The sequence below is a fragment of the Hippocampus guttulatus genome, chromosome 8 (assembly GCF_054856545.1).
Source record: "Hippocampus guttulatus isolate MCC_2025c chromosome 8, RoL_Hgut_1.0, whole genome shotgun sequence".
Taxonomy (NCBI): Eukaryota; Metazoa; Chordata; class Actinopteri; order Syngnathiformes; family Syngnathidae; genus Hippocampus; species Hippocampus guttulatus.
The window spans coordinates 15,874,732-16,407,534 of NC_141268.1; the positions used below are offsets into that span (position 1 = coordinate 15,874,732).

General features: G+C 42.6%; 38 protein-coding genes, 4 long non-coding RNA genes and 1 other non-coding gene across 114 annotated transcripts; 23 read left to right on the plus strand and 20 right to left on the minus strand.

Moving 5' to 3' along the window:
* Positions 1 to 2,533: 2,533 nt before the first annotated feature.
* On the plus strand, positions 2,534 to 6,669 carry tmem43 (transmembrane protein 43). The gene is made up of 12 exons (XM_086116888.1): positions 2,534 to 2,667; positions 3,263 to 3,403; positions 3,622 to 3,756; positions 4,058 to 4,152; positions 4,258 to 4,307; positions 4,614 to 4,683; positions 4,752 to 4,822; positions 4,931 to 5,058; positions 5,151 to 5,201; positions 5,351 to 5,452; positions 5,519 to 5,636; positions 6,080 to 6,669. Exons 1-12 carry the CDS (start codon positions 2,650 to 2,652, stop codon positions 6,280 to 6,282), a joined length of 1,182 nt encoding a protein of 393 aa, XP_085973014.1. The 5' UTR covers positions 2,534 to 2,649; the 3' UTR covers positions 6,283 to 6,669.
* Positions 6,670 to 6,774: 105 nt separating this feature from the next.
* LOC147201446 (rho-related GTP-binding protein RhoA-B) lies at positions 6,775 to 10,741 on the minus strand. The gene is made up of 5 exons (XM_086116890.1): positions 10,579 to 10,741; positions 9,380 to 9,537; positions 8,042 to 8,162; positions 7,830 to 7,960; positions 6,775 to 7,487 (listed from the first exon to the last, which is right to left on the minus strand). Exons 2-5 carry the CDS (start codon positions 9,533 to 9,535, stop codon positions 7,314 to 7,316), a joined length of 582 nt encoding a protein of 193 aa, XP_085973016.1. The 5' UTR covers positions 9,536 to 9,537; positions 10,579 to 10,741; the 3' UTR covers positions 6,775 to 7,313.
* An 8,495-nt stretch (positions 10,742 to 19,236) lies between these two features.
* On the minus strand, positions 19,237 to 22,522 carry cishb (cytokine inducible SH2-containing protein b). Its single transcript, XM_086118822.1, has 3 exons — positions 22,369 to 22,522; positions 21,758 to 21,907; positions 19,237 to 20,187 (listed from the first exon to the last, which is right to left on the minus strand). Exons 2-3 carry the CDS (start codon positions 21,891 to 21,893, stop codon positions 19,667 to 19,669), a joined length of 657 nt encoding a protein of 218 aa, XP_085974948.1. The 5' UTR covers positions 21,894 to 21,907; positions 22,369 to 22,522; the 3' UTR covers positions 19,237 to 19,666.
* Positions 22,523 to 23,473: 951 nt separating this feature from the next.
* On the minus strand, positions 23,474 to 28,471 carry twf2b (twinfilin actin-binding protein 2b). Its single transcript, XM_086117209.1, has 10 exons — positions 28,181 to 28,471; positions 27,719 to 27,897; positions 27,036 to 27,131; positions 26,846 to 26,950; positions 26,748 to 26,762; positions 26,539 to 26,574; positions 25,831 to 25,950; positions 25,565 to 25,715; positions 25,028 to 25,149; positions 23,474 to 24,853 (listed from the first exon to the last, which is right to left on the minus strand). The coding sequence occupies exons 1-10, from the start codon at positions 28,251 to 28,253 to the stop codon at positions 24,686 to 24,688; spliced, it is 1,065 nt and encodes a 354-aa protein (XP_085973335.1). The 5' UTR covers positions 28,254 to 28,471; the 3' UTR covers positions 23,474 to 24,685.
* LOC147201449 (uncharacterized) lies at positions 27,801 to 32,228 on the plus strand. Its single transcript, XR_015101564.1, has 3 exons — positions 27,801 to 27,903; positions 29,807 to 30,117; positions 32,100 to 32,228. It is a non-coding gene; the product is annotated as an uncharacterized LOC147201449 (long non-coding RNA).
* LOC147201450 (WD repeat-containing protein 82-like) lies at positions 31,057 to 34,666 on the minus strand. Its single transcript, XM_086117208.1, has 9 exons — positions 34,506 to 34,666; positions 34,133 to 34,233; positions 33,861 to 33,927; positions 33,622 to 33,721; positions 33,084 to 33,200; positions 32,117 to 32,272; positions 31,957 to 32,026; positions 31,715 to 31,857; positions 31,057 to 31,405 (listed from the first exon to the last, which is right to left on the minus strand). The coding sequence occupies exons 1-9, from the start codon at positions 34,664 to 34,666 to the stop codon at positions 31,373 to 31,375; spliced, it is 948 nt and encodes a 315-aa protein (XP_085973334.1). The 3' UTR covers positions 31,057 to 31,372.
* A 594-nt stretch (positions 34,667 to 35,260) lies between these two features.
* Positions 35,261 to 37,108, plus strand: rpusd4 (RNA pseudouridine synthase D4). The gene is made up of 6 exons (XM_086117206.1): positions 35,261 to 35,666; positions 35,832 to 36,039; positions 36,202 to 36,295; positions 36,363 to 36,513; positions 36,579 to 36,676; positions 36,826 to 37,108. The coding sequence occupies exons 1-6, from the start codon at positions 35,261 to 35,263 to the stop codon at positions 37,036 to 37,038; spliced, it is 1,170 nt and encodes a 389-aa protein (XP_085973332.1). The 3' UTR covers positions 37,039 to 37,108.
* A 62-nt stretch (positions 37,109 to 37,170) lies between these two features.
* LOC147201452 (transcriptional regulator QRICH1-like) lies at positions 37,171 to 44,637 on the minus strand. Of its 4 annotated transcripts, none has more exons than XM_086117204.1 (12): positions 44,491 to 44,637; positions 42,998 to 43,257; positions 42,836 to 42,919; positions 42,330 to 42,449; positions 40,839 to 41,918; positions 39,663 to 39,822; positions 39,418 to 39,572; positions 39,210 to 39,324; positions 39,002 to 39,110; positions 38,185 to 38,324; positions 38,004 to 38,094; positions 37,171 to 37,921 (listed from the first exon to the last, which is right to left on the minus strand). In XM_086117204.1, exons 2-12 carry the CDS (start codon positions 43,244 to 43,246, stop codon positions 37,738 to 37,740), a joined length of 2,487 nt encoding a protein of 828 aa, XP_085973330.1. In that variant the 5' UTR covers positions 43,247 to 43,257; positions 44,491 to 44,637; the 3' UTR covers positions 37,171 to 37,737. The 4 variants fall into 4 exon arrangements, with proteins under 4 accessions (XP_085973330.1, XP_085973329.1, XP_085973328.1 ...); XM_086117203.1 differs by lacking the exon at positions 44,491 to 44,637 and adding an exon at positions 44,268 to 44,471; XM_086117202.1 differs by lacking the exon at positions 44,491 to 44,637 and adding an exon at positions 44,185 to 44,470.
* Positions 44,638 to 47,146: 2,509 nt separating this feature from the next.
* Positions 47,147 to 51,072, plus strand: LOC147201453 (uncharacterized). Its single transcript, XM_086117442.1, has 2 exons — positions 47,147 to 47,528; positions 48,065 to 51,072. Exons 1-2 carry the CDS (start codon positions 47,147 to 47,149, stop codon positions 49,672 to 49,674), a joined length of 1,992 nt encoding a protein of 663 aa, XP_085973568.1. The 3' UTR covers positions 49,675 to 51,072.
* LOC147201454 (uncharacterized) lies at positions 48,885 to 55,786 on the minus strand. Its single transcript, XR_015101584.1, has 3 exons — positions 55,478 to 55,786; positions 52,977 to 53,020; positions 48,885 to 49,006 (listed from the first exon to the last, which is right to left on the minus strand). It is a non-coding gene; the product is annotated as an uncharacterized LOC147201454 (long non-coding RNA).
* Positions 51,383 to 61,135, plus strand: tmcc1b (transmembrane and coiled-coil domain family 1b). Of its 4 annotated transcripts, none has more exons than XM_086117443.1 (8): positions 51,383 to 51,500; positions 53,242 to 53,420; positions 55,531 to 55,574; positions 56,225 to 56,995; positions 58,147 to 58,566; positions 58,710 to 59,194; positions 59,668 to 59,803; positions 60,215 to 61,135. In XM_086117443.1, the coding sequence occupies exons 4-8, from the start codon at positions 56,393 to 56,395 to the stop codon at positions 60,533 to 60,535; spliced, it is 1,965 nt and encodes a 654-aa protein (XP_085973569.1). In that variant the 5' UTR covers positions 51,383 to 51,500; positions 53,242 to 53,420; positions 55,531 to 55,574; positions 56,225 to 56,392; the 3' UTR covers positions 60,536 to 61,135. The 4 variants fall into 4 exon arrangements, with proteins under 4 accessions (XP_085973569.1, XP_085973573.1, XP_085973572.1 ...); XM_086117446.1 differs by lacking the exon at positions 51,383 to 51,500 and adding an exon at positions 51,624 to 51,931; XM_086117444.1 differs by lacking the exon at positions 51,383 to 51,500 and adding an exon at positions 52,030 to 52,412.
* A 1,013-nt stretch (positions 61,136 to 62,148) lies between these two features.
* Positions 62,149 to 64,237, minus strand: h1m (linker histone H1M). Its single transcript, XM_086117448.1, has 5 exons — positions 64,080 to 64,237; positions 63,748 to 64,004; positions 63,169 to 63,361; positions 63,046 to 63,098; positions 62,149 to 62,526 (listed from the first exon to the last, which is right to left on the minus strand). Exons 1-5 carry the CDS (start codon positions 64,165 to 64,167, stop codon positions 62,269 to 62,271), a joined length of 849 nt encoding a protein of 282 aa, XP_085973574.1. The 5' UTR covers positions 64,168 to 64,237; the 3' UTR covers positions 62,149 to 62,268.
* A 319-nt stretch (positions 64,238 to 64,556) lies between these two features.
* Positions 64,557 to 90,235, minus strand: cacna2d3 (calcium channel, voltage dependent, alpha2/delta subunit 3). Of its 2 annotated transcripts, XM_086118097.1 has the most exons (40): positions 90,006 to 90,235; positions 88,708 to 88,789; positions 86,646 to 86,876; positions 85,307 to 85,423; positions 83,635 to 83,694; positions 80,240 to 80,402; positions 79,670 to 79,801; positions 79,151 to 79,211; positions 78,886 to 79,036; positions 78,746 to 78,820; positions 78,579 to 78,668; positions 76,704 to 76,817; positions 75,565 to 75,643; positions 74,899 to 75,032; positions 74,146 to 74,163; positions 72,867 to 72,938; positions 72,715 to 72,795; positions 72,556 to 72,630; positions 71,645 to 71,728; positions 71,475 to 71,546; positions 71,318 to 71,379; positions 71,148 to 71,215; positions 70,847 to 70,892; positions 70,633 to 70,730; positions 70,444 to 70,537; positions 69,701 to 69,796; positions 69,455 to 69,576; positions 68,545 to 68,622; positions 68,379 to 68,440; positions 67,893 to 67,937; positions 67,759 to 67,821; positions 67,445 to 67,515; positions 67,265 to 67,340; positions 67,135 to 67,175; positions 66,587 to 66,642; positions 66,073 to 66,190; positions 65,841 to 65,956; positions 65,348 to 65,427; positions 65,134 to 65,241; positions 64,557 to 65,032 (listed from the first exon to the last, which is right to left on the minus strand). In XM_086118097.1, exons 1-39 carry the CDS (start codon positions 90,119 to 90,121, stop codon positions 65,149 to 65,151), a joined length of 3,492 nt encoding a protein of 1,163 aa, XP_085974223.1. In that variant the 5' UTR covers positions 90,122 to 90,235; the 3' UTR covers positions 64,557 to 65,032; positions 65,134 to 65,148. The 2 variants fall into 2 exon arrangements, with proteins under 2 accessions (XP_085974223.1, XP_085974222.1); XM_086118096.1 differs by having other exon boundaries at positions 64,557 to 65,241.
* On the plus strand, positions 88,652 to 95,583 carry LOC147201458 (parapinopsin-like). Its single transcript, XM_086118098.1, has 6 exons — positions 88,652 to 88,810; positions 90,014 to 90,175; positions 93,332 to 93,719; positions 93,786 to 94,114; positions 94,788 to 95,030; positions 95,431 to 95,583. Exons 3-6 carry the CDS (start codon positions 93,389 to 93,391, stop codon positions 95,542 to 95,544), a joined length of 1,017 nt encoding a protein of 338 aa, XP_085974224.1. The 5' UTR covers positions 88,652 to 88,810; positions 90,014 to 90,175; positions 93,332 to 93,388; the 3' UTR covers positions 95,545 to 95,583.
* A 140-nt stretch (positions 95,584 to 95,723) lies between these two features.
* On the minus strand, positions 95,724 to 156,136 carry cacna1da (calcium channel, voltage-dependent, L type, alpha 1D subunit, a). Of its 16 annotated transcripts, XM_086118093.1 has the most exons (49): positions 153,711 to 156,136; positions 151,479 to 151,926; positions 151,125 to 151,230; positions 140,345 to 140,484; positions 138,236 to 138,408; positions 137,470 to 137,622; positions 136,851 to 137,047; positions 136,436 to 136,539; positions 134,485 to 134,654; positions 132,963 to 133,037; positions 130,911 to 130,998; positions 130,643 to 130,669; positions 129,903 to 130,063; positions 129,597 to 129,822; positions 128,957 to 129,164; positions 128,706 to 128,826; positions 128,524 to 128,611; positions 127,720 to 127,747; positions 127,483 to 127,637; positions 127,267 to 127,396; positions 124,627 to 124,686; positions 124,489 to 124,548; positions 121,071 to 121,177; positions 119,978 to 120,065; positions 119,780 to 119,887; positions 119,648 to 119,700; positions 119,432 to 119,578; positions 118,486 to 118,687; positions 118,239 to 118,397; positions 117,634 to 117,744; positions 116,200 to 116,283; positions 111,690 to 111,722; positions 109,794 to 109,922; positions 109,636 to 109,701; positions 109,474 to 109,565; positions 109,238 to 109,397; positions 108,699 to 108,826; positions 108,509 to 108,605; positions 107,889 to 107,991; positions 107,697 to 107,798; positions 105,330 to 105,463; positions 104,077 to 104,193; positions 102,614 to 103,011; positions 100,962 to 100,988; positions 100,623 to 100,751; positions 100,114 to 100,262; positions 99,558 to 99,664; positions 98,841 to 99,158; positions 95,724 to 98,660 (listed from the first exon to the last, which is right to left on the minus strand). In XM_086118093.1, exons 2-49 carry the CDS (start codon positions 151,793 to 151,795, stop codon positions 98,355 to 98,357), a joined length of 6,441 nt encoding a protein of 2,146 aa, XP_085974219.1. In that variant the 5' UTR covers positions 151,796 to 151,926; positions 153,711 to 156,136; the 3' UTR covers positions 95,724 to 98,354. The 16 variants fall into 16 exon arrangements, with proteins under 16 accessions (XP_085974219.1, XP_085974212.1, XP_085974215.1 ...); XM_086118086.1 differs by lacking the exon at positions 111,690 to 111,722; XM_086118089.1 differs by lacking the exon at positions 111,690 to 111,722 and having other exon boundaries at positions 100,962 to 100,985; positions 102,614 to 102,668; positions 102,780 to 103,011; positions 107,697 to 107,991.
* Positions 156,137 to 156,284: 148 nt separating this feature from the next.
* On the minus strand, positions 156,285 to 160,434 carry LOC147201460 (uncharacterized). The gene is made up of 2 exons (XR_015101658.1): positions 160,181 to 160,434; positions 156,285 to 157,513 (listed from the first exon to the last, which is right to left on the minus strand). It is a non-coding gene; the product is annotated as an uncharacterized LOC147201460 (long non-coding RNA).
* A 2,660-nt stretch (positions 160,435 to 163,094) lies between these two features.
* On the plus strand, positions 163,095 to 172,738 carry LOC147201461 (transketolase-like). Its single transcript, XM_086118343.1, has 14 exons — positions 163,095 to 163,438; positions 164,653 to 164,770; positions 164,929 to 165,042; positions 166,049 to 166,146; positions 166,755 to 166,946; positions 167,665 to 167,783; positions 167,867 to 168,063; positions 168,162 to 168,326; positions 169,436 to 169,592; positions 169,959 to 170,089; positions 170,184 to 170,267; positions 170,350 to 170,443; positions 170,612 to 170,734; positions 171,705 to 172,738. The coding sequence occupies exons 1-14, from the start codon at positions 163,332 to 163,334 to the stop codon at positions 171,890 to 171,892; spliced, it is 1,887 nt and encodes a 628-aa protein (XP_085974469.1). The 5' UTR covers positions 163,095 to 163,331; the 3' UTR covers positions 171,893 to 172,738.
* A 1,081-nt stretch (positions 172,739 to 173,819) lies between these two features.
* On the plus strand, positions 173,820 to 181,669 carry bicd2b (BICD cargo adaptor 2b). Of its 2 annotated transcripts, XM_086118462.1 has the most exons (9): positions 173,820 to 173,945; positions 174,029 to 174,309; positions 175,942 to 176,154; positions 176,666 to 176,818; positions 176,942 to 177,406; positions 177,525 to 178,523; positions 178,949 to 179,100; positions 179,413 to 179,644; positions 180,579 to 181,669. In XM_086118462.1, the coding sequence occupies exons 2-9, from the start codon at positions 174,076 to 174,078 to the stop codon at positions 180,579 to 180,581; spliced, it is 2,451 nt and encodes an 816-aa protein (XP_085974588.1). In that variant the 5' UTR covers positions 173,820 to 173,945; positions 174,029 to 174,075; the 3' UTR covers positions 180,582 to 181,669. The 2 variants fall into 2 exon arrangements, with proteins under 2 accessions (XP_085974588.1, XP_085974587.1); XM_086118461.1 differs by having other exon boundaries at positions 173,820 to 174,309.
* Positions 181,670 to 182,663: 994 nt separating this feature from the next.
* Positions 182,664 to 186,048, plus strand: card19 (caspase recruitment domain family, member 19). The gene is made up of 6 exons (XM_086117077.1): positions 182,664 to 182,735; positions 183,080 to 183,219; positions 183,534 to 183,690; positions 183,968 to 184,030; positions 184,171 to 184,236; positions 184,359 to 186,048. Exons 1-6 carry the CDS (start codon positions 182,729 to 182,731, stop codon positions 184,466 to 184,468), a joined length of 543 nt encoding a protein of 180 aa, XP_085973203.1. The 5' UTR covers positions 182,664 to 182,728; the 3' UTR covers positions 184,469 to 186,048.
* On the plus strand, positions 185,283 to 185,410 carry LOC147201464 (U6atac minor spliceosomal RNA). The gene has a single exon (XR_015101714.1). It is a non-coding gene; the product is annotated as a U6atac minor spliceosomal RNA (small nuclear RNA).
* A 6-nt stretch (positions 186,049 to 186,054) lies between the features above and the next one.
* ninj1 (ninjurin 1) lies at positions 186,055 to 192,347 on the minus strand. The gene is made up of 3 exons (XM_086117078.1): positions 191,948 to 192,347; positions 187,671 to 187,908; positions 186,055 to 186,988 (listed from the first exon to the last, which is right to left on the minus strand). The coding sequence occupies exons 1-3, from the start codon at positions 192,002 to 192,004 to the stop codon at positions 186,840 to 186,842; spliced, it is 444 nt and encodes a 147-aa protein (XP_085973204.1). The 5' UTR covers positions 192,005 to 192,347; the 3' UTR covers positions 186,055 to 186,839.
* Positions 192,348 to 193,595: 1,248 nt separating this feature from the next.
* Positions 193,596 to 216,564, plus strand: wnk2 (WNK lysine deficient protein kinase 2). 6 transcript variants are annotated; one of them, XM_086117061.1, is made up of 28 exons: positions 193,596 to 195,029; positions 199,818 to 199,990; positions 200,069 to 200,289; positions 201,078 to 201,235; positions 201,854 to 201,942; positions 202,126 to 202,345; positions 202,794 to 203,052; positions 203,197 to 203,504; positions 204,800 to 204,922; positions 205,476 to 205,592; positions 205,737 to 206,087; positions 206,263 to 206,862; positions 207,042 to 207,091; positions 207,204 to 207,366; positions 207,454 to 207,570; positions 207,659 to 207,829; positions 208,252 to 208,294; positions 208,373 to 208,522; positions 208,665 to 209,527; positions 209,734 to 209,791; positions 209,923 to 209,987; positions 210,060 to 210,640; positions 210,892 to 211,124; positions 211,378 to 211,599; positions 211,727 to 211,825; positions 212,803 to 212,847; positions 213,712 to 214,013; positions 214,671 to 216,564. In XM_086117061.1, exons 1-28 carry the CDS (start codon positions 194,358 to 194,360, stop codon positions 214,965 to 214,967), a joined length of 6,750 nt encoding a protein of 2,249 aa, XP_085973187.1. In that variant the 5' UTR covers positions 193,596 to 194,357; the 3' UTR covers positions 214,968 to 216,564. The 6 variants fall into 6 exon arrangements, with proteins under 6 accessions (XP_085973187.1, XP_085973184.1, XP_085973186.1 ...); XM_086117058.1 differs by having other exon boundaries at positions 205,476 to 206,087; XM_086117060.1 differs by having other exon boundaries at positions 205,476 to 206,087; positions 211,727 to 211,801.
* Positions 196,975 to 218,007, minus strand: LOC147201467 (uncharacterized). 2 transcript variants are annotated; one of them, XR_015101557.1, is made up of 5 exons: positions 217,849 to 218,007; positions 206,654 to 206,743; positions 200,027 to 206,560; positions 199,784 to 199,915; positions 196,975 to 199,167 (listed from the first exon to the last, which is right to left on the minus strand). It is a non-coding gene; the product is annotated as an uncharacterized LOC147201467 (long non-coding RNA). The 2 variants fall into 2 exon arrangements; XR_015101556.1 differs by having other exon boundaries at positions 196,975 to 199,915.
* On the plus strand, positions 217,181 to 227,555 carry itih3b.2 (inter-alpha-trypsin inhibitor heavy chain 3b, tandem duplicate 2). 6 transcript variants are annotated; one of them, XM_086117065.1, is made up of 24 exons: positions 217,181 to 217,348; positions 218,106 to 218,266; positions 218,725 to 218,829; positions 219,009 to 219,171; positions 219,254 to 219,364; positions 220,175 to 220,303; positions 220,463 to 220,579; positions 220,684 to 220,852; positions 220,945 to 221,055; positions 221,579 to 221,760; positions 222,182 to 222,361; positions 222,441 to 222,550; positions 222,660 to 222,922; positions 222,998 to 223,018; positions 224,074 to 224,097; positions 224,325 to 224,342; positions 224,569 to 224,586; positions 225,401 to 225,442; positions 225,595 to 225,711; positions 225,797 to 225,904; positions 226,333 to 226,504; positions 226,638 to 226,786; positions 227,177 to 227,258; positions 227,355 to 227,555. In XM_086117065.1, exons 1-24 carry the CDS (start codon positions 217,280 to 217,282, stop codon positions 227,467 to 227,469), a joined length of 2,736 nt encoding a protein of 911 aa, XP_085973191.1. In that variant the 5' UTR covers positions 217,181 to 217,279; the 3' UTR covers positions 227,470 to 227,555. The 6 variants fall into 6 exon arrangements, with proteins under 6 accessions (XP_085973191.1, XP_085973194.1, XP_085973192.1 ...); XM_086117068.1 differs by having other exon boundaries at positions 225,646 to 225,711; XM_086117066.1 differs by lacking the exon at positions 224,325 to 224,342.
* A 158-nt stretch (positions 227,556 to 227,713) lies between these two features.
* il17rc (interleukin 17 receptor C) lies at positions 227,714 to 235,282 on the plus strand. Of its 6 annotated transcripts, none has more exons than XM_086117075.1 (15): positions 227,714 to 227,995; positions 228,888 to 228,949; positions 229,735 to 229,972; positions 230,690 to 230,793; positions 230,904 to 231,018; positions 231,100 to 231,141; positions 231,223 to 231,329; positions 231,440 to 231,496; positions 231,588 to 231,636; positions 231,845 to 232,068; positions 232,386 to 232,439; positions 233,443 to 233,494; positions 233,592 to 233,687; positions 234,088 to 234,126; positions 234,215 to 235,282. In XM_086117075.1, exons 3-15 carry the CDS (start codon positions 229,765 to 229,767, stop codon positions 234,865 to 234,867), a joined length of 1,800 nt encoding a protein of 599 aa, XP_085973201.1. In that variant the 5' UTR covers positions 227,714 to 227,995; positions 228,888 to 228,949; positions 229,735 to 229,764; the 3' UTR covers positions 234,868 to 235,282. The 6 variants fall into 6 exon arrangements, 5 of the variants coding, with proteins under 5 accessions (XP_085973201.1, XP_085973202.1, XP_085973198.1 ...); XR_015101555.1 differs by lacking the exon at positions 227,714 to 227,995 and adding an exon at positions 228,007 to 228,426 and having other exon boundaries at positions 228,690 to 228,949; positions 232,386 to 232,467; positions 234,215 to 234,324; XM_086117072.1 differs by lacking the exon at positions 227,714 to 227,995 and adding an exon at positions 228,011 to 228,426 and having other exon boundaries at positions 228,690 to 228,949; positions 230,693 to 230,793.
* Positions 235,283 to 238,997: 3,715 nt separating this feature from the next.
* On the minus strand, positions 238,998 to 273,536 carry erc2 (ELKS/RAB6-interacting/CAST family member 2). 9 transcript variants are annotated; one of them, XM_086117697.1, is made up of 21 exons: positions 273,436 to 273,536; positions 269,831 to 269,900; positions 269,064 to 269,385; positions 261,519 to 261,542; positions 259,602 to 260,036; positions 259,443 to 259,517; positions 256,734 to 256,889; positions 255,998 to 256,165; positions 254,677 to 254,844; positions 253,950 to 254,087; positions 252,944 to 253,084; positions 252,722 to 252,862; positions 251,631 to 251,666; positions 249,741 to 249,943; positions 248,729 to 248,851; positions 246,715 to 246,835; positions 246,189 to 246,349; positions 245,074 to 245,221; positions 244,349 to 244,978; positions 243,374 to 243,747; positions 238,998 to 242,401 (listed from the first exon to the last, which is right to left on the minus strand). In XM_086117697.1, exons 3-20 carry the CDS (start codon positions 269,364 to 269,366, stop codon positions 243,721 to 243,723), a joined length of 3,198 nt encoding a protein of 1,065 aa, XP_085973823.1. In that variant the 5' UTR covers positions 269,367 to 269,385; positions 269,831 to 269,900; positions 273,436 to 273,536; the 3' UTR covers positions 238,998 to 242,401; positions 243,374 to 243,720. The 9 variants fall into 9 exon arrangements, with proteins under 9 accessions (XP_085973823.1, XP_085973816.1, XP_085973815.1 ...); XM_086117690.1 differs by having other exon boundaries at positions 243,374 to 243,442; positions 243,682 to 243,747; positions 269,064 to 269,900; XM_086117689.1 differs by having other exon boundaries at positions 243,374 to 243,584; positions 243,682 to 243,747; positions 269,064 to 269,900.
* Positions 273,537 to 277,931: 4,395 nt separating this feature from the next.
* Positions 277,932 to 331,928, minus strand: bsnb (bassoon (presynaptic cytomatrix protein) b). Its single transcript, XM_086117408.1, has 12 exons — positions 331,656 to 331,928; positions 325,779 to 326,169; positions 311,353 to 312,132; positions 296,062 to 296,856; positions 288,778 to 294,942; positions 285,203 to 287,297; positions 284,044 to 284,849; positions 283,531 to 283,642; positions 283,289 to 283,435; positions 283,107 to 283,162; positions 282,777 to 282,901; positions 277,932 to 280,665 (listed from the first exon to the last, which is right to left on the minus strand). Exons 1-10 carry the CDS (start codon positions 331,835 to 331,837, stop codon positions 283,122 to 283,124), a joined length of 11,514 nt encoding a protein of 3,837 aa, XP_085973534.1. The 5' UTR covers positions 331,838 to 331,928; the 3' UTR covers positions 277,932 to 280,665; positions 282,777 to 282,901; positions 283,107 to 283,121.
* Positions 331,929 to 333,069: 1,141 nt separating this feature from the next.
* Positions 333,070 to 340,571, minus strand: bap1 (BRCA1 associated deubiquitinase 1). Its single transcript, XM_086118563.1, has 17 exons — positions 340,355 to 340,571; positions 340,039 to 340,068; positions 339,872 to 339,926; positions 339,102 to 339,234; positions 338,891 to 339,010; positions 338,169 to 338,230; positions 337,933 to 338,075; positions 337,749 to 337,827; positions 337,549 to 337,672; positions 336,596 to 336,737; positions 336,353 to 336,513; positions 335,728 to 335,858; positions 335,161 to 335,624; positions 334,620 to 334,858; positions 334,451 to 334,543; positions 334,286 to 334,358; positions 333,070 to 333,963 (listed from the first exon to the last, which is right to left on the minus strand). The coding sequence occupies exons 1-17, from the start codon at positions 340,389 to 340,391 to the stop codon at positions 333,830 to 333,832; spliced, it is 2,220 nt and encodes a 739-aa protein (XP_085974689.1). The 5' UTR covers positions 340,392 to 340,571; the 3' UTR covers positions 333,070 to 333,829.
* Positions 340,572 to 340,783: 212 nt separating this feature from the next.
* Positions 340,784 to 352,448, plus strand: rad54l2 (RAD54 like 2). 2 transcript variants are annotated; one of them, XM_086117900.1, is made up of 22 exons: positions 340,784 to 340,923; positions 341,681 to 341,917; positions 342,067 to 342,361; positions 342,836 to 342,972; positions 343,074 to 343,214; positions 343,455 to 343,690; positions 343,790 to 343,972; positions 344,338 to 344,471; positions 344,554 to 344,750; positions 344,865 to 345,207; positions 345,299 to 345,476; positions 345,575 to 345,772; positions 345,883 to 346,001; positions 346,213 to 346,328; positions 346,908 to 347,007; positions 347,117 to 347,322; positions 347,396 to 347,568; positions 347,662 to 347,858; positions 347,996 to 348,180; positions 348,714 to 348,803; positions 348,874 to 348,966; positions 349,773 to 352,448. In XM_086117900.1, the coding sequence occupies exons 2-22, from the start codon at positions 341,731 to 341,733 to the stop codon at positions 350,750 to 350,752; spliced, it is 4,488 nt and encodes a 1,495-aa protein (XP_085974026.1). In that variant the 5' UTR covers positions 340,784 to 340,923; positions 341,681 to 341,730; the 3' UTR covers positions 350,753 to 352,448. The 2 variants fall into 2 exon arrangements, with proteins under 2 accessions (XP_085974026.1, XP_085974027.1); XM_086117901.1 differs by lacking the exon at positions 340,784 to 340,923 and adding an exon at positions 340,952 to 341,109.
* Positions 352,449 to 352,454: 6 nt separating this feature from the next.
* Positions 352,455 to 355,574, minus strand: cyb561d2 (cytochrome b561 family, member D2). Its single transcript, XM_086117902.1, has 3 exons — positions 355,154 to 355,574; positions 355,027 to 355,064; positions 352,455 to 353,850 (listed from the first exon to the last, which is right to left on the minus strand). Exons 1-3 carry the CDS (start codon positions 355,284 to 355,286, stop codon positions 353,347 to 353,349), a joined length of 675 nt encoding a protein of 224 aa, XP_085974028.1. The 5' UTR covers positions 355,287 to 355,574; the 3' UTR covers positions 352,455 to 353,346.
* A 1,818-nt stretch (positions 355,575 to 357,392) lies between these two features.
* rassf1 (Ras association domain family member 1) lies at positions 357,393 to 364,762 on the plus strand. 3 transcript variants are annotated; one of them, XM_086118883.1, is made up of 7 exons: positions 357,393 to 357,634; positions 359,317 to 359,781; positions 360,822 to 360,946; positions 362,044 to 362,148; positions 363,187 to 363,469; positions 363,547 to 363,662; positions 364,264 to 364,762. In XM_086118883.1, exons 2-7 carry the CDS (start codon positions 359,514 to 359,516, stop codon positions 364,411 to 364,413), a joined length of 1,047 nt encoding a protein of 348 aa, XP_085975009.1. In that variant the 5' UTR covers positions 357,393 to 357,634; positions 359,317 to 359,513; the 3' UTR covers positions 364,414 to 364,762. The 3 variants fall into 3 exon arrangements, with proteins under 3 accessions (XP_085975009.1, XP_085975011.1, XP_085975010.1); XM_086118885.1 differs by having other exon boundaries at positions 363,604 to 363,662; XM_086118884.1 differs by having other exon boundaries at positions 359,317 to 359,751.
* A 251-nt stretch (positions 364,763 to 365,013) lies between these two features.
* On the plus strand, positions 365,014 to 368,375 carry tusc2b (tumor suppressor 2, mitochondrial calcium regulator b). The gene is made up of 4 exons (XM_086118791.1): positions 365,014 to 365,143; positions 365,632 to 365,860; positions 366,657 to 366,777; positions 367,610 to 368,375. The coding sequence occupies exons 2-4, from the start codon at positions 365,712 to 365,714 to the stop codon at positions 367,673 to 367,675; spliced, it is 336 nt and encodes a 111-aa protein (XP_085974917.1). The 5' UTR covers positions 365,014 to 365,143; positions 365,632 to 365,711; the 3' UTR covers positions 367,676 to 368,375.
* A 1,566-nt stretch (positions 368,376 to 369,941) lies between these two features.
* hyal2b (hyaluronidase 2b) lies at positions 369,942 to 375,147 on the plus strand. Of its 2 annotated transcripts, XM_086118675.1 has the most exons (4): positions 369,942 to 370,286; positions 371,076 to 371,091; positions 371,207 to 372,025; positions 372,981 to 375,147. In XM_086118675.1, exons 1-4 carry the CDS (start codon positions 370,006 to 370,008, stop codon positions 373,455 to 373,457), a joined length of 1,593 nt encoding a protein of 530 aa, XP_085974801.1. In that variant the 5' UTR covers positions 369,942 to 370,005; the 3' UTR covers positions 373,458 to 375,147. The 2 variants fall into 2 exon arrangements, with proteins under 2 accessions (XP_085974801.1, XP_085974802.1); XM_086118676.1 differs by having other exon boundaries at positions 370,154 to 370,286; positions 371,076 to 372,025.
* Positions 375,148 to 375,345: 198 nt separating this feature from the next.
* Positions 375,346 to 378,120, plus strand: abhd14a (abhydrolase domain containing 14A). The gene is made up of 5 exons (XM_086116963.1): positions 375,346 to 375,683; positions 376,165 to 376,445; positions 376,563 to 376,678; positions 376,984 to 377,219; positions 377,395 to 378,120. Exons 2-5 carry the CDS (start codon positions 376,183 to 376,185, stop codon positions 377,575 to 377,577), a joined length of 798 nt encoding a protein of 265 aa, XP_085973089.1. The 5' UTR covers positions 375,346 to 375,683; positions 376,165 to 376,182; the 3' UTR covers positions 377,578 to 378,120.
* An 875-nt stretch (positions 378,121 to 378,995) lies between these two features.
* LOC147201479 (aminoacylase-1A-like) lies at positions 378,996 to 389,291 on the plus strand. Its single transcript, XM_086116962.1, has 16 exons — positions 378,996 to 379,112; positions 379,281 to 379,430; positions 380,355 to 380,419; positions 381,151 to 381,255; positions 381,627 to 381,721; positions 381,854 to 381,930; positions 382,664 to 382,753; positions 383,908 to 383,964; positions 384,060 to 384,133; positions 384,206 to 384,255; positions 384,527 to 384,671; positions 384,754 to 384,822; positions 384,898 to 384,977; positions 385,721 to 385,781; positions 385,879 to 386,457; positions 388,096 to 389,291. Exons 2-15 carry the CDS (start codon positions 379,292 to 379,294, stop codon positions 386,041 to 386,043), a joined length of 1,272 nt encoding a protein of 423 aa, XP_085973088.1. The 5' UTR covers positions 378,996 to 379,112; positions 379,281 to 379,291; the 3' UTR covers positions 386,044 to 386,457; positions 388,096 to 389,291.
* On the plus strand, positions 386,313 to 415,317 carry LOC147201480 (voltage-dependent calcium channel subunit alpha-2/delta-2-like). Of its 8 annotated transcripts, none has more exons than XM_086116954.1 (41): positions 386,313 to 386,457; positions 388,096 to 388,135; positions 391,051 to 391,118; positions 396,325 to 396,406; positions 399,501 to 399,617; positions 399,831 to 399,890; positions 401,278 to 401,322; positions 401,724 to 401,859; positions 401,935 to 402,066; positions 402,171 to 402,228; positions 402,300 to 402,350; positions 403,014 to 403,113; positions 403,198 to 403,359; positions 403,543 to 403,653; positions 403,744 to 403,822; positions 403,911 to 403,960; positions 404,079 to 404,168; positions 404,905 to 404,970; positions 405,297 to 405,371; positions 405,458 to 405,532; positions 405,795 to 405,866; positions 406,073 to 406,144; positions 407,675 to 407,736; positions 407,829 to 407,905; positions 407,982 to 408,042; positions 408,116 to 408,213; positions 408,297 to 408,387; positions 408,455 to 408,517; positions 408,607 to 408,710; positions 408,988 to 409,086; positions 409,182 to 409,273; positions 409,345 to 409,392; positions 409,486 to 409,557; positions 410,014 to 410,166; positions 410,461 to 410,513; positions 411,007 to 411,062; positions 411,565 to 411,688; positions 411,828 to 411,937; positions 412,024 to 412,106; positions 412,511 to 412,640; positions 414,243 to 415,317. In XM_086116954.1, the coding sequence occupies exons 1-40, from the start codon at positions 386,420 to 386,422 to the stop codon at positions 412,604 to 412,606; spliced, it is 3,321 nt and encodes a 1,106-aa protein (XP_085973080.1). In that variant the 5' UTR covers positions 386,313 to 386,419; the 3' UTR covers positions 412,607 to 412,640; positions 414,243 to 415,317. The 8 variants fall into 8 exon arrangements, with proteins under 8 accessions (XP_085973080.1, XP_085973084.1, XP_085973079.1 ...); XM_086116958.1 differs by having other exon boundaries at positions 401,724 to 401,747; positions 401,835 to 401,859; positions 412,511 to 415,317; XM_086116953.1 differs by having other exon boundaries at positions 412,511 to 415,317.
* A 1,173-nt stretch (positions 415,318 to 416,490) lies between these two features.
* Positions 416,491 to 432,373, plus strand: LOC147201481 (voltage-dependent calcium channel subunit alpha-2/delta-2-like). 3 transcript variants are annotated; one of them, XM_086117009.1, is made up of 37 exons: positions 416,491 to 416,654; positions 416,868 to 416,927; positions 418,315 to 418,359; positions 418,761 to 418,896; positions 418,972 to 419,103; positions 419,208 to 419,265; positions 419,337 to 419,387; positions 420,051 to 420,150; positions 420,235 to 420,396; positions 420,580 to 420,690; positions 420,781 to 420,859; positions 420,948 to 420,997; positions 421,116 to 421,205; positions 421,942 to 422,007; positions 422,334 to 422,408; positions 422,495 to 422,569; positions 422,852 to 422,923; positions 423,130 to 423,201; positions 424,732 to 424,793; positions 424,886 to 424,962; positions 425,039 to 425,099; positions 425,173 to 425,270; positions 425,354 to 425,444; positions 425,512 to 425,574; positions 425,664 to 425,767; positions 426,045 to 426,143; positions 426,239 to 426,330; positions 426,402 to 426,449; positions 426,543 to 426,614; positions 427,071 to 427,223; positions 427,518 to 427,570; positions 428,064 to 428,119; positions 428,622 to 428,745; positions 428,884 to 428,993; positions 429,080 to 429,162; positions 429,567 to 429,696; positions 431,299 to 432,373. In XM_086117009.1, the coding sequence occupies exons 3-36, from the start codon at positions 418,324 to 418,326 to the stop codon at positions 429,660 to 429,662; spliced, it is 2,907 nt and encodes a 968-aa protein (XP_085973135.1). In that variant the 5' UTR covers positions 416,491 to 416,654; positions 416,868 to 416,927; positions 418,315 to 418,323; the 3' UTR covers positions 429,663 to 429,696; positions 431,299 to 432,373. The 3 variants fall into 3 exon arrangements, with proteins under 3 accessions (XP_085973135.1, XP_085973136.1, XP_085973133.1); XM_086117010.1 differs by having other exon boundaries at positions 418,761 to 418,784; positions 418,872 to 418,896; positions 429,567 to 432,373; XM_086117007.1 differs by having other exon boundaries at positions 429,567 to 432,373.
* A 2,016-nt stretch (positions 432,374 to 434,389) lies between these two features.
* On the minus strand, positions 434,390 to 444,209 carry LOC147201482 (myosin heavy chain, fast skeletal muscle-like). The gene is made up of 39 exons (XM_086117011.1): positions 444,003 to 444,209; positions 443,565 to 443,708; positions 443,319 to 443,475; positions 443,183 to 443,210; positions 442,976 to 443,087; positions 442,758 to 442,850; positions 442,617 to 442,680; positions 442,451 to 442,549; positions 442,268 to 442,371; positions 442,039 to 442,177; positions 441,814 to 441,932; positions 441,588 to 441,737; positions 441,292 to 441,462; positions 440,912 to 441,218; positions 440,767 to 440,840; positions 440,584 to 440,671; positions 440,223 to 440,340; positions 440,020 to 440,143; positions 439,827 to 439,963; positions 439,485 to 439,740; positions 439,154 to 439,396; positions 438,900 to 439,076; positions 438,681 to 438,826; positions 438,494 to 438,584; positions 438,028 to 438,417; positions 437,833 to 437,959; positions 437,558 to 437,676; positions 437,270 to 437,466; positions 437,022 to 437,205; positions 436,789 to 436,954; positions 436,576 to 436,700; positions 436,184 to 436,492; positions 435,901 to 436,104; positions 435,686 to 435,811; positions 435,448 to 435,618; positions 435,261 to 435,365; positions 435,084 to 435,179; positions 434,620 to 434,751; positions 434,390 to 434,520 (listed from the first exon to the last, which is right to left on the minus strand). Exons 1-39 carry the CDS (start codon positions 444,204 to 444,206, stop codon positions 434,500 to 434,502), a joined length of 5,817 nt encoding a protein of 1,938 aa, XP_085973137.1. The 5' UTR covers positions 444,207 to 444,209; the 3' UTR covers positions 434,390 to 434,499.
* Positions 444,210 to 450,076: 5,867 nt separating this feature from the next.
* LOC147201483 (myosin heavy chain, fast skeletal muscle-like) lies at positions 450,077 to 463,518 on the minus strand. The gene is made up of 41 exons (XM_086117006.1): positions 463,466 to 463,518; positions 463,302 to 463,350; positions 462,999 to 463,212; positions 462,754 to 462,897; positions 462,524 to 462,680; positions 462,245 to 462,272; positions 461,663 to 461,774; positions 461,435 to 461,527; positions 461,271 to 461,334; positions 461,084 to 461,182; positions 460,892 to 460,995; positions 460,617 to 460,755; positions 460,153 to 460,271; positions 459,926 to 460,075; positions 459,655 to 459,825; positions 459,276 to 459,582; positions 459,042 to 459,112; positions 458,854 to 458,941; positions 458,645 to 458,762; positions 458,252 to 458,375; positions 458,037 to 458,173; positions 457,683 to 457,938; positions 457,362 to 457,604; positions 457,109 to 457,285; positions 456,858 to 457,003; positions 456,691 to 456,781; positions 456,198 to 456,587; positions 455,960 to 456,086; positions 455,647 to 455,765; positions 455,375 to 455,571; positions 455,109 to 455,292; positions 454,864 to 455,029; positions 454,610 to 454,734; positions 454,225 to 454,533; positions 453,147 to 453,350; positions 452,933 to 453,058; positions 452,141 to 452,311; positions 451,190 to 451,294; positions 450,720 to 450,815; positions 450,316 to 450,447; positions 450,077 to 450,197 (listed from the first exon to the last, which is right to left on the minus strand). Exons 3-41 carry the CDS (start codon positions 463,203 to 463,205, stop codon positions 450,177 to 450,179), a joined length of 5,817 nt encoding a protein of 1,938 aa, XP_085973132.1. The 5' UTR covers positions 463,206 to 463,212; positions 463,302 to 463,350; positions 463,466 to 463,518; the 3' UTR covers positions 450,077 to 450,176.
* Positions 463,519 to 468,831: 5,313 nt separating this feature from the next.
* LOC147201484 (myosin heavy chain, fast skeletal muscle-like) lies at positions 468,832 to 479,275 on the plus strand. The gene is made up of 40 exons (XM_086116790.1): positions 468,832 to 468,888; positions 469,123 to 469,335; positions 469,434 to 469,577; positions 469,660 to 469,816; positions 470,092 to 470,119; positions 470,204 to 470,315; positions 470,411 to 470,503; positions 470,623 to 470,686; positions 470,775 to 470,873; positions 470,954 to 471,057; positions 471,294 to 471,432; positions 471,530 to 471,648; positions 471,733 to 471,882; positions 471,983 to 472,153; positions 472,226 to 472,532; positions 472,668 to 472,732; positions 472,859 to 472,946; positions 473,030 to 473,147; positions 473,224 to 473,347; positions 473,431 to 473,567; positions 473,655 to 473,910; positions 473,988 to 474,230; positions 474,307 to 474,483; positions 474,565 to 474,710; positions 474,889 to 474,979; positions 475,073 to 475,462; positions 475,580 to 475,706; positions 475,793 to 475,911; positions 476,015 to 476,211; positions 476,285 to 476,468; positions 476,539 to 476,704; positions 477,090 to 477,214; positions 477,325 to 477,633; positions 477,741 to 477,944; positions 478,042 to 478,167; positions 478,242 to 478,412; positions 478,495 to 478,599; positions 478,707 to 478,802; positions 478,887 to 479,018; positions 479,131 to 479,275. Exons 2-40 carry the CDS (start codon positions 469,135 to 469,137, stop codon positions 479,149 to 479,151), a joined length of 5,805 nt encoding a protein of 1,934 aa, XP_085972916.1. The 5' UTR covers positions 468,832 to 468,888; positions 469,123 to 469,134; the 3' UTR covers positions 479,152 to 479,275.
* A 1,580-nt stretch (positions 479,276 to 480,855) lies between these two features.
* LOC147201485 (engulfment and cell motility protein 2) lies at positions 480,856 to 513,530 on the plus strand. Of its 12 annotated transcripts, none has more exons than XR_015101685.1 (26): positions 480,856 to 480,907; positions 483,259 to 483,328; positions 483,472 to 483,562; positions 484,333 to 484,373; positions 486,035 to 486,107; positions 486,211 to 486,261; positions 488,063 to 488,232; positions 488,411 to 488,510; positions 488,901 to 489,052; positions 489,778 to 489,856; positions 490,395 to 490,430; positions 490,738 to 490,788; positions 491,334 to 491,456; positions 491,636 to 491,755; positions 491,844 to 491,948; positions 492,032 to 492,140; positions 492,243 to 492,379; positions 493,298 to 493,461; positions 493,591 to 493,703; positions 493,804 to 493,911; positions 494,439 to 494,521; positions 494,750 to 494,827; positions 503,933 to 503,981; positions 511,791 to 512,373; positions 512,927 to 513,006; positions 513,082 to 513,530. XR_015101685.1 is itself a non-coding variant. In XM_086118657.1 (25 exons), exons 3-24 carry the CDS (start codon positions 483,485 to 483,487, stop codon positions 512,363 to 512,365), a joined length of 2,070 nt encoding a protein of 689 aa, XP_085974783.1. In that variant the 5' UTR covers positions 480,856 to 480,907; positions 483,259 to 483,328; positions 483,472 to 483,484; the 3' UTR covers positions 512,366 to 512,373; positions 512,927 to 513,530. The 12 variants fall into 12 exon arrangements, 9 of the variants coding, with proteins under 9 accessions (XP_085974783.1, XP_085974780.1, XP_085974775.1 ...); XR_015101686.1 differs by having other exon boundaries at positions 512,316 to 512,373; XR_015101684.1 differs by having other exon boundaries at positions 512,927 to 513,530.
* On the minus strand, positions 499,572 to 507,298 carry LOC147201486 (leucine-rich repeat neuronal protein 2-like). Its single transcript, XM_086118648.1, has 2 exons — positions 506,976 to 507,298; positions 499,572 to 503,399 (listed from the first exon to the last, which is right to left on the minus strand). Exon 2 carries the CDS (start codon positions 503,048 to 503,050, stop codon positions 500,714 to 500,716), a length of 2,337 nt encoding a protein of 778 aa, XP_085974774.1. The 5' UTR covers positions 503,051 to 503,399; positions 506,976 to 507,298; the 3' UTR covers positions 499,572 to 500,713.
* On the minus strand, positions 512,777 to 522,073 carry slc6a14 (solute carrier family 6 member 14). The gene is made up of 15 exons (XM_086118659.1): positions 521,904 to 522,073; positions 520,468 to 520,615; positions 520,235 to 520,366; positions 519,879 to 520,040; positions 518,192 to 518,306; positions 517,966 to 518,098; positions 517,234 to 517,374; positions 516,407 to 516,542; positions 516,241 to 516,333; positions 516,031 to 516,156; positions 515,816 to 515,925; positions 515,641 to 515,740; positions 514,961 to 515,070; positions 513,073 to 513,240; positions 512,777 to 512,994 (listed from the first exon to the last, which is right to left on the minus strand). The coding sequence occupies exons 1-15, from the start codon at positions 521,955 to 521,957 to the stop codon at positions 512,851 to 512,853; spliced, it is 1,872 nt and encodes a 623-aa protein (XP_085974785.1). The 5' UTR covers positions 521,958 to 522,073; the 3' UTR covers positions 512,777 to 512,850.
* Positions 522,074 to 532,803: the final 10,730 nt, after the last annotated feature.

Here is a 532,803-nt window from a genome sequence, read left to right on the forward strand (position 1 = left end):
GGGATCCCGAGACGTTCCCAGGCCAGCTGGGTGACATAGTCTCTCCAGCGTGTCCTGGGTCTTCCTCGGGGTCTCCTCCCGGTGGGACATGCCCGGAACACCTCACCAGGGAGGCGCTCAGGGGGCAACCGAATCAGATGCCCAAGCCACCTCATCTGGCTCCTCTCGATGTGGAGGAGAAGCGGCTCGACTCTGAGCCCCTCCCGGATGACCGAGCTTCTCACCTTATCTCTAAGGGAGAGCCCGGACACCCTGCGGAGAAAACTCATTTCGGCCGCTTGTAACCGGGATCTCGTTCTTTCGGTCACGACCCATAGCTCGTGACCATAGATGAGGGTTGGAACGTAGATCGACCGGTAAATTGAGAGCTTCGCCCTTTGGCTCAGCTCCTTCTTCACCACGACAGACCGATACAACGTCCGCATCACAGCAGACGCTGCACCGATCCGCCTGTCGATCTCCCGCTCCCTCCTGCCCCCACTCGTGAACAAGACCCCAAGATACTTGAACTCCTCCACTTGGGGCAAGATCTCCTCCCCGACCCGGAGGGGACACTCCACCCTTTTCCGACTGAGGACCATGGTTTCAGATTTGGAGGTGCTGATCTTCATCCCAACCGCTTCACACTCGGCTGCGAAACGCTCCAGTGAGAGTTGGAGAGCCCTGTTTGAAGGAGCCAACAGCACCACATCATCTGCAAAAAGCAGGGATGCAATACTGAGGCCCCCAAAACGGATCCCCTCAACGCTTCGGCTGCGCCTAGAAATTCTGTCCATAAAGGTTATGAACAGAATCGGCGACAAAGGGCAGCCTTGGCGGAGTCCTACCCCCACTGGAAACAATTCCGACTTACTGCCGGCAATGCGAACCAAACTCTGACATCGGTGGTATAGTGACCGAACAGCCCGTATCAGGGGGTTCGGTACCCCATACCCACGAAGCACCCCCCACAGAACTCCCCGAGGGACACGGTCAAACGCCTTCTCCAAGTCCACAAAACACATGTAGACTGGTTGGGCGAATTCCCACATACCCTCGAGGACCCTGCTAAGGGTGTAGAGCTGGTCCACTGTTCCACGGCCGGGACGAAAACCACACTGCTCCTCCTCAATCTGAGGCTCGACTTCCTGACGGACCCTCCTCTCCAGCACCCCTGAATAGACCTTACCAGGGAGGCTGAGGAGTGTGATCCCTCTGTAGTTGGAACACACCCTCCGGTCCCCCTTTTTAAAAAGAGGGACTACCACCCCGGTCTGCCAATCCAGAGGCACTCTCCCTGCCACGCGATGTTGCAGAGGCGTGTCAACCAGGACAGCCCCACAACATCCAGAGCCTTGAGGAACTCCGGGCGGATCTCCTTGCCACCGAGGAGCTTTTTAACCACATCGGTGACTTCAACCACAGAGATAGGAGAGCCCACCTCAGAGTCCCCAGGCTCTGCTTCCTCCAAGGAAGGCGTGTTGGTGGAGTTGAGGAGGTCTTCGAAGTACTCTGCCCACCGATTCACAACGTCCCGAGTCGAAGTCAGCAGCGCCCCATCCCCACTGTACACAGTGTTAGTGGTGCACTGCTTCCCCCTCCTGAGACGTCGGATGGTGGACCAGAATTTCCTCGAAGCCGTCCGGAAGTCGGCTTCCATGGCCTCACCGAACTCTTCCCACGCTCGGGTTTTTGCCTCGGCGACCACCGAAGCTGCCTTCCGCTTGGCCAGTCGATACCCGTCAGCTGCCTCTGGGGTCCCACAGGCCATAAAGGCTCGATAGGACTCCTTCTTCAGCTTGACGGCATCCCTTACTGCTGGTGTCCACCAGCGAGTACGGGGGTTGCCGCCACGACAGGCACCAACCACCTTACGGCCACAACTCAGATTGGCCGCCTCAACAATAGAGGCACGGAACATGGTCCACTCGGGCTCAATGTCCCCCGTCTTTTGTTTGTGCATATGCACCAAACAGCAGCTCAGCATACCCACCCTTTTTGGAGTCCTTGGAGGGTGTGCTGGAGAGTACTCCTGCTGGGGACTCCCTTGTTCTGCTGGGGGACTTCAATGCTCACGTGGGCAATGACAGTGAGACCTGGAGGGGCGTGATTGGGAGGAACGGCCCCCCCGATCAGAACTCGAGTGGTGTTTTGTTATTGGATTATTATCAACCGTTTTCTAAATTTAATTTAACTCTTTGATAAATTAAAATCAAGTTTCTGACCTCATCACAGTGCAGAAACAGCTCTGATTAAAATGAGAAATGATTGAACGATGCAAGGAAGGTGCTGTCGGTGCTAGTCTTATCAGATCTCAGTGCAGCTTTTGATCCAATTCATCATGAGATCTGCTGCACAGACCAGAAACTTAAATTGAACAGTCTAAAATAGTGCGGGTCCTACTTGGAGGAAGGAGTTGTTTTGTGACGATTGGAAGTTTCAAAGCTGATCGAATGGCCATGACTTGCACTGCAGAACATCACCGACTTGGGGTCTTGTTGAAGCGTTCTACTGACCCCGTCCGCCAGGTGGCGCTAATCCGTTTGCTAGTTTCCAAACGTGCTTAAAATAAAGCAAGAAGAAGCAGCAGTGAAATGATGTCATTGATAGTTGAAGTTTGTCTCCTCTGGTTGTTTCGTGATCTATCTTTTTTTCTAGACTGTTACTAAAATGTCTTCGGCGACGACAGTAAGTTGTTCAAATACAAACTGTGATTCACTTTATTTATCCAAAACGGCAGTTTACCATGTTGTATTTGCTTATTGTCAACATACGATCGAGTTTGCTGCTTTTGCGTGTCTATGAGAAGACGTATCAAATAAATGACGCGGGCAAGTGGAATTAAGAAACTATACATTGCCGTAAATATGCCCTCGATAGACACACATTTTGTTTTGTGTCACTTGCAAGGGAACCTAAGGGTCAATATTTTAGCTGTACATATTTGTACTTCTTTCTGGCGCTTTGTGATTTAGTTTGTCTCGAGAGTCAGGATTTTTCTCCGTACGTAATAGTTATGTAGCCGATACACTTGCCCTGACAAAAATCGAGAGAAATTGTTTTTTGTTGTTGTTGTTGTTGTTGTTTTTTTGCATGAAAAACATAACGGAGCAAAAATAGTTTTGGCAAAGGTTCACAAAAAATCCAAGCTGTCTTCTTTTTCAATGCATAAATGCAATGCAAACTGTCGTTAATCTACAATTTTAGTCCGTTTAATCTGGAGTCATCATTTTGACTCATCGTAGTTCTTCATTTAGAGTGGCGTTGACATAGTGTGTTTCAGTTTTCAGGTCAAGACTCACACAAGCATGTAAGGACTAAGACCAACCCAGGATTCTTGCAACGATTAAGTGACACGGCAGGAGGAACGTTTGTTGGCGTTGGACTGTTTTTCCTTTCCATATATATTCTCTTAACCAATGAGGTGAGAATCACACATGGTTGAGAATACCAGATTTGCTTTGGGTGTATCTCATTGTGTTCGTGGTTTGTACATTTACCGAACAGCCTGGATTTGAATGATCAGTCTCCCGATGTACCCCACCTCTTGCCTAACCTGCTCTCCTAAGGAGTACAAGCTCGAGGAAATGGATAGATGTGCTTTGCATTATTGTGGTAAACACTGTTTGTTCCTCCTTTCAGGGACGGGCTGTGCAGACTGCATCCTCCCTGAATGAAGGACTTGCTCAAGTCGTGTCGCTGGACACTTTTGCCAGCCTCGACCCGCAGAATGACAACAGCTTGGTTCATTTGTCTGCACCTTTGCGTCCCTCAAAGGTAGACCTGGCTTCATCACTCTTCATTGTTATTACTATTAATACTCCAACACCAGTTAGGCCAGTCATTCTCACAATGAGGTACAAGTCGAGTATATTAAATACACTCTAAAATGAATACCTCTCGATCACTTAAAAAAACAACATTATTTCCTTTTGTAAACGGCAAATCCATCAATGGTGTTGCCATTAGCTTGGGTAGTAGTAAAGCGACCATAATGCGTGTGTTTTTGTTATGTAATTATTGTGTGTGTGTGTGTGTGTGTGTGTGTGTGTGTGTGTGTGTGTGTTTTCATGCGCAGCCTTTACATGACCCCAACTACAGAGTAGCTGTGAAGGCTGTCAAGTTAAAGAGGCAGGTGGAGATGTATCAGTGGGTGGAGTACCAGGAGAGCAAGTGAGTGTTGTCAACACGTTTGGCAGGGTGAGGCCTCAACATTTTTTTTTAAAATCTTCAATCTAGATGAGTAATCCAAGTTCTTCCTTGTATGACTCATTTCAGAGACCACGAAGAGAATGGCAGTACCAAAACCGAGACCACCTACACCTACAGTAAGTAGTTGGAAATACAGTTATGTGCAGAAATATTTGGATAATAACAATGCGTTTTTACGATGTGGCTTTTATACACCACCACAATGGAGTTGATGCAATAAAAATTAGAATATGATTTTAAGTGTAATATTTCACAAAAAATCATGAGCAGCTGCCATATTTTTGTGAAAGATCTTAAATTAAAGATGAAAATTGAATCACCGTATTTTTTTAAATTATTTTTTTACTTGAAACCCACTGCGTTGCTGCATGAAGGAAACATTGTCCATATACTTTTGGACCTAACCCATTTCCTTTCCGTAGACACGGAGTGGAAACCAGAGCTGATCAACAGTCGCAATTTTGATCGAGAAATTGGTCACCAGAACCCGAGGTGCTTCAGTCTTACATCGCAAATATTTCGTAACACAAGAGAAATGTAACCAAATATTTTCTTTTCAGTGCCATGGCGGTGGAGAGTGTGACAGTTGTGGCTCCTCAAGTGCAAGTGGGACCTTTCACTCTGTCGAATGGTAATCCGTAAGGACCAGGTGGCATCAACACAGCGCTGAAATACAACTAGGAATATTGAACCACATGTGTCACATGATGATGACTCATAGACGTTTGCTCCTCCCCAGGACTGGTGGAACAGATTAATAACTTCCGAACATTGAGCCTGAAGGATTTGACGGCCTCCGACTCGGACCCTTTCCTTACCATCCGTGACGATTATTTCTATCATACTCAGCAGCCACAGAGGCCAGAGGTGAGCGAGTGCCTTGATGACAACATCTGGCAAATTCTGTTTGCAGACTATTTCCTTTATGTCTATTTTTTTTTTTTTGTACACTTCGGAAGGTCGGAGATGTGCGCGTGAGATTTTCCTTCGCGGGGCTCAGTGGTGAAACTGTGAGTTCTGAACATGTGAACTCGTCAAAATGAAAAGTAGATTTTATTTGAGTTCCTATTTTTTATTGTTTTGAATGAGAAGGATATTTTTATCTGGCCGAACTCAATAAATTGGCCTTGGCATCATTAAAAAACTTTTTTTCCTTCAGGTTAGCATTGTTGCCAAGCAGAGTGGAGAGCAGCTTTTACCCTTCAAAACCAAGTCAGGAGACGTTCTTGAGATCTTGTATCTGGAGCAGCTCTCAGCAGAGGTTTGGCGGACATTTTATTTTTTTGCATGTCAAAATAACTTGACATGTTGTGCTTGTGACGTGCAGGAAATGTTTGCGAGAGAGCAGCAGCATAACAGCATGAAGACGTGGGGACTCCGAGCTGCGGGATGGGCCCTCATGTTTCTCGCCATTCAGCTGACCATGCGCATCATCTACACACTGGGTAAACACCCGCTCATACAATATTCTTGGGCTGGCAATCCTCTATAAATTTAATCATGGTTTAGATTTTTATTTTTTAAATCATGGTCATAAAAACATTCTGGTGGCCTGGTCGTCCAATGCGTCGACCTCATAGTACCGAGGTTCTGGGTTCAATTCCAGCTCCGGCCTCCCTGTGTGGAGTTTGCATGTTCTCCCTGGGCCTGCGTGGGTTTTCTCCGGGTAGTTTGGGTTCCTCCCACATTAAAACATGCATGGCAGGCTGATTAAACACTCTAAATTGTCCCTAGGTGTGAGTGTGAGCGTGGACCTTTCTCATCAAACTCCACAATTGAACCCTGCACCGTAACGTTTTTAAAAAATGTATTGTCTGGTTCTTTTTTTTTTTTCCAAGTTGGATTTAAAATATAGCACTGATGTATTTCTCTACTTGTGTGCCCACAGTGGACTGGGTTCCTCTCTTGAGAGACCTCGTTTCTGTGGGGCTGAAGATCTTCGCCTTGTGCGTGTCCGCCTCACTCTCTCTCCTCACCATCGCAGCGGGGTGGTTCTTTAATCGACCCCTGATGGCGATTGCTTTGGGGGCTTTAGCTCTTCTTCCCGTGCTTCTTGCACGCACGCGGCTCCCAGCCAAAAAGCATCTGTGACTTAAGAAACTGGATGTGAAGCTCATCGGAGCAGCGAGGCAGTTCGAGGTGCCTCAGAATGACTCTCCACAGCAGGATAAAATCTGCAATTTAGACAAACATCCTCATTTGCAGTATTTTAAGACAAGTAAAATTGATGTATTGCACTGACTTGTTGCTAATGTAGTCCTGCAGTCAGACATCAGCTGTTGTAGAGGCACGTTTTATTTTTCATGCATTGTTTTGTCCTTTGTATTTTTTCATACGCCACTTATGCATAATCTATGAAACTGTTGAGTTTCCAATGCCCCCGCCCCCAAACAAAATACCCAGACCGTACGTATAAGAGATCTGTTGTGTGTTGGGTTCTACCGGTACTTGAAGATTAAAAAACATCATCAAGCCTCACAGCAGAATATCTCTTGTGCAACAAAGTGTATGCTTATCTTTCAAAAATCCGAATCAATTTTTTTGTATCAAAGCAGCACATGACATCAGTGGCTAGAAGCAAGATTCTTACAAAGTAATTTATTACACAAAACACTAAGTTTCCATTTTGCGTGTTAACAAAAATTGAGATTCCAGTCTCATATCGTGCACGTTGTCACGATGCACACGAGGATTCGTCAATGGAGCACACCAAAACAAACGTTGACTAGGCGTGTGCGTTAGTTTGTCGAAGAAGTCACAGTGATCAGGTACTTTTACCCTAGTTGACTGTGGAAACATTCGTCGGGTCAGCAGGCAGGGCATCGGCACTGGACTGTAGTTGGCAGGTTTGCTGACTTCTCATTACACTACATGCTGATAGAGGAGGATTTATTATGGCTGATTGACTGATGCTTTAGTAGAAAAAAAAAGGACTTTGAATACTGACAGAACCTATTTCAGCTTAATACATAAAACAAGTAAAAGCGTTGCACCTTTTGTAAAAACTGGTGAGAACAGTCTTTTGCGTGGGTGTATTTTTTGGGTGGAAAGGGGGGGGGGGGGTTTGACCCTCTGCTTCTTTTTTTTTCCCCAAACAGGAAGCAGTCCCATGCCACCCGTTTTCACAGGACGGTGCATTTATTGCTCTTCTTTCCCCGCCGGGCCTGTAATGCCGCCCTGGTGGCCATTTCAAATACTTCCCTCACGCCATCCTTTGTTTTGGCTGAGCACTCCATGTATCCAAAGGCACAGATCCTGTTGGCCATGTCCCGTGCATCCTCCTGCTTCACGGGTTCCTTGGAGGGGGGAAAAAAAAAAGTTGCATGGGTTATGAAACATCTACACAGTTTCAAGAATAAAGCTGGTAATAAATCTTATTTTTTTTCCACGAGCTCTGTCAGAACATCGTTGCCAAGGAGAAAGGAATCTTCCACTACGTGGCATAATGGTAAGAATCAGAATCACCTTTATTGTCATTGTATAGAATACAACGAAATTTGGGTGCCACTTCTTAGTGCATTTCGTAAAAAAATAAAATAGAAATATGTAATTGTAAATGTAATAAAATAGTAAAATGGTTTGACCTTGGTGGAAATCTGCACTCTACATCGTTGCCGCTCCACTTTCACAAGTTTTACCTGCTTCATTTTGGCAAGCTCCCTGCGGGTGTGCTCATCGTTGCGCAGGTCCTTTTTGTTTCCCACCAGGATAATGGGGACGTTGGGGCAAAAGTGTTTCACCTCTGGAGTCCACTTCTCCGGGATGTTCTCTGAAAACGACACAACACGTGATCCAGTATATGACTGTGTGAACTAAAAAACCTGAGGCGTTTGCACCGTGAGCAGCTCACCGAGACTGTCAGGACTGTCGATGGAGAAGCACATAAGAATGACATCGGTGTCTGGATATGAGAGTGGGCGCAGGCGGTCGTAGTCTTCTTGACCTGCTGTGTCCCACAGCGCTAACTCCACCTGTCAACGCAATCCCAAATTATCGACGTGGGAACTTTTGACAAAAATCACTTTTGATGTTTTAGTACGAAAACTGTGTACAAGGCATAGGCATTGAAAAAAAAAGACCATTCGTAAATCTGTGTGTTATTGGTTGTTGATTAATCGTGTCTTGAAAAAAAATAATGTCCACAATTTAGTGGTCTCAAAGAGAATATGACATCAACTATGTTAAATTAAGATTTATCCTCACTATGGGCCAAGGCCTCCGGGCAGCATTATTCTTACTCAATTTTACACCGGCATCCAAACGGGAGTTAAAAACAATCAGAGGGAGTCCCCCATTCACCCCCCTCCCCCATTGTCAACCAAGGAAATGTAGTCAAATTCTCTGGATTACACAGAATGTTCTTAAGCAACTTCCATGAAACTATGTAAACATTTCCTCTCTTGATTATACATTTTCCTTGATGAAGACCAGACTTGGAGAATGTCTGCCCTCTAATGGGTGCCATTGTAGTTAATGTTGGGGTACTGAACAATAGGTAGGTTTTTTTTGTTTTTGTTTTTTTAAATCAGAAAAATAAAGGTCTTAAACTGTTTCCTTGCTGGTGTAAAAAAAGTCAGTCACTGCATATAAAGAAGCCAAATTTAAGTTGTTTTTTTTTACTTTAAAAGCCACTTCAAATTTATGATGTATAACATCACCTTTATTATTGGGAAATATGGACCCATTTTAATCACAGCATGAATTTTTATTACATCATTTGACATTTGAATATCGGAGTACCTATCTGCCCTAATAAAAAAGTATATTTTTAATCAAAATTCCAACAAAATATTTTAACGGATAGATTTTATGCCTCATTTCACAAAGCTTCACAAATGTTCAACATGCAAACATAAGTCACCAAGACGCAATGTAAGCATGTCACAAGCATGCAACTGAGACTGATGTGTCTCCTAACGTCTCCTTTACACTTGTTTCTATACAGCCTGTTAAATGTTTCGATCTCCTGAGCAAGAAGTGGCTGTTATTTAACTATAGAAGGACATTATGTGAATTTTAAATGGAACCCACCTTGTGTAGTGCATTTGTTTTGAAGACAACATACTGGAAAAAATACTGTATTTGTGTATGCAGTCTAATTCATCAAATTTCTTGTTTGTTGTGTCTGTGGCATTTTTAAATGCCTCAACAAAGGATCTCAAGAAGAGAAGAGTGAAAGGCTCCATGCCTGTTTGCTGTCCACTTCGATGTCCGCCACATAGTTCTCAAACACGGTGGGCACGTAGACCTCGGGAAACTGGTCCTTGCTGAACACAATCAGCAGGCATGTCTTGCCGCACGCGCCATCTCCCACTATGACCAGCTTTTTTCTGATTGCCGCCATAGCTGCAGATGAGAGGTAGGGGAACAGGTTGTGTTAAGTCAGGCTGTCTGCCTGCTGTTCGAGGTGTCACGAAAACAAAAGCATTAGCATCCAAGTCTCTGTTTTGCTTGATATTTTTGTTGACACAAAAAGCTATTTTTCTCCAGGTTTTCGGCAAAGTGGCTGCATTTCTTAAAACTTACCAATGTTCTACTGCTGATTACTAGAGAATGAAAATTTGTCATATCAAACCTTTTTTTTTTGTTCAAGTGAAAGATGTTTTTTTTTTTAATTTGGTAGATTTGTAAATATGAATATAGAGTAGAATTTTCTGTAGGTCTTGTGGGGGGGATCACTGCAAACGGCTGGCTTTGAATGAGAATATTAGCTTTCTTTTGGTAAACATCAACACCGCAAGTGTTCACAACATGGTAGCAAAACGTTTTAAAGTCGTAGGGTTGTTAACAGTCACGCTCTTGTTGGCTTTAGATGTAATTCAAGCCATCTTCCATCATCATTTCCTCTTATTCACCTAGCCGACAGCTATCTTAGGACACTTCATTAGACGTTCATTAGACCCCAAATCACATTTAAAAGCATTACTGGTGTAAGGTAAAGGTATGAGTAAAAGAATATCGTTGGCGTTGAACTGTCTTTTGGGATGACGGTGGGCCCTATTTGACCAAAGGAGGAAGTTGTTGTTATGTTTACTAAAGGATCGACGCCAGCGCCATCAGAGTTAGCCGGATAGAAGACAAACAAGCTTACATTTCTTCTTTAATCTGTGTAATGAAAGGAACAACATCCTTGAAATAATATTCCCGCAAAAAAAACAAAAACAAATTAAAAAACCACATTTCTCAGTGCAAGAGCAGTTAGCTGGTCTTAGCTTATCATAACGGAAGTCAATACAAGTTAACGGGTCCGTTAGCTTTTCAGCTAACATTAGCCGAGTAACGGGCAGAAAATGCAACTTGACGCAACATCGGCGAAGCGGATCCGTAACATGACATCAATCTGAAAAAAAACAAGCAGCGATTGATTTCGAGTTGGAACGTGCTTACCCAGTGATTGTTTGCCAATATTTCCAAAAGATTTTCAAGTTGTGCTTTGTTGGCCTCTGTCGCTGAGTGCGCCGCTGGAGGATGAAGGGAAGGGAAGTGCAGTGAGGCGGTGGGGAGGGGAAAGCACACCACACGATGGTCGGCCCACATAAATCGCTTCGGGTTTACAGAATATTTCACTTGCTGTCGCAATATCAGTTCAAAACGGTTTTCCTTTATAACTTTGTAGATTCGCAATCATCCGGCTCGTGATAATCTGCAAAGGATGTCGAATCAGTCAACTGGGCTTTTCCCGTTCGCTGAATTTGTTGTGTTTTCTTAAAACGTTTAAAAAATGATTTGACACTATTTTTTATCAGTGCTATTGGGGGCCAGGCACTTCCTAACCAGATGTACGACAAACATGCTTTTTTAAAATATGATCAAAACGTGTGCATCCAGACAAAATATATGCTCTTACGATAGTTCATTTTTGAGATTTTTTTTTTTACATCCCAGTAAGCAAAATTGGTCTGGCCCAGCTCTGGGCAGACACGGCACGTACACTCGGCCCACATACCTCAATGAATGACGGTCCTAAAGTGGTCCACGTCTGGCATCCATGATGTGGGCCGCATTCGGCCCAGATCTGAGCCGCATTGTAAAACCATATCTGGCCCTACTCCGGCCCGACGCTGGGCCAGAACCGGTTTCTGGTATCAGCCTGAATTCAACCTCAAGTAAGCCACATCTTTCATGAGCCATATTTGACCCACATTGAAAAAAAAAGTCTCAAAAACGACTGTTATAAAAATATGTTTATTGTCATAATTTATGAACCTCACATATAACTCCACACACAGGAAAAATGCACTTTTCTTTATTTAACAGTGAACACAAAGTCCAAATTGGGATGCAGCTTATTCTTGAACGGTATTTTTCTGTCCATCAAATTGTTGCGCTCTCCATGTCCTCTTGTCTTCTCATGCTCTCCTTCCTGTCAGCATGGCATCTTTGAGGTGAACGATGAGCCGTTTTTAGCGGAAAAAAACGACCATGTACAGGTATAGTAAGGCATTTTTTGGCCAAAAAAAACGACCATGTATAGGAAGGCGTTTTTAGACGAAAAAAACGACTATGAATAGTAAGGCGTTTTAACCAAAAAAAAACGACCATAAGTAAGGTGTTTTTAGCCGAAAAAAAAGGACCATGTATAGTAAGGCGTTTTTAGCCCAAAAAACTACCATGTATAGGAAGGCGTTTTTAGACGAAAAAAACTACTATGTGAAGTAAGGCGTTTTTAGCCGAAAAAAAGGACCATGTATAGTAAGGCGTTTTTAGCCGAAAAAAACCCGACCATGTATAGTAAGGTGTTTTTAGCCGAAAAAAACAACCATGAATAGTAAGGCGTTTTTAGCCGAAAAAAAGGACCATGTATAGTAAGCTGTTTTTAGCCGAAAAAAACGACCATGTATAAGTAAGGCGTTTTTAGACGAAAAAAATAGACCATGTGTAGTAAGGCGTTTTTAGCTGAAAAATAGCGACCATGTATCGTAAGGCGTTTTAACCCGAAAAAAAAACGACCATGTATAGTAAGGCGTTTTTAGCCGAAAAAAAGGACCATGTATCGTAGGCCGTTTTTAGCCGAAAAAAACGACCATGTATAAGTAAGGCGTTTTTAGACGAAAAAAAAAGACCATGTGTAGTAAGGCGTTTTTAGCTGAAAAATAGCGACCATGTATCGTAAGGCGTTTTAACCCGAAACTACTATACTATGTCGTTTTTTTCGGGCTAAAAATGCCTTACTCTACTATGTTTTTTTTCGGCTAAAAACGCCTTACTTTACATGGTCGTTTTTTTCGTGCTAAAAACGCCTTACTATGTTGTTTTTTTCGGGCGAAAAACGCCTTACTATACATAGTCGTTTTTTTCAGGCGAAAAACGCCTTACTATACATGGACGTTTTTTTCGGGCTAAAAACGCCTTACTATACTATGTCGTTTTTTTCGGGCTAAAAAGGCCTTACTCTACTATGTTTTTTTTTCGGCTAAAAACGCCTTACTTTACATGGTCGTTTTTTTCGTGCTAAAAACGCCTTACTATGTTGTTTTTTCGGGCTAAAAACGCCTTACTATACTATGTCGTTTTTTCGGGCTAAAAACACCTTACTATACATGGTCGTTTTTTTTCGGGCTAAAAACGCCTTACTATACTATGTCGTTTTTTCGGGCTAAAAACACCTTACTATACATGGTCGTTTTTTTTCGGGCTAAAAACGCCTTACTATACATGGTCGTTTTTTCAGGCCAAAAACGCCTTACAAAACATGGTCGTTTTTTTTTCAGCTAAAAACGTCTTACTATATACATTGGCGTTTTTTTCGGCTAAAAACACCTTACTATACATGGACGTTTTTTTTTTCCACTAAAAACGGCTTAATATACATGGTTGTTTTTTTTCCGGCAAAAAATGGCTTACTATACATGGTCGTTTTTTTCTGCAAAAAAACGCCTTTCTATACATTGTCTTTTTTTCGGCTAAAAATGCCTTACCATATACATGGCCGTTTTTTTTCGGCTAAAAATGCCTTACCATACGTGGTCCTTTATTTCAGCTAAAAACGCCTTACTGAACATGGTCGTTTTTTTCGGCTAAAAACGCCTTACTATACATGGTCGGGGGTTTTTTTTGTCAAAAACGCCTTACTATACATGGTCGTTTTTTTTCGGCAAAAAATGCCTTACCATACGTGATCATTTATTTCAGCTAAAAACGCCTAACTATACATGGTCATTTTTTATTGGGCTAAAAACGCCTTTCCATACGTGGTTGTTTTTTACAGCAAAAAACGCCTTTGTATACATTGTTGGGTTTTTTTCGGCTAAAAACGACTTACTATACATCGTCGTTTTTTTGGGCTAAAAACGCCTTACTATACTATGTCGTTTTTTTCGGGCTAAAAACGCCTTACTATACATGGTCGTTTTTTTCGGGCTAAAAACGCCTTACTATACTATGTCGGGGTTTTTTGGGCGAAAAACGCCTTACTATACTATGTCGGGTTTTTTTGGGCGAAAAACGCCTTACTAAACTATGTCGTTTTTTTCGGGCTAAAAACGCCTTACTATACATGGTCGTTTTTTTCGGGCTAAAAACGCCTTACTATACTATGTCGTTTTTTACAGCAAAAAACGCCTTTGTATACATTGTTGGTTTTTTTTCGGCTAAAAACGACTTACTATACATCGTCGTTTTTTTGGGCTAAAAACGCCTTACTATACTATGTCGTTTTTTTCGGGCTAAAAACGCCTTACTATACATGGTCGTTTTTTTCGGGCTAAAAACGCCTTACTATACTATGTCGGGGTTTTTTGGGCGAAAAACGCCTTACTATACTATGTCGGGTTTTTTTGGGCGAAAAACGCCTTACTATACTATGTCGTTTTTTTCGGGCTAAAAACGCCTTACTATACATGGTCGTTTTTTTCGGGCTAAAAACGCCTTACTATACTATGTCGTTTTTTCGGGCTAAAAACGCCTTACTATACATAGTCATTTTTTTCGGGTTAAAAACGCCTTACTATACTATGTCGTTTTTTTCGGGCTAAAAACGCCTTACTATACTATGTCGTTTTTTCGGGCTAAAAACGCCTTACTATACATAGTCATTTTTTTCGGGTTAAAAACGCCTTACTATATTATGTCGTTTTTTTCGGGCGAAAAAACGCCTTACTATATACTATGTCGTTTTTTTCGGGCGAAAAACGCCTTACTATACATGGTCGTTTTTTTCGGGCTAAAACACCTTACTATACATGGTCGTTTTTGTCGGGCTAAAAACGCCTTACTATTCTATGTCGGGGGTTTTTCGGGCTAAAAACGCCTTACTATACTATGTCGTTTTTTTCGGGCTAAAAACACCTTACTATACATGGTCGTTTTTTTCGGGCTAAAAACGCCTTACTATACTATGTCGTTTTTTTCGGGCTAAAAACGCCTTACTATACATGGTGGGGGTTTTTTCGGGCTAAAAACGGCTTACTATACTGTGTCGTTTTTTTCGGGCCAAAAACGCCTTACTATACATGGTCGTTTTTTTCGGGCTGAAAACACCTTACTATACATGGTCGTTTTTTCAGGCCAAAAACGCCTTACAAAACATGGTCGTTTTTTTTTTTCAGCTAAAAACGTCTTACTATATACATTGGCGTTTTTTTCGGCTAAAAACGCCTTACTATACATGGACGGGTTTTTTTTTCCACTAGAAACGGCTTAATATACATGGTCGTTTTTTTCAGCAAAAAACGCCTTTCTATACATTGTCTTTTTTTTTCGGCTAAAAATGCCTTACCATATACATGGCCGTTTTTTTTCGGCTAAAAATGCCTTACCATACGTGGTCCTTTATTTCAGCTAAAAACGCCTAACTATACATGGTCATTTTTTATTGGGCTAAAAACGCCTTTCCATACGTGGTTGTTTTTTACAGCAAAAAATGCCTTTGTATACATTGTTGGGTTTTTTTCGGCTAAAAACGACTTACTATACATTGTTGGTTTTTTTCGGCTAAAAACGACTTACTATACATGATCGTTTTTTTTGGCTCAAAACGGCTTACTATACATGGTCGTTTTTTTCCCCGCTAAAAACGGCTTACTATACATGGTCGTTTATTTTCGGCAAAAACCCCTTACTATACATGGTCGAAAAACGCCCTACTGTACATTGTCGTTTTTTTCGTCTAAAAACGCCTTACTATACATGGACCGGGTTTTTTTCGGCTAAAAACACCTTACTACACATGCTCGGTTTTTTGGGCTAAAAACGCTTTACTATACATGGTCTTTTTTTGTTTGTTTTTTTACTAAAACGGCTTAATATACTGTACATGGTTGGGTTTTTTTGGCAAAAAAACCCTTACTATACATTGTCGGTTTTTTCGGCTAAAACGCCTTACTTTCCATGCATGTTTTTTTCAGCTAAAAATGCCTTACTATATACATGGTCGTTTTTTTCCGGCTAAAAACGCCTTACTATATATATATGGTCGGGGGTTTTTCGGCTAAAAACACCTTACTACACATGGTTGTTTTCTTTTTTTTGGGCTAAAAACGCTTTACTATACATGGTCTTTTTTTTTTTTTTTTTACTAAAACGGCTTAATATACTGTACATGGTTGGGGTTTTTTGGCAAAAAATAGCTTACTATACATTGTCTTTTTTTTTTGTTTGTTTTTTTTTTTTTTTTACTAAAATGGCTTAATATACTGTACATGGTTGTTTTTTTTCGGCAAAAAAACGCTTACTATACATTGTCGTTTTTTTCGGCTAAAACGCCTTACTTTCCATACAGTTTTTTTTTCGGCTAAAAACGCCTAAATATACATGGTCATTTTTTTCGGCTAAAAACGCCTTACTATACATGGCCTTCTTTTTTTTTTTGGTCAGAAACGCCTTACTATACATGGTCGTTTTCTTCGGCTAAAAACGACTTACTATACATGTTTTGTTTTTTTGTTTTTTTTACTAAAAACGACTTATGGTTGTTGTTTTTTTCGGCAAAAAAACGCTCACTATACATGGTTGTTTTTTTTGGCTAAAAACGCCTTACTATACATGGTCTTTTTTTTTTAAACTAAAAACGGCTTACTATACATGGTTGGGGTTTTTTCGGCAAAAAACGGCTTACTATACATGGACGTTTTTTTTTTTCCACTAAAAACGGCTTACTATACATTGTCGTTTTTTTCGGCTAAAAAATCTAACTATACATGGTCGTTTTTTTCGGCTAAAAACGCCTTACTATACATGGTCGTTTTTTCAGCAAAAAACGCCTTTCTTATACATTGTCTTTTTTTTCGGCTAAAAATGCCTTACCATATACATGCCCATTTTTTTCGGCAAAAAATGCCTTACCATACGTGGTAATTTATTTCAGCTAAAAACGCCTAACTATACATGGTCTTTTTTTTGGGCTAAAAACGCCTTACCATACGTGGTTGTTTTTTACAGCAAAAAACATCTTTGTATACATCGTTGGGTTTTTTTCAGCTAAAAACGACTTACTATAACATGGTCGGTTTTTTCGGCTAAAAACGCCTTACTTATACATGGTCTTTTTTCGGTCGAAAATTGCCCTACTGTACATTGTCGTTTTTTTCGTCTAAAAACGCCTTACTATATATACATCGACCAGGTTTTTTTCGACTAAAAACACCTTACTACACATGCTCGGTTTTTTTTTCGTCTAAAAACGTATTACTACACATGGTCGTTTTTTTCGGCTAAAAATGCCTTTCTATACATGGTCGTTTTTTTCGTCGAAAAACGCCTTACTACACATTGTCTGGGTTTTTTCGGCTAAAAACGCCTTACTATATACTGTATATGGTCGGGGGGTTTTCGGCTAAAAACACCTTACTACACATGGTCGTTTTTTTTCAGCTAAAAACGCCTTTCAATACATGGTCGTTTTTTTCGGCTTAAAACGCCTTACTATACATCACTGGTGTCAAACTCATTTCACATGGTGGGCCACATACGGCCTCGGTGGGTGTCAAGTGGGCCGGACCATTAAAATGATATCATACTTTGCTATCAACAACCAAAGCAATGTCTTTCCTTTGTTTTGGTATGAAGAAGCACAAGAACATTTGGAAAATGTTGAAATTGAATGAACGTATCTTTTACAACACATTTCATGAAGCACCTTACATTTCCTTCAACAAATATGCAATTTACTTTTATCATTCACATATATGCATTGCAACTGATCCCATTGATTGTACAAACTTTAACAAGTAATTGGTATTGAAAAATATAGTAATGCACTTTATGATTAAACAAGATTTATAAAGAAAGGAAGTTTTAAACCATTTACACGTGCATATAAAATCTAAATGTAATCCCTGCCTACACCTTACAAACTAAGGAGAGTGCTATTAAATGTGTAAATGTGAGAGTGCTATTGAAAGGGTCTGCTGTCATGGGTCTGTCTCAGTGACGGACTGTGGCTGCTGTTGTCTTCTTCTCTGGTCAAAACAGTGTCCTCTAGCGGATACTAAATGAATTGCACCTTATTAAAAATATTAATTCTGTGTCTTTTATGCATTTCTTTCATTTTTAAATTATCCTGCGGGCCTGATTGAACCTCGCGCGCGCGCGCGCGTGTGTGTGTGTGTGTGTGTGTGTGCGTGTGTGCGTGTGTGCGAGTGTGTGTGTGTGTGTGTGTGTGTGTGTGATGAATGGAATTCCGCATCGGTGTGCAATTGTAAAACAAGGCTGTGTGTTGAAAAAATAAATCTGAAACTGCATTTTAGGGTGGCTCAATACTGGCTGGCCATGTACGAGCCGGAGTTGTAAATTGATTTCTGGCCCAAATACTTCACTCCACAACTGGCCCTCATCTGGTTTGCCAGAGTCAAGCCAGTGCCTCCTTTGCCACTCCTGGGCCGTGTTCGGCCCACATGCATTATGCCAGTGCTGACTCAAGGCCAGCTGTGCCAGCTTCATGCCGAATCCGGGCCAGATGCCTCTGCTGACTGGGATCCATCTCTGATCCTAACCCAACTACAGTACAAAGGTTTTGAAGCAAACGACAAAATACGTCTTTATTTCTATAGTGCTTTCACAACCGCTGCAGCCTAACAAAGCGCTTTCCCGAACATTTAACATCAAATAACAATAACACAACAGGACACATAATAGAATAACAACAGCCTGTCATTTTTTTTTAGAGCAATGGGGTCTCGCATTAAAATTACCACTCAAGGACGGCACAAAACTGCAGAACAAGAAGCCAAAATTAAAATTAAAGAGCTCATTTTGTACATTTTTGTTCACAAAAAAATCATTTCACGCAAATTTGTAATATTACTGAGGTATTATGTTGGTCCTGTATATCATTCAAAATCCGGCAAAAAATAAAAAATAAATTAAGCCTACTTACATTGGTATAGATGTATATGGTATAAAGACAAAATAAGACCCAGTGTAAATCCAACTAAAATATGTCCGTCATCTAGTGGTGTTTGGTGACATTCAAATATATTTGCAGATCTTTTTTGTGTTCCGAGAATAGCTTCAGGTCTGTCCTGGCCAATTTGCTCCTGGCACATAAATTATTTTGTTGTGCTATGGCAGACTGACCACAAAACAGATTTTCTCGTCTTCAGAAGTTGACTACTGTGAAATGTGTTCCCTCTAAAAAAACGATTCAATATTATATATATTTTTTTCAACCTATGGGAATTGCTTGCAAACCTGGCCTCAAAAGGAAAAACCTAAATTTAGTTTCGGCGCTTGTTTTTTGTTTGGGCTGACTCAGGTCATGGCTTGTTCACAGCTGGTGAAGCAATTTGCTTATAACTACCGCTCACTAATCCCGATAAGAGGCTTTCTCAGAACTGCTCGGTTTTGCACTCGGAAAGCTAACACAAATACATCAGTAGTTTCCTCACACTTAGCTGCAGTTCAACAGCAGGCGTGAAAAAGAAAAAACGCGTGTCACGGATCCCTACTACTAGGAAATCACAGTGGTGTCCACATGATGACTTGGGGTTTGTGTCTGTTTCATGTCCGCTGCTAGTTTCAGGTATTAAACTCTTAGTTATGATTAAGGACTGAATTCTGACTCATTTTTAAAATGTAAAAAAAAAGAAAAAAAAGAGTGAGGTAATCTTTCTTTGTCAGCGGTCTTTTATTTTCTTCAGAAAAGGTAAAATGTCCATTTTCCTCACGAAATCGCTTAGATGTATGAATACAACATCTCCTTCATTTCAGTACTGTACAGTATGTTGTTGTATCACTTTAGACTTTTCCCAGTCCCCAAAACAGAATTCCGCATGTTAACAGATCAAAGTGTTTTACCGTGTTTCAAGTCGCGTAATCTTTAGGCCATTGATAGTCTGATTTTTTTTTTTTTTTTTTTTACAAACCTAAGCCTGGCAATGATGAAAATAGAAGTCTTGTGTTTCATAATGAAAGAAGACTATTGTGGAGGACAACAGTCGTCAGACACACTTTTTCATGAGCACATTATTACAATGATCTCTCAACACCTAAGAGTTTTTGACCCCGCCCATATCCCAATTGCAGCCTCCTGCGACCCTCATATGTGAAAAGGGTAATCGTGCAAGTAGCCCAAGAGAGGCTTTGGGAGGGGCAGTTGGTCAAGGAAGTTTGCATTTCTGTTGATGGTAAGGCGTGCCAGGTGCTGTAAGCGAGGGAAGGTCTCTGGCCTGTGAAGGGGACGTAACAGCTTCAGAATCACGCCGCTGTCCTTGGTGAGGGAGGGGGAGTGGACACGATTGGGTTTTATTTTGGAGAGTCGACCGTCCTCGGTCGACGTCGCCGGGGCGTGTGGCGTGTGTGCCGAGCCAATGTAGCGCTGGATGAGACTGATGACGTCAGGGAAGGACTGCAGGTGAGGCAGTTCAGGACTGAGGGAGTCCAGCCAGAAAGAACCCCTCTTGTACTGTATTCGGACGCTGGTCGGTCCGCAGTGGGTCATCACCGACAGCGCCACCATGTACTGAGGGTGACTGCTGTCCCGCACCAGGAACGTGCCTTCAGACTTTGCCAGGAGTTTGTCCCGAGCCTGACTTGCCGAGATGGAACCCCAGTACCAGCCTGCAATGAATGACAAGGTTGCATTTAAAAGCAGACCTTTAATCACCAGCCGGATTTGTAATCGTAATGCCATGCTTTCTGGTCTCGCCAAAATCTGACAAAGATCAGAATGTGGCTGCCCCAGTAAATCAGGATCACTCTTAAAGACCCTATAAAGTGACTTCAGAGATTTCAAGATAACTGCTGAAAGCATGTGCAAGTTGTATGCATGAGTTTGATTTATTCTGTGATCATGCAGGTAAAGGAAAATCCTCATATTTCAATTTATCTTTCTCCATTGGATGGACTGAAAATGTCATTCATCTGTTTCAGCCTCCCGCAAAAATTAAGCAAAAAGTCATGGTTTTCTGTCTGAAAAAAATAACACTCTTTAATATTAATTACCGTACACTTACATATGGAGAAGTGACACATTTTAAAAGAATCAAATAAAGCAGTCAGGGATGCACCGGCCATCTGTCATGCAAGGCAGATGGCCGGTTAGCAAGTGTTTTTTTTTTTCCTCCTCCATTTTACCTCAAGAGACCATCCCACAATTACACCATTTACAATAAAGACAGCAAAGCGAACCAATCAATATTGGTGGCAGAGCTACATGGTAGCCAGCAGTAGTCTGGAGTCATGTCTGAATATGCATTTTTATAGGAATGTGTCTTTAGAATAGAATATTTGATACTTGTAGCAAATTATATATTGATTTCACACCACATGAGGCAAACAACATGGCTGAGAAGTCGCCATAGTCACAGTCGAGGTTTCATGAAATACAATACACACGTTCATAGCCTCGCTCAACACATTCGTAATACAAGGTTGAACAAACCTAAGTATAAGGTTGCGAGGGTTCGAACATTTGTTGGCGCAGGTGCACACCTACACGAGGCACATACACGTGCACGCATGCTCTTTCTTTTAATTCATTCAAATTTAGCAGGCTTGTGTAAAACACCGTTTTTGACGTATCTGTGATGCGTCAAATTTACAAGACATTTTGATTCTCACTATGAGGCTCTTGAACTGTTTTTTAAGTGTCTTGATGGTCTGGGGGTGGGACCTTCTTCTCTTTCAGGGCTGCTTTGAAACTATGAACCCTCATTGGCCATGCAGTCCTCCAGCTCTAAAGTCAAGACGCACATTCATCATCATAATTTTATGGCCCCAGTCTGTGAGAAAGGTCTACTGAAGCACCTCAGGGCTTTAATTTATTATTCTTATTTTTTGAGCAGCTAAAACACACCTTCTAAAACTAATATTGAATTATTTTATTTGATTACTTTGACTGGACTGAACGATATGTTAACAAAATGGGTAGGATGGTAAAATAGTGGTTAGCTCGTCTTCCTAACAGTCGAGAAGTCTAAAGTTTAAATCTCTGTGTGAAGTTTGTATGTACTCCAGGTGCTCTACTTGCATGTAGGTTCATAGAGGATTTAATTGTACATGTATACGTTTACTATTAACAGTACTCCTTTTAGTGTTCCAACTGCAGGCTATATTAGTGAAAATGCTGCTTGTACTCTAAATTAGTAATTTATGATACAAATAGAGCTACAGCTAATGCTAGAAGTACCTGAGGTTTGTAAATACTGGAAGGTGGTGGCGATGCAGGACAGATCCTCATCTCTATCGGAGGGGGTCTGGGGTGGATGTGGGCAGATTGGATCCGGGTCCACATGATGGCTCGTGGTCACAGCCGGGGCAACCATGTCTGACAGGACACCTGTATATGTTATCAGACATTATTTGGTTTGCTGGAGGGAAATTATTCAATTTAAATTTACTGCAAGTTATGTATATTTGTTCATCTATGCCAGCGACGTATAGTGACAGGCAGAGCAATTAAATGCTCTTCTGCTATCCTACAATTCACACGTGCATCCACTTTTTGTAACAATTTTGTTTAACGGTGTGCCGTGAGGTTTTTAAATCACGTAAAATATGTGCCTTGGTTCAATAAAAGTTCGCAAACTGTGACACCAACCTCACGTGAGTCGTGAAAGTGTTCAATGATTTAAAGGACCCGCGTTAGCACCACAAACGCAATCAAGAACAGAAACTACACAGATAAACAGGAAAACCACCACAGAATATAATAACGAAGATCCACGTCTCACAATCCCGTCAATAAAACACGATTGTATAGTTGAATAACGTATAAGAAACATTTGTTCAAAGTCTCACCTTTCACCACGATTAATCATAAAGTTTGAAGAGACAATCCCGAGAAACGGCTCCTCTGGATCCAAATGCACTCAAGGTCGGACCCAGAAAGCAAGTGTGTTCGCGTCAAGCTGGCAGAGGTTCTAGGAATTCTGTTTGCCAGAAAAGGTTTGTGTTTCAGTGCGTTTACAATCGATTCCATGCAACGCTGCTCTACCTACACTTCCAGCGCACTTCAAAATAAAACAGATACCGTGTTTTGTTTTGTTTTTTCCCCAATAAATGGGACGGACCTTTTAGAGTTTTATTCTGCGTGACAAATTTAAAAATGAAAGCAGTCTGGTCCAGGAAAATATCTTCCATGCCGAGATCTGAAAAACCGTAAGCATGCTTTAAAATTCAGTTCCAAATATTTTGTCTGACTGTCAACATACAGTATTTCAACGTCATCTTTTCCTCATTGGGGTCACAGGAGCGCGACACAAAACCTTTGACACCCACTTTATGTACAATTTTGCAAGAGCGCAAGACATTTATTTACACGATTTAAGGACTTGCTTCAAACGCAACATCTTGAGGATCTTCAATGGAAAACCTCAACTGTTTTCCTGTCAGGCCACAGCTTTATTTTGAAAGGATGACATAATAGTACCGATATTTGTGAGTTTTAACTTGATAATATTGTATACACACAGGTAATGCACTTTTTAATATTAATTGTTGGGATTTCATTCACATATCAAGTATGATCCACAACAATAATGTTACATGAGCCAGAACCTATTTTTGAAAAATTATAAGCATATTGTAAATCAAAATATTTTCTTAATGTGATGAAATGGTTCAATATTCCCAGAAAAATCCGTGTTTATGTTTTCTGCGTATTATCTTGAGCAGGTCAGAAATTGGTTTGTTGTCATATGATCCAGTGAATGGGTCAGGCAGTTTCCAACTGTGGTGCCATTACAGTTTCTGGGTAGAGAGCCTTCTTAGAATATACTGTACACGCATGCACACGATTGCGCGGACACTCACACAAAGAGCGAGACAGAACAACTTTGAAGTAATATATTCAGAGACTCGAAATAATGGAGATTTTTATCCCCAGAAATACACCGATGCGCAGTAGGATAACAAACATTTTATTGTAATGAGCATCCTCGCGAAACTGCAGTGTGACCGAAACAAGAACGTACACTAGTTGTGTTCAGTCATGGAGACTTGACTACAAGTTCAAACAGGACAACCATTAGTCATACAACACTTCAAAGCCATTCCTGCCGTCGCCCAAAACGAGTTAATATGAATCACTGATGAAGAAAACAAAGCAATGTATTCAACCCTTCAAAGCGAAGGGGACATATTATGGAAAATGTCCTTTGTAATTGTATACGAACAGTTGGGTTTCTGTGTAATTACAGTATAGCGGAACCAATAATCCGTTTCAGCCATCCCTCCAAAAATAAAAATAAAAAACAATAAAAAAAAAGTGCTACTCGATAAAATAGCACTCCATAATATTTTAGTTTAGGAAAACTAAACTGACTTTATTTTCTGCTTTTTGACAGTTAGCTTCAACTGGGAGTAGCAATAAACAGCTTAAAGCCTCATTTTTGAATAACCGTTCATTATTTGCCAAAGTGATTATTTTGTTGATGTGAGTTGAGTTCACTGTGACCATGCAGGACTTGCATCTCAAGTCTGCGCTTGCAAGCAAAAAAATAAATAAAAATAAAAAATAAATCGGCTGAACAAAGGCTTGGATCTCGACAAACTTGCATGTCAAGTCATTCTCATTTCAAGGCAGCACTCTTTTATTTGCCTGTTTCTAAGAATGTGTCTGTGAGTCAGCCGTTCTGCACTTCCGCCACATTGTTACATAACGTTGCTCCACATGTAGTCTGACTCAACAGTAAATGGGGCGGGATATACAATGACTCCCTTGCACGAGATAAGCAATTACCTGAATCGCTCATTTCAGCGAGACATGAAATAAGGTTACAATAATTGTTGACCTTTGGAGTATTTTGACCCGAACATGTTACCGAGACACCTTTTTTATAAAGTCTAATTCATAATACATCTACTTTAAAATCCAGTCCAGTCCTGTCTTATAAGATGTTAACATTAAAACTCCCTTAGACTCATCATTTCCCTGCACAAGTGAATTAGATGGTTCAGTACCTTCTGATGCTTTGCTCTGGCTTTGTATCTTTGGGGTCAAAAATTAAATAAGTACAATCGAAATAGTGTAACTCAAGTGATATGTATATCACGTTCGTGCGGTAGTGTAGTGTGTGCGTGCGTGTGTGTGTGTGTGCGCGCATGTGCATCTTTTTTAAATTTCTTCGCCGTTCTCTCCTGTGCCCTTGATAAGGCGTTTGTTGCCCCTCTTACCGCCAGGTCCACGGGGCTTTGCGAACGCTTGCTTTAAGGTGTGCTCCATCGGGTGCACCTCCTCGTACAGGAAGTCTTCAGTCAGGCCATCGCCACTATCTATCTCCATCTGTACACACACATTAGGACGCTGGCAATTTCAGATGGGCATCATCGATTCATTTTGATGAAGTCAATTGGAACTTCGACAGTCAAATACCCCCCCTCAGGTGTTGAGATCTAGAATTTGACACAAAAGTATGTATGGTGTGACAAGTGAGAATGTTAAAAAAAAAAAAAGTACCTTTTTGGTCACTTCCAACTGATAATCTTTCTCCACCTCCTCCAGAAGCCTGTTCTTGCAACTGGAGTACAACATCCGCTCCTTTATGCTGCAGGTGTACCCAGGCATGGAATATATGAACACTGGAAGCGACATCAATTCACAGCATGTATAATATGTTGATAACAATCTTTCTTTGCAGTCATCCTCTCTTGCTACTTTTTCTATTTTTTTTCCCCCTTTGTGCTATGAAGTGTGTGAAATGCTATCACGATGACTTTCATTTCTTCATCTGAGACAACTGTGAAAATTGTTAGGTGTAAGCCCAGCACACAAAGAATGAGGCTTTTTGACCCAGACATCCAAAAACCAAGATGGCTGCCATAAACAACACTCTGCAACCAAAGTACAATCTACTCAACTCTGCTCCATATGGATTCTTATTACACTTCAAAGTAATAATTGTGACCTTTTTTTCTTATTTCTTGTGTTTAAAAAACAACAACAACAACAACCAACAAAAAACAGTCAAGTGCCCAGTGAGGGCTGCGCACTGACCCAGTGCCTCCTGAGAGCGGCCCTGGTGGGAATGTTTGAAAATGAAGAAGTGATATCTGGGGGAATCCGTGGGGATCCTGTACGGGAGCTCCCGGGTTTCTGTTGGTTTGGTGTGAACCAGCTCGATGGTCTCTTTCTCCACATCCAACCTCTGCAACAGGACACAAAGCGGACTTTGCTCAGCGGGCCAAAGCTGCGCAACCCCCCCCCCCCCCCCCCCCAGGTTTTTCTCTGTATTTTGGATGAGCGGTTGCATCAAATCTGACCAGCTGGATGTAGTTGATACGTTTCTGCTTCAGCTGCTGCAGAGCTCGCTTAGCCTCTTCTTGTAAAGGGAACGCGAGACCCTGAGAGACTCTTTTGTCTATCCCGAACTCCACTGGAACCTAACCCACAAGCCACCACACAACCGCTCATGTCAGACTGTAGATAGACGGTGTACAGGCAGCAAAAATAAAGAAATAATGACATCAAACTGAGATCGAGAGGCAGTATTAGAGAATCAAAAGTCATCATTTGCATACTACACACCAACGCTAGATGCATTTTTACTTGCATTACTCAAATTGTTCTTCAGTGGTGGGATACGACTAGTCTTAGGAATTTTTCAAGGTACTTGTATATATATAGACAGTATATATATATACACACACACACACATATATATATAAAATATCACAACTTTGCTTTAGGATTCGCCACTAGCTTAATGCTAACACATTGCTATACGCCATAGCCAGGCTAATGAATACAATTAATAGTCGCAGTGTTATAAACGTTTAAGCAAGAGATATTTGAATATTTGAACTGTAAAACTACCTTTGATTCAAATTATTATTTAATCATTTTATGTATGTGTTTTTTATTCTCATATATTTTTTAAATTCATTTTGTCAAACTGCTGAGGTTTATTTTTGTTTAAAGAAATATAACATATGCTCTGCATAAAATTATTTGTATATATTGTTACATACTTTTGCACGAGGAATCCCAATTCGTCTACGCTCGTCCTGTGGACAAAAATAAAGGTTGCATAGCTCAAAAATTTATAACACACACACACACACACACACACACACGCACCCACATAGGACACACAAACAAATTCACACGCACATTCACTCACACCCAGACACACAAACTCGCACACAAGCAGACACACAAACAGAAAATGTGAGCTTACCAATACAACTTTATCCTGTGAAGAAAAGATAAACACTCAGTTGTTTTCGCATTCCCACTTGAAATTCCAAGTCACTCTCTTCCCCTTTCCAATTTCACCTCTGTGACTCGAATTTGTTGTAGTTCCTGTTCGGCTGATGTGAGAGGCGCCGGAGAACAGCAGGAGGTCATGTGACGTAAGTACCCCTGGAAGCACACATCATCCTGCCAAGACAAACAATAGAAGAAGAAACGTACCTCCAGGGGTCCACCGGCTATCTTTTATTATTATTATTATTTTTTAACTAACCTCAACTGTGCCAAACAGCTCGTCTTTGATGTGACCGCCTCCAAATTCTTTCTTCAATGTGGCACGAGTGGCAGCGTACACCATCTTCTGTCTGACCTGCTCGACACATACAGTATTAAATTCACCGTTGTCATTTTATACTGTACACTGGACACTTTTAAAAATTGGCGGTGGGCATTGTGGCAGCGGTTCTTCCAATTCTTTTTAACCTCACAAAATGATCTTCCTTCTCTATAGAAATCAGCCTTTTTTCCTTCCTTGTAGGTAGAGATGCCCTAATCCCTTCCAAGCTCCCCCAAAATTCAGACATAAATGTTTTCTAAAGCATAAACATGCATCAAAATATGTAATAAATACATGTTACAATGAGATTATTGCACAATAAATGAGAGTTGTGCATCATGTAAAAAAACAAAGACTCAAGAATAAAAATGATGGTCATTTAACTTTTAATTGAATCCTCATCGTTTTTGTCTTCTTTAGTACATGTTCTCTCCCAGAAGTGGTTTTTGCCTGGCTTTTTGTTGAGAACTGATCCAAGGACGTTTGCTTTTGTCGGTTTTTAACAATCCTTCGAAAATGTCCAAGGCAAACATCATCATAGTGAGCGATTGCCCGACTGGTGAACACCTTTTCTGGTTGATTCACATTTACGTTGTTCACAATGCATTTTCGGGACGTACTGGTGACTGATCGGGCGACCAGGCGATGAAGATCCACTCGTATCCCAGTGCATTCTGGGAATCAAGCCGGTAGAGGATGTAACACGGCTGCTGTGGCATGAGCAGAGGTAACAGGAAGTGGTCGTAGTCCTTGTCCCAGCCTTGTGCGGGCTGTCCGCACGACTCGAGCACCAACTTCTCTGCAGGTAAAAATCAAATGTTGGGCCCTATTTTGGTTGACAGACGCTCAGCATAAAAACGGGCGGAACTTCATTTTTGCGTGGTTTCATCCCACATCGGCGCGCAAATTTGCAAACGCCCCGTTACGCCTAATTCTACCGGTGCAAAGTTTAGCAAAATAGCAAAAGAAAGAAAACTCCAACCATGCACACAATTAAACTGCGCTTTGCGTTACACTTACGCCGGGAACGAAAATATGTCTCCGAATGCCATAGACGTAACCTCTAAACATGGTGTTCTTACCATTTTGGATGACAATCTTCATTATCCTGATGGCACCTCCCCTTGCTTGGGCCAAGAAGTCTTTAAGCTCCATTGATGCTGAAATGATAAAAAGCGTAGCAAACAAAATGGAAAAGATGATGCTCTATTTAATGGTACGCCGAAGTACGGATGTTTTGTTTTCTTGCTTTGACTCCAGTGAAGTTGAAAAAAAATAAAAATTGGATCGCTTAGAGCACAGGTGTCAAAGTCAAGGCCCGGGGGCCAGATCCGGCCCATCACATCATTTTATGTGGCCTGCGGGAGCAAACCATGTGTGTCAACCTTCATGATCCTTGCTGAAATCTGTCTCGAAATGTCAATTTGTCATGGGTAATAAATAACGTTGCGATTTTACATCGGCCCTCCAAGGAAAGCCATAACTCCGAAGTGGCCCTCGACAAAAAATGAATTTGACACGCCTGTCTTAGAGGAACTGCAATGTAGAAACCGACTTCCTGACTTCAGCATGGAACACACTTGTGCTTCCTTTCACACAGAATAAACACCCAGAGAGACAGAGGGAGAGAGGCACATGGCAGACAGTCAGAGACAGATGGGCAAACAGACCAAGACAGAGAGATAGACAGAGCTAGAGAGAGGCAGAGAAAGAAACGGAAAGAGAGAGTGAAAGAATTAGAGGGAGAGAGAAAGAGAGAGAGCGAGCGAGCTACAAGGCACTCGAGTTCACACTATGTAAAGGCACAGCACAACATTGTAGCACAGTGTGTGTGTGCGTGCACATCAGACTTTTATGTCACATTTTTACTTTTTCTTCAGTTTTTTTTTTGTGTTGCGTTCAAGCTGATTTAGAATACGAGTGATTTGCGTTGGAACCAATTGAACGTGTAAGTCAAGGAAACAACTAAATCTAAGTCGCCTATATGTTTTATACTTAATTCAGAGAAGTGAAGCAGTTGCAAATTTGATTTGTACAAACAAAAATAAACTTTTTATCTTGTAATGATGAGAAACCGAGGGATGTAATTTTTTTGGTCACATCAAACCCCAACTTTGTCATTCAAAAGGCTTAGTGGCGGTGCCTGGCATGTGATATTCTTCATAGTCATACAGTATGTCAAAATAATAATTACAAAAAAAACCTCCTCTTCAATCCCTAAATTCCAAACCCCTAATTTTGGTGCTGAAAACTAGATCTGGTGATGTGTTTTGTGTCACCATGGTTACCAAACACAGCACTCTCATGATTAATGCACGATCAGGTGAGAGAGGTGTACCTCAGGTCAACCATCCTCTCTATGCTCCTGTTACCAAATCCCATGCATAGCATTTATTCTGTATCTATGCAAAAATACTTAAAATGAGGAATATAAATAAATATTGTGACATTTAAATTGCTCTCGTCCGCACTGGCATTAAGCTATTCTAATCCCAACAGTTAGAAAAGTCATACTTCTAGGTGAGTTTAACAATTCTACTAAATTATTTTTAAATATAAGAAAGGCCTGTAGATGTCAAGTTTCATTCCTTGCAATGATAGATCTCAAATAGCAGAGTATACAATAAGGAACTAAACCGGAAACAAATGTGGGGGAAAAAAAAGCACGCATACCATTGATCCCAGTTTGGTGTGACATATTTTGGCAGTCAGCAGTCAGTTTCATGGAAGGAGCAGCTCCACCTCTCCGTCTCTGTCCTCGCTCGTCTGGCTCTGAAGGAAGCCGCTGATGGCACACAGACGGACCCACGCACACCGAGTGACACCGACTCTCGAGGGGGACGCTGGAGATTCTTCACACCTGAAATGCAATCTGCGGAACTGGGCGGCGGATGAGTAAGATTGCGCCTGTCAGTGGATATGGAAGCCTGACTACTGATCTAAACCCCTTCACACCCACCCTGCGTGGATCACTGAACACAGCTCCAAGAGTCTGCCGACCAGGCTTGGAGAGCCACAGGTGTGCCCAGGTGTTGTTCTTGTTTAGCTGATCTTTGGGGATATTTTATTGCTCGTTCATGAGCTCCCATCAGCTGTATCATCTCAAATTGCAGCTCACAGAAATGTGACACCCGGCGAGAATCTGACCAATTCAACATTGTTCCCTGGACCAAGGACAGTGTGTGTATGTTGCCATCTCTGTGATTTCAAAGACACCCTCCCCCCACTCCACCCCAAAAAAGGTTGATGTTCAAATTCTACAAGAAATAGGTTGTTAAATTTTTTTTTTTTAAAAAGTACATTGCAGAATCAACGTATACAAACACATGTACGGTACATCATTCCGACTGATATGCACACGCCAAGCAAGGGTTGGAATTAAACGCCTTGCAAAGTAGCATCTCTATCCAAGAAAAAGAAATGATGAACACAATGTGGTCATTCACATTCAAGGGCAGATACACAAGCGCGTCGTCGTGGGGTTACCTGTGACAGGATCGTGTATTATTCATTCAGGGGTGAGTACATAACCCAAGCATTCATACATTTTTTATATATACAGCCTCCCATCCCTACTCATACACACACACGCACAACACTTACATTAAAAAGATTAGAGCTCATTAGATATGCATAATAATTCAGTGGCGACTCCTGCACTAAAACAGTCATTTAAATTTAAAAAAAAGATTGTTTCAGCGTTTTACCAGACTTCATAAAATGTGGCCCATGTGTTGGTGGACAAGTAGAAATAATTAAGATTTTTTTTGTCCAAACTGCTAGAACCAACAGATTACTTTTTTTCCCTTTTACATGACGTATTGTCTATTTTATCAGCATTTTTTTAACCTATTTGAATTGAACAAAAAAGTTTCTCTAAAGTCTGGGGGGAAATTAGTCACAATAATATGTATGATTTGCAGTTTTCCAATAACAATAGAGCAGGATTACAACAAAGTAAAAAAGAAAACATTTATTTTTTCGACAATAAAAATGTTAACATTTAAATGCAGAAACACTGGTCAAAGTGAAATCACAAACTCTGTTGAGAATTTTAAAAAAACAGGTGCTGACATTTACATTAAAAAATATATACTTTTTGCATGAAACAGAAATACAGTATCCACAAATGTAGCCAACATGAGTCTGAGGAGCTTAAAAACGTTTCAAAAGAAGCATTAAAGTGTCTGATGTTGGCACACTCCACACACGCATGACAAAGTAAAAAGGTTACAAATCACATAATTACAATAATTGATATCAAATTCTAATCTTTACACGTCATCAAAACCTGGGAGCCAAAATGTCTGCAGAGAGGGCAAGAAAAAAAAAAGGGACAGTGTTAGAGCGCTTTCGAATCAACTCAACTTTATTTACTGTATAGCGCGCTTTCACAAATCTGCAGCTAGAACAAAAATGGAACATTACTACGGATACTAGAGGTTGAACAAACTAGTCGACGCATCGGCTTTACCACCGCGCAGGACGGTGAATTGCCAATCACGTATTATGGCATCAACAACATGGACCCCCCCACTGACGGCAAAAGGTGACGACAAATTAGCATGCGTGCGCGAGGTCAAATAATGTGCTGTGCGTTTTGTGCATTATCTCACCATGTTAGTGCAGGCAGTGGCAAAAGTCATGTATCTGGGGTTAAACTGCACAGCGCTGATGGGTCCCGGATGCTTCCCATCCAGCACAGCGACTTTCATCGCATTCTCTGTGCTCCAAACATGGACTCTCCCATCCTCTGAGCCTATCATGCGGAGGAGACAGAGAGTTCTGTTAAAGTCTCGGGTGGATGGATGCACAGATGGATGGATGGTCGGAACACTAAAGCAAAAAAAAGGTTTACCGATCATGACAAACTGGGAGTCGGGGGTGAAACATGCCTCCAGGTTTAAGCCTCTGCTGTTGTTGTAGCCCTTGCAATGAGCAACGATACACATGTTCAAATAGAATGCAATGATTCACAGTGATTGCATGTTTTCGTTGCAGGAGTGAAAGGTTCTTACAGTAAACTTGTGCATCACGTCTCCAGTGAAGGCGTTGAGGATGCAGATCATCCCCCCGTTGGTTGAGATGAGAATCTGTTTGCCGTCATTGCTGAACTTCAGGCCAGTCCAGTCACAGGTGCGATTCAGCTTCATTTCAAATGAATTAAAAGGGCCCTTTTCCAAAAAGTAAAAATCACACAACTGTATATTTTTGACGTTCACATCATGAACTACCGTATGTAGTAAATCCACACTCATTCAATGAAGCGTCAAATTCCTTCCCATTCATTTTTATGCTGGCATTTGCATCTGATGGCTAGCAGGAGTTTGTTTGTGTCACACTGGAACGACAGTCACTTCCTGTTTCCAATCCAAAGAATCATGGGAAATGTAGTCACATTACTGTAAACATCTGCCACCTACCCTGTAACATTTACATTGTCTACAAACGACTGCGTATAGGCATGGGCCGATTACCCGTTTGATGCTTTATGAGCCGCTTCTTTAAAGTTATTGGTGCCAGCAGGTACTAGTTAGCCCCAAGGACAACATGAGCTCATGAATATGTTCTAAAAATAGTTCACCAACAACGGGACACTGTGACTTACTAATTTAAACAGAAGAAGAATGTTATCATTTATTTATTGTTAAGATGTTACACGTTTCTTAATGCATCAAATACTCTAGATTTTGTCTGCAACTAAAACAGATTATGTTCAATGGAAGAAAATTATGTTTTTATGCACACGAATTTCCAAAAATCTTAGAGCTCTAATTTTAATACTGGGATATTTTTGCTCACATTTATCATATGGTCAGAATCTAATGTCAGCCCATGCATACTACATATGAGCCAAAATACAATCTTAGCCATGCTAAATCAATCAAATAAGCATATAATTAAAAATAACAATTTAACAGAGAACGATTCACAACATAAGTTACAACAAGCTAACACACTGAACTGATGTCTAATGTACTGTACCTTGGCAAAAGCGCGGACATCGTACAGTTTAATGGACTGCGAATCCACCCCGACAGCAAAAATGAGCCCTTCTGGGTCATAAGAACAAATGGGTCTGTCAAGGGGCTCGGTTAGACCCTGGAACACACACACACACACACAAAGTGTCAACACAAGTTTCGAAAGTTGACACCATTGTTCAGCCTCCTTGATGATGCCTTATAATAAGAACCCATTCCATTTTCTGTCGCATTTGTCCTCATTTGGGTCACATGTGACCTGCAGCCCATTCCAGCCGACTTTGGGTGAGAGGCAGGGTACACCCTGGACTGGTCGCCAGCCAATCACAATGCACAAACAGACAAAAAATCATTCACAATCACATTTACACCTCTGGGCTATTTGCTTTCCTACCTACTTAGATCCAGGCGGGTCATCAAGTAAGCTTGGAGGCAGACAGTGGTAACTATCACTTTACAACAGTTCCACATTCTCTTTAAATTTTGTCCATCCTGGTTCAGGCCTATCTTAAATTTGAGTCTGCTTTCATGTGACTCACCTGAACGTTTTCAGTGCGTAGATCCCAAATCCGGATCGTCTTATCAAGTGAACCAGAGATGAATGTGTTCGCTACAGGTGACATGGAGAGAGCCGTAACTCTGTAAAGCAATTATGGAATGTGAAAGCAAGGCAGGGACCAAACAAAGGTACATAGTGGAATTAAAACGCTTGGGACGGATGCGTTCTTAATCCAGTGTAATGCTTCTATTATAATAAATATGTGGTGCCTTTACAAACCTTGCAGTGTGACCGGAGAAGTATCTGATGTACTTGCGGTCAGTTAGTGACAGATACCGTATTGTATCTAAAAATCAAAAGAACAATATACGTCCGTGTTTGGAGTGCAATGGAATGGAAAATTTGGCTTTTCTATTCATTTCAGTGGAGATAGTTGATTTCAAAACATGAGTGATTTAAGTCACAAAATGAGTGCGGTTGAATTCGTAAATCAAGAAACCGGTGTTTTGGGTTCAACGGGGTTTTTTCTTTCGCAGTGTTGATTTATTTACCATCCATCTTATTGGAACTGTAGATGACTTTTTGGGAATCCCCATTCGTGTAACAGATCAAGTCTGCTCCATACTTCTTGCTGTACACCGTCTGAGCGGGCCTGAGGGGAGATCATAGCAAATTTAAACACGACCAAAATGCAAATGTGCAATTCCTGATAGTTTGCGCGTCTACCTGCACAATCTAATGCGTAATAAAATGTTTTACTTGTTGTAGTGCATGCTAAGAGGTCTCTATTTAACAATGATTGTTTCTTTTATTTTGCATCGCAACCATAACAAGTAACACTCAAGTACTATTTGACTTAACATTTATAACACACCCAAGACTCAAATTACATATAAATTGACACAAAATTTATTGCATACTTACGTTCCTTCCGTGATATCATATAAAACAATGCTGTCGTCGTTGCTGCTTGAAATTGCGCTCTCACCATTGGGACTGTAGACTACACAATTGATTTTATCTGAATTTTCTTTATATTTTCTCGCAACCCTGAAACTCCTCAACACGCTGTCCGTGATTTTCATCTTTGCACCCTTGCTGCACGAACCTAACTATAAAATGTATATCGAAACTAAATTCCATGCATGTAATTCGATCAATTTCATTGCATCCGGTCAATGCGCATTGCAAATTATGCTGCAGTTGAAAATAACTTATTTTAAAACGGCAACGATAGACTAGCGCTAAAATGTTCAGGCAATGGTAAGTTCATTTTTGTAAAACGACTTCGGAGAAAGGCAATGCCCTTCGGTAACACCAGGATTTCAATGACCGCAAAAAAGCCGGCTACTCAAACGTCCTAAAACAAACGCACCAACATTGACGGAAATTACATCCCAAACCCGGATGTTATACGCTTTTGCAGTATTTAGGTCAGAAATTCTATCTTTCTTGAAATTATTTTATTCAAATGCTACAATCGTGTTAGGATAAACTACTTCTGTGCGTTTAACACCACACACCAATTTATTTTAACGAGAGATTTGAGATGTTTTTTTCTTTCTGGAAAGACTAGGCGGAAACAACCATACCCGGAAGTATTTAGATGCGACACTCTTATGTGCGCCATGTTTTGTTGACTACACTTAGGATTTATCTTTTTAAGTCCCAGTGCCGCTATGAACCACTGTACAAGAAATGTATTCACTGGTGACTGGAACTTCCTTCTCCGGTTTCAAAGAAAAACACAGACAAAGTGCCACCAGTCTTCGGGAACGGCTCTTATTTACCATACCCGCGGTCAGACTACGGCTGCAAGGCAAGCTCCAGATGATGGGAAAGGAGAGAAACATCCACTTCGAGCCATTGATTTGGCTCGCAAGCTCCGGCAGGAGAGGGCCAATACTCGGACAGCGGAGCCCAATGTTTCACCCCAACAGAAGAGGGTGATAGACTTAAAACGGTTCAGTCTTCAGCTTCAAAATATTCATCCCAACGTGCTGGCCAAGCACCTGAAGCGAGGCGTGCTGTACCAGGATCAGCATGTTGTCGTTGTCAATAAACCGTATGGTGTTCCTGTCAGAGGTAAAACAAATTTAACGAATGCTTGTAGATACTAGCCGATTTTTTTTTTTTGCCTTGACTTACGAATGATCTCTCCAACAGTTGCAGTAAAGTGAAAACGTAGATTCACAAACAACGGGAGGAATTATGCTTGGACGTTTAAAAATGTGCCTATTGTCTTGTCAGATTCCTCTGGGGAGACAACCATCTCCTCCGTGCTTCCTGTCCTTTCCAAAATGATGGATGGTATGAGGGTCAAGTCCAAGTCTCAGCTGCTGCCCTGTCTGGGCCTGGAGAAGGAGATTACAGGTGCTCTCCTGTTGGCCAGGAGTGAAGAAGCGGCCGAGCACGTACTGGAACTCAACAGAAGTAATAAAGTACAAAGAAAGTACTGGTAAGTTGTCCTCCATAAGCATGCTTTGACACGAGTACCTCAATTAATTGAACTCTGATTTGTTCCATTTAGTTGCTCTCTGACTGGTCACTAGAATGTAAACAGGAAGAAGTTTTACTCTATACAATAGTTAAAGAAACGGCACAAAAATTGTGTCCTTAGGCTTATCACAGTGGGCGTGCCGGTGCCATCTGAAGGCCTGATTGACATTCCAATCATCGAGAGAGAAATCACCGGTTCTCAGCCTCACTACAAGGTAAACTTCTTGGCTTCCTATTCTGTTATTCACCGTAGCTCCTCCTTACATCCATTTGAAATTGCAGATGGCCTTAAGCCCCGTTTACAGAATGAACGACACCGGCAGCGGACTAACTAAAGTTCGAGCCAATCGCCAATCCCTTCCTGCCGTCACAAAGTACAAAGTCCTGGACAGTCATGCCGGATGTAGCCTTGTGGAACTGCAACCTCTAACTGGTGAGGATTGGATTGAATTAAGCGTCCAGGGGGATAAACTTTGAGTTGGTGTCTTGTATCCACAGGAGTGAAGCACCAGATGAGGGTCCACATGGCATTTGCATTGACCTGCGTCATTTTGGGCGACCACAAATATTCACACTGGAGCAAACTGGCACCACAGGTAGTGTGCTTTAAATGTGGACTTGATAAAACATTTTTTGATTTTTGAGTCCTCAACAAAATATGCCAGATAGCTTTTCAAGCTCATAAATGCAACACACATCCCGAATTGCGCACTGACTTGTAAACTGCTGACATTTTGACCTGCAGAAATTACCAGAGGGCGTGCTGAAAAAGCTTGGCCTTGAACAAAGCAAGAGCCGACATCTTCCGCTTCACTTGCACGCTCGTCAACTGACACTCCCCAAAGACGGCGATGGCATCATCAGCGTGGTCTGCCCAATGCCGAAGTTCTTCACGCAAACACTTAGTAGGCTGAATTTAACTTTCCCTAAGGAAAAAGATGAAACGGCTACTTTGTGACTTTGAGCGCGACCGTTCAAATTACATACTGTACAGTGTATTGTAATTTTAATAAATGTATGTAAACATGTGTGAGGCATCCAAATATGAATGACATACTGAAACCACAAATAGAAGAGTGATCAACATGACTTCCGATGCAAGGACTTGTCCTCTTGTATTTAATCATCGGTACACAATGATGTTGAAAATGTCTTTATGAATCTCTCAATCAATGACAATCTTTGACCTGAGAAAGTTTCTAGTCTCCCGAAATACTACAATGTAGCACTTTACCTTGAGACAACTTAGATCACACTTTGAAAACAGGCACGGGGTCATCTTTGTACATATGAACACAATACCAAAAAAAGAAAAAGAAAAGAAATGCGCGCAGTGGTCCCTGCAAGGAGATTGGCGTGGTAACAAAAAGGATGAGGTTAAAGAAGAGTAAACGGTTAAATACCCTCATCTTGAAAATACTTGAAACTGGAACAGTTTCCGTTTCCCTTCCAGTCCAGTTTTACATTCCTGAAATCGACCATGGATTCATCTGAAAACATTAAAGGACAAATTCTCTCATAGCGAGCTTCAACAACTCTTTCATTGGGTTCTCCATGTGATTGCTGAGTTTTATTGAGCCAAGTGGTGGGGAGCAGAGTCAACAACCAGTGACGGAATTGTACAATCTTCCTCTGGCTCTATATCACTCGCCTCCTTTTAACTCTCGGAAGCGGCGCCAATGATCTCCTGGATCTCTCGGACCACCAGGATGCGCGCCAGCGTTTGCTCCACCTGCTTACTCGTGAGGGGCTGGGACGAGTACCACATGGGACTGTTCGGCGCCACGACGTGCTCCGGGGTCATGTAGTAGGCGTCGTTACGACCTTTGACACTTTGGGGGCTGGAACGGGATTGGGAGAGAAGGCAGAAACCGTAAAAGGAGAAATATTCTCTGCAGAATATTTGTTTTGAGTGCAACTCACCATTTAAAGAGATAAAAGTCGTAAAGTTTGATGGGGCAACGAAGTGGATTCTCTGGATCCTCGATCTGTTCGTCATATAAGTCATCCGGTCCTGTAAATGAAGTCACACAAACGGGTAAAAACACAAATTTCAATTATTGCTTTTTTTGTTTGTTTTTCCATCAAGTGGCAAACAAGGTACCTTTATGTGAACTTTGCCCTTTCAGAAGGCGGATAGTAGTTGCTTTGTCCTTCGTATTGGTAGGGTTCTTCCTGGTGTGTCTTAAGACCTTAGAGAAGGCCACCTTCAGGTGCTGCTCAAGTGTCAGCAGACGAAAACATCTGGGGCAAAAGCATGTGAAACCGTTACGAGTCAACGCCCGTCAGACCTGAGCCCTGCCGCGAATAGCAACCACCTGCGAATAATTGATCCCTCTATAGTGATGCCACAAGATGGCAGCTAAGTGGTGCTTTCTTATTAGACAGGTCAATGGACTGACTAAATAAACCTCCTCCCCTCATGTCAACATAGTTCCTTGGCACCAAAGCAAGACATATACTGTATATTATACAGGGGGCTTTGTCTGGCAAATTTGTCTTTTTTTTTTCCAGAGAATAACAAGTGGATAGGTCTGCCCCATTCACCCCCCCCAAAAAATAAAAATAAAAAGCCTGTAATGCATTGGAACAACTGCATTTGCAGAGTAAATGCCATCTATTAGGGTTAAGGCAAATGTCAATTATATTAAGAGGCTAAAAAAGAAGGTATTTTCATTACTTATTTTTCAAATGAATCGGTTCTCAGAATTTTCCATTGCAGAATATCAATCGGCCTCAAAATAACCCGTATCAGTCTGCTCCCAGTCATGTTGGGAAAAGACATAATATAGGTCGTGAAATCCATAGTGCTACTACACACACACAAAAAAGCAGGTGTAGATGATACACATGCAGTGTCGTAGAGCGGACGGCCACTGTATGAGAAAATATGGTGGTGTGTGTGTGGGGGGGTGACTCACTTTGTGTTAAAGTACATCAGAGTTGTTAACAAAGTCCAAGGTGAATGTGCACCAAGCTGTTTACATTCCCATAGCATCTCCTCTGTCACATGACTCGGAATGATGTAACCTTGCAAGAAGACAGACAAAAAAAAAAAAATGAATTCCTCAAGTCCTAAATATACAAATAATGACAATGGTGAGTAAGGGGGAGGGTTTTTTTTTTTACCTAAAGGATGAACACTGGGCTTCCAACCAGTGAGGGTTTTATGTAAACTCTCACAGAATCGAATGTAGTATGGATCAGAGAAAATATCATCCACACGTCCATTTTCAAAGAGATACTATATTAAAAAAACCCCCACAACAGATAAAGAGTGATTCAGACAACTTCATCGAGCATTCAGTTACCAGGTTGAAGCAAAAGAATTACGAACCTTTTGTATACATAAGAAGACATAATACAGAACATCTGGAGCGAATTCTTCCTCCTCTGATCCTCGGGCCTCCTGCGTCATGAGGGCAAGACCAAGATTGAGCTCGGCTACCGCGCTGGAGATCAAGTCCTCTTGAAAACGTAGCGGTTGGCGACCTGCACACAAAAGACATCGGCTTTTGTCGTTGCAGGATTTATTTTCAAGGTCCACCGAATCACTTGCTGGGAGTCTCTTAGATGACTTACGTCCAATGGGTGCGAGCTTTATCTGGTCCTGCTTGCTTAGCTCGGCATTTTTCCTCTTGACCCAAAGGCGCCACACCTCCAGGCCCTCATCTGGCTTCAGAGAGACAGGAACTAAAATTTCTGCTGATGGTTCGGCATTGGCATCGTTTTCTCCTTGATCCTGTACAAGACAAACACCGTGAATGTTTTGGGGTTTTTTTTTCTTTCCTCCAAACAATGACTGAGGTTCAATGTAAACGTTAACTTTCATTCACTTGCCTGATCATCCCACTAATTATTGAACTAGATACCATAATTATAATTGACTCGGGTTAATCAATATTTTTATTTTTTTTGTTGTCAACTACAGTCCCCTCCAAAAGGTTTAGAATAGCGCTCACAATCTTTCTGTCATCAACTGTTCTCGATGTCTGTTGCTCAATACACCAGTAGTTTGTTTTGTTTTGTTTTTTTTCCCCAGGACGTTCCAAGTGGTTTTATTGGCTATGCCCAATGTTTGTGTTATGGCTCTGATCGATTGTCCCTCTTTTCTCAGCTTCCAAATGGTTTGCTTTTTTCCCCAACAGACAGCTCTCTGCTCTTCATGTTTGCTGAACAGAAAATGCAGTTTCATATACTGTAACCCAGAACCAAAAACAAGCGCTAACGTTGAAGCAATCAATCTAAAAGGCGAGACCTGAGCAACTACAGGGGGGGGATCGATCAGGCACATGTTCCAGAACTTTTTTCACTTGAAAACCGGAAGGGTTTGAAAAAAAGCTGCGCCGTCCTGAGTTGTTTATCACTCCATTCATTTTCTATACGGCTTATCTATCTTGATCGGGGTTCTTCTGTTCTAGGGGCTACCCTACCTGACTTCGGGAGAAAGGCGGACTACACCCTGGAATGGTCGCTAGAGACAGACAACAACTTCCACTGACATTCACGCCGTCACAGAGTAGGAACTGGCCCCACAATTCCACAGAAGAAACATATTGCTAAAAAAAAAATAACTACCCGACAGCGTCAATCAGAACCGATCATGATTACCTTTGTAAAAGTACGTTTTTTAAATTTGCTCTTGCATTGGAACTCAACAGATTGTGCAGGTGTATGTCATCAATGAACGGTGCACGCTTGTTGGGGGAATAAATAAATAAATAAATAGATGAAAATGGACAAAAATACCAAACTGACCTGAAGTTGAATTTGTTGTTCATTTCCGTCCTCGTGGCTCTGTTGCTGACTGGGGTCCCATATGTGCACGGACTGCGTTGTATTGTAAGTCCCTCCTACTGTCTGGACAGCTACCGGGATGTGAATGTTCCCATTCATGAACTGGGCGGGAAACAGCGTCTGTACGATTTCTTCCTGCGTCCCGCTCGACACAGACTGCGCATCTGCGGACCTCACCGATGAACCGGTCTTGCCGTTGGCAGCGGCGAGTTGCACCGTGTTGTATGTCTCCTGCGGTATAGTGATGTGAGTCACGCCCTGCTGCTGGGCGGTCGAGTAGACGGGGATGGTCCACGTCTCCCCCGTGGGGCCGGTGATCGTCCCTGTGGCGCTGTACAACTGCGTGCTGTCGACTGTGAGCAAATCGGGCCTCAGGGACACGTAATTTTGTTGCTGCCCTTGAGGGATGGCGATGACTGTGGCCACTTGCTGCCCCTGCGGAACGGCGTAGGACACCGTCAGGGGAGCGTCAACCTTGCGCTTCTTGACGGGTGGAAGAACAGATGAGGCGGAACCGGGCCGCCTCTCGGTCTCCCGGGGAGAGTTCTGCTGCTGCGCAGGCGATATGGCCTCGATGGTTTGGATGTGAATCTGTTGTCCGTCAGGTAATTGTATCTGTTGTCCATCTTGTAGCTGGATGTGCTGCCCTCCCATGAGTTGAATCTGCCGTCCATCTTGGAGTTGAATCTGTTGTCCACCCTGGAGCTGGATGTGTTGGCCACCCGGGAGCTGAATTTGCTGCCCGTCTTGCAGCTGGATCTGCTGTCCATCTTGAAGTTGGATCTGCTGTCCGCCCTGCAGTTGGATCTGTTGTCCATCTTGTAGCTGAATCTGTTGCCCGCCTTGCAGCTGAATGTGCTGACCACCCGGCAGCTGAATTTGCTGTCCGCCTTGGAGCTGAATCTGTTGGCCGGCCTCCAGCTGAATATGTTGGCCGTCCGCCAGTTGTATCTGCTGCGTACCTTGCAGCTGGATTTGGTGACCACTTGCCAACTGAATCTGTTGCTCCCCGCCGACAGCCGCAACCAGCTGTGCCTGAATCTGTTGACGTAGAAAAACGTTTTGTGACAACCAATCAGAATGACATCATGTATGATGCGCATGAAGGTGGACAGTGGAACTTGGAAATTTGCATCCTTCTCACAAGGCTTCCAATCAACAAGCAACTAAGGCTAAACGCTACCAGCGTTTTGAAAGGAAAGCGGAATATCGTCTTTGTTGTGGCCGGACTATCAATGATACGAGAAGAACCAAATTGACAGTACAAAGTCAGCTATATTTAATATTCATTTGAAAAATGATCAAATATGGATTTGAATTTTGGCTGTACCAGGAACAGAGGTTTTATAATTGGGATTTATATAATGATTGATGGGATTTCTTTTTCAAACCTGAAACCAATTACTCGTTTAATCTCTTAAGATTCCACCGCATTTTCTTTTGATATGGTACCTGCTGCTGCTGCTCCTCTGTGAGTTCTTCCTGTGGCACGAGTTGAGAAGTCGACATTCCTTGTATGTCTTGTTGAGCGGACGTGGCCATCTGCAGAACTGGCTGCTCCTGGATCTGGACCTGGCACAGTGGAAGAAAATAAAACATCAAAAAGCCAGACTATCACAAATGACGCTGCTAGGAATGAAGAAAAATAATGGAACACAAAACACCTAAATAACTTGTTTGGGAAAAAAATTATCAGATTGGTCACATTATTAAAGAGAAGGCTATTTTTTAATTAGCTCAAAGAAATACAAACAAAGCAAATTTCTGGAAAAAGATGTCTACGTTGTGTTTAGGGATCATTTATGTTCATTTTTACTTTGGAAAAGACAGGGCTTCTATTATTGTAAGCAGCTATGCACTTTTCAAACCGATTTCAGCGTGACAAATACTTTGACCTGGTAAACTCACTCTTTTGGTAATGGACGATAAATAATAACGAAACAAGTGTACAAACAAACCTGCACTTGAAGCTGCTGCTGCTGCTGCTCCGGTTCTGAATGCATGGAAAGCTGGGGTGAAATCTCCGCTGAAGTAAGCTGTACCTGTCATGAGCAGCGGAAGAAGGGGTTAGGACGCATCGGACTCAATTTAACGAACGATAAGTCAATAAAGGACATTACCGGACAGGCCAGTTCCAACAGAGAGCCGGCCACCTCTGTGCTATCAGTGTAGACGCAGTTGTTGGTCTGTGCCTGGTAAACCATGGCTGCTGTGGTGGTGGTCGTGGTGGTGGTCGCCCCTCCCTGCTGACTGAACTCCCCCTTGGAGAGGGACTCCAGGAACTCCTTCATCCTGTGCTGGGGTACAGTTCGGGCCTTCTGGCGCACGTATTCATCAAACGAGACCACACCAGCCTCCTGTTCGTTCATTGTCACTGGACCTGGAAAACAATCAAGAGGGGATCTTCTTAGCTTCATACTGTTCATTCTTGACTCGTTTTTCTTATGCATGTTTTAGAGTTCAAAATTAAACCACACATCACTTGACTGTCATCTACATCACTGTTTTGATCTTGACTATTTTGTCTATTTTAAGCAAACCTGGACCCCTGGCTTTCTATAACTTTAATTCATTATTTGTCCATTTCTCTATTTAGCAAGCTTTTCAATGAGACCGGCCTTTCCAAAATGGGCAATGATTTATGAAACCCATTCAAGTTTGAAACTCGGCTTCAAAAGTAGGTCACACCGAAAATCTCGACGACGATTGTCTTTGTATTAAGACGTTTGCCAAATATTGGTGCGCTTTTAAAAAGGTCAAAACTTTATTTGTCACAGAAAGATGTTACTTATATCGCTGGAATCGTTTTCAATTGATCTATCTGATCATACTGCATTATGTAAATCATTAATCACTGACATTAATTTTACGCACATACTGAAACAAACTGCAAGATAATTCGATATTCGAATGGCAACATACATGATGAACAGGCGCCGTCGTTGTCGTCTTTCAATAATTGCTATAATTCGCCATTTTTTAACAAAAGAGTTCTCGGGTATCTTTTTTTAAAAACATTGACTATTAAGTGTAGAAATAATACCCAGGCTTGAGCTCATGTACATATGCTAAGCTAACTGTTAGCAAGCTAGCATAGCACAGTACAGCTAGCCGAACTAAATATCATTGGCCCATATGGTCACATCGGAAGATAATTATGTTTAATATCACTTAACGTGGTCACATTGACGCAGAAATGTATAGCCTAAAGTACACAGTTCGTCAATCTGGAACGCAACGAGTCACCAATTTTACATCAGACAACATGACGCTAGCTACAGCTAACGTTCGGATCCTGTCATGCTACCTTAAATAAAACGAAATCGTCTCCTTTCCGCCAAGGCACGGTGTTTAAAAAAACTAAAAATCCGATAATCGTCTAGCAGCTACCATCAGCATGCCGGTCGGACAGTCCATGCAGCGGCAGACGGCGCAATTCCGCCAACAATTCTACAATTAGTTTGCAACAACAATTTCACGGCGGCGGTGGTGAGCAGGCAAGCACGGAGGCGAGGTCTGACGTCTGCGTCTTCTTTTTTGCACGCAGAAATCCAGGCGGCTTTCGATACTGTATCGACAAACGAGGAAACCGGGCACCAGCAAAGAAGCGAACCTTAGTCATCCACATGCATGAGGATTGTGAAAAACACGAAAACTGCGTTCTTTGTTGTTTGTCCAGTGTGATTTTAAAATGACGGAAGAATAGGCCCTGATGTGAAAAACAGGCGATTCTGTTCCAACTGTGCTAGGCAACGAACTGCAGAACCCTTATAACTAAATCACACATTTCACTAATAAAGCATTTCTGATTTCAGTATATCGACTTTTATATGCTAAGTTTCTCATTGGGTGATGTACATTTTTGTCATTTATTTATATACTGTATATATTTTATATATTTATTTAAGCAGCACGATACATTAATTGTGTAAGCTTATGTTAAATTAACCCCTCAACTTACTATTGTAATGCAGCACTTGGAAAACTGCACAGCATCATACAGACAACTACAGTATTTGGAAATATTTATGTTAGAAGACCTTTTTTTGAAACAGCTATCAGTACCTGATAACTTGGCAATATTTTGTTTGTTAGGGCTGAATTATTCCAACATCTCTTATATTGGATCTGCTTAAATTGTGAGTGTCCAAATAAATCAAGGCTATCAAGAACAATAAACCTCACTCTTTACGTTACAACCAGTGTTTTTGGAAATATTGGATTGTAAAATATGATGTATCATAAATATATGATCTACTTTTTTAAAGTAACTACTTTTTTTTCTACTTTTTTAAAATAAAATAACGTCAAAAACTGCAAAAACGTTCAAGTGCATCATTTGTTGAATGATGCTGTACACAAAGGCGGCCGGTAATCCAGTGGGTAGCGTGTCGACCTCACAGTGCAGAGGTACCGGGTTCAATTCCAGCTCCGGCCTCCCTGTGTGGAGTTTGCAGGTTCTCCCCTGGCCTGCGTGGGTTTTCTCTAGGTACTCCGGTTTCCTCCCACATTCCAAAAACATGCAGGCTGATTGAACACTCTAAATTGTCTCGAGGTGTGAGTGTGAGCGTGGATGGTTGTTCGTCTCTGTGCGTTCTGCCATTTGCTGGCAACCGGTTCAGGGTGTCCCCCGCCGACTGCCCGAAGACGGCTAGGATAGTAGGCTCCAGCACACCCCGTGACCCTTGTGAGGATAAGCGAATCGGAAAATGATGGATGGATGGCTGGATGCTGTATACTAAACTTTATTCATGGCAGTTTAGCGATGCCGGACGAACTGGAAGGCATGTCCCTTTAACAGCATCTAACTTAGCCAGTCCCCCTTAAAGAGCCCGGCGTGCGCGGTGGAGGGCGTCCCCTTGCTCGCTCCTCTTCATGCGGCCTCTCCGGTCCTCTTAAGGTGGACCCGTTTAGATGTGCCCTAAGAATAGACCCTGTGCGTTGAGCCTGGGCAGCAAATAGTTAATTCTCATCCTAGTGCTTTTCTGACAGCTTTTCTGCAAGTGTTTACGATGCTGTGACTCTGGGTCTCCACGGACGATGCGTATGATTATCTGTTAATAAGAGGCGTATTATATTTTTCTGTCAAACAATTATCCATCAATCGTTTTATGCATTGTTGTTCCATAGTTCTACTCTAGTGTCCTATTGTGTGTACAACCTAACATTATAACAACGCTAAAGTAAAGTAAAGTGCCATTTTAGGGTTAATGCATTTCTCCCGGTGTGTTTGTGTGTAGTTTAGCTGTGCACTTTACTTCATGTGACTCTGTGCTTCCGTAAGAATCTTAATCTAATCCATTTGGGAAGGATTTACCTGACCATAACCGTTGTAGACAGTGGCAGGTGGGGCCAGGAGACTATACTTTCAATATTTGATTATCTTCTAAACTTGTATTTTATTTATTGTTATTATTTGATCTACATCTGAATATATGGCGCTTTGAGAATGCATCTATGCATTGACGCCACGTCAGTTTTGTGCTTGTTGTTGGGTTTTCTTTGCAACTGACCCATTATGGGACACCGCCAAGTAAGCAGCCGGTGCAGTAATAAGAATAGGACGCCAGCTTGAAGGCATGATGTGATGATGGTCCACAGTGTTGCAAGCTCACTGTGATGAACTTTATCAGGCACCACTGGACCAGCTATACTTGATGCATTAAAAGAAGACACCAAGATTCACAGGTATCCTGATTATAATTGAAAACTGTCAGTAGATGTTTGTAGTCGTGTGTGTCAGGTAGATTCAGACATTTTAGTCTCCTCACGCTTGCAAGTACAACGTTAATGTTATTTTAGCTGCTTGAGATAGTGAACTTTGATTTTAAAAGAGGATCTGGTACATCCGATACAGTGTTAATTGGTTTGATATCCATTGACATCGAATATCTGCATCTTCAAAACAAAATAATAACAAATTGCGTCGCAATAACTAAAGCAACTGTTGTACAGTAGCAGGCCACAAACAAATGTTATGATTTGAATGTGCGGTGTTGAATTTCTGCACAAATATAGACAGATGTTCTGGAGCGTTTAAAGCAAGTGGATTAGCGAATGGGTCTTGTGCACTGAACAGTACTGAATCTGGTTTGTGGATATTTCTTATTTGTCCGCTTAACCACCTGTTGATGTTGGTTTCAAATGTCAGAATAATGCACCTTCATAACAGACGTATTCGATAACAGCACTGTTCAATGAATATGCGTTACTCAAAACGTTTTTTCATCCCGCTTTATTGGACAGGTTTGGGATTCAACTGGGAAAGAATGGAGTGTTCCTCTCTGCTCGTCATTACTCTGGCATTGTGTCACCCTTCATTTGGAAGCTTTTCAGATTCACACGGCGATTCACTTGGAAGGACTCAAAGCACAGAGGCCATCATCCATCCTGTGAGTGAAGTCAGAGGGAACAGCAGCGTGCTGGGCAGTGGAAATAGAGTGGATAGCGCAATCCTTCCTCTTACTGAGGAAACAAGAAAGCAAAATGAGTCGGCATCAACCAGTGCCTCAACCGTAACGCTTCCTCTCTCACTGACTGGAGTAGCCAATACGAATTATTCGGTGACAATGCTCAATCAGTCGAGTGTAAAATCGCCGGAGACTCTTTTGGAAGGCAGACGCGCAAGAGTTGATCATCGTCCTCAAACAGGTAAGTGATAATTGAGTCAATATCTCCGCATGGTGTCTTTGAGAACTCAATATTTCTGCTACAAAAGGTTAAGATTTTCCATTGAATTTCATATTCATTGTTTCAATGCAGGAAGAAATATTCGTTGGTCAAGCTCACACCTTTCGAATAGATAAACTATCTGCAATGTTTACGCAAAGAAATATGTGCGCTTGTTGCCAGGGTGAACAATGACAGGGTGGACATTTTTGGGCTAATGTTTGCACTGAAAGGACCTTCACTCGATAACGTGATTCAGGTAGCCAGCTGCGGTGTGTACTGTTTAACAAATACATTTCACATTTATGAAAGGCTTAGAAAACAACTGAAAGGTTTAGAAATCAATCATAATTTTTGATATTTCACTCGGTCAGAGTGGACATGTTAATCTTGACAACGTCCGACTACTTTTGCTTCAATTGCTTCAAAACGTGATTCATCTGCAATTAGTTCAATAGTATTGACAATAAAAATAAAAGATGAAGAAAAAAATAAGACTTATCCTCCCCCTGCTGCAGGTGCAGACCACTCTGTCGAAACCCGTGGGTTTTCCTCGGTGACCAATTTGTCAGGACCTGGACGACCCTGCATTCCAAGTCCTTGTGTCGTTCTCGCCAATTACAACGGCACCAACCTGCTGTGGGACGACATGAGGCGCACGCTGGCGTTCGCCTGGGAAATCCACGTCTTCGGCTCGGCCGGCCTCTTCATTCTGATGGCGTCCGTGGCCGTTTTAGGAATGGCCGGCGCCTCCACTCTCCCTTACCCCCACTGTGTTTCGCTAATGCTGGCTAACAGCGCCCTGATCGTGAGTGGCGCTCTGCGGGCCGTTCACCTGCTGCTGGATCCTTATGGTACTCGTCAGATCGTGTCTCACACTACGCTGGCAGCGCTGCAGAACATTCCCATGCAGCTGTTGCTGTGGGCTCAGGTCACCCTCACACTTATCACGCCCAGGAGGTTCAAATTGTTGCTTTTCCCAGTCATGTTACAGCAGCCTCAAGTTGTTGTGGGACTGCTTGTGTCACACTGCACAGTTTTGTTGGGCGCAGACTTATATTTCACCGCTTTCTTTCCACTCTTCCCTCTTTTGCTGCAGACTCTGTCGCTCTGTTGGGGTCTTCCGTTTTGCCTAGAAATACTCATGAAGTCCCTGTGCCATTCAATTACGTTCCTCAGGTCATCGCTTCCTCTTGGGGTTCCTTTACAAAGGATCGAGAGGTGTGCCAAGCGAGTAATGGCCGTGTGTGCCTGCCTTGGCATTATGTGCTGCAACCTTCAGATTTGTAGTCTTCTCTGGCTCTACGGCCTGATGGGCAACTGGAGGCGTTTCGGTTGGTGCTGGTGGCTGAGCCAGTTTTGGGCCAGGATCCTGGAGTTAGCCTGGGGTTCCTCGTTGCTCGTCTTGGGATCCTGGATCTTCTGGATGCCCACCAGGAGGTGCAGTAGGCACGAAGTGTCTAAAAGAGGGAGCAAGACGACGAGCTTGTGGGACAAGGTTTTGGCCAGTTTCCGAAAAAGGCAACTCAAAAGCACTGAGAAGAAATGGAGAAGGCTGCTGCCAAACAACCTGGCAAAGCGGAACTTCTCGCCGGCAAATTTCAGCAATAGCATGATGTGTCCATATGATGATCAACCATCTGTCATCGTATCAGAATACAAGCGGGAACCTTCTGGCAATAACAACTATGACTCGCAGGCTACACTCATGTGGCAAAGAGTTGGCGAGCGAGAATGTATTCTCTCGCTGATAGAATTTGACACGAGGTCCCCATCTCCCATTACCCTGAGATGCGGTGCCGACAGCGCTCTTCATCACGGACAGCTTTTGGCCGGAAGCCTGTTCACACCTCCTCCTCCCTCTTGGACACATTCTGATGGAGAGAATGGCATGGCGACATTCCCCCCAGCTTATGTTGACTACGGCTGGATGATGGATACAGAGTCCATCCCTGCATCTCTGGACCACTTCCAAGCCACAGAGCCAACAAAGTCAAACAGTGCAGCCACCGGTCACTGTTATAATGGGGAGTCACCAAAAGGACATCAGGAAGAAGAACTTCGATCAAAGTTCTCATCACCCTCGTATCAGAATGATTGGTCTGATGAAGATGTCACAGACCTTTAACACGTTTGTAAATGATCCATTTTCTGGTACATTTTCCACACTCGGAGGATTTCCCTTGTAATCTGAATGTTATGGATTTGTATTCCTTTGGATTTATTGTCCATTCCTAGTTTTGCTGATCTGAACAATGTGATAATTGTGTTCACTTCTCCTATTGTGCTGGAAAATAAATGACACAAGTGAATTATATGAAGTAGGGGTCAAGTACAGAGCCACTAGAGTCAGATATCCATCCATCCATTTTCCGAACCGCTTGATCCTCACTAGGGTCGCGGGGGGTGCTGGAGCCTATCCCAGCCGTCTTCGGGCAGTAGGCGGGGACACCCTGAATCAGTTGCCAGCCAATCGCAGGGCACACAGAGACGAACAACCATTCACGCCCACACTCACACCTAGGGACAATTTAGAGCGTCCAATCAGCCTGCCATGCATGTTTTTTGGAATGTGGGAGGAAACCGGAGCACCCGGAGAAAACCCACGCAGGCCCGGGGAGAACATGCAAACTCCACACAGGGAGGCCGGAGCTGGAATTGAACCCGGTACCTCTGCACTGTGAAGCCGACGTGCTAACCACTGGACTACCGGGCCGCCCTAGAGTCAGATATTTTTTTGAAATTTCACAAACACGTCAGCCTGTATTGGTGTTAGAAAATCTACGAAAGAAACACAACAGCCCCCCCCCCCCCCCCCCCATACACTGAAAAGACAATTCAAAAGTTGCAAATGATTACAATTTGTTTTTCAATTATTTCTATTTGTATACAGAAGATAGTCCTGTCAATATATCATGACAGACATTTGAGTTTGCAGTATTTGTAGTTACCGTAATACTTCAAATTAATAGTAAATGTATTATTGAATGTGATGCTCTGAATAAAATGTTTTGTATAAATCGTCATAATATGATTTCACACACTGACACGTTGAAGGAAAGATGACTGACAACTTCTGAGACGTCTGAGTCTTTATATTTAATGTATTTAATTATTTCATGTAAATGGCTGCGTGTGCGTGTGTATGCGCGTTTTTTTTTTTACTGAATTTGAAAGCTTTCAAGAAAATGCACCATAAGAACTATCCTTTTTCTTTGACAACCATGCTAAATTAACTGTACGATATTAAAAAGAAGTGTGTGAATCTTTCCATTTTCTTGAGCGCCTTTGTCCATTCGAGTGTCACATGACTGCTGGAGTCATCTCAGCTGACTTTGGGCGAGAGGCGGGGCTGAACGTACACGCGCCTGGTCAGCTCCCACTCGCAGGGGAGATAAATTGTGCAATTTGCATGGTTGCGATGAAGCTGTTTGTCTTAACTTTATATACTTTTGTCTTTACTGCCATATAAGAAGTGTGTTTCAGTGGGTCACAACCAATTTATGTTGTACTGAATAAAGTTGTTCAAAAATAAGTTAAGATTTTGTTATGTTATTTGTAATGGACTGTCATGGCATGAGTGTATTTGTCTCTTTGTCCTTACGATTACAGCCTAGACTTTTAAATCAGTACAGTAACTTCTTGAGTATAGGAATTAAAGCATGGCTGGGGGAGACATTTACCTAGATAAAACCAAGGCGCCATGAAAACAAATACAAATATCGATTTTTTTCCGCAAGTGTCTTTCGCGGAAGTTATTTTCAGTTAATTATTTAAACCAAAGTACTGTATCGCATTCACGTGATGTACTTAATACAAGACTGACTGGCTGACTCGCGTGGTTCAAGCCTTGTTGTGTGTGTTGACGCCGAGCACGCTATATGACGTCACCGTGGGAGTGTTCCTCCATCGGGAGAGATGAACGGTCATCAACACAATCCTCTAAGCGCCCATGTAAGTTGACGCTGTCAAAACCGCCGACTTTGTGAATTATTGTCTGTGTGAAATCCTCTGCCGCGTCCTGGCGTCCGTTCTGTGCGATCGTCGAAGCCGCTTGGGCTTGTTTGGGTGGTTGTCGACGCGTCTGTTCCCCCGGAGCTAGTTAGCCGCTGAGCTAACCAGCATGCTAAGTGACAGGCTGATTGGCCAGCCAGCCAAGAGCTCAGTGAGCGCCTGTTTTATCGGCCCGGCTAGTCGGGGTGGGGCGAGGTTTGTTGAGTTTTGGGTCCTAATGGGTCCGAATTGTCTTTCAAATGTACGTAACTAGTGAACGTCGTGCGTAAATTGACAGTAGTCAGTGTCCGGGGTTCTTGACTTTCAAGGCCAATGTCTGCTGCATATCCGAAATACGGTTGAGCTCACATTGAAACAAATGTAACACGCCGGTAAGTTTGGCATTTAAATACTTTAACTAGTCGTTCGCCACTCACTCTGCGGAACATGCGCGGACTACAAAAACTCCTCCATATATAGTTACAGATATACAGATTTGAAAACTCATTTCTTGTAAAAGTACCGGAGTTAAATGTCTTTACTGACATGATGTCACAACAGCAATTACTACCTCGTATGAATTTTCTCCAGGTGATGATTTAACGAGAAAAATGCAAGGTTTGGTGACACCAAATTATGTTGAAAGCCGCTCTCATGATAGTAGTACACGACGAATGACCCCAATGTGTCTTCACGTAAAGTAATGGAACACTCCAACCTCGTCCCTCGCGTTTATGCCCTGGTGTGCGCCGTGCTGTAAAATCAACGCCCTCCGGCGCAGCAAGTTAGCTTGTCCTGCTAAAGTGTCTAAAGACAAGACGAACCCACCAAAGACAGGCAGGGCAATGTACGCAACGTTCAACTACCACAACGGTTAGCTACAAAGTCACTTGCGTTGACTAACTCGTCGGTGTTTTGGATGAAATAGCTTGTGTTTCTTTCATATACCGGGAAGGCCTACGAGCTTTAGCTAGCAAGCTGCTTGTTTCATCCTCTTCTTAACTCTAAACCGTTGAGCTCAGGCTATTTGTAGTCAAACAGTCAGTTTGTTTGTATTCGACATGTTTGCAGCAAGGCAGCATATGTGCTTCTCTTTACATTATCTGCCCATTTTCGACACTGGATGCACCTGTAACTTATTAATAAGCTCGTATTTACCACCCCGTATCTTCATATAAAAATAAATTTACAAAAAAAACAAACTAATTACATTAGTCATTGAGCTGTATTAACATCTTCTCCTTTGGATTGCTGTAATTTAATATTAGGCAAGCCTGCAATGCTCCCAAAAGGGGTCACCCTTCCTTTCATTAATTAACATGTGTGTAATTACTAGTGAAGGGCTTTGGGTGTCAGTGCGCTTAGATTAAACCATTCTTCTATCTTGTCAAAACAGAGCGGGTCAGCCACAGTGCATTTTTTTGTATGCTTGCTTACGTGTAATGGACTGTTGTCCTTTGTGTGTCCTTGTCATCATCCACCTGCCGAGTACACATCAAACGTTTGCTTTACCTTTCTGCTGGTTTAAATAAACAACCTTTGTACAAAAGTTTAACTTTGACAAGAGCCTTCCTGTTTTACATTATCTTACTACAGTTCGTGGAAATGACTGAGCACAAAAGGCACTGTTATTCACAAATGTTAATGAATATTTTTTGACATGAGAGAATAATTTGCCTCTTGTCTTTTGAAAATCTTGCAGCATGTGATTTTTCTAAACGCTAATGAAGACAGCTGACTAAAAACCAAGAGCCACCGTGTCAGATTTTCGTTTTGGAGGACTTTACACAGCGGAGGTGGTGCTGGACTTTTGCTTGGGATTTTAATCCTTGGAGCCTCTCTGTTGGTGCACACATTATTTGCTGATGACATCATCTGAAGGTATGTTAATGCTTCAGACTACTTAAATACTAATTGCTGCGGGACTCTTTTTTTTTTTTTTTTAATTCCTTTTTGTACTTTTAAAAGGTGCATAATTCATCCAAACACATTTTTTCACCAGCGCAAAACACATGTGACTATTTCAGGCTGAAGAATGCGGTGCAAATTTCTGTCACAAATATGCAAGAATACAAATTGCTTCCCGCCTGCTTAATGGGTCTGCCTCATAAGTAAAAGCTTAAATGCTCCACAACACGCAAGACACTCAGATGGTGTGACCTTGGACTGCTGCAATGTGCAAAGAGAGATAGGCGGGTGTTGGCTGACCCATTTCAACAAGATCACTTTGCCCCGAGCTTAGAGATGAACGGTGCTGTAATTTCGTTTGCCCTTGGAGGATATTTGCTCCCCAGCGTCTGAGGAATGTTTGCTTCCAGTGTAACATTTTAAGTGTGCACAAACATATGATATAACAGGCACAGTGATAGGATGACTGCTACGATTTAAGTCAGTCGAAATATTGATCTTCTTGGATTCGTTTAAGACTCTAAACTGTCTGGAAGTGTGAATTGTTGTTGTTGTGTGTCCTCCGATGGGGCCGGTGACCAGTTTGGGGTCGATTGAAGCCAAGGTTGAAGTTTTCTGCCACAATTTCAAAACATGTTTGATGCAAACGCAACACTGCTGATCACCAACCAAAAGAACGTCAAACTTACAGTGAAGTGTGGTGGTCGTGGAATTAGGATTTGGGGCTGTTTTTGTTTGGGAATTATCAAAAGTTCCAAATATCGCAGTAAGTGTGAGTATAAAACCTTCGGGCTTTGGCTAGAAAATAAAATCCTACTAGAACATCTGAAATGGATTTGGGTTAATCAGAGGCACTGTAAGTGGTAGTGGGTTCATTCAACCCGAGTTTGAATGCGATTGGTTATTTTGGAACACAACCACATCCCGGTTATGTGTCCCAAGTGTGGAACGGAGCAGATGAAAAAGCAAAATGCGGCGAGTTAATCCTTTGATGCCCACTGAACCGAGCTCTTGTGATGTGCGCCGGTCACGTCAAGTCATCCATGATGTTCAATCTATCTTTTTGAAACGGTTGTTTCAAAGAGCCACAAAACACCATCAGAATTAATGGAATTGTTTTGTTTTTTCCGCACTCGCTCATGCTACTGACCCATGGAATCGTTTTTTTTTTTTTTTTTTGCCTGAAAGGTGGCAGCTCGTACATGTGCTGCACCGACGGGGCCGCGCATGCGGGTGGAAGATTCACGCACTAAAATAGCGAGATTTTCGAAACGCCGCTCCAAATGGCAACATATAAACGTGAACACCTGCTGTTTTAATCTTTCCCAAGTGAATGTTCCTCTGCTGGATGCGGAGCGAAAAGAGGGTCAAATCCGACATTTGCCCACATGAGCAGACACGCTGCGCACGAGCTACGCGTGTTTATTATTGCATCAAAAAAAAAGAAGCTCAAGCAAGATGAGTAGTCGTGCGGTGAACATCAAAAAAGGACGTTGACATGTTGCATATGAAGGCTTGTGTGTACATTTCCCGTTTTTTTTTTTTGCCTTACAGCAGTGCTATTTGACAGGCGAGCGCCCCCCGTTCATTAGGATGTCACTAGTTGCACACTGACACTTCCTTAGAGCGTTTTTTTTTCTTTTCTTCTGCTCGCCTTCCTGCCCTTATTTGTTGTCCTGGCATATGAGAGGTCCGACTGGTACGGCAAGCTAAATAAATGCCGTGAATCAGTTTCATTTAGTCACCAATGCTTTTCGTAGGCAGCTATCCTGAACAATGTGAGGATCATACTCCACTTCCTCCAAGAATGCCCTCCGCTCGAAGAGACACCGATTCCGCGCTTAATTGAGGGGTGTGTTTTCCACACCTTAAATAGACGCTTCCTTTTCAGTGACAGACGCCACCGTGTGTCTGGCAGACTTCTCCACTACAACGCACACGGAATGTGTCACGACATGGCGTTTGTAAAATGACACGGTCGCACACTCATGTATGCGTCTCGCTTAGCTTATTAGATGATCTCGACTTACGTTGCGGCAGGTGAGGGCGTGCGTTGATTTTTATTTCCCTGTTCTTTCTTCAGCCAGTCCTGCTGTGTGAGTCCGAAGAGGAGAGGTTGGGCCGATGGTAAGCGATCACAGTGTCCTTATCGTTTGTACTCTTTCCATTGCGGGAATCTCAAACATTCCGTTTGTTGTCAACCGTTAGTGAAAAAAGTTGAATTGGTTGTTTTACTGCAATTCACAAGCAGCTTCTGACCTAGAAAAGAAAAGAAAATGTGGTTAAAGGGGGAAGAGGCAGGAATACCCAATCAGCTCATCACTTTTGATTTGTATCGTCGCGCCACTTGTATCTTCTGTTTGTTCCATCCACACGGAGCCATTTGAATATTTTCTGAAATGCAACCTTTCCTTGATGGCAGAAATGTAGACTGAAAATTGTCATCAGCTGACAAACTTCAACATTTCAGAAACTGTTCTCATATATGCACACACATATGTATGTTTTGTTTTGTGTACACTTTTTTTGGGGGGGTTGGTTTCAGCACGTTGGTGCTGCCAGTCAATCCGCGTATATTTTATGACTCATGTAATTGTCAAAACAAAAGTCATGCACGCTGCCTTGCATTGCAATCATTCGATTTTTCACGGGGTGAAAAAAAAAAGGATGCCTCTGCCCCAACGTAGTTTATTTTGCTCACTTTGTATTTGTTCTGTTAATCACTCACGTTCTGATTGATTTTCTTCTATTATTTTTGTTTTTTTTGTTTATGGTAGACGAGCATTACATTGAGCCAAGCCACAGATGCATGCCTACTCAGAAAGTTCAACTGAGTGCCGTCCAACCAGCCTCACGCAGGGGAGGGGTGGGGGGTTTCCACCCCCCGTGTAGCTCGTCCCGTGCGGCCCCCCCACCCCGTCCCCGAGTAGAACTGGAGGCCTCTGATGGATCAGGGTTGTAGTGAGCAGTGTCCAGAGGAAGCGGACTCGGGAGGCCGGACGGAGCTGGAGGGCGGTCGCAGGGCGTCAGAGTCCGAACATGGTCTGTCCAAAATCACCCATAACGCCCTGGAGAACATGGGAGCGTTGGGTCACGGCCTGAAGCAGCTCTTCCAGCCGCAGCGCAGACGCTCCTCCGTGTCCCCACATGACACCGCCGCTTCCTGCGCCGGCGCCAGCGTTCCCGAGCCCGCCGACGTCGTCTCGGAAGGCGGCGACGCTCGAGCCCCCTCGGCTCTCTCCTTGGATTCTGACGGACCTGCCGCTTCCGCCCCTCCCGCAGCTCTGAGCCGCGTGCTGCAGCAGATCCGCGGTGCTCCGCCAATGATGAAGCGAGGCACCAGCCTGCAGAGCCGCCGCAGCAAGGCGGGGGTCACCGGGGACGGCCCCCAGAAAGGGAGCCCCCAGATTCACCGGCGCAGCACCCACGAGGCCCTGCTGCAGGCTGGGCGCCCTCGCTCCTCCTCCACCACGGACACGCCCAGCAGCCCCGCCCTGGCGGACGTGCTTCTCACGTCCGGCTACCATTCGACTGAAGAACCCGACAAGGTCAGTGGCCAGAATAGCTCTGAACGCAAGAAGCGGTGGATGTTTGTTCGGTTTCGTATGGCACGGCATCACATTTCGGACCAAAAAAAAAAGTCATTGAAGAATTTGAGTTACAAAAACAAGAGGAAGGCAAATCTGTGCTACATAGGCCATCTCATTTGTACATGGTCTGTGTGAGCTAGTTTAATACTGCTGACCGCCGCTAGTTAAATCCTATTGTACTACTTTCCACAAGTAGTTCAGGATAAACGCAACCATCAAAAGAAGCGCGTATTCAGCCCACTCACACACAAGTGACCCCCCAGGCATTTAACAGCCAACTCTACAATTTAATTTGCTGACTCCCACGTCACTCACCGGGACAGGCCCCATCTGATAAAGCCTCACACATTCCAGGTCACGTATTATTGTCTTCAACATATATTTTTTTTATCCGATTAATAATCGATGGGCTGATGGATAGACTATTTGTAAAATCTTTGATAGCTGCAGCCCCAAAATGCAATGTATTTATTTATTTTCATTTTAAGTTTCAATTACAGCATACCAAGGGAGCAGTCTACTGCACAGGTGTGAAAGTCCAGGTTAGAGTCTCATTTTATGTGGCCCGGTTTGCGGAAGCAAATGGTGTGCATCTGCTTGATGTTGTTGGTTTTTTTTGGGGGGGGGGGGGCTGTAACTGCAGTGTGGCCCAGTTTACACTCATGATCTCTTGGTTCCATGCACAATGGCCACATTTCTGTCCCTTTGCAGTCATATGAATGGAATAGTCGAAACACAAAAAGCCCCCTTTTGATAAATGCCAGTGGCGAGCCTCTCGGTATATGATCACGTTCCTCTGCTTTGTTGTTTTATTCAGTGGGGTATTTATACTGTGTCATACTATTTACATAGCTGGCAGAGCTATCGCTATCGTGCTTGCGCACCCGTGCTCCAAACAAAAAGCCAGATCAGGCTCACTGTTCCAAATCACAATATGTATTGTTGTCCAGGCTTCCCGTACCTTCTCCGTCTCTGTCAATAAAAAGCGGTTGAGCATGGGACTTAGTATGTTTTCCTGAGCGCTCCAAAAACATCCGCCATCGGTTCATCGGAGACTCTAAACAGTGCAAAGTTGTGAACGATTGTCTGTTTGCGCTCTCTCGCTACAGCCGGACCGCTACGACGGATCGGCTCCTGCCGCGTCGCCCAACGCCGTCTCCTGCGGCGCCGACGGGTACGACGCGGTCGACAGCACGCCGGACCCTCAGCGCACGAAGCAGGCCATCGCTCAACTGCAGCAGAAGATCCTCAAACTCACCGAACAAATCAAAATCGAACAGACGGCGCGAGACGACAACGTGGCCGAGTACCTGAAACTGGCCAACAATGCGGACAAGCTGCAGAGCGTGCGGATCAAGCAGGTGTTTGAGAAGAAGAACCAGAAGTCCTCTCAGACCATCCAACACCTGCAGAAGAAGCTGGAGAACTACCACCGCAAGCTTCGCGAGGTGGAGCACAACGGCATCCCGCGTCAGCCCAAAGACGTCTTGCGAGACATGCACCAGGGCCTGAAAGATGTCGGCGCCAAGGTGCGTGCGCGCGCGCGCGCTTCACTGTCCCTGATGTCATTTACGGTTTCCATGCTTCCTCTTGAGCTCAGCCCGTTTGAGCTTTGTGGCTAACCCCCCTCCCCCGTAAATTGAGTGACATGACAAACTGTGACCCACCACAGGTGACGGGCGGCCTCTCCAGCATTTCACAAGCCACTCACTCGGCAGCCGGAGCTGTCGTGTCCAAGCCAAGAGAATTTGCTTTCCTCATCCGCAACAAGTTCGGGAGCGCCGACAACATCGCCGCCCTCAAAGATTCTCTGGACGAGACGCCGGGCGAGGAGGGAGTGGGCCCCGGGGGCATGAGGACCCTCGCCGCGGGGCACCCGCAGTCCAGTCCTAAGTTCGGCAGCGAGGACGACTGTTCCAGTGCCACGTCGGGCTCCGCGGGGGCCAACAGCACTACCGGAGGCCCCGGGGGGCCCCCCAGCTCCAGGGGGAACACGCTCGACCCTTCTCAGGCATCGGGGTTCGACGCTATGCTCCACGAGATCCAAGAGCTGCGGGACAACCAAGGTCGACTCGAAGAGTCCTTTGACAATTTAAAGTCGCACTATCAACGCGACTACACGATGGTCATGGAGGCCCTACAAGAGGAGCGATTCAGGTAAGGACGAGGATGCGGTTTTCAAAATTGGCATATTTGCGAGGAAAAAAGAATGTACTACTATATTGACCATAGGTCCAGAAATGCACAAACCGTTTTCAATAAAGCAGTTTGAGCATTTGTTGGCTATTCTTGGTATCCAGGTATGGTGGGACTAGGAGGCCAAAAGTTAGTTTTGCCTCACGAGTAACATGTAGTTGTACTACTAGTGTGCAAAAAGGTCATACAACCATGGGAAATACATTACTAAGATTCGGTCGGTCTACTGGTGTGCTGAAAAGTCTTTTAACTCATTCAGTACCAGCCAAATCTAGACCAAGTCTGAAAAGACGTTTAAAAACGTCTTTGGGAGTGAATGAGTTAATGGGGGACCAAGAGCATACGCGCACGGAACGGATTTCCATCACAGCGTGCTTATAAACTACACATCGCGTCTACGTTTGGGACTCACTGGTGTCCGCCCTGCCGCGCAGGTGCGAGCGCTTGGAGGAGCAGCTCAACGATCTCACCGAGCTGCACCAGAATGAAATTCTCAACTTGAAACAGGAGCTGGCCAGCATGGAGGAGAAGATTGCCTACCAGTCAAACGAACGAGCCAGAGACATCCAGGTAAGCGATACTGGCCCCACCCTTGTTAAACGCGCACACACGGTGCGTCACCCGGTGTGTGCGTAGTACTCTTTCTTGTGTCAGCCAACTAAACACAAAAGAGGGAGCGGTGACGCCCAGACTCAGAGCTCATCGACCGGAAAAGCGTGATGCATCAATGAAGTCACACTAACCAGAAAATCACACCACTTCTTGATCTGCGGTATCAAGTGTTTCCCAACCTCTTGAGCACATATTTAGCATCAGAAACCCCCTCAAAAAACAATCATACGGTCCACCATGAAAATAATAACGATACTAACAGACGCAAACTAAAATAATCTGTCTAGCGCCCATAAACCAAGTGTTGGGGGGGTGCCGCACTCGAGGCCCGTTGACCCTTTCGTCCGTCCGTGTCTGTGTGCCCCGCAGGAGGCGCTGGAGGCCTGCCAGACGCGCATCTCCAAGATGGAGCTGCAGCTGCAGCAGCAGCAGCAGCAGGTGGTTCAGCTGGAGGGTCTGGAGAACGCCACGGCGCGGACGCTCCTGGGCAAGCTCATCAACGTGCTGCTGGCCGTCATGGCCGTGCTACTGGTATTCGTGTCCACGGTGGCCAACTGCGTGGTGCCGCTGATGAAGACGCGCAGCCGCACGCTCTCCACGCTGCTGCTCCTCGTCCTGGTGGCCTTCCTCTGGAGGCACTGGCACGCTTTCTCAGAGTATCTGCATCGCTTCCTGCTGCACCCCAGATGACGCGACGGCGCACGGGGAGGCGGAGCTTTTCGAACCGCAGGCGCGACTTGACGCTCGTCGTTTCCTCACCCGAGACGGACGCTCGGCTCGCAGTCTTTGGTGCAATTGTGGATTTGAGAGAACCGCACACTTTTCTCTCTCCCGAGTCACTTTGTTTACATGTGGACCACTTTACATCGTCATCCCACACAAGACCTTTGACCTTTTTATTGCTTTTAACATGACTCCTTGATGTCATTGAAGGTATATTTTTTAACTCATCTGTGGATGCCACATTTTAAATTTGTAACCCCCGCCCCCCCTCCAAGCACCTGCTGTTTCCTTTTGACTTGGTTCAAATGAGCTTTTACGACCAACTCCCCACTAAAGAACCGAGCGTTTGCACAGCAGCACCATACACTAGCTCAAAATAACCGTGGCTTCGTATGACGTGTGCAAGTGGACGTTTAACTGCTGAAGATGATTTATGAACTCAACATACTTGAAGAGCACTCGAAATGCTCAAAAGAGTGCTTCCGTACTGTTTCCATTAGTGACAATGAAATAGTCCAGACTTTTTTTTTTTTTTTAAAGACCAATAAAGTCCCTCTTTTAAAAGGTGTAATTGAAGTCTCTTTTCACAGTGGACTGGATGTGCAACACAACCCCAAGTAGTGAAAACAAGTTTTTCCTGCTTGAATTGTAGACTTAAGCAACCCAACACAAGTCCAAATTCATAACCTGCCTGAAGTCAAATTCACAGTGGGTCACTAGTCACACTCAAGAATGGGGCAAAGAAGTTATTCCTGGAAAATGTAAATCCTTTTTAATCACTTATTTTTACTGGAGACTATAGAGCACGGGTGTCAAACATTTTTGTCATGTGTCACATTGTAGTAAGGTTCCCTTGGAGGGCTGTTGACTGATTTTTTGGGAACCATATAAATTTGACCACCACCACATATTACCAGGGATGGTAATTTTCTGCGGATACGTGGAAATCCGCCATTTTATTTCTTAAATTGATATTTTTTGTGAATCGTCTAAATCCGTTGAGAAAATTTTAGAGGGGTTCAGGTACCTTGTCGAGTTTTCACGAGCTCTCCCGATCAGTCTTTCCATCTTCCGATTGTAAACAGCCCTGCGATTGGACGTGTATGATGTCTTGTGATTGGTCGCCCGCCCAGGCCACGCCCCTTTCCGCTTTTTTTCCCATCACTAGCCATTGCCATCCCTGTATTACACAGCAAGCAACAAATAGATGGACCAGTTTTGACATACAGAATGGATTGTTTAAACATTCTAATTACATTGTATATGAAAATTTGGTTCAGACTTTAGCAAGCATTATGGAAGTTAACATGCTTGAATTGCTTAGCGGGCCACAAAATGTGGTGGGCCAGATCTGGCCCCCGGACCTCGACACCTGTGCTATAGAGCATCCTTATAAATCGACTCCGAGATACCAAAACCAAAGCTCAAGGAGGTCTCCAGGATTTTAGAATTATTTTTTTCCCTCCCCCAAGAGGTGACCGTAGCAGACTTTCCCTTCCAAAAGGGTGTACTAGCCCATCCAATCCAATACAATTAAAATGAAGACATTTGACCCAGGCCCAAAATTAATAGTCAGGAGCTACAAAAGTTAAGATTTTATTGACAAATTAAATAACATTTTGCATTCGCAGCATAGTTGAGTGTTACAAAAGTTAAGATGGTTTTTCCATTGACAAATAAAATTTCGCAGTAGACAACATTCACTTTGCATTCTTCTTCCTTCCTTTTTTAGGAGCACTTTTTGGTGCAGCTTCGTCAGCTTTACCCTTTGGCTCCTTGGGTTTTGCTTTCGTCTTTCCATCAGCCACAGCTTCCTTGGGCTTCGTTTTGGTCCCAACAGTTCCTTTAGATTCAACATTCTCAATTGCAGCTTTTTTACCTTTGGACTTCTTTGCTGGTGGCACCTTGGAGGGGGGAGCCTCTTCATCTTCCTTGGACTTGTCAGAACCCTTTGTAGCCTTAAAAATGAGCAGAAACAAACTGCATCAAGACCTATTTTCCAGAAAATACTGTAACTCTTGCTTGATTTTTTTTCTAGTGGCATGTAGCCAAAATGGTGTCAAGTGACTAGCATGGAAGCATGCCAACATGGCATTTTTTTGTCCTCGTCTCCATAAGTAGGCAATGGAAAGGTTATTTAAGCATGTAGTGCAGAATGATACATTGAGTAATTTCAGTCTTTATTTGCAGTTTCCAAAGTTACATTTTTAATGTTAAAAATTTTAGGAATCGTTTTTGACCATGCCCCCACTTAAATTAAGATTGATATCTTAAATCCCACCTTCTGTCCCAAAATGTTTTTCCTCGAGCTTAGTTTTTTGTACATCAACTGTAAAGCGCCTTGTTACAGCTACAGCGAAAACAAAGCTTAGGCCTTATAAAGCTTATAAATTAGATACAAAAGCTGGGTCCAGAGACATTTATCAGATGACAAACTCGCGTTGCAATGATTGTAGCCCTTCATTTACTTTTCTCACCTTTTTCTTTGGTGGTTTTACTTTATCATCTGCAGCAGCTTTCTTTGTGCGACCTTGGGGGGGGGGGGGAGAAGTTATTTCTACATTGTAACAATTTCAATAGATCCAATTAATTTGACTTACCATCTTTTGTCTTTGGATCTTCCTTTGCAACTTTTGAAGATTTTTGCACATTCGGCTCCACGTTCTCCACTTTGGCAGCTTTTTGCACACGCGGCTCCACTTCGGCAGCTTTTTGCACACGCGGCTCCACTTCGGCAGCTTTTTGCACACGCGGCTCCACTTTTGCTTTGGACTCTTTACGCTTCGGTGCAAGCTTCACAAATTTTTTGGGGGGAGGGGGAGGAGTCATTGTTCATCAAAGGTGACGTGTTGTGACACCCTTCTCATCCCATTGAAAAACGTCTTGCTACACACCTCTGTGTGTCCAAAATTATTCATTAAATTTCTTCGTTGATTCATTTATGTCAGCAACATATTGCCAACCAAAAGAAATTCCATGGTTCACCACTAGATGGCAAAAGTTAAACTTCCATCTTGTGTCATTTATTCAAAAGAATAAGCTTCGAGCTCGATGACGCAAGTCCCAGTTATTTCGACATTTATAATTGTATTGTACATTTGTTAGGCGGTGTGAAGTCAAGATTTTTAGATCACAAAATTTCAACCTTGGCTCAAGAAAAACAGCGTTCCTGACTTTACCCGAAATTTGTCAACGACGCCTGTGGTGACGGTAGAGTTGGGAAGCCGAACCAAGGTGCCGTCCTCCAGGCCTTTCCCGAGGGCTCTGCGGACGTAGTACTTGAGGCGGATTTTGTCCACGGAAGGATACTTGCGCTTGATGAAGTTCTGGATGGCCTGTTTGGAGACCCCCTTTCTGGAGTCCAGGTCTTTGAGCGCCTCTACCACCATGACGCTCGTGCCCGGATGCATGGCTATTTTGCGCAGAGTCACCACACCTAAAAAATCAAGAAAATGTTAAATCAGCATCAACACCCCCCACTGACGAAGAGCATCCATTTTGTTGCTCTTACCGGACTTTCTCGCCAATTTTGAGGGGACTGGCGAGTTTCTGGCGGCCGTCACTTCATTGAGTACAAACGTTCGCCTTTTAGGAGGCATACTTCCTTTTTTCCAAGTAAACGTCAAATCCAACAAGACACACACACAAAAATGTAGACTTATAAAGACAGCCCTTGGTGCAAATGGTGAGCAGCTCTGTCTTTTTTAGCGAAGAGTCAGCAGGTGAGCGTCATCAAGCACCAGCTGCAAACAATTAACAATGAGGATGTTTCGGTACCACGTGACCCCAATACTCGAACACCTTATAATATTAGCAAAATGATACAAATAAAACAAAGGAATATTTATCTGTTATCCAATCAAGATTTGACAAGTTTCCTCTTTTTTATTTGCTGCGGTATCAACTGGTGTCATTTATGTGTTTCATTGTGTTGCTTATCGACCACTCACTAGAAACTCAAACACACTCACAAAAACATGCACATGTGTATTGTCAAGAAAAAAATGTCTTTATTCATGATCGTTTTAATCAGACTTCGGATATTCATTTAACATTCTTTGAGCACACTGTTAAAACGTGCATCTACAGTGTGTCTGACTATGACAAAATGGCAGAATAAAGCAAGTTAAAGTGCTCTTATTTCTTGTTAATATTTTTACATGTTCCACATGGATAAAAGTAAAATATATCGTATGAGGAAAAATAGATATGATAAGAGTGTTTCAGCAACCTGTTGCCCAAACTACTTTCTGATATGTTCTGCATTCTTTAATACATACAGCAAAAGTTGTCACAGCAAAGACAAATTTGTCCATTGCACAAATAACTTGTATCACCATAGTGAACTCTTAGTGGCATAATCTAGAAATACTGTACTTGCCAAATACCGCCTACAAGTTTCTTGCATGAATGGACGTGTCTCAGTGTGAGTTAGTTACAATGTTGTTCTCACGAAAGCGCTTCCTGCAGAAATGCAAAGAAATTATTTGTGATTGGCCTTGTTTCCTACGTGTTTTTATTTTTAAGGTCTTTTGTTGTTAAATCCTTTTGGGGTTGCTGCAAACCTCTGCTGCTGATGGTCACCTGCCGACACTCGCTGCTATGAAGAGGAGCAAAGCTGCCGAGAGAGGACTGCAGAGACGTGAAGCCGAACCGCACTCCATGGCATTTTCCTGAGTGAAACATATGACATTGTATGAGGTACGCCTTTGCAGTTGTCTTAAGACCCAATACGAGAGCTGTATGATCTATTTTGCCTTTCATTTGGCATAAAAATACCTCAGGATGGAAAGGATGACATGATTCCGGCTTCTTTCTGTCTTTCTGAAACTTCAGTCTGTCACACTTCAGCGATTCGTTATGTTCAAAGTAGTCAAGGTTACAATGTACAGCATTGGAAGTTGAAAAATGAATCAAATTGAAATCGACGTCACAATGTGGTAAAATGCAATTTTGAAACTGCAGTCGCTGCAGTATGGGGAACAAAAAACCCTGCATTTCAGTTGGTCAGTAATTTTTGTTTTTAATTATTATCTGTTGTCTTCATAAGTTAGTTGCCAAGTCTAATTGAAGTAGATAAATGACAAAAAAATATATATATTTTTTGCTTATGTTGGGGAGAAAAATGTACGTGAAGAGGAAAAATAATCGCGATCGCGATATTGGCCATAAAAAGAGAAAAATGGCAATTAGATGACCATTCAGCCCTACAACGTGCTGTGTGCGTTCATGCTCACAAGCTAAATTCTCCACATGTGTGGGGTTGGAAAGATATACATGATCTCAACGGGATCCATCGTCACTGGTGGAGTTTTGCTGCAGTCGCATGTGTTGTCCACGACAACCATGAAGAGATTGCTGCTGGGGATCTGCTGTATGACAAAGGATCTGCAGCCCAGAGACATCATATCATACACAGCATATTGTACCCGTGCCAAGAACAGCGGCATAGCGGTGGATCATTTGAGTCATGATGATTACGATCAAGAAATGAGTGGTGGTACCTGACGCAGCCATCACATTCTATGTTTCCGGTGGTCTCTTTAATGGTGCGTTCTGAGACAAAGGCGGGGTATTCTGTGTCGCATGGCACCATCGTGGCCTTACCCCGAGATCTCTGAGCTGTCACAGAGCACAAAGAACTGAACATCAGAGATATGCACACAATCACTCGCAATATTGTATCTGTCCATCCATAATCTGAATCACTTACATCTATTTTCATTAACGTACAATAATATATAAAAATGCAATGGTGGTTTGGAGTTAAGCTGGAGTTCAATACTGTGTTCACACTGCAACAGGTTTTTATATGAAGCGATGGGCATTGAAATACACTGGGTGGAGCAACACAGAAAAACAGACAATAAAGCAATATGAACTGGCATATATTCTTTATCCTCTCAAAAAGGTTCTTGTTCTGATATGCTGCCCCTCTTCCCAGCAGCGGATTAAAGGAATCAAAGTCGGGGTACCAAATTGTAGCCAAGATTTAGACAATCAATTAGCTATTGGTACCTTTGACTGAAAGATCAACATTCCACCAGCTGTACAGGTTGAATTCCAGCAGAAAACTGAAAAGAAAAACACAAGCGTACCTTGAGCATTTCATATGTTGAGCATACGTTATATTTTATATTTTGTTCTGAACACATGTGTTGGGTTATGACTGATGCAGATGATTAGCGGCCACAGCTTTTACACCTGCACATTTGCATGAAATGTACTTCATGGGCTACAGTCCATCAAATATTCAGCTTTTACAAATAGAATTTTTTTTTAAATATTTTTTTTACCCTTTTCAACTTCTGTACGTACATTTGAGGGACAACATATGTGAACATTCAAATAAGTCTTAAAATGATTTGTTTCTATCTTGAAATGATCTCTTTTGATTGTGCAGGTGTACCTAATGTTGTGGCCACTGAGCGTATTGCACCATCTCTTCATTTAAAGGCAACCCCAGGTCCATCTTACAACTTGATATCGTGCTTGTGCTCAGCGTTCTCGCTGTGAATTCTTAACTAAAGGAGCTTTTGAGGACACATTCTATATTTAATCCTTACATGACAAGTTCGGTCAGGAGCCACTTGACAACACTGAATGGCTGCAAGAGAGAAACATCATGATCAAGTCCTCGCAGTGAATACGTAACGTCTTTATAAGGACTTGTTTCATTTTCCATATCGCACTTACATCTGACAAAGTGCGGGCACTGTCGCTGCTCCCGGCGTACTCTCTGCAGAGGGCCTGGTAGTCATAGAGGGTGATCCTGCAGCCATAAAAGTGAAGAAGTTGCGGTGGAACCGCGGCATGCATTTTACGTCACAGCATCAAACGTACGCCATGCGATTCATGCTAGTTTAGGCGTGAGACCTTTTGAACGAGCCCATTTGGAGTAGTTTGTTCATGACGGCACCTTCCACCTCGCCAAAGAACAGCCCTGTCTGGGAGACGGGTTTCACAGTTCGCAAATAAGGAATTGCACAAGTACAGCTGAACCGAGTTGAGTATAAGCAGAAGTAACAAGATCTGGAGATCGCAGTTATGTCGAAGTTCACCGCGATATACCGCGAGCGTTTTCTTATATTTTTTTGGTTCAGCACTTGTGGATGTCATCGGTTTTGTGTTTGACTGCTGAGTTGCGCTCACACCATGTGATGACCAATGAGCGACTTTACAAACGATACCTGAGATTGCTCCTCCGTGACGAGAATGAAGCCATTGTTGTCAATGAGGTAGCAGTTGATGTCCTGTCAAAAGAGACTCTTTCAGCAAATCGATCAAGGCTTTGTCTATATCAGATTGGGGTGATTCTTCTCACCTCGCTTTCGCAGCTAATGCTGCATTTTCCATCCAGAGCTGTACACTGAGCACACAACAGAGATTCACAGGGCACATATAATGAATGTAGCGATTCTCAAACACTTGCCACAGCACACGATCATCGGGTGGAAATGATTTGTTATTTTACAACACATAATGAATCTTTGTTCATCTATCTGCAACGTGACAGGGCCAAAAAATGAAATCTTCTTCCACTGGATGGCAGAAGAAACGTTTGATTGGGCCGTGTATCTACCTTATGCCATTCATACAACAGATTAAGTCATGGCCCCCTTCAAATGTTTAGCACTAAGTCAACCCATGAGGAATATATATTTTAATTTATATATATATCTTTTTGTCAGATTTTTGTTTTGGTGGTGCATCATGAGATATTTCAAATGTAACATACATGCCTTGGCTCAATAAAGGTTTGGGGGAACCAAATGAGTACATTAACAGAGACTGTAGTTTGTTCAAGTACCTGTCTACAGGCGGTCCAAAACTTCCTTTGAAAGAACTCGAGCTTCATCTGAAGCCCCACAGCTGAATGCAAAAAATAGCAAAAAATTAACCTGTGCCACACTCATCCAAAAAAAAAAAAAGATAGCTCACATGATGTCAGTGATGACATGGGAGATGATCATTACCTGCGACGATTGGTGATTTTCTGTCGTCAAGGAGCTGAATTGCTGTGCTTGCCAAAACAACACTTTTATTCTCCAAAGCTGGGAAGGAGGTGAAGGACAATAAATACATATTACAGTACTGTAACGATCGCACAGCTTAACAGAACAGTTTTATTTTCTCCACTAGATGGCGCCATTTCCCCAGCTGCATTACACATTTTGACGGCACAAGTATTGAATGAGATCATTGCCAGCCAGGCGAGCTTGGCCATTCTGAAACAACAATGTGACTGAACAAACAGGTTGTAGGTAAAAAATAAATAAATCGAGGTATAAATGTATGCACAAATGCGTATCGGTGATAAATGTGTATATTTAACTTTGGGCCTGTACCTGTATATGTGTATGCATTTTAGACTGTAATAATTTATCATAGGTAATTGTGAAGAGATAGGAAGGTGGTTTTTTTTGCTTTTGTACTGGACGTTCAAAATGAATTTCAATAAAGATGGAGGGCAACATTGTGGAACAAGTGGTTGGCACTTCCGCCTAATGGTTCTGGAGTTCTTGGTTTGAATCCCTGGGTCTTTTCCACCCGCATTATAAAAACAAGCATTTTACATGAATTGAATGATCCAAAATGCTGATAAGTTTGAAGTCTGAGTGTCAATTTAGAACGGCCTCATTTCACCTGTGACTGTGATGGGGACAGATGTAGAAAGTGGACAGATATGCACTGATCAAGTAACAACTTATAAAGATGTTTTTTTTTTTTTTTTGGGTCAAGGATGGGAATGTCTGATCTGTTCTTAATTCCTGCACAATGACACCCACATATTGTCGGAAAATGGTACGTAGAACAAAATGCAGGAGCGTGAGGAAGAACACAGTTTGACACAATGGAGCTTCTTTCTGTTTGAGTGGAGCCTACCTGTGCTGAAGGGGATGGAATAAACAAATGTGCCTGGGACCTGCTCCGCCGCTCGCTTGTACCACAGAGGAAAGTGATCTGCGTTAAACACGCCCTCCTTGTCCTCCGCTGTCAGGAAGTCTCTGAGGATGCAAACACAACTGAATGAGACGACGATGAGCAGAGGATGACATTGATCAAAATCCGTCAGCGCCTTGCCTCATGCTGCAAACAGCGACGAGTATCATACCGAGCGGTGACACTCACCGATTGGAGAGCTGATCTGCAGCCACAAACAGGTTAGTTCTTGACAGGCCAGTGCGCGTGCCCAGGAAGGCGATCTCGACTCCTTTGTCCGAGTTCCTGGTTGTGTTTTATTTTTTCAGAGGAGAGGCACAGCGTCACGTACTCGCATTATTAGCTGCTGATTAGACACAAATTACAGAATGTGCAGGGCATTAAATACAACCACACCAACGAATGAGATCCAATTAAAGAGATACTGTATATTTTATCATGTATCATTGTTGGAGACATGTCCATTTAAGCATATGCTGGGTTAGGAAAAAAAGGCATTATCATTGAAAAGGCCAAATAATTGACAGTTGATGTCATTAAATTCTCCAGGCCTACCATGACTCTATCAATGTTTTTTTTAATGCTATTTTGCTGTCAATTGCCCATGCGCGCAGCTTAGCGGGAACACTGCAGTACACAGGTCATAAAAAGAGCAGCACGTGTATGATGCAGCTTCGCATCATCTGGCTGTAAAAAGTTAAAAGCTGTCTGTCATCCGTATGGCAACTTATGTTGCGCTCCAACCTGTATGTACCATACAGCCCTCATGGTGCCGTCACAGATGTACAAGTTCACTTGACCGCAATGCCTCAGGCAAGATATCCCCTTCCATATGAGCACAGATGCAGAAACCTGGTCACAATCTGGATGTTTTTTTTTTTCCTCCGTTCCAGCATGTCTGCATATTCCTGACTAGACAAAAGAATTCTTACTCTGATTTGTTGAGAGCCAGTCCAGTCCAGTAGGCCTCGAGCGGAGCAGTGACAACAGCATCAAATAACACTTCCTTGATCAGCTCTCTGTCACCTGCAAAAGCAGTTTGGTATAAATGTACAGACAGTTACCTTGTTCACCTCCTAACCTATGAACGGTTTATAACTATGATGAAGTCTATTTCTTACACTTGAGGTTTGGCCTGCGACCCGTCATGAAGAGCTTGATAGCTTGAATCTGAGTCAGATGACGGTGCTCGTGCTGTTCCTCGGTGTTGCAGTACGTCCTTCAGTCCGAAACGGAGACATGTTACATCACGGCCTTCGACATACCTCGTGAACAAAGAGGCATAACCTACATAACGCATGGATGCCCACTTCCCCAAACCATGCATTACATTACCATTCATCTGCCAGGGCGACATCTGGCTGTTCCAGATCACGGAGCCCTGAAAAACAAAAGTCAGTCACGCTTCAGCTGCGTTAGCACTGCTTAACTTAAACAATAAAAATTAAATGCGTCATTATGGGGAGTTTGCGCGAATAGTTTTCGCTCTTCTCCTGTAGCCAAGAAAGCAACCGCAACATGACATCAACCTCCCTATAATGCAGTACAGTTTTTCTCTAACACGACAAAACTGGAACCAAAATAGTAAACTGAGCGTTATGAATTTGTCACGTAAGAAATTTCTAATCTTTTTTACCTTTTTCAACTGATACGTTTCCTCTGAAGAAAAACTTGCCGTGGCCTCTCGAGAGGGCTACTCCAACACTGCCGGCAACACACACACGTAAATTGATCTCAGTCTGTTAACGGTTTGAGACTAGAGCTGAAATGAAGTCACCGGAGAGGAAAATGAAACCCCCGCCCCACCTGAATGGAGTCCCTTTGATATCGGTGTAGTAATAGTCATTGTGCATCTTCAATACACGCCGCTGGAACAACAGATACAGGTTGAGATTCATTAAAGAAGAGCTTTGATCTGATATGGGGAGGAGGGGGGGGACTCATAATTCATCCGCTGGCTCACCCCTCTATCAACCGTCTTCTTCACTTCCATGGAGAAGGTCCCCGTCCTCCTGTTCACCATGGCGTTGCGTAGCTTGAAGATAAAGCACACAACGCGGCAGACTGAGAAACCTTTCAGATATAATCACCGAGAGCATTGCTTCCCCGCCCATAAATCAAAAGCTGTCGTACAATGTCGTCTTTGTCCTCCCACTCCACCTCAGAGAGATCCACGCTGCTGTAGTTGGGCTTTCTCCTCTTCTGACCCTCCTGATACTGCGCAGAGGAACACGATGAACACAATTCAGGATCCGTTTCTTTTGCAGTGAGGAACAAATGTGATCACACGGATGGAGCAGCAGCCTTGTTGTCAAAAGATGAACTGATAATACACATGATCAAATGCCATTTGTGATTCACTGGTGAATTGAATACGGATTGCTAAGTATGAAACCCCGACACAGCCCTTGAGGTGGTTAATTATTGAACACGTCATCTGTGAAATTAACACTGTCAGGTAAATGAAAAAGAATTAATATGACGGATAGGGAATTCACGGCGAAATAACGCGACATGAATGCATTAAATGGTGCGTGTCAAATCCTGTGACTGAACATCATCAGTCAGTACACAAGAAACAAACAGTCAATGACAACGATCACGGCACAGTTTGGAGCCACAGAGAGACACCAAGAAAGAGCGGAGACAAACACACGGACACAAACACCAAGTTGCACAGCGAGGAATAGCACTAACACTGGCACACACAGATCCACTAGCAAAGCCAGAGCTCCGGAGGGCCCGTCGGTCCACCCCCCCGGGCGAGCGGCTGTGGTCTCTGCCAGTGAGTGTTAAGTTACCTCTGGAAACCTCAGGCCAGCCAGCCCTATGAGTGGCCTTTATCCCTGCATGCATACACCAAAGGAAAAGGTGGGGATTACAGATCATACATGCTCATTCAGCCTCCCGCCGACCACATTAGACATTTGTCTCGGTGTGCCCTCGCCAATGGAGGCTACGTATAAAAACAAACAAACAAACAAAAAAAAACAAGGAGGGTCACGTCAGGCAAATTTGTGACATGGTTTTGCGAACGCCCTTACCAAAGGCCTCAGGTCCGGATGCGTCAGGATGTAGCCATTGTTTGTGATGGCAAACGCATACCCGTGGATCCCTAACTAGAAACGAGATGACATATGTGATTAATCGTCGGCTTTTGACGAGCATTGGAATCCATTTTGTTTGACTGTAGATGCTTGTACCATATGTTTGGGAATGAGCTTCATCAGCTCCTGCAGAGGGATGTCTGTTCCGACGACCCCCAACAGAATACCCTGATTCTTCTGCATGAGGGCATCCGACACACGTGTTGAGACAGCGGCGAGTAGAGACAGATGCACAAACACTCACTCACCGTCTCATTCTTAGTACTGAAGACAGGCATGGCGACTGTTGTCATCAGACTTGGGCCCGCTTTGTCATTTAACTAGAAAAAAAAAAGAACAAAAGTAACTTCTGATGAATGATTGGGAAGATTTGGTGTGAGACATTTGCACTTTCTTTGCCAATCACAGCATTTGCGCTTCACTTCTCTGTCAAACAAAATTATCAAGAAATTAAAATGACACTTTGGCATATGCAGAAGGAGGTTCATATCTATGAAGGTGAGTTAAAAGTTTAGACTTTGGTACAGGGCTGTACTGAGTGACATTCTAGTTGTGTTTTTTTTCACCCTGTAAAGTACACGACTCAAAACTTCAGAGAGGTTCCCCAGAGTGCCGTAGTCGCCGCAGAGCTCGCAAATAAGCAGGCAATACTGGCTATGAGGCGAACAAATAAAATCTCACTGCACCGAGGCAAAGGAAATAGATTTCACTTGATTCCCGGCGCAAGCTGTTTAATTGCGGACTTCAAAAGATGTTAAGAGACGAATCGCCACGCGCCTGTTTTCAGACAAGAGGAGCAGTATACCAGCGACTGCAAGATGAAGACTGAACCCCCCCAAAAAAGTCAGTCTAATTCTTGAGCTGCGAGCATGTGTGTGGTTTGTGCTTATTTGTGCATGCGCATTGGCATGAAGCAAACGAGCTGTAACGTGCGACACGTACCAGCTCATGTGACAAAATGAAGAATGGTGGCACTGAAGATTCATCACTACACTCACTGGAAGTGGAAACTAGGATGCTTTGGGCAACACACACACGCACGCACGCACGCACGCACACACACACACACACACGGACACACACACACTCACAGGCGACTCTCCTCCAATATCATTTTTATTATGCGCTTTCGCAGATAAAATGCAACGGTCCACACAATGATGAATGGTCTGTCCCAGCCAGTGAAAAAGGAGCATACGCATCCCGCTTTCCCCAACACCTACCTGTCTGTTTGTGCGTATGGTCCCCATGCTCAAATACAGGTGTGAGTACAGTAAACACTTCTCTTGTGCTCTGAATGCTGATGGCAAACTTTCCATGAAATAGCAAAGAGTGAATGCGTAAAAAGTCTCAAAAAACGGCATTTTGTACAATTTCTCTTGCTCATGGGTTTTTCGGGTTTAATCCTACATCCTTTTCTTTACACTTCCAGACATGTGTAGAAGTAAATTGTTAAATAAATGATGCATGAACACTTCATTTGGCTCTACCTGATGATAAGGGAGAACTGTATACCGTTATATTTACCTTGTGTGCCTGGGAAAGCTGTTGAGAGGGAAAAGACACGGACAAAGTGTTACATGAAATGATGTTTGCACGTTTTACACTGACTGTGAACGCAGCTGTGCATTGGGAGGGAAATCCGCACAACTTAATGAAGCTCATAATGAGGAATCACTCCAGCGACATAACATGTAACAAATGACAAACACATGCGCAATTACAGTTCCTGAACGGTATCTAATCTAAAGTATAAAATGAGTTTAATATTTCAGTAGGACAAGGTACTTTTACACCGCTGTAAACATCTATAAAAAAATGAAAAGTCAATCGTTTTGACCACGTCAAATCCAAACTTAGATTTATTATCTAAATGGTAGAATTAAGTGTCAGTTGTACTCGTAGTATCTATTTTATATCTGTCAAAAGTGTCACCCACAATAATGGAGTAAACTAGACTGACGCTAAAAGAAAAACCTATTGAAACTACGTTTTAACTGCAACCACTTGAATTTGGCTACATTTAAAATCATAGACTGAGCAAAGTTTACCTCCAATTTCTAGTTTATTTCACATAAATGCCGTACCGTACTATGCACGTGATTTTAACTTAATTTTAATGAAAAACAACAACAACAACAACAAAAAACACAGTGCAAGGGAAAGCTAATTTAATCGAATTGAATACACTATTTGTTTGTACTGTCTTTATTTTTTTTCTAATGTGAACATTTACTGCACACTAAGGCAAACAAACAATAATTTAAGAGGTGTACTTACTGCACTGTCCACGTAAGCCTCGGTCCACACGGTGTCATGTTCATGGTCGATAACCTTGGGGCGACTCATGACATGCAGATACCTCATCACGTTCTCTTGAACATCTGCTAACGTGGAAATCTGACTGAAATATCCTGGAATAAAAACACACCAAAAAATGTCACAATAGAAGTAAATATGAAGGAAGAAAAGACAAATTGGTTCATAATATGCCTGGATTAACCGACTCAACACAAGTGGCATTTAATTTAGTGCGTTGCTTACACTTGAGAAGTTGGGTCATTGCAAAGTGGGAAGGGAGCTCAGACTTTTGTTCCCCCCCCCCACCACTCCCTTTTGGAATCATGAAAATTTATTTATTTATTTATTTGACAATGACTTTGGTGACCAGAGGGTGTCGACACGTGGGAACCATCAGCGGTGAGCAGTGAGGAGGGAGACGCTCTGACAGGAAGAGGGATTAGAGCAGATTGACCTCTGACCCCCCCAAGTGCCACTTCATTGCCTCTTGGCAGAAAGAGTCGGTGCGTGCACACACACACACACGCACCCACACACACTCACACACACACACGGATCCACATATTCTATGTTGAATTAATCCTTCCATAAAAACTGCAGAATTGCCTCCTCCAATTTTTGTTGGTTAGTGTCAAGAAGTCAAACCTTTGTTGGCGCACGCCATCCATTTCAGGTTATCGGCAAAGGCAGACTCCCGTCCAATCAGGTAGGGGAATATACGTACCTGGGCACAGGAAACAGTTATAAAGTTGATTAAGAAGAAGTGATGCAAATTGTGTAATTTTATTTTAAACCATAAAATGAAAAAATTTAAGGCATCTTATTCTCTTTATTTCTGTGTAACTCATGATTTTTACCTGGCCAAATTCATCCTTGTTGTTTTTTTTAAACAAATTTTTAATTGCTTTCATTTCGCCCATCATGCATTTCAAACCCTTTTTTTTGTTCTGAGGTACTGAGCATGAGCGCACGTTCCACTGTCCTTTTAAAGCACACTGTGACATTGACATTGCCGATGCCTGCGCGGCTCATTGGTCCCAGATGCTTTGCTAAGCATAAAGCTTATAGAAAACCGAATGGTCGCCGAATAAAAGTCCCGAGGGTGTGTGAAGGGGGGTGTGGGATACCCTGCCTCACACTACCACGCATGCTGCCAAACACTGCCAATACACATATGCTTGACAGGAGTGAAGAAAAGCCCCCAAGCTGCTGTTTTTATTGCTCTGTGAATCGCATAGCAAACAATTTCATTTCATTAAACCCAATGTGGAATCTGGGTAGAAATGTTATTGGGGGGCGGCGACCAGAGCCTTGGAAAATGAGCCGCACTGCCCTTGAAAGCAGTTAATTTCACATATTTTATTCCTCAAGGGAAAAACACTGCTCTCTAATGCACCGCCGGGTTGAAAAACATCATATTGATTTGTATTTCACTTGAGAGCTATGTATGAAATTGATGTAAAAACCAATTCCGTAGATGTCAAAAGTTGAGCTCCACTTGGCGTGTTGTATTAAAAACGAAACTCATCTTTGTTGGAAGAAATGTGCTGAGCATTGGTGTGTGTCGCCCATTTTCAGAAGTATTCTCAAAATGTATATGATATATTTATATGTTACAATTACAATCTCTTTCTCCTCATCATTTAAACCCCACCCTGCCCTTTGTAGCACCCCTTAGCCTCTGATCCGAGAATCGCCTCGTGTTCTGAGCAAAAATAAATGTCGGAAAAAATATGATGCTCCAAATCAGATTCCATGTGGAGCAGATGTGCGACGGGTTTCACCTTTCTTTCTGGCCAGTTGTACTTCTCAAAAACATCATCATACATTTCAGTTGCCCCGTCCGTCACAAGCATTATGGCCTGGTTGCACACACTTCCATGGCCAGTCTGATTGAACTGCAGTAAAAACAGAAACAAATCTTATCAGTGTTGTTCGTTACACATTAAAAAAAAACAGAAGCTGCAAACACCACACTGTAAATGTAGCGATGCCGGCTGTGGAGCCATCAGTCAATAAAATACAGTTAACGTGCTAGTTAACACACCGAAGGAGAGCGCTGCTCTTAATTATGAATTCTGTGAAAGATGCACTGCCGTAATTAAGTAGCTTATTGACCTGTAACTGCGGAACGGCCACACAAGCTGAGGGCCCCAGAAATTACACTGCTACACATTCATACGTTATTCCAAATGCAATCATTGCATTGTACTAGAACAATAAAAAAACAAAAAAAAAACCAATGTCCTTCTTGTTAGGAAATCAAGTCTGACAAGACTGCGGAAACAATTTCTGCAATAGATGCATGACTTGAAGTAGGCCCTGCAGCAGCAGATACATTATTTGCCATTCAAACCTGAATACAACCACGCACACATACACGCGCACGCACACACAGCTGTTTTTTTTTGTTTTTTTGTATGAAGCAACCCTGTAAAAGCTGATTTCGCTTTTTTTCTTTAAAAAAAAAAGTACATTTCGTACAATGTTCTGTATTGTTACAAATGTATATGGGCGGTAAGCGAATGTGTATCTAAACATGCTCCTAACAACGTTATCAGTTATTGATGCAATCAATATCATGACAGTTACGGAATAGCTGTTCATCACTCCTGAAATCGACTCGCTCGAGATCAATTTGTTCACTCCGCCAACAGCAGTACAATGGTCCATAATTTAACATCTCTCCGTATGTTGCAGTGCAGAGTTACACCAGTGCCAACTACTATCATAAGACATTTTTTAAACACCTATTTCCCTGACAGAGCAGATCAAAATTAGCATGAATTTATTTGTGTATTTTTTCCCTCCTGTTTACCAAACACACATTTCCATAGTTTTTGTGCTATGTTGACTACGAACTCTCCCTCAACTTGAGTCTGATGTCTCTACTGGAGTGTCGACAGTGAGCAGCGCAGCAGTTGTGCGCTGCCCACCTGATTATGATATTCATTGCACAACTCTAATTAATCAGACAATCGGCGGCGGTAAAGACTTCGGTGCCTCAGCCACACTGGTAGTTGCCTGAAAGCGGCAAGATAAAAAGCATGTGGCGTGGCTCCTGCCCTTATCCGCTTTTTTCTTCCAATCAGGCGCGATATGAATCATTGCCATTAATTAGAGCCATTAATCACATTTCACATTGGATGGGATAGCACTGGCGTATTTTCACAAACCATGTCCAAAGCAATCCTACAGTAATGTGCAATAACACTGATTATTTTTTTATCATCCGACAGTATGGTATGATATTTTTTACAAGCAATTTAGGATTGCTTTCAAGTTAATCTCTGACACAAAACTAAAAAAAAAAAGAAAATAAAAATTGGGGCATGGCAGATAAACTGTACTCTGCACAGCAGGGGTGAGAACCCCCCCATCAGACGATTTTGTTTTGATATGGTAGCAGACAAAATGAAAAATGATCCCAATATAAAGTCCTCTAATACAAAATGTAAAAATTTGAGTTTTATTTGTTTTTACATTGCATGGCAGGCCAGATCTCAAAGCTTTCACAGCCTGTATATGGCTATAAGTTTTCAAGTAAAACAACAAAATATGTTTTGTATGTTATTTAATGGTAAGTGTATTAACCGAATCTTAATGAAAGTGACATTAGTAGTAGGTTGATGTAAAGAGGGTCACTACATAAAACTCACATCACTCAGGATTGTGAACGCTTCAGTCAATGCCTGCCCCAGGAGTCCAATCCCTTTGGCAAACAGCTTGTCCAGATGCTCACGAAAATGCTGGCAGAAGACAATAAGGAAAACACTTGAAAACATCTCTCAACTATTATATAATCATGACCTTGGCCGGAACTCACATCTTTATTGGTTCTGTCTGCCCGCACCAGCGTGCTATTCAAACAAGGCTCCACGTAATGAATGTTCTGATTATACTGCAAACACAATCCTGAGTCACACAAACACGCGCAAAAAACGTATTGTATGTGGCGTCACTTACAGCAATAATGTTAAAAAAGTCATCATCTCCCAGTGTGTCTAAAATTGAGGAGACCGTTTGTCTGGCGATGGTCAGTCGCAATCCTTTCATGCTTCCACTGACATCTACTAAGATGACAACATCTTTGGGTGAAGTTGCAGCCTGGATGTACCTGTCATAGGTGGCGAATGCACTCGTGATTCAAAACCCAACAACAACAAAAAACAACTGACATTTATAAATTGAACACGGTTGGGGTTGATGGTCAAACAATGTGAAAACGTACCACTTACGGTTCCGGCAGTCAAAGCCTATAACCCCGTTTTCATCTGGATGCCACTTCACCCCTACAGAAAAAAAGATCAATCATTTTCATTATAAAATTGTGAACTAAAAAATACTGATACATGCCCGTAACCTAGCATGATCATGATTGAAATACAAATATGTTCTTCTATGAAACATACAGAGACATTGTCTGTAATACTTTGTCGGTATTGTTCTGATCCAACACTGCTGTGAACCAACTACACGTTACACATCAGTGAGGTCTGATCACTTTGGATCTTGGCAGCCCACCGCTTCTGGGTGTGCCTGCAGACCTTGAATGGCAAATGATAATTAATTACACTCAGTATGCGCGCACCCTCTCTGATGGTCTGTAAAATTACAACATTAGCCAAATAACCCTTTTAGCCATTTGATGTCATTTATTCTGATGCTTCTCTTGCAGTGAAGCCTGATGGCTCCCTCGAGACCCTCCCACACACAAACACACACACACACACACACACACACCACTCACCAGGGTACTGCCTGAAGAAACCCTTTGCGCTACCAAAGTACTGCCAGATGAGAGTGGGATCTCTTTCAAAATTGTCCACAAACACTTTGTTCAGGGCTTCGGACCAGTAGACGCCGTTCACTATGTCCGGATCTGACGAGATCAAGGAAAAGACCGGGGGGACACAAAGAAGGAAGAAGGGAGTAAAAGAGTCATGTAAATGACATGGTAATGAAACTAATCATCCTGCTCACAGAACCAAGTGTGCGCTTGACCTTTGTAACTATTGACCCCCTCCCCCAGCGGAGGACACACAATGCCTCGGACTAAATCATGGCTTCCCCACCTCCTGTGGACAAGCTGGCGGCAGCCTCCTTTTGTGCAGTGAGCACAAGACTAATGAGGAGTCCATTACAATCAAACGCAAGCAGCTCAGGAGTTAACGTATCTCTTTATGCCCCCGACTTGGTATCGATCCCCCACCCGCCGTCAGTTTGAGATCGCCTCTGGCATTTTTCACATGAAGCGCTCATTTGCACCTCTTATTTCATCAGTTCAAGGTAAAACACCTGGCGCTTCCTTTTGGCTCACCTTTGTTATACATGTTGGTGGGCACCTGCACGACGCTGAGACTGAGGTTGACTGACAGATTGTTGAAGTGGTCATTTGGCTCGAGGAGGAACTCTGCGCCCAGCTCCACGTTGTTGCCCTCGCCGTCCACTTCGTTGATCAACACGGCATTGAAGTACTCGTACTGAGGACGAGTTTGGAAACAGAAGGAACGTTACACGCACTTTGGTTGCGACCAACTTTCACTCAAAATGATGGCAGCAAGCCATGTACATGACACTTCATCACATCTTGCGCCACCGTGACGATTTCATCGGATGTATTCAGACGGGTCACATTTCAAGGTTTCACAGAACTGACATAAAGTGCTTTGGTGTTAGATGTTGAAATAAAACAGAAGGCCTCAATGAAAGGTTAAAATCTGTAGGCTTCCTCAAATTATGACAGCCTAATCAATTTGGACACACCTGTACGCATGTATCAATATGCATGTGGAAGAAACGGAATTCCTTTTGTCATGGCTAAGAAATCTAATTCTAGTCCTAACATGGTGTTGTCATCGAAATATGACAACCGGGAAAGGTCTTGCTTCCCTAAAGGGAAACATTTAGTCAGTCCTGTCTTTCAGTGGCTGCAATTTCAGAAGAAAGACTACCTCTTCCTGCCTGAGTGGCCTTATTGTGGCCTCCTGCGCTGATTGTGGATGGAGGGAAGGGAGAAAAAGATGGGCGATGGAGTCTAAGGCTTCACACATAGGAGGGGTTTTGGGGGGGGGGGTTCTATGTGGGCATCACCATCAAGCAGCTCGTGACAGCTCATACCACGCCTGAGCGACTCTCTGACGAGCTGCGGTGGGGAGGGAGGGAGCTTTCCGCAGAGGAATAGTGCATCCTCAGCAGAGCTGCTGTATAGAGGCCCGTTAAGCGTGAGGGTTATTACTGTATAGCAGGCCATGGGACACTGCCGCTATGCTACGCTGACTTTTACACCACTGCAGTCAGCTGCAGGCCTCACTGCAGAGAGAGCTGCTCTCCAGCGCAGCGTGTTAGGCCTTGCTGCATCGTCTGCTTACATCACGAGGCGTTAAGTCTTCTCTCACGAGAGACATTCACCTTTGATTCTCGTCATTCAAATACATGTACGGTGTAGTAATTCCCCATAATATTTGAGAGTGTTATTGCATGATAAATGAGTCGGATTTCCATACCACAAATGGAGGCTCGCATCTCATTGATTCAAATCCGGATTTTAAAACGTGAAACATTCATTTAAAACATCCATCCATCCATTATCTGGAGCGCTTTATCCTCACGAGGGTCGCGGGTGTGCTGGACCTTATCCCTGCTGACTTTGGGCAGTAGGCGGGGTCAAACATGTCCTGGTTGCAAGCCAATCGCAGAGAGATAAATCATAAATCAATTAAAGCAACGTAGCCATTTTTACTGAAACTTACTGTCACAATATCAATAAATAATACAGATGTGCTTGCTAAAAATAGTCTTTTAAAATATATATTTATGCATATATTCTCAGTCATCCGGGTAATCTGCAAAGGTCGAATGGAGGCAACAGAACTTTTCTCACTGAGGACTTTTCTCAGTTGAAGAATTTTAATGTGTATTTTCTGAAAACATTTAAAATATGGGAATCATGTTATTAAGCTTACAACTATGCAACAATGTATTTCTAAAAATGCCTGCAAGAGTTCCCATTTTCAATTGATCACTTCTACGACATTCATAGAAATTCCAAATGTACCCATCACTGGTGAGCTATTTTTGAGGGTTGTCATGGTTGCCGCGGGAACCATATTGGTGGCCCATGTTCTTACATGTATTGTTATGTATCGTCATGTGAGCCTGTTGAAATCCCAAGGGTTTTTTTTTCTTTTAATGAAGTAGAAGGCAAGAATTATGTGAATACATCTGCTGATGCAGCACCGAAAACAAATGATAAGAGACATCAGCCCTGACGTGTGCTCCCTTGTACTGGTGAACCCTCTCGGGGGCAATGCAAAAGCCTCAAGCGTCCTGACTTGCCACAGCTGAGATAGGAAGGCCGCCTTATCGCATCGCGGTCAGTGAAATGGGCTGTGAAAAATGTGCAGTGTCAGCGAAGGCGAGGGTGTCGAAATAATGCCACAAGGAGCAATGTCATGACATCACATCATTTGCACCTTTATAAGTTATGTCTCTTACAGTATTTTCAATTCCCACAGCTACTAAAAAGAAACACCAACTATTTGAAAAATGCACTGAGAATGTACCCGTGATCAGAAAACAGTGTACAGTAATCCCCCGCCATTTTGGGCTTCATGATTTGCGTCTTTGGTTCTTCGTGGGTTTTTCCAAAATACTGTGTTCATGAAAGAAAAAATAAAATACAGAAATCACTTGTTCTTTTCGTTCAGATAAACCGCAGCACTGTAAACCACATTTCATAAAATAGTGTGAATTGATCAATCAATACTTGATTGCAGTGGCAACTAATGTTGAGCATCATCACCTTTACCAAGGCATGGGTCTCATTTTGATTGTGTCGTGTCCCAAATGTTGTAACATGTGAGTTTAATATGGTTAGGTGGATAATTTATTGTCAATTGAAAAATGTTCCCGACAATTCCGGCCATATAAAAAGCACTTACAACCGTAGCGATATTTAATTCAACGAGGGAGGTGTGAATGTGAGAGCTGCTTGTCTTGTTCCGGCTGTGAGAAAAGCACAGAGGCAGGAAGGAACAAGGCAACTGAAACGTATTCAAATGTTGTAAACGGTTCTATTAACTTTAAAGTACTGCGGTTATTTCAGTGTATTGTTGCTCGAGTGGGTTTCCAATCTGGAGGCATGTATGTGAAACAATGCTCTCGGAGAAAGAGTTCCATTTATCTTTGTCCTTTGGACAGAGAGAAAGAGATGGGGAGGGGGCGAGAGAAAGAGAGGCAGGGGGTCTAATGAACGACAAAAATACTGCATTCCCTCTGCAGAGAGTAAGGAAGCTCAATGCAGCTTGAAATCCGGCAATGGGCGCCACTATAATGTCCCAGGCACAATCAGCTGGATATATTCTATGGCCTAAAATAAAGGAAAATTGAAAAGTGTCTGATTCTACACACTAACTGGTCTGAATCCCCGTCAGCTTTACATCTTCTATAGGCATGAAACTTTTGCTTCCTTGAATCCTTAATTGATGAGTTGTGACATCATGGAGCCGCAGCCTTCAACGATCATGCATGATGTATCAAAGCTGACATCCAAGGACAGCGCCAACTCAATTAACGATTTATGGTGTCTATTACCTTGTCACCTCACCTTCTCTAATCCACTTCACGGCCTCATGATTATTCTCAGTCACTCAATGCGAATGATTCCGTCTCTTTTGTTTTATTGGTTTCCATTTTGTGTGGAAAAAGCCTCACCTGCAGATCTGGATTATCTTTATGTTGATGATGTGCCTCTTCTGCAGCCTCCACCAGCCTCTGCATAGAAACGTACAACTTGGATAATGATTCGTTATTAAAATAGTCCAGAAAGCGTGCTTATGATTTTTTGAGTGTTTAGCCGTTTGGATTGAAACACTCCTCCATCTGGGAAAAGATGATATACCGATGATGTAACATTCTATAATTTGTGTGGAATTTGATGTTGATTATTGTTGTTTGGAAGCGACTGAGGTGAAATGACGTGCTGGTAATATATGGGTACCAGTTTCCCAAACAGTTTTTCCCTTAGTGCAAAAAGTGGCCCAGAGCAGAGGAGAAGCTCTGTGCGGTGATTGATGGGGAAAGGGGGGGGGGTTGGGTGCAGGATTTCACGCGGCACACCGAGCATCAGACACCTTTATAATAAACCCCCATCGACAAATGTGCTTGGCTTTGTGTTTTCAGAAAAATGCAGTGAGCAGGTAATTAACATCCATCACATGTGTCAAAATAACTGCTACATTAACACAATCGAGGCTTGCTGTACGCATTCAATTGAACTCAATGGGAAATTCCACATCAGCGGTCGGTGTCAAGGCAACAAAATTATAAACAATCCATTAAACAGAACTTCAACTACTCTCATTACCCCCTCTGTAGTTTATAAGATCCAGTATCCATTTTTTGATAATTACCAAAATGTTTCTTGAATTTCTTTCAGTTTTCAGAAATAGCTCCCATATGTTGAAACATCCCAGGCACTCATGTTCACAAAATTAAGCCGCCTGCTCCGGGTGTAATTTACAGGACGAATTGCGGCACGGGGAGCCCGAGATAAACGTTATCATGTCCCGGCAGCCTCTTCGGAAGCGTCTGTCCAGAGTTCGTGGACAGGCTGCTGCAGCTCAGTCCTCTGATAACGTGAACACAGAACCTCAATCTACTTTTTCAATTTTGAAACCAGTGGTCATGTTGTGGAATGAGCGATAGCACCGCATTTCCTCAAACAACGTCCAGAGAAGTTTATTTACACAACTGTAGACATGGCCAGGCGTTTGTGGAAGGGTGGAGCGAGACACGCCGAGAGCTGTTATTTCTGTGCTACAATAGGGAAGATTTACCCCTCCATTGCGGTCATTAATTTTCTAAAGTGCAAGCGTGACACTGATTTGGTCTGTTTAGGTTTGCACTTGCTGGTTGGCTATAAGACCTTGCTGATCAGTTGTATGAATGGCAACAGGTGGATACACAGGTGTACTGTAACTTCTGCCGACTAACAGAACAGCATTTCATTGTACTGCCCGTCACTATAAATTCTTGGCATAGATAAATGAATAGAGAGAAAATGTAAAATGATTCAATAATTATTTTCATACAAACGAAATGATATTGGATAATTTCCTGAGACTCCCCTGGGAATTATTGGGAAGGAAATAAAAGCGAAGTGAGTGCTGTTTTAGAATTATTGAGGGCTACGACAGAGAGAGCATAAAGATGCTCCCCTTGTGACACCACCTGTTATTTCATTCCTTAGGGAGAAGAGGGGTGGCCTATTTGCAGAGAGGCGTTTAGCTGTTCAAGTGTTTGACGCATGTCGCAACACAGTGAGGCACGGCTTTTCCATTTAAAGAAACAAAGTTTAGTGTTTTCCGGGAATAACTCCACTTACCCTGGTGGCTTCTGCCTTTTTGCGGAACATTTCCTCCATTTTCACCGCTAGGTTTTTCACCAACTTCACACCATCGATTTCTTCCACTCTGACTGATTTTTCTGGTGGTTTGTACTTCTGAAAATAAACAAGGGGCAACAGAAGCAATTGTTAAAGCTCTCTTTTGGGCCACCAAGACCCACATGTTTTAACTTTTTAAATAGACGACCATTTAGGCCAAACAAGAAAAAAACCCACAATAGGAATAATATTTATATATCCACAGCATGTCATTGTTTTTTTGTGTCATAACTGCATCCGGGGAATTTCTTAAATAAGGGTTAAAGCCCTCCGCATGATGCAGGAAGCCAGTTTCGGATGAACGGCTGATAAGATCCACAGTGTGACACAAGACGATTTATCATCTTTATCTGTTTGTAGTCACAGGCTTCACACGCTGCTTCCTTCTGTCTGATTGGATGGAGATGGCCAAGTTGGGTGTCCGGGGCTGCGTCCAAAAAGCTACGCATCGCATCGTAAGAGTGTAATTGAAATGAGTCAGGGCAGAGGAGAAAGATAATAATGTGTCAAGCCTGGCCGATTCTGGGAAATTAACTACAGCCCAAATAATGCCGATTTCACCAGATCCACTGGACCTCCCTTCATACAGAACACCCTCCAAAGCTTAGAGGAATATAACATGACATAATCCCTCACTTGACAGACACATACGCACACCAAACACACACCTCCAATAATGCTATCAAAAGATAAACACAGTCGCAGCTGGTTGTAGCTCATTCAAACACACTGCGGATTACGCCCACACAAAAACACACACACTAGTACATGAGGCGACAAATTACCTACTGAAAGGAGGAGTGCAGGCTCGCAGCGGAGCAGAACAGTTCATTTCACGCTTGTCCTCCTCGCCTCAGCACCCATCTACCCCCCACCCCTCGCCTCCTCCGGCACAAGGCAGGTTATGCCTCCTCCCATCATCAACATGAGATTAAGCGCCATCCATCAACAACGAGCAGTGATCATGATTATTGATCAAAACAATGGCAAGTTCAGAGGTGAGCCCTGGCGGCACTGTGTTTCCCCTGTTTCTTAGTGAAAACGCGCACTTCACCATAGCAGCATCTAATAATCAGTACCTAACGACCCTTTTACTTTCGTCACAGCTTGCTGCTTTGTGCTGACTGGCTCCAGACACACTTCCATGAGCAGGAGCGCAGGCAAAGTGCTGACATCACCACAAGAGAAGGGAAAAAATATGTAGGGCATAACACTATATGATCATATATATATATATATTTTTTTTAATGAACATTTGCTTACTTAAACATCTCCTCACCTCAGGACAAGGTGGTCCCTGGTTTTGTGCTTGGAGTCGTTTTCGAAATGCCGTTTGTATGCTTTCACCATATCTCCGTGGATTCACTCTGCTTGTTCCGCCTTCCTCCCACACTCCGGGACATGCAGCTGAGATTCGAGAATTAATCCTGCCACTGCCTTTTGCCGAGGAAGACGTGGCCTCTGAACTGGAATTGCTCCCGGGACGTGGCACTGTGATTGCCCACAATTCCTAAAAGAATGAGGTAGAAAGCCAGAGTGAGGATGTAAGGATGTCTGGAGCGACCAAAAGCTGAAAAACAAAGAAAAAAAAACAACGAAAACAGGACAACATGGTACAAAGGAACCCAGAGTTAACATTGATCCCTCCTTGGATATTTTGTTCCTCTCATATGAAAGCTGAATAAAACATCAGATACATTTCAACATTGTGTAGTTGAATGAAATACAGTCGGCCACTATGGCAATTACATTGTAATATTTCTTATCTTTTGGAAAATTTGTTTTCAAGGTCTTCAACTAATTTAATTAAGACCACTAACGGCTGGACAGTGTAGCAGGGATAACTAAAGAAAAGTTGACATAAAGGTGTTTGGAACAGGAGTTTTAAAGCAGAACATTGTGGATTATATCCTTTTAGCCTGCACAAACGTCAATTCGATGAATGACTATTGTACACAAATGGTCTTGAGGTTACAGTGGCACAAAATAATTTTCAATTTCCATAAACCTGTTGTAACCACTAGTTAAACTACTGCACAAAACTTGACAACAAAGGCCCAGGTGGAGGATTTTCTTTCACAGTGAACCTCTTCACTTTATATGTTTAAAAACCAACTTTACTAAATTAGCTCCATTGGCTAGCGACTACAGTATTAAAAGCGATTTGCTAGCTCAAAAAACTGGCATTGCCTAAACAAGAATACGCGACAAAAGCATTTGTGACGAACAATTATACACAGTGTGTTTTAAACCAACATTTAGTGCAACATTTTATGCCATTAATAAATTACCTCTTAGTCAGGACTCAAACCAACACGTCACCGTAAAGAGCGCTCTGAAAAGGGGCGGTGAAAAACAAATGTACGGTGCATTGTGGGATTTGTAGTATCAATGCATGTTTCTTCTCCAGCCAGACAGTTCTGGTAAAAATTCTTTTAAACCCGTTATTATTGGATTTCAAAAAGAATCGTTTGCTGCTGAGTTTTGAAATTCGGTTACAGATGATAAAAATGTGATAAATTAACATTCTAATATGTTGGAGGAGAAGAAAAGAAAATTAGTTCAGATAACACATTTTAGGTACGACATATATTGGTACTTTTTCAGTGCATGGTTAAAATACTGTGTCACAAATACAGCGAAAATAATCAACTCAATCAAGACTCACAAGAGTCTTAACGATTTTTTTTTCAGGGTGGACAGATGAAATGTCATTCAGTTTTTTTCTACATATAATACAGTACTCTCAGAATCCCCGCTCGCCTTTTCAACGTCTTCCACCTCACACTGTCAGAGTTGTCGGGCTCAGATATATAGACTGACATTCATCACAAGTTACCTAGTGCTCACAAGTGGTCAAAAGTCTTTATTACCGGTACATCAACCGCATGGGTGGGCCTTTTTGAATAGCTGCTCAATTCCTCTTATCAACCCTCCACCTTCGACATGATCAGCCTCAACCCCACACTTGTTCAGTCTGCTTCTCTGTCAACATCCATATCCAAGAGGTTGAGGCTCTTGACTCCAGGGAGTTCATGGGAGGGATGAGGACAGGAGAGATGTGGAATCAGGGCCGTGGTTAATGGGCCGTATCAAGACCACGGAACGCACGCACACGTGCGCGCGACCCCCCCCCCCCCCTCCCCACTCACTCGCGAGCGCGCGCACGTACACGCACACACACACACACACAAATGCATACACACTTTCACACACTCACGCACATTCACAAAGCATATAAGGAAGCATCAGGGATGGAAATCAGCATGAAAGTGTTCAACTGTGCCTCAGCATGATCAACAGACAAAGGAGAGAAGTCTATTGAAAATTTGTTTAAGTACCTTTTGCAGCAGCTGGGATCCAGAATATTTGGCAGAAATGGATTTAATCTCTCCACCAAAAGCTGATGCCCACAGTTTTACGCTGACAGAAAGAAGACAACACGTAAGCAAAATAGGAAACAAAAGAATCTGGCAAACAGAACAGAAAATTTAATTTGTAGTTGACATTTTTTGCATGTCTCCCCCCCCCCCACCCTCTCCGCCACCACCACAAAAACCCCCCAAAAAACACCACCCACTCGCACCACCAACCCTTGCACGAAAATAATCAGGTGATGGCACATGCCCCAACCTTCAACTTGCTTAACACACACACTCCACAAGTAATGATGATGCTAAATATATCTGCACATAATTGGGAACACGACTTCGTGTGCTGCAGTGCGAACTTTCACTTTTGATAAATTGCTGACAGTTAGAGAAAAAACATCTGTCAAGATTTCAGTCAATGCATTCGCGAATGTTAATCAGAAATAAGATTAAATATATAACAATTACTTATAACACATATTATGTTTATTGGCTATATTTTCACAACCACCCTTACACAAAAAAATCATTTAACTTCACATATACTTTTTATTTTTATTATTATTGGTATTATCAAACTATTATATTTGTTATATTTTTACTTTTGTACGCCATTCTCAAAGGAGGAAAACTGAAGTTTATTTTTTTAACTCACGCCATAAAATTTTTACTATGACACGAGTGATTTCAAATAATTAAGATCCTCATCCGACATTATTTTCTTATAAATAAATAAAATAAATTGACTTAAAAAATAAATAAAATAACCTCCTTGATTGAGAAATAATCGTCAAAACGAAATTCTTAAATGTTTCAACAATTGCTTTTCGTTTTAACGGGAAAAACTGCATTCATCTTCATGTTCTATTTGTCCGTGTACAATTTAAATGACCAGCGAAGAAAGTAAACAATAACAATTCTAAATTTTAATACTATTTATAAGTGAGGAAAATGAACGTAAACAAAAGCAAACATTTTCCCATCATGCGATCCTTGTATTTCATGCGTGCGTTCTTTAATTTTTCGAAGTACTTCAAAATTCTTCGACATTCAGAGAAAATGTTTATTAAACAATTTCCTCAACATCTCTGTTTCACTATTTAATCGAACAACAAATTCGGCCTGGCCGCGCTGTTAAAAATACTATTCAACATCACGTGACCAGTTGCATGCTCGGAAAATCCCTCCACAGTATGTACAGTATACAGTATATTGTGATTTTTTTTTTCTGACGTACACCTCTCCCGCCAAAATCGCTTGTCACTCACACTGACAGAGGGATCCCCTGCTGGGACGCCGCCACCTCCAGTAGTAGCACGCTGAAGCCCGCCAGCATGCACAGCGGCAGGCTGACGATGCTGTATGTGGGCTGAAGAAGCATCATGTTCGGCCACACAAGTGATCCCGGAACGGTGGCGGGGTCTGGACCTGCACCCCGGTGAGCCGTTGTCTTCTTCTTCCTGGGCTGCCGTTATCCTTCTGTGACAGCAGACCTCCTCCTCTTCGCCATTCCCTATCATGGAGGAGGGTGAAGGGGGGGGGGGGCGAGAGAGAGAGAGAGAGAGGTGTATTTTTACACGAAAAGACTTCCTGCTAACTAGTGTTTTGTATATTTTATTTTGCATTTTAAAGATAATTATTGTACGTATTATTAGGGCAGTACTTTAGCACACCCGCCAGGCAGTTCTGAACTTCGTGGTTTGAATCTTGGATTGGGTTTTGTGTGTACAGTACTGTAGTCAGGATGTTCTTCTGGTGCTTTCATATTTTTGGGCGAGGGGGGGGGGGGACCCGCCGGCATATTCACACATGCCAAATACACGCATGTTAGGTTCATTGAAGACTCTCAATTGATGGTTCTCAAACCTTTTTTTTTCTAAGCTCTCCACCTGCCACCATAATTACCAACGTTAAAATAACTCAATAGGTGTGAGTGTTTATCAAAAAGATGGAGGTTTTGCTCCTAAAAATATATTAAATGGGAAATTGCATGCCAATATGGAGCCTCATATACTGTGCAAGCACTGGTACGATAGGGAAAGCGCCTTAACCTGAAGCAGAGGCTTAAGATTTGTTTGAATGAGAGTGCTATTTAACATAGAGGGTCTAAGAGCATTAGTATGCACAATGTCATGCAAGACAAAAAAACCTGCGTGCAAAATCATTTCAGCATCATGCAGTTCAAGCCAGGGGGCCAGATGATTTTTATGCAGCAGGCGTGGAATTGATTCCTCCTCATTGGCCCATTCACAATCACTCAATAGTCTAGTTTGCTCATGGGATGTATTTGAAAGTTCATGCTGGCAGGTTCTTTGAAAAGGGGGGGAAAAAAACGAAGGTATTTGCTTGGTATTTTTTAAAGTTATTAATGCGAACTAGAAAATACCAGAAAAAACATTTTGTGGTATTATTATTATTATATTAATATTAATAGAATTATTATTATGGGTGTAGGAATTAGCACCAGACGTGACCCTGAATAGAAATAGAGAAGATGGAACGGATGGAAACATGGAAACTTAAAGCTGTTCTTGTTGACTGGTTTCTCTTGCTTTGAAAATCAGTGATAAAAAAAGAGTGTCCTATTATCGATGGGAGAATTGGAAGAACTGGATCGCACAAACTGAAGTGCACCGTCATGAAAGTTTCTCAGAGAAGATTCATAGTACAGTATAACATGATGACAATGAGTTTGCAGATTGTTAAGTGTCTCTGTAGACCAACCCCACCCCCACGCCAAAAATAAAAGAATCCACTAATGTCCGTTATGCATATCTTCGCTCACTCGAAGAATGAGCTACGTTCATGTAAACTTGCGCATATTCCCGATCATGAATAATGCCCAATTTTTGGACACCTGACCAGTGACCCCAAGCATCAGCGGTACCACCATCACAAGCAGCCGTGTTTCAACCTGAAGCTTTTATTAGTTGGGTAATTGCGTCGTACATCAAAGTTGTGAGGAGCCCCGAACTGTCTGGAATGTGGCGATAAGGCGCTTAGATCGTTGTGACCTCACAATGCTGACTGCTCGGATGCTTTAATTAAGTGTCCAATAAAGCAGTTCTGTGCCATGAAAGTGAGGGGAGTCCTTAACTCAGACCTGCCCAAGTGTCCTTGAGCAAGTCCTTTTTCAGTCTTACAATCCATTGTAGCAGCTCATAGAAAAAGTGAAACAACAGGGCAATTTGTTAGAACAGTGCGCCAAATGAAACAGAAGTATTATAATGGTTGAATTAAATTGCTTTGGGTGCTACATCTCATTAAGTCCTGAGTAAAGTGCTCCCCCGGATGATTTATACGTGTAAACACGACAGTGAATGTTATATGGTCAATGAGAATCAAAGGTGTCGTCATGATTTAACAGTGCGCATCACCGGGACATGAACTCTCAACCCAAACAGTTGTAATCTCCGTCTTAACTTGATTGGACCTAAACCTCTTAGAAGGTTAAACTTGGGCCACCTCTGGTCGTGTTAAATCCTGAGGGCTTAACATCACCCTTTCACAATGGAGACGAGGCGAGGGTGGCGGGTTCATACACAGTAGACCCCCGCCAGAATAGAATAGAAATACTTGGTATCGTCATCCAAAAAATAGGGATGCAGTTTGTGGTTAGAAAACAAAACACTAATCATGATATAAACATTTTGCTCACACATGCAAAAATGCAGTGACCAAATTACAGTGAGTGAAGAAATGTGAACAAGCAGCAGAGGATTCAGGGTATTAAAAAGGAAAAAAAAACGTAAGCACAGCAGATGCTGTCAAAGACATGTAACTACGAAAGTTAGTATGTCATAGTGTGGGCTCAGTTCATATAACGCATCATGTGTATAAAAAAATATATTAATCAACTCCTCAGTGTTTGTGTCAAAAAGGAGAGTCTGGATATCAAACAAAAGGGTTCTAAGAGTGATCCCTGTGGAGTTTTATACATTGTGATCCCTATCTCTTATAATTACTGATAAAATTAGTTCATACAGTGGTGCTTTGAGAGACGAGTGACCGAACTTCAAGAGTCAAACTGTTGTTTGACTGATTTTGTTGGGTTTTTTTGCTTTGTCACTATCCATTTTTATGTGTTTTCAAAATTTATATTCCTTGGCTACTAACACAGCTTGAGACTTTTTGAGCTGACTAAGGTCAAACCTCTCCTTTATCAACTGCACTTAGAAACAGTAATCCATGTCTTTGTTACATGTCCAATGGATTACTGTCACACAGTGTATTTTGGAGTAAGCCAGTCCTCCCACAAGCGTATCCAGTTGGTCCAAAATGCTGCGGCTTGCCTCCTAACTAGTGCTCAATTTATATTTATGTACAGCAATTTGTTACAGCTGTACAGGTAGTTGTTCTTCAAGTGCTTTGTACTGTATTTACAATGGAGTTGAGTTGAGTTAACCCGTTGCATTTGAAGTGCTGTGGCCTTTTCACACCTGCTTAGTGTGACTTCTATTCTTTGTGAGTACAAATCAAGCAAAAGGTGAGGGTTCACGGATGATCATTTGGGGGGAATTAATCCTTTGTTAAATCCAGTTCCTGAGGATTTACTCTGACTCAAGGCATGTAATCTTGACACTCTCTCACTTAGGCTCAGGTATTGAACATCAAGCGGCGAGAGGACCTCGCCGTTGAAAGCTCTGCATCCATGCACCACTCGTTTACTCCCAATTCCTCCCTCTACATGGGCCCGCCGCACGGGGAGCCTCCGCTGTCACGCACGGGCTTCATCGCGCTCTCTGTGGTGATGGCCCTTTTCACCGGGCCGGCCATCGTTCTCAACGCTACAGTGATCATTGTGTCCCTCATGCACAAGCAGCTGAGGCAACCGCTCAACTACGCTCTGGTGAACATGGCTGCGGCAGACCTGGGCACAGCCATGACCGGGGGGGTTCTGTCTGTCGTCAACAACGCCCAGGGGTACTTCTCCCTGGGAAGAACAGGCTGCGTGATGGAGGGCTTTGCAGTGTCCTTGTTTGGTGAGTGAACACAGTAACATGAGCGGCTTTTAAAACACTGCAAGTTATCACATCTTACTTTTCCAGGCATCACATCATTGTGTACAGTCGCCTTGATCGCTGTGGAGAGGATGTTTGTCATATGTAAACCTTTGGGGTACATGACCTTCCAAAAGAAGCATGCATGTGGGGGCATCGCCTTGTCCTGGTTGTGGTCCCTAACGTGGAATATACCCCCGCTTTTGGGCTGGGGCAGGTACGAGCTGGAAGGCGTCGGGACGTCCTGCGCGCCGGACTGGCACAGTCGAGAACCTCGCCATGTGTCCTACATCCTGGTTTATTTCGCCGTGTGCTTTGCGCTTCCTTTCGCCATCATCCTGATATCCTACACTAAATTAATGTGGACGTTGCATCAGGTGGGCTTTTACACAACTGGGGGTGGTAATGCCAAAAAAATGAAAGGACATATAGTCTCTTACACTGACCACAAAGTGTGGGGAATTTCCATCTCTTGATAGGCACCATTAAACGTAACCGTTTTGTACATTTTATCGCAAATTTTATTCCTGTGTTTATGAAAGAGAAGCAAAACACTATCTGGTCATGGGCATTCAATCAGTTAGTTTGTCAGTAGGACCTTCGCTTTAATATTAACAAACGTCAGAGGACATAACAGCTAGTTTGTCCCATTCCAATTCCAATAGAGATAAGAGGTGCCACCTCTGAAATGTTTCCTAGTTAGATTAAAAAAAAAACGTCAGCTAACTCCTAGCTAACAACATAATTAGCGATCTGAAATTATATTCAGCAACAATGAGAACTGGTGGTGATGATAGTGTTTGTAAAGCACTATGTGGCAGAAGGTAAATTCCACACATGTAAACCGCAGGTACCCACAGATACCTAACATTGTTACTAAAATTTTCAGTGTTACTATTACGCCTACTAAAGAGCGATTTTTTTAACTTGGTAGTTTCAAACACAATGCAATTATATATTTCGTCTTAAGTAACAAACACTACGAAGCGCAAACCAAAACCTTACATGACTTTTCTCGATACTCCTTTTTCCCCACCTTACCTACGTCAGGTATCAAAGTTGACCTGCGCGGAAGACGGTGCAGTGGCTAAAGCGGAGCTGAGAGTGGCGTCCATGGTCATCATCATGGTCCTGACCTTCTTGATAAGTTGGATGCCTTATGCTGGCCTGTCCATGCTGGTGGTGTACAACCCGCATGTGGTGATTAACCCACTGGTAGCAACGGTCCCCGTTTACTTGGCCAAGAGCAGCACAGTATACAATCCCATCATCTACATTTACTGCAACAAACAGGTGATGAAAAACAGACACTCTACCAATTGATTCACAGTTCGGTTTGTACTCGGAACCGAGAGGGAAAAGGAAAATCCATTAACTACTCGATGCTGCCATCTAGTGGTCAATAAGTGACAAGCGCAAAACCTTGTGTGATACAGTATTGCAAAAATAAATGTACTGTACTTCATTGGATATTAACACACAGTAAAAACTACGCAACAAACAATTTGCTTACTTTGTTGTGCTAACATCGTTGCCATAAATGTGAATAATTCATATTCTTAAGTTGTTCTAACTCCAATTACTGTTTTAGCCCCCGCCCCAAAAGAAAATATACGTTGTGTTTTTACAGTGTGCAAACATCCAACTCATTACCATAAACATAAATCTTATGACACCTTCTTGTTGATTTTAGTTCCGTAGGTATGCAGTGCCTTTCCTGCTGTGTGGTAAGGAGCCGTGGCTGGCTGAAGAGGCGTCGGAGGCGGCCACCATGGTGATGACAACCAACAAAGTGTCTCCAGCCTGAAAGCTCCAAAGGGCCTACAATAATCATTCAACAAGCGCTTGCCTGACACCAATACCTCTATAATTCTCTCGAACATGTGAAGCATGGATAAAAAGATTTCCACAATTGTGTGCATTGTTTAAATGACAGTACTGATGGTGGAGTCAAGCATTTCTTGAAAACCAGGGGGGAAAAAGAACCATAATTCAGCATAAGTTTATTCAATGATGCTCAATAGAAAATAAATAACTTAATTGATTTCAATAAAGACAAGGCCCAACTCAAATGAAAAATGCATTGTTATGAAACCCAATGTGATATATTAAAGCATTTGCTACTAAGAGATTGATGCCAACCAAAAAGAAACATTTAAGAGCAAATATCAAGACTTTCAAGTCGAGAACATTATCATGGGTCTTTCCAATAATTTGTACATATTTTACACCTTCTATTTCAATACAGATTTAAGAACGTTAATAAAAGTAATTCTATATATAACCATGTGAAGAAAAGTGATAGAAACAGTGCGTTTCTCTGTAAACTGGTAATTTAATCCATTTTTTTGTTCTCCCAGCAGAGCAACGACGCACCTTAAAAATATTCTTTTGACTCTCTTTCATTCCCAGCATTGTAAGATGAGGTGTGAATGACAAATATAGATTCCACTAAACCATACACACAGTCACCAAAAAGTACAAAATTGTCTCACCTTAATACACAAATCAGTTTTAGAAAAAGGAGAAACAGAAGCACAATACACTTACGTGTGTAGAGACAAACAGCTATGTGCTAATACTTAAGACTCAACCAAGTTACTATTTACTCTTTTTTTTCAGGAATCCCTGACTTGAGGTAAAAGTAAGTTCTTTTCATCTTTAGATTAACTCAATGCTTAAAAGTGTTTACAAAATAATGCATATTTTCAGTTCATCAATTGCTACGAATAGGACAATGTGCCAGTTATGTGCATTCCTTTTGTCAGCTGCAAAAGGACGAGAACACATTTATCGTTGTTGTTGTTTTTTGTTTTTTTTAAAACGCACAAACATTTCAAAGAGCCCTTTCAATGTGCACACATCATGGAAAATCTACATTGTCATGACGGTTAAAGTAGCAGACAGAGCACGCACACGCCGACGGAAGCAAACACCTACAACAGATCACATGAACCTTAAATGTTCTTGACGCTTAGTTAAACTCGTCATGGCAAAGCCTACTTTAGTTAGCACTGCATCCTGTAATGAAAGTTCACTTGTGTTCATTGTCCATCCAGTTTCGGCCTCTTGCCACGTTGCACGCACATCCACCGTTAACCCTGTTTTAAGACTCCCCAGTAGGACACATTGATACATTGAGACAATGATATGTTGTCACCTTTGCCAAACGAGGTATACTCGACGCCAGGTAGGCAGGGGGGGGGGGGGTGTGAGGAAGGGGTGGGGGTCTCTTTTAGTATTGCTTCGCCTCTCAACAGATCACCTCGCATCCGCTTCACCGACTCCTGCCACCAAAGTGGACGCAGCCCTCACACACTCAAGATGAAATTTCACAGAAAGTCTTAAAAGGACCCATCAGTCATTCACAAAAACCCCAGCACCAGCTTTGATGGAAAATCATTTAGACCTCCATTATTTTAGCTCTACCATCCATCTTTTTGTCTTCTTTCAGCAGCAAAAAAGGCATTTTAATTGGGAGCAACCCTACTAAGGTTTTGAAGAACAAAGAATAAAGCAGCATCAATTTCATTAAAAATAAAGACGCATACAAATGCACTGGCTGCATCTGTTAAGCATGCCAGCACGAGGGGATCACGGGGCTCGCCATTTAAAAAAGGCTTTTCACTTTAAACCATACAATGACGACCTCTCTTGTGCTAAGTCAAACCTGCTTGACTTGTGCAGTTAATGTTGCTCACAAAAGCAGAACCTCTTAAAACCGCGACCGCAGGGAAAATAAATAAATAAATAAATAAATATATTTTTTTAAAACTGCGAAAATAAATGCTGTGTATTAACACAGAACATAAAAGACAAATCAAATGCAGCAAATGGTACATAATCAATGGTGGTCTGATTTTATCGCACATCAGAATGGTCCATATTGCTGATCATTGAAATCATACCTAATTACAAAATATAGAATATCTCTTTACAAAGTGTCACGTATTTTATAATACAATTTACAGCACCTCAGCTAGGAAATATTAACCAGGCTATTCTACAATTTCAAACAACCTGCCTACTAGTGCATTTCTCGCAAATGCTTTTTAGCCGCTTCAAAAAGGTTAACACGTTAGTTCCTGCATAATTCCGTTTGTCGCAGCTCTGCTGTGTGACTCGGCTGCAGCACGACTACTGTTAGCATCACGGGACAAAGGGATCAAATCAGACTCAAAGGGGGCGGGGGGGCTGGGGGAGGAGATATGCCTTTCTATGCTTGCATTGAAAACTTGCATGATATGCCAAACCTTTAATAAAGTGACTGAGGTAATGACATCGTACATCTGATTGTCATCACCCGAACACACCAGCCCGAAAGAGCATGGCACGTCCGCGCCACTTATCCTGGATGGTCTCTGCCTGGACCCCCAGCTCAAGCCCTTTGACAGGAAGGAAGGTCAAGATGGCCCCTCGGTGCTCCGCAGGGCTCTATACTGTGACGTTCTTTGCTGGCAGGGAGAGAAGTTTCCTTTCAAAAAGCTCGAGACTCGTGTGTGTCTCTCTTCTCTATGCCTTTCTCTTCAGACTGAAGGCACTTCTTTTGGTCAGAGCCTATGAATACAATTAGTCTTGTATTTTCACTGATCGTAGTCTGCCAAGGGTCCTTTTCTGCTATAAAGTTGTGATGCAAATCATCTCGTCGGCCAGGTCCTCTTCGTAGGGAGCCCTGGGTTCCGTCTCTGGTTCGTCGTCGCTGTAGCTGGCAACCGGGTCCTGCAGTTCGAAGCCCCCCGCGGTCAGAAGAGGGAACACGTTGACCCCGTTGATAACGGGCGCCATGCCGCCATTCAGCAAGTGACTGGCCGCGCTCTCCATCTCATCGATCGTCATCTCGCAGGCGTCCGCGATCTCGTGCTTGGTGGCGGCAACAAACTTGGGATCCTTGGCGTACCTCCCGAGGCCCTCTGATATTAAAACCTGCACGAAAAACAAAGTCAGGAAAAGAAAAGTTCTTTTGCAAATTGTTACATACAAAGTGTATACTGTGTGTCGTTTAAGCTCCTCCCACGTGACCCAGTTCGGCTATCTAAGTAGTGTTGGGTGATATTATTTGAATTGAAATGAACTAAAGGAAGATGTAATTTGACAAAAACTTGCCGCTTCAACGAGGCTGGTGGCGCTTCCTCGCTTCTGTTGGTACTGGCTGTGGTACTCGGGCGGCACCTGCAGGTGGATGGGCGAGTATGTCCTCTGCGTGAACTCGGGGTCGTCAGAGTACCAGGAGCTCTTGCGCACCGATACGTGGCTGCTGGCGGTGCTATCCCTGTGTGGGTGGTCTACACGGATGAGGGGGGTGTAGTACGGTGAATGGTCTTTACTGGCTGGGGTGGCAGGGGGCGTGGCCCAGGAGCGGGTGGAGCGCGTTGGGGAGAGGCGGTGGGCTCTGCTGGAGTCCAGGCCTGCTACGGCCATGACCTGCAGGCGAGGAGATTGCCGGTCAATTGGTAAAGCTCCGCCGGCCACAGAAGACACTCGCATACTGTATGTTCGGCAGACACACATACCGAATGAAAAATCATTTATGCAATAATCTATGATTCTCAGTCTTAGAACATTACCTCCAGCTATTGGTTGATAGACTAAACTATTCTTTTTCTAAAACGCCGGAAGATACCACAGGTCTCTTCTTCCTGTACGCATAAATTTTCCAGCGTCATGACTACTCTGTATTAAATATAAAGTGCAAAATGCATGTTAGAAAGAAGGATAAACTGCAGTGACTGCTGAGTCAGATTTCACACAGGTGTAGCCCTCACTTGACTGTAAATGCGAGTTTGCACTGGAAGGTGACTTTTTTTTTTTCCTTCTCGTTACCTGGTGCTGCATAAGGTGCAGTGGTAGGGCAGTACGTTGATGTGGAAGCTCATCCTGGCTACCCTGCCTGCGCAGACACTCAAAGTTGAAAGAGGGCCTCCTGTGACCTGTGCAACACCCATGGACCAGTAAGTGAGTGCATGTAAGTGGTTTAAAAATTGCACATACTCAGTTAGAAACTAGGGCTTGTGAAATATTTTTAAGTAGAATGAAATAGGTAGCAAATATTACATCATTTACATGTTAGGATGGTTTAGCGACATTCAAGGCAAGAGGCATAATTATTACCGGACATGATGCTCCTTCACAATCAAACGGGTGTTCACAATGTAAGTTTGCTAACATTTAGCAATATGTATTGGATTTGTAATTTTGTAGAATGCAGTGGGGCCTTGAAACACAAGTTGAATTGGTTCATTAAAAAAAATAGAAATGCCATTAATCCGTTTCAGCGACCCCCTAAAAAAGGAACCAGTGAATTATAAAAAGGTCTTAATGAGACTTTTCCAGCATCATTATAAAGTATATGAAGACAACTTATGAAGCAGGTCAGTACCATTCAAGCCTTCAGGCGTGGCAGGGAGCAAACGTCTTTTTGGGGACCTCCTTGAGTCACAGTAGAGGGGCTGTTCGTCATCGTCATAGTAACTGTCAGGATGATGGTACCCTTTGGGAGTCTCATACTCTGTATCACTGTTCTGGTACCTTGCAACAAATCATATGTCCAAAAAATATCATGTTTGATACATTTTTACAAAAGGGGCAGAACATGAAATGCAACGGAGCTAAGGAGCACAAATATCATGAATGTGCTGTAAGACATTAGAATGTACTCAATAAACCCTGAGATTCAGAAACTGCTCTTGGAGTAGCACAATTCGACACAAGTTGCACCAAAAAAAAAAAAAAAAAAATTCTAACACACATGTTGTTTAATTAACACAGCCATGTTACTGAGCAGCATTTTCTTTGTAAATGAAGAATGTTGTGAGATAGCTCTTGTACAAGGTCTCATTCGACTGCATGGATCCAATGTTTAGACCAGTGAACATGTTGTTGGCCTACCTGTCCCCTGAGAGCATGCTGTCATCTTCATAAAACTCCTCTCCACTGAAATACTCGCCAGACAAATGATCTTCATCCAGCTCCTCCTCTCTGCGGATGGTAGGATGCCGTCTATCCCCACCGTGGGACCTGACGGGAATTCCGGGTGCATGGCTTAGAGTCGGCAAGTGTACTAGACTTGTGTCATGCACCGCCATGCAGATGCAAGCCTACAGGTGGTCGCAATGTTTGTAAAACATCATTTAAGCGTGAAAGTGAGCCAGCCATAAGCCAATCCGTAAGACAAAAAGCAGCCATTTGCTTGTTACTGCTTGTGCCAAACCTGGAAAAACAACATACCTAACATAGGTCTCATAGTAGCGCCTTCTGTCCAAGACGGCAGAGGGGTGGTCGAGAGAAAGCATTCGAGTTAGGGAGGAAAAAGGGAGAGAACACAGAGAGAAAAAGCAGGAGAAGAGTGATATATACTGTATATCATACAGCTCTTTACTGTATATCATACAGTATACGGAACATATACAGCACTAATACATATGTATGAGGAAGAAAGAGCATGGTGGTGGACATGTACTCCAGTGTGTTTGACAATCCCATTTTTTTATTCCCAAAATGAGAAAGTGTTTTGGGGAAAAAAAATGGAAATGAAATTGTCCCACACACTTCATGGGTGCCACGGGGGGGGAAAGGGGCCCATCTTGGTGCCGCACTGGTGGTAATGTGAAATGACGTGTCAGTGCCACAGCGTGTTTGTGATCAACTGGGGAATGAATAAAGATTTGTGAAAAAGGGGGAAGGCTTGATAAGAAGCTGGATTCTGCCCGGATGCCTGAAGACAAATACAGTCATCCGGCTTTTTTTTTTTTTTTTTGCAGCAGCAGCAGAATTCACTTCCTCTCGGTTGGAGCTGAATGAAGGTAAGCTTTTTCTTTACTTTAATAACCATACATTTTCAGTGACATAAACAAAACCGATAAATAACCGAATCAATGCCTGTTATTAAAAAGAACTGCAATGCAACTCTCAACTGAAGCTATGACAGTTCATTCCTGTTCATCCTCAGTTAGCGATTTCCGCTTTAAGAGATGTGGTGCCTGAACTGGTCGTTAGAATGAATGAACACCTCTCAGAGAAATAAAATGGAGGTGCCCTCGGCACTTTTTTCTTTTAGATGGTACTGTTTGTTCTCTCCCACTCTTGAGTACCCAAGCAGCACACAGTAATGGAGGTTTTGGTTCTTTCTTTAAACAAAGCGCAGTTTGAGCAATATTAATGAGAATTAGGGGAAGAATGATTTTGAAACAGAATCTCTTTTCGATTTTTTTTCCCTTTAACATTGCGATTTAAGATTCAATTATTTTTTTCAAGGTCCCCTTCACATGCAGTTTTATTATTAATATTTTTTTTGGTCTTTGAGGTTATACTTAATAAAGGCAAACGAACCATGAATTAACATGAAAGAGTTTATTTATCTAACCGAGTCAAGTATTAATCTGGCTCTTGCCAAGTTAAATAACAGCACACATGCTAGTGCGACAGTTGCATGTTCCAGTCCCATTACAACACTGAATCAACAATTCTCCGTAGGCACAATGAGCATGTCTAGCTCCATCCTTTTCTACAAATAAATAATACAAATAAACGCCTGCTCTTCCGTTCAGTTGAATATATAAATTGAGGCTTCCAGCCATTATTTGATGAACTATTGGACAACTATTAAATTACCAGTAAGTCTGTGAGGACATTATTCACATTGTTTTGGCAGGATACATCTACTCAAATTAAGACTACGGCATGCAAATGAACTGATTAACGAGTAATAGCCCCATAATTTCCTACAATATGTTTAAAAGAATGGATCAGTGCCTCTAATAGCTGGCATTTAAAAAAAAAAAAAAGGGGGGGGGGGAGTGATGCACATATTCAATAACCATCCATGACAGACAACACAAGTGCGCAAATGGCTGCTGCAGAAAGGATGCGTGAGTGGGTACCTTTGAGCTTGTGGGGTCCGGGCCTTTTCATAGTCATAGTAGGAGCCGCGATGACCTGGGTAGCCATTGGGAGGGGCGTGTTCATAGTAGCGATGGTGGCCCCCATTGGGTAAACTGGACTTGTTGGCATTGTTGAGGTTGATGTTGGTGGATTTCGGTGACTTGCCGTAGGAGTTGTTGTGGTGGCGGTGGTGGTGATGGTGGTGGTGGTGATGGTGACGGTGGTTGGCGTGGGACATGGCGTTGGCTCGAGAAAGCCGGCCCACCGGTTGTTCCATGTGAGCGTAGTGCGGGGGCGGCTGCACCTGCAGAGGCCGCTGCGTCGCGTTGGTCTGGTGGCCATTGGATCGCCGATGACCTCCGTTCATCAGGTGGTTGCCAAACAGCCCGCCATTACGCTGCCAACGGATACGTACGGTGACGCCTCCGACACTTTCATTACTTCGAATGCAGGTAAGTTAAGTGTTTGATGTTAAGTCTGATTTCATAATTGATATGAGCAAAATAGGAAGCTGACTTATGGGTGTATGGCTTGTGTGGAGAAAATGAAGACATTTTGTCTTGAATTCGAAATGATGAAAAGAAAAACTCAAAAGAGAACAAAACAATAAATGGATGGGTGTTTTTTTTTCTTTGCAGATAGGCTTCACTATATATTCCCATATAAAAGTATCATTGGCCTATTACATATTATACATGTGCACTATATGGACAAACATGTGGGAACACTTGGCAATTACACTGTAAAGAAGTATGAATGTTTTTTTGTTTTTTTTTTGCAGCTAGAACAGCTTCAAGCAACCATTTTCAGAGAATTTTTGTACTGTATGCTCATCCAAAAGAACATTTGCGAGGACACTGAGTTGAACCTGAGAGAAGGCCATTGGCACCATCGTTCTAGTTTATTCCAAAGGTGTTTTATAGATCAGGCCTCTCATGTGCACGGGGGCACAACCATGCCGGAACAGAAAACTTAACACTGAGCTGTTTTGTAAATGGTGGCTTCTAAGGAATACACATTTTCAGGGTGTAGGGATAGCTAGCTAGCTAACGCCGTAGATGAAGAGGCCTAAAAATAGTAATAGGAAGTAACTCGCAATTGCGCCGGATAACTAATGATGCAAACAATGGCACTTAAGTTCTTATTTAGTGGGAAAGGAGGGACTCATGGCTACATGCTACACTGGTGTTAGCCGAGCCCCCTCCAAAAATCAGGAAAACTGAAATAGCGGAAAACATTTAAACCCTACACCACCATAATTCAGTACTAACAACTGCATTTTTAGCAAACAGTTTCAAACATACAGTATATAATATATTTCGAAACAAATTTCATTTTGCAGGGCTTTAAATGCACTCATTAATTGATTGAACTGTGTGTCTCACATTTTACGTCCATATAGTGAAAAGTGGCATGTCATGTCACAAACATCATCCCTGTCAGGTAAAATCAAATCAATTACCCTATATATTTCCTCGTCTTCCTCTGGTATAAAGTCTACTAGTTCATCATCTTGCAGGTCACATGATATCGCTCGGCGAATTTCGGGGCCAATATCATGGAGAGTGCGGAGCCCAGCCTGTAACCATGACAATAAAAGGGCTAAGCACTGCTGCGGACGACTTTGAGAAAGGAAAATGGGACGTCTTACAGCCACAACCGCACACACACACGCCTGCTTGAGTTTGTGACACTTGACATTGACGGCGCAGACGGACATGCACAGACAGACAGATGTGCGCAGCTGAATGTCACCTGCTCTCGATGTGTCGCTAAAGAATTCGGGCTGTATTCTGTACATGAACACAGCACTTACATGTCAGAAAAAACCTAAACAAAACTATAACTGTCCTGATTCGATCACAATGTGTTTTTCTTCTTCTTCTTTTTTTTTAACAATTTCTTCATTATTTACGGTCATAAAGCTGCAAAATAATACTGTGGCACAAAGTGGAACAGTCGCTGAATTTTCTATTACCGGTACATGATATTTTGTTTGCCATTTGTGTGGTGAAGCGAAAGCGAAATATCAAAAAGATTTCTCTTATTTCAGACAGGATACTTACATGTAATTTGTTTGCATCATTATTTTGTGATTCACCCCCGATGTGCTATAAAAAGATTTGTTTACTTGGTTTGACCCACTGCTGCATGAGACTTATCGCCATGTAAAAAGTTATATCATCTTGGGAGACTTTGATTCAAATTAATCAATTCTGGAATGATTTCTTTTTCTGATGCAGTGCCATGTTATCAGATTGGGATTTGACATTGGCAGATCATTTAAAACTACAAAAATGTGATTATTAATGCGGTTGCTTGTGTAAAATCTCACCAGATTGTGCAGGTGTAAAATTGTGACCAGAAAACAAGCTGTGGAGGTGAATTTCATGAACGGTGCTGCACAGATATCACGTGAGACGATGGAACACGCTTAACATCAACATGTGTGACATTGGAAAAAAATAAAATAAAAAATAAAATAAAAAAGGGACAAAAATTCGAGCTCCACGCCACATAAGTAACATATCCATACTGTACAGAGATGAACGTCCTGCTGGATCACAAACCATAACATTAGCACACTTGATGAAATTTGAATGAAATGCACACAAACACGTTCTACACGCAACATTCGAGTGCTTTTAAAATGCGTTGACAGGTGTCTGGCTTCGCTCACACACCGAGTCCCAACTGGACCTGGCAGAGACTCACCTGCAGTGCAATGGCTGTGCTGTTCTGGGAGGGGTGTGCACCCACCAGGCCTTCCTCTTTACGTTTCTTGAATTTCCTAAAGTAGTCCTGTATCAGGAAGGTGGCATAGAACTTCCCCACGGTTACCTCATCATCTGAGTGAACAGACCACACAAATGCTTCCTGGGTCAGCTGGTCGGCACATACAAAACCACATGTGGAGGGAGGGGGGGGGGGGGGAGTGAGCGAGAGAGAGAGAGAGAGAGAGAGCGCCTTCTCCACTCGTTATTTTTGCTTCAGCACCACAGGCCTGCAGAGAAGCGCTTTAGGACCAATTGATAGGCCTCTATTTTGACGGGCTAGATGCATCTTCATCAATCGAAATTCATAATGAAAAAAAGAAGAAAAAAATGGATGATTTAGTAGATGGTTGAGATTAGATTAGTGGATTTGTGCACTCAAGAGCTGTTAATGTTCCAAGTGTTCTCCCCTATGACTCAAAATTCACTCCAAATTTTATGGTTAAAATTTAGAGAAAAGAAGAAAACTAGTATGTACTCTGTCTTAATTCGGAAAATGAATAAATTGACTCTTTAGGAGAGATTATATGGCAATTATTAAAGCGGTCATGATATAATACTGATATAGTGTTTCTCTTGGCTGCACAACTTCAATTTGGACATTTAATTAGATTTCTGAATGACAATTTGTCCAGAATCAATAGTGCTGGCCAATATAACTAAACTGTATTAGGAATATAATTATTATTTTTTAAACCAATCAGATTTCAAATTCGTCCTCGCAGTCAGAGCAAGCCAAATGGGACGAGCAAAACATGACTGTAGGGATCCATCCATCCATTTTCCGAACCGCTTGATCCTCACTAGGGTCGCGGGGGGTGCTGGAGCCTATCCCAGCCGTCTTCGGGCAGTGGGCGGGGGACACCCTGAATCAGTTGCCAGCCAATCGCAGGGCACACAGAGACGAACAACCATACACGCCCACACTCACACCTAGGGACAATGTAGAGCGTCCAATCAGCCTGCCGTGCATGTTTTTGGAATGAGGGAGGAAACCGGAGCACCCGGAGAAAACCCACGCAGGGGAGAACATGCAAACTCCACACAGGGAGGCCGGAGCTGGAATCGAACCCGGTACCTCTGCACTGTGAAGCCGACGTGCTAACCACTGGACTACCGGGACGCCCGACTGTAGGGATCACACATGAAAACATTTTAGCACTCAGCATCTCTGGTGAGTATGATGTCTTTTATTGAATTGTTTTCAATCGGTTATTTAAAACTTGATTGATAAGTGCACCAAATAACGTACATGGCACAGTTGCAAGCTGTTATTTTGTGTTTTTGTGTGGTATTGATGGTTTCTATGATCAAATGGCAGTTCGACATCACTGGAACAAACTACAACTTATGAACTTGATGATTCATTGAATGCTCGAAAGTTATAGTCAAAACTCAGCATTTGGAGGCAGTGGAGGTCGAAATTATGGGACTATTTATTACATTTCATTTGTTAGTGAAAATGTAATTAAATTTGGATATTTAGACTTGGATTATGTTTGATTTGATGACTAATGCTCAAGACAATGTATGCACACATGAAAAAGAGGTTCCTATGTCTTTTAGTGGGCAAGAATGCGGGAGAATCATTGTGAAGCAGGGGTCTGGATCACTTTAAGCAAGCGTGCTGGGGACAGAGTTCAGAGAGAGAGAGAAAGAGAGGCAACTCTAGTTCCATGCCACCACCCTAAAACAGAACTGCTTCAGAATATTCTGAAGTGCTTCAGAGATTTGGACACAAACAGAGATATAAGTGAGTGAAGAGAAACAGAGGGAGACACAGAAAAATCAGGAGTGCCTGAAAGCCCGACATCAGTAGCCTCCGTCAGGATCTGAGACAGGAAAAGAGTGAGTTGAAAACACACGGACAGCAAACCAGGAGAAGATGGGCAGCGACGCCGCGATACGTGAAAGACCCTTTGAGAGAGAGTCTGCGTGTTCGGGCACGTGCACACATGAGGTGGTGCTCAAGCATCTAACAATTAACTAATAATGGGAGGGAAACGTTTTCAATGGTTTCCCATGAAAACCTGCAGTTTTGAACAGAGGTGGGTCGGCTTTTTAGATGTACTCTAGCTTCCCTTCACCTCCTTTGGTAATAGTTGTATTGCTGACTGCGTTGACTGTGTTCACAGAAATAAATACACCAGTAGCACTCATACAACTGTTTAATGTTCATTGCATGAATCATCTGGGCAGCGGGTGCTTGAGCACCTTCCCTCAAAAAATGCGGGTGTACGTGCCTGCGCATGTGTGAGTCGTAAGGAGAGTTTTCCTGCCAGAAGGAAGTAAGGTGAGTGTGACTGACCACCAGCAGGCGGCACCACTTGATCCAGTAGCTTCATGCTGGTTCTCTTCCAGATTTTTTTGATGACAGCTCGAAGCTCCTCGTTGGCCTGCTCCAGATTACCTGCACCGAGACGACCCATTTTTTGAGACATATGATCACGAGTTGCAATAATAACAATTGGCCATTCGTCCACGAAGCGTTGATTTTCACCTTCAGTTTTGATCTTGAGGGCTGTTCGCACCAGTGCAAAAAGAGTCGCATTAAACATCACCGTGCCATCGCTGTTGAGAGGCATATTCATGGCCACCAGTCTCTGAAAGGGGAGAGAAGGCAAGAGATTGAACATCAAGGTTGTATATGTCAGCGCTTCATAATCAAACGGTCACCACATTCGGTACATCTGCTTAAGTCAAAAGTGAACAGACAAAACGTGATCCAAAAATTCTGTTTTCAAAGTTAATGACGCTCAGTTTTCAGTGACAGCACAAAATGGATGAATGTCTCGCAGTTCTGAGACTCTGCATTCATGGTCGCTGTGCTTACGTGTGTTTGTCTGAGTACCCCCCCCCCCCCCCCCCCCCCCATTTCATAAACATGCATGTTAGGTTAATTGGAGACTCTCAATTGTCCATAGGTGTGAAAATGTGTAATTTTGTTTTCCGGTATACAGTCATATCATTGCAACCGGTCCAAGGCGTAACGCTGACCCAAAGTCACTCGTAACACTGATTAGCATAGAAAATGGATGGCTGGAGTTGCGTTAGGTGCAGCTGTACCTAATGTTGTGGCCTCTTTAAAGCGCGACAATAAAAAGAGAAGTAAAAGGAGACCTTGCAAGCCACTCGATGAGGACACAGTTTACCAAATCCCAGAGGAGGCTGGATTCGTCGAAGAAGTGTTACCACGTCCAGATGTTTAATTCGTCCCCTGGATGCACAGAAAATGCGATTTAAATCATGGAGGAAAAAATAAATTAGCCGCAAACAGAAATGGATGTCGTATTATTAACCAAAATCATACTTGGCCTCCGGGTCATACTCCGACCAAATTCTCTTGAATTCATCCAAGTGGTGTGGACCAAGAATGGACCAATCCCGTGTTAAATAGTCAAAGTTGTCCATGATGACGGCCACAAACAAATTAATAATCTGAAGAATAAAAAAATAAAATAAAGATGTGCAGTCAGAAATATAGAGAAGACATTCAGTCATTTGAATATAGAAATAGAATAGCTCGTTTCACTCAAAACCAGAATCTACAAGTGTAGATAAGGGCATCTAAAACTTGTCATACAATAAAGGGGAAGCGATAGAAAATTAAGTGAAGAGACTGCTGGGAATAAGAAAAAATAATAATAAGAAGAATACAGAGGCCAGTACTTCAGTAGGTCAGAAACCTGTACGGCAACCACTGGAAGTGCCTTTTTGTTCTCATGGAAACTATCAATAGTGAGTTCAGTCAAGCAGAAGAGTCCAATGGAAAAGAGGCCAAAGGATACTAAAATGAATCAATGAAATAACAGTTTCATATGCAGTTCAACTGATGTCAGGTCTCGATACCAAAAACGCGCAGAGCATGTAGAAGGTGATGAAGTAAATGATTGCAAATCCACTGCCACATGTCATCTCCTCCCCGGGGTTGTAGTCCGACTCGGGGTCACACAACTTTCCCGGCATGCAGGCCAACATGATCTCTTGCCACGCCTCTCCAGTGGCACATCTGGCCAAACAATATCAATGACATTGCAATCAATATTTGATTTTTTTTGTCAGAATGTTGATAAAATCTTACACACCTGAAGAGGAGGAGCACGGCCTGAGGGAAGGTCTGGAAGTTATTGTTTCTGTTGATGTGCGTGCCATCCACCATTGCAATTTTCCCAAAGACCTAATTTAGAGGGTCCATTAGTGTGAGAAGGAAAAAAAAAATGGCCGTGGTATTATGTTTTGGTACCAACCTGCATTCCAATGACAGCATAGATGAAGAAAAGCATCGCTATCAGAAGAGCGACGTATGGCAGAGCCTAGAAGAAATAATAAGAGAGTAAAAACATTAGGATAACACTTGAACAAAATAATTGTTTTCACTTTTTTGGTTGCTTATCCAAGAACTCACCTGGAAGGATTTGATGAAGGTCCAAAGAAGAGTGCGGATGCCCTCCCCTCTGCTGAGCAGCTTGACGAGCCGCATGACTCGAAAGAGACGGAAGAAGGTGATGGAGATGCGGGCGCTGTCCTCCGTGTTCTGGGGGGGAAAAAAAGGGTTCCAAAAGTCAGAGGCAGGCATGGCCGCAGCACAGGACGCAGGAAACCTGGGCGAGATGAGAAGTTGTGAACTCTGGTCCAGAAACATCTGGGCTGGAAGAGCAGCACTGCATGTCGAAATGGCAATTTGAAAGAGATCTTGATATGGCCACATTTCCACCAAATGGTACAGCTCTGTTAAACATTAGTTTGGCTTTATTTCTTCATTCAGTTTGGGGGAGGGGCTATGGTTAAAGGTACCAATGTAATGAACTGGTAGCGTAAGATTTTGTGATAGCAACAGTTGGGTGGTACAGTATTGTAGTTGGAGGGTGGAGCTACAATCTCAACTGACTCTTGGTCAACAGCGGGCTAACAGCATCGAAGCATACGAATGTCTCTTACTACCTGATGCTAACGTAGTAGCAAAATCCTAATTCCGTTCAATATTTGTATCATAAACACTTCGAGGCTACGAATATGAAACCATCAAATGAATACGTTTAGTACGTTGGTAAGTTAGCCTGACTTTTTGTGATGTGTAATGATGGATTCAGTGCACGCATTTGTCAACTCAAATTGTGGTTACAATAAATAAATACTCTTTTTTACTACATGCAGCAAGTTTTGTTGAGAAGATGAAATTAATTTGTGTTACTTTTTTAGCACACTGACACTGACGCCGTTTAGTACAATTTTCTCTTGTTTGTTAAATTGATTGCAATGCTTAGCTACCATGTCATGCTATATATCAGTGTATTATATCAGTGTATTGGAACATTTATGAAAGCTAAGGCACACATTTTATATTTGAAAAACCTAACAGCACACAAGCCCGCAAAAAAAAAAAAATCCACCAAAAGTATTTACTGTATTATGAAATAATTATTATCTCGTATCAATTGATTCACAAATGTACTTACATGGCATGAAATCTCGGACGGTTTAGTTGAAAGCAAAATTCAGTTATGGTATGACGTGTGAATGTTGACAAATGTAAGATCATTTAATTGGTCACTATACAGCTGATGCAGCTACATTCAAACGCAAGACAGATCCGATTTCACGGAAAACTGAACTGTACCGCTTCATGAAAATGTGGCCAAATTTCGGATTTGGAGGAAAAAACGCAGAACTGCGCCTCATATGTTTCTGTCGACCCAAGTCCAAAGCACTGTCGGCAGTGGTGTCACTGCAGTGACCTACAAGGAGAAGAAGCAAGGAGGCAGGCATGCTGGAGAAAACCTTGCCATACTTGACAGGACAATTCTGCACAAGCATGGCACCCTCACTCCAGAGTCACTGCATGCAGAGTCACAGTGGGACCAACCCGAAAACGGGTCGGCCAGGAGGTTGCTAGGTCAGGACTGGGTGACCTTATCCCAGGAATGGGGGAGGGGGGGGGGGGTCATCCATGAGTAACTACCCCACATTGGTGCGGGCAGAAACCATGTAAGAAGTGTCAACACTACAAACGTGAGAAGCTGGTACATGAAACCAGCTGTCACCTCAAAAAAAAAAAATGGGGGCGGGGGCGCACGTGGCGCCACGTTTGAGTGACACACGCTCCTTGTAGAAATAACTATTTCCAAAACAACTACTTTAAAGGATACATGAGCAAAACAAACAAGAGGAGAGGAAATCAAAATACAGGAAAGGAAAACCTTCGTATGAAAAGAGAAAACTGAATTCAGATAAGAACTGAAACGTAAGAAACAAATGTATGCAAAGGCCCTAAGGAGAAGGGGCTGGAGATGTCGCATCTTACCCCCAGTTCATCCACCTGAGGAGTCTCTGTTGGCTTTAAAATCAAAGACCTGTATTAATGACTTCATCAAAACTTTAAGGTCCCTGACACATTGACCTAGTAAACACTGACCACATGTACACAATGATTGAATACTTTTATGTTTTACGTGACAGAGACAGAACAGAGTCACCACTGGCTTTGCACACGGCGTGTTGACTGACAGGACTAAGAGGAGAGGGCGGACAACATTGCGGATGCACAATGTAAGACTGGCACACCACAGGTTAATATTCTATGGGGGGCGGGGTCTGAGTCGGAAGCAGGTCACAAAAACACACACAAAATGGCAACCACTTAAACCTGTGAGCCTGGCACACAACTTTATCACCCCGCTGGAAGGACCTTGAACTACAGTGACGTGAGCTGAGATGCGACGTGTTCATGTCAAGATCCAGTGCGATTATTAACTAAGCGGTGATCGCTGCGGCAATAATTTTGCCTATACAAAGATGGCAATGCTCAGTATCGACACTGTCTGAGAGGTAGTCGCGATTTGCCGATTCACCTATCCTGCACTGCAACTAAGTGAAGTGAGCTGAGCAGCTTCATTTAGAAAAATGTAGTGCTTTGGGCTCATCTTGTGGCATCCTGATGCCAAGGAGCTTTGTCAAAGTCAGTTGAGCCACTTCATTTAGACAAAAGTAGTGCTTAGGGACCATTTTAGACATGAACGGCGACGCACAAAACGGATGATATTCCTACCTATACTGATCTTATGGCCAGCAGACGCCACTGAGTGGTTAGAATACTTTAACTTCCGATACCTAAGTACATTTAATATCAGCAAATGACTTTTCATACTTGATACTAGTGTCAGATCTTCAATTTTTCTACAAGATGACAATATCATTTTTTAAAAAGGCAAATACAGTATGCCCCCCTTATTATTATTTTGCAGGTGTACCTAATATTTTGTCCAATGACTGCATTGTAGAACAATACTATATACAAATGATCTCTACGCATCTTAATTAGATGGAATTTGCTGATGTGCTGAAAATGATATTTTTCAGAGTCCAAGAAAGTATCACTGTAATTACAAAATTACTACATAAGGCAACACTCCCACAGGACCCACACTCATACGCAGTCAATCTATGCAATTTGCAATTCATGCCGTTAAAAGGACGTATTTGGCGAGCACTTGTTCACACAGTCTGGGTGCAAAATAAGAACATCAACAACTGAGGTGAGGTTGAACCTGACGTAAGCCTCGAATCAAACAAGGCAAATAAATCAATAAATGAACAGCAAAAAAACACCCTCCAGACAGACGTGGCTTCATTCAAATTCTTCAGCACTATGACTCAAATCTGTCTGTGTGGGGAGCAGACCATTTGAGGAGTTTAGCTTGAGGAGGTTCTTTAAGGTAATCCTGGCGCATGGCGCATGCATTCAGCATTGCCGCCTTGCTAGGAAGAAGCACTGCATGCAAACAAGGGCTGAACAATTCAGAAGATTTTTCAAATTGCAACCCCCCCCCCAATTGACTACAATTTAATATGTATTTTTTTTCCTTTTTCAAGATCCTTTTTCCTTATATATTTTTTTAACAAACACAAGCAACAAATCCATATTAAAAATAACCTGCATTACAATTGACATCATCATATTTATTAAAACGAAATCTTTGGTCTTATGGGTTTGGCTTACGCCAAAAGGGAATCAAATTAACAATGATTAATATGAAAGACAGTTGAACTTCTTCAACGTGTTGACTTGCAGTCTTTTAAGCGTTCACGACGGCAGCTTCACAATATTCTACCAGATAAGTGTGGCATAAACACGTTAAAAAAAGCTCTCTCTCTAAAAAAATTATATATACTGTATACTGTATATATATATTTACTGTATATAAAAATCTAGAAAGCCTACCAACTGAACAAAATGAAGAAGCCCCCCCCCCAAAAAAAATTACAGCCTTCTACTCCATTGCGATTTCAATTTAAATTTGAATAACTGTTCAGCCCTAAAGCACACGCATTAAAGGAGCAACTGGTCAAGTCAAAGCAATGCAACAAAGTCATGCATCTGCCCTGCAGCATGTCTGCCATTGAGCGGGGCGTCGTCACACGGCAGGTGGATGGAGACGGGAGAAGGACGGGAAGAGATCTTGGAGCAGAGAGGAGACACTGGGCAGAAAGGAGGGGGAAGGGGGAGGTCAGAAGGATGTGGGCGAGTGAGGAGCCACTGAGGTTTTCGTGCACCTGACTGGGGTTTACACACCTGCGCTACACATGAGCTCCGTTGTGAGCTTTAAGAGCTCACTACAGGAAGACAGAACAAAACACAGACAATCACTCACAGAGACACAAGATGAGCAAAGAACCTCAAACTCAGCTTTTTTTACTCTCAAAGGACACAAGTCGCCTCACTCTTACCTGTGAAGAAACACTCAAGGCGGTTTTTGGTGCATTCGGCTGTAGCTTGATTCACGATTTCATGTTATTTATTATACCACCCCAAAAATGACCTGACTAACCACTACATTAGGCACACCTGCACAATCTAAAGAGATCCAAGACCATGTCAAAAATCAGACTTTCGACAAAAAAAAATCCATGCAGATGTTTTGATAGCGCGTTTGTGTTGGATCCCATTACAGAGAGCAGTTGCACATAATCTGTGCCGTTGTATAAAATTTTTATGATTCACACACAGATTCATTCATCACAGATCTTCCCGTAGGATAAACATTCTGCTCGCATTTTGAGCTCAGGGCCATTCTGTCTGGAGGTCACATTTGAATGATGTGGCGAGGAGAGGGAAGGAAGGAGAAAGGAAGGACAAACGGCACAAAAACTGACCGGAGGGGAATGGAGCGGGTGGCCAAGGGCCATCTGGGAGAGGCGGGAACATACAAAGGATGTCAGCTAATGATGTTAGCTAACGCTTCCCAGCATGCGTTTGGAGAGGTCACAAACATCAAGTCATGACCAGAATGCATTGCGACAAGCAACTTGAATAAATACAGCGGACACAGGGAAGACATTTGAACGTTTTTTTTTTTTTTTTTTTTTTTAAATATGTCAATACTGTATAACTGAAACTACAACCGAAAACGAAAGCACTGCCGTCACAAGTGAAGAACCAGTGATCGCTTTCAAGAAGTATGTTCAACCGCCGAGGGTCCACTGTATACGTTTCTAAACCTCATTACCTTTGAAATCAGCCAATGACACATGACGACACGATGCAGTATAATCCGGCCACACACACACACACACACAACAATAACCGCGTGCAATGCGAGCCACAGGAAACAATATCGATGGAAAATTGCCCTGACAGGTACCATTACAAAAGCCTTTGCGAAATTAACATGCATGTTCCAGCACTCGAGAAACACGACACACTCCGCACATTGAAGTACAAACGGCACACATTAAACTCACAACCTATACATGCATAACAATAAGTCACCAAAACATGAGCAAATCTTCTGTACACTTGTGCAGACACACAATATGACACAAAACATGTCTCCCCAAAAAATAAATAAATACATTAAAAAAAAACACACAGCACTGCAGCTCAGACAAGTGCACTCAGAAAGGGGAGGGGTTGGTGGGTGGGGGCTGGGGTTCACCTTCCACACCTAAATTGACTATTGGCGTTTATAAATTGGAACCTCTCCTGCTATTTTTATTCAATATAAAATACATTAAGGAATATTCGGGCCACATGCGGGGAAAACAAGCGTGACCTTAATACTCAGTTTATTTTCGGGGGATTCTCTATCAAGCAAAGTTGACAAATAGCTGAGAACTATTTAACTTTTAAATTAAAAAAAGAAAAAAAAAAGAAAAACCTCACTGACTTCAACGAACCAATCCCTGATCTAAAATCTTGCTTTTGAATATATCCGCCATGTGAGGGGGGTCCTGACGATAAAGTTGTCCTTAACAAAAGGGTACACACAAATAATAACGTCTTTCATTGTCATACTTGCCTCTACAAGTTTCTATGGAAACAAAACGAAGAAGAGTAAGAATTAGACAAGTGCACTAAAGAAAACATGAACAAAAAAAAAAGGCCCTCAGTTCAAAGAAAAAGAAGTCATCACATAATTTAAGACGACACATTTGGAGAGTCAGGAGTAAGGCAATCAAAAAGCAAATATGGAGTAACTTTCGTAAAAGGAAAAAGTCAAACTGAAGCTTTACATAAAACGCCTGTTTGAAATTTATTTAAGGCCTAAATTCAAGTGGACATCGAGGGATTTGCATGCTGGGACTTGGTGCAGCAACCCCGTCAAAGCAAAAATATTCTTGATTTGTGTGGATATTTTTGGATATTTTGTCAATGTCATGATTTTGAGGTTTTACTTGAGTGCTTAAACTACTAAAATGCCTCAGAAAAATCACTGGGCCTCAAAAGTAGATGTTTGTTTAAAGGGCAAGCTATAGCAAAGGCTCTTTGTAAAGCTTCCGTTCGACATGAGAGTGAAGAGTCAAGTCGTACTTACGTTGACTTCAGTGATAGCAATATCGACGACGCTACCGACGACGATTAAGGCATCAAATGTGTTCCAAGCATCGGCGAAATAGTGCTGCGGTCAAGGCGCGAAGATGAAGATGGCAGGGAGGGAGAAATGAATGGCGGCGGGGAACAAGTGAAATGATCGGAGGATGTGAGAGGGATGAGTTGAAGAGAAAATAAAGACAGAAAAAGGCGAAGCATTAGGCAGAATCCGAAACAAGGCAAAGGCGGGAATCCTAATGAAGATTGCCGTACTGGCACGAAACAAGAAGACACCAGAGGATTCGGAGTCAGGGCAAATCTTGGACTATACTTACGTCAATCTCACTGAGAACAATGTCTACTATGCTGCCAATCACAACCAGGGCGTCGAATACATTCCAGGGGTCTCCAAAATAGCCCTGAGTCAGGTTGAGCGAGTGTTCGCCGAGTTTGGTGTCAGGCCAAAAAAAAATAAAATAAAAATAGGGATTCGTTCCCCATCACAGTCACGCATCTAAAACATTTTTTTTTCATCCCATATTTTTAAATATTGACTCTCAATGTACACATATTGGACTGTTCACAAGCTGTAAAAGTTTTTAGCACCCCAGTCCCAAACATTTGTCTCCCTAAATGGACAATTGCACAACATGCACTCCTGACGTCTGAGTTGAACCGAACTACTCATGACAGCACCTCATGTAAACAGTAGGGGTTGAAGTGACTATAGTTGACTCGTCAACTTTACTACTTCGTATTGAGGCTTATAAAGCTTAAAGTCAACTTAGCCGCTTATCGCATTTTTGGCATCTCATCCTCCAATTGGTCAATTTATAGAACTCTTACTACTTGCCCATACGCTACCACGGCTGAACTGTAATTCTCTGGAGCAGCGAAATGTCCGGCCAACAAGATGACACAGTCAAATAATGCAAAATATCATCATAAAATAACATGGTTGTGGATGAAAATTACACTTCGCCTGACTAGTTTCAGCTGTTCTTGTCCATCTGAATATGAATTTATGTGAAAGCGGTGCGTGGTATTGTGCTGAAAAAATATCAGTGGCGTCATCGATGAATTCATGTTGACTCAACTTTCAATACCATTACATTGTAGTTGACTACAAAAAAAAATCTGAAGTCATTCAACCCCTAGTATACTAGTAATTAGTATTGCATGCAAGCAAACACTAACACTGCACCTCACACACTCTCTTACAAGCATCCTGTCCTTCTTGGCAACAAAGAGCTGATGACCGGGTAGTCAAGGGCAATGTAAAATAAAAATACACAGACTCATTATAGGAAAAAAAAACCCCAGCAACATAAATTATTAAATATATACTGTATATTTTTTGTCCTTTGATTGTTTAAATGAGTAAATATGTGATGTGGATAGAGTGGAGTGGAGGAAAGTCATTTATGGGCCGACTCACCCTGGGTTTAAAAGCAATAAGCTTGAGAACCATTTCCACAGTGAAAACAGCAGTGAAGACCATGTTGAGGATGTCCATGACATAGTTAAACAGCGCCGACTGGCCGTAGTGCTGCAGGAGGTACAGGGAAGACATTTTAGTGGAAGGCCCGAAACTTTTGATTCAGTGCACAAGCTCTTTTAGTTGTTCATTTTGTGTGAGCAGGAAGGCAAATAAAGTGTGTCCAAAAAAAAAAAAACATTGAAAAAAAATCGCTCACTCTTGGGCTGACCATTATTCTTATATGTAGTTGAATTAAAGAAAAGAAAACCAACATTTTTAAGATTATTGTATGGCATAAAATAAATCATTGGTCTTGTGTTTATCCTCATTAGGGTCACTGGTTTCAGAAGCTGAGGCTCATCCACCTAACGTGGAGGCAGTGAACAGCTGAAGTCAAGTTAAATAAAGACAATTGAAGACTTGCCACTTAAAATGACATTTAAGACCAACTTCCCAATGTTCAATGTTGTCCAAAATTCTTACACTCGTGATTGTTACCATGAGAGTCATTCAAGAAATTCTAAGTGGTATTCATGTACAGTATGATATTTTGACTCGCCTACCTGTACAGCCAAGCAGAGCGTGTTGAGCATGATGAGCACAAACATGATGTACTCAAAGCCCGTAGAGTTGACCACATACCAGAACTTGTACTGGTATGGGTTCTTGGGGATGTACCTCCTCAGAGGACGGGCTTTCAGGGCGTACTCCACACACTGACGCTGCACAGAAACGCAACACCGACAACTTGGAGTTTCGTTCATTCCCTCTCAACACTTGATTGTAATGCTGGAGCATGAACGACCTGACCTGGTTCTTGTCTAGTTCACAGTTTTTATACTCCTTCTCTCCTTGCTCTTGAAACGTGACGATCACAAAACCTACAAAGATGTTCATCATGAAGAAGGCGATAATGATGATGTAGATGATGAAGAAGATGGAAATCTCCACGCGGTAGTTGTAAATGGGCCCGAGGTTCTCCCTGTTGGAGTCAATTGCCTTGTATAGTAACCTGAAAGCAAAAAGACGGGAAAAAGTTTCATCTGTACTTTTATTATCGTAATCATCATAAATATTAGCAGTTAACAGTTCCATTTATCGTATAATTCATTGCTGAGAGACACTGTATACATTCGCGCTGATGCCACTACACTGCAGTGTTCACCACATATGAGAGGTTCACTCATCGCGGATTGACTTAGTCATAGCTATTTTTTTTAACCCTTTCCTTACTTTTTTTTCCAGAGACACTCCACTATTTGCAATGTTTGTGGTCAGGCAAAAGCCCTGCCTCATCTAAAATTACTGCTTTGGTACCATGTTGCTACCAACTATGTTGACATGACAGGAAGCGCTTCATTCAGACAGGCCGTTGTCCTGTCTGATAGAAAAGCAGCATATTGTGGCATCGAGAGGCAGTTATAGACTACGCGTTCCCTCCAAATAGTGGTGGAACACGTGACATCAAAACATATATGACTGTATATACAACACGGTATACCTAAAATTATTGCTCATATGTATTTTTTCCAAGAAGTATTATTCTATTCTACCGTGACATGCGTTTCTGAAGTTCCAGCTCTTTGTCCTGTCTGGCTGTACCTTTCAGAATTTTCAAACACTGTTCATGTGGTGATTGCGGCATGTCAATCAGCATCCACAACAAGACAGATTGATTGTCAAGTTACTCAGTGTGTTTACATGTCACTCAGGCGGCACTAAGGTGGTCGTGGAGTCGGTGGGAAAAGAGTCTTACGCTGGCCAGCCTTCAAAGGTAGACACGGTGAATAGAGCCATCATGGCCATCAGCACATTGTCAAAGTTGAAGTCGCTGTTGTGCCACACTCGTTTGTGGATGGTGGGCTGGTTCACATCGCCGTCCTTATACAGGATGTACGTGCCTCTGAAAATGCAAACAAGTCACTGGGCTGAAGTTGTGAATTAGGATGGCGACATAATGACGAAAACCAACTTGCACTCCTCTGGGCTCGACTTGGCTTCATCTGTGCAGCGATAGAACTTTCCCTATCGAGGACAAAAACATATTTGCACCGTTAAATCTCTGCCAGTTGCTCTAATTTCCTTTTGCAAACCCTGCGCTGACCTTGAAGAGCTGCACCCCAATGCAGGCGAACATGAACTGGAGAAGAGTGGTGACAATCATGATGTTGCCGATGGTCCTGATGGCCACAAACACACACTGCACCACGTGCTGTTGGAAAAAGAGATGCAGATATTTAGACACACATGACTGCATCCAGAGTGATGACATGGCAGACAAGCACTAGTATCCATTTCGTACTTTCAGGCCTTTGGCTCGATTGATGGCTCTCAAGGGTCTCAGGACACGAAGGACCCTGAGAATCTTCACCACTGATATGGCAGACGACCTGTATGATGAAAACACACGTCGTGGATTTTTCAAAAATATTGCATTCTTCGTTCATCTATCTACAGGCAGAACAATTAAATGTTCTTTCATTAGATGGCAGAAGGAAGGCTTAACCCGTGCATCCGCCCGTTGCTATTCATCCATCCATCCATTTTCGACACCGCTTATCCTGAACAGGGTCACGGTGGGTGCAGGAGCCTATGCCAGCTTACTTTGGCTGGAAGGCAGACTACACCCTGAACTGGTTGCCAGTCAGTCGCAGGGCACATATAGAGACGAACAACCCATATCCACACCGTTACTTAGTTGGAACCGATCCCACGCTGCCCACTCACAAATCAGGCGAGTGTACCACTACACCATCAGTGACTGTTGCGATTCATATCACAGAATACTAGCTAAACATGACCAGATTTCATACTGAGTAAGTAAATGTTTCCGTAAATTCAGATGGGTTCATCATTATTTCTGTATATATACTGTGTGACATCTTTCCCACGTCACATGCGGGGCCGACTACATTATCCACAAGGGGAGATCTTGCAGTTTACCTGCCAATGTCATGCATGGACCACAGGTCTATTTCTGTTTCCACAACATCAAGCACGGACTGCGCTCCAGCCTGCCTGAATTTAATGCAAGTGAGGAATGCTGCCACGATTGGCTAGGAAAAGACTGTTTCATCCCACAGTGGTGCACAAGGGCATTAAGTTTAAAATTCAAAGACAGAGAGAGAGAGAGAGACAGAGAGAGAGACTTCAGAAAGTACCAGGTACTAATGAGACGTGAGGGATTTATTAAGGGAGGTCTTTAGTTGTATATATGCAGATTTATGTATTTTCAAAATCTAATATTCGATTGAAAAAAAAAAGAGAAGGCATCTCTTTGAGGTGTGCGGCTTATTTTTTTCAGAGATTAATAGATTGGAATGAAAGATTGGAATGAGAAGAAAGTAGGTGAGCAAACTGATCGATAACAAGTTCATTAATTCATTCATACTCACTGTATGCCAAAGGAGACTAAAGACACTCCCACAACTAACAGGTCGAGAAGGTTGAAGTAGTTCCGACAGAAAGCTCCTTTATGGAGAAAAGCTCCGTATGTCGTCATCTGAGGAGAAGGCACATGATATTAGGGGAGCAAGTGACAGGGAATAAAACAACACAAACACAATCAGAATTTAACATTCACACCTTATAAACACACTCCCCCTTTCAAACACTTCCACACAAAGTATCTCTCACCCAGACATATAATACAGTAATCCCTCGCGATACCAAGGTTCATCTTTCACAACTTTGCTGTGTCACAGATTTTTTTCATGCTTTTTTTCCCTTTTAAATTTTTTTATTTTATTTACAGTGCATTGTGTTCTGCATCCTTTTTGACTAAGGGACTGTAGACTAATGTCAACAGCCTCTGCATGTCATTGCTATACAGCTTGCCAAATTTTCTCCATTTCCTCCATCTGTACAGCACTTCTAACAACTGTCAGTTGTTTCTAAGAAAATGTTTATATATATATATATACTGTATATATATATATATATATATATATATATATTTTTATTTTTTTAAGTGTGGGACTGAATAAAGCTTAAATCTTTGGTTTCATACAATACAGTATTGTGCTGTATACATAATAAAGATGACTACTTCACGGGTTTCCCTTATCACGGGTACTTTTTGGAACGTAACCCCCGCGATAAACAAGGGATTACTGTACACATAATGCAAACATGTTAAACAGTAAGAAGATACTAATGTACAGCCCATTATGCCCATTCATATTACCATAATTATCATGTTATACTTTGTATTATTATTTTGCAACACACACACACACACACACGCACACACATTTCCACACTCTTGTAGTTCACGCTGATTGAGGGTGGCGAGCTGAGAGCGGTGAAAAAAAGGGGGCTAAAATCTACCGTCGCCACCCCCACGGCCCTTAATGACATGAATGTAGTAGTAAGTCGTTCATTTCTCAATCTGCAATGGCAAGAAAACATGCATTTTGTTGCCATGGCGTCAGCAATATAGTTACTCCCTGCAAGAGCTCCAGTCGTAGAGATTGGAAAGTGAACATGAACTTACTGTCACATTCATGCGGACCGTCCTCTTAAAGCCCATTCTATCATGTTCTTTAATAGCGCCCAATGCAAGGTAGGCGGCTCCCAATTAGAAAACACGCAGAGAAGAAAAACCAGCCAAAAATGACTCGATCTTCAAATCATAAAAGTGAAGGATTAATTCTCAGAGTGCATGTAAACAGTGGAGTCCAAACGCAGTGAGACACCGAGCGCTAACTGTGAGCGTAGGGGAATTTGAGGGTCAAATCGCAGTGGCCTGGTTTGTGTCCAAAGCACTGCAATGTCGAGTCCACCTTTCAATGCGCTCATTCTGGGTAAGCGGACTGAACCATGCTGGACCATGGCTGATTTTGCCCCCTCTTTTATGCATCTGAAAAGCAATCTACGGTATACTAGGGGTTGAACAACTTCAGATTCCTCGCAGTCGACCCTAAAGTGATCATCGACACATTTTTCAGTCAAACCGCTGCGTGTGCTTTCTCTTTCCTCGCCTTCCTCGGTTACTCTGGCCCCACCCCCAATTTATATTCATCCAATCCCATTTTGACAGCAGCTCATCCAATTAAGTTCAGATGCCTTCATAGCCTCGCAGAGCGTCAGTATCTAACTAAACCTATAACGACAGTTCACAAACACATCTGCAGGGTCGCTACTCGCTACAGTACCGTATTTTCCGCACTAAAAGGCGCACCTAAAAGCCTTCAATTTTCTTAAAAGCTCACAGCGCGCCTTAAAATCCGATGCGCCTTGTGTATGGTCATTATGATAATATTTCGATCCCAAAATGGCTCGAGACATGCTGACAACGCAGAGTTCAAACTTAAGGTAATAGGTTATGTAGTTGAACACGGAAATACAGCAGCGGCATAACTTGCTGTTGCTTAAGTGAACTGCGTCGCTGCTTTATTAAATAAGTTTTACTGACATCTGATCGTTCTGTTGGTGTTTCCTTGAGCGTAGCGCCATCTAGTGGAGGCATTGTAGATTGCACCTTATACTGCGGTGCGTCCAATGTATGAACAAAATTACAAAATGGGCCATTCATTGAAGGTGCGCCTCATAATCCAGTGCACCTTTTAGTGCGGAAAATACAGTCAATAATACTGACACTGGAAAATAAAATTAAATTGGAGGAGTGACTGTCTTGCAATAATGTATTGTAGCAAACCTGCAGTTGTTCTACACGGATTGTCGAAAGAGCCGACTGTCTGTGAGACCATAAAGGTATCTGAGTGTCATTTGTGAGTAGATGGCTAGTGGAGTGAATGGAAGGAGGAGGAAGAGGTGAGATGAAGGTTTAAGCAAAACACCCATTGTTGACCACAAGCAGTTTTCCTATTAAGGTCGCCCACCTCTGGACGCGGCCGTCATGCGCGAGGCTGACGCATTGTTTTTTTTTTTTTTCCTGTGCTTTTTGAATGATATACTGTAACTTTGACAGCCAATGTCAAAAAAATTGTGAATTACTATGCGGCGTTTGGCTGCAACATAGAGGTGAGATGGATGATGACTCCTTTCAATGTTCGTCAATTTGTAATCAGCACAGGCAGACGGAACACGTTTCAAGGGGACCTCCAATGTTGCAGACATACACTTACAAATAACGTGCCCAAAAACTATCTATAACCATTTGTTTTTAAAATAAAGAGGTTATTGATCTTTCACGACTTGTCTTCGTTTTGTCAAGTGACCGTGCTGGTTTAAAAAAAAAAATTATTTGGTGAAATATTTCAGTTTGAAGTTAGTTTTTCCCGGGGGTGACCAAACACCTATTGCAGCGAGAATTCCGTGTTCGTGCCAAAACACATGATTGCCAATGAAACGACTTCAAGTTATAATTGTGCAGCGGTTCAACCCCTAGTCTATACAGGAGGCATGGAGTTAGCTTTGACTGGAGTTGACTTTGGCTTTGAGCCCCCCCCCCAAATAAAAAAATCACCCCTACCTCAACTTCAGCCAATGCTTCAAAAATATCTGAGCAGCCCTTTAAGATTGGTTGCATTTCACAAAAATTTGACATCATCAGCATCCTTTTTACCCCTCTTTTTTTTTCCAGCCATGATGTGACACCCATGATAGTAGAATGTAATGTTTGATGTTATGTTTCCTTCCCCCCAAGTTCTCTCTTGCATTTGTGTTCCTGATGTGCCAGGAATCAGTCCAATAAAGATCTCTGCAATGTTGTTTTATCTTGAAAAGAGGTGCCATGAAGCGAAAAATTAAATAAGAGAAAGGAAACAAACAAGCCAGGTTGTACTGAGTGGCGGGTGACACACAAGGAGAGAATGCAGCAAGGCTCTCGTTGTCACTTTAAGGGGTTACCTTCAATATGATCTCAAATGTAAACATACTAGTGAAGACATAATCTGCATAGCCTAGGACCTGGAAGGCAACCACATGTGTGCAGGGTTATTGGGTGGGTGGTTAGTACAGCACGGACAGGGGACACAGGACATTTACCTTCAAAACGATCTCAACAGTAAAGATAGCCGTGAAAGCATAGTCAAAGTAACCAAGTATCTGCAAAAAGCAACGTAGATGTTTAACAGAGACAGTTCATTGTGCAGCTTTATACATCATTAGAAAACAAGATCCATTATTTTATTTATTTTTTTAAACTTGGAAATTTGGAAGATTTTTTTGTTTTTTTTGTTAAAGGCCTGATGATACTGGACGGCTTCTTGTACGCAGAGTCGTAACAGAGCATAATCGCGGTATTTTTAATGATGACAGTGAAACCTCCAAAGTAGAAAAAAATGTGACTGACGGTGGCACAAAACTGTGGAATCAAAACTTCTATCTTTCATGTTTAACGAGCATCAACGGAATAAATCTGCAAATGTTTGCCTTTTGGGGGGCTTTTGGCAACACTTGCCATATTTTTCAGTCGCAGTTTTGGGGAAATTTGCGGCATCCAAAAGTTCAGCATCCGCACACTAACTAAAGAAGGTGGCGGTAATGCACCAAAAGTATTTGCCAATCACCAAAAGAAAGTAGAAGAAGAAATGGAAACAGAAGAAGTAGTCATCATAACTCATGACAATGTGTGACATCTTCCTTACTTCCTTACTTAAAAAAAGATTTACAGCACCTAAAGGCGCAATAACCAATCAGGACTTTAGCTACAATGCGATGTGGGATTCAAGTTCGGGTAAGACATTTTCAACTAAAAAGAAAAACTTGTTTGTAGTTACAAGCGAACGTTTGGAATACAACCGGAAGTGGGTTGAAGTGGTTAGGTTAACCTTACAAGTCCCCAATTTGTCTAGCTAGAAAATTACTTGCATTCGTGAACATATCAGATATGAACTTAAGAGGTTCCACTGTGGATGTAATGATTTCTGCAGAGCAAACATACACTGTATGGACAAAAATATTGAGACGGACCTCTGAATTCACTTGAAACATCTTTATAGACAACCACAGTGTCCTCGCCAGACACCTTTTTGTCATACATTCTAACAAACTTTGAAATTAGTCAATGATTAATGCTTCAACGATTGACAAAAAAAACCTATAATTTGTTAAAAATCCGACAAAGGAAGGACTCGTACTGTGAGCTTGTGTTCTTCCGTACACAAAAATCAGATGTATCATGTTGGGATACAATGAATAAAATAGCGGCAAAAGCCCTTCAGGTCCATGAAGGCACGTTTGATGTGGAAAATCTTGACCTTCACTTCCAACTGAGGGCCCCAATACTTTTGTCCGTACAGCGTCGTCAACCTTGTACAGTACTTTGAATAGAACACAAAAGACGTACCAGTGAATTTGCCATTTTACCTGGAAAAATAACCTTACCTTTTGAAACAGGATATTCACGTGAGAGTATCAAAATTATTGTCCCAAAAATTAAACAGAGAGCTACAGTAAGTATTTCTAAATAATTGAATTACACATTGTAGTTACAACATTTAACATTGATGATTATTGTTTTCAGATGTATTTATAACGCGCAGAAATCAGAGTATTTCGTGTTCTACACCTGAATCAGGTTTAGGACACAGCACCTTAAGAGGCTACACAAATTAATTTATTTGAATTGATTTTCTGTTCTCAATTCAGGGGCGTTGCTAATTTGTGTGACGCATATTACATGTAGTTAATCAAAATATTTTCCCACAACGATTAGCTCAAAGGTATGCATTATGTATAAATGGATGTTTTTTTACAGCTTTTTTTAATCATCAGATACATTAAACCATGAAGAACCAGTTGCTTTTGAGAGTGGTGTCACTTCTCCTCGCTTATGTGTTAGTAGGGCTGGGCAATTAGTCAAGTTTAATCATGATTTCGATTTGGGCTTATAATCATAAAAATATGTTCCAAATCGTAGAAAAACAATTCTTGCCAAACGTTTGATGTATGCAAGTTCCCATGCTGTGAATGCATCCTGAATACACCACATTGCTTGCAGCAAAGCGTGTGACGTCTGCTCTTCTTCTTTTCCTGTCCTTGCTTGAAGATATTTGCGAGCACCCCAGTTCGAGTTTACCGTTATATTAAACACACAACTAAAATAATTACATACATTGTATATTTAAATACAACATGTACTTTGTTTTGGAAACACTGCCAACTTATTGGTAGCAGTAAATTGAGAAACCCCACTGACGAGCTAGCAAAAATTAGCATTAGGCATCACAGGAGGGATTTACGGTCAAAAAAGGGATATTTACACACAAATGCTATCATAACATTCACAAACAAGTAAATCCACAGGTGTACGTATGAATGTGTATATATGTACTGTATATATATGTATACAATATTTTTTGTAACACCTGAAAATTCGATATTAATAAAGTTCATCACTTTCTTCTATTCTTTTTATTGTGTTGTATGTATTGTTTTCAATTGTATTATTTTAATACATTATTATTAATATTATTATTATTGTTGCTACCAATTCATTTTTTGATAATTCTTTGAAGTTGTATTTAAAGTACAGTTTGGATACTTGTATAAATGCCAAATTTTGAAATCAATGACTCGTGATTTCAATATCGGTCAAATTAATTGCACTCATGAATTTTTCCAAAATCGCCCAGCCCTATGGGTGATTGAATGATTTTATGTGGCGGGAGTAGGCAGACTTACAATATTGCGGGCGGAGAAATTTCGGATGGGATCCTCTGCGGCGAGTGAGACGGAGCTGAGCATGATGAACACCAGGATGAGGTTAGTGAAGATGTGGTGATTGATGAGCTTGTGGCAAAACACACGAACTCTGCAACACACGGCCAACGCATCAATGCGTGTATGCAGTCGTCATAACGAAAGCTGTGTGTGCGCATGTGTGTGCGTGTCTCTTACGGGTTAGTGTTGCTGAAGATAAAAAAGGCACTTCCCTCTGGAATGGGAGTAATCTTCTCCTTCTTGACCAAATCGGAGATGGCTGGCCGAGGTCCTGCTGGGACTTCCGGGTCTTCCTCCTCTGCTGCGGTGTCGTCATTGTCTTCTTGTTCATCCTAAATGTACATATGTTTAAAATGCTTCAGATGTAACTTGTACGTTACCATTTTAAAGCTATATTGTTTCGATGTCACATACCTTTTCATCTTTCTCATCCTTTTTGTCCCTGGAATAGATGGAAATTACATTAATTTATTGCTGTATGGTGGTGCCTTGAGATAGGAGCTTAATTCGTTCCATGATCTTGCTTGATACTCAAAAAACTCAAATCTTCTTTTGCCGTGAAAATGAATGGAAATGTCATGAATTATTTATTTATTATTTAGCTATTAATACTAAGAAAAATTACACTCGTAAAAACATACAGTAATGATAAATAATTCAAACGTAAAGAATGAATTAGATTTTACCACATTTTTTTACTTCAAGTCAACGAACACTGCACTGCTACTTCTTTTTATCGGTGCAGTACAATACAGATATATGGATACAAATGGAGCTGGTCAAAATTTCCCTGTAAGCCATGAGCTGCCTGTTATATTATCTGTCTACATGTGCTGCTTCAACGTTTGTGCCCATCTGTGGCAAGCTACATGTACTAGCGATTGTGTAGTTAAACTTTGCGGGCGTTTTAAATACACATGCAATTTACTTCGTTTACTTTTGACGTAAATTTCAAGTGGTAGTGTCAAAGATCAGCTTGAAGCCTCGTCATCGAAGTATTGTTCTCTCTTTGCCAAACTGCCGCTTGTTGTAAAGTGCATTGAGTAGAGTTCACTGCCACCATACACTTTTCGTATATTAAATGAAATTTTCACTTATAAATCAAAGCAAAAAAATAAAATAAATCTCAAGAATGCACTGTATACGTAAAGATACCTAAAGTTCCTTTTTTTCCTCTTCCCCTTACTCATCTCAAAATGCAAACAGTCCAGCTTTTACCCTTTCTTATCTCCTTCATCTGTGTTGAGAGACTCCGCATCTGCCAAGTTGTCCACAGCGATGGCCAAGAAGACATTCAGGAGGATGTCTGAGAAAGTCTTCAGTCAAGGAAACTTAAGACTCCAGTGCTCTCATCAGGTTCAGTAGCTGAATGTGACTGAATTGAACATGAACGAGGATACAGTTTCCACAAATGAAGAGGATGATGAAATAAAAGCATAAAATCATGCCAGAAGAGGAAGGGCCTCCGTACGCCATGATGCCATCATACATGACTGCGTTCCAGTCTTCTCCGGTCAAGATCTGAGGGAGAAAAGCGTATTCATTCAGGAGTAGTCATGTCCACAGTGATGATTCCATTTCCATCATTTCTAAAAGAAAAAATCTTTTTCAAATCCAAACACGGGCATGTCTACGTCAGGTCTCTAAATACCTGAAAGACGGTGAGTAGCGCTTGTGGAAAGTTGTCAAAGGTGCTTCTCTTGGTTTGGGTCTCATCAAAGTTGAACTTTCCTCCGAACACCTGCATGCCCAGCAGCGAGAAGATGATAATAAAGAGGAAGAGCAGCAGCAGCAGGGAAGCAATGGACTTCATGGAGTTGAGGAGAGAAGCCACCAGGTTGCTGAGTGACTGCCAGTGGCTGGGGGGGGGGCAAAGAGAAAAAAAGAGATGAAGTGAAACGTGAACAAAAGATGAAGTGAAAACCAAAGCAAAGTGCATGTTTGTGGTCAAGGAAGCCCTGTGGTGAATGCAGTGATTCCCAACCACTCTGCTGTGGCATATTATGAGAGATCATCAGGTGTGCCGCGAGAATAATCCATTTGCACTCATTTGGTTGAAAAATTACTATTTGTTTACCCCCCCCCCCCCCAAAAAAGAAAAGAAAAAAAAGAATGCATCTTTCTGTCTCTATCTATCCTAGCGATGTATAGTGACAGGCAGATCAATACAAAACTCTTCCACTAGATGGCAGCAGCTATGACTAAACTCTTTCTCCGCCTGTTGCCATTCATACAACACACCCCGAACATAATCAGAATAGCAAACGCATGTACGGATGCTGTGGTCTTACCGTGTGACCTTGAAAATCCTCAGCAAGCGCACGCAGCGGAACACGGAGATCCCGAGGGGCGACATGATCTCCAGCTCCACCAGGATGGTCTCGGTGATCCCTCCACACACCACAAAGCAGTCAAAGCGGTTGAATAGTGAAACAAAATAGGCCTGCAGGCCAAGACTGTACATCTTCACCAACATCTCGCAAGTGAACAGGGCTAGCAGGACTTTATTGGCCACATCTGGAAGCCACAAAAAACAAAACAAACACAAATTAGTGGTTAAATCCTGCTGAAAGATTGCCATGATATGTCGTGCGTACCTTGCACTTGTGTCAGCCACAAAGGCTGGTTGTAGTGCTCCGACGATATGGTGAGGGTGTTGAGGAAAACCAGGATGATGACCAGCCAATAGAAAGGCACCGATTTGACGGCCAACCGGCACTTTCTGCGGCAGAACCTGTTCCAGCGGCGCCAGCGCCGACTGCAGGGTGGTAGGGCGGTCAATGTTAATTGGGTGTTTTTCTCTGTGACAAAATGTTGTATAATACCAAGGGTGTTTTATTTATGTTGAAATGTGATATGGCACGGGTGAAAGAAGAACTCAATACTCATGCTATCACATAAATGGGTGGAACCATTGTCACTCTCCCCCTCCCTCCACTCCACCCCCACCACTCCTACAGGGAAATTGAAACAGTTTACATCTTCCCTAATGTCTTGATAAATAATATTTGGACTTTAATGGCAAAAATCTGGCATCTGTATTAGAGCAAATGATTTATGTATTCTGGCGTATGGTGATAGATAAACACTATATGTATTGAGCCAGTCTTGGATTGGTTGGCCTAGGCGGTCTATTTATGTAAATGCATTTGCATGAATTCACCATGGCAAATTGAACTGTTAAGTACATGAATTTAACTGTCTAAATTGTCTCGAGAATGCAATACTTTCTGGTACATGCTGCCTAGGTCATGTTATTCAAATAAAACATATAAATGACAGTCATAATAGTGAAACTGAGACATTTGTAATTGAGCATGCAAAGAAAGATACTGACCTGAACTTTGACTTTGAAATTTTTTGACTGAAAGAAAGAAGATGAAAGGTGTGACAGATGTGAAATATGATTATAAGTCTGTAGAAAAACATCAAAACAAGTATACGGTAGCAATAAGAAGTAATATCGAATGGCGGAAAGGAGTTGATTTTAATCAGGCGGTTTTCATGAAACCGAAATAATATCTGCTCCACCGAAGGGAGACCGGCAACCCGTGCGAAATTAATCTTTCGGAAATGAGTGCCTGAAGAATTCTGCACACGCTCACCACAGAGGTCCGCAGCATGGCGTCTTCTCATCCTCCCCATTTTGATTCTCTGTGTTCACAGATTCTGTTTCGCTGGCCGGAACACTTGCTGCAGACCCAAAGTAAGGAGACCGTATAATGGAGGGGAAAGGGAGGAGGGGGGTGGGGGGGGGGGGGGAGATGCCACATCAACAATTTCAACACAAATACACTCAGATTAATAAATATACATATTTCAAGAAACAAAGAAGAACGACAACAAGAAAAAGCAGCAATGAGGCAGATTTAACTTCTAAACACTTCACAACATCTAAAAAAACAAATCCAAGCGAATGAAGATGTTTTCTGTTACTTGTACATGTGCTATGAATATAGTCAAGTACACAGCAGGCGCAATGAGGGCAAATTTGAAGGATTTAATGTTGATTAAAAATTTTTAAAAAGCCAAGGTAACGAGGGAACATTTTAAATGAGGGATGATTATTTATGTGGGGCACTATATACACTTGTGGGTAGATCTAACTGTCCATGAAGAAGAAGAGGAGGACAGAGCTAAAACTCTTAAATGCTCCACTCGCAGACTGGCATGCAGTGTTGATTAGGTGTGTGAGCTGTCTTACAAAGCATTGAGGTGTGTGTTTGTCTGTGTGTGTGTCTACGTTCGTACGTGATGCCGCTCAGTTGATGCGGACGTGTTGCCTTTGATTCCTGAGTGGTCGCAAAGCTCTCGGCTCTGGAAATAGTGCTGATTGCTGGAGCAGTGATCTGGGTTTAGCCTTGTTTCCTACATTGACACTGAGAGCCTCGAGGGGGAAACGGATCGTGTCGCTATCCAGTCAGGTTTTTTTTTTTTTTAAACTCAGTATTAAGAACCCTTTCGTATGAAAATGATCACTCTTCCATTTAGAGGGTAAGCAAAAACTGTGTCGCAATGCTCACACACAAGGGGTTTAACACATTAACAAAACATAAAGCAGTGAGGAGGCATTACATTAGGCCACACACGCACACTCAGTTGTGGTTTAGCATGCTCAAGTAGGAAAGCATGCATTTATTAAACAACATTAAATAATGAATTTTCGAAAGATTGACTGCATCCAATCCCTTTCGCCATTAAAACGGTAATTCGCCAACGTTCTCGATATAGAGCAGCTAATTGTGTTTTTGTATGCTTGCCTCATAGAGCCAAAAACAAAAGCAATGACATTTTTAGTGTCGGTTGCAGCATAATTCTTCAGCCTGATCAATTTGGTCCGTTGCTAAAAAGAAGGCCAACTGTAGTTGTTAAACTATTCCTAAAGGGAAAAGATCAGTTGGGATTGATTGGGTTGAGGAATGTTGATTTCTAATTTCACTTTATTTTTATACATGCAATCATCGCGTTTGCTCAGATTCTAAATTGGCCCTTTGGACACGCAGGCAAGTTGTAGTTCTGTTGAAAAATATACTGCACATGGTTTTGAAACAGTATATTTCGTTTATTGTTCTTAACTTCTATCTGAGTGGCTTGTGAAGGGAGAATATGCACTTTAAAAAAAAAGAAGTTGAGTGAACTCCAAATTTCAAGGCAACAAACTTCAAAGACAATGTAAGTTGTGAAAATGAGCTTTTCCACAATTTCGTCAAAGAAACGAGTTTACACGACTCATTTCCCTATGTGAGTAAAAACAAGTCAGCAATTTGTTTTGGAACATCTTGTGTGCCTTGTTGTACGATTGTTAAAGATAAAGTATAATTTACTGTCTAATTACTGCTTAAGCCCCCAAAAACTACAACTTGTGTTTTATTTATTTATTTATCTATTTATTTATTTATTTTTAAAAGTGATGGGTCCGACAGTCACAACAGTTGAGAACCATTGGCGTATAGATATTCTATTTGTTTTGCCACTTGTCAGGCAGAGTTCATAGGGCTTCAGCCACAAGTGCCTCATTGGCCCCCAAAAAATAGACACGCTGTATGCCAGTAAGGCCATTGTCTTCGATTCTGCAGTTCCAGTCTGACTAACAAATACACGCACACAGACACACGGTCAAGCATTAGCACAAAAAGGTTGGGGAGCGCAGGATTTACCATGAGTGTCGGACGACTGGCTGAACCACCCAAACCTTCCTTTCTTCTTCTCAGTAAGGTCAGCCAGAGTCACCCCTTCATGTGCAATGCATGCAAGGCCATGCATCCAGACACAATGGCACAGCAGAGGGTCAAGGAGGGGGAGAGGTCGGGGAGGAGAATGCGCTGCTATCAAAACGGGGTCAGAGCAGACAAGCAACAACGGGCAACGACCGTATTCCAAAAAGTAATAATCTAACAGTGACAAAGAGCAGCAGGATCCACAAGGGGGTGCTGAGGAGAGCAGAACATGGTGGTGATGGTGGTAGAGGTAATGGTAGGTGGTCAGTGTTGCTCACAAGAAGCGCCTGCAGGAGAAGAGACCCTGCACTAACATGCTACACCGCAAATGAATGCCTTTGACAACATGTCTGTTGGGTGGGGGGCATGTTTGGTTAACCCTGGAAGCCAAAATGAGCACTACAGAGAGCCAAATTGAGCAGGTTTGTCAGAATTGAGCATTTCGCTAACAAGAGGTGAAAAATATAAAATAAAAAAATAGAAATATTGTGACACTGGCCCATCAGATGTAAAGGGAGGGAGAGTTGGTCACCTTTTAAAAATATTGGGACAACGGGCCATTGCATTTGCTCATATTTTCAATTGAGTTTAGTTTTATTTTATTTTAGCAAGTTATGTTATTGCACCTTTCTTCGTATTGTACTCATTTATTTCCGTCCATGTTTGAAATAAATTTAATTAAAACAGAAGTATATAAAATGAGGCTTCAAAATCGTGAAAAATCAAGCCATTCCCTCAGATGCGCTGAAAGGCCCTGCTCAACTATCAACTGTCAATCAAATACTGAACCGCAATTACCAGCTGAAAAGTAGATGCTACTTTAACTTATGTCTTTCTTAACATCTACGCATAACTACACGTTTGAGCCGTGGAAATACAATATATCTGCCTAAAGTCTCCGCCGGTTGGAATAACCTGTCAGGTTGTAACGGGGCCTTTCCACGCCACAATGATGAGGCGCTCTAAAGTGGCTATGCCAGCATGAACCCGACCGCCCCCCATCCCCCCTGTCCACACGGTGGCTCTAAAGCTGGAGTAAAAAAAAAAAAAAAACCACACACACAGAAAAAAATCTTCTGTCTTTCTCTGCGTGATGTGCGCACACCCATGGGAAACAATGAGGCGCTCTAAAGCAGTCACGCCAGCAAAGGTGTATGAGGGCTAAGGGTGTTTAACAACGTCAGGAAGGGTAGTTTATAATTTGAGGGAGAATGAGCACAAATTTCAAGTACAAGGTGAATCCATGTGTGCTGCTTACATAAAGAGGATTTGGATTAAGAGTTTCGGAAACTGCTCAAGTAAAAATGCTTTTTCTCTTCTCTTTCTCAGATGAACTCCAGCGGTAGTCGCAATGCGTTCCAGTTTGAATGCGTTGACAGAGAAGATCAAAAAATACTTTTTGAAGGGTTTTCTTCTTTGGAAGGTGCGACCTGAATAGGGTTGATTCATAGAATGTGCTTACGGTTGCGTTTACACTCCTCATCCGCCTCATCCTCATTGTCAGGGTCGATATCTTCAGCCTGAGTGATCCAGTCCAGGTAACCCTTCAGGTCCTCCTCCAGCTGCTGTTTTTCACGCAGCTTCTGGAAGTCTCCGCGAGCTTTGGCCTTTTCCCTCTCTTTGGAGAACTCTCTGCGTTAGGCAGAACCAGGAGATCAACCAAGCACAAAAATGAGTAAAATTTCAATGCAAAGTCTACATTGAACACAATTTTTCACACTACAGTACCACAATAGAAATAAATGAGTCAACCCTTCTACAGTGACTCATCACCAATAAGAGGATTTATTAGTCTAACAGCTAAGCATTTTTTCCCCCATATCTATCTTGCAAACCCGACCTGTCTAGGATTTATGTGTTTTCTCATCCAAAGCCACTGGAGGGTGATGCATACCTTGTAAAGAGCGCTGCACTATATTTAGATCCTTTATTGGTGTAGCGCATCCTGCATGCCAACATCCTCATCATGAAGAGTCGGAAATTTAGACAGACAGATGGTTTCCAGAGTCATGCGACAATGGTGTGGAATCTCAATTTATAGATGCAAGAAAACTGCTGCTTCATCTCAAAGTGCACGAGCTGCTACTGAGATGGAGGCAAAATGTGTCATCCAACGCTAGTTTGCAAGAATCTTTCTCAAAAGAGACTTGTAAGACGGCAGCAGTAGTGTCAAAGGTTTGGATTATGTTAACTTGGTTTTGCTGGCTGGTCAACATCCCTGCTGCATTAATTCTGCTGTAATAACACATCATCCCCATTCGACGCTGCCGGGAAAGCAAACAGGGGTTTGAGCGAGCTTAGAAGCACAGAGAGTGCTGAAAGGCAAGGAATACGATTAATTTTGCTCTCTCGAGGGTTGGGCGCTTTGACTGGAGTGGGAGGGGAAGGAAATGCTCACTTTGCAGCTGCCAAAAAAAAGGACCCAAGTGTGCGACACCAACAAGGCTTGGAATACTGTACACTACATGGACAAAAGGACACGCACAGTAATAAGTTATGATACAAAAACTATTTAATTCTTTAGATTCTATTTAATTAGGTTATCACATTGTGTTTTTATGAAGTACAATAGTATAGAGTGTTATTTTCCTAAAAGAAAACTAAATGAATTAATAATAAGAAGAATAAGATTACAATTTTTCATTTGGTAGATAGAGGCCCGAACGAATGAATGGCATTTCAATGTATTTCAAAGGGGAAAGATAATTTGAGATACAATTATTTTGAGTAAGTTACAAGGTCATGAAACAAATTCAACTCGCATCTCAAGACACCACTGAATTAATAATACTTCACACAATAAATACACCACAAATCATGATCTTAAAAAATTCTTCTGCTAACAACCCAGGCTAAAGATCTTGAACAGTTGGCATGCATCACTGTGGCATACTGTACTTCCTTGACACCAAATCCCACTTTCCTCTGAGCCAGGGTTTTTTTCCGCCACCCTGGGGCAATTTAAGGCATTTCACAGCTGAGGATAAATTCCGCAGGGGAACCCCCCCCCCCCCCGGCCCCCCACAAATGGGTGAATTTGCATATAGCAAACTGTAATATGTGCCAATAATTTTGTCCATGTAGTTAATCTTAAGATTTTAGCAAAGAACCACACCTAGTAACAATACCATTGCGAACTATTGATTATAAATGATTATCTAGAAGATGATTAGTGTTTTTGTCTGCACACATCAAGCAAACAAGAGTTGCACACTGCAAAGCAAATGCCACAGCACATCTTTGCCTCTTACCCACTAAGCACACCCAACACGAGGTTGAGCACAAAAAAGGAGCCGAGTATGATCAGGCTAACGAAGTAAATCCATGGTGTTTCCCATCCTATGGCGTCGTTAACCTGAAGGATCCAGAAGCCAATAAACAGACACAAACACAGAATGGGGGAAGGTGCTTACCCGCTCAACACACCCAAAACCAGGTTAAGAACGAAAAAGGAGCCGAAGATCACGAGGCTGACAAAGTACACCCATGGAAGCTCAAAGCCCATAGCATCGTTCATCTGGAGGAGCGTACGTTGTCGCAGAGGAAGGAGAGGAGGTGTGAGAAGAAAGCAGTGAAAAGAGAGGGAATCAGGAAACAAGACACTTTCAAAAGAGGCCTGGCACAAGTTAGAAGTATTCTTTTCACAGATATTGCGTTGCATTCTAAGACAAGTTGTCAAGTATTCTCAAGCATGCATCGTCAATCATATGAGTTGCCTCTGGAAATTATCAGCCGCCCCGTCATCAGCATGTCACACGTGTGATCCGAGCCGACATTCGGGGTGAAGCCGCGTGACAGTCAACACGGCAGGTTAGCCGAGGCACTCACCCAGTAGAGCACGTCCGTCCAGCCCTCCATGGTGATGCACTGAAATACTGTCAGCATGGCAAACAAGAAGTTGTCAAAGTTGGTGATGCCGCCGTTGGGGCCTTGCCAGCCTTCTCTGCATTCGGTGCCATTAATGGGGCATTGCCGCCCGTGCCCTGAGATCGCACATGGAGCAGCATCCTCCTCTGCTATGATGTCTACCCAAAAAAGAGGTCAGATGAACCGGAAATCCAGACCAAACGCACGCTTTCATGTTTATATTCATCGACTACATATCCGCTGCATTGAGTTCTGAATCGGCCATACTGGATGTGGCAAAGCGGAGCAATTGGTGAAGATGCCTTACTAATGGGCAACTGGTACCAGCCGTTTTACAGTCAAAATCAGATCTCGGGATTCAAACGGCACTTTATAAAGTTAAGTCCATTTACTTGCTGTAGTTTACAGGGCAGATCCGCCACATCCTATATGGCAGACCTAGTAATGTATTGCAGCAGCTTGCCAACATACTAAATGAGGTGTTTATGTTTTGCATGCATATGGTTAAATAGGCATGAAATCAGTTATTAGATAATGAAGTCAGATAAAAACAAACAAAAAAACCCGACTTGTTACATACCTGAGCCAGGAAGGTAGCAGGTTGCGTGCATTTTACCAATGAAAAGCTCCAGGCCAATAATAGCATAGATTATGATGACAAACAAGACCAGGAGGGCAATATGAAGGAGAGGGACCATGGCTTTAATGATGGAGTTCAACACCACTTGTAAACCTAGCAAGAAGGAACAAATCACATATAAAGGACTCAAACATGGACTTTAAGTGCACTTATTGAGGGCCAGTTGCATAAGTATCGGGAATCAGAACGGTTACCGATGCATCTCCTATACTTTACCCATCCACAGTTAACTTTGCAATACAGAAACAATTTAAAGCAATTGCCAATTTTGCCTTCTTCTAGCTGAATACTAACTCACAATGCAAATCACCATAGACAAGCAAACAAATACCACTGATGGACGTGATGTTATTAGCAACCGACATTTGAACAGAAGTGGTGCATCAACACATTCAGACAGACAATATAACAAATACCCGCAGGCATGTATTCTTTATCCTCTGCAAAAAAGACTAATGTTATTGTAGTTTACTGATTTACTTCTTCGCTTGTGTCTTAGTGACTGTATTATACTACCCCCTGGCGGGCAAGCTGTCAAACTGGTGTTTGGAGTGATTACACCAACAGCTTTCTCTTCTTAGCACCCTAATGATGTGTTAAAAAAAAAAAAGCATATTGGCACCATCTGGACCCATCTCACTAGTTATTTTGTAGTTTAACGGCGAAGAGCTGTAACCGTGCTGCTAAAGGATGAAAAAAATCATACTGGGTACTCCTGAGACCAGCCGCAGGGGACGCAGCACACGAAAGGCTCGAAGGGCTTTCACGTCAAATCCACCGGGTTTACCGCCGTGCCCGTGCATGGACGGGTGGTGTTCCTCTCCCTCAGTGTCTGCCTTCTCATCTTTGGTCAGAATCTCCAAGACAACACTGAAGAGGCTGCCAGCAAGAACACACATGCAATCTCACAGGACAGTACTGAAAATTTAGTATATGAGAAGATTTTTTTTTATTTTTAATCTAAGAAATATTTAGACAGCTTGTGTAGCGTCCTGTTTCGAGTGAATGAAATAAGCTGCTTACAGAATGAGTCTTTTTGTGGTTGTTTTCCTTTTGCACATGTGCAGTAGCTTGCAAATTCCGAAGTATTTCTTTTACTATTGTTAACGGCACTCACTGAGTACAGTCGAAAGTGTAAACACTTTTTTTTCCCCCTCCAACAACCACCCACAAACCATACTGACATCATCAGGACACAGTTGCACTATCACTTACCAGCACAATTTCCCTTATGGTGATTATTTCCTGTTAAATGTTTAATTGCACTCTGAGACAAAATAGTACATCCTTTCAGGTTTTCAAGAAAAAAAAAGTTCTTTTATGGACAGGTACAAAGAAAAAGACTGACTTGTCATGGAACTCAGAGTTTGCGTCGATCTCCATGGAACCCGAAGCAAAATTACATTTTTACCAATAATAATGTTGATTCATCATTCATACCTCTATAAATTAATCCCGGCCTAATACACTGCTGACATGTGTGGTTTGTTATCTAACAAAAGAAGCAAAACATGACATTACGCATTTAGTGCCAAGGTGCCATATGGCTTATCATTTGTGATTTTATTAACCCAAAAAAAAAAAAAAAACGGCAACAAAAATATGCTAAATTCAGTTCTACTTTGGTTTGGTTACTCTGTTCTTGCTCAATACCCGTCTTGGAACTTTTGTGCCAGCTTTCCACGGCACTGTATATACTCAAGTTAGTCTCGCTATTTACATTGCTTTGTGGGAAACCAACTCACGATAACCCACACTTTGCACAGTAGTTTTGCAAATCCACCCGCTTTCTGTTGAGAATTTCCACTGTGACACACAAATCAGTGGATCTGCACTTATTTAAACAGCATCGAAAACCAAATGACATTTGAAGACTTGAACTTGTTTGATTAGAGGAATCCATCTCAGTCCAAATCAGCCCTCATGAAGGAGATAAGTGATTTTCATCCCGACAACTGCAGAAGAAGCCTGCTAAGCCTGGCTCGAGAGCAACGCTGCAACACGAGCAGTCGGACTCAAAACCGACTGCTTTATTTTTGAACCCAACTCTCTGCAGTTTGGGGCGAAAGACACTGATCTTTTGAAATGTTGACATCCAACGCAGGCCGCCTTATTTATCTGTGTGTCACTGCATGGAATGAGTGGCAACGCTTGGCGGCAGAGCGCCCGTCTTCGCTTGTGACTGCACGCCAGATCAGCCTTGCGTGGCTCGAACAGACTGAAATGTGACCCAGCTACCCAGTGGACTGTGCATATTAGAGGAGAGGTTGTCACAAGACGAGAGAGGGGAAGGAAGATGGAGGGCACAGAAGATTGCAAGATGAAGATAACAAAGTGCAAAAGAGGTTGGCAAAAAGGACGCGCTGAGCTGGGGTGGGAGGGGGGGAATACATTTGAGCGGAAAATGGAAGTGGCCGTTGATAAAGACAAAGAAGTGCATGATGGGAAATTGCGAGTGAAAGACAGGAAGTGAGAAGAGAGAAAGTGAAGATGGGAGGGAACGTCGGAGGAGAGATGGCGTATGGAGGGATGGTGACTCATTCCAGTGGTGGTAAAGCCGTGATTTATTCTCTCTGTCTTTTCTGGGTCATATAGTGTGGGCGTATGAGGGTCTCTATTAGCACTGGGCCACTCGGAGCAGAGGCTTAAGTATCTTTTAAGTTTAGCAAAGCCGGCCGCATCTCCCACTGTCAAACTACCACTGTCAAAGTGCAAATCCGAACACCAAACTCGGGAGGCATTGTTGAAGCAACAAACGTCATTCTCGGTTTTTTTTTCAGAAGAAAGATGCATGTCAATAAAGTTGGGGACTCACCCAATGACGACAATGACGAAATCCAGCATGTTCCAACCGTTTCTCACGTAGGCATTTTGATGCATCACCAAACCATAAGCGATAATCTTCAGAAACGTCTCAATTGTGAAAATGATGAGGAAGGCATACTCGACTGTCTCCTGCACGCGCACACACACACACACGCACACACACGAAAAACAGAAAAACACGTCAACCATAGTGGGGTTCTAATCGTTTAAATGGGCCCAATGCCTGAAAATTTACAGTATAAGGGGTCCTCAGTTTTCGACGGAGTTTTATTCCAACGGGGCCAACGTGACCCGAATTTTTGGTTCGGAGGACAATGTCATCTATGACTAACCAATGATAATGCAGATTTAAAGTCAGAATTATCGGAAATATCTGTATGAAAAATACTGAGGCCATAAATATAAACATGGAAAAAAGGTAAATACAATAGTAACCGAACAGGTTTTCTTGTGTTTGTGTGAGTGTGTACAGCTTAAAAAGGCGGGGCCAGGCGTGGTGAGTGATGTGGGCGTCAGCGAAAGAAAACCCGCAGTCGGCTTGCTGTGAACTGACAATGGACGTGTAGAGTGACTCGGCAAGAGTCGTGACCGTCGGCAGCTCATGTATGAATACGCTCTTTTGTTTTGTTGTACTTTTTTGTCATGAAGTAAATTACTGTTTTTGAGTATATCCATTACTCATTGCAGCTCTACATTAAAGCATTTCATCTACAGCATATTGCAGTGCATCTAAAGAGCTCTACAGGAGACAGCAAAAATATATATTATATAGTGTGATTAAATACTGCACATACAGTACCTCTCCATTAGAGTATGTCACTCATTAGCTTGTCCAGGCATATCTAATGAAGTGACCCATGGGCTTCGAAATGTATGTTAATGACACGTAACAGAGCAGCAAACAACACTGTACAACCCCCCACCGCACCTCCTCATCGTCCCATTTGCTCGTCTCCATCTCCATCTCGGATGACCATACGATGAAGATTACTAGTGCACGCATTGCTACACATGACTTGCTATACGACTGACCACATTAATTATGTGAATGATGTGACGTGTTTTATACCAAGGGTTTGCAAAGTGCTCTGGCTTGGCAAAAGACAGAATTACAAAGAAGAGAATCACACGTTTCATATTGAAGCACACGAATAGATTTATCTTGCGCAAGCGTAGGCTAATAAATAGCATCAATGTAAGCCTTGAATACAAACATTTCAACACAAACAGCGCGACATGTACAGAAAGACTATTGCGTGTGTGGCAGAAGTGTTATGTTTGAGTGCAGTATCGATGAGTATGTAAGTATGCACTCGTGCTCAGTCTTAAAAAACATAAATAAATAAAGTGGTGTTTGTGCATCGCCAAGCAATTGATGTGGATACGCCACAGGTGACTCAGCTGTTTGACATTGTCGGCACCTTCCCAGCTACCATGAAACTCGAGAAAGGCTACCTTTATACTTTATGCATGACACTGCACACCGGCTGGTATTATTAATATATGTCACACATTACACTTGATCACTATTCTTCTGCTAAGCGACTGGAAATGTCCCTTTTCAGGGCCACACGCAGTTTGAATGCTGTGGCAGCAAAACATATTAAGTCTTTAATATCTCACCCGGGGAAGCCAATACAAAATGCAAACAAACCACACACACACACACAAAACATATACAGAAGACATTTTCCGCCTGAGGGACTCTTGAAACTGCTATTGTGTGTTCTCAGTGGACACCACAAAATGCGAGAGCGACGAGTGCTGCGGGGCTCGTTTTCCCAACAGTTTACTGTAGATTAGAAGGAGCACTTAGGCCAGAATAAGAGACACGGGCCTCTTTGTTGCTGAAGTAAAAGGTTGAGAAAAGCTTGAGGCTTTGTGTGTCCATGACAGAGCTGCGTCGAAGCCTCAAATCCAGCAGTGACGATGCAGCAGTTCTTATTGTGAGATTTTTTTGAAATTTAGAGCAGGGATGTTGAAATGTTTTTCTGCGTACAGCTAAATCCCAAATTATCTAAAGCAATTATTTATTATTCTTATATCCTGCATATTATGTTTATTTTGAGAAAGCAGCTACAGCCCAGCATTCTGCTAAAGGTGTTGAGATAAATGGCGAAGGAATTTTCAGGATATCGCTAGAGGTTCAATAATTAATTGATAATTAACAACTCATCAATAATCAAATTATATCAATAATTATTTTGATAATTGTTTAATCGTTAAGACCTTGTTTAATTTAACATTGTCCAGTCGGGATTCACACTTTTTTTTTTCTTGAATGGAATTACTATTATTCATTTTGGCATTGTAAATAGAAATGTTGTTACGACATTAGTTGAAAATAGTTTTTCCGTGTCTTTGCATATTGATAAACACTGTACATAAAAACAATTTATGCCAGTAGTTGTAGCTTGTTATGGGCATCGCACTTGTGGCGGACACGGGTGATGCAACCCTCACACATACAGTATTTGAAAATAAATAGGCCCCAAAAGCCCCTATGAACTCATGAGGAAAAATTGTGTTTTTGTGGAATGTGTAAATGATGAGAATGACACTGGTGTTGCTATTCCTTGTGTTTCCCTAAAACAAAATGTCTTTCGACAGTTTTTAACTCCATCGTCATTGTATTTGACGGTGAATATGAATTAAATCCATATTTGTGATTTGAAAGAAGCCAGTGTTTCTTTGTCTCTCAAATTCTCCACTTCTGCTAACGGTTTTATCATGTCGGCCAGCCGCACTTTGGAAGTGGACACCGTTACGAGTGTGAGTGGCTGAACACCCAACAGGCACAAACAACTCAGTTGTGACAAAGATAGCATTCAGTTTTAATTGACACAGTGGAGGCCATTGTAAATCTTCATCATAATTCAGCAGGAAGGGTATGCAAATAGAAATGCGTAAAATATAATAGCATGCGATAGCCATCCCCTTCTCGGTTGATGACCAGTAAATTTGTTCATCAGCACAGTGAGCTGCAAACAGGAAGCGGTGGAGAGACAGCAGGGCAAAAACAGGGAAAGGGAGAGAAAGGAACGAGCCCTTTGAGGATGAACATAAATATCTCTGAGTCATCTTAGTTTATTTGCGCTCGAGAACGACGTACTCTGATATGAAGGGATTTGTGAACATGATCAGGTATTTTTGTGGTTCACCTTATTTGCTTTCAGAAAAATACCATCAAGTGACTATCCTGTTTTGACACGTACGTTTACGTCCTAGGGTATGCCGCTCCACGTACATTCCTACTCGAGTGCCGCTGAAAAGGCACGGTGGGCCGCCGTGCCTACAGGCACAACTCACACACTTTACGCAGCGCAGCTGACCATATGACAACAGATGCTCATTGGCTGAACTATGCATTGTGCTACATAACTAACGACACATGCGACTGAGCCAGGCGGACAGCGCTAATGCAAAGCTTTTAACCGCGCAGACGGTCCTGTCCGCGGGGCCCGTGAGACACTGTGGAGGTGCTGGCAGACTACGTAGATAAAACGGTGATGGCCACTTTGGGGACACTAACACTGCATGACAATTCAGACAAAAGCGTGTGCGCGTGTGTTCCTGTGACCCAGCATCAGGGTACCTGTGATGTCAAACACCATGAGACTGGGAATGGACACAGGGTGGGTAGGCAGTGGAATCTGCATATTTACATTTTTTTTTTTGGGGTCATGGTTCTGTTTCGTTTGTGACCAACATTGGAGGGCTTCTCCTCCAGCGTTGCAACTGTTGGTCATCATGCCATTAGCTCTTTTCAGTAAAAACCGACACACCGACCACTCAGCGTCAGATCGCTGTGCTGCTCTCATGGGTTTTTGCTTGTTTGTTACTTTGAGTTTTTTTCAGGAGATTGTTTCGGTTATTGATTTATCCAGTGTCCCCCAGTGAGTGTTTTTTTATTTTACTGTTTCGAAAGTACATGCCAAGTGTAAACTTAAAGGCTTTCTCAACTGGAAGTATTGTAGTTTTACACTATAAATTTTGCAACTCTACTGTACTGTAGGCCCGGTGGTTGAGTGGTTAGTGCGTCAACCTCACAGTGCAGAGGACGTACGTGGGTTCGATCCCGGCTCCGGCCTTCCTGTGTGGAGTTTGCACGTTCTCCCCGTGCCTGCGTGGGTTTTCTCCGGGTACTCAGGTTTCCTCCCACATTCCAAAAACATGCATGGCAGGCTGATTGAACACTTTAAATTGTCGCTAGGTGTGAATGTGAGTGCGGACGGTTGTTCGTCTCTGTGTGTCCTGCCATTTGCTGGCAACCGGTTCAGGGTATGCCCCGCCTACTTCCCTCAGACAGCTGGGTTGGGTCGAGTCACTTGTATGTTGCGGCGCCATTGTAATCAAAATGAGTCACAAAAATGACAGTTCCCCTGAAAAATAAATAAAAGAAATCACCAAGTGTAAGAAAAATATACGGTTGCCAGAGAGGCCAAAGATGTTTACATTTTCACATATGTTCAGTATAGTGGGACCAATATGCTTGTGAAGTATGCAGCATATATGGGTCCTCGTGTAAGGGGTATAAGAGCATTTGCTACATTTGTGTGTGTGTGTGTGTGTGTGCTGAAGTGAGAGCTGTGGGGGTGGGCAAAAGTCTGCCAAAGATGGTTTCAAGAGCAGGTCAACTCCAGTAGAATACCCACAGTATCAAGTGAACCTTGAAAAGGAAACAAAACGTGAATTTATTTGAATATACTTGAGTGACATGTTATAACCTTAGCAACATTCTCATCGCAAAGGCTGCCAAAGGCACCAAAATAGCCAGCGAGTGCACTCACTCACCGATACTCCCAAGGATGTGTGTGTCTCGCTCTCATGTTTTGTTATTTTCAGTGGGTGACGATGCCCACACTGGTGAGAAGATATTTCTCACTGGAAGGGTGTACACTGCAAAACCAAACACTGGTTTGCATTTGTTGAGTTTTAACTGACTAGTGAGTCAACACAACAACATTCAGTATTTAGACATGTGCCTGAGATCCAATACAATATTATTTTTATCAGTGATAATGTTTTTACCGTGACCATTTTTTTGTCAATCTGGGGGATTGACTACATCCTCACTCAAATTGAAAAATGACCAAAAATAAAACAGGAAAAGTCTTCACTGTGTTTTAAACTGTGTTAACGCCGAGCGTCGCCGAGTGTCGACCGTGCGGACGCTAGAGAGTTCAGTGTAGGTTGTCCCAATGCATTGAAACGAGACGAGTCATTGGATAAATGCTGGCTGTGTCCCGCCCATCGGAGAGTAGAATTCACGTATAAATAAATGGACACATTTTATGATGTAGGCCCAAATTGAGCTTCCCCTCCTTGACAGACCAGCATCCGCCACTGCTAAAATGTCAGATTACAGTTATGAATGCCACCAAAGCACTGCTGTACAGTTAATAAACATTTTATGATAACAACCCAGGAATAGATGTTTTCTATTTCAAATCCTTCCTTTGCTCTTTGAAAAATATTACAGAGGTTACCAGGAGTTGATCCTTAAATATTCCAATTGCAAGACAGCCGCTCGACTTCACAACCAAGGATATGTATTAAATAATTAAACACGCTGATATATTCTTTTTGCTGTGTCGGCTCAACTAAAGTGAGAGAATTCTTTAAAAAGTCTGCCTTTCCCTTTTAAGAAGGCCTGTTTGACGTAGTCTCAGCGCATATGAACATGGCTGCACTGACGTTGAGCATCCTCACAAAAGCTGTGCGGCTTCAACTCTCTCTGCACTCGCTCTTGCTTTTCCTCTTTTGCTTCTCCCCATGCAGACACACGCACGCACGCACGCACACACGCACGCATGCGCACACACAAAGAGAGAAGCGCACACATTCATGATAACTAGCGGGGACAGTGCTAGTGTGAGCCACAAATGAGCAGCTACGTTAAGTGACTAAACACAGAGTTGAAGCATCATCTCGATGGGAGTCTGGAGACGTCGCGCCAACCATTAGCCATTAGACAACCCCTACATTCACCAGCACACAGACCCACACACACAGACACAGACACACATTTGTGTAACATGACACCCCGCCGACACAACACCTCTCATGTGGAGACACATGTCATCGGCTGCTCCAACAAGAGACCCATAGTACGTGGAATGTTTTGAAGATTACAAAAAAAAACAACCAGAAAAAAACCTGACAATTAAAGGCTACCACAAACACATAGGTTCATTTTGTCTCAAAATTATATATGACAAAATATATAGGTAAAGCTTTGGGCAACCGTGACTGAATAAATCCACTGTATTGATTAACTGCATTTTGAAACAACGCAGATTTAGAAAAATGGAGTGTAGTACATTAGACTCACTTCACTATTGCATTTGTCGATTCCAAAATGTAATTTACATTGTCAAGTATGGTATTAAAAAAACCCCAACAACAACAAAAAAACCCGAACATTTTTATTTCCAAAGTAGATCCTCTAAACCAATTTGTTACTCCCCATCTTGAAGGCTGAACCATTCAATTGAACAAACGGCATCAAAAAGGCATTCACAAACCTTTACCAAAATGGAAACAACTGAGAGTGCTGTAGTGGAGTCATAAACTGTATGCTGGCTCGGATGAGGACATCTCCGTCTCGCTATGCTTTTGTCCTTTTTGTCCCCGGTAAAATAAATAGCTCTGCGGCTCCCCAGTTATGCAATAACAGTGATACTGGTAAAGATTACATGAAACCACGATGCGATGAGCTGGCCGCATGCCGCTGCCTTACAATGGGTGAGACGCATGAATCACATTCGGCATGAAAAGGGCATTGTTTGGCTCAGCTACCTTCGTCAGGGACTGCCCGCGGTGTTGAGTTGCAGATAGATAAGCCAGATATGACCTTAAAAGGTGGGAGGCTTGAAGACTATTTCGCTGCCCCCTTGAGAAGGGAAGTATGAAGAGGACAGAGTCACGTGAAAGATGGCTTGGGTGTACCTTCTTCTTACTATATAGGGGCTAAATTGACTGAACAAAGGAATGAAGAAGGTTGTCATCTTCATCCATGTGCATTTGTCTGTCACTCCTTTAGTCCGTCGGCACACGTGTGCCTACTGGTGGTCGCGGGACCTCCATCCTTTGCCTTGTGTTCTGCCAGAGGAGGAAGCTGCTGTCTATTTATAACGAGCTGCTACATTTAACCAGGTCGTGCTAGCGAGACTGACAGACTTTGCGATGATCCTTAGCAGCAGCTCTGCAGTAGCTTCAGATCGCTGCCTAGTGCACGAACACACACATGAAACAATCCCGAGATAATTATAATGCTCTGATGGAAAACGGATACAACTATAGATTCATTTCTGTACATTCTTATATCATTGGGAGAATCTCTAACTGTTCTGAACTCCAGTTTTCACGCCACAGGTAAAGCCCAACAGGCTTCCTTGTGTTCGACATAAGATTTCTAATTATAACTGACACGTCCACAAGTCGATAGTAATGAAAAGTTACAGCACATCACATTTTGTCTCAGCGTGCCATGCAATGTGATCCTTGCTTTGCTCATCAGGCCTCCCACCTGCTCCCTCCAGGTGTCATAGCACGCCCCGGTCCACCTGCGAGGCTGCGGAGCAGAACATCTAACCAAGCCGCCGCCGCACCTGCTCTCACTGTTCAGCCTCTGCTGCATTATCCCTCGTTTATTATGCGCGTCAGTGTTGACACAGCAGAATTAAAATAAAGTCCTGCGCAAGCACTGAAATGCTGCTGAAATGGGCAAGTCGCTACTTGCAGCGTGTTTAAAAAAGACGCAATCGAACGACAATAACAACAGAGGCCGAGCGAAATTGCAAGTGGCGCGGATTTGCAAAGGAAAGCAGAACTTACATAAACGCGGTCTCCACTGGTGCAGAGGAAACAATGAAATAATTATCACTGTCAAACCATCCATCACCTAATACTATTTCAATTACGTGCCATACTTGATTACGTACCAGCATTGCCACTCAGTTTGATGCCGCACAAAATATCCATCCATCCAATTTCTAATCCGCTTATCCTCACGAGGGTCGTAGGCGTGCTGGAGCCTATCCCAGCCGTCTTCGGGCAGGAGGTGGGGGACACCCTGAACTGGTTGCCAGCCAATTGCAGGGCACACATAAATGAACAGCCATCCACGCTCACAATCACACCGAGGGACAATTTAGTATGTTCCATTAACCTGCCATGCATGTTTTTGGAATGTGGGAGGAAACTGGAGCACCCGAAGAAAACCCACCAAGGCAAGGGAGAAGAAGCAAACTCCACACAGGAAGGCTGGAGCCGGAATCGAACCGTGCAACGCTGCACGTTCACACAAAATATTCAACATTAGAAATGCTGGCAGACTGCCAAAAATCACAACACATGAGAATCAATACATGCACACAAACACATATCAGGGCAATGCTCGGAGTGTGATGTGGTAAATATGAGTCAAAATCAAAGGGTTTTATATGGTTGCATGTTTTCACATCGCATCTGTCACGAAAGGCAAAGATGGCGTTTGCTCAAAGTATTTTATCTCATTCTCACACATGGTGCTCTTGACTTGGGGTGCATGTTTATCAGTATGACATTGGTGTCAGATGACATTCAGGCCTATAAGCTAACAAGATGTTCACAAGATGGGGTATAGTCACATGCGCAACATGGAAAACTGACAAGCGCCCAAACCGTTCATTCATTTCAATCACTGTCGTGTGGTGGTCAGTAATATTGGTTGGTGCAATGGAATGGAGTCGTGGGATGCATTGAAACCGTGTTACCCCTGCAACTTTTACTTGTGTTTTTCCGATCGAAATGTGAAGAGGAAAGATTCGGTGCATTGCGTGACGTCTGTTACGTGAGATGAGACATCACCAGGAGTGCCATGATAAATTATTCAACTTCACCTCATTTGTCTGAAAAGTGTTTCTCAATTACAAATACATCTTTGTTTACCTATCCACGGTATGCCAGTGATGTATGGTGAACAATTAAATGTGCTTCCAAGAGAGGCTAAATCTTAGCCTCTTTTGGAAGCACTTTTAGCCGCTAAAAGGTACAATAAACCTGCTTATCCACCTGTCGCCATTAATACAACAGAAGAAGTCATGGCTTACTTTGCGTACACATCAACTTTGTGTTTAAATTATACAGCCGCAGATTTCATACGGAGTAAGTCCATTTGAGAGTCAATTCAATATATTTTTGTTTGGTGGTGTTCTGCGAACTTTTCCTCATGTTAAATGGGGGGACCTTGGCTCAACAAAGGCTGGGAAAAAAAAACCTGATCTCGTAATCACGTCTTGAAGCGACTGAAGCAATATGGAGTGCACTACTTGACGGCAAGCGGCAGTTGATTCGGTTTCAGCCAATTTGCCGTCTAAAGAAGCGCAACGTGGCATCAGCAAGGGCAAGTTGAACGATATCAACGCAGATCCTTTTATACGGAAAGTATTCGTGTCAGTATTAATCTGCTCAACTGGCACGGAACCAGGAGTTCAGAACAATCAGAATCTCTCCTCATACTAAATAATTCTTTAATATGAAACAATGAATCGGCTGAAGTGAATTTTCCCACAGTCAATTAAGGAAATATTGTCAATCGATCAATAAAATATAAATATATATATACAGTATATAGAAATTGTGCGATCAGGCTAGTGCATCAGTGCTTTTCCTTTTTTAATTTCAAAAGATGTGTCTATCCATGTAGTGTGTCAGAAATTTCTGTTCTACATTTTTCAAGGAAAAAGTCAACGCATCCATCACATCTGAGATTACTCCGCTGTCATGTACAATGAGGCTCGCGGCACCATCCATTCCCTGCAGAGGTACAAGCTGACAAGATACTGTACCTCACACTGTATACATTAGGTAATGTCCTTGATGGCACACATTCCCCTGATGCAACACCACTGGGTAAACAAACAGCCCGAGGTCAACCAGTGGGAGGTGAAAATTGAAGGAAACAACACACCTCGCTTCTCTTCAGTACACCAAAGCATTAGTCGATCTTTTCACAGCGGGTTCGGCTACGTAACAGACACAGGAACCCTCCCTCTGGTTTTAACAGCTGGCAGGTAGCCTTCATCTCAGACTCTCCTGCTCTCATTTCAACCTTTCAAGAACATTCCAAATGTCTGCAGACAGACCGTATAAGCTTCTTACACATCACTGAGCACGACAACTAAATTGGTGGTGTAAGGAGCACGTTTTGAGCTCTCAGTCTGCATTTTGGAGGGCGCACTAGGTCGTTCAGCTGAGCACGCTACCACCCTGACTTGGCGCGACAAGAAAAGGCTGAAATTGCAATATGATGAAAAATCGAGCAAAAGTATGAAATATGCTTTGTAGTTGTCCTCCATTCTGCATATGCTGTTTCAAGGCTGTAAAACTATGAGAAGCGGCACCGTCATGCTGCCAAAGTGTGAGTCACACGGCAGGTAGGTTGACCACCCCGCGTGAGACAAACACTTGTGCTCGTGGGTTCGTGTGTGTGTGTGTGAAGAGCCTTCCCGCACTTCTCCAAAGGTGAGCGTAGTGTGACAAAGTGCCATCAGTGAAGCTGAGTAAGCCGCTGCAAGCTAAACCAGCCTGGGTGACTGTTCTCTTTCTCACGCTTCAGCTCTCGAAACTCCCGCATCACAAAGTATGCAATAACACCGAAACTGACAACACGAATTAGATGAGAAACACTCAACGAAGAATTCCGTACAACATCCGTAGTCCTTTTTCTGAGCGCATATACAGGGAACAGCGTTACTGAAATATAACTGATACAGGCTACTCACCAGGTCGTGGTTTGTGGAGTTGGAATCGTCTTCGGGAAAAGGGACATAGACAGCTAAGGCCATACAGTTGGCAAATATAGCAATTAGTATAAAGATATCAAATGGCCTGGAAAAGGGATGTTAAGGAAACAAACAAAGCCAAATACATCTCAATAGCCAAATAGCATAACTGCCAAAGTTAGTTTTAACTCACTGTAGAAGAATGGATTTGCAGTGTCAATCAAAGCTGAGCAATGTGAAAAGGCAGCCCTGATGAAAACTGTGAAGTTATACCCAATATTTTTGTCTGGTGAATGTACATTTTAAATTTCAAACATACAAAAATTGCAAAAGTAGGCAGACAGTAAAGGATACTTCCACTCCACCAGGCTGATGCAGGCCCTGCGTATGGGATTGTTGAGGTTGAGGCAGAAGAGAGCCCGTGGCGGCCTGCTGTTGGCATTACTGCCCTGTTTCTTGCTTTTGGCATATTGCTGCCGCTTCTTCTGTGCCAACGCACCTACTGGGATGGTTGAGGATGATGGGGCAGGTGGGGCAGGCGGGGCCGGCGGAGCAGCCGGCGCCGCGGGTGCGGGAACTGGAGTAGGAGCAGGGGCCGGGGCCGGTGTCGAGGTTGGAGGGGCTTCTGGGGCTGTTGGGGCTGGGTCTGGGGTAGGCCCGCTGGTGCTCATGGTGTGGGTGCGGCTCCGTGAGGGGCATCCAGTGGCATGGACCTGCCAATATGGACAGGGACGCGAGTCTGACCAATGAGCTGGCAAGTCACCAGGGGGATCGACTCTGGTGCTGCTGGCATAGTTTGCCTCTGTAACAAAAAGGGAATGAATTGGCATCGATGATTGTAACAATGATAAAGATGATAATGCGTTCAATGAAGCGATTTCTGTAACAATTCTGAGACTTAGATGTACACTGTTATCATATTTATGAATGAAATACGATGACATCCACTGCACATGGAGTTGAATCAGTCTTTCTGCACCCCGATCAAATTCACCAAAATCACATTACATTACCTGCGGTAAAAAAATGTTTCAAAAAAAGTGGTACCAGTAAACAAGTGGCGACCACGTCTGCCTCACAGTTGAGGCGATCTGGGTTTTAGTCTGAGCTCAGGTCCTCCTTTGTTGCATGTCTAAATGCGTTTTGTTTTCCTTCCACATCCCCAAAACATGCACGTTAAGTGTACGGAAGGCACAATATTGTCTTTAGGTGTGAATGAGAGAGTGAATGATTGTTTGTTTATACAGTACAGTGTGTCCTTGGACCATCAGCAAGGAACCATCATAATCCTAACGGCAATGAAATATGAGTAACGTGCGCACCACAAAATGCCTGGGGAAGGAAATTCAATTAATTAAGCTCATTATTTATCTATCGGCACTAGCTGATCTGCACTGCTTCTACCAACAACACTGGTGCAAACAGAGAAGAGCTATTTTACAAAAGCAAGCAGAGAGTTCAATTGCTACAAAAGAATTAAAAAAAAAACATAAGCAGAAGAATTTTCACAGTTTTCCGTATGACAGGAGAGGAGTCCGGTGCAGAGTCATTTAATCGTAATGTTGCCAAAACATGTTGCCCATTTAAATGTTGCAATAGCAGCAATGATGGAACCGTTCTACCTGAGGTATGTACTTCCCAGCCAGAAATATTTCCAGAGGTTGCGACTTGTGAAACTCTACATAAGAAAAAAGCTACAAGAGAGAGCTACAAATGCTATTTCAAATCAAGAAATGAATTGTAGAAAGACGCAGAAAATATCTTTAAACGGAAGCAAATGACATTACGGCTTAATCCAAACAGGGAAATAAACCGGTTTAAGCATCTCTTTGGTCGCCTCGTTTGTGTTACCAAGTCCTTCAACTCTAAACAGGCCCCAGAGCGGAGCAAGGAAAAGAAAAAGGTCACATTGCCGGAATGCTTTCCTTCCTCAATCTACATTAAACCAGTGGAGCACTCACATGTGATCCATATTGTCATGTCAAATTACACAACTCACAATGAGCATCAAATCATCACAATTTGTGCTGCATGTTGCGTTCATGGAACAAACATACAAAAGGAGGCACGCACGCACATAAAACATTAGTGTATATTACACCGCATCGCAACAGCGTCGGTTGTGCACGTTCACATTCATTGTTAGAAAAAGCACAGCGTCTCGTATATCCTTGGAGCGTGACAAGGTAGGACAAATCTTGCAAAAATAAAAATAAAAAGCAACACACGAGAGTAATTAATATGTCTCGCATAAACACAAGCGATGATAACGTGGACTCCACATGACAACAGACAACCTGAGCGTGTGTTTGTGCGTGTAGATAATGACCAAAGGTATCGCGCCTGGCCACTAAAATAGGTGTAACGCTGATGACATGATGGTGAAGCTCATCCACGTCCACACACACTCGTCGAGAGGAAATTGGCCATCAATAAGAGCTGTCCTCTTGGCCGTGGTTTAAAAAAAAGACACTAGTGCGCGCACACATCAATACAATTCCAACCATCCACCTCATGCATATGAAAGCAGAAAAGCGATGCTATGCTAAAGAAGCTACATTGTGACGAGAAGAGAGCTCACCGGACCTTTTTTTTTTCTTTTCTTTTCTTTTTTTGGGGGCTAGGGGGGTTTAAACAGCAGTCTTTAGCCGCTCGGTATCGCTGCTCCAACGCTTGGGAGGGCTGGCTGTGTCCTCTCAAACGACGCTTTGAAATTCATCGGCTCCAGTGGTAAGAAGCAGCACACAGGAGAGATACGTAGAGGCTGAGCACTAATGAAGCTCTGCCATGGTGCCAGCGGAGAGATGCGGCCAACCAAACAGAGCATCCACGTCCACTGGCTGCGTGTGCCCGTCACAGCCGCTCGGTGCAATCACCTCCTCCTCCCCCCTTCATCCCACAGCAGCTAAAACAGCCAGAAAACCTGACACTGACCCAATACGTAAATCGCTAAATACATGCAGTCTCTGCATGCCAGGAAAACTGCAGGACAATAAACCCTGAAGGTTTGCGGGTTATAGACGTGCAGATTTTAAATAAAAAAAAGCTAATAACAATGATTATACAGGTAAGTGTGGTACTATGAGATCGGAATGACCACCAGGGGGCGTTGCTCGAAAAGCACGTAATAATCCTTTCGCGCAGGCGCAGGTCGAGAATGCCTACCAACGTACATTAGAGACCCTAGGGTCACCCCGAGCGTGTATAAAAGCCCGTGACACCTGGAAGACAGCCCCTCAGAACCTACTCGTGCGAACACAAGGATTGCCAGTGATGTGACAATCTGGCGGTCATTCGGGACTCATAGAACCGTAGTTATTTACATCACCCGCGTTCTATAAACGTGTCTTCTGACCGCCAGGGGCGATGCTTGGAAAGCATGGAATGACTCATACCAGCGAAGACACAAGGAAACCACACAAACCTCACTGAGTAGCCTCCGGAGAGCCAAGACCAGGCCCTCAGGATGGAGAGTGCTAACTGGACAAAGTGCCAGGTGACCAACAGAAGGCAGCAACACAAATGTCCACGAAGGGCACACTCTCCAGAGCAACCCAAGACGTGGCAACATTCAGTTCCATGCTTTTCAAACACCGCCAGTGGCTGTCAAAAGAAGCGCCACCATTTCATTATCTCGTGTATAATGGGTGTAATTCCACTGTCGACCACTAGATGGTGGCACACATATTTAGCCAAATACGATCTTCCTGAGAATGTATGTGAGAAAGTTCTTCCAAACAACAAAAGTCTTTGTAAATTGGAATGCGACTGATATATTGACATGATAGCTGGCTGCACGAAATGCATCCTGTGATATGTTTAGAGTCAAACCTTCACAAGCATCTAACTAAATCTGACACATTAAAACAAACTGGATGCAAAGTGCGCACAGTTACATTACAAGATGATCCTACCTGGCGAAGTGAAGCAGCTGAGGACAGTTCAACTGTTTGTCCTAGTTGACAACACGGAGCACAAAACACACATCCTCTTCCTTCCGGGGCTGGTGAGGGACTCTGAGAAAGTTGAGGAAAACAACCCCTCGACAGTTGCGATGCAGAGGTATCAACTAACCTGTCTGCTCAGGGTAACGGTCTCTTCTTCTTGAATCTTCTTGAATTATTTATCTGTGTGTGCAGTGTTTTTTTTGTGTGTGTGTGAAGAATACAATGTGGTTGTTTGTGCTCTTTTTGAAACAAGCTAATTCATGAACTATGATTAATCTACATTGGGTTATTTTCATCGAACAGATTACTGTAAATGACTGGCTATGAAGAAGGTACAAAGCAAAACATTCCTTTAAAAAGAGTGACAGTGTGATTTATACAGGTTGACATGAGAGACAACATAGCAACAAGGTCCTAAAATGGTGTAGAGACTAAAAAAATAACATTTGGCAGCTTTCTCCCTGCGAGCAGCTAATGTAACACTGTATGTAACAAACAAAATAGATGTTGTCAATGGTAACAGAATCAAATAGTGGTGTGGAATTCTCCTTTCTGGTCATGTAGGTGGTATTGTGTAGTATAATATGGTAGTGGTTTGCCAAAGAAGCTCAAGAAAAGAAGACACTTTTTTTCCCCCATGGATCTTGGCATTCAGGATAATAAATTGAGAGGTGCATTTTAGGTCAAACACAATCTGTGCCAGGACAATCTTTTCCGTTGCAAATAATACAAATAGGAACAATCCGTTCTAGGGTTAACTGCCATCACTAAAAGATCTCCATGAACTTTCTAGGCAATGTTTTAAGTGAGTGGTCCGCAACCGGTTTGACGAAATGACGTCTTTTGACTGACCGGTATTAAGCCGTAAAAACAAGCATTTGTTGTAATAATAAATAAACATTCCCGTCACTCCCCCTCCCCCTCCACCACGGACATGTTCACCACTATAAAACAAGCACACACAAAAACCATCATCGTTCTTGCTTGCAGCCCTGTTTCCTCTTTGCTGATTAAGTTGACACTAGTAAGAATGATGAAAATTGACCAAAATCTTAAAACAAAAAAACGGCGTTCATCCCTTCCCCTGCAGACGCTCTCAAAGTCCATCTGTAATCCAGAGTATTACAGCGCAATGCAGTTATTTTCACTTAAAAGGCAGAAAAAAGACAGACAGAGGGCGCAGTGGCCCCCGGGACTGAGGATGCCATTCGGCTCAGTGCAGCGGTGGTGCCCTGTACACCTCATTTAATCTGTGTCTCGAACAAAATATGTTAACACACAGGATATGCAATGACTGTGTAAGTGTGACATATTAAGATACAGTGAACCAGTGTTTCCCAACCTTCATTGCACCAAGGCACCTATATGTATGTATGTATTTTTTTATGATGATAAAAATCTCACAGCACACCATCAAGTAAAAATGTCTACAGTAACATACTGTATGTATACTAAAATGAAGATGATCAATTTGCATGCAAATTGACTTCTTCAATGTGACTTTTGGACCAGTTCAGTTAAACTAATAATTGATATACTGGTCATGAATTATTCTGTTGTGACTAGCAACAGGTGGCTATGAGTTTAATGTACCTTCTGTTGTCGAATTACAAAAATAAATAAATAGATAAACCAAAAATGTTTTTTTTTAATCGTTCTCCTTGTCCCTAAACATTGCTGGCATAGATAGATGAAGAAAGATATATTATTTGCTTAAATAAGTGAAGCTGATCATCAAAAACTGTACTCTAATGTGTCATAGCACAGTGTTTGGCAGTCACTGCATGAGACTATTCCTTGGTTGTGTTTGGTGAGCATATAAAAATAATTACAGTGTGTTGGCTCAATAAGAATGTACAATAAATTGAGTTTACAGAGGCATTTCTCAGTGAACAGTTGCTCTCTATGGTTTTCTGTTGCTCTGTGAAAAGCATTTATGCCTCACTCTTTGACCTTTTCGCAACAACAAATCCATACGAGGTTCCACACGTGACCCATTTTGTAGGTATTATTCCCTTTTAATCTCATGCAAAATTTCTCGAAACACTCGCACACTACACTCCAAATACAACTTGCTTGAAAAATCCCCAAACTCGCTGTGACTGCCGTGTATATAAAACCTGGCTACATTGCAGCACATTCCTGCGCACTGAAGCGACAATCAGTTGTCGTGCACGTGTGTGTGTGTGTGTGCATATGTGTGTGTTGGCGGAGCAGCTTGAAGGAAAGCAGTAGTGATGGAGCCCGAAAGCCCTGCAGCGCAGCTGTTCTCCCAGTGCATCGTCAACTTTGCTGCTGAGCTCAGAGCACACTCTCGGCCGTCATCGGTGTGCGCAATCTCTTCTCTCCTCTGCCTCAGTCTTCCTCTACATTTGTCGCCACCCCCTTTTGTTCCAAAGGAATCCAAATCGGTGTAACAGTGAACCATCGCGAGGGATAGGCCTATATACCAGACACCCAGGCAAGAGGGGGAAATCGGGGATTTAGAAAGAGACAATATATTTTTAAGTCAAGTATCAAGTATTAACCCCCCCAAACGGAGTTAGTTTTTATTTCACTGGAGTTTTTAAATTTTTATTTTGTTAGCTTTAAATCGTTTTTTTGAGTAGGTTTGTTGTTGTTTTTTCAAAAATGCATCATTTTTGTTGATTTTTTCATTCATTTAAACATATGGAGCGCGTGTCGAGTGCCGTAATAATAAACCTTTAAACAACTTAGCTATTAACACAAGCTGTAGCAACACAGGGCGGCCCGGTAGTCCAGTGGTTAGCACGTCGACTTCACAGTGCAGAGGTACCGGGTTCGATTCCAGCTCCGGCCTCCCTGTGTGGAGTTTGCATGTTCTCCCCGGGCCTGCGTGGGTTTTCTCCGGGTACTCCGGTTTCCTCCCACATTCCAAAAACATGCGTGGCAGGCTGATTGAACGCTCTAAATTGTCCCTAGGTGTGAATGTGAGCGTGGATGGTTGTTCGTCTCTGTGTGCCCTGCGATTGGCTGGCAACCGATTCAGGGTGTCCCCCCCCTACTGCCCGAAGACAGCTGGGATAGGCTCCAGCACCCCCCGCGACCCTAGTGAGGATCAAGCGGTTCGGAAAATGGATGGATGGATGTAGCAACACATACAGACAGAGCAAGCAGGAATACATTCTTTATCCTGTGTGAAAAATAAATAATATTATTGCAGCTTGGTTGGGAGGGTGTTTCATCATCAAATCTATGTGCATTTTCTGTATTATATTGCTGCAGAATGTCCACTGAACTGGATAATGATGCACAAACTATTTAAATCTTTGCATTCTATTAAATAGAAAATAGAAAAGAATGCAGAGGTTGTGAGTTCGATTATATGTCTCTGTGTGCCCTGCGATGGCTTGTGAAGTGTGCTGGAGCCTATCCCAGCTGTCTTCGGGCAGTAGGCGGGGACACCCTGAACCGGTTACCAGCCAATCACAGAGCACACACAGACGAACAACCATCCGCGCTCACACTCACATACCTGTCAACTTTTCGGAGCGCCAACCTGTATAAACTACCAAAAAAATCCTTATAAAGAGCAAAACATCCTTATAACATCCCAAAGCATTTTATATGTCAAAATAACGGCAGAAAAAAACCCACGAAATGTTCAATGATATTTATTGTAGATCTCCATAATACAATGTCCGGTAACTTTCCAGTAAATCAGATTTACTGGAAAGTTACCGGAAAAGAAAGCATTCGAGTAGAATAGCACCATTCTGGGCAAAAGCAAACGGAACTACCTGTTAGGGGGGGGAAAAATGTAAATTTTCAGAATCCGTATGATTTGTGCGATACGGACATATACGTAAGATTCACCAGAAAATCCGTATGAACTATGACTAAACCGTATGAGTTGACAGGTATGCACTCATACCTAGGGACAATATAGAGTGTCTGATCAGCCTGACATGCATGTTTTTGGAATGTGGGAGGAAACCTGAGTACCCCAAGACAACCCACGCAGGCACGGGGAGAACATGCAAACTCCACACAGGAAGTCTGGAGCTGGAATTGAACCCGGTACCTCTGCACTGTGAGGTCGACGCGCTAACCACTCAATCACCGTGCCACCGTCTTGAAAACATTTTCACTTTAAATTATATCTCCATATTTCTCTTCACGCCTCCCATCTCACGTGTGCCCTCAACCTAACGAAGACCCCAATCATCCAATCCATCAGTGAATGGTCAAGTGCTAGCGAGCTCTGATGATTATTTCGTCCTAAGTCCCCTATGCACTATCAATCTGGTCGGCCCTCTGAGTGACAGATAGCTCTCCGATTGAAGGGCAAGTGGTATGTCATCATGGGGACTACAGAGCGATTGAAGGGAAATGGAGTGATAAGAGCACGTGTAGTTGGCTGAGGCCTGAAGGACCAACTGGCATTCAAGAAACACATGCATTTGTGTGGGGGATTTTATCAGTCAGGGATGGCAAGGCCTTCTCTGAGGCCTAAACACAGTTAGAAGGACTGACCTACATTCACAATCTGAATTCTAATATTGGTTTCATAAAATTGTAATAATTTATTCCCAGTAGTCTATTCTCTTCATTTCCTAGTGTTTCTCTTAGCTACACTGCTTTTAGTTTATGTATGTGGATGTTACATGATTTGTTGTTTTTCAAATTTCAGCCCCTGCTGCCATGTCAATCAAATCTGTCCGTGGCCTTAAGAATTAATTGAGCTATCTGATGAAACTTAAACTGTATGAGCAATGGGACCATTTCTTGAAGCAAATAGATGTCAAATGTGCCTCAGTCAAATGAAAAGCCTTTGACTTGGCGAGTGTGTGAATCTCGGGCTTTAATAGCCTCAAATTAGCATTTTGTGCACACGTTACCGTTATAATGTTTCCACACACACAAAAAATAAATCCTATTTTCAATTGTGTGCACCTCCAAAGGTTTTTTCACACCCCTCCATCCGAAGCATTTGTATGTGGCCACAATCAGCTGTCAGAGTTTCTTTTTAATCTTAGTATTTTATCAGAGATATATTAAGACATTGTATCAAAAGTGGCTGCTCCGCTCTTCTTTTTCTGCCAGAGATTAAAAATAGAAACGCTCATGCTCTTTGGATGTACTTACCCTCCAGGAAGTGTGCGGCTAAGGCTCCACGATTCGCTACAAATGGCCACGTGGCGTCACCTCCGGTGGCTTCTATTGGCTGGCACCTGTGGGCCACTGTGAGGCAAAGCTTTCATGACAGCAGCAAGGACCCCAGAGGAGTTGCAGGAAACTGGGAGAAGGACACTGTCGTTGGGAGCGCCCGAGCAGTGGGCGGCCGGGTTGAAGAGATGGCATGGCCCCGGCGTCGAGCTCGCAGGTGGCTGCTTCGCGATGCGACCTCAGCAAACCGGAACAATGATAACATGGACGGAAAGAGGAGAGGAAAATGAGCCAAGGCCAGGAGAGGGTTGGATAGAAAACACGTCACACATACTTTCAAATAACTCCGAAATCACGCTATTAATACAATCAAACTGATATTCAGTAAATCCACCGTTCGCTTAGCATCAATCTAATTTATGCAATTTTTATATAATTGATAAATAGTATTCGAGATCATACATACATGTCCAAAAATTTAAATACAAAAGTATCTACTGCCGAAAACATTCGACATTTTATATATATATATATATATATATATATATATATATATATATATATATATAATATATATATAATATATTTATTTATATATATAGATATTTTTTATTTGTGTATATATATATATATATATATATATATATATATATATATATATACACACGTGTGTGAGTGTGTGTGTGTGTGTGAGTGAGTGGGTGTGTATACAACTACGACAGTGTGCGATGAAATCGTTTTTTGAGTGGGGTATTAATTAGGAAACAGTGCCACTTGGTGTTGAAAGCATGCATACATTTTACAATGACTGCGGAAGTTCATTAGCCATATAACTGAAATGAAAATGCAATTAACAGGATATGGAATGGTATTCGTCATAATATCCAATCCATATTCAATCCACATCAATTCCATAATAGTGCAAGGGGTGTGTTAGAAATCCCAAATCCCCAAGGTCTCACTCAATCAGTTAATTAAGATCGCCATCGTTTTTTGTTTTTTTTGGGGGGGTGGGGGTTAAATCGTGTTGTCATTTTCAGAGGTTAAAATTAGTAAAGGGCTTATTTTGGCAAAACTATGTTTAAAACGTACAGATACCCGTTTTCAAATGTCAAGGGGAAAAGTTATGTTTTTAGAAAATGAATACTCTGGTTATGTGCAGATCAACTTAAGTACAGTAAAAAAGTATTTTTACTTATTTAGTTACCACCAGGGCGGCCCGGTAGTCCAGTGGTTAGCACGTCGGCTTCACAGTGCAGAGGTACCGGGTTCGATTCCAGCTCCGGCCTCCCTGTGTGGAGTTTGCATGTTCTCCCCGGGCCTGCGTGGGTTTTCTCCGGGTACTCCGGTTTCCTCCCACATTCCAAAAACATGCGTGGCAGGCTGATTGAACGCTCTAAATTGTCCCTAGGTGTGAATGTGAGCGTGGATGGTTGTTCGTCTCTGTGTGCCCTGCGATTGGCTGGCGACCGATTCAGGGTGTCCCCCGCCTACTGCCCGAAGACAGCTGGGATAGGCTCCAGCACCCCCCGCGACCCTAGTGAGGATCAAGCGGTTCGGAAAATGGATGGATGGATGGATTTAGTTACCACCACTGTCAATCAGCACCAATTAGCTCCTCCTGTAATGGCCGCAATTCCTTTTAACCTCTGAAAATCTCTCTAAAAAAAAAAAAATTCAAAAGTTGAATATGATAGTCTTCAATTATGTTCCGTTTATTGCTCTATTATTAGGGGTGGGACGATTCATTTACTTTTATACTTGTGCGTGTAACGATGAGATTTAAATCACGGGTACACTGTATTCTCTACGCTGTCATCTGCTGGAACAAAGTGGTAGCTTCACTTTTGCTTTTTGAAAATCATGAAAATCGATTCTGAACTTTGACATCAATTTATTGAATCCTGGCAGATAAAATCCCGATAGTTGAGTGAATCGAGTTTTTTTTTGCACACCTCTATCTATTATGTTGTATAAAACCATAGTCATAACAGCATTTCTAAATACTTATCTGTAATTATTTAATCCATATTTCTTCTTGCCTGTATAGCAGATACAAAAGCTGAGGTCGTGTGCACGATCAAGGTTTATCCTCTTGATGGCAGGCCAGCACAGTTAATCTAGTGCAGATGCACGTTACACGCAAAGATTGCATGACAACCATGCATCAGTGCTCATGCACTCATGCCTAGGGATTAGTATTTGGCTTAGGCATTTGTATTCAGCTCTCACGCGACAAAAGACAAAGCTGTTGTAGCTATTGCAAATTATGTTGGCGTGGTTTTTACACTTTCTTGGCTGTGTTTTGCTCAATCAGAAACACATATGTTTCATAATTACTTTTAATAGGTGTCTTCTGATGGTCCTTAAAATGTGTCTCCAAGAAACATCTGAGAAAAGAACACCGTGTTGTCATCACTGCAGCGTGTCGTCAGCATCTATGAGCATCATGATGTTGGGCGGAGGAGAATATAAGGGTGAGAAAGAGATTGGAAATGAGTGATAATGTTCTTCTGAATTTTAAGGCAGTAAGCTTTCCCATTTGAGGAGATAACTTCCTCCTCTCTTGTCAACCGAGTTCACATTTTTGTTGAATGAAATTATTTAAAAATATGTACAGATGAGTATACCGTACAGTAAAATAAAAGCAGCATTTCAATGGGATTAAATAACAAAAGACGATAAGACACCACATTTGAGTTATCCGTTTTGACAGAAACGCCAAAGTGAATTAGGATCGCAATGTTCAGCCCCTCCTCCTCCCCACTTATATGCACATACACACGCACTTGCTGTGACACACCTCTGTCACCCTTTTCCTCCCTACCCAATGAAATTAGTGCAATGCAATTTTAGCAGCGTACGTCACTCCATTGCTCCTCCTCTGCGCCTAATGATGCGTGCGTGTTCGTGTGTGTGATTTTCTTTTTGCTAGTGTGTGTGTGTGTGTGTAGTGTGTTCTTGCACATCTATGCATCTGCATACCTGATAGGATCAATCCAGACTCTACTTCATTGTCTTTCTGTCAATCCCTAACGCCATCTCTTGCACTACTTTTAGGTTCGGTCACCCGCGCCCGCCCTCACACTTTTACGAACGAAGGACTGTTGGAGCTCGACATTTTGCCTTCATGGAGGATTACCACAAACCTGACCAACAGACAGTGCAGGCGTTGAGGAACATCGCCAATCGCCTCAGGATCAACTCCATCAAGGCGACGACCACAGCAGGCACCGGGTGAGTGGACTTGCTGTGCTTCTACACTGTACTAGCACAATTTTTGCAAACTTGTTAGTTCTGCACAGGCAGCTGTCATTCTCATGCACCTGTCTGTACAGCATATGAACGCTGTGCATGCCAAGGCATACTTGAAGTGAAGGGCCTGAAAAAGATCATGTCCTGCCTTTGTTCTGCTCGTCCGACATTTTCCCATCCCAAAGTGTTGTCTTATACTCTAAGATCAGTAAAAACATATATATTGAGAAAAAAAATACACAGCATAGCATTTGCAACAGTCTAATCCTGCTTTCTTGCATCCTTTACACCTTCTTTTGTAGCTTTGCACATGCATGAATACAAAGCATTGCTGCCAAAATGCATTGACAGAATGGTTAGCAGTAAACACGCATAATATTTATTGTATTCTATTTTATGTGTTAGACCTCACTTGTGGGTTTTTTTTTGAAATAGTAATTTTAAATGATGCTCGAAACTATGAAAATACCATATTTCATTTAATGATACACGCCACAAAATGTTTTACATAGCATGAATGAAATTCTCGGGGGGGGGGGAAATGACAACTCCTGACTTTTTATTGCAAAGAATGAAGGGTAATGCCTAACAAAGAAAAGCAACTGAACAAAGCTGCTTTACTTGACCATAAATACCCGCTATCTACAGTTTAGGCCCGTCTTCTATCAAGTTGATATACTAGCAACAGAACACTCAAAAGCAGATTTTTAAAATTATTTTTACTATGAATAGACATATATTATGCATGTCAATAGTATGGCAGACATACGGTGAAGTACACGCCTTAAGACACCATAAGGCTTGACGGTGTTCTTTGTGTTCATGCAGCTGTTGGTCTGTTTAGTGTCTACTCCATAATAGTCTTTGAATTCTAGTTTTATGTGTATTTTTTTCCTTACTCTGCAAATGAGATCACCGAATGAATAATTAATAATGGGTTTTACTGTAAAAATCAAAATTTTGCTTTTTTTAAAAAATCATTCATATTAAATAAATATGAACATACCCTCTTGTTACAGCCCTTACCCGATTGATATGCCGGTTACTGTATAGTACCACTTTTTCCTTGTTTTCATGTGGACCTGATGAATTTCTTGTGTGTGAGCATCGTGGTATGATTTGTGACAAGTCCATCGCGTGCTGCTGCACTCGTGACATCTGGATAAAAGCACTCTCTCCCTTCCTTTCTTCCCCAGACACCCTACATCATGCTGCAGCGTGGCAGAAATCATGTCTGTGCTTTTCTTCCATACCATGAAGCACCGCCCTGAGGATCCACGGAACTTCCACAGCGATCGCTTCCTTATGTCCAAGGTGTGAGCCTTTCTGTCCTACGGAAGAAATGTGTATTTCCAATTAAAATTAAACTCATTCAGTACCAGCCAATTCTAGACCAAGTCTGAAAAGACGTTTATAAACGTCTTTGGGAGTGAATGAGTTAAATACGGATTTCCTAATTTTCTCTATGCTAGGCTCAATCTGCACCAGCCTTGTACTCCATGTGGGTTGAGACAGGCTTCCTGAAGGAGAGTGAGTTGCTCAACATGTGCCAGGTTGACTCTTCACTGGAGGGCCACCTCATCCCTGTAAGGAGACATCAGATGCTGTGGAAATCAGCCAACCAGCTGATTATATAGTTGACATACAGTCTGATATAGAAATTGCATTTTTTTGTGATATAAAAAAAATGTGACCAAGAAAAATATTTAAAACAAAATTTTCCTAATGTGAATGCTACTAGAACTTGTACAACTCAATTGAATTACAAAAAAAAAAGAAAAAAAATTACAACGGGAAGTTAAAATAAACTTCAAATAAACTCAATGTGGGCGGCCCGGTAGTCCAGTGGTTTGCACGTCGGCTTCACAGTGCAGAGGTACCGGGTTCAATTCCAGCTCCGGCCTCCCTGTGTGGAGTTTGCATGTTCTCCCCGGGCCTGCGTGGGTTTTCTCCGGGTGTTCCGGTTTCCTCCCACATTCCAAAAACATGCATGGCAGGCTGATTGGACGCTCTAAATTGTCCCAAGGTGTGAGTGTGGGCGTGAATGGTTGTTCGTCTCTGTGTGCCCTGCGATTGGCTGGCAACTGATTCAGGGTGTCCCCGCCTACTGCCCGAAGACGGCTGGGATAGGCTCCAGCACCCCCCGCGACCCTAGTGAGGATCAAGCGGTTCGGAAAATGGATGGATGGATGAACTCAATGTGGTTGCACAAGCGTGCACACTATCTCATAACTGGCATCTGGCTGTGTTCAGAATTGACTAATCACATTCAAATTTATGTTAAATTAGAGTCAGCAAACACCTACGACCATTAAAGTGCCTCTGACTAAACCCAAATAATGTTCAGATGTTCCAGTTGGCTTTTCCTGACATTTAGTTTGCTTTCCAGCAGAATTCTGTAGGAAATTTTACATATATACAACCACATTATTTCAGTTTAGTTTTAAATCTTTGAAAAGATGACCAAAAATCTTTTAAATGAATTGAGTTTTTATTTTGATCAAATTTTTTTTCGATCACAAAAACTTGGCATTTGAGCATGCGTGTGTAGACTTTTTATATCCACCATATCTATGTGATGTTGCATTTCAGAGACAGCAATTTGTGGACGTAACCACTGGCTATTTGGGACAGGGGCTCGGGGTGGCCTGTGGAATAGCGTACACCGGGAAATACTTTGACAAAGCCAGGTAATCCCTCACAAGCATGAACTAATATTTTCACAAATGGTCCAAATCTACAGATTTTTATACATATCGTAGTTGTAGATAGCTAAATGCTTTCACGAGGTTTATTTCATAGCTTCATAGGAGAAATTTTAGGATTGTCCACAAAGTGGATGTGCGCTGCGGCTCCATGCTCTGCTCTCCTGATTTTTCTGCTCTAATAATCACAGGCCCAGCAGTCGTATCTCTCGTTTTTCCCGAGCAGATTTCCTCTTTGAAAAAAATCCAGAACTTGTGCTTTCAACCGTGGATTTATACCGAGTTGATTATTGTAATTTCTTGTTGCAAACCAAAGTCATTACTCGTTTTTCTTTTGTAGCTGCATGCAACTATAGCTGTCCAAATTATGTAGCCGTTAATATTTGAGAAAAACAGAAGGCAAGTTGGAGGTACAGGTGTGAAATTCAACAGCCACACCTTCAGAAGCCCCGGGAAACTTCTTTCATGCCATGCTTAGCAAGTGAGCTGTCAAACCAGGAATCAATCTAACCGGAGAAGTGTCAGATAGCATTTTCATGCTGTGTGCACTCAAGCGCAGGCGCACTAATGGCATAACCCTTCTCCACTTGCAGCTACCGTGTTTACTGCTTGTTGGGGGATGGTGAAATGTCAGAGGGCTCCGTATGGGAAGCCATGTCGTTTGCTTCTTACTACCAGCTTGACAACCTGGTGGCGATCATGGACATCAATCGCCTGAGCCAAAGTGACTCTGCGCCTCTGCAGCATCATGCAGAGAAATACCAGAGACGCTGCGAAGCTTTCGGGTAATACAGTACGGGCCTGACCAACTTTGCGTGCGATGAACTGTCAAGTATATGTAAATGTCGTTTGAGTGTCAATAGATGCCAGTAGGGATTAAAAAAAGGCTACTCTATCGAATGTATGCAAAATGCTAATTTTATTAGCATAAACCAGTTTTACATGAGGAACCGTCATCGATCAATCAAGTCTCACACCTCATTATATGGCAGTTAAGCTGCACTGTGTGGTTACCCCAAGACAATAATCTTTGACAAAACAAAGTATACTATACTGGAAAATCATTATTTTAATTCAATATAAAGAACCTATTTGAAACCTGCTCATATGAGAGGCAAAACATCTTCAGAACAGAACAGTCCATTTGCGATCCATTTTTGCTTATTAGTTAGCAGCATTATGCAAAAAACGATGGAACCATTGTACAGAAATGATTGTTATGGGATGATGCGTGATCCAGGGATGACCTCTTTATATTTCGGTTAAATGTAAAGCTATGCAAAAAAAATGTTTTGTTAACATTGTATGATACAGCATTTTCCTTCGGTTTTCAGAAAAGTTTTTTTGCGGCAGATCAAAATGATGATTATTTGGCTTTGACGAACGTTTGTGTTATACCAAGTCACTGTCTGTAGTTTTTGCATACATACGTGTGTGCCTTGGTGTTTTGGATACCCACGTTCTTTTTTTGAAGTGTTGTTTGTGTGTGCAACGTGTATGCAGCTGGCATGCCATCATTGTGGATGGACACAGTGTGGAAGAGCTGTGCAAGGCTCTGAGCCAGCCACGCCATCAACCCACCGCTATCCTTGCCAAAACCGTCAAGGGCAAAGGCATTCCAGGTAATTACCTGTCACGGAAAATATAAAATAATCCTTCGTCTGGAACGTCAAATGCAGTTATGTGTGTTTGGTTGTGTTTTAAGCTGCAGAGGATAAGATGGGCTGGCACTCCAAAAGCCTTTCTAAAGACATGGCCGAGATGGTCATGAAGGATCTCCAGAGTCGGATTATGAGCACCAGCAAGCACCTGTACCCCCCCAGTCCCGTCGAAGACGCTCCTCCGGTGAGCCTGAGGAACATCCGTATGGCCAGCGCACCCGCTTACAAGCCTGGAGAAAAGGTTGTGCGCCCGTGCACAGCATTTCACACAATCTTCGGTGACCTCAGAGGCAATGGCAGATACCTGTAATACCGGCATGTACTGAATTTTTGTCACAGATTTCCACACGTAAGGCCTATGGGATGGCGATTACCAAGTTAGGCCGCTACAACGAGCGTGTCGTGGCTCTCGATGGAGACACAAACAACCTCACCTACTCAGAGATCTTCAAGAATGAGCATCCCAATCGCTTTGTGGAGTGCTATGTTGCCCAGCAGAATATGGTAGGATGTCGCAGGAACCTCCGGTGTTAAGATTGATTCGGTCCGCAGAAAACAGTGTATGTTAAGACACAGATTCTTGTTTTTAATTAATTTTAGTTGTCACTGAAATATTTGGACCCACTCATTGTATTTTGTTGTGCATATTTCATTTTTGGTATTTATTGTGTACTGTGGAGTGACTTGGAGAAAGCGTGCTGTTCTACTACAACGTGCTGTTCTGTTTTTTATTCCTCTTTTGTGAATGACTGGCATTGTGTGAATAATCTCTGATTACATATTTGACAGCTGGTCATATGTGGTCATAAATTATATATGAGTTGCCAGCCTATTTTGTAAGGATGGGTAAAGACATGACCCATTTGCTTTATTATGGTCACTGTTTGTAACACCGGTGATCATATTCTTCCTCAGCATGTGTCATTATGAGCTTATTAATATTACTGTGCGATTGATCACATGAGAGGAACAGCTCTTTAAATGGCGGTGCTGTGGTATCTCCGACTGCAGACGACTCCAATCTAGGTCAGGCATTTTGTGATGACTGTAAGCAGTCACGGCAAGTGAAATATTAATTAGTGAAGAGGGTGGAGCCTTATGCCCGATGGAAAGTCGAGGGGCAGATCCAATAAGACAGTTGTAAAGAGTGGTACTAAGCATTAAATTGTCACCAATAAAAATTGTATCTGATTAATTCTGTCGGTAAAAACTCACAATTACATCAGCTGATAGTATTGTATAATTGTGTAACGTAAGTATATATTTTTAACACTTGTCCCCAAATGTATACGTTAATACATATTAGACACTGCCTGGGTAGCTTAAAAGCTAATCAAATGATATATTTTAAATATTAATATGTAAAAGCTCCTCATAACGGGTTGACTAATACACATTTTTATAGATTTGCCATAACATTTGTACACTTGGAAATATAATGAATAGTTATATGTTAAGTGTAAATGTTTCGATTGAAACGAAATATTGAGTGAATACAGTATGTCAATTCAAAGAACTGATCACCAAGTGTAACCATATGACAAATATCATTCCATATCCATATCACTATCAATTGTTGGTATGGTGCTAAGAAACGTCATTTCCTTTTCCAGGTCAGTGTTGCTATGGGATGTGCCGCCCGTGAGAGAAACGTAGTGTTTGCCAGCACCCTGGCGTCCTTTTTCACACGTGCCTACGACCAGCTCCGCATGGCAGCCGTATTAGATAGCAGCATCAATCTTTGTGGCTCCCACTGCGGCCTGTCCACCGGTTAGTAAGAACTACCATCCTCCCAAAGAAATTAAACCTCATGAGCCTTTATTTCCCTCACATTGGGCACCCGACCCCTGTTGTTGATTTTTTTTTTTTGCGTGTGTGAGTACAGTTCTTGTACTTTTCTCCTTTGTCCTCTAATCTTTTCCTCACCAACACTCCACTAGTCCTCACTCCTCCCCTCTTCCTTCCGTCCTGTCTGCCCTGGAAGCCGTCTGTGAGGAACCATGTGTTCCTCTCTTTGCGCAGGTACATTTCATGCATGTCCCCTGCATGCATCTTCTCACCTGCCCAGATTATGGCTCGTGAACATCGCCTGCCAAATTTAAACAATTACCGTAGAGTTAAATGTATATATTCCAGGAGAGGAGGGGCCCTCCTTGATGGGATTGGAGGACATGGCCATGTTCAGGTCACTTCCTAGGACAACCATCTTTTATCCGAGTGATGGAGTGTCAACAGAGAAGGCTGTGGAACTGGCTGCATCCACAAGGGTAAAATGAGTGTGCTCCATATGAAAATTGGCTGGGTCTTTTTCAAGGGGAAACATACATTTATTGGGCTGTCCTGCTGTGTTGCTTCCTGCAGGGTGTTTGCTATATTCGAACCAGCCGCCAGGACAGTGCCGTCATCTACAACAGCAATGAAGATTTCCATGTTGGACAGGCTAAGGTAGGAATTTCTCTACTGACACTGATGTGCTTGCTTTGTGGGTTTACTGCAAAATCATTCGTGCACGCTCCCTTTTTGCCAGGTGGTGTACCAGAACAAAGAGGATCAGGTGACTGTGGTGGCTGCTGGAGTGACTCTGCATGAGGCTTTAGCAGCAGCTGAACACCTAAAGAAAGGTACTTCTGACGTACTCAAGCAGAACTGAGCATTACTATTCAGATATTTGTTCCTATTCAAATGTAACTAACATTGTGTGGGCTAGATTTACATCTGACATCTGTGAGTCTAAAAACCGGCAACATAACACCCCAAAAAATCTTTCATCTCCATCCTTGATGTTGCAGAGAGGATACATGTGCGGGTTATTGACCCGTTCACAATCAAACCTCTTGACGTCAAGACCATCATGGACCACACGCGTGCCACCAGGGGACGAATCCTTACCGTGGAGGACCATTACTATGAAGGTAGGTAATGTTTCTTAGCTTCTGCATATTGCATGACAGCGACTAGGCTTTCAGCAAAAAGCATGGCGGCCGAGTTGCATCTGTGCAGCTGGGGCGCCTTCGCGTTGCACCGCATCGTGTGTGTTGCGGTGGCACGTTTCCATTGGCTTGGAGGAAAAAGGACACAGTGCGGTGGAATTTGCTTATTGGCTGGCACGCCCTCATTGCAGATAAGGTATAATGGAGCGTTTGCAAAATGTGGAAGTCAACGAGGCAGTGCGCTGTCACATTGCCTTAGCTGAGCATGTGCCCGTGGGGTACTTTGTGACCTAGATAACACAGGCAGCCATGCCCTCTGTCCGCCAAGGCAGCGGGGATGGGTGATGGTGCACACTTGACTGGACAATACATACCAGCTCTTCTTTTCATTTCCCATGCAAGCCAACTCGACCACACTTACATTTTGGAAGTATTGTTGGTCGATGGCCAATGAAAAGCATACATTCTAAATGTTTTTGCCATGTATTTATAAAAAAATAGGTTATTTATTATTTTTTAAATGTTGTATTTATAATAAATAAGTACATTATTGAATGACAGGGAAAAAAAGATAAAAATGTATTTAACAAAAGGTAAATTAACCAGTGTTGGGGAAGAAAATCCCAAATTACCGCAACAAAATATTTAATTAATAATAAAATAAATCTGTCAATTTTATGACTAATAAACCAAATGTTTTGTGAAATAAAATAACTATTATATCAATATGTAAATGTATTTTTTACAGTAACACAATTAGCCATTTTTTAATTGGATGCATCCATGTAAAATTAATTTAAATGAATACATTCATCAAACAGCAAAATGAATGACATCTTTTTTAACAGGACTCTTAATAACACGAATGTTCCCTGTTGGCTATACTTTGACAACATTACCCAACCTTACATTTCTTTTTTTTTCTTTTAAATGATATCTTTTTGTCTCACAGGTGGCCTGGGCGAAGCCGTGTGCTCGGCAGTTGTAAACGAGACTGGCTTCAATCTGCATCGTCTGGCCGTGTCCCACGTACCTCATAGCGGCAAACCGCAAGAGCTCCTGAAGATCTACGGCATCGACCGTGACGCCATTGCCCAAGCTGTACGCAAAATGCTCAGCACCTCCACCAATGCCAAGTAAATCTACACCCCTGCCCAACCTTTTTTCTCACCCAATTTATCAACAGTCGAGTGAGTCACATGACACCCAGCTCTCTCCTTTTATTCACTGTGAATCCCCGTAAGTGTTTAAATAATTGTGATTTTGTGATTTTTCAAGGTAGAATTACACTTTTGCTCATCTTTAATGCACCCATCAAGCCACATACACGCACACACACACACACGAACCCGCACACAAACACTACATATCCCATCTTTTCCAATTGTGGCCATCAACATCACACACTTTTTACATGTTCAACGAGAGTACGTTGTGATGGTCCCGTGTGTTTTTGCAATACTTTTTCGGTCACGTCATTAAGGTGGCAGTGTTTTTATATACCGGTACTTTGTATTATTCCAAATGTAGCTCTTTGAAATCGGGTGGGTGGTTAGTATCGAAGTAGATGTCATGATGATGGTGTCAGAAAGAAACCAGGTGAGTTGTTGTGTGTAGAATTTAGTGGAAAACAAAACAAAAAACAAATGTAGATTGGTTAAAAGTTTCACTAAAAACACAGGTCACATCCTTAGACGATTCAAATGTTCAATTGCGTCTCCTCAGCATTGTTGTTGTTGTCACTTAGCATTCACACGACACATCAGCCATATACACTTGGAGCACACCGCCACACCAGCAGTATACATCAAGACGTGGCCATTGACATGTTTTTTATTAGGTGGGGGGAAGGGCGCCTCTCGTGCTGATGCGGAAGTTTGATTGTGACCGTGTAGTTAGAATTAAGTCTGACTTGTGAACCTAAGAACTGTTACTTGAAGTTTTGTACGTACCATTCTTTCATGTAATAAAGCCCTCTACATTTGAGTCCTGCAGTTTGTATGTGTTTGATTTACTTTTTGTTTTGTCTGCCAAGGAGGCTATGGATTTTACAGGCATTTCCTGGTATGTGAACAGTAAACATCAGAACGGATGGAATGGATTGTCAAGTACATGGAAGTGAACTGAATTATTTTAATAAAACTGCAGATTACAATAAGAAAGTGAAACAGACTTAGGTTACGAGAATTTAAAATAAACAATTTTATTCTAAAGTAAAACCCGCAAAAGTTTAATTGACACAAATTGACTTTTTTTTTGGTTGTTTCACCTTTGATCCAAAGGCTTCTCTAACTGAAAATTTTAGGTGTGTAGTTCTCCTATCTATGCCTCTTCTGTGAACATTTGTGGCTAACCATGATCTAGGTGATGGAGAACCTACACAGACTTACAGAATCAAGTCAAACAAATGTTTACCTTATTAAGGAAGAACTTGGGTGATAGTTTCAGTCCATAAAGAGTGAGGCTACAATTTGGATTGCTTGACAATTAAAAGATTTCTCCTAAAATATTTATCATATAGACAAATATTTTTTTGTCATTTTTAACTTTCTTTTGATGGCGGCGCGGACACTTGCAGCGGCTCCTCTTGTTTTATGTTGTCTTGAGAGGGAAGAAAATTCATCTGTGCTGTATGTGTAACATACAGCACATTTGACAATAAAGTTGTATCCAATCCAATATCACAGATTTCATAGAGTCTATTACAATTCTTATTAATGGAATGGAACACATCTAAATATCTGAGAGGGTCAATAAAACCATCTTTTGTGAAAGAGTGCGACAATGACATCCTGAAATTTGATTGTATTCGGTATGAGTTATTTCAAGACGGTTTTAAATGCAAAATGCAGTTGTAGTTTATGTTTTGAGCCCGTAGATGGCAGTGCCGGATTTAATTCAACGCATGAGTCGGTTTGTATTCGTCAAAGCCGCGCAATGCATTTCGGTACTTGAAGTTAATTTGCACATTGAAGCGTACAAACGAATGAGAAACAAACTACATTTCCCTCTCCCCTAAATTGAATGTCGCGCAGGGGCATTTTTTCCTCCACTCGATTATCTTCAATTTAAGTTTCGTCTGTCAGCTGCAAGAATAGAGCCACCCAAAAAAAGTCACCGAGAATGGAGCTAGTGTCGAGTCGCTTGAGCCTTCGGCATATGTAACGAGACGAATAAAAAACACGCAAGCTATGTGAGTTCCAACAATGCGATTTGAGGGGAAAGGGCAGTGATTTGAAGTCCTGCTCGCTTTTCTTCACTGCTCCGGCTAACCAGGGCTGGGTCCCGTTCCATTTGGGAGGTTGCGGTTCGCCAACATTTCCATGGCCGACCAAGAATATCCCGAAGCGGTACTGGTGACCGAGGCCGGGTCGCAGTGGCTCCGAGTTGAGGTGGAACGACTCTCCCGGGAGCTGCGAGAAACAACGCAGGAAAAGATCCAGGCAGCGGAATACGGACTGGCGGTCCTGGAGGAGAAACAACAGCTCAAGCAGCGATTTGATGAGTTGGACACCGAATATGAGGCGGTCCGACTCGAGCTGGATCAGCTCAGAGAGGTAGTATACGGTCACCCATTAAACATTTTAGAATGACACTTGAAACATTTTTTTGGTCAGTCAGAATGATACGTCAAAGCGAGCTATGAAAAGCCAGGCTTTGACTTGAATTATTGAGGTTTTACCTCTATTATTAAATTCACACATGGCTACACCAGCACAGGCTCATGAGATGAAATTACAAGTGCTCGGCTATATAAAAACCACTCATGAAAATGCATGCAATTCGTTTATGACACAAAATTGAACAATGTTTATGATTGTGGTCGTGTATGTTTAAAATACAGTGGTGCAACAACAGTGCATCCCACTGATGAAAATGCATACAATTCGTTTATGACACAAAATTGAACAATGTTTATGATCGTGGTCGTGTATGTTTAAAATACAGTGGTGCAACAACAGTGCATCCCACTGAGAGCTGTTAGGAATATTTTGCCAGTAATGGAATTGAGAAGCAGCTAAACAACAGGAAATATCTACACACAGGTCTAGATGCCATCTACGGATGCACTGATACCACTATTTTCAATACTAGTGTGTGTACAAGTATTTATATTTGAGTCCTCGCCAATGCCAATTAAAGTGCGTGTATTGACAATGTAATTACGTCCTGCAATTGTTATGAATAAAACTCTACACAGATAGTCCAGAGCTTATATTCAAACTCCAAACCTCAGAATTGTCAAGCAAACATCCTAACCACGAACCACCATGCTGCCCATTTCATTTCATTGATCATTATTTTTAACGTCAGTACATAGCTCATATTGAATCTCATTAGAATGTGCGGGTGTATAAAATATCCAGTGATTTGGAAATGGTTTTGATAAATAATCCTATCTGAAAGCAGCATGTTGACGTGTGATGGAATAATTTCTTCACGCTAAAATAGAAACACGTGTCTTGTCACGTCTGGACTTGTGCTTCTCGGTATGCAATGCTGTGTTCTATTCACAACTGCCTATGTGGCAAACTTGAAATACAGAGAATATCACACCAAGATGAAAGACAGCAGTCCAAATTGAATACCGACCCTGCGAAAATTCCTCCAATGCATTTGTGTAACTCCCACATCCTGCATAAGCACAGATACGTCCCCACGCCCAGCCACTTCCCTTTGCAGGGGATGTAGTAGTTTCTGTTTTGTATTGTCGCCCAGTGTTTTGATCAACCACAAAAAAATACATATATTGAATGTGAGACACAAAGGATGACCTATTCTCAATAATACGTCAATGGTAGGTAACGGTCATCATCTGTAGGATATCGTTTTGTGGCGTAAATCACAGTCACTTGACTCAGCCTGAGCTCATTCTTGAGAAGGTCTCATGATGATGACCCACTTCCTTTTTGAGTGATAATGCCGTCAGAGCTGGAGCCATGACTGACCACAGCCTGTTGCACAAATGAGTGGTTCGATTTTGATCTTTGAGAAAAAAAAGAGCAGTTTCATTGTGTTGTCTTAATAGTAGGCCATTCATATTAAGCCTCAGTGTATTTGCAGTTCTGGTGTGTTGCACTTTAACGGCTAATTCTGCTTCGTGAGCATGAGTGACTAAAAATACTGTCTGCTTGTATGTTATTCTGTCCGCGTTTGTCGCTATGCTTATCTGTCCTTTCTGTTTTCAGGCCTTCGGGCAAGTGCACTCAGCCCACAGGAAGGTGGCAGCAGACGGAGAGAGCAGGGAGGAATCGTTGATCTTGGAGTCGGCCAGTAAGGAGGCACAGTACCAGCAGAAAGTCCTGGAGCTGCAGAATGACCTTCGTCAGGCCAAAGCGTCGATTGCAAGTGTGCAAGCTGAAAATGAACGCCTGTCACACATCACTTTGGAAATGAGAGAGGTGAATGAGATGAAAGTGATTTGAATTTAGTGGGAAAATAAAATCTCCTAAGACTGAAATCAATTTGTCCTAGGGTCAAACTGTCATTTGAACTATACAGGCAATATTTTAAGATGCGTTTAAGGCTAAAGAAAGAGTCTGTGAAAGACAGAATATTTGAAGCTTGGGATCATTTCAAATTTAACATTGAAGATAAAGTGCAATTATGTGTACACTCATTCGCTGACACCCATGTCACTCATGGAGGCCAAGGCCCCACTTTGAAAGTCTTACACACAATGGCACCGATGCTACAGAAGAATGTGAGGATGGCAACCTCGATGTTTTGAAGGAATCATCGGTAGAGTGCTGAATTTAAAAAATATTAAAAGGCCAACATTCCAAAGTGTGTTTTGTGTGAGACACATTTTTTAAACGGGAATTTTAGCCACATGACTGTTTGTTTGTTTGAAACTGCAATTTAAAAAAAACAAACATCCCTACTTATTCTTACGCTTTTCCTATCGAGTAGACTTCTGACCAGGTGGAGTTGCAGCGCAGTCAGCTGCGGGATGACATTCGAGAGTATAAGGTGCGGGAGGCCCGCCTACTGCAGGACTACAGTGAACTGGAAGAGGAGAACATCTCCCTGCAGAAACAAGTGTCTGGGCTGAGACAGAACCAGGTGCGTCAGAGTGGTTGCGAATGCGGTGAAAAAAAAAAAACACACACACACACACACTAATGCTTAATTCGCTGGCCACCCAATACTTTACAGCGTTATGTGCACGTCTTAATCACCATTTAGGTGGAATTTGAAGGCCTCAAGTATGAGATCCGCCGTCTGGAAGAGGACTCCCAGTGCCTAAACGGCCAGCTGGAGGATGCCATGCGGCTGAGGGAGATTGCAGAGCGCCAGCTAACCGAGGCCTTAGAGACGATTAAAACTGAACGTGAGCAGAAGGCCACCTTACGCAAGGAGCTCTCGCACTACGTGACCATTGGCGGCTCCGTGTACAACGGCTCGTTCAATATCTCCTTCGACAACCTTAAACTCCACGACGAACCCTCCGCCATCTCTGATCTGGACAACGACGACTTAATCCGAGGCTTTGAGAATGGCTTGATTAAGGCAGGCGAAGGTGACAAAAATAACGAGACTGCGGCAGGCCACAGAGGAGACTCCTTCAAGCCTGCGCCGAGCCTGGTGGACGACCTACTGAGCGAGCTCAACATTTCTGAGATTCAGAAACTGAAGCAACAGCTTGGACAGGTAAGAGATCCATAAACTACCGTGCTTTAACAAAGGTCGAGTTAGGGGTTGCCCGATTCTAACTTTATTTCCTAGGAAATATGTTACACTGCTGAAACAGCACTTTTTTGTGTCTCAGGTGGAGAGGGAGAAAATGGCCCTCATCAACACGCTGCAGGAGAACCAGAAGCAGCTTGAACAGGCCTACGGGACCGTGTCCGAGCAAAAAGAAACCGTCAACAGGCTCACTGAGAACCTGAGCGCCATGAGGAAGCTTCAGGCCAGCAAGGAGCGTCAGTCGGCCCTTGACGGTGAAAAAGATCGTGACAGCCACGAAGACGGAGACTACTATGAGCTGGACATCAACGGGCCGGAGATCCTGAAGTGTAAATACACGGTGGCTGTTTCTGAAGCGGGCGAGTTGAGGCAGGAACTAAAGACGCTCAGGGCACAGTATGAGAATTGTCGAACCCAGTACCAAGATGAACGAGCACGGCTGGAGAGTGACCTCCATGAGCTCAGATCAAGGTTGGCTTCCCTGGAGAAGATTAGCCAAACAGATAAAACGGAGATGGCTCGTCTGGAGAAAGAGCTCCGTCTGGTTAGCGAGACTGCCGGAGAATCACTCGGCAGCCTCAACGTGGCCCAAGATGAGCTCATAGCATTCAGCGAGGAGCTGGCTAATCTCTACCATCACGTCTGCATGTGCAATAATGAGACCCCCAACCGTGTCATGTTGGACTACTACAAGGAGGGCAAAGCATTGGTGAGGCGAGGACAAGAAGCGAAGGCACGCCCCTCTTCTGTACTTCTCACCAACGGAGTGGTTCCTGAGGGTGACCCTCAAAAAGCGGACTCCGTCGACATCGCCGTCGTCTCAGGCCCGGAGCCCCGCCCGGAGCCCATGAACGTCTACAACCTGGTCGCCATCATCAGAGACCAGATCCGCCACCTGCAGCAAGCGGTGGACCGCACCACTGAGCTCTCCCGCCAGAGGCTGGCCAACCTGGAACTGAGCACCGTGGCCGATAAGGACAAAGAAGCTTGCATGGAGGAGATCCTCAAATTGAAGTCTCTGCTCAGCACCAAGAGAGAACAGATCGCCACGCTCAGAGCGGTGCTCAAAGCCAACAAACAGGTCAGAGGACCACACGGACTCTCTTTTAGATGCATTATTTGGTACACTGTTTCATGACGTCCACTGTCAGAGAAGCCTAAGTTTCATATTATTTAGTATTGTGGTTGTAATTTGCAGTTATAAAGTACTGCACTATACACTGTAAAATTTCAAGAATAATACTAATTTTTTTTTTGCACAAAAAAAAATCATGATATCTTACACAATTTAAACATGAACACCAATGTAGGAAAACATCCATCCATCCATCCATCCATTTTCCGAACCGCTTGATCCTCACCAGGGTTTCTTTTTTGTTCTTTGCTAGCGGAGGGTGCCTGTACCACACTTTGAGGATTGCTCTATTGGATTGTTAGATTGTGGCTGGCTGTACACCATTCTGACTTGATTAATAGTGATCCGTATGAAACACATTTATTCCTCAGACAGCGGAGGTCGCACTGGCCAACCTGAAGAGCAAATACGACAGTGAGAAGGCCATGGTGACCGAAACCATGATGAAGCTTCGCAATGAACTCAAGACTTTAAAAGAAGATGCAGCCACATTCTCCTCTCTCAGAGCAATGTTTGCTTCAAGGTACAATGACTTTGTTTTTTAAAATTTTTATTGATATATTCGTTCTTGGGAATATAATTGCACCTATGGCATACATTTTTAGCAACACAAGAGTCTATTTTTGCATGATGGTGGATGTGGCACCAAGCACTTTGGGAACTGTCTGATGTAATAGTTCCATCTGGAAAGACATTTATTTGGTTTATCGCGAGAGCATGTGGGAGTGCTGCAAATGAGTAAAACGGGCAAATTGCACCCCCTTCTGTCGACGGGATTTATTTGTTCATTTCTTGCTTGGACTCATTTTTTGTTCTCCACGCTTGGTCCTGTCAGGTGCGACGAGTACGTGACCCAGCTAGACGACATGCAGAGGCAACTGGCGGCGGCCGAGGATGAAAAGAAGACGTTGAACTCTCTGTTGCGAATGGCCATCCAGCAGAAACTGGCCCTCACCCAGCGTCTGGAGGACCTGGAGTTTGACCACGAGCAGGCGCGCCGCAACACTGCTACTTCGGTGGCGGGAAAGGGCAAGGCTAAGGGCAAGGGAGCCCCGTCCAGTCATCATGTAAGTCTTGGTAACACCACAGGGCTGCCGCTCAGGCTGGCCCCTAACAAACCTTTTTTGTACGCTTAGCTTTATTTAAAGAACAACGGTTCTTATACTAGATGTAGTTTCCACAGTTCTTAACAGACTGAATCTATTTTGCTGGTGTGTTTCATTTTTTATTTTATAAGAAATAGACCATGAACGCAGGCACTCATGTTAGTGTTTGCTGGTTATTACGATACTCGTAGTACTTTCTTTTTAGTAAAATTTGACATTTTTTTGTATTTGATCTTTTTTAACAGTTAAAATTGATTTATATATTTTTTATTAATATTTATGGAGATGATGCAGAACTGATTGTAATGATTTTATTTTTGAACTACAATATTTAAAAATATCAAAAGGCTGGAAGCATTGACACTCATTTAATTCCACACCAAAGTCGTCGTCTTCTTCTTCTTCTTATTATTATTGTGCCTTTTTTTTAAAGCTGTCCAACTCCTCACAGACTTTTCCATTGATCTTTCCAACTTCAACATATTCACAAAATTCAGGACATTACACGTCGCAGTTTTCCAAATTCCTAAAACTCCCAATTTCTCACAGGATTCCTCTCCCCAAAATAAATGCACACATACCTACATACATGCGTGCATACAAATTGGAGTGATTATAGACGTTCAACAAAACACTGATTCAAACCACTCCAACTTTACAATATTTAAATTACATTTTTCCTTTTTCTCTCCTACCTCTTGGTGACATTTTTTATTAAATTGTGAACATTTGGGGGTCCTCTGCTTGCACTGAATTGTCATCAAATCTTATCAAAGCCTGCATGAAAACCTCATTGCACGCTAACTTTTCCTACTGCCAATTTTGTGTCACTAACTACCAATCAGCAATTAATTTAATATATTTATTTCTCTTTTTCTTATCTTTTCCTCCACAGTAAACCTCTCATAACAAGTGTCCTTGAGGAGTCTGATCAGTGTGCAGTTTCCAGACACCCGTGCTCCTGGTGTCTTCACTCGAATTGCGTTCCGAGTCGCGCATACACCAGATCATACACAACAATGGCCTTGTTTTGAAGTGCCAAAACTGTTTTGTAAACTGTTCCACGTCACATCAGCAGTCTCTGTAATCCTTCAGTTTTCCAAGAATGCACGACACCTTGATAAATCAATGGATGAGCGCCATTATTAATTATCAAATTATTTGCTGCCTGCGTGTGCGTGTGTGTGTAACGTGTTTCCCCGACTGAGCACTTTGAATTTTGTATGTTGCCGCTCCCTTTTCCCCACTTTTCTAATATTATGAAATATTTTTACAGAAAATGCATTTTTATCTGCCAGGCTAGTCATTCTATGCTACTCACTGGCTTTTGTTGTTTATTTGTATTTATTTTATAACAAGAAGTCACCTCATGGAACACCTACGTTTTCAACCCATTGCTTGAAATAGTGAAACAAGAAACAAATGACAAATTTCTGTTGGATACAAAAATAATATTTTCTAGTGTAATAATGACCTGCATAATGTTCTCTGCAACTACGGCACAGCAAATTATGCTCATCATCAGTAAGGAAGAGTATTAAATGCAAACTTTTATTTCAAGCTGTCTTAAGTTATGGTCAGATGTGAATACTGTAGTCCATATCCATGAATTATTCACAAAAGAGAGTATGTCATGCATTTGTGTTGTACTGTATAGGACTTTAAAAAAGCTTTTTAAAAAACAAACAAACAAACAAAAAAGACGTTTGCCTCGAGTGCCATTTTTTGTGAGTGTAAGTGCAATTTCTAAGATTGGATAACTCCTAACCCTTGGTCATACCAGGTGAAAATGTTACATTGTGTTTGTCACTTTTTCCTACTTAGGTCACATTTCATTCTAACTACAATTACTGTTCAGTTGTGTTGAACAGAAGGTCAAACCAATTTCAGAAAGACTTGGGGTAAAACACTAGCAAAAATCATCATGACTGCAGAACCGTTAGTCCTAACGGTTTTTTGACTGATAAATAAAATGATCTAACTCCCGCGGTTCTGAAGAGTCATCTTTTTATATCTATCTCTGTTTCTATCTATCTATATCTGTTAGATTATGTTCACTCATGTCTGTATAATACACACACACACACGTTGTTACAGTATTAAGTTTATGACTGTCTCTCGAAGCTGAGCATGATTGTTTTAGGAAATATCGGATTTTTTACTCTGCGCTATTCAAATGGATCGTAGGGGCCTAATGGCGTACGTAGAGTGCATTTAACTTGCATCATACTTCGGCGGGTCTTGCAGGTCCTCGATTTACGACGACACTTTACGAGGTTAGGGTAAGAATATGTCGTTCAATCGGAGAACTGACACCCTCTTACTGGCTGTTTTCCATATTGTGTTTTTCAAACAAATATCTATTTCAATGATCATGACGGCGGCCCGGTCGTCCAGTGGTTAGCACGTCGGCTTCACAGTGCAGAGGTACCGGGTTCAATTCCAGCTGCGGCCTCCCTGTGTGGAGTTTGCATGTTCTCCCCGGGCCTGCGTGGGTTTTCTCCGGGTGCTCCGGTTTCCTCCCACATTCCAAAAACATGCATGGCAGGCTGATTGAACTCTCTAAAATTGTCCCTAGGTGTGAATGTGAGCGTGGATGGTTGTTTGTCTCTGTGTGCCCTGCGATTGGCTGGCAACCGATTCAGGGTGTCCCCCGCCTACTGCCCGAAGACAGCTGGGATAGGCTCCAGCACCCCCCGCGACCCTAGTGAGGTTTAAGCGGTTCGGAAAATGGATGGATGGATGATCATGACTACTTCTGAATTTGCCTGTCTTGGGTCAGTGATACGCTTCGGCGCCCGTATGCTCGTGCTCTGTATAGCTTGTTCAAGTGTAAAGAAGTGAAAAATAAATACTTCATGTCTATGTCTATTTTTGATTATATTATACTTAAATTTCGTTCGCTGTATAATTTAAACGTTTCCGTTTTGCTTAGATTTTATTCTATTCACAAAATAACGGCTACATTGATTTCCGTTTCCGGTGGCGGGGCGGAAGTTATGACGTTAAGAGGCGTGTCTTGAGAAAGGACAGAGGGACTCCACTATGGGAGGTTTGTTTCTTTCGTTGTCTGGAAAAATGCTAATTTATCCTCCCACGTTGCATCTTCTGATTTAATAGCTGAAGTTTTAATTAATTTGCACACTTTACTTGGGAATGACAATTGTTCCGATATAAATGCTGTTTTAGTTTAGACTTTCAAAAAGTTTGTTTTTCTGAGAGATGTTGTAGTTGCTGCGGACAGTGGCCAACTCATGTGGACATGTATTGTGTTTCTCTTTGTTCGAGTAGATTAAAACGATGGTTCATATAACAGAAACCGTGTTTAGCAACATCTATTTTTGCCAATGACTCGGCTTTGCCTTTTATTTGAATGAGACTCCTATGTGTGGACAGACAGTTTCCATGACCAGCTGTCAGAGGATGGGGCCTTCCTCAGAGCAGAGAGGAGATTGGACACAGAACTGGTGGACAAAATCATCCTGCAGCTCAACAGAATCTACCCGCAAATACTCACCGACAAGGAGGCCACCAAGGCTAGTGACACGTGCACACATTTCACATCAAGTGCTCAGCAATATTTGTTGTCAAAACACAAGGAAACATTCAAATACAGTACTTGCCACTGTTGGGTGGGTTATTTTTAGAGTCAAATGTGGTGTTTGTCCACTTCAACAAGTATAACGGATTATTCTGTCATGCACCGCTTGACGGAGCCCACATACCACATCGTGGCACTCACACTGTACTCCCTACTTTCAAAGATGATCATTTTTTATTATGGATGACTAGTTTAAAAGTGAAGAAAAAAATTGTAGCAAGGTTATATCGCATTTGTGGTCCATTGCAGTTCCGCAACTTGGATGTGCCCACATGCGTCCGACGAGGAGAGCTCCTGACACACCTGCAGGCAAAAGGAGAGGAAGCATGTAGGGAATTTTACAGGGCTCTTCACCTGCATGTAGAGGATGTCTATTACAGTTTGCCAACACGGCTCCGCCTCCGAGGTTAGCGCCTGACATTTCTCCTACGATGTATGATGAAAAACTCATGGATAACTAAATAACAACATGCATTCAGTTGAACCATCATAAAAATCAAACACAATCTCTTCGCTGGTGCTAACATTCATATCGGTCTAGTTTGATAACAGTCTGTCACTGTCATAAAGCGGTTATCATTTACAAGCATATTTTAAGTCACATTTTAACATTACAATGCCAACGTTCCACTGTATTCTAACAGTTTACACCCCCAAAATCAAAATCATCACTTTGTCTCCAGATTCTGTTGATCCTCTCACACTTCCAAGTGCCTACAAAGAGCGACACGTCATGAACGACAACGGTAAGAGAAATATGTACAATGTACTGAATAAACATTTGTCATGTCAGTGAAGGATCCCACTATTTGCTGGCTGCAGTTTTGCATGCCATCATCAATGAAGTCATTAGGTCCGTTCAGCAATTGAAATTCCCTCTTTCTAGGTCCCCTCTTCTTTATAGGCTGCTTCAGTGTTGCAGTTGGAATGGCATTGGTCTATTACTTTGGTGGTAAGGAGCTATCTTCTATATGGCATACATATAATCCCAGGGGGATTTATTCGGTTTAAAAGCGACGTCCAAGTTATTGTGTGGGGTCAAGTGTCACTGTAGAGGGTGTCCTTCTTCTGTAGAAGCCAAACTGACTGGAGGAAGCGGGGCTCTTGGGATGGCGGCATTAGGTTTGAAAAGAAAAGCCCGCGAGGTCCTTGTGTGGTACACCGAAGAAAGCTTCATGAAGTAAGGATCGACTGACCATCAGTGTCCAAGGGCTTCAGCAAATCTTTATTTGTACCAAAGCACAGCACCATACATTGCCTTTCAAGTGGTTGATAAGATTTTTTTGGGGGATATATTTGTATTTATTACTTCGGAGGGGTCCAAAATATGAATGATGAGGAACAATTGGGTCTACAACAATATGCTTATACTTGGTTGATCACTCTTTAGTTTGAGGGAAATAAATCATTAAAATGAAGAGTGAAGAGTTCAATACTATTGAGCATCTTTTTACTTTCTATAACTTTTACATTTTCAAAGATTATAAATGCAGTATCCATTGTTAATGGCCGGAGCTGATACACTTCGTTGGTAGTTTGTCGCCCTCGTGCGGTGCAATGATAACGACAACAAGAACAAAGTGAATTTATTCAGCGAGGTAAAACGCAATTTGCTGAGATAAATATGCCCATTTTCAGTGCCTGGTCGTGTAATCAGATGAAACAAAGTCATGTCGATTGGTTTCGTTCTGTCTGGAAAGAAGCAACGTTATACTGTTAGCCAATGCGCATGAAGTCACATGACTGCCCTAGCCAATCCCGTCCATGTTTTGTGCGCAGTGCATTATGGGTTTCATATATTTAAAAAAAAAAACAAACAAAACGAAGCAATGCCAAAATAAATTTTAAATGGAAACACACTAACCTTGTAGAAAATAACGAACTAAAAGCTAAAATACTTATTTTGTAGTAACATTCTATAAGGATTGTTGGCACCTTAAGTGAAGTAGGACTGTTGCGTTATCACTATAAGACGCCATTCTGTTGACGTATTCTGTTGTGTTGTATGAAAGGAGAGAAGGTTAGCACTCCCCTTGACAAGGATGGAAATGGCCCCTGTGGCCTGCAACACATATACGGTTAAGGCATTGCCACCTACTTCGTGGCATCTCTAACCAAGTTTTTTTTCCCTCGTTTAACTTTTAATCGTTTATTTTAGCACGTAATCAAAATTCAGGGACAATTGTAAGTTTTTATATTTTCACTCACGCAGTATAAGCACTCTATTGCAATGAACAATGAACTTTCAAACTTGAATGTGTTGAAAGTTTCTGTGAATATTGCTCGACTTTATTTACCACATTCATTAGACATTTCTATACTTGAGTGCCTTCTGCCAATTATAAAATTTCTCAAAAAATACTACCAGTTAATGACCAGATTTACCCTCCCAGTAAAATATAATATGAAAATATTGATGTGTGAAGTGTGTCTTGGGCTCCTGTCAACAATTGAATCAAAAAGTAAAACAAAAGGAGGACTCATGTACCTAACCATCGCTACAGTATAGAAATGGTGCTTTGTGAAAATATACAGAAGCAATTCTACTATACGCATGGTTTGGTGTTTGCGTTTCTTATTTTCTTATATCATTGTGCAGTTGGGTGTCCATATTTTCATTCTGATTGATGTTAGCTGATATTCCAGGTTTCCTGTGCCTGCTTCCATTTTTGGTTTCTTCGTCATGTTAAGATGCCTTAACCATAGAAGTGCCACTTAGGTCCTCAGAACTATGTATATTCTGACAATAAACAAAATGACAACATTTGTTTGTTTTGATCATAACTTTAATTTAAAATAGTGCTCACAGTGTTTGTTACACCATACTTTAAAATCCAAAAGAGATTTTAGTCCTTAGAAAATTCTATAAAAACACATCATCGAACACAAATAATGGAACAGACACTGTAAGGCTTTAACTAAAATATGCGCATTGTCTTATCTTATTTTAAATACACAGTAGTGGTTGCATAGCGCATGAAGCAAGTATACAATGAAATTAGTAGCTCCATCTCTTGGTTCATGCCTAAAAGACTCAATTGAATATTTCTTTTGAGGCATTTCAAGGGTCAAGTGTAACATTTGTTCTGTTCTATAGTTGAGTCATGCACGAAGGCAAAACCTGTTTGAAGGAAGTATGGGATGTACATTATGATGACATCATTCACTAAATTAAAACATAAAAACATCCAGTGACAAACAGGATTCCAAAAAAATGTGTTTGTATGATAAGGCAGTTGTTTTAGTCACAGCAACCTGAGCATGATATTAAAATAAGCATACATTTATGTAACAATGAAAAGACAACAACAACAACAAAACCCAATACTGACCACAGTTAGAAAAGTAACACAGTCATCGTAAAGTGGATTAAGTTCATCTGACCGAGCCATTTGATCCTAGGCGTACATTTGCTCTCCTCGAGCCCGCGAGGTCAAATTCCAGGACAAACGCTGTGTGTGCATTTGCCAGACACTTTGTAGGCAGAGTAAATACGTTCTCTGTGAGTTCAAATGCGTTTCGAATAAATCCACGGGGGCAGACAGGTGACGGTGGTCACTGTTTGAGGTCATTGTTGGGCCGTTGGACACCGAAGGCAGTGATGAAAACGTTGACCACGACGATGACAAACACAAAGGCTGTGGTCAGGTTCTCCAAGATGTTCAACCTGTAGTGCATGCGTTCGTCATTCAGGTTCCACTTCACTGCAAGAGATGAATTGCAGCATTATCATCAGCGTGACTCTCTTTGTCCGCTAAGGGGCAGTAGAGAGCTGCCTACCAGATCAGCAGTCGTAATTATTGATCCACTGATTAACTCGGTGTTTCCCCTATGATTCATGATTAGCTTGTCGTTCTTTTTTCTAATTTTCTTAATAGGACCACACTGGTTCCACTTTTAAGCTTTCCTTTTTATTTTAAATATAGTCATGAGCCGGCCTCATGCATGACTAGTTTCAGATAGTTGACACAGGCAGTTCTTTCTGTTATGACACTCTAAATTTAGCCACTTTCCACAATAATAGCATACATGTGCTGTGAGGATAAGATAAGGACAACATTTCACATGCTTAGAGGAAACTGCAACTCTCAAATACTACACTGAAGGACCCAAATGCCACCTATTAAAGTGGGGCCTACAAGTAGAAGAAATAATGCATGTCCGTTTCTCTTGTATAGCGTTTATACAATCACCTGTTTTTTTTTGTTTTTTTTTCAGATTCTTTCAATCAGCTCCGTATCAGATGGCTTTAAAAGAGGCCCTATGTGAAACCAACCTAGTTGCGTGTCAGGTTACCTTGGTGAAAACAAAGGAGGTTCTTGAATCGGATCCGCTGTAGTGAAAGCAACAGACAAAACGTTTCGGACAAAACGACCACAAACTTACCGATGAAAATGAGCATAATCCCGACTAAGATTTGCAGGGTGAGAGAGATGCTGATGAGAATGATGAGTGGCGTGTAAAAGGAGAAGACTGGGCCTTGCTCCAGCACGGCCTTCAGCTGCGAGGCATTGGCCATCAGCAGAGCCACATCCAACATGCTCTGCGCCACACTCTTCTTGTTGGCGTAATGGTTCATGTTCAAGGGTCTCCTTGGCCTCATCGGGAAGTCCTGAAGCGGAACCTGCAACACAAAGACCATATGCATGAGGACCGTTCAGTGGAAGTCTTGAATTAGAAGTTTGGCTCTACGGACAGCAGTCAGTGTGCCTTGTGTTATTCTTTTAAAACATCACTGAATGAACCGTGATAAGAAAAAAACACACACTAGAAATCGAACTTGCCATAGAAAAGTGGCACACACAGCTCTGTCCAGGCTGTTCAGTAGAAGATGACAATGAGAGACAACAAATAAAAGTCCAGCGGAGTGGACTCGGGGTTGAAGGAAAATCGATTTGAATCAGAAAATCAGTTCTCATTGAACCGAACCAAATCGAGCCGTTACACTTTAAAATTTACCGTCCTTATATTGTATATGTATATCTTTACAGTAGGCTGTATGATGTATAGTGTATGTGTAGAATTTATATAGGTACTCAAATGCCGTCTCAATGTAGTTTAAAGTTCTTTCTCTTCATTTCATGAACTTGAATACTGGTAGTTTGGCCTTTGGAGACTGCTCGATTTCCAACTGAATAATCAGCTTTCGATGGTGCAGTGTTTCAAAATCCCAAGTAGGAAATATTGTATGCTTTCGTTTCCTTTTGGGGGAATTTGGGCCTCCTTTTTTTTTTTTTACAAGATGGAATTTCCAACAAGCCATCAAGATGTGTTTCCTGGCACAAATCGTGAGTTTTAGTATGAGAAACCAGTGCACTTCTACGCTGCCCTTCATGTGCGAATGGGGTCTTGGTGAGGGCATTGCACAACCGCGTTCATCCCACTGTGCTGTTTATTTTCTTGGTGGGGAAACCCTGATGGAAGTCAAAATGCTGAGGAGCTGAAACCAAAACTTGGAACACTGTCATGACCCACAGGATAACAGTTCTGCTTTCATTATAAAGGTCAAATCATGTTGTAAACGCCACATCCTTTTTTTAGACTTTAGTGGGTTCATTTAATACTCGGGGGCCTCCACCCAGAGACATTGGGAATAAGCCAACCACGTGAATCACGCACAACGCTGAACAAACTCACATGTTCAGCATCTTTGATCAATAACAGCAAATGCAAATTGAATGTGGCGTCAGGCCCATTTTGACAAGTTGCGTTGTTGGAATGGGGCTGGTCATTCCAGCCAGGAAGAAGCCATGCGCAGACTTCCTTGTTTTGTATGCCCATAACCTTACATAAGAGGAAGCCCTGATCACTGGCAACAGGACAAGTTCTGCATAGATAAGTTGTCAAGGTTTCATCTGCGCCGAGCACACAGCAGCAGTTTCAACAAGCGCCTGCCTTGTGCTACGGCTGACAATGCTAAGTTGTGGACCAGAATGCCACAATCGGGACACTATTTCCGTTTCACTTTCTCCTCTCTTCAAAACGTCTTTGCTCCCCCCCCCCCCCTCAGTTTAGTGTTGTTCGAGAGAGGCTTTCTCAAGAACTTGGACTGGGTTCTTCCTGTGGGTCTGTAAAACCTCTGGGATATTGTGAGGGATTTCAGCCCCCATAAAAGTCAATTAAAGATTCCGTGCCTTCATTCTTCTTTGGAGATATATCAGAACAGAGATTACATATTTGATGAATTAATTGATGGTTGCATAGCTGTCATAGTTACTTTATGTATTCTTCAACAATTGGATGCTAATTCTGCCTGCAGTAGCATAGCTTTTAAATTGTGTAAAGAACATAAAAACATGCTAGGTGTGATAAAAATCATAGTAGTTGTTTTTTTTAAATCATGATTATCATTGTTTTGAATTCATCAATTTCTTTTAAAAACTAGAATTCCCATACAGCCACACTGTATTCAAATGGTGACAAGTGCAATATCGTAGCAACACCCAAATAGGGAGGAACCTCTGCAGTCTACCTCGTTCTAGATTTTCAGGAGAATTCCGTCCTAAATTTACACTCGCATGACATCATGCAATACTAAATTCAGGAATTCACGGGAAATTACTAAGCATCTGAAGACGAAATGTGCTTATGACAGAAAGATAAATGAAATTTGCCTGCCAAAGACAATACGACTACTGGCTATAAGTGGAAATCAGTAATAAAAAAAAATGAATGTACACAGCAGTGTATGTGAAAAGACTCACATCAAAGGAATCAATTTTTCTCTAAACGCACATCGTCACAATTAATGGTAAATACTGTACAGTATTTGGTTTTCAATAACTTTCAAAAACTGATTGATATAAAAATGATTTATTAGATATAAACACATAATGGGGTAGGACTAGATACGTTTTTTACTTCTTCCTACTCCCTTGAACATAATAACTGTGTTGAATGAAGACTGATTTCTTTCTTTTTACTATTTTATTTACCTTATTTTCTGTCAAATTATTCCTGTATATGTTTTATGTTAAATAAACAAACCAAATAGAGTAAATAGAATACACCAGTTAACTTCTTTTTACACTTGTATAGCTGCTAAGGATGTAGCAGTGAACTCAACTCACTTCACACCAAGTTTGGCAAAGTGAACAAATGTTAAAACAAACAAGCTTCGAGCGGTTTACTTTAGTGCCACTCCCAGTTGAAGTTTGCTGTCAAACTAAACATTCAAAAACATGATTCTTTTAAACAACCCCATAACGTGGCTTTAACGTCTGCTCTCTTAATTAATGCTAACACATATTCAGAAACGCCATAGACAGGATGTAGATAGATAGAATGCCATCCAGTGGCCAATTCGCACACCCCAGAATAGAATAAGCCAAAATTAATCAAAGCCCAGACAATTTCGTTCTTTACATTGTATTTAATTGGGGGTGGGATGTACCATGCAAACGTACACTACATGAAGAGGGTCTCAAATTTACAGCGAATAACTTTTTACCAAGGAACACACACACACACACACACACACACACACACACACACACACACACACACACTTACACTCCCCTACAATTATAACAAATTCATATTTTTTTAGACAGAAAAGTGGTAACGTAAAAATAATAGTTGCATTTTTTAAAGTTGTAACAATATACTGTTGAAGTAAAAGTTTAATAAATAAAGAACGTTACAGTTTCACAATGACAGTTAATTCAGTAATACTGTATTCTTAAAATCTTTATTCTCAAAAACACAGAACTAGAAAGCCTTTTTTGTTGCTCTCAGAAAAATAGGGCTGTGTCCCTGTAAATAAGACACTTTTATTCTTTAAACAAGAATGAAAACAAATTGTGACTTTTTCATGTTGCAGGGATGTCAGATTTATGTTATATGTCACAACCATATCAGAGCTTTTAATTGGCCCAAAGCTAAGGGAGGGAAAGTACTTTTATTGTTTTATTGTCACGTTGGTCTCTAGGAATGCACATAACACAAAAAAAAGTCACCACTTTTTTCTTTCTTTTACAAATTCTTCACGGACCCCACTTGGCTATCCGCTGAGTTATATAGTGACTGTAAGATCATCATATGGGTGAGATCAGAGCAATCTGACAGGATGCTTCATTTTCCAGTCACTATTGATGACATCATTGTTACGTCCCTTTTGCCCATGACCCCACCAATATGTTAGCGTTGGTCAGCTTTCACAGATTGACTCAACTAATGTATTAGGCCCGTTTAAACACGCGTATACGCCACCGGACCTATTGCATTCCATTGTAAAGGAGAATTGGTTTTATTAAGTCATATCTAATGTGCATACAGTATACAGTAAATACAGTCCCTACCTTTTAATAAAAACCACGGTCCTTCACATTGTTGAAAATATTTATAGATATGTATATGTTTTTTTTCATCATTCGAATGCTGTCTCCAGCTCAACGGAACTCCCCTGCTAACTTGATGCTTGTCGTAAAACTGAAACTACTCGGAACCGGGTCTTTTCCTCGGGCCAAATGTAAACGCTTGTGTCGGCTTCATTTAATAGTGAATGGTGGTGGGAAATCTGGTTAGATCCAAACCGGTGAGCGTTTATTATTTCTTTCCAGTTTCCAGCCTCTGCGGAGCCCCACCGGTTTATCGCTACTGCGGCTTAGCCCATCACAAGTAGAGTAAGCGGGGTTCGGTCCAGTCTAACGGTACCGCCTTACCTCCGCGTCGCCGTTCCGGTCTGCATCGCCGTTCATCTCCAAGTCTCCTGTTGCCATCTCCGATAAACGATCTGTCTTCCAGCACCGAGAGGACGTGGATTAATCCGGGAATGTTGGAACAGCCGCGGTGGTCGAGCGTGTGTGTATGTGCGTGTGTGTCGGGGGCCACGGTCAGTGGAATTACAACCCTGTGGTGACGACAGAAGGGGGGAAGTAAAGGCAACACTCCCTCCCGCCCCTTCACCGACACGAGGGCAGGCAGATTCGCGCTAACGACGACTACACTCACTAGTTTAGTTGTCGCGCTTGGGGTTTCCCTCCTCCTTTTCCTCACAACCCTCGGAAAAAGTGATGAAAATATAAGATGAGTAATGTTCCCGTTGAGGAAAGTGAGCAGCATAAGAACTTGACGTTTCCTGTATTCGGCGCTTTTCTGCCATCTGGTGTATATAAAGCGGTATTGCAGTCTAGTCGTCACAATTTCATATGCTGCAACATGTTTTGTCACTAGTTTGAGGAGAAAAGTAACATGCTCATCCATCCATTCATTTTCTGTACAATTTGTGCTGTAACGGATGATCTTGACCTTATCCTGGCTGGGCGAAAGACGAAAAACCAATTTACACTCAGATTCATACCAAAAGACAATTTTGAGTCATCAAGTAACCTGGCATCCATGTTTTGGGAATATGGGAGGAAGTTGGAAAACTCACGCTATCAAAGGGAGAACGTGTAAATATCACACAGGGAGGTCGGATTCAAGATTCGAACGCCGAACAGCAGAATGGATGAGGAAACTGGTGTCAAATTCAAGACTCGGGGGGGCAAGATGCGACCCACGACATCATTTTATGTGGCCCACAAAGACAAATTGTGTGTCAACTTCATGTTTGTCGCAAATTGTCTTCACTTATAACAACAGCGAGCTTTGAGATCTTGCAATAGTTTTTGTGAATGTTCCTCACTTTAAACCATAACAAGGATATGGCCTGCAACAAAAATGAATTTGACATCCCTGATTTAGCTGATGTGCTAACCACTGTGCTGTCAGGTAAAACAAGAGCATGCAATAGACTACTGTGGACATTCAGAGAATATATTCTTCAAATGTGCTGAGAAAAAGTTTTAATCACTATGTCTCTTCGCTTCATAACAAATCTTCAGATATCAACAGAATTTTTTATTCACCCCTACCCTTTCCTTATAACTTACGTAATCACTGTGCCAAGACAATAGTGTGGGTTGGTCGGCCTGAGGGTCTGTTCTAAAATGAAGTCACAGTGATGGGATATTGTGATTTCTAAGCAGTTACCAAAGTGATCATGTGAAAACATTTGCAGAGCAGATGGAAATGATGTGGTGTGTATGTCATTTCCTATACTTTGTTAAACAATTTTGGTAATTATTGTGAGAAATGGTGAATGTGTTTACAAGATGCAACTTTGTGCATTCAGCAGTGTGTATCAAACTGCAAACTGACGTCACTTTCTGTGTGCGTAGGACAGATGCTAAGTGTACTTCTTTCAAAGAAAAATAAATAAATACCGGTACATTCACTCTTGACACGTTTTCCACGTGGGTGCTGCCATTGATTGGTACGAAAACCGAGAGAGAGAGAGAGAGAGGCAGAGAGAGAGAGAGAGAGAGGAGGGTTGCCTTGTTTCCCCAAACATGATTCCAGCACCACTACGGCACTACAGCGGTAGTCTAGTTTAGATGGAGGGAGTCGCCTAAAACCTGGATTGGACTCGCTGCAGTTGGGCGTGGGCTTTGGTGCCGTCAAATTGTCCCGCTTTCATCGATGAGAAATGGAACCCTGGGCTGTGTCGTGCGGTGAGGTGGAAGTGTTCCGCAGTGAGCATTATCTGATAAACGCTCCTGTTCTATCCTAGCTCCTGCACTGCGCTCCAATATGTCACTCTTGGGAGAAAAGTGCGTGTGGTCGGAGGAGGGAATACTGAGCTGGCGCTATTTCCACCCGGATGCCGGCTATTTATTTGCGGGCGTGTCGCTGAGTGAGCATGGCATCTGCGCACTTCGCTTGTCCCGTGATAAACGCAGGGATTAGTGCGCACATACCAGCAGGTCGTTTTCCCGTGAGTCCATTTTTTTTCTTTTTCCAATTTTGTCGTTGTTGGTGCAATGGCATCAAGTGGATTTGTGCGTGCTATGCTGTCGCAACAAGGTGCACGCTGAGGTAAACTTGCACGGAGTAGAGCGCGCACGATCCCGGTGGGGTGGGTAGGGGGTGCTCTGGATCTTAAACAATCCCGAGGCCGTACATTGGGAGCTTCCGAACTGCGTCACTGCATGCGAGCGCAGCTGCAGGTAGGCGAGACAGCAACGGAGAGGACCGCTCCTCATCCGCATCCTCCGCACACAATGCCGAGGGACTAACACATTAGCAGGGATGCATGCAGCGGAGGATTCGAGCAAAGATCTTCCACTTGGATCAACGTTTTCCTCGGCGCCCGATTTGGACTCTGACATTAACGCCAATGCATTAAGGCTCATTTATGAAAACGGCGCGGATGACAATGTCAACGTCCCGAACACAGCACTGCGAGGAGCCAGCGACCCCAGCGCCTATCCCTCCTCGGACTACCACGGACTGGTCCGCCAGAGGTTCATTCGGCGGAGTTTGTGGGTGTCGGGCTCCGAGGAGCAGACGCCGGACACGGCGGAGTGTGCCAACAGCACGCCGGTGCTTAACATCGACCTGCGCTCCATCGTTGGTCGGACTCGGAACCGGACTTTACACGCCACACGTGTGGGCCAGCAGGAGAAGTCGAGGCCGGAGGGTCAGGTGGACGTGAAGGACGACACCGGGAGCGCGGGGGGCTGCGAGGAGAAACGTGACGCGTGCCAGAGCGAGGTCAAGGAAGAGGGCGTGTCACATGACGTCACAGGCAAAGCAGGAAGTGATGAGAACGAAGAGGAACCGGGAATGAAGGCTGTGTCCACCTCACCAGGGGGCCGCTTTCTCAAGTTCGACATTGAGTTGGGCAGGGGCTCCTTCAAGACGGTCTACAAGGGGCTTGACACGGAGACTTGGGTCGAAGTAGCATGGTGCGAACTCCAGGTAGGTTTCATGAAACTAGTGACGTCGTAACTTCCATCATTTGTCATGAGATCCATCAAGAGGTTCAAAATGCTGTTTCCAAAAGTAGACGTCTTTATAAAGATGCAAGAAAGTAATTACCTGTACTGATTTTTACAGATCAGGATTTTGGAGCCGAACACCGTTCAGCGAATCTGAAAACAACGATAACCGATCACTGAATCGATCACAAGAAAGAGCATTATTAAACGTCTTGTATATTTATCCTACTAGCCCATGCCATGAATAGCAAAAATCCACGTATAATTTACGCTCATTGAAATTCAATGGAAAATAAATATCCCCACCCCCTGCTAATTCTTCAAAAAATGCTGATAAACATTAAATAAAACATCTGTGGTGTTCATGCTTACGACATAAAAAAACAAAATAAAACATGAAGATCGCCACTCAATCAGGTGGATGGGGGTTTTGCTAAAATGTTGGCTCGTGCTAACTTGGCTCGTGCACTTACCAGCTAGGTTAATTTCTTCTCTTCACATCCTGCTCGTGCAGAAGTTGGTTGTGCTGTACAAGTCCCGGTGCCCGCAGACCTTTCAAATTTAGGAAAAGACAGCATGGTTCATAATGAGTTGGACTCCACTTTTTCTAACTGACGTCATCTCACAGCGGAAGTGTGAAACACTTGAACTTCTTCACGCAGTCTTGGTAAACTTCGTTGGTGGCCTGTTGCTTTAAATATTGCCGCCTTAAAGGATTACGGGTAACAAATATCTGTTATTTTCTCAAAGTCGGTCAAGTGAAACCTCTGCAAAAGGTGGGGTAATGGTTGTATGGATACACCTTTTCTAAGCATTTTTCGAATTCAAACAACCCATCCTGGACTGGTTGGCACTTAGTCGCAGGACACATACAGATAGACAAACAACTGAGTGGGAACTGAACCTTACGCTGCCCGCACCAAAGTCAGGCAAATGTACAATTACACCACCCGTGATCCAATCATATATCTCATTGTTGAGTTAATATAACTTAAAGAGTGTCAGATAAAATTGTCTATGTGAACGTCAGCGTGTTTGTCTGGATGTACACTGTGATTGGCTGAAAGGGTGCAGTCTGCCTTTCGCCTGAATCAGCTGTGTTAGCATCCAGTTGCCCTTGACCTTAGTGAAAAACAAAGAACCACTCTAAAGAGATGGATGCACCTACGAATTAATTAATTAAATGTATTTGTGTTGTCGCAATTCCAGCACCATGAACATGACACACGCATTTATGACCGGTATACAGTATTTTGGCCAAAGGTACACTTGCTGCTTGATAACTGCAAGTGTAATTTGACACATCACTAATCTGCATACTGTATGATATAATCTAATGATCAGTTTAAATGCCATCCATGCGGTGAGCAGATTAGCCTAGATCTCAGATGCCCTTTCAGAACTTTTAATATTCTCTCTGTATGTATTTTAACTTAAAAATGACTATCTGACTGCGATTGGCTGGCAACCGGTTCAGGGTGGCCCCGAGCCTACTGCCCGAAGACAGCTGGGATAGGCTCCAGCACCCCCGCAACCCTTTTGAGGATGAAGCGGATCGGAAAATGGATGGATGGATGACTATCTGACTCAAGATGTACTTTGATTAGGTTAAATCGGTGAACTGTTTAGATGGAACAATCTGTGGTACAGGTGCAGCGGGCCATGAAGCCAAGACTGAGTCAGCAATTTAGCTCAATTTTATGAGCTTGTAATTTACAATGAATTCCCTTCTTAATGGTTATAACATCGTGACTGAAGCTCACACGACCGTCAATGTCAATTTATTGATTCACTGCAGTTCTTGAAGGAAATGATCTTCTCTTGGGGAGGAATCACGTGTGCTGACCCTGATTTAATTTTAACATGAATTTTATTGTGAGTGGTTCATTCTCAACACAAACAAATCCCGGTTACAAGAGGGTGTGAACACTATTGAAAAGGTTTTTATTATTTTTAATTATTGAGTTGTACATTTCATAGGTCACATCTATGCCGAAAAAATGTTTTGAAATTGTCTTGTTTCCTTTTTTTTTTCCACAAAAACAAACAGTTGAAAAGGGGTGTGTCAACTTTTGAATCCTATCTATTTTGACTCAATACATTTTTGATGAGGGATTTCATTCAATGTACAATGACTTGAATAATTATTATGATGATTATTATTCCAATCATGGTACATACTCTGACAAACTGTTCAATAGTGTAACACCACGGGTTATTCAAGAGTGTCATAAAAATATATATTTTTCAAAAAATCCCAAAAATGTTAACCATTCACTTTTTTTTTTTTGCAATCATATGAAATATGCTGTCTTTAATATTGAAGTAATCCATTCAAATCAGTTTTTTTTAAATTGAAGGGATGAAAGCATCTCCCGAAGAATGCTTCAATCTTAAGTATTTTCCGCCATCTGTCAAAAGAAAAAAAAAGAACCGCACGACAATGGAGGGCCACGGGGGTTAAATGTGTGCAATGTGTGACAGGGAAGACACGCTCTTCTGCATCAAGTATGGCCGTGCGTGCGTGGCTGTATTTATGTTGTCTGAGCAGCGTCTTAGGGGAGCTCTAGTGATGATTCAACCCTTCTGTGCCCAGAGACCAGGTCTTGCCCTTTAGAGCTTCCTTGCCTACGCACCTCTCTTAGAGCAAGGCACGCTTGCGTAGCTCTTGTATAAGTCACAGCATGAGATGGCAGAAAATAGGCGGCTCACATGAATCCGGACTTTTAAGGGGCGTGCTGCTGAATGCCGCTTAAACAAAACACATGCTGAGGGAGTTGAATCAAACGAATTAGGCTACGATTTTGTGAAATACAATAGACCCTTTTCGAGCGCTCTGCCTCACCGCTCGGCATTTGATTGATCAGGTTGCGCTGAATTCTGAACATCAGTTCACATACCTCCCCAAGTGGTGCAACACAGTTGCGCCTGGGGAGCAAATCCTGCTGATGCAGCCCTCTGCATCAAGAGAGGTGTGGAGGGAAGGGCATCTTCAGGAGATTCAGTGTTGCTTTTTTTTTTTTTTTAAACACAACTCAGGAATATATTAACAAGCTTGAGAGTTCAGTCGGCAAAAGTCTTATTTTAACCACGGTTTAATGATCATTGGCAACACGGCGACCTTGAGATTTAGTCAATTTGCCTCACAGTTCTGAGGTTCATATGAAAAAGATAAAAGGCTGAAATGCCAAGTACTACGTCAATTTTCTATTTCGTTTCAGCTGTCATTTAGATAAAGCATTTGAAATTGATTTGCAATTTTACAAAGCATAACGTTCCTTTGCCAATGGCTTGCTAGTTGACATTCGTGCAGCGCTGCAAAGGTTTTCTGTCCCCGCTGCAGCTCAGTGTCCAGTTTCAAAAATGTTGTCAAAAGATTCGGAGATCGTGTTCCTGGATGTATTGCAGAGACAAGTGGTTCAATCAGTCCAGTGCTAGACATCCATAAATCCATTTTCCGATCCGCTTCATCAGATTTGTTGTTGAACCACAAGTCTTCTGAGAGCTAACGATTGTTTTGGTCAGTTTGGCAAAGGAGTGATTCACACATTTCCACACGAACATCAAAAACTTTCACTCTTCTGAAGCCTTTGAATAACCTGAAGTTGGTACTGGTCAAGTTTTATTACTCTCGGAAGCATCTGGCGAGCTTTTGTTGAGTTTCCAGTGCGAGCCATAAGTAAGACGGTGATATGCTGACAAGCAAAATACAAAGCCGAAGTTGTCAAATACTGATGATTTTACATCTGTCTGAATGACACCCAAAACAAAACAGAATAATGGAAGTGTTACTAATCAAGACAGTCCCCAGTGGCCTTTACGCAGTATTGCATATTTCATTCAAATGTGATCTTTTCCAGCAATAGGAGCATTCTATGCACGATGGGAATGTTTTGAGATATATATTTGAATAATTAAAATAATTTTGCCCAGTTGAGATTGTCGAGTGTCCCACAATTTGAATAAAATTCTGTTCAATTCTCCTGAAAAGAGGCTCATTCGGAACAGTCTTTAAATTGTGCCAAGAGCGGTGCAGGGCAGACGTAATCCGAGATGCATGAGGTTGCACACTGCTCAGGTCACAATGGCCTCCTGAAATCCGACTCCTCGGCATTGGTCTATAATCGATGCACACAATAGTACAGCGTAACAATGTGAGTGTTACAAAGCAGTGTCATCATTTCGTTCAACGGTGCATGTTTGCGATGTGCTAACTCAAGCAGCAACAAAATTCATGTTCAGCTTGTTTACTATTTAGACAAGAATTCAAGGAAAGGCAGGGCCCGGCATACACGATGTACTTTAATCCCCTTTGTTGTTTGATTTCAGATCCACTCGATTGCAAGCCAGCGTGTGCATAAAAAGGAAACAAAATCACGCAGATTTGCATCTTTCCTTTATTTGCATACGTGGATTGACCTCAAGACCCAACATGTAATGTCATGTCATACGTGTCCGGAAATATGGGTCTGATGTGTCCACTGTTGTATTTGTTCAACACACGAAAAGAAATGGGCTGAAAAGAGCCCCCATGTTTTCCTTTACGCCACAGTCGTGCCCACTCTCAACATGAGTCGCAGGCTTTTCACAGTCGCCTCCTGAAGTTACTCAAGCAGGTTGTAAGAGCAGATTGAAAGGTGATTTTATCTCCTGTGTGTTTAGTTTTAAGTTAAGGACCTCCTCCGATACCACACCACGGATACTGATAGTAAAAATGGGTGAATGTCAACGTACCTGAAAAGTAATTGTCTTCATGAACCTTCTAAAGGAGCGGAAACTGTCCAAGGTGGAGAGGCAGAGGTTCAAGGAGGAGGCTGAGATGTTGAAGGCTCTTCAGCACCCCAACATTGTGAGATTTTATGACTTCTGGGAGTCGCCATTGAAAGGAAAGAAATGCATAGTTCTGGTGACGGAGCTCATGACCTCAGGGACACTGAAAACGTGAGTGAAAAGGGTTCACGGTGTAAGTTAGCTCACCTCCCGCCATTTCCCACGGTTGTATTCAATTTCCCCTTCAAGGTATTTGAAGCGCTTCAAGGTGATGAAGCCCAAAGTTCTTCGGAGCTGGTGCAGACAGATCCTGAAGGGCCTCCATTTCCTCCATACCAGGACGCCCCCAATCATCCACAGGGACCTCAAGTGTGACAACATCTTCATCACGGGCCCCACGGGCTCGGTCAAGATCGGCGATCTGGGCTTGGCAACTCTGAAGAGGGCTTCCTTCGCTAAAAGTGTTATTGGTTAGCTATTAATTTGACCCCATAGTAAATTTTATTGAGTTTTTTTTCTCTGCCAATTCTGATGTTTGGAAGAAGAAAAAAAATCAAATAACCAGTAACTGATGGATTATTTGAAAAATATATAATGACTAAAATATTTTAAATACTCTGTTCTTTAGTATTTTGTTAACTTTATAACAGATAGGAATTTTCAAGAACCAAAACAAAGTCCAAAAATACTCTGAACTGATGAACTTAGCTTGATATTTAGGCCACAAATATATGCAGTACATCCAGTAAGGAACATAATAAGTCAAGTTACTGCATCATGTCATTCAACGTCGGATCACATTTCTTCTACTCCATTTTTCTCTTCTACTCATGAAGTGATGCCTTAAAAAAAAAAACAGCGATGACTTTCTCACATGTGAAAACGTCACCTTAGGCAGAGTTGCGTCTGAAATATGCACATCAGGCATGACTACAAACCTCTTCAAAATATATATTTTCTTAAGTAGATTGTGTGGGTAACATACTGTCAGTCATGTTGGTCTTTTACTTTCTGCCCATATCTACTGAAGAGGAATTTGCACTTTCATGAGAAATTAAGATTATATTCGCTTTTAATTGGCAAAACTCAGCTTGATTCTTATTCTTAATTTCCAAAAAGGCCTGCCGCTATAATTGGCCGTCCGATTAATTGGTCGAGCCCTAGCGATTAGTTTCTTTCAGCTCTAAATTTAATTATTAGCGGTACTCTTGCTCCACCCGAGGCTCCATTCATAAATCACTTTGTGTCAATGGTCTAGGCACACCAGAGTTCATGGCCCCCGAGATGTACGAGGAGCACTACGATGAGGCTGTGGATGTCTACGCCTTCGGCATGTGCATGCTGGAGATGGCCACATCAGAATACCCGTACTCTGAATGTCAAAACGCAGCACAAATCTACCGCAAAGTCACCAGCGTGAGTCTCCATTCAGCTTTCTTAAATTACAAATGGTTATGATTTCTTTTAAAATCAAGGTAAAGTGAAATTAAATACGTTCCCTGAATGTGACTCACTACAGAGTGCCCTCGTCACCTCATTATTGACTGAATTGTTGCACATATTTTGTTAAGTTTCATTTTTTTGGAAATTCACATTGCTATTCTAGTTATTTTAAACAATTGACATGCGACTGCTACTTTAGTACAAACGTGTCAGTAACACAACATATGAGACATACAAACATACTGTGTGGTCTTTAGAAACAATTACTGTAGATCTACTGAAGTTTCGCATAAGATTTATTTTAATTTGCTCACCGTCTACTTCTTCTCGACATCATCAATCAACTAGCTGTCACACTACTGCCACCTTCAGGTTATGATGTGCGCAACAGTGGACAGTCCGGTAGCTTTAAAACGTCTTATTAACCAACGCAAGATTATTCAAGTTCAAAAATGGAAGTCCCACAAAGGACGATTAAAAACAGTTGAAGTGCATTTTTAGAGTGTTTTCACTGTGTTTTTGCTCATGCTACTGCAGTGTAATTCGTGTCATCCTATTGCTACCTTCACTTAAGTTTTTCTCTCCCCCCAGGGGGTAAAACCTGCCAGCTACAGCAAAGTAAGCGACCCAGAAATTAAGGAGATAATTGGGGAGTGCATCTGTCACAGATGGGAGGAAAGGTCAGCGTGTGACAAAACTCATGCATGCATGTCGAGGCTGACCTACAGCCTTAACTCTGTTGTTGTGCTGCCGCTCCTGTGTTATGACGTCAACACCAGTATTTGGCTGTGACACAGTTCATGTTTGTGTGCTGTGCGTCATTCAGTGACCTAAGTAGCTGTTGTTTTGCTCCTTTCCCGCAGGTACTCCATCAAGGACCTTTTGAACCACGCCTTCTTTGCAGAAGATACAGGCGTTAGAGTGGAGCTCAATGAAGAGGATGACGGGAAAAAATCGTCCATCGCATTGAAGCTGTGGGTTGAGGATCCAAAGAAGCTGAAGGGGAAGTACAAGGATACTGGTGCAATTGAATTCACTTTTAACTTGGCGAACGAGGACCCGGAAGTTGTTGCGCAAGAAATGGTAAACTCTATACTGTACGACAAAAGCACAACAACAAACATAATATATTTCATGAATAGTTCTCAGGAAAATGCGACCGTTATTATCTTTTTTTTTTTTTAGACAGATTTTTCCATTACAGCATGTGCGGTCATTAGATTGTGCACTTGAGTCCTAAATAACTGGTTGGTGAGTGCACAATACACAGTATGTGTTTGAATGATGAACCTTATTAAATTAAGAAATTTAATCCCAGTCGCTTAATCAAATACAATGTGTCAGAGAACTTGTCATGTCTGTGATCTATATCTGTCGTTGTCTTGTCAAACTGGTTGAGAATGAATCAACAGCGCCTCCGCTGGTTACAGCCAAGTAGAACACTCCATTGTACTTCCAATGAAAAGACTTATCCATGTGTTTATACAATATGTGCTGTATTTACTTAGAGCATCTCTGGTGTGTCTCATAGGTGGAGTCAGGCTTTTTCTTGGACTGCGATGTGAAGGTTGTTGGGAAGTCAATCCGGGACCGTGTGGCCCTGATCAAATGGAGAAGGGAGCGCACTGTCTCACCGGGAAACGGCGAGGGATCTGTGAAGAAGATACAGCAGAACCTCCTGCAGGTGCCCGGACAACAGGGGACCATGTTGGCTGCAACTGAGTATGACTACCAAGAGGTGGAGCAGCAGACCTTGATTTGTACAGTCCCCATCACCACAGCGACTACATGTGAGAATGTGTAAATGAAATTAACCTGAATGCTACGTCATGATTCACTGAGGCTGTAGCAGTATCTTTAAAAAAAACAAAAAAACAATGTCCTTGTTCCCTCTTTGTCCTTCCTGCGATTAATTACAAAGTTCTCTCTTACAGCCGACATTGGCGTGAGCTCCACCATGCAATTGGAGGATCTCAGCAAACATCAAAATGGCTCCTACCAGTCGCCGCCTGAGACCATCTGCGCGGTTCAGTCAGTCTACGGCCCTCCTGCGCAGCTGGAGTCGTCAGTGCAGCAGGCCCCCTACCAACAAACCATAGCACAGGCTTCGCAGGACCAGTTCATACAAGAATCCAACCAGTTGCTTCAGGGAGCCTACCAGCAAACCACAGGTCAGCTGCATGCTGCGACCTACCAACAACCTGCTGCACAATTGCACCTGGGGCCAGATAATGCTCAAACAGTAAGGATATTGAATATCTCCTCCCTTTTCTTTCCTTCTTACAGTCAACTGTCTTTGCATGTTGTGATAACATATTTTTATGTCCTTTCTTGGAATGATATCTGATCAGAATCACCACAGTGATCCCTATGTAAGCCAGGGCATCACCACTAGGGGCGCTGTGTGCCCCAGATATGGAGGTGACTCCCAGATTGAGAGGTTCCAATGTAGGACTCACTCAAGAGTGTGTTTGTCCTGCTCGTCTGCCAGAGACAGCTTATTTTCTAACTGTTCCCAAAGCCCGTCTTTCAGATCTGCCCACCTATCCCCCCATCACCTTTGTCATCATGACTCAGCGAATTACTCCACTTCACCTCTCCATCCCCCGAAGCCGCCCCGCCCCTCAGAGCAACGACTCAGCATCCCATGCAGGCCGCAGCCTGACCGCCACTGTGGGAATTGCTTGACTCTCCACCGGTGGGACAGGACCAGGAGAAAGGGTTCTTCGGGACACGCCCATGTTCACTCTTTGCTCACATCTGCCCAGATGACTTCAATCTCGAAACCGGCCTCATCCACATCCTGTCCCCTCAGTCTACATTCTGTTTTGACCTCATCGAAACGTCGCTCCCCACCGATGATTTTGCCTGACCCAACTTCAAATGTTGACCTGTGCAGGAATCTATTTGAGGCCGGAGATCTCATTCATCTTAACCGCTGTCTCCATCACATCGTCGGCCGCAGAACAAGTTCACCTACACTTTCAGAGAGTGGTGCTAACCGTCATGCGTCCTCTTTGTTTGAGCACGTAGACAAGAGTCAGAGTCTAAAAGTCCCAATGTTCTCTACTTACCCCGATCCGGACAAACGCCTCCTCTTCCCAAGATGTCAGAAAAAAGGCAGAGCAGATACACTGGTAGGTTAGAGAAGGAAGGTGTTGGGCAAACACTGCTCCTGTGGCAGCCTGCTGCATTTTTTATGATCCCGCAAGCTGCTTCTTTCTGTAAGCCTCTCAATAGAAATGTACAACAAGCAATCTTTGCTCCTGCTTATCCAAAATGATGCCTTCATTTTCGATAGGCTGTGCAACGGTTCACAAAATAATACGCAGGCCCAGTGAGTCATGCCACTGCAATTCCCCCCATTCTATCCAGCTCTCCTCTTGGATTGCTGCCCAACAAGATATGCTACCTTTTGCCTGCTTCAGCACTCAGAGCATTTTGACCTTGAGCTTGAGTTAGCGCTCACTATACAAACACTTTTGCGTGATGAGTCATTGTGTAGTCAACGTGGGCTGTCATATTTGTTTCTGATAGACAGTTTCTGCTCCATCGACGCCAGCCCCGCCTACGCACCCCAGTGGACAGACAGCACAGAGCTTCCCAGCTGCGACGCCCATCGTACAGACGCAGCTTACCGCTCAACTCGGCCAGGACGAGGTACTTCACTGAAGCGGTTTACATTTGTGATACCAACACAACAGAAAGCATAACAAGAGGTTCTGCGTTTTGTTTAGTTGACATCAAGACAACTGCATAGATGTGGGTATGGTTTTTGGTTTTACCAACTAACATAGGCCCAAGTAGCTATCCTCCTTTTCGAGTCGAAAAAAAGGTGTCAGAAGTCTTCACTTTATTGTGGCAGATATTCTTTAATTGCACAAACTTTAAATGCATCTTTCTTTCCAAAGCCAAACTCACCCTGAACCCTTTTTTTGGTATGTGACTTGGGAACTTTTGTGCCACGATGGTGGGTCAGAAAAAATAAGATGATGCCATCCAGTCCTTTGTACTGGTTGGGGCCAGGATTGGTGCTTACGGCCATAACCGTTCTATGTATGGATCTGAGGACTCCTGGGTTTGTGGGTAGTCGCAGATGCATGTACATATACTGTACATACAAAAAATTAAATACTGAGTATCATGACGCCAGTTGAATTGTGGTATTCATTTATATTCTTACATAAACACAGTATTTGATTGTCTTTCTTAGCAATTATCCGCTGACCAGACTGCAGCTCACCTGAGTCCTCCTGACTTAGCGACCGGTTTTCCACAGTCCGCCACCAGTGCGCCCCCTCCTCTACTACCCCTGCACATCAGCACACAGGTGTGTCATAAGAAGTTGCCGTCAACGGTCGCGCAAGGTTGTTTCAGGAAAATATGCGTGGGACATGACACCTGTGCAAACCTTGTTTGTATTGAATGGGTGACTTTTTTCATTGTGTATCATTTTCCCTTTTTTCTTTCCCAGTTTCCCTCACCATATTGTGTTCAAGCAGGGGGCCTCAAGCCTCCACCTATCTCCCGCGCTCCTTTAGCTAGCCCTTATTACTCACCTTCACCCCACCCCACCATCATTCCCCTGAATCCTCCTTCTGCTTTTAGCATCCTCCAGTCCACACCTCAGCAGGTGTCCAGTGTAGCACTCCCTGGCACATTCCCTGCTCTGACCATGTCCTTTGCAGTGCCGCAGCAGCAGAGCGGCCCAACCGCATCCTATCCAAACATTAGTAGCTTCCATTACACCCCTTCCTTACCTCTCTCCCAGGCACAACCTACCCCATACCCCGTTTCCTACCCTGAGCAAGAAGTGGCTGAACAGGTGAATATTTGACATGTAGTTCTAAACTGTGATGGTTGGGTGATTGGAAATGAGGTGGACAAATGGTGCTTAGCCCTTGGTGCAATGCATGCCCAGGTCATGCATTTGGGCATTTAGAAGCCATTTTCTTTATCTACTAATCTATCCCCCAAATATGCTTCTTTTTTTGTCCTAGGTGCAGACAAACACTCCACAGACAAATTTAGAAGGTGTTCAACTTTTAGCCCCAGTTGAACCTGTTCTACCTACTACTCAGATTCCTGTCTGGGGAAGTGGAACAGATATAGAAACTGCTGCAGCTGGCACGGATTTAAACGTAACCTCTACCTTTCACACCTCAGCATCACTCTCAGCTGCAGCGGATCTCGAAACCCAAACCCCAGCACAAACTGCAGCTTTGATCCAGGCAAAAATCCAAGCAGCAGGCCAAATGCCGGCTCAGTCTGCTGCTTCCGTGTCATTTCAAGCCGCAGCTGAAACCACAATTTCAATATCAGGTTCACCAAAAGTCTCATCTACAACCCTAGATGATTCCTCGGCATCGGGACAAACCCAGATCTCTGTACCTGTGTTGGTCTCAGTACCAAACTCCGTCCCGCCACCAGCTGCGCCTGCTACTCCTGCTCCCACTTCCGTCCCAGCTTCAGTTCTGCAGTCTGCTGGAATCCAGACAGCAGTCTCAATGACATCCAAATGTATAAGCCAGCCAAAAGCTGGTCCGAAAAAAGAAACACCATCTACTTCTTCCACCTTGCAGCAAGATACCTGCACCGAGGTATGGCGGAAAATAGACTGCCTATCATTTAGTGTGAAGTGTGCAAAATATTACATTTTGAGTTCTACATGCCTTATTAATAACGCCTGCAAATCAACAAAGAATAATACAAATATGCTAACTTTTTTTTTTTTAATTCAACCAGCTTAGTGAAATTTCCCTGCGTTTTCTCTCTTCAGGATGTGTTTCACGAGAAAACAGTCTCATTGCCCAACTATGCCTATGACAGGTATGTGTGCATTTTTCAAGCAATTCTTTGATTCTGTTCTTTAACTAAAAATGGTCATTACTGTATTCACGTGCCTCAACAACAGTGTTTTGTTTTTCGTTTTTTCTCCCAGTCCCTTCTCTGATGTTGCATCAAGTAAAGAAGCAAGTGATGGCTATGACAGCTTGGCCAGCGGAGGAAAGGGGGAAGGAAAACACAGAAAACATCATCGCAAGTCAACTCGGACGCGCTCTCGGCAAGAAAAGATGAGCAAACCCAAACTGAGCATGCTCAATGTGAGAAACGACATTCATCTGTTTTCCAAGGTTACCCTTTCCTCAAACCAGATTCTCATTTGCGAAACGTGACCTCTGCACCTATAGGTTTGCAACACGGGTGACAAGATGGTTGAATGTCAGCTGGAGACTCACAATCACAAAATGGTGACGTTTAAATTTGATCTGGATGGTGATGCTCCAGAGGAAATTGCCACGTACATGGTTTGTCCAACATTTGAACGTGATCTTCATGTTCTCACTCATCTAGTGCCGTGCTTGTGCTTGAACCTGTGGCATTGTTTGACTTTAGGTGGAGAATGGATTTATTCTTCCTTTAGAAAAAGAGATCTTCATCGACCAGTTAAAGGACATTGTGGATAAAGCCGAAGACATGTTGAACGACGACACGGCGGGGGAGAGGGTATCTAATTTGAGTTCCAGTCCGTTACAAGGCCAGACCTCTGACGGACAAGTAGGAGAGGTAATGGAAGTGTAGCAACATTTCTCCCAAAATAAATGATTAATAGAGTGAATAGAATACATTGTACGGACACAAGTATGAGATTTTCCCCAAATTTGTCAATGCTTTTCCGATTACGTTCTTCCAACTGTTCCAGCAAGACTGTGTACACAAAAAAAAAATCAAGGTGCATAAATGTATGGTTGGATGCATGTGCCCCTTTCTCGGGTACAGTGCCAGTCACCTGTGACCTCACACATTTTAAAATGAGCTAAAAATACACTCCAACAGCTCATATCGAGTCTTGTTGTGGAAGCTGTTGAAGCTCCAAAATGGGGATCAGTCCATATTTTCCTCCATGAGTTCTTCGTAAAATACTTTTGGCCATATTGTGATTCAAGATTGAACAAAGGGAAATTTGCAAGTGTCTTTTCTTACTACAGAGTCAACAATCTGGAGCATCCCAGCCGGTCTACCAGCAGAATGGTAAAGCACTTTAATCCTTCACAGTCAAAGACTTTTCATCATTCTCTTGTTAATTCTCCAAGCGCGTGGGTTTTGCAGTTCTTCACACAGGAAAGCGATGGTTCATAATCTGTCCTGTGGAGGAGACCCCCTTTTCCAGCCAGGAGCCCACATCTGAGGGTACAACTTCGCAGTCTCCCAGCAGTTCAGCCAACACGCATCTGCCAGGCAGGCCTTCCACATCCCGGGGTGACTACTTTTTCATCTGCTGTGAAAAATTTGGATTACATTTGAGGCAGCTGGATGAAAATGCATCATAAATCTTTTCGTGGAGTATGTTGAAAAGAAATGTGAATTTGTTATGATCCCTGGGTGTGTTTTTTTTCTGTAGCTGAGGAGGGCTCATCCTCTACGATGTCTGGTGGCAGTGGAGGCTTCATCCATGACGTGTATGGCTTCTGTAGTCCCCCGGTTATGTCCAACACAGACCCTCTCCTCTTGGCCAGCCTGTCTCCTCCGGTGTCTGCCCCCCCGGCTCTTCAGTCGGTACCGTCTTTGGAGCCAATCAGCAGTGTGCATCAAGCCCAACCGGCCAGAGCTCAAACTTTGCCACCTTCATCTCCACAACCCTCTTTTCAAATGGACGAACCACAAGGATCCCCCGTGGCCGCCACCTCCCCTATTCACTCCACTTCACATATGGTGGACCTCACCTGTCCTGTTTCTGTGGCGGAGGAGATACCCTGCTGTCCTCTGGTCATGCCCCTGTCTCTGGATGTAAGCAGCTCGCCGGGCGGGTCCCCGCTCACTCCTCTTCCACCCCAGGAGCCCGGTTCAGCCAAAGAGTCACTGTCTCTCTCATACGCCACCGCCGCCGCGCGCAATGAGCGCTCGCAGCAGCCCGTGGTGCTTCACCAGCCTTTCTCCAGTGTGGGAGGGGCCAAAGTGTCATCACTGCCCCAGAGCCCGGGGCCATCGCAGCACGGCGGAGGACCGGGCGAGTCAGACGGGGAAGGGCGACTGGGTCGCGGAGGCTTTGTGGACAGCACCATCAAAACACTAGATGAGAAACTTCGGAACTTGCTCTACCAGGAATACGCTCCCATGTATCCATCGGGAAGCACAGCGGATACACCAGGTTCTGGTACAGAGTACATCCAATCTCCTCCTGGTCCAGACAGTGCCACGGGCGGGTCAGGAAACAGTACACCAGGTCCAATGGAGGAGAGTCGCTACAGAGCGGGAGAACAACTGGTAGGTTCGGTAATCAATACTAATCCTGTCTCCATAGACAGCATTTAGGTTATATTCATGTTTGTTTGACAAAATTCGTGATGGGGCACCAAACTGGTCTGATGCTTTAGCTACAGTGCATTTTTATCACTCAAGATTTTCCTGTGATAGCCACAAGTCAACAAACACTCATGACTGTTACCCGTTTTGTCCATCGTCTCCTTTAGCCTCAAATTCCTGAGAGAATGGATAGTTTGAGCACTCTGAGTGACTCGGCTGTGTGTGGTATGTACTGTGCTGTCTTAAATCAGGACATTTTCAAACATTGTGCTTCACTGTTCATGCGTTCCTCAATGTTTCTTGTTTTTATTGTTTTTTTTGTGTGTGTGTGTGCGTTAACTTGAAATTATCTGCAGCATCCCATTCCAAAAGGCATGTTTCTCACTCTGTCTCCTGCTCTGGGACAAGAGGCCGGTTTAAGGTGTGTTTAGATGGAAAAGAAACCCCTCAATTGAGTGCAGCAGGGTACACTCATCTCTCTCTTTTTTGTCAGATAATCTCAGTTCCTCCTGAAGTGGCCAACAAGCGTGATGTGAAGCAGAGGAGCTGGAGCAGCGTGGCCTCGCCAGCACATCCTGCCGGTTACAATGTTCCCACTGAGGGATTGACTCCCTCCACCACCATCGGTCGCTTCTCCGTGGTCAGCACCGAGGATGACATCACGCAGAGGACACGTTGCAGTCGCTACTCTGCACCTCCTGACTTCTATCTGGACACGCCTTCCTCCATGGCTACCCAGGGCTCCTTGCCTCATACCATCACCTCAGCCTCCGTACCCGTTGACATCACAGTCCACGCTCGCATCCTCTCGTCAGACTCTGGGGCCGAGAGCAGCCCTGCCAAACTGGCCCCTGTTACCCCGAGTCAACACACTCGCTCTGAGCGCAGAGGAAGTGACCTGATGAAGAGGGCAGTGGCCTTCCTCAGACGTTCAGGGCGCAGCAGCAGCGTGCAGAGCTCGGATTCTCCGAGCAGGCATGGAGGCGTGCACGGATCGGCCTACGCCAGCAGCGATAATGACTCCGAGATGGAGGACTCTGACATGAAGAGAGAACTACAGACGCTCCGGGAGAAGTGAGCAATACTGTACACGTTTTTTCAGCGTGAATGATAACAATCAGACATTCAGGATTAGGTCGGATTAGGGTAGATGATGGTTTCTGGTAGGACAATATGGTGTGCTAGTGGCTAACACGTTTGAATCACAGACTCAGTTCTGGGTTTGATTCTTGAACTATAAAAAAAAAAAAAAGCACGATTAAAAAAATACGATAAAATGTATTATTGAAGAAATAAGCTTTACTTTCTTGCTCTGATTCCTTCAGACATTTGAGGGAGATCTCTGAGCTGCAGGCCCATCAGAGAGGAGAAGTGGAGCTGCTCTATCTCAGACTGGGCAAAGTCCCTCCCTTCGGCCTGACGTACTCGCACGTTGCACCCCCTTCAGGTCGCAGAAAAAGGTCCGGCAAGCACAGGCTAAAACCCGGCAAGCTCCTCAGCCCTCTGGTTCAACAATTTCGACATGTCACAAATAAATCTGGTGATTCCAGCAGACCCAGTGAGTATCATAATGTACTCTATCATTTCTACATCGTTCCGATAACTCTCTCTTTCATAGAATCGATTCCCACAACCACTTCGATACCACTTCTCGCCACAATTTTCAGTCCCATCTAAATACTCATCCGTTTTGTTCCTAATCATTGTTATTTTTTATGAGTGCTGTATACCCAATATAAATACAGAAGAAAATAATAGTCCTAAATGTTGTGTAGGATAGGTACCACCCTGACGTATGTGTTTATCCTTAGCTGTCCAAGGAACAGGTGAGGCAACTGTGAGTTTAAACGGCTCTCCGGCCAAGGCATCCGTCGCCAGGGAGCCATCCTGTCCCAGTCAAATTCCCAACTCCATCTCGGAACCCGTGCAGACTCAGCAGCCCTGCTCCCTCAAGGGCTCCTTGTCTTCCGATAACATTTATGCTACACTATATGCTGGGGATGGCACGAGCACACAAGCTCCACCAGGACTAGGTGAGAGCTAACAAAGCAACACATTACTGACATTGGACCAACATATGAAATGGTTCCTGTGGCATTTATTTGAATGTGTGTTCTTCTTACTCTGGTGTCTTCTCTCCTTTTTGATTATACTATCCAGGCTGGGCTCATTACCCTCAACCAAGCGAGAGAGTGGCTTATAAATCCAGTAGCAAGCCCAGAGCTAGATTTCTCAGTGGGCCTGTGCCTTTATCTATCTGTTTGTATCTCTTCTCTTGCTGCTTTGCTGCCGTTATTTTGCGTCTCTGTCTTTCCTGTTACACACGTCATGGTCTTTACATTTTGTTCAGCTTGTTTCCTTTTTTTTTTCCACTTGTTTTTTTCCGACATTTTACCGTGGTTTCAGCATTATGTCCGGTTTATTCAAATAGCTGCAGAGTTGACAAAATGGTAATTTGACATGAAGGTGTAAAGGTATGATTACAATTTGGCGAGTTGCTTATGGGAAAAAAAAAGTATTTTACATGTGAACTAAAATAAACTGAAAAGAAAAAGGACAACTTTGACGTATGGTATGGCATAGGTTTGGATAAACACAATATTTGCTCGCATGAACTGTCAGTGCACCTTCCCAGATCCAAACTGGTTGAAGCACTCACTGGCCACCACGTTGACACGGTACACGTGCTGGTCGAATAATGTCCGCTACATGAACCGTATCAAAAGTTCCACTGCTGCTTCTAATGCTTCGGTTGCTTCATGACAAAACAGCTCCCAGTATGAGGCAAGGCAGTTCTACATCCGCGTAAACGACAATGTTATTGTTCAATAATGAACGACAAGACATTGCCTGTGAATGCTTAATGCTCCTCATAACTCATCATTATTCATTACCTTATGTATAGAATATTGATGAGGCCTTGTATTGTTTCTCATGTGATGTGTAGGTGGTCAGTGAGTGTGTGAGCAGCTGAGTCAGTCACATTATATTTACAGTCTGCAATATCAAGCATGTATCTTCATAACTCTGTCTGTCTTTATCTCTGCTCCTCATGCTGCACTTTGTTACGTTTATTTCACGAGGCTGACCATTTTGCTTCTAATTCAAGTTTAGCGTCTTTTTTTCTTTTGCTTTGTTTTTCAGCATCTTTGTTAATGCATCTTGTGGTCACGTACGCTATTCTTGTCAAAAACGAGTCTGAGACAAGTTTTATAAACTCTTGTTTTGTCTCGTAGGGTCAACACTGAAGCGATTGTGTCTTGGCAAAGAGCAAGGCAACAGTATGTAGTTCATTTATATATGTAAATGACTTTGCAATCATGTTGCTTACATCAGTGTTTCCCAACCTTTATTGAGCCATGGCCTCCATTTTACATCAGACCAGAAAAACTCATAGCTCGCTATAAAAAAAAACAAAAAAACCTTAATAGTACCAACCATTTAATTGTTCTGTCTGTCAAGATTCCTGAGGCGCAGAGATACAGTAGATTAAGAAAGTTAATAAAAGGAAAATCATCGAGAGAGAGAGAGAGTATAAATAAACTAAACACTAAACATCTTGATGAATTAATTTCAGTTCCTTCTGGTATGCGCAACTTGGCCACCGGGGGCAGTATAATGCAATAATGCAGACAAACAAAAAGGAGTTTCACAACTGCTCTATGTGACTCAGAATCCTGTAGTAATTACAGTATTTTTGACAGAGGATGAAGAATACAGGCCTGTGAGTATTATTATATTGATTGTCTTCCTATGTTGCCGCACTGTGTTCAACCATCTGTTGCTTCAATTGTCCATTTACGGCGAGTTCCATTATACATACAGTTGAATCCCGCCTACTCGCTGTTCGGCACTCACAGATTATGCTATTTTTTCCACCAAAATGTTGAAATATTTTTCAGATTTTAGAATTTTTCTTCCCCACATTTTACCCATTTTCCAACCGAATACTTTTCGTTCGCAAGTCAGAGCGAAATATTAGCAACTTGTGTCTTGGAGAACTTGTAAGTCCGGTCAGTCATTTCTCAAGGTTCCACTGTAATAATTTCCGAACTTTCCCTGGTTGGGAATCACTGGCGTACATCACTGTAGTCCTCATCGTCAGCGAATGTTGCCATGTGTGCTGTGTTTTTGTCTCATGCCAGGGCCCAGTACTGGGCTAGGAGCTGTTAATCTATCACAGCAGCCACTCACCGTTGCCACGCCTCCTCCTCATCAGCCAGTGTTGGGATTGGCACAAGCGCAAACCAATAATAGCAACAACAAGACGGCAACCTACACCGGTTCATCCATCAACTTGCCTGAAGATCTGCAAAGACTGATGGATGACTGGAAGCAGGAGGTTCTTATTGTCACTCACAGGCCCCGCACGAACTCCTTGCGCATTGGGGGGCCGCAACTTTTGGATCAGATGGTTGCCCCAAGTCAGGTGCCAAGTACATCAGAGGTGAGTTTGTAGTGTATCACACATTATTACAAACGGCGTAAGAAAAAAAATTGCAATTGCTCATTTTATGGATTTTTTTCCCCCACAAAAATCAACATGTTTATAATGACACTCTTTCTATTTGAAAATAAATGGATAATACCTTAAACTACCACACGAGTAGGCCTAAAAATGTATTTTTGCGGCTTTGGAATGCCATGCTGGACAAACACAGAATGTCAATACTATTCAGATTTTGAATGAGTTGATTTTTGTGGTAAAATGCACAAAATGAGTTCTTGCAGTGAATGTTGGCTGACTGTTCAACGGTTCTGTGCCGCCCTTGAAAAGCGATTTTTATGCAAGAGAGCCCTTGGCACTAGAAACAAAAATAAATCACAGTATGTGGTTAGCTTGTTGTTTGCTTCAAACCCTTTAGTTGTTGAATAGTGGATGTTTTACACTTGCATTGAGAAAAGTATTATCAAAAATGAAATCCATTGTAGAGTAAAAGCACTTATTTGGCACGTATTTCGTCCATAGTTTAAATTTTTGTCATCCATCTGGTTAGGAAGCGCGTGGTCTTATGTGGCCCCCCGAGTAGCACTGATTAGAACTCATGGGCCCTTCCATCTTTTAAATTGCCAATCTCTGTTCTAATCCATTATCCAAATCAAGGTGTCATCATGGATGACGCCGGGTGTGGAAAGCGGCCACCTTCCCCCATCATGGCCTGACAGCGCCGGCATGGCGATGACCAACGTGCCCTCCACAAGGCCCGGCACCGTTTGTCAGCTACTCTCGCCCGTCCCATGCCGGGTCTCTTCCTCTCCTCTCGCTCTTAGCCAATCACCTGGGGTGGCCCTCGCCCTTCCTTCCGGAATCTTTGCCTTTCCCGGCACTCCCGCAAGCCAGGATGATTCCATCCAAAGTGCAACATATCAGCTGCCGGACCCCAAGGCAAAAACTCTTTAATCTGAGTAGCAATGTGTCTTCCAAGTCTTGTACCAAAAAGCAATGTCACAGTAGTTCTAGTCCATGACGTGCATATAGTGTATATAATGTATTTAAGCAGCGCCTATGTTACCATTGGCGCATCCTCTGGCCTCTCATTTGCATACCTCATGTTCATATCATGCCATATTCTCATTGACTGCAGAGCAGTGGTAGATTGGAAGTTGGTTTCTAACTGCTGATTCACATTATTGCTTGTATATAAATTGTAATGTATTAAGAATTGTTACATCCATTGGTGAGATTTACAGAGTTGTGTTGCTCGTCACCCGACGAGCAAGCTCCCGTGCGTAATATAGGAGCTCCTTTTAGTTTGTACGCCTCACAGCGGACGATGCTGAGCTTGTTGCTGCAGCTACTCTGTGTGTGTGTGTGTGTGTATGTGTGTGTGTGTGCACCAGTGCAATTTTTCAGCAGTGAGCATCATCGGCTGCCACTGTGAAAACTCTGGACCAGACGAGCCGACTTGCTTACTCAGCCCAAGGTTGTGTGTTCCCAATTCTTTTTTTTTTTTTTTTTTTTGTCCTCATTAATGAAACCTTTCCACCACAAGCAATTGGACTATTACCGAGAGATTGGAAGGAACTATATCTTCTGGTGAAAACCAGTTGTGAGTGTGCCTTGTATGGTAATTTCTGAAGATGAGCATTTAGGTCCAAAGCAGCCATGAGTTATTCTCAATGTATCCTTAAAGTATGTGATAAGAATCATCAAAATGGGCAGAAAAAAAACAATTTCACTCAAATGCTATAATGTCATCACATTGCTGTTCATAAAATATTACAGGTTGTTAAAAAAAATATATCACCTGTACAATGTGCTTAAATCAATCCAAATCAACCCCCCACCACTCCCCTTCCCCCACACACACACTTGTTGCAAAATTTCAGGAAGAACTTCCACAATGACATGGGGAGCTCAAAACATTAGCAGTGCCCGAAATGTCCACTTCTAACCTGCAGCGGTATGTATTGCTACCTTTCGGGTTTTCTTTTGTTTTTTTTGAAGAGTTCCTGTGAGGTTGGCGGTGATGCTATAAAGTACACCAAGAATGTGATTCACACAAAAAAAAAAGCCTGTCTTATATCTCATTTGTACAATGCATTCTTGTTTTTTTATAGGTTGTGTGACTTCAATCTAAACCCTCTCATAAATGTTGTGCCATCCCTTTGAAATTTTTTCACCTTCGAACACAACTTCCATTTCAACTTTGCTTCATCTGGCCTGACATGCAGACAGCAAATTTTTTGAAAGCTCTTTGCAGACTCTGAGCACATGGCACATGCTTTGCGGAAAGCCTTTTAAGAGTCTTCACAATCAGCATGTCAAACTGCTTTCAATTTCAAAGCGTATATTTTTTGAAGGCAGATTTGATTTGATCATAATCTGAGTCGAATTTCTCTTTCCCTGTAAAACATTTTGTGCATCGTTGAGGAGGTTACTCCCAACCCTTGTCATTCTTCCTGCTTGCAATGTATGAATGCTTTGGGCTGCTGAGTCCATACCGGTGACAAACGCACTGAACGCAAGGAGATGAAATTAAAAAAATGGTACAGAACAGTGGTTATCAAATTGATTAGACCATTGGAACTACAGAATTGTTGATCTTGCAAGACAAATTTCAAGCCTCTGGATAATAAAGTAATTAACTGAGTCATAACAAAATCTATAGCAAATGCTACATGGATTAAGAATTGACTTTCTTTGTATGTATAGCGGCCGCACGCACTTTAGGTAGGCTGTCGTGTTAACACAGTTCCATTTCTGGTCAACTGTTTATCTGTCATGCCTCTCCGGGCATTGCACGATAGGTCAATAATCCAGTCCAGGAACTGCATAACTACGTCTGCTTTTACAAAGATAATATTGTTCACCCTTCTCTAAAGTATATTAATTTAAGATTATTATTATTTTTTGTCTTCTGAATGGTTTAAACCTCGGTTTTCCTATCATGTTTAATTCCTCTATTTAGAAAAGTTATTGGACGCAAATTTCGTTTTGGATCAAAATTGTGCTTCAATGTTTTTTTTTTGTATACTGTAAAGACTCCTCTTTTGCATGTCATTCAATATTGCCGTTGGATATATTGTATTTATGTATGTGTTATTGGAGTGTATGTGGGGGTGAGAGAGAGTTATTTATACTGGACCAGGGAGAAAGAGGAGTTTGCCCTTTAGCTTGACGTTACGAACACATTCATGCTGCCCCGTGGCTCTTTTTGGGTATAAAAGGCAGCATTTGGATTTCGTGGCTTCACTCTCATTGGCGCCACCATGGAGAGAACTGTGCTGCAAATCAGCATCTTCGGGCTACTTTTGGCTTTTGGCACCACGCAACCTAAGGTAGGATGATTGATGACACAGACAATGCAAGTACACACACTGTAAAAAAAATAATAAAAAATCGATTTAAGGGAAAAATCTAGCATTTGGAATTACTCTGGAAAGGTTTTCGTTGATATATTAAAGATCCCCCGTCTGCTGAATTAACATGAACATACAGCTAATGAAATATTTCGGTAAGATTTACATGTAGTTGTTGCTTCACAAGTGGCACCGGATCAAAAGATCGCCCACCCTTATGTTACACGGTGGCACTGCTAAATCTCTCATTGCAATGGAGACTTAAACTGTTTGCATGCTTCAATTACCATGCCTGCAGTTTTTTTTTTTACCCATTCAAGCAGTTGTCGGGTCAACCTAGCAAATAATGGCGAAAATGTCATTACCATCCACAGACAGTGTGCCCCCCCCCCCACCCCCCCAGTTGTTATTTTACAATGTTTTGTTTTGAATTTTTCACAGTTGCAGTTTGATGCTGTGTACGCAGTATAACGGTTTACCTTTCGTGTGTCTCAGACGCCGCAGACAGGAATCCGCAACATATCCAACATTCTTTAGTGTCTCAAGTATGGACATGAAGTCATTGCTTCAGCCTACACTAAGTGAAAAGTGAAGGAAATTAGGGTGTTTTCTCTTAGACCAATGACATTTCATGTCCACCAAGCTTGTTTTTCCACAATGATTTGATCTTTGCTCAGATGACTGGCAGACCAATGACTCCACCACCCTCCCACCCCTTCCCCAACTGTTTGCTCAGGATGACTGGGAGATCTACAGCTTTCACATCAACTCCACGGTGACCAGTCGTTACGCTACCACCATCATCACCAGCCGTGTGGCCAACCGTAAAGACGAGTCCCAAGAAATCGAGTTCCACGTCCGGATTCCCAAGAATGCCTTCATCAGCAAATTCAGAATGTTAGTGCAGTGAAGATCTCTTACATCTCAACTCATCACGTTACTTATATCATAGAGCACTTTGAAGACAACATTTGCTGCATATAAAAAAATATTTTTGCAGCTCATTTGCTGTTGGGAGTTGTATTAGAAGTAGAAAGAGAACACAATACACATTGTTAAATGAAAGTGAGTTTTTCAAACTTTATGAAGGCAAGGCACATTTCACTTCAGAAAACTTTCACTGGACGCCACCAAACAAAAATGTCACCAAAAGACAACTTCCCAAACGCAGTGTCTAACCTGGCCCTGTTTCAAAACACACCAATCTTAAATAAATTCTGGTTTCAGATCTTTCTTGTATATAGAAACTCCAAAATATGCATGCATCAAAAAGAACAGCAAAGACAAAATGGGAAAAAACTAAGCACTATAATGATCAGGGAATGACCTTGACCTTTTCTTAACTTTCCCCGCAGGTTTATGGACGGCCAGGTGTATGATGGGGTCGTGAAGGCTAAAGAAGCGGCTGAGCAGCAGTACACTGATGCTGTGTCTCGCGGTGAAAGCGCTGGCATCGTCAGGTATGATACAGGATTATTATAAACGAAAAGGAATGTTGCAGCTCCGAAATAAAGAGAGCTGCCGTGTTGGTTCTTTAAAACATACCCAGCATTTTTTGTTGTTGTTGTTATTTTCTCAACATAACAGAAAATAAATGAAAGGCTGCTACAGTGTTTGTTTGTTTGTTTAAATTTCACAGCTCAGTTGGGAGGACCCTTGAAGAGTTTAAGACCTCGGTGACAGTGGCCGCTCACAAAAAGGTGACCTTTGAACTCACCTACGAGGAACTACTCAAACGCACGCTGGGCAAGTACGAGCTGCAGATCCACGCACGCCCCATGCAGCCCGTCAAAGACTTCAAGGTGTGTGTCTCCCCCGTTGGCGCCGTCCGCTCAATAATCTGCAATCACTGCGTTGGTCTAACTTCTTTATCCCAAATTTCAGGTGGATGTGTACATACAAGAAAATGCAGGAATCAGTTTCATCTCCGTTAAAGGTGGACTTAGAACCGGCGAGCTGGGTAACGCTATCACCAAAACGCATGCAGACACAGAGGTAAGACATGAGGCAAAGAAATACAGCAATTAAGGAAATCTCCTTCTTATTCTTCTCATCTTAAGCCACATATGAATGCTTTGAATGTGTCAGCCTTTTGGGTAACAAGCCTTTGCTTGGTAGAATTTTTTTGCTTTGTTTTGCAAGCCTAAATTTGAGATATGTGTACGCTTCAGTAACATGCTGGCAATTTGAGCCACAGTGGTGATTTGCACCTTTTATCTGTTTATCGCCCGGTGAGAGACACAAACAGAAATTGAGAAGCTGCTGTTGGCCACAACTCACGCTCAGGCGCTCACGCGCAGACTAAAACATCATTTTATAGTAATTCATAAATTGATTCGAAGTTTAAAAAAAGATATATGTAGTTAAAAGGAGTGTAAAAAATTGAGACGTTGATTTGTATTGAGCCACATTTATTCTGCTGCTAGATGGCTTTCGTGTTTCATGTTTACCGCTGATGAAGCAGATGGAGGTCAAAGGTGGAGATCCTTGTTTTCCTTCACTCGTTTGTTTGCTCTGACTGATTCGTTCAATGTGGTCTTTTTTTTTTTTTTTTTTTAAATTGTGCTCAATTACTGAACCGGTGTTGGTACAGTTGTGGGAAAGACATGTTGGAATATGTCTTATTTTTATCGTCCTCTAGTCAATGTGCAGTTATTCATCCCAGCAAGGGAAGACAAATACAAAGACAAAATAACTGGTGTCGATTATATAAGAATAATACAGTGTTTTTTTTTAAGTCACACTTTACCTATTCCTCTAAACTCACAGTTCCACTTTATTGATTTTGATATTGAACTTTTGCAGGCCTGGGTTCACTTCTACCCGACAGTGGATCAACAAAAAACATGTGACAGCTGTGGAGACAAGGGTATGAATGGAGATCTGGTTATAGTTTATGACGTCAACAGAGACAGGTCACTGGGGGACATCAAGGTAATGTCCTGTATTTTGATGTCTTTTGTGGTTGCAGTTTTGTTTCTATTCGACTTTTCTATTGGATCTATTTGGGAAATAAAGGTGTATCTGCCTGCAATGTTATTTTCCTTGCAGTATGACTGTATTAGGTGTCACAAGAGATTTTTTTTTTGTCAGACATCAAGTGGATATTTCGTCCATCACTTTGCTCCATCGCAACTTGCCCGCATTCCAAAGAATGTTGTCTTTGTCATTGATAAAAGTGGTTCCATGCGTGGCAAGAAAATGGAACAGGTACGGGGGATTGGAGTTTTTTAAAATGTTTTATTTTGGATTGAAACTATTTCAGCAAAAGTTCTTATTTCATTTATGGATAAATTAAAAATGGTTGTTCTCAGACCCGCACGGCATTAATCCATATCCTGAATGACCTGGCAGAGGATGACTTCTTTGGTCTCATCACTTTTGATAGCTCCGTGTATTACTGGAAGCAAGAACTTGTTCAGGCCAACTCACAAAATGTGAAAAGCGCCAAAGAATTTGCAGGGAACATTCGAGAGCATGGAGGTAATTTCAACATGTCTTGTTCAAATAAGTTTTATTTGGACTAATGTAACCATTTGGCCTCCAAAGTGATGTTGTTGTTTTACATGCTTTAGGCACAAATATTAATGAAGCATTGCTGGATGGATCACGTATGCTGAATGAGAACCCGAGGAAAGGTTCGGCTTCTATCCTCATACTCCTCACGGATGGAGACCCAACCTCAGGTTAGCACACACACACACATGCACACACACATATATATTGTTTAATAGCATCTTTGGGGCAGTTTTAGAACGCTTTAAATAGCTGGTATTTAAACACAAATGGTGATGCACCACATGTAGACCGACACTATAACAATATAGGAGACCCCAGCTTTTGACAGGGGATAAGGACCAGGCCTGCCTATAAATAGCAAAATTCTGATGACTGTATTATACTGCCCCCCAGTGCCCAAGTAGCACCAAGAAGAGGGAGCTGCAATGAATTACTCACGATGAGCAAACTGTTCGTTTCTTTGTTTTCAATTGAATTATGATGTTGCTCAATGTTTTGACGAAGTGCAACATTATACAGTGCTATTTTTCTGCCTGAAAAGCATAAAAAAATTTGGTTGTATGTTTTTTTTAAAAATTGATTTGAAAGGAGAACAATTTGAATGTGAGTAGAATGGAATAGCTTCAGCGCCATTGTCTAATTTTATTTATTTATTTTCAAGTTTTTTTCCTTTGTCTGCCCTTATTGCAGGTGTGACCAATCTCGAAGAAATATACTCAAACGTGATGGAGGCCATTCAAGACAAATTCCCACTCTACTGTCTCGGTTTCGGTTTTGACGTCAACTTCAATTTTCTTGAGAAGCTGTCCTTGTTGAACAATGGTGTTGCGCGGCGTATTTATGCTGACGCTGATGCCGATTTGCAGCTCAAGGTAAATTTGGGAAAGATCATCCCTCATAATAATTTTTCTTATCTTGCCAAAACACGAATTCTTCCGGGGTGTTTTTGTTGTGGTTGAGAGTTACTAGGGTGAGAGTTATTTTTGATGACCGACATGTTTTTGCATTTTTCTTGCAAAGAGAAGTTTAGTGAGCGTCAGAGGTGATTTTGGGCGATGTGTGTAGTTTTCACGCTGACCTTTTGGGTGAGGCTGAGAGCTTTTTTTGGAGTGTGTGAAAGTTTTTTTGTTTGTTTGTTTGTTTGTTTTGGGTGGGGTTGAAAGTTTGGCAAATAATATTTTGGGCCAATGCGGCACCTCATACTGTAAGTGACATTGCTACGGAAAGGTACTCTTTGGTTTGATTGATCGCATGATGATGATGGTGATTGTAAGAGAGTGTCTTTTCCAACAGGGCTTCTATGATGAGGTGGCCAATCCTCTTTTGACAGATGTGGTGATGATCTATAACGGTGGCACCAATCTGACCCGGACCAACTTCAGTCAGTATTACAACGGTTCAGAGATTGTGGTCGCCGGTCAGATCACCGACAATAACATTGACACCTTCGTCCCAAGTGTTGTGGCCATTTCGGTGAGCGTCCTTCTTCATTGCACAACAGCCGTGGTTTCGCGCAAGCCACTGGCCCCCTGAATTTATTTTCACTCTGCAGAGGAACACCAGTATCAGTTTCTCGGAGAAAAATAGCACGACAAAGTCTACGGACAGCAACATTCAGAGGGTTTGGGCCTACCTGACTGTCAAACAACTCCTGGAGAAAGAGTTAGTACTTTTTAATTGGAGTGGAATGAGAACAAAAAAATTGGAATCGGAAAATTGGTTTTGTTTTAAAAAGATGCGTCGGCATCTAAAATCACAATTTGCTTCACAGATTACAGTATTCGGGAGATGAGAAGGCGAAAATGAAGAACGAAATCTTGAGGCTATCACTGAAGTACAACTTTGTGACCCCGCTTACATCCATGGTGGTCACCAAGCCAACGAAGGACAAGACGGAGGTGCTTCACAAACCCAGCGAGAGCGCTCCACCTCCTGACCACCGCCCCTCTTTTGGAATGAGCGCGGCCGGGTCTTTACCACGGGGCACAATCATCAGAAGCCATTCACGTGTCGGAAGTGCTGGCGTTGCTTACAGTGAGTAGCATTCATGTGAGTTAAACGGCAACATACAATGCAACACATTCTAGAAACTGTCTTCTCTCTTTGCAGGGCAACATCGGCCCGTTTCAGGTAAATGACTCAGTATGCTCTTAGTGTTCAAAGTCAAGGCACAGTGGATGCCTGGAACGAGCTCATGAGTAAGATGCCCGCACCCCCAAAAATGTAGGGGTGAGGTGGGGTGTGCGACCGGTTGATTTTGAAACTTACTGCCGACATAAAAACCGCCTGCTCTAATGCAGATGCCACTCCTCTGGGGCCCCTGCGCCTCTTGGCCCCTGCTTTGCACACCACTGGAGGGCCATTATCGGTCCACTGGCTATTTATTATTGGCATACCGCATATTCCGGTGAAGCCAAGCCATGAGATTCAAGCGACTCGACTCACAAGTTTTTTTCAAGATCGGCGTCATCATGCAACACAGTTTTTGCCTTGACTCGTGAGCAAAAATGTATAAACGTGTCAAGTGGTTAAGAAAGGTTTCAGAGATTTCAAAATAAAATCCCAGAGTCAAGATTTTGTTGCAACCTCTAATTAACATAATTTCTTGACTGATTGCGATCTGTTGAGCTTTTCCCAATTTTAAAATACTGAAGAAAATTTACAAATAAAAGGCTATTATTTTTTTCCCTCCCCCCCTCATAATGATCACGTTTCTTGAATGATTCCAATTATTCCAACTTGAACGTGTTCAACTCATTCCCATTCGAGCAAAATCCTGAGATACAAGCACTGTATTGTAGCAGTGACTTAACTGCCTTCACAAAAAGCACAAACTTGGCAGTTAATAGGAACTGAATTGAAAAAAATAGGCTTCACAATGTTTATTGCCACTCCCAGTTGAAGTTTACGGTCAAACTAACGTAAAACTAAGAGGAATACATGTTGTGTATTGGATTTTATGTACGACATAGCCGACGCTAGCTTATTGCTAACACAGTAACGTCCTTTTGGTGGCGTTATGGCCCTTTCAGAAAGGGATATTTGTAGTCAAAACGGTGAAGCAACACACATTGACTGATAATATAAAAGAACTTGTATATGTTTTGTGCTCTGCAAAGAACATGTAATAGTAGTATAATTAATAAATTTTTTGTTTGTTGTTGGGTTTGTTTGTTTTTTGCCAGGGACACGGTTGTCAACACAGGCAGGTGAGTACGGTAGATAAGAAACCTACAAGTAAATGCATGTTGAATTAGTGCTTTTATTCACAAGTTCTTGTTTTAACACTCTCAATGAAAGCATGAGTTGAACTGCAGTTTTTACAGTTTTTGTGATTTCAAATTACTCATTTAAAAATAAGCACACCAAATGTTTTTTTTTCACAAACTGTCATTGAAGGGATGAATAAATTTGTGTTTGTTTCTTTTTGTGGCAGGACGTTACCGTATCCCTGGTATGACATGAACAGAGATGACCGAACAAATATTTTGTGACTTGTTCAACATTTTCTGTAAAGGCATCACTACGCTAAGATGGGCCTCAACCTAATCTTCATGCTTTTCCTAATTTAAAAAAAGAAAAGAAAAACTTGGCAATAGTTACATTCACGCACCACATATTACATTTGGTTTCCCTTAAAGCATGAATTAATTGCTTTTTTGGTTTTGTTTTTCTGACAGGTTTTCCCGGCTTTCATGGTAAGGTGTCACAACAAATGATTGCAAAAGTACATTACAAGACTTACAGGCAAGACTCGAGTCAATCGTCTGCCGTTACAATCCTTGGAAGATAAAACACTGGACAGTTGTACATTCTTTGAATAATAACTTTAATAAGGCTATATTTGACATAGTAACACGCTAAATTACTCGTTTACTCAAAATAACATTTGTTAATGACTACTGGCATCACTGGAAGGGAGCATGAATTGGCCTTTCTACTGCCCCCTAGCGGCCAAGGCAAGCACACACCCAGTACATTGAGCAGCACAATGCGCCTTGAATTACAATACAATACAATACATGCTGATTTATATAGCGCTTTCACAACAGCGGCAGCTGTAACAAAGCGCTTCACAAAACAGTTAACATAAAGTAAAATAATAAACACAACACATAACATAAAACATGGACAGTCGTGCAGTCCTAACCACTTTTCCGTCGCACGAAGCAGTTGAATGAGAAAGTGTGACAAACACTTTTCAATGATTTGATGCCATTCTATTTTCAAGGTGCCGCTGTATGTGTATCGTTAGGGCTTGCAGTGGTTTACAACTTCACTGCATCTTACTGACTGACGCGTTCCAAATATTTTGGCTACCATCCTGACATGTGACGGACATGTCAGCATGTGTATGTCATGATGCGTTGCGGTGTAATGTGAGCTCGAGAGTGGTGTGCATCCTACTCCTCGACGTGAGAAGGGGGTTCAATTATTCACGTGTGGAGGTGGACCCAATTTTATGTTTGCTTGTCGTTGGCGTTGGTTCCAAGTTTGATTGTTGACTTCCAGGTGTCCTAGGGAAACATCCAGACATGGCGTACGACATCGCAGGTGAGTTTAAGCCAGGCGAGCGGCATGAGGTCACCTAGTTGAATGATCCGCGATGTGATCAAATGACATTAGAAGATTGTGTTTTATAGTTAATGCTACTTCCAGAATAGAGATTATTAAACATACATGATTGTATTTTGACATAAAATTAGATGATGAGTTCAAGTGTGGAATAAAAGATCTGGATCTGGATGCTTTTGCAGTTGATATGCCCAAGCTTCAGCTCCCAATGCCAATGTTACCTATCATTCCGGGACCCTCAAAACCTGGTAAGAGTATTCACTGATTGATCCAAGTGAGTCATTTCATGTTATGTTTGCACATCTCATTGTGTCTCTTCGTCTGCCATTACAGTTGAACCGAACATCCGTTTTTTGCTCCCAGCTGAGAATCAGTCTCTTCCACTTTGTTTTGATATCCCTGCAAGTACTCTACTTCGACTCCTTCACCTCCCCAGTGCCGGTCAGCCCAACACGTGCTCTTCCATTGATTTATATGGCTCCTTCCATGTAGAAGTAAAATAAACCCAGAATTTTCCCTTTCTTCAAATTTAGAGATGCGATCGGGAAAGCATCTCGGAGACCGCATTGCTTAAAATAAGCTGATTTTGGTGTTATTTTCAAGCTCTCACATCGTTGGACAAAATTGTTCCAAATGCTCTTTTCAGGCAGTCGTGATTGAACATTTTCTAGAAACTTCGAAAGGTGTATTTTTATGAAGTAATGATGTCCATTTGTAAGTCAGCAAACCAAAAAAATTGAGGGGTAAAGGGGAGAATTCCAGGCTGTTCCTTGAAATGTCCCATTTCTTTAATATTAGCGTAGTATGCGTTTCATCACTATTATGATTGTTGCTTTGTGTTAAGTTGTTGGGCATGTCTTTTGCAATAGGACTCACTGTGAATGGTGCACTGGATGGAAGAAGAGGCTTCAACAAGATAGTTGTCCACCTCAAACCGAACGTCAATGTTACCGTGAGCGTGAGTGGTGTCTCCACTTATGATGGGCGAGATGGACATTTGTCATCGTGGAAGATGGGAGAGGAAACCATCACCGTTGGAAGGTGATTTGTGCCTTGGATGCTTTTAGGTCACTTAAAAGTGCCGACGTTATTAATATTATTTCTTGTCCAAGTTGTATTTGCATCTGATGTTTGACATTCGTTACTGACTGCAAAGTAAAATGCTTTTCTACAGTGTGACAGTGATCAAGCGGGATATGGAAGTTGACATCACAGTTGGAGATTTACGCCTGATCATCTTGCTTCATGAGAACTCAGGAGAAAATTTCCTCTGGCCGGTGTTAAGACAGAGGTCTTCAGACGTTGACGCTGAAGGAATTTTAGGTGAGCTCTTTATTTGTATCTGCATATATACTGTGGATACAGTATAACAAGTTTACGCATCCACTGTTCAAATGCCAGGTTTTGCAATATTAAAAAAAAAAAAACAGGATAAAAAAAATGGAAAAACATTTTCCACCACAAGGTGATCTATAAAAATCTTCAAGCTTCTGATAGAAAGAGAAAAAGAAGTCAGGAAAGCCTTCTTGAACAACTGAAATTAATTTGGGGGGTAATCAGAGGGATATAAAATTATGGATGAGAGTGCTCACATGTGAAACTACATTTTTACAGTTGATTACTTTAACTTCCACTCAAGTGAAAAAACCCCAAAAATGTTGGAATGTGTTTGATGCACAAGTTGTCTTTTACTATCCCGTCACTTGTTTTCAGCGCAAAAAGCAGCCGTTTATGAAGAAGTGCACCAACATATTACAAAACTTAAAATCAAAGACCAGGAAATCATTGTTTCCAGGTACTCTATTCCTACACACGATCGTTTTTGTTTTTTTGTTTTGTTTCACTCCTACAGTCAGTGTGCGAGTTAACAATGTTTTCTTTCCGATTGCAGATCCTTGGCTGTTGACTACAGTTTTTCCCCATCTGTGATTATGTCCTGCTGGCTCGTGCCTGCAGAGTCAGCGCTACAATCACAACTCAGTGATTTCACTCTCTTGGTTATTTAATGACAAGGCGGGCTTTTAGAGACATTTCACCGAGTGCGAAACATGCACATTCATCGTGCCTCGATAATAAACGCTTGCCAAACTGATGTCTGTATATCTTACAGTTTTTGAAAAAAGTGAAATCATTATTTACTGATGAGCTTTTGTCACCGATGGTTTGTGAATGAGGGGTTCATGTTCATTCATTTGATTAACATAAGTGACAAAAATGATGATCATAACAATAAAAAAACAACAGCCCATTAGTCAGGTCAAATATTGTCGCTCACCTTCAATTAGAGTGAGACGAACAATGGCATGCAAGAAAGTGACTTTGGTGTCACACTGGGTGGAGCCTTTGTGTAATTCAGACTACAAATGATATGCAGTGCAGAAAGGCGACCAACCGATGCTTATGGAATGCGGGTGGAAACACGACTCGCCCAAACGGAAACGACACAAGAATGAGAAGAAGACTGGGGAAACTCGAGCCTCGACCTGCTGGTTCCATGAAGCTGGCATCCTTGGCAGGAATACAGCCGCCCATGTGAGTTCAAGATGATGTGCTCCAACCGCGGCTAATGAGTTAAAAAAAAAAAAGGCTCAAAGTTGCTGAGCTGGTTTGTCAGCTACTTTTCAAACTGACTTGCCATTGTGTAATCAAGATTAACTTGTTGCCAAGGTGTGAAGGAGCTGCTGTATGACTCTTGGAGGTGGAGTTGTGTTGCGCTTTATAAATTGGACTTTGAACCAGCTCATGTTATTTTAACTCATTCACTCCCAAAGACGTTTTAAAACGTCTTTTCAGACTTGGTCCAGAATTGGCTGGTACTGAATGAGTTAAAAAAAAAAGCAAGCGGGTGTGATTTCTTTTGTGTTACAGTTTCTTTTTTTTCCCCGACGACTAATCCGTATTTGTCTGGTGTGGTAGCTGAATCCCCTCCTGGGACTGAATGGATTGACGTGGATTATAAGAGGGTAAATCACCTTTGTAAATTGTCTACATATTTTCAAATGTTGGGTTAGTACCATATCCACAATTCTAATCTGCGGTGTGCTCATCTGTTTTTAATGTTTCAATGAATATTTCAGTGTTTTGTAAACTGCTGGAGCTTCAACATCTTGTTTTGGTTTCATTTGGCTTTTCTGGTTTTGTTTTTTTGTTTTCTTAACTGGAGTGCAAAATAGACACCAAATTCCTTAACCTGCCTTTTGTGTGTGTGTGTGACCCTTTTCCCCAGATTGAAGTGAAACCAAGCTGATCGAGATTGTTCTAACTCCGCGCCAGCTCGCTGTTAATCTCTAACCTCAGATCACGCAGTGGAAAACAATCGCTGACACTCCCAGCGCAATCGCGTGTGAAGAAAAATGCTTGACACTCTTCATGCTCTGTGGCAAAATGTTTCTTCTTTGTTGGCCTGTTTGTTGTTTTTTACTAGCTTTTCATAAACCGGCCTGCTGTTGGGTGGGACATGATGTCTCGGAAGTCACATGTTCGCAGGTAAGGCACCTCCAAAGAGCATTTTGATTGCCTGTCACTCATCAGGGTTGTTCAAGTCCTCACGGTGTGCCTTTTATTGATCCATGGCAGTATTTTAATACGAGAAAACTCACAGAACACCACAAAACACAAATCATTTGCAGGTTTCCCCCGTTCTATTATGGTTCACCTATCAATGTCCTTATATTGATTCAACTTTATTTCAATACATATACAGTACAATGTTTTTAAAAAGTGTTTATAAATAAGTTTGGGCACGGGTGCAGGGTGAGGGTATTTTAACGCTTCAACAATAATAAACAAATATTTTTATTGCATTTGTATTAATGGTAGTATGGGGGAAAAAAATGAAGCTCCCGAAACAATCGCCATGAGGGTGACACAATAAGTGACAAAAAGACACAATAATGTATTACGAATATACATAGTAAATGACACATATATTTCAGGTTTTAATGCAATTTGAATATCTGGTCTAATAGCCATGATGTCTTGTTTGACTTCATTTTCCAAAAATGCAAATGAGTGATTTATTTTATTTTATTAATCAGTACATGCCTGCAGGCTGCCAGTTGCCCACTTCAGGTCTATAACACATCTCTTGCAGTGACCACCGCATTACTGCATACCGAAACAATGATCTTGTCTCTATTTACTCACAAATCGATTTACTAAGTGTGAAATCTGGTTGTATCTACTTAAACACAAAGTCATTTCGGTGTTGGAATGACAAGAGATGGAGACACGCGTTCCAATTAATATTCTTGGCCAATGTATCCATTTAGGGTCTCTCCGAGTGCACGGTGGTTGCTGTGATGCCGTTCGCCATCCTGGAGAGTGATGCCGTGGACGTCCAAACGGTAATGGCTAAAGTGGAGCTCTGCTGCAAAGAAAACACATCGTGCACGTTGTGTCTGGTCATGGAAGCTGAAATCGCCATGGATGTGGATGAAGACATGGCCAAAAGGCTCCAGTCAAGGCAGGACACTGAAGAGGACACCGAAGCGACAACAATTTCAGCAGGTGGGACTCAACATCTTCCCCTACGACGACAGCATCTATTATATTTTTATACACAGTGGTGCTATGGTGGTATGCTGGCAGTAAAATGACATGATATTTGAACAAAAACAGTAGAGCAACGTGTGGATGGACACTATGACAATACCCATAGGCATATATTCTTTATCCTCTGCGAAGGAAGACGAATATTACTGCAGGTTACAAGGGAGCTGTGACTGTGTCATGTGTACCCATATATCATTATTGCACTGCCCCAAAGTGGGCAAAGCGCACGCTCCAGAAGGAGCAGCCTCATGTTCGTTGAATTGAAGCAAAAAAAAAAAAAAAAAACTTGAATCCTTTTGGTTTTATTTAATTATGTAATTGCCGTATGTTTTATGGTGTACAATACTAGAGAGTGCTAGTTTTCTTTTTTAAAATCTCATTTAAAACGTTTTTTTTTGTGGAGGAGGTTTGAAATGGATTAATGGTATTTCGATTCTAAAGGGGTTATATTATAAATCAAATTTTATTTTTACCTCTCTCTTTAAAATTTGAGTTCACTTGAGCCCAAATTGACTCTCTTTAGATTCCAAACCTGCATCAATTTTTTTAAGCGCCTGCACTGTTCCCTTTCTCACACATTCATCACATGATACATTTTATTGTTATTTCGTAGATTGTATGATTTATTTTTGAAGTGATTGCATTCCTCTTGTTGTTCTCCTAACCGTGCAGCAGCATTTGTGACATTATGTTACAAAACGCCACCGACTTTTCCAGCATGCAAGAGAGTGGACTTCACCGTCACTCCTACAGGACTTGAGCAGAAAGTTGCAAAGGTAAATATGACGACTGGACCTTTTTTTTTTTTTTTTGGATAATAATATGTCCAATAAGTGCCTATTTGTTGTCATATAATTTGCCTATTTGGTTATTTATAATTGTGCAGATATCCTTGCTGATTACCAATCCAGCTGCGGTTTCCTTCAGCAGTATTGTGTACGTGTATCCTTCAAAAGCAATGCATCTCCGTAAGGAAGTCGTGTCTCCTTCTCTCAACGAAGGTATGACTTTGAACTCCACGTTGAACTTGCAGTAATGCCCGTGGCAGGTTCCGAACAATAACTCTTCTTGCCTGTCTGCAGTGTGCTCCCAAAACCGGCGCAAACCCATCAAAGAGTGTCACGGTGAGTGAGTGAACACTTGACGTGCCGCTTGACATTGTTTGAATCAAAAAGGAAATAAAAACAATGAGTTCCTCTTTCCAGTGCCAACAATCAGCAGTGTAATTAACCAAAAAATGAATCAAGTGGAGCTGAAGTTTGCTGGAGAGAGCAACGTGTGCATCCAGTATGAAGCAGATGGAAGATGCCAGGTCTGTGTTGCATAACACAACGGGTGTTAAACTTATTGTTTTATTCACGGATGGATGGATAATGGCGCACAAATAAAATGCCTGATTTCTGATGTTATGTGCCTCTTTAGAGTTGGGAGAGGAAAACAATCCCACTGCACTCTGTGACACCTTGCTTGTGTCTCCAGGTACTTTCATTTAAAAAATATCCATCAAGCACATCCATGGTAAAATATTCCATGGCTACAAAGTAGTTTTGAGTATTGGATTTGATGGCAGGTTTGGGATGATGACAGACGTTCTCAGAGCTGCCCCTTCAAAAACATGGGTAAGTTCAAATCCTTTAGGGCTCCTTCAATGTCCGCTCAAACTCGAATAATTTGACAATGCTGCCGGGCCTTCGATCTGATTGCATTTTCAAAAACAATTTTCACGAAGAAAATAATGGAAATGCAATAAATATCACCCTTTTTCAATGTCATATAAGTGTAAAAAGAAGTAAACTTCCATGGAGTAATTTTGGACATCCCCATCAGGGTTCCTTCAGGAGAACGTATGGCGGAACCTGACTGCTTCTGTGGATCGCGGTCGAATGAACGATAAGGGCCAAATGCTGCTGTGGAACCTGACTGTCCCCTGTAGGCTGGAGGGGGAGGTCTGGCCCTGTCGGTGGACTTCGCCGTACATTTGCACTGAGATCGAGGGCTTTCGCCAACAGCTGGTGAATTCAACATGGAACCAAAACAGGAATATGCTATGGGTAAGCAAAAAATAATGCAATAACATCTTCCATTGTTTTAAATTATTTTTCTTTTCTATCTATCTATTTAGATGGAGAGAGAGAGAGAGAGAGAGAGAGAGAGAGAGAGAGAGAGAGAGAGAGAGAGAGAGGGGGGGGGGGGGAGGGAGAGAGAGGGGCTGATGTCAACTGGTTAGCACGTCGGCCTCACAGTGCAGAGGTGCAGGGTTCGATTCCGGCATAAACATTAAAAACAAGGAAAAACAGCAGGTACGGGGGTAACTGTGTTGTGTGCTGTACTTAAATAAACTAACATTTGTCTAATTGTGTCCTGGCAGGTGAAAAAAGGTGTCTTTGAGGACATTAACCTGCAGCTGTCAACATGTGTTATGGTAAACCGCATTCTCAAGCATTCCCAAGGTTTTTTATTTTTCTTCACGTTTATAGTGATGATATTAGTTTTGAGGGTTTATATAAATTTTTTTATTTCATTTTAACTTTTTATTAATCATGTAGTGATAATTAAATTTAACAGTGGGGTCGAAAATGCTTTTATTTAGTTTAGTTTGCATGAGTTTACATTAGTTAACCCCTAACCCTAAACCCCATACTAACCCTAACCCCTAAACCCTAACTGTGCCATAAACCCTAACCCCAACTTCAACCTGTAAACCTAACCCCGAAACCCTAACCTTGAACCCGAACCATCACCCCCTGACCTGAACCACTAACCCTAAATCTAATCCCTAACCCTACCCGAACCCTAACCCTAATTCTAAACCCTAACCCCAAAACTGTACCCCAACCCTAACCCCTAACTCTAATCCCTAACCCTACCCTAACCCAACCCTAACCCCAACTCTAACTCCTAACCCTAACCCTAACACTAACCCTAGCTCTAACCCCCAACCATGAATCACTAACCCCTAACCCCAACCCAAACCCTAACCCAACCCCTAATCCCAACCCCAAACCCAAACCCTAACCCAACCCCTAATCCCAACCCCAAACCCAACACCTAACCCAACTTTAACCCTAACCCCGAACCCTAACCTAACCCAACCCTAACCCCTAACTCTAATCCCTAACCCTACCCTAACCGCTACCCTAACGCCTAACCCCTACCCGAACCCTTAACCCTAACTCATAACCCTATCCCCTAGCCCTAACCCCTAAACCTTAATACTTACCCTAACCTCTAACCCTTTCCCCTAACTCTAAATCTAATCCCTAGCCCTAACCCGAAGGTAAATTGTAGTGTCAGTTATTGTTTTTTGGACGGCACTCTCATTTTCATTTTCTTTTGTTAATGAAAATTTAACTCGTTTTTTTTCGGTTTTTTTTAGTTATTCATTAGTTTTAATTAACTATTATAACCTTGATGTTGAAACACAGGTGCGTTTAAGGAATGGTGGCCTTCATCTGGGACCTTTTTGCTCTCATCAGAGTAAGTTTGCAAGAAGTGATGGCAGGAGTGTGAAATATGCAGCTTTCCCTTTTAAGAGAGTGATGTTTCTCATTTCGTTTGCTTGTTGACATTGCAGCAGCAAGGTGGCGCTGGAATCTGTTGGCTGTGGCAGTTTTGCTGGTGATCATCTTGACAGCACTGATATTATGGCTTCTGCATGACTTTATCAAAAGTAAGTTCAAGCGATACAAGACTTTTGGCCGGCACCGTAGCTCCTCTATCTCATAGTTCTGAGGTACCGGGTTCCAGTTTCGGCTCAGGCATTCCTGTGTGGAGTTTGCTTGTTCCGAAAAAAAAATAAAAATAAATAAGCATGCTAGGCTAATTGAAGACTGTCACTTGCTTACTTGTTTTTAGGTGAATAGATGTTTGTGTATACTCTATGTGCACTTTGATTGGCTTGCGAGACTCCCACGTATCTGCGGCCCAAATGAGAACAAGCACTATGGATAGACGTGTGTCGATCAGTTTTTTAAAATTTTCTTATTTATTTTTATTTTTTGCAAGGACATGAGCGTATTTTCCTGCAAATCTTGCCCCCTTGCCTGATTATTGTCCATCTTATGTCATAGAATGGGCAAGCCGATCTTTTCGTGAAGGATGTACAAAGAGTAAGCTTACATATTTTCTTTTATATTTCAAAAAGAGAAAATTATCCCTGATGACATTCAGCTATTATTATTATTATTATTTTTTAAGTTGGCAGCAAAGGTCATGTCGTCCTTTTGAGTCCGCCAGATGTTCACAACGACATTTCCGAGGTTTGTGGCCTGGGTTCCCTGCTCAGGAGTCAGGGCTTCAGTGTGTCTGTGGACCAATGGAGCAGGATCGAGCAGTGCAATCTGGGCCCCCTGCCATGGCTCCACTCCCAGCTGCTGCACGTAAAGAATCTGGGCGGACGCGCGGTGCTCATCCTGACTCACAAAGCTATGGGGCTGGTGCAGGAGTGGAGCCAGCAGCATCGAGAGGCACTCCGGGCAGTGAGTGGGGATGGAAACCTGCCTCAGTCTCCATACTCGGATGTATTCATGGCCTCGCTGTCCCTCATCCTCGGGGACAAGCAGCAAGGCAGAACTGGAGAACGTTTCCTCCTGGTGACATTCGAACAGGACGTGGCGCGGTCTGCTGGCAGCTTGCCAGAGCCTTTTCAGGGACTTCATTTGTTCCAGCTTCCGTCCCAGATGAAAACTCTCTTGTGTGAGCTCACTGGGGGAGCAAAGGGGAAGGCAGAAGGCGGAAGGATAAAGGCCAGCTGCAAATGGGCAACCTTGGGCGGATGGAAATCGAAGACTAAAAATGCCACATGCAGCCAAGGAACAATACACGTGCAGTGTAAATATTCTGGAATTTAAAGACATTGCGTGACATTTGTTGCACTGTTGCTTTGAAGAGACAATGAAATATATCCTCGCTGTCCTGTGAAAAACATGTTCTGTTCATTTTGACATTTAAAGGTGTCCGTGTGTTGTAAAAAGTTAAAAATGGACAAAAAGTGACATACTTGTTTTTCACAGGAAAGCAATGATTTGCAATGTACAAAGTCATTAGAATATAATTGAATTTTTCTTTTTTTAATTTTAACAGTATTGCTAGCACTCATTGTTTACTTATTATCATAGATGAATGCTAAAAGACTTGGTACAAAAAACAGCAGTTACCATAACAACAGTAGTGGACAGTGCATTTTGTTAGCCTAATAGCATAGCTGGACAAATGATATAAAGCTTTCTGTCAAAATGTCAATAAAAAACAACGGGTATGCTAAAATGTGTGTGTTTTGTTCTTTTCGTTTGTGTTGATTCTTCGTCACCCAGGTTATGATGAATACCCACACAAAGATTGAACTATTTTGAACCAATCGTGAAAAAGAGTGTACATTTGACCAAGGACATTAAATTGAATTCATCATTTTTAATTTACTGCTACTGAAAGAATAAAACATCCCACTATATTCGCAACCCCCCCCCCCCCACCCCCCCAAAAAAAACTTTCTTTTGGTATTCCTGAAAACCTGCAAGCGTAACTAATTTGTATGCTATTAAGCCAGTGATGTGTTCCTCGAGCCGGTCCTTGGCCTCGAGGACCGGCTCGAGGACCGAAGGGTGGTCCTTGGTCCTCGGCCTTGGCCTCGGAGTCAAGTCCTTGGTCCTTGGCCTTGGCCTCGGAGTCAAGTCCTTGGCCTTGGCCTTGGCCTCGGGTTGCCGGTCCTCGGACACAACGAGGCCAAGGTATAAAGTGGGCCAGAGGACCGCAAAAATCATAAAGAAATCAAACAAAATCCATCGAGGGAAACCCACGTTGATGACTTTATCTGGCGCTTTAAAAGGGGCGGGGCTGTCACTGACAGTCAGTACAACGTGTAAAGAGCGGCATCACAGTTAGTTTCAATCACAGTTCGTTCCGTTCGCGATCGGCAGTTTAAATAGCGTGTAAAGTCTTTCTGTAACAGCGGTGTCTTTTATTTAGTTATTTTTGCGCAGTTGTCACGTTTGTGCGGTCGTACTAGAATGTTTGTTTGAACCAAGTAATTTGCGTTACAGCTGGAGTCAATAATGTCAGCACTTCACTTCTGGGTTTGGCCGTTGGGATTTGGAGTCCTTTTGCTCGATTCCAGTTATGTTTGCTGAATGCTTTCTCATGTTTGGAATAATGAATATTGATAATACATAGTTTAAAAACATGGTTGATTTAATTATTTATTATTATTGTGAAGTTGAAGGTATTAATTAATGTAGCATTAGTGATAGTGGTAATAATAGTAGTACTCAGAGAATGTTTAGAGATTCAGCCATCTCGTTACCTCTGCGTCCCGCGTCCTAGACGTATAATTTTCCCACGGGACGCACAGTTCCAAATAATGTGCGTTTTTGGGACGCCCGGAAATTTCTCAGTCAAAACAAATAAACAAACAACAAAAAAAAGCCGTTTTTTCGGCTAAAAACACCTTACTATACGTGGTCCCTTTTTCTCGGCTCAAAACGCCTTTATACATGGTCGTTTTTTTTCAGCTAAAAACGCCTTACTACATGGTCGTTTGTGTTTTTGTTAAAACGCCTTACTATTCATGGTCGTTTTATTCGGCTCAAAACACCTCACTATTCATGGTCGTTTTTTTCGTCCAAAAACGCCTTACTACACAGGGTCATGATTTTTGACTAAAAACGGCTGACTATATACATGTTTTTTTTTCGGCCAAAAACGTCTTACTATATACCAGTGGTCCTCAACTACAAATGCTGTAGGTCCACTTTTTTTTTTAAATAAGACCAAGGTCCGGTCCCATGCACGGCGGTCATGGAGAGCAGGGCTATATGCCCATTTGGTATGGTCAAGCCAAGCTTATACAAATCAACACTCCTCACAACCAACCAATAATGGGGTGCATTAAAATAACAATTATTCACTTTTCCAGTACACAGCAAATAATGAGAGGTACTGTATTGTGTTGAGGCACAGGAACTATTTTGTTTTGTTAAGTTGTGCCTGCTTAATGATAGAAATAGCCCTTTTAGGGAAACGAGACATTTTTACTTTAACTTTGTTAAACAGTAGTTGTCTTTTTTTCCCTTTATTTAACAAAACCAAAACAAAATACTCATTTTAATATTTTGACTCTTCACCAGAGCTACCGTCTTTAGGCATATTAGACACATTGGCTTGGTGCTCGACAGAGGTAGAATGAAAGCTTACTTGTCAGTCCATTCTTCACTGAAACGCCGATTTTCACTGTCCACCTTTCTCTTTGGACTAAATTTAGAGGGCGCCATCGTGATGTTCATTTACCATGTTGCGGTGTTCTGCTGTTAAACAGCTGCAAAGATCCCAGGGTAGACGGGAGCAAAACTGCACACAATCGAAACCTCCCGCGATTCGTCTTGTCTAATTGTCTGTGTGCGGCTCTCCTGGGCTGAAGCTGTGAGCACACTGTGGCGTCGCGCATGCGTCTGTTTCTTGACACAATCATCCATTTTGAATGCGTGTGTATTGGGATAGACGCGTGCTGACGCTTATGTGTGGGCACACCTTAAGTACAGAGGAGCCAATCAGTGCATCGTTATCGCAGACATGCCCTGCTCAGCCAGGGTCTCCAGTTAGTCAAACATGAAACAACACACAGTCGCGCTGCTGCGGTCCTCTGCAATACATCTGTTAGTGCACGCAAAGAATACAACGGATAATTTTAACAAGCGATCGCGGTAATGCGCAGATTATAGTCCACAAATATAAAATGTATAACGTAAAAATCACTTTATAAATTATTATTTTATACAATTTGCCAAGGGTCCGGACAGAGGAGGTCGGCGGTCCGGTAGTGGATCGCGGGCCGCCAGTTGAGACAGGTGGCTATATACTTTACATGGTCATCTTTTTCGGCTAAAAACGCCTTACTGTACATGGTCGTTTTTTTCGGGTTAAAACGCCTTATTATACATGGTGATTTTTTTCGGCTAAAAACGCCTTACTATACATGGTCGTTTTTTTTTTTTTTTTGTTAAAACGCCTTTCTATTCATGGTCATTTTTTTTCGGCTAAAAACACCTTACTATTCATGGTCGTTTTTTTCGTCGAAAAACGCCTTACTACACGTGGTCGTTTTTTTGGGTTAAAACGCCTTACTATACATGGTCGTTTTTTTTCCGGCTAAAAACTGTTCATCGTTCACTTCAAAGAGCCGGTTCTTTGTATCGGCTCGTTCGCGACCGACACATCACTTGTGAAAATGTAGGTGATTGAACAGTCAGAGGTGCTGCCAAAAAGAACACTTTCTGCTCTGAAATGCAATGAAATTAATTTTGATTCCGTTTGCTGCAATACAAACCGGATACTTCATACTTGACCATAAAGTTAATTTAAAACTTAGTACCTCAATTCAAAAACAAAATCTGACGTTGAAAAAAATGTCGTTTTGTATTTGTAAGACTGAATATGAAAATAAACAGAATTTATTTTTTTCAGAGTTTTGTTTTTCTCAGTATAAATAACACGTACCCCTACTGTTCTACTCTTTGAATAAAAACACTTAATTCAAGCGTTAGGGAGTGCAAGGAGTTATGATGGAGGGGTGTTGCAAATCATGAAGACCTGCCAAGTGGTATGATAGCATTGTCCTCATGTCCTCAGCTAGGCCTCAGCTTCAAAATCAGTCCTTGGTCCTTGGCCTTGGCCTCGGAAAATTTATCAAGTCCTTGGCCTTGGCCTTACCTCGGAAAATTTTCCAAGTCCTTGGCCTTGGCCTCGGGTTGCCGGTCCTTGGACACAACACTGTATTAAGCTAACGACACGCTAAATTTGTACTCTGCCACACATCAGGTTTACAAACAATGAACAGTACGAAACAATGATCATTTGTTTTATTAATATTGCGTGCTCGGTATGAGGAATTTAAATGAGATGACATTAATTCACACGTCACGGTATAAAAATAATGATTCCGTAAAGACATTGAAGGACGTTACACGTTGAATGAGGAAAGCCGAGTGTGTTGACAGAAAGAAAGTCACTTTTATTTGATGGATATAAACAAGCTGGCCAACACTCAATAGTAATATTCGGTTACAGCACATACAATAGCAAACACAGAGGAGAGCCTCCAGGCTTGAAAAAACAGGAAACATCACAGAGGATCCATGCTTCTGGCAACACTTTCTCCCTAGTTTTTCATTTCTTCTTTTTTTTTTTATAGGTTCTTCCTTTGATACATTGATTTACATCACTTTTACTCTCATGTATTTTAACACACACACACACACATACGCACAGATGCGCGCATACACACACACACAGACGCACATTGCCATAAAAAAATAATAAATGTCCACACACCCATCCGCAAGCACTTTTCTCAGAAACATTTACACCAGCAACATGCTGCTCTCTCACGACACAGGCTGTCTACTAAGGGGGGGGGGGGGGGGGGGGAACACAATGAAACGCACGTTACTCCCAAACACCGACATCACACTGCCACGATGCAAGAGTGAGGAATGATGCTCCACGTTCACACAAGGAATCATTCGGCATGCTGGACGCTCACATTGAACTTGCTCCTATAGCTCAGCACTGTACAGCTCAGAACATTGACGTTTACAAAGAGTACAGCCTCCGATCTGGCATCTGCGACAAACAAAAACCATAGTAAAAAAAATAAAAATAGAGCTAACTTAATGCAAAAAATAAATAAAATAGAAAAACAATCGAATGTTTCTGGCATTGTTCACAGTGAATTGTTCATAATAAGGTTTTTGTACAGTTAAAAAAAAAAAAAAAGTAAAAATGTGCTCTGTATTTTTGCCCAGCATTTGTCAATGATTGACCTTGCTGCGGAGGAATCCGGCTGCATACAGAACAGCACAACATCCTTTCTTCCAGCAACACTCCCATTGGCACGTAATGTAAAAAATAAATAAACAGATAAATAAATAATCATAAAATAATTACATCTGCACAAATGGACACCTTTGAAATGCAAATAATATATTTCATGGTAGGAGAACCCCCTACTTCAAGTATTCAGTGGATAAAGGACCTGAAAAGGGAGGCTTTGTCCTCAGCCCTCCTGATGGTAAAGTGAGAGGATTTCATTTCTTGATTTTTCTTTCAATTTTTTCCTTTTTTTTTCCCTCCTCTGTTTGCATTGTCTTCCCCTATAAAACACAACCTTATCGTGATTAATTTTGCCTTATAATTGTAAACACAAACACAATCTGAAGACTCTCGGTCAGTGACAGGCGACGGAAGCTTCACGTAGGAAGCAGATGATGACTTCATTGTGGAAGATTGGAAAAATACATTTCGATTTATATACACACACCCGCCAATGCTTGGTCCAATACCGAAGAGACAACCGTGTAAAGAGGGGCAGAAAAGAGAAATGGGGGGGAGTTTAGTAACAGTCTAATTCAGTTGCCACTAAACTGTTAACGTGTCATATGTCACCACTTGCGTTGACGAGACGACAAGTAAAAAAATATAAATAAATTTGAAAAAAAGCAGATCCTGACTGAATCATTCCACACCCGTGTTCATCGCGATCTCCTCACCCGCAAATGAAATTCCGAACGGGCAGAACACATCGGTGCGTTGATGGAAGTTGTTGAAGTTCTGCTATGTTTTCTTGATCTGATTTGTCGCCACAAGCCAATTTAGTGTGAGCGCGTGGGCCAGGACAGAGGTTTTCAAAGTGTGGAACAGTGAGCCTCTCGCAAGAAAACACACAGTTGCGATCGACAGTAAAGCCCAAAACGTATTCTGAGCTTTTTTTTTTTCTTACTGTATCTTCCAGCTCGAACTGACACAAGGATGTGACACAAAACTGTAAGATGGAAAGTATTGTTTTTTTTTCCCCTCAAGCTGTTGTGCCTCCCCTGAAGTCACCTGGCTCACGCTTTGAAATCTCTGGACTAAGACGGTCAAAGGAATGTAAAATAGGTAAAAGGAATGTAAAATGAGTTTCTAGAAAGATTTAGATCAGTATTTCTGCTCTTTTTTTTTTTTTGCACGGTGTCTGTATTTTCAGACAGGGAATGTTCATCTCCACTCAGGAGTTTTCTCCAGATGTACAAAAAGCATTTAACACACCTCACACCCCCGCACCCCCTATCCATTTAGAAAAAAATAACCATAAAGAAAAAAACATTTTTTGTTTTTAAATCCTGTCAGTTGAAACCATTTTCTGACCACACATAGACACACTCTATAGATTCTCTCTATGAATAATATATGCATATCTATCATATATGTGTACTTTTTTTTTTTTTAAGGAGGCCACCTTAATGAGAGGGACTGAAACAGGTCACTACGTTCGGGGATGTGACGAAGACTAGTTGTGGAAGAGACGGGTTAAGGAGGACTGGTGGTGGGCTACAGGACAACTCTTCCTAGTTGTTGTATTTCGAGGATTCTCGAGTCTCTTTGGGGTTCTTCAATTGATCACAAAGTGCCCCTCCTGACATATGTACAAAGTTGTCTACTGCTAATTGTTCATGTGGTGACTCCCTTGAACCACTGACACAATTTCTATTGAGCACCTGCAGCTGGAGCACCATGAGTTAAAAAAAAAAAAAAAAAAAAAAAAAAAAAAACACATCCCGGAACAAGAGAAGGTGCGTAGGTGCATAGTCTCTTGATATAATCTATCAGATTCTACTCGCTTTTTTGGCCACTCTGATTGGTGGGTAATTACACTTTGAAAACAGACAGTGAGTTACACAAATTCATGCAACACTGACATCTGCATAGATTGTTTTTTTTTTTTTTAGTTTTCACTTTGTTGGATTGAAACGAGGTAATATGAAGATGACGGCAAACTCAAGCGAAAACAAGCTGGAGGGCCCTCGTGTCCATTTCAAGGCACCTCTTTGAAAAATGACCACCGAAGTCTCCATGTGTGGCACACATTATTCTTACATTTGGGACACGTTGAACATCAGTTCCTCAAAAAAAAAAAAAAAAAGGCGACACCAGTAAAAAGTTACAAACGAGGTCCGTTTGTGGGTGTTATCGCAGATATTTAGGATTCACAGTCGTTATGACGTGGATTCGGTTGTCAACTTGGGAGAGGGCAGTGGAGATGAAGACATGGTGGAAGCAGCCAGATCCGAAGGAGTTAGTCAGGCTTGGGGGACAGTCGACAGCTGAGGCGGCCGTGACCTTGAAGCAATCACGAGAAGGAAGCCAGGATGGAAGAATACGGGGCCATGACCGGATGGAGAATAGTCTTGTGACCTCCTGAGGAGGCCTCGTGTTCAGCAGGGGGGCAAGTGTGGTAAGATAGCTATGAGGAAAAGGAGGAGGGAGGAGCGGGGTCTTTCCTTAGCCACTTCATGTCCGCCGTACCATACAGTATTTCTGTACTGGGAAAGCTGAGAAGGTCTGCTCCAAGGTCACCTAGAGCCACAATTGGCATAAGAGTACAGTACGTAATGCGCTCCAATTCAAGAGCTTTACAAAGACAGGAAGGTTTAGTTTGGAGTGACGCTGTCAGAGAGAGTGTTCCAACCTGAATAGCAATAGGAAGTTTGCTTTAATAGACTAATTTGGGGATGAGTGTCTGTTACAAGTATTTTGTTTGTGGCCTAAAATGCCCAGTACATTACCAAATGATTGTAAATAAATATTTTAAAAAAGTTTGAAACTGTCTGAAATTTTTTGAAGTTCATTCCGATTCATTGATGCTTGGTGGGAGGTTAATGGCGTGCAAAGTGCAGTTTTTAGCGTGTCCTGTTTTCACCTCCATCATGATAGGGGTGCTAAGTTAATGTCCATGTTTTTTACCTGCCTTCACCTTTGCAAAAGTGACATTCGCCCCTGCCGGCATGGCCAGCACGTTGGCACGCTTTTCAGCCTGCTCTAGTCTACTTTTCGTTTTCTAAGTCAAGAGGGCGGCGTAATTTAAAAGCATGTGACCAGTTTCTATCTTGTGATGATGCCACAGAAACAGCACCATTTGCTGGCGCTGTGGCAAATTGCGGCCAAAAGGCTAAAAAGAAGACTTAAAACAGCCCCCTTTTTTTTTTTTGTCCGGGGTCGGTTGGTTAGGGCTCGAGTTGTCAGGTTAATTGTACCTTCCACCGTCTGGTGGAAGACTAATTTTTCTTCCTGTCACTACGCACTGCCGGTCTACATTCGAAAGATGAACATGGCTTTGTGGTAAATAAATCCTTTGCGAACTTGGATATTTTTCCCACAGCACACCTGATGATCTCTCATGCTGTGGCACAGTGGTTGGGAACCATACAGAAGAATTCAGCTTTTGTATTTGGACTCAATGCATTAAACAAATGGAGCAGCATAACCAGAAAAAAAATATATATATTTTTTAAAATTCAGTGAACAGCCTTATTTATGGTTTGAACTTACCCACTTAGCTGTCAGCCTCCCAGCGCCTGACTTGCACACAGCAGGGGTACCCTCGTTCCACCCAAATAACTAACAAAAAAAAAAAGAAGAAACTAACACAAAACAAATGTCTCCCATCCAAAGGTCTCCTTGCTGAGTAAGGTAACAAATGTTTCATCAGTGTCCTGGAAATTCAACATTGGCTTCTGGCTGCTTTCCCCCCAGCAGTCATCTGAACAACAAGTCATTTACTTGTCAACCATGCAACAGCTGGAAACAGTGGAACAAAAAAATAAAATAAAATAAAAATAATTAAAATAAGATCTCACCCCTCAAAATAATTTGAACTTTGGTTGTCATAGCAATGATTATGCCCATATTCCTTCCTCGTCATCCTGTTGCAGTCATAGGTGGTATGTATTTGGGAGGGGGGAAAAAAGAAGAAATATTATTATAACTCTGGATCTGCATGCCCACACACACACACACACACAAACACACGCGCGCGCACACACACACACACACACACACACACACACACACACACACAAACATAATATTGTAATGATTTTGAGCAAACAAGATATGTACAAACTATTTTGTCCTGATAGTGGCAACTTATTAGTGCAGTGCGCCTGCTTAAGGTCTGTTTAACGGAGAAGATTGTTGCTAACCCAGGCCAAGTGTGACTGTTTTTTTTTTCCTCACTCACCCACATTTTCTATGCGAGGTGTGCGCACTCACTGCATACAACGAGGTGCTCTAAAGCGGCCATAGGAACGGTTTATCAGAAGGGAAGATCTATTTTGGGCAAAGCTAGCAATCCACCTGCATGCTGCAATTGCCTTGATCTGTTGTATGTCGAGGAGGAGCCAAGTTTAGCCTGGGTTGTTAGTGGAAGTTATGCCGTGTTTGCGTGTGTACATGCATCTCATCAAGGAAGTGAGTATATCAACATAGTCAGACAAGCACCTGATAACGTGAGAGACTTCTAACCTGGTCCGGGGAAGGGCGGTGTCCAGCATGTGGGGGTCCTCGACCCGGACCGCCACGATGATGAGGCGACGGGTGGCGTGGATGCTGCCCGTGCTGTTGGGGCTGAGGATGCTGAGGGTGTTGAGGATGCTGAGGGTGTTGAGGGTGTTGAGGATGCTGAGGGTGCTGAGGATGCGGGTGTTGTGGGTGAGGCCCCGGTTGGAGAGGGGCATGTGGGTGTTGGGGATGCGGGTGATTCGGTGGAAGATGTCCGTGCGGATGCTGTGGGGGATGCTGGAGGTGCTGTTGGTGCGGGTGCTGGGGCTGCGGGGGGCGCGGGTGCTGTGAGTGCTGGGGCACCGGTTGAGGGTGTTGCGGGTGCTGCTGCGGATGTTGCGGATGTTGAGCGTGAGGATACTGGAGCTGCGGCTGCTGGGGGTGAGGGTGCTGCGGGGCGGCCTGGGGGTGCTGCGGGTGCTGCATGTGAGGGGCGTGCGCATACGGGACCTGCTGGGCGTGCTGAGGGTGGGCGTACTGGGTCTGAGGTTGTGTCTGAGGGTGCGGGGCCTGGGGCTGCGGGTGGTGTGGGCCGTGCGGATGATATTGTTCGTCTTCGTAGTTGTCAGCAATCAGCTTCATTCTGCTTTGAGTCTGCAGGATGAGAAAATGAGCCGCAAGAGTCTGTCGGGGGTTATTCAAAATGATTTCTCGGTTCAATCATTCAAATGGTGTGTTGAAGTACGAACGTGCTGTTTAAGTTGATGCATCAGTTTGTCGCGCTCCCGCTTCAGGGACATCACCTCCTCTTGGGTTTTCTTTTTATTGGAGGCAGACAATTCCAGCAGTGCAATATTAGCGTCTTTCTCACTAATCGCGGCCAGCAGAGCTTGTTGTCTGGAAAAAGTTCATACAACATGATCGGGTCAAATGGGGAAGTGCCCAACCAGATCTGACAGACGGCACGGCTATAAATAATCTATGTTCTGGATTACTTGTCCCAATTAGGGTCATGGGAGAGCCAATCCCATCTGCCAATCACAGGGCCCATATCGAGGAACAATTATTCATATTTACACCTATGGACAATTCTTCAATGATCTTACAAACAAATGAAAACAGTCACCCACTGTGTGGGATTCCGCAACTAGTTTTGCTGTAAATGAAAATTTACTGCAGTACTTAACAATATGGATGATTTCATATGTTCTGGTAGTAAAGCAACGCGTGGAGAGTCTCTGTCACTGGAATGCATCTAAAATATCCACCTGCTTTCTTGAGCCCATTTCTTTTTTGTATTATGAGAACATAGCTACATTGGCCAGCGCAATTAGCTTCTTGCTGGACAATAGTGACATGTTGTTTGTTTGTCGTTTCGTAAAAAGAATTTATTCTGCCTGAAAATGTTGTTTCCCCAATAGGAACACCAGGGGTCGCGGTTCTTCCTTTGAGTTGTTTGTTGTTAAATGAGGAACATGCAAATGCCTCACAAACAACCTTGCCATGCCAGGAAGGATGCTATCCACGAGTACATTGTACTGTCGGATTTCAAATGAATTGTCCTTATAATGAATAATGGAATTCAAATTCATCTGCGCCTATGCAGTGACTTTCCGGTGCCTCTGCTGGTTGCCTGGCAACTAAGTATGTACTCTGGAAATGTTTCTGCCGGTGAACTGATATAAGCGAAATGTGGCACAGCAGTTCTTCTCTATAGCGTCACTGTTTTCCTGTCAAACCCGAGCTGCATCCAGGGAACGCATTCGGTTGTTCCGAGCAGTGACATGAGCGGAGTTCATTTGAGTTCAAACTCACAGATCAAATCCCTTCCCCAACAGACATAACAAAAGGCGAAGATGCTCACTTCATCTCTAGAATCTCCTCCAGCTGTTTCCTGCGCTCTTGCCTCATGTTGGTGAGGTGGCTGTCCCGCTCCTGCAGCGACTGCTGCGTGGACGAGAGCCGCTGCTTGGTGGAATCCAGTTCTTGCCTCGTCCTCTCGAGTGTGTTCATCAGGTCCTCCAGCTAATTGATAGAAAGCATGAGTTCAGATTGAGATTATTTAGTACACATGAAATAGCTTTCAGTTTTGAAATAAATAGCATCAAGTGTCTTGCGTCGTCTTGTGTGACACGCATGCATGTATCTTTAAGAGGCGTGGCCTGACGCCATTGCTTGTGAGATCGGCGACTGTGTGTGTATGTGAATGTGTCTGCGTGAAAGCCGTGGCTAATAGCAGCTTCCGCCAGATTGCAACTTTTGTGTCTTATTGTCAATAAACGTCTAAGAAGTGCTTCAGCGACTGTTCTTCTCCTTTCCCATATTTGAGGGCGTAACCGTCAGGAAGTGTATTCCGCGATATAGCGACGTAACGCAAGGAAGAAACTCACTTTGGAGTGGTGGCCGCCCTCTAAGGAGCCGTCCTTACGGAGATCCTGTCCTAAACCTTTCTTGTCCCCTTGGGGTCCCAGTTTGATGTTTGTACCTTTCTTGGTTTCTTTGCCTCCTTGTCTGTAAAAGCACTCATGATTAAGAGCAGCGCTGACAATTACCTGTACTCCATCCATCCATCCATCCATCCATCCATTTAAATAACAGTTTATCTGCCATGAGAAGTATTCTTGAGCAGTTGGATAAAAAGTAAGTCAATGTGGGAGGAGTGCTTGATGTAGTCACTCAACAGGACAAAACCATAAAACACATCCAAGCAGTGAGGGATTAGTTACTTTTGGAACCAAATTTGTTTCTGAACGGTGCCGGTCATGAAAGCACACATCACACATGGCTTGATGGCTTCATGTGAGCAAGGGGAAGAGACTTACAAGTTGGAACGCGTTAGGTAGAAGTTGGGGGGGGGGGGGGGGGGTAAGAACGTGACTTACCTGGGAGCTAAACTGCAGACGGGGGAGGGAATGGTAGAAGAAAAAGGACGACAGGACAAGTGGAAAACACATAGGAAGCAGTGAAGGAAAGTAAAAACAAAATGAAGGACAAGACATTAGACCAAGACCAGTCATGAACACACTCAAGTCATGTTTCCACCCAGCAGTAACAATCCTCAATTTGACATTGCAACTGGCACTTTTGATGACATCTGTGAGAGCATCGTATTCGCGAATACGGGCGCGGCCTTTGCATGATGCGCTTTCACTCGGGAACTCTGAACCGTGTGCATCCGCTGCCAAGGGAAGCAGACATGCGATCAGACAGCAAGGGTCAGCCCGGTAACACAAGAGGGACAAAAGTGTTCGGGTGTAGAGGAACGGAACTCAACAAGACACTGGAGAGAGTTGGCGAGCGAATCAGTTTGGGATGCAGGGGTGGTCGGACCTGACGTTTGAGGGAGCAGGACTTGAATCTGGACTGGACCTACAAATCCCCCCACCCCCCTCACTCATCATGAGCAGGTAGAGGTGGTGCACAGCAGCCCTTTGCATGCAGGTTATTGAGCCGAGCTTTTCCCTCAGTATCTGCTAAGGCAAGTTCGGCAGGGTGGGATGCTGCATGATTGAGGCGAACACAAAGGTGGTCGGAAATTAAAAGGAGCGTGACAGACGCACAACACGTGCATGCGTGTGTGCTTGCATGTAAAACATATGAACACAAAAAAAAAAAGATTAGAACACCTGGCTATTACACCTGAAGTGGGGTTTCTACCCCTTTTATAGTCTTCATTTGTGTAATACTGATGTTGGCCTGTACCTAATTCTCTAATTTTGTTCATCCCAGAGCTGTTGGATGGGGTTAAAGGTCAAGCTCTTTCATGTTTTCCAAAATCTTAGTCTTGCACCATTCGTGCGTTCTTTTAGTAATTTTACTAAGCTACTTTTTTATTTATTTACTTTGCTTTTAAACGTCTTTAAACGTTTTGTTTGTGAATGTTTTTAAATGTTGTACTTTTAATTTTGTGAAGCACATTGAATTATCTTGTGCATGAAATGCACTTTATAAACAAAAGTTGCCTTGCTGTTTCACACCAATCTCATCCAGTTGCGCCTCTAAATGGCTCGGTTGAATGAATTCAAGACATGTCTCAAGGCATTTGCACATACAGTACATATAAAAGGTATCAACATGTTCATAAAATGATTAAATGGTCACAGTGGACCAACATTTCTTGCTGATGTTCAGATGCCACATGCTAAAAAAAAAAAAAAAAAAAAAAGCACTTTAACACACAGTACACATTCACGGGCCAATTCATGGTATGGAAGCAAATAAATTTGCCTGTCTCAAGCAATCAAAACTCAATACAAGGCAGCACGTTGTCGAAAAGAATTCAAAGCAAACAATAACGCAGCGATGTTTGCGTCATGAGACCGCCAGTGTCAGCCTGACGCAAGCATTCGTCATTCATTCCACAGACCGCACCGCCGGGCTCGAGTGCCAGGACGGAGCACTCACTTTCCCAGGAAGTCCCACACCATGCCCCCTATCTGCTGGGGGGCAGCGGACATCGGGGGGAGCGGGTCAGGGGGGGCTCTGCCACCAGTACGAGGAGAGGGGCGAGGGGCAGAGTGAGGGGGGCTGTGTTTGGAAGGGGTGGGGGGGGCGGCGTTATTTGTGGCAACGCGACACAGTGTTGTAAGGAAGATGGAATTAAAGAAGGCAATTATTGGATTGTGGGGAAGGATAGAAAAGATGGAGGTGATCAATAGTGGAAGGGTAGTCAAGAAAGGGAGATAGAAAAGGGAGCAGGATGGAAAAGTGGGTAAAGGTGGCAAAAGAAGAAGACTCAATTAATCAAATGCCTCGGATAAAATAATGTGACAATTGCAACAACAGGTTATTATTGATTATTATTGATTATTCTCTTGCTGTCCAATTAATCAATCTGGTGTAGAGATCGAATATTTTGCTGCTTCTCATTATGATGGACCCCCCAATCATGTGTATGACTCAACAGTACAGTGTATAAAACAACGGTTGGAGTCACTGTGAAAAATGCATCCATGTGACATATATTTCAGTCTGGAAGGCAAATGGGTGCATTTTTTTTTAACAATCAGGCAGTGGCTGGAAGTGCAACTGATGTAAAAAGCTATAACAAGCACACTGTTTTATGTAAATGACTTGTGGTGAGACCTGACTGGTGCTTCCATCTATCCATTTTCCGAACTGCTTTATGCTCACAAGGTCCACAGGTGTGCTGGAGCCTATCCCAGCTGTCTTTGGACAGTAGGCGGGGGACAACCTGAACCCGTTGCCAGCCAATCGCAAGACACACAGAGATGGACAACCATCTGCGCTCACACTCACACCTAGGGACAATTTAGTGTTCAATCAGCCTACCATGCATGTTTTTGGAATATGGGAGGAAACCGGAGTACCCGCAGAAAACCCACGCAGGCACGGGGAGAACATGCAAACAGGACCAATACAGGAGGCCAGTGTGACTATACGTCTTGTCTGTTACCTTTCCAACTCTGCGATCTTCTTGTCTTTGTCATTCTTCTCGGTCTCCACCTCGCGCAGGATGTCCAGGAGCCTTTCCACCTCCGTCTGAGCCTTGCTGGCCTCGTCCTTGTAGTAGCTCACCTCCTTCTCCAGCAGCTTCACTCGGTCCACGTATTCCGGGTTCCCTCTCGAGCCTGACTGATGCTCTACTTCGTGGGCCTTCTGAATTGAAAACCACAGATACAAAAATGGACTCAGTTAACTGAGTGACGTTGACAGAAACTCCCAAACTTTGTTGATATTATCTACACTGCTTTCTTCCTCCCTTCTATCTGTGTGCCTAAAAGCAAATCGCCAAGTAAATAACACGAGGGTGTCATTAGTGATGCTAGCTCGTTAACTTGAACGGAGCAATAAATTCGGGTGATTTAACATCCATAAGAGACTCCCAGTCACTTTGCTCACACACATCCAATAAACACTAGAGTAGGTTTGTGTATTAACAAGCACACAAATACGAACAAAGCCGCAGGACTCCTGACAGTACACGGAACGGGAACAGCCACATGTCAACACAGGTGACGCACGACAGCAGCCTCCACCAAAACCACAGCGGTGAATGCCGACCACGCTTGAGGCCTCAGCTAACCACACTGACACAGTCGAGAAGCTTGGCAACACTCAGTGACAACATGCAACAAAGTCGACCATGTCATGCAAACCCAAGAAAGCTCCGCAATCTTTGCGGCGGCCGCATGAAAACAACACACTCCATATTTTTGTTCAGCATGAAGAAAACCGCGAGATTTTACAGTAAAACTGAGAGAAGTTGAAAAAAAAATATAGACTGAAAAACTCTCAAAAAGAACTCTTCAGAAACCAAACGGCACTATTTGATGTTGGCTTTTCTATTCTTTTGTTGACCTGCCTCCTTTTTGTTTCACTTTGAATGCGTCCTATCGTGTTTGCCACCCTTATGCTAAACACATTTACACAGTGGATCTAAAAAGTCTACACACCCCTGTTCAAGGTCTGGGTTTTGGTGAAAACTTGACCAATAATAAGTATTTTCAAAACTTTTTCCACCATTAACTTGACCTATAACCTTGAAGGCTTTGTGCTAATAGCTACTTTAAACTTTTCAGAACTGCATCCATCTAAAGTCTCAGTTCCACCTTAAGAAAAAACAACCCCAAAGCATGATGCTGCCATGACCTTCCCTCACGATGGTCTTCTTTTGGTGAGAAGCAATGTTGTGTTTTTGCCAAACAACAACCTTGATTTCATCGGGTCATCACAAAAAAGCCTAAACACATGGGAACACGTGTTACGGGTTGAGCTACACCCTGGTCAGCAGCCAATTGCATCGGCACACGTTGATAAACGACAATTCACACTCACTTTCGCAACAAAAGGACAATTTAGAATTCCCAATGAAACAAAACAACATATTTTTGGAATGTGGGAGGAAGCCGGCGCACCCGCAGAAAAGCCACGCAAGCACAGTGAGAAAATGCAACCTCCACACAGGATTGACAGAGCCCTGTTGCGAAACCACAGCCTCAGAACTGTGAGGCGGATGTGTTAACAAGTCCTCCGCTGTGCTGGAAACACCGCGATGCTCATCTCAAATCAAAAACAACACACAAAAAATAGCCGGTAGACTAAATTCAATAGATTCAGCACGGATGTGACAAGCACAAACACTTGCAGAAGGCCGCCCGATGTGAAGCTCCTTGGGTGCAATGATCGACATGCATCTGCTGGGTGAAGGGGGGAGAAAAGGCGGAGGGGGTTGAAGCAGAGCCACGATTGCTGAGAGGGCCAACATGAGCACCATGTGTCATATCCCAAAGTACTTCAGTGTCCTCATGCGTTCCGTGTTCGTGGCTCAGCGAGAGGAACTTACAGGATTGTTCACGTGACTGAAAAGATGCTCAGCTTGCTACGTTGGAGGGAGAGGGAAGGGGAGGAGGGGCAGTCAGGGATGGGAGAGTACGTGTTAGGAGTCTGTGTGAGGCAAGAGACAAGGGGCAGCACTTTGTTACATCTGAACACAGCGTAGACAAATGTAGAGGACCACACGAGGGGGACAGTGGCAAGAGACGGACGCATGTAGCGAGGCTGGCATTTACGGGAGCATCGTGGTCGCACTGACGTTTGTTGTTTCGTTTGAAAGTCTGGTAGGTGCACATTACGTTTGTCAAACGTTGGTGGCGCAATGGGTGCAATTTCTTGTCTCGAGTGTATACCTGCGAAGCCAAGGCTTGCATCGATGGGAAATGTTCTTACAGTATTTGTATTATCATAACGGTGTTCGAGTTTTGTTTTGTTTCGTTTTTGTTCATCATTCAAAATTGGCAGGGTTGTTCACAACGCTCTTCTCTACGGTGTGTCAAATTTACTTCTATTTTCACTTTATGGGGACTTTAATGTTAACGTCAGGATGCACAAAATACTTTGAACTTGCTTCCTTTGAATAATATATACATATATAAATAAAAACAAACAAAAAAAAAAATATATATATATATAATTGAATTATATATAAATGCATCTCAATGCATTAGAATATTGTTGGAAAACTGGTATTATTATTCTGGCAGTCTGAAAAAAAATCTAGATTTTAGATTACTGAGAAAATGAGTAAAATATTTCATGGTTTCATTTATTACAATGTTGATGCCTATTGATTATATTATTATAATCCCTCAATTCACCATCTCTAAAATATTACATAAGAAACATTCAAAACGATTTGTAACATAGAAATTAGGGAGAATTGGCTTTCAGAAAATGTTTTACCTATGCATCGAATTGTTCGATCGTGAGGTTCACTTTTTGCTGAATAAACATACTTTTCTGTGATATTTACATTCATGGAGATGTACCTGTATATCTGAAACTGCCACAGGTGCAGCTCAGGCTATACAACAGCTGAGACTTTTCAGCCAAAAGTGTATGAAGGGAATATTATCCTGCCCGGAGATGCACACCCACCTTCTGTAACTGCGTCTCCAACTTACTGCATTCCTCCTTTTTCTGTTCGATGGCGATCTCCAGGGACTTGAGCTTCGAGTCCTTTTTGAGGCCAGAAGACGCCAGAGAAGATGCGTGCTCCTTAAGATCGATGAGGCTGGACTAAATGTGCACACACAGGACAAGGCAGTGTGTTCAGAAATAAAGGCGCGATAGAAAATGCAAGCCATGTGGTCCGCCAACCTCCTTTTCGGTTAATTCTATCTGCAGGCTGTTGACTTTCTCCTTGAGGTCCTTGTTCTCCTTCTTGTAGGCGTCGACTTCCTCCAGACGTTCTCGGTCTTCCCGTTCCCGTTGGTCCTTTAAACGCTCGATGATTCTCTCCTAATAACACAAAAAAAAATTAAATTAAATTGAATGAATTTCATCATCACAGGCACTCGTCAGGAAAGAGATTCATCTACACAGTGAAACTCCTCTCCAACGAAACCTACATGGGCGAAAATACCCCCAAGTGTGGAAAAAATGTTCATGCATGAAAGCCATTCTCACTTTTCTGCTCCCCCTACAACAAAAAGTCCCCCTGTTCCGTGATACGAAATCTTTTTCTCTGCTCTTGCCTCGCAACGAGATTCACTACAACGAAAACAAGCCTTCCGCAAAAGTCTAATCCAACCTCAGCATGCTGCAGCGACCTCTGCTGCTTCGTTCGGAAATGGCAACAGAAACCACCACACTGGTCTACACATGCGCAATAGTACAGGAAGTATTTGTTTTAGATGCAGCACGAACGTTACATTGCTAAAATGGCGACAAAACGGACCTTTGCATGCCAAGGAGGAGAAAAGAAAAGCTTTAACGCTTGAAGACAGGATAAAGGTCATACAAATGAAAGACGGAGGAAGCAAAATCAAAGACATTATGCAAGAAATTGATGTATGTGAAAGTAAATGCTGATCGGAAATTTCGCAATTTCTTCCCCTTTTTTTCTTTCTACGCTGGCTATATGAAGTGTCAAATAAGTGTATGCTCATACTTTTGCACTATTGGAATAAAAATAAAAAGTACACATACTGTATATGTTTCTTGTGTGTGTTCGTGTTTACGTCTGAGATAAAATTTGCTACAGTGAAAAGTCCCCTGTTGTGAAAAATTTCTTGCTGCAAACATGATTTCGTTGTAGAGGAGTTTCACTGTATAGTTGCTCACCCGAGAGCAGGTTTCAACATTTGTAGTCGTTTAGCTTTACCTTCTCTGACAGCGCCTCCTCCAGGGTGGCCAGGGCAGTGTCGGTGTTGGTGGAGTCGGTCTGCAGAGACTTGACCCGGTCCTTCAGGTTGCTGAGCTGCTTGTCTTTATCCCGCAGTTGCTCCTGCAGGTTCTCAATCTGGAGGAGGAAGAGGAGGAGGAGGAGGAGGAGGAGAAACACAAATCAAGGCACTAATTATAGCGATATTAACACCAAATAATTTCAGTGGGAGGTGTTACCTTTTTAAAAAGTCAACACAGACCGAGAAAACAAACAACAGATGAGGATGAGGGTGAGCACAAGAGAAGGAAACAATGGAGGGCGCACGAGCGGGTCAGGTTGAGGGAAAGTGTATCACTGGGAGTATTTATAGCACACACGTACATACAAACACACACTTGAGGCAGTGAGGTAGAAAGATCTCAGATGCTTTTCTTTCCGTGCGCATTCCTCCATGCTCAACGATCACTTTGATTTTCAGATCGCGAGGCTTCTAGTCGATGATACATAAAACGGCATTGAGAATCAATCCATTTGGTGTTAGGGTGAATTCAAACTACGATGTGGACCTACGCAGAGGCATCCACATCAGTGAGCAATACAGTTTACTGTGTGCGGCTGTATTTGCTAGTGGAGTACTACAAGCGACTTGTGTTATTTGTATGTAGGTGTGAGCAATATGACGTAAATGGAGCAGAACCTGTCAGGGGAATCAAAATATAAATACCTTCTTCTGCAGGACGTTGATTTTTCTCTCTTTGACCTCTAGCATGTCCTTCATGTCCCTGATCTCTCCAGCAAGAGTGCCTTTCTCTTCGGTCAGGTCCTGCAGCTGCTTGGTTTTCTTGTTGAGGAAGGACTCTTTCTCCTCCAAACGCAGACGCAGAGCATCTACCTGGAGCATTACATGCCCCCCCCCCCGAAAAAAAAAACATGTCAGATGACTTGAAACAATGCGCGATGAGAACACCGACAGAAAAGTGTCACATTCGCTTTCAAAAGAGGCTTGGTTGACTTCAATGACTTCTTTCCGATGACACCCCCAAGACACAAGAATAAGGCACACCTGTGCAATCCAATGACATCCACCCCAGAACTAGCCGAGTCACATAGACTCTATGTGACTCTATGTTGCTCTATGTCATAGAGCAACATATACAGTACATGTGGGGTGGGGGGGGGGGCTGAGAAGATGTAAAGTCATGTTGATTGGCTGTGCTTCTTCTTTCTGTCTTATCACGTGGGTTACACTTTGATCTTTAATCAGTGTATAAGTGTCGTTTACGATGCTGGGAGTGTGTGCGTGTGTGTGTGTGTGTGCATGCGCGTGTGTGTGTGTGTGTGTGTGTGGCAGAGAGAGAGAGAGAGAGAGAGAGAGCGAGAGAGAGAGGAGACTTATAAGAACAAAAGCAGGTCTCTTCCATCCTTAATTGTCGAACCATTCTTAATTGACTTAATCATAAACACTGCTACAGTCGAGGGATGCTGGCCAGTGTGTGTGTGTGTGTGTGTGTGTGTTAGTGCGCTCTGCTCAAGGCGCAAAGTTAATTGGTCGCTAATTCACGGATTTCCGTTTATCGCGGGTGGTTTTGGTCCCCATTAACCACGATAAACGAGGGATTACTGTATGTACAATTCAATTAAATGAAAAAAAAATATTACAGGTTATGAAATAATGTGGCTGGACAAGTGTGCACACCCTCTTCTCCTTTCTAGTAGAAGCCTGACATTTATGTGCTAGCAATGACCTTGGAGCTGTTCATAATCTCTTCCATCTTGTCTAAGGCCAAAAGTGAAGAAAAACATCGCCAAAGCATGTTGCTGCCACCACGACGCTTCAGTGTAGCCACCTTGTTCTTTTGCTAAGCCACTTTTGCTAACGAACAGTATCATGTTTGTACCAAACGTACCTTCATGGCCTTAAAATCCAACCGTGGTTTCATCGAAATCACAAAATATTTTGGGGAACTTTTGCAACAGTTGCTGGCCGTTCATTTTGCTCCTTGTGAAGGTTAGAAATGATCTTCCACGACAGGTTTTCACGTTACCTCCGTTTGCAGGATGGCCGCCCGTTGCTCTTTGGCAGTGAGAGACTCTTTGAGCACTTCAATGTGCTGTTTGCAGTCCGAGTTCTGGTTGTTGAGGGTCTCCAACTTCGTCTGCAGAGCCAGCAGCTCGGACTCCTTCTTTGACAACTCCTGCTTGAGTTGGTCAATCTGTACAAACACACCCGCGCGCGCACGCACAGAATCCATCTTTGGCGCTATTTTCATCAACACAAGTTGCTAGCATTAAAAATGCATTTGGGACTGAATCCCCCCCCCCCCCCCCGCATTCATCATGTATTATACATCATTCCTATTCATGATGGATGAAAAAAGGTCTAAAAATAGCACAACAAAACTGTGGACTGGTCTGCGCCTGGTCCACTAACAGAAGAATCAATGAGTAAACACAAAGTCAATGCTACAGGGAGACAGATGAGTCCCTGTAGAGAGAGACATGCAGGAGTTGGCGTGATGAAGTGCAGACGTTGAATTCAGGGAACACATTTAAGTTCTTTTTTTTTATTTTTATTGCCGGGTTTGTATTCTTATCTCCTTGAAAAAACAAAACAAAACATGCACAAGCACTTCTAAGATGACTTCCAACGAGACAGTTTGCTGATGGTGCTAAACGCTAAACACGGCAGCCTTATTCGGTCTTCACCGCTCTGCGCGGCTCAATCGTGACCCGCTTTGGGGAGAATGTCGAACTTTGACAGGACGCAAGGGCGCCGCCTACCTTGGTCTTCATAAACTTGGAGTGGTTCTTGTAGACCTCCATCTGCTTGATCTCCTCCTCGCGGTCCTCAGTGTTCAGCAAGCCGTTTGCCTTCAACATTTGGATCTCATCCTCCAGGTCGCGAATGTTGCGCTCCAGGGAGGCAATTTTGGTGTCCTGCACGCAAACATGCAGATGAGACATATGTCAGAATCCATACTGACATGCTCATAAATTGATTCAGTTCAAACAAATTTGAACTGAAGTCTATTATATAGTCCGCAAAGGCAGACTGAAGGAGGATTTAGAGTGAGGACGACAGAAAAAGAGAGATAGGTCGCGCAGAATGAGAGGAAGTTCTCTGGATTGCGTCCGAGTGACTGCAGCTGACAGAGATCTGAGAAGCTTGCTAGGCTGCAGAGGACTAATCACCATTGGGAAATGTTGCACAAACATTCAGCAGTGGCAGAGTAGAGAGAAACATGTGGTGGGAAAAAAAAGGAGGAAAAGTAACACGCTGCAGATTTTGCTGCTTGCGGATTCCGCAAGGCTGTGACTGTGAGTGCACCTCAGCTTTTTCTTTCTTTCTTATTTTTTTTTAATAAATCATACAACATCTTCAACATGGTCCGTGACCCCTCTCACGCAAGCTTCTTTTCCTTTTGCCCAAGTGACTCCGAACTTATGAACTTGTTCAAGGGCTCACCCCTAAACCACCGAAGAGGAACAGTGACAGTGAATCCTCTCGTGAGCGTCGTTACATGCACGTAACAGCTCACCTCGCATCGACGTCCATCAACTAAAATCGCCGCAAAAGACGCAAATCGTCGTACCTTCAACAGCGATAGATTTTATTCCCTCCACACGTCATCACCGGTTGCATCCATTTGCTCACGAAATGTTTTCCCGGACTCCCTTTGGCTCTGTCTGCTTGCATGCTGGCTTCTGACTGTCATAAACAACCACACCTGTTTCCATGGCAGCGTCGAGCAGGCTGTACGCCGCGCACGCTCTCGGCTCGGCGAGGAGGAGAGGGCGTAAGGGAGAAAGGGAGGGAGGATTATTGGCGCTTCCATCAGCATCACAGCACCGGAGAGGAAGCGGGAGCGGTAAAGAGGAGGGGAGCGGCGCGGGGTCTTCCTGCGCACAGCGAGAGGAGGCAGGTCTTCCCCCTTCGCTTCATCGACAAGGATGGCACAATTTGCATATCACGTGACGGCCGCGCCATCCGAAGCGAAGGGGCGGGGCGGGGGGTTCGGCCCTGTCTGCTCGGCGATGATGTCATGATTTATTTTGAGGAAGTGATGTCAGGCCTCTGCAGTGAGGCTGCTGGAGTCTACGGAGATTCGCTCGCTGCATGGCCTGAATTTCTCGGCTTGTCAGATGTGGTCCTCGGATCGGAGCAGATCCGATTGCTTTCAGACAAGTGTGGAGCACATCTCGCGTGTGTCAATGATGCAGCTGGAGTGGACTGCAATGATAGATCTACCTTTGAGGATCATAAAATTTGCGGGTGTGGTCTCCGAGGATGCCTCATGAAAGTATTAAGCCTGATTGTCTATCCCCTTAAATTAGAGGTGGCCAACGTGAATGCTGGAGGGGCCACCATTTTTCATCAGTGCTACAGGGGGCACACCCAGAATGTGGTCGTGGGCTGCCAGTTGCCCATCCCTGCCTTAAATGCTGCACTGGCATGTTTTAGCCTGTAGCAGTTATACCGGGAATTACGCATTTACTAGTTTAATGCAGGCAGAACAATTAAATGCTCTTTCACTCGATGACAATTAACTGGTGTATCCACTTTTTATAACATTTTGGTGCTGCACTGATTAATTGGCTCAATAAAGATTGGGAAAAACTGTTCCAGAGCGCTTTTCCTGTTCCTGTGTCTTGGAGCCAATACCAGCTTTTGCTACCTTCTGGTAAGAAAAGTGGGGTACACCCATGACTGGACGCCAGCCAGTAATATGGGCACAGATAGACAAACAACCATTGACAGTCACATTCAAACCTCTCAACAATTTAGAGTCTTTGATGTACCTGACCTAAAATGTACATTTTGGGAATGTGTGGGGTGACCAGGACACCCAAAGAAACTCCACAAGCATGGTGAAAACATGCACACTTCACATTCAGTTGCTTTATTTTAATCTGAATTGCGTCAATCCAAAATTCCACAATGACCTCTAAATCAAATCAAATAGGCCAATCGTAATCTTTGCAACTTGGCAGATTGCGTGACTTTGTGACCAAAACAAATCTGACTTGTTTTACGAGTTACTAGTCCGGACCAGTGACATCGCTTTCCTTTTCTTTTCTTTTCTTTTTTTTTGTGTGTGTATGATTGCACAATTCTGCAAGCATGAAATTTGAAAGGTGTTATTAAATTAAATGTTGAGGTTGACACAGGCTCCAGCTGCTTTGGAGCAGCCACACACTGGGGCACATATAAACACGCACGCTTGTTTAACACACATCTGCCAGTGTGTTGACTCAGCAGAGTATCGCAATAACAAGAGTAGGTTTCCAGTGTTTGAACAGTAACCGATACACCTGATACAAAATGTCCATAAATTAAATTTAATGCGCGCGTGTGTGTGTGTGTTTGTTTGTGTGTGCGTAATGCTTAGATTTGAGTTTCTGTACGCAAGTTGTGTTCCTTCCTTTCTTGATTGGTTGTTTTTTACTTGCTCTGTTTGCTTGTGTGGCGCATGTTTAAATTGTACTTACTTTCATCTCGATGATGGTTTGCAGGGCCTTTGTTTTGCTTGGATCCTGGTGCAGCTGATTTCTGCGGTGCAATTCCTTGGAGAACCAAACACACAACACGCTGTGAAAGTGTATATTGCAAAAAACATAAAGACGACAATATATGATGTGATAGCATACCTCCCTAAGATGGATGTTTTCCTTCTCCTTCTGGTCTAGAATGACCTCCAAGTGTCCCAGCTGGGCTTCCGCCTCAGCAATGCGCCTGTTCCTCTCCTGCTCCTCCTCCTCAGAAACTCTGCTGGGCCCCGAGGGCAGCCCTTTACTCTGCAGCATCTCCAGCAGCTTCTTAATGGACTCGTCTCTGGCTCCCAGCGTCTGCTTCTGCGTCTCAATCCTCAGCTCCATCTCTTCCAGGGTTTTCCTCAGCAGGAAGAGCTCCTTGGCCTGCCGGTCGTGCTCGGCCTGCAGCCGGCGGAAGTTTTCCTCGGTCAGCTCGATGGTGGTGAAATGCTCAGCGCCGGAGCGGTTGCCGCTCTCTTGCTGCAGCAAGTGGTTGAGGTCGCGTTGCGTGCGCAGCTCGTCCTGGAGAGCCTGGATGGTCATCTGGAGATGCTGATGAGGTTCAGACAAAACACACATAGGCTCATGTGTTGGAAAAAGTACAAATATTTGAAGTAGTGGAACAGACAGGAGGGTAGCACATACTTCTGAAATGTTGGGAAGAATGTATTTAAAGCGGCGCAAACGTGGGTGGACAAACAGGAGGAGGAGGTCTTACCTTCTTTACCAGCTAATACCGTCATCAAAGATGTCAACATAGAAAGATGCCTTACTTTGGAAAACGTGTGACAGAGGATAAATCAGCATAAGAGACCTGATGGAGTCCCAAAAGAATATGCGGGGCATCTATAGAATACCATCAAACCAATATTCGTGTGCTGAGGTTCCTCTGTTTTATCGACCTGAATGCAATTAATTAAATGAATCTGTAAATTCAAAAGGCTGCTTCATAATGATGCCTGGCAACAGAATATGACATAAAAATACTGCATCGTCCTTCAGAGGAAAATATTGTATCTACACCAGGCACAACATTAGGTACACTTGCACAAAATCATTGCATGCAGTACAAAATCGGAATCAGAAATTATACCATTAAGAAGTTTACACTGATATTGATTTTGATTGACACTGTTAGGTAGTGATTCAACAATATGATTGTGGTGTCCTGCTCCATATTTAGTCAGTTGTAAAGAGCATGATCTGCATGCCCAAAAATATGCCATCAATTCGAATTACTAACTCTAAAATTATTCTTCGACGAAAGTTCAGTGTAGAATATTGTTTTTAAAAAAAAATCACAAATTCAGCTTGCCGTGTTATAGCCTGTTAGCCTCCTCTAGCGGTTGAAGGTTCGTACAGCAGCTAAATAGGCGGTTAGGTTTTTAACTTCAAAGATCAATATTTTTCCTATTTAAGTAGGCATGTATCGACGCGCTCTGATAATTTGGTCACAGAAAAGTAAACTGCGTTCCATGCGCGCGGTTAGTCTGCACTTTGAGCTAGACTTACGCGGATATGCACTCCTCACATTCAAAGTGACCCAAATTGGAAGCGAACACTGGAACCAACTGCTCCTGATTTTAAGTGAAAAAAGGTTAACAACTGCTTAACTTCTGTGTGAGCACGTAGAATGTGCTAACAGACCTTTCTTAGCTGGAATTTGGATGACTGCTTTCTTCGTTAGCTTTGTCCTGGCTTCCGAATTCGTAAAAAAACGAATAATTCAAACTGATATCACAGATGTACCTCTTCAGTAATCAGGGGTTGTGAGTTGTGGTTTTTGCACGAAGAAGACACATTTAGGGTGAAAGGATTAACAACAATACGTGTAATTTACCTATAGTAACATATTTTGGGGCAGCATGAGTCAAATGGTATTGGTGGCCATTCATGGGAATCTTTTGAATTTCTACTTGGTGTCACATAAGGAGAAGAGGTGTAAAGGGATTGCCAGGTTTCTGCAAGTACACATCACACTGAAGGTGACTCTATGTTGTGCACGCCACATTTGGTGCAAACATAGGGACAAACCTTTGTTCTCCTGGCATCCAGCAGCTGCACAGCATGGGCAGAATGAACAGAAAAAAATAAAAATAAAACACAAATGTATGGTAAAACAGTCAGTGTCAGATTATGACGTCACAGAGACGAATGGGCAACATGAACCTGACCAATTTTGGAAAAAGAAGCCTCTTGACTGTCCAGGTGTTTATGTTACTCACATTTCGATCACAAGATTCCTTCAGAAAACAAAAACAAAAAAAATATTGACCTTTCTGGAAAGAGATGACTGGAAAGTCACAAACAAATTCACCGTTTACCTTTCCTATGAATGACTTGACGTGTTTTGACCTCACTAAAAAAAGTCATCGAAAATCCAACATTTTAAAATGAAAAATGATTAGCCCATTGAAAAAAAAGTTGTGATCTTATAAATACATTTTACGTAGTTTACAGCAGATGGTCGACGTAACGTTTTTTTCTACTGTGAAAGCTCACGTGATTCAACACGACATTTTTAATTGGCTGTTGCTTCTGCAACGTTTGGGAGCATTCACCTGCCATTCAAATTCCAAATCGCAGCATTTCAAAGGCTGAAATAAAGGCTGAAATATTAATACGTGTGTAAGTTGAGGGGTTCGTTGTTTTTCAGTGGATGGCTCTTCTTTACGAATGGCAGATGGAGAGATGGAATCCTTTAATGCAGTTTATTAAAAAGGAGAAAGAAAAAAAAGTCTGCATCTCCGAACGGACGAACGAGAACGTCTCCTTCCCGGAAACACAAAACACTTCCTGGTTTCCTTAACCAATCAGATAATATCAACATAAACTTGTTTAAGCAATTATTCAACGGAATATAACCTAGGTAACTGTAACACAAAAGAATATAATGCTCAAATATAAAATGAAAATAATTAATAATTCAACATAAGCTTACAGGTGAGTAAGTAAAGATCCTACTAAATGATGAGATGAGGCGTCACTGTCACCGACTGGAGTTTGGAATGGCGCTTTGGACAGAAATGTATTTCATCGTGTGTGCGTGTCATCTTCCTGTCATTTCTGTCCTCGTCAGCTCAGTCCAAGTTAACGTTGCTGTAAAGTCAAATGCTCATCTTCAGTATTTGCCCTCATCAGCTCTTCTATTTAGATACGCAAGCCTTATCGTTTCCGTGGAGTCTGTCAGGTGTATTTAGCAGTTCCCAATCTCCCGTTTGACAGCTCACGGCAGGTTATGATTTGTAGTTGTGGCTTTAATTTTCAACATTTCACAAAATACACTCGATAATAATTATGGAGAACATAACCGTCTAAGGCAGGATCTGTTCAAGGGCGGCCCTTTGGCAAAGATAGCAAAAAACACCTTTGCTTCCGGAATCACTGTTGTGTTATATAATTGAACTGGATGATACGGAGGGGTTTTCCTGATATTTAGTCAGCATTTTCAGCTACCTGGCCGGATCAAAACATTAGAAATCAGTATGATGCAGAACAGTTTTACACAAATTTTGTATTGTATTCGCACCAACACAACACCGGTATAATCATAAGAATTATCCCACGATCTCTGTCAGCAAGCAGTGTATTTAATGTTCTTGCTGTGTGTATTTCCGACCACTAGACGGCAGCGTTTTTCTTCTGGCATCATCTGTAAAAGTTCCCGCTGAGAGGCTGCTGCCATGTACCGCGATGTTAGTCACACTCCAAGTGTGAGTCATTACTAGAATCCATCCACCGCTCATAGCCACCATTTCGTGCCATTTTGCATTCAAGTCTTTTGTCACAGACATCGTAGCCATTTCAGCAAGTTAAAATGGAGAATAACAGTTCACGTCCCACCATGATAATGACACAATGCAATGACTCACAATAAAAATATAGATTTCTATTTTGATTGGTCAATCAATAACGTCAAAAGAGTGGTGCATCTCCTCTCAGCGTGTCCGTCTAGTATCACAGCTTCCTCTTTCTCTCATGTTCTGCCCTGATCAATAGCCTTCCGTCTTGGAGCTAAAGTGCTTAGTGCAGTCAATGAGTGCATTTGCATAATTGCACGAAGACTGAAAAAGACTGTGACTCAACCATCAATAGCAGGAGCGTACCACTTCCTGTGAGTCAGTCAAATCTCATCTGTTATTGTCGTGGTCACCGTGCCCACGAGAAAAACACTTATCCTTTGCTATGCCCGTGCGTTAGATCGGAAAAGTGAGATGCCCCCCATTTTTTAATGCCACCGCATTCACTAATGCCCTTCTGATCGCGTTCATTCCACCTACACACCGCATTGGGTCTCCTTTAGATAGCATTTACATTTCTATACACAAATAAAGACAAATTTTGCATGAGGACCTGACAAAGCGACCGGATTATATTAGAGACCACATAAAATGAATTTTGAGATTTGTGTTTTTCTACGTTATACATGTATCAAGATAATTGCTGCAAAAACATGACGTGACTGCCAGTGTGTAGACTGGGGCTTCGAGCTGTTTTGACCGCTTTAGAGTGCCTCGTTGTTAAAACGTGGAAAAGCCCCACGATGACCCAGTGTTATTCCAGCCAGCAGAGACGTTAAGCAGATCTACTGTGTAATTTTCACAGCTCAAACATGTACAGTAGCTGAGTGTAAGCACAAGAAAGCTGCTGCATGACGTAGCATCCATCTTTCCACAGCATTGAAGTCGGATTTCATTGACAGTAGAAGCCTGCTTTTATACGCTTGGTGTGAAAGTTGGTGTGCCAAATTCAGAAGACATTTATTTTCATGGAAAGAGAGGACGTTGAAAAGAGAATGACATTTTAAATCACAATCGCAACGTTGAGAGAAAAACAAATCGCAATTTAATTATTCTTCCACCCTACGTACTGGTACTACCCAATTTGTTATTATCCATCAATTTTTCAACACACATATCCTGATCAGGGTCCCAGGGAGCCGGCGCCTATTCCTGCTGATGAACCAATGGCTGACTACACCCAGGGCTGGTCGCCGTCAGCCTCAGGGCACAATAGAGACAGCTAATCTGTTTCTACCAAAATCAGACGATTTTACCACGACACCATCAGTGACTCAAGCAAATGATTAATTTTTCAGTCATTCATTCATTTTCCAATCCGCTTTGTCTTCATAAGGGTCGCGGCGTTGCTGGAGCCTATCCCAGCTGTCTTCGGGCCGTAGGCGGGGGACACCCTGAACCGGTTGCCAACCAATCGTAGGGCACACAGAGACGAACAACCATCCGCGCTCACACTCACACCGAGGGACAATTTAGAGTGTTCAATCAGCCTGGCATGCAAGTTTTTGGAATGTGGGAGGAAACCGGAATACCCGGAGAAAACCCACGCAGGCCCGGGGAGAACATGCAAACTCCACACAGAGAGGCCAGAGCTGGAATTGAACCCAGAACCTCTGCATTGTGAGGTCGCTGCGCTAACCACTGGATCACTGGGCTGCCGTTTATTGTTCATTATTTGTTTTTTTAAAGGCAGTAAGAGAATCTCTGTCTAAATGTTCTGAACACCCGTTTTAAAACCAGTGCTGCATTGAGCACAATTATGATTCCTTCTTCCCTGTACTTATGGACGAAGCAAATTCTGATTAAAATAATATGAGTTAGGGTGAGCTTGTTCCTCATATACTGTACATCGTCTGTTAATTATTCAGCCAAAAGAAGACGTGTGCAAGCATAAGACACACACGCTTACGAAGATGCGTTGTGTTGTGTTGTGATGTATGTAGCTCAGCCTCCATTTTGGGGCTTGTGCTGAAAAGGGCCCGGGCGTGTTGAGCGTCACTGCCGGTCGTGACTCAGTCAGACGTAACTGGCTCCAGCTCGTATCTTTGCCACCAGCAGGTTCTGACCAGCTTCGACAGCTCTGGAAATTGTGCTGAAGTCAAACAGTCGTATGTTGTTGGAACCGCCTCGACGACTCTCACACAATAGCGCTGTTTGGACGTGGTAAACACAGGCCCTTATTCCCTCACCTTATTAAGCAGATGAATGATGCGCATTATTTGCTAAAGCTTACAGAGCCCTCGAGGCACCTGCTCTGAGAGTTGCTATAATGCAAACTATACTGAGAGATATCAAGCGCCGCTTGCTTTCTTGACTTCATCACCTTCTCCGGAGGAATCATTTTGACATAGCAAATCAGCAAACTGGAATGTGTTAGTCACTAAATTAATTAGGGTTCCATTTTATTAAATTGCGCCTTGACATACCGGTAGTTTTTCCACCGCATTCTATTCTCTAATTCTGTATTATTTAAAACTGCATTTATGGGAGCAATAAAAGCATGGGGGATGTCGACAATTTCTGTAATTTTGTGAGTTTTCTTATAGAGGAGAAGATGTGAAATTCACTCACGTGAAAGAAAAAACGAAAATCGTTCACTCATGTTCTAACTGGCAGTTAGCGAGAACTGAACTCAAGCTACTTGCGCGGAAGTCAAGCGAATGAGCCACGACACCAGGGATGGACAACTGGCTTCTTTTTTTTCTTTTGAAAAACGCAGATCAACATTCAATCTGTTTTCCATGAAAAACAGATTCCGTGGCAAATGGTAAAATACCAAATATGAAAAAATATTGAAAGAAAAAGGAAAAAAAAATCGGAATATCCAAAGGAGCCAAACTCCCAAGGCTCAACTGTAGTTTTAAGTTGTAATATCACCATTCACCACTAGATGGCAGACATGACTTGGATGTGCTTACACTGGGTCTTAAACTGCAAGTAGGCCGAACATTTTTTGCAGATTTGAAATGACATTCGGGACAAACATAGTTCCTCAATAATATTCAAATTTGGAGTGAGTTGTGCAAATTGATTTCTGAAAATTTAATGTGGATGACTTCAAAGCCTATGTTGTTGGGTTAGGAGAGTCGATCTTTTATACATGCATTGAGAAACGTATCATCAAAAATCAGCTATATTAAACGCCTGCATTTTGCACATATGCATGTATTTTGTTCGTATTTAAAATTGCATTTTTGTCATGCATCAGGTTAGGAAGTGCATGGTCCAATGTGGCCCCCCCAGTCACACTGATAATCAATTTGGGCACCCTCCAGCATTTAAGTTGCCCATGCCTGCACCACACCATAGGTGAACATAAAACATACACAATTCTTAATGATTGTATAATCCTACAGTATATGGGCATTAAGGCATGAGCAAAACATTGAATTCAAGGGTGGCTCAAGACTCTTCCACAATAGTCTTGGCCATTTAACTACACAATCACTCTTCAGACAATGTCTGGCCCAGCGTGCGCATTTTAGGAACCCAGAAATCAAGATAGAAAAGAGCAATTATGGCACTCCGCCACATCTGCCTGTGAACATAATTGAGTGCAGCGTTCGAGATAACCAAGGTGCAACCATCAAAGTGTGAGCGAGAACGAAAGCTCCACACTAACGCGCCGTCTCTTTAAACTCCAGGGAAGCCACAGATGCAGAAGCAACAGACGTTTCGGTTTGAAATCGAATGTGAGGTCCACGTAATCGGGCTTTAACACTAAAAGAAAGAGTGGTGCTGCTTTGGCTGATCGTAACATGGATGAGAACAATAAAGATAACACCTTTTACTAGGCTTGAAAATGGAGCTGCATCGTGCCAGAGTCTGGATACACTCGAGTATCCCAACAAGCAAAACGCCAAGCGAGCGCATATGCCACTCCACTTCTTCTGGCTAAGTTTTTTTTTTTATTAGCAATTTGCATAATGAGATGAAGATGACAAGCTACGAAATGAGCATGACTCAAGGCGGAGTGGAAATTGGACCCTAGATTATGTTCAGTCTGGAATGACTTTACTTATTTTAGAAACGAGTATACGAGGCTATCACCAAATAAAAGACATCTGCGCTTTTGGGGATTTGATGCATTTAGTAAAAGATCAACTTTTTGCAACGGAGGCGGACAGATGATCAGAGGAATTAAAAGGCGGGAAGCTCTTTTTTCTGTCGTCTGTCTCTGAGCGAGGTGCCCACTCTTGTCACAAGTTGATTTAACTGGGCCATGTCGACACCCCCGCACTCAGGATAGCCAACGAAGGACCCTACGCGGACTTTGATGAATATTCTCGTGGTGAATGCTATTCAGTAAACACCTGTCCGACTTTAGAGTTGTCCTACATTGTGCAGCAACATGAAGGGCAGCACTAAAGTCTGCTGGAAGAGATGCAGCGTAATTAACAGAAAGCAGATGACGCCCCGTCGTTGTAACACAGTAGGCCACCATATTTGGCTGTTTAATATTTGTTGTTCCTCCAGAGCAGAGAGACCACGTTTGTGAAGATTGATGGATGCTGTTTGTGTCGAAGGAGTTGCTGGAAGGCTTGTGATTACTGCTGCTGACTTTCATTAGATGCAATTATGTGTAAGTTATATTGAATAATTCTCTTTTATTTTATGAGTCACTGAACCCCAACTGCAGAGACAAACAAGCAAGCACTCCCCACCTCTTATTTTGGGCAAATTTAAGTGGGAGAGTGAGAACAGGCACGGGGGGAATGTTGTGGTGCCTTCAGTTATGAGCGACCAGATTTAGTAACTTTTTTTCTTTTTTTTTTTTAGATACAGGCCAACATTTTACAGGCTTTTTGGGGTTTTTTTGCTTTTACTTGTGAGTAAAAATTGGAGATAAGAGTGCTTCAAAAAAAGGCATCAAAATGTTTAATTAATACCCCTCCCAGTTGAACTTTGCTGACATAAAACCAAGAAAATCACATATCGTGTATTTAAAACAACAACATAACTTTGCCTTAAACACACTCCGGTAGTTTAATGCTCACACAATGCCATACACGGGTTTTAACGAAGAGCATCAGTCTGGCTTTATTATAAAAAGTGATGTCTGAACACGACTGGCGCAGCAACACATGTAGAGAGAAAACATAACAATACTCACTGCCACAAGCATATATACTTTATCGTCTGTGAAAAACGCTTAATATTACAGCAGCGTACTGAGTCAATAAAAGTAGTTGTGGAACTGTTATCTATTTGTGTCTGGATGATTGCGCCGTGTTGGCCGAGTCGCATGCACCAGAAGGAGCTACAATGAATTAATCTTTAATCATGCATAAACTATTTTGTTATGCTTTTATAAAGTACACTATGAAAGAGTGTTATTTCCCTTATTATGAAAAAAAGAAAAAAAAAGAAAAAACCTAACTGACTTTTGGGGGATGGAAACTGAAAATAATATACGAAACTTTATACTCTCGATTTTGACCTATTGTGGACGGGTCTCGAATGTTCCCTTGCGATAAGGGCCAATGTACTACAAAGAGACATTTCTTGTATTGAGGTTTGATTTTTGTTTTGTTTTTTTAAATCATAAAATACCACAAATATGGGCGGTGCATACCGTGCAGCTCTGTTCAAGTGAGAGTGTCAAATTTTCACACATTGAAGTGCAGTAACTCTTTCCAGAAAGGTCTCCGAAACATAAAAGTGGTCTACCACGTAAAAGAGTGGGAGAAAAATACCGCACTGCAAAAGTTGATGGACAAGAGACCATCACAGAGTTCTCCCTGTAGGAAATGACAGAAGGCGGAAGGACGGGTCTCACCTGGTTCTCCTCATGAGTGACTCTCATCTGCTCCTTCAGGATAGACGTGCGCGCCGCCTCCTCCTTCCTCATGATGCGCTCCTTCTTCAGCTCCGGGCTCCAGAAGCTCTTGATGCTGTTCGTGGACGAGCCCAGCTTGCTGTCCTTCAGGTCCAGCTCCCTGCGCAGCATCTCGTTTTCCCTCTGCATATCTCTGAACTGGGCCTGCATCTCCAGCAGTTCCCCCCCACTGCTCCGCACCGCCTGCCTGAGCAGGGCGGAGGGCACCCCCTGATGGTGGTGGTGGTGGTGGGCGTGCAGCATGGAGATGGAGCCCAGGTCACTGTAAGACAGAAGGTCAGCATGGGGCAGTCCCACCGAAGCGATGTTGGGACTACTGCCCATGGCTGTGACGCGGCCCCCGTACATGGCCCGGTTGGTGGCCCGACCCAGAGTGGTGGTGCCTTTGGGGTACGTGGCCGTGGAGCCCACGCCCTCGTGGTCGCTCAGGTACATGGGGCCTGAAGTGGCGTAGGCAGCGTTGAGAGACTGGATGTTCTCCATGGAGAGCGTCTTGCCCCCCGCGCCGCTCCCGCCCCCGCTGTTGGCCCTCCGATGGCCCAATCTGGGGGACCGAGGCAGGCGCGGGGAGCGTGCGGGGCTGCTCTCTAAGTGACCTACAGCTCTGGCACTGCCGTACATGTCCCGTGAGTCGGCCGCACGGCCACCAGGGGGGTCCTTAACGGGGGCGCGCTGCGATGATACTGCACAGGTGCGCTGAACCGCACATGGGTGACTTGATTTACGGCCTTGGGGAGGTGGAGCTGGTCAAAGTCGGAAGGAGCAACGGGGAGGCGCCTGGAGGAGGACAAACACTTTGGATTTGTCAGGTGAATGACACACAAATTTAAAATGACAACCTCAAAGAAAAACGAAATGTTCTTTCCGAGGTTTGCCTGTGTTAAATCCCTTCAGGCCACCCTGCCAGCACTGGGCTGGTCCTTCAGCCAGAGACTGATACACCCGCGCTGCAAGAAGGAGAGGTACCGCCGCTCGTTCCTGCCGACTGCTGTCAGGCTATTGAATAGACACACCTGAAAACCTGGACCTGGAGCTATTTATTTGTTGACGTTTTAATTTGACTTAACTCATTCACTCCCAAAGACGTTTTTAAACGTCTTTTCAGACTTGGTCCAGAATTGGCTGGTACTGAATGAGTTAATAAGGAATGCTGCTTAGCCAGCGAGCTCTCTGGACTTTTTGTTAGCATTTTGAAACATGGATGTCGATTTTTATGTGAAAAAACATAAACATGTCGCAAAGCTGAAAATCTGGTTAATAAACATGTGCTTAAAGGCATTTGAACAAATGTTGGGAGTTTGCATACGTCAAACTTTTGATGATTTCACGTAAGCAATTAATGGAATCCTTGACTATTAATAATCGGCATTGGTCCTTGGAAAAAAAAATATATACATATCTATCACTAAAGCTTCACCTTGTGGTGATCAATACTGGACTATTTGTGAGAAACTCGAGCATCCAACAGAGCTACGGTACTTTCTCTCCGGCGGCACTTGCTATTCCGACCAGTTGCCATGGTGATGACGTCTGGGCTACCAGAGATTAAGCACCTCAGTCGCTGGCCGTCGTTTACCAAAGGTGACAGAGAGGAAAAGGCGTGTCATTGAAAGAGTATTAATTTGACATTTTCCATGCGTTGTTGTTGGATTTTTGGTGGATTGATCAGATAGCATCAGGTCTCCATTGTTGAAGACATTCGCAAGGTCATTTCTGAGAAGAAAAGGTCAGAGAGGACACTACTCTTCTCTCCAAAAGTGAGTTAGCACATTGAAGTTGAAAAGTCCAAAAATCATCTGTCAAAAAAATAAACAAAACATTTTTCTGTGCATTCGCCGGAGTCCCACTGAGACGCCACGGTAAATTAAATTCCAATTTAACACAGTGGAGCCTGTACAACAAGCTGCTCTTATCTTCACTGGTCAGCTTTCAACAGCTCGAGACAAATTGGCAGTGCGGGCAAAACCGTCCCCACCTTGAATGAACTACAAATGCTTTGCCAGAAAAAAGTGAGGCTCATAATGTGCGTCGTCTTTAAGTGTCATTGAAATAAATTGTTTAACAGGCCAATGAATGTCACTTCATTGTCTGCTCCCTAAATGCCTTCGCTCGACTGTGGGGAAAATGAAATTTTATCAATGAAATGGTATTGTTGCATCATTCTATGCGAGTGTTTCTTTCTGAATGTTCCGAACTCCAATTTCAGTGTTGGCCAGAGATGCCATGCAAATTTCCACAGGTGATGTGTTCATCTTCAGATCATTAAATGGCTGAAAATCAAAAGAAATTTAGCAATGCACTCCAGTATGCCCCAATCACTTCAAGACACAAATAATTGGTCACCGAATTCTAGAAGAATCAGTCATTTATTTTGGCCAACGCATCAAGAAAACGTACATTATATTGCTTGAAAGGAAATGTGCACGATCCTCACTCTTCTCATTTCCACAGACCATCAGTCTTGCAACCAAGTGTGTCCGTATCATGCACTTTATATTTACAATGAAAGTTTTCATAAATCTAATGCTCTGTTTTTTGGTTCAATAAGAACCCCCCTTTTTTTTTTTAAACTATCGCGTCCATTGCGCTTGAAAGTGAGCTTAAACTGATAGTCGCGTCAAACCGTTCGAGGGATGATGAGAATTTTGGACTTGTTTGTTTAGTTTTTTTAACTAAATTATTTTTGTGGAGTTGCCTGGCTTTGCAATTAAATGATGCCACGTCCCCTCAAATACAAAAAAAAACAAAAAAAAATTCTAATTTGCTTCTTAATTATATACTAACCTAAAATACGCAAAAGAAAAGAAATGCTTCGACCTGATACTAGAAATTTAAAAAATAATTTACTAAATTCACAAAAAAAATTACATTTTTGCTTTTCCTTTGGAATTATCTAAACACACCATGAAGGCCCTGTATCCCAAAAAACAACAACAAGAAAAACGCCTTTATGGAAAAAATATATAAAGTATTGATTTGTACTGTGTGAATAATTTTTTTGGCTCCTCGTGTCATTCAATTATATATATATATATAATAATAATAATAATAATAATAATACATTTTATTTATAAGCGCCTTTCAAGACACCCAAGGACACTTTACAATAACAAAAAACACAAAACAATATATATATAAAGTATATATATAGAGTAAAGTCAGTTTTTGATATATACAGCTCTAACATTTTATTGTGTAGGATGGCTTCATGAAGTGTCTTGGCAGGTGCATACAGGCTTTTTCCAATGTGGATTTGAGTGTTTGGACTTTTTGCTTCTATTTTGAGCTACACTCCAACATTATACAGTACATACCAGCATTGCACAGGCATAACGAACATCATATGATTCAAGTTTCTCTTGAAAAGGAGATTTTTCATCTCAGTGGCATCATCCTCGTGGTTGAATAACGATTCAGTGATAGATCAGAACACCTCTCGAAGAGTCAAGTGTGGGCCACAGGAGGAATCATCACTGGCAATTTATTGAGCATTGGAGTGGAGAGGACACAGATGACATGCCACAAAGATTTCGCCGCTGAATGTCTGGGACTTTTTGGGGAAAGGTGGGCCCCATCCATTGTGTTCGGATGAAACAGGGAGGAGGGAGGGGAGACAAGTGGTCGAAAGGAGACGATGGCGCTCTCCTTTTGAGGTCAGAGCTTCAGAGTCTCAGGCAGACAAAGAAGGACATTTTTCTAAAAATAGCCCTCAATATGGGTTGATAAGAGTCATTTCACCCGAGAAGCAGCACCAATCCCTTGGAGTGTGCCGCAACATGCAGCCTCCTCATCATGTATTCTACTACTGAGCCTCAACGCCCCAAATGTATCCCATTCAGAGAGGATGATTGTCATTCTTTCAATACCGGGGTCAAAAGGACTGAATTGAACAGTTACAAATGTCTTCATGTTAAAAATCCCGCACTGAAGCGTTGACTCGTGACACACTGGTTCAAATATTTGAATTAGATGTGATACTGCATAAGGAGCACAGACCTACTGACAGCTCATTGGGCCTCCATGTTTGATGGCCCCGGCGTGGTGCGCCTCGAGCCCCTGAACGCACCACTGTGACACCAGAGAGGCGCCAAATAAAAGCCTTATTTTATTCGCTGACTGCGTTGTTTGCAGACGGCGGTAGGACGCAAATCGTCCCCTGTCTAGTGATCAATGACCGGCCGGGAACGAGTAAGGGTCCCTTTAAGCGGCTCGCAAACGCAATCGAGGGGATGGAAAAAAGAGAACACTTGACGGACCGTGCGAGCGATTTCGAGATAAACGGCTTGCGATTAACGTGCAGAAAGACACTCACCTCCCTCGATGTCAATTCCTCTCTTGTGCTGCTATACGAACGGCATCACGTCGCCTCCATTCAGCCGAGCAGCCTCCCTCAGCATCCTGCGCTGTCATTGGTTCTCCTCTGCACGCCAGCATCATCATCGTCACTACCGCAAGTGGCAGCTGCAAGCGCGAGGAGGGAGGTGTGTGAGAGTGTGTATGTGTGTGCTTACGTACTCCGACATCTTTGGGGTTTGATTCAACAAGATCACTTTAGTATTATGGTACGGCACCAATTCGCGAAAAGCGAAAGAAAATAAGAATTTAATCATTCGCCCTGAATTTGGTCTCACAGGCAGCACTTGTTCTCATGATGTGCAGTCTACTATGCGCCGCCCACAAATGCCGTTTAAATTAAAGATGGCTCATGTCATACTACTAAAGCATGGAGGCTGCTAATCCCATTGAAGGAGGAGGGATTTTCAAGGATACTCCGCTTGAAAGACTAAACTAAATGTAATGGAGTACTCTACACCGGTCACTCATTTTTTGCTCCACTGCCGTCCAACCATGCATGGTCCTCAAACATCTGTTCCACTTTATATGCCTCATGGCTTAAGTACAAAAAGAATATTGAATGTCATAGGGGATTAAAACTGTGTCCACACAATAATTGATTGTTGTCATGCAATGCACACAAAGCACAAATTAATAACATTATCAATATCAGTTCCGGACATATGAGTTAGGAAATGGAGTGCATTGTCTCTTCATGGCCATACACAATTTTTCATTTTTCATATGCACATACCTGTATATCTGCATATGCTTCCATAAAGATGTATTATCCTTTGTTACCTCCACTGGGCACTCAACACTTTTCTTCCTTTATTTCTGGTGAGGCATTTGTTGATTCTCTTGGACACACCTGGCAAAACAGTACACTGGAAAACCGCATTAACAGGATTAGAAGCCACAATTGCACAAATTACAAATATAAATTTGAGCATGTCCTTCACAAGTGTTAACTAAATGGTCCCCGTAGCTCCCTGCTTCTTCCTTCCAAATTACACAGACTTTGTCCCACGTTGCATCCTAAACGCTGATGCTAAGTGTGCTTGACAGGGCCCAAAGGAGAAGCATCAGCAATTCTGAGTCGTGAGCTGCAAACACACGTATGCGCACGCACACAGGCAGTGCCTCTCGTGAACACTTTGTGTTATACTTGGTTAAATTCATGCTCAATGTAAGGTTGCGCACTCATCTTATCACTACGCAGGACATCAGGGGGCAAAGGTCACACAGAATTACAGTATTAGCCTCTTTACCTTCTCACCGTGTGTTTCTGTGAAAGCTATAAAGCCTCCTGGTTACTGAAAGGTGCCTGGAATGGAAAACTCGACGGTTCTTCGGATGTTCACAAATGGACGGGTGCGACACGATACAAAAGTTGTTGATCAAATGTTTTATTGAAGGAAAAGGTAGAAATTTACAACCTTGCCTCACCGGGATTAGCGCCAGTGACTGAAGAGCATATTCGCAGTACAGAAAATAAATAGATGGAAGTACATTTTTGCCTTATTACCGATCCCTGTTGATGTTACCACTTAATCATTCAAGGAGACATTCTAAAAAAATTTTTAAAAACTGTGATTAATATATGTCATAGGTGTCAAACTCAGGTCCCGGAGGGCCGCTGTCCTGCATGTTTTCCAAGTCTCCCTGCTGCAACACACCTGATTCAAATGAACAGGTTCAATATCAGGCTTCCGCAGAGCTTGCTGATGATCTGATCATTTGAATCAGGTGTGTTGCAACAGGGAGACTTGGAAAACATGCAGGACAGCGGCCCTCCGGGACCTGAGTTTGACACCTATGATATACTGTATGTGATTGGTTAAAACGTCGAAATGACTCACGACAACAGCCAGTCGATCTTTTGCCCAGCAGTCTGATGGTTCTGGGAAATGACGTGTGCTGTGATCACTGATGCTCTCTGCTGGCCTCCAATGGTGATATGACTCGACATTCAATTCATTGAAATGGCTCCCGATTAAACTGAAATATTCCGGGAGGTATTTCAACGAGATCCCAATAAAGGCTTAATTTAAAAAAAAAAAAAAACGTTACCATAATCAGGTTCTAAATTGTCAGGTTCAAAATGAGTTATTGCACAGTCGGCCGTACATTTAAAGGACTTATCGAAACCGAGTAACAAAAAAAGACGAGGAGCCGCTTCTCTCTTATAATTGATGTCACACTTCCCATCACTTGTGGATGAGTCACACTGCCTGTGAGGTCATGGCTGGTGGAAATGATGGCTTAATAATGTGGGGCGGGGGTGCATTCACACCGTGGTTTTCGGGAAACGAATGACTGCAGATTGATGCTGGTTACAGTTTATGAGTTGACAGTTTGTCCTTAGAAGGACGTTCAGGTCAAGTGAGAGGGGCCCTTCAGACAAGCACCCAGAAGACAAGAGAGAGCTGACGGGCAAAAGGCGACGTGGACAGTCATTAGCCATTTTAAATGGGGTTTTTTGAAGTCCGCCGCTGCACCCGTAAATCCATCTCTGATGGCTCGTATCAATTAATAGGAACATTATAGAGGTGTTTTGAACTGTGCAATCCTAAACCATCTTTATTCCATTCCAACGTTTATATTAATGGTAAATCATGCCTCCTTTGAAGACACTTTTACACACGAGATATCAGTGGTCAACACAAAGAGGTTTCAAGCTTTTCAAGCTATACCAGGCGACCCGTTAAATCTCAGTGGCCTTCTATTAGCAGCAGACTACAGTGGGGCCATTGGAGAAAAATGACTCAACATCAGTCGATTTTTCTTTACCATTAAACTTAAGGTCAAGACACTTTTACCTTTGTGGACTTTCCACTCTATTGACTGCATACAAATTTATATAACTGCCTCTGTGTGTTCCACTAAGTACCCGTAGAAATCTAATTTTAAGTGATTAACCGTTTCATGCACCCTATAACCTGATAACATGGTAAGATGTCCACTATATTGACCGTTGTTCCTTCAAGGGTTAATAATGATGTACTGTACATTGTCCTTCATCAGACACGGGACCACCCGTATTCAAGACTTCACAGCCTCTTCCACGTTCTTCTTTCTTTTGCTGCATAATGCACATGCACTCACAGACGACAATGAGGCGCTCGAGAGCAGCCGCACCAGTGGACCATCCTAGGGCAAGATGCATTTTCAGAGCGTAGGCGTAGCGAGTGAGCTAACTGCATGTTAGCTCACGCCTGAGCTGAAGTGTGCCACTTGGCACAGATTTAGCAACAACCCCCCGCAAAAATTGCAGGGAAATTGAAATGGTGACACACAGATTAACATTGCACTGTATCCCCACAATTCAGTACTGCATAGTTCTCAGTCTTGACACATTTTCAGCAATCACCTTAAACCGTGTATGATGGGTTTTTCGAAACAAATCTCTGAATTCAATTTATAGGGTCTTTCAGCAGGTGTTCAAAATGAAAATGCCTCATTTGGTACATCGAGGGCTACAGTTTGACTCTGCAACAGATTGTTTCCGCTTCGTGTTTCATGTGGAATATTTCCTTGAACGACAAACAAAAGTGACGGTCGATTAGCATTCTGGTGGTTGGGTCTGATGGACCACAGTAAATACGATAATAATGACATGGTAAAAATCACAATGTCGATCATTGTCAGTGGTTCAGACGCTGAATTTCAAGTAAGGGGAAAGGAAATATGATGGTGATGTGAGCCTTAAATGGAAGCGACTGCTCGTTGGTGAGGAGCAGGTGCGGACCACAGAGGTGCATTGATATTTAAAGGGCAGCGAGGAGACAGACTTAGTGGCTCTCAGCACGCTGGCAGATAGATGATCGGACCAACAGAGGTGACATCAGAATTATTAATCCTTCTTTTTTTTTTTTTTGCAGTAGCAGCAGGCATAAATTCCTTCTAGGTACGACCTCCACCACTTAAAAACAACAACAACAAAAAAAAAACTTGAGCCAAAGTGTTAGTGACATTTTCCATCCTGAGGCCCATTTGTTCCCCTGAGACACCTTTGGACTGCAAAATGTCAGCTTGAGCCTGAGGCACAACAGGACCGACTCGGTGATAAGCGGGAGTGAAACCAGATGAGGGCAGCCTACATCTGCAGACTCTTTAAACGGAGCAGAAAAGAGGTGCACGGTGGTTTGTGTTCTCATGGGAACCAGAAAGGAAATTTTACTTCGACAGGAGCACCCGTTCACTTTTTTTGGGGAAGAATCTCACAGCGGCACTTGTGAACAATAGCAGGAGAACGCGATTGTCCTACATGATCCAATTTTATAATAATAATAATAATAATAGATTTTACTTGAGTAAGCATGTACAACTTACTATTGTGTTTTAAAATGAAACTAATACGATGACAATGTGACTGGTTAAAAAATATAGAAATATCATACTGTCTCGGACAAAGTTTTCCGAACACCTGGAAACCTTTGCTAAGGGAATAAGATGACACGGAGACTAATGTACAAGACAACATGACATCTCTTTAATTTGTATTCTTTTTCTCTGTTTGGAAATTGCAGGGTCAATATTTTCATTGAGTCACATTACTGGACATGATGCACCAAAATGTACTTATCAATTTTATCAGTTTACAGGAATACACTGAATAGATCACAAGGTTTCACAATGGATACACGACTGACGTTTTCCCCATTGTACTTACAACAGTGAATGACATTTTCCAGATGTTTTCTTTTCTTTTTTTTTTAAAATTCCCAGCTTCTTCCACCAAAAATATGATCACATTCTAGATCATAACCACTGAAACCTCCTAACTGTGGGACACTGAAGGCAACTTGTTGCCATGGAGGTTCTAAAATACACTAAGGATAGAATCTCGACATAGACGGTATTGTTCCATTTTTGTTCCACTGTTGTAAACAGTCAGTACAAGTTAGCCACATAGACTATGCATAAGCAATTATCATAATCATCTTCCTTGTTACTTTTCATAAATGTTATTATTATTTTTTTTTTATACACAAAAGTTGGCAGCAAATACGGCATGGGGATGCACATGACAGCCGTACTCGGAACAAAAGCTGTACAGTCCCATTGAATGTGTATTTACAGTTAGAAATGAGGATGGCTGCGCTAAAAGCTGTTGAGTCGTACGTGCCTCACATCGAGCAGATCTCGGAGGCACTGTGACATAACTTCCACGTGTCCGCTAGCCTTCGAGCAGCGACCGCTACCAGCCAGGCTTGTGCTTTCAACATAAAAAAAGACACGCCCTGATTTGTGAGTGACTGGCTGAACTTTTTCCTCATCATCTGCTCATTGGCCTGTTCGGTGAAATCATGCCGGGTTGTAGTCATTCGGGAATAACCAAGCATTTAAGCGTATAAGATCTAATCATGCACCGTTGCCATTATGAAGGCTTGGCTGCTGAGTGATTTTTAATCAGAGGTGAACTCTTATCGAAAAGAAGCATTCCATTCAACCCCCCGTAGGGTTACAGTAACACCCAAATATGTACACAATGATATTGACACAAATGAAGTGCTGACCATGTGTTGTGTTGGAGGTTCACAGCAGCACAAACGGTCACCGCAAGCCCGGGGTTCAGGCAAAACGCTCGAGGAACTAACAAACAGCCAAGGAAGCAGCCAAGCAAACCCATGCTACAAAGCGACATGATGGCGGACATTCAAAAACAGACGGCAGACAGTTTTACCCTTTGGCAACAAGTCCCCGTGGAGGGCGGTGATAGCTTAAGAAACATGCGACGGACAAATCAAAACAACTCTAGTTCAATCGTCAGATTGATTAAACAGTAAAAACATAACGGAGATCTTCAACCGCTTTAACTCGGTAATCGTGGTGTCGTTTTGCTGCGATGAACGTCACTACCGGGTTCAAAATGAGTCTTTGCATAGAACATTTGAATTGCTCATCTACACTTCGTGTGTGCGCGGGCGGGTAGTAAAAGGCAGTGGGCCCAGCTTGTTCGAGAGGTCGTCGATGACTTTGATAACAATAGAGCGGAAAGGAACTCTGGGATGGCAAATCTGTGCGTCTGTATGTGTTCCTACCACTCTGCATGCGCTTATGCATCTGCACCTAATACGCATGCACATCTGGACATCGGGTACGATGGTTGTAAACCGTTCGACAAACTATACAAAACAAGGAGCGTTGGATAATTCCCCATCGCTAACGTACACAACATTGATACCATTGTGCTATATACCGTAATCTGCATGCTATTGCTTCTTTTTTTTTCTTTCTTTTTTTTAAGTCACCGAGCGAATTATTGGCTGCGAGAAAACACACAGTTGACAAAATAAAACGCTTCAAATATAAAGTTGTACCAAATAAAATAAGGTAAAAATGTTGTTCCATAAATACACAAATGATAGATTTACATCATGACATCTTGAAAGATTATATACATACAGTAGTATACAGCTGCGTAAAAAGAAATGTGTCGTGATGTGGACATTTGGAAAAACAAAAAAGAGGTATACAAGTTAAAAAAAAAAAGTTAAGAATAAGGCCCGTCCAAATCAGTGAATATGAGGCAAATCGAAAAGGAACTAAACGATGAGACATGAACGCTCCACGCAGACAATAACAATGGCTTTGTGATGGCAAGATATAGAGCCACTGCCACACTTTCATTTGGTCCTCTCGTCTGTGTGATTCTCACACTTATGGGCACACTGGCAGTAATTTCTTTCCCTAATAAAACAAACAGGAAAATTTACATCTCATGACTAGCGGCTGATGGAAAACTACAGATGTTGTTTTTTTTCTTCTTTTTTTTCATATATTTGTGCGTGCATGTACACATTTACGCAATGCATTCTGTATAGAGACACTGAAAAAAAAAATCAGGAGAAGTAAGAACACATTCAAAGACCGGGTTACGTTCCCATACTGGAATGTAGAGATCGGATAAACCGAGCACTCGGGTTTGTTAGTGGAGTCGTCTGTGAGTGATATGATTCTTTGGTACCAGAAAAACCTATGATGTGCTTGAAGAATCAGCATCGATGTGGAATCAAATATCCTTGCTGGACGTGTAATCCTCAGACATGAAGAGTATCCAGTAGAGGGCGCACTGAGGCTTTTCTCCATCAGTGGGCCTTGAACTTTTTTTTTCTATCCACCAAGGCTTTCTATCGAGAAGAAGCAGAATACGAGTCCTCCTTTCCGATCTCTCCTCTGCCTCATGCTCATTACTGTCCTCCTGGAATGAAGACAGATATATGGTGAAGATGAGTATGTCCACACTGGATCAAATTGACCACACGAAGATGACAAACCAAAGGAGGGGCTTATGTAAAGGCTACCCTCAGGGGGCCGGTGCTTTTAGATCACCTGACATGGACCGAATCAATGCGAATGAAACCAATCAATGAGTTTAAATCGCATCTCAATCGTCGGCCTGATGGTGTCAGAGGTAATCCACTGGGACGAAGAGCTGCTTGGCCTCAAAGAGCCACCGAGTCGGAATTTATCATCACATTCTCCTGATGAATCCACAGACTGGCCACGGACTCAAATTGACGGACTAGTCAGCGCAGTGTTTGTGGCAGCTGAATGAAGGGACCTATCAACTGCACCCCGTGAGAGTCCCAGCAGGTGCTTGGACAGAGGCTGAAATCAAATGAATTCTAATTCACTTTATTCCCTCCTCTGTGACTTTGCGCCATTGAGCAGAATTAGTCCATTAGTTAATTGCAGCATGTAATGAGGACTGCTAATCGTGAGTCATGAATCTGTGAGCCCGCATGTGCTCTTGTTCCAGCGCACCTTTGTGTGCGTGTGACATTAAATCCAAGCCACAATTAGCTTTCTCGGGCTAATTTTAACCCTGTTTGCCTGGCCCAGATTATTGGAAGTGTGTGGAGTCTTAGCACTCAGCCCCCGACCTCTTGGTTTTGCATTAGAAAGTTGAAGACCGCAATGAACTGAAAATACTCATCAAACCGTGAAGCAACAAAACAACAAAAATCAATAAAAATATTTCATAGTGTTTGCAAACAATAGGCAGCGGGATACTTCCGGGTGGCAGAATGATGACAAAAATGTACTGTTTGGGGGCTGCGCCAGTACCACACAGGGTTTAATTGTTTTTTAATTTCATTACCAAAAAAAAAAAAAAAAAAATCAAGTGGTTGAGGAGGATAAAGCGTGTCAATGTATTAACATAGTTCTAGAGAAAATATTTTTTGAGTCATTTAACAAAACACTATAGCTAGCCTGCTAGCTAAAATCAGCTTTCACCGTTAAAGAGAACCTGTGCTATTAATACGAGCAAAACAAAAAGTCAACTAATTAGCCAGTCCTTTAATGATCACGTGTCACTCTTTCTGAATTTCCACAATATATATTTTTACATCAAAGTAACCTTTTTCGGATTCTTGAAAAGTACAACATAACACAATGGATAATTAAATAAAAATCTCTTTATTTTGTTTTCTAAATTTGAATTTCTGAATTGTTATTCAAATAAAACATACCGGTAAACATATATATGTTGCCTTTCAAATAAATACGTCTATGAATCAAAATAAAGAATAAACCTCCCTTTGCGGGTACGCAGGGTCCACTGTCCTACATAGTTTTCAGTCTTTTGATGTTTTCAGCAATTACTTTCCAACATGTATAATCTCTGAATTGCTTTACAGGGTCTATAATAATAATATAGATATATATATATATTTTTTTGCATAATCCTACAAACACAGGAACACTCAAAACTGAAAATGACCTCCTTGGCAGAGGCCTGGCTATGAGCCACTTTACTTTTCATGGCTTTAACTTACCTTCCTTTTAAGGCATCCACTTGATTTTCAGGTCCCCCCTCCCCACTCGGCAGCACTTCAATCACTTGCATGTCTGGGGAATTCAGTGCTTACAAAGGTCTCCTTTGATTCTAACTGTTTGGTAATTTGAGGTAAAGTAAAGGCACCCTATATCAGTTCCAATGTACAAAGTATTTTGTGAGTCATCACTTATAGCTTGAGTCGTCTGCTTGTTGCAGACTATGCTGAACTCCACTCACCAGCCACAACATTAGGTACACCTGTCCAAACGATGAGATTTCAAGCAAGAACTGTATCAAAATAATGCTCAGTTTTGATATGAATTTGGCTCTTGCAAGTTTCCACAACTTCTTTGCAGTCATCAAAGAACCCAAGTGCTCAATAATGTACTTCGCGGTCGCATTTGTTTTTGTGATGCAAGTGTTACCCAAAGCGGATCATAGTTCTTGACAATGACTCAATGCTTGATCGAGCAGGTGACAACGTATTCATCTCCAGAGACAAAGAAGAGCAAAAACAAGACACTTACAGATGATTGTAGCATCCCATTCTCTCGCTCAATGTCCTCCGTGATGGTAAAATGTAATAAATGTTGTTTCATAAGTTTTTCTGGTACAAAGCCTCTCATTTTGTATTGTTGTGACTATGCAGACCCTAAGGAGAAATACATATTTTATTTAACGAGAATTGAATAACGACAGAGTTTAGTGCATTTGCTACACATGACATTAAAATGATAAAACATGTAAATCACAATTATTAATGACGTTTAGTTAACAAGTGGGTTGCCATCTGCTGACTCACATCCTAAAATAAATCCATATGTCGCGTTTTATGGAAGAAGTGGATTTTCACTCACCCTCGCCTCATCAATTCAAAAGAATGAAGTGAATTTCTTCCCAAGGCCAGACAAAGCTGTGAAAATCAGTAAGACAACATTAAAAAAAAAATCAACACATCACTGCATCACTGTTGTGCAATCACACATCACACGTAGAGAAAAACTAAAAAGCATCATAATATATTCATCAGCGGCTGTACCGTCTCCCAGTTTTCCCGCCTGCTCCGCTGCACCTCCTTGCAGAATTTTGGTCAGAACGTTTTCGCCCTCAGCAGGTGCCTGTCCAGCTGCAGTACTACCAATACCACCAGCTTTACTGCCGATCCCAACAGGGGCAGCTTTCGAGCCTGCAGACAGAAAAAAAAAGAAATACAAATAGGACCACCATATATTATGTGTTTAAGCTTGTTGATATTGTATTGTTTAAAGTTCTGCGACTTACCAATGCCTGTTAGAGGGGGTGGTGTTGTTTTGGTTGTCTGAGGAATGGTTGGGACCGCCATCGTAGACTTCATTCCTATGGAAGTTGCTGACGGTGTGGCATCCATTTTTCCCTGGAAAAAGCATGGCAATAACATACTTTTTTGACTCAACTTACATCATCGACACAGACAAAGTGGTTTAAACTAAATTTTGGAGTCTAAGAAATGATGGATGTCTTTATCCTCAGATTTTATCTTCCTTGTTGTTTGAGAGTAGGACAATACTGGTTCAGGAATTTGTGTCTTGTTTTTGAATAAGTATTCCAGTTGTTCAATTTTTTTTTCAAACTAACTCGAGTGACAACATATCAAAAGCTTGCTCGTACCACAGATTTTGTCTCCCTCGTAAATTGGGTGAGCACTCACAAGTCAAGCTACCACTAACAGTATTTAAATTATGGTGCAGAGAATTGGAGCACATTGTTTTTCAACTAGAAGCATAGTGCTATTGACGCATTTGTCTGTTGACTAACCGATGTAGTTGGTGGCTGCCCTGCTGCAGAGCCTCCTCCTGATGGGCGTCCCTGTGTCTGGCTTGGTTTGGGCGGCTGCTGCTGCGGTGGTCCAGTTGCTGCACTAGTTGTTGGCTGGCTGCTCGGAGGGGGTTGACTGTGCTGCTGCGGCTGCTGCTGCTGTTGTTGTTGTTGTTGTTGTGCACTTAGCTGCTGCTGCTGAGTACTATCAAGAGCTTCTGAGCCTGCATGTCTCCCCGACTGGCTTTGACCACTTGAACGCTGTTGCCCAGCATGGCCTTGCTGCTGCATTTTAGAGCCTGCAGCAGAAGGATCTTGCCTTCTAGCGCGCTCTCCTGGTTGTCTCTGGCTCCGTCCCCCAGTGCCGTGGTGATAACCGGCAGCCGAGTCACGGGAGAAGTCTCCTGAGTTGCGGGGACTTCCGTGGGCAGAACGGGAGTCTGGGCCACCCCGCCTCTGGGCAGAAGAAGCGCTCCTGCTATCAGATCGTCCTGAGGTGTCTTTGGGGTGTGTCCTGGTAGGACGGGAGGACCGGGGATCTTCAGAGGTGTGTCGAGAAGAGTTGTGCCTCCCAGAGCTGTTGCCATGATATCGCTGCTCTCGTGATGATGCCGAGGAGGAATGGCGTTGATGGCTGTCATCCTGGGGACCGTATTCCTCTGGTGGCTCATCATAGTCATGGTAGGTGTGCTTTGTGCGCCTACCTGCAGATGACTGACTTCCACCTCTGTGATGTCTTGAACGTTCTGAACGGGCTTCCCGTGGCTTTTCAAACCAATCAGTCTCCTCTTGGCCCAAATGATAGGCTTTTTTAAAACCAGAAGAAATGTTATACGTCAATAGTTTGTCCTAGCAAAGTGAGGTGTAGATAGAAGCCATGCGATCAAATAAACTCCACTTCGTACAGCCATGCACCTTTTAGGAAGCCAGTGAAACGAAGACAGAACACCAACTTGTACACAAAAAAGCATGCAGAACACAAAAAAACCCCCCCAACTTCTTTTCTCAGAGGAGACATTCCAGCACTCAAAGACAACAAAAAGGACAACAAAAGTGATAGCATTCTCCTCAACATTCTTCACTTGGCATGCAGTCTCTTTTCAGCACTTTAAAGGTGATCAAACATGTAAGACAGCACAAATTATTCAGCACCAGTTACCTTCACTGTCAGAGACAGCACAGTGCATGTCATCTACAAGGTAAGGGTCATCTGGCTTATACACATGACTCCTCGGAAGGTCCTTCTTGTGGTGGTCCTGCACATCTGGAAGCGAATGACTTGACCCATACTGGTTCCTCACGTCATGGGCATTGGACGCAGCAGAGCTCCGTCCAATGCCTACAGGTTTACCAACAGGACTGATTGGACTTTCTTCCTCAGAATTTTGATTGCGTATGGGTGGCCTTCCACTGCGGCCGCTTCTCTGAGAACGTTCCATGGCATCCCTCTCATAGGATTTACTTCTGTGACCTGAGGCATCTCGGGATGATATCTTATCCATGCCATACCCGGTAGACCTGGACCTACCAGAGCCGTACATGCGATCTTCTTCCTCAAGACCCTCTCGACTGGTGCCATAATATTTCTGCTGGTCATAAGCATTCCTCTTCATTCCGTATGCCATTTCATCCTGCTTTTTGGATCTGGACACCACAGTACAACTGCCTCCTGTCGAGGTTGTCATAGTATATGATGCCAGGTCTGCCTCCACATCTCGAGCTTCCTCAATAGGAGAAAACTTTGAGATTTTCTGCTCTATTCCCTGTTTTCGGTGCTTACTACGTTTAGAAGAGACTACGGCAGGGGCCAGATTTTTAGGGGAGACTTTGTGGCTACTAGAGTTGCTTCGTGATGTGTGTTTGTAGTCATCGTAATAATAAGATCCACCAGTAACTGTGGTGCTAGTCCGACTGTCCGCTGTGCTCTGGTAACCCATTGTGCCAGTGGGTCTTCCATATGCATCCACTGGCTCATCTTCAGGTCTACCATAGGTGCTGCCACGTCCAGGGCCATTCTCGCTGCGATATCGCCCTCCTACCGGATGACCCAGGGCATCAGTGGGTTGACTGGTGTTGTCTTTTGTCAATTCGCTGATGTCATCAATCATGACATAATTCCTTGGAATGTTCTGCTCTAGGTTAGAGGTGTAATGTTCATCTGAAACATAAGCAGATGTGGGGCTGTCACCAGAGTGTGTAAGGCCAGGCTCAGAGGGGCGATATTGTCCATACGCATTGCTGTAGGCGGAGCCATATGTCGTATCTGGAGCTGATGTGGCCACCGACACTGCTGGGTTGCTAATGACCTCGTAGTTGGTGGGAAGTTTCTGCTCAAGGTCAGCCAAAGACGTTTGCCTTGGTCTTTGGTGTACTGTGAGAATATCTGCCTGGGTCGGGTATGACAGTCCAGGTTGGTAAGAGCTGTGACTGGGATAAGGAAGGCTTTGGCCTGGCATAGACTGGCTCGGTGAATGGAATGCCTGGTGCCCATGCTGATGCAACGCTAGGTCTGTTTGGTAAGAGGGTTGGCCATACATACGGGAGGAATAGGTTGCCTGGTTCTGGTAGCCAGGGCCTGGAGTGGGGTGGGGCTGGAATGTCCCTGGCTGGGGAGCAGTGGATGAAGGGTACTGGGGAGGTTGGAAACCAATCTGATGGTAAGTGGAGCCTGGCTGTTGTGTTGATGGTTGATTTTGCGGGTAAGGATAAGACATGTAGGCGGAGGTTGAGGAATACTGGGATGTTGCATTGATATCATTAGTAAATGGACTCAGCGGTGCAGTGCTGGGCCTTGTCAGCAAACCATTAGCATCAAAGGTTGCTGTTGCAGTTCCCATCCTGAGATTATTGAGCTCGCTGTCTGACATGTAGTCTCGAGCATCACCCATACAACGCAAGTAAGCCAACTCTCTCCTCTCCCGCTCCTTCACCATGGTCTCCTTACGTTGAGTAATGCCTAATTCCAAGTAACGTAATTTGGCGTCAATCTCTTTCTCTTCTTCCTCCAGTTCGGCTTGCTGCTTCCTGAGCTTTGATGACTCTTGTTCCACAGCCTTCAGTTCACTCAGCAAGCCTGCCTTTGTGACTCCTTGTGCAGGTCGAGGCAAAACCCTCTGAGGCATGCCAGGAGAACTGTACATTTGTGCTGGTGTAACTATGGGGAGTGGAGTCTCTTCTGGAGGGGGGCTGGGAAGAGTCCTCTTTACCTTTCTCATCACAGCATTCTGCTGCTGCTGCTGCAGGGAGGCCATCTGCTAAGAGAGCCAGAGACACATCAGCAGAATGAGCTATAAACAGAAAATGTTTATGAAAATTGGGCTCATTAATGTACCTCAGTATGCACAAAGGATCTGCATACCCTAATTTAAGAGCTATACAGATTGATGTTGTCAAATTAAGTACTGAATTTTAAACTGACCTACTTGCAGAACCGGAGCATTATTTACATCAGAATTTTAAATAAAATATTTGATTTTGTTAAAATGATTATATATTACACTCTTAGATGACATATTTCTGAAAGATAAAAGCGTGACATGCACATCTAACCAGAATCCCTTTAAATGACAGGTCTAATAGATTTTGACAAGAAAACAGTTGAATTTCAGAAACAGGTTAACAAACAAGTCTCTGAAATAATCTAATTTGTTAACTTACAAATGTATGCAGTTTTAAAATGTTTCATATTTCTCAAATTATTGACAGAGGCATGCAGTACGACGTGGAGAGCATTATATGTATTAAAAAAAATCAATAACAACAATGTTACAATATGCCTGTCTATTACTTACAATTTAGTTGTAATGGGTAGATCCATGATGATGGTTTAAAAGGTACATAAATAAGATGCACCGGTATGTTTATCTTTCAGATCAATCCGGATCATTTTCAAAGCAATATTAATTCGCTTTTTAAAGCTGATAAATATAAAAATGGGTAAGCATAACATTGATGTACCCATATTGCGTATCCTCCTGGCAACTCTTTAGCATTTGACAGCCAGAAAGAGAGAGAGAGAGAGAGAGAGAGAGAGTGGGGGGGAGGGGTTGGAGATAGCAAGTCGGGAAGAGTAGAGGTAGAGAAAAGGCTGAAGGGAAACATGTTTCTGTCATGGCATACATACTCTTGTGAAAACATTTTGCTCTCATGTTAGATCCCGTGTAGCGATGGCCAAATAGAGTGTCAGTTACATTATCGGTTACAAGATTTTCTTTACAATAATATGTTTCATGCACCCCCGCTAGTCTAAAGGTAAACACGGTATTCCGATTAATATTGTGTTTGTGAATTAAGAATCCACCCATTTTTATCTCTCTCAGCGGGCGGCCATTTTGCCGCTTGCTGTCGATTGAAAATGACATCACATTGGCGCAGCGCTCAGGTAACAATCAGTCAGATGCAATATTAATCCTAACAACATGTTTAGACTAGTGGGGTTGTAGAGACATATTGCAAAAAAAAAACATTTTTGACTTGACTTCCCCCTTTTAAGATATTTAATATAAGATAAGATAAGATAAGAAAAACCTTTATTAGTCTCGCAATGACGAATTATTATTAATAATAACATCGTAAAAAAATGTCATTGACCACAACATTATGTATACCTGTACAATAGGATCCATTTCAAGATCAATCCAACATTTATTAGGTAAGTTGAGGTAATAGCATTGAACATGTTTGCCTTATTTTCCCCTGATGCAATGAAAAAATTATTAGAATGGTGTTTCCTACCTGACTGTTGGACACAGCTTGCTGATAATATGGAGAGAATCTGTTCTTGGCGGGATCCTCTGATGTGGGGCTGATAGGCTTTGGATCAGACATGGAGCGCTGCACACTTTTGATGGGTCTTGGTAGAGACTGGTGGCGTTGCGGCGATTCTGCAGTGAAAGCCTTTTGCTGGGGTGTTACATGGGCTTTATTAAGCTTTTCTTGTGAGGCAAATGTTGTCTCCAACATACGATGAGGAGACAGAGGAGAAACTGGGGAGTACAAAACCTGAGGGGATTTGGGGGGCTGGCGAGGAGATTCATTTGGTTGCTGCTGATAACCAATTTCCAGAGGGTCGGGTTTTCGTCTCTCAAACTTGGCAACTCCTTGAAGTCTCTGGGAGTTTGGATCAGATGTATTTGAACCAACTATGTGCATACTTGTAGAGTATGGGCTGATTGTTGTCGGGACACTGAGTTGAGGAGCAACGACACCTTGAGACTGTGACTCTGGTTCAGTCTGACAAGCCAGACTTTCTCCCTTGTGGGTCCTTTCAGGGGCTGCTATGTAATGTAACAGGTCGACCTTTGAGCTTTCTGCCATGGTGATATGAATAGCTGGCGAAACCCTACCTAGTTGATCAGATTCCATCTGACATGAGGAGTCGTTCGAGGTTTGAATAGCTATGCTGGTAGACACTGCTCGAGGTGACCCATCTGATTTAGTCTCAATACCGGATTCTGAGTGCTTTGCTATACGTGAGCGTCTGCGCCTTACTGGCTGCTGGTCCCAATCTGCTTGGTCCTCTTCATCAGTCTGCACACTGCAGTCTGCAATCCGCCTTGTTCTTCTGCGTCGATTTGTGAATCGGTCCTCTCCGTCTTCATCATCTGTTTGCATGCAGCTGTCTGCTATCTTCTTCACAGAATCATCCTCTGTGCTATCTCTAAGACGAGGCATAGAATTTTGCTTCTTCATAATCTTGGAGTCTGTCTGTTTGTCATTGATTCTCAAAGACATTTCAGACACAGAGCTATGAATAGGCCTAGCAGCCACCACAGCTTGGACCACTTGTCCATCTTGCCAGAACTGAACAGCTTGTCCATCTTGTTGAATAACCCTTCCACTCTGATCACAAATCAGGAAGCCTTGAGGAGGCGCTCCTCCGACCACCATCCCTTGTATGGGCCCCTGGGCAGATGCTGCTGCCTCCACCGCTGCTGTCTTTTGCCTTTTCTGCTCCTCCAGCTGCAGTTGGAGTTGCTGCTGCAGTGACTGGATTTGTTCAAGCTGCATTCTCTGCTGAGCCAGTTGCTCTCTTTGCATGATGAGCTGAGTCTCACGCTCTGCTTGTTGTTGTTGTAGAACCTGCTGCTTGATGGTATGCAATTCTTGAATTTCACGCTGCACAATTAGCTGTTCTTTTTCTCTGTGACGCTGAAGCTCCATCCGATCTCGCTCAAGCTCCTCGTGAAGGCGTAACTGCCTCAGTTTTTCCAATTCAACACGCTCTCGCTCTAGCTGCAGCATGTGCTCTTGTTGCTGACTAAGCCTCTCATCTTCCTTAGCTTTCTGAACATCAATAGGAGATATTTTTGAAGTGGGAGCAGTGACACTGGGTGTGATATTACCATGTGTGAAAACAGGGGGTTGGGGTTGACTGATGGATTGAGCTTGAGGATGGGTTTGGGTTAAGGATAAAGGTTCAGTTTGAGCAGGTAGTTGCTGTGGCTGCATCTGGGCTTGTACTGGCTTGACAGCTGGAGGCTGTCCTTGGCCTTGAGAGATGGACAAAATTTGTGATGGTTGTTGAGTCTGATCTCCCTGTTGAAATGTAGTGGTCTGCATACCAGCTCCGAATGTATTTTTTGTTGTGCTGGCGAGGGTGGGTGGGATGATTGGAGCGGCAGTTGAAGGCTTTCCAAGGTACACGGGAGTTTCATGTTGTGAGCTGCTTAGAGTAGGTATACTGGCAGAGGTTGTAGCTGGAGCACCGTACTGGTTTGAAGGAGGATATGAATATGTTCCTTGTGTGGCCAGTGGAGTTCTGGGACTCATTTGAGGCAACCTGGTAAGACTAGCTAATGGTACAGCAGTTACACCTACGGGGTATGGCCTGTAAATGCCTCTCGGCATTGGGTGCTGAACAGGGCCTGGCTGGGTAGTAATTGGCACGGTAGAGGCTATTGGAGTGTTGATGGTAGAATATATCATGCCATCACCTCCTCTTAAAGCAGCAGGATACAAGGCGCGTATACTTGCTTGTCTTGCATTTATTAGGTTTGTTAGAGTTTGACCATTTGACAAGGCTCTTCCATCTGGGCCATACATCAGACTTGCTCTTATTGATGCTAAACTTTGATGGAGATTGAGCCTACCTAAATGTGCACCTCTTCCAATCCCATAAGGCATTAGTTCAGGATTATTTCCATACTGTGTTGCAAACTGATCTACTGTGTTAAGAGCAGCACACATCTGACTAATTTCCCTTGCAGTGGTTGCACTGAGTTGAGCTAGACTGGAGTCCTGTGATCCTGTTAACTCCTTTGACCCACAGCAATAGTCAGAATTGATATTTGACATTGAGCCATAACGCCGAATGGGTAACGTGGGGCCTACAATGTCTCCTTGGTGACGCAAGTCTGTGTATGAGCCATACTGAGCTCCGATGCCGAGGTATCCACTCTCATAAGTCTGGTTTGTGTTGCTAAGATCTACTGCTACACTCCCTTTCATATTCCTCTGGTAGTGACCAGCATCAGTCATGGCAGGAAGATTAGTATCAGACATGGAGGGTTGTATTCTTCCTGATGGAACTATTGGTGTTTGGTATGGTTTAGGTTCCTCTAGTACACTCTGTGTAGCATGAGACTGTTGCTGTTGACTGATATTGTAATGCAGAGGAGAGGCAGGGGGTGGTGCTTTCGTGGTCTCAGTGGAAGATTTTTTATCTGGTGATACTGTTGTTGGCTTCTGAGTGAATGACCCTGCACAGGCACCAGCAAATGGCAAATTATATACAACGTCGCAACAAGCAACTTGGTTTTCTGGTTTGATCTGCCCAGTCAAGTCCAAGACTTGAGGCACGGGAGGAGGATCATCTTTCTTGAGTAACTGAGTCACTGCTCCTGCCTGTGATGTTTTACTCTCATCAAGCTGAACCATCATCACATGGGGCTTTCCTGTGGACAGGTTCATTACTGTCGGCTTATTCTGTAGCTCTAGTGCGACTCCACCGTAGATTTCATGCGGGGCATTACAAACAGGTTGGGAAGCCAGTGGAGCTACTCTCGCAGTAACTATAGGCTGGGAACTGGTTGTCTGGCTAACTACGAGATCTTTCTTCACCACAAGTGGAGGGATTTGATTAGCTAAATTGTAACGAGCAAAAGAAGAATGCTGCTGATGTTGCTGGAGCTGTTGTTCAAGAAGTTGCTGCTGCTGCAGGAGCTTTTGTTGTTGTAATTGCAGCTGTTGCTGTTGTATTCCTAAGTTTTCAAGGCAGGCATCAATTTTGGGAATAGATGGATCTGAAACCGGTGACTTACTCTGGGATAAACACACGGCTGATCCCACTCCCTGCCCCAAATCTACACGGTTATGCAAAGGATCGCCATAGATAACTGGTTGTTTAGGTTGCGAGATGAACATTGAACCTGCAACCGTCACACTTACTGTTGTTGGTGTTGATACCGATACATGTGGTTGCTCTTGTGCATTCAGGTTTATGATAAGTGGTTGCACTGCCGTGTGCCGAACAGATGGCTGTTCGGCTCCCAAAGAGTACTTTCTTGAGTCAGTAGCTAAGGACGTTAGATCCATTCCTTGTTCTGTCATTATAATTGGGGCAGATCTGATTGGGGCTCTAAGATCCACAATATTAGCTGGATGGGTTTGACTTTGGACCATAACCACTGAAGTGCCTGAAATATTTGAGATTTTACATAGAGATATATTCTCCATGGAAAGTGATCCATGACTCTGTACGCTACTAGCAACATTTGTTTTATCAACATTTTGAGCCCTCTGTGAAGAATGTTTTGGGGCCTGCTGGAACGAATGTGTTTGTGGTGAAGTTGGAGAACTTGCTGATGGATGCTGGGAGCTATAAAGGGTTTTATAGCAAACCTGTGTTGGTGATGACAAAGGTGAAGTGGATGAGTTTACAGTTACCGGTTTGGCAGGATTAGGAGCTGTAGATCCAACTGTTATGACCATTACTGGTGAATCTTGAGAAGACTGTTGTCGTACGAGGCGTGGTGAACTAGACCTTTGAGTTCCATGGGAAGCTACAGTTGATGATGGCCCGCCAGGCAGTGTTGGCAACTGCCTGCCTCCACTTCCTGTGGGACGCACGGTAGGAACATGTGTTGGGCTTTGTACAGGAGAGGTGGTGGGTGAGGCTTGTGGGCTAGGCCCTTTGAAAAGGGAGAAAACTTTGTAGGTTAAAGAGGATGTTGTAGAGTCAGGTGATGCCTGTGCTGGCCGTTGGGAGCCCGCACCAGTTGCATTTCGAGTTGTAGCAGGGTGACTAACTTGCATTTTGCTTGTGGTAACTCCTCCAACAACACCTTCAATTTTGGCACTCTGTGACACCATCCTGTTTTGAGTTTCTTTTGAAAGATGTTGTGCAATTCGTGGGTCATTTCCAGTTGCGGAGAAGGACATAGGTGCAGAAATATGGGTTTGGCTTGAGCCAGGGGTTAAGGCAGAACCTGTTTGAAGGTTTGTATTGTCACTAAGCGAATGTTTCTGCTGCATAACATTTTTTCCTTGTTTCTGAAGGAGCTGGGCTTTCTTCATCATCTCCTCATAGACTTCCTCTGCACTTTTTAGTGTTTTATCGGCAGAAGACATAGATGGTGCCTTCTCTTTTGGAGAGTATAGTGATGTAAAAGTGGGAAGGTTATATTCATTCCCGGATTTGTAGAGCTTGCCACCTATTATCTCAAAGCCTTCTGCTTCAGAGTCCATTGAGGGTGAGTATTCAGAGCATGATGACCTGTGCAGCTCTTCCATCTCTGCAGCCTGTCTCAGCTCCTCAGTTGGTGATGCATCCTCAATGGGAGAGAGATTACTCGGGGGAGTTTTGGATCTTTCCCGGCGTCTCTGGGCTCGTAGTTCCTCCTTATCCCTCTTTGTTTTTCGAGCAGTACTTCGAATCCTCTGTTGCTCAAGATCTCTCATTTGTTCCTGTTCTCTTAGCAGCTCTTCTTCCTCTCTGAGCTCATCCTCCTCAGAGGAGTCCTCTATTGTGGGCAGCAATGGCCCATGTGAGCGATGTCGAGCTTTCCTCTGCTGCTTTGCTTCCTCTAGTCTTGCTCTACGACTAGGGCTGCTGTCACTGTCATCTTCCATGGATGACACTGATGTCGGTGATGTCCCTGAAGTGTAGCTAGGAGTGGTAGCAGGCATAGTGGACGAATATTCTCCTTTGGATCTCTCCTCTGGAGAACCAGTAAGACTCTCCATCTCCAGTTCTGGTTCTCGTAGGTCATGCTCAGCACTGATCTCCATGTCTCTGTTATAACTGTTGGTGTTATTTAACTCAATTGTCTTAAAACGGCGAAGCCCCCCAGCCATTACAACATCTTCCTCTTCTTCTGCCTTATACACGCCTGCTGAGTCTTTGGCCGCATCTTCAAAACTACTGGAATGGTGAGGGAGTCGCCGTCTCTCTTTGTTCAAATCCCCACTAGTTTTATGACCTTTTTTAGCCTTCTGGTCTCCATATTCCTCCAACTCATCTTCATCGGCACTCATTTCCATAATTTGTCTCCTCATAAACTCTTCATCTGTTAAATCTTTGTGTGACTTCTTTTGTCTCACTGGTAATGGCGAAAGACCACTTTCACTGCTGTCTTCTACATAATCATGACGAAGCTTACAACTGAGCTCATCATCTGATTCATCTCTTGTTGCATCGTCATCCGGACTAATGCCTTGTCCCTGCCCAACAGACAGCGAATGAGGCCTATGCTTCTGGTCTGATGCAGTTTTTGACTCCAATAGAGGTTTCATCGATGTCTCTAACTTAGTGATTTCAGAGGAAATGGGCACACCCCTCTCATTGAGCTTGATCGCGTCTTCATGAATCTGACCAATAATCTCTCCTTGATAGCTAGAGATTCCATCTGAGGAATATCCGGTGTCACTTAAACTTTGTGTACTTGATTTGATGTGATCCTGAAAGAAATAAACAGAGAGGAGTCAGAAGCAATGAAATACGCAATTTTTTCTTCAATTAACTGGTTGCAAGGTCCATTACAAGCTTTAATACGCAGCCTTTATCCCACTATTTCATCAAGCACCATGATGTTTTGAGCAGTTCTCAATAATAAGGAATAAAATGCATCGTAACAAACAAAAATGGTGTCTCTAATTAAACATGTCACGGGATATTACAGTACATGAAATAGAACAACCATATCCTGGTAGTGATAATTTAAGATCAAATCAACCAAAATGCTTTACACGCCAAATACAAAATTTCACATAGATCCTACCCGGCAATGTTCAGTAGTCCTCATGGGTTGGATCAGGTTGTCAATACAATTTAATTTGTGATAGAATAAAAAATGTCCTTTTGGTTGATTTTGTCTTTCAGTGTTGCAGACAGACAAATGACACAGTGCTTGTAAAAAAACAGACTTTGAAACAAACATCAACAGACGAATGTCATTCTGTCACATGGTTGATTGTGACCATGGTGCATTCTCTTATGCATTCTTCAAGATGTTGAAGAATTATGGCCATGCATTGAATGCTCCAAATATCATGATTTTCACTGTCTTACACCTAACAAAATGGTTCAGAGAACAAAAGATCAGATAGAAACCAAAAATAGGGACAAAAACAAAAATTACAATTGAATTTCCACTGAACATGTTTTTATGTTGCTGAAAATTAGAGAATGGACATGGTGATTATGATAAACAAATTAAGAAAATAAACATTGATAACCCATATATTAATACAAAATACATTCAACAAAACGGGTGATAACTATTACAGCATAGCAGAGCAACAATAATATGATAGGACTAACTTAATTGGACAAGATAGCTTATCCATAACGGCAGGAATGAGAGGACTGGTTGATAGCTAGCTAGCTAGCTAGCTAGTTAGATGGATGGATGATAGATAGATCGATAGATTGTCTAACATAAGGCTAAATATGTAAACAAAAGTTGTGGTGAAGATGATGAAAAAGATGGACACAAGCAACCAAATGAAACAAAATTATAAATGCTCAAAACAATGAATTTTTAGAGTGAAGAGAAGGCGAAGATTCAAGCAGCTCACTTCTCGGTGTCTTGGCTTCTGCACATCTTCTGCTATCTTCGAGTCTTTTGATGAAGTGACAGTCACTGACAAGGCTTTCTTTGGTGAGGCCTTGGCATCCTCCTTTAGAGATTTAGGTGGGACTTTTGTCTTCTCCTGGCTCGGTGTCTGTTTGCGTACCTGAGATGTACCTGTGGGTTTAGACTGGGTGGGTGCTGTTTTTGATGAGGTGGGAGAAGTCTTGGAATAATTGGGTGTTGCTTTAGGGGTGGATGCAACCTTGGCACTATACAAAGAACCCTTAACCTGAGCAGTGGGCTGAACAGATCCCTTTGTCAGAGTCTGCCCTTTAGCCTGGCTCTGACCTTTTGTTTGGTTACTAGACTGAGCAGGACCCTTACTTTGAGCAGGGCCTTTATTTGGAGATTGTCCTTTACTCTGGACTAGGGGTTGTGTTGAACGCTTGGATTGGGAAAGTGATTGAGAGGAACCCGTGGCTGAAGAAACAGAGTGGGTAGAACCCTTGATTGGAGGGGAAGCTTGACGTATCCCCTTGGTTTGAGAGGAATGCTCAGCCTGTTTCATAGGAGAAGCAGGGCCACTTACTTGGGGACCCGATGGTTTCTGTTGCTGCTGAGGACCTGGGGGTCTTGGCCCTGACTGCTGATCAGCCTCTTTCTGCTGAGGTGGGTGCTGATTAGATGCTGCAGGTGGCATGGTGGACCCCACAGAATGTGTGGCAGGGCCCGGAATATCTCCCAAACTTCCTGACAAAGCCCTCTGTGTCTGGCAGTTCAAACAGAGCCATTCTTTTTTCTAAAATAAGAAAAAGATGACATGAATTAGGGACACTGTAAGGAAAAATACATTAAAATTAAAAATCAAGTCACTTAATAATTGATACACTGATGAGTTTTTTTCTGTTTTGAAGCTGTCCAAACGTGGCCTTTGATCTGTTTGAGATGTTTCACTAATTTGACAACATTAAGCACTTTCAACCTGAGTACACAGATGAAAAGTGCTGTGTGAATATAAACTCAAATATCTGTCACGATAGACTGGCCATGAGAATTTATATGAAGCGTACAGCATCTGCTGTCAGCAAGACTACAATTAGGCCTCCACTGTTTGCGCTGAACATTGTCTATATGTAAATATAAATACCGACACAACTGAAAGGCTAGCAGAAAAACCTTCACAGAGAGCAAATTCAACATACGCAGACTAGATACGGTATCAGGTCAGTGCGGCAGATCGTTGAGGCAGCTCAATGAAATGGGATGGTTATATTACAGGTTATGAAATATGAAATGAGAGGCGTCAGAGCCATGTTTGTAACCCTGCCCTCCGTTTCTAAAAGGATCATCTTTGCCTGAGGTCTGAAGAGGCAGTCTGTCAAGACTTGCATAACACCACAATACAAAGCACTGCAACACATCGAATTACACAGGGGGTTGATGACTGTTAAATGCGGACTACTGTCAATATTGAACAAATGTTTTAGGTCAGATTGCAACTGCTTTCTCAAATACAATACTGTGGCATTTTCCTCACATGGCAAAAAAAAAAACATTATCAAACATTCAATGAGCTCTGGACTTTGAAGAAAGTCTATATTACAAGCAAGACAAAGAATGAGTCAAGGCTGACAGTCATTCAGTTAATAGGAACGTGTTGTTGTAAGACTTTCATTGGTCTGGAAGTACACGAAGGTCATGAAGATCAAAGGTCCTATGCACAAAAGCTGCAACATAAATACAGAGTGGAGTGTCTGTGTCAAAGTCCGTTGCACCTGCCGAATTCCATAGGAATCTGTTGTCTCAGCTAAGACCATAGTGTGATGATGGAGCAACTGACAAGCCAAACAAACAGACTTGCTTTGTTTTCTTCTCTCTCAAGTGCTCTCCTGAGAAGCTATATATAAACAGGTGCACTCTCAGAACTAACCATCTGTGCTGATACTCTCACACATTAAAAAAAATCCTGTGTAGAAATGCTGATAAGCCACTGCATGCTTTGTGGCCAACATGTGATAAGTGCTTGGAAGATACATGATGTCATACAATTGATGACACACTCAAACCCAAAACAAAATATTCAGTATATATAACCAATGATGTAATCTTCCCTGAAATCTTCCCTTTCGACATCAAATCTTTTATAGGTTCTACACAGCCGTTCAAGTGGAGGTAATTTATTGGAAATATTTTGACACAAAAGCTCACATCTTCCTGAGATGCCAAACTTTCCATTTGCTCGCGAACCAGCATAATGTGAAGTGGAGATATGTGAGGACCAAACTGGATCTGAGAGTGGCAAATTATTCATGTGGAGTGCTTTCGCTGGTATGGAGGTGCAGAATATGGGTTGCGCTTCCCACCTCTTCCCACACTGTGTGCAGAAAAATCAACTTGCTATTATATAGCATGAGTTACTTGGGATATAGCCTTCGACTGTAATTCCCAAAGAACAAGCTAAACAACACATGATAATGCCCTTCTCAAGTAAAGTATAGCACCATTACAGCACGTGAGGTGGAAATAAACTCCAGCTGAAGCTACAAAACTGAAGAAATGGTTCACGGTATCACTTTGCGCTATTAACAGTAATCCACTTGACTTTTTGCATTTGTGTGCATTTGTGTGTGGGCAGAGGTGTCCGTGTGTCAGGAGCCGCAGCCTGTTAGTGAGATCATCTCGTTAGTGAATTGGTAACCTCGTTAAATGGCAGGAGGTTAACTCGTCTACTCACTGGAGAGTGTACTTCCCCTTGGCTCTCACATGGGACTTGGATGCGGCTGACAAGACTATACACTAATCTGTCCATTAAGTTTGGAGCCTGTGGTGCCTATTCCTAGCCACTAAAACATCAGTATCCATTGGTCACGGAGAACATCGTTCTAGCACTTCAGTTAGCTAGATAGCGCTAAAATAATATAATAGCATACATGAAATTTGTCAAAATACAGTGCAGTGGAACTTCCAAGGGCAAACATGTTAATCTGTGAGAATGGTTGATCGACAGTTTGTTCAGATTTTAAACTAGTAAACAAGCAAACGTTTCCAGGCTTAAACTGTATCTTACCTCTACTGTATCTACCTCAATCAAGGTTTGGAAACACTGCTCTAAGTAAATCTTGCAATGCAATGCAATGTACTGCACATCAGTATGTTGTCTGGAGTATTGTGAACCTTCTCTTGCATTTTTTCACAGTCATAAGTCTCGGCTGATGATAACACACCATATAACCAGAAAATAAGCTTAAATGCTGGAGGCAGATGCAGACCAAGCCTAATTTATGACTTGAATTATGAAAAAGACCATCATTTATTCTGTGGGGGTATTCTGATGCAATAGCAAATGTAAATTCAGTTGGAGGCTTTACTAAATTCACTTGACAAAGCACAACGTGGTTTCTGGCATGAGAGACAAAAGTAGAAACTGAGAAGACAGCGACGAGTCTGCCTAAAGACAAGAGGTGGAGAAAGTGGTGCTCTGGCGCAGCCAACTCACATGATGCAACTGCCCTGTGTCAACCGTCAAGACCTTCAAGTTCCTGGGAATCACAGTCTCTCAGGACATGAAGTAGGAGGCCAACATTAACTCCATCCTGAAAAAGGCCCAGCAGAGGATGTACTTCCTGAGGCTGCTGACGAAGCACGGCCTGCCACAGGAGCTGCTGAGACAGTTCTACGCAGCAGTCATCAATTCAGTGCTGTATTCCTCCATCACAGTCTGGTTCGGCGCCGCCGCCCAAAAAAAAAAAAAAAAAAGACAAAATCCGACTGCAACGGACAGTTAGGACTGCAGAAAAAAATCACTGGCGGCGCCCTACCCATTCTCGAGCACGCCGCAAGAACCAAGACAAGAGCAGGGAAAACCCTACTGGACCCCTCACACCCTGCCCACCACTTCTTCCAACTACTCCCTTCAGGTAAGCGCTATCGAACCATGCACACCGAAAACCAGAAGACATTCAAACAGCTTATTCCCTCTCGCCATTAACTCCCTAAATAGTAACTCAAATCTATTGTAGCTCTTTGTATTATTGCAACCCCCCGTGGTACAGTATTACTGCAGTGATCATTTTACCACCAGCTCTCTACGTACTTAAAGAATTGTCGTTGATCAATATTCCACAGCACCAGACACTTTAAAGTGCTCAAGGACTTTCTGTATGATTGCACACCTGAAGTTGTACTACGATAACTTCTACTGGTCACTTAAAAATGGTGCAACCATTATCTGCAGCAACTGCGCAACCGTCATAGGATTCTATTGCACCACTGATCGCTTTTTCTCTGCTCGATGGCACTGCACATTGTTGCAAAGCTCATCAGGTGGTACTACTGCACAATGGTACTCTTACATTATGGAAAGTCTTTCGATCCTTATATGTAATGTTTTCGTTTGTCTGAGTTACTTGGTATAGCAATACTAGTGGCGCCCATACAACCGGTGACAAATTGTTTCTTTCCTTGTGTGTTCTGCATACTTGGCCAATAAAGATGATTGTGATTCTGATGATCCATCCAGGCAACTTGCTGCCGGAAAAGCTGCCCTTTTATTGTGAAAATAATGAGAGATTGAACACTGCAGGGAACCACAAGGAAAAGGTCAGAGAGATTGATCCCAGCTCCCAATGGATTCTACTGTGGCCCTGAGAAGTCACATAAGCTGGCGTGCATCTGTGTCTGTCTTTGCATATGCGCTACCAGAGGGCTCCCATGTAATTAGGTGCAAAAATGCATTGTGAGGTGTCTGCACATGTCGGTTCACTTACATATTCATCAACATTATGTCATGCGGCATACTTTGACAGCCATGAAGGAAATCTATCACTCAATAAGCATTGAGAGTGTACCCTCAGAAGGATGAGCAACGCCCCAAAACATAGCTTTGAAAATAAACCATTAAATCCATAAGAATGATGTTGCTCACAAGCTTATTGTCTAATGTGTGCTGTTTTATTGTCTCATAATCCAAATGGTTTCAATGTAAAGCGCAAACAACCAAGTAGCAGAGAGCGAAGGAAAGGCCATATGAAGTTTGCAAATTAAAGTTCAAAGAGAGCCAACAAACCTGCACAAAGTAGGTTATATGCAACTGTAAACTGTCCATATTTGTTGGATTTTAGCTTGGAAAATCTTTTTATGTCGGCTAATGTTTCATGATTGTTTTGACATTTGCAGAAAGGTGGACAGAATTCCTTCAGGGGAGAAGGACGAAACAGTTATATTATAACGGGGAGTATAGATAGATAAATAGATAGATTGATAGATCACCATAGGTCGTGTTGTTCAATATTTCATCGGACTGCAGAAGAGAAAAGAACACTAATAACTGAAACACAAAACCAGCTCCTGCCGAGGGAGTGCAGAAAGCATTTACATGTCCTGCCCATGGAGGGTGCCAGAGAGTGGAGAATTCCTAGAGGGAATGTGGAGCCCTGTGGAAGCACACACATGCCCACACACTAACATGAGAGCACAGTGCAATATAACAAACTTGTGGGTGCCTCAGCCAGATTTGAGCAACCTGCTAAATATTCCACTTGGGAGAGTGCTTCATTCATTTGTCTTCCCCCTTTCCATACACAATACTTACAGTCCTAGAGGGAATGTGGAGCCCTGTGGAAGCACACACATGCCCACACACTAACATGAGAGCACAGTGCAATATAACAAACTCGTGGGTGTCTCCGCCAGATTTGAGCAACCTGCTAAATATTCCACTTGGGAGAGTGCTTCATTCATTCGTCTTCCCCCTTTCCATACACAATACTTACAGTCATACAGCACTTTAGAGCTGCAGCTCACATGAACTCGCACGGTAATTGATATTTTCTAATGTTGTATGACAAACGTAGTGCAGGCTACAAAGCCTTGGTGTTACCCTCCTACTGTCAGTCAAGTCACAGCAAGAATCAGCCCCATGTGGGCTTTCTGCCCGTAACCAGACTGCAAATTGTGAGCAAGAAATGTCAGCTGTCATTAAACATACTTGCCTACCTCAGCATGAATGAACATTTTAGCTACTTCCACTAAGGTCCGGACAAGAAAACGTCTCTGTGCTGGCAGAAACACATTTGCTGTGTGTTTTGAAGGAATCTACAGGTGTAGCATCGTTGGAGAGTAAAACTTGACGTTTAAAATAAGCACAGGTTCTCAACAAGTTATAGATGAAAACAAAAAGCGTCATCATACTGTCGAAGTGACAAATATGTTAGCAAAGGCCATACAAACAAAGTTATGGGGAATATTAAAAGATCAATTTGATTGTGTGCATTAAATCTTACCTCTCTGTGCTTACGATAAGCACACAATACTGTCCTCCCATCTTCTATACTGCTTGTCCTCATTAGGATGTTGGGTGAGCCGGAGCCTATCCTAGCTGACTTTGGCAGACAGAGTGTACACCCTAGACTGGTCGCAATGCAATCGTAAAGCAAATATAGACAAACAACACTCCCATTCACACTCATGAGTGCCACATCATAAGGTACACTCTCATGAGCAATGCCGAACATTGAAAGCTGTTTATGATATTTTGATGAATGCATCAACTATAGGTACACATCAGGAAAATGTCCACACAATGAGCTATAGTGAGGTATACTAACTGTATGCTCACATTCCATTTTTGTGCGAATTGAAAGCCATATTTTCGTCAGTGTGCAAATTGTATGAAATATATGTAAATATAAATAAAAATGTGATCATCTTTTTTCACATCAGTGGTTGTCCGGGGCATATTACTTATTAGTGCTAGACCCAAGCCTGTTAGCTCCAAGCTAGCTGGTGGTTAGCGCCTACAGTTGACGTATGGAAAGCCATTTATTTTCACTTTACAGTCACTTTAAACCTATGATAATAGCACTCAAACAAGGATGGTAACAACATTCATTCAGCTGCAACTCAAAATAATTTTTCGCATTTTGTGAATTAGAAAGAATAATGAGCCATGCCACACAGGAGACCATAATTAATTAAAAAAGTGAAGGGCGGGAGAGCAGGAGGTCAGTACAACTACCACATGGACAACACTCTCAAGGTGTTGAGAGGGTGAGTGTGGAAACGTGCTTGGCTCAGTCAGCACTCGGAACTTGAAGAGTTGATACCACGAGCAAGGCACATAACAGGATTTACGGCAGGAAGAGTGCGGCAGATAAAATTGCCAACTAGGCAGAAAATCTGAGCCCTAAATCTTTGTAGCTCCATGAAATGCAGTCTGAATGAACGTGGTTTACGACGAGCAAGTGCGCAGCGTGAAGCGTGAGCGAGCATGTCACAGGAGTGTGCCAGGCTGTGGCATGCCACGCCGCAGCTGTGACAGGTCGGCCATAGTCAGCAGGTATATAGGTCAATCCCCCGCGACTCCTTCAATGGGGACACGTGCTCCGGCCTGTGGATTAGAGCGGAAATGAAGGCTCATCCACAGAGCAAGCAGCACTCAAGCCCAGTCAAAGTCACTTCAACGCAGGGTGGCCAGGCCCATTTGAGGTGAATATGAAATACCATGCAATCGTAACTTTATAAGAAGCCTTGCTGAGCCGTGTATGCAATCCAAAAAAATATGCCTTCATTGAATTTTCACTGAGTCGCTCTTCAGGTATTTGACAAACTTTCAAAGTACGGGCAATTTTCTTTGTGTAAATATGTGAAGTCCAAATTAATGACGATGTTTCAATAATTCTAGACAGTGTTGCCACAGTTACCTTGAAAAAGTAACTTTGGTACTTTACTGATTACTTGATTTTAAAAGTAAGATTTGTAAAAAATTAAGTTGCTTTGAGAGTTGATTGACACGTTTGGCACTACTATATACAGGTATATATATATATACTGTATATACAGTATATATACTGTATATATATAAAGAGAGAGGGATATGACGTGTATGTGAGTGTGTGATTAATTGTTTGCGCATCAACAGTCTTTCTTTAAACAGTGGCACTAAAACAGCACAGTATTCTGAATGCAACTACCTTATTGATCACCCAGTCACATTCCATTAGTCATTCTCTGATCTCCATCTTTGCAGCTTTAATTAGCATTCAGGCAAAATGGCAGTGCAATGAGAGAATGCGGTAAGAGAATGTGGCTGAATAAACGAGGCATATGCACCTGTCAATTATTGCGTGATTCGTCAGCAGCATCAGAGCACGAGTTGTTCTCACTCTCCCATGGCGACGCAATAAGATGAACGACTCAAATGTGCTTTTTCTGTATTCACGTAGGCCAAACCTCTATCCGCTTATCTCATTTCGAAAATGTTATTAAAGCTGCAAAACAATCTTATGCTGTGGCGGGCAGATGCGTCCAAACAGGCTTGGCGCATGTGTGTGGCCCCAGGACACATTAATCAGACAGTCTCTTGTACCCACGTTTTCTATTAGACAAGCTTCTAAAACTAACTTCCAGCAAACACATGCTGTGTACTCTCATTCATATTTGCAGCTAGCAAATTATAAGCACTGTGACATATTCGCCGTTGTAACAACAATTTGGGTTCGAATTTGACATGTTCAAGCTATATTGTTATTGCTACTGATCCCTGCATGCATTTGACCTCCACTGTCGCCTAACACGGTGGTGATTATTTGATGAATTCACTGTGAAAGATTTACGTCTTCCTATCTACTATTGCAGGTCCACAATTGCTCGTACTTGCTTTAAAACAAATCGTTCTCAACGTTACACTGCTTATAACATGATTTTTCTTATACACATAGAAGGCGCATTTCACAGTCAAAATCATGTATTGCTTTCAAAACCTGTACAACCAGCGTTAGGATTATGTGAACAATTCCTCCATAATAAATATTTAGGGCAGAAGTGGACTTTGCGGGTTATTTGATTGGAATAGATTTGACAGTTTCCGGCAACACACGCACAAAAATGAACATCTGTCATCACGTTTCAATACATTGCTGCTTCTGTGAAATCCAAAGTATCTATCTGAGATCACCACTGTTGCTCTAAAACAGCAAAGGAAATTACTGGCTTCATAATTACAGGCAGTTTGGGGCCAAAATAGTACTTATGAGCCTCAGAGGACAACAAACAATACTTGACAGGTGGTATTCCCTCAAGGAAAAGAACAAAGAGACTGACAATTGCCTAATATCCTGTCTACAAATACTCAATGGTCATCTCGAGCAAGCAAACAACGCCCATAAGGGCTTTGAAACAGACTCAGTATCCAGCATTCAAACACGCAACAGAGAGTGACTCCATGTAAGTACAGTGCACTTGCTTGCAGCAGTAAACTTTGCAGACAGCCAAGCTGAAGCGTTTCCGCTACATGGAGGCAGTGGGTTGGCCATCGCTCATTGGGCAAAATGTGCTCATCTAACTTTGGCCTGCCATGTTATTGTTGTCAGTCCACAGCTCACAGCGATGGTCGGCCCCCCCTCGCTAACTGATCTGGTCAGCTGCCCAACAGCTGCAGCACAGACAGATTAGCAAGGGGTTAAATGTAATATGTGAGCGATCAGCAAGCTTTATCTCTTTCATTTTGTCTGTCAATCTCGTGACCCTTTCATCAGAGATCTCCTGCTGTCTGGCTGTCCACTGACATACAACCACGCGCCCCTGTTCTATAATCTCAAATTTGTGTCGCATGCCTTTTAGTGTTTGCAGCCTCTGAGCTAAGAGCACATAGAACACTCAAAACGAACCCCCACTTCCTCCCTAATGCCCGCATTAGGGGAGTAGTTGCTTGCCTGGGGTGCTGCAGAGAGGAGCAAGCGGGTACACCCATCAGGCGGGTGAAATGATGTGTTGAGACAGGAGGACCCAGAAGCAGGGGTGGGAGGAGTGCTCCTGCCCACCTCCGTGGCTCTAACAGCGAGAATAGACATGGCGCTACCAGCCCCCCCCCCCCCCCCCCAGAGCATCGCTAAAACTCGTTAGCATAGCCACCAGGCCTTGAAGATGATGAGTTCTGAAAAGGTGATTAAGCCAATGCTGAGGTTCCTTGTAGGCCTGGCAGAGAGACATTCACTCATGAGGTAAGAGAAGCGTGGCAGAGGCATAAAACACCACTGCAAAGGATGGGGGAGAGATTGGTAATTTAAGTTCTATATTCTTCTCGGATAGCCATTCATCAAAAGAGCTGCAAAACTGGGAACAGGTGGAGGCTGACTTCAGAGCCATCTTGTGAAAAATGAACTGAATACTGCACGGAGGCTTAGCAGGATCAAGCACGTAAAAATGCATTTGCTGTGTTAAAACGTGCCCCTTATGCATTTTCCTCTCACTTATCAATTTCCATTCACTCTCAAGTTCACTAGAAAGCAAAACAAAGCCACTGAAATAGTTTGAATTATTATTATTACAGAGTCTCGCCTATCATTTTAAATGTTATATATTAGTATTACTGTATCGTATACTATTATTGTTTTAGTCATTCATCTTATTACGCTTTGAAGCGCAGCAGTGTGATATACAGCTACAGTGATTTCGATGAAATCAATGTAAATTGAGTTTAGTGCCAATCACCAAGATCCAAGAACGGAGAGCAATCGTCATCCCAAACAGAAAACCAGCATTCTGTCTCTGCTGGTCGCCACATATTCAGGAAACAGTCACTGCTCGACACCACGTCATGCCACTCCCTGTCCACAGCGGAGGCACACGACGAATTCTGTCATCGAGTCCTCTGTGGATTAAACATAGCGTGTGGAGCCATTTTAGCATTGTCCTGTTAGTCTAAAATGCAAGAGTTGTACTTAACTTTTGTTTTGCCAGTCCAATCTGCTCTACTAGAGCATATTTACAAGACTTTGCATTAGTGTAATCATACAAGGCACACTATTCTCAAATGGCACTTATTTGTGTAGGTGGAGCATTACAATGTTGTGTAGGGGGGGTTAAGCACTGTACTTGTGGGGATCGCTGCGCTCCCTCAACGCAGATTAGAAAGATGAGCTCTTTCATCCAAAATGCCCCCCCCCTCCGCAACCCACACACACACATACATTATACTCACTGCCTCTATTTATTTTTCTATTACTGTATATCCAAATCACCTCCTGGAATTTTATCGTATTATGTGCAGAGGTTTTAAAATGCTCTCGCTGCTGTTGCTGCTAAAAATAAAGAAAGAAATAAGACAAATGCCGCACACACTGGAACAAGAGAGGGCTAAGCATCTATGTTGCAATGTCAACAGAGAGCAAGACAACCGCAAGTAATTGCCAACTCAATCAATGTCATCTGAAAGTAGTCGTCAAGTAAGGGATGCATTTGGAGGGAGAAGAGTGATGAGCGGAAGAGGATGTGAGTGCATGTGTATATGTCGACAATTGAGAGAGAAGCAAGGGAGGGGAACAACGAGAGCAACGCAGTCAAGAATACAGCGAAAGGGAAAGTTTTTCCTCATCATCTACATCGCTGTATGGTAACGTAGGAAAATGTCTACAATTATTGACTAAGCATAAGCAACTCAAAACAAAGAAATATGAATTAAAATTAATGTACAGCACCGCTAGAATTCATTCAATACAGACCGTAGGTATTCTTCAAATGTATGCGGCTTCTTTTTTTTTTTAATGACAGCAGCAGACGTGATCTGTGCACACAGCGGCTTGCATAACAAGCAGCACAAAGGGATATTAGAAGTATTAAAAGCAGCTGACCGGGGACGGATGGCTGTTTGAATCGCTGATAGTGTACCATCGTCACTTGGGGAGCAGCCAGGCTGCGCGCGGCAGGCTTGGATGCGAGATGCCGCCAGCCATCTGGCTTTGGAAGGAACTCCTGGGGGAGATGCAGGCCGGTGCCAACCTTCAGAAAACACTTCCAGCAATGTTTGAGAAGTAGAATGACATGTTCATCAATACCTGCTACTGTGCGAGAGTGGCTGCTGCGTTCCTGCAGTGGTAATATATGTACAAATATGTGCCGTGCATATCCAAGGCCAATGACGACTGTGGATATTTGTAATCGTGACTGGAGAAATTGCTAAATGGATGAAAGGATTAGGGTTGCTATGTGACAATATGGGTGCATAGAACACATCATCAGCTGAGAAAACAGCGCCGATTGTCGTCGAAATGTAAATGACAAATATTGTGTTTGAGGGTGCATTTTCTTCCACATCATAGTTTTATATTCATTTCCTCTTTACATTTCATCATGTGCTTAACAATCAGCGTTTTACTGCATCCTGAGTTCCAGGCACACACAATATGAGCTGAAGCGTAGTTCTTGCAGATGGTGTTGCAAATGATAAAAAGTGCCCTTGTACGGACTATAATTGCTTTGTCACAGCTGAGCATATTAAAGAATGAGATTGTAGAAGAGCCCTTCGGTGAACTGGACTGAGAAGACGACAACAAGGAAAGACCACAACTGAACGTGGTCACGTCACACACATTAGTTGACCGTGCTGAAAAGGATAATGTCACTCTCATTTGTGTTAGCTTTAAAGCGAGTGCTTCAAGATGCTAAGGAGACAAGTTTTGTCAAGTTAACGTCTGTCGCTGACTGGCGACCAGTCCAGACTGGAGTTGGCCATTCGCCCAAAGTCAATTGGAAGAGACTCCAGCTCCCAGCGACCTTGAGCAGGATAAGCAGTGTAGAAAATGGATGGATGGATGGAAGGACAGATAAATCTCCAATGTGCTATCAGGGTAACAAATATGTATTTGAGGCTAATTCTCCCTTTCATAATTTCTCCATTGTGAGACAAATCAAGGTTTTCTTATCCCAACACCTAATAGGATGTCGCAAATATAAGTTCTCAAACGGCATGTTGACTTTTTGTTTTCTATCGTGCACATCCTCATGAGGGTCACGGATGTGCTGGTATGCAATCGAATTTCTTAATTCTCATGTTTATCCATGTCAGAAGAAGAAACTATCAGGCATTCAGTTCTCTCCTCACGCATGTGCGCACACACGAACATATTGACCTTATGTGGCACGAGAAATCAAACACAGCTCTCTCGCTGCTCTACACTGCATGAACTATTTATAATATTCTCCCTCATTGAATAATTGATGGGCTATGTTTCTCTACACATTTTCGACTGCTCCGTGAAAAAAAATCCATATTTTTACTAATGATGTTTTAAGTGCTTATGCCTCAGAGTGTATATCTTAAAAGCGATGACCGATGTGCACAAATATGGACAAATAATGTGGTAGCGAAACACTCAGGTCAACTTGCACATGACAAATTATGTCGAAAGCACATTTTCATATATTTACATTCCAGACCAAGCCAAAGTTTAGCATGCACTTTGCTGCATATGTGCCCCTTTGTTCCTGTAAGAGATGAAGATGCATGCGGTGCACTGTAAACTCGAAGTGGGAGGGACGGACGAGACAAGGTTACTCTTAATCTCCTTCAGAGGCATGATCGTGGAGCAGAGGCTCCCAACACAAGGACATCTCATACATGAGTCGCCCATGACTTTTTGGGCGCTAATTTATGAGGGCTGCTTTGCAACAAAACAAAGTTGGCGTCCGCGCACTCATTATCTCCGATCTTCACTCTCCTCTCTCCATTTATCACCCCGATCACTTCTCTCCTCCTCCGCTCATTTTCACACCGACGCCGGCGCTCATTGTCTGGTCACACATTAGAAAGCGGCGACAACAGCTACGTTTGAGGATGAGTTATGGATGTTGTCACTTGTGAAGTAACTATATTGGTGTCAATATTTGTGCTGTACAAAACATTTGTGTGACTGTACTACTTTTATTGTGATTACATTTGACATTTAATCGGACAATGTATTATGCCGAAGGGGAAGTTCACTCAGCAAAGTACTTAATACCAGTGCTGTCGCTGAAAATTTACATCATGACTTTGTTCAAAACGGGATGCATCATAAGACGGCCAGAACTAATACTACAGACTGTTGGTGCAACTGTTTATAAAGTCTTTTATCTTTGCAGAAACACTAAGAAAACGCCCATGGCAAACACGTTCAGTTATACTAAGCCTCGAGAAATTTGATGTTCATCTCACATTCAAATCATGAATAAGCAAAGTCCATGCCGGCAGATGTGCAAATGAATGGTGATGGGGTTACTTGAGACATCTGAACTAGACAAGGTTCCCCTAGTAGTGGAAGGGTGCAAGAATAAAGTGCTTTCAAAACCCCTGGTGAGACAGGCAGCCGATTCCTACATGCAGTTGTGGGGAAATGACGCCAAGACACAGAAGAGTCAAGTTTGCAGAGTTTGGAAGAGGATGAGGACTGTGTCAAACACACCGTGGAAATCAAGCTGGATTCAAAATTGCAAACCTCATCTTATTCACACACTCAGGAACATGTTGCCTGCCAGTTTGCTTGGAACAAAACCAAAATGTGTTCATGAGTCTGTCAAATAATGTACCTTTTTCTGGAATGAGCTTTGGAACATAGCAAATGGGGCAGAAAAACAATGCATATAATAACAGAGTAAAAGTCATCTAAAAGTTTGGTAGATAGTTAGCTCCGTAAACAGTGAAGCATGAAAGGGATGTCTGGAAAAACAAACCAGCTCGCTGTTTCCATAGCGATCTATGAATGGCCTGTACTGGAGCTTTTGACAACCAGACGTCTCGGAAGACAAGTTGAAAAAAAAAAATTTAAAAAAACAATGCCTTGCAGAATGCCTGTAATTATTTCTGTCATTCAATTGGAATTTATTTGCATAATTAGACTTGTTGAAGCCCAACGCTGGAAGTCTATGCACATCTCGTATGCTACCACTTGGACCCCTGCCACGGTATTGGACTGGTAAAAACATATAATCAGGGTTTCCGCTTTTTTCTTGAAATGATTTCCTGAACTTTTTCCATCTGATATTGTACGAGTCAAGTTATCACAGCGTACACTAATGAATTCCACCTCTGAGTTTTAGAGAAGTGTTATTTTTTTCACAATTGCCTGTACGTTATACTTTGTACATTTCATCTGATTGCTTCAATCTTACCAAATACCAAACCAAATTTGTTAAAAAAAACTGAACGTCTCTCTCACACATCCTGAAACATTAATCAGCAAATTCCACAAAAGACCCTATGATGGAGCACGAAAACCAGCCAAAGCCGAAGCAAAGGGAGGTGAAAATCAGCGATTGATGGCATTTTACGGCACCTGAAGCCAAATGCTTCGTCATCCACACAGGAATTTGGACATTTTCTCACTGACGACAGACAGCCACAAATCCATAACCACAGGACCCTCTGGGCAAGGATATGACATAGCATTTCTGAAGGAAACCTATCTACTGATCATGAAATAGAAAAAAAAAACAATCTGCAGTATGCTGCTCTAAATGCACACTAGCCGTTTCAGGACCTTACCTCGACTAGGTGTGGAGTGGGGTTGAATCCGCACTTGTTGCACACTTTGGAGTGGCACTGGGTACAGGTGTTATAGTTGGGTTGTTCACTTGCGTTGCCGAGGTTAAGGGCCGTCTTGCAAAGAGGACAACAAGCTTTGGGTTTGGAGTAATCTGAAGACGCAGATTGCTGCTGAGGAGGAGGTCGAGACCCTTGTTGTGCAGATGGAGGTCCTGAGTGTTTAGGTGTCCCAGGTCCTTGACCTTGAGGTACACCTGGTTTAGGAGCCTGTTTTGGGGGTGGTTGTTGGGGCTGAGTGGTCTCAGATATCAGTGTACTGGCTTGGTTAAGTAGAGAAGCACCAAAGCCAAACAATTTCCCAAAGGTCTGCTCAGGAGGTGGAGGCTGTCGTGAAGGAGAGCTGCCTGCGCTGCGCGTCTGGTCCTGGCGGGGGTGGTGGGGTTGGTGGGCAGGCGAGTTTCGGGACAAATCGGGCTGGGATGGTGCTTTGGCCATGCCAGGGAGAGGCACTGCCCCCGGAGGCAACCTTGTCGGTGGCTGACCTGGGCCAGCTGGACCAGTCTGTTTCGAAGGGCCTGAAGTGGGATGTGTCTGTGCTGGCCGAGTCTGAGGAGTTGTCTGCATCTGAGGGGCAGGCTGAGAAGAAGCGTCAGATTTGGGTTCTGGTTTGGCAGCGTGGGAAGGAGAGTTTATCTGTTGTTGACTCTTGGATCGTGGTGTGGTCATATCCATCCCCAACGCTCTCTGCATCTGACAGTTCAGGCATAGCCACTCCTGCACCTGAAATAAACACGGGCAAGTAAATAAGCAGGACGTGATGTATTCTGTCGACTATCCAAAGAGACAACTGTGCAAGTGTTGGACCCAACACGAACACAGGCATTCTCCAAACGTACTGGACAGTGACTCTATGTTGTTCAAAATGATATCCACCCAGCCATAAAAAGGTCAGCAGCAGTTTCGATTTTCAATTGGCCTCTTTTCTTTTTACACGTATACGCATGAATCGTTCTCAACATTATGACTGTAAAAATGCACACGAGCCAACATAAGAGCAGTATCACAATGATGCCCGTTAAATATAATGATGCTCAAATTGTGATCGTCACAGATGCGGGGACTGTAATCAATTCACAGTCAATTTATGATTGTGGTTGTAGTTTGGCAGTTACAATTGTGTAAAACTGTGTTGCAGCATGCTGAGAACGGATGCCATCATTTTGGCTCGACATCCCAGAGTTGAATTTGATGCAGTTTGGACACATTGGAAACAAATCATCTCAAAATATATTGATGATATTGGAGGTGACGGAGAAGATCGCCATCACTATTCTAAATTATACTGTAAAATGGGGTTTTAAATCACAGGGAATCAAAAAAAATAATGAGTCAGCCTTTTCGAGATCTCTTGATGTGACATGCACGTACAAGCTTTCTTCCCTCGCCTTCATCCAATGCTGGCAGGGACAGGCTCTAACACTCTCTGAAGGGGAAACATTTTGTATGGAAGAGCACTGAATTCAATAAGGAATCATGTTAAGTATCTAATTGAAAAAGGATTTAAGTTACCCTTTGCCTTCGGGTGGGAATTTACTGGCAAACAGCATTTAACCAGAAACAAACGTGCAGGACATAAATTTGACAAGCAAAATGATTTTTGAGGAGCTGTCTCAGTAGAACCATGGTGGCCGTGGATTTGGTCATCTTCCTTGAGCCTTTTTCTGTAGCTCATCCCTTTGTGCCGTTTTCAACATTTCATCTCGCTATGTGATGTCTTCCTCATTAAAATCGTTCCACCCATTCTGTTCTTCTATTCTTCTGCTGTGGCCATTTCCTTTACATCTATGCTGCAGAAACTTCGCACTTGTTGCTTGGTTGCGTCGAGGCACATAATAAGGTGAGAGTCAGAAAAAGGCCCTCCTCCGCCTGATGGCACATGGCCACGTAATAATTGCCATCCCGGTAGTTTGACAGCTGCCTCACCATTGTAGCCAGCCACCTTAGCGTTAGGGTCAATACGTGTTGTATCCCTTGATCTGATAAGGGACCATATTAGGTAACTCGGGTGTTCAAAATGGACACCGAGCCAGTTGAATCACACTTACGTTTAGTTACCTTGTGGTTTAAATTCTGCATTTCTAAATATTGTAATGAGTGCCCTATAAAAAAAGTTAATGCCTCATAAATATTGTCAGTAAATGTTTCACAGATCTCCACTCTGTGACTTGAAATATCCATCCATCCATTTTCGAATCGTTTATCCTCACGAGGGTCGGGGGGGGCGTGCTGGAGCCTATCCTAGCTGTCATCGGGCAGTAGGAGGGGTACACCCTGAACTGGTTTGCAAGCCAATCGCAGGGCACACATAGACAAACAACCATTCACGCTCACAATCACACCTAGGGACAATTTAGACAGAGAGGAATGTGGGAGGAAACCCACGCAGGTACGGGGAGAACATGCAAACATCACACAGGAAGGTCTCGAAGCCGGACTCAAACCCTGCATTTCTGCACTATAAGGCAGATATGCTAACCCAGGGGTGCCCAAACCTTTTGGATCGAAGATCTACTTTTCGATCAACTAACCTCCCGGGATCTACCCTTACCGGCATGCGCGCGCGCACACACACACGCGTGCACACACACACACACGCACACGCACGCCATGATGAGAAACAGCCTGAAACTGAGGCATGCGACGCACTTTTGCAGCCTGTTAACTACCGTAGCTCACACGTACCGTTTTAAAGTGCTTCCCTGGGCCCTCCTAGATTCCTATTCTTTGCTCGAGCCCTCGGTGAATTGTACACGAAGCAAACTGAATGAGAATAATGATGATAAAAGATAGAGCGCAACAGTTCTGATCATAAGCTGCAATTGCAGACTGCTGAGAGCTAACAACTTCCGGTGACGTAATCATGCGCCACCGCAAATTCAAGATTTACCTGCTTTATTTTATTTTTTCAATATTTCTTTTGTGAAAATGAGACTGATAAGATGATTAGGGTGCAGTGTACATTAACACCCTCTCCGTGAGCCGTCACCTTACCGTGGTGGAGGGGTTTGTGTGTCCCAATGATCCTAGGAGCTAAGTTGTCTGGGGCTTTATGCCCCTGGCAGGGTCACCCATGGCAAACAGGTCCTAGGTGAGGGACCAGACAAAGCACGGCTCACAAAGCCCCTTATGATAGATAAAATCGATGGCACTCAGTTTCCCTTGCCCGGACGCGGGTCACCGGGGCCCCCCTCTGGAGCCAGGCCTGGAGGTGGGGCTCGTTGGCAAGCGCCTGGTGGCCGGGCCTACACCCATGGGGCCCGGCCGGGCTCAGCCCGAAGAGGCAACGTGGGTCCCCCTTCTCATGGTCTCACCACCCGTGGGAGGGGTCAAAGGGGTCGGGTGCAATGCGAGCTGGGCGGCAGCCAAAGGCGGGGACCCTGGCGGTCCGATCCTCGGCTGCAGAAGCTAGCTCTTGGGACATGGAATGTCACCTCTCTGGCAGGGAAGGAGCCCGAGCTGGTGTGTGAGGTAGAGAAGTTCCGACTGGATATAGTCGGACTTGCCTCCACACACAGCCTGGGTTCTGGTACCAGTTCTCTCGAGAGGGGTTGGACTCTCTTCCACTCTGGAGTTGCTCAAGGTGAGAGGCGCAGAGCAGGTGTGGGCATACTCATTGCCCCCCGGCTCAGTGCCTGTACATTGGGGTTCACACCGGTAGACGAGAGGGTTGCTTCCCTCCGCCTTCGGGTGGGGGGACGGGTCCTGACTGTTGTTTGTGCATATGCACCAAACGGCAGCTCAGCATACCCACCCTTTTTGGAGTCCTTGGAGGGTGTGCTGGAGAGTACTCCTGCTGGGGACTCCCTTGTTCTGCTGGGGGACTTCAATGCTCACGTGGGCAATGACAGTGAGACCTGGAGGGGCGTGATTGGGAGGAACGGCCCCCCCGATCAGAACTCGAGTGGTGTTTTGTTATTGGACTTCTGTGCTCGTCACGGACTGTCCATAATGAACACCTTGTTCAAACATAAGGGTGTCCATATGTGCACTTGGCACCAGGACACCCTGGGCCGTAGTTCGATGATCGACCTTGTGGTTGTATCATCGGATTTGCGGCCGCATGTTTTGGACACTCGGGTGAAGAGAGGGGCGGAGCTGTCAACTGATCACCACCTGGTGGTGAGTAGGCTCCGATGGTGGGGGAAGATGCCGGTCCGTCCTGGCAGACCCAAACGTATTGTGAGGGTTTGTTGGGAGCGTCTGGCGGAATCCCCTGTCAGAAGGAGTTTCAACTCCCACCTCCGACAGAGCTTTTCCCATGTTCCGGGGGAGACGGGGGACATTGAGTCCGAGTGGACCATGTTCCGTGCCTCTATTGTTGAGGCGGCCAATCTGAGTTGTGGCCGTAAGGTGGTTGGTGCCTGTCGTGGCGGCAACCCTCGTACTCGCTGGTGGACACCAGCAGTAAGGGATGCCGTCAAGCTGAAGAAGGAGTCCTATCGAGCCTTTATGGCCTGTGGGACCCCAGAGGCAGCTGACGGGTATCGACTGGCCAAGCGGAACGCAGCTTCGGTGGTCGCCGAGGCAAAAACCCGAGCGTGGGAAGAGTTCGGTGAGGCCATGGAAGCCGACTTCCGGACGGCTTCGAGGAAATTCTGGTCCACCATCCGACGTCTCAGGAGGGGGAAGCAGTGCACCACTAACACTGTGTACAGTGGGGATGGGGCACTGCTGACTTCGACTCAGGACGTTGTGAACCGGTGGGCAGTGTACTTCGAAGACCTCCTCAACTCCACCAACACGTCTTCCTTGGAGGAAGCAGAGTCTGAGGACCCTGAGGTGGGCTCTCCTATCTCTGTGGTTGAAGTCACCGATGTGGTTAAAAAGCTCCTCGGTGGCAGGGCCCCAGGGGTGGATGAGATCCGCCCGGAGTTCCTCAAGGCTCTGGATGTTGTGGGGCTGTCCTGGTTGACACGCCTCTGCAACATCGCGTGGTCAACGGGGAGAGTGCCTCTGGATTGGCAGACCGGGGTGGTAGTCCCTCTTTTTAAAAAGGGGGACCGGAGGGTGTGTTCCAACTACAGAGGGATCACACTCCTCAGCCTCCCTGGTAAGGTCTATTCAGGGGTGCTGGAGAGGAGGGTCCGTCAGGAAGTCGAGCCTCAGATTGAGGAGGAGCAGTGTGGTTTTCGTCCCGGCCGTGGAACAGTGGACCAGCTCTACACCCTTAGCAGGGTCCTCGAGGGTATGTGGGAATTCGCCCAACCAGTCTACATGTGTTTTGTGGACTTGGAGAAGGCGTTTGACCGTGTCCCTCGGGGAGTTCTGTGGGGGGTGCTTCGTGGGTATGGGGTACCGAACCCCCTGATACGGGCTATTCGGTCACTATACCACCGATGTCAGAGTTTGGTTCGCATTGCCGGCAGTAAGTCGGAATCGTTTCCAGTGAGGGTAGGACTCCGCCAAGGCTGCCCTTTGTCGCCGATTCTGTTCATAATCTTTATGGACAGAATTTCTAGGCGCAGCCGAAGCGTTGAGGGCGTCCGTTTTGGTGGCCTCAGTATTGCATCCCTGCTTTTTGCAGATGATGTGCTGCTGTTGGCTCCTTCAAACGGGGCTCTCCAACTCTCACTGGAGCGTTTCGCAGCCGAGTGTGAAGCGGTTGGGATGAAAATCAGCACCTCCAAATCTGAAACCATGGTCCTCAGTCGGAAAAGGGTGGAGTGCCCCCTCCGGGTCGGGGGAGAGATCTTGCCCCAAGTGGAGGAGTTTAAGTATCTTGGGGTCTTGTTCACGAGTGAGGGCAGGAGGGAGCGAGAGATCGACAGGCGGATCGGTGCAGCGTCTGCTGTGATGCGGACGTTGTATCGGTCTGTCGTGGTGAAGAAGGAGCTGAGCCAAAGGGCGAAGCTCTCAATTTACCGGTCGATCTACGTTCCAACCCTCATCTATGGTCACGAGCTATGGGTCGTGACCGAAAGAACGAGATCCCGGATACAAGCGGCCGAAATGAGTTTTCTCCGCAGGGTGTCCGGGCTCTCCCTTAGAGATAAGGTGAGAAGCTCGGTCATCCGGGAGGAGCTCAGAGTCGAGCCGCTTCTCCTCCACATCGAGAGGAGCCAGATGAGGTGGCTTGGGCATCTGATTCGGATGCCTCCTGAACGCCTCCCTGGTGAGGTGTTCCGGGCATGTCCCACCGGGAGGAGACCCCGAGGAAGACCCAGGACACGCTGGAGTGACTATGTCACCCAGCTGGCCTGGGAACGCCTCGGGATCCCCCGGGGAGAGCTGGAAGAAGTAGCTAGGGAGAGGGAAGTCTGGGCTTCCCTGCTAAAGCTGTTGCCCCCGCGACCCGGCCCCGGATAAGCGGTAGAAGATGGATGGATGGATGGATGTACATTAACACAAAAAAATATATTACTAACATGTACAAAGACACACAAATGGTTGTTTGTTTGTTTTTCTCCTCGACACTCCTCGGATCTACTTGGGACCTGTCTTAGATCTACCGGTAGATCAGGATCGACCTAATGGGCACCCCTGTAACCAGTCAACCACCGGAACACTGACTCAAAATAATACCTAAATAAATAAATACATAATACAAAGCACCTTGTCAATTTTTGACAGAGCAATCAAACATGGCAGTGAGTTTGATGCGCTTCTCTAGTGTTTTATAGGTCAGAAGAGTTTCTAATGAAAGACACTAAAATTCTGCTGATGGCAACTAATTGGAGGCAATGTAACAGAGCTTCTTTTTTCAATTTTGCCATTTGACTCGGTGTCTATTTTTAACCCACTCAGCCATTCAACCATTCACTCATGCTGTTTCCTCCTTTTCAGAAATAGTTATCCATTTAGAGTTCTGTTCTCAATTTGGGATAAACCCTCGAACAGCAACACAAATATAAAATAAAAATGTTGGGACTGACTCTCAAGCCACCGCGCTTCTCTAATCCTCATGAAACGTGATCCCTTCTGTCGACTCCTGGAAACTCGGAATCGACTAAAATGACATTTGCCACACTTGGGAGTGGAACTGTGTCAGGGGTACGAATCACTTGAGCGAACATAAAGTAAGGCTAATGGAATGAAGTCAATTGGAAAGGGGAATCGGGACGAAACAGCCAGGTGAGGAAAGACGTGCTTCTCAGCCACTGAAGTAATATGACGTGAGTGTACTATTTGAAATGCGATGAGGACTGGTATGTTCCAGTCATTCTCACTCAGACATTCAGTAAATCAGCAGAGACAGAGTAAGTCACACGCACAGCAGCATGGGAGCCCCTGTCTGGTCTCCTGCCAATCCTTAATACAAAGAGTGATGAGGTCACGGTTCTCTCTTGTCAGTCAACGGTGAAACTGTGAAGTCTGGGAAGCAATGTCGAAAGAATATGGAGCAACAAAACATCATCCAATCAGAGATTCACAAATGGAAAATCCTCTTTCTCTCATTTTCATTGTCTCTATTTTTCCTTTCCAAATGACAGTTGGGATAATCAAATAAGTTAAGCTCATTGGAGGGTGAAAAAAAACAAACAAAAAAAACGGACAAAGTATTGCGCAACAGGGACAGCAAGCAACTATTTATCACTTTCATCGTGGCTCTGCCCTCCTCTCCGCCTCATCTCTCCATTTCATTTCTCTCCGCGTCCCCCTTGTTATGAGGCAATCATGTGAATCTTTATGAAATCTGATCTCGAACAGAGAACAAAAACGAGCACTCTCTACACAACGGCTCTCTGTCCTCCTTCGCAGTCGCTTCTCTTTTACACGTCTGTCTTTTTTACTTTGCTATCGATATTTCTCTACCATATTTATATTTCTCGTACATTCCTCCTGAATTTCCCCCTGTAGCTTCATCTACATTTCTTTGGTACATGATAGCCCTTATTCAGATGTCATGTTTGATTGTTGCCAATTCTGTCACTGAATGAATGAACAGGATTGATGGAAAAAAATGCTAATCCAATTTCCCCGAAACTCTTTTAGTGTGGTCGCATTGCTCTTTTGTTTTTGTTAGATCTGAAAACAGCATCTGAATTCATCATAGAAAAAAAAAGACAGAAGAGTCTCCGGAGATGAACAATTTGATCCAAATAAGGAGTGTTTGGCTTCGTGGGTCTGTGAAAATAATGTCATTCAGGTTATAACCAACTGGAACAGCCTCCAACTTGAAGAAGTCAAGAGACAAGGTCACAGGTATCACGAGATTGCAATGCAATCAGAAGTCTTGTGATTCAATAGCCGATTAATCGCTTTCAAATTGGGCCAAAACACATTGATATTCTTCCTGACGCTTCCTTCCTCCCTGCCTGATTTTGCTGCGAAACTAAAAAGTCTGGATTTAGGTGTGAAAATGGGCACGGTGATGATGCAATATGTGTAGTAATGAAATGATTGAAGGGACAACCGGGGGGTTGCAAGGTTTGACTCAGCATACTGGAGAGTAGCACTGGGATTTGCTTATGGGATTCATTTTGCCCTATGTGCACACCCGCGCAATATCGAGAAATAGCTATTTCTGAAAAAGACCAAAAAAAATGCTCTCTCTGTATCATCAATTCCTATTGGCTCAATTCAGCATTCTGGCACACATAACTTACTTCTAGATATGAATGCACATGCAATGCAAAAATAAAGCCTATAAGGATATATAACAAAGCACATGTTTGATCGACAACCAACATTGTCAATTCACTGTCTAATCGTAATATGGTCATTGACACTAAATGTGAAAAATGGAGGGAAAAAATGCATAGATTCGCAACAAGTAATATGACATGTCAAAAAAAAATCTTGTTTGAAATGCCCCATCCAACTTGTTGTAGTATGAAGAAACTTTAAATGCAACAAGTTGGGGGAAAATAATTAAAACCGGTGTCCCAGATTTTCTTTCTGGCAATTTTCCTTGCAACGTATTTCAGTTTATGCAAAATTCAGACTGCAGAGTCTCACATGGATTCTTGACCCAGTTCACACTGTTTGTCCACTTGAAGCTACAGCTTGACATTTTCGGTAAATGTGCTTAACACTGACATTTACTACACTAAAATGGATAACATGTCCAGATCGTCAGAAATTATGAAGATATGCATTTTGAGGTTGCTATGAGATGATTCTCAGTAAATCAGAGTGGCAAGCTGAAAACATTTGTGACAAATAACCAAACTTATAATTATCTTTCAGTTTTAAATGTATTGTCTGCTGCTTGAACTAGCCACAGAAAGAGAAAGAAAAAGTGCTCCATAAACAGCTTTAATAGATCTGAAACTGAATATTAGAGCACACTTAGTAATCGGTAATCTATATTGTTCAAAGCAGAATACGATTGGGTCACATTGTGGATTGGAGACGCTGGAAGTTCAACATTTGAATGAATTTGAGGAAATTAGGCGCCCAAGTACCCTGAGGCACAAAGCTTAATTAAATAACATTTCTGAAATGCTTTGTGTGACTTCATTGCAATAACCACTTCGTTTCAAGTCACACACAGATTAATGTCAATTAAGTAAAAAAAAAAAAAAAAGACTGCAGTCTTCCAACAAGACCATCCACTTATGTCCAATGTGTATGGGATCACCTCATGAGAAGTAGACAGACACTTCTTAGAAGCAGTCATCAGGCTCTACAGTATTTGAACTGTCACCTGGCATGCAAGTTTTTGTAATTCCTATTAACTCCTGTCGCTTGTCTACGAAAGTTTTCTTTTTCTTTGAAAACGTACAAGGTTCATTTTATTAGATGCACCAAATTTGCTTCCGTTGTGCGTGTAGGCAGTTGCCGCCTACTTGATTATTTTCGTCATATAGGGAATCAATTGAACAGGAATAGGGAATCATGCTGCTAATGTTTATACAGCTTTTCTGCAATCTCTTTGTGTGAGGGCATTTCTTCAAACTTTTCCATCGCTTGTGGGATTGTTGGTAAAAAGAAAAACTACAAAAGGAGGCAGTTCCAAGACAACCTTCAAACGTTTTAAAAAGTCATGACTGCATGACTTGCTCAAAGCATGTTATAAATCTATTTTACAGAAAGTATGGGAGCCACTGCCATCACCCTCATGGGATATAACATCAAACGATTTGGGTTTTTAAGGCGGTTTGTCAACGATTGCTTAATATGAGTGTTCAAAAAGAAGATGAAAGCGTCACGTCAATGTAGGATAGCATGCATAGCAGGAAGACTCAATGTTTAAATGTATGATGATACATTTCTTTCTCATTCTGTCATTATTTGCCATCCATATATATACAGTATGTATATATATTTTTTTAAACGATGGTTCATTCTGTCTTTCCACTGCAGCACTTTAGACCCAAGCCACCATTGCGAGGTAGGAACTATTAATAGAAAGTGGACCAATTATGAAGCACATGGTTCCGTGTACTATAGTGGGGGGAAAATTTGTCATTGGGGACCTTCTGCACTACTTTATCTCTCTGAGTTTTGGTTTTCTATTGGGTTTTTTTTCACTCTCATTTCCTCTCAGGATTATGCTTCCCGTCTAAAATAATGACTAACCCTTCTAACCTGAATGCACCATCTTTCTCATAGCTGTGTGTGTGTGTGTATACAGGTATATATATATATATATATATATATATCTGTACATGCATATACAGTACTCTGTAAATATAGCTATGAGTCACACACACACACACACACACACACACACACACACACACACACACACACACACACACACATCTTCGTGTTATCTCCAGTCTCCAGTCACATCACTGACACTGTGACTAATATCCAAATATGGAATGTCTCTTGGTTACCAGCACTGGACTCGGCAGTGCAATCTTTCAGTAATTTGAAGGGAATACCTCTTCAGCACAGTTTGAGCACATATTGTCTTTGTAATCGAAATAAAGCATAAATATTTGGAAATGACAGTGGAGCCTCTGAGAAAACTTGTGGGCCAATCTCTTCCGAGATGCTATGTGGCTTACTTCTGATTTGTTTACATTTCAGTTTGATTTGAAGCAAATAACATCTATAGAAAGCTGGTGTACAAGTGGCGCTCCTTTATGGAAGCGTGTTCATGGCCACAGTAGCACAAAGAAAGCATCGTCGTGCAAGGCGCAGATATGCCTTCCACAACGAGGCGCGGTAGATCGCGCACTGTGCGAGGGGACGCAATCCGACCTGCGATACCTGACCGATGTGAGGTAACGCTCTGAAATGTGCAAGACATGTCGTACTAAATTGCATCAGCAAAAAAAACGAATAAAACCAATTCAAATGTTCTTGACTTATAGGCATTTCCCAGGTACTTCGGCTTCGTCTCACAATGTTAAAAAAAATCTGGTTGTTTAGTTGCCGAATCTTAAATGTGCATCGTTTGAATGTGACAGTGGTTGTTTGTCAAAACGTGATCTGCGATTGACTGCCCCGCCTCTTGCACAAATCAAGTGAGATAGGTTCCAGCTCACCTAAAGAGTGACCCTAAAGAGGACAGAATTGAAGAAAACGCATGGATGGATTTCATTTTGACTTTTCAAATGGATCTAATCTACAGTATCTGTTTCTAAATATTTTCGTCTTTAACACTGATCAGCGAAAATGTGGAGAGAATCAGTTTCATTGACAAACGATAAAGCTACAAAGACATGTTTCTGTGAGGGAAAAGTCAAATCCATTCTAAGTAGGTTAGGGTGGTAAATCTTCAGATCTCCAGAGGCAGGCCCGCTTTCACTCTGTGTTGCGCTCTCAGCATCTGACAAGCTCACCAAGGCTGAGCCATAACATCCACCTCCGCAGCCCCTCGATGCTGCCACATTCTCCTCCTCTGCCTGCCATGAGCTATTCTTTACTGTGTCCCTCGGCTGTGCTTCACGCATTTCTATCCACCGACTGCGCACCGCTACCCTTACTCGTACACGGAACGCAATCAACCTGCACCAAGGCTTGGACATTTGTCACCTGCAAAAGTCAGTGCGTGAACAACAGTGACAGCAGCAGACCTTGCATACAAACAGCGAAGTCAAAACGAGGTAATATGCGGTACGAGTAGGGATTTTATCATTTATATGACACCATTAATGAGTTTGTTTGGATCTATATCTTTCTCAAACCCTAATCTTTACATCACTGGAAGAATATCTATTCATAAATGTTTTTCAATTTAAAATGTTACTACGGTCAAACCCACCTCCGTTAAAATGTCTGCCTACATTAATAGCTTGAAACCCAACAACAACAACAACAACAATAATCATAATAATAATAATAACAAAAATAATAATACTGTAATCTAGATTTATTTTGTGTCTTTCAATTTACCCAAAAATACTTTAATAAGGGTGGTAAATGATGAGGAGAAGATCACTTTTGGCAATGGTGGAAGTCAAGAGTTAATCAGCTGGTCAAAGCTAGCGGCTCAACATTAAGTTAATGCTCAACTAAAAATGAAGAGTTGTTTCTGAAATAATAATGTATTTTTGGAAAAAAAATCAGGGTGTCACTGTCAAAAACACAATGCCGTGGCAAAGAATAAAGTAGTAGTTTGTGGTCGTAAAGCATGCACACCAGCATCCTTGCACTTGAGGTCATTTTTGAATTGTATTTCGATATTCTACAAAATATCTTGAAGTTTTGCTAAAATAAAATTCTTTTAAAATCGTTTTGCAATCAACAAATGGGTTTGAATAAGTGTGCTTTTCAGTAAATAGTTATAGTTATGTCCTACGGGGGGAATCAGTGACGACTGTATGTCAAAAATTGTACGTAAGAAGCGGCACAAAATGCACATGAATCCACCCAAATAATAAACCCACTCTGATGTCAACAAAGTCTGTCCTCAGACTTTTGCAATCACATTTATACAAAGCTGCAAACCCACATATTAGTCATTACAATTGCATACTGTAAATCCACAGTTGGAAAACTCAACCTTTCACACCTCGCATCAAGTATTTATTCAACCTGCAGCTGCTCTACAAGCCTTCAGGTCAGCTTAAGCGATGAGGCATCTCGGCTGTAATTTTCAGCATGAATCACCGGAGATGATGTGAAACTTTAAGACAGATGACACAGCCAAACTGGGCTCAGAGTCACAGTGAAGCATAGCCTAATTCAAATTAGGCAAGTGATTTATTTTCGGATGAAGGCAGAAGTCTTTCTCCTTTACCTGTTGACAGAAATGACACTTAAGATGCATTTCAATGATGGGGAGCTGCTTGGGAGCTGTTCACCGGGGGTATAAAAAAAAAAGCGCTTTATTTGGTCATAGCTCGGGACATCATTTGGGTGCTCATTAGTGTCTCTCAAGAAGGATAGAGGAAGCATTTCTGTGTTATATGACGTACACTATTTTTACATTGTAACATCGCCTAAGAACTAAGACACATGAGTCGACGACTGGATAATTAGAAGACGAACAGAGCTTGAAATATTTGCCCAGTCAGACTTAACAAATGAAGGTGGGCCGTGCTTCACTAAATAGTATACTATACATACAGTATATGCTACTGTATATGGTCAATCAATAGGCGGTAATAGCCATCACTGCCAACTTAATCCTCTTGACATTTTGTATAATGCTAGGCTTCTGAATGAAAAAAATTAATAAAATAAAACATGTCACAGACACGCTATAGCATCTTGTATAAAGACCTTCCCAGAAAAGAAGCTGCAAAAAGGGGACCGCTCCACATGTTGTTTCACGAAAACCGGTGTAATAGAGACAACCTAGTATGTGTTTCCTTTTAAAGCATCGTGAATGATGTCATTGTTCACGTGTGACGCAAACTGCCTCTTCCACCATCTGCTATGAGTGCAGAGTTGTTGCATATAGGAGAGTGTGCTTGCACAATAAAAGATGATTCATGTACACTATATACAGTAGCCTACGTATGAAAGAGCACTGGGGATATGATATGACGTAAAATGAAGCACAGAGGCATCCTGTAGTATGTTTCATTTGTCAGCATCGCTTCTGTCATGACACGGGATAACACAGATACTGTAACAGACACGGTGCTTTTGATTAATTCAAACAAAGATTCTAATGATAAAGTGCAACTTTTTCTTGCATCGTGGTCTTTGTGGTAATATGTGTATATGCTTGAAATCGACAGTGTCCGAGAACTGAGGGAAACATTTTTTCTAGCAATCAGGAAATGTGCTTTATTAGTCACACATATTGAGAGTGAAACAAAATACATCATGTGTATCTCTTTTTCCGTTTTATGACTAACTAGATGGCTGAATATTATAAAATATGTGGAAAGAGTAAGCAGTGCAATAAAAAATAAAATAAAATTGTGTCAACACAACGAGATAGGTGTCATTTTTGCGAGGCTATTTTTAATCTGAATGAGCTGTGCTGCTGGCAATGTTTTTCAAAGACTGATGGGCTATTGTCTCACTCCGTGACAACCTACTATACATAGGTAGTGAGGTCTGGTTCTTACCTCAGTAAGGTGAGGGTTGGGGTTGAAGCCACACTGGTTGCACACCATGGAGCGGCACAGTGTGCAAGTGTTGAAGCTTGGCCTTTCATCAGCAGTGCCAGTCAGGTCGGCCGTTTTACAGACGGGGCACAGCTTGCTGCTGGGCATGGGTGCTATTTGAGGCACAGAATAAGGAGAGGTAGGGAAGCTGGCTCGGTCCGGGGACACCGAAGGGGACCTCCCAGTCCGGCTGCCACCCACGTCCACATGCAGGTTCTTCCTGGACACGTGACCGTGGCCCTGCTCCCCGTAGGATGGGGCAGACTGCGGGGTGTCATGGCAGGCCAGCCTGTCCCCTGTCCCTTGACTGGTGTGGACTCCTGATTTAGGTCCCTGGTCTGATGCAGCTGGCCTGGACGTAAACATACAAGGATCAGAGTTGTTGTATTTAGGATAATTATTTTTGACAAATTGCTTCTACACTACTATTTTATTCCATTTTAAAATGCACAGGGCATAATCGATGCTCAAACACAAGTTAATTACCCAAAACATACTGCCAAAACAACAAAGGACTTCATCACAGGTGAAAAGTGGATAATCTTAGACTGGCCAAGTCAACCACCGGACCTTAACCCAATAGAGCATGCATTTTACTTCCTGAAGAGGAGATTGAGTGGAGAAAACGCTAGAAACAAACAAGAACTGAAAGAGACCACATTAAAGTCCTGGAAACACATTTAAAATGAAGAAAGCAACAGTCTGGTGAAATCAATGAGTCGCAGGGTTGATGCACTTATTGCAAGTCAGGGTTATGTCACCAAATATTAAATGGTAGTCACTTTAAGGTCATTTAAAAATGTCCGTTGCAAACATTTTGCTTGCTTGAACTCTGTGAACCTGTCTGACTACAGTAGTTCCAACAAAGGTAACATAAAAGACAACAGTGATGCAGTGTCAATGTTTGTTGACTTTCTCTGTCTGTCCTTCGGGCATTAGTGGAATCCTCAAACAAGTATGGAGGAAGTGGCTTGTCATAACAACTTAGATATGATATTGTCATGGCCATCATCTTCAAAGGCATTTTCAGCATCAGTTCACCCTCCGTGGCCAGAGAAGAGAGGAGATAAAGACTGGAGTAAAAGAATTCAAAGAGAGCGTGTTAGCCACTCTGAGTCACTGTCACTGACTTGGCCCGCTGCACAACTGGAACTCTTTACAAACCATCACTGCTCTGTTACATTCCAAACTGACAGGGTGACCACCACTCTGGTCTCTGCTCTGAGCTAAACTGGACTGGATGAAAAAGCTCAAACTCGTGACCGGCTATATATTGTGAGAGGAAATGGCATCTACATTTTGTATGTTCACAGACCTGGGTGACTTGTGATTTACATTACTTATGAGTAGTTCCTCCTTAAGTTGTTCAATGTTTTGATGGCTGCTGTCAGGGCTTTCATGTTCTTCCAACCAAGTTGTTATGGTTATGGATTTTTCCCAAGCACAGAATTGTCCAAAATGTCTTGGTAAAATGACATAATTAAGACTCGGAGGGAACTAATGATTGTAGCCAAGTGTGGAGAGTATATGTGTTTGACGAAAATCCAGGATCAGTACGATTTTTGTATAGCCTTCCCCCTGTCACATGTAGGTTAAGTGGCGCTTGGCAATCAGAGTGCACCGCAAAAGCATTTGACCAGTAAAAATTAAAGAAGGTATAAATGCAAGGAAGCAATGAAAAGATTTATTCCATCCATCAGCAAATGGGAATCCACAGAGGAAAACATTCCATTTTTATGTCTATAGTTTTATGTCTACGGTTTGACAAATTGCTTCATCACAAAGTGCTTACTGGGAGTTTTGTAAAATGCCACTCTTGTAATGGGAGTCATTAATGAAATGTTCTCTTGTCTGGAAGCAGAAAGACACTTCTTTGCACGGTCTCACGATGGTGATGATACATTTTTGTATGTACAGCATCGTACCTGTGCATTTAGTACGCAAGATGGGAAGAATGATCACACGTTTACAAGTTGCTTCATAAAATGATTGGAAGCCAAGCCATCAGCCCACAGAGAGTGAAACAGCCACCCCAACCACTCAAAAGACTCAAAACACTTTGATGAAAGCCTAATGCATTTTTCTGGTTGAATGCATTAGAATTATTCTACCACTATCAAATTTACATCTTCACGCCCACATACTGTATTGTATTACGTGTTGTTTGTGCCAAGAAAGAGCCATTATATTACTTTGAAAGGATGGAAAAAAAAGAGAGAATTATAGCCTGCCAGTTGATGGACCTTACAAAAGGCACTTGTAGGTTCAGACCATTAGTGGAGCTCAGCATTAACTCGGAGCGCAGCAATCCATTTTTACAACAATGAGGCTAGACATGAAATCCTTCAAATATATATTTTTTAAAGGACAAGATATTTTCAAGATAATCTTATTATAGTGCCTCCAAATAATGCAGATGATATGAATACAATTAACCTGTTTTACAATGAAAAATGACCTGAGGCAAAGACGGATTAATAAAGACAGAGATAAACATGAAGCCAGAATAACACTTGAGCAAGTTTCAAACGATTCAACATTTATAGTTTCCAAATTATACAAAGCCCTTATTTACTATTAAGAGTCTACACAAGACAAGGCTCCTTAAAGATTTGACAATGCTAACGCTGAGGTTTCTTCACCTATAACTGCTATCGAACTAGCTCGCTCAGCTAAAAAGAGCAATTTTACGTCGCAGCGTATGTTTCTCATCTGCCTTCCACACCACAAATCGAATTACCTCTTAAATGTGACTCAAACGAACTGCATAGTGCTCTAAATCTGCGTGACTAACAGAGGGGTGGAAATAATTAGTAGCGAGTGTGATTTACCACCACCGAGTGCATTGTGGGATTTGTAGTTTGTATTGCCGACCGACTTGCCAGTTCTGAGGAAATAAAATTCAAATACATTTTAAATACAGTGCTACTTTTACTATAAGCGTTTCCAATGAATGTTAATGTGCAATCCAGGGCCAACAATCATGTCATTATAGCAGGACATGGCTTCCAAATGCTCTTTTATATTTTTCTGCAGTGTCATACGAGGTGTGTCTGAAGAATCCGGGAGCTGGGTAACGAAAGATATATCCATCCATCCATCCATTATCTGATCCGCTGATCCTCACGAGAGTTGCGGGCGTGCTGGAGCCTATCTTCGCTGTCTATCCTAGCGGGGTACAACCTGAACTGGTTGTACAAAAGATATTTCAAACCTAAAACAAGTTTCACCCTTCATTGTGGTCCAGACGATCGACCAATGCGCTAAGCATCTGACAGGTGCCAACACCTTGGCAGAGAAGGTTGGGAAAATGTGTTAGACTCCAGGAGGAATTACTTCCAAGGGGAAATCTTGTAGTTTACAGTTTAGATTTGAAATAAACCTTTTGTGGCAACAGTCCTGGTAATTTTCTGACACAAGTTGTAGAGGATGTGGCACTTACACAACCTAACATTGAACAGCAACAGTTTGAAATACATTACATTAAGTGATTTTTTAATTACCTCATGTGACATCATGTTGGTGTTTTTTTAAATCGTGAATGCGCTGGCATCTCTGAGATGATAGGGAGCATCCTGTCGCATCTGCTCACACAATTTTTTTCAGTACTGTTTGGTCAAAAATAGTTACATTTGCCAGTAGACAGTTGGAAAAAAATTCAGCTTTGGCGGCAGCTCAGTTTCTGTAACTATATGAGCTAAACCATCTGCAATCTAAAATTACCAAAAACACATTTGGAAGAATGTGTTTTAAGCATAAAATATGACTTTGGAAATAAACCATGCCTTCCACGGGCTTATTTTGAAGCTATTACATAATATTCTTGATCTCTTTGGCAGGCATCTATTCTCTGTCCGCATATTGTCATTAATAATAACTGCTTTTGCATTATTTGAGTTGTGAGTACCATTTGGCTGGAGGACAGTGCTTTCATGGCGCGAGTTTAAATTAAATATGAGGCTGCACAGTTTGAACATTGTGACTTGGAATAAGACCACAACCATAATTGTTGTTCTCAAACTATAACCTTGCTTTTAATTTGTAACTAAACATAGCACATAGGTGTCAAACTCAGGTCCTGGAGGGCCGCTGTCCTGCATGTTTTCCAAGTCTCCTTGAGTCCCTGTTGCAGCACACCTGATTCAAATGATCAGATCATCACCAAGCTCTGCGGAAGCCTGACAATGAACCTGTTCATTTGAATCAGTGTTGCAACAGGGAGACTTGGAAAACATGCAGGACAGCGGCCCTTCAGGACCTGAGTTTGACATAGAGCATACATTGACTTAGATTCTTATATGTTATTTTTAATGGATTCCAGTGAACTGCGTGGGTGTGCGACGTCACTGTTTGACATCTAATTTGTTCTTATTCCATATTAAATATAATGTTCAGTGAAAATGTGTCAGATGCTAAATCTGTCATCATGAAAACCTTCCCAGGTGTGATGCCAATTTCTGATATAAGATTTCAACATTGCTGGAAGCCTGAGAAGTAAACTACTGCCGATCGATAGCATTTGTTCTCACTTGGGTGACAGGCCCAGCTGACTTAGAGCAAGAGGAAGGGTACACGCTGGACTGGCCAATCACAATGGCACAACTATTCACATTCATACTGACATCTATGAAGTGCAAGTGCAAATCAAGCGTCTTCAATGAACTTAACATTCATGTTTGCATGAAAACCGCGCAAGCATGTGGAGAACATGCAAACCCCACACAGGATCAAATTTGAACCATGAACTTCAAAACTGTTTATGCTTTACCTTCTCTATTTCCACGGTTATCATCACATCTTGTCTTCTTTTTCCAGCAGTTCGGAATTGTCGCCCTGTACGCGGTGGGCCTTTAAGCCTGCTTTTTCCCCCCAAAGCTATGCACGTGCGCAAAACATTATTAAAGGTATCTGCCTTACTCTGCACTTTAATATTAATAGCTATGAAAGACCAGGGAATTCCAAGCCATCTCAAAGGATGAAATGCAAGTGTGTCATTGCAGTCCTATTGATGTGTCTGTTAGGTAATATCCGATTTTGTAAGCAATGGTAATCTCTCCTGCACACCCACAAAAACTAGGATACTATGCATGATCAAACATGAATAATAATGGATATGCTTATTTAAGAACTACTGTGCAGTCATTGTGTATTTCATGAGAGAACATAAAACCATTCTTCCTTATTCCTGCGCATTGGTGGTAAACAATTCCCACTGGATGCATAATGATTTGGAGTGTGATCTGATGGATTCGCCGGCCTTGGCTCAACAACGATGCTGTCAGACTTGTACATTTGTCATCTTACACAGCAACGACACAAGGATCCAGACGTTGCCTCACCAGGCGAGGTAGAGTTCTCGGAATGACTTTGACGTTGAATGGAAAATAATGCCGACGTGTGTCCGGGAATTGAATGAAATTGAACGCTCGCTCTTACTCGCAATTTCTTCACACCTTAGCCGAGATCACTTGCTCAAATGTCGCTCGTTCATTCATGATACTAGTGAAGCCCGAGGACAAGCGCCGTGGAAAGGGGCGTACAAATGCCCCCATGATCACCGTACTGCATTTACGTTGTATTGATGTTCATAGCGAAAGAGCCTGCATGCTAGCATGTTAGCGATGGCGAGTAAGCGTGTGGTAGAGAGAAAGACGGCGAATTTGATGTCAGGATGGCGAGTTGCGTCGATAAGGATATTGGGATAAATAATTGAGCACCCATTCAAGTCTACATCTCCATTCGCAGTCGCTCGGTGCTCCATCTACAGGATACGCAAGCCACTCCACGCCGCTCAACCTCCCTCGTATCTGGCGACACTTTACTCGCTCGGTCGGCTACCTGTTAATCCCCGGGCCGGGTCCAGAGCCACTTCCTCCGGCAGGCGCTCCATTGCTCGGCTTGATGAGCTGTCCAGAGTCCGCTGGTGCTGAAATGGAAACCGGAGCACCCGCAGCGGGAACGGCGCATGGGCCGCCTTGTCCCGCCTGTCCCTCCCCTTCCATGCTCGCTTCGTTCCCCATTGTCTCGGGAAAGGTTCGGAGGGAGAGAAACGATGTCGTATACGGTTCTTCGGCTTCGGGAAGAACTCGTATAAAAGTCAGTGGTGCTCCCCTTCCGCCATCATCGCCTACAATTCAGCATCCCGCACAGAGCACGCGCGCAGGCGGACAGAGCGCGGGGGCGCGCTGACGCAATGGGTGGGAACGTGAGTGCCTTGTACGTGCGCGTTCACGAGACTCTTATTTTAGGCCACACGCAAATAGCTCTTGAGCTCTTGGTGGCACATGACCGGAGTCCACCGAGACATTCGCAAGGCAGACTTTTACGCACTATTCGTTCTTTCGTGCAAATGTTTCAAATCAAGGATGTAGAACTATTTATTTCGCGGGTCACAAATGGTTTCTCATATGACTTTGAAACAATGCAATGTAAATATAATCGACTCGACGGTTAATTGGTTTTCACAGTAGAAGCCAAGGAATCTTTGTTCTACTGCCGTATTTTTGAAGGGGCTTCATAAAAAAAAAATGTCTGCAATTTGTGTCAATATTATGAAAAGGGAAGACACCTAAGAAACATTAAGTAGATGAACATGATGTGTTAGAAAAACAAATAAAAAAATCTTACCGTGACAATCCATCCATCTCTGCTTGGTCTATTTTTTATGCTGATTGTTATCACAAGCAAGTGATGTAACAGTAGAGTATAACTCTGGTTAGCACACAGACATCTGTTTCACTGAAAATACACGACTTTAACTTTGCATCAGTCTGAGAGCCATTATGAAAGATTATTCTGTGAGTACTCAAATTTACTGGGGCGAAATCTGGAAGGGGTAGCACTGAGCAACAGCAGTATTAAGCAATGTAACACAATGTAAAAACTGCACTTTCAACACACACAAAATTATTATAATTCATACATGTACAGTATTAGAAAACAAAAACAAAAGGAGCTAAAATGATTATCAGGGATTGGAAATGTATAGTGTGTGGACCACAGAGCCCACAAGAACATTTGATCTGTCAAGCATTTCTAAAAATGAATAAAAACCCAGAGGAGTGAAAATCATAATAAAATGTAAAAATCCAAAATGTTTAATAAGAGCAATACCAATAATGTCAAGCTCACTTGTGACCCACCTGAGGATACGCGCAAAAGAAAATGGATAGATGGGTCATAAATAAATAAGTATAATCCTTACTCACCAGTTTCTATCATTGTCAAAAAATAATGAATCTGGAAAAGAAAACACTGTTTGAATTGACTTTATTGCAGTATGAAATGGCAAGCACAATGGCAGTAACACTTTGAGCTCAGGGAGTTCCTGCTGAGCACCGTAAACATATAAATATGTACAAGACACACACATGCAATTTAATTATTACGCCACTCTGAGATCTCTTTTAGGTTAAAAAGAATAACAAGAGATTATTTAACTTTTACAGAAGATTGAAGAAAAAAATATCGCGGGTTGAGAACGGTTGTCCCAAACAGGTAACCTTCATTATTAAAACTCTCCAAGAGGAATGTGATTTTTAAAATTGGTGTGTTTGATCAGTGATATAGCATTTGGTTAGCAGATGTAACTTTATGATATACAGACACCGAATAATTTATAATTTGGGAAGAAAAGAAAAAATCTTGAATATGCTGACCATGAGTCTGTATACAGAGAAAACATCCAAAAACATTAAATATCGCATGACCAAAGAGCATTGTAGTTCACTAAATACATTTCCTTTGATTCCGTATTTACAAATGGTAAATATCAGTATACAATAGCACTAAAAAGATTTACACACATGATTGTAAAAAAAAAAAAAAAAAAAAAAAAATGAGCAAACAATTTGGTCAGTTTCATGAAAACAACAATGCTGGGACTAAAACGCCACAATGAACCGGTGTCATGATGAGGTTCATGGGCGTGGCGATTTCTGTTTAACCATGATGATTACGAATGATCCTGACAGCCACGCGTTACTTTAGTGAGACGATATGACTTCTTAAAATTACTGCCGCTTGGCCTTGTAAGGTCGCGAGCGTTTCCTGCGATCGGGCTTCCTCTGTTTGTGCAGGCGGCCGATACTCACTCCCTGCCGGCGACGAACCGAAATGTTCTGCTCCACAAGGCTGGCTAGCATCCCTGCAGAGTACAACCAACGTAGAATTAAAATACACGGCGGAAGGTTGCGATAGAACTCGTGTTGTTTTTCGTATATGCAAATTCTTTGCAAATAATCATTAGTGCTGTTATTTTAGGATATGGTAATACTGTAAGGCAAGTAGCAACATTCACATGAGAAGCCCTTTTATTTTTGGGATACCACAGCAGTACATGTGTATTGACTAGGATGTAGATCAATTGCCGGTCACCTGACAATGCGAGGTCTGTCAAATATTTAGAAAGGAAGGAAAATGAGGCTAACGATAAGACGGCATTGGGGAAAAGAGAGGACAATATTTACCTTCTTGGGCCAGCATAGATATAAAGGTGCAAATGAACTCATCGTAATTATGGGTCCTTCTCTGATCGTCAATCTGCAGACAGGAAGATAAACATTTTGATGAGAATTCAATCCGAAGTGCCAGCCAAAATTACACTCAAGTGGTTGGGAGTATATTCAACCCACTTTGTATTTCTTTCTTTTTTCGATTTCCTCCTTTAGATACACTTCATAATTGGCAATGTCTGCCTCTACACACTTGAGAAGTGCAAGCAACTCCTGCAATTGACAGAATGGTGTCTTAATTATGTGACTGCTCTACACACACGGAAGAAGTTGTCATTTTTGGACTTACTTTGGGTGAGTACTTATCCCCCGGGGGCTTTCTGTCGGCAGCAGGCTCGATAGCATCGAGCTTTTCCTTGCTAGGTTTCACATCTTCCCCATCTTTGTTCTCCTCCTCCTCCTCCTCTTTCTTCACATCCACAGATGGTCCCTTGTCTTTCTCGGTTGTTGTTTCCTTCTCCGCTTGATCATTATCCTTTACCATCTCAGGATTGCAAGGCGACTTAATAGCATCTGCAGCCAATTCGGCTTTAAGGCCCCCAAAAAATAATAATTAATCAACACAAGTTCAAATGCGGTTCTACGTACTTTGAACAATATCAGCCCCAACATGCCTGGCAGGATAATTAAGAAGTAAGGACAATAGATGAAGAGAGAATATATACTTGTGAGTATATATTTTTTATGCTCTGTTTGAATGTGTTGCTGCTCGATTACTTTAAAAGAGTGACAATCAGCATGAAGCAAGCACGTTTTGAAATAATCTGGACATACAGTATAGAAAAGTAAATCTGATGATCTAAACTGCAGTGAGGTGCGTGGATACTCACCAGATGGTGGAAGAGAATAGATGATTCCGTCCTCCAGGAGATGTAGCAGGGTCACACTGACAGACGGACCCAGTTCTCTTACAGCACGATTGTGTCGGGAGTCTAGTCGAAGCAACTCGTCTTCTCCGAACAGCACGCGTGACAGATGGGATGCTACGGGACTCGATGGACGTGTAGCGGCCTGTGAGCGTGCGGGTGAGCGAAGCGGCGAGTTGAAGGCGCTGCCGATCTCCGAGGCCGTGTCGGTGCTCTCGTTGCTGGGTGTGGGGGAGGGCTGCGAAGCGGATGTGATGCAAATGCCGCCGGTGCGGCCTTCGGTGCGCACAGACAGCGGTGTGTTGAGGGCATCTTTTTTTTGGGCCTCCTTCTTTAGTTTTTCAGCTAAGACACTGAGGGCAACCTGGCTTTCCATTCCAGTTACGACTCTTCCTGTTCGTGATCGCAGACTGGCCTTCCGTCTAAATCTTGAAAAAAAAAAAAGAACAGTTCAAAAGTGAAATGTTGTAAATCAAGGAGTCAAAAGACTCGCTGCTATGGTGAGGAGGAATAAATCATCAGGAAACTAACCTCGTTGCTGCTCCTGCAGATGGTGTGACTTCCTCCTCATCCTCATAGTCATCTTCATCTTCAGAGTATGCTGGTCGTGCAGGTGCCAGCACTCGAGAACGTCCCACACCGGCAGCAAGATCCTCCTCTTCCTGTCAATCAAAGTATCTTCATTTCTCAAAACGTTTGCAGCAGCTGAAGTCCTTTCAACGCATGAGAGATCGCTTTTATAAAGAACTAATGGATTTCCTAACAGGAGGCATGACCGTTGTTATGTCCTGTAAGTGGCAGTATAACTGAGGTTTTTAACCAACATCAGCGGTCTTTTTTTTTTTAAATACTTGATCTGTCATTCGGATTCACACCAAAATCGAATCATTCTATCCTTTTTCCATGTGTCACAAAAGCATTGAGATTCATTGAAAATAACGAGCAGTGTTTGCTGCAAACATACAAACAAAGGCAGGGAACATTATAATCTCCCTCTGAGCATTCTCCTGAAGACCAAGCTGTTTGCAGGACTACAAAAAAAAATGCATGCCATTTATTTGCTCTCAATTATACAGACCTGTTACTGTTCCATACTGGCAAAAGGTGAGCGTGCATTAAAGATTCAAGAGTTGGCCCCCCCACCCTCTCCCCTCACCTGCATCGGTGACTTGGCATAGTTGTGATTGTCGAGGAAGGCAGGCAAGCGTTGAACGATGGGGTTGGTGACTTGCTGTGAGCCTCCTCCGGGTGTTTTTCCTGTGGCCTTAGTGTTTCCTGGAGGAATGGGGCCAGCTTTAGATTTCCCTCCTGACTCATCTATAAAGGAGACAGTCTTTTATTTAAAAATCCGCCTTTTTGGGAGACATAAAACTACTGGCAAGAATAGAAGAATATGCACCAGGGTTAGCTTGATCAGCCCCTTGGGATGTTGCTAGCTCCGTGTCTGCTTCTTTCTTGATTGAATTGGTGTTGCCGTCAAGCGTGGGCGAGTCCTGCTGCTTTTTGTCATGGACAAGCTCAGGTTGGGTGAGTCGGATCATCTGCACACACAACAAATTTGTTATTTTCTTAGACAAAAACATGGTTTTTATCACAAAGACTAAGAGAAGAATTATTTGTTCATGGTACATCATGACTCCAATTTAAAAAAAAGAACAATGTGGCAGTTTGATCCACGATTCGAGTTTTCTTTATGAATAAATATAACATAGCATAAATAAATCATTATTAATATGTATAGTAATGATTATTATATTAATGTATTTATTGGTTTCTACTCATTACAGTTGCAATGTATATAATTTATTAATAGATACATTTGTCAAGTCGATGGCGCCTGTGTTTTCCTCCATGCTCCACTTAAAATTATTTTGGATGATGTCTTTGAAGCTGCATTAACATGTTTGCCGTGACTTGGGGGGTGTTCTTTGAAGCAGGCTAACGAAATGCTCCTTAAATGAGCTCTGGCGGAGGGGTGTGTGTGTGGGGGGGGGGGGGGGGCTTAGTTGGTCCTAATTTTCAAGGTTATTAGTTGTGCTTGTAACTTGTATGTTTCTTCCTTTTGTCTACTCTCCTCACATAGTTGAACAGAACCAGCATTAGTGGTAAGGCGATGCACGGCAGCTTTATTTATATAGCACATTTAAAACACAAGGCACCTCAATGCGCTTCACACAAGCAAAGACACAAGGCCAACTAGCATTTACAAGGTGGTGGTGGTAGCCACAGTTTTGCTCACTCCAGTCACATGACATGCGTATGGAGCAGGATAACTGAAAGTAGTATTGCAATTTTCAGTTTTAATACGGCATAGTTGGAGCCCTATCTGGGCCCAGAATGTCTATTTCCTACCTTCTGTAGACCTTCCAAAATAGTCTGTCGATTCTTCTTTAAAACCTCCAGTTTGGACTCGTACTTCATCCTACGGTCCGGCACCACTGCCATCAAGTTGAAGCGGATGTCATGATATGGCTCACTGAGAATGAGAGGAGCACAGGGGCTGACAGTGAAGGTAGGGGGACGCTATTTGGAATGACTGGTTCAACACTCACCCAGCAGTAGCCAGACCGATCCTCTCCATGATGACCCGTCGAGCTTTATCCGTCCATTCCTCCTCCTCTCCCCATGGCCCTAAGAGTTCAGCAAACAACATTAAACATTGTTATTTACGATGTTCAAAGTGCAAGATTCTGCAAATCAGTGAGCAAACACATGTACAGAAGCATCCAATCTTACCGTGGTCAATAGGGTAGGCCTTGAGGCCATCAAGCTCAAAGAGGCGATCTTTGATGGGGACATAGCTCACAAAGTGGAAAGCCTCCATAGTTCGAACTGCACTAATACCATTCTGTTTCTCCGGCAGGTGCCGAGGTTCCGGTCTCCATAGAAACAGAGAGAGAGTTTTTTTCTCAAGAAAAAAAATGATTTCCAACACAGGATGGAATCATTAACAAAATGTAATGGTACCCTACCTGGCATGGCTGTTATGTGCTCTGGCCAGCTCAGGAGCATTTCCAATGGCATAACCTTTACTCTGCAAAATAGATGGCATTTTAAACTTGCATGGACCTTGGCGAGAGCATTCATGCTGTCCATTATGTTCACCAGGGTCTCTCCAATTATTCTCAGGGCCATGATTGAGGATTAATTGTGCTGCTGGGATTTCCCCAAGTCCTTAAATATGTCATGTAGGAAAAGAGGAGACTCACAAAGGTACTAGGAGTAGGAAAAAAATGTAATCAACATATTCTACAACGAAGCTTTAACCGAGGAGTAGTCTCTAATACACTAATGATGCCACAGATTCCATATTGGGCATTTATAGCTGACGTGCACATGAACTCTTTCAATCACATTCAATGACAATCTAATGCCCCGAAGATTGTAGGGCTTTTATTATTTATTGCTTATTTATTATGTGTCTGTTCTAATGCTACAGCACAATTGTGTTTCACTTTAGACAGCTGCTATGCTGGAACAACAGAAGAAATTGTCTCCTTGAAGAAAAGTAATAAGTGAGGATGTCATCTATGGGAAATAAAGCTCTTCCCTTCAAAGTTGTCCAGCCTTGAAACAAATCTGACCGTTTCCATTCCCCAAAATGCACTGGTTTTATAGCCTCACAAATCAAATCTAAAGAAATTATTAATATTGTACATTTTTCTCAGAGATGCTTATGCCAGAAAACGCTTACCTCTGGGCTGAAGCCTTTTGTGAAAGCTTTCATGCGACTCAGGGTGGTGCCAAGCTCGACACCACTGCAATTCAAAAGCACACTCAGCAAGGCATGAGTGGCACATGAATTTGGTATCAGCTAAAGAGAAAAATTACAGCAAGTAAGCATTCAGATGTTTTTCTCACTATGCCATCATGAATCTTTTTCAGGTCCATGATCAATTGAGTACCTGATGTGCAAAGAACATATCATTAACTATCTCCTCATCGATGACAGAAGTTTCATCCACTAAAGTATTAACTTTCCTCCTGGATCGACGCTCCTCAATCCACTTAAACAGAAAGATGAAGCCATAGACTGGGCTGGAAAAGACAATGAAGCATTCCTCAAATGTTCAGATTTACAGAAGATATAGGTAAATTGTCGGTATACGGGGGTGTCAGAGAAGTTCCAGGACCGGTTTCACAAACTACAATCTATGAGTTTTCCCCAGCAATGTGGGCCAGATGATTAACCAGCAAGTGTACAAGGAAAGTCTGCAGCGAATGCTTCCTCCAGTGCACATGAAGAGCCAGGAATCTTGGCAGAACAATTTGTAGCTGCTTCACCATGACAAAGCACCTACTCACAATGCTCATTGTGAGTATCCGATGGTTCCTGACTGAGCAGAAACTCACCGACCAGGCTCAGTGTGATTTTCATCCTCTTTCTTAAGCTTAAGGAGGACATCAAGGGGACCTGTTATGAAGATGTTAATGACATCAAGTTGGATGTGATGACAGCGTTTTGGAGGATCCAAGAAGAATTCTTCCAGAAGTGCATGGTGTGGTAGAGAAGGCTGGGAAAATGCTTTAAAACTCCAGGGAGAATACTTTGGATAGATCTTTTGTGACTCGAGTCCTGGAACCTTGGTGCCGTACGTCATATTAGCATTACGGGTAGGTCTCAGCGAGAACATATTTTTCTCATTGTACTGATTAACCTTTACCGATCACGTACCTTTGACACTTGCTTTGAAGGTCATATATTTCTTCGACCTGTACGCCTTTAACACCTGCAGAAAAGGGAAAACAACTCATTAAATTCCTTTTCCAGGAAGGAATGAGATGGTTTTGTTGCAATAATGTTCTTTATTATGATTCATAAGGTTTGTTTGTACTACTCACCAAAATCTTCAACTAGCAAAGTGAACAATCCTAATAATAGGGAAAATACGTAGTTAACTCAGCGTTTGATAACTTCCATGACAGAAATCCAGAAAGCCCAAACATCCATTATGTGTACTGCAGTGATGATGAATGAGCAAAAGAAAGCACGATTGCTCCCCAAAGGCATGGTAAATAAACTGCACACAACAAACTGTACATGGCTGATATATAGGTGTCTCCGTAGCATAATAAGAATGGAGAGAAGCAGCTTCAATGAGTAATTATTGAACGCTAGCTGTAGTAACGTTACCGTGAATCTGTTGAAATAACTCACCTGGGTCGCTCTCGAGCTCCAGCCACCCTTTGTTCATGTTTGCGTTTGCACTCAGTGCGCACTACCATTTAAGCGGTTTTATTGTCCGTATCCACCGACGAAGAAGTAGTACTGTTGAACGCGCCGATCCATTCACCAAAGAAGCTGAAGATAAACACAAAAGACAAGAATCGGCCGCCTACAAATTGCGTCATCAACAACCGACGGGTTGTTCGCAGAGATACACAAAAAATACAGTATAACATTTTTTTAAATCGAATTAGAAGAGACAGAGAAATACTAAACTAAAAACCGTCACGTAGAAAACAATGCGGTTCGTTCAAGAAATATAACTCACACAAATAACGGAATACTTCATCCTCAATGAAAGGATTTAGTTTATTGTCGGAACATTGCTTCGGCGGGTGCAACACTTGAAGGAAGGAAAACACTGTAACACTGGGGAAAATTGGAAATGAGGGGAGGCGTTTATCGCTTTATTTTCACAATTAGCCAGCAAACAAATTGATCGGTCCCCTTGTGCATTAACGTCGACATTTCCAGAAGCGCGCAACGCACATGCTCGTACGGTATGTTGCTAAAATATACAATGATTGGAATGTTAGCGCATCTAGTTAGCCGAGAGTGTTAGCATATAAGTGATGTCGACTAACGTTAGCTGCCCGAGCGTAACACACAGCACAAATACATTCTCACTGCCACATTGAAAAATGAAGCCGCTTTTTTAAGCAAACGAATTTTCCTGTCAAATAAAGGTGAATATTATACTGCTTAATTGAATGCGAATAGTTGAGGGCGGGGGCTGTAATTGCGTGTGTTGTTTTATAAGTAGCTAGCGTATTGGTCTGCTGCTGGAGGCAGGAAACAATTGGACTGTAGTTAAATTATAGCAGCAGGTAGGTGCAGCGAGTGTGGTTCTGCGGTTTCATGACCTATCGATGCTGTAGGTGTATATTTCAGCTAGCTGTTTATGCATCCCTTATTCAAACGGAATCGTGAAAGTTGCCATCAGTGATTAGTTCATCCATTTATATTTTTATTAATTTGACGATCCGTGGGCCGAATATTATGGTATTATACTGACGTTATGGTTAACGTGTGTAATTTAGCCGGAAGTTAGACCAAATGTCAAATAATTATGTCACTCCACACGTCTGGGAAATTAAAATACTGTGAAATTAAAATTTCTAAATCTGAATCCGCAAATTTCTGACCCCTTTCATCCTTTATGGTCAGCTTTGTCATTTGAACCTTTAATATCCAGTCACTGGGTATACATTGTTGACAGTGTTTTATGTTATTTGTTTGTTTTGTGTTTGTTTTTAGGACCCCTGATGAAGGTGTGCAGGTAATAGTTTGAGAGCCCGTAAGACGCCATGTCTGAAGAGGCCATTTCAGAAAGTGACCTGGAGGCTAGCCTTAACAGTGAAGAGGATTTTCAGGAAAATGATGAAGAGGAAGACAATGGCGATACGGATGAGGGAGAGGAGGATGAGGAGGAAGAGGAGGAGGGGGATGATGATGAGGATGAAGACTTTGGAGATGATGACGAACACAGTTTGGGTGAGTGTTTTCTATTTCTCGTGATCTCATGGGTAGCATGAATGGAAGTATAGTAGATGTCCTCATTAATGAAAGCATGTCACACAAAAATAAGTACTGTTTAAATCAGACTCAGTCAAGGTAAAACTAATATTCTGTTCTCTTCAAAGATAAACCAGCTAGTGCGCACAGCAGGAATGAAAAATCTCAAGAAAGTCGGGACTCCACCTCAGCTACCTCGGAGCCACCGTCACAGCCTGAATCCCAACCGTCGTCGAGGGCGCCCTCCAGACCAACCTCTCGCTCTCAACTTCCGAGCAGCCCTGGCAAATCAAGTCAGAGCAAAACACATTCCAGCAAATCAAAGAAACAAAAGGCTTCGAAACTAACCAAACCTTTCAAGCCTTCAAAACGACCCAAACCCTCCAAGCCTGCCAAACCTGCACACATGAGGAAAAATATCAGGTGCGTATGTGTTTTACACTTCCTAATGTTGCGGTTCTTCACATCCCCCACCCCCTCCAAAACATACATATCAGTGCACAAAATGACCAGTGATCAGTTCCACATAAAATCACAAAACCAACAAATCACAAATTTCACATAAAATTGGGGGGGGGGGGGGGGGGGCTGAATGGAACAGTCACTTTGGCCTGACAGAGATAAGTTCAGGAATGCTGACTTGACTTCACCTTGGCAAATAACACTCTCCTATTATGTTCGGAGCAAAATCTTGTACTTTTCTTTGTTTATGTCTATGTCAAAGATACTTTGTAACAAACAGTACAGTATAAATCAGCATGTATTGTATTAGTATCACGCCAAAAAGCAGAGAGTGTTGTTGTTATGAAGAGTTGTACAAAAGTTGTTTAAATCTTCAATTAGTATTATGATCTTACTACTTCTTAAACCAAATACGTTATTGTTTGACTCCAACAGAAAGCTACTGAACGAGGACCAGCTGGAGGCTGGAACCAAAGCTGCTCAACAGGAAGAGATGGAGAGACGGAAGCGTTTGGAGCAACAGAGGAAAGACTTCCCTACACCAGCTCCAACTTTATTAGAGTCGCACCTAGGTTCATGGCTATTTTCCAGTCATTAAATAACTGTTTATCATTGTTCAGAGAACTTAAATAAGACTAAGACGATGCATTTTTGATGATCATCATTCCAACAGTGGACCCAACTTCCTTTTTGGGAGAGATGTCTCACTTGGTCCCCGCTCTTCTCGGCAAGCAGGATGTGATCTGCCTGGACAGCAGCGGTGATGAAGATGAAAACATGGAACCAAAACTCCCAGAGCTTGCAATGCGAGATGGTAATGGAGATCATAGGTCTTGGTGCTCTCTAATTGTGCCCTCAACTCTATTACCTCACTTTAATAAAAAAAACAGTCCACCTCAAATAGACCAATTGGCTAGTATCTAGAAAAATGCTAATAAAATCATTTTATTTTAATGACGCTGTCTACAACTTAATAAATAAATGCCCCTGTGCACTATTGGGGGAAATATGGTAGATGCGGCAGCCCCTTATGCTCTGTTTATTGATGGCACAGATATAATTGAACTCAGCTCTGGGGACGAGGACGCCCTGCAGATAAGCAGTGAGTCGGGCGATGAGGAGGATGACGGTGGCCCTGCCGGCACAGAGGAGAGCAGTGGAGCGCACATCAATGATGCTCTGAACTTGCCTGATGCCCAGGGCCGCGTGCTGGTTAATATTAACCACCCCGCGGAGGAGAAGGACATTTATCTAGCGCCACAGCTGGCCAAGGCTGTCAAACCCCACCAGGTATGTCCACAGTGTGCTTTCTTCATCAGCTGCCAAAAAGCCCAATGCGCTTCCTCTCGGGGTGTCAATGTGACATTTTTCGACTCATCTATTCCCTAGATTGGCGGCATCAGGTTTCTGTATGATAACCTGATTGAGTCTCTGGAGCGTTACAAGAGCAGCAGTGGTTTTGGTTGCATCCTCGCTCACAGCATGGGACTTGGCAAGACACTGCAGGTCATTTCCTTCATTGATATCCTGCTGCGGAATACTGAGGCTCACACTGTCTTGGCTATTGTTCCTGTGAGTAATCAGAGTCCATATTGTCTGTTCATGTTTTCATTTCAACGTGTTTGCACTCATTTTTTTCCTGTCTTGAGTTATCTATACTGTATTGAATTATATAACTCAGTACAAATCGAATATTTTCTTCCACTTTTGTCAACCTGACAACCTATCCAGATCCGCACCAAAATAAAATGGTTTCTTTCTTAACCCATGCCACGCCCCTCCACAATATTTATTGTCTCATTTTCTTGCTGTTGCATAACTCTGCTCTACACACCTGCCCAATCACATATTTTTCCTACCTTCAGGATAGTTAGACATTACTTCAGTACTTGTATTGCTCCAACTCCTCTCTGATCTCTTTGTTTTTCTCATTTTAGGTGAACACACTTCAGAACTGGCTAGCAGAATTTAACCTGTGGCTTCCACCACAGGAAGTGCTTTCCTCCGAGACCGACCCCACGTTGTTTACTGGACGTACATTCAAAGTTCAAATCCTGAACGATGAGCACAGGTACGTTGCACACCACAATACACATAAATTGGCCCGTGTCAAATGTTTGAAATGTTTAGCATCTTCAATGTGTGTCCCACAGAAACACGACAGCTCGGGCAAAGGTGGTGGAGGACTGGAGCCAAAATGGAGGCGTGTTGCTGATGGGCTATGAGATGTACCGCCTCCTAACAATGAAGAAGAGTTTTGTTACTGGCAAAAAGAAAAAATCAAAGAAGCCCATGGGGCCTGTCATCATTGATCTAGATGAGGAAGATAGACAACAAGAACTCATGAAAGGTGAGCAAAACTCTTCAGTATAGAATACTACCGCCAATGTGTGATTAATATACAAGTGCAAACAAATATTTATGCTTGTGTCATTATTCTTCTTCTTATTATTATTTTTTTAAGGTATTGAAAAATCCATTCTACGACCTGGGCCAGACGTGGTGATCTGTGACGAAGGCCATCGCATTAAGAACTATCATGCCAGCACGTCACAGGCTCTGAAGAATATCCGTTCGAGGCGCCGAGTGGTTCTGACAGGTTACCCATTACAGAACAATCTCATTGAATACTGGTGCATGGTGGATTTTGTTCGGCCGGACTTCTTAGGCACACGCCAGGAGTTCAGCAATATGTTTGAGCGCCCCATTCTGAACGGGCAATGTATGGACAGCACGCCTCACGATGTTCGCTTGATGCGTTACCGTAGCCATGTGCTGCACAGCTTGTTGGAGGGCTTTGTCCAGAGGTGAGCAGGGTTCCATTAATTGTCTATTTTTAGAAGAAAAATAACTCCGACCCACATTAATTGTTCTGATTTTTTTTTTTCTGCTTGATAGGCGAGGCCATGATGTTCTGCAACACCAGCTTCCCATTAAGATGGAGCATGTGATCTTGGTCCGGCTATCTCCGATACAGAAAGCACTCTATACTGAGTTTATGAATCGCTTCAGAGAGGCAGGAAACAATGGTTGGCTTGGTCTGAACCCGCTCAAGGCCTTTTGTGTATGCTGCAAGGTAAGACTTGAAAATCAGAAATTTCTCCCAATGTGGCACGTAGGATTGCATTGTACGCCCTTCATCAATAAAACTGTGTTTTTCCATCTTCACGCTAGATCTGGAATCACCCGGACGTGCTTTTTGAAACTGTACAGAAAGAGAATCAGGCAAACGAGCAGGATCTGGACCTCGACGACATCGCCGGCGGTCCCAAAGGAAAAGTGTCAGACTCCAACAACAGCAAAGCCAACAACATTCCGCCGCTGCTCAATCCCTCTCAGGATCGAAGCAATCAAGTCATTACTTATGAATGGGTATGATGTGACCCTCTTAACCATTCGCTGCAGCAGTGACCGCTTTAAAAAAAAAACTCCCAATGGTCATTTACAAGCTCTCGACGATATTGAGCTTCTTTCTTTCACAGGCAAAAGAACTCATGTCAAACTACCAGATAGGACTTCTGGAACACTCAGCCAAAATGGTGCTACTCTTTCATTTGATTGACGAGAGCGTCAGAAGAGGAGACAAGATTTTGGTCTTCAGGTAAGTCGCTTTGGTGTTTGTTAAATCAAACACCAATCGGCCACGAAGCAGTTTTGTTCTGTAAGATTTGAAAAGAAAATGTATGGCATGTCTTGGAGCTTAAGCGAGCAGCCACGTGTGCTAGTTAGTCATATACTGTACATGTAACGCATTCCTTAAATAGTGTCCACAGCTCACTCACTTTTTCCGATATCTCCTCCTGCATTGCCAGTCAAAGTTTGTCCACCCTGACAGTCATTGAGGACTTCTTATCAAAGAGACCCATTCCATCACAAGACACCGCCGAGTCTCAGAACCCCAACTGGGTTCGCAATCACAATTATTATCGTAAGTTCTGTTCTCTGAGAATGTATTGTGCATAAAATTAGAATTTTAAAAAATGTACGCACCATAATGAATCTTTGAACAAAACCATTTCTAAACGGTTGACTGCAAATGTATGTAAACATGCTGTCAGGCTGCTGAATAAAAAATGGCAACAATAATATTAATAATAATTAAATGATGTGGAAAACAACTGTAAATAGGACTGCGATTTATCCATTTTGTATTTATATTGCACTTAATTGAACGGTGTTTGTTTGTTTTTTCTTCTTCTTTCTGCCTACATTCTTGCTGCTGGAGGCTGTAAATTTCCCCAGTGTGGGACAAATAAAGGATATCTTATCTTATCTTATCTTATTACGTACAACTGAACTGTACTCAAAAATGTACCCTACTGGATTAAAAGAAAAGTTGGAGCCAGTGTAACATAATGCACACTTTGAACATTTCATTCAGTGATCCATTTGATTACCACTCAAGGGGAACCTGCATATCACACTTTGAGAAGCACTGAACTTGGAGGGTGGGGGGTGAGTAACTGCCGTTAGACTGTAAAAAAAAAAAAAACGTGTCTTTGTTTAGGACTGGATGGGAGCACATCATCTTCAGAAAGAGAGCGCCTGATCAATCAGTTTAATGACCCGGAGAACACCAAATCGTTCCTCTTCCTGCTGTCTACCAGGTGTGTGTGTCACATTCTTCCTGCATCATTTCCCTAAGCTCCTTCCTTCCGCCCACTGACAGGCACTAAAACCTGTACATCTTTGCACCAACTTTTGTCCTTCTGCCAGAGCGGGTTGCCTGGGTGTGAATCTCATTGGAGCGAACCGTGTTGTTGTGTTCGACGCCTCCTGGAACCCGTGTCATGACGCCCAGGCCGTGTGTCGGGTGTACCGCTACGGTCAAAAGAAACCCTGTTACATTTACCGGCTGGTTTGTGACTTTACCTTGGAGAAGAAGATTTATGACAGACAGGTCTCCAAACAGAGCATGTCCGGTAAGAAATTGAAATTGATTTCCATGCTCGGAGAGTAACTTACTTGAAACACAGACCTCCCCGTGCATTGCAGACCGCGTCGTGGATGACCTGAACCCGGCGCTGAACTTTACCCGAAAGGAAGTGGAGTCACTGTTGCATTTTGTCGAAGAGGAACCTGAAGCAAGCAAGATCAATCTGAGGGCTTTGGAAGATGAGCCAGTCATATATGCAGCCTGTCAGCTTTACCCACACCTCATCACCAAAGTACAATGACTATTTTATGAATGATGAGCTGATATACTGCACGGTGTGTGTGATGCATTGAGAAGATGTCTTTCTTTCCATTTGTGCACACAGCAACCTTTCCAACATGAATCTCTGTTAGTGGACCGGAAGGAATCCAAACTGACCAAAGCGGAGAAGAGAGCGGCCAAAAAAAGCTACGAGGATGAAAAACGAGCTTCCGTGCCCTACTCTCGACCTTCCTATGCCCCTTATTATCCAACCGGCAACCACGCGCTCGCAAACATATCTGCATTCAGTCAACGTGGCTGGTGGGTTTCAAGTCAGTCTTTGATTGCATTTAATGTCATCTGACTAGCAGTTCTCAAACGCGGCGGCTTGCTTTGCCGCGCTTAGCGCAGTCATAGTCAGCTGATCAGCTCATTCATTTCAATGTTGCTATTTGCAGGCGTCCAATGGCCCGGCCTGACGACAAGCCAGTAGCAAGTGTGAGGCCCATCCAGTCGACCCCAATCCCCATGATGCCTCGCCAGGTTGTCATGGGCATGGCGGGGGGCAGCTCTCCTGGCAGTTTACCAGTCAATTTCCTGCAGAAGGCTGGAGTTTACGTTCAGCGGATTGTCACCACAACAGGTACCGTGTCTTGTTTTACAATCTATTATCATACTGACAAAAAAAATAAAGGGCAAGTGAGGTGCAGGTATTCTTGTTGTTCACTTTGGGTCAACACCCTCACTTTCCACTCTAACATCTTTAACTTTGAGTGTGTGTGGCTTTAAAAAGGTAGTGCCTGGCCTGCTAAGTGGCTGTCTCTATCCTTCACCTATTATGATATGTTCTAATTAGCAGAATTAGGCTGTTATTGAATGCGTTAGCATATTTGTTGTGGCGTGTCAGTTCATTCTGCTTTGCAGGAGACACAATGCACTTTACTTTTTCTTTTTTAAATGACACCAGATTTTGGACATTTTAGGTCTTGTATTTCCTCCACCATCGCGTGGAGCGTGAATGTGCAGTAATGTTAGTCAATGCAGAAAACTGATCACTGCAAAGCTTCGAGGCAGAGATTTTGCATTGAACTTTTTTGTATTCAAATGTTTGAGATATTCAATGACTCACTTTGGCCCTAATATGTATTCTCATGTTCCACGTCTTTCCATCTGTAGACATCTTCATCCCAGGAGCCAACAGTACAACAGATGTCCAAGCTCGGATTCGCGCTGGCGAGAGCATCCATGTCATCAGAGGATCTAAAGGTAGATGCAATTCATTCTTTAGTCATTAAATGTGTACTGAGTCCATCATCAGGCGTTTTCTTGTCCACAGGTACTTACATCAGGACAAATGATGGAAGAATTTTTGCAATTAGATCTGGAAAAATCAGTAGACCATCCGCCGCGGGCACCGCTGTTTCAAGAGGTACAAATGCATCTTGATTTATTGTTGTAATTAAACTACGGGTTCCATCTGTCATCATTCTGTGTGGAGGGAGGCGAGTGGGGTTGTTTTTGCGCCAGTGGCTGAATTCATATTTTCCTCATGTTTACTGATGGGGTTGTTATTTTGCAAAATGTCACCTTGGTAATGCAGCATAGCCACAGTGATGCATTGTGGTGGCACCATCATGCTTTTGGGCTCATTTTTCTTCCCCCCGGAATTGGAGCTTTAGGATGGAGAGACTTCTAAATGAACACTTCCAAAGTCAGTTTGGTGCCCAAACCTTCAGCATGACAATGATTCCAAGCATACATGCAAATCAAAAGAATATGAACATAAAGAAATAACGTGAGGTGACCAAAAGTGGCCTATGCACAAAAGATGCCCTTACAATCTGACATTTGGTGATTTGTCACATCATCAACAGACACAGTTGCTGTTGTATTGCAAGTACCATCTTAAAAAAAACAGAGCACTCCGAGTGTCACCACACGTAATATTCTTACAAATTACAGTGACATTATGCAGTTTGAACATGAACACTGCGCCTCAATGTGGGGAAAATTGCACAAAGTTAAATTCGGAACTGTACTTGGGCAATGATTCTTTCACGTACCACTAGGGTGAGCCCGAATACCACCAGTGATACCAGAATCATTGCCCCCAAGTCAAAGCCAAGAGTTGTCAGAACGGTGGCTAATATCTTAAAAAAAAACTGGAGTTGCATCACTAGTATCTCCAAAAAAAAAGTTAATTTTTAATGGTGTGTATGTCCCTCTCCTCTACAGATAGCCAGCGTTCTGCGATCCATCCACTCAGCAATGGCTGCGCCTCCCCCGGGGAACAACTGCAGCACTCACCCGAAGTTGACATGGAGCACCAGTCCTCGTCTCCCTTGAGCTCCGAGATTCTCCGCGAGCTCAGCCACTACACGGCGTCCACCAGCGACGCCACCGGCGGCGCGGGGAACGAACTCTCCTCCCCGTTGGATGCGTCCGTCACAGCTGCGGGAGATGGCCGCAGTCTGATTCCGGACCTCCGCTCACCACTCAACGACGACCTCCTGACTTCGGGCTTAGAGACGCAAGGGGTGAAACGCAGGCATACTGAAAGTCAAAGCGCCATGGCCAAACGGACTCTGGCTACATCGCATTTCCCCGGCTTGTCCATGAACTCCAGTGGGCTCAGTTTTCCACCAGTGGGTCTGAACTCTCCTTCGCTTTTAGGGAGCCTGGGACATATGACTCACCCTCTTCTGATGGGTGGAAGCGGTGGACCTTCATTCCTTCAGGCACCAGGACAAACACTGGCAGACCTGCAAACCATGTTCCCTTCCGCACCGGGCAACGGACAACTTCCTCCCCCTTGCGCATCAGCTCTATCAACCGCCCACTCTTCGTCCTCCAACACCATCCCCATATCGTCAGCATCATCATCATCCGCAACGACTTCCTCACTGGCATCAGGTTCTCTGCCACCATACTTGATGAGCCCCAATGTGACGGGGCTGCTTTCGTCAGGCTTCCCTCTCAACTACAGCCAGTCCCTGCTCCCAGAACCCCGGATGTTCCCCGGCCCTCTCCTCGCCGGGTCAGCTGGTTTCCACACGGTAAACTCTGCTTCAAATGCGTCCGGCTTCCTCTCCCATTTCAACAATCCCACATGCAGCCTGTTTGGGTCGGCTCTGACCCAACCGGACAGGTATCAGAGTGCGGAGAACGGAGGCGATAGTTCCGATGATGATGTCATAGAGGTGACTGGACACTGAAAACTCACACAGGGGCTGTTCGATACAAATGTTAATCATGGCTGATTGGACTGGGGTGCGATTCGACAAATAATGTTTTTTCTGCTAAAAACAACCCTGACTCATGTGAATTGTGTATATCCTCATTGTTTCTGATAAACATCTTCATTTCAATATTCCATGATGTTCATTTTTTGGCCATTCATTTAGTTGATTGCATTCCTTGTGCCAACAGCGACGCAGAGACATATTTCCCTGATCAATAGGGGAATCCTCATGCACTTTTAAAAATGTTATTAAGTCAGTAACACATTTTTATGCTGAATAAAACTGTCTTGTTGGGTTTGCTGTGAAATGGAGCAAGTATTTGTAGCAGCACTCACCGGCCGAATTCCCGACAGATTTTATTTCACACCGCGCAAAATTCATTACGCTCACCGTGGCCACGGACTAATTTCACAACCCAAACATTAAAAAAATATCAATAAATAAAAATCCACTGGAATATTTGAGTCTGCCAAAAAGTGAAGCACCCCATTTGGAAAAGAGATTGTGGTTCCGTGACTCATTACAAAACTGTAGATATCTGTATATAGCAGTTATTCTCATTGTTTATATTTCAACTTAAATTCATTTGAACGTGTAGGGAGGTGTATAACTATGGCATACAGGAAGATAACAGTTGCATTGTTTTGCTACAGTTTTGGGAGGGGTCACTCCCCCTCCCTTTTAACACTCAAATGAATGTATCTTAACTTGCCCTCAAGTGACACACTCTGTGTTCTGTCATTTTTAGCCTTAAATAACACAAAGAGGTCTTGGGTGTCCAGATTTTAACTTGGTACGTGCTCTTTTTTTTTTTACTTAGTTACCATTGTGATTTGAAATGTGAACATGCTCTTGTTTCCTAAAACAAGAACCGATCAAGTCAAAGTAACACTCAGCCACTCAAACGTTTCCCATCGTGGTCCGAGTATTTATTGAATGTCTACGTCTGCATCAGAACATTCACACTCGCGCCCACGAGTGACTGCGGCCGGGCTGGCCAGGTGGCGCCGTGGGCTTTGCCACCAAACCAGTTGCAACTGCCTCCTGTGTTAGTAGTTATGTCAGTGGTGTGTTTAGATCTTTGCTGCTCTCGAGCCTTGTGTTTTGTTTTTGTTTTTTTTGTATTGACGCCACACTGATGTTTCGACTTAGGAATCTGTTGAGTCGATGGTTTTATTGGCCTTTAGAAAACAAAAAAAAAAAACAGGAGAGCATGAGACTAAACAGCATAACCTGTAAAAAGTTTCCAGTAGACTGGTGGAGACATCTTTTTTGCTGTATGGTTTTTCTTCAGCCTGTCTTGGAATCTTGTAAAGTGGCTCTGAAAGGCTGATTATGGAAAAGATGCAGATCCCATGTCTATATTTGTACTCTTGTTAGAATTTGAAGTGGGTTATCATTGTTCTATGTTTAACTCTGTTGTTTCATGTCCAGTGGGGTCATTTTTATGGATTGGATATTTAATTTTTTTAATTACTTTTTATAATTTGATCACATGTTCTTTCAATAGTAGCTTCTCTCATTTCAGTATATGTAGTTTCTGAAATGTATTTATTATTTTTTTTTATTACCTTCTGTTCACTTAAATGGCGGATCCATGCCATGTAGACAAAAGCAGAAAAGGACCATGTTATTAATGTTATTTTAAAAATAAAACACTTCTATTGCATGACTAGCTTTTTTAATAAACAACACAGCTTTGGGTCAATTTAAAGGCAATACAAAATGACATCTGACAATCAATTTTGGCCTGCACACTTCACACAACAAGCTATTATGTAAGCGTTTGTCAAAAAGCATTGTCAATTTTTGGTCCACAGTGTCATACTGTAATCAAGAACCACCCCAAAACCCATTTGAGGGCTTTTGTGAAATAAATTTGCATTCGTGGAAACATGTCACTCAATGGCGGTGTACAGTGAAAAAAAATATTGTTACCCATATAAATACACACAGGTATATGGCTTTGTGTGTAAACCATAATCCCTGCATAAGTGTCAGTAACGATATTCAGACCAATGTACTCAAGTACTGTACTAGTACTTGTGTATTTAAAAAAAGAGAGAGCGAAAGATTCTTAAAGGGGAAGTTAAGTCAACAATGTTCTTTACAATATACTAAGTCATAATTTGCCCCACTAGTATGAACAAAACATTCACGCATCACAGTGCCGAAGAGCTCAGGCAATGACCAATCACGATGAATCTGTTTTCTGGGTTTGGTCATGTAACGTTGGACAGCAAGTGGCAAAATGGCCACCCCCTCAGATTGTTAACGGATGCATTTTGTCACTGAATTCATATTCCACAAATGCAATACTACTCAGGATATAGTGTTTAGACTCATAGCACCCCAAAGAACAGAATATTGTGAAAAACATGTTTGATTCGACTTCCCCTCTAAGTAAGACAAAAAGGACACTCTGAAAAATGCACAAGTACAAAAAAATGAAATTGTTCGAGTCAATCACATCGAATACCCGTTTTGATAACTTCACACGAGAATAAAATCAACTTAAGCACATGAACAAAGATATGTATTCGGAGTTCATTACTTCTCACCACCGATTAGGACTGGAAACGTTTCTTTGCCACATAAGCACTGGTGACTTGATTCATGATGATGAGGGCACAAAGAATAGGACAAAGTGCCGCCAGGTACCAAGTGGCATCACCAACCGACTTGGTGAACCACCCAGAAGTCAAGCCGAGGAGCAGGCTGACGCTGCCAAACAGGTAGGTGACAAGCCCTGAGGTCGCGTGGTACCTCTTGAGCTTAGCCAGCGACCAGCCTTTGACCAAAGAGTGGTAGATGAGGGGCACGGCGGCCAGCGACTGGACCGCCACCACGCACACCGTGATCACGCCCAGCAGGCCGTGCCAGGAGGTGAAGTGAGGCTTGCCATGCAGGTGTTTGTTGTAAAAGATGGCTGCCAGGCCGAGCGCGGCACACGTTACGCAGGCGCATTGCAGCATCCAGTGCACACGACGTTTCACTTTGTGGGAAAACCTCCTCATGGGGGAGCCGTGGGGTGAGAAGAGGAGGATGGCTTCAGTCATGAAGAAGGAGAACTGGGGCAGAAGAAAATGATACTCAGCTCTGCATTCGTCATTACAGTCAACGGCCAGCCACACCTGCCCAACGTAATGAGAGCCAATAAAAGGTTCTAGCACACATTCGGCTAGTTACCTTGAGTCTGAGTCTTCCAAATTACAAGTCGTCGCTTGGTCGGTTATTTGCCTTGAGAGCCAAAATTTTAATTACGAGTGAATTTCAAGCGTAGTGGAAAAGAAAAAACAGCACAGTGGCAGTCACTGAGGCACCTTCAGCTGTTTATACCGGGGGCATTCGGTGACTATGAAGGGCCAGAACATAACATGCAAACAAACAAACTAAATAAAAGTAATAATGTATTTTCCTAAAGGCTTAAAGAATACAGAATGAGGACACGGAGTATGATTTCATTATTGAGACATCTCATATTATAACAACTGTAGAGGCCCAGTGCCAGTTCTGACAGGGCCATTATAACTTAGCTCATGGTGGCTCAACAGTGCTAACCACTTTAAAAAGCTCAATGTGGGGCCCTGGAATGGGAAATACAGTCAAATACAAAATGAAAACACTTGCGAGGAGCATGGATCAGACGCTACCGCAGAATTAATCACGTGGTAAACCGCCCATCTCTGCTTGAATCTGAACTCCTGACGTCTGTCACAGTCACACCCAAGGGAAATTTAGATTGTTCAATTAACCTATCGGCATGTCTTTAATGTGGGCGGAACGTTATAAAACCAGTTTGAAAAACGTCTATAGATTTTTTCTCATCTCTCTCTCTCTTTAAAAAATACAGTATATCTTTTGTGTGTGTGTGTGTGTTTGGGGGGGGGGGGTGAATGGATTAATACCATATCAATTTGTTGAACCAGTTAATGAAAAGACAGGTCAGGAAAACAAATACACTTGAACCACTGTATTTTCATGTAAAATTATGAATGGAGTGATGCATTTAGGTATATATGTGAACAATTTGTTTATTATAATTTGTGGCTTGCAGAAGTGTACAACTGCTTTTAAGCATGCGTTGCTAATATTTTGCCCCCCTCATCCTGCATTCAGATACTGTTCAGCTGCCACTATAAGATGCAGTGAGGCAGTAAACGTGCTCTATGTTCCCCATTGATCAATCACAGCATTGTAAATGTGTCACGCGTTTCAAAAACTAATTTTGAATCTATCCAACTTACTGCTAGTGTCATGAGAAAAGGATGCCAGGAAAACCAACCTGTAAAAAGTTACACCAACAGGTCAAGGTACGTATAAGACATGAAGAAGAACACGTGTGAAAAAAACAAAACCAAATGGTTCACTCACTTGTACCAGGTTGCGCTAGAAGAGCGACGAAGCCCGTGAGGCTTATGCCGAGGAAGTGTGTCAACACTGCGGAAGCTACTCGGGCGAAAGCGAACAGTCGAGGTTCAGCTTCAGTCTCTTTGCCGTGGGCCATGTTCGACAAAATATTGTACGGTACAGTGTGGGCGATTTATAGCAATCCACAAACTCCACCGTGTCACCCAGAGTTTCCAAACGAAACGGGATCAAAGGTAACGTCAAAGGAAAACCATCACCATTAAAAGGATAGAGAAGGTCATTTAAGCAAATCTACAAGATCAAGAAACGGTCATATTATAGATGACGTGTGATGAATGATGGTCATATTTGATATGGTGTGTTGGCAGCGCGATGCCCTCCAATAGTATCCAGCTGCAGACTCGGAGGAGGTAGTTTTAGGCAATGGTCGACAGACGCCGGAAGTGGCTGTGGTAAATTTTCAAAATAAAAGTGTAATGTTCATTAATTGTAATAGGGAATTTAAATTATTTTATCAAGTCATATCTGGCGCAAAGTTACTTGCCTAAATCTACCTTTCCCTGAATCGGCCTCCTCCGGGACTGCAGATGGACCCTTCTCCGATGCCTGGAAAACCAATGGGAATAACTTCCGGTTACTTCCGGTTAGATTTTAAAAAAAAAGCTATTAACGGATTGGGGGGGGGGGGGTCACAATAAAGTCGCAGTTAACAATTTGCGGGTAACCCCCCAAAACAGTCAGGTGTCTTATTTTATTTTTCCAATTCATTGAAATTGGCCAAATGACTAATATTGTATTTTCTGAGCAATCATATCAGTTTTTGAACTTTGTGTAACTAAGCCCAATAGGTTTGAATTAACTTAAATTGAATTCATTACAGAATAGCAATACTGCCACGACTGCAAATGCTCAAAGATCATCATTATGATGACAATTAGATGTAGGCCTATTGCTTATCATTTTTAATTACTTTAATTCCTGTGTGTATTTCTATCTATCTATCTATCTATCTATCTATCTATCTATCTATCTATCTATCTATCTATCTATCTATCTATCTATCTATCTCATCAAAAAAAATTACAATATCATGAAAAAGTTGATTCATTAAAGTTGTACTATTCAAAAAACTAATCTGAAAACTAATAAGCGTCCATCATATCTGTCTGACTATAATACAACTCCCTCCGTTTTTCACGATTTGGGTCTGAATCTCAGGTCGGGCCTTAATTAATGTATGCTGTTAGTTCTCCCTACGCTTTTTGGGGGGTTTCTTCCTCGCATATTCCAAGATCTTGTATGTATTTTTTATTATTCATGATTCCACCTTTTATAAAAGACCATCTGCGACAGAACATCTCTTTTACAATGGTGACCTTGCCAAGACGACAAGCGCTATAGAAAATGGATGGTTCTATGAATGTTCTCTCAACTTTTCAAAAAATTTCTATCTGGAAGTTCATATCAGTGTATATTAGAATGTTTAACAAAAACCGTTCGCCTATGTGCATGTTTTACTGAATTAATGTATTAATTTATTGAATTGCTTCTTGGTGGATTGTCTGCATTCACAAAAATATCAATAAAATTCAGCTCCCGAGGCTACTGCATGTTCGAATGGATGTACACACCATTTCTCAGACTAAATAGCACCCATTCCACAACCAACAACTCACTGGTCAGCTGTCCTCTGGTTATTGTGCTCCAATTACTGTCAAATAAACTTGTGACTATGTACCGCCAGCACACACTTGTACAGACAGTCAACAGATTGCAACTATTTTCCCCCAACTATCCAACTTCACTCCTTAAAAATTTTGTCCTATACAAGATCAAACTTGATCACAAAGGAATCTTCTTATGCATATTAATATTATAACCGCCCCATTGAGGAAAATATCTTGCAAACTATTAATGTGCTGTTTTGTACCATATATGAAATACAATTAATGAAAGTAAACATAATTTAGAGATCTTTTTAACCAATAATTTAAAAAATAGGATTGTATTTGTAATACAACCGGTTCCTTGCTGATAACAGATCTGATCTCCATATTGGAGCCTTGCGGGGGTTTTCCTTTCTGAGTGATGTCCAAATGGGGCAAAATGAAATATTTAGCAGACTTTTAATTTTTTTTTCCCTCCGGAAATTGAATATTGTGCATTTGTTATTTAAAATATGAGAGCGATGATTATTAGCTGCGCTGCATTTAGATGAATTGGTTGCTGGATATGCTGAATATCAGAAGACGAGACGCCGTGTGTTTTCTTCAGGGATTTCCGACAGAGGGGGATTCCTCTCTATATTGGATGCTGGATAGGCAGACGGGATTAGAAAGTAATCCCACATACTCGCATTGTGCATGCGCAAAGTGAGGTGAGTGAGTGTCGCGAAAAGGACCATCTGCGGTGAACTCTTCGACAAATTGCCTTCTATCGGTCTCCACTTCAGTCCTCCGGGAATGAATTGATCAATGAATCAAGGTAACATTCTTTTATTTAATATATCAGAGAATGGGGTTTTGCGTGTTTCCCTGTTTTTATCCTGTTTCAAATTTAATCCGGGTTGTTAAAACCACCGAGTGTTTGCAATTTATGCGCGAAATTACAGCACATTCTAAACTTTTATTCGACACGTGTCAGGTTTTTAAACACTCGATTGCATACCAAAAAGTGGTGCAGGACTACAGTGTTCTCTTGTTGGTTGGTATAACTGCACCGTGCAGTGACCCACTTGGCGCTAATAGATCCCGGGTTGTTCATATGCAACTCACAATGCAGCCCCACTGAAAACTATGCCGCCAAGTTCCACACGTAGAATGAGCAGATAGAGTGCATCAAGTCTGTTTGTTGAATGTAGGCAGTCGCTCATACTGTACAAAGTGCATTTAACAATCCATTTCTATCGCTCTCCATATGATGAGCATGCTTTAGCAAGATGAGCACACTTTTGCATGGGGTCACATGTCCTTTAATGACATGGGAGCTAGTTTATTATTTTTAATTTTTTTTTAACATTTAGTCGGTTGTACAGTGTACTGTACTTTGTTATATATGGCCACCAAACCTGTGAAGGAATCGTTGGCTTCTGAGCAAGAGAAATGCTGAGTCAAAAATGTAATCGTAGCTCAGTTAATTAGTCAAATACGTATGAGAAGCCCATGAATGGATGTTCTGTTCTGTTGAGTTGTTGAATTGAAGGAAGCCGATTTCCCAAATTCCAGTGATAAAATTCATAAACTTCTCCAAACCCACATGAGCAAATTCAACATTCCATTAAATTATAATTTATCCAGATGTATTCATTTATCAATCGGAGTTCACTTGATTTCATTTTAACACTTTTTGTAATGTGTACAGGGCGATCCTTTTTGCCTCGAAATTTAATTTATAAATGGATCTCAGCAAGAGATGTTACAGTGGCAACATAATCAATCACACCAGCACAACACGACATATGTTAAAAACCAGAGTATTAGACTAAATATTTCGCTGTATACAATGATGAGATCGATATGTTCTATTTTCCTACATTTTAAGTGATGTTTGCATAATTAATTGTAACATATGTTTCAAAAGAACTTCATAAGCAAATGCAATGCATTAGTAGTTTTTCCCAGAAATGCTGAATAGATAAAAAAAAAAAGCATATTACTCCTCAAAAAATTGAGAGATTAGCCAACATCCCCCGAAAAAGCAAATAATTCACACTCTTGTTAAAGACGTACTGTAAATGTTCTAACATTTCAGGGTTGGGACCCCTAAAATCCTCGAATTGAGGTTGGATTTTTTTTTACTCCTTTGACCTGCTTTTCTGTTGTTTTGTCCCCAACATACAGCACATGTCGGTTTTCCAGTCAGTCACAAGCAGTGAATAGTATCCAGGGTCACGTTTGGATTGTGCAGGATTATCCTCATCATCTTGTCCCACTTTTTGATGTTTTCGCATGAATCCTGATATCAGATAACAGAAGTTAATCTCTTGTTATTATCGCACACGTGACACTTACATTATAAACGACAAATGTCTCCAACTGCGTTGCCGATGCCATAAAAGTGAACGTTTCAGAGTGGAAGATGTTGTGTTGCGGTTCATGCATTTAAGGATGCACTCTTGCGTGAGTTTGTGCATGATTTCAAGCAGTTGCTTTGTTTCATCTCCTCAGGGCTGGTGGTGACCCATGCTTCTCCGCAGTACACGAAGCTGGCATCCAAGCCAAACATTGTGCTTTTTTCCACCCAAATAAACACATGAATGTGACGTGCTCAACTACATTCACTGAGTCCTCAAATGCTGATGTGGTCTCAAGTTTACGGACAGCGAGAGCTAACTTGACATGCCCGTGACTGGGTCTGGGGCAGAATGTCTAAATGTGAGCTGATTGAGCTGAAGGATCTCAGTGTACATGATCCCATCGAGCTGGCGGCCCCCGGGCCACGCGTCGCTCCAAGTCAAGCCAGTCACTTCCACATCGTCCGTCTAGTTGGGGATACCGTCAGCATCGAGGCGCCGTCAGGAGATGCCGGCGCGGGTCACGACTTCCAGCCCTACGGTCACACTCACCTCTCCTGGTGTGACCTGTGTGGAGAATTCATCTGGGGTCTGTATAAGCAGGCGTTACGCTGCACTAGTGAGTACTGCGCATATCGTGTAAACATGTTTCTATTCAGAAATAAAACGTTTTGGTTATGGTGACCCTGCAGACCGACCGTATCTTACGTTGTCACTGACTAATTTCATTTAAAGAAGAAAAATAATGATCATGAAAATGTTATCTGTCTTCATTGTATTCTCGCGAGTCCTTCAAGTCATAGTCAGTGTCCAAGCAGCGAATTTTTGGAGTGTAAAATGGAGCAGTGTGTAGCAATAATCCAATCTACTGTTTTTTTGACATCAGACAGCAACAAAAAATTGTGGGGAAAAAGCCAAAGTACAAGAAAAAAGATGAATATAAGGCTTAGAACTGTCTGGTTAGTAAATATAAATAATTTTATTTGCCCAACTTGTACCCTGATGATAATCTCTTCTTCTTGTAGTCAGCGCTTAAGGAGAAGCTTTTTAAATTTGAGGGAGAGTTTGGCTATCGCAGCCTGGTCATAGATAATAGATTATAACAATCTAACCTAGAGATCACAAAAAGCAAGCAATTTTTTTTCCAATATCATTCAAGTGAAAAGATAGGATAGATATTTGAAAAACCTGTAATAAAATACTGTACAGTTAATAGAACCTGAAACATGGAAAATGCATTACAATCATCCAAAACAAGCCCAACTTGCTTCAAAATTTGCTTCTAAATTAAATTGAAGCCATTTTCAAACTTTGTGATTTGGTGTGTTAGTGGGTTCTTGTTGAATAAAATCACATCAGTATACGAGGTTGATCTGTCAATAGTTAGCCAAGTTGTGCACTGGAGGCGATGACCTATAAAGCACAGAAGGACTAAATCTGCATCAAACTGGGCAGAATGACAGGCCTGTTCGTCATGTTGAGTCATCACGTTCCTGCAAACAGGAGCCCTGTTGATTATGACGATGACGATGATGCATCACGAGAATATGTGTGAAGTGATTTGGAGCATATCAAATTGAATTCAACACATTTCCAGTACAGCTTAAGATGAAGCATTAGGATCCCACAGCCAAAGTTGTGTTCTCATTCTCTCGGCAGATTGCAGCTACACTTGTCACCAGAGATGTCGACCGTTCATCCAGCTGGACTGCAGTGCAGACAGAGGTTTGCCAGCAGGGCAGGCGGATCCCTCAGTCGACTCCATCGAGATAGACACAAATGTGGTCAGGAGCAAAAATGTTTTTTTTTTCAATTGCATTTTGTTCAAATCAGATGCTTTACACAATTGTTTCTGTGTATGGCACTATCGATCAAAGCGCCGTACCGATAGTATAGTGCGACCATATGTCCTCCATGGTTGCCTTTTATGCCCTTTCATTCTTTTGTCATCTCTTGTGAATGTCATTAAGGAGAGTGTTGATGAGAGACAATGGCTTGACGACACGCTAGTAAAACAGCTGTTCTGTTGTTGAAATAGAACCTATTCACAGCTGACATCTGATCGTCAGCCACACTTTATTATAAAACTAACATTTTTATTTATTTAAAAAGATAGCTTTTCTCTGTTGAAAAGAATGAATTCAGTTGAGTTATAAAGATGAATGCTCACATGAATCGTGGAGAAAGTTTTAAAATGATTTATCTTGGTTTGAGGGTTTTTTTTCTTTTTTTAACATCACAAAAAACTCGCATTTAACAATGGGTGTGTAGACTTTTTATATCCATTGTACAACCACAACAGTAAAGGTAGTGTGAAAGTGACCATTTCTTACGGCGATTATTCGCTTTTTAAAAGCAAAATAGTTGATACAGCGATTGTATTTGATCATTAGATCAGAAAGTGCAGGTGTCACAACAAAACGGATGAATGCGTGCAATATCAGAGGCACGCGATCGCTCTCCTACCTCACAATGGACAATAACGTGCCGTTGAACAGGCTGTTTTTTACGGCGGTTATTTTATGGTCAGGGCGGAGCACATTTTAGTGTGGTGTCCAAATCAGATTGAGGAGAAAAACACTGAGCACAGAGTGGTCAGTGTCACAGCGTTTTCGTTTGAGAAGTTGCACATGAACCTTTGCGATGACTTCGAGGACCAGAGTAGCGCTCAGTGACTCTCCAGCTGAGCTGTATTTTACTGCATGTGAATCTTTCCGTCACCGGGTCAAAAGGGAGATGGTGATTTTTTTCTTTTTTTTTTTTTTTTAAACAAAAGCAATATTTGTTATGTGTTTAGTCTGTTGCGTTGCTTTTTCTAATCTTCAAAAATCCAGACAGATTTTCTCCTTTTACTAAAATGAAGCTGCTGGTTTCTTGTTAGGATGAGCAGACTGACTGGCGCAAACAGGAGTTAAGTGTTGGCGAAGTTCATCAGAAGGTCAAGGAGTACAATGCCCAGATTAACAGCAATCTCTACATGGTGGTGGTGAGATCATTTCTTTTCTTTTATTATGGCATCTCTCATTCAGTTTGATGTAGTATTTATGTGGGGGGGGGGGGAAGTTGAGCATATTTTACTACCTGTGCGCTTTTGTTTTTTATTAACAGACAACAAATAACTCACAATTTATAAAACTTAATTTAAGATTTCCACGTCATGTCAGTTTTGTTACTCTGCAGATTTTGTATGGCAGATGCTCGTCACAGCCACAGACACCCACGATGGAAATAATTGAATATATTGCTCTGCATTAAATATTAATATACCCTACTCACAAAAATGTTGGTGTATTCGGCTTTCGGGTAAAATATACTTAATTTGTCCTTCTTTCAAATTTTGATAATGAAACTGTTGAACATTATATTACTTTCAGAATAGTACATTTCCAAGGAGGTCCACTTGTGAGCTTTTGTGTGACTCTTCCAATTCCTCTGTATCTCTGTTGCAACCCTGCTGATGACACGCTGTGTCGCACTAAGCTCAGTGGCCACTTCCCCCTCAGTCTGTGAGCAACCTCTTTGAAAGCCTTACACTTCGTGAGGTAACGCTGATCAATCGTTCTGTGTCATTTTGGTCTCATGATACCAAAATGTGTACAACTTGATAAAGAGTACTGAAAAAATATTGAACACCTAGACATACGGATTCAAAAGTTTAGAGAAGGTCAGGTTAGGTTACAGTGAATTTTGAATGGCTGTGGATTTTGAGATTACATTGGGTCATTTTTACGGTTGGGTTAATTATTTTGAACCTGCGGATTGGATTAAAGATTGGATTTGGGGTGGACCAAAACAGTGAAGCTGGTTGCCTTTTTGGAAAATTTTGTTGACTGAAGTTCAAATAAATTTATGCCACTGTTGGACATGGCAATTGGGGCTCAGTACCTTTTGGACCCAGCGCTGGAATAGTTACCGTATTTCACCCAGTTTGGGTTACTTTTAACCCAGCAGTTTTAAAAGTGTATTGAATGAAAGGAAAATAATCTAAAAAAATAATCATCTGTTCATCTGTCCTCCTTTGAAGAATAAAGATGGCTCCTACACCGGTTTCATTAAAGTCCACTTTGAACTAGTCCGTCCCATCACCCTGCCACCTTCCCGGAGCCCCACACAGGAGGAGCACGAGTACAGCCGGCGGCTGACGCGACGGACATCGTTCTATCTCCCCAAAGACTCTGCAAAGCACCTGCACATAAGCTCCCAAACACGGGTACGAGAAGTCATCGAGGCCTTGCTCAATAAATTCACAGTTGTGGACAATCCAGCCAAGTTTGCCCTGTTTGAACGCGTCGACAGACAAAACCACGGTAAGCTCTTTGAGTCGGGATAAACAGTGCTCGACTATATGCTGACAACTGTTCTATGGTGTGGTTTGTTCTATTAGTGTCCATGCGGAAACTGAGCGACGACGAGTATCCCCTCTATTTGCGCTTGTGTGCAGGACCAAGTGAAAAAGTCTTGAGTCTGGTCCTCAAAGAGAACGAGAGCGGCGACGTGAACGTAAGATCATACGCTAAACCTGATAACGGCTGTAGGTAAATGTACATGTATCGGCAGAGTTTTTTCTGGCTCAGAATGAGGCACAGGTGACACGATTCTGATCATTCACATTGGCCTTAATACCGCATCTGCGACAGGCTGAAACAAATACTTGGGCTGTGAAGTCCAGTGGTGACTCCCCGTGTTATAAGTGCAAGCTTGATATTAGATACTCTGAAACTCTTCTGAACTCATTTCACTATAGCAGCACTTTGACAAATAGGATTCAAGTCTTCGAAAAAGAGCCTTCATGATGTTTAAAACCACGCCCAGTTGATATTTACTGTCAAACTAAACATAAAACCAGAGGAATTTACATGTTGAGTGTTTAAAACAAACACATAGCAGAGCCTATAATGGGAAATGCATATACAGCATACTTGTTTAAAAACAGATATTTAAATACAAACAGTGCAGAAACACATTGAAGTGGAACGATTCAATTTGGTTTGATTTGATGGAATCACATCATTTAAATCAACACCTGTTTCCCAACTGATATCCTTTTTGTTACAGCCTACCTGTTGAGTATGAGTACTTTAAATTGTGTTCCTCTTCACAGTGGGATGCCTTCAGTTTTCCAGAGCTGTGCAACTTCCTGCGTATACTACAGCGTGAGGAAGAGGAACATGTCCGGCAGATAGTGAGGCGCTACGCTCGCACCCGGGACATGATGAAGCAGGCCATGGCGAGGATTACTGCTCCTGCTTGACGTTTGGGTGGTGGCGGGGTTGGGGGGTTGTAACAAAGGGAAATTTATCAGGCTTGGACATTTTTTAACAAAGTTTACTAAAAGTGCAGAGACAATGAATATTAAACTTTTATCTCATGTTTCTTTGTGAGTAATACCAGTGTGAATCGTTGAACTGGATTCCATTTTTTTCTGAGAATAATGCTGCTTTGTTTATATTATTTATAGTTAGTTCAAAACCACCTTTAGTGTGTAAACTTTATATCATTGTAGTTTTGTTTAGTTCAACACACCTCACAACTTGGCACTTTAGAGAACCTGTGGAAATGCGTGTTTGTGTGTGCGTGTTTAATAAATTTATGATATCTAATCTGGTCTTTTGGTTATTCATAATAGTGAGTTGTTTGGTAGTTGGTGTGGTTTAAGTCAGATAACTCACTGTAATGTAACTGAATGCATACGATTTTTAATTTTCATTAATTATTAAATAAAGTATGTATCCCTCATTATATGCACATCAAGAGATTTGAATGGGTCACTCTACAGTGGTACATTGAGTGGTTTAGGTCCTCTCCTACAGGGGGCGGTACGTTTCATCGAGGCGCCTTCATCAGCGATCAGAGAGCGAAGAAGCACTTCCAAATAGCTTTTCACGCTAGTTACCTGTCCTGCTAGGTCTGGTGCAATTCACCCAAATTTAGAGAGCTGTTAAGTGAGTGTGTCAAGAAAAAACGGTCAAAAGCCACGCTCGGTATGTTGTCGAGGAAGCTGAATTCCACAGCTGTCATCTTTTGTAAAACGTCACTTTTGACAGCGTCATTCTGTAAACTACTTAAGTGCAATTTGACCTGCGTTAATGTCATACGTTGTCGTGTTGCTGTTGTGTAGTCGTGTTGGTGAGTGGAAAACGTGTCGTGTGAGTATGTTGTCAATAGCTTTTGTAACATGAGGACAAGTTACTATCAGTAATTTAAATCAGACCGAGCTAGCCTGGTTAGCTGCACTTTGCCTTCTAACACCTCGGCGAATGTTTTTGAGCTCAACGGAATAATATATTATCATCCTTCCCGTTCCTTTGTTCGTCACTGTGACTCAGTGTTTCAGACTGTTTTCCCTTCAATTTACCACGTTTGATTTACAAAATAGCAATTCAGGATCCGATGTATGCAGCTCAGCTTTCATGCACAGCATCATGTCAACCGCACTAAAATGGCTAAACTTTCTCCTTTGATCTGTTAGTTTAACAGGTATCACATCCAGCGTGGTCACATTCAACTGATAAGAGCAACGCCCAAGTGAATTATGTGCTGCAGCTGAAGATGGGTGGTAGCGGCTCCAAATCCAAAGGATTTTGGCCTTTCTCTGGCTCAGGCAGTGGTGACGACCAATCCAAAGATTCAAATGAGCAGTCATTAGCAAGAGCACGAAGTTTCCCTGGCGCAACACCTTTTGTGTTTACCAGGCGAAGGTGAGTGAATTCTCTCTCTGCATTGTCTCTCACTTGTATTGTACAAAATGCACTAGAGCCTGGATAGGACTATTTGACAGCTCACACCAAACTATTGCAATTAAATTCTTGTACTTGTGTTGCTTCAGAAAACATTCACACACATACTTGGTCCATGTGAGCTGGTAATGTTGACAATGAGCAAGTTTGAGTTAAGGTTAGCATAAGCCTTGACACTTTTCACTGTCTAAATGTACACACTTAAACTGTTCGCAAGTGTCGGCAGCCCTTCTTTTAGAAACCAGAGTCAATGGCTACAAGCAAAACATTGTACTCTTCTGAAGTAGCCTTGAATTAAAGAAAGAAAACCCACAACATCCAGCTGAGCCGTTAATGCTGAGACAAAGGTCAAATTAGTTTGGGTGTCTGAGTGAGAAATCTTCGCCCCGCTGTTCATTCTAATTCACACAATTTCCCATGTTAATGGATGAGGGGTAAAAGCTAACGAAGTAGTTCGGTAATGACATCTAAAAAGCCAAACTTCCAAAAGTCTCCGTGTCCTACTCCCTCTTTACATGGCTGTATAATTTTAATAATAGTTAGGAAAGCTTTGGCCCCCCACCCCTCCCAGCCATCGTGATCTTGGGCTCAGGAGGCTCACCTTTCTTGCTCAGGCCATCCAGGGGTCGAATGGGAAATGCTGCCTTGCGTTCACCTGCACCCCACATGAATGATCAACACACCGTAAGCCTTTAAATCTGCTCGATTTAGCAATGCTCAGAACCTCATGAAAGATTTACTCTTGCTGTCTTTGCAGCTCTTTATTCTTCGATGAAGATGGCGACCTGGCTCACGAGTTCTACGAAGAGACTATTGTGACAAAAAATGGCCGTAAGAAAGCCAAACTGAGGAGGATTTACAAAAACTTGACACCTCAGGTGAGGAGGTTGTATGTTGAAGTTTGCGATGGGTATTGGACAAAATTTCCTAGAATGACTGTGGGTGGCCCAAGTTCTCGTGTGACTGTGCACCAACGCCCGCCTCCAGCAACAATGGTGGATCACGGTGTTGGATCTGGGCTTCTGTTCCATTGCAGAAGGTTCTACCTTGCCGTCAGCCTACGCAAAATGTATCATCTTGTGAGCACTTTGAATTTCTCGCTATTGTTCGATATTTACATCGCACTTGCTTCATTAATATCTGTGGCAGTGTTACAGTGCCCCTTCAGGCTTGCCATCTATCCTACAGCGTTCCAGCATTTGTGTGGACACGTTTCTTGAAACACTTTTTTCATGCAAACATTGATAAATTCTAAAAAAACAAAAAAAAAAGATCTGCATTTTTTTTCCTTTTGCTAACACGGCCTTGAAGATTATCCTGAGTGATTACTCTGTGGTGTGAGATATGTTGAGAGTGATTTTCTTCCCCCAAATTCTGGGACAAAGATTGTAAATTTTTTACTTTTTCAACTTGTTCTACGTTGTCTGTTTTTGGGGGGCACTCTAAAGATTACTGTGGAAGTGGTCTCCAGAAGAATAGTGATGACATCTGCTGAAGCTAATAGAGAGCCTTAAAAAAGGTTCAAATTCCAAGTACCGGTACTCATGTGTGTGCTCAACAGAGATTGGCTGAGCCATCAGTATGCATGTACCCCACAATAGCTGGGCCAGGTTATACAAATTGAGAGTGAATCAAGTGAATCGCTGCAGTTTACACGCCAAGTACTTTGCGCTCTATTAAAATTACACACATACTCTTTGTCTCTTGCAGGGAATCATAAAGCTGGACCTCCCGTGCATCCATGTCGATTTCCCCGTCGTCCTTTGTGAAGTTTGACGATGTCCAAGAAGTGTTTCTAGACAACCACGCTTGTGTCGGCACCGTCCCGTGGTTTTCCCCCCGTGCAACCTGGAAACCAGAAACTTTCCGATAACACGCCACACATCTCTTGATATCTTTGAAGTGCATCCGTGGTCAAGACGATGTCATGTGAGCTGAGCCTCTGCATGTGATCTGTTGTTTGCGATGCTTTATAGATCACCGATGGGAGAGATGTAAGACAGTGCCGAGTTGGCAAAACGTACTCGGTTTACATGGTGTATATGCATGTAAGTGTGTTGTTGCAGACACGGGCCGTGTTAAACTCCTGAATTGATTGCTGCAGATTATTTTATTATTTTCAGGTTTGGTTCTCTGAACTCTTCAAGGGGATTATTACCAATTCCTCCCCATTTGTTGTATTATCTCGAGAAGAAAGGTAGTTGCACACTTAAGCATTTATTCTTTCTTTTTCTTTTTAACTTTGCTATGCATGGGAAAAGGATCAGATGGTCGATTGTAATAATGAAGGGAGGAGACAATCAGTAGCCCTCCAATTAAACTGAATTGATTCAATGATTTTGGTTCGATGTCACACTGTAGTTACAAGATGAGGAGAGACGTCCGCCGTGAGATCTGAGTGTGTGCTCTGCTGCTTCCGCATGCGATATTTCACATTTAATTTATTATAACTTTTTTAAAAACATTTTAAAATGCCTCACTGTGTTTTGGTCTTTCTTCTTAGATGTAGTTTGCTTTGAGTAGTTACAGGACATCCAGTTCAAATGGGTCACATTGATAAGATTTTAATTCCTATGTAGCATATTGTGAGGAGTATCTGGTTTTAATATTTAGTCATTCAGTTTAAATTCCACAACATAAAAGATGAACTTTAATTGAGCTCTAGTAATAGCGTCGCATATGCGTGTAATTTATCGTAACAAAAATACCCATGTAGCAGACCAAGTGTCTCAAATGAGCTATTTGACCATAATCCAACCTAAACAACATCAAATTGCACCATACCTCGATTTTATGCTCTTGACCCCCACTGATGATTAAGATCTGATCCACCTGCAAAGGAAATTGCAAGGCCAAGCAAATTTTTTCAAGGGCAGGGTTGAGTGAGATCTGTGAAAGTCATTAATGTTGCTTCCATGGGAAAATACTTTCTGCAAAGCTCCTTAATATTGTTACCTTTAAAGGATAAAGGGATGAATAGGTGTACTGAAATCCAATCCCATTTTATTACTTTTTCCAAAATGATTTGTGGGCATGTCTGCATAGCCACCGGCGGAATCACTACAATTACTCAATTGTGTTTACGTCCACAGTACTACAATTACTTTTTGACAGTCATAGAATTAGTCCTGGCGCATGTACTTTACAAACTGTTCAATTAATAATAATAATACATTTCATTTATAAACGCCTTTCAAAACACTCGGGGACACTTTACAATCAAAACAAGAACAATAACCCCACAGATAAAATTATAAAAAATAATGCGAGAGATGAATTTAAATTATCACCATCAACATGAATTAAGTATACAATCTGAGGTTTAGTGGTCAGAAATAAAATGATTTGGTAAGTGATGATAAATAAAGCCTTTTGAAAATTGTTATAATTACAGTGCAGCAGACCCCTAACTGCTGAGACCTCTCAAATCTTCGTATCAGAAGATACAAGTCAATCAGAGGTGGAGTCTACTCGGTATTTATACAAGAGCCAAAGGTGGATTACAACACCGTCTCATTCCATTTCTTTAGTGAAGGCGCCTACACCTGTTATATAAAATAGCCTCAACTACACAAAGAACTCTTGGGAGTTATCCTGATTTTTGAGACTGAAGAGGTAAGATATACTTAGAAATATTATCGTAAAGTCACAGATTTAGACGTTTGATTTCTTATGCCAAAGCATTTCTGTTTTATTGATTTGCTTGCTCTCAAAAATAGACAAAAAGGCATACATTTTGATGACATTCCTTCAGGGGTGTAATGATCTTAAACCATGTATAAATTTTTGTGCTGTGTCATATACGTACATAGTACATTATATAATGTTTAACTTAGGACAGAAATTTGATTCCGTTAAAGCAAAACAAATAGAAATCAATTGTAAAGTAGGCGCATAGTAGGAACGATTCACCAGCCGCTCGTTTTCTTCCGTCACCGGAAGTTGTTTCCGCCGAGTCTGTGAGTGGACAGCAGCGATTGAGGAACCAACGATTGGCTTTATCTTTAGGGGGGGGGGGGGGTTATCAGTGTAGTATCAATAATTGACAAAATATAGATTTATCTAAGTAGAAAAGCTGCCTTAACAGGATAAAGCTGTAGTATTTAATGAAGCAGAAAATGTTATCACCCAAAATAGAGAGGAAAGAATCGGTATTTTGTATATATACGTTTTTTTTCATCTACTCGCACACCCCTACGGTTTCGAGATCGACTATTTCGTCTGTTAATGGAAAGTGGAGATCCCGTCCGTCATCTCCCCTGCTGCGGTCTCCGTCTCCGGGTCCAAAGACTGATTGTATTTTTCCCTTTAATGACCAGGATGCAGTGAAGAATTATGACGGTTGTATTTCTCATGGCAGGCCCGTGGAAAGCTCATTTATCGATCGGTGAGTAGAAGGAACTTGAACAGATCTGTCGGAAAAAAGAGGACGTTCCACGTTGAGCGAACGCAGCAGATTTGAAAGATTCCGCTTGGAACTAAACCAAATACGGTGGTCAGGTTATTTAAAACCAATGAGGCTGTCAAACTAAGTGATTTTAGTACAGATACGGTTCTTGGAAGACATATATATTTTTAAGGCGTTCAACCACAGCCTGTTTCCAAAATGCACATGATGCTTTTGTGGACTGATGATGATTAACACTCAGAACATTTGGGACTTCTGTGAAATTATCACATATTCTTTTAAACTGAATGAATGACCGTTTTATATGTATATGAAATAAAATCGATCGAACGGCTTCATAATCGGTTAAAATACTCTTTGTCGAAACAGCGCTTATGAAAAAAAAATCCCTCCATTGTTCACGCAGCCCAACCATGATTAGCCAAAATCTGAGAACAAGTCACCCCTTAAAAGTGATTCAAGATGCCTAGATTAATAGTTGAAACCCTAAATGTACCACAAACTTATCATTCTGAAACACTTGAAACCACAAACGATCATTTTGAAACACTTGAAACGCTCAAAGCATTTCAAGCACGAAACATACGACAAACATTGTTTTGCAGCAGTAAGGTTTTACTTATAAAAGAAATTCAAATGGTGAGCCCCCCCCCCAAAAAAAAATCTGTGGGTAGGTGAAATTGCCACTGATGAACTACAATAATGCGGGCGAAATTAGTTCTAAACAAAAAGATTATTGTCGCATGATTGATGTGCTCTTTTTGGCAGAGTTACAGGAGAAAAGGTGAGCGTTGGCCATGGGGGTTCTCTGGCTGCATTGCTTGATGCTGACTGTGACGACATGGACGGGTGTGTGTGTGACACATGCAAAGCAAACAAGATGGCCTTTATATTCCCAGACACCGGTTCTCTTGGCTTGGAATGCACCCACGCAGGACTGCGCCCCGAGGCACGGTGTCACTTTACCCTTGGACCAGTTTGACATTGTTGCCTCCCCCAACGAGGGCTTTGTCCGTCAAAACCTGACCATATTCTACAAGGAGCGCCTCGGCCTTTATCCTTATTACGAGCGTGATGGCACTGCAGTTAACGGGGGCCTTCCGCAGCTTGCCAGCCTGGTTGAACACTATGAAAAGATGCCCGAAGGCGTTCAGAAATATATACGGGAACCAGGGGCCAAAGGTTTGGCTGTTGTTGACTGGGAAGAGTGGCGCCCACTGTGGATCAGGAACTGGGATTCTAAAGACATCTATCGAAGTAAATCCCGGGAAATGGTGCTCAAAAAGAACCCGACATTTAGCCCGGAGCAAGCTGCAAAAGTGGCCCAGCAGGAGTTTGAGCTGTCCGCTCGTAAATTCATGCTGGAGACGCTGAAACTTGCAAAGAATTTGAGGCCCAATCAAGTGTGGGGCTTCTACTTGTTTCCAGATTGCTACAACCACGACTACAGGAATGGCCTGAAGAACTACACGGGTCGCTGCCCCCAGCTGGAGATGGCCCGTAATGACCAGCTCAACTGGCTGTGGATGGAGTGCACGGCGCTTTTCCCTTCCATATACATGGGATCCGTGCTGCGCTCCACACATTGCGGGCGCCTCTTCGTGCGCAACAGGGTGAAGGAGGCCATGCGCCTGGCGTCTGTCGGGGATGGCTTGGCGCGGCCGGTTTTCGTCTACACCCGACCTACATACATCAATCAGATGGCTCTCCTCACCGAGGTCAGTTGGAGTCTGTTACATCACAGTCACGAGCAGTAAAGGCTTAGACTCACCTGTCAGTCATGTGTGCACAATCATAAAATCTTCGTCGACTCTTCACTTTTTTAACTCATACAAGTGTGAAAAGGAGTTAATCGGTGTTTATCAATGTTTCAAACCCAGATTTTACATTTGCCAATCTCTGTTTTGATATTTCACATGCAATATACTGTTTTTTAGTATTTGGCATTGAACCACAAAATCATAGAGCGATTGTCAAGGAAGATGTGGATTGCCAGAAAGAGCGGAAATAGGCAACAATAAGGCAGAGTGTGTGGACATTTTGTAAGGCTGTTGGCAGTGATCGATCACGCCATTCATTGACTGCACACACGCATTTGTGCAACAGAGGCTCTCCGTGCTTTGCTTTCTCGCCACAGGTACCAATGAAATTCGAAATGTATTATTGTAAAACACAAATTACAGGAAACTGTATTGCTATAGCTGTTTACCCTTCCGGGTGATATCACAAATTACTGTCATCATTGGGAGGTTTGCTCAAAAACATTCAGATTTTTCCCTGATTGGGAACCATCGCATTAAATTACTTCCAAGTGGAGTTTGGATTTGAAAGATATTTTTTGATACAATGGGCCTGTACTTTTTCTGACACAACTCGTATATATGCCTTGCAATTGTCTGCCACCATTCCGGAGTGGAACCTGCCTCTTCACCCAAAGTCAGCTGGGCTAGGCTCCAGCACACCTGCAACCCGAGTGAGGACCAGCCCTATAGAAAAACGGATGGATACTTTTCAGAAAATGAAACTAAATTTGGTTTTCATACTGTAGAACCTTCAGGGTATTTGAGATTTGAGGTTGAACTGTGTTTGCACAAATGTTCTGCTGCACCGGATATGAGGGTCGCAGTGGCCTTGCTTTTAAATAGCCATTTAGTGTTTGGCTGCCTTTTGCAGACAGATCTGGTGTCCACCATCGGTGAGAGCGTCGCCTTGGGAGCAGCGGGAGTCATCTTCTGGGGAGACTCGTCCTACTCGAGTGACAGTAGCTGCTCGGCCCTTAAAGACTATCTCAGCGGAGCGCTGGGTCGCTACTTGCTCAACGTGTCCACGGCGGCGGAGCAGTGTAGTCGGGCACGGTGCAACATGCACGGCCGCTGTCTACGCAGTCAGCCGGACGAGGATGTGTACTTGCACCTCAGCCTGTCCACGCACAGCATCAGTTGGCAGGACGGCCACCTGAAGGTGAGCGGCAAGCCTGGCGAGCCCGAGCTGGCTCTTTTCCGTCAACACTTCCAGTGCCAGTGCTACACTGGCTACCAGGGGGAGGCCTGTGCTCTGAGAGCCAAAGGGCAGAATAAAGCCCCCTCTGTTCTCGGAACATGGTCGCTTTGCTTATTACTCCCACTTGGACTCCTCATTCTGTTACAGTGAGGAAATGAAGCAACTTAAAGTATTCACTGCGTGTGCCAAACAAACAAAAAAATATATAATAACAATAGTTGGGGCTGTTTGACATGAAATTGCGCCAAGTTCCTGATCAATAATAGTAACAATACTGCTGAGTCACCGTTTGTCACTTACTTTGTGTGCAAGCGGGATTTTTCCAAATGTGGTCTTATTTTTCATTCACCCTCCCCAGAATCCTTCTAACAGAGTAGTGTGAGTGTGAGTCAAGCTTCACGAGAAGCTCACCAAATGCTGGACCGCATTCTGTATTCATTTTTTCATGACTGCTCATAACTTGGTTCAAAATCCATGCGAAGCCCGCATGCTCCATGGTGTCCTTGACCTCCAGATGGTGACTCTCTGTCTTGACCACAGTGTGTTTGTGAGACTGACGTTTTTGTTTTATTTCTTAAAACTGGAAATATGAGTGGAAGCTTTGTAAATGAAAATGAGCACTTTTTTTTACATGCTGCACAAACACATTTTAAATTGTTGCTCACTTTGACTTCATCTAAAATCTGAACATTTCATTATGTCCTAAAATGCTGAATTATTACAAATCATACAGATTATTTTGCAGAGTTATCTTCAGTGTTATAATAATAATTTCAACATTTCACATAACATACCCCTCATTCCTCCCCCCAATCTTTTTTTCACTTCCAATTTATTTCCCTGCTACAATGTTTCAGATGTTTCTCAAAATAATATTTTTTGCTTTTAATCCTACCCTTTGCTTAAACACACACACACAAACAAAAAAAAACTTGACCATGACATGCCTGTATTTGTGCTTTTTATCAATGATCCAAAACAACGTGGCTGGGCCTGAACTCTTTTATTTGAGAAATGCGATATTGCGGACAAGAGTTGATTAGTTTACAGATCTATTTGTTTACGGTGTTTTTTAACAGTCCAAATTGCCTTCCAGTTTATCATAGGAAAAGTATACGAGTCTTTTGAGGAGGAAGGGGAAAGTAAAGGAAATGTAACGCTTGAATGATGTAGATATCCTTCCATGTCAAGTCGTGAAAATAATCCATCTTTTCGTCCTGCTCTGGAAAAAAACCCCACCATCCGTATCTCTTTTAATGTATTTGTTTTATTGGACAATTATTAACTTTAAATTGCAGAATAGGTATTATTCACTCTCAATTTAACTTTTAAGTGCTTGCATGTTTCCTGTCTGAGTTCCTGCTAATGCAGCTGTGACGACAGCGACTACTGAAGCTACATCAAACAAAATGCAGTATATTTCTGTAGTCATTGTTAGCTGGCGCTAGCAAAACATATTATATATCAAATTGGTTCCATATTTATCATGCCGATGGGCAGAGGAAAAGGAAATTACAAATGCTATTATGCAACACTATGTTTACAATGCTGCAAACTTTTTGAAATTCTGCACTTTAACACGTTTTCTGTTGAACAAGAGACTGCTGCGTAAAGTTTGTACAAGGACGATGAACAGTGCATTGTTGCATGTTTTTTATTTGGTATTTACATTTTGTTGGAGAGTATTTGTAAGATTCATTTTGCTCACATACTTTGATGTTACCGTTTGAAACCAAACCAGAAACAAACATGCTTGATTACATGTTTTTAATTCAGTATCTGACGATGTAATGTTCTCAATTTCTTATTTTTTAATACATTAAAACACATTTGAATGTAAGTTTGAACGTGTACAGCCTTTCTCTATTTTAACTATGTTTACTTCATGTGTAGTACAGTATTTGCTGAACAAAAATACGTTGTATTACGAAATAACACGCGCACATGTATTTTTAACACGTTTAGGCGGTATTCAGTTACAGGAAATTACGTTTGTTGTTGTGTGCATCACGTAATGTAGTCCGTCAAGCAACAAAGATTTAAAAGGCCAACGTTTTTAACATGCTCCATCATACAATTTGTTTACATGCATCAACATTCGTGCATGACAGCAATTGCAACAAATGCTTTCAGAGTTGATTTATAAACTAAACACGACCTTTTTTGTAAAGTTACGAAGTACACATCGAGTGTCGGCTAGCTGCATTAAATTTCTTTTCGGGGTCTTGCATTTAATACTAAGCCAACCAACGGCAAGCCTCTTAAAAACAGCTTATATTAATTAACCAGAACAGTTTGAATCCGGAGACATGACGATAAAGAAGACAACATCGTCTATTCGTCAGTGATTGTCCTGCAGTGCCTTCTCTTGTTTCGGTATGTTTTACGCAGTTTTTAATAATCTACAGCATCCCATTGAGACGCATAGCATACTTAGCTAACATTGTTAGCTTTGATTCACCTCAGGTTGGGATGGGTTGAAGAATTTATTTAGCAATATGATGATTATTGTGGTTGTGGTTAGTAGTGGTGTAGAAATACACCGAATCATACTTGGGGCTTGGCTTACTATTTTGCCACTTAACCAGTGCATTCAAATGCAGTTGCACATCACTGCAAACTCCAAACAGCATTGTTGTTTTTTAAAGGGGGGCGATTTAATACAGAACTTGTATTGAGTATCATAAAATGTTCAGATTAATACCTTTTATTAGAATCGCAAGTATATTCCTGTGTGTTAACATTTGTGGATAAGGCATTTATTTCCATAACAATTCATGTTTGTTTGTTTTTTTTTTAGTTGAGACACATTTAATACATTTGGTTTGAATAAGATCCATAAATGCACCTTTTCCAGGTTGTTCATTTCACAGAAATGAATTTCCTGCGGAATCGTATGGTGGTCCTGGGCACAGTGTTATTGGCCACCTTACTGCTATACCTGCTGCTGCCATCCATTCGTCATGGCAACATGGAGCCGTCCTTCAATGTACAAAGACTTGGGCTCTTAGCCACATCCCCGCCTCCGCTTCCCAACATCAACGTGTCAGTTCGTACAGGACACCTGCCCGGGGACCCGCCGCTCTTTTTCAGAGAAGCCTTACCCATTGACGGTGCTGGACGACAGATACTGCCCAGGTGACAGCACAGTTGACTAAACTCTACAAATCTCTTAAACTCTCAGTTACAACTTCAACTATTAAAGTGAGGTTGATTCTCAGATGAGTGCTGCAACGCCATTTTATCTCATTGCAGGCTACAAGTGGTGCTTCTGCATGGCCAAGCCTTCACATCAAAAACATGGGAAGAACTAGGTACCATGGCCCTACTTGCCACTAATGGATATCAGGCCTTAGCCATGGACCTGCCAGGTACAGTACTTATACAACAGTCAAGTTTAGAGAAGGTTAATTGTGCTGTAAATGCTGAATTCAATTCTGAGGGCACACCCCTAATTTCAATAAAAGAATTGCAGCATTCTTTCCAATATGAGTGATCATGACTATTATATCACAGCAAAACCTAAAATCGGTTCACTGATGTGTGGTGTGCCCTTGTGGTTTTAAATATGAAATATTTTCTTTGACCAATGGGAAATGATCAGTCTGTATTTCACATTTAAATGACACTTACGCAATATGTCTGTAATCTCTCTTCAATACCTTTTTTCCCCCAGGTTATGGTAAATCGCCCGACTCTGAGGCCCTAAAGAGAGATCAGAGTCGAGTGGACCTGCTCTCCAGGTTCATGGAGTCATTGGGTGTGAGGGCAGCAGTGCTTGTGAGTCCTTCCATGAGCGGACATTACTCCATCCCATTCCTTATGAAGAACAGCGCACAGCTGCGAGGCTTTGTTCCCATAGCGCCTGTCGGTACACGCAGTTACACGCCACAACAGTATCAGAATATCCAGGTGAGGGAAGGTGCTACATCACAATAATGGGATCTAAATCGAAATTCTGATGTAACTAAGATGATAATATGCAGTTTTGATTGCCATTGTCAGGCGGGTGGCGCAAGATTTTCTATGAATCTTTATGCCAAGCTAACCAGCTACGGTCTTATTTTGACTCCAATGTACTCTTCAGACACCCACCCTCATTGTGTTCGGAGCCCTCGACACTAATCTAGGCGCCCAGTCCCACAAGAACCTGGCCCAGCTTCCTCATCATGCTGTTCTCAAGCTGGACGGCGCTCGCCACGCGTGCTACATGGACAAACCTGGAACCTTTCACCAAGGGCTGATCGACTTTCTTGGCAAGCTGAAGTGAGATGGGCTGCATTAAAGATGGACTGGAAAAAAAATGAGGAGGGACTTGGGTTTGCTTGGTATGAATTTAGTGAGCGTGCTTTAGGCAAAATACAATGACAAAAATGTTATTATTGTCATGAGACAATAATTAGAAGCTATATGATACGGATAAAACTGAAGTAAGGCATGATCAGATTTCTTACTCTCCATTATTTATTCATCTTCACCATGAAACAATGTGTGCAATAAGCCCTCACTTGTACCGTCGTCACGTGACATTTCTCTATGCATGCAAAAAACAAAAATTTTTGAGTTTGCATCAGTGTTGCCATTTTTGTAGGTGACATGAGAGTTGATGGCTGTAAATTGTGCAGAATGTGGCAACAGCAGGTGCATGTGCCCTGGGAAAAGCTTGTGGTCACTGTTCATTTGAACCATTCCAACCGAGCGCAAAAGATGAAAAACAAAGCAAAAAAGACACTCTTTGGAACAGAAAATGTGAGGAAGTTAATATATAAAAACATGTTTGTGTATATGACAATAAAGTAGCAACTAATATACAGTTTTGCAGCAAGTGTGGACATTTTCATGTATGTAAATCAGTCTCCTAATTTACAATATATATACTTGGAGACTGTTTTATATGCATGTTCTTGAGCATTTCTCTTACATCGAACTCGACCCAAGGAATGACAACATTTCTGTCAAATCTCAGGCCATCCCTTCTTTCACTCGAAGCAACATTGACATTTATGTGGATAATGGCGTCGATCGCGCCTGTTACTTTGAAGGGTCCGGAGCTCGTGTGGTTGTAAAAGACTGGATGAATAATTGACAGGAATTTTCCACTCAAACAGCACTTTCCAATTACTCTGGTTGTCAATCTGGTGTTAGCAGAGACATTTTACAGGAAACTGAAACCATCAAACAAGGGCAACGTAAACCAGGGTATGTGTTCTTAATGGACTTACTATACAGTAAATCTTCTTGTGTAGCTAATTAAGGTAAGCAAGCAACTCCAATTTGAGCAGCTGCGATGATCTATTCATTGACTGCTTCCAAATTATGCAATACCACGTGTCGAGCTCACTTGAATCAACTGTGCTTTAAATGTCACTTTACGCCCTTAGTGGATTGAGTCAGCATTTGTCAAATACAGTGGATACATTGTTTTTAAGACAGGTGCTGAGCTTGCAAAAGATAGATTTGATGTATCTTCTTCAGCAGGATAGAAAATAAACTTAAGAGCTTTCAAAGACACAAAGGAAAACATTTATGACCATTTATGACTTCCATATTGGAACCACAATGAGATGTCTTGGATTTCAGCCAAAATGTAAAATTGTATGTATTTCAATCAGAAACGATCACTGACGTCTGACTACTGTGACTAGATTTGAATCGCTGTTGTTACCTTTTATTTTGAAATGAATATTCTAGCTGTCTTTACCGTACTGCTGAAATAAAACGTGCGGCAAATTTTGAGTGCGAGCGTCTACTGCTTGTTTATGCCCGAAAAGCGGCTCGGCGGTTAGTTGACAGCGACTCAGCCCGGTGAGTACTCGTGCTGACCCTCAAAGACCAACAGAATAAACCTATTTGAAAGTCACCTATAAAGTGCTTTATAATAAAGTTGAGTTGAGTGTGCTCTGCTTGTCAACTACACGGCTAGCGCGTTTAGCAGCTACCTTCCACATTGTACGTCCGTTTATCCATTATCAGAGGACGTCGCCATGCTCCCTGACAAAGAAGACGGAGACGGATCAGGGGGAGCAGGTGGACAAATTATGTCTCCCAAGGGTGAGGACCCTTCTGTCAGTCTGTTCAGAGAGTACCTCCGCCTCAGGACGGTCCATCCAGAGCCAGACTATGGTAAGTTTTCAACTTGACATGAGGGGAATGTCACTTAACAGACAAAACAGTTAGACTGGCAGACTGTTGGGTCATTCGGAGAGATCCATTCTGAGAGCTGCATTAACAATGTTTAGTTATAATGATGACACTTTTACAGAATATTTCCAAATCTGACACAGTAGTAAAAGGGAAAAACACACACACACACACACACACGGAGGACTCACTAAGTATTTTGCAATGTTAAAATACACAAACCCAAACGTGGTGAATATACTGCATCTTTCAAAAGTGAGTTCACTCCTTAACATTGTTGTCTCGATTGTATTATATCTTTCCTTGGGTCTACACTGAATTTTTTTGTTTTTTTAATCATTTAAAATTGCCAGTGCAATTACAAGTCGTAAACGTACTCGCTAATTAGATGGTGTTATCTGGCAACTGGTTGTTGCAGTGCACAGTTCAAAAGAAAAAAAAAAGAGTGCCAGTAATTAACATCTCGCTCCTAAAGATGTTGTCCATATTAATAGTTTAACACATAAATATAGAACTACGATTCCAAAACACTTGAATATGGTTTCAAACTCATTTTACAACATGAAAATGGCTAACAACCCCGGCTAACCTTTGCTGATCACCAACATACAGAGCAAAGACCTCCGTCATGTCGGCTCACTTCACTTCCTTGACACTGTGTCGGCTCACTTCACTTCCTTGACACCAATTACTAATTTCCAATGCGCCGGGGCTTTGGCGCAAAATGCCTATTGGTGTGTTTTTCAGTAAATAACCAAAAATAGGTTTCACATAAAAAAAATCCAAGGTAGATTCATAAATAGTGAGAAGCAAGTAGGCGGGCGTTCACTCCATCTTTAAATAAGCTGTTCATCTTGAAACAAATAGTTCGACACCTTGTGCTTTCTTCTCATGGCTCATTTCTAGATGGCGCACTGCGCTTTCTGGACAGAATCGCAGTGGAACTTGGGCTGCCTATCAAGAAGATAGAGGTGTGTTTCCAGGATGACACATTCTTTCCTTCCAACAATTAGAATACAACCGCTTATTCTATTTTGATTTGCCGCTATTGAATAAAAACACACAATAAACTGATTTTACATACATTGGCATCTCAAACTTGGAGACCTTTCAAGCTTTTCAGCTGCAGACCTGCCAGAATTAGAAATCATATTTGTTGCCAACTAAAATTCATATAAAATCTAACAACGGCTTTGTCCAAATTCATATGATGGGTCATCCAACGGCCAAATTAGAATGTAACTTCTGGTGTCCTTTTACTGCACGCCAGTGTCCAGATTCACGCGGCCTTCGAATCTAGCCTTCAAATCTGGCCTTTCTTTCCATGGAGACGGTCCATGAGGGAAAGGCTGTTTCAGAATACATTTTCATAGCCTACTTTACTCCGCTCTTCGACGCTGCTTCAACACTTGGTGTCTTCTACGAGCACATACTACACTATCTTGTGGCTGTACAGAAGACAGTCAAGTGAGTCGCTTGGCCTGTCCAAATTCGCCACGGTTTTTGCGGTCGATCGGAGGCTACATGAGGGGGAGCCTACGAAGGACCCAGCCTGCAAAGGGTCTTTTGAAAGACGCAGCCTACGTATTTAGACACAACTACTGAATCAGTAAATGATTTGCCCCAATTGTCAGTCATTGTAATTTCTTGAAATGCTTTCCACAAATTCCTTCAAGGAGACTTGGTTTGTTTCTCTCGGCAGGTTTGTCCAGGCAAAGTCGTGACCATCTTAACCTGGCAAGGGACGAACCCCAACTTGAAATCTGTTTTATTGAATTCGCACACTGACGTTGTTCCAGTTTTTCAGGTACACCCCCCGCTGGGAGTTTATCAGTGACTTAGCACGAATGCTGCTAGTTTTTAGCATCATCATTTGAATCTCGGCTCCGGCTTTCTGGTGGAATGTTCATGTTTTCCCTGTGCCTGGTTCGTTGAGGAGTCTAAATCGACTGTAGGTGTGAATGTGAGTGTAAATGGTTGTTTGTCTGAATTTGTCCTTTGAGACGCTGGCAAACAGTCCGGGGCCTCTTGCCTCAAGTCAGCTGGGACAGACTCCAGGTCACCCGTGACCTCAATGAGGAAAAGCACTGTTGAAAATAGATGCATGGGTGTCAACACCGCTAGCCCATAATTTTTTGTCGACATAGCCAAATACAGATTTGTCATTGTCCTCTCCAGGAGCACTGGATACACGATGCTTTCAGCGCTTTCAAAGATGCAGAAGGCAACATTTACGGCCGCGGCTCGCAGGATATGAAATGTGTGACAATACAGTGGGTATAAAAAGCCTGGACAACTCTTCTACACGCTACACAGAAAATCATACTCCTCCTCCTCTGCTGTTGTAAACTATGAGAACAATTCACCCTGCAGATTTCCTCTTCAGACTTGTTTTCTCTGTGCAGGTACATTCAGGCTGTGAGACGGCTGAAAGCCGAGGGGCAGAAATTTTTGCGTACTCTGCACTTAACGTTTGTTCCTGGTAAGTCATTCTGGCTTTTCTCGTATTTAATTTAAACCTCTCATTACATCTCTGAGAACATCGTGGGCAGTGAACATCTGCTCAATTGACACTTTTCCCCCTCTTGTGGAAGGCGATTGTCCTTCACGTGGTTCCACCTGAAATCGAAACTCAGACTAATGCAAATTTTAAAGAGTTTACTGAGCCTTACTTTGTTGCACTAACAAGTGAAATCCAAGACGAAAGATGAGGCAACAACTCTGCCCCATTCAAAATATTGTTATGTTTTGATTGTCTTTAAACAAAACCATAATGTTGAACACTCTGATGATAGTTTGTATACACATAAGACACATCAGACATTTTAAAACATTTTTCTAGCTGTGGAATTCGCCTAAAATGGCTGCTTCAACCCAAAAGGGTTGGCTTTTACATGCCTCCTGTTGTGACAGCCACATCCACTGAATTTCGCGTCGATCTGTGAATTGGGGAATTTTTTCAAACATTTCAGATGGCGCCACTGAGTAAGTTTTAGCAGGTTGTGTTTGGGACCACCAAAAAAAAACAAACACATTTCTGTGAAGAAAAACAAAAATCTTCTGCAATGCCGAGCCCCCCTGAAAGGCGATTAATTTGTCGGAAGAATAATACATCCCCTCGTGATGGATTTGTAATAATAACCACAAAATATAAATTCCGTCTTCAAATGAAATGCATTTCGATTCGACTATTCTGATGGCTTTTCGTCTTGCAGATGAAGAAGTTGGGGGTGAGAAAGGCATGGAAACATTTGTCAGGCATCCCGAGTTCCAGAAATTAAACATTGGCTTCGCCCTGGATGAAGGTAAATAGATAACGCATCAAGTTAACAACCTCAAGCTTCAACTCTTGAGAGTGCTCAGTGACTTATTTGAAACAAACAGGTTAATGTGTCACGATGGTGCTGAATTTGATCATGTCGGCGTGTAGTATGAACCTGGATCTTAAAGCATATTTTGATCTATCCTAGTTGCACATTTAGTATATGACCCCATTGAGATGTCACTGTTATAATTGGGAGATTCGTGGTTTTGGCACTCTTGAATACTTTGTGCCGTCAACGATGGCAAAAGTGAAATGCAATGCTATGCAGTTTTACAGGTGAATTGTGATTAGATTGCGCAACTCACTGTGACCCAATTTTCTATTTAAGGTGCTTTTAAAATACTTGATTAATATAATAATAATAATAATACATTTTATTTATAAGCGCCTTTCAAGACACCCAAGGACACTACAATAACAAAAAACACAAAACAATACGGGTTGAGCAGCGGCAGCCAAAACGCGCCAGCGTTCACTCAACCCGAAGGTCAGAAAGAAACCACAGGGGAGGGAGAGAGGGAGAAAAAAACCCACGCTCGAACTACCCTCATTTTGAGGATAATTTGAGTGAGGCAAAAAAACTCAGGGAAGGGTTTAAATACTATATGATGAAGTGTGTATTATAGAAGAAAAGCAACTTGTTTGTCGAAAGCTCCATAAGCAATTTCAGTCTCCCTTGAATCTGAAATCCTTTGTCACAAAATAATTTAAATGAGAGTTAATAATTATTAAAAACAAACAAACAAACAAAAAAAAGCTTCCTCCCTTATATCCTCAGCCTTCAACTCCTTTGCATTATATCACCGGCATTGCTCTTCTTCTCGGATTTTATTGTCAGCGAATTTAAAAATGATACGATGTGACATGGCTGATGATTACAATCCATCCCTCTGGTAGTTTGAAAAAGAGAAGCTTTTTTTTTATCCCAGGTGTGTGTGTGTGTGTGTGTGTGTGTGTTTGGTTTTCTATTAGTAATCCATATGCAATGGACATCCTTCTGTTGATATGGAGGCTGCACACAAACGATGTAGATGGATTTCAATTGTCATTTAGATGAGTGCTTGGTCGAGTTGTATTGGTGCTGTAGATGGTACATTCCTGGTTTATAGTTTAGACTCCTTATCTGCTCTATAGGTCTGGCCAATCCAGGTAATGCCTTCACTGTCTTTTATGGAGAAAGGAACGTCTGGTGTGAGTACAAAATTCCACCTTTCTATGAGAAATGAATCCTTTCCAGTTGCTCAAGTTGACGTTAAATCAAAACAGTGGGTTGTCTTCTTTCCAAGGGATTACCATCCGCTGTCCAGGCAGGCCCGGTCATGGCTCCAGGTTTGTGGAGAACACGGCGGCTGAGAAGCTGGTGAGTTTCTGAGATTTGTGTTGGCGTTTGTCCAAACTGACACGCACAACGCTGGTCCTTTGTCTTTTACAGCGCTGCATCATCAACTCTTTCCTGGGTTTTAGAGAGAAGGAAAAACAGAGGTAACAGTGGAAGATTGTATTGAAGTGTCCATGTTTTAGATATGTCCTTCCAGAGACGAGGCCTGATGGTGCTGGTGCGGGACTTTAAGCGCGCGTGTGAGTGTTTTGGGCTTGAGCTGCCAGTTGTGAAACTCTTCTTCGAGTGTATCTCTTGAGTTTGTGTATTGTACTGCCCCCTGGTGGCACACAACACCATACTTCAATGGTCCAAAATGAAAATGAGTTTGCGTGTGGTATAAAGTGTACCATCCTCATCATGTGTCAATTCCAGGCTAAACACCAGCCAGTGCTTCACGCTCGGTGATGTCGCCACAGTGAATCTGACTATGGTGAAAGGGGGTGTGGCCTACAATGTCATTCCAGCTGAAATGGACGCCAGCTTTGACCTGAGGATCCCGCCAACAGTCAATCTCCAGGTGAGTGTTTTTACGTATGCTGGAGGAGGTGCGTGATTCGTTCAATTCAGCTTAACACACATTTTGCTTCTCATCACATCAGGAGTTTGAAAAGATGATCCAGGGTTGGTGTAAAGAAGCAGGCGATGATGTCACCTATGACTTTGCTCAGGTTGGCACATTTCCCGCTTGGATTCATGTCTAACTGCTTCTTGAAAGTTTAATTGGCTGCCACTGTTTTGTGCAGAAACACATGAACCAGAACATGACGTCCACGCAAGAGAGTGATCCCTGGTGGAATGCTTTTAGTCAAACCTGCAAAGAAATGTGAGTTGCATGTTCACCCCACCACATCCTGGCCAGACTCATTTTTGTACACCGTGTTGTCACACTAAAATCACTCATGTTCAGGTCATTATGAATTTATGGGAATGAACTAGCAAGTGCGGGTAATTTAATGGAATTTATCATATTCAAGCAATAAATATAACAATTCACTTTTGTCATCAGTATATATCCAATGCAAAATACAGTGTTTTCCATGCATGCTAGAGGATTACATTAATTGCCCCTTTCCCCAACTCCACTTGAGCTCAGACATATCAGAAGCTTGCTCGTAAGATAGATATGATAGGTAGATTGATACTGTAGAGCAGGGGTGTCAAACTCATTTTTGTCACGGGCCACATTGTAGTTACGGTTTGACACAACAAATTGATGAATAACTAGTTTCTAAAATCAGAAGACAAGAATAAGGACTGTTATTGTGCATTAACTATCACAATTTGAAATTGTGGTTCAGACTTTAGCAAGCATCATGGAACTTGACATGCTTAATTTGCTTTCGCGGGCCACTTAAAATGATGTAGCGGGTCAGATCTGGCCCCCAGGCCTTGTCTTTAACACCTGTGCTGTAGCGTGTTTATTCATCCCATGAGGGACATTTAATAGCTACACCACTGTTTAATGGGCCCAAAACGTGGTATGATATACTTAGGCACCTTCATAAAACCCCAAATTGTGGTTTGTAAAGTTTGACTCGTCTTATCGTGTGTTGAAAATGTCTGCAGGGATATGACTCTGCAGAAGGAGATATTTCCTGCCGCCACCGACAGCCGTTTCATCCGAGCCGTGAGTCTTTATTTGCCCTCCGTTTGTGACTGTTCCCTCCCACTAGTTTTTGCAGTCTGTTACTTTGTGTCGACCCCTTGTACCGTCTGTCCTTTAGGTGGGGATTCCTGCCATCGGCTTCTCCCCAATGAACCACACACCCATCCTACTGCATGACCACAATGAATATCTGAACGAACGTGTGTTCCTGAAAGGCATCGATGTGTACAAGAAGCTCATCCCAGCTCTTGCCAACGTACCCGCCTCTCGAGATGAGGCCTAAGTGTTCGTTTTTCATAATTACCAAAGAAGTATGACAAGGCCACAAATTAGGCCTTGGCAACAGTGATTATTTTGATAATACTCAGGCTGTTTATTTTCTTTTAAAAATACTTTCCCACTGTTAATGTGCGGGTGTAATCTTAAAATCAAATCTGCCGTGGAGATTTGGTTGTCTGACTGAAATTAAAATCATTAAACAATCACGTAAAGATAGCTACGGATAAATGAAAAGCACTTTTTGAATGAACTTTTCACCCCTACAGTTAATAAACTGCATTTCAATAAATATACAGTATGTGATCATAATCAAATTTTCCTCATTTATTTTTCACACTGACATGAACTTGGAGCAAGTTTCCTGACGGCCTGCAGCATCGATGGTTAACCTCCAGCCGACCATCTGCTTCAAGGACAGGCAAGAAATCTGACATTTAGCAAATGTCATGTTCAGTACATTATCATTTAAAGCATCTTAATGTGTGCCCGCAATTTTTTATTTGTGCTATCCTCTGTTAGCTGGAGTATTTAATGATTTGTTCCATTGATTTAGCCATTTCCCTTCAAAATTGGTTAAACAAAGTATATTCATTTTATATATCATCTTAAATAATTTGGTCATTCGTTGTAAATATGTTGAATGAATAAGAAAAATTACATAGGCATTTCACATTAAAAACATTTTTTTTTCAATAAATGCTTAAATGAAACATGCGGTTGACTGGTTAGCATATCCACCTCACAGTGCAGAGGTTGTGGGTTCGAATCCGGGCCCTGGCCCTCCGGTGTGGAGTTTGCATGTTCTCCCCGTGCCTGCATGAGTTTTCTCCGCGTACTCCGGTTTCCTCCCACATTCCAAAAACATGCGTGGCATGTGAATTATTGATCACTAAATGGTCCTTAGGCGTGTCTATGAGTGTCAATGGTTGTTTGTTTATGTGTGCATAATAAACCGAGAACCAGTTTCGGGTGTACCCCGCCTAATGCCCGAAGTCGGCTGCGATAGGCTTGGGCCTTATTCTTTCCTGTATTTTAATGTTGGTCATGCAGCATGTATTTGAACAGTGAATTGTTGTTTTAGGCAGTACTTGGTGTAAATATCTGAGAACTAGATAACAACTTTATAGACATTTTATCAATACAGTTTTTGCTAGTGTATAAAATGTGCAGTTAACTGTAATCATACCCTTATAGTTTTACACGTGTATTCATTCCAATTCATATTCAACCTAGTGGCTTTAAAATAAATGGCAGTACACAGCTTTAGGGGCAAAATACACTTATTCCTTAGGATGCAAGAGGCTGCTTTAGCTTGTAAGATGATCTATTACATAGACTGAATATAACAAACACGCAGTTCTAAATCCGGTTCGAGACCCAATAGAGTGAAATTGAGATGGAATAAGTGAGTGAGAAATCTCCACTTATTTTTATTTGCAAGGCTGTTTACATGACGCGTGTGTTCACATTCACAGTTCAGCTCCCTTTGGAGATCTCGTCCAATTAACGGTGTTTGCCTCTCCATGGGGAACTGGCAGGAAGGCTGCGCAGTCAGTAATTAGTCTTGGCTCTGCCCAGGACATGACAGCTGTATTAGCACATGGAGGAGCCGCCAGGGACATGACTTAAAGCTGCACCCACATCTACCCTCCCCAAGCGAGCATAGATCGGTTCAGTTATCGGCTTTATGATCACCTTGATTATCGAACGCGCACACAGACATACAAGAGTGTAGGTTGGAGGTTACCAACCTTTTTGAAAGTTAGCTACTTCCCTGTCACTGAGATGAATGCAAAGGGCTTCCAGTTTCATACACGCATCTGAAGAAAAAAAAATTGCTCAAATTGCCTCTAATAAGGTGTTATTAAATGCAATTAATGCTATCCATCTCTGTGAGATCATGCTAATGGTTTGTCATAGGAATTATCAACAATGATTGAACACAAGAAACAGATAAAATCAACATGCAACCCTATTTAAGTAACCGCAGGGACCATGATGGTATTTTTTTTCCTTTCGTCTTATTTCAGTAATTCAGTTATGGGTTTTTTTTCAGTCGAGGCTTCACCGACCTCCTCCAGCGCCAGTCACATCAGGTAAAGTTCAGGGGTCACGTCAAGTCAACACTGAGGTTCGTACTGGTGGAAATTGAGTACGTTTTCGTACAAAAATGAATGTACAGTAAAAGTTGGAAGCGAGCAAAGGAATGGTAAAAAAATAATGAACATTTCTTGATTTTTTTGTTGTTGAATTTCCCCTTCATTTTTAGTGACTTAAGATATTTTTTCACCTAAACTCACAGGATGAAAAAAAATTTAACAAATATATAATTATAATAAAACCATTCGAAAAAGATACCATTAGGCATGCTTACTTAAATTCATACCGTGTCTTGCGTATCTGAAGCGATACGCGCACTGTAAGTCATCCAACTGAGTGGCATTTCTTTCCACTGCGATGGCCTGCTGTGCGATGACACCAGCAACAGTCTTAACATTCTCTTTGAAATATCATGCGCTCACTGCATTTAACTGTGCAGAATGAATCTCTAATCCGCAGTACAAAAAAAAATGAAGATAGCTGTTTGGATTCTTTCACAGTGAAATTGCATACAGGTATTGCACATCATTTATAATAAAGGCTGCCAGCAGTTTAGATTAGCCAGAAGGGGAACTGTGCTACTGTGCATGCATCACTGACAACAGCGCTACATCACAGATGCTAAGGGGACAGGGGAAGGCGGGTGGGGGGTATTTCTTTTGTACTATTAAGAGATTGGTTCAGAAAATGTAACTGTATTCATATTATTCCTGTTCCCTCCTTCAGCTCGAAAGTGTGTAAGCCCCATGTAAATGTTCTCTTCTAGTAGCGTTTTGCATTTGATCATTGATTTGCCTTTCATTTCTCTTGCTCATCCAAAAGAAGAAAATGTAAAATGTCTGGCCAATACTTGAAAGTAGTTACAACATAGCGAGGTCCTGCAGGCTCATTTCCACGCTCCGGTTGTGCTGATTCTGCATGGTTAGAGAGATCGCAGCCTCTGCGCCACAATATTTCACTCATACGGGAATCAGGCAGCCGAACTGCTGTCAGGCCAGCGATTGCTGCCATCAAATCTATATTCATGAACACTGTAGCGACTTCTTGTGATAGAAAATTCATGAAAACAAGCAATGTGAAGACAGACGTTTTTCTGTATTAGGTTTTTTTTTGCCCTTTGGAGGTCAATAAATGTGACAAAGCTGCTATGAATTATTGAACACACGTATATATTGATATGTAATTGAAAATGATGGTTTAATGAGCCCTCAGTATGATTATGTACTATTTCAACACTACTTAAAATACTCAACATTAATAATAATTCAAATATATAGTCCAGTGTAATTAAAAGGTGATGCTAAATATTTAAAGAACATATAACTCTCGGTAGCTAAATACAAATTGCACAGAGAGATATGTTTGTCAGCTGTTTAACACTCTTTCCCCGTTTACTAAAAGTGATTTATTTTTTATTTTTGCTGTGAGCGCATGAACCTTGCGATTATACCCTCGCAGCCTGCACATATTTTATGATCCAAGAAGCTTGACGTAGCTGAAGCCGAAGATCATTCTTGTGGCAGTGTGCCTTTTGTTGGTGCTGTAATGTGGCTGGCACATTTGCACCGATTTGGCTGTCAGTCAGTGTTTGCTTATCTTCCCCAGTCGCTGTGTTTTTACTGTTCAAAGCGAAACAGCCGTTAATTAAGATATCCTTTAGTAAGGTCATTTGAGTCCTTCACAACATACAGCTGCGTCATTATGTAAAGCGCTCTTTGTATTTTTGACTATTGCACAAAGATGGTAACGTCATCTGTGAAGCTGTTTTTCATCTTCAGAATCGTCTCGTTATGCTCTCTCAAGTCACCGTCTAATCAGCCGTACTCCTTTTCCGTATTCCTTCAAACCAAGACTCGCGTAACAGGAAGTCAGAAAGAAAGGTACGATATTGCAAAAAAAAAAAAAAGGCAAATAACCACAAATTCCTTTTCGACAACATTTAACAACATTTAGAAGTCAAGAAGAGAAAATAAACCATGTTACAAAAATTACTAAAAAGGATACAATAACAACATTTAAATGAATTAAGGCTATGACTATTTTAGTCATGGACAATTCCGGAGCCAATGGTGCGTCCTCAGCAATATTGTACAATATTCTTCAATTACGCCCCCTTCTGTCGGTGATTATGCCTACACTTAGAAAAGTGAAGTCCCTCGCATCTGCCCATGTAGCCTAATGGGGAGCAAGAAGACCTTGCTGGCCCGTGACCGCCCAGCACTGGAAATCCCTCTCAGTATGCATTGACCACATCAGTAAACATCTTGTTCACGTTTTTTTTTTTTACACATCTCTTAGCAATCGATTGTTTCAGATTCCCCTGAGGCTACAGTGTTCGCTTCTGTTGCGTTCACTGACTTCTGGCACCGAGATGCTCCTTGCAGCTCATTTATGGTAAAACAAGCTCAATTTATGCAAACCCCACGTGGCCCAGTAGTTATAAATAAAGCCTCAACTTGATGCTTCGCTGTTGCCTAGTGAACGTGAACGCACTCTCTTCCGTCCGGTGTGGAGAGAGAGGCGGCTTGTGTGTGTGTGTGTGTGTGTGTGTGTGTGTGTTGGAGAAAGGAGGAGGAGGTGGTGATGTGTACGTGGGAGCGAGAGCAAAGACTCTGCAGTGTCTTGGCAGCTGCATTCTACAGTAGTGCATTTCCCACCGCCCGTGATGCCTTCATGGCCAAAGGCTTTCTCCTCCCCCGCGTCCACTCGTGAAGACGCGGAGACGAACTCGCCCGCAAACTGAGCCGGACACCGGTCAGCTCGACAACGCGGACCTGCTCCCTTCCTTCCGTTCTTGCTTCCTTTTCCTTCTCGCTCGCATCCATTCATCCAGCCGCCGACCCGCGCATTTGAATGGAAGATGGCGAGGGGCGGGCGGTGTTTCAGCGACGTCCGCTTGGTATCTCTGCAGCTCATCTTGATGCTCGGCGGCGCGGCGTGGCCTGGTTCGGAAGGGCTCACCTTCCCACAACAGTACACGTAAGTGGATGACGCCGTGCAGCAACTTTGGGGCTCGTCCGCCTCACTGACAGAAAGCACAAGCGTGGCGGTGTAATTAGGATGTTATGTAATCTGTTCTGGGAATTATTACAGCAATGTGCGAGTGTCTTGCATTTGAAACATGGGGGCAATCAATCAGCCGAATCACTTTGCAAAAACTGGTTCAAGGCTTAACATACATTTTAGGGCATGAAGTTTCACGTCATTCTACTTGATAGGCAAAGTACAGGACAGCTGTCTTTCACTTCTGTACTTGTTGGTGTTTTTGTGTTCCAGTTTTACACTTGATGCAGAAAGCTGGCCCAAACCTCCATGGGGCAAAATTTCGCGCACACTTGTGTGGTTTCCCACACTCTGGTAGCTGTGGATTTTGAGTAGACTGGGTTACTTTTACCTAAGATTTGGTGAACTATTATGACCCAGCACGTTGTGATGAAGATTGGATTTGGGCAAGCTGAAGTGTTGAAGCTGGTTGCCATTTTGGGCAGTTTTGTTGTGTACTAAAATTTAAAATTAGGGTGACAAACTTGTTAAGGGTGGCCTGGTGGTCCAGTGGTTAGCGCGTCGACCTCACAGTGCAGAGGTACCGGGTTCAATTCCAGCTCCGGCCTCCCTGTATGGAGTTTTCATGTTCTCCCCCTGGCTGCGTGGGTTTAATCCAGGTACTCCAGTTTCCTCCCACATTCCAAAAACATGCATGGCAGGCTGATTGAACAATCAAAATTGTCCCTAGGTGTGAGTGTGAGCGCGAATGGTTGTTCGTCTCTGTGTGCCCAGCGATTGGCTGGCAACTGGTTCAGGGTGTCCCCTGCCTACTGCCCAAAGATGGCTGGGATAGGCCCCAGCGCCCTCCCCCCCCCGTGACCCTTGAGAGCATAAAGCGGATCGGAAAATGAATGAATGAATAAACTTGTTAAGGTGGATGGCCCACCCATGAAATGGGTGGGTTGCAACAGGAAGTGTGTCACGTCTTTAAAAAAAATCAACAACTGCAAAACATATCTTGGATAAGTGACTTGTGGTGGCCCCTGAAAAGGAAAAGTTGCTTCTTCTTAAAGGGGAGGTCAACCCAATTTTTTTCCTTACAATAATATGTTTTATCTGCCGCCACTAATCTAAGCATGGCATTCTGATTAATATTGTGTGTTTGTGGAATATGAGACAACAGCCACCCATTTTTAACCATCTCAAAGGGCGGCCATTTAGCCACTTGCTGTCGACTGAAAATGCCATCATGGTTGCTCAAGGCTCTGGTAACAACAAATCATGGCTCACCTTCAGAAAATGGCTGGATTTTCCTGCTTAAATCATATTCCACAAGCACAATATTAATCTGAATGCCGTTTTTAGACCAGTGAAGATGCATAAAACATATTATCCAGCTATTTTCCAACAAAGTAAAGACAATTTTTGGGTTGACTTCCCCTTTAATAGGTGTTAGTAAAATTTGTATTTGTATATGTATCAAATAATCAATGCGATGACTATCAATAACCCTGCCTTGGTTCAATCCTTTTCAGACCCAACTCCAGGTTAGCTATTACACCCAATTTGGGTTACTTTTGACACAGCAGGTTTAAGAGTGTTTCTGGGTCGATAATATTGATTACAGATCATTCATGGGTAAAATGCCCGTTGAAGGGTTACAATCCATGCACGCATTCATTTTCTATACCACTTATGCAGTTCATCATCCCCAGGAGCTGCAGCCTATCCCAGCTGACTTCAGGCAAAAGACAGACTACATCCCGATGCTGCAAGGTGCTTCAAAAGCATTTTAAATGTACTTGAAAAGGCCTTAACTGCGACCTTGGAAAATGTGTCCATACAGGATGTAAGGAGGGCGACTCAAGCGTGAGTATTTTGTTTTGCTCATCGCGTCGATCCAGTTCTTTGAACTTGTAACCTTTTACCTCTCGCTGGTCCAGCACAGTTGGCCCTCAACTTGAGCATTAATGCCCCCACTCCCTCCCCACCCTCAAGCAGTGTGCAATCAGGCTCTTCTGAGGGATAAAAGCCAGATGGTCTACTTATCTCCTGACTTCTCGCAGTCGGAGAGCAGCGGCATGTTTGTAATTCTAGCTTAGGAGCCCTTGGTGTGTGAGTGTGATGATTTCATAATCAATTGAATTATTTCAAATAGATGCACTTCTTGTTCCTCCCCTTCTTCACAAGCAATGATATTTGTGCCGAGTGCCTGGAAATGGCTTCCACGGCCCTGTAGCACCGATCTCTCCTTGCTTGTAAGCTCGATGAAGCAGTGGCCACGCAAAAAAACAGCATCCATTTCCAATTAAGAATGGATACTACAGAATGAACGATTAGTCCTCCTTGTGAAATCCACCTCCTGTTCCGACAGATAGATTGTCTCAGACATTTTTGTAGTTTTTAAATGTGTATTTTTAATTTTTTTTTGTGGAGTAGGCATTTTTGGGCAGTGGATAAAAATGGGGAAAACGAATTGAAATAGTGATTTAACTCAACATATTAATTTTTTTCCATTGATTTTTCAAAGCACGCTGCACTTGTGTGCGGGCAGCGTGGGATCGGTTCCCACTCAGTGAGTGTGTGAATGTGGGTGTGAATATTCGTATGTTTCTATATGTGCCCTGCAACTGACTGGCGACCCGTTCAGGGTGTAGTCTGCCTTCTGCCCAAAGTCAGCTGGAATAGGCTCCATCAACTCCCTGCGACTCTGTGGGACCTGTATGCACTTGGGGTCGACCATGAGGCACTCTAGAGCAGCCATGCCAGCGTAAAAGCACCAGTCCAAACACTGGCTGTCAAGTCTGCCTTTTTAATTTACTCTCCCAACCTATTTATTATTCTTTCTTTCTCTGCTTGACATGGGTGCACTTGGGGCCGACAATTAGGCACTCTAAAGCAGCCACCCCAGTCCAAAGCGGTCAACATGCTGGCTGTGAAGTATAAATAAATAAAATCCCCTGCGCTTGCTATTCTGCTTTTCTCTGCGTGATGTGCATGCACTGGGGGCGGACAACGAGGCACTCTAAACCGGCCACTCGAGCACACTTTGCACATGATTTTCAGATATTGTATTCAAACATGTATAATGTATCCGCTTTCCAGGGTCTTTGTGTATTTTTTTTTGCGTGACTCATACAAACCTAAACAACCGTTGTCTATTGCTGTGTTAGGATTACAATGACTGATTCTTCTCTTGTAGCATGACACATTTACAGCTTGGAGCCACACATGCACATTGGAAAAACTGGAAGTAGTACAAATCGTTGCACTGGAGTCCAATAATTAGCCAAAGTGAAAAATTACACCACCCAAAGGGACAGAAAGGGACCTTTATTTGTTACAGAGTAGAATCGAAGAGGTTGCGGTAGACAATAACGATTTACACCAGAGCAAAGCTTTACTTAAATAATGTATCATTAGGCAGTGATTAGTTCATCAATATCTGGCAATCGACTGCCGACTCTGCGCGTCATCATTTATTCCTCATTAACGCTGAAGCAGCTGCACTGAACAGTAACTCGTCTTTTATTTATTCATGATTACATGAACGTTAGTCACTCTTTTTGTGATACCCGCCTATCTATCGAATGGGGTCATTATCTCTCCACTTCTGAACCTTTGAGCATGAGCAGTGTCCCAATAAACGGTGGACCACACGACACTGTTCAAACTGTTCTGGCTACTTTGCAAAAATATAACAGATGACATATTTGCTGGGGCCATTTTGATTTTTTTTCCCTGACGTGTACTAAACAGCTAATACCAGCCAGAAAAAAAAATCCCTGCAGGTCCTTCAGTGTTGCTGTCCGCCTCTTGGCAGCCTCCCTGACCAGCTTTCGTCTCATCTTTTCATTAATTTTAAAGGGACATCCAGTTCTTGTTGATGGCACTGTTGTGCCATATTTTTTTCCCACTTGGTAATTGGAAAATAAGTTTCGTGCAATTTCAAGAACATTTGCGGTTGTAGCAAACAGTGTGACAACTTCAGACCAATTTGTGTTTAAACAGCTGTCATTGCTGCAGTGATTTTCTTTACTCCTTTCTTCCTTTTTACTATGTTCTAAAAATAAGCAATCAGACAGAAATGGCAGACTGATCGACGTTTTTTTTTTTCCTCCGGTGAAATAACTATATTTTGTGATGAGAAGCACCCGCAGTTGGATTTCAAAAACTTCCTGACACTTGCGGGGGTTTATATATTTTTATGTTGACATTCAAGTGAAGAGATATTTTGATAAGCTTGTCTAATTTTAGAGGCACTGATGCCCTTGGATGCTCATTTGTTAAATAATGCCTTACATAAACGTCTCTTTTTTTAAATAGTGTTTGTGTTGGCAGCCCTCCATTATCACATACAGAAGACTGGTTGTTCTCTCACAGCCACCACTGAAGTAATCATTGTTGTAATCAAAACACGTAACTCCTGCGAAAATGGTATTTTGAAACCAAAAGGAGTGACAAGAAGACGAATGTGAAAAACTAGCAGATGTCCACTGTTACTGCGGGATGAGTTTGTACTGGTCATAACAATAAAAATGAAAAAGCCACTTTTTCAAGTTCATTGAGGAAAAGCATCACAAGCATGTTCAGCCAAACTGCTTGAAATGTGATTATGAGCCGCAACTAAAATGATAGTAAGCTAATATAATACTCCAGAATGTCCTGGACAAATCTGCAAGACACCATTTTAATTAGAAACACTTCTTTCTTAACTGCTTGATGACTCCATGCAATACTGGACTATATATTTCACCGTCAGTAAGGTACGACCCGATGTTGGTCATTTTGCAGACGAGGACGGGCCGGCGGTTTTGTCAGTGGGGTGGGCTGCGCCGCTGTGAGAGAGACAACTTCCCGTTTCAATCATACGCCAGTAAATGCCGCCCCTTTCATTTCCTTTGAGTTTGGCGCGCTAATGGCATGCTCGAATCTCAACACGGCGAAAGCACATGTGAACTTGGGGACCAACTCCAACATTGCTCATATGTGTGCATTCTACGCTCAATGATCGTTATGGCATTACTAAAACAACAAATGTAATGGTGGCCTAAGACTTTCATACTGTATTACAAGCAATGTGCAAGGTAATTGTAGCATACAAAAGCAAGCTCTTTGGTGCACGCGCAGGTAACACAGTTCTAAGCATCGAGCAGAAATTCTCTGTGCGCTGCAGTCAGGCTGTGATGTTTATCTGCAGGATAATGCACTGGGCGAGGCGCATCGAGCAGGAGATTGACAGAGTCTTTCAACACATCAGTGGAGCTCAGCAGTTGAAAGGGGTGAGTCTCATACTCTGTTTTCTTTTTATATTCAGCTCTTACTCATTCAGGATACATTAAGTCCGCAAGACGCGCAGCAAGCCGTGTGCAAAATAAGTGCAGATCATAGGTGCATATCGGATGACAGCAACTTCTTTTATTCTGTTTCCTTCAGATGTTCTGGGCAGAGCAATAAACGTTTGTTCGTATATATGTTGCACTTTGCTTGAACAGACAAACATCCGTTGCAAAAGCAGAAAACCCATCTTCTGTTTTAAAAATGCAATATTTGATCAATTTTGCATCAACATTGCACCAAAGGAAAGGGGAAGAAAGGGCCTACACGACAACTGCTGTGGCATTTCACATTTTTGGTTGTAATTTGTGTGTGTGTGAGAACCACCATGTACTGATACCTGGCACAAAAAAGAACTTTAGGCCGCTGCATGACAACATTATTGAATAACAAATTTTGTATGGAAAAAAAAAAGTTAGATTTATTTACTTTATTTTTATTTATTATTTTATTTTATTTACCTTGTCTTTCATTTTATAAAGTAATCCATGCTCTTTATTATTCTTATTTTTAGATGATGACATTATTTATGAACCAATTATTTAATAAAATAAATATAATTGCACATGTAATATTGCACATAATTATTGTATAAAATAAATAAATTAAAAATACAACAACAACATTAATCAATGCATTGGCTGCATGTTACGCACGGGCCATATTTTGCCCACTCCTGTTTTGGAGAAAATACTGTAATCTGGGTTTTGCTGACTTTGATCGCAAGGGGAGTATCAGGCTGAAATTCAGCCTGATTACCATTTCATATGTTCTTCTGTTCCCTCGCTGCTTCTAATGGAATACGGCAGGCGTCGGAATGCAAAACAAAAACGCTCAAGAAAAAGCAAAATAGACACTGATCTAATCCTTGATCCCCACTGATTGCTTGTCTCATGTGTAGGTCCATCTCTTCGCACGACTAAGCCCATATTTACTTTCGAAATCCATATGAAATCATGATTATAATTCGATTAAACATTGGTGTCAGCTGGGCTGGAAGAGGCTGCCGTCCTGGCAACGTGGAGCACAGATCATGTGAGTGGGGGCAAGAGAGGCGTGCTCAGGGAAGATGTGTGGGAGCGTGGGCACATGTCCTCTCTGTTTGTGTCACAGCGAGCAGATGGTCAGCCTGCAGCCTGCACCAAAGCCTGGATGCAAGCTGCACATGGTCATTCCAACCGCATTAATTCCTTCGTTCTCAGGCTGCTGCAGACAATGATGAGAAAGAGGTTTATGAAACAAAATACTGTAATTGCTGTGCACAATTCCTGCTTTACATGATGCAGCCAATGACAAATGAGGCCTTAGACCAGCGGTGGCAAACTTGTTTTACTCAGTGGCCATATCGTAGCTACGGTTGAAATGACACGAAGTGCACCACTTCTGTTTTGTATGGCAACAGGAATAGATGGGATAAGATAAGATAACCTTTATTTGTCCCACTGGGGAAATTTCCATTTCAAATGATGACATTTCAAATAAAACAACAACAGCTTAAATCTTTTTTTGGGGGGGGGAAGAGAAGTAAAGGGAGTAAAGTCAGGTAAGGTCAAGTAAAGGGATCCCCCCCCAGCCCCCCGGCAAAGCAAACATCAAAGAGAATTACTCATAGCTTTGCACGATAGCAGTCTTTCTCAAATTGTGTGGTGGGCCCCCCTGGTGGGCGCGGGCGATGCCAGGGGATGCATGCGAGACCCCACGGAACGTGCTGTTAAAAAAAAATAATAATAAATAGTGTAATTGCACATCACTACAGTAGATGGCAATAATGCTGTCATCATCAGAGTGTGCACAGGGACTATTAGCACTAAGGTGTTTTTTTTTTTTTCACTGCGTATGCACACACACCGCACAGAGCAGGAGATGTTAAGTGTCGTGAACAAACCCTTAAGAGACTCCATGGAAAAATATTTAGCGGAACAGGGATGGGGGAAAAAAAATTGCATCAGTGTCCATATCACAATTTTATAAACAAATGATACTATTTGTATACTTCTTCCAAGGTGGCAAAATAGAAAATTATTGAGAAGTACTGCCTTACAGGGAGTCCGCTTAGCTTCATGCTTGCAAGCAAGCAATGCAAAACGCCACAGATGGGCTAACAAATAGAATCTATTTAGGGGTGTAACGCCTTAAACAGATATTTGAAGACAAATGTTGCAGCAAGACACAGATAATATACCAATACTCACAGTCATACATTCTTTATCCTCTGCAAAAAATGACCATTCCTACAGCTAAATGAATCACTGACAGTAGTTGCAAAACTCTTTCTTTCGTTTCTGCTGCTAAAATTTGCAGTCATTCATGTACTGTATGTATTTTTGATACACACATTTTCTCACAGATCACAACTCTGCTTTTGATCAAGTTTAATGTTCTGACCAATAAAGTAAATGAATAATGGTAAACCCTTTTAAACAGGATAAAAAGCGTTATTCATCGCTGCTGCCAATAGCCTTTCAAACAGCCGCTCTTATATTTAGAACAATTGTTTTATATGTATTCATTTTGCTGTGCATATGCCGACTTGTGTTTACAGCAGGCTGTGCAACAAATGAGCTTGACCGAAAATATTACAATGTTACTACTGTTGGTAAGATTTAATTGCTAATAAATAATCTAAAATGCACACATAGTGTTTTCATGTCAACTACTCTAATGGAAAATATTAACAAATGTGCCTTTGCGATACTTTGCTAACACACGCCATGTAAGTCTGAACATTCACATTGTTATAATCACTCTGTTATAAATACCAAGTTAGCAGAGTTACATGGTTGAACATAATGTCCAAGTAAGGATTCGAAATAGAATCTGAAGGAATGTGATTCCCCATGACAACTGCCTGAAAGAATGCGTGTGAAGAGACGATGTGAAAAGCAGCAACTTTCCCCCGTGCCTACTGAATTTAAAATATAAAGAGGCTTTGAGATGTAAATCCTCAAGCTTCAATATTAAACATGATGTATTTATAAATAATAGAGTTTACTATGTGCCGGCATTGCTCTAATCTTCTCCCGTGAAAATGCTCTGTAGATATACAATGAAGAAAGGAGACACTTTAATTTGGGGAAGAATCAACCTCGAAAAATCGTGGAGAAGGTCGCTTCCGATATCGAGAAACTTCTGGCGAAGAAGCGCAAAGCTCTCGAAGTAAGTTTGCTTTTTGACTTGTGCTCATTGAGTTGTGTTCTTTTTTTTTTTTTTTTTGGGAGGAACTTCAGATTTAACCCATTCATGAAACCCTGTAACCCGATAACATGATAAACTGTCCACTGTAGCAACCGCTGTCCCTGAACGGGTTCATCCTACTTCTCGATTAGAGATTGGTCCTCCTTCATCCTCATTTCTGTGTGTTTCCAACAGAGGCTCGCCAGTGAGGCTGAACGGCTCCAGCAAGAGCATCCCTGGCAAGATGGCATCAAGGTCAATTTCATGCACTCTCTACAGTATCGTATATATTGCATGCACGGTATATTTAGTTTCAATCTAAAGCCACAATATACCGTTTTCCATAAGCTAGCCCACTTGTTGTCAAACACTTGAACAAGCAAGTACCACCGAAAAATATACTTAGCTCTCCAAGATGTATCATGATCTATACATACCGGTATTATGTGCCTTAGCACAATGAAAGTTGTGAAACATTGAATTAGATGTAAAAGGACAACAACAGAACTTGCTTCCTTGACTTGAAATTATTCTTAACCATATTGGCTCCCATTGCTTGTGATTATTTCATTCCGGAACCTTCGACATACGCAGATCATTTTTTGCAGAATATATTCATGTTCAGTATCTTTTATCTATGACTGACACTCTCGGATGTTTGAGGCACTGCTGCCGCTAAAAGGCTCAGAACAACAACAACCAAAAAAATCTTCAGAGCTCAAATGTGGTGCGAAAATAGAAACATATCCGCCTCTGAGAAGATGCCATGCTTATTCTGAAGGATGTTAGGGCTTGGGGAAAAAATGACACGAACAGATGGTTACGTTCTGCCTGAGCCTGATTCATGTGCGGCAATAAGCAGCAAACACTCTTTGATTTGAAATACTTTGTTCTGAAGTCTTTTGTCACTGCTCACAATGATTTATCTTTGTCTGTTTATTTAAATGCAGCGATAGGCGAGTCCCGATACAAGGCACCGTTATCGGGCCGATATCAGTCTTATTTCAAGGTAGCAGATACTCATAAAGGATACCAAAACCAGCCACTGACACTAAAAGCAAACCTTTTTTTGCATTGATTAAGTCCCCCGTGCCATTAGATGGCGCTACACTGCGGCCGTTTGACACATCGGTGAATCATTATTTCTTTTTCATCATCCTACCCCTTTTTGATTATGAGCAATTTTTTAAATTCTTATTCTTCGGTTAGTTTCGCTGATGATATAGTGGTACACTTGCCTGACTTGAATGCTGGCAATGCGGCATCAGTTCACATTCAGTGGCGGTGTGAATGTGTGCCCTGTAACTGACTGTCGAGCAGTTCTGTGCTCGGTCCGGCTTTCGCCCGAAGTCAGCTGGGATAGGCTCCAGCAACCCCCGCAACCCTGTTCAGGTTAAACGGTGTTGAAAATGAATAACTGAAATATTTTTCAAAAGTACTAGTGGTATCGGTACTTGGTATCGGTTTCAGTGAGTTCTCAAGAGTGAACACTCATACTGCTATCGGTCTGAAAAGAAAGTGATATCGAACATCTTTATTCAAATGTAACAGGAATCAAAAAATTCTATAATTATATTTTGAAAGCTTTATATGTTTTATCTATATATGTAATTGTTCAAAGTCCATGCATGTGTATTCCCAGGAGCTGGACATGGCCTATTATGACTCTAAGGCAGAGCTGGATCATGTGAGTAACTCTGAATAAAATGTGTGTGATTTGTCAAATTAGAGGCACGAGTTGGGACTGGAGATGACTGCGATTATTTATTTATTTATTTATTTATTTACAGATAATTTAAATCTTCTGCTATTGTCTAGTCATACTGACAAAATGATTTAGGGTAAAATTTCCCCTCTAAATTCAATTCCCAAAAATTCAATAAAAATCACCAGTATTTTTTTTTAATAAACAGTCCAATAGGTTACATCCAAAGGCATTGAATTTGAAAGTTAAATACAACTGAACTGTACATAACAATTCAAAAAGTGTAAGCCAATGCATGGTTTGAACATTAGACATAGTTACTGTCCATTATGTGGCTTTTAATATATATTTGTTTTTGTTGTTGTTTTTTTTTTAAATCACAGTATTCCATGGATGGAGAGAGTGAAGTAGATAATCCTTCCCATATCAAATTGGAGTTTGTGTATGACCCCAACTTCAAAAACAATGTCAACTACTCCTACACGGCTGTTCAGATTCCCACAGACATTTATAAAGGAGGCAAGTGGGGGGTTCACATCCTGGAAGTTACGTGTTACGTATCTGTTGTATTCCAAAGTGTGTCTCTCCCATCAGCTCCGGTCATTCTCAATGAGCTCAACTGGACGCAGGCGCTGGAGAAAGTCTTCATGGAGAACAGTCAGGAGGATCCGTCACTACTGTGGCAAGCGTTTGGCAGTGCCACGGGGGTGACGCGCTACTACCCGGGTAGATTTTTAACTAACAGTCAGCTGCCTTCATGCCACGTGTGAAATGCAGCCAGTAATTCAAGGGTTTGTGTTTTTTTTTGTTCTTTCTTTTTTTTTTTGCAGCCAGTCCATGGAAAGCCCCGGATAAAATTGACCTGTATGATGTCAGGAGGAGACCCTGGTAAATCAACTCAGGCATTCCATACATTCAGCCCAGTGTGGGGGTTTATATTTTCTTCTCTTCCGCCACAGGTACATTCAAGGTGCTTCCTCCCCCAAAGACATGGTCATTCTTGTTGATGTGTAAGTTATGCATACTCTTCTAAGAACTCTTACCTTGAGATATAAGTTCAATTTGTTCACCACGCTGGTATCCAAATCATCTTTCCCCAATGAAATCAATGGAAATGCCATTAATCCATCCCCCACACCCAAAAACCCCCAACAATTTCTGTGATGAGGAAAATGTAACTTTATAATACCATAATTTCCACCCAAAAATCAGAGTTATAACAAATGCACTGAATATAAGTAATGAAACAGTTCAGTGCGTCATGATTAATTCATGGCGGCTTCTTCTGCTGTGTGCGACTTGCCTACCGGCGGGAAGTACAATCCAGTCACGCACATACCAACGAAGAAGAGTTTTACAACTACTATGAGTGACTCAGTGAGTTGCAGTAACAGGAGTCGGTCTTCCGCAGAGGATAAATAATATAAGCCTGTGACTATTGTTATATTTTCTGTCTACCTTATAACCTTGCCATAAGATGCTATTGGTTCGCCCGTCTATGCCGTTTCCCATTTTGCGATACCAATTATCTTGAGGACTTTAAGGCAAAGTTCTGTACTTCTTTTTATTTTCTGTTCATTGTTCACTCATTCTATCTTGCTTGTGATTTTCTTTTCCCGTACTCTGAGTCTGTATTTAGTCACGTGATAAGCCCTCGGGTTTTTCTACTATAGGAGCGGCAGTGTCAGTGGACTCACACTTAAGCTGATCAAGGCATCTGTGATGGAGATGCTGGACACTTTGTCTGATGATGACTACGTCAACGTGGCGCGGGTTGGTGTCTGTTCATCATCGTCCTCATTCCAGGCTCTCTCATCTTTTGACCATTTCTGTGTAACTGTGCTGTTGTTGCCGTAGTTCAGTGAGAAGGCAGAGGCAGTGGTTCCTTGTTTCAAACATCTGGTCCAGGCCAACGTGCGCAACAAGAAAATCTTTAAAGAGGCAGTGCAGCAGATGCAGGCCAAAGGCACCACGGACTACAAGTCTGGATTTCATTTTGCCTTCAATCAACTGCTCAATGCAAGTGTTACTCTTTACCATCTGTCATTTTCTTGCGTAGTCACATACAGATCTCAGATGTTTTGTTTTTTACTCGTATCAAAAGCACAAGCAAAAAAAAAAAAAGGATTCCTGTGTTTACTTTGTGTCTTCTAACTGGTTGGTTTTCAATATTTCTTTTTTCGTGCTTCAATTTTCCTTCAGAAAACAAACGTGCCACGGGCCAACTGCAATAAAATCATCATGCTTTTCACCGATGGAGGTGAGGACCGAGCTCAGGATGTCTTCCTGCAGTACAACTGGCCCAACAAAACGGTCGGCTGCTTCTCATCATTGTTTCTCCGTCACGCTGCAATTTGTTGGGGGCGAAACATCTAAATGGAAACACGTTTTATTCACCCCAAGGTTCGAGTTTTCACTTTTTCAGTGGGCCAGCACAACTACGACGTCACACCCTTACAGTGGATCGCATGCACAAATAAAGGTGAGCGTGACTCTTTTGTTTTGATGTTGACTTGAATGTGAGTGTCCTCAGCATTTCTTGCACGTGGCATTCCTTGCTCTGTCACCAGGTTACTATTTTGAGATCCGTTCCCTCTGTGCCATAAGGATTAACACGCAGGTGGGTCCCCCGACGTGCGCCCTCCACCCTGTGATGCTCATACACCGCACACACATCGTGTGTGAGTGTTCCAAAGCTGCAGCCACTCGCCTGAAAAATAATTGTTGTGCTCTTTCAGGAGTACCTGGATGTGTTGGGACGTCCCATGGTTCTTGCAGGCGACGAGGCCAAGCAGGTCCAGTGGACCAATGTGTACCAGGATGCTTTGGTGAGCCCGCACCAGAATATGTTCACCACTCACTGATGTATTTATTAGGTACACCTGCAAAGGAGATTCAAGACAAGTGCTGTCTCAAAAAGGTTGCGATTGCCTTGAGATGCCAAAAGATGGCGTGAAAGAGTTTTCTATCAGAAAAAGGCTGCGGTCTGACAAATGAAACTTCTCCCCTCAATTCAACATAGTTATTTGACCTCAAGATGACACAGAAGCAATATTTTTTCTTAAAAATACCTTAAGCATGAGCACAAAACAGCAAATAGGTGAGTTTTTCATTGAATAATGTTACACTGTAACTAAACAAGGCTGTTAAGGCACAGATATTTTATACAGAACTTTATTTGGATCTCATTAGATCCATTCATCCATCCATCCATTTTCTGATCCGCTCATCCTCACAAGAGTCAAGGGGCATGCTGGACCCTATCCCAGCTGTCTTCGAGCAATCGGCGGGGTACACCCTGAACTGGTTGCCAGCCAATCGCAGCGCACACAAACAATCATCTGCGCTCACACTCACACTCACACCTATGGACAATTTAGAGTGCTTCAGTAACCTGCCACGCATGTTGGCCTCACAGTGCAGAGGTTCAGGGTTTGATTCCGGCTCTGGCTTTCCTGTGTGGAGTTTGCATGTTCTCTCCGTGCCTGCGTGGGTTTTCTTCGGGTACTCCGGTTTCCTCCCGCATTAAATACTTTGTGGGCCTTTGTCTTATGTCCTTTGCAGGGGCTTGGGATGGTCGTAACTGGGACTTTGCCTGTGTTCAATCTCACCATGGATGGAAAACTACAGGTAATAAAATTGTAACAATGTGACATATTCAATCATTTTATATTCACACACACACTGTCAACAAACTTGGTTGTGTTAACTAACATTGTTGCCATAAATGCTCATAATTTATAATTTACACTTCTTCCAATCTAAATGACTGTTTTCGCCCTTCAAAAGTTGTGTTTTTTACAGTACATAGCAGATCACAGAGACTCACATAAAGACTGACTATGCAGCACTGATTTACAATACTACAAAGAGGAAATCGGTTGTATCTTTTTTTCATGTGAAATTTTGTGCCATTCCAACAAATACGGTGGGATTGATCTAACGTGCACTTTCAGAACCAGCTGATTTTAGGCGTCATGGGAGTCGACGTGCATCTCGATGAGATCAAGCGCCTGACACCACAGTACAGTGTATGACCAGTTTATTTCAATCTCATCATTTTATTTATTTCTTTTTCCTTCTTCCACTGGACGTAACGTTCTTGTTTTCTCATCAGCTTGGCGCCAATGGTTACATATTTGCAATTGACCCGAATGGATATCTTCTGCTTCATCCCAATCTGCTGCCCAAGGTAATGTAGAGCCCAGGAAATGTTTTTTTTAATTTTTTTAATTTGTTCATTTATATATATATATATATATATATATATATATATATATATATATATATATATATATACACACACACACACACACACACACACCTGTGTATCTCTCTCTCTCTCTCTCTCTCTCTCTCTCTCTCTACTGCATTGGGCAAGATGAGTGAGGCCTTGCAGGCACACAACTGAATATTCTACAGTTCTTTAACATGCTATTTTTTACATCTCTTAGCTGGTGCATGTCCCAGAACCTGTGACTCTGGACTTCTTGGATGCAGAAGTGGAGGACAGCAATAAAGAGGAGGTGAACACTTAGTGCGCCAAAAAGCCGTCCATGTTCCTCGCCCTCATTCAACTCATGTTTTAAGTTGTTACCGCGCCAGTGAGCAGCATGCTTCAAAACCACTCAAATATTCAGAGCACTTTATGAGAGGCCGACCACCAAGCTTTTGCTGCATGATTGTGTTTGCAAAAAAAAAGAAGAAAAAAAAGTGTGTTTTTGTGCTGTAGATCCGACGACAGATGATTGACGGACGACCAGGTGACATGCAGATCAAAACTCTTATCAAGTCCGTTGACGAGGCAAGTAAAAAAAAACAACAACCTGTGAAGCGGCGTCTAAAAATAGCAGGTTCTTAGAATTATACACCCGTCACACACTTCAGTAGGTAGACAGGCACAATCTAACGGCAGCTAATATACAAGTTGTAGCGTAGTTGAAGTTCTCCATTTGGACTGAATTTAAAAATATGCTTCCGATTGCTTTATTTCGCTGCAGAAGATGGACAAAATATTAGGGACATCTCTCAGAATGCGTATAATATGGTTCTCCATCACCTCCTTTATTGAACCTTCTCAGGTCATGCAGATCTGCCCAATGTTGAGCCACAGAAGACGGAAAAACAGTACATGACAGAAAGTGATAACATTTACTAAACCTTTTAACACCCAGCTTCATTGCATTTTCCTAATTATTATTGTTGGTTAATACAGTGGTGCCTTGAGATACAAATTTAATTCGTTCTGTGACTTCCCTCGTACAGTAACTCAAACTACTCATGTGAAGTTATTTTCACTCTGAAATGAAATGAAATGCTATTAACCCATTTAATCCCACCGGTCACATTTGTGAAGGACAACAATAATTAAATTTACAGGGCTCTAAAATGTTTTATTACTGATTACTTAAAAGGGCTACCAATGACACCTGATTTTGACTTTGTCTGGGAAAAATTTGGGATTGAATGGATGAATCCATCCCAGCCCTCCCCTGATAAATAACAACAAATGTTGTCGTTTGTATTTTAAGGAGCACCCATAACATTGTACTTTATGAAAACATATAGTGATTTCATAATGAAAGGGAATATGAAATAATGAGTCCTGCTGCTGCCCTTTCTGGTGTGTCCACCATGGCCATTGGGGGGCAGTATAAGACAGATGAATCGGTTGTTCATTGAGGTGTTATTTTTGGATGCATCAGGCAGTCAAATTGCAGCAGGGTGTATCCTGCCTCAAACCCAAGTGGGATACATAATAACTCTTCATTGAGACATCTCAACTTTTCAGTACGGCACTAATACAAGTTGTTCCAAGCAGAGGATAAAGAAGATGTGACTTTGAGTAGTTTTAGGTCCTTCCACGTGTTGTTGCTGCACTGTTTGTGGTCAGTACATTGCTTAAAGGGTTTAAAGTTGACTGTAAACTTAACGCTGGAGTGGCATTCAACAGCCTGAAGTCTCTCTCCAATGAATCTTCCAAGTCTACGCTCACAAGTCAAAGCAAACAATAAATAAATAAAAATAGCTTCAACGACGACTCATGTCTCAAGGCAGCACCGTAAAACCTGGGCAGCACAGTGGTTCCAGATTTCTTAGGGCTCTGGGTTCCAAACTTGGCTCCAGTGTTCCTGTGTTGAATTTGCATGCTTTCCCCTCCTTTGGATTTCCTCCAGTACTCACTCCCATGGTCTAAAAGCATGCATCTAAGTTCCACTGAAGACTCTAAATTGTTGACTCGGATCAGATGACCGCATTAACAACTCCTAGATGCATATTTCCATACATTTCTTGTACAGGAAATGGCAATGACATGCATGTGCTTTTATTGTAGCAATACATTGATGAGGTGTACAGAGGTTATACCTGGACCCCTGTCAATGGTACAGATTACAGGTGAGCTTGTGTAACGTATATTATGTTATAACCTTCAAATGATAACAATTCTTTTTCACCCGTGTGTATCTCCTCATCCACACCACCTGCAGTCTGGGGCTGGTACTACCTCCCTACAATGAGTACTACATCCAGGCAGACCTCAGTGACGTGATGCTTCAACTTCAGTGTAAGTACCCGAAGGCAGCACATGAAAGGAGTTTTAATGCAAAGAAATAAAAAGTAACACCGTTTGTGGCGTGCAGACATGCAGTCATTACTGCCGAGCTCCTTTGAATCTTCGGGACATGTCTTTCTTGCTCCAAGGTGACATTTTCATTCTCTTTTTTTGTATTTTGTCTTCAATAAGGGATGTTAACATCTTCTGCCCTCCACGCAGGGAATACTGCAAGCGTCTGCAGCTTTCGGACAACAACACGCAGTTTTTGCAGAACTTTCTCTCCCTCATGCTGGAAATTTCTCCCGGATCAGAGGAGTGTATGTTGCACATTTTGTCGCAGGAACATTCGTCACTGTTAAAGGGACAGAGATGTTAAAAATGTTTTTGCTTCAAATTGTAGGTGACCAAAAGCTCATACACAACCTGATCCTGGACTCTCGGATTATCGGGCAACTAGCCTCACGCGTGTGGAAGAACAAGGATCTCAATTCGTGAGTGCATGGCAAACAGGGTGAGTGACCCACGTCATGTTGTGTAAAATGACATGCTGTGCTACAGGTACGGCTTCCTGGCTGTTTTTGCATCCACTGACGGAGGCATAACGCGAGTGTTCCCCAACTTGTGAGTTCACCTGATAAACTCTAGAATAATAACCCCCAGAAAATATCACACTGTTGAAATAAATGAATGTTTCCTTTTTGTGTATGAAGAGCTGCTGAGTTATGGGATGAGGACGCCGAGCCCTTCAATTCAAACTACTACCGAAGGAGCCTTGACAACAAAGGATACATGTTCCGAGCTCCGCCTAGAGACTGTAAGAACATTTATAGATTCTTTTAATGTAGTATAATGGAGTTTGAAAGAAAATGTTTTCATAGTTTGTATTCCAAAGGTCTCATTCTGAGACAGCTGATGTGGTTCCCCTTTTGTCTACTGCCCCCTAATGGACAAAAATAAGATAATGCTGTATGCAGGCAGAGTGGTATGAATGAACATGTTTTTCCTTGATTATCTTGTTCCTTGTATCCTTGTTAGCTTGTGTAGCAACATAAGGTTGTTTTTTTTCAAGATAATGTTTTTTTTCTGAACAGCTTTGGATGACATGTTAGGACCAGAAAATGGCACAGCTGGAATCCTGGTTAGTTCAGCTGTGGAGGTTAATGTAGGAGGCAAACTTCTCAAGCCTGCAGGTAAAAAAAAACAAAACACTGGTTTCTCAAAATGCTGTTTTCTGTTGCTCACTTGTTTCTCCCCTTTGACTTCTCCGGCTTGCTGTGGCTGATAGTGGTGGGCGTAAAGCTGGACCTGGAAGCGTGGGTCGACAAGTTCAAGATACTGGCCAGCAACGTGTCAGACAGCCGGCAAGGCTCCTACAAGGTACAACATCTCAACTGTTATTTACTTTGCTATTGCCGTCCGATTGCCTCACCAAACATTTTGTCACACAGTGCGGACCATCCAGGAGCTGTGAGATGGACTGTGAGGTGAACACTGATGTAAGTCACACCAAACGTTGAATCCGATATATAGTTTGTCTTTTCCTCATGACAATGACGTCTAACGTATGACAATGTGTCTGTTGTCTAAAGGACCTCCTCTGCTACCTCATTGATGACGGTGGCTTCCTGGTTATGTCTAATCAAAGAGATCACTGGAAAAAGGTCAGTATCTCAGCGTCAAGGGAAATAATCGCAAAAGCATACAAAAAAAAGAGAGATTACCTCTCTCAAGGCTTACGTAAGGTTGGTGAAATCTCTATGAACTTACTGTGGGTACTTGATGTAAAATGTTTTCAAACCACTGCTGTAAATCTATTTCTAATTGTTGCCTGGTTTCTGTCAGTGCGGTAACATTATCTGCTCTAAAGATGGCAGCAACTGATCATGAAACTCTAATTGCCCCACGGGGATAAATAAAGTTTTCTGAATCTGAATCTGAAATGCAATGATGATTACGGATGTACAAAATTACAAACAAAAAACTTTTCTGATACGTGTTGGGACCGAGACAAACTGTGTTGTTTTTCTTTTTGTGTTTTGACAGTTGCCTGGCTTACAGATCCTCCGTATATTAAACAAAGAGATCATTTTCATGGCCGTGGTTTCCTTTTCTTACAGATCGGATTATTTTTTGGAGATGTGGACCCATACTTGATGCACGCGCTCTATAACAACTCCATCTTCAACCGCCGACAGACTTTTCATTTCCAGTCAGCGTGTGAGCCTGTCAGCAGCAGCCACACCGGGGCAGCACCTCGACGCTTCTTTTTGGTAAGAGGAAGCCTTGTGCTTTCTTTTGTCAGGAGCTTCCCACGCCCACCGCCACACACACTCTCACATTCACATACGGTACATTCACTTACTCACATACACACACTCAATATAAGTACGCCACGTGAGTGTGAGGAATGTACAATTGTGACACTGGCACACATGAGCGAGTTAGCGGTGTTGTTTCATCAATATCGTATGGGTGACACATTTGTCATTGTCATTGGAACCATGCATTGTCTGCACCGAAGATGCGTTCAACCGCCCCTCTTAACCCCTTGATGCTTTCTGTAGCCATCTGTCGCTGACATCCTCAGCTTGGCGTGGTGGACGTCCACGTTGGCCTGGTGAGACTACATTTTTAAAAAAAATATTTCAATTCAAATGTTCATGTCATTGTAATCCCTCCAAGGCTAAAATCAAGGCTGGGGTGGGGGGGGGGGGGGGTTAATGGGGGGAAGCCGAGGGTTCGCGGCGCATGCTCAAGTGCCCTCGACGGCTAGTTTTAGATTTTACATGCTGTCCGCAGCGGGAGAGGATTTACAAAGTCCAAATCCTTCCAGATGAGCTCCTGCCGCCCAGTTTACTGCACTTCAAGTTCACATCAACTGACACGTCTGCATGCAGTTTGCCCTTTAAAGCAATCCTAACTGTCTGAAGACTTTCGTGCATAGAGCTGCTCAGGCGTCAGCTGCCTCATCTATGTCTCTGTCTGACTCATCTATTTGCAGCTCAACATTACATAATTTTTTTTGTTGAGGGCTTTAATTGTTATTATTATTATTATTATTTTTTTTTCCTTTTTGGGGTACTTTTTAACAAGGCATAACTTTTCTTCAGGTCTTTGATCCAGCAGCTACTTTACGGACTGGCACATATCAGCTGGCTCCAACAAGGTATGAGTGTTTTCCCAAAGGAATACAGTTGGACACAAGAAAGTCAAAAATCTAAAGTGCATTTCTTTTCCAATTTCTTGCGTTGATGAGAACAGATCACCACAAAAGCACAATTTTCAGAATATGTATTTTTGTGGTATGTCCTGTTAATATTGAAACACGCTTTCAGTCTTCTGTTTACACTCAAAGGTACACATGTCAACTCAAATCAGAATCAGAATCACATTTATTAGTTTGGGCCATTATAGAAACCCTATACTGTATATGTATATGTCACATATTAAATAAAGCTGTATTGTATTGTATTTTCTTTAGCGCCATCTAGTGGATGCATAGCGCAACTGCAGCCATTATTGGAGGTTCAATTCAATGTGCCTTATAATGCAATGCGCCCTATATATGAAAAGAGTTTTAGGCCATCCATTGTTGAAGGTGCACCTTATAATCCGAAGCGCCTTATAATGCAGAAAATACGGCATTTTAAGATCTGTTTTATTTCCAGACGACATCTTCATCGAAGGCTTTGAGATAAAGACGAGCAGCTGTGTGACCATCCACAGCCAGTTCTTCTTCACCAACACCACCAACTCGTACAACGTGCTGCAGGATTGTGGCAACTGCTCGCGGTGTGTTTTTCACCCCCCCCCCCCCCCCACTGCAATGTTCGCCGCGCCATATTTCATGTACTGTTCACATGCTGCATCCAAGCGTCTCTCTCTCTCTCTCTCTCTCTCTCTTTCTGGCTTTCCCGTTGGGTTCTCCCAGGCTGTTCCACGCCAAGCGGATAGAAAACACCAACCTCCTCTTTGTGGTGGCCGAGACGCTCCCCTGCAGCTCTTGTGAGATCGAGAGGCTGAGCCAAGTCAAGACGGAGTGTATCCTTTCTCACTCTCACACATAGACACACATACATACACACACATTAACGTTAGCACTGGTGTCCTCAACCAACAACACTCAGTCCAGGAGGAAAATCCTTGCGAGGTACTGAGCAACGCACGATATCGGAGAGGTCCGACAAGCTGCCTTGACTTCAGTGCCTTAGTGAGTAGAAAAACAATACAAAAACATGAGGTACTCTGCTCCATTTAGCATTTCGGAACTACAGATTTTTTAACGTAGAATATTTGATGTCCACTAGCAGGGGCTTTGGACCTTTGATGTTCAGTAATTGTAAATACGGTTGAACCAATTTGCATTGCATGAATTGCCACGCCTTCACTTGCTGCACTCACGAATAAAAAAAAAAGCATCATTTCAGTTGATCTCATTCATTGTTCAAATGTGTTCAATATGTATAGTAGTTTATTTTAACCTGGTGAAAGTCGATACTTGAGTTTTACATTCAATCCACTGGAGTCATAAAAATAAACAAATAAATCAATAAATAAACTTTACTATAATCAAGAGTGCATGTACAATATTATATAATATCTTGTTCATTGCAGGAAAATACTTCCGAGTGTGGACGGGCAGATTTTGTGCAGCCCTACATGGGGGTCCTTCTTGTCCTTCAACTCATTCTGCCTTTCCTGCGCCACTGACGCGTGCTGCCATTCACTGACATGTCGACTGAAGGTCAGGTACCTAAAGCAAGTGACTCATCTTCTGGATCAAGCATTTTAGTTTTTTTTCTCACTGGTCAGTTGAAACATTCCTTTAACGGGACAACAAACAAACACTCAAATGGGACGTTTGTCAATTTGGGGCCAAAAGAGGTGATAAGGAATTCGTTATCATCTCTTCCTCTCTGGAGCATTCCGGCATATAAGAGCAACGAATTGATGCTGAATGTGTCCCGGCGGTATAAAATGTGCTCACGTGTCAATGCAATGAATGCTTTGACATGAATGAAAATGGATAGAGAGACTTTAGAGCTCAATTCTGACCAACAGCACACTTTATTTTTTTTTGTGGCCTTTTCTTCGCATTAAAGTTCTTTGACCAAGCGGTAGTACAAATTCTAATCACTGGTCACATGATGACCTGTTTACAGCCTCTCTGTGACACTTAAAATTTACAAAGCAAGCATTCTTAAGAAACGAGACCACACATATCCGTGACCAAATAACTGAGGTGAAATGTCTGAGAAGATCTTGAAGTGCTTCCGTTAAGAAAAAAAATAAAAACATGACACACATGACATTTGGCAATTAAAATTGAATGTCATGGTCATTTATATGGATTCAAACAGATTAGAAGATGAAATAATGCAGTGTTCAGAACAATAATGCTGTGGTAGATGTTTGTTTCTGTTCTTATTTTTGAACACACAATACAGTTTGATTTAAGTGCAGTGTTTGGTTGATCAGTTCATTTAATCGCTTCATAAAGAACCAAATCAATTTATAACAAAGCAACAAGACTTTGAGAGAGATGTTTGTTAGCAATTGCAAATCTTGAATGCTTTATGCTATTCCGCAAGGGGTGAAGTGATGCACTGGTGTTTGCTTCTTGTATGGGGAGCGTAGCTTCCGAGCAGCTTTCTGTGTTCTCTGTATCGCTGTGTGACAACTTTTCATTTTTGAAAGTGACTCTTCACTGTGGCACGGCGTTTCCTGATCATAACAATACCAATTTTATCCGTGCAAGTCTCAAGCAAGTTTCATTCTTTTAAAAAAAAACAAAAAAAAACCTGCAATAAGGTACAGCGTTGAATTAATCTTACGGGGCCAACCAAGTCTCGCAGGAATTTTCACGACCTCAGTTTTAAAATTGAAGTGTTTCTATTTTAGTCCTGTTGATGTTGCAGATCAGCTTGCACACAAACCAAATACAGTCGAAGCATTTCTTCATGCACCGCCTGCCCTAGAATCGTCCTCTGATGGCTCAACTTTACAGCTCAATCCAAGTGATTTGCAATTTCCGCCGGCAACCCTCAGCACGTTGTGTAGTTTCATATCGCAACTCACGACACCATCCTTGTCCCCGCGACGCTATTAACCCTTTTCAGGGACAGCGGTCACTACAGTGGACAGCTTATCATGTTATCAGGTTACAGGGTGCGTGAAAGGGTCAAAGTCTTGTTGGGGCTTTTTGAAGCTATTTGAGGAGAAAATAATGCTACAGTAGAATACCGGTTTGTCTTTTTCCTCTCTGCCCGCCTGATTTTTTTCATCCTGCAGTGCCTTGTGGCACTCACTTTGGATGTTACGTTGACGTTCATCCTGCATCCTGCAGACCCCATGCGAAGGACTTGGCAAGGTTGCAGTGGACAAAGTACACTTGATTGCACCTCAAGAACAAATGAGACTTTTCCATTCAAGAGCACAGCACAGTTTAAGAAGGATGTGGCCATCTCATGGAAGAATGGTTGTGAAAATGGGGCCAGCCTGTTTTCTTGACTCAAAGCACAGGCTTTGCCCGTTTTCGTACATTTCTTCCACACTTCTCTAATTTTGCCTATTTCCTGCCACGAATGACTGAAATAAGTGAATGTTTTTGTTTTGCATCTTTGCCGTGCCCCAGTATGGTCGGGAGATTTTGCTTTCAAATGATTTTTTTTTTAAACTGCTTTTAACCCCGTGGCTTTGAATTTCGGTCTTAAAGCAACAATGCTGTATATTGAGCAAAAAGGTGTTGAGAAGCCACAAAGTATTCATTAAGGTCAGTGTTGTAGTTTTGTTTTCAATGACCGCTATTTATTTGCATGATACTTTGGAACCCTTGGAACAAATTTTGTGTACATACTTGAAAGGATATGAAACACTCCTCTTGTGTACATCTTGCAGAAATGAATGAGGAACAACGTTTGACTTCAGTGAAGCCAAAAACACTTTTATGTATTTATTCAGCTCAAGGAGGAAAAAAAACCCCGGGGGGGGGGGGGCATGTATAAGGGATCTTATGAATTAATTTCTCAATAAAATTGATGTATTTGTTGCTGACCTCATTTATAATGGGTATGCATTTATTTGATCTAGGTCTGAATTGGTATCTAGGTATTGAATGTGTATGACACTTAGGTGGGTACAGCAAAAACAACACAAAAAGATCCAGAGATTAGAAATGACGATACACTGTCAGTTGATGTCTCGGAAAGAATGTTTCAATGTTTTTGCACTAACTTTGCTCTTCGTTCTGCTCTTTGTGCCAGCCTTCCCATCCTGCCACCTCATTTTTGTACGCAAAGCGTTCCGCAGAATACAGCGAGCTTAACTTTGTAAAACATTTTGTCAGTCCGTCACCTTACATATGGATCTTTCAATGTTTATATCTTTGGTGATTAAATGCTCTTGATATTTTTCATTTTTAAGCTTTGCGTCATTATTATTCCTAGCAGGGATTGCAAAGTTTTCTATACACTTCCTCATAACATCTTTATGCTGTATTTGCCCTTCTTTTTGATATAGGGTTATCGGTAACCCGAATCGGAATAACTTTTTTGTCATTGTACCACAAAGTGCAACAAAATGGAAGAGACACAACCTGTTCAAGAGACAAAGAAAAACAATGATCAACAGAGTGGTTGACGGTACCCCGTTTTCTCAAATGAAAAGAAAAACATGAGGAAGGAGAAAGGGAAAAAGACCAGCCCCGGACTAAGCTCCTGTTGGCCAAGCATAGTATGGATTTGGAAAAAACCCTCAGCAACCCACACAGCAACTCGTAAACCAGCACAAGTGGGCTGGGGGAGTACCGGGTATGTATGGAATCACTTTCAAACACTTTATAACAATTAAGCGAGAAAAAAAAAGTCTTTGCCATGCTGATCCAGCCACCCTTAAAGTCCTATCTTCAAAAATGATTGATCATTTAAAATTTCAGGCATTCATAAAAGCCCTCCGAACTGACATCTCTGTAGCATAATGTGGTTTGACGGCTCCTCGATGTCACTGCCTTGTCAGCTGTGAAGAGTTAAAAACAATAAATAGTGTGGATCAGGCGACAAATCCTTCAGTCAAGTCGCTCGCGCAGTTGCTCACAGTGTCACTTCGTAAAAATACCAAGGAGAAACATAATCCGGACTCTTGAACATTCTGTACAAGCTTCTCCTGCTTGTTCTGCACCGTTTCATCATATAGACCAGGGGTGGCCATTACGTCGATCGCGATCGACCGGTAGATCGCGGACTGTGTTTTCATGTCAACTACTCTAATGGAAAATATTAACAAATGTGCCTTTGCGATACTTTGCTAACACACGCCATGTAAGTCTGAACATTCACATTGTTATAATCACTCTGTTATAAATACCAAGTTAGCAGAGTTACATGGTTGAACATAATGTCCAAGTAAGGATTCGAAATAGAATCTGAAGGAATGTGATTCCCCATGACAACTGCCTGAAAGAATGCGTGTGAAGAGACGATGTGAAAAGCAGCAACTTTCCCCCGTGCCTACTGAATTTAAAATATAAAGAGGCTTTGAGATGTAAATCCTCAAGCTTCAATATTAAACATGATGTATTTATAAATAATAGAGTTTACTATGTGCCGGCATTGCTCTAATCTTCTCCCGTGAAAATGCTCTGTAGATATACAATGAAGAAAGGAGACACTTTAATTTGGGGAAGAATCAACCTCGAAAAATCGTGGAGAAGGTCGCTTCCGATATCGAGAAACTTCTGGCGAAGAAGCGCAAAGCTCTCGAAGTAAGTTTGCTTTTTGACTTGTGCTCATTGAGTTGTGTTCTTTTTTTTTTTTTTTTTGGGAGGAACTTCAGATTTAACCCATTCATGAAACCCTGTAACCCGATAACATGATAAACTGTCCACTGTAGCAACCGCTGTCCCTGAACGGGTTCATCCTACTTCTCGATTAGAGATTGGTCCTCCTTCATCCTCATTTCTGTGTGTTTCCAACAGAGGCTCGCCAGTGAGGCTGAACGGCTCCAGCAAGAGCATCCCTGGCAAGATGGCATCAAGGTCAATTTCATGCACTCTCTACAGTATCGTATATATTGCATGCACGGTATATTTAGTTTCAATCTAAAGCCACAATATACCGTTTTCCATAAGCTAGCCCACTTGTTGTCAAACACTTGAACAAGCAAGTACCACCGAAAAATATACTTAGCTCTCCAAGATGTATCATGATCTATACATACCGGTATTATGTGCCTTAGCACAATGAAAGTTGTGAAACATTGAATTAGATGTAAAAGGACAACAACAGAACTTGCTTCCTTGACTTGAAATTATTCTTAACCATATTGGCTCCCATTGCTTGTGATTATTTCATTCCGGAACCTTCGACATACGCAGATCATTTTTTGCAGAATATATTCATGTTCAGTATCTTTTATCTATGACTGACACTCTCGGATGTTTGAGGCACTGCTGCCGCTAAAAGGCTCAGAACAACAACAACCAAAAAAATCTTCAGAGCTCAAATGTGGTGCGAAAATAGAAACATATCCGCCTCTGAGAAGATGCCATGCTTATTCTGAAGGATGTTAGGGCTTGGGGAAAAAATGACACGAACAGATGGTTACGTTCTGCCTGAGCCTGATTCATGTGCGGCAATAAGCAGCAAACACTCTTTGATTTGAAATACTTTGTTCTGAAGTCTTTTGTCACTGCTCACAATGATTTATCTTTGTCTGTTTATTTAAATGCAGCGATAGGCGAGTCCCGATACAAGGCACCGTTATCGGGCCGATATCAGTCTTATTTCAAGGTAGCAGATACTCATAAAGGATACCAAAACCAGCCACTGACACTAAAAGCAAACCTTTTTTTGCATTGATTAAGTCCCCCGTGCCATTAGATGGCGCTACACTGCGGCCGTTTGACACATCGGTGAATCATTATTTCTTTTTCATCATCCTACCCCTTTTTGATTATGAGCAATTTTTTAAATTCTTATTCTTCGGTTAGTTTCGCTGATGATATAGTGGTACACTTGCCTGACTTGAATGCTGGCAATGCGGCATCAGTTCACATTCAGTGGCGGTGTGAATGTGTGCCCTGTAACTGACTGTCGAGCAGTTCTGTGCTCGGTCCGGCTTTCGCCCGAAGTCAGCTGGGATAGGCTCCAGCAACCCCCGCAACCCTGTTCAGGTTAAACGGTGTTGAAAATGAATAACTGAAATATTTTTCAAAAGTACTAGTGGTATCGGTACTTGGTATCGGTTTCAGTGAGTTCTCAAGAGTGAACACTCATACTGCTATCGGTCTGAAAAGAAAGTGATATCGAACATCTTTATTCAAATGTAACAGGAATCAAAAAATTCTATAATTATATTTTGAAAGCTTTATATGTTTTATCTATATATGTAATTGTTCAAAGTCCATGCATGTGTATTCCCAGGAGCTGGACATGGCCTATTATGACTCTAAGGCAGAGCTGGATCATGTGAGTAACTCTGAATAAAATGTGTGTGATTTGTCAAATTAGAGGCACGAGTTGGGACTGGAGATGACTGCGATTATTTATTTATTTATTTATTTATTTACAGATAATTTAAATCTTCTGCTATTGTCTAGTCATACTGACAAAATGATTTAGGGTAAAATTTCCCCTCTAAATTCAATTCCCAAAAATTCAATAAAAATCACCAGTATTTTTTTTTAATAAACAGTCCAATAGGTTACATCCAAAGGCATTGAATTTGAAAGTTAAATACAACTGAACTGTACATAACAATTCAAAAAGTGTAAGCCAATGCATGGTTTGAACATTAGACATAGTTACTGTCCATTATGTGGCTTTTAATATATATTTGTTTTTGTTGTTGTTTTTTTTTTAAATCACAGTATTCCATGGATGGAGAGAGTGAAGTAGATAATCCTTCCCATATCAAATTGGAGTTTGTGTATGACCCCAACTTCAAAAACAATGTCAACTACTCCTACACGGCTGTTCAGATTCCCACAGACATTTATAAAGGAGGCAAGTGGGGGGTTCACATCCTGGAAGTTACGTGTTACGTATCTGTTGTATTCCAAAGTGTGTCTCTCCCATCAGCTCCGGTCATTCTCAATGAGCTCAACTGGACGCAGGCGCTGGAGAAAGTCTTCATGGAGAACAGTCAGGAGGATCCGTCACTACTGTGGCAAGCGTTTGGCAGTGCCACGGGGGTGACGCGCTACTACCCGGGTAGATTTTTAACTAACAGTCAGCTGCCTTCATGCCACGTGTGAAATGCAGCCAGTAATTCAAGGGTTTGTGTTTTTTTTTGTTCTTTCTTTTTTTTTTTGCAGCCAGTCCATGGAAAGCCCCGGATAAAATTGACCTGTATGATGTCAGGAGGAGACCCTGGTAAATCAACTCAGGCATTCCATACATTCAGCCCAGTGTGGGGGTTTATATTTTCTTCTCTTCCGCCACAGGTACATTCAAGGTGCTTCCTCCCCCAAAGACATGGTCATTCTTGTTGATGTGTAAGTTATGCATACTCTTCTAAGAACTCTTACCTTGAGATATAAGTTCAATTTGTTCACCACGCTGGTATCCAAATCATCTTTCCCCAATGAAATCAATGGAAATGCCATTAATCCATCCCCCACACCCAAAAACCCCCAACAATTTCTGTGATGAGGAAAATGTAACTTTATAATACCATAATTTCCACCCAAAAATCAGAGTTATAACAAATGCACTGAATATAAGTAATGAAACAGTTCAGTGCGTCATGATTAATTCATGGCGGCTTCTTCTGCTGTGTGCGACTTGCCTACCGGCGGGAAGTACAATCCAGTCACGCACATACCAACGAAGAAGAGTTTTACAACTACTATGAGTGACTCAGTGAGTTGCAGTAACAGGAGTCGGTCTTCCGCAGAGGATAAATAATATAAGCCTGTGACTATTGTTATATTTTCTGTCTACCTTATAACCTTGCCATAAGATGCTATTGGTTCGCCCGTCTATGCCGTTTCCCATTTTGCGATACCAATTATCTTGAGGACTTTAAGGCAAAGTTCTGTACTTCTTTTTATTTTCTGTTCATTGTTCACTCATTCTATCTTGCTTGTGATTTTCTTTTCCCGTACTCTGAGTCTGTATTTAGTCACGTGATAAGCCCTCGGGTTTTTCTACTATAGGAGCGGCAGTGTCAGTGGACTCACACTTAAGCTGATCAAGGCATCTGTGATGGAGATGCTGGACACTTTGTCTGATGATGACTACGTCAACGTGGCGCGGGTTGGTGTCTGTTCATCATCGTCCTCATTCCAGGCTCTCTCATCTTTTGACCATTTCTGTGTAACTGTGCTGTTGTTGCCGTAGTTCAGTGAGAAGGCAGAGGCAGTGGTTCCTTGTTTCAAACATCTGGTCCAGGCCAACGTGCGCAACAAGAAAATCTTTAAAGAGGCAGTGCAGCAGATGCAGGCCAAAGGCACCACGGACTACAAGTCTGGATTTCATTTTGCCTTCAATCAACTGCTCAATGCAAGTGTTACTCTTTACCATCTGTCATTTTCTTGCGTAGTCACATACAGATCTCAGATGTTTTGTTTTTTACTCGTATCAAAAGCACAAGCAAAAAAAAAAAAAGGATTCCTGTGTTTACTTTGTGTCTTCTAACTGGTTGGTTTTCAATATTTCTTTTTTCGTGCTTCAATTTTCCTTCAGAAAACAAACGTGCCACGGGCCAACTGCAATAAAATCATCATGCTTTTCACCGATGGAGGTGAGGACCGAGCTCAGGATGTCTTCCTGCAGTACAACTGGCCCAACAAAACGGTCGGCTGCTTCTCATCATTGTTTCTCCGTCACGCTGCAATTTGTTGGGGGCGAAACATCTAAATGGAAACACGTTTTATTCACCCCAAGGTTCGAGTTTTCACTTTTTCAGTGGGCCAGCACAACTACGACGTCACACCCTTACAGTGGATCGCATGCACAAATAAAGGTGAGCGTGACTCTTTTGTTTTGATGTTGACTTGAATGTGAGTGTCCTCAGCATTTCTTGCACGTGGCATTCCTTGCTCTGTCACCAGGTTACTATTTTGAGATCCGTTCCCTCTGTGCCATAAGGATTAACACGCAGGTGGGTCCCCCGACGTGCGCCCTCCACCCTGTGATGCTCATACACCGCACACACATCGTGTGTGAGTGTTCCAAAGCTGCAGCCACTCGCCTGAAAAATAATTGTTGTGCTCTTTCAGGAGTACCTGGATGTGTTGGGACGTCCCATGGTTCTTGCAGGCGACGAGGCCAAGCAGGTCCAGTGGACCAATGTGTACCAGGATGCTTTGGTGAGCCCGCACCAGAATATGTTCACCACTCACTGATGTATTTATTAGGTACACCTGCAAAGGAGATTCAAGACAAGTGCTGTCTCAAAAAGGTTGCGATTGCCTTGAGATGCCAAAAGATGGCGTGAAAGAGTTTTCTATCAGAAAAAGGCTGCGGTCTGACAAATGAAACTTCTCCCCTCAATTCAACATAGTTATTTGACCTCAAGATGACACAGAAGCAATATTTTTTCTTAAAAATACCTTAAGCATGAGCACAAAACAGCAAATAGGTGAGTTTTTCATTGAATAATGTTACACTGTAACTAAACAAGGCTGTTAAGGCACAGATATTTTATACAGAACTTTATTTGGATCTCATTAGATCCATTCATCCATCCATCCATTTTCTGATCCGCTCATCCTCACAAGAGTCAAGGGGCATGCTGGACCCTATCCCAGCTGTCTTCGAGCAATCGGCGGGGTACACCCTGAACTGGTTGCCAGCCAATCGCAGCGCACACAAACAATCATCTGCGCTCACACTCACACTCACACCTATGGACAATTTAGAGTGCTTCAGTAACCTGCCACGCATGTTGGCCTCACAGTGCAGAGGTTCAGGGTTTGATTCCGGCTCTGGCTTTCCTGTGTGGAGTTTGCATGTTCTCTCCGTGCCTGCGTGGGTTTTCTTCGGGTACTCCGGTTTCCTCCCGCATTAAATACTTTGTGGGCCTTTGTCTTATGTCCTTTGCAGGGGCTTGGGATGGTCGTAACTGGGACTTTGCCTGTGTTCAATCTCACCATGGATGGAAAACTACAGGTAATAAAATTGTAACAATGTGACATATTCAATCATTTTATATTCACACACACACTGTCAACAAACTTGGTTGTGTTAACTAACATTGTTGCCATAAATGCTCATAATTTATAATTTACACTTCTTCCAATCTAAATGACTGTTTTCGCCCTTCAAAAGTTGTGTTTTTTACAGTACATAGCAGATCACAGAGACTCACATAAAGACTGACTATGCAGCACTGATTTACAATACTACAAAGAGGAAATCGGTTGTATCTTTTTTTCATGTGAAATTTTGTGCCATTCCAACAAATACGGTGGGATTGATCTAACGTGCACTTTCAGAACCAGCTGATTTTAGGCGTCATGGGAGTCGACGTGCATCTCGATGAGATCAAGCGCCTGACACCACAGTACAGTGTATGACCAGTTTATTTCAATCTCATCATTTTATTTATTTCTTTTTCCTTCTTCCACTGGACGTAACGTTCTTGTTTTCTCATCAGCTTGGCGCCAATGGTTACATATTTGCAATTGACCCGAATGGATATCTTCTGCTTCATCCCAATCTGCTGCCCAAGGTAATGTAGAGCCCAGGAAATGTTTTTTTTAATTTTTTTAATTTGTTCATTTATATATATATATATATATATATATATATATATATATATATATATATATATATATATATATATATATATATATATATACACACACACACACACACACACACCTGTGTATCTCTCTCTCTCTCTCTCTCTCTCTCTCTCTCTCTACTGCATTGGGCAAGATGAGTGAGGCCTTGCAGGCACACAACTGAATATTCTACAGTTCTTTAACATGCTATTTTTTACATCTCTTAGCTGGTGCATGTCCCAGAACCTGTGACTCTGGACTTCTTGGATGCAGAAGTGGAGGACAGCAATAAAGAGGAGGTGAACACTTAGTGCGCCAAAAAGCCGTCCATGTTCCTCGCCCTCATTCAACTCATGTTTTAAGTTGTTACCGCGCCAGTGAGCAGCATGCTTCAAAACCACTCAAATATTCAGAGCACTTTATGAGAGGCCGACCACCAAGCTTTTGCTGCATGATTGTGTTTGCAAAAAAAAAGAAGAAAAAAAAGTGTGTTTTTGTGCTGTAGATCCGACGACAGATGATTGACGGACGACCAGGTGACATGCAGATCAAAACTCTTATCAAGTCCGTTGACGAGGCAAGTAAAAAAAAACAACAACCTGTGAAGCGGCGTCTAAAAATAGCAGGTTCTTAGAATTATACACCCGTCACACACTTCAGTAGGTAGACAGGCACAATCTAACGGCAGCTAATATACAAGTTGTAGCGTAGTTGAAGTTCTCCATTTGGACTGAATTTAAAAATATGCTTCCGATTGCTTTATTTCGCTGCAGAAGATGGACAAAATATTAGGGACATCTCTCAGAATGCGTATAATATGGTTCTCCATCACCTCCTTTATTGAACCTTCTCAGGTCATGCAGATCTGCCCAATGTTGAGCCACAGAAGACGGAAAAACAGTACATGACAGAAAGTGATAACATTTACTAAACCTTTTAACACCCAGCTTCATTGCATTTTCCTAATTATTATTGTTGGTTAATACAGTGGTGCCTTGAGATACAAATTTAATTCGTTCTGTGACTTCCCTCGTACAGTAACTCAAACTACTCATGTGAAGTTATTTTCACTCTGAAATGAAATGAAATGCTATTAACCCATTTAATCCCACCGGTCACATTTGTGAAGGACAACAATAATTAAATTTACAGGGCTCTAAAATGTTTTATTACTGATTACTTAAAAGGGCTACCAATGACACCTGATTTTGACTTTGTCTGGGAAAAATTTGGGATTGAATGGATGAATCCATCCCAGCCCTCCCCTGATAAATAACAACAAATGTTGTCGTTTGTATTTTAAGGAGCACCCATAACATTGTACTTTATGAAAACATATAGTGATTTCATAATGAAAGGGAATATGAAATAATGAGTCCTGCTGCTGCCCTTTCTGGTGTGTCCACCATGGCCATTGGGGGGCAGTATAAGACAGATGAATCGGTTGTTCATTGAGGTGTTATTTTTGGATGCATCAGGCAGTCAAATTGCAGCAGGGTGTATCCTGCCTCAAACCCAAGTGGGATACATAATAACTCTTCATTGAGACATCTCAACTTTTCAGTACGGCACTAATACAAGTTGTTCCAAGCAGAGGATAAAGAAGATGTGACTTTGAGTAGTTTTAGGTCCTTCCACGTGTTGTTGCTGCACTGTTTGTGGTCAGTACATTGCTTAAAGGGTTTAAAGTTGACTGTAAACTTAACGCTGGAGTGGCATTCAACAGCCTGAAGTCTCTCTCCAATGAATCTTCCAAGTCTACGCTCACAAGTCAAAGCAAACAATAAATAAATAAAAATAGCTTCAACGACGACTCATGTCTCAAGGCAGCACCGTAAAACCTGGGCAGCACAGTGGTTCCAGATTTCTTAGGGCTCTGGGTTCCAAACTTGGCTCCAGTGTTCCTGTGTTGAATTTGCATGCTTTCCCCTCCTTTGGATTTCCTCCAGTACTCACTCCCATGGTCTAAAAGCATGCATCTAAGTTCCACTGAAGACTCTAAATTGTTGACTCGGATCAGATGACCGCATTAACAACTCCTAGATGCATATTTCCATACATTTCTTGTACAGGAAATGGCAATGACATGCATGTGCTTTTATTGTAGCAATACATTGATGAGGTGTACAGAGGTTATACCTGGACCCCTGTCAATGGTACAGATTACAGGTGAGCTTGTGTAACGTATATTATGTTATAACCTTCAAATGATAACAATTCTTTTTCACCCGTGTGTATCTCCTCATCCACACCACCTGCAGTCTGGGGCTGGTACTACCTCCCTACAATGAGTACTACATCCAGGCAGACCTCAGTGACGTGATGCTTCAACTTCAGTGTAAGTACCCGAAGGCAGCACATGAAAGGAGTTTTAATGCAAAGAAATAAAAAGTAACACCGTTTGTGGCGTGCAGACATGCAGTCATTACTGCCGAGCTCCTTTGAATCTTCGGGACATGTCTTTCTTGCTCCAAGGTGACATTTTCATTCTCTTTTTTTGTATTTTGTCTTCAATAAGGGATGTTAACATCTTCTGCCCTCCACGCAGGGAATACTGCAAGCGTCTGCAGCTTTCGGACAACAACACGCAGTTTTTGCAGAACTTTCTCTCCCTCATGCTGGAAATTTCTCCCGGATCAGAGGAGTGTATGTTGCACATTTTGTCGCAGGAACATTCGTCACTGTTAAAGGGACAGAGATGTTAAAAATGTTTTTGCTTCAAATTGTAGGTGACCAAAAGCTCATACACAACCTGATCCTGGACTCTCGGATTATCGGGCAACTAGCCTCACGCGTGTGGAAGAACAAGGATCTCAATTCGTGAGTGCATGGCAAACAGGGTGAGTGACCCACGTCATGTTGTGTAAAATGACATGCTGTGCTACAGGTACGGCTTCCTGGCTGTTTTTGCATCCACTGACGGAGGCATAACGCGAGTGTTCCCCAACTTGTGAGTTCACCTGATAAACTCTAGAATAATAACCCCCAGAAAATATCACACTGTTGAAATAAATGAATGTTTCCTTTTTGTGTATGAAGAGCTGCTGAGTTATGGGATGAGGACGCCGAGCCCTTCAATTCAAACTACTACCGAAGGAGCCTTGACAACAAAGGATACATGTTCCGAGCTCCGCCTAGAGACTGTAAGAACATTTATAGATTCTTTTAATGTAGTATAATGGAGTTTGAAAGAAAATGTTTTCATAGTTTGTATTCCAAAGGTCTCATTCTGAGACAGCTGATGTGGTTCCCCTTTTGTCTACTGCCCCCTAATGGACAAAAATAAGATAATGCTGTATGCAGGCAGAGTGGTATGAATGAACATGTTTTTCCTTGATTATCTTGTTCCTTGTATCCTTGTTAGCTTGTGTAGCAACATAAGGTTGTTTTTTTTCAAGATAATGTTTTTTTTCTGAACAGCTTTGGATGACATGTTAGGACCAGAAAATGGCACAGCTGGAATCCTGGTTAGTTCAGCTGTGGAGGTTAATGTAGGAGGCAAACTTCTCAAGCCTGCAGGTAAAAAAAAACAAAACACTGGTTTCTCAAAATGCTGTTTTCTGTTGCTCACTTGTTTCTCCCCTTTGACTTCTCCGGCTTGCTGTGGCTGATAGTGGTGGGCGTAAAGCTGGACCTGGAAGCGTGGGTCGACAAGTTCAAGATACTGGCCAGCAACGTGTCAGACAGCCGGCAAGGCTCCTACAAGGTACAACATCTCAACTGTTATTTACTTTGCTATTGCCGTCCGATTGCCTCACCAAACATTTTGTCACACAGTGCGGACCATCCAGGAGCTGTGAGATGGACTGTGAGGTGAACACTGATGTAAGTCACACCAAACGTTGAATCCGATATATAGTTTGTCTTTTCCTCATGACAATGACGTCTAACGTATGACAATGTGTCTGTTGTCTAAAGGACCTCCTCTGCTACCTCATTGATGACGGTGGCTTCCTGGTTATGTCTAATCAAAGAGATCACTGGAAAAAGGTCAGTATCTCAGCGTCAAGGGAAATAATCGCAAAAGCATACAAAAAAAAGAGAGATTACCTCTCTCAAGGCTTACGTAAGGTTGGTGAAATCTCTATGAACTTACTGTGGGTACTTGATGTAAAATGTTTTCAAACCACTGCTGTAAATCTATTTCTAATTGTTGCCTGGTTTCTGTCAGTGCGGTAACATTATCTGCTCTAAAGATGGCAGCAACTGATCATGAAACTCTAATTGCCCCACGGGGATAAATAAAGTTTTCTGAATCTGAATCTGAAATGCAATGATGATTACGGATGTACAAAATTACAAACAAAAAACTTTTCTGATACGTGTTGGGACCGAGACAAACTGTGTTGTTTTTCTTTTTGTGTTTTGACAGTTGCCTGGCTTACAGATCCTCCGTATATTAAACAAAGAGATCATTTTCATGGCCGTGGTTTCCTTTTCTTACAGATCGGATTATTTTTTGGAGATGTGGACCCATACTTGATGCACGCGCTCTATAACAACTCCATCTTCAACCGCCGACAGACTTTTCATTTCCAGTCAGCGTGTGAGCCTGTCAGCAGCAGCCACACCGGGGCAGCACCTCGACGCTTCTTTTTGGTAAGAGGAAGCCTTGTGCTTTCTTTTGTCAGGAGCTTCCCACGCCCACCGCCACACACACTCTCACATTCACATACGGTACATTCACTTACTCACATACACACACTCAATATAAGTACGCCACGTGAGTGTGAGGAATGTACAATTGTGACACTGGCACACATGAGCGAGTTAGCGGTGTTGTTTCATCAATATCGTATGGGTGACACATTTGTCATTGTCATTGGAACCATGCATTGTCTGCACCGAAGATGCGTTCAACCGCCCCTCTTAACCCCTTGATGCTTTCTGTAGCCATCTGTCGCTGACATCCTCAGCTTGGCGTGGTGGACGTCCACGTTGGCCTGGTGAGACTACATTTTTAAAAAAAATATTTCAATTCAAATGTTCATGTCATTGTAATCCCTCCAAGGCTAAAATCAAGGCTGGGGTGGGGGGGGGGGGGGGTTAATGGGGGGAAGCCGAGGGTTCGCGGCGCATGCTCAAGTGCCCTCGACGGCTAGTTTTAGATTTTACATGCTGTCCGCAGCGGGAGAGGATTTACAAAGTCCAAATCCTTCCAGATGAGCTCCTGCCGCCCAGTTTACTGCACTTCAAGTTCACATCAACTGACACGTCTGCATGCAGTTTGCCCTTTAAAGCAATCCTAACTGTCTGAAGACTTTCGTGCATAGAGCTGCTCAGGCGTCAGCTGCCTCATCTATGTCTCTGTCTGACTCATCTATTTGCAGCTCAACATTACATAATTTTTTTTGTTGAGGGCTTTAATTGTTATTATTATTATTATTATTTTTTTTTCCTTTTTGGGGTACTTTTTAACAAGGCATAACTTTTCTTCAGGTCTTTGATCCAGCAGCTACTTTACGGACTGGCACATATCAGCTGGCTCCAACAAGGTATGAGTGTTTTCCCAAAGGAATACAGTTGGACACAAGAAAGTCAAAAATCTAAAGTGCATTTCTTTTCCAATTTCTTGCGTTGATGAGAACAGATCACCACAAAAGCACAATTTTCAGAATATGTATTTTTGTGGTATGTCCTGTTAATATTGAAACACGCTTTCAGTCTTCTGTTTACACTCAAAGGTACACATGTCAACTCAAATCAGAATCAGAATCACATTTATTAGTTTGGGCCATTATAGAAACCCTATACTGTATATGTATATGTCACATATTAAATAAAGCTGTATTGTATTGTATTTTCTTTAGCGCCATCTAGTGGATGCATAGCGCAACTGCAGCCATTATTGGAGGTTCAATTCAATGTGCCTTATAATGCAATGCGCCCTATATATGAAAAGAGTTTTAGGCCATCCATTGTTGAAGGTGCACCTTATAATCCGAAGCGCCTTATAATGCAGAAAATACGGCATTTTAAGATCTGTTTTATTTCCAGACGACATCTTCATCGAAGGCTTTGAGATAAAGACGAGCAGCTGTGTGACCATCCACAGCCAGTTCTTCTTCACCAACACCACCAACTCGTACAACGTGCTGCAGGATTGTGGCAACTGCTCGCGGTGTGTTTTTCACCCCCCCCCCCCCCCACTGCAATGTTCGCCGCGCCATATTTCATGTACTGTTCACATGCTGCATCCAAGCGTCTCTCTCTCTCTCTCTCTCTCTCTCTTTCTGGCTTTCCCGTTGGGTTCTCCCAGGCTGTTCCACGCCAAGCGGATAGAAAACACCAACCTCCTCTTTGTGGTGGCCGAGACGCTCCCCTGCAGCTCTTGTGAGATCGAGAGGCTGAGCCAAGTCAAGACGGAGTGTATCCTTTCTCACTCTCACACATAGACACACATACATACACACACATTAACGTTAGCACTGGTGTCCTCAACCAACAACACTCAGTCCAGGAGGAAAATCCTTGCGAGGTACTGAGCAACGCACGATATCGGAGAGGTCCGACAAGCTGCCTTGACTTCAGTGCCTTAGTGAGTAGAAAAACAATACAAAAACATGAGGTACTCTGCTCCATTTAGCATTTCGGAACTACAGATTTTTTAACGTAGAATATTTGATGTCCACTAGCAGGGGCTTTGGACCTTTGATGTTCAGTAATTGTAAATACGGTTGAACCAATTTGCATTGCATGAATTGCCACGCCTTCACTTGCTGCACTCACGAATAAAAAAAAAAGCATCATTTCAGTTGATCTCATTCATTGTTCAAATGTGTTCAATATGTATAGTAGTTTATTTTAACCTGGTGAAAGTCGATACTTGAGTTTTACATTCAATCCACTGGAGTCATAAAAATAAACAAATAAATCAATAAATAAACTTTACTATAATCAAGAGTGCATGTACAATATTATATAATATCTTGTTCATTGCAGGAAAATACTTCCGAGTGTGGACGGGCAGATTTTGTGCAGCCCTACATGGGGGTCCTTCTTGTCCTTCAACTCATTCTGCCTTTCCTGCGCCACTGACGCGTGCTGCCATTCACTGACATGTCGACTGAAGGTCAGGTACCTAAAGCAAGTGACTCATCTTCTGGATCAAGCATTTTAGTTTTTTTTCTCACTGGTCAGTTGAAACATTCCTTTAACGGGACAACAAACAAACACTCAAATGGGACGTTTGTCAATTTGGGGCCAAAAGAGGTGATAAGGAATTCGTTATCATCTCTTCCTCTCTGGAGCATTCCGGCATATAAGAGCAACGAATTGATGCTGAATGTGTCCCGGCGGTATAAAATGTGCTCACGTGTCAATGCAATGAATGCTTTGACATGAATGAAAATGGATAGAGAGACTTTAGAGCTCAATTCTGACCAACAGCACACTTTATTTTTTTTTGTGGCCTTTTCTTCGCATTAAAGTTCTTTGACCAAGCGGTAGTACAAATTCTAATCACTGGTCACATGATGACCTGTTTACAGCCTCTCTGTGACACTTAAAATTTACAAAGCAAGCATTCTTAAGAAACGAGACCACACATATCCGTGACCAAATAACTGAGGTGAAATGTCTGAGAAGATCTTGAAGTGCTTCCGTTAAGAAAAAAAATAAAAACATGACACACATGACATTTGGCAATTAAAATTGAATGTCATGGTCATTTATATGGATTCAAACAGATTAGAAGATGAAATAATGCAGTGTTCAGAACAATAATGCTGTGGTAGATGTTTGTTTCTGTTCTTATTTTTGAACACACAATACAGTTTGATTTAAGTGCAGTGTTTGGTTGATCAGTTCATTTAATCGCTTCATAAAGAACCAAATCAATTTATAACAAAGCAACAAGACTTTGAGAGAGATGTTTGTTAGCAATTGCAAATCTTGAATGCTTTATGCTATTCCGCAAGGGGTGAAGTGATGCACTGGTGTTTGCTTCTTGTATGGGGAGCGTAGCTTCCGAGCAGCTTTCTGTGTTCTCTGTATCGCTGTGTGACAACTTTTCATTTTTGAAAGTGACTCTTCACTGTGGCACGGCGTTTCCTGATCATAACAATACCAATTTTATCCGTGCAAGTCTCAAGCAAGTTTCATTCTTTTAAAAAAAAACAAAAAAAAACCTGCAATAAGGTACAGCGTTGAATTAATCTTACGGGGCCAACCAAGTCTCGCAGGAATTTTCACGACCTCAGTTTTAAAATTGAAGTGTTTCTATTTTAGTCCTGTTGATGTTGCAGATCAGCTTGCACACAAACCAAATACAGTCGAAGCATTTCTTCATGCACCGCCTGCCCTAGAATCGTCCTCTGATGGCTCAACTTTACAGCTCAATCCAAGTGATTTGCAATTTCCGCCGGCAACCCTCAGCACGTTGTGTAGTTTCATATCGCAACTCACGACACCATCCTTGTCCCCGCGACGCTATTAACCCTTTTCAGGGACAGCGGTCACTACAGTGGACAGCTTATCATGTTATCAGGTTACAGGGTGCGTGAAAGGGTCAAAGTCTTGTTGGGGCTTTTTGAAGCTATTTGAGGAGAAAATAATGCTACAGTAGAATACCGGTTTGTCTTTTTCCTCTCTGCCCGCCTGATTTTTTTCATCCTGCAGTGCCTTGTGGCACTCACTTTGGATGTTACGTTGACGTTCATCCTGCATCCTGCAGACCCCATGCGAAGGACTTGGCAAGGTTGCAGTGGACAAAGTACACTTGATTGCACCTCAAGAACAAATGAGACTTTTCCATTCAAGAGCACAGCACAGTTTAAGAAGGATGTGGCCATCTCATGGAAGAATGGTTGTGAAAATGGGGCCAGCCTGTTTTCTTGACTCAAAGCACAGGCTTTGCCCGTTTTCGTACATTTCTTCCACACTTCTCTAATTTTGCCTATTTCCTGCCACGAATGACTGAAATAAGTGAATGTTTTTGTTTTGCATCTTTGCCGTGCCCCAGTATGGTCGGGAGATTTTGCTTTCAAATGATTTTTTTTTTAAACTGCTTTTAACCCCGTGGCTTTGAATTTCGGTCTTAAAGCAACAATGCTGTATATTGAGCAAAAAGGTGTTGAGAAGCCACAAAGTATTCATTAAGGTCAGTGTTGTAGTTTTGTTTTCAATGACCGCTATTTATTTGCATGATACTTTGGAACCCTTGGAACAAATTTTGTGTACATACTTGAAAGGATATGAAACACTCCTCTTGTGTACATCTTGCAGAAATGAATGAGGAACAACGTTTGACTTCAGTGAAGCCAAAAACACTTTTATGTATTTATTCAGCTCAAGGAGGAAAAAAAACCCCGGGGGGGGGGGGGCATGTATAAGGGATCTTATGAATTAATTTCTCAATAAAATTGATGTATTTGTTGCTGACCTCATTTATAATGGGTATGCATTTATTTGATCTAGGTCTGAATTGGTATCTAGGTATTGAATGTGTATGACACTTAGGTGGGTACAGCAAAAACAACACAAAAAGATCCAGAGATTAGAAATGACGATACACTGTCAGTTGATGTCTCGGAAAGAATGTTTCAATGTTTTTGCACTAACTTTGCTCTTCGTTCTGCTCTTTGTGCCAGCCTTCCCATCCTGCCACCTCATTTTTGTACGCAAAGCGTTCCGCAGAATACAGCGAGCTTAACTTTGTAAAACATTTTGTCAGTCCGTCACCTTACATATGGATCTTTCAATGTTTATATCTTTGGTGATTAAATGCTCTTGATATTTTTCATTTTTAAGCTTTGCGTCATTATTATTCCTAGCAGGGATTGCAAAGTTTTCTATACACTTCCTCATAACATCTTTATGCTGTATTTGCCCTTCTTTTTGATATAGGGTTATCGGTAACCCGAATCGGAATAACTTTTTTGTCATTGTACCACAAAGTGCAACAAAATGGAAGAGACACAACCTGTTCAAGAGACAAAGAAAAACAATGATCAACAGAGTGGTTGACGGTACCCCGTTTTCTCAAATGAAAAGAAAAACATGAGGAAGGAGAAAGGGAAAAAGACCAGCCCCGGACTAAGCTCCTGTTGGCCAAGCATAGTATGGATTTGGAAAAAACCCTCAGCAACCCACACAGCAACTCGTAAACCAGCACAAGTGGGCTGGGGGAGTACCGGGTATGTATGGAATCACTTTCAAACACTTTATAACAATTAAGCGAGAAAAAAAAAGTCTTTGCCATGCTGATCCAGCCACCCTTAAAGTCCTATCTTCAAAAATGATTGATCATTTAAAATTTCAGGCATTCATAAAAGCCCTCCGAACTGACATCTCTGTAGCATAATGTGGTTTGACGGCTCCTCGATGTCACTGCCTTGTCAGCTGTGAAGAGTTAAAAACAATAAATAGTGTGGATCAGGCGACAAATCCTTCAGTCAAGTCGCTCGCGCAGTTGCTCACAGTGTCACTTCGTAAAAATACCAAGGAGAAACATAATCCGGACTCTTGAACATTCTGTACAAGCTTCTCCTGCTTGTTCTGCACCGTTTCATCATATAGACCAGGGGTGGCCATTACGTCGATCGCGATCGACCGGTAGATCGCGGACTGGTCCCAAGTCGATCGCGAGGGGTGTTGAGTAGAAAAAAAACAAACAACCATTTGTGTGTCTTTGTGCATGTTAGTAATATATTTTTTGTGTTAATGTACACGGCACCCCCATGCGTGTGAATGTGCGTGCATGTGCGTGGTAACGGGTCGATCGCGGAAGGTTGGTTGATCGAAAAGTCGATCTTCGTTCCAAAAAGTTTGGGCACCCCTAATATAGACTATGTAATGGACTATAAAAATCCTTTAAAATGATACTTTTATAGCAGCAAAATATTCAGTCGCAAGTGAGTAAGAGCAGTTGTCAATCAAATAAACACCAACAAATGAGACACATGAATAACTAGGTAGCATATGGACTACTAGTTAAGGTTGCTTGTGCAGAGGGGGAAAAATACCATAGAAAAGTGAAACCAGATGTGTTGGTGACTGATGTGATGAGAACAAAATTTTAGACAGGAGAGTGTTTTAAAACGGTGACTCCTGCAGCACGTCACCGTAATTCAGCAAGGACTAGACGGGGGTGTGTTATCGTTGGATGCTTCACATTCTGGAGTGAACAGGTGCCTAATTAAGTGGAGTGCAGGGTGCAAAGGGCAGCCCTTATTTGTCACTATGTCAGTTGAACATACTCCCCAAAGAGGAAGCGCATAGTGGCAGCCGCTCGCTATGTTGCCTGCTGACAATTTTAGCATGTGTCGCGCCTTCGGAACGGCAGCGCTCAATTTTGTTTGACGACTTCCCACTTTGGCAGTTGCTTTTTAAGAGACGACAAATATTCCTATGTTCTGACTGTGCGGACTGATGAAGTCACTGTTCGGCAAACAAAAAGTTGTATGCGTATAAGTAAATAAATAACATAACATAGGCAAAGACTGTCTTCTACGGAGGAGGATTAGGGCCAATGAAGAAAAAACAAACAAACAAGGTTGGCGTAGTATGGTGTTTGTTTTTTCGAGATATATACTCAATTGCAGATATGCGCAGTGCAAATTGAAGCTGTCTGAAATGTAAATTATCTGTAGCTCCAGTTTGACGATAGTCATAATTCCAATTCAAATTACCGACATGCAATTAGTTATCGGAAATTAAGTTTGAACGAGGACATTGTAGATATCTCAAATATTCTTTATCCACAGTCTTACTTCCTACATCAATCATCACTAACATTGGTGCGTTCAAGAAAACGGAAGTCTTCAGACAGGCAAAATTGATTTATTGAATGTACATCTGCAGGATATCATGAGAGTGTTCCAATGAAAGATCATATTTTATGATTCCCATTTTAATCCCTCACTGAGGTTGCATCTCATTCTTCAGCATCCTTCGCCTACAATGCGAACACAAGAAAGATGTGGTAGTTGTTTAGTGTCACATGACAGCAGAGCAGCGTGACGGCAACTTTGCTTCTTCGGAACGTGGTACTCACTTTTGCGATTTCACGACTTTTGGCCCGCAGCTTGTTGACCTGTGACTCTGCAATGTCTGCACGCTCCTGAGCCTCTTCCAGCTCGTGTTGAACCTTCCGCAGCCTCGACATGTGAGTGTTGGCCTGTTCCTCCTGCGGGGACAGTTCAATAGCGGAGTGAACAGCAGATTTTGCTTTGGTCAACTATTAACAGCTAAGTGGAATATGCATTCACAGGCCACAATAGTAAAGCCTCCTGTGCAATTAAATGATTTCAAGATTCGGCTTTTTAAAAAATATTTGTTTTGTTCGATGACTAACATAAAGACAATCCAACAGAATTTTGTAAAAATAGCATTTTTGAGGTGGTGGCCAGTGGGGGAGGTTTGATTGATGACTATCAGGTTGCTGCATGGCATTTTATACGGTACTGTATGTAGCACTATACTGTTTAAAAAAAAAGAAAAAGCCAAAATGACACTTACAGCCTCTTCTGACTGCCTTTTGTAGGCCTTGACCTTCAGCTGCAGCTTATCTACCAGATCCTGAAGCCTGTTGACGTTTTTCTTGTCTTCCTCAGTCTGACAGAGACGTGAGTCGATTGTATTATTTTGCACGACTTTCAGTCAACGGTTGACATGAGGGAGGAAACTAACACCGACCTGGTAGGAGAGCTCCTTCACTCTTCTCTCATATTTACGGACGCCTTTGACGGCATCGGATCCTCGCCTCTGCTCAGCTTCAACCTCAGCCTCAAGCTCACGCACCTGAAACAAAATGGAGGTTGAGCATGGTCCACAATTTTGGTGTCCTTCGGGAGTCTGGATGCGAGTGTAGGGAGATCTTTACCCGAGCTTCCAGTTTCTGGAGCTGCTTCTTGCCCCCTTTCATGGCCAGATTCTCAGCCTCATCCAGGCGGTGCTGCAGGTCTTTGACTGTCACCTCCAGGTTCTTCTTCATCCTCTCCAAATGAGCGCTGGTGTCCTGCTCCTTCTTCAGTTCCTCTGCCATCATGGCAGCCTGCAACATAAACAACCGTGAGCTCAACAGCAGCTTTTACACGAAGGTAAATGACATTAAAACTCACATCAGTGATGGCCTTCTTGGCCTTTTCTTCAGCATTTCTTGATTCCTGCACAGCTTCCTCCACTTCACCCTGAACTTGGACAAGGTCTGCCTCCAGCTTCTTCTTGGTGTTGATCAGACTGGTGTTCTATTTGAAAAGAAACAAATGCTTGCTTTGAAGCTGTTGCGAGAAAAACAACTTTTTGTTTTTTTCTGGAAAGCATGTGTGAAGCGCACTTGAGAATGAAGCAGACCAACACGCTCACTGGCATCAAGCAACTCAGCTTCAGCCACTTTGCGGCCTCTCTCCGTCTGCTCCAGAGCAGCTCGTAGCTCCTCGATCTCAGCCAGCATCAGGTTGTTCCTGCGCTCCACCATGGCAACTTGCTCCTTCATGTCTTCTTGACCTCTTATGGCTTCATCAAGATGAAGCTGGGCATCCTGCGCGACAAAACATTCACACAAATCAGTACCTGCCTCCTTTCAAGCTGCTCTTCGAGATCTGTTCTAGAGTCTGTACCTTGAGTTGTCCCTGGACATTCCTCAGCTGTTTCTGGGCTTCAGCTGCCTGCCGGTTGGCGTGGCTGAGCTGAATCTCCATCTCATTCAGGTCTCCCTCCATCTTCTTCTTGAGTCTCAGGGCATCGTTCCTGCTCCTGATTTCAGCATCCAAAGTGCTCTGCATGGACTCGATAACACGCTGGCTGTTCCTCTTGATCTGTTCCATCTCCTCATCTTTCTCTGCAAGCCTTCTCTCGATCTCGCTCTTGACTTGGGTCAGTTCGAGCTGAATACGAAGAATCTTGGACTCCTCGTGCTCGAGTGTAGCCTGTGCACAAACAGGGCATCTATCATCATTTTAAGTTCTCCTGACATCCTCCGCACTATGATTTGAAATATGACGCTTGTTACCTCTGCCTCCTCCAGAGCTGTTTGAATTTCACTCTTCTCACTCTCCACTGCCTTCTTTCCCTTCTCAAGTTCATGGATTGTCTTTCCAGTCTCCCCAATTTGCTCACTCAGGTCAGAAATCTCCTCTGTATTTGACAGGTGAAAGAACATCAGATGACAGTTTTGCTTTTTTAATGTGTTGGTCTTTTGGGAAAATCGGGGTAGGGGTCTTACGTTGCAGGTTCTTGTTCTCCCTTTTCAGGGTCTCTAGATGCTCCAGGGCTTCTTCATAGGAGTTCTTTAGTTTGAACATCTCGGTACTGAGTGAGCGGGCCTCCTTCTGATATCCCTCCAGTTCTGCCTGGCTCTCTTCGTATTTTTGCTTCCACTCAGCAAGAACCTCAACACATCAAAAAGGACGTAATCAGATGTGTGTCGACTTGAAAATAAATACCAAAAAAAGACACCTTGTCAAAGTTCCTCTGCTTCTTGTCAAGGGTGGCGGCGAGCGCATTCGCTCTCTCCACGTCGATCATCAGATCTTCCACTTCACCCTGCAGCCTCTGCTTGGTCTTTTCCAGTGAGGCACATTTTGAGTTGACTGTCTCGATGGACTCCTCTGCGTCCTGCAGACGCTGGGCAAGCTTTTTCCTGCAAAGGCACATCAAGCGATTCCATCGTTTTCGATCATTTTCGTTCCCTTGCCGTAGCTTACTTTGCCTCCTCGAGTTCCTCGGTGCGCTGAATAGCGTCCGTCTCATATTTGCTTCTCCACTGAGCCACCTCGCCGTTGGCCTTGGACATGGCTCTCTGCAGCTCAGCTTTAGCCTCCTGCTCCTCCTCATACTGCTCTCGGAGAAGGTCGCAGTCGTGACGGGAGGACTGAACGGCGTGAGCCAGGGCGTTCTTGGCCTGCCACCCAGTAGAAGACAAGAGGTGAATAGTCTCTGCTAATCGTCAGATAATCGTTTCGTTTTGTTCGGCTGGTTTTATGGCCTGTTACCTTGATTTCCTCCTCAATGTGCCTCTTGAGCTCCTCAATCTGCTGCGTGTAGCCCTGCTTCCCCCTTGTGAGCTGAGACACTAAAGCTTCTTTTTCTTCCAGCTGACGTGCAAATTCACCTAATCAAAGATGGTATATTCAAGACATTCAAATGAAAATAGAACCGGGACCAAGCTAAAGGGTAAGATGATTTTTTTCAGTTCAGGTACAGCCATAACAAGTACTGTGGTTGCTAAACAATGTGATACTCTTGTGTTTCGCAAGGTGATGCCTACCATTCTCAGTTTGAAGTCTTGATTTTTGAGTGCTAATGTCATTAAGTTGACGGACATTCTCATCATTCTTGGACTTAAGATCACTCAGTTGATCTTCTAAAGACCTGCACATCTTTTCAAGATGAACCTGGAAGAAGAACATAGGAAAACCATTTTTTTCATTCTTGGTTGAAATTAGGGTGAAAATGCTCTCACCTTTGATTTTGCAATGGCCTCCATGTTGCAGTTGAGGTCGTCGATCTCCATCTTGTATTCACTCTTCTCCTTCTCCAGCTTCTGTTTGACCCGCTGAAGGTTATCGATCTGCTCCCCGAGCTCGGCCACGCTGTCGGCCTGCTTCTTGCGCAGAGCCGTGGCGGTGGCCTCGTGCTGCAGGGTGGACTCTTCCAGGTCGCGGCGCAGTTTCTGGAACTCAGCTTCACGCTTTTTGTTCATTTCGATCTGAGCGGAGGTGGCCCCGCCGGCCTCTTCGAGGCGCTCGCTGATCTCCTCAAGTTCCCTGGAGAGATCAGACCTCTGCTTCTCCACCTTGGCGCGAGCAGCCCGCTCGGCTTCAATCTCCTCCTCCAGCTCCTCAATACGGGCCTGAAAGACATACATTTTGAGTTGCAATTTTCTCAAGACATTTCATTTTTATGTTCTGAAGCTTGTCACCAAATACCTGAAGTTCTTTTATCTTTTTCTGTAATTGGACTCCGAGACTTTGCTCGTCTTCAATCTTACTCAGTAATTGGTTGACCTCAAAGTCCTTCCTGTAGATGGTCATTGGCAGTAATAAAATGTGTTAAAGCTGTGTCCTTTACAACACGTCACTTGGATGAAAACAGTAAATCGTCAAGTATACGTACTTCTTTATTTTTTCATCAGACTGCTGCTTGTCATTCTCAAGATCCATTATAGATTCCTGAGCTAGCTTCAGATCTCCCTCCAGCTTCCTTTTAACTCTTTCAAGATCCATACGAAGCTTTTTTTCTTGCTCCAGTGATCCTTCAAGCTGTGAGGGATAAACATATTTTCCATTAAATCCAATCTTATTCGAGATCTGCCCGAACATGTGACTCGCTCACATCATCCACTTGCTGCTCCAGCTTGCTCTTGGCCTTTGTCAGAATATTGACTTTGTCTTCTTCTGCCTGAAGGTCATCCAGGGTCTGCTGATGAGCCTCTTGGAGGGCTTTCTTCTCTTTGCTTAGTTTGGCAATGGTCTCATCTTGAGAAGACATCTCCTCAGTCAAGTTTTTGACCTGCAGCAGTGTGCATAGAATTGAGGATGACGAAGTTGCTGAATGCCGAATTATCAAAATATAGGTAATTGTGTAACCTTGTTCTCAGTGGCATGCTTCTCCTTTTCCACTTTGGCAAGCGTAAGTTCCAAGTCATCGATGTCTTTCTTCAACTCGGAGCACTCGTCCTCCAGCTTCCTCTTCTTGGCTGTCAGCTCAGCATTGATTTCCTCCTCATCCTCCAACCTTTCCGTTGTCTCCTTGAGTTTGGCCTCAAGCTGGATTTTGGCTTTGATGAGCCCCTCGCACCTTTCCTCTGCGTCAGTAAGGTTCTCGCTGTCCTAGAAAATAAATCAAGCAGGTCCATGTCACTGCCTGGTGCATGCGATTGAACAGGCAGGCCACATGAGAACTCGGTATTGAACCTACAGATTGCACTTGTAACATGAGGTCGTTCTTCTCCTGCAGGAGGGAAACCATCTTCTCCTCCAGTTCCTTCTTCTTGGCCAATGCCTTGACGAGATCCTCCTTGGTTTTTTCAAAGTCCTCTTTCATTTGAGCCATCTCTTTTTCAGTCTCTGCACTTTTCAGTAGAGGCTTTATCTTGAAGTACAGCTTCATCCATGGCCATGTTTTGACATTCATGAATGAGCGGACGTTGTACTGGACGGTGAAAATGGCCTCCCTGATAAATATGTCAGCAAATTGAGTTCAAGGTGTCATTTTTCTTGTTTTGAAAGGAAATACCAGGAACCCTGATAGATAGCGTACCTCCTTGCCATCATCTTGACAAACTCTCGTCTCATCAGGTGACCTCTGCAGAGAGCCTGAGTCATTGTGACCAGCTCGGCCAGTTTCTCATCTCTCATCTCCTCCAGTGTACCCAGCAAGCCGGCTTTGAAAAACACCTGAAAGGCATGACATTGATTGTCTCTGGCAGAAGGAAAGTCATTATTTACTCTACCTTGGTATGGCCAAACTTGTACTGTGTGTGATCCACATCGATGGAGCCCAAAAGTTTCTCCGAGGCCTTTTTGTTATCAATGAACTGACCCTCAGGGATGACGCTGGCGTTTAACACTTTGTATCTGAATGTAAATGTTTCATTCATTTGGCGTGCAATCCTTTGAATGACTGAGAGTCAGTGGTAGCATTTGACTTTGCTACCTTTGCTTGAAGTCACCGTAAAGGATTCTGCTGGGGAAACCTTTCCTGCAGATCCTGATGCCCTCCAGCACGCCGTTACAGCGCAGCTGGTGGATGACCAGGTGGTTCTCCATCAGACCTAATATTTATTGTTTTGAATTAAACAGATCAGAATTTTGTGAATAAACAGTAAGAATCATAGGGGCAAGTTAGTCATCAAGTGCATTTCAAGGGACCCAAGGACACCTAACATAATCTTCTGCAGTAATTAGAATGCACACTGTATATGGCATCTGATAATAATCGTAGCCAAGCTGCAAGCGAAATAGATCGTGAAAGATTAGTCAAAGAGTTCAAAAGAAATAGAGTTAAAAAATCGCACCTGGCGTCTTGGACTCATTAGGAATCAGGCAGCGCACAAAGTGAGGATGTGTGCTCCTCAAGTTTGTCATCAGTTTTCCCAGATTCTCCTGAAAAATTGAGAGGACATCACATTGGCGTTTGAGAAATAGTACAAACGTGCAAAAAAAAAAAAAGTGGACAATATTCTGCTACTTCATCCTACCCTGAACAAAGCAGACACAGTTTGGAAGGAGCCACCCTTCTTCTTGCCAGCTTTCTTTCCGCCTGCACCCTCAGCTGTTGATGGAATCATAATCTGATCAGTAAGACTATGTAAAGTTGTAGAATCGATGTGTAGTACTTCCTACCTTCTGCCGAGGCGTGGGATGCATACAGGAAGGACAACAGCTTGGTAGAAGACTTCTGGTAGAGCTGAACAACGGAGTCATTCAGAGGGTCCTTGTTCTTGTCCAGCCAGCCGCAAATGTTGTAGTCCACAGTGCCGGCATAGTGGACCAAGGAGAAGTGGGCCTCAGCCTTGCCTTTAGTCGGCTTTGGCTTCTCAAAGGACTTGTTCTTGCCAAGATGCTGGTCGTACAGTTTGTTCTTGAAGGTAACGTCTGAAGCCTTGGGGAACATGCACTCCTCTTCAAGGATGGAGAAGATGCCCATTGGCTGCAATGACATGTTGTCTATAACTGTTGTATCGACATGTTAATCACTCAGAGAAGATGTTTTTCTTGTCTACCTTCTCAATAAGCTCAATACAGGCAGCCAAGTCCATGCCGAAGTCAATGAACTCCCACTCGATTCCTTCTTTCTTGTACTCTTCTTGCTCCAGGACGAACATGTGGTGGTTGAAAAACTGTTGCAGTTTTTCATTGGTGAAGTTGATGCAAAGCTGCTCCAAGCTGTTGAACTGACAATGTTAAGAAAACATCAACAACAGTTTTGAAGTGAACGGAATTTTGACTACGCTCCGGATGTGTTTGCTCCTCAAACTGTTGTTTGCAACATTTGGTCCATAGAACGAAGCATACTCACATCAAAGATTTCAAATCCGGCAATGTCCAAGACACCGATGAAGAAGCTTCTCGGCTGCTTGGTGTCCAGCATCTCATTGATTCTGACCACCATCCACAAGAACATTTTCTCATAGACTGACTTGCAGAGGGCAGAGACAGAGTTGTTCACCTGTTGACACAAATCAACATTTCAAGAAATCACATTCAACACGTTGTCTTTGTGCTCACGAAGCTCCACTTTGTACCTGAGGCACAGTCTGACCCTTCGTCACAAATTCATTTCCGACTTTGACCCTCGGGTAACACAGAGCCTTGAGGAGGTCAGCCGAGTTCAGGCCCATGAGGTAGGAGATTTTATCAGCCACTGAAATGCAATGACATAATGCACATGCTTTAATAAAGAATCTCAGTCAGATAGAGAGATAGACGATAAGTCGATTGTGAGCAAGACAAAGCGATCCGCGACTCACGCTCAGTGCCGTCAGGCTCGGCTTGCTCCTCACGCTGCTTCTGTTTGAACTTCATGTTTCCGTGTTGCATAACAGCTCCAGTTAGCTTGTACATGCTGACCTTCTCTTCAGCAGTAAAGCCCAGGATGTCAATGGCTGTCTGTGGTGGAAATTTAAAGACTTTTTTTTTTTTTGCGCACAGCAAGTAAAACAGATCCTACGACTGAAGTGGATGTGACGTTCATCTTACGTCAGTGGCGATGAACTCCTCAATATCATTTATACTCTTGACAGTAATTTCACCCTGACTGATCATGGGATAGTCGTAGGGGTTGGTGGTGATGAGCAAAGCCTCTGCGAAAACAAAACATGAGGTTCATTCTTGCTACCTGCCACAAGACACCAAAGTTCAAAGGTGACAACGTCTTCATACCGAGCAACTCGGGTTTGTGGCCTGTCATGAGCTGATAGAAGATGTGGTAGCTCCTCTCAGCAGACAGTTGGAAGGTCACACGAGACTTCTCCAGCAAGTCTGTAGATCACACGGGCCAACGTTAAAAATGCCCAAAAGTCATTTGTGTAATTATTTCATGTCTTACATGTTTCGATGTCTGCTGAAGCCAGCTTTCCCGTGGTGGCAAAATGGATTCTTATGAATTTACCCTATATGTCAAAGTAGAGGTAATGAGTATTCTAACACCATTGGAAATCATTGTGTAAGAAGACATAAAGGCACTTACAAAGCGAGATGAGTTGTCATTCCTCACAGTTTTGGCATTACCATAAGCCTCCAGCAGGGGATTTGCCGCAATGATTTGATCCTCCAGAGATCCCTTCAACAAGTAAGTACTCAGATTATGTACTGTACGTTCAATTCATTGTGTTAGACAATCGGATCAGCATGATTTTATTCAAGGGCAAAATTCCACCATTGTAACCATTTTCATGCATTTCTTACCTGCATTTTGCCAGATGAGTGCTCTTGCTTTTTTCCCCCAGGCACTGCGATTGTCGCAAAGTACTGGATGACACGTTTGGTGTTTACAGTTTTTCCGGCACCGGATTCTCCACTGAAAGGCAAAAGAACAAACAAACAATTGGCAATCCCTTCTTTTTTAAAAAATCTTGATCCACTGGTGCTGAATATTAGAGAGGCAGAACGTACGTGATGAGAACGGACTGATTTTCCCTGTCTGTTAAAAAAACAAAACAACAACAACAACAAAATTGCCATATGTACATAATGTTTGTGTACCCGTATATAATATATGGTTTCATAGATTACAATAACTAAACAATACCTTGTAGCATGAACTGATAGGCATTATCAGAGATCGAAAAGATGTGGGGAGGAGCCTCAATTCTCTTTTTGCCCCTGTATCCTGCCACGACCCCCGAGTCATACACTGGGAGCCACTTGTAGGGGTTCACAGTGACGCAGAACAACCCAGAATAGGTCTAAAAAAGGATGCAATAAGTTTAAAAAACGATGAATGTCAAGTCAATCAACCGTTTGGATCCATTGTCTCTTTTGGAACGGCACATACGTAGATCATCCATGCCGCGTAGCGCTCTTTGAGGTTATACAGCACAGAAGGCTCGCTGAGGTGGGTCATCATGGCCATGTCCTCAATCTTGTCAAACTTGGGCGGATTCATGGGGAAGATTTCATCCTCCTTTACAGTGAGACTCTGACACAGAAGTACAAGAGTGAAATAGTGGACTTTTATGAGACAAATCTCCGGGCGCACACGTTTAAATCAGGTATTCAGTCATCAGCGGTAGCCTTCTTCCAATCTTTTGTGAAAACTTTTGTCCTTCTTTATGTTTTCATTTGCACAAAACAAGATCCATATTTACAACTTGACCTTCCCTTTAACCCCATCAAACGCCCAAATACTGTTCTCTATTTAGTGTACACAAAAGTCAAAGACTTTGCCTTGATTAAGCTTTATTCTTTTCCTTTGCAGTGTGGCGGTTCTCACCTTCCCACAGATTGTTTCCACGATGGCTTTACCACCCTCTCTCTTTAACAGTTTGCCCTTGAGATACATCTCGTTGGCTTCGGTCACAAAGTAAGATGTCTTGGCATCGAAGGGAGTGTTTTGGGCTTCGATGCGCTCTTTTTCTGTCTTGCGGAGATAAACGGCTGCCGCGCCGAAACATTCCATTTCTGCGTCCGTGCTCATAATGCTGCTTTACTGCAAATGGGGGGAAAAAAAAGTCAGTTGACATTTGTTATGGTCATGTCATAATCTTCTCTGATCTGATTTCCTATGGAAATATGAATGGATGGACGATAGCTAGCTAGCTATCCCCATGATTCCGCCCAAGTTTGACAAGCTAGCTAGCTGGTTGGATGTATTGAAGATGGATGGATGGATAGATCAAACAATGTCACACATTGTTGATTAGAATGAAGGATGACGGATGTCAACAACAGAGAAGACTTACTTTCTTCCCACCCTCAGCAGAAAAGTGAATGATGGTTGCGGATGAGGATTCTGAAAGATGGAGTAAACAAAACACAAATAGTTGAAAGGAATTCCTGATAAGTGTCATAAATAAAGGGAGCTTGCCGTCCTTCCAAATCCTGGTCAAGTTGTGTGGAGGCTTTGTGATGTCTGGCAGTGAATAGTCATGCACTGCATTGTTTTCTAAGCTGCTGGCTTGCCTTATTCTAATATAAGACTGAGAGCCACTTACCTTGACTCGTCGCCTGTCACTTCCTTGAGGGCGTCCGGCCAGCCTTCTTATATAGAGTTGGGCCTACATCCGACTTTGATGACTTGCTTTTTTTGGTCATGTTCTTTTACGCCTATTGTCTGGTATCATCTTTCATATCCGATCGATAGCCGATCACGGACGACGTTCCTGATTTCTAATTAGATACTTAAGGGAGAATTATGAAGAGACGCAGATGGGAGCAGAGCAAATATAATGTTCTATGACAGCAATGGTAATTGTTCGTTTAGGCCTATAAACTTGCTCCGTTGCTGTCAGCAGCAGATTAAATGGTCTTGTGAGTGTTGATAGGGTGGTTTGCTCAGGCATTCAAATCATTCCATTTGATGAATTAGTTTTAAATAGAACCTATTAGAGCCCCACAAGCCACAGTAAATAGAAAATACATGACACATAGAGGTTAAAAATTTGAGCAAAGGAAATAAGGTGCCAGACAGAGGAAACAGACTTTTTTAAAAAAATGACATGTATATATTTTTCTGGCAGGCATGTCGTATTACCAAAGTTCCGACATTGTTTGGGTCTTTACAATAATCTCTCTAATACACCTTGGCACTGAGGAGCATCCAACTTTAGCTGGAGAGAAGTGCTCATATGTCACCGGTATTCTGTTACAGAAGCCTTGCAAGTCTTTCCTGTGACAAAGGAACGAAATGAAGAACTTGTGAAAACAATGATCCAGTGCCATGGCCAGGTCTCAGCCTGATCAAATCCCAAAACGTAATGGGATTTGTTGGAGGACAAAAGACAAAGTAACAATGCTTGTATTAATAGCAGGGCATCCGGTCAAAGGATTACAGAGCGGTGTTTTTAAAAAGAAGGGCATTCTTCCAACACTGCATGTGATAAGTAAGCATACAGAGCTTTATTATCTCACCTTGCCGAGCCTAAGAGGAAATCTGGGATTTTTTTTTTTTAAGAAGTGTCTCAAAAAGTTTAAACAGGATTTTGAAGGAGTTTGGAAACAGCAGTTGTGTACTGAAAGCCAGGCAATTACCGACTGAGGCAGTGTCAGCATGAGACAGGTGATGATTGTACATGTGTCTTTCTATTTTTATTGCTGTACTGCACTCGTTGATCTAATTGCGCTCACATTGAAGGCATCTTTTTTTTCTGCTTTGCTTTGAGACCTTTCACATTTATTCTCTTGTTTCCATTTGCTTTGCTGGTATTTTGTTTCTTTCTTGGTGGTAAAAATGTCACGTTTATGTTCTTTAGCCTCTCATGTCAGTGTTCAGGACTTTTGGGGAGATGGGAAGCAGGATGAAGTTTCTATCAGTGGCCTGCTTTGACGGAATGACTTCTGACACGCAGTTTACAGCAAAACGTTCAACGTACGTACATGTCTGCAGACATCCCGGCTCACATGTGTTTGCCTGTTTTGGGGAGATGTGCTCATCTAAGCGCTCAGACGTAGGACGCCATCCTTAAATGATGCGTTAGCTGCACCCCAGGGCTACTTCAGCATTCTCACATTCATGAATGATGAATACGTGCGAATATATTTGTAACTACACAGCGTTTTGACAAATAGCTTTCTCTTTTAGGGCGCTTTAACACTGTCGCCTCATGAATACAATCACACAATGATTATTGGTAACGTATATACATCTAATTTATACAATGATGATGCAGAACGAGGGGGCCACTGGGGCTTCATTGTCTTACTCTGGGATTCTATGACATGATCATAAGGGACCAAGTATTTTAAATCGATAACGGGTACGTACGTAAAGTATATTTGGAAAAAACAGACAAACCAAAATAATTCGTTATAGAACCCGACGTGTTTTGATGGCTGTTTATTGCAAAGTGAGACATGAGGGTGAAAAAATAGACAATATATAGGCAATTGAGATGTTACTGTGCACTACAATGATTTTTTTTTTCAGGAATTACTTCTTTTTTTTTTTACTTGCACCATTTTGGTACTGTTGTACATTAATTATATCCCCTCCATTCTAAAGCATAGTTAGAACCTGATAAACAAATACCGGTACTTTCAAAGTAATGAGATGAATACACATTTGTACACACAGTCATTGGTGGTTGCGCCTTCTCGGCAGCATGGGTATACCAGCACTGTTTTTGCCTGGGAGGAATGTCGGCGCCATTTGACTGTCGTTGCTGGACAGTCCCGGGGCGCTTGTGTCTTGCGCCTGTAATGGGCAGCATTTTTCACAGCCCCACTTTGTTCAGCGGAGAGATCGGTGCTGTTGAACGGTCTGCGGCTGGATGGATGTACGGCTTGAGGAGCCGACGATGAGAAGAAAGGAGCGTTAGCGCGGAGCGCCGATGCGGATGTGGAACTGGGAGTCGCGGCTTGGAGTTTGAAGCGGATTACGTGGGTCAGGAGAAGTGAATTAATCTCTTTTCGTCAATGGATGCAACAGCTTCGTGTTTGCTTTCAAAACTTAGCTTGTAGCAGACGTGTGCACATTTTCAGCATGACGTCTCTGATCCACTGGTGAAAGGACACTTTGATCCTCTCCTCTTTCATCTACACCTGCTTCAGACAACAAAGTGTATGCAGAAAAGTGGTGAAGATTGCACGACTGTCTGTGTCCTATGTGTTGTGTTGTGTTATTTTTGTTATTTTGACTTCAAAATGGCGCCGCGTGAGTGGCTGCCTTTCCAGCAGCTCCTATATTTTGTTGTTCTACTTCTTCCTTTCATAACTTTGCTGCTGTGAATCGGGAATTTCTCCATTGCGAGACTAATAAAGGTTTTCTTATCTTATCTTATCTTATTGTTAGACAATACACCACTTTTCTTGAGAATGTTCCCCTAACAGACCCCACCACTGCTACTTCTCCCATCTAAAGCTCATCATTGTTTATTATTTTGGTCATTGGCTGGCAACCAGTCCAGGGTGTACCCCGCCTCTTGCCCAAAGACAGCTGGGATAGGCTCCAGCATGCCTGCAACCCAAGTGAGGATAAGAGGTTCAGAGTAGCTGGATGGTAAGTTCATATAAATTAAGTAATGAAACGGTAAACAAAATAAATAAATAAATAATATATATATATATATATATATATATATATATTAGTATGCATGGCTCATCTTACTCTGACAACTGATGACCCAATAAAATTTGTTCCGTCGCTTGTTGAGCATTGCCTCTTTAATTTAGTTTCGAAAGTAATATAAGTGCAACAATGAGCTGATGCAACAACCAAAATGTTTTATGTAAACTTTCACCTACAGTCCAAAAATAAGATAAGTGATGCTAGTGACAGCTGGCCTATTAACTGCATTAATAATAATTGACTTCATATGCTCATCGGACGTTTGGGTCATTTTAACACTTCCAGAATTTTACATACATTCAAGGATGGAAGGGGGGTTTTTTTCTTTTTTTACCCATTCAGTGGTCATTTCAGTTTTTCAAGTCTTTTGAGATCCATACAAAATTGACAGAAAAAAAATCTGATTAAAATAAACAGTGTCTGCGTAGGCTACAGTAATTTTAGTAATTTTTTAAAAGGGAAATAAAGACAATGACCCTTTCCTTTGAGTCGTGTTATTTTGTCTACATGTGTTGACACACTATATGTGTTCAATTATCTGCTGCTTAAAGTGTTATAACACCGCCACATAGTTGCTAGCACGTTTGTGGCACTTCCCATTATGTGCGTGCATTAAGCTAGCAGAATTTAAGGCAAAGAAATGTGGTTTTAAATGCAATTCAGTTTGACAATAAACTTAACCGGGAGCTTGAAGCCTCTTTTTTGAGGAAATTTTCATCCTATCTGCCCTGAAAATTGTACTTACTCCCAGTGATTTTTAAGGGAAACACCGTTAACACAGCTAGCAACACTGCCAGCGCATTGTACATCCCCACTGTCCGATGTGAAATCTGCAGTGAACAGATGACTAGTTTCCCATCTCCTGGATTTTCAAGAAAGGCACTCGTGGTGTCTCGGGGGCGAAGGGTTTATTTTTAAACTCTTCCTCTAAATGGTCTCGTTGCACTGCCTACGCTGACAGATGAAGTGAAGACAAGGCCGCACTCGTAGCTTGACCTTCTTCCAAGTCGAGCGTTTGTTCCCCATACGGTGCAAGGAGGGGATCGGGTTGTACGACGTTTGATAGTTTGCATTCTTTCCTTGTTGAAAGATGACACTCAAGTGACAAAGATGGGCTGAAGGGGCTTTGGGGCTGAAGGCTGTGGGCTTCACACCCGACAAAATAGGCCAATATATTAAATAAAAATGTGACACTCGATCTGCTTTGCTGCCTGGGGGTGCTTATATGGAGGAAATACAAATATAGATGTCTCCTCAGCAATGCTCGGGGCCTCGAGCTCTCTCATCAGCGGGCTCACACATTTGTTCCCGTCTCGGCTCTTTTTGTGGAAACAGCCTTCGGTATGGGACACGCGCCGCGATCTCATTTCATAAAAGGGCAGATGCTAAGACGGGAGTCCTGTTTCATGAGTTATATATGTAATAGTAAACATCTCGATTCTTAAGGACCGACATGTCCAAACTCCGATGAGGAGATATCAGTTTATAGCTATGTGAGTGACACAATGTCGCTCAAAAGAGAAAAGAAAAGAAAAAAAGTGAAAGACAATAAAGTGTGTGTATGTACAGAATATTAACCTTGTCATTATTAAGATGGATTTTATGAGCCGAGAAGATAATTTTCACAATATTTTACCATTTATCTTATTCACACTGGCAAAATTAACAATAACTCATGCTTTTATAGTATTTGTTACTAATTATAGAAAGTCTGGCTTCTCTTTTCAGTGAAACAATAGTACAAATTTAACAAGTACATGTTTTGTTGTTCTTGTTGTGGTTGTTGACTAACGGGTCTATTTTTATGACAGGACCTTGACATCCCGCACATATGCATGAAGAAAAACTGTCAGGTCACTTGACTGTCACTAACATTAACACCGCGCGTGCAAGATTTGCAGTTGCCTTAACCTGAACGTCTTTCACGAGATGACGGGCAACACTTGAGGGCCAGGTTAATTTTGGAGTCTTGATACATACAGCTGACACTTTGACACAATCTCAATCACCTTATAACATTGCCACTCAGCTCGTTAAATGGACTGAGCGCTCTGTCTGTTATTGAGAATTTTGATTTGAAGTTTGATTGGATCACATTATTTCATTTCACCCATGTAGTTAAAATTAGGTCAGCAAAATATTGAGGGGAAAACAACACCTTGTCGATCTGGCGGTTTATCAGCGTATTCCCACTTCATATACAAAAATGAGGTAGGAATTTGAAAGAATTGTCCATTTTGAAATGTTACCCCCAACAAACACAACAGGCAAAGCAAAGGTAATCCAATTGCTGGGAACTTTATTTTGTTACACACTTGTCACATCTCACAACAAAAAGATCATATTTTATGATTTCTTGCGGTGTCTTATTGTGACTGATGTTCATTCTTCAGCATCCTTGCCCTTTGAAGCAACATAGAAAAATTGATGAGACGGGGGAATTGAAGTAAAATGTTTTTGTTAATGAAGTATCAACAGTTTAGTGCGAGGTTGTGGTTGGAATGAAATGAAACAAACATACCCTGGCAAAGTCACGACTCTTGGCCCGCAGCTTGTTGACCTGCGACTCGGCAATGTCAGCACGTTCCTGAGCCTCCTCCATCTCATGTTGAACCTTCCTGTACCTGGTCAGGTGGGTGTTGGCCTGCTCCTCCTAAAGAGCACAAAGTTCAAAAGTGCTGTCATTCATTCATTCATTTTTTTCCCTTGGGCATGTGTAATCTAATGTATTTTTAAAATTTCAATTAGTTTTATTGTCTTGGTTTGATTTGATCTCACTGATCGCGTTTAAAATAAAGACCAAAACCGAGGTAGTGTATCTCATTAAATAATGATAAATAGAAATGTGAAAAAAAAAATCTAACGTGACACTTGAGCACAAACGTTTGCCCAGCCCCGGTCTAACATTTCAGCTGCACCACTTACAGTGTCCTCGCATTGCCTCTTGTAAACCTTGACTTTCAGCTGCAGCTTGTCCACCAGATCCTGAAGTCTGGCAATGTTCTTCCTGTCCTCTTCCGTCTGAAGGGGGTAGACAAGATGGTATATTTAAGACTAAAATTAAACCCACCAGGACTTACAAGTGAAGTTGTGTGGATGGAAGCATGACACCTAAGCCACAAACAGAAGAATATAGACTTCATTTTGAACGAAAAACGGTACCGACATCCGGCATCATAACTGGACACCGACACATTCTCACATTGTATGTATTTAATGCATGTCTAAATGTTACAAACGTAGCATAGTAATAAACAGGATCCAAGTGGTTATTTATAGTAATTTTTTAAAAGTTCTGATTTACAAGGGTCGTGTGACCGGGAGGTGTTTTACGCCCTCTAGAGGTGAAAAGCGTGTTCTACATCCAGCCTGTTCGACAGGCAGAGATTTCTTACCTGATAAGTCAGGTCTTTGACTCGTCGTTCGTACTTGCGGACACCCCGAATAGCTTCAGCGCCTCTTTTCTGCTCAGCCTCCACCTCTGATTCCAGCTCCCTCACCTTCAGCACAAAAAGAACGACATTTGGCAAGACTTTAGGGCAACATTTGCGGAAACATAATCTGAAAGACCACATCATTATTTTTGGTTTAATGTTGCTGGACCTCTCTCGCATGCTTAAACACGTTATTCAGACAGGCACTTAAAGCACATTTGAAAAATTATTGAACAACGACATTAAAAAAAATGCAAGTATGAAATGTATCGAAAATACTGCAAAATTGTGGGATGTGTTTTAGAGGTTTAAAGAGGCGTGGCTTGGTGGGCTGGCATGTGTCAGAAGTTAGCCAGTTGGCTCAAGCTATGGCGCGTCTCCACGTTAAGTTTCTGGGCATGAACTGTGGCTGACAGGAGCTCCTGCGTGAGTGTTCTAATTTTGGTAATGGGCTTGATTTATGAAAGGTTTGCTCAAACCTGATTGTGCTTATACAACCAAATGTGGAAGCAACCAGTGAGGACTATGTGCAAATGGTTGAGATCGAATTGAGCCTGTTGTGATTTATCAAACCTGAGATGAATTGTACTGATTTTGGCTTCTTTGAATAGTGCATCCGAAAGTGCAAACCAGCATACAATGCGGTGCCACAGCAGCTGAGACGAATGAGAGCCGGCAGGGAAAACTCTGCGTAAATATTTTTGAAGTGCTGTCAAAAAATGCGGTGGCATATCCTAAAAGTCAGCAATGCAATTTTGGACTTTGGACTAAAAAAACAAGTCGATATGCTTCACAAAAAAAAAAAAAAAGTTAATCTAGCTGGCAGCGGTAATTGAATTATTTCCCCTCATCGGCATGTTATGATGTCAGTCATTTCAAATTCAAATTGGAAATCAACATTACAGAACCTACCCGAGCCTCAAGTTTTTGGAGCTGTTTCTTGCCCCCTTTGAGAGCCAGAGTCTCGGCCTCGTCCAGACGGTGCTGCAGGTCTTTGACTGTCACTTCCAGGTTCTTCTTCATCCTCTCCAAATGAGAGCTGGTGTCCTGCTCCTTCTTCAGTTCCTCTGCCATCATGGCAGCCTACATATGAAATAGTCGTTTCAACAAGATTAAGATGCAAATGAGCACCGACATTCAAATTGGGGATATTTACAGGTGTGGAGCATCGGGTGACAACCAAAAGACTTGATTAAGTATTTGTTCAGCTTTCCTGTAGGTTTAAGGCCATTTAGGTATCAAACATAATTTATTTCCATTTTCACTTTCAGATTAGTTTGAGCACTGTATCTGATGACCACATTTTGTTCAATGGCAAAAGTGGAAAATGACTAAGGGAGTTAGGGTTAGATGTTAATAGGAAAAAAATTCCCTCTTCCATTTTTTTTACACTTTCACAATTACTGTACTCATATCTATGGCCATACAATTTTGATTCTAAAAAAATGCTTCTCGCATAATCGAGAACATTGTCATCAACAATGACAACATTGCATATACCTCAGTCGAAAAGGGGGGTGGATGTTGACCTTTTGCTAAACAATAAAATACTGATGCAGACAATTTTTTTTAAAGGCTTTTGACCCATTCCAAATAGAAATTCTAAGTCCACATTTTAAAAGTAGGACCACGGTATGACTATTGTTGGGCTTAGGGGTAGATTAAAAAAACCCCCCAAAAAAAACAGCGTCAACCGGTTCTTACATCAGTAATGGCCTTCTTAGCCTTTTCTTCAGCATTCCTTGCTTCCTGGACAGAATCCTCCACTTCAGCCTGCACTTGAACAAGGTCTGCCTCCAGCTTCTTCTTGGTGTTTATAAGATTTGTATTCTGCATGAATGGGAGCACAGGTTGTCCGACTTGTCAACATTGAACAACTTACCGATTTCAACAAAAAGCATGATAGTGTGCTTTGTACCTGAGAGTGCAGGAGTGTCACACGCTCACTGGCATCAACCAGCTCAGCTTCTGCCAATTTGCGGCTTCTGTCCGTCTGCTCCAGAGCAACTCGCAGCTCCTCGATCTCAGCCAGCATCAGGTTGTTCCTGCGCTCCACCATGGCGACCTGCTCTTTCATTTCTGCGTGAGCCCTCAGAGCCTCATCGAGGTGCAGCACAGCATCCTGGATGTGAGACAATAATAACACAGTCAAGCTTTTGCTGAGCAAGCAATATTTACCGATACAATGCTGTACTTCAACGTGTCTTGTAAGTCAAATTCGGGAGTAGATGTAAAAAAGATGAGCCTCACTCAGGAAATTGACTCTTTTGAAGAAGCAGTGAGTAAACTTCCAGTCCCTGAAAGCTGTTGTCTGTATTTTTTCCAGTATAAAGGCCTCTGCATACAGTAAATCTATATCTGACCTACTTTTACAGCATAAATTCTAATGCTGTGTCTGTTCCATGATATTGTATAAATTCATTCTCATCATTTCTCATGACCAAATTGCTTGTAGCATGTGGATTTCAATGTTCGATTTCTTTTTTTTTGGTCCAATCATATTTCAGCCTCCATGTGTCACCGTATCCATTTAATCTGCGCAGGGCCATCAAAATCAGTCATTCTGCCCCATGTAAATTCAATTCTTGTAAAATCGCAATGGGACTGTTTCTTTCAAAGTCAGGCTGGTCTTCGATGACATCAACAGTTTTTTTGGCCTCTGATGGGTTGGGCAGAGCAAAACCTCTCTGAGCAAAATACTTCTGAAACAATCTGTAGATATGATTTGAATCATCACGCATGATGTATTTTATGCACCATTGTCATGTTTTTACTTTTCGATAAATATTATTCTGAACCTCAGATGATGTTCGGTGGCGCAGTTACGAGCTGCTAAGGTGTTTTTGGGGCACGTTTGATGGCATGTAGATGTCATAGCGAAGTGATAGTGATGGTACGAAGAGGTGGATCGAGCAAGTCCTCAGTGAAGGCCGAGCACCGAATACACCTTCTGCCACTTTCATGCAGGACAAATGTGTTTCCATTTTATCTTGTACCTTGAGTTGTCCCTGGACATTCCTCAGCTGTTTCTGGGCTTCAGCTGCCTGGCGGTTGGCGTGGCTGAGCTGAATCTCCATCTCATTCAGGTCTCCCTCCATCTTCTTCTTGAGTCTCAGGGCATCATTCCTGCTCCTGATTTCAGCATCCAAAGCGGTCTGCATGGACTCGATCACGCGCTGGCTGTTCCTCTTGATCTGTTCCATCTCCTCATCCTTCTCCGCAAGCTTTCTGTCGATCTCGCTCTTGACTTGGGTGAGCTCCAGCTGAATGCGAATGATCTTTGATTCTTCGTGCTCCAGTGTGGCCTGTGGCGGTTGAGGAACGTGTTTAGCGCAATCAAGATTTGTGATCATGCTCAAGCTCACGTGTCATTTTGAGTACCTCTGCTTCCTCAAGAGCTGTTTGGATTTCGGCTTTTTCAGTCTCAGCGAGCTTTTTGGCTTTTTCCAACTCATGAATTGTCTTTGACGACATCGCAAGTTGCTCAGTCAAATCACTAATTTCCTCTGGTGGGAAAACAAAGAGCAGTCATTTCACAATTTCCTGGCATAATCTGTCAAATACAATAGTGGTGTTATACACCAAAGTAAATAAAGAGGAAAACAGCACAAAATCACAAAAAAAAATCATTGTACGTTGCAGGTTCTTGTTCTCCCTCTTCAGGGTCTCCAGATGGTCCAGAGATTCTTCATAGGAGTTCTTCAGTTTGAACATCTCAGTACTGAGTGAGCGGGCCTCCTTGAGAGCTCCCTCCAGTTCGGCCTGGCTCTCCTCATATTTCTGCTTCCACTCAGCAAGAATCTAAATGCATTCAAATCAAAGATTCAGTCATATTAAACATAAAACCCCTCACATGTTGTCTTATAAAGTATAAGCTGACCTTGTCAAAGTTCCTCTGCTTCTTATCGAGGACGGCAGCCAGAGCGTTGGCTCTCTCCACGTCGATCATCAGATCTTCCACTTCACAAAGAAGTCTCTGTTTGGTCTTCTCGAGAGAGGCACATTTGGCGTTCACTGCCTCGATGGACTCCTCCGCGTCCTGCAGACGCTGGGCAAGCTTTTTCCTGCAAAGGCACATCAGGTGGTTTCATGACGGGCAAGCGCTTTGATTGTTGGGATCATTTTCATTCCTTTGCCGTAGCTTACTTGGCCTCCTCCAGCTCTTCAGTGCGCTGAATAGCGTCCGTCTCATATTTGCTTCTCCACTGAGCCACCTCACTGTTGGCCTTGGACAAAGCTCTCTGGAGCTCTGCCTTGGCCTCCAGTTCCTCCTCATACTGCTCTCGGAGCAGGTCGCAGTCGTGACGGGAGGACTGGACGGCGTGGGCCAGGGCGTTCTTGGACTTTTAACAACATAAACAGGATAATGACCAAGAAATACTTGATGACAAGTACAAGACAACAGCACGGCTGTGTACCTTGGTTTCTTCTTCAAGGGCCCTCTTAAACTCTTCGATCTGATGAATATAGGCCTGCTTGCTCCTCGTAAGCTGGGAAACAAGAGATTCCTTTTCCTCCAGCTGACGACCAATTTCACCTTGAACAAGGGAAAAAAAGGTTGGACCACTCAAAATATTTCGGAAGGCGGTGTTTTGATTTCATCATTTTTGGTGGTTGCAATTTTTTTTTTTTATAGGTGTGAGCTTACATTTTATGATGATAGGCTGCTCAACTGCTTTTCATTTTTGCTGCAACATTGACAATAGCGTATCGCGTTCTATTTTGACTCACCATTTTCAGTCGTCAGTCTTGCTCTTTGAACACTCATGTCATTAAATTGACGCATGTGCTCTTCATGCTTGGACTTGAATTCACTTAATTGATCTTCCAATGAACGGCACATTTTCTCCAGGTTTCCCTGCGCAAAACAAACCGAACGATCACGTTTTGACGACATGACGGGAATGAAGGAATAACCAAGAATTGGTCGTTTGACTTCGTCTTAGGCTTCGCTATTTGTAAACTTTACTTTGGATTTTGCAATGGCCTCCATGTTGCTGCTGAGGTCGTCGATCTCCATCTTGTATTCACTCTTTTCCTTCTCCAGCTTCTGTTTGACCCGCTGAAGGTTATCGATCTGCTCCCCGAGCTCGGCCACGCTGTCGGCCTGCTTCTTGCGCAGAGCTGCGGCGGTGGCCTCGTGCTGCAGGGTGGACTCTTCCAGGTCGCGGCGCAGCCTCTGGAACTCGGCCTCGCGCTTCTTGTTCATCTCGATCTGGACCGAGGTGGCTCCGCCGGCCTCCTCCAGTCGCTCGCTGATCTCCTCGAGTTCCCTGGAGAGATCAGACCTCTGCTTCTCCACCTTGGCGCGAGCAGCCCGCTCGGCTTCAATCTCCTCCTCCAGCTCCTCAATACGGGCCTGTTATTGGATTGAATAAAAGGTTGTGTGTGACAATGTCACAAATTCCAATGTCAGGCACCAAATCCTTCCCACTGCAGCAATTGTGTTGATTTCACTTGACCTGCAGTTCTTTGATTTTCTTATGAAGCTGAATCCCGACTGATTGTTCATCCTCGATCTTGCCAAGAAGCTGGCTCATCTCAAAGTCCCTCCTTAGAAACACATTTTAAAAATGAGGAATTTGGAAATTAGGAAGAGGGAGTCAGTTCAACGGGGATTCTCGCATACTTCTTGATTTTCTCATCAGCCTGCTGCTTCTCATTTTCCAGATCCATGATGGTCTCGTGGGCCAGCTTCAGATCTCCTTCCAGCTTCCTCTTGGATCGCTCGAGATCCATGCGGAGCTTCTTTTCTTGCTCCAGGGATCCTTCGAGCTAGTGAGTTCACATGTTGCATCAACAACAAGCTTGAAGACACTTTTGACCCGGCAACTCGAAACAGACACTCTATTGCATATTTCATATGGAAACATTTCTCACATCATCGACTTGCTGCTCCAGCTTGGCATTGGCCTTTGTCAGAGTGTTGACTTTGTCTTCCTCTGCCTGAAGGTCATCCAGGGTCTGCTGATGGGCCTCTTGGAGGGCTTTCCTCTCTTTGCTCAATTTGGCAATGGTCTCATCTTGAGAAGACATCTCCTCAACCAGGTTTTTTACCTATCACACCATGTTTTGTGGGATTTAGTAATTTGCGTAGAGCGGAGACTCCGTTTAAGATGAATTCAACACCAACCTTGTTCTCGGTGGCGTGCTTCTCCTTCTCAACTTTAGCCAGGGTAAGCTCCAAGTCATCTATGTCTTTCTTCAACTCGGAGCACTCGTCCTCCAGCTTCCTCTTCTTGGCTGTCAGCTCAGCGTTCACCTCCTCCTCGTCCTCCAGCCTCTCGGAAGCCTCTTTGACCTTCGCCTCAAGCTGGATTTTGGCTTTGATGAGCCCCTCGCACCTTTCCTCCGCATCAGCAAGGGTTTCGCTATCCTGGAGTCATAATGAAATCAAATGTAAACGAGAATCGTTTTTATCCTCTATGAGCGCATCTCTTCCTGGTTCACATACAGCCTGAATCTGGAGCTGCAAGTCGTTCTTCTCCTGCAGGAGGGAAACCATCTTCTCCTCCAGGTCCTTCTTCTTGGCCAAGGCCTTAGCGAGCTCCTCTTTGGTTTTTTCAAAGTCCTCTTTCATTTGGGCCAGCTCCTTTTCAGCTTCCGCACTCTTCAGCAGAGGCTTAATCTTGAAGTAGAGTTTCATCCACGGCCAATGTTTGACATTGGTGAATGAGCGGATGTTGTACTGGATGGAGTAGATGGCCTCTCTGAGAACAGCGAGAAAACAAAAATCGGTGGTTGGAATTAAGCTCGGGAATAAAGCCATTGACTTGTCGATGCCATCAATAATCGAATCGTCTTGTACCTCCTCTCCATCATCTTCACAAACTCCTTCCTCATGACGTAACCTCTGCAGAGAGCCTGCGTCATGGTCACCAGGATGGCAAGTTTTTCATCTCGCATCTCCTCAAGTGTACCCAGCAGACCGGCTTTGAAGAACACCTATTGAGTGGCGTATAGTCTCAAGCTACAAAAACATTTCATTGTACTGAAAAGTTGAGCTCAGTGAGTGTAGCTCACCTTGGTGTGGCCAAACCTGTACTGTGATTGATCGACATTGATGGAGCTCAAAAGTTTCTCTGAGGCCTTCTTGTTGTCGATGAAGTGGCCCTCCGGGATGACGCTGGCATTCAATACTTTGTATCTGAAAGAATGCAGTTTGGGGGATTTTCAAAACGTGGCCAAAATATCAAAAACAACAGCAAAAAATCAATGAATAGCTGCAACACTATACACAAAGACACTTATGAGATCCATTCAGTTACAATTCAAGGTTTCTCACATTTGGGCCTCTCAGATCGAGAAATAAAGTCACCAGTTAGTTAAAATACCTCACATAGTGATCACATTTGAAAAATTACTCAAATAAACGTGTGGTTGAACTGTTTTTGGTCCACTGAGAAGCAAAAGTACCTCTGCTTGAAGTCACCGTAGAGGATTCTACTGGGGAAACCTTTCCTACAGATCCTGATGCCCTCCAGCACGCCGTTACAGCGCAGCTGGTGGATGACCAGGGGGTTCTCTATCACACCTGAAACAGTAAATGTGACCGATATGAAGCCCCAAAGACAAGTCAGCGCGAAAGCTCTTTGAGTTGAGTGATGGCAGAAGTTGAGACCCACCTGGCGTTTTTGTCTCATTTGGAATCAAACAACGCACAAAATGAGGGTGAGTGCTCCTCAAGTTGGTCATCAGCTTTGCTAAATTTTCCTGGAGTTGGGAGAATGATTTGCCAGATTAGGAACATCAACTGGATGATGCGATTTAATTTTATGCACCAGCGAGATGTTTTTTTAAAAATTGATCTTACCCTGAAGAGGGCTGACACTGTCTGAAATGAACCTCCCTTCTTTTTGCCACCTTTCTTTGCACCTTTTGCATCTGTAAAACATTGAAGCCTTGATATCGTTCATGTCTCAATGCTGATCATCTTTTTTACGTTCTCATTGCTGCCACTAGAACCTCCTCTGACAAATAGTTGCATATGACTGAAATTCCGAAAACAAGCATGTGACTTCTGGATTACAGTATGAGAAATCTGTACCCTCTGTGGCTGAATGAGATGAAAACAGCGCGGCCAATAGCTTCATCGAGGACTTCTGGAAGAGCTGAACAACTGAGCCATTCAGGGGGTCCTTATTCTTGTCCAGCCAGCCGTTGACGTTGTAGTCGACAGTGCCGGCGTAGTGAACAAGGGCGAAGTGGGCCTCGGCTTTGCCTTTGGTTGGCTTTGGCTTCTGGAAGGGGGCACTTTTGCCAATATGCTGGTCGAACAGTTTGTTCTTGAAGGTTATGTCTGTGGCCTTGGGGAACATGCACTCCTCTTCAAGGATGGAGAAGATGCCCATCGGCTGCAATGACATTGGTCGATGGCTGTTATATCAAGCTATTTATTTCAAAGTGAAGAAGTTTTTCTTGTCTACCTTCTCAATAAGCTCAATACAGGCAGCCAAGTCCATGCCGAAGTCAATGAACTCCCACTCGATTCCTTCTTTCTTGTACTCCTCTTGCTCCAGGACAAACATGTGGTGGTTGAAAAACTGTTGCAGTTTTTCATTGGTGAAGTTGATGCAAAGCTGCTCCAAGCTGTTGAACTAAAAAGGAGATGCAAAGAAAATGTTTCAGGTTTTGGGGTTTTTTTTCCCTGCTAGTTGAGTTGTTAGAGCAGTCTGCGCTTATCTGGTGTGAACTTACATCAAAGATTTCAAATCCAGCAATGTCCAAGACACCAATGAAGTAGCTTCTGGCCTGCCTGGTGTCCAGCATCTCATTGATTCTGACCACCATCCACAAGAACATTTTCTCATAGACAGATTTGGCAAGGGCCATAACGGCGTTGTGAACCTTGAAGTCAAGAAATATCATTACAAAGGCTGCTTGGAAATCGTTGATTGAATGCGACGTGCGCATCTCAAAAGTACCTGGGGCACAGTTTGACCTTTGACCACCATTTCATTGCCGACCTTGACTCTTGGGAAACACAAAGCCTTGAGCATATCGGCCGAGTTGAGGCCCATGAGGTAGGCGATTTTATCGGCCACTGACGAAAACGGAGAGCACAAAAGATGATCATATCGAGTACCAAGGATCTGCTGCGAATATTTGGGTACATGCCACGGTGCTGCAAACTATGCAAAGACCCCCCCCTGCTGAGAAAGCTATCCCTTCTAATGCCATCGACATCTCTTCAGACACAATGTAACTGGAGAACATAACAGGAATGAATAAAAGGTCTGAACATGCGGTAGCGGCCAAATGTTTGGACACACCCTTCAACACACTTCCCAATGACGGTGGACGTGCTGCTCTTTTTGTGGGGGCCACAAACTATATTTTACCATAATCTGGACCGAGCTATGATAAACCGTTAAGGGTGGACATTTACCCTCAGTGCCATCAGGCTCCGCTTGCTCTTCTCGTTGTTTCTGCTTGAACTTCATATTGCCATGGTGCATCACGGCTCCAGTGAGCTTGTAAATGCTCATTTTCTCTTCCGCAGTGAAGCCCAGGATATCGATGGCAGACTGCACCACAAATGACAAAAACACATGAGCTGTCTCTCGCCTGCATGCTGAAATGCTGCGAGGATGTCTTTGGATTCCCCCAAAACGGCTCGTATTGTGGAGACCTTTCAAATTATGCAACATTTATAGGGCTCACGTCAGTGGCGAGAAACTCCTCAACATCATTGATGCTCTTGACAGTAATTTCACCGTGACTGATCATGGGATAGTCGTAGGGGTTCGTGGTGATGAGCAGAGCCTCTGAAAAATATTTGTCATTCCGAGTTAGTTCATGGGCACATTTTGGATGGAAGACTCTTCAAAGAGCTCAGGTCCAAGTGTTACTAACCTAACAACTCGGGTTTATGTCCCGTTGTGACTTGGTAGAAGATGTGGTAACTCCTCTCAGCAGACAGCTGGAAACTCACTCGAGACTTCTCCAGCAGGTCTGCGCAACAAGGCAAGAATAAAGACAGTTCAAAATAGTTCAAAGTCCCATCATCAAACAATTTGGACGGCGGATGAAAGAACCTTACATGTTTCAATATCAGCAGAGGCCAACTTTCCAGTTGTTGCAAAATGGATTCTGATAAATTTACCCTACAGAAGAATGCCAGTAGAATTCAGGAAGGGGACCACTAAACCTTTTTCAAAACAGTGTCCATTCTCAAGAGGAATGATTTTACGGATAAGAACTTACAAAGCGGGATGAGTTGTCATTCCTCACAGTTTTGGCATTACCATAAGCCTCCAGCAGGGGATTTGCTGCGATGATTTGATCTTCCAGCGAGCCCTTAAAATAACCAGACGTGATTTGAACTGTTATTAACTACATATATTCTACATAGCAAGCAATATATATGTATGTGTATATATATATATATATATATATATATATGTATATGCACACACACACAAAATGTATTACCTGCATTTTGCTTCCAGATTGTTCTTGCTTTTTTCCTCCAGCCACTGCAATTGTTGCAAAGTACTGGATGACACGTTTGGTGTTAACAGTCTTCCCTGCACCGGATTCTCCACTATAAGAAAGATGTTCAGATACAAGTTGGATAACAGTTTCCAAATAAGTGACAAAAGATTCAATAGATGAATGAATTTGGGGCTGATACCGCAGTCCCCACCCAAATCCCACCACCGTGGTTATCGATGATAACGTTAGCATGTCACTGGTATTTTCCATGCCTGTTAGCGATCGGCTAGCAGGCTGCACTCAATGCAACTTGCTTCTTTTAAATGCACACTATATGAGTCTCATTGTATGTTTAGTTTAACAGTCAATTTAAATTGGGAATGGCATTTAACAGTTTGAAAGCTTCTTTTTTTTCATGCCAAACTGATGCTTATTTTGAAGCGAGTCGAATTGAATTTCCTGCCAGCATAAAGTGCTCATAACTCAAGGTTGTGTTCTCAAGCCAATTCAAGTCGGGCTATTCATATCTCATGGCCCCACCGTAAATCAAGATAAGATCAAATCATTAAAGCCACTTACGTAATGAGAATGGACTGGTTTTCCCGATCTGTCGAGAGAATGGGGTTACACAGATTAATTCAACAATAATGTTGTGCTTTATATCGGTGTACAATCGACAGGTCCTTGCTAGAAGATTCTTCTGTCACATATCGTTGCTGTTGGGCAGACACCTCACAAAGCCATCATTTGTCAATTTCATGAGTTTTCACCCAAAATAAACGTTTTGGATATACTTTATGAGGACCGCGCCCAACAGAGAAAGAGAGTCGGTGATCCGTCAAGATGCTTAAATGATACCTTGGAGCATGAACTGATAGGCGTTGTCCGAGATGGAGAAGATGTGGGGTGGAGCCTCGATCCTCTTTTTGCCTCTGTATGCTGTTACGACAACTGTGTCGTACACTGGGAGCCACTTGTAGGGGTTGACGGTCACGCAGAACAACCCGGAGTAGGTCTGTCGAATGAGAAGGGCTTATTACCGACACGCATCTCTCAGCAACTGAGGGTGTCAAATAGTTTGGACTCACGTAGATCATCCACGCCGCGTAGCGCTCTTTGAGGTTATACAGCACAGCTGGCTCACTGAGGTGGGTCATCATGGCCATGTCCTCAATTTTGTCAAACTTGGGTGGATTCATGGGGAAGATGTCATCATCTTTGACGGTCAGACTCTGTCACAAAACAAGAAAAGAAAAAAAATAATGAATGAAATGAATATAAGGATATGAAGACAATACTTTTTTTTTTTTTTTTGAGTCAACTGTCTGTTTACCTTCCCACCCTTGATTTCTACCGTGGCTTTGCCTCCCTCCTTTTTCACCAGTTTGCCCTTCACATACATCTCGGTGGGTTCAGCGACAAAGTAGGCTGATTTAGCATCAAAGGGAGTGTTTTGAGCTTCAATTCGCTCACGTTCTGGCTTGCGGAGGAAAACGGCCGCTGGGCCAAAACACTCCATTTCTGGGTCTTTGCTGCTCATGGTGCCTCTTTGAAGAAAAGAAAATATACAAATGGATGAATATGGCTTCGATAATGACTGATATCTTGCTAAAATACCAAATCATTGCAATCTCACCTTTTATCCTGCAGTGATGCAGCTGCTGTGTACTACAGATAGTCAAGTACTGTAACAGAACAAATCGGACAAAATTGCAAATGAGTGTTAGGTTGTGAATATTGAATGAAACTCATGGCATCATCGGTCCAAAATTCATTGTAACAGAATAATAAAACACTCACCTTGGTTGGCAGCCTATCAGTCCAAAGCTTTGGAGGAGCCCGAGCGTTGGTCTTTTATACCGTTATCTGTGGCCATCAAGGAGGAGCAGCTCTCCAGTTTAGGTCAATGAGCTTGTCTTGGAAGAATGGTATCAGATGGCATCCCCACCTCATCATTGCACCAGTTGTGATGATGAGGTGGGGAAGCCATCTGAAAAGAAAACAAAACTCCAAATTCCTCTCCAGAAAAAAAAAGGTGCAACAGTATGAACAGACTCTCCGTCACATTTTTCTAAAAAAATATTTCTTGTTAATCAAACAAATTGAATGATTGTATGGAACTTTGGATGTGTTTCAGTGTAAGTGCAAAGAGAATGTTACGGTGTCGCTGGAAATGGTTCTTAATCTGACAGCAGAGCAGTTCCATTGTTCGCATTGCATTGTTCATTGTGACCACGGAAAGGAAGCGCTATCTCATCAAACAGACATTTGGCAGTGACATTGTTTCAGACATCCCCCCCCTTCTGCGTAAAGCGGCCAAGAGCTTGGTTGGGGGCTAATTTCGGATCCCATTATGGTACACGATGCTGTTGTGCTTTCTCCTCCAAAGGAAGATGACACCAAAACGGCACCATAAATATTCCCATCTGGTGCGATTAGGTTGCAATAAAATTTGATATTCTAGATGTCGGGATTTTCTGTACGATCTTACCGGGATTTAACGCAAATAGCGTCCATAATTCATAAATGCCCAAGTGGTTACTCTTCCAATTGTTTATAAATTCATTTGAAGGCTTCTGATAATTACACCCCAGCTCTATTTCAGCACCGCAGACCCCTCGGGAAAAGTGTCCAGTCTGTGAAGCTTCTTATTCTTGGTTCTGGTGATCCAGATTGCGTCTCGTCCCAAGCAGTGGTAGTAAAAGTACGTAAAATTAGTGATGTTTTCTTTGTGCTCTCGTGTCGATCGGCACAAGATGGGCATCGGCTTCTGCAGTTCGTCGGGGAAGATGCAAGACATGAAACGAGGTAAATTGCAGTTGTTTGTCATCGGTGATGGACAACAATGTGCAGTTTTGATTGATAAGGTTAAAGAGTAAATTCTGTGAGCAATATGTTGACTGCTGTCAGGTGCAGTTTGTAGAGATGCTTAGCTTTTTTTTCTCTTTTTTTTTAATTGATAAAAAATGCTAAAGACTATATTCTTGTGTCTAGAATTCAAGTAATATTTCTTGATTAACGCTTAATGGCAATGAAGAAAGTGATGTGAAGTGAAATGAAATGAAAGAGTTAGCTGTGTGTTTTTTTTACGTGATTTCCTTCCATTTTGTGGTAAGTATTTTTACTTTACCTGTAATTACAGTGACAATATTCGAAAGAATGACATTTTTATCTGCAGAAGAACAGACGCTGTGAGACAGTTAAACAGTTAAACATCGCAGGACAGTTAAATGTTGTAGCCTCCTTTCTTTAATAATGTTATAATCATAAAAAGCTACAGAACAGAACCACACACTGAACACAAGAGAATAAAATCATTTGACAGTCGTTTTTGTCGAACAGTCCAAGCGTGCTTTTCAACATTACTAGGAGGTTGTAATTATTTGACTAGGCTGCTATATCTGATGCCCCCATTTGTCACAGTGGACATCTTTACCAGAGTGCACGCTGTGTGCACATCCCACAGGGCATCTGCAGAGTTCACTGTGAACTTTACAAGGGCTGCTGCCTGCAGTGGGGAAGCACAAAGGAACATAGAGAAGGAGTGGAAAGAACAATCTAGTCTGAATTTGAGTGTCTTGAAAAAAATGAAAGAAAGCAACAGAATCCCAACTTTGAGTGATTGACAGCGACTCTAATAGTATCTAGAATAATTTAATCCTTTCAGGGACAGGGGTTACTACAGTGTACAGCTTACCATGTTATAAGGTTAAAGGGTGCATGAAAGGGTTAATTATATACTATATATATATATATATATATATATATATATATAGTATTTTAATATCTCTTGTTTTTAAAGGAATAATTAATTGTATTTACTTTGTAAAAAGTACTCATAGTACACAACGTCCTCTAAAAATAGACACCCTGACCCCTCAGGGACACCTGGTACTTTCTGTAGTTTAGTTGTCACTACAGTGGTACCTTGAGATACCGGTTTAAATTGTTAAATGACCACAATTCATCTTTCCGCATTGAAATTAATTGAAATGCCATTCATCCGGGACCCCACCCAACAATTTCTTTTTTTTAAATATCAAAAAACAGCATTTTATAATATTATACTTAAAACTGTGCTCAAATAGAGGGGGAGGATGCCCCCCTTTTTTTTTTTTTTGCCATCCAAGAATATAGTCTAATTTTACATCCACTAAAGTAAGTGGCAAGGTGCTGTCATTTATTTATTGATCTATCCTTTCAGGCAAATTGATGCACTTAACAGAAAATAATTTAGAAGCACTGACTTTAACAACATAAAGTAATAACAAAACCAAAAAGACTGTCAAGAAATGTGCCGTTTTTTGCAGGGGTTTTTTTTTTTTTTTTTTTGCTTCACTTCAAAAGCTGTTCCTTCTGGTGTGTGCGCCTCGGCCATCTGGGTGCGGTCTACTACAGAAACACATTTACTGTACACGGAGCATTTCTCAGATGCTATCTGCAGTACCATTCGTCATTTTATGCTTGGGATAAAGAATATATGCCTGTGAGCAATGTTATATTAGCTGTCTACATGTGTTGCTCCATTGTTCAAATCGCCGTCTCTTAAGTGTGAAATACCGCAGCATTGACGCTATTTTAGGCCAACGATTGTATTTCCCATTAACGTGTTAGCATTAAGCCAGCGCTTGTATTTAAAGTCAAGGCAAAGAAACAGCTTATGGCTTGATAAATTTGCATATATGCGGATATAGAATGCATGTACATTTTGAATTCTGATTGAAGTTTATAGTTGTGATGATCTGTTTCAGATATTGCGGGATTGACTGCAGCCTTTGCTAAGAACAAAACACAAAATGGAAATAGACGATCCAACAGTCCTCAAAACATTATCGGGTTTGCTCTGTAAAAAATCTCCTTCCAGTAGCAAGTGTGAGCGCCTAACACAGCGTCACACGAAGTGTTAACGTGCGATGCTATGGCGCCACAGCATTTTGATAACAAGCTGGTAACATTAGAAGTGTGTTTGCACTTCTGCCATTTGACGCCCCTCTCCCGTCTTTATAAAGACGCCACTCAGCCTCCACTAAAAGTCTTACTCAAACAGGTCCCTGAGACCGATCGTCGATGATTGACAGCAAACCAAGCCCTTTGCTAGTGTGATCATTACGAGGTGTTTGATTCTCCGGGGTGAAATTCAATTGGCTGACCTGCTTGATCAAACTGTCATGAGGGGCAATCTATGTTCTGTTAAACAAGCCGGTCGCACTATGAGGCCAGTTGTCAGCTAAATCAAGCAGCAGCCTTCAAAGTATCAAGTAAGAGCACACCCTTCCTCACCCCTTAAGCTCCCGTCTTTTCACACACTAATCCTAAGAGAGCCGCCAGAAGATGAGCATCTCAGCCAGGGTCCATATCTAGCAACGCACTTGTATAAATCAAGAATCAATGAAATCAGATGAATAATTAGCCCAAAACGTGGATTGTCTAGTATATTTATTCTTTTCTTTTTTTTAAAAAATAAATATTCAAAAGTTTCTCACTGATTGCCCAAATTCATTAAAAAAAAAAGGGGGGGAAACTGAATGACAAAAAAAAAAAAAAGACTTGACAAAAAGGGACCCCCAAACATATGAGTTGACATTCACACTTACAGCACAGCCGAGTCATACAAACTCAGAAGTGCACGCCCCAAAATAACTCGCTGTGTTTAAATTCAAGACAAAATGGATGGACAGTCATGGTCAGACTGGAATGTTTCTCGCCACACACCTTGGTTGGTTCTCCTCAACGCAGTTGTTGCTCCTTGACAAATAAAGAAACTGTAAGGCGAAGATCAAAAGGTCATAAAAACACAATAAGCCTCTTGGGTATGCGGCTTTGGCTTGAGCATCAACACAGGCCCGATGCTATATTTGAGTTTTGCCCTAATAAGACGCAAGATTTCCGAGCGGGTGTCGTGTGACACATATTTACTGAAGGCAGAAGCTCAGTATATCTTCAGGGTAACCCCTTTAGAATTTCTTCTTGTTTTTCACTGCTGTAAGCCGATCCCTTTTCCAATGGCAGCAGACCCCAGTGCGTCCCCACACCGTTTTCAATCGTGCTGGCTGAGTGCGCCACTTCTTGGCTTAGTGAGACCATCTTCGACCCCGTCGCCTTTACCTCGGGCATGTGGAAAGAAATAAATTGATGCTGACAAAATCAAACCTAAAACGCTCGTCTGCAAGAAAGCGCAACTGGAATGCGTCACTCAGCGACGTACATTTAGGGATTGTCTGTGACTGCCCTGCGTGTCCCTTAAGAGGAAGAAACGAGAATAGCAGCTGGCACCGTCATGAGAATGAATCCCTTGGCACCCCCCACTCTGCCCCACCCCTTTTTTCAAAGCTCAATGGCACAGATTCATTTTTTTTTTTTTACAATTTCTGAAACAGTATATGGGTGATAGTTTATAGCTCCTCCGAAGCATACCAAGAGACCACTGCTGGCCAGAGAGCATTAGACAGAGCGATCAGTCACACCTTTGGCTTGTCTGCACCTGCTCAGTTAACCTTAAGCAGAATCTACACACACTCCATATTTGTATAGTTGAGTTGCAGACACAGCAGTTTTCACCAAGAATGTTTTAGAATTAACACCATTTACATGCGTTGCATTTCCCCCCCAAAAATGAACAATTTGATACTTGAAAAAAACTGCCCCCTCTTAACAGGACACAAGTGCAACCCATTCTTGAAAAGCTATACAATGAGCGACAGAGTATATTACATCATTAATATATTACAACTAGTTTCGCCTCTTCAGATGAACCCAAATTCTGTCACGGATACAACAAGGACGATATATAAATATTTCGTACGGCAGCAAGAGGTAAGAACGACTCCTCAAGTCACATGTCAAGCAACATGACCAAATAGAGCAAGGTGCATGTGTTGGCATCGTGTCCAACAGTATAAAAGGCAGCGTAAGAATCCATTCATGACGGACGTCCATCGAAGGTAGGTTGCTCCAAAAACTAAGCTACAGTTATTATCTTACAGGAATTACCAACTTCCTGTTGCCATTTGTCTCCAGTAAATAATTCTGTTAAGTGGGGGAAGAATAAAATATGAGTTTAAGAGAAAAGATTTTGGAATAAATGATTGTTTCCTTCAAAAAAATCATTGGACTGAGTATTATGAAAGACTTTGTGAGCCTCACTTGACTTCTATTTTTTTTTTTTTTGACAGTGTGCTCTGAAGCCTCCCAGAATTTCTTCACACGTGGTGGTGTCCTCAAAGGTAAATTAGCGACACATTAGGAGTATAAATTAGCATAATAATCTGCATACTAGTACTATAGGCATAATCCTACCATGGCTTTCAAGCTAAATCTTACTAGATCGATGATTTATGTTAACGAGTTCAAGATTCCTGCTGTGTTCCTTGAATAACAAAATTCATTGTCAAACATCTGACCCAGCTCACTACTTTGTTGACCAAAATGATTGATTATTTTTGTTTAATTCCTTGCAGTAAAAGGTCATCATGAGCGACCCGGAGATGGAATGCTTCGGCAAGGCGGCCGCCTTCCTCCGCAAGCCAGAACGTGAGCGAATTGAAGCTCAAAATACGCCCTTTGACGCCAAAACGGCCTACTTTGTGGCCGAACCCACCGAGATGTATGTGAAGGGCAAACTGGTGAAAAAGGAGGGAGGCAAAGCCACGGTAGAAATCAAGGGTGGAAAGGTAAACAGACAGTTGACTCAAAATAAATAAATGTATAATCTTCATCTCCTCATATTCATTTCATTCATGTTATTTTTTCTTTTCTTGTTCTGTGACAGAGTCTGACCGTCAAAGATGATGACATCTTCCCCATGAATCCGCCCAAGTTTGACAAGATTGAGGACATGGCCATGATGACCCACCTCAGCGAGCCTTCTGTGCTGTATAACCTCAAAGAGCGCTACGCAGCATGGATGATCTACGTATGTGCCGTTCCAAAAGAGACAATGGATTCAAATGGTTGATCGACATTCATTATTCTTGAACTTATTCCTTTTTTTTTAGACCTATTCCGGGTTGTTCTGCGTCACCGTCAACCCCTACAAATGGCTCCCAGTGTACGACGCAATTGTTGTGGAAGGATACAGAGGCAAAAAGAGGATTGAGGCTCCACCCCACATCTTCTCCATCTCTGACAACGCCTATCAGTTCATGCTCCAAGGTACAGTACTTTGAAAAAAGAAAAAAAATACTTCTTTTGGATGGATTAGTGACCATACAATGTTTACTTGTTGGCCCGGCCTCTTTGTTACATTTGACCATGCCTGGCGCGGTTAACTTCATAACACTGAACGCAGTCGATGCGTCTTTACAACACTGCATTTCACTGCAATAGAAGGAGACTGTTTGTCAAACACACACCAAAAAAAAACTTCACTTTGACTTGAAGAGTCCATCACAGGAGCTAGACAAACCTTTTTTTTTATATCTTTACAGATAAGGAAAACCAGTCCATCCTGATTACGTAAGTGTCATTTTATATGTGTGGCAGCGACGTGACCCTTGACCCTTTTTAATGAAATGCCTTTGAATCCATTTTGTAACCCAGTGGAGAATCCGGTGCAGGAAAGACTGTGAACACCAAACGTGTCATCCAGTACTTTGCGACAATCGCAGTGGCTGGAGGGAAGAAGCATGAGCAAGTTGCTGGCAAAATGCAGGTGAAGACTGACAAATCCATTTCCGCTGAAACGTGACACTCAAAAGCAGTCGTTGTTTTTTTGTGGGTGACCGCCAACTGTCGTTTGTTCTCTAGGGCTCACTTGAAGATCAAATCATTGCGGCTAACCCCTTGCTGGAAGCCTACGGTAATGCCAAGACCGTGAGGAATGACAATTCATCGCGATTTGTAAGTTTTTTTGTTGTTTTCTTTTCTGAATATGCATTTCATGCAAAAAATAATTCACTAAATCACAATATCACTGATCATATCTGAATCAATGAAAATGCCAATTGGTTTCTGCGTAGGGTAAATTCATCAGGATTCATTTTGCATCCACCGGCAAGCTGGCTTCAGCCGATATTGAGACATGTAAGCGACATGATTGAAAACTCCTTCTGCAGTGTCAACTTCACGTGCTGTTGGGAATAACTTTCCTTTTCGACATAAATCTATACAGACCTGCTGGAGAAGTCTCGTGTGACTTTCCAGCTGTCAGCTGAGAGGAGCTACCACATCTTCTATCAACTCATGACTGGCCACAAACCCGATCTTTTGGGTGCGGATTAGTGGATAATATATATACTTTACTGCCGTTGGGTCTATTCCTGCGTACACTAACATGCGCGCGTCTTACAGAGTCACTCCTGATCACCACAAATCCATATGACTACCCGATGGTCAGTCAAGGTGAAATCACCGTCAAGAGTATCAATGACATTGAAGAATTCATCGCAACCGATGTAAGTGTCACTCTTCGTGCATTTGTTTGGGTGTTTGTGTGGTTCATGAATGGGACAATCGACAATTTCACTCACTCCGGAGTTCCAAAGAGTAATTCGATGTCCGAGTCACTGCGTAAGATTGCGTTCCAATTGATATATGTTACGTTATGTTGTGGGTGAGCTCGAACGTAAATGGCCCTTAGATCCAAATTTGTCAAGCGTTTGTATCCAAATTGTATGCGATTTCTTTCCAGACTGCCATTGACATCTTGGGATTCAGCGGAGATGAAAAGGCAGCAATGTTCAAGCTCACCGGCGCTGTCATGCACCACGGCAACATGAAGTTCAAGCAGAAGCAAAGGGAGGAGCAGGCTGAGCCCGACGGCACCGAGGGTAAGAAATATAGGACCGCCCATTACAAAAGCAAATTGTCGAACTGTTTCTTTCTATATACAGTACATTTTAAAAAATTATTGCTCTTCACTTTCAGTGGCAGATAAAATTGCCTACCTCATGGGTCTGAACTCTGCTGACTTGCTCAAAGCTCTGTGCTTTCCCAGAGTGAAGGTCGGGAATGAATATGTGACTAAGGGCCAGACTGTGCCACAGGTATAAGGGCAAAACAAAACAAAACAAAATTTTACATTACCCATTCCAATGACAACGTGTATACTCTTTCCCTTCTCATTTAAGGTTCACAATTCAGTCGCAGCCCTGAGCAAATCAGTCTATGAGAAAATGTTCTTGTGGATGGTGGTCAGAATCAATGAGATGCTGGACACCAAGCAAGCCAGAAGCTTCTTCATTGGTGTCTTGGACATTGCTGGATTTGAAATCTTTGATGTAAGTTCACACCAGATAAGCGCAGACTGCTCTCACAACTCAACTAGCAGGGAAAAAAAAAACCAAAACCTGAAACATTTTCTTTGCATCTCCTTTTTAGTTCAACAGCTTGGAGCAGCTTTGCATCAACTTCACCAATGAAAAACTGCAACAGTTTTTCAACCACCACATGTTCGTCCTGGAGCAAGAGGAGTACAAGAAAGAAGGAATCGAGTGGGAGTTCATTGACTTCGGCATGGACTTGGCTGCCTGTATTGAGCTTATTGAGAAGGTAGACAAGAAAAACTTCTTCACTTTGAAATAAATAGCTTGATATAACAGCCATCGACCAATGTCATTGCAGCCGATGGGCATCTTCTCCATCCTTGAAGAGGAGTGCATGTTCCCCAAGGCTTCAGACGTTACCTTCAAGAACAAACTGTACGACCAGCATATTGGCAAAAGTGCCCCCTTCCAGAAGCCAAAGCCAGCCAAAGGCAAAGCCGAGGCCCACTTCGCCCTTGTTCACTACGCCGGCACTGTCGACTACAACGTCAACGGCTGGCTGGACAAGAATAAGGACCCCCTGAATGACTCTGTCGTTCAGCTCTACCAGAAGTCTTCTGTGAAGCTTTTGGCTCACCTTTATGCCATGCACGCCGGAACTGAAGGTAAAGTCCTATGTCATCAAACTGTCCTTGTTGTGTTTCTGCTTTCTTTTTTTACAATGCACTGGTAGACTTGCATGGATTTTGAGAATGGGCGTAATAAAAACTTATGTCATGACATGTTCCCTATTCCTGCAGACGCCGGTCCCAAAAAGGGCAAGAAGAAGGGTGGTTCTTTCCAGACTGTGTCAGCTCTTTTCAGAGTGAGTGTTACGCCTCCCCACCCCAAAAAACAAAACAATTATATGTACTATATATAAAATATTTGTGTGTGTATGAAATACTACGTCTTCCACTATTTGTACATGACGACTTATTTCACATTTCAGGAGAATTTGGGCAAGCTGATGACCAACTTAAGAAGCACCCATCCTCATTTCGTGCGTTGTTTGATTCCAAATGAAAGCAAGACTCCAGGTACAGCATCTCTAACATGGCGATAACATTTCGGACGACCGTCCGATCACAAAAATTCAACTGAACTGAATTCATTTTCCAAGGTTTGATGGAGAACCCCCTGGTCATCCATCAGCTGAGATGTAATGGTGTGCTGGAGGGTATCAGAATTTGCCGAAAGGGATTCCCCAGCAGAATCCTCTATGGTGACTTTAAGCAGAGGTAACAATCCATATCAGAAAGCATTCGCGTGACTTCATCCATTTCCAGAAATAACCATCGTCATCCCTTGACTCAGATACAAAGTGTTGAATGCCAGTGTGATTCCCGACGGACAATTCATCGACAACAAAAAAGCGTCAGAGAAACTCTTGAGCTCCATTGATGTTGACCAGACTCAGTACAAATTTGGGCACACAAAGGTAATTTGTGGATCTGGGCAAAAGGTGAACCTCTCAACACAGCGCCCCAACACATCCTTGACCGCATGGCCACTGTCTTTCAGGTGTTCTTCAAAGCCGGCCTGCTGGGTACACTTGAGGAGATGCGAGATGAAAAACTTGCCATCCTGGTGACCATGACGCAGGCTCTCTGCAGAGGTTACGTCATGAGGAAGGAGTTTGTGAAGATGATGCAGAGGAGGTACAAGACGATTCGATTATTGATGGTATCGACAAGTCAATGGCTTTATTCCCGAGCTTAATTCCAACCACCGATTTGTGTTCTCAGAGAGGCCATCTACTCCATCCAGTACAACATCCGCTCATTCACCAATGTCAAACATTGGCCGTGGATGAAGCTCTACTTCAAGATTAAGCCTATGCTGAAGAGTGCGGAAGCTGAAAAGGAGATGGCCCAAATGAAAGAGGACTTTGAAAAAACCAAAGAGGAGCTCACCAAGGCCTTGGCCAAGAAGAAGGAACTGGAGGAGAAGATGGTTTCCCTCCTGCAGGAGAAGAACGACTTGCAGCTCCAGATTCAGGCTGTATGTGAACCAAAAGAGATGCGTTCATAGAGGGTAAAAACGATTATCGTTTACATTTGATTTCATTATGACTCCAGGATAGCGAAACCCTTGCTGATGCGGAGGAAAGGTGCGAGGGGCTCATCAAAGCCAAAATCCAGTTTGAGGCGAAGGTCAAAGAGGCTACCGAGAGGTTGGAGGACGAGGAGGAGGTGAACGCTGAGCTGACAGCCAAGAAGAGGAAGCTGGAGGACGAGTGCTCCGAGTTGAAGAAAGACATCGATGACTTGGAGCTTACCCTGGCTAAAGTTGAGAAGGAGAAACATGCCACCGAGAACAAGGTTAGCTCTTTGCAATCTTCTGCCCTTGACAATTCATTACAGGACAGGGAATTCATTTCAACATGAAATTGTCCAGGTCAAAAACCTGACTGAGGAGATGGCCACCCTGGATGAGTCCATTGCCAAGTTGAGCAAAGAGAAGAAAGCCCTCCAAGAGGCCCATCAGCAGACCCTGGATGACCTTCAGGCAGAGGAAGACAAAGTCAACACTCTGACAAAGGCCAAGACCAAGCTGGAGCAGCAAGTGGATGATGTGAGTCATGACAGATTTACTCCAAATAAAACATCAACTATTTACGACAATGACAATAATCACAATAATCTTCCAAAATAGCTCGAAGGATCCTTGGAGCAAGAAAAGAAGCTCCGCATGGATCTCGAGCGATCCAAGAGGAAGCTGGAAGGAGATCTGAAGCTGGCCCACGAGACCATCATGGATCTGGAAAATGAGAAGCAGCAGGCTGATGAGAAAATCAAGAAGTAAGGGAAATAGGTCACATCCCACTGGCTACTAAACTTTCATTTCAGATGATTTTGGAAAATACCATAATTGTGATGATGACAATGCTCTTTAAATCTACAGTTGCCGATGTGCTTTACCTAAATCCGGATTAAGAAAAAAAAATGAACTGATGACATTGCATTGTTATTTAAATAGGAAGGACTTTGAATCAAGCCAGCTTCTGAGCAAGATTGAGGATGAACAAGCCCTCAGTGTTCAGCATCAAAAGAAGATCAAAGAGCTTCAGGTTGGTGAATGGAATGCGAAACTCACCGCTGTGGTGGCAAACCTCCCCTGACTTCAGTGCACCGCTTTATCATTTTCTGACTGCGAATAACAGGCCCGTATTGAGGAGCTGGAGGAGGAGATTGAAGCCGAGCGGGCTGCTCGCGCCAAGGTGGAGAAGCAGAGGTCTGATCTCTCCAGGGAACTCGAGGAGATCAGCGAGCGACTGGAGGAGGCCGGCGGGGCCACCTCGGTCCAGATCGAGATGAACAAGAAGCGCGAGGCCGAGTTCCAGAGGCTGCGCCGCGACCTGGAAGAGTCCACCTTGCAGCACGAGGCAACCGCCGCGGCTCTGCGCAAGAAGCAGGCCGACAGCGTGGCCGAGCTCGGGGAGCAGCTCGATAACCTTCAGCGGGTCAAACAGAAGCTGGAGAAGGAGAAGAGTGAATACAAGATGGAGATCGACGACCTCAGCAGCAACATGGAGAACATCTCCAAATCAAAGGTTAACCGCCACCGTTGAGTTCACGGCAGCCCAGTCAACATCCAACATACGCACCCATGATTTTAATTTGTCAGTGACTCCTCAGTTTATCATGTTTCCTGCCAAATCTCATTTCAGATTAATCTGGAGAAAATCTGCCGTTCACTCGAGGATCAACTGAGCGAGCTGAAGTCCAAAAATGACGAACACGTGAGACAGCTCAATGATGTTGGTTTGCATAGGGCAAGACTGCAAACGGAACATGGTGAGAGACAACTCCCGTTCTATTCGTCCACACGAATGTTGGCTTCAATGATGTCGGGCAAATGAAAAGCTATGTTTTCTTCCTAGGTGAAATCAGTCGCCAGCTGGAGGAAAAAGAGGCCCTCGTATCTCAGCTGACAAGGAGCAAGCAGGCTAGCATCCAGCAGATTGAAGAGCTCAAGAGGCACGTTGAAGAGGAAGTGAAAGTACGGGATCGTTTTGATCAAAGCCTTTCTGCTCCACTTTACTCGAGTCACACTGCACATTCTGACGTTTCTAACATTGATGAAAACGTTTTCTTTTCAAAAGTCCAAGAACGCCCTGGCCCACGCCGTCCAGTCCTCCCGTCACGACTGCGACCTGCTCCGAGAGCAGTATGAGGAGGAACTGGAGGCCAAGGCAGAGCTCCAGAGGGCTTTGTCCAAGGCCAACAGTGAGGTGGCTCAGTGGAGAACCAAATATGAGACGGACGCTATTCAGCGCACTGAGGAGCTGGAGGAGGCCAAGTAAGTCATGACAACCGCACCGCGCTGGTCAACGCTTCATTCTGACGATATTTTCATGAAACGCTTTCAACAGGAAAAAGCTTGCCCAGCGTCTCCAGGATGCGGAGGAGTCCATCGAGGCAGTGAACGCCAAATGCGCCTCTCTCGAGAAGACCAAACAGAGACTTAATTGTGAAGTGGAAGATCTGATGATCGACGTGGAGAGAGCCAACGCTCTGGCTGCCGCCCTCGATAAGAAGCAGAGGAACTTTGACAAGGTCTGTTTCGATTATGATTGATGCCCGTCCAAACAAATGATTAATAAACGTGACTTCGGAACCTTTTTAGGTTCTTGCCGAGTGGAAGCAGAAATATGAGGAGAGCCAGGCCGAACTGGAGGGAGCTCAGAAGGAGGCCCGCTCTCTCAGCACTGAAATGTTCAAGATGAAGAATTCCTATGAAGAAACTCTGGACCATCTGGAGACCCTCAAGAGGGAGAACAAAAATCTGCAACGTGAGCCAGAATCTTCTTCTGACATTATTAGAATACTTTTTTCCAGTATTTTCTCATCTTGCTTTACTGGACACGCCACTCTTTTATTTTTTCTTATAAAGCTGATAAGGTTAAAAGAGGGTGTGCCCCCTCCCATAAACATGCCCCAGCAATATAAGTATGATTGTGAAATCAAATCATATATTTGCAAATTAGTCTATATTTCTGTTTGCTTCGAAGTTTGACAGAACCTTGAGTCACCGCTTTCCTACAGCGGCAGAGAATAATCGTAATTCATCATTTTAGTACGATCACTACGAGGTGCAGACATTTTAACAGGAATCTCAGCAAATAGAATTAAATTTTTTTTTTTAAATGTCTGGTGTTATTATGCTTTATTTTCCAGAGGAGATCTCAGACCTCACGGAACAAATCGGCCAGACTGGAAAAATCATTCACGAACTTGAGAAAAGCAAAAAGCTCGTGGAGACAGAGAAGTGTGAACTGCAGGCCTCTCTTGAAGAGGCAGAGGTATGGTTCAGCGAAATCAAAAGATGTATATTGCCCCCCTCCCCCCCAAAAAAACAATAAAAAACAGGAACAACATCCAAAACTCGCTTTTTTTGATTGTCTTTGTCAAGGCAACACTCGAGCACGAGGAGTCCAAGATTCTTCGCATTCAGCTCGAACTGACCCAAGTCAAGGGCGAGGTCGACAGAAAGCTTGCGGAGAAGGATGAGGAGATGGAGCAGATCAAGAGGAACAGCCAGCGCGTGATCGAGTCCATGCAGACCGCTTTGGATGCTGAAATCAGGAGCAGGAACGATGCCCTGAGACTCAAGAAGAAGATGGAGGGAGACCTGAATGAGATGGAGATTCAGCTCAGCCACGCCAACCGGCAGGCAGCTGAAGCCCAGAAACAGCTGAGGAATGTCCAGGGACAACTCAAGGTCTGTACATCCTTTTTTTTATTATTATTCATGGTTAACAATGGAAGTGTTCGTGTTGCACCATGACTGAACCAGTTTTGTTTTGTTTTTTGCCAACATTCATTTAGGATGCTCAACTGCACCTTGATGAGGCATTAAGAGGTCAGGAAGAAATGAGAGAGCAGGTTGCCATGGTGGAGCGCAGGAACAACCTGATGGTGTCTGAGATCGAGGAGCTGCGTGTTGCTTTGGAGCAGACGGACAGAAGCCGCAAAGTGGCTGAAGCTGAGCTGGTTGATGCCAGTGAGCGTGTGACACTCCTGCACTCTCAGGTAAATATGTCATAAATACAAGCCAACGTTGAAACCGTGCTGGACAGAATAAAATAACTGGATACCGACTCTTATGCAATTCCAACTCTACATTCAGAACACCAGCCTGATCAACACCAAGAAGAAGCTGGAAGCCGAACTTGTCCAAATCCAGGGCGAAGTGGAGGACGCTGTGCAGGAATCAAGAAATGCCGATGAAAAGGCCAAGAAGGCCATCACCGACGTGAGTTTTAATGCACTCCGTCATTCGCCTCAGTGTAAAAGCTGATGTTGAGCTCATGGTTGTTTGTGTTGTAGGCTGCCATGATGGCAGAGGAGCTGAAGAAGGAGCAGGACACCAGCTCTCATTTGGAGAGGATGAAGAAGAACCTGGAAGTGACAGTCAAAGACCTGCAGCACCGCCTGGATGAGGCTGAAAGCCTGGCCCTGAAAGGTGGCAAGAAGCAGCTCCAGAAACTGGAAGCTCGGGTAGGTTGCCCCCGAAAAACAAAACATTTTCTTGTCCGATCGCGAGAGATCGGTGGCTTGACTGAACCCCTTTCGCCGAAAGGTTCGTGAATTGGAGAGCGAGGTCGATGCTGAGCAAAGGCGCGGTGCTGAGGCTATCAAGGGTGTGCGCAAATATGAGAGAAGAGTTAAAGAGCTGACCTATCAGGTTGGTCGAAACATCATCACCTGATGCAAATGTCACTCGCGTGACCGAGAAATCACGAGGAGTGGCTGAAGGGGCGGTTTGAAAATGAGTACTGTCGATTACAATAGACTGAGGAGGACAAGAAGAATGTGCACAGACTCCAGGATCTGGTGGACAAGCTGCAGCTGAAGGTTAAGGTCTACAAGAGGCAGTCAGAGGATGCTGTAAGTATCCCGGATGATTCTCTTCTCATGTTCTCCGATGGATGATCTTGCAAACTTATAACCCAACTTTGGCCTCTGGTTCAGGAGGAGCAGGCCAACTCTCACTTGACCAGGTACAGGAAGGTTCAGTATGAGATGGAGGAGGCTCAGGAGAGAGCCGACATTGCTGAGTCCCAGGTCAACAAGCTGAGGGCAAAAAGCCGTGAAATTATTAAGGTAATAACAAATGGCCTTGTCAAAGTCAAACTCCCTAACCTGAGACCATCTCAAAATCTGTCTGCTGTCTTATCCCCCCCCCCCCCCCTCTTCCACAACAATGTCATTGCAGATTAAGGAAGCTGAAGAATGAGCAGAGAATCAACGTGGTTCAGCAAGAGTTATCATATAATATGATTTCCTTGTTGCCAATTCATGGTGCCATCACATGATGAACATGTTGTGACTCTGTCAATAAAGGTATCTTGCAGCAGCCACTCAGTGTCATGCTCCTTTTTATGCTTACTTACACAAGTTCAAATAATGAGAGGAATCAAACGCAGCAACGTCAGATATCAAGTACACAAATATTTGACCATTTTATTCTTACTCTCTCACAAATTGTTTCTTGTGGCGTAAAAAGACAACGTGTGCAGTGCCACAAAGGTACTGCGTGAAGCAATAAAAGGGATAACAAAAAACAAAACAAAACATAGGATTCCTGTTTACATGAAAACTGACATTTTTTACACCAAATATAATTGCATTTGTCCATGTCAAATTGTGTGACAGTCAAATAACTAATATGTTTATTTGATATGAGAGTGCACCAGATGTCGATTCTAAATGAAAAATCATGACAAAGGTATGTTTATGGGCGGTAGTAGAGATTAGTATTTATTAGGTGATCATAATTTACCAAAGATATTCTGGTAAAACAGTATTCCCCACCTACACGTGATTCCAACCTATCCTTTGGTATTTGTTGAAATACTGTCCTAAGGAGTTCACTATATTTTTGTGCTCTTTCTGAGAGTGCCCTGAAGCTGCCACAAGATGGCGACAGTCTTATCTAATAGAAAAATAATGCTTTGGGGCCATCTTGTGGCAAGGCGAAAGCACTATCTACGAGGAGAGTACTGTCGTACTTTAGTGTCATCTTGTGGTATCTATAGACAATTACTGTATATTTTTCCGTTTTCGTTTATTGACACCAGATCTTTGTACCCAAAAATATTATTGTATTTGGTATTTAATTTTTTAAAAAAAAATCCAACCAAACATTAGAGCTGATATTTACGTGACAATAAATGAAAAACAATGCTTGCTAAAGACTTACAAACTAAATGTGTGTTAATCACTAACATAATTCCTTGACACTGGATGATACAAGATGACGCCAGGCAATATTTATCTTAATGTTGTAATCAGTCACAAAGCGCGACCGCTGGGTGCCTTTGAAACCTTCTATCACCCGTGTCAAAGTCAAGGCCCGGGGGCCAGATCTGCCCAGCCACATCACTTTATGTGGCCCGCGAACGCTAATCAAGCATTCCATGATGCTCGCTGAGGTCTGAACCAAAATTTCAAATTGTCATCCTAATCCATAATAGCAATGTTTGAACAAGTCATTATTCTTTATTTATGATTTCAAAACTAGTTATCCATCAATTTGTTGTTCGCTCTGTATGTAATATGTGACGATGGTTCAACATTTATATGGTTTCACAAAATTCACAGTCATAAGGGCCCTCCAATGGACACCGTAACTACAATGTGCCCCGCAACAAAAATTAGTTTGGCACCCATGCCTTAAATACCCTTTTGAAACACTTGACTGATTCGAAAATGCGGCAATGCAACTCAGCCATCACACTTCATGAATTAATTAATTGTGATTGTTAAAGGTATTACATTAATTGATTGTGTTCTGGAATTCTCCCACACCGATAGCTCCACAAAAGCAAGAAGACACGTTGTGTGTCTGTGCTTATTTTGGGAAAATGTGACATTTGCATTGCGTCCCGCCTACAAGGCGTTGGAGGAGTGTCTGCTGCTCTTCTAAAGTATTTCACCGGAGAGAGAGAGAACTGGGATGCTCTCAGCATCATCGATGGCCCAGCCACGGGGTGAGTAATACCGAGCACCGACACGAACCGTCACTTCCATCATTCGTTCCATTTCGGGGCTCAAAGTGAAGCCCCGAAGCATAAACACATCTCACTGTAGAGACTGATACATACATAGATAAAGAGAGTGAGACTGGTCCATGGCTGCAATGGGTGAGCAGACGGGTGCATGCTGGATGAATCACGCTGTTAGAGGAGCGACACTTCTGATTCGACTTTACGGCTTACGGACTTTGCCATTGAGAGCAACTTTCACCGTTGCGACAAAACAAGGGACGTTTAGCTAACCTCATTTAATCGGTGTTACTGGTTGGGGCTGAATGAATATCTCGAGGTTACATCCGGTTCAGCATCAGACAGTCAAAGCTCCTTATAATGCTTTTCCCTCCGGCGTCGTCTGGAACTGCGACTCAAACTCTGCTTCTTATAACACTTCCATTAATTAATCTAATGCGAGCTTTTCATCTTCATATCTCACCGTCACACACACAGGCATGTCTACCGGGAGCTGGACAGCAACACTGCCTACAATCGAACATCTCATCGCAGGCGCGGGCGGACACTCTATTTCGTTTATAGTAAACGGGCTTGTCTTGAAAGGCTTTTTTAAAAAACAATACAATATGGTAAATTTGTTGTCATTCATCTGCACTGGCGTCGTTTTAATGTAGGGGGCGCTACAGCCCAGTAGCTAAGTGAAAGTTAGGCACTTCCTGTCGGACTCGCCGAATTTAAAATGAAACTGCACGGTAACTATGTCGTCAGAATATTTTGCGCAATGCTAAAAATAGCATGTGATGGTCTTGTCTCGTCTTAGAAGTTGAAGCCTTTTTTCTTTCTTTCAACGAAGCCGCCAGGCTAGTTAGCGGTTGTTGCTAAGCTACCAGTGAACGCATGCTACTGCTGAGCTAGGCTGAGGCTGAGGCCATTGGTGCTGAGAAATCTTATCACTGCTGCACACTGCAGGTCCCTGCGTTGACTACCCCCTTGTGTTGCACAACAGTTGAGACAGAAAGTTTGATTTAAGATTGCACGCTTAAATCGGCAGCCAACAACCTCGATAATTGAAATTGAAAATACCCCCAAGTGTCCTGCTACTATATTTCTGTTGTTCCATATGAAATTATGGAGATGTATATGCTTTATTAAGACTGAGAGTAAGGAAAAATAGTAAAGAAAATGCAGATTGCCAACAAAGTCTCCCAACAATCAAAGGCAGGATTACAAAAGTAACTGATGAGATGAGATGTTTAGCAGGTTTGCTTCTTATGCTCGTACTCCAATGTTTCCCAACCTTTATTTAGCTAAGGCACACATTTCATGGCAAAGAGTAAAAATGTAACAAGTATATGCAATTAATCCAAAATAATGTCACACATTTTCTTATTGTAAATAATGGGCTTCTTTAGTTGAACACAAAGCAATTCCGTTCTAGTGGAAGACCACTTAATTATAGATAGATGAGCAAGGATATTTTATTTGAAGTAATAAAAAAAAATAGACACAATAATGTGTACATAAAAAAACTAAGGAATCTTCATTAACTTTATGGAAATACTTTATAAATCGTAACAATCTTCGTCAAATTGTTGTCCATAAACCTAGAGTTAATCCTTTGACGATTGCTTAACTGAGGTCTTGTGCTGACATCTCTTGTGAAGTCATGTACAACAGCAAGTTTTTTTTTGGTGTGCATTTTACAGGTCTGAACGTTCATTTCCTATAAAATCCTCCAAATGTCATCTGCAGCCTCATCCCTCAAGTTGTAAAAGGGTTGTAAAAGCTGCATTGGCAGAGATATACAGAGAAAGTAATTCACCTCAGTGGTAAAACAGCGATGATGCAGTATTCACCAAAATTGAATTCATATTTCTCACTGACTGCCTACCGGTGGCTTTGTTCCAGTACTGACAAAGCCTGTTGGTGCGGCAGCATACACATACTGAGGCTTTGCTCCTGGCTCATTTGAATAGAAAGCAACCATTATGAATGTTATTCATTCCACTGGTGTTGTGGTGATAGTGTTGTCCGAGGTAGACGACTTTGGAGTTCATCCTATTAGATGGTATTTATTGTTTGTATACGCAGAATAGTAATGTCGTTATTCCTTGCAATATGATTATAGAACATATAAGCTTATTTTCACCCATTTGTATGCATTGATCTTTCGACATAGGCATTTTCGAAAGCAAGCCATGTTGATCATTTTGAGTCCGATTTTATAGAGTGGTGCAACTATGCATGAGTTGGATTCTCTAATCTCAATAAAACAAGACAAATTGTACCTCCAGCTGTATGTTTGTCATAGTGGATTTAAATGAGCTAACATTTGTTTTGTGTCGTGTTCACAGGGGAACTTAGACTGCGGTTCCTAGAGCAGTGGTGCGCAACAGAGTGACCCCATCCACACTTCTCCATTAGGTAATTAGTGATTGGATTTGAATAACAAAAACATAAATTAGTTTGACCCCGTTGTGGTGGGAGGGCAAATCACTTCAGACAGCCACTTTAAATCTCCATGTACCGTAAATAATCTGTGTGCAACCTTTATCTGCACGTGACAGCTAAAAGGCAACCATGCCCCCACCTGCTGACATCGTGAAGGTCGCCATCGAATGGCCGGGTGCAAACGCTCAGCTTATTGAGATGGACCAGGTATGTGCTTCCCCAAAGATTACGAGTATCTTTATTTTAGCTATTCTACAAATGCATGCACTCACCGCAAGATCAGATTTTTTTTCTCTACTTTTATTTCTGTTCGTATTATATCTAACCACGGTTTTACGTATATTTATATTATAGGTTTTATATATGGGTGGTCTAACGGTATGTTTAAATGCTGACCCAGTTCGAGAGTCAGTATTTTCTTCCTTTAACAATCAATCACCAGATTTCACTGCTTATAATATTGCAAACATATTGCAGAAATGAAATAAACAACTTGACGGAGATTTGTGCTGTCGTTTGTCTGTAAATATTTTAAGTATTTCGAGTGGCGTAACACAGCCATGCGATTCAGAGCCCTTGACACCCTTAAATTGCATCCATTTCAAAAGCATTTATTACCAATAAACTGTCAGAATGTCAATGCAACACAGTACTGTTACCTAAACGTGATACTACGTCGCCAGGAAAAAAAAAAAGTTTCCTTTTGTGTGCAAGAGGTGGCTCCTATGATTTATGATTGCAATGTCCTGCGTACTCCACCAGAATGACTTTAGTATCTTGAACCAGAAGTTCAATGGGTTCCACGCAAAGCACGGTGTTAGCATTTGCTTTAAAAAAAAAAAAAGTGTTTAAGTGCTATCTATCTCCTGTGCTGCTGAGCCAGAATCAAATTTCCACCTTGTAGATAATGAAAAATTCTTCTCTCTAAGCTCCGACTACATTTGTGGGTTTAATACTTTCTGCCTTTTCTGTTGTAGAAAAGACCTTTGACCTCAATCATCCGTGAAGTCTGTGACGGGTAAGCATCTTCTCTATTTTGGTATTTCAGTCACTGTTTTTAGGTTTTAGCGAAGGTTATGTTATGAATTTATTATGTTATGTTATGAATAAAATAAAATTTAAAAAAAGAAATCCATAGTTACTTTGTGAATCATACACACATCGCAATGATGAGACATGCAAGAGGTGGGTAGCATGAGAGTGTGCAGTTTGATTTATTGCTGGTGCTTGGCGGAGGTTTGAACTCTATTGAGTGTCTTTCTGTTTTTGTTTTGGCCTGTTTGTTGTTTGTTTTTGAAGAATGCAGGAAAAAATACATTCAGCGTTTTATTTCATCTAAAGGATGTTTTATGCAAAATAATGCAGCGATAGAATTAAATGATGTTGTCGTGGCCTATTTGCCTGACTTCTGCGCAGGCCGCGGGGGTTCAATTCCCATTGAGTGATGGTGGGAATGTTCAGTGAAGTGTGAATTGTCTGTCTATACATGGCGACCAATCCAGGGTATAGTTTGCTTGATGTCAACTGGGATTGGTGCGCCTCGCAACCTTGAACACACTAAGCGAACTAAAAAAATGGATGCATTATAATGGTGAAATCAATTACCATATGTTATTATCCATAAACTCAAATGTATGCATGCATCCTTTTCGTCCCCTCAAGTGTAATTGTATTTAGGTCATCTATGATTTTATATTTGAAGACTCTTTCCTCTCCCCAAATGAATGCATAACGCCAGTAGATGTGAGTTTTTTTTCCTTCCGTTGCGAAGCTTTCAAAAGGTGGATACAGCGTTAACATGTACACGTTGACCTGCTTCTGTATTCAACAAATGCACTCGTTCATAAAACATTTGGTGACGCTTTTTCCTCCCCTTAAGTAGATTTCAACCGTGCATTGTTGACTATAAAGACCACACTGAGGATTATGATGCAAGAAGACAGCAATGAGAGGGCTCACAAACTCCACCGGCATCAGCTCAAACTTAACAAATGCATTCTTGAGCTTCTTATGAGGATTTCTGACTATTTGCAATTGTCGCTCCTTTTCAGCCTTACACACTGCCGCGTTTTCACAACTCTGGCCAATAAAAATCCTAAGATGCAAATACCCACACAAAATTTCTCCGTCATCGTCTCATCAGTTTCCCCACAGCGACTTATTGCAGCCTTTCGTAAATGTTCACCTCCCATTATGGCGATCGTTTACTTGGTGTCTAAGGCAGTGTTTTTTAAACATTTTGGAGCCAAGGCACACTTCTTTCATTGAAAAAATCTCGCGGCACACCACTAGCTGAAAATGTGAAAAAAAAGAAGCTTATTTTAACAATTAACGTGTTATATTGTTACTATAACCGTTTTTAACATTGAAGAATGACGTTATCACAGCTTGAATTGGAATCAAATGAGCACAAAGAAAAAAGTATTTTATAATCTTTCATATTTATTGTTTCACTGTCGTCCTGCATTCATGCCGCACAAATTCGCTTGTCTCTCGTGGTGGAAACACAAGGCAATTGGCTAGCTGTTGCCTCCCCTAGCGGTATGGGAGAGTACTACACGATTACTTTCTGGGCGATCGACCGCACAGGCATACAAATTGGATATTTTACCGCGGCACACTGGCACAGGGTTTGAAAAACACTGCTCTAAGGGGTACATTCTATTTCTCAATTTTCAGATGGTCTCTATCAGGCTCTGAACAGTTTGCTCTGCGATATGCCGATGGTCCTCAGCTCTATATCACTGAACAGGTAAGTGTCAATATCCCCCCCATGCCCTCTCCCGCTATTCTGTGATCATAACAGAAGCGAGCGGCGAACATGTGCTTTTTTTTTTTATTTATTTTTTTTTTAGAGTCGCAGTGAAATAAAGAACGGGACCATCCTTCGATTAGCCATTTCACCCGTGAGTAACATTTTGCTATACTTTCTTTTGGTTTAGAATAAGTCAATGGTGGAATAGATGCTCTAAAACCCAAGTGCAACGTAAGCACATATGACCTCACTTTTTCCAGTGTAGTTCGGTCAGCGTGTCTTGTCAAACGTGCGAGAGTGGCTTGGTAAACTGAGGTTGGCCTGTATAAGTCTGAGAGGAGTTGTTTTGCTGAGCAGCACTCACTAATTATGCGTAACCGTTTTGTTCCACTCTCAACCAGATTCTCACACCTCTGCCACAATATCGACAACAAAAGATGCACGTCGGTGCAGACAAAAACAGCGCGGTTTTTCATGTGCTCCTGTCTTTTTGTGCGGCGACATGTTTTTATTTGATCTTTTACTTCCACTTCCCTTCCCGTATGTATGTTCTCAATTCCTTCATTTTCTGTATGTCCTCTCCATTTCCGCATTTGTTAAGTCACAGTTCAGAAATATTCATTCGGGAATGGTGTTTGACACCATTTATGGGCACGATTAACAATCACTCAATCTCTGAAATATTTTATTTTTTTAAAAGAAGATTTGAGAATTTCTCTTGGAAATGTCTGAACACTATAATGCTCTCTCGAGTTCTGCCATATGGTGACTATACAGCTGTTTTCTGATCATTGACATCCTGTTGTTTTACACTTAATTTTACCTCAGTTACTTAAAGTCAGGTTTAACACCAAAAGGTTCGATGCTCTTAACCCATTTTTGAACAGGACATTGTTTAATCGCTTGGCTAATCTCAGGCACTAATTCTTAACATGGCCGTTCGAGCTCTTTTGTTTTTTTTCTTTAAGTTTTGAATAATACGTGGGGAAACTTTAGCTATGCTACTTTTAAGTCAGGTATGTTGTTCACTCTAATAGTCTTTTGACTCAATGACATAAGACAAAAACATTGTCTGATACAATCTACACCAGGGATTTCGAACTCATGTTTTCTATTTATTTATTTATATGTTTTTGCGGCGGGAGAGTCGCTGGAAACAAAAAGTTTGGGGACTGCATCATTTATAACAAAAACAAATGTTGTGCATTGTGATCATGTCAGTGCTATGAAATATTGAAAATATTTTCATAGCACTGACATGAGTTGATTTTTTTTTTTAAATATTTTTTGCAATTGCAATGCCTTGACATGAGCACATTTCAGTCATTTCCATGAATGCAGTCGGACAGAATGCTAAATGTGAAATAATTCTTCAAATGTAACATATTACATCATGTACATAAAGCGCCACCACCCATGGATTGCGCAGACGGTCTGAGTGTTATGCCTGGTTGGGGCAAATTGCCCGAAAATGTAAATTTATGAAACAGCAGTGACTCAGAGGCCCACTGTTCGATTCCCGCTCTGTCCAAGCCATGTGTCGTCTCCTCGGGCGAGACACTTCACCCGGCTTGTCTCCAGTGTCACTCGCACCGGTGTACGGCTCGGTCTGAATGTTTGATGGTGGTCGGAGGGGCCTCGGGTGCACACTGGCAGCCACACTTCCATCAGCCTGTCCTCGGGCAGCTGTGGCTGGTTCAGCGGCACCGCAGTGTGAATGTGCGAGTGCATGAATAATGCATCCGTTTGTGAACGCTTCTAGTGATTCAGCAAAGTGGCCTTATAAATCCGATGCATCATTATTGAACACCTGGAATACCTCCAGTTATTTGCCCACATTGTTTTTATTCAGTATTGTAGTTATCGGTTGTGCATTTACTGTCAGCTCATATGGAAGCAGTTTGTCGGATGGTGGCCTTTAACCAATGATGTTTTCTTCTTGTGGCTGACAGGGCCGTGCTGCTCGTCAACTCCTGGAGCGAATCCAATCCCATGGGATTGACGCTCGCTTAGAGGCTCTAAAGGAGCTGGCCAAGCTGTCCGCAGACCCCACGTTTGCCGCGGAGTTTATCAATATGGAGGGGATTGGGACCTTGGCCCGCCTGGTCGAGAGCGGCACCCAGTGAGAAAATCCCTTTTCGTTTTTGGCTTTTTGTCATGTCAATGGAGATGTTCCAAATGATCAGGAATCCCTCCTTGGTTATGTTAATGTTGTACGCTGGAGATAGAATGTATTTTTTTTGTAATCATTTTTATACAGGTGCAGATGAAATGAGATGAATGTTCTCTTCTTACTGCAGCTTTGGCGAAATGCTGGCGTTCACTCTCACTGCATTTCTGGAGTTAATGGATCACGGCATTGTATCCTGGGATCTTATCTCGCTCTCCTTCATCAAGCAGGTGCCTCACATCATCCCACACTTCACAGTTGCATATTCTCAACTTGCGGTGCCGTCGTCCTTGTTGTTTGCTCGCTTTGATTTAACTTTGACCTTCCTTACTTCCTACACAGCGGAAATGAGTGGGTGCTGTTGCCTAGCAACTCCTCGGATTATCCGGAGCTCATTCAGTGTGTGCGCGCGTGTGCGTGTCTATTTTCTGAAAGCTTTACTATGGCCCTGGGAGTTTCTCAAAGTAAACAAGTATAACTTTTGTTGAAACGTTTCATCGCTAACGAGGAAGTTCCCGTCCCCAGTGTCATTGCTCTAATAATGATTCACAACCAGTGTATGCTGCAGAGTTTTTATATCGCGCCCCCATCCCCCTTCGCTTCTTCTGTCTTCCCCAAAGATCGCAGGCTATGTGAACCAGCCCATGGTGGATGTGTCCATCCTGCAGCGCTCACTGGCCATCCTGGAGAGCATGGTACTCAACAGCCACAGCCTCTACCACCGGGTGGCTCAGGAGATCACCGTGGGACAGCTCATCGGGCACCTGCAAGTGTGAGCACACACACATGCACAGGGGCTTTTTGCTCTCTGATTTGGGGCCGGAGGATTGATGTTATGCGAGCTTGGTGTGTTCTTGTGGCGCTGTTTTCAAAAAAATTGCATCAAGAATGCCTGTAAGGGAAGGCATCGGTCGTTCAGCAAGCCTGCCATGAATGTAAACTTTATCAAATGCGAAACTATCAATGCAGGGTTAAATGAAAAATCTTGTGGGATTTGTGAGTGTGTTCAAGTGATTTGTGTTGTACAGTGATCCCTCGCTACTTCGCGGTTCGTTTATCACGGGTTCAGTGCATCGCGGATTTTTTCAAACATATTTAAAAAAAAAATATATATATATATATATATATATATATATAGTTTTTTTTAAATATAAAAAATTGATTAATTAATTAAAAATTAATAAAAAATTAAAAAATATATATATACAGTGTATATATATATATATTTTACATATACATGGAGTACAGTACTGTATATGTTGCTCTATGTGACTCGCTGTTTTGCAGCTTCTCGCAGACCGTTTGCGGACTTAAAAAATTGTTTTTTTACCTGTTTATGTTAATTGGACGCTACTTCGCGGATTTTCGTTTATCGCGGGTGGTTTTGGTCCCCATTAACTGCGATAAACGAGGGATTACTGTACACCATTTTGTGGTCAGGTAAGTGGAGCAAGATACTTCTAACAGGAATCTTTTGTTGCTTGATATCCTTTTCAGGTCAAACCAAGAGATTCAGACTTATGCCATTGCCCTCATCAATGCTCTTTTCCTGAAAGCACCCGAGGATAGACGGCAGGTCAGTTCACCGAAGTGCAAAAAAAAAATCATGTGACATCAACATAAGAGTGTGGATGACTATGATTCTCATCATGAACTTTGACTGTTCGACTTGAACTTTTTCACTCACCAGCTGCTGTGGCTAGTGGTTCCCAGAGTTACTAGCAACTCTGCCTTTTTACTAGCCATAATTTCGTTGTTGAATAATGCACAAGTGCCACATTTTGGTAAAACAGGTCAAAGATAATCAGAACAAAAGTTACACGCATGCACACAAAACACGACTTTGCATGGCACAGTGTTTGCGGAGGTAAATGTGGGCCAGTGTAGGGACGTAACGACATCCAAACGTTACCACGATATGAATTTCAAAATCCAATAATTATCACCATATTGTGGGAAAGTTGGGAATATAAAAAAAAAAAACGCACGATACGTGTTGTCCTTTGTTTCTGTGCATGCCGCGTCAGTGATGTATTTCTGTCTCTCATTGTCCATGTGTGCACTTACTTTCACCACTGCGCATCCACCTCCTCCTCCCTCCCTTGAACCTGGAGGAGGTGTACGCTAACCCGCTGGAGCAGCACCTTACCGTGAGTACACACCAGCATCTCATATCATCCTCGCCGCTCCGCGGGGCCTTCACGCCCTCCCTTTTTCTTTGTTTAAAGCTGCCGCACTCTCCATGCAAATGCGGGCAGAACATCCGCTTGACTGTGCTGTGCACACATTCGTGTTGGTTCAAATTGTCATGTTGCAGTCGAAGGTGTGAAGAAGAGGCAAAACCGGTTTCATCTCGAGTAGACTTTATAATTGCTCGCTATGGCAGTGCAGATTGAGTTTTTCCTCATTCGTTTTTTTTTCTTTCTTTCTTTCTGTTTAATGCCTCTTTGCTCTCAGGAAATGGCAAGCACCTTGGCCCAGAAGCACTTGCGGTCCATCATTCTTAACGTGAGTCGTCCCCACGTTGCTAACACAAATAGAATGACCGAGTATGTCTATTCAACGGAGAGATTGATGCTCAACGCGGTGTTCTTCAAATGATATAATCCCCGTTTTAAATGCCGCTTGACATGACAATCCAAATATTATGCTCAACTGTATTTTAAGTGTTCTTCCAACCGAGGCGTGGTCACTCCACGCTTCAGACCAGCTGCTCAGCCAGTGGAAAGATTGACTAACGGGAAGCGTGTTGAAGCAGAACTATCAAATGTGATATGGCATGAAGTGGGAGTTGGGGGGGGGGGGGGGGGGGACTCTCAGCTCTCAGTATGATTCCTTTGGCACCAACTTGTGTGGAAGTGCTTCCCTGAGCTGGCTGCAAATGAGGAAGACAGTGCAGTGTTATTTCCTGGAGCAGTTACAGCATTGTGAGCTCTCTGCGACCAAATCCTCCAAGACTGCGACCCCATTATGATGGCTGTTGGACCATAGCAGTGTCTGTGTCCTAATTTGCCTAAATCCAAATAGCGAGTTTTTTCCTTTTTTCCTTCCAGCACGTCATACGAGGAAATCGACCAATCAAAGCAGAGATGGCCCATCAGCTGTATGTACTGCAGGTGTTGACATTTAATCTTTTGGAGGAACGAATGATGACCAAGATGGATCCGAATGACCAGGTAAAAATGAAAAAGTCTGCTTTTTGTCTTTACTTGATGAAACAATTATTTTATTCAAATGTACAGTACCTGGGATGGGGAAAAAAATGTGAATGCTTGACAAAAAGGTGACGACTGTGTATAAAACAGCTCATTGTATCGATACGACAACTTCATTTTTGCTGGTTTCTGTGACTCAGACCCAAAGAGATGTCATTTTCGAGCTGCGGAGGATTGCCTTTGATGGAGAAAATGACCCCACCGGCACAGAAAAAAGAAAGGCGTTGTATGCTAAGGATTATAAAATGCTAGGTTTCACAGTAAGTTGCCTGTGATCACAACAGAATAGAAATATTTACGTTGATATATTTAATTTAAAAAATATATATATTTCCTTTTAAAACGTAGAACCATGTGAACCCTGCTATGGATTTCACTCAGACTCCCCCAGGGATGCTAGCTTTGGACAACATGCTGTACCTGGCCAAGGTGCATCAAGACACGTACATCCGTGTAAGTTCTGACTTGCGGCAGGACGCCGCTCCACTCAAAGGTGTGCGCAGATCACATGTAACCCGTCTTCCAAATCATGGCAGATTGTTCTCGAAAACAGTAGTCGCGAAGATAAGCACGAGTGTCCCTTCGGCCGGTGTGCCATCGACCTCACTCGGATACTCTGCGAGATACTCCAAGTTGGAGAATTGCGTAAGTGCAGTAGACTGTGGTGGGAAAATGACATCATCTGGTGATTTGGGGAGGGAAATCCATGCCTGACAAATGTTGTTGTTGTTGTTGTTGCTTCAAAAGCTAATGAGGGCTGCAACGACTACCATCCCATGTTCTTCACTCACGACCGAGCATGGGAGGAATTCTTCTGCATCTGCATCCAGCTGCTCAATAAAACCTGGAAGGAGATGAGGGCCACCTCCGAGGACTTTAATAAAGTCAGTAAGGTCTTCACTAGCATGCGCCTAAATGTGTCCATGGACAATCTTACAGTTGGATTGTGTGCAGTATGGCTCATTTTCAAATTTTGGGCACATTTTCGTCATTGTCTATTTTCAAGCAAATTGCACAACGCAGCAATAGATGTATTCATTTTCAATTTCAAGTTTTAAGTAGGGGTTAAATTGTTCATGGATTTCCTCTCCAAACAGTAAGGCCAGGTTAACCCCTGAGAAAAGAATGGAATAAGAAGTAGTGATTTATGACTGTGGATTTATTTCGCGTGACTTTAGACTTGCACTGCGTCAGTCGACGAGGCCTTGTTACGATTGTAGTTTTATCTCAAATTTGGGTCACCATTTTAGCTACTTCGCAGGGAACTGCGGGGCTTGTGTTGGATTGCTTGTTATTTTGTTCAGTTTCCAAGCTTCACAACTGATTTTCCACCCGAAAGCCGAGTAACTCCTATTGTGCGGAAGGTTTGTTGGTTTTTTCAGAGTGAGAGCTGCGTGAGATCACATTTCCATCGCTCAGCGTGGAAGTCAACAAAGTGTTTGTCCTTGGAAATGCTGCACGCATGTGTGTGCGTGTGCATACAATTCTGTGAGAATCCCACGAGAGTAGGCGGCTGAAAAGCTTTTGCTTCAATTAATATTACACGAAAGCTAAATTCTTAATGTTGCCGACTGCAGTTCAGAGCGCTTCCTCCACATCGACACCTCTTGAGTCGATGCAGTCTGTTGTTACAAAATTAGCACAGATAGTTTATTTTTGGGGACAGTTTGAATACAAATGAGTTGAGATGAGCAAAAGTTGTTTGCGGACAGAATTAGTTTTGAAATGAGAAGTCAAGCGCGTGGCTCACTCTTGATTAAAAAAATGCAAATTCTTCTGAGGACGACATGCGTTCCAAGCAGGTCATGCAGGTGGTCCGAGAGCAGATCACCAGGGCCCTGGCCATGAAGCCCTCGTCCTTAGACCAACTGAAGAACAAGCTGCGAGGTCTCAGTTACTCAGAGATCCTGCGACTACGACAGTCCGAAAGAATGAGCCAGGATGACTTTCAGTCTCCGCCCATCATGTCAGTGTCACGTCAAACATCTTTTATTTATTTATTTTTTAGTTAGCCATGTCAATCCACACACTTCTAAAATGGTTTCCAAAACAAATCATTCTGTGTAACGTCATTTATGCCATCTGTGTGAGGCAGTGAGTTGCGAGAGAGAATCCAGCCTGAGATTCTGGAGCTCATTAAACAGCAACGACTCAATCGGCTGTGTGAGGGCAGCTGTTTCCGAAAAGTGGGAAACCGCCGAAGGCAAGGTACCACATCGATACAATCACTTGGCCTTTTTTGTTTTTTACACAGTTAGTGTAGCTTCTGTTGACTCTGCTGAGCTAAGCATTTCTTCCTGTGTTACAGAGAAATTTTGGTTCTGCAGACTCTCCCTTAATCACAAAGTGCTGCACTACGGGGACTTGGATGAATCACCTCAGGGTGAAGTGCCTTTTGAGATGCTCAGCGACAAGAGTAAGAGTCTCTTTTTCTTTTTTTACTGAATCTCTTCTATCAGAAGGTCCCATTACCAAATGTCCGTGAGCGATTTTATGGACGTGCGTGCAGCTTACATTCAAGTGATTGGGAGCTGATATGGGACCGAGCTGCATTCCCAAGTACATCAGTATTCACAAAAATAGTCAAATATTTACGTTTCATTTCATTGAAATAATTTTGTATTGAGCAATCTGACAGATTTGTATGTTTAAAAGAAAGAATTCAGATTGTAAATTTTGGTAGAAGCTCAAAATGCTTCACTTTTGAGGTTGACGTTTTGAATTTAAGAACTGGTTAATTTGCAATGACTTTGAATCCAGTATATCATGTGAGCAACACCTATCAAATATTTAGGTGCAGCATTAAAAATGCCTCTTGATGTGGACATGGACTTCGTTTGACAACTGTGGCATTCTTTATGCCACAGGACCATAATTGGAGAAGCTCGCATTGTAAAATACCGGTAATCATCCTTTTGCACATGGCATATGTTTTCTTTGTAGTCCCCGTCTCCGACATCAAGTCTGTGGTGACTGGGAAGGACTGCCCTCATATGAAAGAGAAAAGTGCTCTGAAACAAAACAAGGTAAGTGTTCGTCAAGTTAAAGTCAGTCCCGTCTTATTATGAGATTGAAATACAATACACTTGGCCCCCAATCTGTTTGAGAATGCACCTCAAATACTCCACTCAGGTAGTGCTCTACTCGGAACAGTTTTCTACTAATACAGTATACACATTTTCAGGATTGGTTTTACCAAAGTGAGAACCCTCTGACTCAATTTACTGTGATTGTCTTCGCTGGCCTTGTCCCAGGAGGTGCTGGAGTTGGCTTTCTCTGTCCTTTATGATCCGGATGAGACACTCAACTTTGTTGCGCCCAACAAGTATGAGGTAGGCTGACACGAGAACATCAGTGTTTTTGTACCATTGTGTTCCGTAAGGAATTAAAGGGTTAAATCGAATTTTTTTTCTCTACTCTGTGAAAAAAAAAATCAGTCTTGAAAAAACATAATAACATTATTTCTATTTCATATGATGCTTTTTGCTAAAAAAAAAAAAAAAAAAGGATTAAATAAATAAAATAAAATAATAATAATCCTATTTCAATGTTTGGCCCTAAGAACAATAAATAACTAAATGGGGTTTCCCAGGAAATGCCGAACATTAAAATTGTGACTTGTACAATTGTATTTTATCATTCGGAATACAAAAAATGCAGCTTTAGAGATGGATCCCCCAAACCATATAACATGAGCATATGCTGTAGTTAGAGTTATAATAACAGTTTTTCCTCTTGATTAGCAAGCTGGCGGACAGCCATATGTTCAAAAATCACCCAGCCCGATCGCCGCATCTTTCCGACCATTTTGAAATTCCATGTGGATGTTTTTTGGGGGGTTTTTCCCTAAAATGTCTCAGACAATGGAAAAGAGAACTTCTGGTGATTGCTTTGCTGCAACACTTGGTTGCACGTCACACCCTCTTGTGACCCGTGAGTCTTGAGATCGTCTCGGGTCTGTGTGGAGCACAATTTCATCTGGACCGTCATCCCGGGTCTGTACGTTTTGGGTTTTTTTTCCTGTGGAGCAGTATTGCATCTGGATGGACGGCCTGTGCGCGCTACTGGGCAGAGAGATGAGCAGCGACCTGACACGCAGTGACCTCGACACACTTATCAGCATGGAGATGAAGCTCCGCCTCCTCGACCTTGAGAACATCACAATCCCGGAGGCCCCACCCCCTGTTCCGAAGGAGCCAAGCTCTTATAATTTCACTTACAACTATAGCTGAGATGTGTTGATTGTAAAGCAATTTAGCAACGGTCAAGAATGTGCATATTATCTCTTTCAACGAATCCTGCCGTGTGCGATTTCGAAAAGGCTGCAGTGGAACCTCCAAAGGCAATGTTCTAATTTCAAAAGTGTGTTTTTTCCAGACACAAACTGGCACCATAATAAGATTTTTATTTATCTCAGGCAATGTTTTAATTAACCTCAAAACTAGCTGTAATTGAAGTCCAAATTCAAGTAAACATTGCATATTAAAACTAAAGTTATGTACAGTAAATTTGTAAATTCACCGATCCACGTATTTTATTTTGTTAAACCTCTGTTAATCAATAAGATATTTACCCTGCTCCAAATCCATAAATCCATTGACCCCCGCATACAATTTTTTTGGCACCTGCGGAGTCGCATATTTGCAGTTTCTTTTGTTTTGTTTTTTTAAATTCTGTTTTCTTTTCCAATACCATTCAGTCTGCATCAATTATACTCAGATTTTCACGGGGCGACCCTCTGCTAATTAAAAAATAATAATGGTGGTACCATGTACTTTGGTCTCATCTTGTGGTGCCTTGGTGCCAAGAAACTATGTGAAAGTGTATTGAGGAGCTTCATTTAGAGAATTGTAGTGCTTTTCCGACATCTTCTGTCTCACTGCCGGTCGGAAGTTTAGGAACATGAGATCCGCGGACATATTTAGGTCACCAGCAGTTATCGCCAGCTCATTTCATGATGGTACCCCTTTGTTTTCTGTTAGCACACCGGCCAAGAGTAGTGGCAAGGTCCCACACGGATTGCCGTTTCCTTTCGTGATGCGAGATGTGAGTGTTGTATTTAAAGGAAGGAGTGGAGCCACTTCCATTGATGGCGAATGCAGTCGGCGGTGTTCATGGCTTGCGCGCGTCTGTGAAATTGCCAATGCCGTCTCGAACCCACCTCCGCCTTGATTTCTAATGCGTGTCACACCGCACATGCGGCAGTTCCAAAAATTAGAGCCCTTGTTTAATTCTTGAGTGGAAGTCTCACGAGATTTGAGTGTTCAATCTCCCAACACTAGTTTTGAATTTGAGGATTTTTTTCCCCCCCCTAGATAACGGAACAACTTTTGGGGCGTTCAACGATGGAAGTTTCACTGTAGCTATCTTTTCCTTTGTTGTTTACATTTTTTATTTGCGATTGTATGAATCCTGCATCTCATCTGAAACTAGTACGCTTTACACAGTGCGTGTGCATGTGTGTGTGCCTGAGTCTGAATTATCTCCAAACACTAGTCCGCAAAACTGAATGGCCGAACTCCCCCACACTCCCAACTGAACGATTCAAAGGCCCGTCCTGATGGTGAATCGCAGGACAGATCGAGACAAACAACCGACACACTTTCAATTAACGTTTGATTTTGGAATGTGTGGAAGAAGCCCCACAAAAGCACGGGGGGGAGAACACACAAGCTCCAAACAGGAAGGCCAGAGCCAAGATTCAAATACAGAACCTCTAAACTGTGAGGAACGTGCTACCTTACCTACAATACAATAATATCTTTGTCGGACAATGTTTAGGAATATTATTATTCTATACCTTTGTTAATTCATCCATTAGCCCTCACAAGGAGGTCTGTCATGTGTTTTAAAAACTAACACGGTTTATTGTACTATGTACATGTAATCAGTTTTTTTTTTTTCATAGGTGCACACTGTACTTAAAACTAAAAATAGGATTGCAATTCTGGCAACGATCAGAAATGCATTTGTTACTTATTTTGAAAAATGCCTCTAAAAATATATATATATATATACATATATATATTGCCAAATGTCGGATGATTGTAGACTTTTATTTGTCGTTTAGGTTAGCGGACCCAAAAAAAAGGACACTAACCACACTTTTTTTGTCTTTGTACCGGTAATTTAGTGGCCGTTATGGTACAAACACTGCACTGGTTTGAAAATAGTTTGTCATCTTGTCAATGTCGAATCGAGGTCAAATCATGTTGATGATGTCGTTTGTTAATGCTGAATCGAATTATATTTTTGTAAATGATTGTACACTGTGAGGAGAATGGTATTGATATAACATCATCCGTTTGTGATAATGCTTTTTTTTTTTAAAGCAAGCAGTTTTTGTTGGTTTGAGGTCTTTACCATGCTGCATTGACCACAATGTTACAATACATTTTGGACCATCTTTTGACTTTTTTTGGGGGGGGGGGGGGGGGGGTTGTATTTTATGTTAGTATTAGGCACTTTACCAGACAATGATGTCAAAGTTAACATTTCGTGCTGTATGGCTAAAGGGTATTACAAATCCCACTACTATTGATGCTGTTTGTAGAGGGGAAAAGTGTCTGTTTTAAACTATTAATGAGTGTTGTAATAGTTTCATATTTTTATGGATAAGTAAGCTGCTATCTCCGAATTCTAGTTGAATTGAACTGCAGTGACTGAAGGTGTATTCAATTAGATATGCTAACGGTACGGTTTTGCATATGGTACTTTTCTCCACTTGCTTGTAACAGTCTTGAATAAGGTGTTGATTTACAAGTACAATCTGCCCCAAAAAACCCAACAAAAAAAACCTACCGGTAATATTATATGGTATACATTTGTAGTAGCTCTGTGTATATATGGTATTGTGTTGCCTTAATTGGAGAAATTGTACTGTATCATGTTGTGTGTGAATAAATACAAAGTAACTGTTAACTGCTGACCTGGGTCTGTGCCTTTAACCTCGTTTTATTTGAAGTCGTGGCCGTGTAATGATAATATTTGTGGACCAACCCAAACAACTCTCTTGTAAGCTAGCATTTGGTTTTACCTTGCAAGTAGCCTTAATAGTACCGGCACACAAAGAGCTAAATCTTTAATCAGAACAATCTTCAGCCGTCTTGAATAAAGTCGGGGCTTGAGGTCACACAATCGATACGTCATAAAGTACATCAACACAACTTGTCCCAAATGAATGAATGATTGTTAATATATTTTGTATTCATTTTCATGTTTTGTGCCAGTGCAGTTATAAGGAATCAAATCGAGAGTGTAAACATGTGACATGTTGCTTGAGTAATTCGTTTCACCATACAGGTATGCTCCATGTTTTAGATGCCCCCCCCCCCCCGCCAAACAAAACACAAACACACACACGACTGGTGCTCCCATTGAAAAAATTGTGTGTCTCATTTTCATCTTTCCTGTATCGAAACCACGTCAGTATTGACTTATGTTTAATCATTGCAGCACACAACAGATTTCTTTGGATTTGATTGAGTCGCAATAAGTAACAAGGATGTTTGAAGAAAATGTAACTGAGTCCAGGAGTGAAAGTAAAAGTTGAAAGAACTTTACTGTAAATAAAGTATGGATATGTGAAAATTCCACTAAAGTAAAATAGCAAAGTCTTTGTGCTACATTACAATACAAGACAAGCCATCGACTGTTAACATGTTACACAGCCAAAGTGGCTTTGAGGCAAGCCCTGGAACAACCCCCCCCCCCCCTCCCCCCAAAAATTTACCATTTTGTTCGATTTATTGTATTCTTATGACATGTTCAACATTAAAATGCATTTTCATGTTAGTACTGTAGATTTGGGTTTCGTTTGATTACTTTTGAGCATCTCCAAAGGGTTTGGTAAAGATTAGCTAAAGCTGTGTTAGCGAATTTCTTGTACCATTTTGTCAGCAGTATGCTAATTTGGCTCATATATTTTCATACAACAACCTGCTTACATGTCGCTTTTAACTGCAGCATTTTACACCCGGATTAATATATGCACAGAGACGGAGCACGTGTTGGTTAATATCGCAATTGGAGAAAACAATCTGCATGCATAAGAAAACAAAGTGAAACAGCGACGGGTAAATCAAAAAGATTTATTGTATAATAGCTCAAAATAGAATTTCACACAATCACTTTGAGAATCATAGTATGCTGAATGAAGATATCGGATGTGAGGCGAGGAATGGCCGGATAAGAACGGTAGTCCAAGATTACTGAGCGCTAAGCATCGATCACTTTGACATACAAGAACAAAACAAGCAGTCACTTTTTCGTTTTGCATCAGTCATCGGACAGTGTTTCATCTGCTTGGTTACAGTATGGTTCAGTCTGTGAAACATTAAGACAGGAAATGTAACGAACACCCCGGAAACATTTGCCCCTGGACTGAATCAAGTTTTCTTTGTTTTCCAGCCCGGTAGCCGTGAGCAGTAATTTATAGTGGATTTATGCACTCACTGTGCACTGTGTGAGTACCGCAGCCCGGTTTGAATCAAACGGGTTTGGCTCTCGGAATCCTTTACAATAGGGGTGTTCACACGGCACACATTTGCTCCGGCGCTGCACCGATGTATTTTGTTGCGACATATTTTGCACCGCAGCAAATTGTGTGGAGCGTTCACACGTACAAAGCCGCTGAGCGTGTCTGCATCGGCACAGCGTCGGTGCAGCCCCACTTGCGTTCACACGGCAGTTTCTGCAGCGGAGCAAAACGTCAGAAAACAAATGAGCTGTCGTGTTGGTTCTTTTTAAAACGTATACACAACTCAAGCGACTACTGGACAGGCACGTCCTTCTCCTTCTCGGTCTCCGTGCCTTCTGCTCGAGAGTGACCGCCCCCGAAAACGTAAATCAACGATGACTTCAATGACACTCAGAAAAGCAAATACGTAATGCGCCAAACAGAAAATCAAGAGAGGAAATCACAAAATAAATTATATGGGGGCCAGGGGGTTGTGGACACACAACAAAGGAACAAACTACACAAACAACTCCGAGACAGTCCAGTCTCCTACCGGAGCAAATTTGCACGTGTGAACGCTCTACTGGGGCAGCCCCGGCGTAGCACTGGACCAAATCTTGCCGTGTGAACACCCCTAATGTGTCTCAACACGCAAACCATGTCATTTATGCTGTAGATACCTCGATAGAAAATAAATAGAAATCTTTCCTACATCGCTGTGACTTTCCATAAGGTGACATTAAGTATATTTCTGATGATCTCAGCAGTCGTGATGGAACAGAAGTTTCTCACTCCGCTTTGGCTGGTTCTTGTTGCTCCCGTGTGTCTTCTGCATAATAACCAGAGCCTTATGACTTTTGATTTCCTGGAAAAGAGCACTCGGGTGCTTTCCACTGTCCCATCCTTGGCCGGCCAGCAGCATCAGTATGAGCACAAGGATAATCAGAAGTGTCGCCGCAGTGGACGTCAGCTCCGGGCTGAGCTGCAGGCTGGCCCGAGGCTCCGCCACTTGCTTGGTTCTGAATGAGATGCACTGAGGTTTCCTGCTCGTTTTGCTCCTCTTGCTGTTATGCTTGCTACCCTCGCTGGTCCCTAAATGTAAACACACTCTGTAAAATGTTCCTGCCTGCAGGTGGGTCAGGTTGAAACTGTGCGTGCCAGCAAGAATGCGTGTGGAATACGCGGGTGCGTCTGAGCTCACGGCTTGCCAGGACAAACGGGTTGAGGGGTAATTGCGCCTATTCTGCCAAGACAATATAGCGTAGTGTTCTCCAGACTCCATCACTTTTAAACTTGTCTCCAATCTGAGCACTGAAGGGCCCTTCAGGTCAGAAGCCGGCACCCTCCTCCTTGTCTTCTGCCTTTTTTGCACAGCCACAGCTACGCTGCGTGTATCGGCACCCAGAGTATTCTCAGCTATGCATGTGTACAAGCCGGCCTCTCTCGGGGTGACCTTTCTGATTTCCAGAGTTCCCTCAGGCAGGAGCCAGTAGCGTTTGGTGGCGAAATCACCTTGGGACCACCTGGGGGAGTCGCTGGAAGTAGTTGACTCGGCGATTCCTTCAGCGGCTGTGACAGAAGTGGCTGGTGTTCCCTCAGATGCGTTGCCCGAAGCAGGTCCAAGTCTCAACCCCGAGGGAGTTACCCAGTAAAGTTGTGGCTGTGGATCTGCGATAGCTCGACAGTGCAAAAGAAGCGTCCCTCCTTCTCTGACACCCACGTTGGAGGGAAGCGAGGTGATGGGGATTGTTGGGAGGCAGGAGGCTGACATCTCGCTGGAGGACACCTCTCTCACCCTGCGGGCCTTCAGTTCCGGGGGTTCTGAGCACAGTGTTGCCTGGGGTTGAATGAAGCGCACCACCCGAGATGTTCGCTGCTTGTTGGCCGGTGTGTCCCGGCGAGGGTGGGAGGCATCCCGCGCGGCCCAGTGAAACAGGCAGTCACAGCGGAGTGGGTTGGAGTGCAGGCTGACCTCTTGGAGTCTGGGCAGGGAGCTCATGGTGCGATGGTGCAGAGTGCTGAGACAGTTTGAGTTGAGCATGAGACTCTCGAGCCTGCTCAGCTGCGCGAAAGCCTGCGGGTGAATGAAGGACAGTCGTGGGTTGTTGGTGATCTCCAGTTTGGTGAGCTCGGGGAGGTTCTCTAGCGCCGCTCTCTCAATGGACATCAGCTCCTCCATGTTGTTCAGGCCAAGCTCCTTTAGGTGGACCATATCTCGGACGTCTCCCGTGTTGATCACTTTGATTCGGTTCTTGTTGAGGTCCAGAAACTTCAGTCCTTTCACTCTCCGCAGAGCCCGAGAAGGAACCTTGATCAGTAGGTTATCGTAGAAGGAGAGACTCTCCAGACCCTCCAACCCATCCAGAGCATTATCGGCTAAGCCTCTCAAGCCCATGCCGCCGAGAATGAGACTGCGGAGGGATTTCAAGGCTAAGAAGCCCTGCTCAGGCAGGGTCTCGACTGGGTTTCCTCCAAGCATTAGAACCTCTAGGTTCTGCAAAGGCCCAAACCACATCGGATTGATGGTGGTGAGTCTATTGTTGTTGATGTGGAGACGCAAGAGAGAACTCAGGCCAGTAAAGGCTGCAGGCGCAATAGAGCACAGGTTATTATGGCTGAGGAAGAGCTCCTGTAAAGCCAGCAGTGAGGAGAAGGAGGCCTCTGGCAGGTGGCTCAGATGGTTTTCCTCCAGGTGTAGGGACAGCAGAGAGGGCAGAGATAGGTTTTGCGCGATAGCCTTGACGTGGCTGAAGTGGTTCTGTGAAAGGTCAAGGTCAGTAAGGTTGGGGAGCCCGTGCAGCACGGCGGCGTCCATTTCGGACAGACCGTTTCCCTGCAGGTGCAAGGTGTGTGTGCCTAAGGGCAGGGGCCACGGGAGCCCAGTCAGCAGCAGGTCATTGCAGTCCACAGTCGGCGCCTCGTGGTAAACCGAGTCTGGTGAGAACCACGGCTTGATGTGACACACGCATCGGCCTGGGCAGGGAACGTGCCATGGCAGAGCTTGAGGCAGTGAGCCCAGCGCTCCGAGCACGCACACGCCGACACACACCGCACAGAGGAGAAACTGTGATCGGAGAAGCACCAACATTGGCCTCATAATCCTTCACGGGTCACCGGTGTAGCTTGGAGAGGAGGTTTTAAGATCTTGTTGAGAAGATGCGAGGAAGTCAACTGTAGGGGGGCGGTGTGCAGATGGCAGTAGGTCACTCTCACCGGGATGAAATTCTCAGGCAAACGGGAAAGGATTATCATATCGACATCTATATCTACGGTTGCCTCACACTCATCGGAAAACCGCAAAATGTGTGCCTTGCAGCAAAAGCCTCCGTATGACTCTTTAGGTACAATTTTGATTGCAGTGGTAGAACATGATGATGGTCTTTTTCTTGTCACGCCTTCAATCTATCATCCTGGCGGCGGGCGGAGGACTCCTGGCTCATAGCTCACTGCTCAGGCATACATGCACGTACACACACGCACACACGCACACACACACACACACACACAGAGCAGGAGAAATAAATAGAGCGTTAGATCGGGAATGGGAAACCTGGAAATAACGGAAATTTATCGTCCCTTTAATTCACGCTGTGGTCTGTTTGCAAACACACGGTATGATTCTTGTGAGCAGTCCAAAAAAAAAAAAAGCCTCGCATATTTAAATAAATAAATAAACAAATAGGGCAATTTTAGTTGTCTGATATCCAAATCCCATACATTATGGATTTGAAAGGAACAGCCTTAAATTTTGTTTTGGGCCTCAATAAGGCTTCTGTGTTGGTGCTGTTTGTTGGTGGACTGTCGTGCTATTTTGGAAAAGTGTAATTCAGTGATGTGTAAGGGGCAGTAAAATTGTCATAAGCATGGCTATGTGTAAAAAAATAAATAAATAAAATCATTGCACGGTCTACTGTGTTGTTGCCATGGAAACAAATCTCATTTTCTAGATGTGGTTCACTGTTCCTTGTAATCTGTTTAGGTCCAATCTGTGCGCCAGTTGATAAGAACAACACCAACTGAAGTCATAGGTGAGAGATCGAACATCTTGACTGCGTCTATGAAATCTCTAATCATTTCTCCACTGTCGTTCCAATTGTGAGTGCTGTGAGAGAAGCATTTGCAATCATGCTACTATGCATACAAGAAAGAAAGAAATCCTGCCCAGTACTTAATCCTGCTCTTATCGTGTATTTGCAGCCATGCCACTCGAACAAAATCTGCACTTGAGTATGAATTAGTGATGGAAATTCTGGAGAACAATACATTTTGCCAATATCATGGTGAACATCATACAGTCATGATGTGATAATATAAAAAACATATTACTGAGTTATCATTGTGTACACGTTTGAATATAAGGGATGCATTGTCCATGAATTCACACTGGCATTTTTTTTGCTACTGAGGCGTCTTAACCCTTTCAGGGACAGCGGTTACTACAGTGGACAGCTTATCATGTTATCAGGTTACCAAGTCATCATTATTGGTTCGTGAAAGGGTTCAAATAGGTGGACAGGAAGTGTCACTGCTGTTGCGCCGTCGCCACAAATACCAACAAAATACAGTGCATGGCTTCCTCATGGCTCATGATGTACAGTTGTCATAACATCAGTCGTCCACTCAGTTGACACCTGAACATCTGTGCGGCATGAGGATAAAGTTGCACGGTGAAAAAAAAAAAAAATAAATACTGCAGCCACGTTTAAGTAGTCTTTATTCAAGTGGGACAAAGCTTTTTTTTTTTTTTTTGCATCCATTGGTAAATCCATTTTTCATGTTTTTGTTCCCCCATTATACCAAATGTTAAACCAACTGTGAACATTTGAAACCAAGGTTTGTGACCAAAACGTGATTTTTGGCATCTAATAGTCTTGAAATGTTCGAGGACCGGCATCACGTAAGATCGATTTCAAACCCAAACTACAATACTCCTGCCAGACTACGAAACTGTGGTTCCTGTTGGCACTCTTTTCACAAGATCACCATCTAATGAGATGGAGAATAGCAGCGGCGACATTCATTGGATTATACGAGCTATGCGAAGTGAGCATTGTACGAAAGCGTGTTTGAGTCAACATCATCTCGGTGCAGGTCTTTCCTCCCGGGGTTCTTCTCAATCTTCCATCAGCCATTCACTTTCATCTCCACTCCCTCGTTTCTTTCTCCCACCCCCGCATGCAACCTTCTCAATAATGCATCCGTCATTTAATTTTGATGCCCCCTGTTTTTTGTCATTTGCTCTCAGACGTCAACAATGTCAGTTTCGGGAATGTAGAGCGCTGAGAGGCATACCTAAAAAGGTTTTGTAATTCATACTGCTCGTAAGAGGCTTTTCAGAGATTGCACTGTGCTTCATTCGCAAACCTCTTCTACTTCAGCATTCAAAACCCGGTTGGCTTTTTCTTCCATTTTTATTTCTCCGTCAAAGTTTAACATAGGGCGGCCCGGTAGTCCAGTGGTTAGCACGTCGGCTTCACAGTGCAGAGGTACCGGGTTCGATTCCAGCTCCGGCCTCCCTGTGTGGAGTTTGCATGTTCTCCCCGGGCCTGCGTGGGTTTTCTCCGGGTGCTCCGGTTTCCTCCCACATTCCAAAAAACATGCATGTCAGGCTGATTGGACGCTCTAACATTGTCCCTAGGTGTGAGTGTGGGCGTGGATGGTTGTTCGTCTCTGTGTGCCCTGCGATTGGCTGGCAACTGATTCAGGGTGTCCCCCGCCTACTGCCCGGAGATGGCTGGGATAGGCTCCAGCACCCCCCGCGACCCTAGTGAGGATCAAGCGGTTCGGAAAATGGATGAATGAATGGATGGAAGTTTAACATGTGACTTCACGGTAGCTCCCGGATTATCGCCAGCAACACCACGCACTTAACACCGCAGTCACAGCGTTACTTCTACATTCAGCAGCCACAACTAGGAACGCCTGCGCAACCGAATGAGATTCAATGCAGAACCTGGATAAAGAAAAAAAAAAGACTCATACTGTGAGGTGTTTCTAATATTTTGGTTGCCTCACTGCATGAGGTGGGCAAAGTCAAGAGAACGCATGCTTGCCACCCACAAGTGCAATGACAGCCATTTTCAATTCCAAATGAATACATATCTGACCAAAATGAACAATTTTGTATTTGAACAATACAACTCTTGGGCTCAGGACATAAATGAAAGTCAATCCAGTGCTCTTTGAGATATATATATATATATATATATGTGTTATTCCCAGGTACAACACTCTGTCAAAGTGCAAATTTGCAAAAAAAAAAAATATATATATATATACTGTATATATAAATGCAGAAAAGAGGTTTGAGCATCGAGACACAGCTGGTGTGGGGATATGTTCGTACTGCAGCTCATGCATTTTGCACGATCGCTTCTTTGCAAACAAGGATTTCTCTGTTCTTGATGCACTTGGGGCACTCGACCCTACAAGAAATCGCCGTTTAGTCGTAAAGTAAAGGAAACCTCACATCAGGAGTACCGAATCTTCCTCAATTGTACATTCTACAACGGTGTTTTACAATTGTAAAATTGTCATATAAAGCACATCCATTTCGTTCACCTGTTAGCAATTCATCGGAGCTCTGTCCCCTGATGGAAGATGAGCGCCCCGATGATTTCACTAACACGGTTCGGCTTTGATCGGAAATCTGCTTTCTCATCAGCACGTTGATAACAATAAACACGTTTAAACTGAGAGCAAACTCAAGATAGCATTTGTTCAAGCGGTTGAATGTCAAAACATTTCTATGTACTAAGAGGAAGGATTTACGTGTAGAAGTGTGGGATGCTTTGACGGAGATGGACGACCTGGATACTGATTGTACTTTGCACAAAAAAAAAGAAAGAAAGAAAGAAAGAGACACATGATAATGCAGGCTGTTGCTGCAGACAGATGTCTGTACAAACTTCTCATTTCTTACCGAGCCTCGCCATTTAAAAACTCACCCACGAGCATGCATGCATGAATCCACAGCTACGTATGTACATGTCTGTGCTATCAACACATTTCTGTTTTCTTACCGGAGCTGGAAAGATCGCTACATCGCTCTGGTCAGCCTCGCTGCTCATGCTGAGGAGGTTATTTCTTGTCAGCCACACGCAATTAAGATTTTGGAAATATCACGCGTCTGTGCTCCACTGGAGCTGGATGGAGAGAACGTTGGCGAAGTCTCTCTCTCTCTTTCTCGCTCGGCTCTGCAGCAGAGCTTGTGTCCCTCTCTTCCTGCCTCCCCTCTTCTTCATTCCCTCACGCGTTCTCTTTTCCTCTGTCACATGCTGATGGAAAAATACTTGCATTGGGATAGAGGGTGTGGATGACAGGTTGGCTCCCAGTGTGTAATGTATGCATCTGGTTTTGTTTGGAAAAAAAAAAGCTTATCTTATCTCTTTATCAAACCGATTTAAAAACGCTGTCTGCATTCACACAAAGCTGCCCTCCTTAAATTGTTTTATGAGGCCCAATAATGTGATTAAATATAATCGGAGCACGACTACGATTTAGCTTTTCTTGTCGATATGGAAGACACACATTTTAAGCTCAGTATTTCAAAAGAATTAAATACAAATATCATTCTTATCGTTATTATTTGATCATTGTCAGTTCTCTGACGTTTGTGTGTGTGTGTGTGTGTGTGTGTGTGTGTGTGTGTGTGTGTGTGTGTGTGTGTTTAAAATGTATAAAACAGTGATATTCACCCTGGTGGTCAAAACTAAAGGTTGCAGGTAGGACTGGGGACTAGTCTCAACGACAGCAGCAAGTGAATGGCTCGGACTGCATCTGTTCAAGTCTGTTTACAAACAATGAAAGACTTTATGATGTCACTTTCTTTGTCTTTTGATCTGCCTCAATAATGCAATGAATTAAAAATGAAAATAGGGGTTTTCTCAGCACTTTTTAGATGAGATTAAAATATAGATTCATTAGATCAATGAATTACAGATCATAATTAATTGATCTCACAATTTTTTTAATCGCTTGACAGCACTAGTAATGGAATCCCGAAAGAACATCAGTGGCCTCCTTTTGGCTCCATCCAGAAGTGCGCCTCAGCTGTTTCCCCTAATATACGAATGCACTTTTTGCTTTGCACTCAGCAACCCAACAGTGTAATTTTCAGCAGCTGTTACGAGTGAAAACAACATTCAAAGGGGACACTTTTTCCCAGATTGTAAAGCCATCAGTTTGAATAAAAATCAGCTTTTTAAAGATTAAGTCCATGCATCTAGAAAGAGATGATTGTGCACGTCTTCCTTGATTACCAGTCCAAATGTTCTAGAGTCTTTTTCATGTGGACAATGATCTTTCCACAGATGCTGTCGTGGTTGGCATCATGAGTACAAGCTGGCGTACAGTCTGGATGAAATCCTTTTTTGGACCAAAAAGTAATTTGGGAGGCTGTCTGGGAGTTTTGGATGGCGAGTTTGTCTGCGTCAAATAAGAAAAACCTCAACATGAATGTGTCTGCCCGCAATCTGCCAATGTGGCGAGCAGAATAGCAAACCAAATTGAATCGTTCCGTCTTTTAAATCGAATCGTCCTTGAACTGTATATCGTACCCGTGTAACCACACACACACACATTAAAATTCAACATTTCAGGGTAATCTTCACTAAGATCCAACCATTTCATGAGTTGCATAAAAATGCAATAAAGGTGACAGAAGCGAGAAAGAGCCCATTTCCCTTTCACAGGTTGTTGCAGGACTGAAAACTAACATGAAATGAATGTTTCATTTGATGCATGCGATGAACATTACGTGTTCAGACAGTTTGAAATGATGTGTATAGCAACAAGACTCCAATAGTGCAGCCAGCTGCGAAAACTGCTTGCGGCCATACATTTTTTATTCAGCACCTAGAGTGCTAATTAAATGATGAAGAAGAGAAATACAGCTTCTGGACTGGCAACAAAAACACTGGAGTGACAATGAAAGCTTCTTTCTTGAAGTGATCTGTTGCAGGTTACCGTCCATCTTGTAATATCCCATCAGCATGTATGGCTGGTTTTGATGAGAGTTCTATCTTTTTGGCTTTGTCTCATTTGATTAGGTGTCATCAAATGAGATTCAGTTGTTGGGTTTTTTATTTCCCCAAAGAGAAATAGCCGGAGGAAACGGCAGACATACTCTCGCTATTTTTCTTTCAGCTTGCTTTTAGAGATATGAATTGGTGTGTGTGTGTGCGTGTGTGTGTGTGTGGATGAACTCTTGCTGGTGGAGAGCACAATCACACAAAAAGGAGGAGGAGGAAGAACAGAAACAAATTCAAGAGGCCCAACAAGTGACTCAGATAAAACATTTTTGCTGCTTTAGGGCAAAGCTTTCTGCTCATAGCTTTTGTGTGCTTGCACGTGCACCAAAAATCCAGCTTGCTCCTCGAATGCGCCTCCCTTCATTTCGCCGGATTCACGACACAGCCAGCACACAAAAAATTGCACACACCAACATGTCCCGCTGAGTGAAAAGCAGCAAGGATAAGTGGTAGCGTGCTGAAAGGAAGCGAAAGAGAGGTCGCCATAGCAACACCAAGGGGTTGTTGTGCTTTTCTCGTTGCATTTTACCTTCATATCTGTAATGCCGAATTGGCATCACCTTTCTTTTTTGTCTTGGTGTGTGTTAATTGCCTCTCCTAAAAGGCAGGCACGGTGTGACTTCATTAGGTACAGCTGCACATTGGAGATCCAATGCCAAAAAATGGGCAGCACGATGGCCTCGATGTTTGGGGTTGTAATCTTGGCCTCGATCTCCGCTGTGAGGAGTTTGCATTGTTCTGCCCGTGCTTGCATGTTTTTTTTTTTTCCAGGTCCTCCGGCTTCCAAATCCCACATTCCAAAAGAATGCATGTTAGGCTTAATTGTTCAAGACGCTTGAACCGTCAGTCGTAAACTTGAGTGTAAATGGTTGTTTAACAAGATGTGTCGTGTAATTGGCATCCAGTCTAAGGTGTATATGTGTGTTTGTACACGACCGCAAACCGCCCCCTGCTTAAAAACAAAAAAACAAAAACAAAGCCTGCATAAAGCAGCGTGGTTTTGTTGTGTTTTCATGCTGGCGACACCAGCGAGATAAAAACAGAAGCAGCAAACGCAAAACAAAACAGTTAAGATTGAAACAGCTGAACCTTTGGTCACTGGGCAACCCGCTCGATGAACTGAGCTACAGCTAGCCAACTGGACCAGCATGTTGCCGGGACCCAGCCAGGAACTGGTGATAGCCGGTGACCAGCCGGTCTTGCCGGTGTCACCAAGTACCAGCAGGGCAACAAAAGCATGTTGGTCTTGCTCGGTGGCTTTGTCTCAGTCGGTAGTGCAGGTTCACCAATAAACAAAGGTTCGGCCGTTTGATTCTTGACTGTTTTGTTCTGCTTTTCCTGCGACACGTAAACACAACAAAATCACGCTGGTCTATGCTTTTTCTTTTCACAGGGACCGGAATGCTAAAAACACATCTCTATGAGGATCAATCAAAATGGAACATTATCTTTGTAATGTTGGAAATTTTGGATACAGCGCTTGTCATTGTGTGGGACTATGGAATGAAGCGGCCCCTCAATGCCGTTCCTATCTGTTCAATGCAAGCCCTTATATTGAACCCGGGACTTTACAGCTGTCCTCATTGCTGTTGTTTGCATTTCCCCGGATACTAATGCTAACACCGCGTTCAGGCTATTATACGACGCTGTCAGCAGTGAGCAGATCAAATATCTCCAAGTAGTTCACATCATAGCAGGGGATCTGAATCATGCTGAATTAAAGTGAGTACTCCTCAAATTACATCGGCATGTAAAATGTGCCACAACGGGAGGAAATATGCCGGGGCTACAACGAACATCTGGGGCTATCATTATGCACATCTGGACCATTTATCTCTGCTCCTCTTATCAGCACACGCATATTCTGCTCAACAAAAGTGCCCCCACCTTAGCCAGAGCTGTTAAGACTTGGCCCTATGGCAATTCCAGCAACTTCGGGACTGTTTCAAGATTTTTTAAAAATGGTGTGGGTATTAGTAATTCAGACACGCAGACAGTTCATATGTCACATGCGGCACGTGACGTCTTCTTCAGTTGATATCTTCAACTCTCTTTGAAACGAGATCGTCTCCTTTCCCCAAAATATTTCTACCTCTTCCCACCTTGCTCCTCTGTCAATTTGAAACAATGGGCCAGATGATGTCTTTTTTTTTTTTTGAGCGTGTCACTTGATGTCATGCTTTTTGCGCATGCGTGTCACATCACGGATGCGTTACGTTCACATTTGAAGTCACATCTGTTTTTGTTGTGCAAACATGTAGAAAAACCCCCCCGCTTTAACAGAAAAAAAATGAATAAATAAATCTGAATTGGGCATCATGCAGCGTGAACGTCGCCAAGGGATTGTTTGTATGCGAGAGCTGTAATTGCGCTGAACACTGCCAAATTGCTATAACCCAGTGTACATTTATGAGCAATTTCATATTCCTCTAATTCCTTTCATGCTGTAATAACTCACTGCACTCTGGGACACATGATTGCAACCAGGATCCTCTTTTGTTATTTAGTGTGTGAGCTCTTCTATGGAGAATGTTGTACCTGTTACAGCAGCAATCAACACATTCTTACTCATATATTTAATCTTAAATTGAATAACATACGGCATGGAGGGTCGTTAAAAAATGCCAATTGAATAGAAATAATCTCAAATCAAGAGCTCTCGCTCACTGTGAAAGAAATATAAACATGTGCTTTCCAATTACAAGCTGATCGTGTTACAGTAATGCTACTGTACAATGCTACTCATGATATTCTCGTTTGTTTTCCCCACTGCAAAAGCTTTTTTTTTTTTTCATATCCGCCAAGCTCGCTGGCTCTCCTCGCGCAGGACTTGGATGAGCTCAAGGACAACCCAGCCACCCACAAACACATCGGTAGCGTACTGTGTGTGCAGCGCATATGTGGCAGGGTACACACATGGGCAGGAGATTGGGAATTTGCTGCCATGGTGACAAGGTTCGCAGTATCTAATAACGGGATGTGAAGAAGTCTGCAATTTGTGGGAGGGCGCGTGGTGGCAGATGGAGGAGAGCAGCAGAGGGAACGCAGATAAGTAGAAAAGTTGCATGTTGCGTTGCATTCTGTCATCATCATCGCCTCGTTCTAAAATAGTGACATCATCGATCTTACTCTGAGGGTTTGCTGTGCCGTCACAACCCCAGAATACACGTCAACATATTTTCATACAAATGATCAGACGATTTGTCGCCCGGCGACATTTTGACCTCTACGAAAATGTACAATGTTCACAAACTGGACGTTTCACAGCCCGTGTTGAGTGAGCGTGTCTGTTGCGTGGGCGGCAGCAACAGGTCCATGTTTTTCTTGCAGGTTCTCTGCGCGTGGTTGCCATGGTGAATCTGACAGGGAGAGTTTGCTGAGTGCTTTAGTAAGTTCAGTATGATTAACGCAGCAGACAATTTCTATAAATGTGCTGCCTTTATGATATCGGCATGGTTAAAATGCATTTTATCAGGCTGCGACTGCAGATGTCATTGCATGTAAACTCCTGGTTAGTAAATGGATTATTGTTGATTTTATTTCACCGCACGATATCTGATGTAAGAATGATAAATATATATGTAGACAGGAGTATGAGCTGCACTTTTGAAACTCTTGAGTCATTTGCTTGTTTTTATGCTCATGTCACTCATTCCTCTGCCATATTTGGAGTCAGTAAGAACAGGCAGTGAGCACTGGCAGAGGATGTTGTGGTTGTTGTTTTTTTAAATGTAGAAAAAGTTTCTCTTTCAAGTTCAGATAACTTTTCTTAAAAAAAATGAATGGTTCACTAAAGCTTTTATTTCCTCCACTAACTTGTGCTGCAAGTCAAGTTCAAATAATACCAACATTGCTTTCCACATTGTCACAAACCACTGAACACTGGCATCGGCATTTGTTCGTGATCTTCTGCTTTTTGTTCTCTTTTCTCCTTTGAGTAGCGCTCTCCTCGATGGATGTCCAGGAAAGGGCACCAGTCTTCCGAAGGGGAGCACGTTGACTTCAGGCGCTGCAAGGAAAAGTTTGTATTAAGAAAAGAGGTCACAACTTTCAGTCTGCCTTTTAGTGAAGAATGTGTCCAAAACACCTTCCAAAGGTTTCCTTCGGCTCTGCTCAGCTTATAAACAGCAATGATGGGAATCCATATGAGTGCGAGAGCAGGGAGGCACCAACCCAAAGCCACTGCCCAAGCTGAGAGTTTTACTCCTCCATAGTTGGGGGGCTCAAACGACTTCAGAGACCACGCCAGGATGCCCTCCACAACAGTAGATAGATGTTAGTGAGTACTTTAAACTCTCCATAGACATGTTGTATTCATCTAAATCGGGGGTTGGCAAATCGCGGCTCCAGAGCCGCATGCGGCACTTTAGCGCCGCCCTAGTGGCTCCCTGGAGCTTTTTCAAAAATGTTTGAAAATGGAAAAAGATGGGGCAGGGAAATATATTTTTGTGTTAATATGGTTTCTGTAGGAGGACAAACATGACACAAACATTCTTAACGTTTACAAATGCTGTAAAAATGTGTAGAATAAATATTAAATGTAAACATTTCTGTCAACAGAGATTTGCGTGATAGCCTACGACACACATTTCTATGAGCAGGGCGGGATGGCAGGCAGGTGGCTGTCACAAATACGAAACACTGGATGAATTTACTCGCTCTGTTACGGACAATACCTGAAACAAATGTTTCCGATGAAAGCTCGCACGGTTTGTTATCATCGCAAGGGAGTTAAACAGCAGATATAATAACAGGCAGGATCTGGGTATGTGACCGGCTGTGTTCCATTTTCCTTCCAGAGTTTGCAAATTTTTCACACCTTACCAAATGCTGCAATGTTCAATAAAAACATGGCAGTCGCCCCTTTGTGTGGCTCTCCCACAAATCACTGAGGCAAAGAGAGCCAACTGAAATAAGTTCTACCGTATAAATGATTTCAGATTGTTCCCTGTCAGAGATCACCACGGCGAGTCACCCACACAGTTTAGTTGGTACTGTTTTTATGGCGGGTACCCTTTCTAACGCACCTCAGGTGTGAAATTTTCCATCGCACTATAGAACCAGAAATTGAACTTACTCTGACATATGAACGGGTTATACTGTAGCTGTTCAGGCATACCGGTCATTAAATATTACAAAGTTTTATTAATTTTAGCACTATCAATGCCATTCACATCAGAGCATCTTTCCACCATGCCTGGACCCTTTCAGTCAGGAATCTACAAAGAAAGCGAATAGCTTTACTTTTTTCTAGTTTTATCATTCAGTGGTTAACTTATCTTTACTTTTTATGGCAGTTCATAATTTTGAATCCAGTACTTCCTACAGTTAGAGAGGTGTATGCAATTTTCTAAAAAGAAACAAAAATCAGTTTTTATCATATGTGTTAAAATTGTCAGTATGATCAGACAGTAACACATGTACTAGTTTGATCAAACTATGGTGGAACATCCTCAAAAAAGTATCTAACAGAAGAAACAAGCAAGGTGAGGGGATCTCAGGAAGCTGAGAGTATTCAGAAGCAACCTGGAATTACCAACAATCTGCATTAAGTGCAGAAGTTTCACCCCTTTCTGATTTGTTTTAATTGATTGTACGTTCCATAAACAAGGAACGTTTCAGTGACATTTAGGGCTCTGTTTTCGTGGCCAGTGCAAGTCCAGTGCGAGGCACTGTCTAAATCTGCGCAGATGCGGGCTACACAAAGCTTTGGTGTTTTCACAGACACGTGCAGCTTGGCACGGTTAAAAATACGCATTTTGCACCGTTGTGGGCGTGAACACAGTTGACTTGACTCACTACTCCCATTGCCTTTAAAATCGGCACCAAAAGGCGCACAGTCCTTGACATGGCGGAAAAAGAAATTCAAATGTGAGTACTTATACTTGGTCTGAAAGTGTCGTCAATTCCCAATAATGGTACGGAGAGCATTTATCTAATGTCAATTAAAACCGACACGTTGAGGTTGTATTCACCAACAGGATGCATGGGCTGATAACGAACCAACATGCTCTCCACCACAGCCAGAACCAGAAACTCTTTTTCCCGAGCATCATCTCAATGTCCTCAATCAATCGGTTCAAACCTGCAAAACACACACACACACACACACACACACACACACACACACACACACACGCACGTTGACTGAAAACAGCATAAATTAAGAATGCGTACTGTTAAGATCCAAATTATTCAGACTTGTCCCTGGACAAATGAGGACTGGAAATGACTGAAGAGAGTGGCAAAAGGTTGTAAGACATTGTGTATTTGCGATCTTCTCTTGATACATTTCCTCTTGTTCGTAGTCCAAAATTATTCATACCCTTTCTAAAAACAGGCATATCCAATGTCCTTACTGTATAATGCTGCGGATTATTTTAGAAGGTAGCATGAGTTCACAAGCTTGTATTTCCTCGAAAACGTCAGAGCTATAAATAATATTCAAAATGTTATATCTCAACACTTTTTTTTTTTTTGCAGTTTTTTGACTATGGTGTCATTTCCAGACAGAATATACCAGGTTAAAAAAAATATTGTATGCTTTTCCTAGTACAGTAATGGATAACTTAAGTCTTTGTGAGGGATTTTTGTCATATGCAGCTGATAACATGAAGACACGCAAACACAACAAGTTGAAGTAAGTACCATTTACCATATACGTAGCAGAAAGTGATGATCTCCATCAGAGCTAAAATCAGAATTACCCAGGTGGAAATGAAGTCATCCATTAGAGTCACCCAGTATATTCCTGCCTATTACACGGAGACACACTGCATGTGAGCATTGTGACAACACATACCTGTAATTGCGCTTATCCACGGACCCACCTTGGTGACTAACGGCAGGCCTAATAAGAAGGTGATCATGGAACAGCCAACACTTATATAGGCCCGATTATATTTAGGGAAGGCATCAATGATGGTGGTGGAGACCACCTCTAGTGAAAGACAACAGGGGATGATGAGGCTGATGCTTCACATGGCAAAGTGGCTATTTGCTATTAGCTCGGCAGGACAACATAGCAGCAAATGAATGACCTTACCAATATTTGCGAACTGAGTGTCAAGGCCAACAGTGAATATCATGAAAAAGAAGAGGATTGACCAAAGACTGGAAATGGGAAGCTTGGTCAGGGCTTCTGCGTAGACAATGAATGCCAGGCCGAATCCTGCGCAAAGATAAATCCCTGCATAAGACAACACAGAGCAGAGGCTTTTCAAATCTTGAATTAGGGCTTTATCAAGCGTCTGACCGTCTTTCACCACTTCTCCAATAGGAACTTGGTAGCTGTGGGACATGTAACCCAAAACGGAAAAGATGGTGAAGCCTGCTAAAATACTTGTCGCTGCAATAGAAATGAAATTGACACATTAAACACGCATGTGTGCACGCGCGCCCATGTGCGTTTGTTGCCTTACCGTGGTTGACAAAGCAAATGGCCACTGAGTCGATGAACATGTTGTTGTGGAACTTGCCATAAGAAGCAAGAGTCACAAGTCCCCCACAAGCAATCCCGAGCGAAAACGTAGTCTGAGCTGCGGCGTCCTTCCACAACTAAAAATATACATGCATTTGTTTTACCACGGGCGCTACAGAGATGGCAGCGACTGCTGAGGTCAGCAGCCCAACTCAGCATCACAATTCAATCTGTACTTTCTAAAGCAAACACAGTACCGTATTTTCTGCACGATAAGGCGCACCTTAAAAGCATTAAATTTTCTCAAAAGATGAAAAGTTATCTTTTGAGAAAATGCCTTATAGTCCGATGCACTTTACCTATCAATCAATATTCTGATTTCTTGAACGTAGTATTGTACAGTAAATGTTCTGTAAAGCGCTTTGTTACAGTTACAGCGGTTGTGAAAGCTCGATATAAATAAAGCTGTATTGTATTGTATTTTATTTCCTTTAGTGTAGCTCCATCTAGTGGATGCATAAGGCAACCACAACCACTATTGTGGCTCCTATTCTATGCGCCTTATAATGCGCTATATATGAAAACAGTTTTAAAATGGGCTATTCATTGAAGATGTGTCTTATACTCCGAGGCGCCTTATAGTGCGGAAAATACGGTAATTTTTCTCAATGACATCGAGCGACAATCTTCTGACTACTTAAAATTTTAACGATCCATTATTGCAGGAGAAGGGAAAAATTATACTGAGGGGATGCATCCCATGCTTGTGCCTTTGTGACCCCGTGCCGATAAATGTGCAAATTCACACTAATGCTCAATACTTCTCACCTCTGCTTCCATTAATTTAGTGAGGTTAGTTTGAGCACCAATGTAGAAATTTATTCCATCTCTGGCTCCTTCGAGTGTCATGCCTCTGATCAGCAGGATCACAAGCGCCACATACGGGAACAAAGAGGTGAAATACATAACCTGGAGAGACACAGGGGACAAATGTCAAATCCAGTGGTGGCCAATTAAGGTCAGCATGGCCATCTGTGCTGGCCTGAACACAATCAGAGGCACCGACCTAAACAATCGTATTTGTTTCATGGGATTGTATTGATGTAGTCTCAACAGTTTATTCTCTTCATATAAAAAAAGCTTGGTGGTCGAGTGGTTAGCGCGTCGACCTCATAGAGCAGAGGTCATGGGTTCGATCCCGGCTCCGGACCTCCTGTGTGGTGTTTGTATGTGTTTGTGGGTTTTCTGCGGGTACTCCGGTTTCCTCCCACATTCCAAAAACATTCATGGCAGGCTGATTGAACACTCTAAAATTGTCCCTAGGTGTGAGTGTGAGTGCGGATGGTTGTTCGTCTCTGTGTGCCCTGCGATTGGCTGGCAACCAATTCAGGGTGTCCCCCACCTACTGCCCGAAGACAGCTGGGTTAGGCTCCGGCACCCCCCTCGACCCTTGTGAGGTTAAATGGATGGATGGATGGATATATGTATAAATTGCATTCCTGTTTTTTTTTTTCTTGCCTTGGCTTGTGAATGTAGAAGTCAAATATGCCATTGACTTACTTTTCCTGATGACTTGATTCCTTTGATGAGGACTAAAGCAGTCACGGTGGAGCACAGCAATAAACAGAGGGCCAAGTGCCAAACGATTGGACCTGTCTCCTCAACACTACTCGATCTCTGCAGAGCCACTCGACTGGGGAAGACGGGTGGGCAACTCTCATTTACAGAGACAACAACGTATAAAATGTGAAAACCTGTTAGAAGACATGAATGGGAACATCCTTACTCCCAGTACTGCTCACTGGGGCTCTGCACGCCAAGTCTCATCTTGTCAGATGGAGCACAAGTTCTGTTTTCCTGAGTCCAGTTGGCTGCGAAAGCACCACTTGTATTGCAATAAACTAGAGAGGGTGAGATAAATAGTCAATTGCTTTTCCCCCGAGGAAGCACTAATAAAAACAATGTGTTGTCCCTGAAAAGCAACCACAATTAACAACAAAGAGAGTTAAATGGAAATGAGGAGATGAAACCTCAGATACAAATGAACCTATATTTACCTTTGCCCACGTTTACAACGCCGGGTGTTTTGACATGAACCTCTGAAGTCGAACGCCACGATGGAAAACTGTTTGAGCATTTTACCGTATTGGCCCGAATATAAGACGGCCCTGATTATAAGACCACCCCCTCTTTTTCAAAGCTCAAGTTTGAAAAAATACTTTTTGAACATCAAATTAATTTTTATACAGAAAATAATTGCAGTACATCTGAAACAAATGATTATAAGAATATATTTGAGAGAAAAAGCATGTTATTTTGCCTCATTCAAATCTTAATATCTGAGCATTTAAATATATAACCTAAAGTGCAATCACATTCGTAAATGAATGACCTCTGGTTTTTGAAATGTTAATTACATCATAACTTCTCCTCAGCTGCCGGTTAACCTGGCCAATCTTTGACCCACTTTTCTCCAGATTGTTACTACGTTTCTCCATCTTCTGTTATCTCTTCTATTATTTTCTTCTCTTTTCTTTCTTACCGCTATTTTTTATTTTCTTTCTTCGTGCTACCTCTATTTTTATTTTTGTTCTTCGTGACGGGTTCACTTTGGCCTGGGGAGTCATGTTCAGCATTCGCTTCAATGATATCTGGCGCCATCTAGCGTCGTGACTGGGTATAATGTCTATACCCCGATTATAAGACGACCCCCACTTTTTCAGTCTTATTTCAATGCAAAAAACACCGTCTTATATTCGGGCCAATACGGCAGTTGGTATCACTTTAAGTATGCGGTGCGTGGCACATGTGGTAGACGGTGCCTACAGTATAGATTCGGACCCTATACCGACCACACAGGATAACGCTTGTTGATGGTCTCGTCGTATCAGCCTCTGCGTGAAATTGTACTTCAAGCATGTCTGAGCCTGGCGTTGGATGTGCTGCCAGCCACGTCCACAAGCTGCGGTTGGATAGCAAGCAGGGCTGAGTTCTAATGTTTTCACGTGTCTGATAAGGATACCACATAAAATGTCAACCTTGTGTTTTAAAAATCAATTTGTTGAATGCTCATTATTTTCTATTTTTAAAAACATTTCAGTCATACACAAGTCAGCGTTCTGGAAGAGACTTTGAGGTTGTGATTTCATTCTGAAAGACGCTGAGTTGACAGTTACTCTGATCTTTGATCACATATTCTTCAAACTTTGCGATGATTCTTTTTTGGCGTTGAGCAGCAATCGCTGACAGTTGGGTTTAAAAATGTGTCAGGCTCAGGGACTGAAATGGGCTATTATTCAAGATTTCAAAAGGTTTTTTTTCTGGCCAAGGACAAGGTTGACAAGGTTAAAGTAAATTTGTGAATAGCTGTGGAAAAAGTTTGAGTCGTGCGTCATGATAATATTGGAGCAAGCGTCTTGGTTCTCTTGAAACATCTCATGCCATTCACTTGATAATGCAGTTTTGTCGAGCACCTAAAGGTGTGTCGCTGCAGTGTTCATCGCTCCAACTTTGGCACATGGCCCACGGCAGCGGAAACTGGAAGGAGGCGAACAGGTAGAACACACCATAGGACACAATGACGTTGTAGTATATTGAGATCAAGCCGCTTGCAAAGTTCATTCCAACGCCGACACCTGCAGATAGAGCAGAGTGTTCAGTATGCATTGTGGATGCCGACCGAACATGCACATATGATTGTAAAATGCGCTACCACATGCGAACTGAATCATCCATCAGTCATCGGAAATACTTGATCTATCTTTTTTCTTTTTTTCAGGGTGACCAAGGTCGGGCCAGGGTTGTAATAATACTTGAGCAATTGGCTCACCCTGAAGTAGGGGCACGGCTCTCCATACGTTGACTGGGCCTTGACTGGAGAACTGACCAATGGCGCTTTCCAGGAAGTAAAGAGGAATCCCGAACAAAACCAATATAATGAAATAGGCAATGACAAAGGCACCTGAGCAAAGGAAAGAAACAAATATCATCTACCCAATTGTAACCCGCGCGCACATCAATGTCATTCAACGTATTTATGATGTGGACTTTTTTTTTTTTTACCCCCGCCGTGTTTGTAGGTTAAATATGAAAATCTCCATATATTTCCCAGACCGATGGCGTAACCGGTCAAAGAGAGCATGTACTCGGTCTTGTTGGTCCAGTTACCGCGCTCTGGATTCTCATCACCGGCATCCACCGTAGGAGGATCCTGTACAGAGATGTTGGTCATATTGCCTCTTGTTATGAAAGAAATTTCAAGATACGAAAGGTAAAAAAAATACAGTATGGGTATGGGTTGCTACTCGTAGCTCCGAGTTTCCTGAATGCAACACAGTTATAGCTGCTCTGCCATTGGCTATTACCAAGCATCTTCCTGGCATCCCATTGGCTAAGAGGGATCTCTACTTCCGTACGTGTCTATGTGTGTAGTTAGATAAATAGATAGATATGTGTCTATGCAGCGTCCTCATTAATCGGCCCTTCCCAAAGCATTTTTATGTCTGAATATTGGGGGGGGGGCTTGGAACGGATTAGGGCATTTACATGGAAAATGCGTTTCGACTAACAAAATTTTCTTGGTTAATAAATGTCTTCCAGAGCCAAATAATTTCGTTGCAGTAACGAAAAGTTACTGCAAATAATTTGCAGTGGCACCTCTAAATAGAGTTTCGTCACGCCGAAACGTTGTCAAAGCCCAGGAGACTTTTACTCATGCTTATCAGGTGGAATTTGCGATTCACTCTCAAACATGAAGGAGAGTGGCCCTCGAAGACCAAATTTAGACAGCCCTGCTCGTTACTGTTTGCATTTCCCCCCGCGGGGCTTCCTCTATATGGCACTGTTACTGTTGCGCTCCCTTGTTTTGAAAGCTTCGTCCGAAATAGTTTTCCCACCGAATAACTAATATGGACACTGAGCCGTATCAATTCCGCCTCCACAATCCAGTGGAATCCAACGAAAGGGATGCATCAAGGGTTCTGCCTTTACACAGCTAATCATGTCATTTTTTATTTCCATCGCTGGTGAGGTATTTGTTTTGCAATTTGTTATATTATTGTGGTTGTAGTTCGCAGGGATAACGAAGCACATAGATTTGAATTATTTAAACTAATGAGCAATTTGAATGATTAAGTGTATCAAAGGTGGATTACTAATGAGCAACGTTTGCTCTGTTCCGTTTGCTTTGGGAACTTTTGGGGAAAAAGTTACTCGAATGAGTTAATGCCATGTACTTATTTTGAAGAAGAAGAAACACTACCTTTTTTACGCTCACTACCTGAAGAGTATTTTTAATCTAAATGTATTTATTACTGCTTGTGCAATCTACCTTGGATTTATCAGAGACACTTGTCATTTGTTTCACCAACTCTTAGTGACATTTGACTCCATTTGACCAATCAAACATGGTTCATTACTGATGCTATTATTACAAATAGCACCAAATGAGAAATACATATTCCGATATCATATGATTTAAAAAGAACTTTCCAACCCACCTGATCAGTTAGAATGGGTGCGTCTTTGGGAGGGTTGATGCCGTGTTTCCACATGTTGTATCGGGCTGCTTCCAGTTGGTGAAAAGTCAAAGTGATCAAAAATGTTTTGTCAATTCACTGTTGTCCACCACCAGCCAAAAAAGTCATTTTCATGATATTGGCATACTTAAACGATCCAACTAATTTAACCTCTTCTCCTTCTCCTGTCTGGTGCTTTCAAGTCAGGTGAGTCTCAGCACACAGGAGCTCCAGAGCTGAAAAGCAGCCTTTTTTTCAGTTTACCCAAAGCAAACAGTAACCTGCTTGTTCTTAGGCTTGGTTTCTTCTCCAACTGTCAAATTTGTGCTGTTCGTCTGTGGCGTGTGTGGAACTCGTGCCGCGTTGTCCTGTTCTAGCCTCATATATCACCATCAAGCCGTCTCGAAAGGCTGTTTTAGCAGAGCTAAAATTTGATGAGAGGATATTTAAGATCACATGACTGCCAAAATGAAACACAGCTTATATCACATACTGTAAGTGTCAAGTCAAGTCAAGTCAAGTCAACAGTATTTATAGAGCACTTTCAAACAGCCATCGCTGCATACAAAGTGCTGTACATGGAGCAATTTAACATGCACAATAAACAGTAAGACAAATCGGTAATAAAGGCGGTAGAAAGCACCAAACAGTAAAACCAAGAACAAATCTAAGTCATGCTGAGTCGAATGCCAAAGAATACAAGTGAGTTTTGAGGAGGGTTTTGAAGATGGGCAGCGAGGAGGCTTGCCGAATGTTCAGTGGGAGGTCATTCCAGAGAGAGGGACCAGCAACAGAAAAGGCTCGATCCCCTCTGAGCCTCAGTTTAGTTCTTGGTACTTCTAATAAAGTCTGGTCCACAGACCAGGCGCCGGGCAGGTGTGTAGGGGCGGATGAGCTCAGAGAGGTAAGGTGGCGCGAGATAATTCAGAGATTTGAAAACAAATAAGAGGATCTTGAAAATAACTCTAAAATGAATGGGGAGCCAGTGAAGGGATGCCAGGGTAGGAGTTATGTGCTCCCTCTTACGAGTACCAGTCAAGAGGCGAGCAGCGGCATTCTGGACCAGCTGAAGGCGCTTAATGGAGGACTGGCTGACTCCAAAGTAAAGGACATTGCAGTAATCGAGCCGGGATGTGACAAAGGCATGAATTACTGTCTCAAAGTGTTCATGTGAGAGGAGAGGTTTTATTTTGGCCAGCTGTCTAAGGTGAAAGAAGCTGGATTTAACAACGGCACCAATTTGCCGATCGAGTTTGAAATCACTGTCCAGTTTAAGGCCCAAGTTTGAGACTGTTGACTCAAGATAAGGAGACAGGGGGGTCAGTACAATTATTGTTGTTGCATTAAGGACGAGTTGAAATATATCTCGTATAAATATATGAGCACATAAAACAGCATCTGAATACATAAAATAAGCTTCAACCAAATACATATCTAACTTTGTCCTTTTTTTCTAATAATGACGAGACGCCACAAGTCATCAGAGCCAATTATCGTGTATAATAAATTCATAAATCATACACACCTACTAACGGGCCCCCTTCCCTCCCCAGTCAGCAAAGGCATCTGGTCCAGATTCGGCATGAAGGTGGCACAGCTGGCCTTGAGTCGGCACTGGCATAATGCACGTGGGCCGAACACGGCCCAGGAGTGGCAAAGGAGGCACACTCTGGCAAACCAGATGAGGGCCAGTTGTGGAGTGAAGTATTTGGGCCAGAAATCAATTTACAACTCCGGCCCGTATATGGCCAGCCAGTATTGAGCCACCCTAAAATGCAGTTTCAGATTTATTTTTTCAACACACAGCCTTGTTTTACAATTGCACACCGATGCGGAATTCCATTCATCACACACACACACACACACACACACACGCGCGCGAGGTTCAATCAGGCCCGCAGGATCATTTAAAAATGAAAGAAATGCATAAAAGACACAGAATTAATAGTTTTAATAAGGTGCAATTCATGTAGTATCCGCTAGGGGACACTGTTTTGACCAGAGAAGAAGACAACAGCAACAACAGTCCGTCACTGAGACAGACCCATGACAGCAGACGCTATCAATAGCACTCTCACATTTACACATTTAATAGCACTCTCCTTAGTTTGTAAGGTGTAGGCAGGGATTACATTTAGATTTTATATGCACATGTAAATGGTTTAAAACTTCCTTTCTTTATAAATCTGGTTTAATCATAAAGTACATTACTATATTTTTCAAGACCAATTACTTGTTAAAGTTTGTACAATCAATGGGATCAGTTGCAATGCATATATGTGAATGATAAAAGTAAATTGCACATTTGTTGAAGGAAATAAAAGGTGCTTCATGAAATGTTTTGTTAAAGATCCGTTCATTAAATTTCAACATTTTCCTAATGTTCTTGTGCTTCTTTATACCAAAACAAAGGAAAGACATGTTGTTTTGGTTGTTTATAGCAAAGTATGGTATCATTTTAATGGTCCGGCCCACTTGACATCGACCGAGGCCGTATGTGGCCCACCATGTGAAATGAGTTTGACACCAGTGATGTATAGTAAGGCGTTTTTAGCCGAAAAAAAACAACCATGTACAGAAAGGCGTTTTTAGCCCAGAAAAAAGACCATGTACCTGTATAGTAAGGCGTTTTTAGCCGAAAAAAACCCTACCATGTATAGTAAGGCGTTTTTAGCCCAAAAAAACGACAATGTATAGTAAGGCGTTTTTAGCCGAAAAAAAACAACGATGTATAGTAAGGCGTTTTTAGACGAAAAAAACGGCAATGTATAGTAAGCCGTTTTTTGCGGGGGGGAAAAAAACATGTATAGTAAGGCATTTTTAGACAAAAAAAACGACCATGTATAGTAAGGCGTTTTTGGACGGAAAAAAATGTATAGTAAGGCGTTTTTAGCAGAAAAAAACGACCATGTATAGTAAGGCGTTTTCAGACGAAAAAAATGACCATGTATAGTAAGGCGTTTTTAGACGAAAAAAACCCCATCATGAATAGTAAGGCGTTTTTAGCCGAAAAAACCCCCACCATGAATAGTAAGGCGATTTTAGACGAAAAAAACGACAATGTATAGTAAGGCGTTTTTAGACGAAAAAAACGACCATGTATAGTAAGGCGTTTTTAGCAGAAAAAAACCCCACCATGAATAGTAAGGCAATTTTAGACGAAAAAAAACGACAATGTATAGTAAGCCGTTTTTTGCGGAAAAAAACAACCATGTATAGTAAGGCGTTCTTAGACAAAAAAAAAAACGACCATGTATAGTAAGGCGTTTTTAGCCGAAAATAACGACCATGGATAGTAAGGCATTTTTAGACGAAAATAACGACCATGTATAGTAAGGCGTTTTTAGCAGAAAAAAAACGACCATGTATAGTAAGGCGTTTTTAGACGAAAATAACGACCATGTATAGTAAGGCGTTTTTAGCAGAAAAAAAACGACCATGTATAGTAAGGCGTTTTTAGACGAAAATAACGACCATGTATAGTAAGGCGTTTTTAGACGAAAATAACAACCATGTATAGGAAGGCGTTTTTAGACGAAAATAACGACCATGTATAGGAAGGCGTTTTTAGACGAAAAAAACAACCATGTATAGATAGGCGTTTTTAGCCGAAAAAAAACGACCATGTATAGTAAGGCGTTTTTAGACGAAAAAAAGGACCATCTATAGTAAGGCGATTTTAGACGAAAAAAACGACAATGTATAGTAAGGCGTTTTTAGCCGGAAAAAAAACGACCATATATAGTAAGGCATTTTCAGCGCAAAAAACGACCATGTATAGTAAGGCGTTTTTAGACAAAAAAAACGACCATGTATATAGTAAGGCGTTTTTAGACGAAAAAACCCACAATGTATCGTAAGCCGTTTTTTGCCGAAAAAACACCAACCATGTATAGTAAGCTGTTTTTAGTAACAAAAAAAGAAGAAAAAAAAGACCATAGTCGTTTTTAGATGAAAAAAACGACCATGTATAGTAAGGCGTTTTCAGCCCAAAAAAACGACGATGGATAGGAAGGTTGTTTGTGAATTGTTCCTTGGTGTGAGTGCAAAGATATGTCTGGAGAAGAGGATCAGAAAATGGATGGCCACGCTTGTTTCTGAAAACACACAAGAAACCCGGAGCCGGAATCAAACCCTGCACCTCTGCACTGTGACACAGACACACTAACCATTCGACTACCAGGCCGCCATGAACGCCTCACATAGTCCCGATACAAGCCACTTTTTTTTTCAAAATACAAGCGCATGAAGAGTCGAACTTTTTTTTTGTGTGTTGAAAGGCATTTTTCACAATAAAAAAACGACCATTTATAGCAAGGCGTTTTTTACAGCCAAAAAGACGATCATGTATTGTCAGGTGTTTTGTGAATGGCTAATTGGTGTGAATGAGAGCGAAAAAATGGATGGCCCCACATGTTTTTGAGAACACACAAATCACCAGAGCTGGAATTGAACCTAGCACCTCTGCACTGGGATACAGACCCACTAACCACTCGACCACCTGGCTGAATGTGAGCAATTGACATTGTCTCAATATGACACTTTTTTTTTCAAGACACCATTCCAGCTTTTTTTTTTCTTTGGAAAGAAAGATGGTTTTCACAATAAAAAACGACCATGTCCATAAAGGAGTATTTTTGCAGAAAAAAATTCTGATGCATCTTTCGGCATTTTGGGAATTGTTCCTTGGTGTGAGTGAGAGCGCGAAGAGAATAAAAAAAAAGGATGGCCACACGTTTTTGACAACACACAAATGGCAGGAGCCAGAATCGAACCCTGCACCTCTGCATTGGGACGCGGACGCACAAACCACTTTACTAACAGGGTTGTAATAAACTCCCTGCGTAGATCCTATCTGAGAACATAAGGCTTTTTTAGCCGAAAAAAGACGACCATATATAGTAAGGCGTTTTCAGCGCAAAAAACGACCATGTATAGTAAGGCGTTTTTAGCCGAAAAAAAACAACCATGTACAGAAAGGCGTTTTTAGCCGAGAAAAAAGACCATGTACCTGTATAGTAAGGCGTTTTTAGCCGAAAAAAACCCTACCATGTATAGTAAGGCGTTTTTAGCCAAAAAAAACGACAATGTATTGTAAGGCGTTTTTAGCCGGAAAAAAACAACGATGTATAGTAAGGCGTTTTTAGACGAAAAAAAACGGCAATGTATAGTAAGGCGTTTTTAGACAAAAAAAACGACCATGTATAGTAAGGCGTTTTTAGACGGAAAAAAACAATGTATAGTAAGGCATTTTTAGCCGAAAAAAATGACAATGTATAGTAAGGCGTTTTTAGCAGAAAAAAACGACCATGTATAGTAAGGCGTTTTTAGACGAAAAAAACGACCATGTATAGTAAGGCGTTTTTAGCCGAAAAAAATGACAATGTATAGTAAGGCGTTTTTAGCAGAAAAAAACGACCATGTATAGTAAGGCGTTTTTAGACGAAAAAAACGACCATGTATAGTAAGGCGTTTTTAGCCGAAAACCCCCCCACCATGAATAGTAAGGCGATTTTAGACGAAAAAAAGGACCATGTATAGTAAGGCATTTTCAGACGAAAAAAACGACAATGTATAGTAAGGCGTTTTTAGCCGAAAAAAACGACCATGTATAGTAAGGCGTTTTTAGACAAAAAAAACGACCATGTATAGTAAGGCGTTTTTTGCCGAAAAAAACGACCATGTATAGATAGGCGTTTTTAGCCGAAAAAAAACGACCATGTATAGTAAGGCATTTTTAGACGGAAAAAAAGGACCATGTATAGTAAGGCGTTTTTAGACGAAAAAAAACGACCATGTATAGTAAGGCGTTTTTAGCCGAAAAAAACCCCCACCATGAATAGTAAGGCGATTTTAGACGAAAAAAGGACCATGTATAGCAAGGCATTTTTAGACGAAAAAAAACGACAATGTATAGTAAGCCGTTTTTTGCGGGAAAAAAAAATCACCATGTATAGAAAGGCGTTTTTAGCCGAAAAAAACGACAATGGATAGTAAGGCGTTTTTAGACGAAAAAAACAACCATGTATAGTAAGGCGTTTTTAGCTGAAAAAACCCCCACCATGAATAGTAAGGCTTTTTTAGCCGAAAAAAATGACTATGTATAGTAAGGCGTTTTTAGACGAAAAAAACGACCATATAGTAAGGCGTTTTTAGACAAAAAAAAACCCCCACCATGTAGAGTAAGGCGTTTTTAGCCGGAAAAAAAACGACCATATATAGTAAGGCATTTTCAGCGCAAAAAACGACCATGTATAGTAAGGCGTTTTTAGACGAAAAAAACGACCATGTATAGTAAGGCGTTTTTAGACGAAAAAAAACCCACCATGAAGAGTAAGGCGTTTTTAGACCAAAAACCCCCACCATGTATAGTAAGGCATTTTTAGACCAAAAAAAACGGCAATGTATAGTAAGCCGTTTTTTGCGGGGAATAAACAACCATGTATAGTAAGGCGTTTTTAGCCGAAAAAAACGACCATGTATAGTAAGGCGTTTTTAGACGAAAATAACAACCATATATAAAGGCGTTTTTAGACGAAAAAAAGACCATGTATAGTCAGGCGTTTTTAGCAGAAAAAAAACAACAATGTATAGTAAGGCATTTTTAGCCGAAAAAACCCCCACCATGAATAGTAAGGCGATTTTAGACGAAAAAAAACGACCATGTATAGTAAGGCATTTTTAGACGAAAAAAAACAACCATGTATAGTAAGGCGTTTTTGGACAAAAAAAAAAAAACGACCATGCATAGTAAGGCGTTTTTAGCCGAAAATAACGACCATGTATAGTAAGTCGTCTAAAAATGCCTAACTATTCATGGTCGTTTTTTTCATCTAAAAACACCTTACTACACATGGTAGTTTTTTTCGTCTAAAAACACCTTACTATACATGGTCGTTTTTTTTTCGGCTAAAAACGCCTTACTACACATGGTCGTTTTCTTCGTCTAAAAACGCCTTACTACACATGGTCGTGATTTTTGGCTAAAAACGCCTTACTATTCATGGTCGTTTTTTTCGGCTAAAAACGCCTTACTATACATGGTTGTTTTTTTCTCGCAAAAAACGGCTTACTATACATTGCCGTTTTTTTTGGTCTAAAAATGCCTTACTATACATGGTGGGAGTTTTCCGGCTAAAAATGCCTTTCTACACATGGTCATGATTTTTGGCTAAAAACGGCTGACTATGGTCGTTTTTTTTCGGCTAAAAACACCTTACTATATACTTTACATGGTCATCTTTTTCGGCTAAAAATGCCTTACGATACATGGTTGTTTTTTTCGTCTAAAAACGCCTTCCTATACATGATTGTTTTTTTTCGTGGAAAAACGCCTTACTATACATGGTCGTTTTTTTCGGCTAAAAACGCCTTACTATACATGGTCGTTTTTTTCGGCTAAAAACAGCTTACTATACATGGTCATTTTTTTCGGCTAAAAGCGCCTTTCGATATGTAGTCCTTTTTTTTCGGCTCAAAACGCCTTACTATACATGGTCGGGTTTTTTTCAGCTAAAAATGCCTTACTATACATTGCCGTTTTTTTGGGTCTAAAAATGCCTTACTATACATGGTGGGGGTTTTCCGGCTAAAAATGCCTTTCTACACATGGTCATGATTTTTGGCTAAAAACGGCTGACTATGGTCGTTTTTTTTCGGCTAAAAACACCTTACTATATACTTTACATGGTCATCTTTTTCGGCTAAAAATGCCTTACGATACATGGTTGTTTTTTTCGGCTAAAAACGCCTAACTATACATGATTGGTTTTTTTCGTGGAAAAACGCCTTACTATACATGGTCGTTTTTTTCGTCTAAAAACGCCATGCTATACATGGTCGTTTTTTTTTCAGCTAAAAACGCCTTACTAAACATGGTTGTTTTCTTCGGCTAAAAACGCCTTACTACACATGGTCGTTTTCTTCGTCTAAAAACGCCTTACTACACATGGTCGTGATTTTTGGCTAAAAACGCCTTACTATTCATGGTCGTTTTTTTCGGCTAAAAACGCCTTACTATACATGGTCGTTTTTTTCGTCTAAAAACGGCTTACTATACATTGCCGTTTTTTTTGGTCTAAAAATGCCTTACTATACATGGTGGGGGTTTTCCGGCTAAAAATGCCTTTCTACACATGGTCATGATTTTTGGCTAAAAACGGCTGACTATGGTCGTTTTTTTTCGGCTAAAAACACCTTACTATATACTTTACATGGTCATCTTTTTCGGCTAAAAATGCCTTACGATACATGGTTGTTTTTTTCGGCTAAAAACGCCTTCCTATACATGATTGTTTTTTTTCGTGGAAAAACGCCTTACTATACATGGTCGTTTTTTTTCGGCTAAAAACGCCTTACTAAACATGGTCGTTTTCTTCGGCTAAAAACGCCTTACTACACATGGTCGTTTTCTTCGTCTAAAAACGCCTTACTACACATGGTCGTGATTTTTGGCTAAAAACGCCTTACTATTCATGGTCGTTTTTTTCGGCTAAAAACGCCTTACTATACATGGTCGTTTTTTTCGTCTAAAAACGGCTTACTATACATTGCCGTTTTTTTTGGTCTAAAAATGCCTTACTATACATGGTGGGGGGTTTCCGGCTAAAAATGCCTTTCTACACATGGTCATGATTTTTGGCTAAAAACGGCTGACTATGGTCGTTTTTTTTCGGCTAAAAACACCTTACTATATACTTTACATGGTCATCTTTTTCGGCTAAAAATGCCTTACGATACATGGTTGTTTTTTTCGGCTAAAAACGCCTTCCTATACATGATTGGTTTTTTTCGTGGAAAAACGCCTTACTATACATGGTCGTTTTTTTCGGCTAAAAACGCCTTACTATACATGGTCGTTTTTTTCGGCTAAAAACAGCTTACTATACATGGTCATTTTTTTCGGCTAAAAGCGCCTTTCAATATGTAGTCCTTTTTTTTCGGCTCAAAACGCCTTACTATACATGGTCGGGGTTTTTTTCAGCTAAAAACGCCTTACTATATATGGTCGGGGGGGTTTCGGCTAAAAACCCCTTAGTATACATGGTCTTTTTTTTTGTTAAAACGCCTTACTATTCATGGTCGTTTTTTTCGGCTCAAAACACCTCACTATTCATGGTCGTTTTTTTCGTCGAAAAACGCCCTACTATTCATGGTCGTTTTTCATGGTCGGCTGACTATATACATGGTCGTTTTTTTCGGCCAAAAACACCTTACTATATACTTTACATGGTTGGTTTTTTTCGTTGAAAAACGCCTTACAAAACATGGTCGTCATCATGGATGCCAGACGTGAGCCACTGCAGGACCGTCATTCAGTGAGGTATGTGGGCCGAGTGTACGTGCCGTGTCTGCACCAGAGCTGGGCCAGACCAATTTTGCTGACTGGGTCCTTTCACAAATTCTGGGGATAGCCGCCATTACACAATGAGCAACAGTTTTTTATTTCCTAACTAGTACGACATGAACGTTTGTTTCCGGAGCCCACTCACTCTCCTATAAGTCTAGGAAAATGTTGACACGGAAGTGAATTGGGAAATACATTTCGTGATTAGCCTACTCATTTGCTGTTCCAAGCGATTGCCTGTGAATGCTTGGAGTCAATGTATGCAGTTTCCCAATCAGCCTCTAGATGTCACTATGAGCCCAACCATATCTTTTTTTTTTTCTTAAATCCCAACCATAGTCCCATGTACTGGTTCAGGTTTGTCAAAACTCTTCGCGTCGCGGCCCACGGCCGTCATGAGTGTGAAGCGATCCACAATAAATTGTATTTTCACAGATACACAACAGAATAATGGATAATTAATTTTGAAGTCAAAAGCCAAGGAAAATATTTTGTTCAGCTATTTCTCATTTATTTTAAGCAGTGGTTTGATCACCCAAAAATGTGTTGAAATACCTGTATATCCACGTCTTATGTTTGGAAGTGAGGGTATGAGGGAAGGAGTCGATCAGGCATGTGGTCAGCACCGCATCTCCTCTCATCCGGCAAAGTGATACCTCACCTCCTGCTCCAAAGTGGGAGTCTAGACCAACCGTCAGCTGCATGAAAAAGGACCAGAGAGGAGAAACAGGCAGTTGAGACAGAGCGTCGGGGTATGCGATGGACGCCAGGCCAAAAAACACCATTTTAGTCAACATCTACAACAGCAGCTTCCCACACTTCGTACTTCGAGGTCATAATGTGTGACTCACCTTCCTTCACTGCCTCCCCAACAGGTAGATCATAAACATGAGCCACGTGGCCCAAAATGGAAAATATGGCAAAACCAGCCAGCATGCCGGTGCCTGGCAAAGAAGAAAAATAGTCAAACAGATAAAAGATGGTGGAGATGAATGTTCTCTCGTCATCTATTTACATATATCCATCCATCCATTTTCCGAACCGCTTGATCCTCACAAGGGTCGCGGGGGGTGCTGGAGCCTATCCCAGCCATCTCCGGGCAGTAGGCGGGGGACACCCTGAATCAGTTGCCAGCCAATCGCAGGGCACACAGAGACGAACAACCATCCACGCCCACACTCACACCTAGGGACAATTTAGAGCGTCCAATCAGCCTGACATGCATGTTTTTGGAATGTGGGAGGAAACGGGAGTACCCGGAGAAAACCCACGCAGGCCCGGGGAGAACATGCAAACTCCACACAGGGAGGCCGGAGCTGGAATCGAACCCGGTACCTCTGCACTGTGAAGCCGACGTGCTAACCACTGGACTACCGGGCCGCCTATTTACATATATTCTATCTGTAATTTGCAATTGTGTTACATCGACCTCAAAACTAAATATGACTACTTTTGTAAAAGCACATTTTTTTGTTGGAGCAGCCTTTGTCCTGGTTTTGATGCGGGTGTACCTAATGAGTCAATCAATGTTCATCG

Bases quoted from the DNA above. Each gene is read 5' to 3' on its own strand.
- tmem43 (XM_086116888.1), top strand. The intron at 4,684-4,751 runs GTGCTTCAGTCT...TTTTCTTTTCAG, and splicing joins ATTGGTCACCAGAACCCGAG to TGCCATGGCGGTGGAGAGTG. The intron at 5,453-5,518 runs GTTTGGCGGACA...TGTGACGTGCAG, and splicing joins TGGAGCAGCTCTCAGCAGAG to GAAATGTTTGCGAGAGAGCA.
- LOC147201446 (XM_086116890.1), bottom strand. From the start codon at position 9,535: ATGGCGGCAATCAGAAAAAAGCTGGTCATAGTGGGAGATGGCGCGTGC. The intron at 7,961-8,041 runs GTGAGCTGCTCA...TGTCGTTTTCAG, and splicing joins CGACAGTCCTGACAGTCTCG to AGAACATCCCGGAGAAGTGG. The intron at 7,488-7,829 runs GTAAAACTTGTG...CCCCCCTCCAAG, and splicing joins AGCTTGCCAAAATGAAGCAG to GAACCCGTGAAGCAGGAGGA.
- cishb (XM_086118822.1), bottom strand. From the start codon at position 21,893: ATGGTTGCCCCGGCTGTGACCACGAGCCATCATGTGGACCCGGATCCA. The intron at 20,188-21,757 runs GTACTTCTAGCA...CATTCATTGCAG, and splicing joins CCAGTATTTACAAACCTCAG to GCTGGTACTGGGGTTCCATC.
- twf2b (XM_086117209.1), bottom strand. From the start codon at position 28,253: ATGGAGCTTAAAGACTTCTTGGCCCAAGCAAGGGGAGGTGCCATCAGG. The intron at 27,132-27,718 runs GTACGTCCCGAA...TGTGTCGAGCAG, and splicing joins GGTCGCCCGATCAGTCACCA to GTCAGACAGAAGATGGTGTA. The intron at 25,951-26,538 runs GTATGTAACAAT...CTTGTGGGTTAG, and splicing joins TTGGGATTCCTCGTGCAAAA to GTTCCAGTGGAGTTCGGGAT.
- LOC147201450 (XM_086117208.1), bottom strand. From the start codon at position 34,666: ATGAAAATCACGGACAGCGTGTTGAGGAGTTTCAGGGTTGCGAGAAAA. The intron at 32,027-32,116 runs GTAAGAACCTTT...GCTCATTGCAAG, and splicing joins ACGTGATGCACAAGTTTACT to GGCTACAACAACAGCAGAGG. The intron at 31,858-31,956 runs GTAAACCTTTTT...TCCGCATGATAG, and splicing joins CTCCCAGTTTGTCATGATCG to GCTCAGAGGATGGGAGAGTC.
- rpusd4 (XM_086117206.1), top strand. From the start codon at position 35,261: ATGAACCACTGTACAAGAAATGTATTCACTGGTGACTGGAACTTCCTT. The intron at 35,667-35,831 runs GTAAAACAAATT...TTGTCTTGTCAG, and splicing joins GTATGGTGTTCCTGTCAGAG to ATTCCTCTGGGGAGACAACC. The intron at 36,040-36,201 runs GTAAGTTGTCCT...TTGTGTCCTTAG, and splicing joins AAAGTACAAAGAAAGTACTG to GCTTATCACAGTGGGCGTGC.
- LOC147201452 (XM_086117204.1), bottom strand. From the start codon at position 43,246: ATGAACGAACAGGAGGCTGGTGTGGTCTCGTTTGATGAATACGTGCGC. The intron at 38,325-39,001 runs GTGAGTCACCCC...CTTTTGCCCCAG, and splicing joins CTGATGTACTTTAACACAAA to ATGTTTTCGTCTGCTGACAC. The intron at 38,095-38,184 runs GTACCTTGTTTG...CTTCATTTACAG, and splicing joins AGGGCAAAGTTCACATAAAG to GACCGGATGACTTATATGAC.
- LOC147201453 (XM_086117442.1), top strand. From the start codon at position 47,147: ATGGAGTGTTCCTCTCTGCTCGTCATTACTCTGGCATTGTGTCACCCT. The intron at 47,529-48,064 runs GTAAGTGATAAT...CCCCTGCTGCAG, and splicing joins TGATCATCGTCCTCAAACAG to GTGCAGACCACTCTGTCGAA.
- tmcc1b (XM_086117443.1), top strand. From the start codon at position 56,393: ATGGATCAGGGTTGTAGTGAGCAGTGTCCAGAGGAAGCGGACTCGGGA. The intron at 56,996-58,146 runs GTCAGTGGCCAG...CTCTCGCTACAG, and splicing joins CGACTGAAGAACCCGACAAG to CCGGACCGCTACGACGGATC. The intron at 59,195-59,667 runs GTAAGGACGAGG...CCTGCCGCGCAG, and splicing joins CTACAAGAGGAGCGATTCAG to GTGCGAGCGCTTGGAGGAGC.
- h1m (XM_086117448.1), bottom strand. From the start codon at position 64,167: ATGCCTCCTAAAAGGCGAACGTTTGTACTCAATGAAGTGACGGCCGCC. The intron at 64,005-64,079 runs GTAAGAGCAACA...TTGATTTTTTAG, and splicing joins AAAATTGGCGAGAAAGTCCG to GTGTGGTGACTCTGCGCAAA. The intron at 63,099-63,168 runs GTAAGTCAAATT...CCCCCCCCCAAG, and splicing joins AGATCCAAAGACAAAAGATG to GTCGCACAAAGAAAGCTGCT.
- cacna2d3 (XM_086118097.1), bottom strand. From the start codon at position 90,121: ATGATGCTTCTTCAGCCCACATACAGCATCGTCAGCCTGCCGCTGTGC. The intron at 69,797-70,443 runs GTAAGAATTCTT...AAACACAACCAG, and splicing joins CTGGCTCTCAACAAATCAGA to GAACTCGGACAAAGGAGTCG. The intron at 68,441-68,544 runs GTAATGATCATC...TTTTGCATTCAG, and splicing joins AAAATCACCAATCGTCGCAG to CTGTGGGGCTTCAGATGAAG.
- LOC147201458 (XM_086118098.1), top strand. From the start codon at position 93,389: ATGCACCACTCGTTTACTCCCAATTCCTCCCTCTACATGGGCCCGCCG. The intron at 94,115-94,787 runs GTGGGCTTTTAC...TACCTACGTCAG, and splicing joins TAATGTGGACGTTGCATCAG to GTATCAAAGTTGACCTGCGC. The intron at 95,031-95,430 runs GTGATGAAAAAC...TGTTGATTTTAG, and splicing joins ACATTTACTGCAACAAACAG to TTCCGTAGGTATGCAGTGCC.
- cacna1da (XM_086118079.1), bottom strand. From the start codon at position 151,795: ATGAGCACCAGCGGGCCTACCCCAGACCCAGCCCCAACAGCCCCAGAA. The intron at 130,670-130,910 runs GTGAGCGTGTGC...TCTTTCTTTCAG, and splicing joins CCATGCTGCGGACCTCTGTG to TCAAAAAATTTCAAAGTCAA. The intron at 127,748-128,523 runs GTAAAAGCTGGA...CATCTATTCCAG, and splicing joins GATGAAGGAGATAAGAAAGG to GGACAAAAAGGATGAGAAAG.
- LOC147201461 (XM_086118343.1), top strand. From the start codon at position 163,332: ATGGAGGATTACCACAAACCTGACCAACAGACAGTGCAGGCGTTGAGG. The intron at 166,947-167,664 runs GTAATACAGTAC...ACGTGTATGCAG, and splicing joins AGACGCTGCGAAGCTTTCGG to CTGGCATGCCATCATTGTGG. The intron at 169,593-169,958 runs GTTAGTAAGAAC...TATATATTCCAG, and splicing joins CCACTGCGGCCTGTCCACCG to GAGAGGAGGGGCCCTCCTTG.
- bicd2b (XM_086118461.1), top strand. From the start codon at position 174,076: ATGGCCGACCAAGAATATCCCGAAGCGGTACTGGTGACCGAGGCCGGG. The intron at 174,310-175,941 runs GTAGTATACGGT...TTCTGTTTTCAG, and splicing joins AGCTGGATCAGCTCAGAGAG to GCCTTCGGGCAAGTGCACTC. The intron at 178,524-178,948 runs GTCAGAGGACCA...TTTATTCCTCAG, and splicing joins TGCTCAAAGCCAACAAACAG to ACAGCGGAGGTCGCACTGGC.
- card19 (XM_086117077.1), top strand. The intron at 183,691-183,967 runs GTTAGCGCCTGA...CTTTGTCTCCAG, and splicing joins AACACGGCTCCGCCTCCGAG to ATTCTGTTGATCCTCTCACA. The intron at 184,237-184,358 runs GTAAGGAGCTAT...CTTCTTCTGTAG, and splicing joins ATTGGTCTATTACTTTGGTG to AAGCCAAACTGACTGGAGGA.
- ninj1 (XM_086117078.1), bottom strand. From the start codon at position 192,004: ATGGCAACAGGAGACTTGGAGATGAACGGCGATGCAGACCGGAACGGC. The intron at 187,909-191,947 runs GTAAGGCGGTAC...TTTGTGTTGCAG, and splicing joins ACCGGAACGGCGACGCGGAG to GTTCCGCTTCAGGACTTCCC. The intron at 186,989-187,670 runs GTAAGTTTGTGG...CATCTCTTGCAG, and splicing joins GATTATGCTCATTTTCATCG to TGAAGTGGAACCTGAATGAC.
- wnk2 (XM_086117058.1), top strand. From the start codon at position 194,358: ATGCATGCAGCGGAGGATTCGAGCAAAGATCTTCCACTTGGATCAACG. The intron at 206,088-206,262 runs GTGAATATTTGA...TTTTTGTCCTAG, and splicing joins AGCAAGAAGTGGCTGAACAG to GTGCAGACAAACACTCCACA. The intron at 207,367-207,453 runs GTGAGAAACGAC...CTGCACCTATAG, and splicing joins CCAAACTGAGCATGCTCAAT to GTTTGCAACACGGGTGACAA.
- itih3b.2 (XM_086117065.1), top strand. From the start codon at position 217,280: ATGGAGAGAACTGTGCTGCAAATCAGCATCTTCGGGCTACTTTTGGCT. The intron at 225,443-225,594 runs GTGAGTTTAAGC...ACATAAAATTAG, and splicing joins CATGGCGTACGACATCGCAG to ATGATGAGTTCAAGTGTGGA. The intron at 227,259-227,354 runs GTACTCTATTCC...TTCCGATTGCAG, and splicing joins CAGGAAATCATTGTTTCCAG to ATCCTTGGCTGTTGACTACA.
- il17rc (XM_086117071.1), top strand. From the start codon at position 228,833: ATGCTCTGTGGCAAAATGTTTCTTCTTTGTTGGCCTGTTTGTTGTTTT. The intron at 232,440-233,442 runs GTAAACCGCATT...GTTGAAACACAG, and splicing joins AGCTGTCAACATGTGTTATG to GTGCGTTTAAGGAATGGTGG. The intron at 233,688-234,087 runs GTAAGTTCAAGC...CTTATGTCATAG, and splicing joins TCTGCATGACTTTATCAAAA to AATGGGCAAGCCGATCTTTT.
- erc2 (XM_086117690.1), bottom strand. From the start codon at position 269,744: ATGTACGGCAGTGCCAGAGCTGTAGGTCACTTAGAGAGCAGCCCCGCA. The intron at 256,166-256,733 runs GTAGGCGGCGCC...GTGTTTGTACAG, and splicing joins CCAAGTTTATGAAGACCAAG to ATTGACCAACTCAAGCAGGA. The intron at 254,845-255,997 runs GTAACGTGAAAA...GTAATGCTCCAG, and splicing joins CGGCCATCCTGCAAACGGAG to GTAGATGCTCTGCGTCTGCG.
- bsnb (XM_086117408.1), bottom strand. From the start codon at position 331,837: ATGGGGAACGAAGCGAGCATGGAAGGGGAGGGACAGGCGGGACAAGGC. The intron at 312,133-325,778 runs GTAAGAACCAGA...TGTTTATTTCAG, and splicing joins CCAACCCTCACCTTACTGAG to GTGCAGGAGTGGCTATGCCT. The intron at 283,163-283,288 runs GTACAGCCGCTG...TGATTTTCACAG, and splicing joins GGCGGGAAAACTGGGAGACG to CTTTGTCTGGCCTTGGGAAG.
- bap1 (XM_086118563.1), bottom strand. From the start codon at position 340,391: ATGAACAAAGGGTGGCTGGAGCTCGAGAGCGACCCAG. The intron at 338,231-338,890 runs GTAAGCGTTTTC...TCTATTTTGCAG, and splicing joins CAAAAGGCTTCAGCCCAGAG to AGTAAAGGTTATGCCATTGG. The intron at 333,964-334,285 runs GTAAATATTGTC...TGTACTCTGCAG, and splicing joins ATCTATGCTGGCCCAAGAAG to GGATGCTAGCCAGCCTTGTG.
- rad54l2 (XM_086117900.1), top strand. From the start codon at position 341,731: ATGTCTGAAGAGGCCATTTCAGAAAGTGACCTGGAGGCTAGCCTTAAC. The intron at 345,773-345,882 runs GTATGATGTGAC...TTTCTTTCACAG, and splicing joins AAGTCATTACTTATGAATGG to GCAAAAGAACTCATGTCAAA. The intron at 346,002-346,212 runs GTAAGTCGCTTT...CTGCATTGCCAG, and splicing joins GACAAGATTTTGGTCTTCAG to TCAAAGTTTGTCCACCCTGA.
- cyb561d2 (XM_086117902.1), bottom strand. From the start codon at position 355,286: ATGGCCCACGGCAAAGAGACTGAAGCTGAACCTCGACTGTTCGCTTTC. The intron at 355,065-355,153 runs GTGAGTGAACCA...AACTTTTTACAG, and splicing joins TCTAGCGCAACCTGGTACAA to GTTGGTTTTCCTGGCATCCT. The intron at 353,851-355,026 runs GTAAGTTGGATA...CTTCTGCCCCAG, and splicing joins CTTTTCTCATGACACTAGCA to TTCTCCTTCTTCATGACTGA.
- rassf1 (XM_086118883.1), top strand. From the start codon at position 359,514: ATGTCTAAATGTGAGCTGATTGAGCTGAAGGATCTCAGTGTACATGAT. The intron at 362,149-363,186 runs GTGAGATCATTT...CCTCCTTTGAAG, and splicing joins GCAATCTCTACATGGTGGTG to AATAAAGATGGCTCCTACAC. The intron at 363,663-364,263 runs GTAAGATCATAC...TCCTCTTCACAG, and splicing joins ACGAGAGCGGCGACGTGAAC to TGGGATGCCTTCAGTTTTCC.
- tusc2b (XM_086118791.1), top strand. From the start codon at position 365,712: ATGGGTGGTAGCGGCTCCAAATCCAAAGGATTTTGGCCTTTCTCTGGC. The intron at 365,861-366,656 runs GTGAGTGAATTC...CTGTCTTTGCAG, and splicing joins TTTGTGTTTACCAGGCGAAG to CTCTTTATTCTTCGATGAAG. The intron at 366,778-367,609 runs GTGAGGAGGTTG...TGTCTCTTGCAG, and splicing joins ACAAAAACTTGACACCTCAG to GGAATCATAAAGCTGGACCT.
- hyal2b (XM_086118675.1), top strand. From the start codon at position 370,006: ATGAAGCAGAAAATGTTATCACCCAAAATAGAGAGGAAAGAATCGGTA. The intron at 372,026-372,980 runs GTCAGTTGGAGT...TGCCTTTTGCAG, and splicing joins AGATGGCTCTCCTCACCGAG to ACAGATCTGGTGTCCACCAT.
- abhd14a (XM_086116963.1), top strand. From the start codon at position 376,183: ATGAATTTCCTGCGGAATCGTATGGTGGTCCTGGGCACAGTGTTATTG. The intron at 376,446-376,562 runs GTGACAGCACAG...ATCTCATTGCAG, and splicing joins GGACGACAGATACTGCCCAG to GCTACAAGTGGTGCTTCTGC. The intron at 377,220-377,394 runs GTGAGGGAAGGT...TGTACTCTTCAG, and splicing joins AACAGTATCAGAATATCCAG to ACACCCACCCTCATTGTGTT.
- LOC147201479 (XM_086116962.1), top strand. From the start codon at position 379,292: ATGCTCCCTGACAAAGAAGACGGAGACGGATCAGGGGGAGCAGGTGGA. The intron at 384,672-384,753 runs GTGAGTGTTTTT...TCATCACATCAG, and splicing joins CGCCAACAGTCAATCTCCAG to GAGTTTGAAAAGATGATCCA. The intron at 384,978-385,720 runs GTGAGTTGCATG...AAATGTCTGCAG, and splicing joins AGTCAAACCTGCAAAGAAAT to GGATATGACTCTGCAGAAGG.
- LOC147201480 (XM_086116953.1), top strand. From the start codon at position 386,420: ATGGTTAACCTCCAGCCGACCATCTGCTTCAAGGACAG. The intron at 405,372-405,457 runs GTATGACCAGTT...TTTTCTCATCAG, and splicing joins GCCTGACACCACAGTACAGT to CTTGGCGCCAATGGTTACAT. The intron at 407,737-407,828 runs GTGAGCTTGTGT...CACCACCTGCAG, and splicing joins GTCAATGGTACAGATTACAG to TCTGGGGCTGGTACTACCTC.
- LOC147201481 (XM_086117007.1), top strand. From the start codon at position 418,324: ATGGCCTATTATGACTCTAAGGCAGAGCTGGATCAT. The intron at 420,860-420,947 runs GTGAGCGTGACT...CTCTGTCACCAG, and splicing joins GATCGCATGCACAAATAAAG to GTTACTATTTTGAGATCCGT. The intron at 425,768-426,044 runs GTAAGAACATTT...TTTTCTGAACAG, and splicing joins CCGAGCTCCGCCTAGAGACT to CTTTGGATGACATGTTAGGA.
- LOC147201482 (XM_086117011.1), bottom strand. From the start codon at position 444,206: ATGAGCACGGACGCAGAAATGGAATGTTTCGGCGCGGCAGCCGTTTAT. The intron at 438,585-438,680 runs GTACGTATACTT...GACCATCTACAG, and splicing joins TCTGATGAAAAAATAAAGAA to GAAGGACTTTGAGGTCAACC. The intron at 435,366-435,447 runs GTAAAGATCTCC...ATTTTGTTTCAG, and splicing joins TCCAGAAACTGGAAGCTCGG to GTGCGTGAGCTTGAGGCTGA.
- LOC147201483 (XM_086117006.1), bottom strand. From the start codon at position 463,205: ATGAGCAGCAAAGACCCAGAAATGGAGTGTTTTGGCCCAGCGGCCGTT. The intron at 461,528-461,662 runs GTAATACATTTT...GGTTATTTTAAG, and splicing joins AATCTGGAAGCAAAATGCAG to GGCTCGCTGGAAGATCAAAT. The intron at 456,087-456,197 runs GTAAAGTTTACA...TGTTTTGCGCAG, and splicing joins AGGCCATTGCAAAATCCAAA to GGAAACCTGGAGAAAATGTG.
- LOC147201484 (XM_086116790.1), top strand. From the start codon at position 469,135: ATGAGCGACCCGGAGATGGAATGCTTCGGCAAGGCGGCCGCCTTCCTC. The intron at 469,578-469,659 runs GTATGTGCCGTT...CTTTTTTTTTAG, and splicing joins ACGCAGCATGGATGATCTAC to ACCTATTCCGGGTTGTTCTG. The intron at 473,148-473,223 runs GTAACAATCCAT...CCCTTGACTCAG, and splicing joins TATGGTGACTTTAAGCAGAG to ATACAAAGTGTTGAATGCCA.
- LOC147201485 (XM_086118649.1), top strand. From the start codon at position 483,485: ATGCCCCCACCTGCTGACATCGTGAAGGTCGCCATCGAATGGCCGGGT. The intron at 486,108-486,210 runs GTAAGTGTCAAT...TTTTTTTTTTAG, and splicing joins AGCTCTATATCACTGAACAG to AGTCGCAGTGAAATAAAGAA. The intron at 492,141-492,242 runs GTAAGTGCAGTA...TTGCTTCAAAAG, and splicing joins ACTCCAAGTTGGAGAATTGC to CTAATGAGGGCTGCAACGAC.
- LOC147201486 (XM_086118648.1), bottom strand. From the start codon at position 503,050: ATGAGGCCAATGTTGGTGCTTCTCCGATCACAGTTTCTCCTCTGTGCG.
- slc6a14 (XM_086118659.1), bottom strand. From the start codon at position 521,957: ATGTGGAAACACGGCATCAACCCTCCCAAAGACGCACCCATTCTAACT. The intron at 513,241-514,960 runs GTGAATACAACC...ACTGTTGTGGAG, and splicing joins TCAGCCCATGCATCCTGTTG to GGCATCCTGGCGTGGTCTCT. The intron at 512,995-513,072 runs GTGTTTTGGACA...TTTTCCTTGCAG, and splicing joins CCGAAGGAAACCTTTGGAAG to CGCCTGAAGTCAACGTGCTC.